This window comes from Triturus cristatus, chromosome 1_1, assembly GCF_964204655.1.
Source record: "Triturus cristatus chromosome 1_1, aTriCri1.1, whole genome shotgun sequence".
NCBI lineage: Eukaryota > Metazoa > Chordata > Amphibia > Caudata > Salamandridae > Triturus > Triturus cristatus.
In genome coordinates this window covers 159,699,086-160,275,801 of record NC_140579.1, presented here as the reverse complement: position 1 = coordinate 160,275,801, position 576,716 = coordinate 159,699,086, and positions in this window count along the sequence as shown.

Here is a 576,716-nt window from a genome sequence, read left to right as displayed (position 1 = left end):
GTGTTTGGGTAGTGTAGGGTGTACTGATGGGGAAAATGTTTTAGGGTTTAGGGTAGTGCTGTGGTGTTTGTGTAGTGTAGGGGGTCATGCTGGGGGTAGTGGTTTAGGGTAGTGCAGCGGAGTTGGGTAGTTTAGGGGGTACTGCTGGGGGAAGTTTTTTAGCATTTAGGGTAGTGCAGTGGTGTTTGGGCAGGGTAGGGGTAGAGCTAGGGGAAGTGTTTTAGGGTTTACGGTAGCGCAATTATGTTTGGGTAGTAGTGGGGGTAGTTCTGGGGATAGTGTTTTGGGTTTAGGGTAGTGCACTGGTGTTTGGGTCATGTAGGGGTAGTGCTAGGGGTAGTGATTTAGTGTTTAGGGTAGTGCAGTGGTGTTTGGGTAGTGTAGGGGGTCGAGCTGGGGGTAGTGTTTTAGGGTTTATGGTAGTGCAGTGGTGTTTGTGTAATGTAGGGGGTCTTGCTGGGGGTAGTGGTTTAGGGTTTAGGGTAGTGCAGTGGAGTTTGGGTAGTATAGGGGGTCATGCTGGGGGTAGTGTTTTAGGGTTTAGGGTAGTGCAGTGGTGTTTGTGTAGTGTAGGGGGTCATGCTTGGGTAGAGTTTTAGGGTTAACGGTAGAGCAGTTGTTTTTGGGTAGTGTAGGGTGTACTGCTGGGGGTAGTGTTTGTGGGTTTATGGTAGTGCCATGGTGTTGGGTAGTGTAGGGGTAGTGCTGGGAGTAGTTTTTTTGGGTTTAGGGTAGTGCAGTTATGTTTGGGTAGTGTAGAGTGTCGTGCTGGGGGTAGTGTTTTAGGGTTTAGGGACGTGCAGTGGCGTTTGGGTAGTGCAGGGGTAGTGCTGATGGTAGTGTTTTAGGGTTTAGGGTAGTGCAGTGGTGTTTAGGTAGTGCAGGGGTCATGCTGGGATTAGTGTTTTAGGGTTTAGGGTGGTGCAGTGGTGTGTAGGGGGTCATGCTGGGGGTAGTGTTTTATGGTTTAGGGCAGTGCAGTAGTGTTTGGGTAGTGTAGGGGGTCGTGCTGGATATAGTGTTTTAGGGTTTAGGGTAGTGCAGTAGGGTAGTGCAGTGGTGTTTGTGTATTGTAAGGGGTCACGCTGGGGGTAGAGTTTTAGGGTTTAGGGTAGTGCAGTTGTGTTTGGGTAGTATAGGGGTCGTTCTGGGGGTAGTGTTTTTGGGTTTAGGCTAGTGCTGTGGTGTTTGCGTAGTGTAGGGGACATGATGGGGTAGTGTTTTCGGGTTTAGGGTAGTGCAGTGGTGTTTGGGTAGTGTAGGGGGTCATAATGGGTATAGTGTTTTAGGGTTTAGGGTAGTGAAGCAGGGTAGTGCAGTGGTGCTTGTGTAGTGTAAGGGGTCATGATGGGGGTAGTGTTTTAGGATTTAGGGTAGTGCAGTTGTGTTTGGGTAGTGTAGGGTGTACTGATGGGGGTAGTGTTTTAGGGTTTAGGGTAGTGCCGTGGTGTTTGTGGAGTGTAGGGAGTCATGCTGGGGGTAGTGGTTTAGGGTAGTGCAGTGGTGTTGGGTATTGTAGTGGGTACTGCTGGGGGTAGTGTTTTAGGGTTTAGGGTAGTGCCGTGGTGTTTGTGTAGTGTAGGGGGCAATGCTGTGGTTAGTGTTTTAGGGTTTAGGGTAGTGTAGTGGTTTTGGGTAGTGTAGGGGTAGTGCTGGGAGTAGTGTTTTAGGTTTTAGGGTAGTGCAGTGGTGTTTGGGTAGTGTAGGTGGTCATGCTGGGGTAGTGTTTTAGGGTTTACAGTAGAGCAGTTGTTTTGGGGTAGTATAGGGGTCGTTCTGGGGGTAGTGTTTTTGGGTTTAGGCTAGTGCTGTGGTGTTTGCGTAGTGTAGGGGACATGATGGGGTAGTGTTTTAGGGTTTAGGGTAGTGCAGTGGTGTTTGGGTAGTGTAGGGGGTTGTGCTGGGTGTAGTGTTTAAGTGTTTAGGTTAGTGCAGTGTTGTTTGTGTAGTGTATGGGGTCATGTTGTAGGGTTTAGTGTAATGCAGTGATGTTTGGGTAGTGCATTGGGTCTTGCTGGGGGTAGTAGTTTAGGGTTTAGGGTAGTGCAGTGGAGTTTGGGTAGTGTAGAAGGTCATGCTGGGGGTAGTGTTTTAGTGTTTAGGGTAGTGCAGTGGTGTTTGTGTAGTGTAGGTGTCATGCTGGCGGTAGTGTTTTAGGGTTTACAGTAGTGCAGTTGTGTTTGGGTAGTGTAGGGTGTACTACTGGGGTAGTGTTTTAGGGTTTATGGTAGTGCCATGGTGTTTGTGTAGTGTAGGGGGTAATGTTGTGGTTAGTGTTTTAGGGTTTAGGGTAGTGCAATGGTGATGGGTAGTGTAGGGGTAGTGCTGGGAGAAGTGTTTTAGGGTTTAGGGTAATGCAGATATGTTTGGGTAGTATAGAGTGTTGTGCTGGGGGTAGTGTTTTAGGGTTTAGGGTAGTGCAGTGCTGATTGTGTAGTGTAGGGGGTCATTTTTTAGGGTTTAGGGTAGTGCAGTGGTGTTTGGGTGGTGTAGGGGTTTGTGCTGGGGTAGTGTTTTCGTGTTTTGGGTAGTGCAGTGTTGTTTGTGTAGTGTAGGTAGTCATGTTTTACACTTTAGGGTAGTGCAGTGGTTTTTGGGTAGTGCAGGGGGTCGTGCTGGGGGTAGTGTTTTAGGGTTTAGGGTAGTGCAGTGGTGTTTGGGTAGTGTAGGGGGTCATAATGGGTATAGTGTTTTAGGGTTTAGGGTAGTGAAGTAGGGTAGTGCAGTGGTGTTTGTGTAGTGTAAGGGGTCATGATGGGGGTAGTGTTTTAGGGTTTAGGGTAGTGCAGTTGTGTTTGGGTAGTGTAGGGTGTACTGATGGGGGTAGTGTTTTAGGGTTTAGGGTAGTGCCGTGGTGTTTGTGGAGTGTAGGGAGTCATGCTGGGGGTAGTGGTTTAGGGTAGTGCGTTGGTGTTGGGTATTGTAGTGGGTACTGCTGGGGGTAGTGTTTTAGGGTTTAGGGTAGTGCCGTGGTGTTTGTGTAGTGTAGGGGGCAATGCTGTGGTTAGTGTTTTAGGGTTTAGGGTAGTGCAGTGGTTTTGGGTAGAGTAGGGGTAGTGCTGGGAGTAGTGTTTTAGGATTAGGGTAGTGCAGTGGTGTTTGGGTAGTTTAGGGGGTTGTACTGGGGGTAGGGATTAAGTGTTTAGGGTAGTGCAGTGTTGTTTGTGTAGTGTATGGGGTCATGTTTTACGGTTTAGGGTAGCGCAGTAGTGTTTGGGTAGTGCAGGGGGTTGTGCTGGGCGTAGGGTTTTAGGGTTTACGGTAGTGCAGTGGTGTTTGGGTAGTGTAGGGGGTCATGCTGGGGGTAGTGTTTTAGGGTTTACGGTAGTGCAGTTGTGTTTGGGTAGAATAGGGTGTACTGCTGGAGGTAGTGTTTTAGGGTTTATGGTAGTGCTGTGGTGTTTGTGTAGTGTAGGAGGTAATGCTGTTTTTCTCTTTTTAAAGGTTTAGAGTAGTGCAGTGGTGTTGGGTAGTGCTGGGAGTAGTGTTTTAGGGTTTATGGTAGTGCAGTTATGTTTGGGTAGTGTAGAGTGTCGTGCTGGGGGTAGTATTTTAGGGTTTAGGGTAGTGCAGTGGTGATTGTGTAGTGTAGGGGGTCATGTTTTAGGGTTTAGGGTAGTGCAGTGGTGATTGGTTAGTGTAGGGGGTTGCGCTGGGGGTAGTGTTTTAGGGTTTAGGGTATTGCAATGGTGTTTGTGTAGTGTAGGGGGTCTTTCTGGGGGTAGTGTTTTAGGGTTTAGGGTAGTGCTGTTTTGTTTGTGTACTGTAGGGGGACATGCTGGAGTAGTGTTTTAGGGTTTAGGGTAGTGCAGTCATGTTTGAGTAGTGTAGGGGGTTATGCTGGGGATAGTGTTTTAGGCTTTAGGTTAGTGCAGTGGTGTTTGTGTAGTGCAGGGGGTTGTGCTGGGGGTAGTGTTTTAGGGTTTACGGTAGTGCAGTTTTGTTTGGGTAGTGTAGGGTGTACTGCTGGGGGTAGTGTTTTAGGGTTTATGGTAGTGCCATGGTGTTTGTGTAGTGTAGGGGGTAATGCTGTGGTTAGTGTTTTAGGGTAGTGCAATGGTGTTGGGTAGTGTAGGGGTAGTGCTGGGAGTAGTGTTTTAGGTTTTAGGGTAGTGCAGATATGTTTGGGTAGTGTAGAGTGTCATGCTGGGGGTAGTGTTTTAGGGTTTAGGGTAGTGCAGTGTTGATTGTGTAGTGTAGGGGGTCATTTTTTAGGGTTTAGGGTAGTGCAGTGGTGTTTGGGTGGTGTCGGGGTTTGTGCTGGGGGTAGTGTTTTAGTGTTTTGGGTAATGCAGTGTTGTTTGTGTAGTGTAGGTGGTCATGTTTTACACTTTAGGGTAGTGTAGTGGTGTTTGGGTAGTCCAGGGGGTCGTGCTGGGGGTAGTGTTTTAGGGTTTAGGGTAGTGCAGTGGTGTTTGGGTAGTGTAGGAGGTCATGCTCGGTATAGTGTTTTAGGGTTTAGGGTAGTGAAGTAGGGTAGTGCAGTGGTGTTTGTGTAGTGTAAGGGGTCATGCTGGGGGTAGTATTTTAGGGTAGTGCTGTTGTGTTTGGGTAATGTAGGGTATACTGATGGGGGTAGTGTTTTAGGGTTTAGGGTAGTGCCGTGGTGTTTGTGGAGTGTAGGGAGTCATGCTGGGGGTCGTGGTTTAGGGTAGTGCAGTGGTGTTGGGAATTGTAGGGGGTACGGCTGGGGGTAGTGTTTTAGGGTTTAGGGTAGTGCCGTGGTGTTTGTGTAGTGTAGGGGGTAATGCTGTGGTTAGTGTTTTAGGGTTTAGGGTAGTGCAGTGGTTTTGGGTAATGTAGGGGTAGTGCTGGGAGTAGTGTTTTAGGTTTTAGGGTAGTGCAGTGGTGTTTGGGTAGTTTAGGGGGTTGTACTGGGGGTAGTGTTTAAGTGTTTAGGGTAGTGCAGTGTTGTGTGTGTAGTGTATGGGGTCATGGTTTATGGTTTAGGGTAGTGCAGTGGTTTTGGGTAGTGTAGGGGTAGTGCTGGGAGTAGTGTTTTAGGTTTTAGGGAGGCGCAGTAGTGTTTGGGTAGTGCAGGGGGTTGTGCTGAGGGTAGTGTTTTAGGGTTTACGGTAGTGCAGTGGTGTTTGGGTAGTGTAGGGGGTCATGCTGGGGGTAGTGTTTTGGGTTTAGGGTAGTGCAGTGGTGTTTGGGTCGTGTAGGGGTAGTGCTAGGTGTAGTGTTTTAGTGTTTAGGGTAGTGCAGTGGTGTTTGGGTAGTGTAGGGGGTCGTGCTGTTGGTAGTGTTTTAGGGTTTATGGTAGTGCAGTTGTGTGTCTGTAGTGTAGGGGGTACTGCTGGGGGTAGTGTTTTAGGGTTTAGGGTAGTGCCGTGGTGTTTGTGTAGTGTAGGGGGTAATGCTGTGGTTAGTGTTTTAGGGTTTATGGTAGTGCAGTGGTTTTGGGTAATGTAGGGGTAGTGCTGGGAGTAGTGTTTTAGGTTTTAGGGTAGTGCAGTGGTGTTTGGGTAGTTTAGGGGGTTGTACTGGGGGTAGTGTTTAAGTGTTTAGGGTAGTGCAGTGTTGTTTGTGTAGTGTATGGGGTCATGGTTTACGGTTTAGGGTAGTGCAGTGGTTTTGGGTAGTGTAGGGGTAGTGCTGGGAGTAGTGTTTTAGGTTTTATGGTAGCGCAGTAGTGTTTGGGTAGTGCAGGGGGTTGTGCTGGGGGTAGTGTTTTAGGGTTTACAGTAGTGCAGTGGTGTTTGGGTAGTGTAGGGGGTCATGCTGGGGGTAGTGTTTTGGGTTTAGGGTAGTGCAGTGGTGTTTGGGTCATGTAGGGGTAGTGCTAGGTGTAGTGTTTTAGTGTTTAGGGTAGTGCAGTGGTGTTTGGGTAGTGTAGGGGGTCGTGCTGTTGGTAGTGTTTTAGGGTTTATGGTAGTGCAGTTGTGTTTCTGTAGTGTAGGGGGTCTTGCTGGGGGTAGTGGTTTAGGGTTTAGGGTAGTGCAGTGGAGTTTGGGTAGTGTAGGGGGTCATGCTGGGGGTAGTGTTTTAGGGTTTAGGGTAGCGCAGTAGTGTTTGGGTAGTGCAGGGGGTTGTGCTGGGGGTAGGGTTTTAGGGTTTACGGTAGTGCAGTGGTGTTTGGGTAGTGTAGGGGGTCATGCTGGGGGTAGTGTTTTAGGGTTTACGGTAGTGCAGTTGTGTTTTGGTAGAATAGGGTGTACTGCTGGAGGTAGTGTTTTAGGGTTTATGGTAGTGCCGTGGTGTTTGTGTAGTGTAGGAGGTAATGCTGTTTTTCTCTTTTTAAAGGTTTAGAGTAGTGCAGTGGTGTTGGGTAGTGTAGGGGTAGTGCTGGGAGTAGTGTTTTAGGGTTTATGGTAGTGCAGTTATGTTTGGGTAGTGTAGAGTGTCGTGCTGGGGGTAGTGTTTTAGGGTTTAGGGTAGTGCAGTGGTGATTGTGTAGTGTAGGGGGTCTTGCTGGGGGTAGTGGTTTAGGGTTTAGGGTAGTGCAGTGGAGTTTGGGTAGTGTAGGGGGTCATGCTGGGGGTAGTGTTTTAGGGTTTAGGGTAGTGCAGTGGTGTTTGTGTAGTGTAGGGGGTCATGCTTGGGTAGAGTTTTAGGGTTTACGATAGAGCAGTTGTTTTTGGGTAGTGTAGGGTGTACTGCTGGGGTAGTGTTTGTGGGTTTATGGTAGTGCCATGGTGTTGGGTAGTGTAGGGGTAGTGCTGGGAGTAGTTTTTTTGGGTTTAGGGTAGTGCAGTTATGTTTGGGTAGTGTAGAGTGTCGTGCTGGGGGTAGTGTTTTAGGGTTTAGGGACGTACAGTGGCGTTTGGGTAGTGCAGGGGTAGTGCTGATGGTAGTGTTTTAGGGTTTAGGGTAGTGCAGTGGTGTTTAGGTAGTGCAGGGGTCATGCTGGGATTAGTGTTTTAGGGTTTAGGGTAGTGCAGTGGTGTGTACGGGGTCATGCTGGGGGTAGTGTTTTAGGGTTTAGGGTAGTGCAGTGGTGTTTGGGTAGTGTAGGGGTAGTGCTGGGGGTAGTGTTTTAGGGTTTATTATAGTGCTGTGGTGTTTGTGTAGTGTAGAGGGTCATGCTGGGGGTAGTGTTTTAGGGTTTAGTGTAGTGCAGTGGTGTTGGGTAGTGTAGGGGGTTTTGCTGGGGGTCATGTTTTAGGGTTTAGGGTAGTGCAGTGGTGTTTGGGTAGTGTAGGGGGTTGTGCTGGGGGTAGTGTTTTAGTGTTTAGGGTAGTGCAGTTTTGTTTGTGTAGTGTAGGGGGTCATGTTTTACGGTTTAGGGTAGTGCAGTGGTGTTTGGGTAGTATAGGGGGATGCGCTGGGGGTAGTGTTTTAGTGTTTAGGGTAGTGCAGTGTTTGTGTAGTGTAGGGGGTCATGTTTTATGCTTAGGGTAGTGCAATGGTGTTTGGGTAGTGCAGTGGGTCATGCTGGGGGTAGTGTTTTATGGTTTAGGGTAGTACAGTAGTGTCTGGGTAGTGTAGGGGGTCATGCTGGATATAGTGTTTTAGGGTTTAGGGTAGTGCAGTAGGGTAGTGCAGTGGTGTTTGTGTATTGTAAGGGGTCACGCTGGGGGTAGTGTTTTAGGGTTTAGGGTAGTGCAGTTGTGTTTGGGTAGTGTAGGGTGTACTGATGGGGGAAATGTTTTAGGGTTTAGGGTAGTGCCATGGTGTTTGTGTAGTGTAGGGGGTCATGCTGAGGGTAGTGTTTTAGGGTTTAGGGTAACGCAGTGGTGTTTGTGTAGTGTAGGGGGTCATGCTGGGGGAGGTGTTTTAGCATTTAGGGTAGTGCAGTGGTGTTTGGGCAGGGTCGGGGTAGTGCTGGTTGTAGTGTTTTAGGGTTTACGGTAGTGCAGTTATGTTTGGGTAGTAGTGGGGGTAGTTCTGGGGATAGTGTTTTGGGTAGTGCAGTGGTGTTTGGGTTGTGTAGGGGGTCATGCTGGGGGAAGTGTATTAGCATTTAGGGTAGTGCAGTGGTGTTTGGGCAGGGTCGGGGTAGTGCTGGGGGTAGTGTTTTAGGGTTTACGGTAGTGCAGTTATGTTTGGGTAGTACTGGGGGTAGATCTGGGGATAGTGTTTTGGGTTTAGGGTAGTGCAGTGGTGTTTGGGTCGTGTAGGGGTAGCGCTAGGGGTAGTGTTTTAGTGTTTAGGGTAGTGCAGTGGTGTTTGGGTAGTGTAGGGGGTTGTGCTGTTGGTAGTGTTTTAGGGTTTATGGTAGTGCAGTGGTGTTTGTGTAGTGTAGGGGGTCTTGCTGAGGGTAGTGGTTTAGGGTTTAGGGTAGTGCAGTGGAGTTTGGGTAGTGTAGGGGGTCATGCTGGGGGTAGTGTTTTAGGGTTTAGGGTAGTGCAGTGGTGTTTGTGTAGTGTAGGGGGTCATGCTGGGGTAATTTTTTAGGGTTTACGGTAGAGCAGTTGTTTTTGGCTAGTATAGGGGTCGTTCTGGGGGTAGTGTTTTTGGGTTAAGGGTAGTGCAGTGGTGTTTGTGTGGTCTAGGGGGTCGTGCTGGTGTAAAAGTTTTAGGGTTTAGGGTAGTGCAGTAGTGTTTGGATAGTTTAGGGGGTTGTGATAGGGGCAGTGTTTTGGGGTTTAGGGTATTGCAGTGGTGTTTGTGTAGTGTAGGGTGTTGTGCTGGGGGTAGTATTTTAGGGTGTAGGGTAGTGCAGTGGCGTTTGTGTAGTGTAGGGGGTTGTGCTGGGGTAACAGTAGAGTTTAGGGTAGTGCAGTGGTGTTTGTGTAGTGTAGGGGGTCGTGCTGGGCATAGTGTTTTAGGGTTTAGGGTAGTGCTGAGGTGTTTGTGTATTGTAGGGGGTAGTGGTTTAGGGTTTAGGTTAGCACCATGGTGTTTGTGTAGTGTAGGGGCTTGTGCTGGGGTAATCTTTTAGGGTTTAGGGGAGTGCAGTGGTGTTTGGGTAGTGTAGGGGTTCGTGTTTTAGGGTTTAAGGTAGTGCAGTGGTGTTTGGGTAGTGTAGGGGTTGTCCTGGGGGCAGGGGTTTAGTGTTTAGTGCAGTGTTGTTTGTGTAGTGTAGGGTTCATGTTTTAGGGTTTAAGGTAGTGCAGTGTTGTTTGTGTAGTGTAGGGGGTCATGCTGGTGGTAGTTATTTAGGGTTTAGTGTACTGCAGTGGTGTTGGGTAGTGTAGAGGTAATGCTGGGGTAGTGCTTTAGGGTTTAGGGTAGTGCAGTGGTATTTGGATAGTGTAGGACGTCATGCTGGGGATAGTGTTTTAGGGTTTAGGGTAATGCAGTGGTGTTGGGTAGTGTAGGGGTACTGCTGGGGTAGTGCTTTAGGGTTTAGGGTAGTGCAGTAGGGTAGTGCAGTGGTGCTTGTGTAGTGTAGGGGGTCATGCTGGGGGTAGTGTTTTAGGGTTTAGGGTAGTGCAGTGGTCTTTGTGTAGTGTAGGGGCTCATGCTGGGGGTAGAGTTTTAGGGTTTAGGGCAGTGCAGTGGTGTTTGTGTAGTGTAGGGGTCGCGCTGGAGGTTGTGTTTTAGGGTTTAGGGTAGTGTAGTGGTGTTTGTGTAGTGTAGGGGGTCATGCTGGGGGTAGATTTAGGGTTTAGTGTAGTGCAGTGGTGTTTGTTTAGTGTAGGGGGTCGTGCTGTGGGTTGTGTTTTAGGGTTTAGGGTAGTGCAGTCGTGTTTGTGTAGTATAGGGGGACATTCTGGGGTAGTGTTTTAGGGTTTAGGGTAGTGCAGTGGTGTTTGGGTAGTGCAGGGTTCATGCTGGGATTAGTGTTTTAGGGTTTAGGGTAGTGCAGTGGTGTTTGGGTAGTGTAGGGGGTCATGCTGGGGGTAGTGTTTTAGGGTTTAGGGTAGTGCAGTGGTGTTTGGGTAGTGTAGGGGTAGTGCTGGGGGTAGTGTTTTAGGGTTTACTGTAGTGCAGTTATGTTTAGGTAGTGTAGGGGGTCATGCTGGGGGTGGTGTTTTAGAGTTTAGGGTAGGGCAGTTGTGTTTGGGTAGTGTAGGGTGTACTGCTGGGGGTAGTGTTTAAGGGTTTATTATAATGCCGTGGTGTTTGTGTAGTGTAGGGGGTCATGCTGGGGGTAATGTTTTAGGGTTTAGTGTAGTGCAGTGGTGTTGGGTAGTGTAGGGGTGGTGCTGGGGGTCATGTTTTAGGGTTTAGGGTAGTGCAGTGGTGTTTGGGTAGTGTAGGGGGTTGTGCTGGGAGTAGTGTTTTAGTGTTTAGGGTAGTGCAGTTTTGTTTGTGTAGTGTAGGGGGTCATGTTTTACGGTTTAGGGTAGTGCAGTGGTGTTTGGGTAGTATAGGGGGTTGTGCTAGGGGTAGTATTTAGGGTACTGCAGTGTTGTTTGTGTAGTGTAGGGGGTCATGTTTTATGCTTAGGGTAGTGCAATGGTGTTTGGGTAGTGCAGTGGGTCATGCTGGGGTTAGTGTTTTATGGTTTAGGGTAGTGCAGTAGTGTTTGGGTAGTGTAGGGGGTCATGCTGGATATAGTGTTTTAGGGTTTAGGGTAGTACAGTAGGGTAGTGCAGTGGAATTTGTGTATTGTAAGGGGTCACGCTGGGGGTAGTGTTTTAGGGTTTAGGGTAGTGCAGTTGTGTTTGGGTAGTGTAGGGTGTACTGATGGGGAAAATGTTTTAGGGTTTAGGGTAGTGCCGTGGTGTTTGTGTAGTGTAGGGGGTCATGCTGGGGGTAGTGGTTTAGGGTAGTGCAGCGGAGTTGGGTAGTTTAGGGGGTACTGCTGGGGGAAGTTTTTTAGCATTTAGGGTAGTGCAGTGGTGTTTGGGCAGGGTAGGGGTAGTGCTAGGGGAAGTGTTTTAGGGTTTACGGTAGCGCAATTATGTTTGGGTAGTAGTGGGGGTAGTTCTGGGGATAGTGTTTTGGGTTTAGGGTAGTGCACTGGTGTTTGGGTCGTGTAGGGGTAGTGCTAGGGGTAGTGTTTTAGTGTTTATGGTAGTGCACTGGTGTTTGGGTAGTGTAGGGGGTCGTGCTGGGGGTAGTGTTTTAGGGTTTATGGTAGTGCAGTGGTGTTTGTGTAGTGTAGGGGGTCTTGCTGGGGGTAGTGGTTTAGGGTTTAGGGTAGTGCAGTGGAGTTTGGGTAGTGTAGGGGGTCATGCTGGGGGTAGTGTTTTAGGGTTTAGGGTAGCGCAGTGGTGTTTGTGTAGTGTAGGAGTTCATGCTTGGGTAGAGTTTTAGGGTTTACGGTAGAGCAGTTGTTTTTGGGTAGTGTAGGGTGTACTGCTGGGGGTAGTGTTTGTGGGTTTATGGTAGTGCCATGGTGTTGGGTAGTGTAAGGGTAGTGCTGGGAGTAGTTTTTTTGGGTTTAGGGTAGTGCAGTTATGTTTGGGTAGTGTAGAGTGTCGTGCTGGGGGTAGTGTTTTAGGGTTTAGGGACGTGCAGTGGCGTTTGGGTAGTGCAGGGGTAGTGCTGATGGTAGTGTTTTAGGGTTTAGGGTAGTGCAGTGGTGTTTAGGTAGTGCAGGGGTCATGCTGGGATTAGTGTTTTAGGGTTTAGGGTGGTGCAGTGGTGTGTAGGGGGTCATGCTGGGGGTAGTGTTTTAGGGTTTAGGGTAGTGCAGTGGTGTTTGGGTAGTGTAGGGGTAGTGCTGGGGGTAGTGTTGTAGGGATTACGGTAGTGCAGTTATGTTTGGGTAGTGTAGAGGGTCATGCTGGGGGGGTTTAGAGTTTAGGGTAGTGCAGTTGTGTTTGGGTCGTGTAGGGTGTACTGCTGGGGGTAGTGTTTGAGGGGTTTATTATAGTGCTGTGGTGTTTGTGTAGTGTAGAGGGTCATGCTGGGGGTAGTGTTTTAGGGTTTAGTGTAGTGCAGTGGTGTTGGGTAGTGTAGGGGGTTTTGCTGGGGGTCATGTTTTAGGGTTTAGGGTAGTGCAGTGGTGTTTGGGTAGTGTAGGGGGTTGTGCTGGGGGTAGTGTTTTAGTGTTTAGGGTAGTGCAGTTTTGTTTGTGTAGTGTAGGGGGTCATGTTTTACGGTTTAGGGTAGTGCAGTGGTGTTTGGGTAGTATAGGGGGATGTGCTGGGGGTAGTGTTTTAGTGTTTAGGGTAGTGCAGTGTTGTTTGTGTAGTGTAGGGGGTCATGTTTTAGGCTTAGGGCAGTGCAATGGTGTTTGGGTAGTGCAGTGGGTCATGCTGGGGGTAGTGTTTTATGGTTTAGGGTAGTGCAGTAGTGTCTGGGTAGTGTAGGGGGTCATGCTGGATATAGTGTTTTAGGGTTTAGGGTAGTGCAGTAGGGTAGTGCAGTGGTGTTTGTGTATTGTAAGGGGTCACGCTGGGGGTAGTGTTTTAGGGTTTAGGGTAGTGCAGTTGTGTTTGGGTAGTGTAGGGTGTACTGATGGGGAAAATGTTTTAGGGTTTAGGGTAGTGCCATGGTGTTTGTGTAGTGTAGGGGGTCATGCTGGGGGTAGTGTTTTAGGGTTTAGGGTAACGCAGTGGTGTTTGTGTAGTGTAGGGGGTCATGCTGGGGGAGGTGTTTTAGCATTTAGGGTAGTGCAGTGGTGTTTGGGCAGGGTCGGGGTAGTGCTGGTTGTAGTGTTTTAGGGTTTACGGTAGTGCAGTTATGTTTGGGTAGTAGTGGGGGTAGTTCTGGGGATAGTGTTTTGGGTTTAGGGTAGTGCAGTGGTGTTTGGGTCGTGTAGGGGTAGTACTAGGGGTAGTGTTTTAGTGTTTAGGGTAGTGCAGTGGTGTTTGGGTAGTGTAGGGGGTCGTGCTGTTGGTAGTGTTTTAGGGTTTATGGTAGTGCAGTTGTGTTTGTGTAGTGTAGGGGGTCTTGCTGGGGGTAGTGGTTTAGGGTTTAGGGTAGTGCAGTGGAGTTTGGGTGGTGTAGGGGGTCATGCTGGGGGTAGTGTTTTAGGGTTTAGGGTAGTGCAGTGGTGTTTGTGTAGTGTAGGGGGTCATGCTGGGGTAGTGTTTTAGGGTTTACGGTAGAGCAGTTGTTTTTGGGTAGTATAGGGGTCGTTCTGGGGTAGTGTTTTTGGGTTCAGGCTAGTGCTGTGGTATTTGCGTAGTGTAGAGGACATGATGGGGTAGTGTTTTAGGGTTTAGGGTAGTGCAGTGGTGTTTGGGTAGTGTAGGGGGTTGTGCTGGGGGTAGTGTTTTAGTGTTTAGGGTAGTGCAGTGTTGTTTGTGTAGTGTAGGGGGTCATGTTTTACGCTTAGGGTAGTGCAATGATGTTTGGGTAGTGCAGTGGGTCATGCTGGGGGTAGTGTTTTATGGTTTAGGACAGTGCAGTAGTGTTTGGGTAGTGTAGGGGGTCGTGCTGGATATAGTGTTTTAGGGTTTAGGGTAGTGCAGTAGGGTAGTGCAGTGGTGTTTGTGTATTGTAAGGGGTCACGCTGGGGGTAGAGTTTTAGGGTTTAGGGTAGTGCAGTTGTGTTTGGGTAGTGTAGGTGGTCATGCTGGGGTAGTGTTTTAGGGTTTACGGTAGAGCAGTTGTTTTTGGGTAGTATAGGGGTCGTTCTGGGGGTAGTGTTTTTGGGTTTAGGCTAGTGCTGTGGTGTTTGTGTAGTGTAGAGGACATGATGGGGTAGTGTTTTAGGGTTTAGGGTAGTGCAGTGGTGTTTGGGTAGTGTAGGGGGTTGTGCTGGGGGTAGTGTTTTAGTGTTTAGGGTAGTGCAGTGTTGTTTGTGTAGTGTAGGGGGTCATGTTTTACGCTTAGGGTAGTGCAATGATGTTTGGGTAGTGCAGTGGGTCATGCTGGGGGTAGTGTTTTATGGTTTAGGGCAGTGCAGTAGTGTTTGGGTAGTGTAGGGGGTCGTGCTGGATATAGTGTTTTAGGGTTTAGGGTAGTGCAGTAGGGTAGTGCAGTGGTGTTTGTGTATTGTAAGGGGTCACGCTGGGGGTAGAGTTTTAGGGTTTAGGGTAGTGCAGTTGTGTTTGGGTAGTGTAGGTGGTCATGCTGGGGTAGTGTTTTAGGGTTTACGGTAGAGCAGTTGTTTTTGGGTAGTATAGGGGTCGTTCTGGGGGTAGTGTTTTTGGGTTTAGGCTAGTGCTGTGGTGTTTGCGTAGTGTAGGGGACATGATGGGGTAGTGTTTTAGGGTTTAGGGTAGTGCAGTGGTGTTTGGGTAGTGTAGGGGGTCATAATGGGTATAGTGTTTTAGGGTTTAGGGTAGTGAAGCAGGGTAGTGCAGTGGTGTTTGTGTAGTGTAAGGGGTCATGATGGGGGTAGTGTTTTAGGGTTTAGGGTAGTACAGTTGTGTTTGGGTAGTGTAGGGTGTACTGATGGGGGTAGTGTTTTAGGGTTTAGGGTAGTGCCGTGGTGTTTGTGGAGTGTAGGGAGTCATGCTGGGGGTAGTGGTTTAGGGTAGTGCAGTGGTGTTGGGTATTGTAGTGGGTACTGCTGGGGGTAGTGTTTTAGGGTTTAGGGTAGTGCCGTGGTGTTTGTGTAGTGTAGGGGGCAATGCTGTGGTTAGTGTTTTAGGGTTTAGGGTAGTGTAGTGGTTTTGGGTAGTGTAGGGGTAGTGCTGGGAGTAGTGTTTTAGGTTTTAGGGTAGTGCAGTGGTGTTTGGGTAGTGTAGGTGGTCATGCTGGGGTAGTGTTTTAAGGTTTACAGTAGAGCAGTTGTTTTGGGGTAGTATCGGGGTCGTTCTGGGGATAGTGTTTTTGGGTTTAGGCTAGTGCTGTGGTGTTTGCGTAGTGTAGGGGACATGATGGGGTAGTGTTTTAGGGTTTAGGGTAGTGCAGTGGTGTTTGGGTAGTGTAGGGGGTTGTGCTGGGTGTAGTGTTTTAGTGTTTAGGTTAGTGCAGTGGTGTTTGTGTAGTGTATGGGGTCATGTTGTAGGGTTTAGTGTAATGCAGTGATGTTTGGGTAGTGCATTGGGTCTTGCTGGGGGTAGTAGTTTAGGGTTTAGGGTAGTGCAGTGGAGTTTGGGTAGTGTAGAAGGTCATGCTGGGGGTAGTGTTTTAGTGTTTAGGGTAGTGCAGTGGTGTTTGTGTAGTGTAGGTGTCATGCTGGCGGTAGTGTTTTAGGGTTTACAGTAGTGCAGTTGTGTTTGGGTAGTGTAGGGTGTACTGCTGGGGGTAGTGTTTTAGGGTTTATGGTAGTGCCATGGTGTTTGTGTAGTGTAGGGGGTAATGTTGTGGTTAGTGTTTTAGGGTTTAGGGTAGTGCAATGGTGATGGGTAGTGTAGGGGTAGTGCTGGGAGAAGTGTTTTAGGGTTTAGGGTAATGCAGATATGTTTGGGTAGTGTAGAGTGTTGTGCTGGGGGTAGTGTTTTAGGGTTTAGGGTAGTGCAGTGCTGATTGTGTAGTGTAGGGGGTCATTTTTTAGGGTTTAGGGTAGTGCAGTGGTGTTTGGGTGGTGTAGGGGTTTGTGCTGGGGTAGTGTTTTAGTGTTTTGGGTAGTGCAGTGTTGTTTGTGTAGTGTAGGTAGTCATGTTTTACACTTTAGGGTAGTGCAGTGGTTTTTGGGTAGTGCAGGGGGTCGTGCTGGGGGTAGTGTTTTAGGGTTTAGGGTAGTGCAGTGGTGTTTGGGTAGTGTAGGGGGTCATAATGGGTATAGTGTTTTAGGGTTTAGGGTAGTGAAGTAGGGTAGTGCAGTGGTGTTTGTGTAGTGTAAGCGGTCATGATGGGGGTAGTGTTTTAGGGTTTAGGGTAGTGCAGTTGTGTTTGGGTAGTGTAGGGTGTACTGATGGGGGTAGTGTTTTAGGGTTTAGGGTAGTGCCGTGGTGTTTGTGGAGTGTAGGGAGTCATGCTGGGGGTAGTGGTTTAGGGTAGTGCGTTGGTGTTGGGTATTGTAGTGGGTACTGCTGGGGGTAGTGTTTTAGGGTTTAGGGTAGTGCCGTGGTGTTTGTGTAGTGTAGGGGGCAATGCTGTGGTTAGTGTTTTAGGGTTTAGGGTAGTGCAGTGGTTTTGGGTAGTGTAGGGTAGTGCTGGGAGTAGTGTTTTAGGATTAGGGTAGTGCAGTGGTGTTTGGGTAGTTTAGGGGGTTGTACTGGGGTAGGGATTAAGTGTTTAGGGTAGTGCAGTGTTGTTTGTGTAGTGTATGGGGTCATGTTTTACGGTTTAGGGTAGCGCAGTAGTGTTTGGGTAGTGCAGGGGGTTGTGCTGGGCGTAGGGTTTTAGGGTTTACGGTAGTGCAGTGGTGTTTGGGTAGTGTAGGGGGTCATGCTGGGGGTAGTGTTTTAGGGTTTACGGTAGTGCAGTTGTGTTTGGGTAGAATAGGGTGTACTGCTGGAGGTAGTGTTTTAGGGTTTATGGTAGTGCCGTGGTGTTTGTGTAGTGTAGGAGGTAATGCTGTTTTTCTCTTTTTAAAGGTTTAGAGTAGTGCAGTGGTGTTGGGTAGTGTAGGGGTAGTGCTGGGAGTAGTGTTTTAGGGTTTATGGTAGTGCAGTTATGTTTGGGTAGTGTAGAGTGTCGTGCTGGGGGTATTGTTTTAGGGTTTAGGGTAGTGCAGTGGTGATTGTGTAGTGTAGGGGGTCATGTTTTAGGGTTTAGGGTAGTGCAGTGGTGATTGGTTAGTGTAGGGGGTTGCGCTGGGGGTAGTGTTTTAGGGTTTAGGGTATTGCAATGGTGTTTGTGTAGTGTAGGGGGTCTTTCTGGGGGTAGTGTTTTAGGGTTTAGGGTAGTGCTGTTTTGTTTGTGTACTGTAGGGGGACATGCTGGAGTAGTGTTTTAGGGTTTAGGGTAGTGCAGTGGTGATTGTGTAGTGTAGGGGGTCATGTTTTAGGGTTTAGGGTAGTGCAGTGGTGATTGGTTAGTGTAGGGGGTTGCGCTGGGGGTAGTGTTTTAGGGTTTAGGGTATTGCAATGGTGTTTGTGTAGTGTAGGGGGTCTTTCTGGGGGTAGTGTTTTAGGGTTTAGGGTAGTGCTGTTTTGTTTGTGTACTGTAGGGGGACATGCTGGAGTAGTGTTTTAGGGTTTAGGGTAGTGCAGTCATGTTTGGGTAGTGTAGGGGGTTATGCTGGGGATAGTGTTTTAGGGTTTAGGTTAGTGCAGTGGTGTTTGTGTAGTGCACGGGGTTGTGCTGGGGGTAGTGTTTTAGGGTTTCCGGTAGTGCAGTTTTGTTTGGGTAGTGTAGGGTGTACTGCTTGGGGTAGTGTTTTAGGGTTTATGGTAGTGCCATGGTGTTTGTGTAGTGTAGGGGGTAATGCTGTGGTTAGTGTTTTAGGATAGTGCAATGGTGTTGGGTAGTGTAGGGGTAGTGCTGGGAGTAGTGTTTTAGGGTTTAGGGTAGTTCAGATATGTTTGGGTAGTGTAGAGTGTCGTGCTGGGGGTAGTGTTTTAGGGTTTAGGGTAGTGCAGTGTTGATTGTGTAGTGTAGGGGGTCATTTTTTAGGGTTTAGGGTAGTGCAGTGGTGTTTGGGTGGTGTAGGGGTTTGTGCTGGGGGTAGTGTTTTAGTGTTTTGGGTAATGCAGTGTTGTTTGTGTAGTGTAGGTGGTCATGTTTTACACTTTAGGGTAGTGTAGTGGTGTTTGGGTAGTCCAGGGGGTCGTGCTGGGGGTAGTGTCTTAGGGTTTAGGGTAGTGCAGTGGTGTTTGGGTAGTGTAGGAGGTCATGCTCGGTATAGTGTTTTAGGGTTTAGGGTAGTGAAGTAGGGGTGTGCAGTGGTGTTTGTGTAGTGTAAGGGGTCATGCTGGGGGTAGTATTTTAGGGTAGTGCTGTTGTGTTTGGGTAGTGTAGGGTATACTGATGGGGTAGTGTTTTAGGGTTTAGGGTAGTGCCGTGGTGTTTGTGGAGTGTAGGGAGTCATGCTGGGGGTCGTGGTTTAGGGTAGTGCAGTGGTGTTGGGAATTGTAGGGGGTACTGCTGGGGGTAGTGTTTTAGGGTTTAGGGTAGTGCCGTGGTGTTTGTGTAGTGTAGGGGGTAATGCTGTGGTTAGTGTTTTAGGGTTTAGGGTAGTGCAGTGGTTTTGGGTAATGTAGGGGTAGTGCTGGGAGTAGTGTTTTAGGTTTTAGGGTAGTGCAGTGGTGTTTGGGTAGTTTAGGGGGTTGTACTGGGGGTAGTGTTTAAGTGTTTAGGGTAGTGCAGTGTTGTTTGTGTAGTGTATGGGGTCATGGTTTACGGTTTAGGGTAGTGCAGTGGTTTTGGGTAGTGTAGGGGTAGTGCTGGGAGTAGTGTTTTAGGTTTTAGGGAGGCGCAGTAGTGTTTGGGTAGTGCAGGGGGTTGTGCTGGGGGTAGTGTTTTAGGGTTTACGGTAGTGCAGTGGTGTTTGGGTAGTGTAGGGGGTCATGCTGGGGGTAGTGTTTTGGGTTTAGGGTAGTGCAGTGGTGTTTGGGTCGTGTAGGGGTAGTGCTAGGTGTAGTGTTTTAGTGTTTAGGGTAGTGCAGTGGTGTTTGGGTAGTGTAGGGGGTCGTGCTGTTGGTAGTGTTTTAGGGTTTATGGTAGTGCAGTTGTGTGTCTGTAGTGTAGGGGGTACTGCTGGGGGTAGTGTTTTAGGGTTTAGGGTAGTGCCGTGGTGTTTGTGTAGTGTAGGGGGTAATGCTGTGGTTAGTGTTTTAGGGTTTAGGGTAGTGCAGTGGTTGTGGGTAATGTAGGGGTAGTGCTGGGAGTAGTGTTTTAGGTTTTAGGGTAGTGCAGTGGTGTTTGGGTAGTTTAGGGGGTTGTACTGGGGTAGTGTTTAAGTGTTTAGGGTAGTGCAGTGTTGTTTGTGTAGTGTATGGGGTCATGGTTTACGGTTTAGGGTAGTGCAGTGGTTTTGGGTAGTGTAGGGGTAGTGCTGGGAGTAGTGTTTTAGGTTTTAGGGTAGCGCAGTAGTGTTTGGGTAGTGCAGGGGGTTGTGCTGGGGGTAGTGTTTTAGGGTTTACAGTAGTGCAGTGGTGTTTGGGTAGTGTAGGGGGTCATGCTGGGGGTAGTGTTTTGGGTTTAGGGTAGTGCAGTGGTGTTTGGGTCGTGTAGGGGTAGTGCTAGGTGTAGTGTTTTAGTGTTTAGGGTAGTGCAGTGGTGTTTGGGTAGTGTAGGGGGTTGTGCTGTTGGTAGTGTTTTAGGGTTTATGGTAGTGCAGTTGTGTTTCTGTAGTGTAGGGGGTCTTGCTGGGGGTAGTGGTTTACGGTTTAGGGTAGTGCTGTTTTGTTTGTGTACTGTAGGGGGACATGCTGGAGTAGTGTTTTAGGGTTTAGGGTAGTGCAGTCATGTTTGGGTAGTGTAGGGGGTTATGCTGGGGATAGTGTTTTAGGGTTTAGGTTAGTGCAGTGGTGTTTGTGTAGTGCACGGGGTTGTGCTGGGGGTAGTGTTTTAGGGTTTCCGGTAGTGCAGTTTTGTTTGGGTAGTGTAGGGTGTACTGCTTGGGGTAGTGTTTTAGGGTTTATGGTAGTGCCATGGTGTTTGTGTAGTGTAGGGGGTAATGCTGTGGTTAGTGTTTTAGGATAGTGCAATGGTGTTGGGTAGTGTAGGGGTAGTGCTGGGAGTAGTGTTTTAGGGTTTAGGGTAGTTCAGATATGTTTGGGTAGTGTAGAGTGTCGTGCTGGGGGTAGTGTTTTAGGGTTTAGGGTAGTGCAGTGTTGATTGTGTAGTGTAGGGGGTCATTTTTTAGGGTTTAGGGTAGTGCAGTGGTGTTTGGGTGGTGTAGGGGTTTGTGCTGGGGGTAGTGTTTTAGTGTTTTGGGTAATGCAGTGTTGTTTGTGTAGTGTAGGTGGTCATGTTTTACACTTTAGGGTAGTGTAGTGGTGTTTGGGTAGTCCAGGGGGTCGTGCTGGGGGTAGTGTCTTAGGGTTTAGGGTAGTGCAGTGGTGTTTGGGTAGTGTAGGAGGTCATGCTCGGTATAGTGTTTTAGGGTTTAGGGTAGTGAAGTAGGGGTGTGCAGTGGTGTTTGTGTAGTGTAAGGGGTCATGCTGGGGGTAGTATTTTAGGGTAGTGCTGTTGTGTTTGGGTAGTGTAGGGTATACTGATGGGGTAGTGTTTTAGGGTTTAGGGTAGTGCCGTGGTGTTTGTGGAGTGTAGGGAGTCATGCTGGGGGTCGTGGTTTAGGGTAGTGCAGTGGTGTTGGGAATTGTAGGGGGTACTGCTGGGGGTAGTGTTTTAGGGTTTAGGGTAGTGCCGTGGTGTTTGTGTAGTGTAGGGGGTAATGCTGTGGTTAGTGTTTTAGGGTTTAGGGTAGTGCAGTGGTTTTGGGTAATGTAGGGGTAGTGCTGGGAGTAGTGTTTTAGGTTTTAGGGTAGTGCAGTGGTGTTTGGGTAGTTTAGGGGGTTGTACTGGGGGTAGTGTTTAAGTGTTTAGGGTAGTGCAGTGTTGTTTGTGTAGTGTATGGGGTCATGGTTTACGGTTTAGGGTAGTGCAGTGGTTTTGGGTAGTGTAGGGGTAGTGCTGGGAGTAGTGTTTTAGGTTTTAGGGAGGCGCAGTAGTGTTTGGGTAGTGCAGGGGGTTGTGCTGGGGGTAGTGTTTTAGGGTTTACGGTAGTGCAGTGGTGTTTGGGTAGTGTAGGGGGTCATGCTGGGGGTAGTGTTTTGGGTTTAGGGTAGTGCAGTGGTGTTTGGGTCGTGTAGGGGTAGTGCTAGGTGTAGTGTTTTAGTGTTTAGGGTAGTGCAGTGGTGTTTGGGTAGTGTAGGGGGTCGTGCTGTTGGTAGTGTTTTAGGGTTTATGGTAGTGCAGTTGTGTGTCTGTAGTGTAGGGGGTACTGCTGGGGGTAGTGTTTTAGGGTTTAGGGTAGTGCCGTGGTGTTTGTGTAGTGTAGGGGGTAATGCTGTGGTTAGTGTTTTAGGGTTTAGGGTAGTGCAGTGGTTGTGGGTAATGTAGGGGTAGTGCTGGGAGTAGTGTTTTAGGTTTTAGGGTAGTGCAGTGGTGTTTGGGTAGTTTAGGGGGTTGTACTGGGGTAGTGTTTAAGTGTTTAGGGTAGTGCAGTGTTGTTTGTGTAGTGTATGGGGTCATGGTTTACGGTTTAGGGTAGTGCAGTGGTTTTGGGTAGTGTAGGGGTAGTGCTGGGAGTAGTGTTTTAGGTTTTAGGGTAGCGCAGTAGTGTTTGGGTAGTGCAGGGGGTTGTGCTGGGGGTAGTGTTTTAGGGTTTACAGTAGTGCAGTGGTGTTTGGGTAGTGTAGGGGGTCATGCTGGGGGTAGTGTTTTGGGTTTAGGGTAGTGCAGTGGTGTTTGGGTCGTGTAGGGGTAGTGCTAGGTGTAGTGTTTTAGTGTTTAGGGTAGTGCAGTGGTGTTTGGGTAGTGTAGGGGGTTGTGCTGTTGGTAGTGTTTTAGGGTTTATGGTAGTGCAGTTGTGTTTCTGTAGTGTAGGGGGTCTTGCTGGGGGTAGTGGTTTACGGTTTAGGGTAGTGCAGTGGAGTTTGGGTAGTGTAGGGGGTCATGCTGGGGGTAGTGTTTTAGGGTTTAGGGTAGCGCAGTAGTGTTTGGGTAGTGCAGGGGGTTGTGCTGGGGGTAGGGTTTTAGGGTTTACGGTAGTGCAGTGGTGTTTGGGTAGTGTAGGGGGTCATGCTGGGGGTAGTGTTTTAGGGTTTACGGTAGTGCAGTTGTGTTTGGGTAGAATAGGGTGTACTGCTGGAGGTAGTGTTTTAGGGTTTATGGTAGTGCCGTGGTGTTTGTGTAGTGTAGGAGGTAATGCTGTTTTTCTCTTTTGAAAGGTTTAGAGTAGTGCAGTGGTGTTGGGTAGTGTAGGGGTAGTGCTGGGAGTAGTGTTTTAGGGTTTATGGTAGTGCAGTTATGTTTGGGTAGTGTAGAGTGTCGTGCTGGGGGTAGTGTTTTAGGGTTTAGGGTAGTGCAGTGGTGATTGGTTAGTGTAGGGGGTTGCGCTGGGGGTAGTTTTTTAGGGTTTAGGGTATTGCAATGGTGTTTGTGTAGTGTAGGGGGTCTTTCTGGGGGTAGTGTTTTAGGGTTTAGGGTAGTGCTGTTTTGTTTGTGTACTGTAGGGGGACATGCTGGAGTAGTGTTTTAGGGTTTAGGGTAGTGCAGTCATGTTTGGGTAGTATAGGGGGTTATGCTGGGGATAGTGTTTTAGGGTTTAGGTTAGTGCAGTGGTGTTTGTGTAGTGCAGGGGGTTGTGCTGGGGGTAGTGTTTTAGGGTTTACGGTAGTGCAGTTTTGTTTGGGTAGTGTAGGGTGTACTGCTGGGGGTAGTGTTTTAGGGTTTATGGTAGTGCCATGGTGTTTGTGTAGTGTAGGGGGTAATACTGTGGTTAGAGTTTTAGGGTAGTGCAATGGTGTTGGGTAGTGTAGGGGTAGTGCTGGGAGTAGTGTTTTAGGGTTTAGGGTAGTGCAGATATGTTTGGGTAGTGTAGAGTGTCGTGCTGGGGGTAGTGTTTTAGGGTTTAGGGTAGTGCAGTGTTGATTGTGTAGTGTAGGGGGTCATTTTTTAGGGTTTAGGGTAGTGCAGTGGTGTTTGGGTGGTGTAGGGGTTTGTGCTGGGGGTAGTGTTTTAGTGTTTTGGGTAATGCAGTGTTGTTTGTGTAGTGTAGGTGGTCATGTTTTACACTTTAGGGTAGTGTAGTGGTGTTTGGGTAGTCCAGGGGGTCGTGCTGGGGGTAGTGTTTTAGGGTTTAGGGTAGTGCAATGGTGTTTGGGTAGTGTAGGAGGTCATGCTGGGTATAGTGTTTTAGGGTTTAGGGTAGTGAAGTAGGGTAGTGCAGTGGTGTTTGTGTAGTGTAAGGGGTTATGCTGGGGGTAGTATTTTAGGGTAGTGCTGTTGTGTTTGGGTAGTGTAGGGTATACTGATGGGGTTAGTGTTTTAGGGTTTAGGGTAGTGCCGTGGTGTTTGTGGAGTGTAGGGAGTCATGCTGGGGGTCGTGGTTTAGGGTAGTGCAGTGGTGTTGGGAATTGTAGGGGGTACTGCTGGGGGTAGTGTTTTAGGGTTTAGGGTAGTGCCGTGGTGTTTGTGTAGTGTAGGGGGTAATGCTGTGGTTAGTGTTTTAGGGTTTAGGGTAGTGCAGTGGTATTGGGTAATGTAGGGGTAGTGCTGGGAGTAGTGTTTTAGGTTTTAGGGTAGTGCAGTGGTGTTTGGGTAGTTTAGGGGGTTGTACTGGGGGTAGTGTTTAAGTGTTTAGGGTAGTGCAGTGTTGTTTGTGTCGTGTATGGGGTCATGGTTTACGGTTTAGGGTAGTGCAGTGGTTTTAGGTAGTGTAGGGGTATTGCTGGGAGTAGTGTTTTAGGTTTTAGGGTAGCGCAGTAGTGTTTGGGTAGTGCAGGGGGTTGTGCTGGGGGTAGTGTTTTAGGGTTTACGGTAGTGCAGTGGTGTTTGGGTAGTGTAGGGGGTCATGCTGGGGGTAGTGTTTTGGGTTTAGGGTAGTGCAGTGGTGTTTGGGTCGTGTAGGGGTAGTGCTAGGTGTAGTGTTTTAGTGTTTAGGGTAGTGCAGTGGTGTTTGGGTAGTGTAGGGGGTCGTGCTGTTGGTAGTGTTTTAGGGTTTATGGTAGTGCAGTTGTGTTTCTGTAGTGTAGGGGGTCTTGCTGGGGGTAGTGGTTTAGGGTTTAGGGTAGTGCAGTGGAGTTTGGATAGTGTAGGGGGTCATGCTGGGGGTAGTGTTTTAGGGTTTAGGGTAGTGCAGTGGTGTTTGTGTAGTGTAGGGGGTCATGCTGGGGTAGTGTTTTAGGGTTTACGGTAGAGCAGTTTTTTTGGGTAGTATAGGGATCGTTCTGGGGGTAGTGTTTGTGGGTTTAGGGTAGTGCTGTGGTGTTTGCATAGTGTAGGCACATGATGGGGTAGTGTTTTAGAGTTTAGGGTAGTGCAGTGGTGTTTGAGTAGTGTAGGGGGTTGTGCTGGGTGTAGTGTTTAAGTGTTTAGGTTAGTGCAGTGTTGTTTGTGTAGTGTATGGGGTCATGTTGTAGGGTTTAGTGTAATGCTGTGATGTTTGGGTAGTGCATTGGGTCTTGCTGGGGGTAGTGGTTTAGGGTTTAGGGTAGTGCAGTGGAGTTGGGTAGTGTAGGGGTCATGCTGGGGGTAGTGTTTTAGAGTTTAGGGTAGTGCAGTGGTGTTTGTGTAGTGTAGGGGTCATGCTGGGGGTAGTGTTTTAGGGTTTACATTAGTGCAGTTGTGTTTGGGTAGTGTAGGGTGTACTGCTGGGGGTAGTGTTTTAGGGTTTATGGTAGTGCCATGGTGTTTGTGTAGTGTAGGGGGTAATGCTGTGGTTAGTGTTTTAGGGTTTAGGGTAGTGCAATGGTGTTGGGTAGTGTAGAGTGTTGTGCTGGGGGGTAGTGTTTTAGGGTTTAGGGTAGCGCAGTGCTGATTGTGTAGTGTAGGGGGTACTTTTTTCGGGTTTAGGGTAGTGCAGTGGTGTTTGGGTGGTGTAGGGGTTTGTGCTGGGGTAGTGTTTTAGTGTTTTGGGTAGTGCAGTGTTGTTTGTGTAGTGTAGGTGGTCATGTTTTACACTTTAGGGTAGTGCAGGGGGTCGTTCTGGGGGTAGTGTTTTAGGGTTTAGGGTAGTGCAGTGGTGTTTCAGGAGTGTAGGGGGTCATAATGGGTATAGTCTTTTAGGGTTTAAGGTAGTGAAGTAGGGTAATGCAGTGGTGTTTGTGTAGTGTAAGGGGTCATGATGGGGTAGTGTTTTAGGGTTTAGGGTAGTGCAGTTGTGTTTGGGTAGTGTAGGGTGTACTGATGGGGGTAGTGTTTTAGGGTTTAGGGTAGTGCCGTGGTGTTTGTGGAGTGTAGGGAGTCATGCTGGGGGTAGTGGTTTAGGGTAGTGCAGTGGTGTTGGGTATTGTAGGGGGTACTGCTGGGGGTAGTGTTTTAGGGTTTAGGGTAGTGCCGTGGTGTATATGTAGTGTAGGGGGTAATGCTATGGTTAGTGTTTTAGGGTTTAGGGTAGTGCAGTGGTTTTGGGTAGTGTAGGGGTAGTGCTGGGAGTAGTGTTTTAGGTTTTAGGGTAGTGCAGTGGTGTTTGGGTAGTTTAGGGGGCTGTACTGGGGGTAGTGTTTAAGTGTTGAGGGTAGTGCAGTGTTGTTTGTGTAGTGTATGGGGTCATGTTTTACGGTTTAGGGTAGCGCAGTAGTGTTTGGGTAGTGCAGGGGGTTGTGCTGGGGGTAGTGTTTTAGGGTTTACGGTAGTGCAGTGTTGTTTGTGTAGTGTAGGGGGTCATGCTGGGGGTAGTGTTTTAGGGTTTAGGGTAGTGCAGTGGTGTTTGTGTAGTGTAGGAGGTCATGCTGGGGGTAGTGCTTTAGGGTTTACGGTTGTGCAGTTGTGTTTGGGTAGAATAGGATGTACTGCTGGAGGTAGAGTTTTAGGGTTTATGGTAGTGCCGTGGTGTTTGTGTAGTGTAGGAGGTAATGCTGTTTTTTTCTTTTTAAAGGTTTAGAGTAGTGCAGTGGTGTTGGGTAGTGTAGGGGTAGTGCTGGGAGTAGTGTTTTAGGGTTTATGGTAGTGCAGTTATGTTTGGGTAGTGTAGAGTGTCGTGCTGGGGGTAGTGTTTTAGGGTTTAGGGTAGTGCAGTGGTGATTGTGTAGTGTAGGGGGTCATGTTTTAGGGTTTAGGGTAGTGCAGTGGTGATTGGTTAGTGTAGGGGGTTGCGCTGGGGGTAGTGTTTTAGGGTTTAGGGTATTGCAATGGTGTTTGTGTAGTGTAGGGGGTCTTTCTGGGGGTAGTGTTTTAGAGTTTAGGGTAGTGCTATTTTGTTTGTGTAGTGCAGGGGGTTGTGCTGGGGGTAGTGTTTTAGGGTTTACGGTAGTGCAGTTTTGTTTGGGTAGTGTAGGGTGTACTGCTGGGGGTAGTGTTTTAGGGTTTATGGTAGTGCCATGGTGTTTGTGTAGTATAGGGGGTAATGCTGTGGTTAGTGTTTTAGGGTAGTGCAATGGTGTTGGGTAGTGTAGGGGTAATGCTGGGAGTAGTATTTTAGGGTTTAGGGTAGTGCAGATATGTTTGGGTAGTGTAGAGTGTCGTGCTGGGGGTAGTGTTTTAGGGTTTAGGGTAGTACAGTGTTGATTGTGTAGTGTAGGAGGTCAGTTTTTTAGGGTTTAGGGTAGTGCAGTGGTGTTTGGGTGGTGTAGGGGTTTGTGCTGGGGTAGTGTTTTAGTGTTTTGGGTAGTGCAGTGTTGTTTGTGTAGTGTAGGTGGTCATGTTTTACACTTTAGGGTAGTGCAGTGGTGTTTGGGTAGTGCAGGGGGTCGTGCTGGGGGTAGTGTTTAGGGTTTAGGGTAGTGCAGTGGTGTTTGGGTAGTGTAGGGGGTCATGCTGGGTATAGTTTTTAGGGTTTAGGGTAGTGCCGTGGTGTTTGTGGAGTGTAGGGAGTCATGCTGGGGGTCGTGGTTTAGGGTAGTGTAGTGGTGTTGGGAATTGTAGGGGGTACTGCTGAGGGTAGTGTTTTAAGGTTTAGGGTAGTGCCGTGGTGTTTGTGTAGTGTAGGGGTAATGTTGTGGTTAGTTTTTTAGGGTTTAGGGTAGTGCAGTGGTTTTGGGTAATGTAGGGGTAGTGCTGGGAGTAGTGTTTTAGGTTTTAGGGTAGTGCAGTGGTGTTTGGGTAGTTTAGGGGGTTGTACTGGGGTAGTGTTTAAGTGTTTAGGGTAGTGCAGTGTTGTTTGTGTAGTGTATGGGGTCATGTTTTACGGTTTAGGGTAGTGCAGTAGTGTTTGGGTAGTGCAGGGGGTTGTGCTGGGGGTAGTGTTTTAGGCTTTACTGTAGTGCAGTGGTGTTTGGGTACTGTAGGGAGTCATGCTGGGGATAGTGTTTTAGGTTTAGGGTAGTGCAGTGGTGTTTGTGTAGAGTAGGAGGTCATGCTGGGGGTAGTGTATTAATGTTTACAGTAGTGCAGTTGTGTTTGGGTAGAGTAGGGTGTACTGCTGGAGGTAGTGTTTTAGGGTTTATGGTAGTGCCATGGTGTTTGTGTAGTGTAGGGGGTAATGCTGTTTATTTCTTTTTAAAGGTTTAGAGTAGTGCAGTGGTGTTGGGTAGTGTAGGGGTAGTGCAGGGAGCAGTGTTTTAGGGTTTATGGTAGTGCAGTTATGTTTGGGTAGTGTAGAGTGTCGTGCTGGGGGTAGTGTTTTAGAGTTTAGGGTAGTGCAGTGGTGATTGTGTAGTGTAGGGGGTCATGTTTTAGGGTTTAGGGTAGTGCAGTGGTGTTTGGGTAGTGCAGGGGTAGTGCTGGGGGTAGTGTTTTAGTGTTTAGGGTAGTGCAGTGTTGTTTGTGTAGTGTAGGGGGTCATGTGTTATGCTTAGGGAAGTGCAATGGTGTTTGGGTAGTGCAGTGGGTCATGCTGGGGGTAGTGTTTTATGGTTTAGGGTAGTGCAGTAGTGTTTGGGTAGTGTAGGGGGTTATGCTGGATATAGTGTTTTAGGGTTTAGGGTAGTGCAGTAGGGTAGTGCAGTGGTGTTTGTGTATTGTAAGGGGTCACACTGGGGGTAGTGTTTTAGGGTTTATGGTAGTGCAGTTGTGTTTGGGTAGTGTAGGGTGTACTGATGGGGAAAATGTTTTAGGGTTTAGGGTAGTGCCGTGGTGTTTGTGTAGTGTAGGGGGTCATGCTGGGGGTAGTATTTTAGGGTTTAGGGTAGCGCAGTGGTGTTTGTGTAGTGTAGGGGGTCATGCTGGGGTAGGTGTTTTAGCATTTAGGGTAGTGCAGTGGTGTTTGGGCAGGGTCGGGGTAGTGCTGGGGGCAGTGTTTTAGGGTTTATGGTAGTGCAGTTATGTTTGGGTAGTAGTGGGGGTAGTTCTGGGGATAGTGTTTTGGGTTTAGGGTAGTGCAGTGGTGTTTGGGTCGTGTAGGGGTAGTGTTTTAGTGTTAAGGGTAGTGCAGTGGTGTTTGAGTAGTGTAGGGGGTCATGTTGTTGGTAGTGTTTTAGGGTTTATGGTAGTGCAGTTGTGTTTGTGTAGTGTAGGGGGTCTTGCTGGGGGTAGTGGTTTAGGGTTTAGGGTAGTGCAGTGGAGTTTGGGTGGTGTAGGGGGTCATGCTGGGGGTAGTGTTTTAGGGTTTAGGGTAGTGCAGTGGTGTTTGTGTAGTGTAGGGGGTCATGCTGGGGTAGTGTTTTAGGGTTTACGGTAGAGCAGTTGTTTTTGGGTAGTATAGGGGTCGTTCTGGGGGTAGTGTTTTTGGGTTTAGGCTAGTGCTGTGGTGTTTGCGTAGTGTAGGGGACGTGATGGGGTAGTGTTTTAGGGTTTAGGGTAGTGCAGTGGTGTTTGGGTAGTGTAGGGGGTTGTGCTGGGGGTAGTGTTTTAGTGTTTAGGGTAGTGCAGTGTTGTTTGTGTAGTGTAGGGAGTCATGTTTTATGCTTAGGGGAGTGCAATGGTGTTTGGGTAGTGCAGTGGGTCATGCTGGGGGTAGTGTTTTATGGTTTAGGGTAGTGCAGTAGTGTTTGGGTAGTGTAGGGGGTCATGCTGGATATAGTGTTTTAGGGTTTAGGGTAATGCAGTAGGGTAGTGCAGTGGTGTTTGTGTATTGTAAGGGGTCACGCTGGGGGTAGTGTTTTAGGGTTTAGGGTAGTGCAGTTGTGTTTGGGTAGTGTAGGGGGTCATGCTGGGGTAGTGTTTTGGGGTTTACGGTAGAGCAGTTGTTTTTGGGTAGTATAGGGGTCGTTCTGGGGTAGTGTTTTGGGGTTTAAGCTAGTGCTGTGGTGTTTGCGTAGTGTAGGGGACATGATGGGGTAGTGTTTTAGGGTTTAGGGTAATGCAGTAGGGTAGTGCAGTAGTGTTTGTGGATTGTAAGGGGTCACACTGGGGGTAGTGGTTTAGGGTTTAGGGTAGTGCAGTGGTGTTTGGGTAGTGTAGGGGGTTGTGCTGGGTGTAGTGTTTAAGTGTTTAGGTTAGTGCAGTGTTGTTTGTGCAGTGTATGGGGTCATGTTGTAGGGTTTAGTGTAATGCAGTGATGTTTGGGTAGTGCATTGGGTCTTGCTGGGGGTAGTGGTTTAGGGTTTAGGGTAGTGCAGTGGTGTTTGTGTAGTGTAGGGGTCATGCTGGGGGTAGTGTTTTAGGGTTTACAGTAGTGCAGTTGTGTTTGGGTAGTGTAGGGTGTACTGCTGGGGGTAGTGATTTAGGGTTTACGGTATTGCAGTGGCTTTGGGTAGTGTAGGGGTAGTGCTGGGAGTAGTGTTTTAGGTTTTAGGGTAGTGCAGTGGTGTTTGGGTAGTTTAGGGGGTTGTACTGGGGGTAGTGTTTAAGTGTTTAGGGTAGTGCAGTGTTGTTTGTGTAGTGTATGGGATCATGTTTTACGGTTTAGGGTAGCGCAGTAGTGTTTGGGTAGTGCAGGGGGTTGTGCTGGGGGTAGTGTTTTAGGGTTTACGGTAGTGCAGTGGTGTTTGGGTGGTGTAGGGGGTCATGCTGGGGGTAGTGTTTTGGGTTTAGGGTAGTGCAGTGGTGTTTGGGTCGTGTAGGGGTAGTGCTAGGGGTAGTGTTTTAGTGTTTAGGGTAGTGCAGTGGTGTTTGGGTAGTGTAGGGGGTCGTGCTGTTGGTAGTGTTTTAGGGTTTATGGTAGTGCAGTTGTGTTTGTGTAGTGTAGGGGGTCTTGCTGGGGGTAGTGGTTTAGGGTTTAGGGTAGTGCAGTAGAGTTTGGGTAGTGTAGGGGGTCATGCTGGGGGTAGTGTTTTAGGGTTTAGGGTAGTGCAGTGGTTTTTGTGTAGTGTGGGGGGTCATGCTGGGGTAGTGTTTTAGGGTTTTACGGTAGAGCTGTTGTTTTTGGGTAGTATAGGGGTCATTCTGGGGGTAGTGTTTTGGGGTTTAGGGTAGTGCTGTGGTGTTTGTGTAGTGTATGGGGTCATGTTGTAGGGTTTAGTGTAATGCAGTGATGATTGGGTAGTGCATTGGGTCTTGCTGGGGTAGTGGTTTAGGGTTTAGGGTAGTGCAGTGGAGTTTGGGTTGTGTAGGGGGTCATGCTGGGGGTAGTGTTTTAGAGTTTAGGGTAGTGCAGTGGTGTTTGTGTAGTGTAGGGGTCATGCTGGGGGTAGTTTTTTAGGGTTTACAGTAGTGCAGTTGTGTTTGGATAGTGTAGGGTGTACTGCTGGGGGTAGTGTTTTAGGGTTTATGGTAGTGCCATGGTGTTTGGGTAGTGCAGGGGTAGTGCTGGGGGTAGTGTTTTAGGGTTTAGGGTAGTGCATTGGTGATTGTGTAGTGTAGGGGGTCATGTTTTAGGGTTTAGGGTAGTGCAGTGGTGTTTGGGTAGTGCAGGGGTAGTGCTGGGGGTAGTGTTTTAGTGTTTAGGGTAGTGCAGTGTTGTTTGTGTAGTGTAGGGGGTCATGTTTTATGCTTAGGGTAGTGCAATGGTGTTTGGGTAGTGCAGTGGGTCATGCTGGGGGTAGTGTTTTATGGTTTAGGGTAGTGCAGTAGTGTTTGGGTAGTGTAGGGGGTTATGCTGGATATAGTGTTTTAGGGTTTAGGGTAGTGCAGTGGTGTTTGTGTATTGTAAGGGGTCACGCTGGGGGTAGTGTTTTAGGGTTTAGGGTAGTGCAGTTGTGTTTGGGTAGTGTAGGGTGTACTGATGGGGAAAATGTTTTAGGGTTTAGGGTAGTGCCGTGGTGTTTCTGTAGTGTAGGGGGTCATGCTGGGGGAGGTCTTTTAGCATTTAGGGTAGTGCAGTGGTGTTTGGGCAGGGTCGGGGTAGTGCTGGGGGTAGTGTTTTAGGGTTTATGGTAGTGCAGTTATGTTTGGGTAGTAGTGGGGGTAGTTCTGGGGATAGTGTTTTGGGTTTAGGGTAGTGCAGTGGTGTTTGGGTCGTGTAGGGGTAGTGCTAGGGGTAGTGTTTTAGTGTTAAGGGTAGTGCAGTGGTGTTTGAGTAGTGTAGGGGGTCGTGCTGTTGGTAGTGTTTTGGGGTTTATGGTAGTGCAGTTGTGTTTGTGTAGTGTAGGGGGTCTTGCTGGGGGTAGTGGTTTAGGGTTTATGGTAGTGCCATGGTGTTTTTGTAGTGTAGGGGGTAATGATGTGGTTAGTGTTTTAGGGTAGTGCAATGGTGTTGGGTAGTGTAGGGGTAATGCTGGGAGTAGTATTTTAGGGTTTAGGGTAGTGCAGTGGAGTTTGGGTGGTGTAGGGGGTCATGCTGGGGTAGTGTTTTAGGGTTTACGGTAGAGCAGTTGTTTTTGGGTAGTATAGGGGTCGTTCTGGGGGTAGTGTTTTTGGGTTTAGGCTAGTGCTGTGGTGATTGTGTAGTGTAGGGGACGTGATGGGGTAGTGTTTTTGGGTTTAGGGTAGTGCAGTGGTGTTTGGGTAGTGTAGGGGGTTGTGCTGGGGGTAGTGTTTTAGGGTTTATGGTAGTGCCATGGTGTTTGGGTAGTGCAGGGGTAGTGCTGGGGGTAGTGTTTTAGTGTTTAGGGTAGTGCAGTGTTGTTTGTGTAGTGTAGGGGGTCATGTTTTATGCTTAGGGTAGTGCAATGGTGTTTGGGTAGTGCAGTGGGTCATGCTGGGGGTAGTGTTTTATGGTTTAGGGTAGTGCAGTGGTGTTTGTGTATTGTAAGGGGTCACGCTGGGGGTAGTGTTTTAGGGTTTAGGGTAGTGCAGTTGTGTTTGGGTAGTGTAGGGTGTACTGATGGGGAAAATGTTTTAGGGTTTAGGGTAGTGCCGTGGTGTTTCTGTAGTGTAGGGGGTCATGCTGGGGGAGGTCTTTTAGCATTTAGGGTAGTGCAGTGGTGTTTGGGCAGGGTCGGGGTAGTGCTGGGGGTAGTGTTTTAGGGTTTATGGTAGTGCAGTTATGTTTGGGTAGTAGTGGGGGTAGTTCTGGGGATAGTGTTTTGGGTTTAGGGTAGTGCAGTGGTGTTTGGGTCGTGTAGGGGTAGTGCTAGGGGTAGTGTTTTAGTGTTAAGGGTAGTGCAGTGGTGTTTGAGTAGTGTAGGGGGTCATGCTGTTGGTAGTGTTTTAGGGTTTATGGTAGTGCAGTTGTGTTTGTGTAGTGTAGGGGGTCTTGCTGGGGGTAGTGGTTTAGGGTTTATGGTAGTGCCATGGTGTTTGTGTAGTGTAGGGGGTAATGATGTGGTTAGTGTTTTAGGGTAGTGCAATGGTGTTGGGTAGTGTAGGGGTAATGCTGGGAGTAGTATTTTAGGGTTTAGGGTAGTGCAGTGGAGTTTGGGTGGTGTAGGGGGTCATGCTGGGGTAGTGTTTTAGGGTTTACGGTAGAGCAGTTGTTTTTGGGTAGTATAGGGGTCGTTCTGGGGGTAGTGTTTTTGGGTTTAGGCTAGTGCTGTGGTGTTTGTGTAGTGTAGGGGACGTGATGGGGTAGTGTTTTAGGGTTTAGGGTAGTGCAGTGGTGTTTGGGTAGTGTAGGGGGTTGTGCTGGGGGTAGTGTTTTAGTGTTTAGGGTAGTGCAGTGTTGTTTGTGTAGTGTAGGGGGTCATGTTTTATGCTTAGGGGAGTGCAATGGTGTTTGGGTAGTGCAGTGGGTGATGCTGGGGGTAGTGTTTTATGGTTTAGGGTAGTGCAGTAGTGTTTGGGTAGTGTAGGGGGTCATGCTGGATATAGTGTTTTAGGGTTTAGGGTAGTGCAGTAGGGTAGTGCAGTGGTGTTTGTGTATTGTAAGGGGTCACGCTGGGGGTAGTGTTTTAGGGTTTAGGGTAGTGCAGTTGTGTTTGGGTAGTGTAGGGGGTCATGCTGGGGTAGTGTTTTAGGGTTTACGGTAGAGCAGTTGTTTTTGGGTAGTATAGGGGTCGTTCTGGGGGTAGTGTTTTTGGGTTTAAGCTAGTGCTGTGGTGTTTGCGTAGTATAGGGGACATGATAGGGTAGTGTTTTAGGGTTTATGGTAGTGCAGTGGTGTTTGGGTAGTGTAGGGGGTTGTGCTGGGTGTAGTGTTTAAGTGTTTAGGTTAGTGCAGTATTGTTTGTGTAGTGTATGGGGTCATGTTGTAGGGTTTAGTGTAATGCAGTGATGTTTGGGTAGTGCATTGGGTCTTGCTGGGGGTAGTGGTTTAGGGTTTAGGGTAGTGCAGTGGAGTTTGGGTAGTGTAGAAGGTCATGCTGGGGGTAGTGTTTTAGAGTTTAGGGTAGTGCAGTGGTGTTTGTGCAGTGTAGGGGTCATGCTGGGGGTAGTGTTTTAGGGTTTACAGTAGTGCAGTTGTGTTTGGGTAGTGTAGGGTGTACTGCTGGGGGTAGTGTTTTAGAGTTTATGGTAGTGCCATGGTGTTTGTGTAGTGTAGGGGGTAATGCTGTGGTTAGTGTTTTAGGGTTTAGGGTAGTGCAATGGTGTTGGGTAGTGTAGGGGTAGTGCTGGGAGAAGTGTTTTAGGGTTTAGGGTAGTGCAGATATGTTTGGGTAGTGTAGAGTGTTGTGCTGGGGGGTAGTGTTTTAGGGTTTACAGTAGTGCAGTTGTGTTTGGGTAGTGTAGGGTGTACTGCTGGGGGTAGTGTTTTAGGGTAGTGCTGTGGTGTTTGTGTAGGGTAGGGGGTAATGCTGTGGTTAGTGTTTTAGGGCTTAGGCTAGTGCAGTGGTTTTGGTTAGTGTAGGGGTAGTGCTGGGAGTAGTGTTTTAGGTTTTAGGGTAGTGCAGTGGTGTTTGGGTAGTGTAGGGGGTTGTGCTGGGTGTAGTGTTTAAGTGTTTAGGTTAGTGCAGTGTTGTTTGTGCAGTGTATGGGGTCATGTTGTAGGGTTTAGTGTAATGCAGTGATGTTTGGGTAGTGCATTGGGTCTTGCTGGGGGTAGTGGTTTAGGGTTTAGGGTAGTGCAGTGGTGTTTGTGTAGTGTAGGGGTCATGCTGGGGGTAGTGTTTTAGGGTTTACAGTAGTGCAGTTGTGTTTGGGTAGTGTAGGGTGTACTGCTGGGGGTAGTGATTTAGGGTTTACGGTAGTGCAGTGGCTTTGGGTAGTGTAGGGGTAGTGCTGGGAGTAGTGTTTTAGGTTTTAGGGTAGTGCAGTGGTGTTTGGGTAGTTTAGGGGGTTGTACTGGGGGTAGTGTTTAAGTGTTTAGGGTAGTGCAGTGTTGTTTGTGTAGTGTATGGGATCATGTTTTACGGTTTAGGGTAGCGCAGTAGTGTTTGGGTAGTGCAGGGGGTTGTGCTGGGGGTAGTGTTTTAGGGTTTACGGTAGTGCAGTGGTGTTTGGGTGGTGTAGGGGGTCATGCTGGGGGTAGTGTTTTGGGTTTAGGGTAGTGCAGTGGTGTTTGGGTCGTGTAGGGGTAGTGCTAGGGGTAGTGTTTTAGTGTTTAGGGTAGTGCAGTGGTGTTTGGGTAGTGTAGGGGGTCGTGCTGTTGGTAGTGTTTTAGGGTTTATGGTAGTGCAGTTGTGTTTGTGTAGTGTAGGGGGTCTTGCTGGGGGTAGTGGTTTAGGGTTTAGGGTAGTGCAGTAGAGTTTGGGTAGTGTAGGGGGTCATGCTGGGGGTAGTGTTTTAGGGTTTAGGGTAGTGCAGTGGTGTTTGTGTAGTGTGGGGGGTCATGCTGGGGTAGTGTTTTAGGGTTTTACGGTAGAGCTGTTGTTTTTGGGTAGTATAGGGGTCATTCTGGGGGTAGTGTTTTGGGGTTTAGGGTAGTGCTGTGGTGTTTGTGTAGTGTATGGGGTCATGTTGTAGGGTTTAGTGTAATGCAGTGATGATTGGGTAGTGCATTGGGTCTTGCTGGGGTAGTGGTTTAGGGTTTAGGGTAGTGCAGTGGAGTTTGGGTTGTGTAGGGGGTCATGCTGGGGGTAGTGTTTTAGAGTTTAGGGTAGTGCAGTGGTGTTTGTGTAGTGTAGGGGTCATGCTGGGGGTAGTTTTTTAGGGTTTACAGTAGTGCAGTTGTGTTTGGATAGTGTAGGGTGTACTGCTGGGGGTAGTGTTTTAGGGTTTATGGTAGTGCCATGGTGTTTGGGTAGTGCAGGGGTAGTGCTGGGGGTAGTGTTTTAGGGTTTAGGGTAGTGCAGTGGTGATTGTGTAGTGTAGGGGGTCATGTTTTAGGGTTTAGGGTAGTGCAGTGGTGTTTGGGTAGTGCAGGGGTAGTGCTGGGGGTAGTGTTTTAGTGTTTAGGGTAGTGCAGTGTTGTTTGTGTAGTGTAGGGGGTCATGTTTTATGCTTAGGGTAGTGCAATGGTGTTTGGGTAGTGCAGTGGGTCATGCTGGGGGTAGTGTTTTATGGTTTAGGGTAGTGCAGTAGTGTTTGGGTAGTGTAGGGGGTTATGCTGGATATAGTGTTTAAGGGTTTAGGGTAGTGCAGTGGTGTTTGTGTATTGTAAGGGGTCACGCTGGGGGTAGTGTTTTAGGGTTTAGGGTAGTGCAGTTGTGTTTGGGTAGTGTAGGGTGTACTGATGGGGAAAATGTTTTAGGGTTTAGGGTAGTGCCGTGGTGTTTCTGTAGTGTAGGGGGTCATGCTGGGGGAGGTCTTTTAGCATTTAGGGTAGTGCAGTGGTGTTTGGGCAGGGTCGGGGTAGTGCTGGGGGTAGTGTTTTAGGGTTTATGGTAGTGCAGTTATGTTTGGGTAGTAGTGGGGGTAGTTCTGGGGATAGTGTTTTGGGTTTAGGGTAGTGCAGTGGTGTTTGGGTCGTGTAGGGGTAGTGCTAGGGGTAGTGTTTTAGTGTTAAGGGTAGTGCAGTGGTGTTTGAGTAGTGTAGGGGGTCGTGCTGTTGGTAGTGTTTTAGGGTTTATGGTAGTGCAGTTGTGTTTGTGTAGTGTAGGGGGTCTTGCTGGGGGTAGTGGTTTAGGGTTTATGGTAGTGCCATGGTGTTTGTGTAGTGTAGGGGGTAATGATGTGGTTAGTGTTTTAGGGTAGTGCAATGGTGTTGGGTAGTGTAGGGGTAATGCTGGGAGTAGTATTTTAGGGTTTAGGGTAGTGCAGTGGAGTTTGGGTGGTGTAGGGGGTCATGCTGGGGTAGTGTTTTAGGGTTTACGGTAGAGCAGTTGTTTTTGGGTAGTATAGGGGTCGTTCTGGGGGTAGTGTTTTTGGGTTTAGGCTAGTGCTGTGGTGTTTGTGTAGTGTAGGGGACGTGATGGGGTAGTGTTTTAGGGTTTAGGGTAGTGCAGTGGTGTTTGGGTAGTGTAGGGGGTTGTGCTGGGGGTAGTGTTTTAGTGTTTAGGGTAGTGCAGTGTTGTTTGTGTAGTGTAGGGGGTCATGTTTTATGCTTAGGGGAGTGCAATGGTGTTTGGGTAGTGCAGTGGGTGATGCTGGGGGTAGTGTTTTATGGTTTAGGGTAGTGCAGTAGTGTTTGGGTAGTGTAGGGGGTCATGCTGGATATAGTGTTTTAGGGTTTAGGGTAGTGCAGTAGGGTAGTGCAGTGGTGTTTGTGTATTGTAAGGGGTCACGCTGGGGGTAGTGTTTTAGGGTTTAGGGTAGTGCAGTTGTGTTTGGGTAGTGTAGGGGGTCATGCTGGGGTAGTGTTTTAGGGTTTACGGTAGAGCAGTTGTTTTTGGGTAGTATAGGGGTCGTTCTGGGGGTAGTGTTTTTGGGTTTAAGCTAGTGCTGTGGTGTTTGCGTAGTATAGGGGACATGATGGGGTAGTGTTTTAGGGTTTATGGTAGTGCAGTGGTGTTTGGGTAGTGTAGGGGGTTGTGCTGGGTGTAGTGTTTAAGTGTTTAGGTTAGTGCAGTATTGTTTGTGTAGTGTATGGGGTCATGTTGTAGGGTTTAGTGTAATGCAGTGATGTTTGGGTAGTGCATTGGGTCTTGCTGGGGGTAGTGGTTTAGGGTTTAGGGTAGTGCAGTGGAGTTTGGGTAGTGTAGAAGGTCATGCTGGGGGTAGTGTTTTAGAGTTTAGGGTAGTGCAGTGGTGTTTGTGCAGTGTAGGGGTCATGCTGGGGGTAGTGTTTTAGGGTTTACAGTAGTGCAGTTGTGTTTGGGTAGTGTAGGGTGTACTGCTGGGGGTAGTGTTTTAGAGTTTATGGTAGTGCCATGGTGTTTGTGTAGTGTAGGGGGTAATGCTGTGGTTAGTGTTTTAGGGTTTAGCGTAGTGCAATGGTGTTGGGTAGTGTAGGGGTAGTGCTGGGAGAAGTGTTTTAGGGTTTAGGGTAGTGCAGATATGTTTGGGTAGTGTAGGGTGTTGTGCTGGGGGGTAGTGTTTTAGGGTTTACAGTAGTGCAGTTGTGTTTGGGTAGTGTAGGGTGTACTGCTGGGGGTAGTGTTTTAGGGTAGTGCTGTATTGTTTGTGTAGGGTAGGGGGTAATGCTGTGGTTAGTGTTTTAGGGCTTAGGCTAGTGCAGTGGTTTTGGTTAGTGTAGGGGTAGTGCTGGGAGTAGTGTTTTAGGTTTTAGGGTAGTGCAGTGGTGTTTGGGTAGTTTAGTGGGTTGTACTGGGGGTAGTGTTTAAGTGTTTAGGTTAGTGCAGTATTGTTTGTGTAGTGTATGGGGTCATGTTGTAGGGTTTAGTGTAATGCAGTGATGTTTGGGTAGTGCATTGGGTCTTGCTGGGGGTAGTGGTTTAGGGTTTAGGGTAGTGCAGTGGAGTTTGGGTAGTGTAGAAGGTCATGCTGGGGGTAGTGTTTTAGAGTTTAGGGTAGTGCAGTGGTGTTTGTGCAGTGTAGGGGTCATGCTGGGGGTAGTGTTTTAGGGTTTACAGTAGTGCAGTTGTGTTTGGGTAGTGTAGGGTGTACTGCTGGGGGTAGTGTTTTAGAGTTTATGGTAGTGCCATGGTGTTTGTGTAGTGTAGGGGGTAATGCTGTGGTTAGTGTTTTAGGGTTTAGGGTAGTGCAATGGTGTTGGGTAGTGTAGGGGTAGTGCTGGGAGAAGTGTTTTAGGGTTTAGGGTAGTGCAGATATGTTTGGGTAGTGTAGAGTGTTGTGCTGGGGGGTAGTGTTTTAGGGTTTACAGTAGTGCAGTTGTGTTTGGGTAGTGTAGGGTGTACTGCTGGGGGTAGTGTTTTAGGTTTTAGGGTAGTGCAGTGGTGTTTGGGTAGTTTAGGGGGTTGTACTGGGGTAGTGTTTAAGTGTTTAGGGTAGTGCAGTGTTGTTTGTGTAGTGTATGGGGTCATGTTTTACGGTTTAGGGTAGTGCAGTAGTGTTTGGGTAGTGCAGGGGGTTGTGCTGGGGGTAGTGTTTTAGGCTTTACTGTAGTGCAGTGGTGTTTGGGTACTGTAGGGAGTCATGCTGGGGATAGTGTTTTAGGTTTAGGGTAGTGCAGTGGTGTTTGTGTAGAGTAGGAGGTCATGCTGGGGGTAGTGTATTAATGTTTACAGTAGTGCAGTTGTGTTTGGGTAGAGTAGGGTGTACTGCTGGAGGTAGTGTTTTAGGGTTTATGGTAGTGCCATGGTGTTTGTGTAGTGTAGGGGGTAATGCTGTTTATTTCTTTTTAAAGGTTTAGAGTAGTGCAGTGGTGTTGGGTAGTGTAGGGGTAGTGCAGGGAGCAGTGTTTTAGGGTTTATGGTAGTGCAGTTATGTTTGGGTAGTGTAGAGTGTCGTGCTGGGGGTAGTGTTTTAGAGTTTAGGGTAGTGCAGTGGTGATTGTGTAGTGTAGGGGGTCATGTTTTAGGGTTTAGGGTAGTGCAGTGGTGTTTGGGTAGTGCAGGGGTAGTGCTGGGGGTAGTGTTTTAGTGTTTAGGGTAGTGCAGTGTTGTTTGTGTAGTGTAGGGGGTCATGTGTTATGCTTAGGGAAGTGCAATGGTGTTTGGGTAGTGCAGTGGGTCATGCTGGGGGTAGTGTTTTATGGTTTAGGGTAGTGCAGTAGTGTTTGGGTAGTGTAGGGGGTTATGCTGGATATAGTGTTTTAGGGTTTAGGGTAGTGCAGTAGGGTAGTGCAGTGGTGTTTGTGTATTGTAAGGGGTCACGCTGGGGGTAGTGTTTTAGGGTTTATGGTAGTGCAGTTGTGTTTGGGTAGTGTAGGGTGTACTGATGGGGAAAATGTTTTAGGGTTTAGGGTAGTGCCGTGGTGTTTGTGTAGTGTAGGGGGTCATGCTGGGGGTAGTATTTTAGGGTTTAGGGTAGCGCAGTGGTGTTTGTGTAGTGTAGGGGGTCATGCTGGGGTAGGTGTTTTAGCATTTAGGGTAGTGCAGTGGTGTTTGGGCAGGGTCGGGGTAGTGCTGGGGGCAGTGTTTTAGGGTTTATGGTAGTGCAGTTATGTTTGGGTAGTAGTGGGGGTAGTTCTGGGGATAGTGTTTTGGGTTTAGGGTAGTGCAGTGGTGTTTGGGTCGTGTAGGGGTAGTGTTTTAGTGTTAAGGGTAGTGCAGTGGTGTTTGAGTAGTGTAGGGGGTCATGTTGTTGGTAGTGTTTTAGGGTTTATGGTAGTGCAGTTGTGTTTGTGTAGTGTAGGGGGTCTTGCTGGGGGTAGTGGTTTAGGGTTTAGGATAGTGCAGTGGAGTTTGGGTGGTGTAGGGGGTCATGCTGGGGGTAGTGTTTTAGGGTTTAGGGTAGTGCAGTGGTGTTTGTGTAGTGTAGGGGGTCATGCTGGGGTAGTGTTTTAGGGTTTACGGTAGAGCAGTTGTTTTTGGGTAGTATAGGGGTCGTTCTGGGGGTAGTGTTTTTGGGTTTAGGCTAGTGCTGTGGTGTTTGCGTAGTGTAGGGGACGTGATGGGGTAGTGTTTTAGGGTTTAGGGTAGTGCAGTGGTGTTTGGGTAGTGTAGGGGGTTGTGCTGGGGGTAGTGTTTTAGTGTTTAGGGTAGTGCAGTGTTGTTTGTGTAGTGTAGGGAGTCATGTTTTATGCTTAGGGGAGTGCAATGGTGTTTGGGTAGTGCAGTGGGTCATGCTGGGGGTAGTGTTTTATGGTTTAGGGTAGTGCAGTAGTGTTTGGGTAGTGTAGGGGGTCATGCTGGATATAGTGTTTTAGGGTTTAGGGTAATGCAGTAGGGTAGTGCAGTGGTGTTTGTGTATTGTAAGGGGTCACGCTGGGGGTAGTGTTTTAGGGTTTAGGGTAGTGCAGTTGTGTTTGGGTAGTGTAGGGGGTCATGCTGGGGTAGTGTTTTGGGGTTTACGGTAGAGCAGTTGTTTTTGGGTAGTATAGGGGTCGTTCTGGGGTAGTGTTTTGGGGTTTAAGCTAGTGCTGTGGTGTTTGCGTAGTGTAGGGGACATGATGGGGTAGTGTTTTAGGGTTTAGGGTAATGCAGTAGGGTAGTGCAGTAGTGTTTGTGGATTGTAAGGGGTCACACTGGGGGTAGTGGTTTAGGGTTTAGGGTAGTGCAGTGGTGTTTGGGTAGTGTAGGGGGTTGTGCTGGGTGTAGTGTTTAAGTGTTTAGGTTAGTGCAGTGTTGTTTGTGCAGTGTATGGGGTCATGTTGTAGGGTTTAGTGTAATGCAGTGATGTTTGGGTAGTGCATTGGGTCTTGCTGGGGGTAGTGGTTTAGGGTTTAGGGTAGTGCAGTGGTGTTTGTGTAGTGTAGGGGTCATGCTGGGGGTAGTGTTTTAGGGTTTACAGTAGTGCAGTTGTGTTTGGGTAGTGTAGGGTGTACTGCTGGGGGTAGTGATTTAGGGTTTACGGTATTGCAGTGGCTTTGGGTAGTGTAGGGGTAGTGCTGGGAGTAGTGTTTTAGGTTTTAGGGTAGTGCAGTGGTGTTTGGGTAGTTTAGGGGGTTGTACTGGGGGTAGTGTTTAAGTGTTTAGGGTAGTGCAGTGTTGTTTGTGTAGTGTATGGGATCATGTTTTACGGTTTAGGGTAGCGCAGTAGTGTTTGGGTAGTGCAGGGGGTTGTGCTGGGGGTAGTGTTTTAGGGTTTACGGTAGTGCAGTGGTGTTTGGGTGGTGTAGGGGGTCATGCTGGGGGTAGTGTTTTGGGTTTAGGGTAGTGCAGTGGTGTTTGGGTCGTGTAGGGGTAGTGCTAGGGGTAGTGTTTTAGTGTTTAGGGTAGTGCAGTGGTGTTTGGGTAGTGTAGGGGGTCGTGCTGTTGGTAGTGTTTTAGGGTTTATGGTAGTGCAGTTGTGTTTGTGTAGTGTAGGGGGTCTTGCTGGGGGTAGTGGTTTAGGGTTTAGGGTAGTGCAGTAGAGTTTGGGTAGTGTAGGGGGTCATGCTGGGGGTAGTGTTTTAGGGTTTAGGGTAGTGCAGTGGTTTTTGTGTAGTGTGGGGGGTCATGCTGGGGTAGTGTTTTAGGGTTTTACGGTAGAGCTGTTGTTTTTGGGTAGTATAGGGGTCATTCTGGGGGTAGTGTTTTGGGGTTTAGGGTAGTGCTGTGGTGTTTGTGTAGTGTATGGGGTCATGTTGTAGGGTTTAGTGTAATGCAGTGATGATTGGGTAGTGCATTGGGTCTTGCTGGGGTAGTGGTTTAGGGTTTAGGGTAGTGCAGTGGAGTTTGGGTTGTGTAGGGGGTCATGCTGGGGGTAGTGTTTTAGAGTTTAGGGTAGTGCAGTGGTGTTTGTGTAGTGTAGGGGTCATGCTGGGGGTAGTTTTTTAGGGTTTACAGTAGTGCAGTTGTGTTTGGATAGTGTAGGGTGTACTGCTGGGGGTAGTGTTTTAGGGTTTATGGTAGTGCCATGGTGTTTGGGTAGTGCAGGGGTAGTGCTGGGGGTAGTGTTTTAGGGTTTAGGGTAGTGCAGTGGTGATTGTGTAGTGTAGGGGGTCATGTTTTAGGGTTTAGGGTAGTGCAGTGGTGTTTGGGTAGTGCAGGGGTAGTGCTGGGGGTAGTGTTTTAGTGTTTAGGGTAGTGCAGTGTTGTTTGTGTAGTGTAGGGGGTCATGTTTTATGCTTAGGGTAGTGCAATGGTGTTTGGGTAGTGCAGTGGGTCATGCTGGGGGTAGTGTTTTATGGTTTAGGGTAGTGCAGTAGTGTTTGGGTAGTGTAGGGGGTTATGCTGGATATAGTGTTTTAGGGTTTAGGGTAGTGCAGTGGTGTTTGTGTATTGTAAGGGGTCACGCTGGGGGTAGTGTTTTAGGGTTTAGGGTAGTGCAGTTGTGTTTGGGTAGTGTAGGGTGTACTGATGGGGAAAATGTTTTAGGGTTTAGGGTAGTGCCGTGGTGTTTCTGTAGTGTAGGGGGTCATGCTGGGGGAGGTCTTTTAGCATTTAGGGTAGTGCAGTGGTGTTTGGGCAGGGTCGGGGTAGTGCTGGGGGTAGTGTTTTAGGGTTTATGGTAGTGCAGTTATGTTTGGGTAGTAGTGGGGGTAGTTCTGGGGATAGTGTTTTGGGTTTAGGGTAGTGCAGTGGTGTTTGGGTCGTGTAGGGGTAGTGCTAGGGGTAGTGTTTTAGTGTTAAGGGTAGTGCAGTGGTGTTTGAGTAGTGTAGGGGGTCGTGCTGTTGGTAGTGTTTTGGGGTTTATGGTAGTGCAGTTGTGTTTGTGTAGTGTAGGGGGTCTTGCTGGGGGTAGTGGTTTAGGGTTTATGGTAGTGCCATGGTGTTTTTGTAGTGTAGGGGGTAATGATGTGGTTAGTGTTTTAGGGTAGTGCAATGGTGTTGGGTAGTGTAGGGGTAATGCTGGGAGTAGTATTTTAGGGTTTAGGGTAGTGCAGTGGAGTTTGGGTGGTGTAGGGGGTCATGCTGGGGTAGTGTTTTAGGGTTTACGGTAGAGCAGTTGTTTTTGGGTAGTATAGGGGTCGTTCTGGGGGTAGTGTTTTTGGGTTTAGGCTAGTGCTGTGGTGATTGTGTAGTGTAGGGGACGTGATGGGGTAGTGTTTTTGGGTTTAGGGTAGTGCAGTGGTGTTTGGGTAGTGTAGGGGGTTGTGCTGGGGGTAGTGTTTTAGGGTTTATGGTAGTGCCATGGTGTTTGGGTAGTGCAGGGGTAGTGCTGGGGGTAGTGTTTTAGTGTTTAGGGTAGTGCAGTGTTGTTTGTGTAGTGTAGGGGGTCATGTTTTATGCTTAGGGTAGTGCAATGGTGTTTGGGTAGTGCAGTGGGTCATGCTGGGGGTAGTGTTTTATGGTTTAGGGTAGTGCAGTGGTGTTTGTGTATTGTAAGGGGTCACGCTGGGGGTAGTGTTTTAGGGTTTAGGGTAGTGCAGTTGTGTTTGGGTAGTGTAGGGTGTACTGATGGGGAAAATGTTTTAGGGTTTAGGGTAGTGCCGTGGTGTTTCTGTAGTGTAGGGGGTCATGCTGGGGGAGGTCTTTTAGCATTTAGGGTAGTGCAGTGGTGTTTGGGCAGGGTCGGGGTAGTGCTGGGGGTAGTGTTTTAGGGTTTATGGTAGTGCAGTTATGTTTGGGTAGTAGTGGGGGTAGTTCTGGGGATAGTGTTTTGGGTTTAGGGTAGTGCAGTGGTGTTTGGGTCGTGTAGGGGTAGTGCTAGGGGTAGTGTTTTAGTGTTAAGGGTAGTGCAGTGGTGTTTGAGTAGTGTAGGGGGTCGTGCTGTTGGTAGTGTTTTAGGGTTTATGGTAGTGCAGTTGTGTTTGTGTAGTGTAGGGGGTCTTGCTGGGGGTAGTGGTTTAGGGTTTATGGTAGTGCCATGGTGTTTGTGTAGTGTAGGGGGTAATGATGTGGTTAGTGTTTTAGGGTAGTGCAATGGTGTTGGGTAGTGTAGGGGTAATGCTGGGAGTAGTATTTTAGGGTTTAGGGTAGTGCAGTGGAGTTTGGGTGGTGTAGGGGGTCATGCTGGGGTAGTGTTTTAGGGTTTACGGTAGAGCAGTTGTTTTTGGGTAGTATAGGGGTCGTTCTGGGGGTAGTGTTTTTGGGTTTAGGCTAGTGCTGTGGTGTTTGTGTAGTGTAGGGGACGTGATGGGGTAGTGTTTTAGGGTTTAGGGTAGTGCAGTGGTGTTTGGGTAGTGTAGGGGGTTGTGCTGGGGGTAGTGTTTTAGTGTTTAGGGTAGTGCAGTGTTGTTTGTGTAGTGTAGGGGGTCATGTTTTATGCTTAGGGGAGTGCAATGGTGTTTGGGTAGTGCAGTGGGTGATGCTGGGGGTAGTGTTTTATGGTTTAGGGTAGTGCAGTAGTGTTTGGGTAGTGTAGGGGGTCATGCTGGATATAGTGTTTTAGGGTTTAGGGTAGTGCAGTAGGGTAGTGCAGTGGTGTTTGTGTATTGTAAGGGGTCACGCTGGGGGTAGTGTTTTAGGGTTTAGGGTAGTGCAGTTGTGTTTGGGTAGTGTAGGGGGTCATGCTGGGGTAGTGTTTTAGGGTTTACGGTAGAGCAGTTGTTTTTGGGTAGTATAGGGGTCGTTCTGGGGGTAGTGTTTTTGGGTTTAAGCTAGTGCTGTGGTGTTTGCGTAGTATAGGGGACATGATAGGGTAGTGTTTTAGGGTTTATGGTAGTGCAGTGGTGTTTGGGTAGTGTAGGGGGTTGTGCTGGGTGTAGTGTTTAAGTGTTTAGGTTAGTGCAGTATTGTTTGTGTAGTGTATGGGGTCATGTTGTAGGGTTTAGTGTAATGCAGTGATGTTTGGGTAGTGCATTGGGTCTTGCTGGGGGTAGTGGTTTAGGGTTTAGGGTAGTGCAGTGGAGTTTGGGTAGTGTAGAAGGTCATGCTGGGGGTAGTGTTTTAGAGTTTAGGGTAGTGCAGTGGTGTTTGTGCAGTGTAGGGGTCATGCTGGGGGTAGTGTTTTAGGGTTTACAGTAGTGCAGTTGTGTTTGGGTAGTGTAGGGTGTACTGCTGGGGGTAGTGTTTTAGAGTTTATGGTAGTGCCATGGTGTTTGTGTAGTGTAGGGGGTAATGCTGTGGTTAGTGTTTTAGGGTTTAGGGTAGTGCAATGGTGTTGGGTAGTGTAGGGGTAGTGCTGGGAGAAGTGTTTTAGGGTTTAGGGTAGTGCAGATATGTTTGGGTAGTGTAGAGTGTTGTGCTGGGGGGTAGTGTTTTAGGGTTTACAGTAGTGCAGTTGTGTTTGGGTAGTGTAGGGTGTACTGCTGGGGGTAGTGTTTTAGGGTAGTGCTGTGGTGTTTGTGTAGGGTAGGGGGTAATGCTGTGGTTAGTGTTTTAGGGCTTAGGCTAGTGCAGTGGTTTTGGTTAGTGTAGGGGTAGTGCTGGGAGTAGTGTTTTAGGTTTTAGGGTAGTGCAGTGGTGTTTGGGTAGTGTAGGGGGTTGTGCTGGGTGTAGTGTTTAAGTGTTTAGGTTAGTGCAGTGTTGTTTGTGCAGTGTATGGGGTCATGTTGTAGGGTTTAGTGTAATGCAGTGATGTTTGGGTAGTGCATTGGGTCTTGCTGGGGGTAGTGGTTTAGGGTTTAGGGTAGTGCAGTGGTGTTTGTGTAGTGTAGGGGTCATGCTGGGGGTAGTGTTTTAGGGTTTACAGTAGTGCAGTTGTGTTTGGGTAGTGTAGGGTGTACTGCTGGGGGTAGTGATTTAGGGTTTACGGTAGTGCAGTGGCTTTGGGTAGTGTAGGGGTAGTGCTGGGAGTAGTGTTTTAGGTTTTAGGGTAGTGCAGTGGTGTTTGGGTAGTTTAGGGGGTTGTACTGGGGGTAGTGTTTAAGTGTTTAGGGTAGTGCAGTGTTGTTTGTGTAGTGTATGGGATCATGTTTTACGGTTTAGGGTAGCGCAGTAGTGTTTGGGTAGTGCAGGGGGTTGTGCTGGGGGTAGTGTTTTAGGGTTTACGGTAGTGCAGTGGTGTTTGGGTGGTGTAGGGGGTCATGCTGGGGGTAGTGTTTTGGGTTTAGGGTAGTGCAGTGGTGTTTGGGTCGTGTAGGGGTAGTGCTAGGGGTAGTGTTTTAGTGTTTAGGGTAGTGCAGTGGTGTTTGGGTAGTGTAGGGGGTCGTGCTGTTGGTAGTGTTTTAGGGTTTATGGTAGTGCAGTTGTGTTTGTGTAGTGTAGGGGGTCTTGCTGGGGGTAGTGGTTTAGGGTTTAGGGTAGTGCAGTAGAGTTTGGGTAGTGTAGGGGGTCATGCTGGGGGTAGTGTTTTAGGGTTTAGGGTAGTGCAGTGGTGTTTGTGTAGTGTGGGGGGTCATGCTGGGGTAGTGTTTTAGGGTTTTACGGTAGAGCTGTTGTTTTTGGGTAGTATAGGGGTCATTCTGGGGGTAGTGTTTTGGGGTTTAGGGTAGTGCTGTGGTGTTTGTGTAGTGTATGGGGTCATGTTGTAGGGTTTAGTGTAATGCAGTGATGATTGGGTAGTGCATTGGGTCTTGCTGGGGTAGTGGTTTAGGGTTTAGGGTAGTGCAGTGGAGTTTGGGTTGTGTAGGGGGTCATGCTGGGGGTAGTGTTTTAGAGTTTAGGGTAGTGCAGTGGTGTTTGTGTAGTGTAGGGGTCATGCTGGGGGTAGTTTTTTAGGGTTTACAGTAGCGCAGTTGTGTTTGGATAGTGTAGGGTGTACTGCTGGGGGTAGTGTTTTAGGGTTTATGGTAGTGCCATGGTGTTTGGGTAGTGCAGGGGTAGTGCTGGGGGTAGTGTTTTAGGGTTTAGGGTAGTGCAGTGGTGATTGTGTAGTGTAGGGGGTCATGTTTTAGGGTTTAGGGTAGTGCAGTGGTGTTTGGGTAGTGCAGGGGTAGTGCTGGGGGTAGTGTTTTAGTGTTTAGGGTAGTGCAGTGTTGTTTGTGTAGTGTAGGGGGTCATGTTTTATGCTTAGGGTAGTGCAATGGTGTTTGGGTAGTGCAGTGGGTCATGCTGGGGGTAGTGTTTTATGGTTTAGGGTAGTGCAGTAGTGTTTGGGTAGTGTAGGGGGTTATGCTGGATATAGTGTTTAAGGGTTTAGGGTAGTGCAGTGGTGTTTGTGTATTGTAAGGGGTCACGCTGGGGGTAGTGTTTTAGGGTTTAGGGTAGTGCAGTTGTGTTTGGGTAGTGTAGGGTGTACTGATGGGGAAAATGTTTTAGGGTTTAGGGTAGTGCCGTGGTGTTTCTGTAGTGTAGGGGGTCATGCTGGGGGAGGTCTTTTAGCATTTAGGGTAGTGCAGTGGTGTTTGGGCAGGGTCGGGGTAGTGCTGGGGGTAGTGTTTTAGGGTTTATGGTAGTGCAGTTATGTTTGGGTAGTAGTGGGGGTAGTTCTGGGGATAGTGTTTTGGGTTTAGGGTAGTGCAGTGGTGTTTGGGTCGTGTAGGGGTAGTGCTAGGGGTAGTGTTTTAGTGTTAAGGGTAGTGCAGTGGTGTTTGAGTAGTGTAGGGGGTCGTGCTGTTGGTAGTGTTTTAGGGTTTATGGTAGTGCAGTTGTGTTTGTGTAGTGTAGGGGGTCTTGCTGGGGGTAGTGGTTTAGGGTTTATGGTAGTGCCATGGTGTTTGTGTAGTGTAGGGGGTAATGATGTGGTTAGTGTTTTAGGGTAGTGCAATGGTGTTGGGTAGTGTAGGGGTAATGCTGGGAGTAGTATTTTAGGGTTTAGGGTAGTGCAGTGGAGTTTGGGTGGTGTAGGGGGTCATGCTGGGGTAGTGTTTTAGGGTTTACGGTAGAGCAGTTGTTTTTGGGTAGTATAGGGGTCGTTCTGGGGGTAGTGTTTTTGGGTTTAGGCTAGTGCTGTGGTGTTTGTGTAGTGTAGGGGACGTGATGGGGTAGTGTTTTAGGGTTTAGGGTAGTGCAGTGGTGTTTGGGTAGTGTAGGGGGTTGTGCTGGGGGTAGTGTTTTAGTGTTTAGGGTAGTGCAGTGTTGTTTGTGTAGTGTAGGGGGTCATGTTTTATGCTTAGGGGAGTGCAATGGTGTTTGGGTAGTGCAGTGGGTGATGCTGGGGGTAGTGTTTTATGGTTTAGGGTAGTGCAGTAGTGTTTGGGTAGTGTAGGGGGTCATGCTGGATATAGTGTTTTAGGGTTTAGGGTAGTGCAGTAGGGTAGTGCAGTGGTGTTTGTGTATTGTAAGGGGTCACGCTGGGGGTAGTGTTTTAGGGTTTAGGGTAGTGCAGTTGTGTTTGGGTAGTGTAGGGGGTCATGCTGGGGTAGTGTTTTAGGGTTTACGGTAGAGCAGTTGTTTTTGGGTAGTATAGGGGTCGTTCTGGGGGTAGTGTTTTTGGGTTTAAGCTAGTGCTGTGGTGTTTGCGTAGTATAGGGGACATGATGGGGTAGTGTTTTAGGGTTTATGGTAGTGCAGTGGTGTTTGGGTAGTGTAGGGGGTTGTGCTGGGTGTAGTGTTTAAGTGTTTAGGTTAGTGCAGTATTGTTTGTGTAGTGTATGGGGTCATGTTGTAGGGTTTAGTGTAATGCAGTGATGTTTGGGTAGTGCATTGGGTCTTGCTGGGGGTAGTGGTTTAGGGTTTAGGGTAGTGCAGTGGAGTTTGGGTAGTGTAGAAGGTCATGCTGGGGGTAGTGTTTTAGAGTTTAGGGTAGTGCAGTGGTGTTTGTGCAGTGTAGGGGTCATGCTGGGGGTAGTGTTTTAGGGTTTACAGTAGTGCAGTTGTGTTTGGGTAGTGTAGGGTGTACTGCTGGGGGTAGTGTTTTAGAGTTTATGGTAGTGCCATGGTGTTTGTGTAGTGTAGGGGGTAATGCTGTGGTTAGTGTTTTAGGGTTTAGGGTAGTGCAATGGTGTTGGGTAGTGTAGGGGTAGTGCTGGGAGAAGTGTTTTAGGGTTTAGGGTAGTGCAGATATGTTTGGGTAGTGTAGGGTGTTGTGCTGGGGGGTAGTGTTTTAGGGTTTACAGTAGTGCAGTTGTGTTTGGGTAGTGTAGGGTGTACTGCTGGGGGTAGTGTTTTAGGGTAGTGCTGTATTGTTTGTGTAGGGTAGGGGGTAATGCTGTGGTTAGTGTTTTAGGGCTTAGGCTAGTGCAGTGGTTTTGGTTAGTGTAGGGGTAGTGCTGGGAGTAGTGTTTTAGGTTTTAGGGTAGTGCAGTGGTGTTTGGGTAGTTTAGTGGGTTGTACTGGGGGTAGTGTTTAAGTGTTTAGGGTAGTGCAGTGTTGTTTGTGTAGTGTATGGGATCATGTTTTACGGTTTAGGGTAGCGCAGTAGTGTTTGGGTAGTGCAGGGGGTTGTGCTGGGGGTAGTGTTTTAGGGTTTACGGTAGTGCAGTGGTGTTTGGGTAGTGTAGGGGGTCATGCTGGGGGTAGTGTTTTGGGTTTAGGGTAGTGCAGTGGTGTTTCCGTCGTGTAGGGGTAGTGCTAGGGGTAGTGTTTTAGTGTTTAGGGTAGTGCAGTGGTGTTTGGGTAGTGTAGGGGGTCGTGCTGTTGGTAGTGTTTTAGGGTTTATGGTAGTGCAGTTGTGTTTGTGTAGTGTAGGGGGTCTTGCTGGGGGTAGTGGTTTAGGGTAGTGCAGTAGAGTTTGGGTAGTGTAGGGGGTTATGCTGGGGGTAGTGTTTTAGGGTTTAGGGTAGTGCAGTGGTGTTTGTGTAGTGTAGGGGGTCATGCTGGGGTAGTGTTTTAGGGTTTACGGTAGAGCTGTTGTTTTTGGGCAGTATAGGGGGTCATTCTGGGGGTAGTGTTTTGGGGTTTAGGGCAGTGCTGTGGTGTTTTTGTAGTGTATGGGGTCATGTTGTAGGGTTTAGTGTAATGCAGTGATGATTGGGTAGTGCATTGGGTCTTGCTGGGGTAGTGGTTTAGGGTTTAGGGTAGTGCAGTGGAGTTTGGGTTGTGTAGAGGGTCATGCTGGGGGTAGTGTTTTAGGGTTTACAGTAGTGCAGTTGTGTTTGGGTAGTGTAGGGTGTACTGCTGGGGGTAGTGTTTTAGGGTTTAGGGTAGTGCAATGGTGTTGGGTAGTGTAGGGGTAGTGCTGGGGGTAGTTGTGTAGGGTTTACAGTAGTGCAGTTGTGTTTGGGTAGTGTAGGGTGTACTGCTGGTGGTAGTGTTTTAGAGTTTATGGTAGTGCCATGGTGTTTGTGTAGTGTAGGGGGTAATGCTGTGGTTAGTGTTTTAGGGTTTAGGGTAGTGCAAAGGTGTTGGGTAGTGTAGGGGTAGTGCTGGGAGTAGTGTTTTAGGGTTTAGGGTAGTGCAGATATGTTTGGGTAGTGTAGAGTGTTGTGCTGGGGGTAGTGTTTTAGGGTTTAGGGTAGCGCAGTGCTGATTGTGTAGTGTAGGGGGTCATTTTTTAGGGTTTAGGGTAGTGCAGTGGTGTTTGGGTGGTGTAGGGGTTGTGCTGGGGTAGTGTTTTAGTGTTTTGGGTAGTGCAGTGTTGTTTGTGTAGTGTAGGTGGTCATATTTTACACTTTAGGGTAGTGCAGTGGTGTTTGGGTAGTGCAGGGGGTCGTGCTGGGGTAGTGTTTTAGGGTTTAGGGTAATGCAGTGGTGTTTCGGTAGTGTAGTGGGTCATAATGAGTATAGTGTTTTAGGGTTTAGGGTAGTGAAGTAGGGTAGTGCAGTGGTGTTTGTGTAGTGTAAGGGGTCATGATGGGGTAGTGCTTTAGGGTTTAGGGTAGTGCAGTTGTGTTTGGGTAGTGTAGGGTGTACTGATGGCGTAGTGTTTAGGGTTTAGGGTAGTGCCGTGGTGTTTGTGGAGTGTAGGGAGTCATGCTGGGGGTAGTGGTTTAGTGTAGTGCAGTGGTGTTGGGTATTGTAGGGGGTACTGCTGGGGGTAGTGTTTTTTGGGTTTAGGGTAGTGCCGTGGTATTTGTGTAGTGTAGGGTGTACTGCTGGGGGTAGTGTTTTAGGGTTTATGGTAGTGCCATGGTGTTTGTGTAATGTAGGGGGTAATGCTGTGGTTAGTGTTTTAGGGTTTAGGGTAGTGCAATGGTGTTGGGTAGTGTAGGGGTAGTGCTGGGAGTAGTGTTTTAGGGTTTAGGGTAGTGCAGATATGTTTGGGTAGTGTAGAGTGTTGTGCTGTGGGGTAGTGTTTTAGGGTTTAGGGTAGCGCAGTGCTGATTGTGTAGTGTAGGGGGTCATTTTTTAGGGTTTAGGGTAGTGCAGTGGTGTTTGGGTGGTGTAGGGGTTTGTGCTGGGGTAGTGTTTTAGTGTTTTGGGTAGTGCAGTGTTGGTTGTGTATTGTAGGTGGTCATATTTTACACTTTAGGGTAGTGCAGTGGTGTTTGGGTAGTGCAGGGGGTCGTGCTGGGGGTAGTGTTTTAGGGTTTAGGGTAGTGCAGTGGTGTTTAGGTAGTGTAGGGGGTCATAATGGGTATAGTGTTTTAGGGTTTAGGGTCGTGAAGTATAGTAGTGCAGTGGTGTTTGTGTAGTGTAAGGGGTCATGATGGGGGTAGTGCTTTAGGGTTTAGGGTAGTGCAGTTGTGTTTGGGTAGTGTAGGGTGTACTGATGGGGGTAGTGTTTTAGGGTTTAGGGTAGTGCCGTGGTGTTTGTGGAGTGTAGGGGGTACTGCTGGGGGTAGTGTTTTAGGGTTTAGGGTAGTGCCGTGGTGTTTGTGTAGTGTAGGGGGTAATGCTGTGGTTAGTGTTTTAGGGTTTAGAGTAGTGCAGTGGTGTTGGGTAGTGTAGTGGTAGTGCTGGGGGTAGTGTTTTAGGGTTTAGGGTAGTGCAGTGGTGATTGTGTAGTGTAGGGGGTCATGTTTTAGGGTTTAGGGTAGTGCAGTGGTGATTGGTTAGTGTAGGGGGTTGCGCTGGGGGTAGTGTTTTAGGGTTTAGGGTATTGCAATGGTGTTTGTGTAGTGTAGGGGGTCTTTCTGGGGTTAGTGTTTTAGGGTTTAGGGTAGTGCTGTTTTGTTTGTGTACTGTAGGGGGACATGCTGGGGTAGTGTTTTAGGGTAGTGCAGTCAAGTTTGGGTAGTGTAGGGGGTTGTGCTGGGGATAGTGTTTTAGGGTTTAGGTTAGTGCAGTGGTGTTTGTGTAGTGCAGGGGGTTGTGCTGGGGTAGTGTTTTAGGGTTTACGGTAGTGCAGTTTTGTTTGGGTAGTGTAGGGTGTACTGCTGGGGGTAGTGTTTTACGGTTTATGGTAGTGCCATGGTGTTTGTGTAGTGTAGGGGGTAATGCTGTGGTTAGTGTTTTAGGGTAGTGCAATGGTGTTGGGTAGTGTAGGGGTAGTGCTGGGAGTAGTGTTTTAGGGTTTAGGGTAGTGCAGATATGTTTGGGTAGTGTAGAGTGTTGTGCTGGGGGTAATGTTTTAGGGTTTAGGGTAGTGCAGTGTTGATTGTGTAGTGTAGGGGGTCATTTTTTAGGGTTTATGGTAGTGCAGTGGTGTTTGGGCGGTGTAGGGGTCATGTTTTACACTTTAGGGTAGTGCAGTGGTGTTTGGGTAGTGCAGGTGGTCGTGCTGGGGGTAGTGTTTTAGGGTTTAGGGTAGTGCAGTGGTGTTTGGGTAGTGTAGGGGGTCATGCTGGGTATAATATTTTTGGGTTTAGGGTAGTGAAGTAGGGTAGTGCAGTGGTGTTTGTGTAGTGTAAGGGGCCATGCTGGGGTTAGTGTTTTAGGGTAGTGCTGTTGTGTTTGGGTAGTGTAGGGTATACTGATGGGGGTAGTGTTTTAGGGTTTAGGGTAGTGCCGTGGTGTTTGTGGAGTGTAGGGAGTCATGCTGGGGGTAGTGGTTTAGGGTAGTGCTGTTGTGTTTGGGTAGTGTAGGGTATACTGATGGGGGTAGTGTTTTAGGGTTTAGGGTAGTGCCGTGGTGTTTGTGGAGTGTAGGGAGTCATGCTGGGGGTAGTGGTTTAGGGTAGTGCAGTGGTGTTGGGAATTGTAGGGGGTACTGCTGGGGGTAGTGTTTTAGGTTTTAGGGTAGTGCCATGGTGTTTGTGTAGTGTAGGGGGTAATGCTGTGGTTAGTGTTTTAGGGTTTAGGGTAGTGCAGTGGTTTTGGGTAATATAGGGGTAGTGCTGGGAGTAGTGTTTTAGGTTTTAGGGTAGTGCAGTGGTGTTTGGGTAGTTTAGGGGGTTGTACTGGGGGTAGTGTTTAAGTGTTTAGGGTAGTGCAGTGTTGTTTGTGTAGTTTATGGGGTAATGTTTTACGGTTTAGGGTAGTGCAGTAGTGTTTGGGTAGTGCAGGGGGTTGTGCTGGGGGTAGTGTTTTAGGGTTTACGGTAGTGCAGTGGTGTTTGGGTAGTGGAGGGAGTCATGCTGGGGGTAGTGTTTTATGGTTTAGGGTAGTGCAGTGGTCTTTGTGTAGAGTAGGAGGTCATGCTGGGGGTAGTGTTTTAGGGTTTACGGTAGTGCAGATGTGTTTGGGTAGAGTAGGGTGTACTGCTGGAGGTAGTGTTTTAGGGTTTATGGTAGTGCTGTGGTGTTTGTGTAGTGTAGGGAGTAATGCTATTTATTTCTTTTTAAAGGTTTAGAGTAGTGCATTGGTGTTGGGTAGTGTAGGGGTAGTGCTGGGAGCAGTGTTTTAGGGTTTATGGTAGTGCAGTTATGTTTGGGTAGTGTAGAGTGTCGTGCTGGGGGTAGTGTTTTAGGGTTTAGGGTAGTGCAGTGGTGATTGTGTAGTGTAGGGGGTCATGTTTTAGGGTTTAGGGTAGTGCAGTGGTGTTTGGGTAGTGCAGGGGTAGTGCTGGTGGTAGTGTTTTAGGGTTTAAGGTAGTGCAGTGGTGTTTGGTTATTGTAGGGGGTCACGCTGGGGGTAGTGTTTTAGGGTTTAGGGTATTGCAATGATGTTTGTGTAGTGTAGGGGGTCTTTCTGGGGGTAGTGTTTTAGGGTTTAGGGTAGTGCTGTTTTGTTTGTGTACTGTAGGGGGACATGCTGGGGTAGTGTTTTAGGGTTTAGGGTAGTGCAGTCATGTTTGGGTAGTGTAGGGCGTTGTGCTGTGGGTAGTGTTTTAAGGTTTACGGTAGTGCAGTGGTGTTTGGGTAGTGTAGGGGGTCATGCTGGGGGTAGTGTTTTAGGGTTTAGGGTAGTGCAGTGGTGTTTGTGTAGTGTAGGAGGTCATGCTGGGGGTAGTGTTTTAGGGTTTACGATAGTGCAGTTGTGTTTGGGTAGTGTAGGGTGTACTGCTGGGGGTAGTGTTTTGGGGTTTATGGTAGTGCTGTGGTGTTTGTGTAGTGTAGGGGGTAATGCTGTTTTTTTTAAAGGTTTAGAGTAGTGCAGTGGTGTTGGGTAGTGTAGGGTAGTGCTGGGAGGAGTGGTTTAGCGTTTATGGTAGTGCAGTTATGTTTGGGTAGTGTAGAGTGGTGTGCTGGGGGGTAGTGTTTTAGGGTTTAGGGTAGTGCCGTGCTGATTGTGTAGTGTAGGGGGTCATTTTTTAGGGTTTAGGGTAGTGCAGTGGTGTTTGGGTGGTTTAGGGGTTTGTGCTGGGGTAGTGTTTTAGTGTTTTGGGTAGTGCAGTGTTGTTTGTGTAGTGTAGGTGTTCATGTTTTACACTTTAGGGTAGTGCAGTGGTGTTTGGGTAGTGCAGGGGGTCGAGCTGGGGGTAGTGTGTTGGGTTTAGGGTAGTGCAGTGGTGTTTGGGTAGTGTAGGGGGTCATAATGGGTATAGTGTTTTAGGGTAGTGAAGTAGGGTAGTGCAGTGGTGTTTGTGTAGTGTAAGGGGTCATGATGGGGGTAGTGTTTTAGGATTTAGGGTAGTGTTGTTGTGTTTGGGTAGTGTAGGGTGTACTGATGGGGGTAGTGTTTTAGGGTTTAGGGTAGTGCCGTGGTGTTTGTGGAGTGTAGGGAGTCATGTTGGGGGTAGTGGTTTAGGGTAGTGAAGTGGTGTTGGGTATTGTAGGGGGTACTGCTTGGGGTAGTGTTTTAGGGTTTAGGGTAGTGCCATGGTGTTTGTGTAGTGTAGGGGGTAATGCTGTGGTTAGTGTTTTAGGGTTTACGGTAGTGCAGTGGCTTTGGGTAGTGTAGGGGTAGTGCTGGGAGTAGTGTTTTAGGTTTTAGGGTAGTGCAGTGGTGTTTGGGTAGTTTAGGGGGTTGTACTGGGGGTAGTGTTTAAGTGTTTAGGGTAGTGCAGTGTTGTTTGTGTAGTGTATGGGATCATGTTTTACGGTTTAGGGTAGCGCAGTAGTGTTTGGGTAGTGCAGGGGGTTGTGCTGGGGGTAGTGTTTTAGGGTTTACGGTAGTGCAGTGGTGTTTGGGTAGTGTAGGGGTTCATGCAGGGGGTAGTGTTTTGGGTTTAGGGTAGTGCAGTGGTGTTTGGGTCGTGTAGGGGTAGTGCTAGGGGTAGTGTTTTAGTGTTTAGGGTAGTGCAGTGGTGTTTGGGTAGTGTAGGGGGTCGTGCTGTTAGTAGTGTTTTAGGGTTTATGGTAGTGCAGTTCTGTTTGTGTAGTGTAGGGGGTCTTGCTGGGGGTAGTGGTTTAGGGTTTAGGGTAGTGCAGTGGAGTTTGGGTAGTGTAGGGGGTCATGCTGGGGGTAGTGTTTTAGGGTTTAGGGTAGTGCAGTGGTGTTTGTGTAGTGTAGGGGGTCATGCTGGGGTAGTGTTTTAGGGTTTACAGTAGAGCAGTTGTTTTTGGGTAGTATAGGGGTTGTTCTGTCGGGTAGTGTTTTTGGGTTTAGGGTAGTGCTGTGGTGTTTGCGTAGTGTAGGGGACATGATGGGGTAGTGTTTTAGAGTTTAGGGTAGTGCAGTGGTATTTTGGTAGTTTAGGGGGTTGTGCTGGGTGTAGTGTTTAAGTGTTTAGGTTAGTGCAGTGTTGTTTGTGTAGTGTATTGGGTCATGTTGTAGGGTTTAGTGTAATGCAGTGATGTTTGGGTAGTGCATTGGGTCTTGCTGGGGGTAGTTGTTTAGGGTTTAGGGTAGTGCAGTGGAGTTTGGTTAGTGTAGGGGTCATGCTGGGGGTAGTGTTTTAGAGTTTAGGGTAGTGCAGTGGTGTTTGTGTAGTGTAGGGGTCATGCTGGGGGTAGTGTTTTAGGGTTTACAGTAGTGCAGTTGTGTTTGGGTAGTGTAGGGTGTACTGCTGGGGGTAGTGTTTTAGGGTTTATGGTAGTGCCATGGTGTTTGTGTAGTGTAGGGGGTAATGCTGTGGTTAGTGTTTTAGGGTTTAGGGTAGTGTAATGGTGTTGGGTAGTGTAGGGGTAGTGCTGGGAGTAGTGTTTTAGGGTTTAGGGTAGTGCAGATATCTTTGGGTAGTGTAAAGTATTGTGCTGGGGGATAGTGTTTTAGGGTTTAGGGTAGCGCAGTGCTGATTGTGTAGTGTAGGGGGTAATTTTTTCGGGTTTAGGGTAGTGCAGTGGTGTTTGGGTGGTGTAGGGGTTTGTGCTGGGGTAGTGTTTTAGTTTTTTGGGTAGTGCAGTGTTGTTTGTGTAGTGTAGGTGGTCATGTTATACACTTTAGGGTAGTGCAGTGGTGTTTGGGTAGTGCAGGGGGTCGTGCTGGGGGTAGTGTTTTAGGGTTTAGGGTAGTGCAGTGGTGTTTCGGGAGTGTAGGGGGTCATAATGGGTATAGTGTTTTAGGGTTTAGGATAGTGAAGTAGGGTAATGCAGTGGTGTTTGTGTAGTGTAAGGGGTCATGATGGGGGTAGTGTTTTAGGGTTTAGGGTAGTGCAGTTGTGTTTGGGTAGTGTAGGGTATACTGATAGGGGTAGTGTTTTAGGGTTTAGGGTAGTGCCGTGGTGTTTGTGGAGTGTAGGGAATCATGCTGGGGGTAGTGGTTTAGGGTAGTGCAGTGGTGTTGGGTATTGTAGGGGGTACTGCTGGGGGTAGTGTTTTAGGGTTTAGGGTAGTGCCGTGGTGTTTGTGTAGTGTAGGGGGTAATGCTGTGGTTAGTGTTTTAGGGTTTAGGGTAGTGCAGTGGTTTTGGGTAGTATAGGGGTAGTGCTGGGAGTAGTGTTTTAGGTTTAAGGGTAGTGCAGTGGTGTTTGGGTACTTTAGGGGGTTGTACTGGAGGTAGTGTTTAAGTGTTTAGGGTAGTGCAGTGTTGTTTGTGTAGTTTATGGAGTCATGTTTTACGGTTTAGGGTAGCCCAGTAGTGTTTGGGTAGTGCAGGGGGTTGTGCTGGGGGTAGTGTTTTAGGGTTTACGGTAGTGCAGTGGTGTTTTTTCGTAGTGTAGGGGGTCATGCTGGGGGTAATGTTTTAGGGTTTAGGGTAGTGCAGTAGGGTTTACGGTAGTGCAGTTGTGTTTGGGTAGAATAGGGTGTACTGCTGGAGGTAGTGTTTTAGGGTTTATGGTAGTGCCGTGGTGTTTGTGTAGTGTAGGAGGTAATGCTGTTTTTTTCTTTTTAAAGGTTTAGAGTAGTGCAGTGGTGTTGGGTAGTGTAGAGTGTCGTGCTGGGGGTAGTGTTTTAGGGTTTAGGGTAGTGCAGTGGTGGTTGTGTAGTGTAGGGGGTCATGTTTTAGGGTTTAGGGTAGTGCAGTGGTGATTGGTTAGTGTAGGGGGTTGCGCTGGGGGTAGTGTTTTAGGGTTTAGGTTATTGCAGTGGTGTTTGTGTAGTGTAGGGGGTCTTTCTTGGGGTAGTGTTTTAGGGTTTAGGGTAGTGCTGTTTTGTTTGTGTACTGTAGGGGGACATGCTGGGGTAGGGTTTTAGGGTTTAGAGTAGTGCAGTCATGTTTAGGTAGTGTAGGGGGTTGTGCTGGGGATAGTGTTTTAGGGTTTAGGTTAGTGCAGTGGTGTTTGTGTAGTGCAGGGGGTTGTGCTGGGGGTAGTGTTTTAGGGTTTACGGTAGTGCCATTTTGTTTGGGCAGTGTAGGGTGGACTGCTGGGGGTAGTGTTTTAGGGTTTATGGTAGTGCCATGGTGTTTGTGTAGTGTAGGGGGTAATGCTGTGGTTAGTGTTTTAGGGTAGTGCAATGGTGTTGGGTAGTGTAGGGGTAGTGCTGGGAGTAGTGTTTTAGGGTTTAGGGTAGCGCAGATATGTTTGGGTAGTGTAGAGTGTCGTGCTGGGGGTAGTGTTTTAGGGTTTAGGGTAGTGCAGTGGTGTTTGGGTGGTGTAGGGGTTTGTGCTGGGGGTAGTGTTTTAGTGTTTTGGGTAGTGCAGTGTTGTTTGTGTAGTGTAGGTGGTCATGTTTTACACTTTAGGGTAGTGCAGTGATGTTTGGGTAGTGCAGGGGGTCGTGCTGGGGGTAGTGTTTTAGGGTTTAGGGTAGTGCAGTGGTGTTTGGGTAGTGTAGGGGGTCATGCTGGGTATACTGTTTTAGGGTTTAGGGTAGTGAAGTAGGGTAGTGCAGTGGTGTTTGTGTAGTGTAAGGGGTCATGCTGGGGGTAGTGTTTTAGGGTAGTGCTGTTGTGTTTGGGTAGTGTAGGGTATACTGATGGGGGTAGTGTTTTAGGGTTTAGGGTAGTGCCGTGGTGTCTGTGGAGTGTAGGGAGTCATGCAGGGGGTCGTGGTTTAGGGTAGTGCAGTGGTGTTGGGAATTGTAGGGGGTACTGCTGGGGGTAGTGTTTTAGGGTTTAGGGTAGTGCCGTGGTGTTTGTGTAGTGTACGGGGTAATGCTGTGGTTAGTGTTTTAGGGTTTAGGGTAGTGCAGTGGTTTTGGGTAATGTAGGGGTAGTGCTGGGAGTAGTGTTTTAGGTTTTAGGGTAGTGCAGTGGTGTTTGGGTAGTTTAGGGCGTTGTACTGGGGGTAGTGTTTAAGTGTTTAGGGTAGTGCAGTGTTGTTTGTGTAGTGTATGGGGTCATGTTTTACGGTTTAGGGTAGTGCAGTAGTGTTTGGGTAGTGCAGGGGGTTGTGCTGGGGGTAGTGTTTTAGGGTTTACGGTAATGCAGTGGTGTTTGGGTAGTGTAGGGAGTCATGCTGGGGATAGTGTTTTAGGGTTTAGGGTAGTGCAGTGCTGTTTGTGTAGAGTAGGAGGTCATGCTGGTGGTAGTGTATTAAGGTTTACGGTAGTGCAGTTGTGTTTGGGTAGAGTAGGGTGTACTGCTGGAGGTAGTGTTTTAGGGTGTATGGTAGTGCCGTGGTGTTTGTGTAGTGTAGGGGGTAATGCTGTTTATTTCTTTTTAAAGGTTTAGAGTAGTGCAGTGGTGTTGGGTAGTGTAGGGGTAGTGCTGGGAGCAGTGTTTTAGGGTTTATGGTAGTGCAGTTATGTTTGGGTAGTGTAGTGTCGTGCTGGGGATAGTGTTTTAGGGTTTAGGGTAGTGCAGTGGTGATTGTGTAGTGTAGGGGGTCATGTTTTAGGGTTTATTGTAGTGCAGTGATGTTTGGGTAGTGCAGGGGTAGTGCTGGTGGTAGTGTTTTAGGGTTTAGGGTAGTGCAGTGGTGTTTGGTTAGTGTAGGGGGTCGCGCTGGGGGTAATGTTTTAGGGTTTAGGGTATTGCAATGATGTTTGTGTAGTGTAGGGTGTCTTTCTGGGGGTAGTGTTTTAGGGTTTAGGGTAGTACTGTTTTGTTTGTGTACTGTAGGGGGACATGCTGGGGTAGTGTTTTAGGGTTTAGGGTAGTGCAGTCATGTTTGGGTTGTGCTGGGGGTAGTGTTTTAGGGTTTAGGTTAGTGCAGTGGTGTTTGTGTAGTGCAGGGGGTTGTGCTGGGGGTCGTGTTGTAGGGTTTAGGGTAGTGCAGTGGTGTTTGTGTAGTGTAGGAGGTCATGCCGGGGGTAGTGTTTTAGGGTTTACGATAGTGCAGTTGTGTTTGGGTAGTGTAGGGTGTACTGCTGGGGGTAGTGTTTTAGGGTTTAGGGTAGTGCAGTGGTGTTAGTGTAGTGTAGGAGGTCATGCTGGGTGTAGTGTTTTAGGGTTTACGATAGTGCAGTTGTGTTTGGGTAGTGTAGGGTGTACTGCTGGGGGTAGTGTTTTAGGGTTTAGGGTAGTGCAGTGGTGTTAGTGTAGTGTAGGAGGTCATAATGGGTATAGTGTTTTAGGGTTTAGGGTAGTAAAGTAGGGTAATGCAGTGGTGTTTGTGTAGTGTAAGGCGTCATGATGGGGTAGTGTTTTAGGGTTTAGGGTAGTGCAGTTGTGTTTGGGTAGTGTAGGGTGTACTGATGGGGGTAGTGTTTTAGGGTTTAGGGTAGTGCCGTGGTGTTTGTGGAGTGTAGGGAGTCATGCTCGGGGAAGTGGTTTAGGGTAGTGCAGTGGTGTTGGGTATTGTAGGGGGTACTGCTGGGGATAGTGTTTTAGGGTTTAGGGTAGTGCAGTGGTTTTGGGTAGTGTAGGGGTAGTGCTGGGAGTAGTGTTTTAGGTTTTAAGATAGTGCAGTGGTGTTTGGGTACTTTAGGGGGTTGTACTGGGGGTAGTGTTTAAGTGTTTAGGGTAGTGCAGTGTTGTTTGTGTAGTGTATGGAGTCATGTTTTACGGTTTAGGGTAGCGCAGTAGTGTTTGGGTAGTGCAGGGGGTTGTGCTGGGGGTAGTGTTTTAGGGTTTACGGTAGTGCAGTGGTGTTTGGGTAGTGTAGTGGGTCATGCTGGGGGTAGTGTTTTAGGGTTTAGGGTAGTGCAGTGGTGTTTGTGTAGTGTAGGAGGGCATGCTGGGGGTAGTGTTTTAGGGTTTACGGTAGTGCAGTTTTGTTTGGGTAGAATAGGGTGTACTGCTGGAGGTAGTGTTTTAGGGTTTATGGTAGTGCCGTGGTGTTTGTGTAGTGTAGGAGGTAATGCTGTTTTTTTCTTTTTAAAGGTTTAGAGTAGTGCAGTTGTGTTGGGTAGTGTAGGGGTAGTGCTGGGAGTAGTGTTTTAGGGTTTATGGTAGTGCAGTTATGTTTGGGTAGTGTAGTGTCGTGCTGGGGGTAGTGTTTTAGGGTTTATGGTAGTGCCGTGGTGTTTGTGTAGTGTAGGGGGTAATGCTGTTTATTTCTTTTTAAAGGTTTAGAGTAGTGCAGTGGTGTTGGGTAGTGTAGGGGTAGTGCTGGGAGCAGTGTTTTAGGGTTTATGGTAGTGCAGTTATGTTTGGGTAGTGTAGAGTGTCGTGCTGGGGATAGTGTTTTAGGGTTTAGGGTAGTGCAGTGGTGATTGTGTAGTGTAGGGGGTCATGTTTTAGGGTTTAGGGTAGTGCTGTGATGTTTGGGTAGTGCAGGGGTAGTGCTGGTGGTAGTGTTTTAGGGTTTAGGGTAGTGCAGTGGTGTTTGGTTAGTGTAGGGGGTCGCGCTGGGGGTAATGTTTTAGGGTTTAGGGTATTGCAATGATTGTGTAGTGTAGGGTGTCTTTCTGGGGGTAGTGTTTTAGGGTTTAGGGTAGTACTGTTTTGTTTGTGTACTGTAGGGGGACATGCTGGGGTAGTGTTTTAGGGTTTAGGGTAGTGCAGTCATGTTTGGGTAGTGTAGGGGGTTGTGCTGGGGGTAGTGTTTTAGGGTTTAGGTTAGTGCAGTGGTGTTTGTGTAGTGCAGGGGGTTGTGCTGGGGGTCGTGTTTTAGGGTTTAGGGTAGTGCAGTGGTGTTAGTGTAGTGTAGGAGGTCATGCTGTGGGTAGTGTTTTAGGGTTTACGATAGTGCAGTTGTGTTTGGGTAGTGTAGGGTGTACTGCTGGGGGTAGTGTTTTAGGGTTTAGGGTAGTGCAGTGGTGTTAGTGTAGTGTAGGAGGTCATAATGGGTATAGTGTTTTAGGGTTTAGGGTAGTAAAGTAGGGTAATGCAGTGGTGTTTGTGTAGTGTAAGGGGTCATGATGGGGTAGTGTTTTAGGGTTTAGGGTAGTGCAGTTGTGTTTGGGTAGTGTAGGGTGTACTGATGGGGGTAGTGTTTTAGGGTTTAGGGTAGTGCCGTGGTGTTTGTGGAGTGTAGGGAGTCATGCTCGGGGAAGTGGTTTAGGGTAGTGCAGTGGTGTTGGGTATTGTAGGGGGTACTGCTGGGGATAGTGTTTTAGGGTTTAGGGTAGTGCAGTGGTTTTGGGTAGTGTAGGGGTAGTGCTGGGAGTAGTGTTTTAGGTTTTAGGATAGTGCAGTGGTGTTTGGGTAGTTTAGGGGGTTGTACTGGGGGTAGTGTTTAAGTGTTTAGGGTAGTGCAGTGTTGTTTGTGTAGTGTATGGAGTCATGTTTTACGGTTTAGGGTAGCACAGTAGTGTTTGGGTAGTGCAGGGGGTTGTGCTGGGGGTAGTGTTTTAGGGTTTACGGTAGTGCAGTGGTGTTTGGGTAGTGTAGTGGGTCATGCTGGGGGTAGTGTTTTAGGGTTTAGGGTAGTGCAGTGGTGTTTGTGTAGTGTAGGAGGGCATGCTGGGGGTAGTGTTTTCGGGTTTACGGTAGTGCAGTTGTGTTTGGGTAGAATAGGGTGTACTGCTGGAGGTAGTGTTTTAGGGTTTATGGTAGTGCCGTGGTGTTTGTGTAGTGTAGGAGGTAATGCTGTTTATTTCTTTTTAAAGGTTTAGAATAGTGCAGTGGTGTTGGGTAGTGTAGGGGTAGTGCTGGGAGTAGTGTTTTAGGGTTTATGGTAGTGCAGTTATGTTTGGGTAGTGTAGAGTGTCGTGCTGGGGGTAGTGTTTTAGGGTTTAGGGTAGTGCAGTGGTGATTGTGTAGTGTAGGGGGTCATGTTTTAGGGTTTAGGGTAGTGCAGTGGTGATTGGTTAGTGTAGGGGGTTGCGCTGGGGGTAGTGTTTTAGGGTTTAGGGTATTGCAATGGTGTTTATGTAGTGTAGGGGGTCTTTCTTGGGGTAGCGTTTTAGGGTTTAGGGTAGTGCTGTTTTGTTTGTGTACTGTAGGGGGACATGCTGGGGTAGTGTTTTAGGGTTTAGGGTAGTGCAGTCATGTTTGGGTAGTGTAGGGGGTTGTGCTGGGGATAGTGTTTTAGGGTTTAGGTTAGTGCAGTGGTGTTTGTGTAGTGCAGGGGGTTGTGCTGGGGGTAGTGTTTTAGGGTTTACGGTAGTGCAGTTGTGTTTGGGTAGTGTAGGGTGTACTGCTGGGGGTAGTGTTTTAGGGTTTATGGTAGTGCCATGGTGTTTGTGTAGTGTAGGGGGTAATGCTGTGGTTAGTGTTTTAGGGTAGTGCAATGGTGTTGGGTAGTGTAGGGGTAGTGCTGGGAGTAGTGTTTTAGGGTTTAGGGTAGCGCAGATATGTTTGGGTAGTGTAGAGTGTCGTGCAGGGTTTAGGGTAGTGCAGTGTTGATTGTGTAGTGTACGGGGTCATTTTTTAGGGTTTAGGGTAGTGCAGTGGTGTTTGGGTGGTGTAGGGGTTTGTGCTGGGGTAGTGTTTTAGTGTTTTGGGTAGTGCAGTGTTGTTTGTTTGTGTAGGTGGTCATGTTTTACACTTTAGGGTAGTGCAGTGGTGTTTGGGTAGTGCAGGGGGTCGTGCTGGGGGTAGTGTTTTAGGGTTTAGGGTAGTACAGTGGTGTTTGGGTAGTGTAGGGGGTCATGCTGGGTATAGTGTTTTAGGGTTTAGGGTAGTGAAGTAGGGTAGTGCAGTGGTGTTTGTGTAGTGTAAGGGGTCATGCTGGGGGTAGTGTTTTAGGGTAGTGTAGGGTATACTGATGGGGGTAGTGTTTTAGGGTTTAGGGTAGTGCCGTGGTGTTTGTGGAGTGTAGGGAGTCATGCTGGGGGTCGTGGTTTAGAGTAGTGCAGTGGTGTTGGGAAATGTAGGGGGTACTGCTGGGGGTAGTGTTTTAGGGTTTAGGGTAGTGCCGTGGTGTTTGTGTAGTGTACGGGGTAATGCTGTGGTTAGTGTTTTAGGGTTTAGGGTAGTGCAGTGGTTTGGGGTAATGTAGGGGTAGTGCTGGGAGTAGTGTTTTAGGTTTTAGGGTAGTGCAGTGGTGTTTGGGTAGTTTAGGGGGTTGTACTGGGGGTAGTGTTTAAGTGTTTAGGGTAGTGCAGTGTTGTTTGTGTAGTGTATGGGGTCATGCTGTTTTTTTTAAAGGTTTAGAGTAGTGCAGTGGTGTAGGGAAGTGTAGGGTAGTGCTGGAGTAGTGTTTTAGGGTTTATGGTAGTGCAGTTATGTTTGGGTAGTGTAGAGTTTTGTGCTGGGGTAGTGTTTTAGGGTTTAGGGTAGTGCAGTGGTGATTGTGTAGTGTAGGGGGTCATGTGTTAGGGTTTAGGGTAGTGCAGTGGTGTTTGGGTAGTGCAGGGGTAGTGCTGGTGGAAGTGTTTTAGGGTTTAGGGTAGTGCAGTGGTGTTTGGTTAGTGTAGGGGGTCGCGCTGGGGGTAGTGTTTTAGGGTTTAGGGTATTGCAATGGTGTTTGTGTAGTGTAGGGGGACATGCTGGGGTAGTGTTTTAGGGTTTAGGGTAGTGCAGTCATGTTTGGGTAGTGTAGGGGGTTGTGCTAGGGGTAGTGTTTAAGTGTTTTGGGTAGTGCAGTGTTGTTTGTGTAGTGTATGGGGTCATGTTTTAGGGTTTAGGGTAGTGCAGTGCTGTGTGGGTAGTGGAGGGGTATTGCTGGGGGTAGTGGTTTAGGGTTTAGGGTAGTGCAGTGGAGTTTGGGTGGTGTAGGGGGTCATGCTGGGGGTAGTGTTTTAGGGTTAAGTATAGTGCAGTGGTGTTTGTGTGGTGTAGGGGGTCGTGCTGGGGTAAATGTTTTGGGGTTTAGGGTAGTGCAGTGGTGTTTGGGTAGTGTAGGGGGTTGTGATAGGGGTAGTGTTTTAGCGTTTAGGGTAGTGCAGTGGTGTTTTTGTAGTGTAGGGTGTCGTACTGGGGGTAGTGTTTTAGGGTGTAGGGTAGTGGAGTGCTGTTTGTGTAGTTTAGGGGGTGATGCTGGGGTAACAGTAGGGTTTAGGGCAGTACATTGGTGTTTGGGTAGTGTAGGGGGTTGTGCTGGCGGAAGTGTGTTAGGGTTCAGGGTAGTGCAGTGGTGTTTGTGTAGTGTAGGGGGTAGTGGTTTAGGGTTTATATTAGCACCGTGGTGTTTGTGTAGTGTAGGGGCTCGTGCTGGGGGTAGTGTTTTAGGGTTTAGGGCAGTGCAGTGGTGTTTGTGTAGTGTAGGGGGCCGTGTTTTAGGGTTTAAGGTAGTGCAGTGGTGTTTGTGTAGTGTAGGGGGTCGTGCCAGGGGTAGTGTTTAAGGGTTTAGGGCAGTGCAGTGGTGTCTGGGTATTGTAGGGGTTTGTGCTGGGGGTAGTGTTTTAGCATTTAGGGTAGTGGAGTGGTGTTTCGGTAGTGTAGGGGGTCATGCTGGGGTAGATTTTGGGTTTAAGGTAGTGCAGTATTGTTTGTGTAGTATAGGGGGTCGTGCCAAGGGTAGTGTTTAAGGGTTTAGGGCAGTGCGGTGGTGTTTGGGTATTGTAGGGGGTTGTGCTGGGGGGTAGTGTTTTAGGGTTTAGGGTAGTGCAGTGGTGTTTGGGTAGTGTAGGGGGTTGTGCTGGGGGCAGGGATTTAGTGTTTAGGGTAGTGCAGTGTTGTTTGTGTAGTGTAGGGGGTCATGTTTTAGGGTTTAGGGTAGTGCAGTGGTGTTTGGGTAGTGCAGGGGGTCGTGCTGGCTGTAGTGTTTTAGGGTTTAGGGTAGTGCAGTGGTGTTTGGGTAGTGTAAATGGTCATGCTGGGGGTAGTGTTTTAGGGTTTAGGATAGTGCAGTAGTGTAGTGCAGTGGTGTTTGTGTAGTGTAGGGGGTCATGCTGCGGGTAGTGTTTTACGGTTTAGGGTAGTGCAGTTGTGTTTGGGTAGTGTAGGGTGTACTGCTGGGGGTAGTGTTTTAGGGTTTATGGTAGTGCTGTGGTGTTTGTGTAGTGTAGGGGTTCTTGCTGGGGGTAGTGTTTTAGGATTTAGTGTAGTGCAGTGGTGTTGGGTAGTGTAGGGGTACTGCTGGGGTAGTGTTTTATGGTTTGGGTTGTGCAGTGGTGTTTGTGAAGTGTCAGGGGTCGTGCTGGGGGTAGTGTTTTAGGGTTTAGGGTAGTGTAGTGGTGTTTGTGAACCATAGGGGGTAGTTTTCTAGGGTTTAGGGTAGTGCAGCTGAGTTTTGGTAGTGTAGAGGGTTGTGCTGGGGGTAGTGTTTTAGGGTTTAGGGTAGTGCAGTCGTGTTTGTGTAGTGTAGAGGTTCGTGCTGGGGTAGTGTTTTAGGGTGTAGGGTAGTAAAGTGGTGTTTGGGTAGTGTAATGGGTTGTGCAGGGGGTAGTGTTTTAGGGTTTAGGGTAGTGAAGTGGTGTTTATGTAGAGTAGGGGGTCGTGCTGGCGTAGATTTAGGGTTTAGGGTAGTGCAGTGGTGTTTTTGTAGTATAGGGGGTCGTGTTGTAGGGTTTCAGGTAGTGCAGTGTTGTTTGGGTAGTGTAGGGGTTGTGCTGGGGGTAGTGTTTTAGTGTTTAGGGTAGTGTAGTGTTGTTTGTGTAGTATCGGGGGTCATGTTTTAGGATTTAGGGCAGTGCAGTGGTGTTTGTGTAGTGTAGGGGGTCGTGTTTTAGGGTTTAAGGTAGTGCAGTGGTGTTTGTGTAGTGTAGGGGGTTGTGCTGTGGGTAGTGTTTTAGCATTTAGGGTAGTGCAGTGGTGTTTGGGTAGTATAGAGGGTCATGCAGGGGGTAGGTTTAGGGTTTATGGTAGTGCAGTGGTGTCTGTGTAGTATAGGGGAAATGCTAGGGTAGTGTTTTAGGATTTAGGGTAGTGCATTGGTGTTTGTGTAGTGTAGGGGTCGTGCTGGGGGTAGTATTTTAGGGTTTAGGGTAGTGCAGTGGTGTTTGTGGAGTGTAGGGTTTGTGCTGGGGTAACTTTTTTAGGGTTTAGGGTAGTGCAGTGGTGTTTGTGTGGTGTAGGGGGTCGTGCTGGGGTAGTGTTTTAGGGTAGTGCAGTGGTGTTTGTGTAGTGTAGGGGGTCGTGTTTTAGGGTTTAGGGTTTAGGGTAGTGCAGTGGTGTTCAAGTAGTGTAGGGGGTAATGCTGGGGGTAGTGTTTTAGGGTTTAGGGTAGTGCAGTGGTGTTTGGGTAGTGCAGGGGGTCGTGCTAGGGTAGTGTTTTAGGGTTTAGTGTAGTACAGTGGTGTTTGGGTAGTGTAGGTGGTCATGCTGGGGGTAGTGTTTTAGTGTTTAGGATAGTGCAGTAGGGTAGTGCAGTGGGGCTTGTCTAGTGTACGGGGTCATGCTTTGGTAGTGTTCTAGGGTTTAGTGTAGTGCAGTTGTGTTTGGATAGTTTAGGGGGTACTGCTGGGGGTAGTGTTTTACGGTTTAGGGTACTGCCGTTGTGTTTGTGAAGTGGAGGGGGTCATGCTGGGGATAGTGTTTTAGGGTTTAGGGTAGTGAAGTGGTGTTTGGGTAGTGTAGGTAATAGTGCTTTGTGTTGTGTTTTAGGGTTTAGGGTAGTGCCGTGGTGTTTCTGTAGTATTGGGGGTACTTCTGGGGGTAGTATTTTAGGGTTTAGGGTAGTGCAGTGGTGTTTGGGTATTGTAGGGGTAGTGCTGGGGGTAGTGTATTAGGGTTTAGGGTAGTGCAGTGATGTTTGGGTAGTGCAGGGGGTCGTGCTGGGTGTAGTGGTTTAGGGGTTAGGGTAGTGCAGTGGTGTTTGGGTAGTGTAGGGGGTCATGCTGGGGTAGTGTTTTAGGGTTTAGGGCAGTGCAGTAGTGTAGTGCAGTGGTGTTTGTGTAGTGTAGGGGTTCATGCTGGGGGTAGTGTTTTAGGATTTAGGGTAGTGCAGTTGTGTTTGGGTAGTGTAGGGTGTACTGTTGGGGGTAGTGTTTTAGGGTTTAGGGCAGTGCAGTGCAGTGCAGTGGTGTTTGTGTAGTGTAGGGGGGTCATGCTGGGGGTAGTGTTTTAGGGTTTAGGGTATTGCAGTGGTGTTTGTGTAGTGTAGGGGGTCGTGCTGGGCGCTACTGTTTTAGGGTTAAGGATTGTGCAGTGGTGTTTGTGTAGTGTAGGGGATGGTGTTTTACGGTTTAGGGTAGTGCAGTGGAGTTTGGGAAGTGTAGAGGGTTGTGCTGGGGATGGTGTTTTAGGGTTTAGGTTAGTGCAGTGGTGTTTGTGTATTGTAGGGGTTCGTGCTCGGGGAGTGTTTTAGTGTGTAGGGTAGTACAGTGATGTTTGGCTTGTGTAGGAGGTTGTGCTGGGGGTAGTGTTTTAGGGTTTAGCGTAGTGAAGTGGTGTTTATGTAGTGTAGGGGGTCATGCTGGGGGTAGATTTAGGGTTTAGGGTAGTGCAGTGGTATTTGTGTAGTGTGGGGGGTCATGCTTTAGGGTTTAGGGCAGTTCAGTGGTGTTTAGGTAGTGTAGGGGTTTGTGCTGGGGGTAGTGTTTTAGTGTTTAGGGTAATGCAGTGTTGTTTGTGTAGTGAAGGGGGTCATGTTTTATACTTTAGGGTAGTGCAGTGGTGCTTGGGTAGTGCAGGGGGTCATGTTTTAGGGTTTAGGGTAGTGCAGTGGTATTTGGGTAGTGTAGGCGGTTGTGCTGGGTGTAGTGTTTAGGGTTTACGGTAGTGCAGTGGTGATTGTGTAGTGTAGGGGTTCGTGCTGGGGTATTGTTTTAGGGTTTAGGGTAGTGCAGTGGTGCTTGAGTAGTGTAGGGGGTCGTGCTCTGGGTAGTGTTTTCTGGTTTAGGGCAGTGCATTGCAGTCATGTTTGGGTAATGTAGGGGTCGTGCTGGGGGTAGTGTTTCAGGGTTTACGTCAGTGCAGTGGTGTCTGTGTAGTGTAGGGGGTCATGCTGGGAGTAGTGTTTCAGGGTTTAGGGTAGTACAGTGGTGTGTGGGTAGTGTAGGGGTTTGTGCAGGGGGTAGATTTAGGGTTTAGGGTTTTGTAGTGGTGTTCGGGTAGTGTAGAGGGTCATGCTGGGGGTAGTGTTTAAGGGTTTAGGGTAGTGCAGTGGTGTTTGTGTAGTGTAATGTGTCATGCTGGGGGAAGAGTCTTAGGGTTTAGGGTAGCGCAGTGGTGTTTGTGTAGTGTAGGGTGTCGTACTTGGCATAGTGTTTTAGGGTTTTGGGTAGTGTAGTGGTGTTTGAGTAGTGCAGGGTGTTGTGCTGGGGTAGTGTTTTAGGGTTTAGGGTAGTGCAGTTGTGTTTGGGTAGTGTATTGTGTCATGCTGTGGATAGTATTTTAGGGTTTAGGGTAGTGCAGTAGGGCAGTGCAGTGGTGTTTGGGTAGTGTAGGGGGTCATGCTGGAGGTAGTGTTTTAGGGTTTAGGGTAGTGCAGTTGTGTTTGGGTAGTGTAGGGGGTACTGCTGGGGGTAGTGTTTTAGGGTTTAGGGTAGTGCCGTGGTGTTTGTGTAATGTAGGGGGTCATGCTGGGGGTAGTGTTTTAGGGTAGTGCAGTGATGTTTGCGTAGTGTAGGGGTTACTGCTGGGGGTAGTGTTTTAGGGTTTAGTGTAGTGCATTGGTGTTTGGGTATTGTAGGGGGTCGTGCTGGGGGTAGTGTTTTAGAGTTTAGGGTAGTGCAGTGGTGTTTGTGTAGTGTAGGGGTTGTGCTGGGGTAGTGTTTTAGAGTTTAGGGTAGTGCAGTGGTGTTTGTGTGGTGTAGAGGGTCGTGCTGGGGGTAGTGTTTTAGGGTAGTGCAGTGTTGTTTGTGTAGTGTAGGGGGTCGTGTTTTAGTGTTTAGGGTTTAGGGTAGTGCAGTGGTGTTTGGGTATTGTAGGGGGTCGTGCTGGGGTAGTGTTTTGGGGTTTAGGGTAGTGCAGTTGTGTTTGGGTAGTGAAGGGGGTCGTGCTGGGGTAGTTCTTTAGGGTTTAGGGTAGCACAGTGGTGTTTCTGTAGTGTAGGGGGTCGTGCTGTGGGTAGTGTTTTAGGATTTCGGGTAGCGCAGTGGTGTTTGGGTAGTGCAGGGGGTCGTGCTAAGGTAGTGTTTTAGGGTTTAGTGTAGTACAGTGGTGTTTGGGTAGTGTAGGTGGTCATGCTGGGGGTAGTGTTTTAGGGTTTAGGATAGTGCACTAGGGTAGTGCAGTGGGGCTTGTCTAGTGTACGGGGTCATGCTTTGGTAGTGTTTTAGGGTTTAGTGTAGTACAGTTGTGTTTGGGTAGTTTAGGGGGTACTGCTGGGGGTAGTGTTTTACAGTTTAGGGTAGTACTGTTGTGTTTGTGTAGTGGAGGAGGTCATGCTGGGGATAGTGTTTTAGGGTTTAGGATAGTGCAGTGGGGTTTGGGTAGTGTAGGTAATAGTGCTGGGTGTAGTGTTTTAGGGTTTAGGGTAGTGCCGTGGTGTTTCTGTGGTATTGGGGGTACTTCTGTAAATAGACCAGTAAATCAGTGAATCGGGCAGACAGACGCATTTCCGGGTGGGAGAGGGGGAGGAGCCAACCAGACGCCTCTATTTCAATCCATGTGCAAGCGACCGCGCATTGACACAAAGAGAGAAGGGATACGCTACGAGTATGTGCTTTTAACTTTTTTATGAGCCACGCTTTTATCACAGACTGTAAATAGACCAATTTTTAAATCAGTGCGGAGAGACTCGGATATTTCACGAGCTTAGCGCGTTTTTAAAGGAATTGTCTTGTTTTTACACTGTGAATTACTTTATTGACTCTCACCTGCCTGAGCGCTGCTGCTCCGCCCGCCCCGGGCCATCACGGCTTGTGCCGATTGTGTGGAGGGCGCGGCCGGGCAGACAGACGCATTTCCGGGAGGGAGAGGGGGAGGAGCCAACCGGACGCCTCTATTTCAATCCATGTGCAAGCGACCGCGCATTGACACAAAGAGAGAAGGGATACACTACGAGTATGTGCTTTTAACTTTTTTATGAGCCACGCTTTTATCACAGACTGTAAATAGACCAATTTTAAAATCAGTGCCGAGAGACTCGGATATTTCACGAGCTTAGCGCGTTTTTAAAGGAATTGTCTTGTTTTTACACTGTGAATTACTTTATTGACTCTCACCTGCCTGAGCGCTGCTGCTATGCCCGCCCCGATCCATCATGGCTTGTGCCGATTGTGTGGAGGGTGCGGCCGGGCAGACAGACGCATTTCCGGGAGGGAGAGGGGGAGGAACCAACCGGACGCCTCTATTTCAATCCGTGTGCAAGCGGCCGCGCATTGACACAAAGAGAGAAGGGATACGCTACGAGTATGTGCTTTTAACTTTTTTATGAGCCACGCTTTTATCACAGACTGTAAATAGACCAATTTTAAAATCAGTGCGGAGAGACTCGGATATTTCACGAGCTTAGCGCGTTTTTAAAGGAAGTGTCTTGTTTTTACACTGTGAATTACTTTATTGACTCTCACCTGCCTGAGCGCTGCTGCTCCGCCCGCCCCGGTCCATCACGGCTTGTGCCGATTGTGTGGAGGGCGCGGCCGGGCAGACAGACGCATTTCCGGGAGGGAGAGGGGGAGGAGCCAACCGGACGCCTCTATTTCAATCCATGTGCAAGCGACCGCGCATTGACACAAAGAAAGAAGGGATACGCTACGAGTATGTGCTTTTAACTTTTTTATGAGCCACGCTTTTATCACAGACTGTAAATAGACCAATTTTAAAATCAGTGCGGAGAGACTCGGATATTTCACGAGCTTAGCGCGTTTTTAAAGGAATTGTCTTGTTTTTACACTGTGAATTACTTTATTGACTCTCACCTGCCTGAGCGCTGCTGCTCCGCCCGCCCCGGTCCATCACGGCTTGTGCCGATTGTGTGGAGGGCGCGGCCGGGCAGACAGACGCATTTCCGGGAGGGAGAGGGGGAGGAGCCAACTGGACGCCTCTATTTCAATCCATGTGCAAGCGACCGCGCATTGGCACAAATAGAGAAGGGATACGCTACGAGTATGTGCTTTTAACTTTTTTATGAGCCACGCTTTTATCACAGACTGTAAATAGACCAATTTTAAAATCAGTGCGGAGAGACTCGGATATTTCACGAGCTTAGCGCGTTTTTAAAGGAATTGTCTTGTTTTTACACTGTGAATTACTTTATTGACTCTCACCTGCCTGAGCGCTGCTGCTATGCCCGCCCCGGTCCATCACGGCTTGTGCCGATTGTGTGGAGGGCGCGGCTGGGCAGACAGACGCATTTCCGGGAGGGAGAGGGGGAGGAGCCAACCGGACACCTCTATTTCAATCCATGTGCAAGCGACCGCGCCGCCGGCGCGCCACAGGCGCGCCAAAGGCAAGCCCGTCTGCGCCCGTCCGCGCCCGTCCGGGCCCAGGGGCCAGGTCCCCTGCGCCCAATCCTCCCAGAGACAGGATTGTATACACCAGAAGGGAGTTACTTATACTATCCAAACCTCTGAATTCTACATGCAAACACAGGCTGAATGTAGATAACCATACTCTTAAGTGCCGACACTGCCAAACCGAATTTAGGTCAGAGAGCCAAATCACAAATGACTCTACTTTTGGCTCTGCTTAATTGCAGATCGCTAGCCAAACACAAATATGAAATTAATGACCTGCTCGACGAACAAAGGTTAGACGCCCTATTCCTGACTGAAACTTGGCTAAATGAGAGCTCCACTCCGGATGTTCTGGATACCATAAATGACAAATACAGGATGATGAGGCAGGACCGTATAGGTCGAACTGGAGGAGGTATAGCCATAATACATAATAGCAATATGACATGTAAGGTCAAACAAGCTGATATAGACAATTGTGAAGCTTTCTCTTTTATGTTATCAACCATAGAGGGCACTAAATTAGCCGGATATCTAATCTACAGACCGCCAGGCCCAGCCACTAATTTCATAACAAGCTTGGTAGACACAGTAGTGCAACCAGCCCTCAGACACAACAACTTCGTGGTGCTTGGTGACTTAAACATTCACTTTGATAATAAGCAAGACGAGGAAGTAAATATGCTATGTAAGGACTTACTAACACTAAATCTGACACAAAATGTCACAACACCTACTCACCAAAGGGGTCACATATTAGACCCAATTTTCACTAATTGCAAAGACCTAACGGTCGGACCTCCATGTCCCATTCCGTGGTCAGACCATTATCTAATTCCTTTTTCTATACCCTCACACAGGAAAATCCCTAAACAGCCCAATCATGAAATAACTACAAGGAACTGGAGTAAATTCAACTCCACCTCCTTTTCCCAGGCATTAACAGACATGATACACAGTTTTGAAAAAGACACGAATCGTGCTAATGACCAACTGGATTTATGGATCTCCGAGACACTTAATGAAATAGCGCCATGGAGTACTAGGATCCCGAAAAGGATGGGTGCTACCACACCTTGGTTCAATAATGAATTGGCTGAAGCCAAAAAGAAATGTAAAAAGTTAGAACGAACATGGAGGAGCAACTACTGCAATAGGGCTAGAGAAGATTACAAGCATGAGCTTAAACAATATCACGCACAAATTAAGAAAACCAGATGCACATACTATACAGAAAAAATAAACAGAGCAAAGAACGCCCCTAAAGAATTATTCACTATACTGAAATCACTTAAAACTTCTAAGGAGACGGATGATTATCCTACCTCCAGGGAGAATTGTGATAACATTGCAGAGTTCTTTGCCACCAAGGTCAAGAACATATATGACACCTTCCCTATAGAGGCCAGATCAGGAACCAGCACCATAGACTCTAGTATGGTATCATACGAAGGAGGAACACTGGACGAATTCACTATACAGAGTCTCGCTGTACTCACTAACCTAGCTAGAGGAATAAAATCCGGTTCACCCCTTGATGCTGCAAGACCGGATATAATCATGGAAGGAGCCAACCCCATTATGCCGCATATCCTAGACATTATCTCGCGCTCCTTCCAAGAAGGTCTGGTCCCCGCTAAATGGAAACAAGCTATTGTCAAACCCTTGAAAAAGAACCCCCTTATCAAACACACTGTACTTGAAAACCTACGCCCAATATCCCTACTGCCGTTTGTAGCAAAGATTGCAGAGAAAATTACAAATAAACAACTAATTGATCATATTAATAAATACAGCCTACTGCACCCTTCACAATCAGGTTTCAGAAGCACACACTCAACCGAGTTGGCACTACTCTATGCCACGGAAGCACTAAGGAAACTTGCTGATGAAGTAGAAACTGCTGCTCTGATCCTTCTTGATCTCAGTGCAGCTTTTGTCACTGTCTCTCATCAGCTGCTTCTACTAAGATTGGAAGCATGTGGCATCAGGAACAAAGCCCTGTGCTGGTTGAGATCTTTCCTCTCTGAACGTAGTTTCAGAGTGGCTCAGAAGCCCTATCTATCAAAGAGCATGTCTCTGGAGCAGGGCGTCCCTCAAGGCTCTATATTGAGTCCGACCCTCTTTAACCTATATATAGGCCCTCTGGCTGAGCAGGTGGAACAACATAATGTGTCAATTGTCTCATATGCTGACGATACACAGCTAATTGTCCTACTATCACAACAGGAGGAACAAGCAGCCACTCGTTTCTCACAATGCCTATCAGAGGTGGCAAACTGGATGTCCAACCATTGCCTCAAACTAAATGGGAATAAAACGGAGGTAATGATTGTGGGTAGATCGCCAACTATTTGGTCATCTGCTTGGTGGCCAGTCTCTTTTGGTCAACTGCCTAACCCTAAAACTGAAGTAAAAAATCTAGGAATTTACTTTGACTCTAAATTGAGCTTTATCAACCAGATACATAGGGTTGCGGGCAAATGCTATGGAGCTATCAAAGTCTTGAGGAAAATTCTCAATCTCCTGCCTTCTAGCGCCAGAAAAACCATTGTACATACGACAATAACATCACAACTGGACTATGGCAATGTTCTATATCTGGGAACAACGAAGGGTGGAATAGCGAAACTACAGAGGGTACAAAATGCCGCTGCCCGACTAGTACTTGGACTTCCAAGAAGGGCTAACTCACAGAACGCCCTAGAAAAACTCCACTGGTTGCCAGTAGGAAAGAGGGTCATTTTTAAGGCTCTGTGCTTCGGACATCGCATCCTTATGAAGTCCGGCCCCAAATACCTACATTCTCTCCTAACTGAATACATACCGGGTCGGACCCTACGATCCTCGGATATGGCTTTGGTTAAAACACCGAGGATACATAAAGCCAGAATGGGAGCTTGCTCCTTTAGATATATAGTTGCTAAGACCTGGAATACTCTGCCACTAACCATTACAACAGAGACTTCCGAAAGACACTTCCGCAAGCAGTTAAAAACATGGCTGTACAGCAAGACGGAACCCTCACAGACTCAGAACTAGCGCCCATCTTTCATGCATTTTTCTCTCTCTCTTGTGTCTTAGTGCGGGGACACACCGTTGTGGTGTAACCATGCGCTCTATAAATGTATTAAACTAAACTAAACTAAACTTCTGGGGGTAGTTGGTGTTCAAACTGGAAGCCAAAAGATTCCTGATGAATAAACTCCTTCAGTAATTGGGCTACCCCCTTGGCCCGTTGACATTGTTCCTACTTCCATTGTTTCTACATTTACTACTATACTTTTTTTTTTTTTTTTATTGACAGACTGTGTACACTGTCTTCTGTTCAACATGACTTATATGTGATCTTGTATTCACTTTATGATTCATTTGTGTTTTCATCCTGTGGTTGTTACTTTATTAGTTTCCAGATCTAGTTTGAGTGTAAAGCGCCCTGATATCCCTAGGGATCTTGTTTGCGCTATATAAAACTTTATAAATAAATAAATAGTGTTTTAGGGTTTAGGGTAGTGCAGTGGTGTTTGGGTAGTGTAGGGGTAGTGCTGGGGGTAGTGTTTTAGGGTTTAGGGTAGTGCAGTGGTGTTTGGGTAGTGCAGGGGGTCGTGCTGGGTGTAGTGGTTTAGGGTAGTGCAGTGGTGTTTGGGTAGTGTAGGGGGTCATGCTGGGGTAGTGTTTTAGGGTTTAGGGCAGTGCAGTAGTGTAGTGCAGTGGTGTTTGTGTAGTGTAAGGGTTCATGCTGGGGGTAGTGTTTTAGGGTTTAGGGTAGTGCAGTTGTGTTTGGGTAGTGCTGGGTGTGCTGCTGGGGGTAGTGTTTTAGGGTTTAGGGCAGTGCAGTGCAGTGGTGTTTGTGTAGTGCAGGGGGGTCATGCTGGGGGTAGTGTTTTAGGGTTTGGGTAGTGCAGTGGCGTTTGTGTAGCGTAGGGGGTCATGCTGGGGGTAGTGTTTTAGGGTTTTGGGTATTGCAGTGGTGTTTGTGTAATGTAGGGGGTCGTGTTGGGCACTAGTGTTTTAGGGTTAAGGATAGTGCAGTGGTGTTTGTGTAGTGTAGGGGGTCGTGTTTTAGGGTTTAGGGTAGTGCAGTGGTGTTTGTGTATTGTAGGGGTTCGTGCTGGGGGAGTGTTTTAGGGTGTAGGGTAGTACAGTGGTGTTTGGGTAGTGTAGGGGGTTGTGCTGGGGGTAGTGTTTTAGGGTTTAGGGTAGTGAAGTGGTGTTTATGTAGTGTAGGGGGTCGTGCTGGGGGTAGATTTAGGGTTTAGGGTAGTGCAGTGGTATTTGTGAAGTGTAGGGGGTCATGTTTTAGGGTTTAGGGTAGTTCAGTGGTGTTTGGGTAGTGTAGGGGTTTGTGCTGGGGTAGTGTTTTAGTGTTTAGGGTAGTGCAGTGTTGTTTGTGTAGTGTAGGGGGTCATGTTTTACAATTTAGGGTAGTGCAGTGGTGTTTGGTTAGTGCAGGGGGTCGTGCTGGGGGTAGTGTTTTAAGGTTTAGGGTAGTGCAGTGGTGTTTGGGTAGTGTAGGGATCATGCTGGGTGTAGTGTTTTAGGGTTTAGGGTAGTGCAGTAGGGTAGTGAAGTGGTGTTTGTGTAGTGTAAGTGGTCATGCTGGGGGTAGTGTTTTAGGGTTTAGGGTAGTGCAGTTGTGTTTGGGTAGTGTAGGGTGTACTGATGGGTGTAGTGTTTTAGGGTTTAGGGTAGTGCCGTGGTGTTTATGGAGTGTAGGGGGTCATGCTGGGGGTAGTGGTTTAGGGTACTGCAGTGGTGTTGGGTAGTGTAGGGGGTACTGCTGGGGGTAGTGTTTTAGGGTTTAGGGTAGTGCCATGATGTTTGTGTAGTGTAGGGGGTACTGCTGTGATTAGTGTTTTAGGGTTTACGGTAGTGCAGTGGTTTTGGGTAGTGTAGGGGTAGTGGTGGGAGTAGTGTTTTAGGTTTTAGGGTAGTGCAGTGGTGTTTGGTTAGTGTAGGGGTCGCTCTGGGGGTAGTGTTTTAGGGTTTAGGGTAGTGCAGAGGTGTTTGTGTAGTATATGGGGTCATTCTGGGGATAGTGTTTCAGGGTTTAGGGTAGTGCAGTGGTGTTTGTGTAGTGTAGGGGACATGCTGGGTAGTGTTTTAGGATTTAGGGTAGTGCAGTGGTGTTTGGGTAGTTTAGGGGGTTGTACTGGGGGTAGTGTTTAAGTGTATAGGGTAGTGCTGTGTTGTTTGTGTAGTGTATTGGGTCATGTTTTAGTGTTTAGAGTAGTGCAGTAGTGTTTGTCTAGTGCAGGGGGTCGTGCTGGGGGTAGTGTTTTAGGGTTTACGGTAGTGCAGTGGTGTTTGGGTAGTGTAGGGGGTCATGCTGGGGGTAGTGTTTTAGGGTTTAGGGTAGTGCAGTGGTGTTTGTGTAGTGTAGGGGGTCATGCTGGGGGTAGTGTTTTAGGGTTTACGGTAGTGCAGTTGTGTTTGGGTAGTGTAGGGTGTACTGCAGGGGGTAGTGTTTTTGGGTTTATGGTAGTGCCGTGGTGTTTGTGTAGTGTAGGGGGTAATGCTTTTGTTAGTGTTTTAGGGTTTAGGGTAGTGCAGTGGTGTTGGGTAGTGTAGGGGTAGTGCTGGGAGTAGTGTTTTAGGGTTTAGGGTAGTGCAGTTATGTTTGGGTAGTGTAGAGTGTCAGGGAAGATCTGAGTAAGGAGCAACAGTGCTGCCCCTCTCTTGAACCCCTCAGACAGCAGGCTGCTGCTGAGGCTGCTGGGAGTGCTAGTGGGTCCCATAAAGTTTATTGGGATGAGGGACTCCTATATTCTGAGGCTAGAGATCCTACCCCTGGAGCGACCTCTGGGTTAAAGGTGGGGTGATCACGTTCGAGCGCCTACAGGAGCAATACGAACTGGCGCCCTCTGAGCAATTCAGATACATGCAGATTAAACATGCCTTACAGGCGGTTATACCACCAAGCACCGCATTGCCGGAGGCCTCACCCCTAGAGGATAGGCGGCTGACTGACTATATGCCGAAAAAGGCCACCTCTTTTACGTACCGTAAATTGATTAATAACCTACCTGACCCAACGCAAGCACTGAAGGACAAGTGGTCTTCGGACCTTAGGGATCTCGACGAGACAGACTGGCAGATGGCACTCTCATCACCACGGGAAGTTGCAATCCCCTCGAGATTAAGATTAGTACAGTTAAAGATATTACACCGTGTATATTACACTAGGTTAACCCTACACAAAATAGGGAGTGCCCACCATCAGTATTGCTTGCGAGAGTGTGGGGATGAGGGTACGTTTTACCACACTATATGGCACTGTCCGAAGATCATGCCATACTGGACGGCAGTGATGAGGACCATATCTCAGATGGAGGGGGTGTCGGTAGTACCAGAGCCTAAAAGATGTTTATTAAATATATGGGAACCCAATGACTTGAATCATCCAGCACAGGACTGGGCAACTTTGGGAATGATGGTCGCAAAGCGAAACATAGCCAGACTGTGGGGTTCCAGGTGCTCGCCGACACTCGCAGAATGGTGTATGGACATGGATGAGGCCATGGTCGCAGAGAAAGCTGCATATGTCAATCGAGGCTGTCCCCAGAAATGGGGGAAAGTGTGGGGAGCCTGGAACAAATACAGGGGCTTTATATGTGACCCACCTGAGTTGCCAAGTGAGGACATTTCGGATTGAAGCGGGGAGGGAATGAAAAGAATTGTGTGGATTTATTAATGTGATTCATTATGTACTGTTTGTTACAAGGATGTGCATACTATCTAAGAGAACTGAACCAGCCAAATGCAATAAGTGTTTCATTTGTATGACTTTGCTATGCCCTCACTTTAATAAAAAAAGATTTATAAAAAAAAAAGAAAAGGAGAGCCACAAGATTGCTGCCCACTGTTTCTGGGGGACCTGTTGTACTTTACAGGCCCTCTCCATAGCAGTTATCCATTTGTGGATATCATCCCCACTCTGGTAGGGAGGAACAACCTTGGATAGGTTCCTATGGTCTGGAATGTAATCCCTGCCTCTAGGGACACTGTTGCTGCCACCAGGGGGTTCTAACCCCTCTTTTCTAGAAGCTCTCTGGAGCTCAAAGGCTTCTCTATCTAAGGCCAATTGCTTGGTTCTGAGGGCAAGTCTTGCTTCCTCATACTGGAGCATCTTGTACCTTCTTTCAGAGGAGGTCTCTCTTCTATTACAGTATGAGTTCCTCTGATGGACAGATTCTCTGTCAGAGTGATATGAGTGGTTAGGTTCCCTTGAAGGGGACCTAGGCCTCTCTTCACCTCTGTCAGCTCTCTTAGGGATAATTCCCCTGTCCTTTCAGACCCTTGTGGGTCTGGCCCTTCAATCACAGACTCCAGGTCATCTTGATTTTCATCATCTGACCCAGAGACTATGGCTGACCCACCCCCTGATCCAGATCCACTAGCTCCTAGAGCTTGTCCAAGATCATCTGCTGTTAGTAAATTTATCAGGTGTTTTGTGGAGGGACTCTGTTCTAACCCCAGGTGTCTTGCAACACACATGGCCTTCAAGTCAAAGAAGGTCATGTCCTTATACTGAGGTTGGGTGGACCCACTGGCTCCATTCCTTGAGGACATTCTAGTGTTGTGCAGTGTTGTACTACCTACACTAGTTTGTAGCCTACTGATCCTAGCTTGAGCTGTAGCAGGGGTGTGCTATCACTTCACAAACAGCTCTAAGTTCAGTAGAACTTATTGATACTAGCTTGACTTTTATATGTACCTTGAGTACCTTTAGTGGTTTTCAGTTAGTAATTCAAATAGAGATTTTCTGGTAAAACAATGGCAAGCTGGAATCCCACACGCTGCCCACCAATGTGAGAAGTTGGCCTGGCATATGCTGGTCACTAGTTATAGTGGCCACCTTGCACCAGTCCAATTCGACTCTTATGGTAGATAGGTTTAAGACAACCTTTTAAAGAAAGCTATCCTAGTAGTAGCTGTGGAGAGCAGCCTTCAGGCTAAGTCTCAGAGGAATGTAAAGCAGCTTGTTTTACCTTATAATCTCTTGAATTACCAAATGAAAGGACACCACACAGGTATATATATCAAATATATATGTATTTATTTCTAGACACACTCTACTAATCTCTTTATGAGATTAGAAGTCAGAAATACATTCAAATATCGACGTTTCACAATAAGTGAAGCACAAATATGGCTGGGGCCCTACCAGACCATACACTATAAAAGAGGTTTAGGAAAGTCGACTTGCAAGTTGATAAGGCCTAGGGCCTGTAGAATTGCTGGAGAACACAGCCGCGGGTTCCCTATTGATTACAATGGAGCAAGTCGCGGTTGGATTTTTAAAGTTTTAGGTTACTTCGAGGAAGTCTACAAGCAAGCCACTTACAAGGTAAGTAATTTGAGGGCCAACACACACTAGGGCACCGGAGTGCACGAGTTACCTCACCCAGGGAAGCCGGGTGCATAGGTGTCTTTTGGTGTTGGGTCGAGTCGTTGTTTTCTATGGAAGCCAAAGAAGATTTGCTGCTTGCGAAGACTGAAGAAGTGTCCGGTGGAATCCAGGGCTGGATTCAAGATGAAGATGATCTGAAAGCAGAAGGGACAGTGTTCACAGTCACTTGCCAGTGACCCGGGGCCAGGAAGATGGATGCCCACGGAAGTCGGGTGATTTCAGATGATCAAGGGTATTTTGGCTCTTCCACCACGAGGACCAGGAGGCATCGACGATGACCAGGAGCTGGATTCAGAGTGTCCCACAAAGTCTACAGCTTACTGAGGTGTTGGCATCCGGATTGGAGCCAACAAGCCTTGGCAACAGCAAGTCTCGTGGAATTCAAGAAAAGTCAGCGGTGCAGACCAGCAAGGTCTGAGGGACTTACTCAGCAAGAGTAAGTCAGGGAAGGCCTGGAGCAATCAGGGGAGCCCTTTGGTTGGATGAAGAAGTCTTCAGGGGACCCACAAGCCAGCCGGCAGGGGATCGCGAAGATGCCTCATGAGGATTTGCTTCACAGGAGCCCCCAGTCACCCGGGACGAGGTAGGCCTCTGATTTTCAAGGGAAATCCTGCTAGAGGCTTGGGCCATACGTGGTCCAAAGCACAGGTTTGTAGAACAACGTGAAGGGGTTGCACTTGACAATAGTGCATGGTACCCGGGTATTGCAGTTCCTCATCACTCGTGGGGTCCACTCGCCTCAGCTCTGCTGGGGACTCACAATGGCCGTCGAAAAGTCAGGAAATCCACTTCTGGGGCTGCAGGGACTTCGGACTCCGGCAGGAGCAGGAAAGTTTGCGACCGTTGATTCAAGTTTTTAAAGCCTGCCAAGCAGGGGAGTCACTCCTTGACTCCAAGGGAGATTCGTCTGTCTTCCAAAGGTAGTTGAAAGTCGAAGGGCCAGGGTTCTTCTTGTAAAGCGTCCAGGGTTATCTAACTTCCAATGGCAAGGTTTACCTATCGTATAGTAAAAGAAAGGGAGGGACTAGCTCTATGACCACTCCTCTAGGAGGGTCAGGGGAGTGGGTGGTTACACCCACTCACCCTTTGTCCAGTTTCGCGCCAGAGCAGGGGCTGGTAGCCCCTGAACCGGTTTGAGCTGGCATATGCACAGAGGAGCCTACTGCTCCCCCAGTGCAGGACTTCAAAGCACTCTAAGAGTGCACCCACCCAGCTCCAATACACTAAATCCTGTCTGGAAGGTGGTGACACCTCCCTGTGACAGGATGCCTATTGTTGGGCCTCCTCCACTGCGAGTTTCAGTCAACAGCAGGAGGGCAGCCCAGTGTCTGTGCTGGTGGCATCCATTTTGTGATGCCAGGGCTCTTTCAGATTTCTACTGTGTTTCCACAGTGGGTATATGTCGTCCCCTCTAGAAGGGTGGGATCATACTCCCACACCAGTTACTGGTGTGGGGGTATGATTCCAAGTTGTTTGACACCAAACACGACATGTTTTGATGCAGTCATTCCAAAGTTAGCATTTACCGGGAGGTTATAATGCACTTACGAGTATATGGTTTAACCGCATCCACAAACAGCCACAGGGAATAGACCCTGCTAGCTGCAGAGGGGCCCTGCTCAGGCAGAGGCACCCCCTCACATTGTAAACAAAGCACCCTGCACTCAGGATTGATCGGGACTGCCTTAGGGGTGACTGATAGGTGTATATGTGTGTGTATGGTGAGATATAGGAACCTATACCTCTGTGAGGAGTGCTAACACTACCTCACCCAGGCTGCAGTAGCAGGCCTGAGGTGTCAGATTTAGTCTGCTTCCCAGGGGTGGCATAATACATGCTTCAGCCCCTGGTAGGCCTGTAAAGTACCTATTCCATTGGTACCTAAGGTACCATATACTAGGGGCTCATAAGGCACCACAGTATCCAATCACTAGTGCATGTAATATGCACTCCAAGTTGTCTAGAGAGAACAGAGAGACTGGGGCCCTGATTATCAGGGACCCAGCAGACTGTAGCCAGAAACCAGTGTTAACATCAGAAAAAAGGTGGGGGCATCATAAGTGCAGATACTACTCTCCTACACCCATGTATGGTAGTGTTTGATGTATCTATCACAAATGCATTCGTCTTGAAGGAGCTCATTATTTAATTTCCAAAAGCCAGGGCCCCTTTGAGGCTGGCCTGGTGTCGTGAACCAGACAGTCAGAATATGATGATCCGAAAATGGGACTGGTGTAAGGCTGCATTTATCTGAGCTCAAAGTTTTGGATGCAAACACAAAGTCCAAGCGGTAGCGGACGCTTCCATGATCTGCCTCCCACGTAAAGCCTGTACCAGGAGGATGGTGTTTCCTGTAAGTGTCATAGAGTTCTAAATCATGAATGAGAGATGACAACAGTTTAGAAGTCACATCCAGTGTGTAAGTTGCCTGTGCACCCTGCCTATCCTTAGAATGCAAAATGCAATTAAAATCCCCCACCAGAAGGGTTGGTGTGGCACCTGCAAGAAAAGGTTTGATAACTTGAAACAACTGTTCTCTCTCTGGCTTGGTAGCAGGAGCATACACAGCACACAATTTGAAAGGGAGGCCATCCATTAACACGGACACCAATATAGGTCTCCCTGGCCACAGTATTTTTTCCTCAGTGATCTTCCAATGTTTATGCTTAAAAAGAACTACTATACCATCATTCCTGTTGGCGCCCCCAGACCATGCCGAAGGCCCATAGGGCCAATATTGCTAAAAAGAAAAATATTTTGGTTGATACGAAAGATTACATTCTTGTAAACAAATAACATCAAAATTCATATTCCCAAAATAATCAAGGACTGTCTTCCTATGCAATTCTGTCCCCAAACCTCTCACATTACAAGAGGATAGGGATATGGCCATGATAACGAAAAGGAAAAAAACAGCCATACTGCTTAATTTGTAACATGTTCCCCAGAACCATCACATTCAGCCTTAGAAACCTTTTTAGAACTCTGGAGAGTGGATGCCGAAAAAAGGGCCTCCAAGTTCGGCGTGCTCTCCAAATCAAGAAGTGGACTATCTGTGATTTCCAGAACATGGGCGACCTCCTGATATGCCTCCTCTGAATCAGAGAGGCTTAATAAGGCGTCAAACCTTCCCCCTCTAGGAAAGCGATCCAGAGAGGAAGGACGACGCTTAGAACCTGTGGGGAAAGAGGGATCCGCTACTTGTTTACAGGTACGTGATTTTCTTTTATTTGAGGTATAAACCCACTATGATCCATTTCTTTGTCCTGACTCTTGTCCACAGCAGGAGGGCCTACTTTCAAAACTGGGGATTTTGCTGCTTTTTTCGCTGCTGTTGAGGAGCTGGCTGTACTGTTGGGGAAATAACCAAAAAGATTGTCTCAGGCACCACCGTAAGTGAATCCTCAGAAGTGGAGGGTGCCATGAGAGGGGGCTGGAACTGACTCAGTTGGTGATAGACCAGCATGCCGCGCCTTTCTATCCAACGCCTCCTGTTTAAGGCGTAGGGTTTCAGCCCGTTCTGCCTCTGTTTCCTCTGCCTGTTGGGACTGTAAATCGGGGTCTATTTCTGGCGAGGGGTCCTCCCCGTACTCCTCATCATTTTCCTCATCATTCTCCTGAGACACCCCGCATCTCCGAATCTCTATGCCATCTATAACCCCCAAAATCTCAGAGTCAGTAACATCTTGGCCTGTATGAGAGATGGCCGCTGCAGCGCGTGGGGCAGGTGGGGGGGGCAGAGGATCCTGCGCACTGGCAGCCGAAGCATAGGAAAACTTCCCTTTAGGACAGATCTTAAACAGATGTTCTGTACTGCCACATGGGTTACATTTTATTGGGACCACACAGTCTTGCTCTTTATGATCTGCGCCCCCACAATTCCTGCAAACCATGCCGGAGCACTCTTCTTGAGCATGGCCAAATTTCTGACAAAGTCTGCAGAATAGGGGCTGTCCTGAATACACCAAGAACCCCTTATTTGCCCCCAGGGAGAAAGTCTGTGGCGGGGTGCACGTATATTTCCTTAAACATGACTGTATACTTCCTTTTCCCATTCCATATTCCACAAATGTTTTTTTATTTTTTGCCCACCCTTGATGGTACTGTAGTAATGTTCCAAAAACACCTGAATCAACCTTGGATCAGTATATGGGTTGTACATGTGTAACACAAGAATAACTTCCTTTGGGGCAGACATGGAAGTAACAGTAAGGCCACTGAAAGACCTGCTGTCCTTACGATCAGTAACATGCTGCAAAAAACTCTGACAAATAGAGTCACTCGAGAAAGTCACATCATAAATGCCTCTGGTAGAAAAATCCTGTATACACTCCACAGCACGTTCTGCAATGCTACATTCCTTCTTAATAATCTCATCCACTAGAAATAAAACATTTTTCTCCTTGCAGTGCACTTCACTTACTTCAACTCGCACAGTGTTTGGCACAAAATCAAAGGCACGGGTATTACCCGCCATGCGGGAATATGAGGCCATAATGGAGACTTCTAGCAGTCACACCATGCGCCATGTAAGTGGCAGTATTACAGACAGAAAGGGCAGCCGTGGGGTTAAATCAAGGAAGGCTGCCACCTCGCTCTGCCTAAGCCTCTGTCTCGGGAAGGGAGGGGGGAGGAGGGAGCAGGGAGCAGAGGACAGAGGCATGCTGCAGCTCACAGCTGCGAAGAAGCAGGTGAAAGTCTGTGCGAGGAGTAGGCCTGGGCAAAAATTTCGTTCCGTTCGCGGAAATTGCGATAATTTGACATTTTTGCGTTCCGCGGAGAGCGCGAAAATGTCAAAAATTCCGGTTTCCGCAGCTTGGCGATAATTTGTTTCTTGCTCGCGCTGTAAAATGATACATTCTCGCGCGCGTGCGATCGCCTTACCTGAATCCCTGCGTTCGCCGACAAGTTTTCTTGATCCGGTCGCGTTCTCCATGAGATGTTGTATTGTTTTTAGCCATTTGCGCTGTCTCGCGACAGTTCGCGCCCGCAGTGACGTCATGCGTCGCGCGATCACGTCTTTCTTCTCGCGATCATGCACCGCGAGAACAACTCAAAACAAGATGGCCGCGCCCGCAAGCAACCACATGGGTAAGTTGGCGACCCGCAACCATGCAGAAAATCTCGCGAACATGCCGGAAAAAAACTTCCGCATCTTCGCGATATTTCTGCTTGTTTGCGATAATTTTAAACATTCTCGCGATAATTTGCGAAGGTTAATTCCGCAAATTCCGCCCACCCCTAGCGAGGAGTACTCTCTGCAGCTCCTGTCTCAGCGCGAGAAATGGAAACAATGTCTCAGTCTTACCTCTCTGACAGGAGGTGTAATAGTTCTGTGCCGAAGGGCAACACGGCTACTCCCAGCGGGGGCTCTCTGTACGAGAACGCCTCCACTGCAACAATGTAGCCGTGGCACCTCGTGAATGGACTAGGGGATCTATCCAGCTGGTCTCCTGCTGTATCTACTACAATGTTGCAACGCGCCTCTGTAGTCTGGGATCCACGTTCAGCAGCTGCAGGTTCCTACTCAGAGAAAGCCCCACAGGTCTCCCACCGGCTTGAGGCTTCAGCCAGGTCCGGGCAAGCCTGGAGTCGCAGGCCCGTCCTCGCTGCCTTAGGGATTCACTAGCGACCATTCCCCAGTGATGGCCTGTCCACTTCACCCAGGAGTGTCAGCCTTACTAGGTGTCCCTAATGAGTCAAATGCAAAAGCATTTGACTTGAGGGACACCTAGCAACGACTAGTTGAACTGCAGCTTGATGTAATAATTTTAATGATTTTGCATTTAACTCGTGAGGGACACCTAGTAATGACTATTTGTACTGCAGCTCTTTGTAGAATTGATATTGGATACTATAATATTCACTGCCCACTGCTAATCTCATCCCATAATGCTGTGCAGGGCCTTTGGTTGGGATTGTATTTTTGCCCATAACTGTGCTTGGGGTGGTCCTAAGAGGATGGGACCACCACTGAATCGTTCAGCATGATATGTTCTTTGTGTTCAAGGCATCTGCTTGGTCCTCCCCCTAGGTTAGGGGGGACCCCCAAAATCATCACCTCTCTCATAGACTGATATTTTTCATGTTTAAAATTCACTTTTGTGAATTGATTATATGTTTTTTAGCATGTAAAGTTGCTTTATCAAAGCATTTGTGGGTGCTGTTAAGTAGCTGATTCCTCTACATTGTGCCTGTTCCTGGAGAATTCCATGAGCGGAGATCATTATCCAGGGTCAGTCCCAATACTTACAGGTTCTCTTTTTATTCTCTCTTCTCACCCATCTTTTCTATAATCCATGTGGAGACGTAGATGGCAAAGACATCTTCTGCGAAATGATAGTCTTAAAAATACAGTCTTGACCCTAGATTTTTACCCAAAACAAATTCGACCTGTACTTGTTTCATAAGCCCACTGTCTCACTAAGACTCCCTTTCCACATATTATTGGACTACAATCCAAGAATATCTGGGGGTGAGTGCTTGACAGTGAGACTAGATGTAGGTTGAAAGTTTTGGGAAAGAACATTTATTTAAGGTCGACTTTTATAACCTATGTTTTTGTAGTCTTTTTTTTCACATTGTACTCTTTCATGAACATATCACTCTGGCACTTTGTTCTCTGGCTGATGCCCGATGTAAGCACTTTGCTCTGGCCCCAAATATATTTCTGTCATTATCCACTTCATAGCGGCAAACTCCTATCTGGAAGTGACTTACCATCGTGCAACTTTTAAGATAAAATGGACGTGAGATAACATAGTCAAATACAACCTGCATCTCGCCCATAGTAAAATGAACATGCAACAGGACCTGTTTGCAAAGGGTGGTGCTGTTGGGCGAGTGTTAGAATTCTACCCTTTATCTATATTGCTCCTAACGCCAAATTTTCATGTAGGACCTCGGAGAGTATGCTTAGCTCCCGAGAGGGTTACATATGGCCATTATGTTTCCCACAGGGTACTTCCTTGGTCGTAGGCATAAAAACAGCTAAAAAATAAAAAAGGAAAAACCACTACCCAGGGCTTTACTGAAGAAATAATTCACATTACTTTGATGCCACACATGATGCTGTTAAAGGTTCACTGAGTGGTGAAAAAGAGCGGATGTAACTACACCAACAGCAGTGTGGGAAGCAGGGACCATTTAGAGTTCGAGTCAGAATCTTCAGGTCTCCTACGATTGGTTGCTGGAAGCACTCCAAAGAAAGGTTCAGGGATAGAGCTGTCATATGAGCAGGTGCTGGCCTTTTGTGTAGTTTCATTTTATGATGGTAGCCATGTTTGTAGGCTAATCATGGAAATCGTTTTGTGGGAACACAGGTACAAGGGCCAAACGAGTAACAGCAATGGTGGGAGAAACTCTTCTGTGGGGCCTGGGAACTAGAGTTGCATGTGTGGTAGTAAAAAGTTACCAGCCTGGCTGTCTGCCTCCGGCTTGGGCTGCCTCCTTCAATGTGGGATTCGACGTGAAGTTCAGGGTTTGGAGAAGATTCATTTTTGGCTGGTTCACTTGCATGTTTGTTCATCTCTGATACCTTGGCACCTTATGTAGCATTTCAGTGTCTGTTGTGTCCTCTGTATATGTGCATGAGGACTCTACTGGCCCTCAACAGACTCCTTATAAATATTACGTAATTTGATGGGTGTGACTGGGTGGGGTTTATTTAAGTTTGTGACGCACTGCGTTCAGTTAATGGTTGCACTCTGAAGACTAAAGCTGTGCACTAAAGAGCTCCATGTGTGGCGTTGTCATTTGCATGGTCTTGGGCAGGGGAGGACGCTACAGTGTCCTGTTGTCATTCGGGTCCTGGAGCTGAGTTGTTGGCTAGCTACATTCTCATTCACATAAGGATTGGATGGAAGAAGATGAAGGAATTGGTAGGGTCTCAATTACTTAGTCTTCATCACTACGACTCTTAGGGGCCTATTTATGAAATTGACACACAGTGCAGCACAGCAAGTCACCTTGCTGTGCTGCACTGCATGACAGGGAAAAGGCAGGAAAGTACCATATTTATGGCAATACGCCGCATTCCTGCCTTTTCCTCTGCCCGGACACCCTGTCAACGCAGGAACCTTTGCACCATAGTGCAAGGGAGTCTCCATTGTATGCAGGATAATTTTTGTGCAGGAAGGGGCACCGTCCTGCACAAAAACTATCCTGAAAGGCATATTCCTCCATGTATGTGTGCTGCAGAATGCAGCACACATACAAAGAGGAAGTAACAAGGAGAAATAAAGATATTTCTCCCTGTTACGCCTCTCCTGGGAAGGCATATCTTTTTGGCGCATTCCCAGGTTTAAACTGGTAAATCTGGGACTGCGTCAAAAAGCATGGGAGTTGCAAAATGCCCATGGAACACCTTCCCAGAGCAGAGTAAGGCAATGCAGCGATTTGCGCTACATTACCTTATTCGAGATTTATGGAGCCACTCGGCCTTGCATGGCTTCATAAATCTGTCTTAAAGTTTGCATCGCTCTAGCACGACGGTGTAAAAGCGACGCAAACCACCTTGTGAACAGGCCCCTTAGTTTTCTTTGTCACAACACTTTTTATCCTCCTCCCTCCCTTCTGCGCTCTACCGTTTGGCTGGCTCTTGGTATTTGACAGGTGAGACTTTAGGCATGCGGTTGTGTGTTATGTATAAAAGAGTTGAACAATGTGGAAAACGTTTAGTAGAAAGTTGTGGAAAAGGAAAGCAGCATTTTCTCGGCATTCGTCCTACCTATGTTATGCAGGGCTACATGCCCTATACTCCAACATAGACTCAGAGCAATGTGCATAGAATAGCAATAGCTGGTATAACACCTCACACATCAGAAGAACAAGGCATACTTGGTGTATATGTACTTGTGTGTGTGCCACAGTTGAACAGAGAACACGTCAAGCATATAAGGGCATGCACAGGACTAACAATGAAAGTGGTCATTGCACCCTTACATCCAAAACATTACAATAAACATGCTAAATGTATGTATCCATGTAACAGGATGAAGTGGGGCAAAGGCACACTGTGAAACAAACGACAGAATTACTTTTTACTGTTAGGCTGGACTGAATAGATATTATTGTTTCTTCATCAAAAAAGATTGCCTATATGCTTGTTTTAATACAAAATTGCCAATTCAGAGGTAAATCATTTTTTCAGCAAGAACAGAGCAAGAAAAATAAATGAACATAGCATTTATCATAAAAAATAACACATTAAACAAAACAAACAAAATAAGTTAATGTCTACTAAATCTATATCTAACAAGTAAGAATCTCAAAATAATAGTAAAATGACAGAAGTTTCCTTCAAATTGCAAAATGGAGGACCTAGATGCAACCATCTTTCTTGTGCACTATGGAGGGGGGGGGCTATATATTTTAATATGCCCATTTTAGGTGGTGAACTCTCCCCTCTGCCAATCACATAGCCAATGTGAGGCTCCAATCAGTGAACCTTTACCTCAGGATTAGGATGGCCTGCAGACAGAGAGTGTACCATAAATTGTGCAAAGGATGGAAAGTTTGGAGGACAGGGAGTTGGGAACTGCATGTCCATAAAAGTAGACCGCATACTTAGGTGTTGTTTCTGAGGTTCTCCTGCTTTTGCTTGAGTTCATGTCCATATTTGTTCCCACACCTTTGTTGTTTTCCTTCTGGCCCTGTTTCGCTCAGTTTAAGTGTTGAGTCCTCTCTGTCCTTATTTTGTGTGTTTCCTGTCCTTTGTTGAGCCTCTATTTGTGCTTACTTCACAGTAGATACCTAACTTGACCTGGGCTCCAGGGGTCTGTCAAAGGCTCATCATGGCACTATCCATCACAGTTGACTCACCTTCCTCTTGCCACACAAGGAAGAGTGAGAGAGAGTGCTCTTATGCAGTACCACAACAAGTCTATCCGATGAAATCCATTCCTGGTTTTCTCCCACCCCTACTCCTGCTTCCCTTTCTTTATTGTCCCCGATCTCTCTGTTGGTGGTGTTGTATTCCCTATCATGCTGTTGAGAGGTTAAGGAGTGAAATAGGGTTCTCAGCAGATTTGCTGTTGAATTTATTGAAGAGGGTCACAGGATATGGTAGAAGAACGGTTTATTCACTGCTTACACCTCCAAGTCACAGTACCACAAGGACAGCATTCCAAACTCAATATTTCAAGGCAGACTCCCGGACATTCCATTAATAATAAAACATTGGGGGGAACTGGCGAGGAAAAGGCAGATGGTACCAAGGGGCAGGGACAGGTAAATAGCATATGGCAATAATATAATATGCATATGAATTTACACATTACTTATAAAGCTGTTAATTACAACATTTTCCTTCTCAAAAACCTAGCAATTTGTCTGATCCAACATGTACCAATCAGAGAATCTGTTACAGACCATATTGCAGGCCACCTATAAGATTCAAGAACTGCTAGAAATCGCTCATCCAGAAGAAGTGTTTTACTAAACTGCCCTCTTCTATCTCCAGAACAACAAGCATTTACAATGCAACGGTCTCGGCATTGTTAAAGTTCGAGCTATTGGCATTGCTCATGACATTATTCTATAGCTATTATTTCAGGGCCCGTAGGATGCCGGCGTCTCCGCACCCCGCTGGCTCGAAGAGCTAGAAAAAACATAAAAGCGACATAATACAGATTTGAGACACAAACACACACACAAACACCGCCCCCCCCCCCCCCCCAAACACTCCCTCCCCCAAGACCTCTGCTTCAGGAACAAAACCGAAGTCTTTGCCACTGAAAGGGGAAGGTTTTGTGTGTTGCAACTGGAAGAACTGTGGGAGGAAAGAGATAAAGAAAGCAGAAGTAGGCAAAGAAACGCATGGTGAAGAGAGTAAGGGGTTAAGTGGCTAGAAAGGGGAGAGAAAAGAAAGACTGGGGGGGGGCAACAGAGAGGAAAAAAAGGAGTGGGGAGAGAAAGGGGAATAAAGAGAGGGCAAAGTAAACATATACATGAGGGGTGAGACAACATGGGGACTGTGCGTCTTTAAACCTCACTATCAATCCTAGCTCCCAACGGAGGTTAAAGCCTGTGATCCTTGGCAAGTCACTTCACCTCTCTCTGCTTCTTGTAACCAAAAACTGCAGTGCAGAGAGACAAGCTAAATTCCAAAAGTAAGATCAGTGTGTGTGTAGGTGGCTCTGTGTGTGGGGGCAGCAGACACCCGCTGGGCCGCGTGCTGAACACCAAGGCAACATCTGTGCGGAGGCCGCTGTCAAGTGGAGCAGTTTAACTCGGGCGTCTGGCCAAAGCAGTGCGCATGCCCCGACCCTCCCTCACGACGCTTTGTACTGGGTCAATAAATGTGGAGGTCTGCTGTGGACTAAAGAAGGAATACATTAAAAAATAAAAATATTTTATTTTTTAAGTACATCCACGGTTGTGTTAGCTAGATCCTATCCCAGTTTTAATTGACTTTCAAAATTGAGAGGTCAGGTTTGACTGCTTCTGCATTCAAACTATTTCAAAATTTAGCCACGTACAACATGAGCGAATCTACAACCCCCTGTGCTTTATTATTATGCGGGAAAGGGCGGGGGAGGGGGGACGGGAGAGTAGAACTAAAAGGCGCATGGGAATCAAAACCTAATATACCAATTCACTTACGCACACTGTTCACCAATATCTACCCATCAATTATTGTTACCACAGCACTGAAAAAGTGCGACAAGCGCGCCCCAAGTATTCTGGCCTGTGACGTAACACGCGGTGTAAGATCAACATTTGGAACCCCACTTCCGTTCGTTTACATAAAAATTCATCATTTAAACACACGATTCTGTATCTTTTCCGGGCGGCGTTCCAATCTAAAACATTTATGTAAACAATTTTTACAGTTAATTAAAACCGTAATTTTACAAATCAATTGATATAACAGAGACTAAAATGTATAACACTTTATGCATGTGAGATATTCTAGATACTCAATTCCGTCATTAAGCAACTCGAGCTCAAATCCAAGGGGAAAATGCCATTTAATGTATCCCGCGCTCTATTAATGTGTGCCACCCACCAGGCAGTTCGTTGGCCCCGCAAATTAAAACTATAATTCCAAATCGGTGCTTTAAATACAAGGTATTTTTGCCCGTTTTGGGGAGGGGGGGTAACGCATAGTGTAAGTTTAATGCCAGTATGGCTGTAGATTAACTTACCTGTTGGCTCCTAGGAAACGGGTTCTGGACTCAGGCAGCCTGGAGATGTAACGTCGCCATTCACTCTGTTATTTATTACAGTGCAGCGCTGAGCTGAAGGGGGGCATTCTCCCCTCCCCCACTGCCCGGACTCGACAATTACAACCCGATTGTAAACAATGTGCAGAGATCCTATGCAGCTGAACTCTTAAACCGCAGAGTCCCCAAGGAAGTATTACAATGTTGCATCTCTGCTGACGCCACGCCTCCTTCTGCTTGCCAGCACGTGCACTCACAACCAAATATAACGGGCAGTGTATTTTTGTTCCTTGCAGCAAAGCAGTGATTTATCGATGAGACTTCACAGAAGCGGCAAACACCACCCAAATGAGGCAGCTTCGGGTGGAGCTATAAAGCACACACTTCGCAGCACTCTACGCGACGCTCTCAGTAAAGTCGAACTGGAGAAGCCTTTCTGAACATACAGTTGCTCTGGAGCACGCCTTCAACACACGAACTGGAGGGGAGGGGCACAGACTTTGTTAGAGCAATTGTGCAATTTCTCGCATAAATTGGTAAAAAGCGCTGAAGGGCCGGCGGCTGAGGAAGTGAAATGCGCAGTGTGTGTACAGTGAGCTGATACCGGCGGCAGCCGGTTTCTTGTAGTCAACAACAAATGCGAGGGGGCATGACTGCACTAAATAAAAGCATAAAGATAGGAAGAAGAAATAACAAGGCAGAGCAAAAGGCAAGCAAACCACTGCCTTTCTCCGAGGCAGAGCAGAAATGCCTCGGAGAAAGGCAGCGGCATTTTCGGATTCGGGGGCGTGTTTTGCTGTTATCTCCTCCTGCCATTGGCTGGAGGAGATAATTAGACTTTCTGCAAAAAACACGCCCCCCGATCCGAAAAGGACGGGGCCTGATCGGAGTGACGGGACCTCTTCTCCAATGGCTGGCCAGCATTGAAGAGGCCAGCCAATGGAGAACAGGGGAGAAGAGGGGCGGGTTCAAGCCCATCTTCTCCAAAACATTAAATCTCTCGACTTCCGGTTCTGCCTTCGGCAGACCGGATGGTCCCGAGACCTAAAAAGGGCTGTGGACCTTCTCCCCGCAACTAGTAGGAGTATATTCATTAAGGAAAGTTATGTTAAACTCCACTCCTAACCACTAGCGCTATGTATCGGCGTCGTTGCTGGTTTTAGTCGGTGGTGTCCACAATATATTTGACATGCTGCGCATGGTTACAGCATCGTTTGTTGTGCCATTAGGACTTGTAATCTCTCCAGTGGCACATCTCTTATCATGTGTGGTTACTAGTTGTACAAATCTGCTGCTCGTGAAATGTGCTCGTTGACAGATAAGGAATGTGCAGAAGCTCTGCCGAAGGCGTCTAGCTGGTGTTAGGGCTACTGAATGTGGTGGTGTGCAAACAAGTCGTTATGCGTAGTTCACTTGCAATTAAGAATTGTGCAGATGAGCTGGGTGCACACCTGTCAATCGGATTATTCAGCCACAGTAGTTGCCTGCTTAGTCAAAAGAGCTGGTTTTCTAGCGATCGTGCTAGCGTATCTGGGGTAGGAGGTATTGACATATTTATGCATGTTGACAGCATTGAAACTGGGAGGGTGCGGTGGTTATTGAACCAGGTCCGCGCAGGCCCCAGTGAAAATGTGCAGTTTGTAAGCTACATCGTTGTTTTCTTGTTTGCAATTCTAGCCACGCCTAACTTAAATGCGTCACTTAAAGGACTACTTGCCCTCTTATAGTTCCAGTCTTATTCAGGCGGCGGAGAGGTAGTTTGGTGACTAACACCTTGATTCAGTGCCATCGTAGATGAGTTATGATTTTCTGCCTGGATTTGACTTGGAACTACATACTCTTTCTTGTTTTGGATTTGACTTGTGCAAGCGTTAATATATGAGTTAAGCATGCACTTATTTATTTATTTATTGAAAAAGTTTTATATAGAGCTAGCTTGACCCGTAGGTATCAGAGCACTTTACATACATACTGTAAAGAAAAACAGATGGAAATTGCATTACATATTAGGCAGGCAGTAAGGAAGCAGAACCAGGGATAAAAAAAAAACTGCATGGAAGATAAGGTGGTTAACACAGTCCGGTCACCAACTATCCTTGAATGTCAAGAGAGAGGAGTAAACTCGGATATTGAAGTCTAGGTTAGTTGACGTTGGTCAGGTAAGTATGTGTTAAGGAGATGGATTTTCAGGTCCCTTTTGAAACAGGAGAAGGAGGGGTTGCATCTGAGGACACTAGGGAGAGTGTTCCACATCCTGTGAGCGTTGCCAGAGAACGATCAGTATTGTGTGGTTTTCTTTTTCAGTTTCGGAGGAATAAGAAGGAGTGAGTTGGAGCTTCTCAGCGTTCTGGATTGACCTGCTCTTACCAGTTTGTTGTTCAGGTAGTTAGGGGCCGGAGAGTGAAGGGTTTTTGTGTGTGATGCAGGCCAGTTTGTAAATACACCTCCCTTCCATGGGAAGCCAGTTGAGGGAGTTGAGAGCTGGAGTGATGTGTTCAAATCTTTTTACTCCAGATACGAGTCGAGCGGCCATGTTCAACACGGCCCTTAGAGGGGCTGGGTGAGCTTTTGGAGTCCCTGTTAGGATGGCGTTCCCGTAGTCGATTTTAGAGAGAACTAGGGATTGGACTACTGTCTTGAGGTCATCATGGGGAAGAAAAGGTTTCAATTTCTTGAGGTGTTTTAGAGAGAAAAGAGCACTTTTTGCAGAGTTTTTGATGTGGGCCTCCATAGATAAGTTCTTGTCAAGGGTGATGCCTAGAGACTTAACTGAGTCGGATAGGACGATGGGGCAGTTTAGGGCGACCAGATTCTTGAGCCACTCTTGGATTGGACGATTGTTGCTTTTTGGAGAGAATATGATTAGTTCTGTTTTATCTGGGTTGAACTTTAAGTGGTTAGCGTTGAACCAAGTTTGGATCTCGGTTTGAGTGGCATTGGGGTGTTGGATGTCGCTGGGAGACTTGATTTTGAAATAGATTTGGGTGTCATCAGCGTAAAGGTGGTAATTCACTCCAGCTTTTTTCAAGATGATTGTGAGGGGCTGCATGAAAAGATTGAAGAGGGCCGGGGAGAGGATCGAGCCTTGCGGGACCCCAAGTGTGACTTTTGTTGGCTTCGAGAGACAGGAGTTGATTTTAATTTGTTGCGAGCGGTGTTGAAGGAAGGAGGTGAACCATTTTAGTACTGTGCCATTGATGCCGGTGCGCTTCGACAAGGTTTCCAGAAGCGCTGGATGATTTACTGTGTCGAATGCCGCAGATAGGTCAATAAGGATGAGTAGGCAGGCATCACCTTCATCTAAAGCCTTGTGAATATCATCAGAGACGTTGAGCATAGCTGTTTCTGTGCTACAGCCTTTCCTGAATCCTGATTGAAAGGTGTCGAGGAGGTTGAACTCATCAATGTGTTTGTTGAGTTGGTGGAGAACGCATTTCTCCAATGTTTTTGCAAGGAATGGGAGGTTGGAGATAGGTCTGAGGTTGTTGAGATCATTAGGGTCGGCCCCTGGTTTTTGGAGAATGGGTGTGATTTGTCCAAGTTGAAGGGAGTCTAGGACACAGCCTGAGGAGAGAGAGGCGTTGATGATTTTTGTCCAGAAAGGGGAAATGGTGTGGTTAAGTTCTTTTATGATTGTGGATGGGATGGGGTCCATAGTGTGGGAGGAAGGTTTTAGGTTAGAAATTATACTGAAAACCTCATTTTCCGACATTAGCTCAAAGTCGGACCAATGCGCATTGTTTTTTAGTTGGAGGCAGACCTGATTGTCCTTGGTAAGAACTCTTTCTGAATGATCAGGGGTGGTTAGTGTGGGGCAGGTTAAGAGGGAAGGAGGGTTAGAGATTTGGATGAAGGACTGATCAATTTTCGAGACTTTATTAGTGAAGAAGGTGTCAATTTCTTCACAACGCTCATTGGTGGCTTTGATTTCTTGAGAGGGAGTGCAGTTAGTTTGGCTTTTGACAATGTTGAAGAGTTCTCTCGGTCTGTTTTTTGCCAGATCTAGTTGGCTGCGGAAGAAAGACGCCTTTTCACTGAAAATGTGTGTTTTGTATGCTTTCCGAGCAGATCTAAGATGCAATAGGTGTAAGGTCGAGGGGTTTAGTATCCAAGACCTTTCCGGTTGTCTGAGTTGACGCCTTTCCTCATTCAGATCCACGTTAAAGCAGGGTTTAGATTTGGTTCGCCTCAATTGTTTGAGTTTGAGAGGAGCTACTTAGTCTAGAACCTGTGTCATTTTTTAGTTAAAGTGTGTAGTGAGGTCATCGGCCATCGATGATGAGGGTTGGAGTTGAAGATGGGCATGAATCCTGGATTCAAGTTCGGATAAAGGGATTGCTATGATATTTCTGGTCCAGTGTTTAGGTTTGTCATCACGAATAAGTTGGTGGAAGACAAGTGCATCAATCTTGAACAGAATGAGGTGGTGGTCGGACCAGTCAATGGGAGAAATCGCTCTGAGAGAGACCAGATCATTGTTGGTAATGATCGCATCCAGTGTTGCACCTTTGATGTGAGTTGGTTTATTGCAGAGTTGTTTGAGGTTATATATTTCAAGTAGGTTGGATAGATTCTGGGCAGTGGAGTCTTCTGGGTCGTTCCAGTGAATATTGAGGTCACCCAGGAACACGTCTTTAGTGTCTGTCATGGAGAACCGTGATATTAGGTCTGTTAGTTCTTCGGGGAAAAGGGTACGCTCTCCAGGAGGATGGTAGATGGTGTGGAATTTGATGGGTGAGGTGCCCTTTGCAGTGAGTTCGACACCCAGGTATTCAAACGATAGGTATTCTGCAGGTTTAAGTTTGGTAATCTGTATTCCTGCCTTGTGGATGATGGCTAGTCCTCCCCCCGTTTTGATCGGTCTGTCTTGTCTGATGATGGTGTACCCTGGAAGGGTGAGAATGTCAAGAATGGGGGTGGAGTAGACATTGAGCCAGGATTCAGTGAGGAAAGAGATGTCAATTTCTTCAGCAAGTAGAGCTTCAGCAATGTCTGTGGCATGTTTTACTGCTGATCTGCAGTTGAGGAGCATGCAAGAGAGAGGACGGGGAGCCTCGATGATGGGGGGAGGAAGGTGGATAGAGGAGTATTGAGTAGGAGGTCTAGGTGAGTGGACATTTCTAGGGATTCTGTTAGTGCCGATAATAACAGGGATGGGGAAAGGGGCTGACTTCTGGCTCAAAGCGAGGTAAGAGTCGTTGATCTCATCAGGTTTCGGTATCGAAAAGGGTTGGCGATCCCGGTTGGGTCAACGTGCCTGACTCGCTGATGGACTGGAGGGACGAGGGGTGCACTCTAGGCCAAGGGAGCGGTATTTAGTGGGGTGGGAGGAAATCTACCCGGGGAGAGGGAGCACGGCAGCTTGGTCCTGTTGAGAAGATCTTGTAAGTTTAAGAAATCAGCAGCAAGGGAGTTAATTTTCAGCTCCATTCTGTTCAGTTGCTGTGCTATTGAGCTGAAAAAGTTTAAGGTTTTAGGCAGGGGCCAAGAATGACTTGGGTCTTTGGAGGGAGAGTGAACAGGGGTCGGGGATTGGACGGAATCAGTGGGATTAGGAGAGGGGAGAGGTTGGACGCGGGGCGCCGGATTAGTAATGCTCCCATTCGAAGAGTTCAAAGGAGGAGTAGAGGGTCTACTGTCCAAGTGAGGAGGGAGAGAAATTCTAGGTAAGAAGTCAGAGTTACGGGGAATGTCAATGAGCAGTGGAGGCAGGTTGTGTATGTGGGTGTACGAGGGCGGAGGGGGAGCGTGTAGTGATAATAGGGGGGAACGAGTTTATAGGATTGGTGACGACGTTGGCCATGGGGATGACACGGGGTTGTCAGTGAGATAATCGGTGGAGACTGGTTGTGTCTGTGGATGTGGGACATCGAAGGGGGAGTGTGCAGTGGTAGTAGGGGGGAGAGTGACCACTGGATTGGAGATGACGTTGGACATGGGGGAAGTAAGGGTCGGGGGAAAATGGTCTGTGTTGGAGGAAGAGGTAGTTTGTGAGGGAAGGTTCAGATTATCAGGGGTCGAGCGGAGAGTGCCTATGGGAATTTCGGTCGCGGGAGGGCAGAGGTTAGAGTCCGAGCTGTCAAGAGCTAGATCGATCTTGTGGTGTTTGTTAATTGTGAGTTTGTTGTTCCTGGTGTGCTCAGTAAATGTAATAGTTGTGGGTGTTTGGCGGCGGAGAGTAATGATAGGGGTAGTGTGATTATAGTGAGTGATGGTGGATGTCCATGTGTTGAAGAGAGGTTCTTCAGGGCAGGGAGATTGGATCAGTTCCACGTTATTAGTAAGGGTGATGGTGGGTTGGAGAGATAGGGTTTGACGGCTCAGTTGAGTTAACGAGGAAAGAAGTGTGGGGAAGTGGCGGTCATTAGTGGTGAGGTGCGGGTCGGTGGCCTGTATGAGAATGGTTCCAGTTCTGTCGATGGAGATGGTGAGTTCCCCTTTGAAGGTCGGGGAGATGGTAGTGGAGATTTTTTCACCATCGGGAATGATTACTGACTTGGCGACTTGAAGGTGAAGAGAGAAGGTGGTTTTCCATTTAGCCGGGCGATTTGTGTAGAAAATGAAGTTAGTTTTCGTGTTGCCGTTGGTCGCTGTTTGGTTGTTATCTACAATGAGTGTTTCAGGGTGTTGTTTTAGAGTACTATGCTTGAAAGTTCTTTTTTGCATTACTGGTCATTTTGTCTGGGTAGTTAATGGACCAGGAGTTGGGTCCGTAGCGCACAAGATTCGAGTTCCGGGTGGGGTAAGGTGGGCGCATGGTTGAACGGTAGAAATTCCGAGATACAATCAGGACTCAGGCCGAAGAAGAAATGCAGAGGCACAGTCCGGAATCAAGCATAAAGCAGGGTGGTAGTTATCATACAATTATATGCAGTATATACACTAAACCTTAAAGTGCCATATTAACTGCAGTGTAAAACATTTATAGCAGTGTATCTCCTAAATCACAAGAGGTCGGGGCCCACCCCAACCATGATTTTACATTATCTGCTGTGCCTTCAGGAGGGTGATGGTGCAGTGCAGGCCCCAGCCCCTCAAGCCTGGGCGAGAACCTCAAGCGAACTCCAGGTCCGCACCTGGACCAAGTCTCGTCGGGCACTCCAGCCAGCCGAGCCCTGACTCACTGGCAGTGCCACCTGGGCCACAATCGAAAACAAAGGCCCAGCCTCACCTTGAGCCGCAGTCACCACCATCGAGCCAGGGATGCGGCAAAAACCAGCGACCTGCCGGGGCACCTCTCCTGTCCCTTCTTGAAGCGTCCTGGCCACTGGCAGTGAGTCCTCATACAGATAGGTTCCCCAGCATGGGTCTAATGTTCCGATATCGGCTCGGGGGTCCGATGTACGGGATGCGAGGCCAAACAAGGATTTCAGCTCGCTTGAGCAATCCCCAGCCTCGGAGCTCCCTCCTGGAGCTCCTCACCGTCCGGCGGCCATGGTGGATGACATTTACTTTCCCGACCTCATGGCATTACTTGCCTCAGGACTCCTGTCACTACCCCTAACCTTTGACATCGAGACGTCTCACCTGTGCCAAGCTGTAAGGTCTCCACGCGCACTCCAAGGTCGTGAAGGTAACTGCCGGCTTGCCTCCGAAGTCCCTGCTGAGAGCGCCTGGGGCCGCAGCTATCCCGCACCGCAAAATCTTTAATCGTCGAAGGGTGCTGGAATTGTTCAAATCACAGAGGCACAAGGGTTTCGATGCCTCGTCAGGGGTAGTAAATCACAGAGGCACAAGGGCTTCGATGCCTCGTCACTGCCACACTGTCAGAAATATCTGCGTATTATTGTACTAAAAACCATTTATATGGCACTTACTAATAATTATTTATTAATATCAGAGGATTTGGGGGTGGGGAATCTCAGGATAAGTAAAGATTGAGGAAAATAACTTTTAAACTTATGCCTTATGGTTTGATGTCATACATTCACCCCAGTACAGAGATCTGGGCCTCAATCCATTGTTTTTTTGCTCACCATGCCATTCTAGTTTTAACCCAGCCATATGTAAATCAGCCTTGACCCTGTGCCTCATGGGAACAGTCCAGCCCGAACTGCCAAGCCAGGTCCTCCCTGGACTGGAAACAAGCATCCTAGGACCGGTTTCGGGGTTTCACCCCTCTTCAGCCAGGATAGCTTGCTTCCAGTGGCATGGAGAGCACAGGACCCACGTCTGGGCATACCCGTCCCACTCGGGGTGACAAATGCAAAACAAGCATTGAAAATGCAATAGGTCTCGCCCTCGTTTAAGTTAAAGCAATTCTGTTTGTAAATAGGTGGCTTTTTAGCTTTGCTTTTATTAGTGTTTTTCAAACTTTCGTCTACATAACATGCATATGTATGCATATATTTATATGTATACATGCACTTATATTTGTATTTAAAAAGATATGCAGATGTATATAAATGTTTATATATGTATGTATGTATATTTACACATACATATATATAAATGCATATGCATATGTATAAATATTTATGTATATATATGTGCATATGTGAGCTCGTAGAGAGGTAGAGAGAGGTAGAGGTAGAGAGAGGTAGAGGTAGAGAGAGGTAGAGCGAGGTATAGAGGTAGAGAGGCAGAGGTAGAGGTAGAGGTAGAGAGGTAGAGGTAGAGAGAGAGGTAGAGAGAGAGGTAGATAGAGCGGTAGAGAGTGGTAGAGAGTAGAGAGTGAGTAGCAGAGTGAGTAGTAGAGTGAGTAGTAGAGAGTTAGTAGAGAGTAGAGTAGTAGAGAGTGAGTAGTAGAGAGTAGTAGAGTGAGTAGTAGAGAGTGAGAAGTAGAGAGTGAGTAGTAGAGAGTAGTAGAGTGAGTAGTAGAGTGAGTAGTAGAGAGTGAGTAGTAGAGTAGTAGAGAGTGAGTAGTAGAGTGAGTAGTAGAGAGTAGTAGAGTAGTAGAGAGTGAATAGTAGAGACTGAGTAGAGAGTAGTAGAGAGTAGTAGAGAGTGAGTAGTAGAGAGTGAGTAGTAGAGAGTAGTAGAGAGTGAGTAGTAGAGAGTAGTAGAGAGTAGTAGAGAGTGAGTAGTAGAGAGTTAGTAGAGAGTAGTAGAGAGTGAGTAGTAGAGAGTAGTAGAGAGTGAGTAGTAGAGAGTGAGTAGAGAGTAGAGTAGAGTAGTAGAGAGTAGCAGAGAGTGAGTAGTAGAGAGAGAGTAGTGAGTAGTAGAGAGTAGTGAGTAGTAGAGAGAGAGTAGTAGAGAGTGAGTAGTAGAGTAGAGAATAGTAGAGAGTAGTAGAGGGTGAGTAGTAGAGAGAGAGAGTAGTAGAGTAGTAGAGAGAGAGAGTAGTAGAGAGTAGTAGTGGGTGAGTAGTAGAGAGTGAGTAGTAGAGTAGTAGAGTATTAGAGAGTGAGCAGTAGAGAGTGAGTAGAGAGTAGAGTAGAGAGTAGTAGAGAGTAGTAGAGAGTGAGTAGTAGAGAGTGAGTAGTAGAGAGTAGTGAGTAGTAGAGAGAGAGTAGTAGAGAGTGAGTAGTAGAGTAGAGAATAGTAGTGTGTAGTAGAGAGTGAGTAGTAGAGAGTAGTAGAGAGAGCGTAGTAGAGTAGTAGAGAGTGAGTAGTAGAGAGTAGGAGTGGGTGAGTAGTAGAGTGAGTAGTAGAGTAGTAGAGAGTGAGCAGTAGAGAGTAGTGAATAGTAGAGAGAGAGTAGTAGAGAGTGAGTAGTAGAGTAGAGAGTAGTAGAGAGTGAGTAGTAGAGTAGTAGAGAGTGAGTAGTAGAGAGTAGTAGTGGGTGAGTAGTAGAGAGTGAGTAGTAGAGTAGTAGAGAGTGAGCAGTAGAGAGTAGTAGAGAGTAGTAGAGAGTGAGTAGTAGAGTAGAGAGTAGTAGAGAGTGATTAGCAGAGAGTGAGTAGTAGAGAGTAGTAGAGAGTAGAGAGTGATTAGTAGAGAGTAGAAAGTGAGTAGTGGAGAGTAGAGAGTAGTAGAGAGAGAGTAGTAGAGAGTGAGTAGTAGAGAGTAATAGAGAGTGAGTAGAGAGTAGTAGAGAGTAGTAGAGAGTGATTAGTAGAGAGTAGTAGAGAGTGAGCAGTAGAGAGTAGTAGAGAGAGAATAGTAGAGAGTGAGTAGTAGAGTGAGTAGTAGAGAGTGAGTAGTAGAGAGTAGAGAGTGAGTAGTAGAGAGTAGTAGAGAGAGAGTAGTAGAGAGTGAGTAGTAGAGAGTAGAGAGTAGTAGAGAGTAGTAGAGAGTGAGTAGGAGAGAGTAGTAGAGAGTGAGTAGTAGAGAGTAGTAGAGAGAGAGAGTAGTAGAGAGTAGTAGAGAGTGAGTAGTAGAGGGTGAGTAGTAGAGAGTAGTAGTGGGTGAGTAGTAGAGAGTGAGTAGTAGAGTAGTAGAGTGAGCAGTAGAGAGTAGTACAGAGTGAGTAGTAGAGAGTGAGTAGTAGAGTAGAGAGTAGTAGAGTGAGTAGTAGAGAGTATAGAGTAGAAGGTAGTAGAGAGTGAGGAGTAGAGAGTAGTAGAGAGTGATTAGTAGAGATTGAGTAGTAGAGAGTAGTAGAGAGTAGAGAGTGAGTAGTAGAGAGTAGAAAGTGAGTAGAGAGTAGAGTAGTAGAGAGAGAGTAGTAGAGAGTGAGTAGTAGAGAGTAGAGAGTAGTAGAGAGTGAGTAGTAGAGAGTAATAGAGAGTGGGTAGAGAGTAGTAGAGAGTAGTAGAGAGTGATTAGTAGAGAGTAGTAGAGAGTGAGTAGTAGAGAGAGAGTAGTAGAGAGTGAGTAGTAGAATGAGTAGTAGAGTGAGTAGTAGAGAGTGAGTAGTGGAGAGTAGAGAGTGAGTAGTAGAGAGTAGTAGAGAGAGAGTAGTAGAGAGTGAGTAGTAGAGAGTAGAGAGTAGTAGAGAGTAGTAGAGAGTGAGTAGGAGAGAGTAGTAGAGAGTGAGTAGTAGAGAGTAGTAGAGAGAGAGAGTAGTAGAGAGTAGTAGAGAGTGAGTAGTAGAGGGTGAGTAGTAGAGAGTAGTAGTGGGTGAGTAGTAGAGAGTGAGTAGTAGAGTAGTAGAGTGAGCAGTAGAGAGTAGTACAGAGTGAGTAGTAGAGAGTGAGTAGTAGAGTAGAGAGTAGTAGAGTGAGTAGTAGAGAGTATAGAGTAGAAGGTAGTAGAGAGTGAGGAGTAGAGAGTAGTAGAGAGTGATTAGTAGAGATTGAGTAGTAGAGAGTAGTAGAGAGTAGAGAGGGAGTAGTAGAGAGTAGAAAGTGAGTAGAGAGTAGAGTAGTAGAGAGAGAGTAGTAGAGAGTGAGTAGTAGAGAGTAGAGAGTAGTAGAGAGTGAGTAGTAGAGAGTAATAGAGAGTGAGTAGAGGGTAGAGAGTAGTAGAGAGTGAGTAGTAGAGAGAGAGTAGTAGAGAGTGAGTAGTAGAGTGAGTAGTAGAGTGAGTAGTAGAGAGTGAGTAGTGGAGAGTAGAGAGTGAGTAGTAGAGAGTAGTAGAGAGAGAGTAGTAGAGAGTGAGTAGTAGAGAGTAGAGAGTAGTAGAGAGTAGTAGAGAGTGAGTAGGAGAGAGTAGTAGAGAGTGAGTAGTAGAGAGTAGTAGAGAGAGAGAGTAGTAGAGAGTAGTAGAGAGTGAGTAGTAGAGGGTGAGTAGTAGAGAGTAGTAGTGGGTGAGTAGTAGAGAGTGAGTAGTAGAGTAGTAGAGTGAGCAGTAGAGAGTAGTACAGAGTGAGTAGTAGAGAGTGAGTAGTAGAGTAGAGAGTAGTAGAGTGAGTAGTAGAGAGTATAGAGTAGAAGGTAGTAGAGAGTGAGGAGTAGAGAGTAGTAGAGAGTGATTAGTAGAGATTGAGTAGTAGAGAGTAGTAGAGAGTAGAGAGGGAGTAGTAGAGAGTAGAAAGTGAGTAGAGAGTAGAGTAGTAGAGAGAGAGTAGTAGAGAGTGAGTAGTAGAGAGTAGAGAGTAGTAGAGAGTGAGTAGTAGAGAGTAATAGAGAGTGAGTAGAGGGTAGAGAGTAGTAGAGAGTAGTAGAGAGTGATTAGTAGAGAGTAGTAGAGAGTGAGTAGTATAGAGAGAGTAGTAGAGAGTGAGTAGTAGAGTGAGTAGTAGAGAGTAGTAGAGAGTGAGTAGTAGAGTAGAGAGTAGAGAGTGAGTAGTAGAGAGTAGTAGAGAGAGAGTAGTAGAGAGTGAGTAGTAGAGAGTAGAGAGTAGTAGAGAGTAGTAGAGAGTGAGTAGTAGAGAGTAGTAGAGAATGAGTAGAGAGTAGAGAGTAGTAGAGAGTGAGTAGTGGAGAGTAGTAGAGAGTAGTAGAGAGAGTAGTAGAGAGTAGTAGAGAGTGAGTAGTAGAGGGTGAGTAGTAGAAAGTGAGTAGTAGAGAGTAGTTCAAGGCATCACTGCAATTTACATCCACCAGGGAGGGTTTCCATGCTGTGAGATAAGTGTGCTGTCTCTGTGGTGCAAGGGAAGTCGTACGGTTCAGAAAGCACCGACTGGGAAGGTCTCATAGCCTACTACTTACTACAAGGCCCAGATTACACTAAAGAGGTGCAGCATGCTTGTCCATGTTGCATACCAGTGCATATGGCATATGGCTCCTGTTCAACGAATAATACACAGTCCCTACTAAAAAACATACTGAATGTTTGCCACGTAGCAAACACGCTACCAATTGAAAGAAATAGTTCAAGCGCCCTAGAAAAGTATGACGCCACAATCCCAATTTAAGGAATCGTGAACGGGCCTTATTAGATAGATAATGTCTAGTTTTTGCTCCACGGACAGTGCACGGCCCAAGCTAAATGCAAACTAAATGCAGATTACACTGACCTAGTTTGACTGTGGTGCAGTGTTTCTACTATTCTAAGCAGGTCCCCATTACATATTAGTCAAATGTCCCAAGTAAATGACAATACACGGTCTGTATGCTGGAGCATTCTGTGCGGACAAATAGTGAATAGTCCCTAATACATGAACACCGCACAGTCCCCTCCATAGTAACAGTACGAAAACAGAGCAGGGTCCATGTAAACAGATGGCTCACAGAAATATATAGTGAACGGCGCCGAGTAGTGAACAGTGTAGCGGCAAGATGCTGCTTTCATTGCAATGAAGCGCCATGCAGGAGTATCATGAAGGAGTAGTTTCATGGGTATTCGATGTGCAACATGATGGAGGGGCAATATGTGCATACCTTGCGATGGGGCTTTGAACGTGGGTAATCAATGAAAAGTTTTGTGCAGGGGCACCGTTTAGGTGGACTGAAGAGGGCTGTTGTGCATTAGGCGGAGTGCAGGTGTATTTGTCTGTGAGCATAGCGAATGGGGCAATGCGCAGGTTTGTGATGGGCATTGTGCAGATATTTTTCAGGTGCGTTGTACAGGGGAAATGTGACGAGGCATTTTTTACAAGGACATTGGTGAAGTGGCATTGTGCAGGTGGCATTGCACAGGCTGGATAACACACAAGGAGTTATACTCAAAGAGCAATAAATTGGTTGTGGCGCTGGCGGAAAGTGGGAAACTTCTCGAAATTGGTTTTGACGTGTTTGAAACTGAGTGATATAGAAAATATATACATTTCCTGCAAGGCCTGTGATGGTTAAAAGGGGCAGTCGGGGACAAGGGAGGAAGCTGCGAATAGAGTGCTGTGGGGTGGCAGCTCACACCACCTCAGAGCAGGCCTGGGCTGTGATTGCTGGTTTCTACTTCGTGGTTTGAAATCCCAATACCCTCAGCACTGGGTGGGGGTGGGGAGAGGGTAGAGGAGGGCTGTGCCAGAGAGGCTGGGGGGTGACACGGATGGGGAAGCTCCGATAGTGATTCTGTTCTTTATGCCCAGGCCCTATGAGAGCTGCAGAGCTTGTACAACCCTGCAGAGTGAGCGCACTTGACATGCACTGGATTCAGTTTGCACTTCCATGCAGCCCTGCAATGAGTGCCAGAGACGTGGGATGCGGACATGTCCAGCAGGTGTGACGGCACCATTACTGATCAGTCAAGTGTCAGGACAGTGAGGGGCACTGCATGGGCCCTGGCGGGGAACTGAACAAGCTGATCGCAGCAAAAAGACAGAAGTGGATGCCTGCTTGTTTTTGCTGTCAGTTCCCCCGGAGCACAAGCAGGCATCCACTTCTGTCTTTTTGCTGCGATCAGCTGTCCTGCAGTTCCCCCGGGGCACAAGCAGGCATCCACTTCTGTCAGGACAGCTGATCGCAGCAAAAAGACAGAAGTGGATGCCTGCTTGTGCCCCGGGGGAAGTGACAGCAAAAATAAAAGCAAAGCACACGCGAAGCGACATTTTGGAAACAAAATGGCGCGGGACTGTCCACAGTCCCTATGGACACGCGCATGCTGTCTGCTATGGACAAATGGCAAGAGCAGCCATGTTTGTCTATGCAGATGTGTGCACGAAAGCCCTCGGCAGAATCAATTCCAAAAGGTACTCGCAATAGCGAGAGCAGCGATTGCGCTGCTTTCGCCAGGCGAGACCTGAACAACAGTTGATGGACAGAATGCAAAACAATGTCATACATTCACCCCAGTACAGAGATCTGGGCCTAAATCCATCGTTTTTTTGGTCACCATGCCATTCCTGTTTGAACCTAGCCATATGCAAATCAGCCTTGACCCTGGGAACAGTCCAGCCCGAACTGCCATGCCAGGTCATCCCTGGACTGGAAACAAGCATCCTAGGACCGGTTTCGGGGTTTCACCCTAAGTTGACAGGGAATGCCCAGACGTGGGTCCCTTGCTCACTTTGCCACTGGATTCAAGCTAGCCTGGCTGATGACGGCTGATTAGCCAGAAACCGGTCCCAGGATGCTTGTTTCCGGTCCAGGGAAGACATGGCTTGGCAGTTCGGGCTGGACTGTTCCCATGAGGCACAGGGTCAGACTGATTTGCATATGGCCATGTCTGAACTGGGGTGGCGGAGTGAGCTAAAGAATGATGATGGATTAAACCCTGATCATTTGACTGGGGCTGAGTGCTTGCAATGTTCAACACTCCGTCCATCATCCCCTTTGGTTTTGCTTTGTTCGCCCTAAGTTGGCAGGATATGCCCAGACGTGGGTCCCTTGCTCCCCTTTGGTTTTGCTATGGTTTGCATGAGGCTCCCTGAGGCAGGTTCTTAACTCACTATGGTCACTAAGCTATAAGGATAGCAACTTGAGACTCACAAGTAGCACACGAGTCTGCAACTAAAGCTTTAAACTATAAAGATATCTACATAAAATAGCAAAATGTGTCCTGCAAGCTAAACTTGCTTTGTAGCGGGCATGTTCACTCGTTTGTAATGAGTCGAACCTATGATTAAACTGCCACAGTTCTCCAACAAATCCATTAACCATAGTGATGTTACTGCTATTGGAACTTGTTGAGAAGACAAAGATCCGTACAGCAGCGCGGTTTCCTGTAACATTCTAAAATATGTTTACTGTCATAGTTATACTTGTTGCAAATTGCTTTGTGGCAGTTTTTTTTTATTATATGTACACGTTGACTGTAAGGCTCTGCTCCTCGTGAATCCAGTTATATCCTACCTCTTTCCCTGTAACTTATGGGCCCAGTAGTAATGATTTTCCACTTCAAGCCCTGACTAATATTGAGGTATGGCATCGAATTCATAACTCTTCTCAGGACTTCTCTTCCCACAATCTAGCCCACTGCCGGGTTTACCACTGCACACGCAAAGCTAGCTTTACATAATCACTGTCACCCCACTACCATGGACCAGCTCGCAGAAGCAGGGAAAATAATTGAGAAGTTCTTGCCCCTCAATGCTAGCTGCGTGGTTTTGTAAATTGCACCAAGTTCAGTCTTTCACCGTGAAACACTGCAGCCATTCATTTAGATGTTCATGGTAGTGCATCGAAGCGATATCTGTAGTAAGACGCCCACAATCAAGGTTATTTTGAGCTCTTGCTGCACATCAATCAAATAATTGGTGGTACAAAACGTTTATTGCATTTTCGTTAGTTGATTTTTCCTGGAGGTACTGTTTGTAATGCGGTGTTATGCAGATATTTGGGTTCCTGAGTCCCAGCGCTTTGAATATGAAGTCATCCGATGAACCTGCATTTATGATCCTAGGATGTGGAACGCACTCCATATTGACCTCAGAAATTCACTGGGGGGAAAGGCCGTCAAAAAGTCAAAACATGTGGAATGTGGTGTGTTAAATACTGATTCCAAATATTATGCCACATTCGCAAGTTGACACCTGGAATTAGGGGTATTTCCCTCACGTAGTAAATACCTCAACCAGCAGTACAGGTATTTATCGTGTGCGTAAAATTGTAATTGCAATGCCAATAACTCTAACTCTAACTGATGCAAGACCTATTGCATTGCAAATGCTTGTTTAACTCTACATATCAATGCAAAATTAAAGAGTCGCCATGGAGAAAGAAGAGGATTTGTGGAAAGATTCTGGAAAACACCTGTGCAGGAAATAGCTGAAAAACCAATCAAAGAACAAATGCAAGTAGAGGGATTTAATAAATTCCTTACTGAGGAAGAGATAAAAAAGTAGGAGTATGCCCGCATTGTGGACAGAAGGGAATTTTGTATGAGCGCATTCCAGAATAGTCTAAGTCAGTAGTATAGGTTGTATACTACTCATCACCATGTATTTTTTGACAGGTGGCCACGCCCCTTTGACCACGCCCCTTTGGTCCATCTGTCTATATTGGACATGTTCCAAATCTGATTTTAATCTGGTTTTAATCGGTCCTTATAACGTATGGATAAGATTATAGCGTTTTATTGTTATTTAGGTCGTTATTTTGCGAATCATGTCTTATAAAATGATGCGTTGATGAAATCAAAAAGCGTATAAAACGATAAGTTAGGATTTGTGAATCAAGGCTTATAAAATGATACTTGCCGTAACGCATAAAAACTGCAGCTGTAAGCGCTTAGACGCAATTGTACAACTTTGTCGTGGTGAAAGTTGGAGCACGGATCGGTATCGCGCACTTGTGACAGCGATAGCCGCGATCATAAGATTGTGCTTAAAGGCGGGGTGGTACGACGAATGCGAAGGTTGTAAAATTGATGACCCCAATCAGTTGCATCGCGACTGTCTCATGACGTGTGATGAATATGAAGACAGGTTGATACGGAAACTATGTTACAAGCTGGACCCCTATAAGATTATGGTGGCGTTGGGTGCGGTCTATGGCTTGAAAGAAATGTCAGTACCCGACGATTGTATTAAGATGATTGTGAATGTTTTAAAGTATATTAAGAGAGTACAGTCCCCATCAGAGAATGTGAAAAGTATGTATGAAGCGGGTGATGAAGACATGCGTTTGATAATGAAACAGCATTTGAGGATGAAGAATTATCGTACATATTTTAAGATCAAGTATCTTTACAGGAGTATAAAACCGAGGAACATGACATTTCTTAATGTAGATTAAACTGGAGGGTTGAAATCGGCTGGGAGTGCGTCCTGGAAAGCTTGTGGCGATTGGTGGAAAAAAAAAATATATATATATATATACTCCTTATGAGAGCGTCATGTGATCAAGTCCTCTTGCAGGCTGAAATGCGTCATGGCGGACAAACGGGTCCATAAATAGAAATTTCACCTTTGCACTGATTCTGGGTCTGCATCGTCTTTATGCTGAGGATTGCAGTGGCGAATACGTCTATTTGTCTTACCGAGTTGTGCTTCCTCGGTAAAAAAGCAGACCCCTCCTTCTTTTGGGCCAAGTAGCAGGAAGCCAAGTTTTCAAGGTTCGCAGAGAAAATGAACCGATTGTCCTGTCAGGACTAGCTACAGCAGCCCCCGGATGGTGCCAGATTTCTCCAAATCCAAGACGGGATAGACGCAGCATGAGTTGGTTAACCCGAGCGACGCCTGGCATCCCGCAGTTGGTAGGAGACTGTGCAACGTTTCCGGTGAAGGAGTGTGCGAAATACAAGTACCAGCATTCCCCTGGAGTACCTGTTATTTCATCTTGGATTTTACCCGCGAAAATTACAGCATTATGTCGGCCAACGCTTTGAGGAGCAGAGAGGAGGCTGCTAACGAGATATTTGACGATTCACCGGCTGGTGTATCATCACGCACTATGCTGTCAACCGCGGCGCCAGTAACTGTATCTAATGTGCGAGATCTGTTTAAACAACTTGAAAAACTTATGAGGGCGGAACAAGCAAAATGGTGGGAGCATCGCTCCCTATCCCGCTATTTGGAAGTTGGCCGCATACCTCGGGCCTGCGTATCATGCTGGCCCCGAGTTACGAAAATCCTGACCCGTCTATGCTCACGGAGTGGGCTGAGTGCAATCTGGAGTCGTCCCGCAAACTCATCATCTTATTGGTTAAATATGCGGAAAGTGACCGCGTAGCACTCCAACTTAAAATCGACGCTTTGAATATTACTATCAGTCAAATGGAAACAACTGAAAATGTAAAAAAGCTCCGCGAAGACATGCTAATCAGGTTACAAAAAGAAGAGGAAATCATCAAAAAACGGAAAGCATATAAATTTCAAAGAGATAAAAACGACTATCAGCAAGGGCAGGTTTTTACCTTTGCTAAAAAATATGATGTCATCAAAGCTTCCTCCAAATCAGTAGCAGTGTCTAGCAGCAATTCTAATTCAAACATTGCAATTGGTGCTACAAATATGGAGGTTGCCTCTTCTGTATCAGATCTCAGTTCCATTCCGGACAGTGAAACAGATAATGAGTCAGTTAGACGTAATACCGAGCTGGGGTTTACAAGGTTCTCCCTGGTGCAGGAAGTGGATTGCCTGCGCCAGGATCGAAGGGCTACTCTAAGACCCCGGAGTATCAACAACAAAAGCGCCAACAAGCCAACAAGCCAACAGACAGCGCCGTGAGAGAAGGCAATGTCGCCGCAAACAGCAACTCAAGTATAAACAGCAAGAACGCGTTCACCAAGAGAAAATGGATCCGCAATTAAGGTCACTATCTAATTCTGTCATTAACTTTACAAATACACCTTTAAGTACATCTGAATTACAAATTTTGTCATGCAAAAACTCGCATTGACCTCTTTAAATATACTAGAAAATTAAACTACGCAAATTCCATTGCTTAAGAGGTATTAAAATTCTACAGTGGTCAATATAGGAAATCCATCCCTGTCTGTTTCACCTGCATTGTTGGTTAAAGACTTGCCGTTATTAATGGACTTACAATCTCTCCATGAGGAGAGTACAGGAAGTGAGGAATCTACTATTTAGAATAAACCTGATACAACTAAATTTAAATCTAAATCAACATTCACTCCTGTTACACTTCATGACAATTTGGATATTTTTCACAAATTGGTCACTGTAGAACTAAAGAAATTATGTTCCAATACCAATCGGGTGTGTCATAAGTTCAATGCACTTAACAATAAATACATCCAACTGATGAAGAAGATTCAGTCCAATGATAACATAATCATAAGACAAGCAGACAAGGGAGGCAACGTAGTACTATGGCCTCGTGACTTATATCTTGAAGAAGCTTATAGCTAATTGAATGATTGCCAGTGCTATAAAATATGTGACATTAGATCTGTAAAACAATCATGGTATGACTTTTACGCCAAACTGTTAGCTTGGAAAAGTGCGGGCTTGTTGAGCCAAGATGGGTTCAAGTTTTTAAAAAATGACCTTCCGGTCATTCCCGCGATGTATTTTATCCCAAAAGTTCATAAAAACATCGTTAAACCGCCGGGTAGGCCCATCATTTCTGCCAAACTCAGTCTTACAGAGAACACTTCCAAGTATGTTGATGCCTTTTTACAGGAACATGTCAAATCCTTGCCTTCCTTTGTACAGGACACTGGGGATTTCCTACAAAAATTGAGACTGGTCGTGTGGCAAGAAGAATATCTGCTAATGACATTGGATGTTACTTCACTGTATACATGCATACACCATCACGATGGTATTAAGGCAGTAGAACACTTTTTGGGTACTAGGCCTATGCATTTTTTTAATCACAGCAAAATGCTTTTATCCATGATTGTAACTTGCATTAACAATCATTTTTTCATGTTTTCAGGTCAGATATTTCAACAGATCAGAGGTGTGGCCATGGGGGCTTGCTTCTCCCCAAGTTACGCCTGTCTTCACATGGGGCTTTGGGAGGAGCAAGTCCTACGTGGTGAACTAGCTCAGGAATCTTCTGAAAATGTGGTACACTGGTTTAGATACATCGACGATGTGTTTTTAATCTGGAAAGGGTCTAATCAACAGGCCCTCCATTTTATCGACACTATCAATGACAACTGTATCAATTTACATTTTACATGCAATACCAGTAGTACTTGGCTATGTTTCTTAGATGTAGAAGTCTTCATTCGGAACAACAAATTGGAGACTAGACTCTATAGAAAATCTACTGCATGCAATATTGTACTTCATGCCACCAGCCACCATCCTAGTCATCTTATACGCAGCATTCCCTTTGGGGAAATGTTGCGCATAAGACGCATCTGCAGTACACAAATTGAATGCAACATAGCACAAGAGTCCAGCAAAGAAAGGTTTCTGGCCAGAGGTGATTTGCAGCAATTGGTGAATAAAGCCATAAGTAAGGCCAATGGCAGAACTATGAGTGTGGATCTTAAGAATAAACAATGTAAAACAGTCACCCAAGACAATGAGGGTCAGGCAGTTACCAGACTAATACTAACATACAATAGGCAGCACCAGGCTCTACGTAAAATTTTCAGAAAAAATTGTATCCTGGTCCGCAATGATCCTGTCATTGGCGGTATGATGCCTGCTACACCAGACATTGCTTTTCGCAAAGCTAGATCTATGAGTGATGCTTTGGTCAAGAGTAGCCCTGAACTGTTGACCAATAGATCTTGGATTAATAGCAAGAAGGGGTTTATTAAATGCACCACCTGTAAAGCTTGCAGGCAGGGCATAAGCAAAACATCTTTTTCTATCCCGTTCAAAGATACCCCGGTTTCCATTTCAAAGTTGCTCACCTGTAAGACTGATTTTGCAGTTTATGTGCTGGAGTGTCCTTGTGGCCTGCAATATGTTGGTAGCACCAAGTTGCAGGCTCACAAGAGGATACTCCAGCACATAAGAGCAATCAAAAGCAACGATGCTACTTATCCAGTGGCTCGTCATTTCAAGGAGTTCCATAACAATAACTCGGAACTCCTTAGATACTTTGCTATAGACTCTATAAGCCACTGAGAAGAGGCGGTGACCGTGAAGCCCGCCTTCGTGCTTTGGAAACTCGTTACATTCATATCTTAGATACTAAGACCCCCAATGGTCTTAATGCCAGTGAGGATTTCCATACATGCCTATAATACAGTCTGCCCCACTATTTGAATTTTCAGTATAGCGTTTGTATTTTAAGATCCATTACCAATAACGCAGCCTCCTCCCATGTATTTTTAACACAGCCACACACATTTTTTTAATCCTTAATTATTACACTAATAATCAAACACTTATGAATTTCTTGTGTCACTTTATTGATTTGTTATATCACTTAGCGGTTGTACAAGTTGTAAACAAATATGCGATGCTGTACTCATTTAGATATTTAAGGCTATGTCCATATATTGGGACTAGGTACAATTTCACAATTGATTCCTGTGTTGGATCCTGTTCGATTTTTTTCAATATGTATTTATTGATATCCAACTGCATTTGTATAGCGATCTTTTTTATGTATTTATGTATTTATATGTTTATCTATTTGTGTATATATATCAAACTTTTTTATACACACACATATATTTATATACACACATCAAATTGCACATTTTTTTAGCCTTCTTTTAGCCAGTCATTATTGGTTTTAAGCTCTATACCATTGTATCTTTAAACCCACTGGGGTCCTAATATTTTATATTTTATAATTTCAAACTTGTCATATTTGAATGAACAATGCCAAATTGCTTAGCAATTTTCAGATGCAGTATGACAATTAGCATTCTGAAATTTTTCAAACGCATTTAATGTGTTTTACATATATGTATTTTTTGCATGTTCTTTAAGCCGCTAAGTAAACAAGGGCATGAATGCTCTTAAATGTTTTTATATGTTCTTATGTATTTTACGAAAGAACTATAGACATTTACATACATTTGATCTACAATCTTTTATGTCTGTGAATCATGTGACACTTTGAGTTATGCACTTGGCACTTTAAATACTGTTCCTCTTCATGAGAACGTCATGTGATCAAGGCCTCTTGCAGGCTGAAACGCGTCATGGCGGACAAACGGGTCCATAAATAAAAATGTCACCTTTGCACTGATTCTGGGTCTGCATCGTCTTTAGGCTGAGGATTGCAGTGGCGAATACGTCTACATATATGTATATATATATACATACATACATATCACTGGCGTAACGAAAATTGAGGGGGCCTCCCTGCAAGGAACGTGAAGGGGCCCCCTCCGGGCTCAATCAAGAGCTCTCCAGGTGGGGGCGTGGCTTCGCGCTGAAGCGAGATGGCTGCGTAAAGGAGTAGCTCCGACCTGCATATCCCGAAACCACACCATCCGCCACACTCATCCGATCCCCGCTCACAGGGATAGCTGCGGCGGCCACTGATCCGTGGGGCGAGTGGTAAGCCCCGGTGTTTTGCGGCCTGCCTGGAGTAACAGACCGGGACCTGTGGTGCCCGCGGAGCCCGAGAGACACGTGAGTGTGGGCAGCTGCTGAATTAAGAGACACCAGGGATTGAGGCGTGACCCAGGGGGAGCGGTGCCGGAGGTGTCGCGGAAGCTGTACCCTCCCCGTGACGATTCTGGGGGTACGTTAGAGCAGCACAGGAAGTGGCGATCCTGCTGGGTAATCTGTTTGCGAGGCAGGCACAAAGTGAAAGTGTTTAGAGTGGTGGAAAACATCACAGAGAAGAGAGACACTGGAAGCCTAAGCTGGAAAAGCTAATATTCACACTGGCTTGAAGCTGTGCTGATCGGCTCTGTTCGCTGAGCCCTTGCCCAGGCCTGTGATCCCCGAGCTGAAGTGAAAGGCAGGCGGCGGTCCGGTGTCCGACGGCTATGTCGCTCCTGGGTGCTTCTGAGGACGGCGAGAGTGGAACGGCCTATTGGAGCAGCAGCAGTGGGGGCACGACTTGCTCCTGTCGCAGTGAAGCGCTGGAGGGACGCAGCGTCCAGAGACCCGGAGTGAGCACCCGGGCAGCCTCGCAGGCAGGAGCGGGGCTGAATCAGTGCACCACGCCGTGTGTGGAGGAGGCTTTCGCTCTGCAGGAGCCAACGGGGGCCATTTCCACCTACTTCGATGTTCTTCTGTGACCCTCTGTAGGGTCGAACACTAACTGAAGATACCCCAGAGCGATCTGCATACACGGAGGGGGCACGTACTATGAGGCCGGCCATTTTGGAAGTCCGAGGCCTCGACGATCTACCCATTGCGCAGTATAGACACCCTGGTGTATTGGGGTGTTCGTGTATTGTGATCAACTTGCTCCTGACGAGTAGCTGCGTGCTACCAATGCCTACATCCCTGCAGTCTCTGGTGCCACGATGCTAACCCTTGGCAGCTAGAATTAATTGTGCTACTACTGTAACAGGTGGGAGACTCCTGAACACAGCAGAGCTGACCTGCCAGATTGTTGAGAACCTGGGGGCTGTGGAGTCACCGAGTGCCCCCCGGCCCATCTCTGCGTGCCTAAACTCAGTGGTGTGACCTGCTGGGCTGCTTTGATCGGTGGTGCGGCCGGCCCTTCCCCGCTAGCAATCCCAGCCGCCTCTGTTGAGATGAAAGAGTGTCACCCTGGCAGCAGCATCGGGGAAAGGCCGGCGCCCCTGTAGTGCTGCAGGGAGAGGCGACCTTGCACAAACAACGGCGCACGCGGCCCATTGGGAGAAGAGGAGGTTGCGACCTGTGTTCTGGACCCAGCTGTAGTGCGGACTACCTGCTGCCCACGCCGCAGTTCTTGCGGCTGAAGGACCCGGCTGACTGAGGTAGGGAGATATAGCCCAGGGGTGTAGATCGCGTGGAGACGGGTCGGCCGCCTGAGCCTGGAACCCCACCGCGAGACCCCACGCACTGGTGATTGTGGGTCGAAGATCATGACCCCCTCCCAGACGACAGCCCTCACGGCCAAATCTCTCAATTCACAAAGACCATTGAGCCATCTGGGGTGTAGAGGTGAGGGGCGAAGATCTGCATATTCCCCGCCCGTGACGCAGAAGGTCTGGGATGTGGCCAGTGCGACCCACGCACGGGTTGGAGGGTGCGGAGTGGTGGACTCCTAGTCAACATGAGTGTTAAGGGCACCAAGCAATCACAGCAAAGCAGACTAGACAAATACACCTTTTCTAAGGCGGCTGTTCCTGAAACATCCTCGCGAGAAGCACCGACCGGGGATGCAGAGGATGGCCCCCCCGGCCTCACCTTGAAGGACGTCATGGAGGCGATAGCCGGGGTTCGAACCTCGATGGAACAGAGATCGGATGCAATCGTGGTGGAGATGACTCTCATTAGAGCGGATTTTGCAAAAATTAGTGAGAAGGTCCAGCAGCTCCAAGTCACCACGACTAGCCTTGTTGAAGATGTCTCGCAGATCCAGACCGAACTCCGTGATCTGGAAACCTTCCGAGAATACGCAGAGGACAAGCTTGATGACTACGAGGGGCGCTCCCGGCACAACAACATACGAATTATTGGAGTGAAGGAGAGGGCAGAGGGGCAGGCGCCTGACCTCTTTGTCGAGGACCTGATACTTAAGCATCTTTGCCCTAAGGGACTGTCCAAGTTCTTCATCATGGAATGAGCCCACAGGGTCCCCTGGGGACGTCCGAGACCTGGGCCCCCCCGACCCCTACTGGTGAGGTTGCTTAATTTTCGCGATCGGGATACGATTCTGCAGTGTGCCGGGGCGGCGCCGCCCCATAAATATGAAAACGCAATCATTTCCTTTTTCCCGGACTGCACTCAAGCTGTTAAGAAACAAAGAAGATCCTTCCTCACAGTCAAAAAGAGACTCAGGGACAAGGGCCTTAAGAACACCATGCTCTTCCCGGCAAGGTTGTGGGTCGAGGCAGATGGCAAACCATGGTTCTTCGACCGTGCTGAGGACGTGGCAGATTGGCTGGAGGGCTGGAGAGATGCAAAGGAACACAATGCCCGCTGAGCCCGCTCCGATGGGAGACTTTGACCGTAGGGTGGGCCTACCTAGTGGTCTCAAATATTTGTTTTGTTCCTGATCTGGAGCCGCGTCGGGCAGGCCCCAGGGGTGACCCTGACGGCCAAGAGGTACATTAATCACCCGACTTACCCTATGCCTTTTTGTTCCTAGAGACACTGGAGGATGTCCCATACGGGGAATGACACTGATTAGTATTGACAGCTGTGGTTGGGATGGGGGATGGAGCACCTTTTTTCCCCCACATTTAGCTACTTAGTTTCCGGGTTGGACGACAGGCACTCTGCAAGTTAATCTCATGGGTAGTTCTAGGCCCAGAGTGCAGGGGAGCAGGGGGGGGGTGGTTGGAGTTGGGAGTGGGAGGGGGGTTTGTTTGTTCTAGTTCATTCGGCAGCACTATCTATCAGGGCCTTCGAAGGCAAACCCGCACCTGACACTATTTATGGATACACAATGGGATATGAGTTTCACCTTGTTGAGTTGGAACGTCAACGGGCTTGGTGACAATGTGAAGCGCACCCTGGCCCTCCAATACCTTAAACGCCATTCCCCGGAGGTGGTCTTCCTCCAAGAGACTCACCTTGTGGGCAACTCCTGCAAGGCACTGAATAGATGGGGATATAGGCTAGTCGCCCACGGATCCAGGGGGGTGGGAAACTCTCAGATACGCCGCAGAGACGGGACAGTGGGAGGGCAATATGCCCACCCTAATGTCAGTATATGTACCGCCTGGCCTGCAAAACGCAAACCTTTTTTGCGATCTAGGGACCCAGCTGCTTTCACTTCCCTAGGGTGTCTTACTAGTGGGAGGGGATTTCAATGCTGTTTGTCCATCACCCCCCCCCCCCCGTGACATCGGCTCCTCGTCTTACTGGCTCTCAGACTTTCTGGAGTCCTTTGGCCTATCCGATGTTTGGCAGACATTTCACCCTGGTGACATCCAATACACATTTTTCTCAGGGGCGCATCGAAGCATCTCTTGCATTGACTATCTCAGAACTCCCGCATCTCAAGCCGCACATATCCGTGAGATCCGACACCTAGCACGGGGAATCTCTGATCATTCCCCAATATGGACTCGTCTGGTTCTGGGTGATACGCGGGTGGGTGGATTGCGCCCATCAACCCCTGGTTTCTCCGCAACCCCTTGGTTCGCAAGGGTCTCCTGCTTGCAATTGACCACTACTTTCAGGAGAACCAGGGCTCAGTCAACTTCCCCCAAACGCTGTGGGAGGCGTTTAAGTCGGTGATAAGGGGACAAGCTCTCTCACTGATTGCTGGAGTTAAAAAAGAAAAACAAAAAGACCTTGAAGCCACAGAGAAAGATATTCTCTGCCTCGAGGAAAGACCTGATGAGGAAATGGGCCCAGAAACAATCCATCTCCTACAACTCAAGAGAGACGAATATAAAAGTATTGCTACCGACAGGGCTAAGAGTTGGGGGAACGAGAGAGATGGTAGGGTATATGAGTGGGGTGATAAGGCTGGGAAGCTTCTGGCCTGGTTAGACAGGAAGGAACGGGCCAACATGATTGTCCCAGACATGTCCGATGAGGAGGGTGGAGTGCACACTGACCCCCTCGAGATAGTCCGCGAATTCGCTACATATTATGACAGAATTTACCAGTCGAGTACGCCGTTCCTCGAAGAGGACTCCATGGGCCTACTTTGTGATATCCGTTTGCCCACTCTCTCTGAGGAAGACAACAAGTTCCTGGATAGCAACATAACTAAGGATGAAATAGCCCAGGCAATCAGGAGCTTACGTCTGGGGAAAGCACTCGGGCCTAACGGCTTCCCCATTGAGCTTTACAAGCTGCGTCCTAATTGTCCTGCCCCGTTTCTCCGATCCATGTTTGAAGAGAGTAGAAGTGTGGGTGTCCATCCTCCGGATCAGAGACTGGCATCCCTTGTCGTGATTCCCAAGGAAGGGAAGCCCAGAAACAAATGCACCTCCTACAGACCCATTTCCCTCTTGAATGCGGAACCCAAGATTCTTGCCAAACTCTTGGCCACATGGCTTTCTCGGGTGATAACAACACTGGTTCACCCAGATCAATCGGGCTTTATGCCCCACTGTAACACAGCCCTTAATTTGCGCAGGGTTCATGGAGTGCTGGGGAGGGCTGATACTATTAACGAGCCGGCTATGATAGTGTCGCTAGATGCCTCCATGGCTTTTGATAGAGTGGCCATACCGGCTAGCTGTCCTTGCCAAAATGGGGTTTGGGCCTGTCTTTATAGCATGGGTTAGACTCTTATGTACGGAACCTATGGCCCAGGTGATCATCAACAATAAGCAATCAGACCCATTCCAACTGCACCGAGGGACCAGACAGGGGTGCCCATTGTCCCCCCTACTGTTTGCCCACACCCTGGAGCCACTGGCGGCCTGGATCCGTGCAGACCCGATGATTAGCGGATTGCGGTGGTCAAAAGACTGGGAGGACCGCATCTCGCTTTATGCTGATGATGTTCTCCTCTATCTAGCCTCCCCTAAAAAGTCTTTAATCTGTGTGCTGGATATTTTCACAATATTTGGCAAATACTCGGGCTATTCAATTATTTGGAGCAAGTCACTTATATATGTACTGGGAGGTGTGTCTCCCCCATTGCCCAGAACTTGCCCGATGCAGCTGGTGAGGGATGGTTTCCATTACCTTGGAATCTTTATCACTGCTGATCCTAAACTCCGATACGAACGGAACCTGGGCCCGCCCCTGCAGCGACTTAAAAGGGATGTGGCTGGTTGGAGGATCCTGCCGCTCTCGCTGTTGGGTAGAGCAGCACTATTTAAAATGATGTCCCTGCCCCGGCTGCTATATGCCTTGCGAAACTATCCAGATCCAGTCCCAGCATGATATTTCAGAGAAATTGAGGGGCTACAGAGAGAGCTGCTGTGGGAGGGGAGGCCCAGAATAGCACTTAACAAATTGGTCCTGAACTTGTACGACGGAGGTATCAGCCTCCCTGACATTCGGAAATATTATTGGGCATCCCACCTGGCTGCCATTAACCAATGCACTTATCGCCAGCAGGATGACCCGGCTTTTACTATGGATAGGTGGCTACTGCCCGGAGGGAACTATAATAGAGCCTTGCATTCCAACCCCTGGAGACTCTCCCTTACTGACCCCACCAAACACTCTGTTCTGATTTGGCACTCCGTCAATAAAAGCTTTGGTTCGGACCGGAAGCTCACACTGGCGATGCCTCTGTGGGACTCCGAGCAGTTAGGTAATCTTTGGTCCACGAAAGGCTTTGATAAATGGGACCTGATTGTATATCCCGACTGGGAGATCTCTGGGTGAAGGGTGATATGGTTACTTTTGCCACACTCCAGCAGCAATTCGAGCTCTCTAGTATGGAATTCTTCCGCTATTTGCAGATTCGCCATGCCATCACCGCCACCCTACAGAAAGGCACAATCCCCCCTGAATCCTCACCATTGGAGGACCGTTTACTAGACGGCTACCTTCCCCAAAAACCGATCTCTCTTACATATAAGAAACTGATTAACAACACCCCTGACCCGCTTGAGCGTTTACGTGAGTGCTGGGGGAGAGACGGACTGGAGTTTGATGATGAAGAGTGGCGGGAGGCGGTTGCCTCACCTAGGGAAGTGGCAATCTCGGCACGTCTGCGATTGGTCCAGCTCAAGATACTACACAGAACATACATCACTGGGCCCCAATTAGTCCACATGGGGAGGAGGGTGATTGCAGACGCAATTGTGTGCACGTAGGTACTCTCATCCACATAATATGGGAATGTGATCAGATACAAAAGTATTGGCGGGAAATACATGAAGTGATGGAAGAAGTGCTACATAAAACCATCCGTCCGGAGGCTAAAAGATGTCTCTTAAATATGTGGGGACCCACTGACTTAACAAGTATGGAGAGGCTCTGGGCTACATTGGGGGCAATGGTGGCCAAACGAGATATAGCCCAGAAGTGGGGGGCGGCTGCTCCTCCAACTCTGGCTTCCTGGAAGAGGATTCTAGACTGGTGTCTGTTTAGGGAGAAGACTGTATACGTAGCATGAGGATGCCCCAGAAAGTGGTCCGCGGTGTGGTCTAGGTGGAACGATTATCGGGGAGGAATTTGTGTAGCCCGTATACACTCCTCAGAGGAGGAACCTCTGTCCCCTTGATTCAACTCAAACGTTAAATTATCACCTCCGAAAAAATGAATGCTGTCTGTAATCACCATTGTGTCATTTTCATAACAAATGTGCTAATGCCAACAGTTTTTTTTTTCATATGTTTATGTCTAACAAAAAGATGTTTAAAAAAAAGAGCTCTCCAGGCAAGAGTGCTGTGCTGAGGGGGCCCCTTTGAGGTTGGGGTCCCCCGCACCGCGGGGGCTGCGGGGGCCTGTGTTACGCCCCTGATACATATATATATATATATATATATATATATACATACACACACACAGTGGGGATAGCCACAATTCAGTACAAATACTGTTTCTAAATTAAATCATTTGTATCATGGATAATGCCCGCTCCAGTGTCGACGTTTCAACCCACACCCTAATTTCAGTGGGCCTCTTGCGGACAAAGCATGCAGTCTAGCAAAACACCAAAAGGACTACATTATAAAAACTCTATTATCCTAATGGGACAAATACTGAAGTCTGAAATCAACACTTATATATTGTTAAAACATACTTCATAGCTGTCTCTAGTTTTCACATGCTGAGGTTTGCCGTAATGGCCAATAGTTGGCTCACCAAGAATCCCAGTTCCCCGTGAGAGGGGGTTTTCAGGAGAGACTGGAAGCTCAATGCTCCTAGCAATGCAAAATCAGGTTAGACACAGTGCTCTTGACAGCAGGGACAGAGAAAAGCAGAAACATTGAATTGCTCCTGCCTTTGCTGTGTCCTCCTGTAGACATCTCTGAAGCCCTTTGAGCAACTGAAGAGGCCTGGCACTTGTGCCATGCCACATATGAAAATTACACCCCCAGGAGCCCTGAGTTTAGACTGTCAGAAACAACAGCCAACGAGAGGTGATTGAAAAGGAGTGATATTGGAGATGCCAGGGAAGAATCAGTAGATGCAGGGGTGAATAGAGGTGAGTCAGTCAAAATACTTTATTTCGAATTTAGAATATAAATTCATAAAAAGTCACAAACGGCACAGATTTAAATATACATCCAAGGTAAAAGAATCAAGTCCCATCAGAGTGTTTAACAATCCATATCCATTCTAGATTTCAAAGTGGATTTTAAAAAACGGACAATAAAATATGTACAGTCCATGTTCAGTAATTGTAAAAACATTAAAGCAGGTTTAACTTGAGTAAAATTCATTTTCTTTAGAATTGGAATCAGGAAGGTTTTTCTTGGGACTGAATAAAAAGTACAAAAAAACATAAAGTGTTCTATATTTTGCGGCGATTGCCCGTTACAGTCACATACTGGTAAAAACTGACCTCTAGTTCCCCCTTTTGGTCTTGCCAATAAAAAGTGAAATGTGTTGCATCTGAACCTGGTTAGCAAAAAATTTTCATGTGAGGTGAGAGTGGACAATAGGTAGGGCTCAGCAGTGGGGGTCGTAATTAGTGGCATAAAAGCCCGGACACTTGGTTTCATGAGCTCGATCCCCTCCCTTTCCTGCCTCCTATGATTCAGGAAAGCGATTTTAAATAATGGAATATCATTCTTAAGGATTTCTTCAGGGTTGATAAATAAGGAACCCCTTCCCAGTTGTTCAAATCCCCTTTTGATATAATTAAACCAGGGGATTCGTGCCATGTTCTCTAATGCCAAGCAGTCCTTAAGTATAGCACGGGTCAGGGGAATGTCCGGGTTAAGCCAGCACTGTAGCCAAAAGAGCATGGGGCGCAGTGATAGTTGGTCGGCTATGTAAGGTACTCCCAATTCTTCATGAACCACCAAGTTCGGAGTACTTTGCGGGACACATAATAATCTTTTTAGAAACTTGTTTTCCTCGACCTGTAAAGGTTTCGTTACACCGCGTCCCCACAGCTCACTACCATAGGTTGCTATGGCGACACTCTTGGCACTATAGACCTGAAGCATGGCCCCCGTCGGTTTCTTACCCAGTTTTGAAGCAAAATTAAAGATTGCAGCATTTGCCCTGGCCATCTACCCCTTTTTTTTTGTATCACCACCTCCCACTTTAGCTTATCGTCAAAGAGAACTCCTAGATATGAGAACACCTTGGTACTGGGAATTATGTCAACCCCTGTTTTAAACTGGAATTCCTTTCTGGTACACTTACCCAGTCTCATAGTGAAAGACTTGGTGCTGTTAATCTTTAAGTCTAGATTTTTCATAAACTCATGAAATGAGTTTAACAGGGTTTGGAGCCCTAATTCTGTCTTAGCTATTAGTACAGCATCATCCGCGTATAGCAGAACGGGAATACCCCGTTTATCTATATGCGGGAAATCTGCACCTGTCTCTATCAGGGTGCTCTCAAGATCGTTTATATAAAAATTAAATAAAAAAGGAGCCATGATGCAGCCCTGCCTTACACCTTTCCTAATTGGGAAATCATTTGTTACTTTCAGGTCCTTACGGTACCTAACATTAGCCCGGTTTGAGGAATGTAAATCGCTTAAGAAATATATCAGCCCCCTGTCTACCCCTCTCGCCTCCATGGACTGCCAAAGTTTAGATCTGTTGACACAATCAAACGCCGATGATAAGTCCATGAAGGCGAGATGTATTGAACCGGGGTACACCACGGTGTATTTATTTAGCAGCAGATACAAATTGAGGCACTGGGTAGTGGTCGAACGCCCTTGATGAAAGCCGTACGGACAATCTGATAACAACTTATTATTGTCTGCCCAGTCCTTCAATCTATTTAAAATAGCTCGCCCCATTACCTTAACAACCGAATCAATAAGTGATATCGGTCTATAGCAGCTAGTATCACTTCTATTGCCCTTCTTAAATACGGGCACTATTGTTGACAATGCCCAAGAAGTCGGGCACCCTTCTATCGTGGCCGCATTAAAAACAGGGTGGAGGATAGATGCCCAGAAACTAGGGTCTGATTTAAATAGGTCAGGTGGGATCCCGTCAGGGCCAGCGGCTTTGTTACTAGTCAAACCCAAGATTCCATCTAGGATCTCGGGTTGGGTAAAAGTTATGGTTGGTATATCCCCAAGACTTAATAACACATTACTAGAATAGAGGTATTACAACGGAGAGAAGAGAAATACAGGGGAGAGAGGAGGGGAATTTACACGGGATGGAAAGTTGCAAGGATAAGGACATAGGAGAGAATGAGGAAATAAAGGGGAAAAGATAGAGGAAAGAATAAATACAATCAAAAGTATTTGGCCCGATTTAAAGTTGGGTGGACAGGGTACCCCACCATATGTCCACCAAACTGATGGTCTGCCTACTCTATTTAGAGTCGGACAGGCCGCCATGTTTCCGATGGTGCCACCGCTGGCAGAAACGTTGCACAGATGGCCCAACCAACTTGGGGCCTTCAGTATAAATAGCAGAGACCTTCTGACATATTTAGGGTGGATGTTCTGGTGGCCATTTTTTAGGCGGGTGGGAATAGCTGGAAAAGCGTGGTGGGGTCCGTAAAAAAAGAAAAATGATCTCCATACCATGGCAGAAAACTCCCAGGATGTCAGAGTCATTAGTTTTCTGTTTTATAAAAACTAACTCCCACTTCAAGAATTGGTTTTTGTAAAGCAAGAAAATATTGCTGAGCAGCCACATGAAACATGTCAGCTCTTCAGTAAACTTTCAGTGCCTTCAGAGGAGCTGCTGCGGTGGCTGCTCCTCTTAATGATTAGAGATCTCTGCCAGGATGCAAAGATCTCAATATATAATGGGCTGTATGTCTGCCTGGATAGCTGAGTGCATCTCTCTGCAGCCCTGGCAGAACGGAGTGCAGCTCGCTACGGTCTTAAATGACCCGCATAGTCAGGTGTGAACAAAGCATTAAGTTAGTGGCGGATGGTAAGGGGTGGTGAAGGTGAGTCAGTGGGGGAACAAGGGTAGAAAAAAATAAAAAGACTTACCTGTGGGTCGCCAGCAGATTCCTCTCCTCTGTCCGCACTGTATGCTGCCTCTGGGAAGCACCCTGGCTCCCCTAGCCAATCACAACACTACCTTACAGCACCATTGTGATTTGTCTGAGTGCTCTGATTCGGCGCTCAGAGAGGGGCTGGGAGCCTGGGCATGTTCTCCGCCCAGGTTGCACAAAACATCCGGTGGAGAACATGCAAATTGCGCATGATGTTTGGGGCGGCCGAAGATGGACGGCCCAACCATCATGTCATGTGCACATAGGGTGCATCCACCACTCCTCTCCCTGCTGGCGTCACACAAGCCCAGCCCCGCCCAGCCCTAACATGGAGCTTAAAGGCAGACTGAAAAGAAAATTATAATAATGTTTTGTTAGAATTTTATTTTTACTTAGCTCTGCTCTTAGAGTAGCGGAGGAGCAGCCCCTGCATTGAGAAGCATAAAGGTAATGGGGAAAAGAGGAGGGGAAGCTATACGGAAGAATGTGAGATGCAGGTGTGAAAAGAGAGATGTGCAACAGAATAGAAAGATACCGTGTTGATAGAGAGAAACAAGGGTTGAAGTTCCCTCACAGTGGCCCATGTCCCCGTCTCTTCACCTCTGGAGTTAGGCCAATGCGGGTGTTACCACTCCTCTCAAAGGAGGTGCCTCCCTTTCTCGGTAGGGGTGGAAGGTGGGGAAACTCCTCTGAAATCTCTGCAGCCCTGTTATTGCCCATGAAATAACAGGTCATACACTAACAGCCTTGATCAGTATCTTTCAGACTAATGGACATCCGGCAGCTGCACATCTTGTTGCAGGCATTTTCAGCAAGCCTAGGTGTGACCATGGCCTCTTCCTGGACTTCAGGCTGCACGTCATCCAGCAATCACCCATCAATCCTGGACTGCCTCTTTTAGGGGAAGAAACCTCAACAGCTGCTAGTGGCAGGAAGCTCCCTCTACGTGCACCTTTGTTTCACTTCGTCATTTCTGAATTCAAATGAAAAAACTTTGTGACATTCAGGGTGTAATTTAACCTCAAAGCAGACTTACAAGCCTGTGGGTGATTTTGGGACTGTGACTATATTGGCTGCATCTGGGCAGTCGCGGCCGCCATGATAAAGAGGTGGTGGGGCCGGTGGAGGGATTGCGCAGGAGGGGGAGCGCGGGGTGTTATAATAAAAAAATATATTAAAGTAAAAACTTAGCTGGAGCTGCCTCCGTCGTCGCGCTTGGTCTCTGTCCTTCCTGGTCCAAGAGAACCACTGGGGCGACGTCAGGCGCGCAACACCCATTGGACTCACAGGGCTTCAGCCCCCCCCGTCGTGTGTGGCAGCCCGGGATGAGACACCTTCCCGGGCAAAAAAGCAGCCGCGCCCGAGCACTTCACAGGTCTTTAAAAGACCATTTGCATGTTAATGAGGCCTTGCTGTTGTTTCACCCCTTCTAAGAGCCCCTGAGCTCCACTCTGCCTATTGCTTAAAGTTCAGCCCCCCCCGAAATTTTTGCTCAGCCCCCCCCCGAAATTTTTGCTCAGCCCCCCCCCCGAAATTTGGCTCTAGTTGCGCCTCTGGGCGACGTCATGGTCTCCCTGCAATCACCACGCTGCTCAGCGCAGGGATTGGTCTGAGCAGGCAGGAAGGATGGCCTGCTCAGACTAGGGAGTCTGGGGGGTTTCTCCAGCCCGGCTACACAATGCAGCTGGGCTGGATAAAACCTAAGAGCGCATGTGTGCTTTGCTCGGCCTGAGATGGCCGGCCAAAACACGTATGCACACTTAGGGAGTGGAGTGCACGTCGCACTCTTCCTCCTAATCCCCCGCCCCTCCCATCGCAAACTGGCTCAGAGGCGCAAAATGAAAAATACAATGATGACATTGTTTTATAATTCATTTACTGGCTCTGAGCCAGGCAGTGGGATGACGCTCCTCTACCATTGCAGAGAAGCCGCTTCTGCATCAGGGGCACGAGGAACTTCTTTGTTATGGGGATCGAATTGCCCATTTGTTTACTCAGAAAGCACACAGAGCAGAGAGACTTATCTCAGGATCAATCACCAAGGCTTTGCGTTCTTTGCATTACCTGGCACTCGAGCCACAAATTGAGATAAATGGTGCGCTGCTCTGAACTTAACTTTGTTTTCTATCTGTAATCCTGTGACCTTTCTTGCAGCTAATAACTTCATGGTCCTAGTAAATGCTATTTTTGCATGTTAAGAGTTAATGTTGCTCTTTCATCCTCAGATAAGACTCGTCAGTGTCAATCTGTGATTCCAGATTTCCCTCCTAGCAGCATCTTTCCAAATTCCCCTCACTCTGAGTTAGCCACCTTCCCCATATCTCAGTATCTAAGCAGGCAGAGTTGGGGTGTCAAAGGTGGAATTCTGAGAGTTTACTGAGGAAACCAGGTGTGACAGAGTTATTTACCAGTTGCCCAATTTGTGCATCGATCAGTGTTTCACATCGAATGGTTGGACACTGTGCTGGAAACTCCTGGTTTTTTTTCTTTCTGAGATGCAAAAACTCACTTTCATGCAGTTTTTCAACATGATTTGCGTCAGCTTTTACTTGATGAAAATCATGCCAGCAGACAATCGTGGTCTGCGTAATTATGATCCTGGCTATAATTTGGACTCTGGCTCACTTGGGAGTTTGGCTCTGAGTGGGAGAAGGAATGAGGGCCTAACTGTTTTCTCATATGTCTTAATCTTACAGTTCCCTAGCCTCCCACTGTCTTTGGGCCTAACTAAATCAGTCTTTGGAAGGGCAATGCTAAAGGTCACTTTGCGGACTCTCGTTTCATCACCAATCCCAGTTGACATTCCAGCACAATTTGTTAGGGTAATAATGATGAAAAGCTTCATAATGATTGTTATTTTTTTTTTAATGCAGATTTATATAGCGCGAACTCGACCCAGAGGTATTGGAGCGCTTTAGATGAGCACCAGTTACGTTACACAAGGACACATTCAGGCACGGGAGATTAAGTGATTTGCCCAGAATCACAGGATGTGGAAGCGAGCCCGAGACTCGAACCTTGGTTTCCAGGACCAAAGTCGGCAATCTAGCCGGCGGACCACATCCTCTCCCCACACAAAAACCTCTTCTTAACCCTCGGATACGCAAAACATCTTTAGTCACATCTAACCCTGGGCGAAGTTCGCGTAGTAGCGCTACGCGTAGCTACGCAAAGTGCACTTCGCACTATGCGAGATACGCGTAGTGCGCTGTTCACGATGATTGCACAGTGCCGGATGCTTGTCTGCACTGTGCAATCATTGAAAACGGCATCTTGCACAGTGCGAGCTGTCGTTTTCTGCCACTCTAGTAGATTTTTACTCGAGCGGCAGCTTTCTCAATGCGGACTAGTAGTTTCTCATCGCGAGCGGTCGCGAGCATACACGACCACTCGCAATGAGAAACCTGACCTCCCCGCGTTGAGAATCTCGCCGGGAGGTTTATTTTCCACGCTCGCGATCGGCAACTTGATGTTGCTGATCGCGAACGAGGAAAAAGTCTCGCCGGGATGTAATTTTGCTCGCTCGCGGTCGCCAACTTGACGTTGAGGACCGCGAGTGAGCAAAAAATGCCAACTACGCTACACGATTTTGCACTGTGCTACGTGCAATTTGCGTAGCGCGAAGTAGCACAAACTACTCAAACTGCGCGAGCGTAGCGTAGTTGTCCGCCCAGGGTTACTCACATCCAGTGCTTTAAATAGGCCGGCACTGTCCGATACGGAGTACCGGCACTTTTTTATTTTGAGAGGGAGAGTACCGGCACTTTTTAGGTCTCGCCTGAGCCAGCGCATGCGCTGCCTGGTGAGATATTTAGTAAGCGGCTTTTGAAAGTGCCACCACAGGCTTTTGGTGGCCTCAAGCTTGGGTGCACGTGAGCGTGCACGCGCGCAGCCGCCATCTGTCTTTCCTCACAACTCAACACAACTCCCGCTTCTCCCCCTCCCCCACCACAGATGGTTGCATCGCTCGCTGTGCTTGATCGCGATCACTTTCACTTTCGCGGCCACGCGCCGTGTCACTTTCACAGCCGCGCGGCCAATGATTAATTACTCGCAATGCCATGTTTTTTCCTCTGGAAGGAGTTTGTGATAAATACCAGGAGCGTAAACCGGCGCACTTTCTATCTTTCTTCTATGTTTATCGCTAATGCCGTGAAACGCTGTACAGTCGGAAACAGTTCTATTTTCGGGTCACAGTCACAAAAATGGCGGTCCTGGCATCAAATTCGAACAATCCTATAATATTCTTTGACCTTACTATAGGGGGGCAGGTGAGGTGTTTTACGGAGGGAGAAATGTTAGGATGCTCCTGACTTCTTATGCTGCGTGCTGTGCGCACAGTAGTTAACGCGCTCCCTTCCGACTGTCGCCGATATATACCTGGTGTAGCACCTTTTCCTGCCCCATGTGCTGCACGTTCTCTTCTATGTGGTTCCGCATAGACCGGCGCCTCTAAGTTCACCCTTTTCTACTAACTGTCCAAGGATCTGTCTGTCTCTCGCTCTTTACTTCCGTAACTGGCGGATATACCCATATCGTGCGATTTCGTAAACCAGTCCTGGCTTTTTAGTCAACAAAATGTTACGTTCTGCTAAGAACTTTTAATTGCGATTACATCATTGTATTACATGGCTACGTTTTGGTGTGTATGCGATTGAGAATTAAATATAGAAATCTGGAGAATTTTATTTTCCATTTTACTTGGACTATTAAATTATAAGAGGCGGAAACGAAATATCCGCACAAAAACATAGCTAAGTTAAATAATGCACAAAACCAGGAATCTAAAAGTTAATTACTAAATGCTTGCATTTACGACATTGAAAGAATAGGCTTACCAATTATTTTATAAAATCAGTGTTGTCTGAATTCATGGTTTATATTAAACCTCTATCCGATACAGCACTTCACTACCTGTCAGATAGTAAATATCACAAACCTACATACATTTGCGGTAAGAGAATTTGCAACAACAGTAGCCAATAACAACAAGCATTGGCATAGCCAATAGATCTCGCCTTTGGGACCTTATAAGTGTTTAGCCATGCAACAGTTGGTGTTGTTCACCAAGGATATTCTGCTGCATAACTAAATACTTATACGGTCCAAAAAGCGAGACCTATTGGCTATGCCAATGCTTGTTTTATTTTCAGAGAGAGAGTACCGGCACTTCTCAAGACGGATGTAATACTTTTAATTGGAGAGTACCGGCACTTTTCAGAAACAAGCAGGTACTCTGGTATAGAGTAAAACACACTAGATGATGGACGGAATGTTGCACATTGGCAAAACATTCACCCTCAGTCACAGATCTGGGTTTAATCCATCGTTATTTTGCTCACCACGCCACCCTAGTTCAGACATGGCCATATGCAAATCAGTCTTGACCCTGTGCCTCATGGGAACAGTCCAGCCTGAACTGCCAAGCCATGTCTTCCCTGGACCGGAATCAAGCATCCTAGGACAAGTTTTGGGGTTTCACCCCTCTTCAGCCAGGATAGCTTGATTCCAGTGGCGTAGTGAGCACGGGACCCACGTCTGGGCATACCCTTTCCACGTAGGGCGAACAGCAAAACACACAAGATGATGGACGGAATGTTGCAAATTGGCAAAACATTCATCCCCAGTCACAGATCTGGGTTCAATCCATCGTTATTTTGGTCACCAAGCCACCCCAGTTCAGACATGGCCATATGCAAATCAGTCTTGACCCTGTGCTTCATGGGAACAGTCCAGCCCGAACTGCCAAGCCATGTCTTCCCTGGACCGGAATCAAGCATCCTAGGACCGGTTTCGGAGTTTCACCCCTCTTCAGCCAGGATAGCTTGACTCCAGTGGTGTAGTGAGCACGGGACCCACGTCTGGGCATACCCTTCCCACATAGGGCGAACAGCAAAACACACAAGATGATGGACGTAATGTTGCACATTGGCAAAACATTCACCCCCAGTCACGGATCTGGGTTTAATCCATCGTTATTTTGCTCACCACGCCACCCCAGTTCAGACATGGCCATATGCAAATCAGTCTTGACCCTTTGGCGGGGTTCAAACTGGAATGGCATGGTGAGCAAAAAAACGATGGATTTAGGCACAGATCTCTGTACTGGGGTGAATGTATGACATTGTTCTACATTCTGTCCATCAACTGTTGTTTTTGCATTTGTCACCCCGAGTGGGAAGGGCATGCCCAGACGTGGGTACCGTACTCTCCATGCCACTGGAATCAAGCTATCCTGGCTGAAGAGGGGTGAAAAACCCCTAAACCAGTCCTAGGATGCTTGTTTCCAGTCCAGGGAGGACCTGGCTTGGCAGTTCGGGCTGGACTGTTCCCATGAGGTACAGGGTCAAGACTGATTTGCATTTGGCTGGGTTCAAACTGGAACGGCATGGTGAGCAAAAAAACAATGGATTTAGGCCCAGATCTCTGTACTGGGGTGAATGTATGACATTGTTCTACATTCTGTCCATCAACTGTTGTTTTTGCATGTGTCACCCGAGTGGGAACGGTATGCCCATACGTGGGTCCCATGCTCTCCATGCCACTAGAATCAAGCTATCCTGGCTGGAGAGGGGTGAACCCCGAAATCGGTCCTAGGATGCTTGTTTCCAGTCCAGGGAGGACCTGGCTTGGCAGTTCGGGCTGGAATGTTCTCATGAGGTACAGGGTCAAGACTGATTTGCATTTGGCTGGGTTCAAACTGGAACGGCATGGTGAGCAAAAAAACGATGGATTTAGGCCCAGATCTCTGTACTGGGGTGAATGTATGACATTGTTCTACATTCTGTCCATCAACTGTTGTTTTTGCATTTGTCACCCCGAGTGGGAAGGGTATGACCAGACGTGGGTCCCGTGCTCTCCATGCCACTTGAATCAAGCTATCCTGGCTGAAGAGGGGTGAAACCCCGAAACCGGTCCTAGGATGCTTGTTTCCAGTCCAGGGAAGACCTGGCTTGGCAGTTCGGGCTGGACTGTTCCCATGAGGCACAGGCTCAAGACTTATTTGCATATGGCTGGGTTCAAATTGGAACGGCATGGTGAGCAAAAAAACGATGGATTTAGGCCCAGATCTCTCTACTGGGGTGAATGTATGACATTGTTCTACATTCTGTCCATCAACTGTTGTGTTTGCATTTGTCACCCCGAGTGGGAAGGGTATGCCCAGACGTGGGTCCCCTCCTCTCCATGCCACTGGAATCAAGCTATCCTGGCTGAAGAGGGGTGAAACCTCGAAACCGGTCCTAGGATGCTTGTTTCCAGTCCAGGGAGGACCTGGCTTGGCAGTTCGGGCTGGAATGTTCCCATGAAGCACAGGGTCAAGACAGATTTGCATATGGCTTGGTTCAAACTGAAACGGCATGGTGAGCAAAAAAATGATGGATTTAGGCCCAGATCTCTGTACTGGGGTAAATGTATGACATTGTTCTACATTCTGTCCATCAACTGTTGTTTTTGCATTTGTCACCCCGAGTGGGAAGGGTATGCCCAGACGCGGGTCCCGTGCTCTCCATGCCACTGGAATCAAGCTATCCTGGCTGAAGAGGGGTGAAACCCCAAAACCGGTCCTAGGATGCTTGTTTCCAGTCCAGGGAGGACCTGGCTTGGCAGTTCGGGCTGGACTGTTCCCATGAGGCACAGGGTCAAGACTGATTTGCATATGGCTGGGTTCAAACTGGAACAACATGGTGAGCAAAAAACGATGGATTTAGACCCAGATCTCTGTACTGGGGTGAATGTATGACATTGTTCTACATTCTGTCCATCAACTGTTCTTTTAGCATTTGTCACCCCGATTGGTAAGGGTATGCCCAGACGTGGGTCCCGTGCTCTCCATGGCACTGGAATCATGCTATCCTGGCTGAAGAGGGGTGAAACCCTGAAACCGGTCCTAGGATGCTTGTTTCCAGTCCAGGGAGGACCTGGCTTGGCAGTTCAGGCTGGACTGTTCCCATGAGGCACAGGGTCAAGACTGATTTGCATATGGCTGGGTTCAAACTAGAACAGCATGTTGAGCAAAAAGACGATGGATTTAGGCCCAGATCTCTGTACTGGGGTGAATGTATGACATTGTTCTACATTCTATCCATCAACTGTTGTTTTTGCATTTGTCACCCCGAGTGGGAAGGGTATGCCCAGACGTGGGTCCCGTGCTCTCCATGCCACTTGAATCAAGCTATCCTGACTGAAGAGGGGTGAAACCCCGAAACCGGTCCTAGGATGCTTGTTTCCAGTCCAGGGAGGACCTGGCTTGGCAGTTCGGGCTGGACTGGTTCCATGAGGCACAGGCTCAAGGCTTATTTGCATATGGCTGGGTTCAAACTGGAACGGCATGGTGAGCAAAAAAACGATGGATTTAGGCCCAGATCTCTGTACTGGGGTGAATGTATGACATTGTTCTACATTCTGTCCATCAACTGTTGTTTTTGCATTTGTCACCCCGAGTGGGAAGGGTATGCCCAGATGTGGGTCCCGTGCTCTCCATGCCACTGGAATCAAGCTATCCTGGCTGAAGAGGGTTGAAACCCCGAAACCGGTCCTAGGATGCTTGTTTCCAGTCCAGGGAGGACCTGGCTTGGCAGTTCGGGCTGGACTGTTTCCATGAGGCACAGGGTCAAGACTGATTTGCATGTGGCTGGGTTCAAACTGGAACGACATGGTGAGCAAAAAACGAGGGATTTAAGCCCAGATCTCTGTACTGGGGTGAATGTATGACATTGTTCTACATTCTGTCCATCAATTGTTGTTTTTGCATTTGTCACCCCGAGTGGGAAGGGTATGCCCAGACGTGGGTCCCGTGCTCTCCATGCTACTGGAATCAAGCTATCCTGGCTGAAGAGGGGTGAAACCCCCGAAACCGGCCTTAGGATGCTTGTTTCCAGTCCAGGGAGGACCTGGCTTGGCAGTTCGGGCTGGACTGTTCCCATGAGGCACAGGGTCAAGACTGATTTGCATATGGCTGGGTTCAAACTGGAATGGCATGTTGAGCAAAAAAACGATGGATTTAGGCCCAGATCTCTGTACTGAGGTGAATGTATGACATTGTTCTACATTCTGTCCTTCAACTGTTGTTTTTGCATTTGTACCCCGAGTGGGAAGGGTATGCCGAGACGTGGGTCCCGTGCTCTCCATGCCACTGGAATCATGTTATCCTGGCTGAAGAGGGGTGAAACCCCGAAACCGGCCCTAGGATGCTTGTTTCCAGTCCAGGGAGGACCTGGCTTGGCAGTTCGGGCTGGACTGTTCCCATGAGGCACAGGGTCAAGACTGATTTGCATATGGCTGGGTTCAAACTGGAATGGCATGTTGAGCAAAAAAACGATGGATTTAGGCCCAGATCTCTGTACTGAGGTGAATGTATGACATTGTTGTACATTCTGTCCTTCAACAGTTGTTTTTGCATTTGTACCCCGAGTGGGAAGGGTATGCCCAGACGTGGGTCCCGTGCTCTCCATGGCACTGGAATCATGCTATCCTGGCTGAAGAGGGGTGAAACCCTGAAACCGGTCCTAGGATGCTTGTTTCCAGTACAGGGAGGACCTGGCTTGGCAGTTCGGGCTGGACTGTTCCCATGAGGCACAGGCTCAAGACTTATTTGCATATGGCTGGGTTCAAACTGGAACGGCATGGTGAGCAAAAAAACGATGGATTTAGGCCCAGATCTCTGTACTGGGGTGAATGTATGACATTGTTCTACATTCTGTCCATCAACTGTTGTGTTTGCATTTGTCACCCCGAGTGGGAAGGGTATGCCCAGACGTTGGTCCCCTGCTCTCCATGCCACTGGAATCAAGCTATCCTGGCTGAAGAGTGGTGAAACCCCGAAACCGGTCCTAGGATGCTTGTTTCCAGTCCAGGGAGGACCTGGCTTGGCAGTTCGGGCTGGACTGTTCCCATGAAGCACAGGGTCAAGACAGATTTGCATATGGCTTGGTTCAAACTGAAACGGCATGGTGAGCAAAACAACGATGGATTTAGGCCCAGATCTCTATACTGGGGTAAATGTATGACATTGTTCTACATTCTGTCCATCAACTGTTGTTTTTGCATTTGTCACCCCGAGTGGGAAGGGTATGCCCAGACGTGGGTCCCGTGCTCTCCATGCCACTGGAATCAAGCTATCCTGGCTGAAGAGGGGTGAAACCCCAAAACCGGTCCTAGGATGCTTGTTTCCAGTCCAGGGAGGACCTGGCTTGGCAGTTCGGGCTGGACTGTTCCCATGAGGCACAGGGTCAAGACTGATTTGCATATGGCTGGGTTCAAACTGGAACAACATGGTGAGCAAAAAACGATGGATTTAGACCCAGATCTCTGTACTGGGGTGAATGTATGACATTGTTCTACATTCTGTCCATCAACTGTTCTTTTAGCATTTGTCACCCTGATTGGTAAGGGTATGCCCAGACGTGGGTCCCGTGCTCTCCATGGCACTGGAATCATGCTATCCTGGCTGAAGAGGGGTGAAACCCTGAAACCGGTCCTAGGATGCTTGTTTCCAGTCCAGGGAGGACCTGGCTTGGCAGTTCAGGCTGGACTGTTCCCATGAGGCACAGGGTCAAGACTGATTTGCATATGGCTGGGTTCAAACTGGAACGGCATGTTGAGCAAAAAGGCGATGGATTTAGGCCCAGATCTCTGTACTGGGGTGAATGTATGACATTGTTCTACATTCTATCCATCAACTGTTGTTTTTGCATTTGTCACCCCGAGTGGGAAGGGTATGCCCAGACGTGGGTCCCGTGTTCTCCATGCCACTTGAATCAAGCTATCCTGGCTGAAGAGGGGTGAAACCCCGAAACCGGCCCTAGGATGCTTGTTTCCAGTCCAGGGAGGACTTGGCTTGGCAGTTCGGGCTGGACTGTTCCCATGAGGCACAGGCTCAAGACTTATTTGCACAATGGCTGGGTTCAAACTGGAAAGGCATGGTGAGCAAAAAAACGATGGATTTAGGCCCAGATCTCTGTACTGGGGTGAATGTATGACATTGTTCTACATTCTGTCCATCAACTTTTGTGTTTGCATTTGTCACCTGGAGGGGGAAGGGTATGCCCAGACGTGGGTCCCCTGCTCTCCATGCCACTGGAATCAAGCTATCCTGGCTGAAGAGGGGTGAAACCCCGAAACCATTCCTAGGATGCTTGTTTCCAGTCCAGGGAGGACCTGGCTTGGCAGTTCAGGCTGGACTGTTCCCATGAGGCACAGGGTCAAGACTGATTTGCATATGGCTGGGTTCAAACTGGATCAGCATGTTGAGCAAAAAGACAATGGATTTAGGCCCAGATCTCTGTACTGGGGTGAATGTATGACATTGTTCTACATTCTATCCATCAACTGTTGTTTTTGCATTTGTCACCCCGAGTGGGAAGGGTATGCCCAGACGTGGGTCCCGTGCTCTCCATGCCACTTGAATCAAGCTATCCTGGCTGAAGAGGGGTGAAACCCCGAAACCGGTCCTAGGATGCTTGTTTCCAGTCCAGGGAGGACCTGGCTTGGCAGTTGGGGCTGGACTGTTTCCATGAGGCACAGGCTCAAGACTTATTTGCATATGGCTGGGTTCAAACTGGAACGGCATGGTGAGCAAAAAAACGATGGATTTAGGCCCAGATCTCTGTACTGGGGTGAATGTATGACATTGTTCTACATTCTGTCCATCAACTGTTGTTTTTGCATTTGTCACCCCGAGTGGGAAGGGTATGCCGAGACGTGGGTCCCGTGCTCTCCATGGCACTGGAATCATGCTATCCTGGCTGAAGAGGGGTGAAACCCTGAAACCGGTCCTAGGATGCTTGTTTCCAGTCCAGGGAGGACCTGGCTTGGCAGTTCGGGCTGGACTGATCCCGTGAGGCACAGGCTCAAGACTTATTTGCATATGGCTGGGTTCAAACTGGAACGGCATGGTGAGCAAAAAAACGATGGATTTAGGCCCAGATCTCTGTACTGGGGTGAATGTATGACATTGTTCTACATTCTGTCCATCAACTGTTGTGTTTGCATTTGTCACCCCGAGTGGGAAGGGTATGCCCAGACGTTGGTCCCCTGCTCTCCATGCCACTGGAATCAAGCTATCCTGGCTGAAGAGGGGTGAAACCCCAAAACCGGTCCTAGGATGCTTGTTTCCAGTCCAGGGAGGACCTGGCTTGGCAGTTCGGGCTGGACTGTTCCCATGAAGCACAGGGTCAAGACAGATTTGCATATGGCTTGGTTCCAACTGAAACGGCATGGTGAGCAAAAAAACGATGGATTTAGGCCCAGATCTCTGTACTGGGGTAAATGTATGACATTGTTCTACATTCTGTCCATCAACTGTTGTTTTTGCATTTGTCACCCCGAGTGGGAAGGGTATGCCCAGACGTGGGTCCCGTGCTCTCCATGCCACTGGAATCAAGCTATCCTGGCTGAAGAGGGGTGAAACCCCAAAACCGGTCCTAGGATGCTTGTTTCCAGTCCAGGGAGGACCTGGCTTGCAGTTCGGGCTGGACTGTTCCCATGAGGCACAGGGTCAAGACTGATTTGCATGTAGGTGGGTTCAGACTGAAACAGCATGGTGAGCAAAAAAACGATGGATTTAGGCCCAGATCTCTGTACTGGGGTAAATGTATGACATTGTTCTACATTCTGTCCATCAACTGTTGTTTTTGCATTTGGCACCCCGAGTGGGAAGGGTATGCCCAGACGTGGGTCCCGTGCTCTCCATGGTTCTGGAATCATGCTATCCTGGCTGAAGAGGGGTGAAACCCTGAAACCGGTCCTAGGATGCTTGTTTCCAGTCCAGGGAGGACCTGGCTTGGCAGTTCGGGCTGGACTGTTCCCATGAAGCACAGGGTCAAGACAGATTTGCATATGGCTTGGTTCAAACTGAAACGGCATGGTGAGCAAAAAAACGATGGATTTAGGCCCAGATCTCTGTACTGGGGTAAATGTATGACATTGTTCTACATTCTGTCCATCAACTGTTGTTTTTGCATTTGTCACCCCGAGTGGGAAGGGTATGCCCAGACGTGGGTCCCGTGCTCTCCATGCCACTAGAATCAAGCTATCCTGGCTGAAGAGGGGTGAAACCCCAAAACCGGTCCTAGGATGCTTGTTTCCAGTCCAGGGAGGACCTGGCTTGGCAGTTCGGGCTGGACTGTTCCCACGAGGCACAGGGTCAAGACTGATTTGCATATGGCTGGGTTCTAACTGGAACAACATGGTGAGCAAAAAACGATGGATTTAGACCCAGATGTCTGTACTGGGGTGAATGTATGACATTGTTCTACATTCTGTCCATCAACTGTTCTTTTAGCATTTGTCACCCCGATTGGTAAGGGTATGCCCAGACGTGGGTCCCGTGCTCTCCATGGCACTGGAATCATGCTAACCTGGCTGAAGAGGGGTGAAACCCCAAAACCGGTCCTAGGATGCTTGTTTCCAGTCCAGGGAGGACCAGGCTTGGCAGTTCGGGCTGGACTGTTCCCATGAGGCACAGGGTCAAGACTGATTTGCATATGGCTGGGTTCAAACTGGAATGGCATGTTGAGCAAAAAAACGATGGATTTAGGCCCAGATCTCTGTACTGAGGTGAATGTATGACATTGTTCTACATTCTGTCCTTCAACTGTTGTTTTTGCATTTGTACCCCGAGTGGGAAGGGTATGCCGAGACGTGGGTCCCGTGCTCTCCATGCCACTGGAATCATGTTATCCTGGCTGAAGAGGGGTGAAACCCCGAAACCGGCCCTAGGATGCTTGTTTCCAGTCCAGGGAGGACCTGGCTTGGCAGTTCGGGCTGGACTGTTCCCATGAGGCACAGGGTCAAGACTGATTTGCATATGGCTGGGTTCAAACTGGAATGGCATGTTGAGCAAAAAAACGATGGATTTAGGCCCAGATCTCTGTACTGAGGTGAATGTATGACATTGTTGTACATTCTGTCCTTCAACTGTTGTTTTTGCATTTGTACCCCGAGTGGGAAGGGTATGCCCAGACGTGGGTCCCGTGCTCTCCATGGCACTGGAATCATGCTATCCTGGCTGAAGAGGGGTGAAACCCTGAAACCGGTCCTAGGATGCTTGTTTCCAGTACAGGGAGGACCTGGCTTGGCAGTTCGGGCTGGACTGTTCCCATGAGGCACAGGCTCAAGACTTATTTGCATATGGCTGGGTTCAAACTGGAACGGCATGGTGAGCAAAAAAACGATGGATTTAGGCCCAGATCTCTGTACTGGGGTGAATGTATGACATTGTTCTACATTCTGTCCATCAACTGTTGTGTTTGCATTTGTCACCCCGAGTGGGAAGGGTATGCCCAGACGTTGGTCCCCTGCTCTCCATGCCACTGGAATCAAGCTATCCTGGCTGAAGAGTGGTGAAACCCCGAAACCGGTCCTAGGATGCTTGTTTCTAGTCCAGGGAGGACCTGGCTTGGCAGTTCGGGCTGGACTGTTCCCATGAAGCACAGGGTCAAGACAGATTTGCATATGGCTTGGTTCAAACTGAAACGGCATGGTGAGCAAAACAACGATGGATTTTGGCCCAGATCTCTATACTGGGGTAAATGTATGACATTGTTCTACATTCTGTCCATCAACTGTTGTTTTTGCATTTGTCACCCCGAGTAGGAAGGGTATGCCCAGACGTGGGTCCCGTGCTCTCCATGCCACTGGAATCAAGCTATCCTGGCTGAAGAAGGGTGAAACCCCAAAACCGGTCCTAGGATGCTTGTTTCCAGTCCAGGGAGGACCTGGCTTGGCAGTTCGGGCTGGACTGTTCCCATGAGGCACAGGGTCAAGACTGATTTGCATATGGCTGGGTTCAAACTGGAACAACATGGTGAGCAAAAAATGATGGATTTAGACCCAGATCTCTGTACTGGGGTGAATGTATGACATTGTTCTACATTCTGTCCATCAACTGTTCTTTTAGCATTTGTCACCCCGATTGGTAAGGGTATACCCAGACGTGGGTCCCGTGCTCTCCATGGCACTGGAATCATGCTATCCTGGCTGAAGAGGGGTGAAACCCTGAAACCGGTCCTAGGATGCTTGTTTCCAGTCCAGGGAGGACCTGGCTTGGCAGTTCAGGCTGGACTGTTCCCATGAGGCACAGGGTCAAGACTGATTTGCATATGGCTGGGTTCAAACTGGAACGGCATGTTGAGCAAAAAGACGATGGATTTAGGCCCAGATCTCTGTACTGGGGTGAATGTATGACATTGTTCTACATTCTATCCATCAACTGTTGTTTTTGCATTTGTCACCCCGAGTGGGAAGGGTATGCCCAGACGTGGGTCCCGTGTTCTCCATGCCACTTGAATCAAGCTATCCTGGCTGAAGAGGGGTGAAACCCCAAAACCGGCCCTAGGATGCTTGTTTCCAGTCCAGGGAGGACTTGGCTTGGCAGTTCGGGCTGGACTGTTCCCATGAGGCACAGGCTCAAGACTTATTTGCACAATGGCTGGGTTCAAACTGGAACGGCATGGTGAGCAAAAAAACGATGGATTTAGGCCCAGATCTCTGTACTGGGGTGAATGTATGACATTGTTCTACATTCTGTCCATCAACTGTTGTGTTTGCATTTGTCACCTGGAGGGGGAAGGGTATGCCCAGACGTGGGTCCCCTGCTCTCCATGCCACTGGAATCAAGCTATCCTGGCTGAAGAGGGGTGAAACCCCGAAACCAGTCCTAGGATGCTTGTTTCCAGTCCGGAGAGGAACTGGCTTGGCAGTTCAGGCTGGACTGTTCCCATGAGGCACAGGGTCAAGACTGATTTGCATATGGCTGGGTTCAAACTGGATCAGCATGTTGAGCAAAAAGACGATGGATTTAGGCCCAGATCTCTGTACTGGGGTGAATGTATGACATTGTTCTACATTCTATCCATCAACTGTTGTTTTTGCATTTGTCACCCCGAGTGGGAAGGGTATGCCCAGACGTGGGTCCCGTGCTCTCCATGCCACTTGAATCAAGCTATCCTGGCTGAAGAGGGGTGAAACCCCGAAACCGGTCCTAGGATGCTTGTTTCCAGTCCAGGGAGGACCTGGCTTGGCAGTTCGGGCTGGACTGTTTCCATGAGGCACAGGCTCAAGACTTATTTGCATATGGCTGGGTTCAAACTGGAACGGCATGGTGAGCAAAAAAACGATGGATTTAGGCCCAGATCTCTGTACTGGGGTGAATGTATGACATTGTTCTACATTCTGTCCATCAACTGTTGTTTTTGCATTTGTCACACCGAGTGGGAAGGGTATGCCGAGACGTGGGTCCCGTGCTCTCCATGCCACTGGAATCATGTTATCCTGGCTGAAGAGGGGTGAAACCCCGAAACCGGCCCTAGGATGCTTGTTTCCAGTCCAGGGAGGACCTGGCTTGGCAGTTCGGGCTGGACTGTTCCCATGAGGCACAGGGTCAAGACTGATTTGCATATGGCTGGGTTCAAACTGGAATGGCATGTTGAGCAAAAAAATGATGGATTTAGGCCCAGATCTCTGTACTGAGGTGAATGTATGACATTGTTCTACATTCTGTCCTTCAACTGTTGTTTTTGCATTTGTACCCCGAGTGGGAAGGGTATGCCCAGACGTGGGTCCCGTGCTCTCCATGGCACTGGAATCATGCTATCCTGGCTGAAGAGGGGTGAAACCCTGAAACCGGTCCTAGGATGCTTGTTTCCAGTCCAGGGAGGACCTGGCTTGGCAGTTCGGGCTGGACTGTTCCCATGAGGCACAGGCTCAAGACTTATTTGCATATGGCTGGGTTCAAACTGGAACGGCATGGTGAGCAAAAAAACGATGGATTTAGGCCCAGATCTCTGTACTGGGGTGAATGTATGACATTGTTCTACATTCTGTCCATCAACTGTTGTGTTTGCATTTGTCACCCCGAGTGGGAAGGGTATGCCCAGACGTTGGTCCCCTGCTCTCCATGCCACTGGAATCAAGCTATCCTGGCTGAAGAGGGGTGAAACCCCGAAACCGGTCCTAGGATGCTTGTTTCCAGTCCAGGGAGGACCTGGCTTGGCAGTTCGGGCTGGACTGTTCCCATGAAGCACAGGGTCAAGACAGATTTGCATATGGCTTGGTTCAAACTGAAACGGCATGGTGAGCAAAAAAACGATGGATTTAGGCCCAGATCTCTGTACTGGGGTAAATGTATGACATTGTTCTACATTCTGTCCATCAACTGTTGTTTTTGCATTTGTCACCCCGAGTGGGAAGGGTATGCCCAGACGTGGGTCCCGTGCTCTCCATGCCACTGGAATCAAGCTATCCTGGCTGAAGAGGGGTGAAACCCCAAAACCGGTCCTAGGATGCTTGTTTCTAGTCCAGGGAGGACCTGGCTTGGCAGTTCGGGCTGGACTGTTCCCATGAGGCACAGGGTCAAGACTGATTTGCATGTGGGTGGGTTCAAACTGAAACAGCATGGTGAGCAAAAAAACGATGGATTTAGGCCCAGATCTCTGTACTGGGGTAAATGTATGACATTGTTCTACATTCTGTCCATCAACTGTTGTTTTTGCATTTGGCACCCCGAGTGGGAAGGGAATGCCCAGACGTGGGTCCCGTGCTCTCCATGGTTCTGGAATCATGCTATCCTGGCTGAAGAGGGGTGAAACCCTGAAACCGGTCCTAGGATGCTTGTTTCCAGTCCAGGGAGGACCTGGCTTGGCAGTTCGGGCTGGACTGTTCCCATGAAGCACAGGGTCAAGACAGATTTGCATATGGCTTGGTTCAAACTGAAACGGCATGGTGAGCAAAAAAACGATGGATTTAGGCCCAGATCTCTGTACTGGGGTAAATGTATGACATTGTTCTACATTCTGTCCATCAACTTTTGTTTTTGCATTTGTCACCCCGAGTGGGAAGGGTATGCCCAGACGTGGGTCCCGTGCTCTCCATGCCACTGGAATCAAGCTATCCTGGCTGAAGAGGGGTGAAACCCCAAAACCGGTCCTAGGATGCTTGTTTCCAGTCCAGGGAGGACCTGGCTTGGCAGTTCGGGCTGGACTGTTCCCATGAGGCACAGGGTCAAGACTGATTTGCATATGGCTGGGTTCAAACTGGAACAACATGGTGAGCAAAAAACGATGGATTTAGACCCAGATGTCTGTACTGGGGTGAATGTATGACATTGTTCTACATTCTGTCCATCAACTGTTCTTTTAGCATTTGTCACCCCGATTGGTAAGGGTATGCCCAAACGTGGGTCCCGTGCTCTCCATGGCACTGGAATCATGCTAACCTGGCTGAAGAGGGGTGAAACCCTGAAACCGGTCCTAGGATGCTTGTTTCCAGTCCAGGGAGGACCTGGCTTGGCAGTTCAGGCTGGACTGTTCCCATGAGGCACAGGGTCAAGACTGATTTGCATATGGCTGGGTTCAAACTGGAACAGCATGTTGAGCAAAAAGACGATGGATTTAGGCCCAGATCTCTGTACTGGGGTGAATGTATGACATTGTTCTACATTCTATCCATCAACTGTTGTTTTTGCATTTGTCTCCCCGAGTGGGAAGGGTATGCCCAGACGTGGGTCCCGTGCTCTCCATGCCACTTGAATCAAGCTATCCTGGCTGAAGAGGGGTGAAACCCCAAAACCGGTCCTAGGATGCTTGTTTCCAGTCCAGGGAGGACCTGGCTTGGCAGTTCGGGCTGGACTGTTCCCATGAGGCACAGGCTCAAGACTTATTTGCATATGGCTGGGTTCAAACTGGAACGGCATGGTTAGCAAAAAAACGATGGATTTAGGCCCAGATCTCTGTACTTGGGTGAATGTATGACATTGTTCTACATTCTGTCCATCAACTGTTGTGTTTGCATTTGTCACCCCGAGGGGGACGGGTATGCCCAGACGTGGGTCCCCTGCTCTCCATGCCACTGGAATCAAGCTATCCTGGCTGAAGAGGGGTGAAACCCCGAAACCAGTCCTAGAATGCTTGTTTCCAGTCCAGGGAGGACCTGGCTTGGCAGTTCGGGCTGGACTGTTCCCATGAGGCACAGGGTCAAGACTGATTTGCATATGGCTGGGTTCAAACTGAAACGGCATGGTGAGCAAAAAAACGATGGATTTAGGCCCAGATCTCTGTACTGGGGTAAATGTATGACTTTGTTCTACATTCTGTCCATCAACTGTTGTTTTTGCATTTGTCACCCCGAGTGGGAAGGGTATGCCCAGATGTGGGTCCCGTGCTCTCCATGCCACTGGAATCAAGCTATCCTGGCTGAAGAGGGGTGAAACCCCGAAACCGGTCCTAGGATGCTTGTTTCCAGTCCAGGGAGGACCTGGCTTGGCAGTTCGGGCTGGACTGTTCCCATGAGGCACAGGGTCAAGACTGATTTGCATGTGGCTGGGTTCAAACTGGAACGACATGGTGAGCAAAAAACGATGGATTTAAGCCCAGATCTCTGTACTGGGGTGAATGTATGACATTGTTCTACATTCTGTCCATCAACTGTTGTTTTAGCATTTGTCACCCCGATTGGGAAGGGTATGTCCAGACGTGGGTCCCGTGCTCTCCATGGCACTGGAATCATGCTATCCTGGCTGAAGAGGGGTGAAACCCTGAAACCGGTCCTAGGATGCTTGTTTCCAGTCCAGGGAGGACCTGGCTTGGCAGTTCAGGCTGGACTGTTCCCATGAGGCACAGGGTCAAGACTGATTTGCATATGGCTGGGTTCAAACTGGAACGGCATGGTGAGCAAAAAGACGATGTAATTAGGCCCAGATCTCTGTACTGGGGTGAATGTATGACATTGTTCTACATTCTGTCTATCAACTGTTGTTTTTGCATTTGTCACCCCGTATGGGAAGGGTATGCCCAGACGTGGGTCCAGTGCTCTCCATGCCACTGGAATCAAGCTATCCTGGCTGAAGAGGGGTGAAACCCCGAAACCGGTCCTAGGATTCTTGTTTCCAGTCCAGGGAGGACCTGGCTTGGCAGTTCGGGCTGGACTGTTCCCATGAGGCACAGGGTCAAGACTGATTTGCATGTGGCTGGGTTCAAACTGGAACGACATGGTGAGCAAAAAACGATGGATTTAAGCCCAGATCTCTGTACTGGGGTGTATGTATGACATTGTTCTACATTCTGTCCATCAACTGTTGTTTTAGCATTTGTCACCCCGATTGGGAAGGGTATGTCCAGACGTGGGTCCCGTGCTCTCCATGGCACTGGAATCATGCTATCCTGGCTGAAGAGGGGTGAAACCCTGAAACCGGTCCTAGGATGCTTGTTTCCAGTCCAGGGAGGACCTGGCATGGCAGTTCAGGCTGGACTGTTCCCATGAGGCACAGGGTCAAGACTGATTTGCATATGGCTGGGTTCAAACTGGAACGGCATGGTGAGCAAAAAGACGATGGAATTAGGCCCAGATCTCTGTACTGGGGTGAATGTATGACATTGTTCTACATTCTGTCTATCAACTGTTGTTTTTGCATTTGTCACCACGTATGGGAAGGGTATGCCCAGACGTGGGTCCAGTGCTCTCCATGCCACTAGAATCAAGCTATCCTGGCTGAAGAGGGGTGAAACCCCGAAACCGGTCCTAGAATGCTTGTTTCCAGTCCAGGGGGGACCTGGCTTGGCAGTTCGGGCTGGACTGTTCCCATGAGGCACAGGGTCAAGACTGATTTGCATTTCGCTGGGTTCAAACTGGAACGACATGGTGAGCAAAAAAACAATGGATTTAGGCCCAGATCTCTGTACTGGGGTGAATGTATGACATTAGTCTACATTCTGTCCATCAACTGTTGTTTTTGCATTTGTCACCCCGAGTGGGAAGGGTATGCCCAGACGTGGGTCCCGTGCTCTCCATGCCACTTGAATCAAGCTATCCTGGCTGAAGAGGGGTGAAACCCCGAAACCGGTCCTAGGATGCTTGTTTCCAGTCCAGGGAGGACCTGGCTTGGCAGTTCGGGCTGGACTGTTCCCATGAGGCACAGGGTCAAGACTGATTTGCATTTGGCTGGGTTCAAACTGGAACGGCATGGTGAGCAAAAAAACGATGGATTTAGGCCCAGATCTCTCTACTGGGGTGAATGTATGACATTGTTCTACATTCTGTCCATCAACTGTTGTGTTTGCATTTGTCACCCCGAGTGGGAAGGGTATGCCCAGACGTGGGTCCCCTCCTCTCCATGCCACTGGAATCAAGCTATCCTGGCTGAAGAGGGGTGAAACCTCGAAACCGGTCCTAGGATGCTTGTTTCCAGTCCAGGGAGGACCTGGCTTGGCAGTTCGGGCTGGAATGTTCCCATGAAGCACAGGGTCAAGACTGATTTGCATATGGCTGGGTTCAAACTGGAACAACATGGTGAGCAAAAAACGATGGATTTAGACCCAGATCTCTGTACTGGGGTGAATGTATGACATTGTTCTACATTCTGTCCATCAACTGTTCTTTTAGCATTTGTCACCCCGATTGGTAAGGGTATGCCCAGACGTGGGTCTCGTGCTCTCCATGGCACTGGAATCATGCTATCCTGGCTGAAGAGGGGTGAAACCCTGAAACTGTTCCTAGGATGCTTGTTTCCAGTCCAGGGAGGACCTGGCTTGGCAGTTCAGGCTGGACTGTTCCCATGAGGCACAGGGTCAAGACTGATTTGCATATGGCTGGGTTCAAACTAGAACAGCATGTTGAGCAAAAAGACGATGGATTTAGGCCCAGATCTCTGTACTGGGGTGAATGTATGACATTGTTCTACATTCTATCCATCAACTGTTGTTTTTGCATTTGTCACCCCGAGTGGGAAGGGTATGCCCAGACGTGGGTCCCGTGCTCTCCATGCCACTTGAATCAAGCTATCCTGGCTGAAGAGGGGTGAAACCCCGAAACCGGTCCTAGGATGCTTGTTTCCAGTCCAGGGAGGACCTGGCTTGGCAGTTCGGGCTGGACTGTTCCCATAAGGCACAGGGTCAAGACTGATTTGCATATGGCTGGGTTCAAACTGAAACGGAATGGTGAGCAAAAAAACGATGGATTTAGGCCCAGATCTCTGTACTGGGGTAAATGTATGACATTGTTCTACATTCTGTCCATCAATTGTTGTTTTTGCATTTGTCACCCCGAGTGGGAAGGGTATGCCCAGACGTGGGTCCCGTGCTCTCCATGCCACTGGAATCAAGCTATCCTGGCTGAAGAGGGGTGAAACCCCCGAAACCGGCCTTAGGATGCTTGTTTCCAGTCCAGGGAGGACCTGGCTTGGCAGTTCGGGCTGGACTGTTCCCATGAGGCACAGGGTCAAGACTGATTTGCATATGGCTGGGTTCAAACTGGAATGGCATGTTGAGCAAAAAAACGATGGATTTAGGCCCAGATCTCTGTACTGAGGTGAATGTATGACATTGTTCTACATTCTGTCCTTCAACTGTTGTTTTTGCATTTGTACCCCGAGTGGGAAGGGTATGCTGAGACGTGGGTCCCGTGCTCTCCATGCCACTGGAATCATGTTATCCTGGCTGAAGAGGGGTGAAACCCCGAAACCGGCCCTAGGATGCTTGTTTCCAGTCCAGGGAGGACCTGGCTTGGCAGTTCGGGCTGGACTGTTCCCATGAGGCACAGGGTCAAGACTGATTTGCATATGGCTGGGTTCAAACTGGAATGGCATGTTGAGCAAAAAAACGATGGATTTAGGCCCAGATCTCTGTACTGAGGTGAATGTATGACATTGTTGTACATTCTGTCCTTCAACTGTTGTTTTTGCATTTGTACCCCGAGTGGGAAGGGTATGCCCAGACGTGGGTCCCGTGCTCTCCATGGCACTGGAATCATGCTATCCTGGCTGAAGAGGGGTGAAACCCTGAAACCGGTCCTAGGATGCTTGTTTCCAGTACAGGGAGGACCTGGCTTGGCAGTTCGGGCTGGACTGTTCCCATGAGGCACAGGCTCAAGACTTATTTGCATATGGCTGGGTTCAAACTGGAACGGCATGGTGAGCAAAAAAACGATGGATTTAGGCCCAGATCTCTGTACTGGGGTGAATGTATGACATTGTTCTACATTCTGTCCATCAACTGTTGTGTTTGCATTTGTCACCCCGAGTGGGAAGGGTATGCCCAGACGTTGGTCCCCTGCTCTCCATGCCACTGGAATCAAGCTATCCTGGCTGAAGAGTGGTGAAACCCCGAAACCGGTCCTAGGATGCTTGTTTCCAGTCCAGGGAGGACCTGGCTTGGCAGTTCGGGCTGGACTGTTCCCATGAAGCACAGGGTCAAGACAGATTTGCATATGGCTTGGTTCAAACTGAAACGGCATGGTGAGCAAAAAAACGATGGATTTAGGCCCAGATCTCTATACTGGGGTAAATGTATGACATTGTTCTACATTCTGTCCATCAACTGTTGTTTTTGCATTTGTCACCCCGAGTGGGAAGGGTATGCCCAGACGTGGGTCCCGTGCTCTCCATGCCACTGGAATCAAGCTATCCTGGCTGAAGAGGGGTGAAACCCCAAAACCGGTCCTAGGATGCTTGTTTCCAGTCCAGGGAGGACCTGGCTTGGCAGTTCGGGCTGGACTGTTCCCATGAGGCACAGGGTCAAGACTGATTTGCATATGGCTGGGTTCAAACTGGAACAACATGGTGAGCAAAAAACGATGGATTTAGACCCAGATCTCTGTACTGGGGTGAATGTATGACATTGTTCTACATTCTGTCCATCAACTGTTCTTTTAGCATTTGTCACCCCGATTGGTAAGGGTATGCCCAGACGTGGGTCCCGTGCTCTCCATGGCACTGGAATCATGCTATCCTGGCTGAAGAGGGGTGAAACCCTGAAACCGGTCCTAGGATGCTTGTTTCCAGTCCAGGGAGGACCTGGCTTGGCAGTTCAGGCTGGACTGTTCCCATGAGGCACAGGGTCAAGACTGATTTGCATATGGCTGGGTTCAAACTGGAACGGCATGTTGAGCAAAAAGACGATGGATTTAGGCCCAGATCTCTGTACTGGGGTGAATGTATGACATTGTTCTACATTCTATCCATCAACTGTTGTTTTTGCATTTGTCACCCCGAGTGGGAAGGGTATGCCCAGACGTGGGTCCCGTGTTCTCCATGCCACTTGAATCAAGCTATCCTGGCTGAAGAGGGGTGAAACCCCGAAACCGGCCCTAGGATGCTTGTTTCCAGTCCAGGGAGGACTTGGCTTGGCAGTTCGGGCTGGACTGTTCCCATGAGGCACAGGCTCAAGACTTATTTGCACAATGGCTGGGTTCAAACTGGAACGGCATGGTGAGCAAAAAAACGATGGATTTAGGCCCAGATCTCTGTACTGGGGTGAATGTATGACATTGTTCTACATTCTGTCCATCAACTGTTGTGTTTGCATTTGTCACCCGGAGGGGGAAGGGTATGCCCAGACGTGGGTCCCCTGCTCTCCATGCCACTGGAATCAAGCTATCCTGGCTGAAGAGGGGTGAAACCCCGAAACCAGTCCTAGGATGCTTGTTTCCAGTCCAGGGAGGACCTGGCTTGGCAGTTCAGGCTGGACTGTTCCCATGAGGCACAGGGTCAAGACTGATTTGCATATGGCTGGGTTCAAACTGGAACAGCATGTTGAGCAAAAAGACGATGGATTTAGGCCCAGATCTCTGTACTGGGGTGAATGTATGACATTGTTCTACATTCTATCCATCAACTGTTGTTTTTGCATTTGTCACCCCGAGTGGGAAGGGTATGCCCAGACGTGGGTCCCGTGCTCTCCATGCCACTTGAATCAAGCTATCCTGGCTGAAGAGGGGTGAAACCCCGAAACCGGCCCTAGGATGCTTGTTTCCAGTCCAGGGAGGACCTGGCTTGGCAGTTCGGGCTGGACTGTTCCCATGAGGCACAGGGTCAAGACTGATTTGCATATGGCTGGGTTCAAACTGGAATGGCATGTTGAGCAAAAAAATGATGGATTTAGGCCCAGATCTCTGTACTGAGGTGAATGTATGACATTGTTCTACATTCTGTCCTTCAACTGTTGTTTTTGCATTTGTACCCCGAGTGGGAAGGGTATGCCCAGACGTGGGTCCCGTGCTCTCCATGGCACTGGAATCATGCTATCCTGGCTGAAGAGGGGTGAAACCCTGAAACCGGTCCTAGGATGCTTGTTTCCAGTCCAGGGAGGACCTGGCTTGGCAGTTCGGGCTGGACTGTTCCCATGAGGCACAGGCTCAAGACTTATTTGCATATGGCTGGGTTCAAACTGGAACGGCATGGTGAGCAAAAAAACGATGGATTTAGGCCCAGATCTCTGTACTGGGGTGAATGTATGACATTGTTCTACATTCTGTCCATCAACTGTTGTGTTTGCATTTGTCACCCCGAGTGGGAAGGGTATGCCCAGACGTTGGTCCCCTGCTCTCCATGCCACTGGAATCAAGCTATCCTGGCTGAAGAGGGGTGAAACCCCGAAACCGGTCCTAGGATGCTTGTTTCCTGTCCAGGGAGGACCTGGCTTGGCAGTTCGGGCTGGACTGTTCCCATGAAGCACAGGGTCAAGACAGATTTGCATATGGCTTGGTTCAAACTGAAACGGCATGGTGAGCAAAAAAACGATGGATTTAGGCCCAGATCTCTGTACTGGGGTAAATGTATGACATTGTTCTACATTCTGTCCATCAACTGTTGTTTTTGCATTTGTCACCCCGAGTGGGAAGGGTATGCCCAGACGTGGGTCCCGTGCTCTCCATGCCACTGGAATAAAGCTATCCTGGCTGAAGAGGGGTGAAACCCCAAAACCGGTCCTAGGATGCTTGTTTCCAGTCCAGGGAGGACCTGGCTTGGCAGTTCGGGCTGGACTGTTCCCATGAGGCACAGGGTCAAGACTGATTTGCATGTGGGTGGGTTCAAACTGAAACAGCATGGTGAGCAAAAAAACGATGGATTTAGGCCCAGATCTCTGTACTGGGGTAAATGTATGACATTGTTCTACATTCTGTCCATCAACTGTTGTTTTTGCATTTGGCACCCCGAGTGGGAAGGGTATGCCCAGACGTGGGTCCCGTGCTCTCCATGGTTCTGGAATCATGCTATCCTGGCTGAAGAGGGGTGAAACCCTGAAACCGGTCCTAGGATGCTTGTTTCCAGTCCAGGGAGGACCTGGCTTGGCAGTTCGGGCTGGACTGTTCCCATGAAGCACAGGGTCAAGACAGATTTTCATATGGCTTGGTTCAAACTGAACTGGCATGGTGAGCAAAAAAACGATGGATTTAGGCCCAGATCTCTGTACTGGGGTAAATGTATGACATTGTTCTACATTCTGTCCATCAACTGTTGTTTTTGCATTTGTCACCCCGAGTGGGAAGGGTATGCCCAGACGTGGGTCCCGTGCTCTCCATGCCACTGGAATCAAGCTATCCTGGCTGAAGAGGGGTGAAACCCCAAAACCGGTCCTAGGATGCTTGTTTCCAGTCCAGGGAGGACCTGGCTTGGCAGTTCGGGCTGGACTGTTCCCATGAGGCACAGGGTCAAGACTGATTTGCATATGACTGGGTTCAAACTGGAACAACATGGTGAGCAAAAAACGATGGATTTAGACCCAGATGTCTGTACTGGGGTGAATGTATGACATTGTTCTACATTCTGTCCATCAACTGTTCTTTTAGCATTTGTCACCCCGATTGGTAAGGGTATGCCCAGACGTGGGTCCCGTGCTCTCCATGGCACTGGAATCATGCTATCCTGGCTGAAGAGGGGTGAAACCCTGAAACCGGTCCTAGGATGCTTGTTTCCAGTCCAGGGAGGACCTGGCTTGGCAGTTCAGGCTGGACTGTTCCCATGAGGCACAGGGTCAAGACTGATTTGCATATGGCTGGGTTCAAACTGGAACAGCATGTTGAGCAAAAAGACGATGGATTTAGGCCCAGATCTCTGTACTGGGGTGAATGTATGACATTGTTCTACATTCTATCCATCAACTGTTGTTTTTGCATTTGTCACCCCGAGTGGGAAGGGTATGCCCAGACGTGGGTCCCGTGCTCTCCATGCCACTTGAATCAAGCTATCCTGGCTGAAGAGGGATGAAACCCCGAAACCGGTCCTAGGATGCTTGTTTCCAGTCCAGGGAGGACCTGGCTTGGCAGTTCGGGCTGGACTGTTCCCATGAGGCACAGGCTCAAGACTTATTTGCATATGGCTGGGTTCAAACTGGAACGGCATGGTGAGCAAAAAAACGATGGATTTAGGCCCAGATCTCTGTACTGGGGTGAATGTATGACATTGTTCTACATTCTGTCCATCAACTGTTGTGTTTGCATTTGTCACCCCGAGGGGGACGGGTATGCCCAGACGTGGGTCCCCTGCTCTCCATGCCACTGGAATCAAGCTATCCTGGCTGAAGAGGGGTGAAACCCCGAAACCAGTCCTAGAATGCTTGTTTCCAGTCCAGGGAGGACCTGGCTTGGCAGTTCGGGCTGGACTGTTCCCATGAGGCACAGGGTCAAGACTGATTTGCATATGGCTGGGTTCAAACTGAAACGGCATGGTGAGCAAAAAAACGATGGATTTAGGCCCAGATCTCTGTACTGGGGTAAATGTATGACATTGTTCTACATTCTGTACATCAACTGTTGTTTTTGCATTTGTCACCCCGAGTGGGAAGGGTATGCCCAGATGTGAGTCCTGTGCTCTCCATGCCACTGGAATCAAGCTATCCTGGCTGAAGAGGGGTGAAACCCCGAAACCGGTCCTAGGATGCTTGTTTCCAGTCCAGGGAGGACCTGGCTTGGCAGTTCGGGCTGGACTGTTCCCATGAGGCACAGGGTCAAGACTGATTTGCATGTGGCTGGGTTCAAACTGGAACGACATGGTGAGCAAAAAACGATGGATTTAAGCCCAGATCTCTGTACTGGGGTAAATGTATTACATTGTTCTACATTCTGTCCATCAACTGTTGTTTTAGCATTTGTCACCCCGATTGGGAAGGGTATGTCGAGACGTCGGTCCCGTGCTCTCCATGGCACTGGAATCATGCTATCCTGGCTGAAGAGGGGTGAAACCCTGAAACCGGTCCTAGGATGCTTGTTTCCAGTCCAGGGAGGACCTGGCTTGGCAGTTCAGGCTGGACTGTTCCCATGAGGCACAGGGTCAAGACTGATTTGCATATGGCTGGGTTCAAACTGGAACGGCATGGTGAGCAAAAAGACGATGGAATTAGGCCCAGATCTCTGTACTGGGGTGAATGTGTGACATTGTTCTACATTCTGTCTATCAACTGTTGTTTTTGCATTTGTCACCCCGTATGGGAAGGGTATGCCCAGACGTGGGTCCAGTGCTCTCCATGCCACTGGAAACAAGCTATCCTGGCTGAAGAGGGGTGAAACCCCGAAACCGGTCCTAGGATTCTTGTTTCCAGTCCAGGGAGGACCTGGCTTGGCAGTTCGGGCTGGACTGTTCCCATGAGGCACAGGGTCAAGACTGATTTGCATGTGGCTGGGTTCAAACTGGAACGACATGGTGAGCAAAAAACGATGGATTTAAGCCCAGATCTCTGTACTGGGGTGAATGTATGACATTGTTCTACATTCTGTCCATCAACTGTTGTTTTAGCATTTGTCACCCCGATTGGGAAGGGTATGTCCAGACGTGGGTCCCGTGCTCTCCATGGCACTGGAATCATGCTATCCTGGCTGAAGAGGGGTGAAACCCTGAAACCGGTCCTAGGATGCTTGTTTCCAGTCGAGGGAGGACCTGGCATGGCAGTTCAGGCTGGACTGTTCCCATGAGGCACAGGGTCAAGACTGATTTGCATATGGCTGGGTTCAAACTGGAACGGCATGGTGAGCAAAAAGACGATGGAATTAGGCCCAGATCTCTGTACTGGGGTGAATGTATGACATTGTTCTACATTCTGTCTATCAACTGTTGTTTTTGCATCTGTCACCCCGTATGGGAAGGGTATGCCCAGACGTGGGTCCAGTGCTCTCCATGCCACTGGAATCAAGCTATCCTGGCTGAAGAGGGGTGAAACCCCGAAACCGGTCCTAGAATGCTTGTTTCCAGTCCAGGGGGGACCTGGCTTGGCAGTTCGGGCTGGACTGTTCCCATGAGGCACAGGGTCAAGACTGATTTGCATTTGGCTGGGTTCAAACTGGAACGACATGGTGAGCAAAAAAACGATGGATTTAGGCCCAGATCTCTGTACTGGGGTGAATGTATGACATTGTTCTACATTCTGTCCATCAACTGTTGTTTTTGCATTTGTCACCCCGAGTGGGAAGGGTATGCCCAGACGTCGGTCCCGTGCTCTCCATGCCACTTGAATCAAGCTATCCTGGCTGAAGAGGGGTGAAACCCCGAAACCGGTCCTAGGATGCTTGTTTCCAGTCCAGGGAGGACCTGGCTTGGCAGTTCGGGCTGGACTGTTCCCATGAGGCACAGGCTCAAGAGTTATTTGCATATGGCTGGGTTCAAACTGGAACGGCATGGTGAACAAAAAAACAATGGATTTAGGCCCAGATCTCTTTACTGGGGTAAATGTATGACATTGTTCTACATTCTATCCATCAACTGTTGTTTTTGCATTTGTAACCCCGAGTGGGAAGGGTATGCCCAGACGTGGGTCCCGTGCTCTCCATGCCACTGGAATCAATCTATCCTGGCTGAAGAGGGGTGAAACCCCAAAACCGGTCCTAGGATGCTTGTTTCCAGTCCAGGGAGGACCTGGCTTGGCAGTTCGGGCTGGACTGTTCCCATGAGGCACAGGGTCAAGACTGATTTGCATATGGCTGGGTTCAAACTGGAACAACATGGTGAGCAAAAAACGATGGATTTAGACCCAGATCTCTGTACTGGGGTGAATGTATGACATTGTTCTACATTCTGTCCATCAACTGTTCTTTTAGCATTTGTCACCCCGATTGGTAAGGGTATGCCCAGACGTGGGTCCCGTGCTCTCCATGGCACTGGAATCATGCTATCCTGGCTGAAGAGGGGTGAAACCCTGAAACCGGTCCTAGGATGCTTGTTTCCAGTCCAGGGAGCACCTGGCTTGGCAGTTCAGGCTGGACTGTTCCCATGAGGCACAGGGTCAAGACTGATTTGCATATGGCTGGGTTCAAACTGGAACGGCATGTTGAGCAAAAAGACGATGGATTTAGGCCCAGATCTCTGTACTGGGGTGAATGTATGACATTGTTCTACATTCTATCCATCAACTGTTGTTTTTGCATTTGTCACCCCGAGTGGGAAGGGTATGCCCAGACGTGGGTCCCGTGTTCTCCATGCCACTTGAATCAAGCTATCCTGGCTGAAGAGGGGTGAAACCCCGAAACCGGTCCTAGGATGCTTGTTTCCAGTCCAGGGAGTACCTGGCTTGGCAGTTCGGGCTGGACTGTTCCCATGAGGCACAGGGTCAAGACTGATTTGCATACGGCTGGGTTCAAACTGGAACAACATGGTGAGCAAAAAACGATGGATTTAGACCCAGATCTCTGTACTGGGGTGAATGTATGACATTGTTCTACATTCTATCCATCAACTGTTGTTTTTGCATTTGTCACCCCGAGTGGGAAGGGTATGCCCAGACGTGGGTCCCGTGTTCTCCATGCCACTTGAATCAAGCTATCCTGGCTGAAGAGGGGTGAAACCCCGAAACCGGTCCTAGGATGCTTGTTTCCAGTCCAGGGAGGACCTGGCTTGGCAGTTCGGGCTGGACTGTTCCCATGCGGCACATGCTCAAGATTTATTTGCACAATGGCTGGGTTCAAACTGGAACGGCATGGTGAGCAAAAAAACGATGGATTTAGGCCCAGAACTCTGTACTGGGGTGAATGTATGACATTGTTCTACATTCTGTCCATCAACTTTTGTGTTTGCATTTGTCACCCGGAGGGGGAAGGGTATGCCCAGACGTGGGTCCCCTGCTCTCCATGCCACTGGAATCAAGCTATCCTGGCTGAAGAGGGGTCAAACCCCGAAACCATTCCTAGGATGCTTGTTTCCAGTCCAGGGAGGGCCTGGCTTGGCAGTTCGGGCTGGACTGTTCCCATGAGGCACAGGGTCAAGACTGATTTGCATATGGCTGGGTTCAAACTGAAACGGCATGGTGAGCAAAAAAACGATGGATTTAGGCCCAGATCTCTGTACTGGGGTAAATGTATGACATTGTTCTACATTCTGTCCATCAACTGTTGTTGTTGCATTTGTCACCCCGAGTGGGAAGGGTATGCCCAGACGTGGGTCCCGTGCTCTCCATGCCACTGGAATCAAGCTATCCTGGCTGAAGAGGGGTGAAACCCCGAAACCGGTCCTAGGATGCTTGTTTCCAGTCCAGGGAGGACCTGGCTTGGCAGTTCGGGCTGGACTGTTCCCATGAGGCACAGGGTCAAGACTGATTTGCATGTGGGTGGGTTCAAACTGGAACGACATGGTGAGCAAAAAACGATGGATTTAGGCCCAGATCTCTGTACTGGGGTGAATGTATGACATTGTTCTACATTCTGTCCATCAACTGTTGTTTTAGCATTTGTCACCCCGATTGGGAAGGGTATGTCCAGACGTGGGTCCCGTGCTCTCCATGGCACTGGAATCATGCTATCCTGGCTGAAGAGGGGTGAAACCCTGAAACCGGTCCTAGGATGCTTGTTTCCAGTCCAGGGAGGACCTGGCTTGGCAGTTCAGGCTGGACTGTTCCCATGAGGCACAGGGTCAAGACTGATTTGCATATGGCTGGGTTCAAACTGGAACGGCATGGTGAGTAAAAAGACGATGGAATTAGGCCCAGATCTCTGTACTGGGGTGAATGTATGACATTGTTCTACATTCTGTCTATCAACTGTTGTTTTTGCATTTGTCACCCCGTATGGGAAGGGTATGCCCAGACGTGGGTCCCGTGCTCTCCATGCCACTGGAATCAAGCTATCCTGGCTGAAGAGGGGTGAAACCCCGAAACCGGTCCTAGAATTCTTGTTTCCAGTCCAGGGGGGACCTGGCTTGGCAGTTCAGGCTGGACTGTTCCCATGAGGCACAGGGTCAAGACTGATTTGCATATGGCTGGGTTCAAACTGGAACGGCATGTTGAGCAAAAAGACGATGGATTTAGGCCCAGATCTCTGTACTGGGGTGAATGTATGACATTGTTCTACATTCTATCCATCAACTGTTGTTTTTGCATTTGTCACCCCGAGTGGGAAGGGTATGCCCAGACGTGGGTCCCGTGTTCTCCATGCCACTTGAATCAAGCTATCCTGGCTGAAGAGGGGTGAAACCCCGAAACCGGTCCTAGGATGCTTGTTTCCAGTCCAGGGAGTACCTGGCTTGGCAGTTCGGGCTGGACTGTTCCCATGAGGCACAGGGTCAAGACTGATTTGCATACGGCTGGGTTCAAACTGGAACAACATGGTGAGCAAAAAACGATGGATTTAGACCCAGATCTCTGTACTGGGGTGAATGTATGACATTGTTCTACATTCTATCCATCAACTGTTGTTTTTGCATTTGTCACCCCGAGTGGGAAGGGTATGCCCAGACGTGGGTCCCGTGTTCTCCATGCCACTTGAATCAAGCTATCCTGGCTGAAGAGGGGTGAAACCCCGAAACCGGTCCTAGGATGCTTGTTTCCAGTCCAGGGAGGACCTGGCTTGGCAGTTCGGGCTGGACTGTTCCCATGCGGCACATGCTCAAGATTTATTTGCACAATGGCTGGGTTCAAACTGGAACGGCATGGTGAGCAAAAAAACGATGGATTTAGGCCCAGAACTCTGTACTGGGGTGAATGTATGACATTGTTCTACATTCTGTCCATCAACTTTTGTGTTTGCATTTGTCACCCGGAGGGGGAAGGGTATGCCCAGACGTGGGTCCCCTGCTCTCCATGCCACTGGAATCAAGCTATCCTGGCTGAAGAGGGGTCAAACCCCGAAACCATTCCTAGGATGCTTGTTTCCAGTCCAGGGAGGGCCTGGCTTGGCAGTTCGGGCTGGACTGTTCCCATGAGGCACAGGGTCAAGACTGATTTGCATATGGCTGGGTTCAAACTGAAACGGCATGGTGAGCAAAAAAACGATGGATTTAGGCCCAGATCTCTGTACTGGGGTAAATGTATGACATTGTTCTACATTCTGTCCATCAACTGTTGTTGTTGCATTTGTCACCCCGAGTGGGAAGGGTATGCCCAGACGTGGGTCCCGTGCTCTCCATGCCACTGGAATCAAGCTATCCTGGCTGAAGAGGGGTGAAACCCCGAAACCGGTCCTAGGATGCTTGTTTCCAGTCCAGGGAGGACCTGGCTTGGCAGTTCGGGCTGGACTGTTCCCATGAGGCACAGGGTCAAGACTGATTTGCATGTGGGTGGGTTCAAACTGGAACGACATGGTGAGCAAAAAACGATGGATTTAGGCCCAGATCTCTGTACTGGGGTGAATGTATGACATTGTTCTACATTCTGTCCATCAACTGTTGTTTTAGCATTTGTCACCCCGATTGGGAAGGGTATGTCCAGACGTGGGTCCCGTGCTCTCCATGGCACTGGAATCATGCTATCCTGGCTGAAGAGGGGTGAAACCCTGAAACCGGTCCTAGGATGCTTGTTTCCAGTCCAGGGAGGACCTGGCTTGGCAGTTCAGGCTGGACTGTTCCCATGAGGCACAGGGTCAAGACTGATTTGCATATGGCTGGGTTCAAACTGGAACGGCATGGTGAGTAAAAAGACGATGGAATTAGGCCCAGATCTCTGTACTGGGGTGAATGTATGACATTGTTCTACATTCTGTCTATCAACTGTTGTTTTTGCATTTGTCACCCCGTATGGGAAGGGTATGCCCAGACGTGGGTCCCGTGCTCTCCATGCCACTGGAATCAAGCTATCCTGGCTGAAGAGGGGTGAAACCCCGAAACCGGTCCTAGAATTCTTGTTTCCAGTCCAGGGGGGACCTGGCTTGGCAGTTCGGGCTGGACTGTTCTCATGAGGCACAGGGTCAAGACTGATTTGCATTTGGCTGGGATCAAACTGGAACGACATGGTGAGCAAAAAAACAATGGATTTAGGCCCAGATCTCTGTACTGGGGTGAATGTATGACATTGTTCTACATTCTGTCCATCAACTGTTGTTTTTGCATTTGTCACCCCGAGTGGGAAGGGTATGCCGAGACGTGGGTCCCGTGCTCTCCATGCCACTGGAATCATGTTATCCTGGCTGAAGAGGGGTGAAACCCCGAAACCGGCCCTAGGATGCTTGTTTCCAGTCCAGGGAGGACCTGGCTTGGCAGTTCGGGCTGGACTGTTCCCATGAGGCACAGGGTCAAGTCTGATTTGCATATGGCTGGGTTCAAACTGGAATGGCATGTTGAGCAAAAAGACGATGGAATTAGGCCCAGATCTCTGTACTGGGGTGAATGTATGACATTGTTCTACATTCTGTCTATCAACTGTTGTTTTTGCATTTGTCACCCCGTATGGGAAGGGTATGCCCAGACGTGGGTCCCGTGCTCTCCATGCCACTGGAATCAAGCTATCCTGGCTGAAGAGGGGTGAAACCCCGAAACCGGTCCTAGAATGCTTGTTTCCAGTCCAGGGGGGACCTGGCTTGGCAGTTCGGGCTGGACTGTTCTCATGAGGCACAGGGTCAAGACTGATTTGCATTTGGCTGGGTTCAAACTGGAACGACATGGTGAGCAAAAAAACGATGGATTTAGGCCCAGATCTCTGTACTGGGGTGAATGTATGACATTGTTCTACATTCTGTCCATCAACTGTTGTTTTTGCATTTGTCACCCCGAGTGGGAAGGGTATGCCGAGACGTGGGTCCCGTGCTCTCCATGCCACTGGAATCATGTTATCCTGGCTGAAGAGGGGTGAAACCCCGAAACCGGCCCTAGGATGCTTGTTTCCAGTCCAGGGAGGACCTGGCTTGGCAGTTCGGGCTGGACTGTTCCCATGAGGCACAGGGTCAAGACTGATGTGCATATGGCTGGGTTCAAACTGGAATGGCATGTTGAGCAAAAAAACAATGGATTTAGGCCCAGATCTCTGTACTGAGGTGAATGTATGACATTGTTCTACATTCTGTCCTTCAACTGTTGTTTTTGCATTTGTACCCCGAGTGGGAAGGGTATGCCCAGACGTGGGTCCCGTGCTCTCCATGGCACTGGAATCATGCTATCCTGGCTGAAGAGGGGTGAAACCCTAAAACCGGTCCTAGGATGCTTGTTTCCAGTCCAGGGAGGACCTGGCATGGCAGTTCAGGCTGGACTGTTCCCATGAGGTACAGCGTCAAGACTGATTTGCATTTGGCTGGGTTCAAACTGGAACGGCATGGTGAGCAAAAAAACGATGGATTTAGGCCCAGATCTCTGTACTGGGGTGAATGTATGACATTGTTCTACATTCTGTCCATCAACTGGTTTTTTTTGCATTTGTCACCCCGAGTGGGAAGGGTATGCCCAGACGTGGGTCCTGTGCTCTCCCTGCAACTGGAATCATGTTATCCTGGCTGAAGAGGGGTGAAACCCAGAAACCGGCCCTAGGATGCTTGTTTCCAGTCCAGGGAGGACCTGGCTTGGCAGTTCGGGCTGGACTGTTCCCATGAGGCACAGGGTCAAGACTGATTTGCATATGGCTGGGTTCAAACTGGAATGGTATGTTGAGCAAAAAAACGATGGATTTAGACCCAGATATCTGTACTGAGGTGAATGTATGACATTGTTCTACATTCTGTCCTTCAACTGTTGTTTTTGCATGTGTACCCCGAGTGGGAAAGGTATGCCCAGGCTTGGGTCCCGTGCTCTCCATGCCACTGGAATCAAGCTATGCTGACTGAAGAGGGGTGAAACCCTGAAACCGGTGCAAGGATTCTTGTTTCCAGTCCAGGGAGGACCTGTCTTGGCAGTTCGGGCTGGACTGTTCCCATGAGGCACAGGGTCAAGACTCATTTGTATATGGCTGGGTGTTACATCCTGCTTTTCCTTCTTCTCTGTCCTTCTTCTGTGTTTGTTCTAAGCCCCTCAGCCTGTATCTGTGATGTCACCTAAGAGTTCCTTTTGTGTATGTTTGATTCTACTGCCAGTTAGATCTGAGGCTGAGCAGCATGGCAGCTGCTCCCGGTGGGGCTTAACTGGTTTTTAAACTGGGCCTTAACTGAGCTTTAACTGGATCTTAACTGGGGCCTGTATCCTGTACATTGATTCCTGATTAATGAAAATAAACTTACATCTGTATGCAGCAACCCAAGGACACAACTTTTATTTTATGAAATGTTACACTGGCTACGATATGAAGGAAGAAACCACGCGTGATCAAAGGAATTTTACAAGAGAAACTACAAGAAATTAAATGAACTGCATGTCCAATCCCTTGATTGCCCCACCGGTGTCTACAACAACTGACAGCCTGAAGTAAGTTGAAATTGGGACATGTTAAAGTATGCCTAAACGTTAGAAGTCACCTGCTTTCAAATCTACTTTTACATGGAATTTGCACCTTGATTTTGAGACTCTCCGCCTTATTCACATCTTTGAAAATGAGATGATTTCACTCTATCAGCTTTGAATCTAACTGCAACGTGTTGGAAAGGGTATGTGATTACCTGAACTCTGTGCGCTCTACTTAAAGTACTTTAATCTACCAACTCTTCACATTCTACAAACTTTTACTTATCTGGGAACAAGATCGCTCATTTTTTATTAAGTGTTCGCAGACGGCATGAAAGGAAGGTTTTGAGAACTGTTGGTTGATCTGCTTTTCGCTGCGTACCTCATTTTAGCTGAACTTTCTCAGCACATTTTGGGCGGATTTTGCAACTTTTAAAATAAGAACAAAAGAGCATCGCGTACACTATATTGAATAAACGATGCTCTTACCTCATCTAGTGACGGTTGTTACATCCGGAGAGAGGATGCATTTTTTGAGTAGTTCCAGCGTTCGGAAAGTTGTCCTGCTCGAGCTCCTCCATGACGTCTTTATTTTTCCTGGAATGCAATTACGTGACTGCACTGCAAGGACTCATCATAGCGCAAGGTCACGCAGCGTGAACTTGCGTAGCAGCCATCTTCTTTTAATTTTTTTTAGTGTTGTTGCCTGGTACCATAGCAACATGATAATTTCGCCCACATTTACTCAAAGAGTGTCTAACTTTCTCCCGACATTGGAGGTATTCATTTTACTTTCGCCAAAGCGGACAGAGCTGTGCATATCATTATGACTTCTTCAAGTATGACTTTACTTTTTGTCTTCCTGGTGCCACGTATCAGAGGAGTAGCTCTCTCCAAAATTCAGACTACGGTGACTACCTTTATTATTTTAGTTTATTATGTTTTAAATGTTGTGGATTTCATTATGCATATTTGTTAAGTTATGCAGTGTATTGTTTGCGCTGTAATTTATGCTTGTGTACATTTTCCAATTATTTTGTGTGATGGGTTTTGAGGGAATTGATTCTATTATTGCGTAGTTTGTTTTTGGAGCCACAATTGTGCTCAACCTTAGTTGAGGTGCTCATTTGCTTTCATTTTGTGATGCGTTTTGAGATATTTATTTAACGTGCATGTATGCGGAGCCAGTTTCATGCTCAATATCTAGTGAGGTGTTCCATTGGTAATGGGCCATTTAGGGCTCAGTGTTTATTTTGAGCCATAGGGACGCCAGTTTATTTCTGAAAATTGGTTGTTCTTGTGGATTTATTTAACGTGCATTTATGCGGAATCACATTAGTGCTCAAAGTGTTTTTGAGGTGTTCATGGTTATGGAGATTGGTTGGTCCAGTGTTTGGACTTTTAGATATGTATTGTTGCGGAGCCACATCGGTGCTCATTTTTGAGGTGCTCCATTATTTTCAAGTTTAAGGGTAAAGAGCCATAGTGTGCTCAGTTATATTCGTGCTCGCTTTCATGTGAGGAGTCTTAGTGCTTCTCTGTTTATATGAACCACGTATGTGCTCTAATGTTTTAGAGGAGTTCATATTCATTTATTAATTGATGAGGAGGTTTTGGGAGAAGTGTTCTCCATTTCAATTTTTAAGAAGTTTGGGAGAAGTGTTCTCCATTTCAATTTTTTTTTTTTTTTTAATTATCTTTATTCAAAAATTTCCAACAGTTATCACCCCGCCCTCCCACCCTCCGGAGTCAGACAGATATACAGGCAAATTCCTTATGTTTGTAAAGACACAAATACATAGATAGAAAGGAATCAGCAACACATTCTTATTTATCATACAGTTAAGGAGAGAGAAAAAACAAAAAAAAAAAAAAAAAAAAAAAAAAAAGAGCAAAGGAAAAAAAAGTAACATAATTTTTCGCGGTTAATCGTGAGCTAAGCTCCATTGCAAAAGTGGAGTCCAAATACTCAAACCCCGCTTGCGCCGTAGCTTGCCCTTACGCTTATATATGGCAACCTCCAAATTAGACATAGCTAGAAGCCTGGCTAACCACTGTTGGAAAGACGGTGCTATAGGGTCCAGCCAAGCGGAAGCTATGCACAGTCTTAAAACCGCCATTGCGATAAAAATAAGCTCATTGCCGGGCCCAAGGTTATCAGGGTCATCGGCCCCTAATAACATTATTGCACTAGTTAATGTTATCTCTCTATGTAATATAATAGTCAAAAATTTCTCTATGTCTTGTTTTAGTGTTGTTAATCCAATGCAGGTAGCAAAAATATGAATAGAATCAGCGTTGGACATCATACATCTGGGGCAGCAGGTTCCCTTGCCGCTCCCCCATTTAGCTATTTTATCTGGGGTATAGTATAGAAAAAAGCAGGTTTTGTAAAACTGAGCCTGAAGTTTGGTTGAAATGAGTATAGTATGCGAGAGGAGATAGGCATGGTTAAAACCATCGGCAGATATTTCTAGCTTATCCTGCCACTTCTGTGAGATTTTCTCCAAATCATCCGAAAACATGGAAATAAGAGAAGAGTAAACATCTCCTATAGTGTGATTCCTATTATGTATAGCTATTTCCACTACAGATATTTCTTGACCTAAAGGCTTCCCCCTTAATTTGTGTGTAAGAAAATCCCTGATTTGTAGAAATTTTAAAAAATCACGCCAATCCAAATGATATTCATTCTTCAGGGTTTCGAAAGATTTAATCCCAGATGGGCAGGAAAGACATCCTAATTGTACAATTCCTGCTTTGTTCCATCTATCTATACAATTATCTCTAAAAATAGCCCCCGGAAGAGTTGGATTATCCAGCAGGGGTGTATAGTATGACACTTGCCCTAAGCCTAACATTTTCCTCACCGCCTTCCAAGCCTTAAACCCGCTGTAGATGGTTTTAAATTTGACCTTTTTATGATAATTATCATGTAGATATCTCCATAGATACCCTCTACTTTTATTGCCAAGAATTAATTGGAAGATAGACGGTGTACTATCTTTATACATTGCTTCAACCCCCGTATTTTGTAATAGCTCACTACTATAGAGTAGAACCGATGCCCAATAATAGGCTTTTAAGTTAGGGAGAGCTAGACCTCCTCTGTCTTTGGGGAGAGTAAGGAAACTGTAAGCACGTCGAGGTTGAGAATATGCCCAGATAAAATTAGAGAACATACGTTCCATAGATTTAAACCAGTAACTATTGAATTCAAGGCAGATTGCTCTGAACAAATACAATATTTTCGGGAAGTACACCATCTTCACTGCATTCACTCTTCCAATTATAGACAGGTGTAGATTATCTAATCGACGTAAATCTTTTTGCACTGAGCCCATAATCGGTTTTAGGTTTATATCAACCATATCATCAAGATTAGAGGAGATGGTGATTCCCAGGTATGTAGCTTTTTCCACCACCCGAGGATCAACCATATTGCTTTTTTTATTTAATACGATCTGTGTCTTCCCGCGATTGAGTGTATAGCCAGAAACTAGGCCAAATTTACTAGCTTCGCTCTCAATGACAGACATAGCCATGATGGGGTCGGCGGTGACAATAGCTATATCGTCAGCATATGCTAATGTTTTGGTTGGAAATGATTGCAATACAATAGGTCTTATTTCCCTATTTCTTTCCAAACTTCGGATGAAGGGGTCAATGTAAATTGCAAAAAGCAATGGAGAACATGGACAGCCCTGGCGTGTTCCTCGAGAGATTATTAATTCTTTAGTTAACGTTCCATTTACAAATACCACAGCTCTGGGATTGATATATAATTTTTGAACTGCCTGTATAAAACCTTCCCTGATCCCAACCTTAAGCATAGATCTCCACAAAAATTGCCAGGAGACCCTATCGAACGCCTTCTCAGCATCGAGAAGGATCAGTGCCATAGGGTCTCCTGCAACCTCCGTACCATCAAATAGGGTGATTACTCTCTGAATATGGTTAATGGTTGACCTCCCCGGGATAAAGCCGTGTTGACATTTAGCTACCACATTATGCATAATGGGGGCTATCCTATTAGCTAGTATTTTTGAATACATTTTGGAATCAGCATTAATAAGAGTAATAGGGCGGTAAGAACCGAGTTGTTCTGGGGGTTTGTTCTTTTTAGGGAAAATAATTATTTTTGCCCTAGACCAAGAGTTTGGAGGTTGGCCACCTTTAAAAATATATATGATTAATTCTAAAAAAACTTGTTTAATTTGCTCTAAAAATGTTAAATAGAATTCGGAGGGGATGCCATCCAATCCCGTAGCTTTCCCCTTCGGGAGATTTTTAATAGTAGTTAAGATTTCATCTAGATTAGGTGTTTCCTCCAAAATGTTCTGGTCTTCCTCTTCAAACTTTTCATAGTTGCCACCTTCTAGGTAACTATCAACCTCGGATAAGCCCCCCCTACCATCTTCAGTATACAGGTCTTGATAAAATCGCCAAAAAGCTTCTCTGATAAGTTCTGGAACTGAAATATTGCCCTTGACGGGATCATGGATATCGCATATCAAATTGGAAGTGGTTTGTTGTCGCATTCGTACGGCTAACTGATGACCCACTTGTTCGTTAACTTCATAGACCAATTCATTTCGTGCAGTTGCTTTTTTAACAGCTTTGTCAATAAAGATATTTGTGATTGCTGCTTTTGCGATTGCGACCTGGTTTTGAATTTTAGTAATTTCTCCTTCTTTTCTAATCCCATTTGTTACATTTATCAGCTCCTCTTCAGCCAACCTAAGATTTTCCTGTAAACCCCGCATACTTTCTCTTTCTAGCTTATTAGCCCTTAATGAATATTGTAGTGTCTCTCCCCGAATCCCTGCCTTCAAAGTGTCCCAAACTACTTCAATTGAGGCGCTACCAATATTATCAGTTAAAAAGTTGGGAATCCATCTTCTAATATGGGCACAGTAATTAAGATCCAACAGCAGGGAGCGTTCAAAAGTCCAGGGTGTTGGTTCTACATTTTCAGATACTATTTCTAGGGTACAAACTAAGGGGTTATGATCTGATAATATTCGAGGCAGCTTCTCTATTTGACACTTAGATTTGAGTGAGTTTGACGTGAATATATAATCTATTCTAACATGTGTAGAGTGTGGATTAGAAAAAAACGTATACCCTGGGTCGCATAAATTAGATTTTTGCCAGCCATCCACTAATCCATGTATATCGCACATATTCTTCAGAGACCTAAATACTTTGGGTTTGCGGCCTTTATAGATCCAGTCCCTTTTCAAGGACCAATCTGATGGGAGATTAATATTAAAATCTCCACAGACTATTACGGGTAAGGGCCAATGTGCAAGCTCGTTGGAAATTTCATCAAATACGGCAGGGTCATCACTATTAGCCCCATATAAGGCACACAGTGTTAGCTTCTGTCGTTTTGCATATTGGCATTCCGTAATAGCCCATCGGCCGAATTTATCAGTTTTAGAATGATTAAAGACAAACCCACTACCTTTTGCTAAGATTGCAACCCCCCGAACCCGTGCCCCCTGTGATGTTGCACACACCAACCGATACCCCAGTGTATTTAAAATATGGCTCTGGGAACCCTCAATGTGAGTTTCTTGGAGGCACACAATATTTGCCCCCCAGGTTCGTAATCCTATTGCAACTGTCTGTCTTTTTTTAATGTCATTTAGTCCACAAATATTTAGGGATAATATTTTTAACATCCCCATAATTTTAGGTAGAGTAAGCTATAAATTACGCCTAGTTTGTCGAGAACCTGCTTATTGTGTTGTCTTTGCCCTTCCATATTGTCTGGTATATTTTCTCTCAATAATCCTAACCACCTGACTAATCTGTCTGACCCAGCCAATCCCCACCACCCTCCCCTTGTCCCCCCCCCACCCTCCACCATTCATAGAAGTTGCCTGGCCATCTGGGGGCCAGGCGTTTGACGTCCGTCATCCGAACCCTCATGAATCCGCTGAGTGTCCACCCCACAGTGAAAGAGGGGCTATGGTAATTCTTTTTTTTTTTTTTAAAAAGTTTTTTTTTTTTTTTACCCCCTCATGGCAACTTTAAGCAATCCAAATCACCCCCTCCCCGAACATCCATATAACCCATATAACCCTTGACAGAGCTAGCTCAATTACAATTACAATTACAATTAAATTCATTGTTTGCGCCCTACAATATCCTCCAGATAGTTTTTAGCCTGTAGCTCTGATATAAAACTTCTAGTAGTCCCTTGATAGACAATTTTGAGTCTGGCTGGGTTCTGGAGGTATACCGTTGCCCCCAGCTTCTGAAAAGGATCAAAGAGCTGTCGAAGTCTCCACCTGCGCTCCACCGTGGCATGTGCAAAATCGGGGCGAGTAAAAAAAGTTATTCCTTCGAAGGAGCGTTTATTGGTGGGCCTGGCCAAATCATAAAGAGCTTGTCGAAGCAGAAAATTGCCAAAAAATAGCAGCATAGCTCTTGGATGTTGCTGAGCTGTCGGGGTGCGCTTACTAGGGAATAAAGGAAACCTATGAGCTCTCTGAACTTCCTTATTCCAATCCCAATCTTGTAATTCTGGAAAAGCCCCCTTAAGGAATGAAATCATAAATCTCCTTGAGTCATCCTTTTCAATACCTTCTGGAATCCCCAGAAAGCGAAGATTGTTACGCCTCTGCCGATTTTCCTGCTCCTCGGCTTTCCACATCAAGTCTTTGATAATACCATCATGTTCATCGCTCTGAATTTTTAACGTGGTGAAGTCTTTTTCCAACTGTTCAGTTCTTACTTCCACCGAAGCCATACGGTCAGCAATTTCGGCACAAGTCTTTCCTACTTTCCGGACAGCTCCCTGTAATTTTTTTGCCGCCAGGCGAGATCTACGACTATCACTTTTAGCCTCTGCTTGGAAGCTCTTAATGGATTGCAAAATGTCAGTTAATGCTAGCTCTTTGTGCTGTTCACCGTGTTCATCCACTTTGGTGTTCTCCATAAGTGTTTGATTCCCGGAGGTTGAGACGCATTTTGGGGAGAGAGTAAGAGGGGTGTCTTCATAGTCCCAGTTCAAATCTATTTCATCTTCCTTATCAGTAGAATCACTGTTTTCTTTAAGCTGGACACGATTTTTTTTCACCCCCCTTTTATATTTTTTTGAGGTATGTTTATGCTTTGAAGAGTCAGTAATTGGACTGCTATACCCCTTAGCTCTCTCCTCCCCACTTGACACCGAGATACTTATATCGGATAATTCAGATTCCTCAGTAAGAGAGAAAAATTTATCCTGGTTGTCTGGCGTTTTCAGGATGTGTTCTTGTCGGTCATAGCTACTGGCTTGTCCCGAGATAGATGTATTAAAAAGATCTGCAAGGGGGTTTAAACTGCCATTTATCTTGTTGTTATCGCACCGAGGAGAATCATTATCCTGTATCAAGCACCCTTCTGTCTGTATTGGTAAAGCTTTGGCCACGATCGGCAATGCGCCGCCTTGGGATTGAGTTTGAGAATCGTTTGGAGCTTTTGTTAAGGGAAATTGTTGATTTTCTCTTTGCCCATTTTCACTCATCCCTGGTATTGCCTCAGTCCCTTCCTTATTCCCAGCTGGGCATTTTGTAATAGAGTTCTCTGCCCTTGCTGCAATACCAAAACTAGTAGTGATTAAGGGCTGCAAATTGCCATAATCTTTTATCGGACGTGCGGGGATTTTTTTTTTAATGGTGGCTGTCTTACTAGATTCACTTTCATTGCATTTTCTTACAGAGCCATCCATTATCTCTCCTTTCTCCCCTCTCTCTCCCCCACCTTTATTTATGCCTCCCAGGGCATCCGCCTTTTTCTGCCGAGTTGCGGCCTGCCCGGTGCTCACCTGAGAGGTTAAGTTCTTTGTTTTGCCTCCTCGCAGTCCCTTCCCTGTCATGGTCGTCTGTAGGGTACAACCGCAAAGGAAGAGCTGAAGCACAACCAAACCGATCTGCCCAGGATCTTTATTGCACGCTTCGGAGGAAAGGGTCCTTCGATCCGCTGTGTGTGAGCAAGCCGTGCAGCTCCCTCCACGAACAGCGCTGTGTCTCCGCTTGCTCAGAGAGACTGCTGGAGCCGGAGCCAAACGGAACGCGCGCAGGCCAGCGCGAATCCGGGATGCTGGAGCAACTCGAACGTCCTCGCGGAATGAATGTTGAAGTTCCGATCTCGGAGCGCCGGTAAAATTGTAAAACAGCGGATATCTGGAGGCTCTCCTGCGGAGCATTCCCAGCAGCTTCCTCACGTCGGGGGTAGGCTCTTTTTCGTCTTTTTTACCCCATCTCTTGAGCCATGAATAGATTAGTTGCGGGGTAGCACTCAGAGTGGATCACAACGGTGCTGTCAGTCGGCCGCCATCTTCCCCGTCCAGACACCAGGGCTTCTAAGGTCTAGCGGGCTCCATTTCAATTTTTAAGAAGTTTGAGAGAAGTGTTCTCCATTTCAATTTTAAGAAGTTTTGGGACTTGAGTGTCCCAGTTCAGAAATGCTTAATTGGATTTTCCCCAAGGGAGGGGGATGGTGATCATTTAATCTGAATGGCATTATATTTGAAAATGCTAATCCATTGTGCTTTGGTGATCAATTCATCTAAATGGCCTTATATTTGATAATTCATCTAAATGGCCTTATATTTGAAAATGTTGTTGTACTTATGAATATATTATAAAGGTTTTCTATTTGATCTTTATCCTTTTCTATTGACCTTGCGAAGAGGGTTTACTTTGTATGTGCTGTATGTTCCATGACTTGCTTTCCTTCTTTCCGTTGTTTCCGTACGTCTCTTATTTCTGTCAAGGAGGGAGATTTGTTACATCCTGCTTTTCCTTCTTCTCTGTCCTTCTTCTGTGTTTGTTCTAAGCCCCTCAGCCTGTATCTGTGATGTCACCTAAGAGTTCCTTTTGTGTATGTTTGATTCTACTGCCAGTTAGATCTGAGGCTGAGCAGCAGGGCAGCTGCTCCCGGTGGGGCTTAACTGGGTTTTAAACTGGGCCTTAACTGAGCTTTAACTGGATCTTAACTGGGGCCTGTATCCTGTACATTGATTCCTGATTATTGAAAGTAAACTTACATCTGGATGGAGCAACCCAAGGACTCATCTTTATTTTATGAAATGTTACACTGGGTTCATACTGGAACGGCATGGTGAGCAAAAAAACGATGAATTTAGGCCCAGATCTCTGTACTGGGGTGAATGTATGACATTGTTCTACATTCTGTCCATCAACTGTTGTTTTTGCATTTGTCACCCCGAGTGGGAAGGGTATGCCCAGATGTGGGTCCTGTGCTCTCCATGCTACTGGAATCAAGCTATCCTGGCTGAAGAGGGGTGAAACCCCGAAACCGGTCCTAGGATGCTTGTTTCCAGTCCAGGGAGGACCTGGCTTGGCAGTTCGGGCTGGACTGTTCCCATGAGGCACAGGCTCAAGACTTATTTGCATATGGCTGGGTTCAAACTGGAACGGCATGGTGAGAAAAAACGATGGATTTAGGCCCAGATCTCTGTACTGGGGTGAATGTATGACATTGTTCTACATTCTGTCCATCAACTGTTGTTTTTGCGCTTGTCACCTCGTGTGGGAAGGGTATGCCCAGACGTGGGTCCTGTGCTCTCCATGCCACTGGAATCATGCTATCCTGGCTGAAGAGGGGTGAAACCCTGAAACCAGTCCAAGGATGCTTGTTTCCAGTCCAGGGAGGACCTGGCTTGGCAGTTCGGGCTGGACTGTTGCCATGAGGCACAGGGTCAAGACTGATTTGTATATGGCTAGGTTCAAACTGGAAGGGCATAGTGAGCAAAAAAACGATGGATTTAGGCCCAGATCTCTGTACTGGGGTGAATGTATGACATTGTTCTGCATTCTGTCCATCAACTGTTGTTTTTGCATTTGTCACCCCGAGTGGGAAGGGTATGCCCAGATGTAGGTCCCGTGCTCTCCATGCCACTGGAATCAAGCTATCCTGGCTGAAGAGGGGTGAAACCCCGAATCCGATCCTAGGATGCTTGTTTCCAGTACAGGGAGGACATTGCTTGGCAGTTCGGGCTGGACTGTTCCCATGAGGCACAGGGTCAAGACTGATTTGCATATGGCTGGGTTCAAACTGGAATGGCATGTTGAGCAAAAAAACGATGGATTGAGGCCCAGATCTCTGTACTGGGGTGAATGTATGACATTGTTCTACATTCTGTCCATTAACTGTTGTTTTTGCATTTGTCACCACGAGTGGGAAGGGTATGCCCAGACGTGGGTCCCGTGCTCTCCATGCCACTGGAATCAAGCTATCCTGGTTGAACAGGGGTGAAACCCCGAAACCGGTCCTAGGATGCTTGTTTCCAGTCCAGGGAGGACCTGGCTTGGCAGTTCGGGCTGGACTGGTCCCATAAGGCACAGGCTCAAGACTTATTTGCATATGGCTGGGTTCAAACTGGAACGGCATGGTGAGCAAAAAAACGATGGATTTAGGCCCAGATCTCTGTACTGGGGTGAATGTATGACATTGTTCTACATTCTGTCCATCAACTGTTGTTTTTGCATTTGTCACCCCGAGTAGGAAGGGTATGCCCAGACGTGGGTCCTGTGCTCTCCATGCCACTGGAATCATGCTATCCTGGCTGAAGAGGGGTGAAACCCCGAAACCGGTCCTAGGATGCTTGTTTCCAGTCCAGGGAGGACCTTGCTTGGCAGTTCGGGCAGGCCTGTTCCCATGAGGCACAGGGTCAAGACTGATTTGCATATGGCTGGGTTCAAACTGGAACGGCATGGTGAGCAAAAAAACAATGGATTTAGGCCCAGATCTCTGTACTGGGGTCAATATATGACATTGTTCTACATTCTGTCCATCAACTGTTGTTTTTGCATTTGTCACCCCGATTGGGAAGGGTATGTCCAGACGTGGGTCCCGTGCTCTCCATAGCACTGGAATCATGCTATCCTGGCTGAAGAGGGGTGAAACCCTGAAACCGGTCCTAGGATGCTTGTTTCCAGTCCAGGGAGGACATGGCTTGGCAGTTCGGGCTGGACTGTTCCCATGAGGCACAGGGTCAAGACTCATTTGCATGTGGCTGGGTGTTACATCCTGCTTTTCCTTCTTCTCTGTCCTTCTTCTGTGTTTGTTCTAAGCCCCTCAGCCTGTATCTGTGATGTCACCTAAGAGTTCCTTTTGTGTATGTTTGATTCTACTGCCAGTTAGATCTGAGGCTGAGCAGCATGGCAGCTGCTCCCGGTGGGGCTTAACTGGTTTTTAAACTGGGCCTTAACTGAGCTTTAACTGGATCTTAACTGGGGCCTGTATCCTGTACATTGATTCCTGATTAATGAAAATAAACTTACATCTGTATGCAGCAACCCAAGGACACAACTTTTATTTTATGAAATGTTACACTGGCGACGATATGAAGGAAGAAACCACGCGTGATCAAAGGAATTTTACAAGAGAAACTACAAGAAATTAAATGAACTGCATGTCCAATCCCTTGATTGCCCCACCGGTGTCTACAACAACTGACAGCCTGAAGTAAGTTGAAATTGGGACATGTTAAAGTATGCCTAAACGTTAGAAGTCACCTGCTTTCAAATCTACTTTTACATGGAATTTGCACCTTGATTTTGAGACTCTCCGCCTTATTCACATCTTTGAAAATGAGATGATTTCACTCTATCAGCTTTGAATCTAACTGCAACGTGTTGGAAAGGGTATGTGATTACCTGAACTCTGTGCGCTCTACTTAAAGTACTTTAATCTACCAACTCTTCACATTCTACAAACTTTTACTTATCTGGGAACAAGATCGCTCATTTTTTATTAAGTGTTCGCAGACGGCATGAAAGGAAGGTTTTGAGAACTGTTGGTTGATCTGCTTTTCGCTGCGTACCTCATTTTAGCTGAACTTTCTCAGCACATTTTGGGCGGATTTTGCAACTTTTAAAATAAGAACAAAAGAGCATCGCTTACACTATATTGAATAAACGATGCTCTTACCTCATCTAGTGACGGTTGTTACATCCGGAGAGAGGATGCATTTTTTGAGTAGTTCCAGCGTTCGGAAAGTTGTCCTGCTCGAGCTCCTCCATGACGTCTTTATTTTTCCTGGAATGCAATTACGTGACTGCACTGCAAGGACTCGTCATAGCGCAAGGTCACGCAGCGTGAACTTGCGTAGCAGCCATCTTCTTTTAATTTTTTTTAGTGTTGTTGCCTGGTACCATAGCAACACGATAATTTCGCCCACATTTACTCAAAGAGTGTCTAACTTTCTCCCGACATTGGAGGTATTCATTTTACTTTCGCCAAAGCGGACAGAGCTGTGCATATCATTATGACTTCTTCAAGTATGACTTTACTTTTTGTCTTCCTGGTGCCACGTATCAGAGGAGTAGCTCTCTCCAAAATTCAGACTACGGTGACTACCTTTATTATTTTAGTTTATTATGTTTTAAATGTTGTGGATTTCATTATGCATATTTGTTAAGTTATGCAGTGTATTGTTTGCGCTGTAATTTATGCTTGTGTACATTTTCCAATTATTTTGTGTGATGGGTTTTGAGGGAATTGATTCTATTATTGCGTAGTTTGTTTTTGGAGCCACAATTGTGCTCAACCTTCGTTGAGGTGCTCATTTGCTTTCATTTTGTGATGCGTTTTGAGATATTTATTTAACGTGCATGTATGCGGAGCCAGTTTCATGCTCATTATCTAGTGAGGTGTTCCATTGGTAATGGGCCATTTAGGGCTCAGTGTTTATTTTGAGCCATAGGGACGCCAGTTTATTTCTGAAAATTGGTTGTTCTTGTGGATTTATTTAACGTGCATTTATGCGGAATCACATTAGTGCTCAAAGTGTTTTTGAGGTGTTCATGGTTATGGAGATTGGTTGGTCCAGTGTTTGGACTTTTAGATATGTATTGTTGCGGAGCCACATCGGTGCTCATTTTTGAGGTGCTCCATTATTTTCAAGTTTAAGGGTAAAGAGCCATAGTGTGCTCAGTTATATTCGTGCTCGCTTTCATGTGAGGAGTCTTAGTGCTTCTCTGTTTATATGAACCACGTATGTGCTCTAATGTTTTAGAGGAGTTCATATTCATTTATTAATTGATGAGGAGGTTTTGGGAGAAGTGTTCTCCATTTCAATTTTTAAGAAGTTTGGGAGAAGTGTTCTCCATTTCAATTTTTAAGAAGTTTGAGAGAAGTGTTCTCCATTTCAATTTTAAGAAGTTTTGGGACTTGAGTGTCCCAGTTCAGAAATGCTTAATTGGATTTTCCCCAAGGGAGGGGGATGGTGATCATTTAATCTGAATGGCATTATATTTGAAAATGCTAATCCATTGTGCTTTGGTGATCAATTCATCTAAATGGCCTTATATTTGATAATTCATCTAAATGGCCTTATATTTGAAAATGTTGTTGTACTTATGAATATATTATAAAGGTTTTCTATTTGATCTTTATCCTTTTCTATTGACCTTGCGAAGAGGGTTTACTTTGTATGTGCTGTATGTTCTATGACTTGCTTTCCTTCTTTCCGTTGTTTCCGTACGTCTCTTATTTCTGTCAAGGAGGGAGATTTGTTACATCCTGCTTTTCCTTCTTCTCTGTCCTTCTTCTGTGTTTGTTCTAAGCCCCTCAGCCTGTATCTGTGATGTCACCTAAGAGTTCCTTTTGTGTATGTTTGATTCTACTGCCAGTTAGATCTGAGGCTGAGCAGCAGGGCAGCTGCTCCCGCTGGGGCTTAACTGGGTTTTAAACTGGGCCTTAACTGAGCTTTAACTGGATCTTAACTGGGGCCTGTATCCTGTACATTGATTCCTGATTATTGAAAGTAAACTTACATCTGGATGGAGCAACCCAAGGACTCATCTTTATTTTATGAAATGTTACACTGGGTTCATACTGGAACGGCATGGTGAGAAAAAAAACGATGAATTTAGGCCCAGATCTCTGTACTGGGGTGAATGTATGACATTGTTCTACATTCTGTCCATCAACTGTTGTTTTTGCATTTGTCACCCCGAGTGGGAAGGGTATGCCCAGATGTGGGTCCTGTGCTCTCCATGCTACTGGAATCAAGCTATCCTGGCTGAAGAGGGGTGAAACCCCGAAATCGGTCCTAGGATGCTTGTTTCCAGTCCAGGGAGGACCTGGCTTGGCAGTTCGGGCTGGACTGTTCCCATGAGGCACAGGCTCAAGACTTATTTGCATATGGCTGGGTTCAAACTGGAACGGCATGGTGAGAAAAAACGATGGATTTAGGCCCAGATCTCTGTACTGGGGTGAATGTATGACATTGTTCTACATTCTGTCCATCAACTGTTGTTTTTGCGCTTGTCACCTCGTGTGGGAAGGGTATGCCCAGACGTCAATCCTGTGCTCTCCATGCCACTGGAATCATGCTATCCTGGCTGAAGAGGGGTGAAACCCTGAAACCAGTCCAAGGATGCTTGTTTCCAGTCCAGGGAGGACCTGGCTTGGCAGTTCGGGCTGGACTGTTCCCATGAGGCACAGGGTCAAGACTGATTTGTATATGGCTAGGTTCAAACTGGAAGGGCATAGTGAGCAAAAAAACGATGGATTTAGGCCCTGATCTCTGTACTGGGGTGAATGTATGACATTGTTCTGCATTCTGTCCATCAACTGTTGTTTTTGCATTTGTCACCCCACAGTGGGAAGGGTATGCCCAGATGTAGGTCCCGTGCTCTCCATGCCACTGGAATCAAGCTATCCTGGCTGAAGAGGGGTGAAACCCCGAATCCGGTCCTAGGATGCTTGTTTCCAGTCCAGGGAGGACCTGGCTTGGCAGTTCGGGCTGGACTGGTCCCATAAGGCACAGGCTCAAGACTTATTTGCATATGGCTGGGTTCAAACTGGAACGGCATGGTGAGCAAAAAAACGATGGATTTAGGCCCAGATCTCTGTACTGGGGTGAATGTATGACATTGTTCTACATTCTGTCCATCAACTGTTGTTTTTGCATTTGTCACCCCGAGTAGGAAGGGTATGCCCAGACGTGGGTCCTGTGCTCTCCATGCCACTGGAATCATGCTATCCTGGCTGAAGAGGGGTGAAACCCCGAAACCGGTCCTAGGATGCTTGTTTCCAGTCCAGGGAGGACCTGGCTTGGCAGTTCGGGCAGGCCTGTTCCCATGAGGCACAGGGTCAAGACTGATTTGCATATGGCTGGGTTCAAACTGGAACGGCATGGTGAGCAAAAAAACAATGGATTTAGGCCCAGATCTCTGTACTGGGGTGAATGTATGACATAGTTCTACATTCTGTCCATCAACTGTTGTTTTTGCATTTGTCACCCCGAGTGGGAAGGGTATGCCCAGACGTGGGTCCCGTGCTCTACATGCCACTGGAATCATGTTATCCTGGCTGAAGAGGGGTGAAACCCAGAAACCGGCCCTAGGATGCTTGTTTCCAGTCCAGGGAGGACCTGGCTTGGCAGTTCGGGCTGGACTGTTCCCATGAGGCACAGGGTCAAGACTGATTTGCATATGGCTGGGTTCAAACTGGTATGGCATGTTGAGCAAAAAAACGATGGATTTAGGCCCAGATCTCTGTACTGAGATGAATGTATGACATTGTTCTACATTCTGTCCTTCAACTGTTGTTTTTGCATGTGTACCCCGAGTGGGAAGGGTATGCCCAGGCTTGGGTCCTGTGCTCTCCATGCCACTGGAATCAAGCTATCCTGACTGAAGAGGGGTGAAACCGTGAAACCGGTGCAAGGATTCTTGTTTCCAGTCCAGGGAGGACCTGTCTTGGCAGTTCGGGCTGGACTGTTCCCATGAGGCACAGGGTCAAGACTGATTTGTATATGGCTGGGTTCATACTGGAACGGCATGGTGAGCAAAAAACCGATGAATTTAGGCCCAGATCTCTGTACTGGGGTGAATGTATGACATTGTTCTACATTCTGTCCATCAACTGTTGTTTTTGCATTTGTCACCCCGAGTGGGAATGGTATGCCCAGATGTGGGTCCTGTGCTCTCCATGCTACTGGAATCAAGCTATCCTGGCTGAAGAGGGGTGAAACCCCGAAACCGGTCCTAGGATCCTTGTTTCCAGTCCAGGGAGGACCTGGCTTGGCAGTTCGGGATGGACTGTTCCCATGAGGCACAGGCTCAAGACTTATTTGCATATGGCTGGGTTCACACTGGAACGGCATGGTGAGAAAAAACAATTGATTTAGGCCCAGATCTCTGTACTGGGGTGAATGTATCACATTGTTCTACATTCTGTCCATCAACTGTTGTTTTTGCATTTGTCACCCCGTGTGGGAAGGGTATGCCCAGACGTGGGTCCTGTGCTCTCCATGCCACTGGAATCATGCTAATCTGGCTGAAGAGGGTTGAAACCCTGAAACCAGTCCAAGGATGCTTGTTTCCAGTCCAGGGAGGACCTGGCTTGGCAGTTCGGGCTGGACTGTTCCCATGAGGCACAGGGTCAAGACTGATTTGTATATGGCTAGGTTCAAACTGGAATGGCATGTTGAGCAAAAAAATGATGGATTTAGGCCCAGATCTCTGTACTGGGGTGAATGTATGACATTGTTCTGCATTCTGTCCATCAACTGTTGTTTTTGCATTTGTCACCCCGAGTGGGAAGGGTATGCCCAGACGTAGGTCCCGTGCTCTCCATGCCACTGGAATCAAGCTATCCTGGCTGAAGAGGGGTGAAACCCCGAATCCGATCCTAGGATGCTTGTTTCCAGTACAGGGAGGACATGGCTTGGCAGTTCGGGCTGGACTGTTCCCATGAGGCACAGGGTCAAGACTGATTTGCATATGGCTGGGTTCAAACTGGAATGGCATGTTGAGCAAAAAAACGATGGATTTAGGCAAAGATCTCTGTACTGGGGTGAATGTATGACATTGTTCTACATTCTGTCCATTAACTGTTGTTTTTGCATTTGTTACCCCGAGTGGGAAGGATATGCCCAGACGTCGGTCCCGTGCTCTCCATGCCACTGGAATCAAGCTATCCTGGCTGAAGAGGGGTGAAACCCCGAAACCGGTCCTAGGATGCTTGTTTCCAGTCCAGGGAGGACCTTGCTTGGCAGTTCGGGCAGGCCTGTTCCCATGAGGCACAGGGTCAAGACTGATTTGCATATGGCTGGGTTCAAACTGGAACGGCATGGTGAGCAAAAAAACAATGGATTTAGGCCCAGATCTCTGTACTGGGGTGAATGTATGACATTGTTCTACATTCTGTCCATCAACTGTTGTGTTTGCATTTGTCACCCCGAGGGGGAAGGGTATGCCCAGACGTGGGTCCCCTGCTCTCCATGCCACTGGAATCAAGCTATCCTGGCTGAAGAGGGGTGAAACCCCGAAACCAGTCCTAGGATGCTTGTTTCCAGTCCAGGGAGGACCTGGCTTGGCAGTTCGGGCTGGACTGTTCCCATGAGGCACAGGGTCAAGACTGATTTGCATGTGGCTGGGTTCAAACTGGAACGACATGGTGAGCAAAAAACGATGGATTTAGGCCCAGATCTCTGTACTGGGGTGAATGTATGACATTGTTCTACATTCTGTCTATCAACTGTTGTTTTTGCATTTGTCACCCCGTATGGGAAGGGTATGCCCAGACGTGGGTCCCGTGCTCTACATGCCACTGGAATCAAGCTATCCTGGCTGAAGAGGGGTGAAACCCCGAAACCGGTCCTAGGATGCTTGTTTCCAGTCCAGGGGGGACCTGGCTTGGAAGTTTGGGCTGGACTGTTCCCATGAGGCACAGGGTCAAGACTGATTTGCATTTGGCTGGGTTCAAACTGGAACGACATGGTGAGCAAAAAAACGATGGATTTAGGCCCAGATCTCTGTACTGGGGTGAATGTATGACATTGTTCTACATTCTGTTGTTTTTGCATTTGTCACCCCGAGTGGGAAGGGTATGCCGAGACGTGGGTCCCGTGCTCTCCATGCCACTGGAATCATGTTATCCTGGCTGAAGAGGGGTGAAACCCCGAAACCGGCCCTAGGATGCTTGTTTCCAGTCCAGGGAGGACCTGGCTTGGCAGTTCGGGCTGGACTGTTCCCATGAGGCACAGGGTCAAGACTGATTTGCATATGGCTGGGTTCAAACTGGAATGGCATGTTGAGCAAAAAAACGATGGATTTAGGCCCAGATCTCTGTACTGAGGTGAATGTATGACATTGTTCTACATTCTGTCCTTCAACTGTTGTTTTTGCATTTGTACCCCGAGTGGGAAGGGTATGCCCAGACGTGGGTCCCGTGCTCTCCATGGCACTGGAATCATGCTATCCTGGCTGAAGAGGGGTGAAACCCTGAAACCGGTCCTAGGATGCTTGTTTCCAGTCCAGGGAGGACCTGGCATGGCAGTTCAGGCTGGACTGTTCCCATGAGGTACAGGGTCAAGACTGATTTGCATTTGGCTGGGTTCAAACTGGAACGGCATGGTGAGCAAAAAAACGATGGATTTAGGCCCAGATCTCTGTACTGGGGTGAATGTATGACATTGTTCTACATTCTGTCCATCAACTGTTGTTTTTGCATTTGTCACCCTGAGTGGGAAGGGTATGCCCAGACGTGGGTCCCGTGCTCTCCATTCCACTGGAATCATGTTATCCTGGCTGAAGAGGGGTGAAACCCAGAAACCGGCCCTAGGATGCTTGTTTCCAGTCCAGGGAGGACCTGGCTTGGCAGTTCGGGCTGGACTGTTCCCATGAGGTACAGGGTCAAGACTGATTTGCATATGGCTGGGTTCAAACTGGAATGGCATGTTGAGCAAAAAAACAATGGATTTAGGCCCAGATCTCTGTACTGAGGTGAATGTATGACATTGTTCTATATTCTGTCCTTCAACTGTTGTTTTTGCATGTGTACCCCGAGTGGGAAGGCTATGCCCAGGCTTGGGTCCCGTGCTCTCCATGCCACTGGAATCAAGCTATCCTGACTGAAGAGGGGTGAAACCCTGAAACCGGTGCAAGGATTCTTGTTTCCAGTCCAGGGAGGACCTGTCTTGGCAGTTCGGGCTGGACTGTTCCCATGAGGCACAGGGTCAAGACTGATTTGTATATGGCTGGGTTCATACTGGAACGGCATGGTGAGAAAAAACGATGGATTTAGGCCCAGATCTCTGTACTGGGGTGAATGTATGACATTGTTCTACATTCTGTCCATCAAGTGTTGTTTTTGCATTTGTTACCCCACAGTGGGAAGGGTATGCCCAGATGTGGGTCCTGTGCTCTCCATGCTACTAGAATCAAGCTATCCTGGCTGAAGAGGGGTGAAACCCCGAAACCGGTCCTAGGATGCTTGTTTCCAGTCCAGGGAGGACCTGGCTTGGCAGTTCGGGCTGGACTGTTCCCATGAGGCACAGGCTCAAGACTTATTTGCATATGGCTGGGTTCAAACTGGAACGGCATGGTGAGAAAAAACGATGGATTTAGGCCCAGATCTCTGTACTGGGGTGAATGTATGACATTGTTCTACATTCTGTCCCTCAACTGTTGTTTTTGCATTTGTCACCCCGTGTGGGAAGGGTATGCCCAGACGTGGGTCCTGTGCTCTCCATGCCACTGGAATCATGCTATCCTGGCTGAAGAGGGGTGAAACCCTGAAACCAGTCCAAGGATGCTTGTTTCCAGTCCAGGGAGGACCTGGCTTGGCAGTTCAGGCTGGACTGTTCCCATGAGGCACAGGCTCAAGACTGATTTGTATATGGCTAGGTTCAAACTGGAAGGGCATAGTGAGCAAAAAAACGATGGATTTAGGCCCAGATCTCTGTACTGGGGTGAATGTATGACATTGTTCTACATTCTGTCCATCAACTGTTGTTTTTGCATTTGTCACCCAGAGTGGGAAGGGTATGCCCAGACGTGGGTCCCGTGCTCTCCATGCCACTGGAATCAAGCTATCCTGGCTGAAGAGGGGTGAAACCCCGAAACCGGTCCTAGGATGCTTGTTTCCAGTCCAGGGAGGACCTGGATTGGCAGTTCGGGCTGGACTGTTCCCATGAGGCACAGGGTCAAGACTGATTTGCATGTGGCTGGGTTCAAACTGGAACGACATGGTGAGCAAAAAACGATGGATTTAGGCCCAGATCTCTGTACTGGGGTGAATGTATGACATTGTTCTACATTCTGTCCATCAACTGTTGTTTTAGCATTTCTCACCCCGATTGGGAAGGGTATGTCCAGACGTGGGTCCCGTGCTCTCCATAGCACTGGAATCATGCTATCCTGGCTGAAGAGGGGTGAAACCCTGAAACCGGTCCTAGGATGCTTGTTTCCAGTCCAGGGAGGACCTGGCTTGGCAGTTCAGGCTGGATTGTTCCCATGAGGCACAGGGTCAAGACTGATTTGCATATGGCTGGGTTCAAACTGGAACGGCATAGTGAGCAAAAAGACAATGGAATTAGGCCCAGATCTCTGTACTGGGGTGAATGTATGACATTGTTCTACATTCTGTCTATCAACTGTTGTTTTTGCATTTGTCACCCCGTATGGGAAGGGTATGCCCAGACGTGGGTCCCGTGCTCTCCATGCCACTGGAATCAAGCTATCATGGCTGAAGAGGGGTGAAACCCCGAAACCGGTCCTAGGATGCTTGTTTCCAGTCCAGGGGGGACCTGGCTTGGCAGTTCGGGCTGGACTGTTCCCATGAGGCACAGGGTCAAGACTGATTTGCATTTGGCTGGGTTCAAACTGGAACGACATGGTGAGCAAAAAAACGATGGATTTAGGTCCAGATCTCTGTACTGGGGTGAATGTATGACATTGTTCTACATTCTGTTGTTTTTCATTTGTCACCCCGAGTGGGAAGGGTATGCCGAGACGTGGGTCCCGTGCTCTCCATGCCACTGGAATCATGTTATCCTGGCTGAAGAGGGGTGAAACCCCGAAACAGGCCCTAGGATGCTTGTTTCCAGTCCAGGGAGGACCTGGCTTGGCAGTTCGGGCTGGACTGTTCCCATGAGGCACAGGGTCAAGACTGATTTGCATATGGTTGGGTTCAAACTGGAATGGCATGTTGAGCAAAAAAACGATGGATTTAGGCCCAGATATCTGTACTGAGGTGAATGTATGACATTGTTCTACATTCTGTCCTTCAACTGTTGTTTTTGCATTTGTACCCCGAGTGGGAAGGGTATGCCCAGACGTGGGTCCCGTGCTCTCCATGGCACTGGAATCATGCTATCCTGGCTGAAGAGGGGTGAAACCCTGAAACCGGTCTCAGGATGCTTGTTTCCAGTCCAGGGAGGACCTGGCATGGCAGTTCAGGCTGGACTGTTCCCATGAGGTACAGGGTCAAGACTGATTTGCATTTGGCTGGGTTCAAACTGGAACGGCATGGTGAGCAAAAAAAGATTGATTTAGGCCCAGATCTCTGTACTGGGGTGATTGTATGACATTGTTCTACATTCTGTCCATCAACTGTTGTTTTTGCATTTGTCACCCTGAGTGGGAAGGGTATGCCCAGACGTGGGTCCCGTGCTCTACATGCCACTGGAATCATGTTATCCTGGCTGAAGAGGGGTGAAACCCAGAAACCGGCCCTAGGATGCTTGTTTCCAGTCCAGGGAGGACCTGGCTTGGCAGTTCGGGCTGGACTGTTCCCATGAGGCACAGGGTCAAGACTAATTTGCATATGGCTGGGTTCAAACTGGAATGGCATGTTGAGCAAAAAAACGATGGATTTAGGCCCAGATCTCTGTACTGAGATGAATGTATGACATTGTTCTACATTCTGTCCTTCAACTGTTGTTTTTGCATGTGTACCCCGAGTGGGAAGGGTATGCCCAGGCTTGGGTCCTGTGCTCTCCATGCCACTGGAATCAAGCTATCCTGACTGAAGAGGGGTGAAACCCTGAAACCGGTGCAAGGATTCTTGTTTCCAGTCCAGGGAGGACCTGTCTTGGCAGTTCGGGCTGGACTGTTCCCATGAGGCACAGGGTCAAGACTGATTTGTATATGGCTGGGTTCATACTGGAACGGCATGGTGAGCAAAAAACCGATGAATTTAGGCCCAGATCTCTGTACTGGGGTGAATGTATGACATTGTTCTACATTCTGTCCATCAACTGTTGTTTTTGCATTTGTCACCCCGAGTGGGAAGGGTATGCCCAGATGTGGGTCCTGTGCTCTCCATGCTACTGGAATCAAGCTATCCTGGCTGAAGAGGGGTGAAACCCCGAAACCGGTCCTAGGATGCTTGTTTCCAGTCCAGGGAGGACCTGGCTTGGCAGTTCGGGCTGGACTGTTCCCATGAGGCACAGGCTCATGACTTATTTGCATATGGCTGGGTTCACACTGGAACGGCATGGTGAGAAAAACGATGGATTTAGGCCCAGATCTCTGTACTGGGGTGAATGTATGACATTGTTCTACATTCTGTCCATCAACTGTTGTTTTTGCATTTGTCACCCCGTGTGGGAAGGGTATGCCCAGACGTGGGTCCTGTGCTCTCCATGCCACTGGAATCATGCTATCCTGGCTGAAGAGGGGTGAAACCCTGAAACCAGTCCAAAGATGCTTGTTTCCAGTCCAGGGAGGACCTGGCTTGGCAGTTCGGGCTGGACTGTTCCCATGAGGCACAGGGTTAAGACTGATTTGTATATGGCTAGGTTCAAACTGGAAGGGCATAGTGAGCAAAAAAACGATGGATTTAGGCCCAGATCTCTGTACTGGGGTGAATGTATGACATTGTTCTACATTCTGTCCATCAACTGTTGTTTTTGCATTTGTCACCCAGAGTGGGAAGGGTATGCCCAGACGTGGGTCCCGTGCTCTCCATGCCACTGGAATCAAGCTATCCTGGCTGAAGAGGGGTGAAACCCCGAAACCGGTCCTAGGATGCTTGTTTCCAGTCCAGGGAGGACCTGGATTGGCAGTTCGGGCTGGACTGTTCCCATGAGGCACAGGGTCAAGACTGATTTGCATGTGGCTGGGTTCAAACTGGAACGACATGGTGAGCAAAAAACGATGGATTTAGGCCCAGATCTCTGTACTGGGGTGAATGTATGACATTGTTCTACATTCTGTCCATCAACTGTTGTTTTAGCATTTCTCACCCCGATTGGGAAGGGTATGTCCAGACGTGGGTCCCGTGCTCTCCATAGCACTGGAATCATGCTATCCTGGCTGAAGAGGGGTGAAACCCTGAAACCGGTCCTAGGATGCTTGTTTCCAGTCCAGGGAGGACATGGCTTGGCAGTTCGGGCTGGACTGTTCCCATGAGGCACAGGGTCAAGACTGATTTGCATATGGCTGGGTTCAAACTGGAATGGCATGTTGAGCAAAAAAACGATGGATTTAGGCCCAGATCTCTGTACTGGGGTGAATGTATGACATTGTTCTACATTCTGTCCATTAACTGTTGTTTTTGCATTTGTTACCCCGAGTGGGAAGGATATGCCCAGACGTCGGTCCCGTGCTCTCCATGCCACTGGAATCAAGCTATCCTGGCTGAAGAGGGGTGAAACCCCGAAACCGGTCCTAGGATGCTTGTTTCCAGTCCAGGGAGGACCTTGCTTGGCAGTTCGGGCAGGCCTGTTCCCATGAGGCACAGGGTCAAGACTGATTTGCATATGGCTGGGTTCAAACTGGAACGGCATGGTGAGCAAAAAAACAATGGATTTAGGCCCAGATCTCTGTACTGGGGTGAATGTATGACATTGTTCTACATTCTGTCCATCAACTGTTGTGTTTGCATTTGTCACCCGGAGGGGGAAGGGTATGCCCAGACGTGGGTCCCCTGCTCTCCATGCCACTGGAATCAAGCTATCCTGGCTGAAGAGGGGTGAAACCCCGAAACCAGTCCTAGGATGCTTGTTTCCAGTCCAGGGAGGACCTGGCTTGGCAGTTCGGGCTGGACTGTTCCCATGAGGCACAGGGTCAAGACTGATTTGCATGTGGCTGGGTTCAAACTGGAACGACATGGTGAGCAAAAAACGATGGATTTAGGCCCAGATCTCTGTACTGGGGTGAATGTATGACATTGTTCTACATTCTGTCCATCAACTGTTGTTTTAGCATTTGTCACCCCGATTGGGAAGGGTATGTCCAGACGTGGGTCCCGTGCACTCCATGGCACTGGAATCATGCTATCCTGGCTGAAGAGGGGTGAAACCCTGAAACCGGTCCTAGGATGCTTGTTTCCTGTCCAGGGAGGACCTGGCTTGGCAGTTCAGGCTGGACTGGTCCCATGAGGCACAGGGTCAAGACTGATTTGCATATGGCTGGGTTCAAACTGGAACGGCATAGTGAGCAAAAAGACGATGGAATTAGGCCCAGATCTCTGTACTGGGGTGAATGTATGACATTGTTCTACATTCTGTCTATCAACTGTTGTTTTTGCATTTGTCACCCCGTATGGGAAGGGTATGCCCAGACGTGGGTCCCGTGCTCTACATGCCACTGGAATCAAGCTATCCTGGCTGAAGAGGGGTGAAACCCCGAAACCGGTCCTAGGATGCTTGTTTCCAGTCCAGGGGGGACCTGGTTTGGCAGTTCGGGCTGGACTGTTCCCATGAGGCACAGGGTCAAGACTGATTTGCATTTGGCTGGGTTCAAACTGGAACGACATGGTGAGCAAAAAAACGATGGATTTAGGCCCAGATCTCTGTACTGGGGTGAATGTATGACATTGTTCTACATTCTGTTGTTTTTGCATTTGTCACCCCGAGTGGGAAGGGTATGCCGAGACGTGGGTCCCGTGCTCTCCATGCCACTGGAATCATGTTATCCTGGCTGAAGAGGGGTGAAACCCCGAAACCGGCCCTAGGATGCTTGTTTCCAGTCCAGGGAGGACCTGGCTTGGCAGTTCGGGCTGGACTGTTCCCATGAGGCACAGGGTCAAGACTGATTTGCATATGGCTGGGTTCAAACTGGAACGGCATGGTGAGAAAAAACGATGGATTTAGGCCCAGATCTCTGTACTGGGGTGAATGTATGACATTGTTCTACATTCTGTCCCTCAACTGTTGTTTTTGCATTTGTCACCCCGTGTGGGAAGGGTATGCCCAGACGTGGGTCCTGTGCTCTCCATGCCACTGGAATCATGCTATCCTGGCTGAAGAGGGGTGAAACCCTGAAACCAGTCCAAGGATGCTTGTTTCCAGTCCAGGGAGGACCTGGCTTGGCAGTTCGGGCTGGACTGTTCCCATGAGGCACAGGCTCAAGACTGATTTGTATATGGCTAGGTTCAAACTGGAAGGGCATAGTGAGCAAAAAAACGATGGATTTAGGCCCAGATCTCTGTACTGGGGTGAATGTATGACATTGATCTACATTCTGTCCATCAACTGTTGTTTTTGCATTTGTCACCCAGAGTGGGAAGGGTATGCCCAGACGTGGGTCCCGTGCTCTCCATGCCACTGGAATCAAGCTATCCTGGCTGAAGAGGGGTGAAACCCCGAAACCAGTCCTAGGATGCTTGTTTCCAGTCCAGGGAGGACCTGGATTGGCAGTTCGGGCTGGACTGTTCCCATGAGGCACAGGGTCAAGACTGATTTGCATGTGGCTGGGTTCAAACTGGAACGACATGGTGAGCAAAAAACGATGGATTTAGGCCCAGATCTCTGTACTGGGGTGAATGTATGTCATTGTTCTACATTCTGTCCATCAACTGTTGTTTTTGCATTTGTCACCCAGAGTGGGAAGGGTATGCCCAGACGTGGGTCCCGTGCTCTCCATGCCACTGGAATCAAGCTATCCTGGCTGAAGAGGGGTGAAACCCCGAAACCGGTCCTAGGATGCTTGTTTCCAGTCCAGGGAGGACCTGGATTGGCAGTTCGGGCTGGACTGTTCCCATGAGGCACAGGGTCAAGACTGATTTGCATGTGGCTGGGTTCAAACTGGAACGACATGGTGAGCAAAAAACGATGGATTTAGGCCCAGATCTCAGTACTGGGGTGAATGTATGACATTGTTCTACATTCTGTCCATCAACTGTTGTTTTAGCATTTCTTACCCCGATTGGGAAGGGTATGTCCAGACGTGGGTCCTGTGCTCTCCATAGCACTGGAATCATGCTATCCTGGCTGAAGAGGGGTGAAACCCTGAAACCGGTCCTAGGATGCTTGTTTCCTGTCCAGGGAGGACCTGGCTTGGCAGTTCAGGCTGGACTGGTCCCATGAGGCACAGGGTCAAGACTGATTTGCATATGGCTGGGTTCAAACTGGAATGGCATGTTGAGCAAAAAAACGATGGATTTAGGCCCAGATCTCTGTACTGGGGTGAATGTATGACATTGTTCTACATTCTGTCCATTAACTGTTGTTTTTGCATTTGTCACCACGAGTGGGAAGGGTATGCCCAGACGTGGGTCCCGTGCTCTCCATGCCACTGGAATCAAGCTATCCTGGTTGAACAGGGGTGAAACCCCGAAACCGGTCCTAGGATGCTTGTTTCCAGTCCAGGGAGGACCTGGCTTGGCAGTTCGGGCTGGACTGGTCCCATAAGGCACAGGCTCAAGACTTATTTGCATATGGCTGGGTTCAAACTGGAACGGCATGGTGAGCAAAAAAACGATGGATTTAGGCCCAGATCTCTGTACTGGGGAGAATGTATGACATTGTTCTACATTCTGTCCATCAACTGTTGTTTTTGCATTTGTCACCCCGAGTAGGAAGGGTATGCCCAGACGTGGGTCCTGTGCTCTCCATGCCACTGGAATCATGCTATCCTGGCTGAAGAGGGGTGAAACCCCGAAACCGGTCCTAGGATGCTTGTTTCCAGTCCAGGGAGGACCTGGCTTGGCAGTTCGGGCAGGCCTGTTCCCATGAGGCACGGTGTCAAGACTGATTTGCATATGGCTGGGTTCAAACTGGAACGGCATGGTGAGCAAAAAAACAATGGATTTAGGCCCAGATCTCTGTACTGGGGTGAATGTATGACATAGTTCTACATTCTGTCCATCAACTGTTGTTTTTGCATTTGTCACCCCGAGTGGGAAGGGTATGCCCAGACGTGGGTCCCGTGCTCTACATGCCACTGGAATCATGTTATCCTGGCTGAAGAGGGGTGAAACCCAGAAACCGGCCCTAGGATGCTTGTTTCCAGTCCAGGGAGGACCTGGCTTGGCAGTTCGGGCTGGACTGTTCCCATGAGGCACAGGGTCAAGACTGATTTGCATATGGCTGGGTTCAAACTGGTATGGCATGTTGAGCAAAAAAACGATGGATTTAGGCCCAGATCTCTGTACTGAGATGAATGTATGACATTGTTCTACATTCTGTCCTTCAACTGTTGTTTTTGCATGTGTACCCCGAGTGGGAAGGGTATGCCCAGGCTTGGGTCCTGTGCTCTCCATGCCACTGGAATCAAGCTATCCTGACTGAAGAGGGGTGAAACCGTGAAACCGGTGCAAGGATTCTTGTTTCCAGTCCAGGGAGGACCTGTCTTGGCAGTTCGGGCTGGACTGTTCCCATGAGGCACAGGGTCAAGACTGATTTGTATATGGCTGGGTTCATACTGGAACGGCATGGTGAGCAAAAAACCGATGAATTTAGGCCCAGATCTCTGTACTGGGGTGAATGTATGACATTGTTCTACATTCTGTCCATCAACTGTTGTTTTTGCATTTGTCACCCCGAGTGGGAAGGGTATGCCCAGATGTGGGTCCTGTGCTCTCCATGCTACTGGAATCAAGCTATCCTGGCTGAAGAGGGGTGAAACCCCGAAACCGGTCCTAGGATCCTTGTTTCCAGTCCAGGGAGGACCTGGCTTGGCAGTTCGGGATGGACTGTTCCCATGAGGCACAGGCTCAAGACTTATTTGCATATGGCTGGGTTCACACTGGAACGGCATGGTGAGAAAAAACAATTGATTTAGGCCCAGATCTCTGTACTGGGGTGAATGTATCACATTGTTCTACATTCTGTCCATCAACTGTTGTTTTTGCATTTGTCACCCCGTGTGGGAAGGGTATGCCCAGACGTGGGTCCTGTGCTCTCCATGCCACTGGAATCATGCTAATCTGGCTGAAGAGGGTTGAAACCCTGAAACCAGTCCAAGGATGCTTGTTTCCAGTCCAGGGAGGACCTGGCTTGGCAGTTCGGGCTGGACTGTTCCCATGAGGCACAGGGTCAAGACTGATTTGTATATGGCTAGGTTCAAACTGGAAGGGCATAGTGAGCAAAAAAATGATGGATTTAGGCCCAGATCTCTGTACTGGGGTGAATGTATGACATTGTTCTGCATTCTGTCCATCAACTGTTGTTTTTGCATTTGTCACCCCGAGTGGGAAGGGTATGCCCAGACGTAGGTCCCGTGCTCGCCATGCCACTGGAATCAAGCTATCCTGGCTGAAGAGGGGTGAAACCCCGAATCCGATCCTAGGATGCTTGTTTCCAGTACAGGGAGGACATGGCTTGGCAGTTCGGGCTGGACTGTTCCCATGAGGCACAGGGTCAACACTGATTTGCATATGGCTGGGTTCAAACTGGAATGGCATGTTGAGCAAAAAAACGATGGATTTAGGCAAAGATCTCTGTACTGGGGTGAATGTATGACATTGTTCTACATTCTGTCCATTAACTGTTGTTTTTGCATTTGTTACCCCGAGTGGGAAGGATATGCCCAGACGTCGGTCCCGTGCTCTCCATGCCACTGGAATCAAGCTATCCTGGCTGAAGAGGGGTGAAACCCCGAAACCGGTCCTAGGATGCTTGTTTCCAGTCCAGGGAGGACCTTGCTTGGCAGTTCGGGCAGGCCTGTTCCCATGAGGCACAGGGTCAAGACTGATTTGCATATGGCTGGGTTCAAACTGGAACGGCATGGTGAGCAAAAAAACAATGGATTTAGGCCCAGATCTCTGTACTGGGGTGAATGTATGACATTGTTCTACATTCTGTCCATCAACTGTTGTGTTTGCATTTGTCACCCCGAGGGGGAAGGGTATGCCCAGACGTGGGTCCCCTGCTCTCCATGCCACTGGAATCAAGCTATCCTGGCTGAAGAGGGGTGAAACCCCGAAACCAGTCCTAGGATGCTTGTTTCCAGTCCAGGGAGGACCTGGCTTGGCAGTTCGGGCTGGACTGTTCCCATGAGGCACAGGGTCAAGACTGATTTGCATGTGGCTGGGTTCAAACTGGAACGACATGGTGAGCAAAAAACGATGGATTTAGGCCCAGATCTCTGTACTGGGGTGAATGTATGACATTGTTCTACATTCTGTCTATCAACTGTTGTTTTTGCATTTGTCACCCCGTATGGGAAGGGTATGCCCAGACGTGGGTCCCGTGCTCTACATGCCACTGGAATCAAGCTATCCTGGCTGAAGAGGGGTGAAACCCCGAAACCGGTCCTAGGATGCTTGTTTCCAGTCCAGAGGGGACCTGGCTTGGAAGTTCGGGCTGGACTGTTCCCATGAGGCACAGGGTCAAGACTGATTTGCATTTGGCTGGGTTCAAACTGGAACGACATGGTGAGCAAAAAAAGATGGATTTAGGCCCAGATCTCTGTACTGGGGTGAATGTATGACATTGTTCTACATTCTGTTGTTTTTGCATTTGTCACCCCGAGTGGGAAGGGTATGCCGAGACGTGGGTCCCGTGCTCTCCATGCCACTGGAATCATGTTATCCTGGCTGAAGAGGGGTGAAACCCCGAAACCGGCCCTAGGATGCTTGTTTCCAGTCCAGGGAGGACCTGGCTTGGCAGTTCGGGCTGGACTGTTCCCATGAGGCACAGGGTCAAGACTGATTTGCATATGGCTGGGTTCAAACTGGAATGGCATGTTGAGCAAAAAAACGATGGATTTAGGCCCAGATCTCTGTACTGAGGTGAATGTATGACATTGTTCTACATTCTGTCCTTCAACTGTTGTTTTTGCATTTGTACCCCGAGTGGGAAGGGTATGCCCAGACGTGGGTCCCGTGCTCTCCATGGCACTGGAATCATGCTATCCTGGCTGAAGAGGGGTGAAACCCTGAAACCGGTCCTAGGATGCTTGTTTCCAGTCCAGGGAGGACCTGGCATGGCAGTTCAGGCTGGACTGTTCCCATGAGGTACAGGGTCAAGACTGATTTGCATTTGGCTGGGTTCAAACTGGAACGGCATGGTGAGCAAAAAAACGATGGATTTAGGCCCAGATCTCTGTACTGGGGTGAATGTATGACATTGTTCTACATTCTGTCCATCAACTGTTGTTTTTGCATTTGTCACCCTGAGTGGGAAGGGTATGCCCAGACGTGGGTCCCGTGCTCTCCATGCCACTGGAATCATGTTATCCTGGCTGAAGAGGGGTGAAACCCAGAAACCGGCCCTAGGATGCTTGTTTCCAGTCCAGGGAGGACCTGGCTTGGCAGTTCGGGCTGGACTGTTCCCATGAGGCACAGGGTCAAGACTGATTTGCATATGGCTGGGTTCAAACTGGAATGGCATGTTGAGCAAAAAAACAATGGATTTAGGCCCAGATCTCTGTACTGAGGTGAATGTATGACATTGTTCTATATTCTGTCCTTCAACTGTTGTTTTTGCATGTGTACCCCGAGTGGGAAGGCTATGCCCAGGCTTGGGTCCCGTGCTCTCCATGCCACTGGAATCAAGCTATCCTGACTGAAGAGGGGTGAAACCCTGAAACCGGTGCAAGGATTCTTGTTTCCAGTCCAGGGAGGACCTGTCTTGGCAGTTCGGGCTGGACTGTTCCCATGAGGCACAGGGTCAAGACTGATTTGTATATGGCTGGGTTCATACTGGAACGGCATGGTGAGAAAAAACGATGGATTTAGGCCCAGATCTCTGTACTGGGGTGAATGTATGACATTGTTCTACATTCTGTCCATCAAGTGTTGTTTTTGCATTTGTCACCCCGAGTGGGAAGGGTATGCCCAGATGTGGGTCCTGTGCTCTCCATGCTACTAGAATCAAGCTATCCTGGCTGAAGAGGGGTGAAACCCCGAAACCGGTCCTAGGATGCTTGTTTCCAGTCCAGGGAGGACCTGGCTTGGCAGTTCGGGCTGGACTGTTCCCATGAGGCACAGGCTCAAGACTTATTTGCATATGGCTGGGTTCAAACTGGAACGGCATGGTGAGAAAAAACGATGGATTTAGGCCCAGATCTCTGTACTGGGGTGAATGTATGACATTGTTCTACATTCTGTCCCTCAACTGTTGTTTTTGCATTTGTCACCCCGTGTGGGAAGGGTATGCCCAGACGTGGGTCCTGTGCTCTCCATGCCACTGGAATCATGCTATCCTGGCTGAAGAGGGGTGAAACCCTGAAACCAGTCCAAGGATGCTTGTTTCCAGTCCAGGGAGGACCTGGCTTGGCAGTTCAGGCTGGACTGTTCCCATGAGGCACAGGCTCAAGACTGATTTGTATATGGCTAGGTTCAAACTGGAAGGGCATAGTGAGCAAAAAAACGATGGATTTAGGCCCAGATCTCTGTACTGGGGTGAATGTATGACATTGTTCTACATTCTGTCCATCAACTGTTGTTTTTGCATTTGTCACCCAGAGTGGGAAGGGTATGCCCAGACGTGGGTCCCGTGCTCTCCATGCCACTGGAATCAAGCTATCCTGGCTGAAGAGGGGTGAAACCCCGAAACCGGTCCTAGGATGCTTGTTTCCAGTCCAGGGAGGACCTGGATTGGCAGTTCGGGCTGGACTGTTCCCATGAGGCACAGGGTCAAGACTGATTTGCATGTGGCTGGGTTCAAACTGGAACGACATGGTGAGCAAAAAACGATGGATTTAGGCCCAGATCTCTGTACTGGGGTGAATGTATGACATTGTTCTACATTCTGTCCATCAACTGTTGTTTTAGCATTTCTCACCCCGATTGGGAAGGGTATGTCCAGACGTGGGTCCCGTGCTCTCCATAGCACTGGAATCATGCTATCCTGGCTGAAGAGGGGTGAAACCCTGAAATCGGTCCTAGGATGCTTGTTTCCAGTCCAGGGAGGACCTGGCTTGGCAGTTCAGGCTGGATTGTTCCCATGAGGCACAGGGTCAAGACTGATTTGCATATGGCTGGGTTCAAACTGGAACGGCATAGTGAGCAAAAAGACAATGGAATTAGGCCCAGATCTCTGTACTGGGGTGAATGTATGACATTGTTCTACATTCTGTCTATCAACTGTTGTTTTTGCATTTGTCACCCCGTATGGGAAGGGTATGCCCAGACGTGGGTCCCGTGCTCTCCATGCCACTGGAATCAAGCTATCCTGGCTGAAGAGGGGTGAAACCCCGAAACCGGTCCTAGGATGCTTGTTTCCAGTCCAGGGGGGACCTGGCTTGGCAGTTCGGGCTGGACTGTTCCCATGAGGCACAGGGTCAAGACTGATTTGCATTTGGCTGGGTTCAAACTGGAACGACATGGTGAGCAAAAAAACGATGGATTTAGGTCCAGATCTCTGTACTGGGGTGAATGTATGACATTGTTCTACATTCTGTTGTTTTTCATTTGTCACCCCGAGTGGGAAGGGTATGCCGAGACGTGGGTCCCGTGCTCTCCATGCCACTGGAATCATGTTATCCTGGCTGAAGAGGGGTGAAACCCCGAAACAGGCCCTAGGATGCTTGTTTCCAGTCCAGGGAGGACCTGGCTTGGCAGTTCGGGCTGGACTGTTCCCATGAGGCACAGGGTCAAGACTGATTTGCATATGGTTGGGTTCAAACTGGAATGGCATGTTGAGCAAAAAAACGATGGATTTAGGCCCAGATATCTGTACTGAGGTGAATGTATGACATTGTTCTACATTCTGTCCTTCAACTGTTGTTTTTGCATTTGTACCCCGAGTGGGAAGGGTATGCCCAGACGTGGGTCCCGTGCTCTCCATGGCACTGGAATCATGCTATCCTGGCTGAAGAGGGGTGAAACCCTGAAACCGGTCTCAGGATGCTTGTTTCCAGTCCAGGGAGGACCTGGCATGGCAGTTCAGGCTGGACTGTTCCCATGAGGTACAGGGTCAAGACTGATTTGCATTTGGCTGGGTTCAAACTGGAACGGCATGGTGAGCAAAAAAAGATTGATTTAGGCCCAGATATCTGTACTGGGGTGATTGTATGACATTGTTCTACATTCTGTCCATCAACTGTTGTTTTTGCATTTGTCACCCTGAGTGGGAAGGGTATGCCCAGACGTGGGTCCCGTGCTCTACATGCCACTGGAATCATGTTATCCTGGCTGAAGAGGGGTGAAACCCAGAAACCGGCCCTAGGATGCTTGTTTCCAGTCCAGGGAGGACCTGGCTTGGCAGTTCGGGCTGGACTGTTCCCATGAGGCACAGGGTCAAGACTAATTTGCATATGGCTGGGTTCAAACTGGAATGGCATGTTGAGCAAAAAAACGATGGATTTAGGCCCAGATCTCTGTACTGAGATGAATGTATGACATTGTTCTACATTCTGTCCTTCAACTGTTGTTTTTGCATGTGTACCCCGAGTGGGAAGGGTATGCCCAGGCTTGGGTCCTGTGCTCTCCATGCCACTGGAATCAAGCTATCCTGACTGAAGAGGGGTGAAACCCTGAAACCGGTGCAAGGATTCTTGTTTCCAGTCCAGGGAGGACCTGTCTTGGCAGTTCGGGCTGGACTGTTCCCATGAGGCACAGGGTCAAGACTGATTTGTATATGGCTGGGTTCATACTGGAACGGCATGGTGAGCAAAAAACCGATGAATTTAGGCCCAGATCTCTGTACTGGGGTGAATGTATGACATTGTTCTACATTCTGTCCATCAACTGTTGTTTTTGCATTTGTCACCCCGAGTGGGAAGGGTATGCCCAGATGTGGGTCCTGTGCTCTCCATGCTGCTGGAATCAAGCTATCCTGGCTGAAGAGGGGTGAAACCCCGAAACCGGTCCTAGGATGCTTGTTTCCAGTCCAGGGAGGACCTGGCTTGGCAGTTCGGGCTGGACTGTTCCCATGAGGCACAGGCTCATGACTTATTTGCATATGGCTGGGTTCACACTGGAACGGCATGGTGAGAAAAACGATGGATTTAGGCCCAGATCTCTGTACTGGGGTGAATGTATGACATTGTTCTACATTCTGTCCATCAACTGTTGTTTTTGCATTTGTCACCCAGAGTGGGAAGGGTATGCCCAGACGTGGGTCCCGTGCTCTCCATGCCACTGGAATCAAGCTATCCTGGCTGAAGAGGGGTGAAACCCCGAAACCGGTCCTAGGATGCTTGTTTCCAGTCCAGGGAGGACCTGGATTGGCAGTTCGGGCTGGACTGTTCCCATGAGGCACAGGGTCAAGACTGATTTGCATGTGGCTGGGTTCAAACTGGAACGACATGGTGAGCAAAAAACGATGGATTTAGGCCCAGATCTCTGTACTGGGGTGAATGTATGACATTGTTCTACATTCTGTCCATCAACTGTTGTTTTAGCATTTCTCACCCCGATTGGGAAGGGTATGTCCAGACGTGGGTCCCGTGCTCTCCATAGCACTGGAATCATGCTATCCTGGCTGAAGAGGGGTGAAACCCTGAAACCGGTCCTAGGATGCTTGTTTCCAGTCCAGGGAGGACATGGCTTGGCAGTTCGGGCTGGACTGTTCCCATGAGGCACAGGGTCAAGACTGATTTGCATATGGCTGGGTTCAAACTGGAATGGCATGTTGAGCAAAAAAACGATGGATTTAGGCCCAGATCTCTGTACTGGGGTGAATGTATGACATTGTTCTACATTCTGTCCATTAACTGTTGTTTTTGCATTTGTTACCCCGAGTGGGAAGGATATGCCCAGACGTCGGTCCCGTGCTCTCCATGCCACTGGAATCAAGCTATCCTGGCTGAAGAGGGGTGAAACCCCGAAACCGGTCCTAGGATGCTTGTTTCCAGTCCAGGGAGGACCTTGCTTGGCAGTTCGGGCAGGCCTGTTCCCATGAGGCACAGGGTCAAGACTGATTTGCATATGGCTGGGTTCAAACTGGAACGGCATGGTGAGCAAAAAAACAATGGATTTAGGCCCAGATCTCTGTACTGGGGTGAATGTATGACATTGTTCTACATTCTGTCCATCAACTGTTGTGTTTGCATTTGTCACCCGGAGGGGGAAGGGTATGCCCAGACGTGGGTCCCCTGCTCTCCATGCCACTGGAATCAAGCTATCCTGGCTGAAGAGGGGTGAAACCCCGAAACCAGTCCTAGGATGCTTGTTTCCAGTCCAGGGAGGACCTGGCTTGGCAGTTCGGGCTGGACTGTTCCCATGAGGCACAGGGTCAAGACTGATTTGCATGTAGCTGGGTTCAAACTGGAACGACATGGTGAGCAAAAAACGATGGATTTAGGCCCAGATCTCTGTACTGGGGTGAATGTATGACATTGTTCTACATTCTGTCCATCAACTGTTGTTTTAGCATTTGTCACCCCGATTGGGAAGGGTATGTCCAGACGTGGGTCCCGTGCTCTCCATGGCACTGGAATCATGCTATCCTGGCTGAAGAGGGGTGAAACCCTGAAACCGGTCCTAGGATGCTTGTTTCCTGTCCAGGGAGGACCTGGCTTGGCAGTTCAGGCTGGACTGGTCCCATGAGGCACAGGGTCAAGACTGATTTGCATATGGCTGGGTTCAAACTGGAACGGCATAGTGAGCAAAAAGACGATGGAATTAGGCCCAGATCTCTGTACTGGGGTGAATGTATGACATTGTTCTACATTCTGTCTATCAACTGTTGTTTTTGCATTTGTCACCCCGTATGGGAAGGGTATGCCCAGACGTGGGTCCCGTGCTCTCCATGCCACTGGAATCAAGCTATCCTGGCTGAAGAGGGGTGAAACCCCGAAACCGGTCCTAGGATGCTTGTTTCCAGTCCAGGGGGGACCTGGCTTGGCAGTTCGGGCTGGACTGTTCCCATGAGGCACAGGGTCAAGACTGATTTGCATTTGGCTGGGTTCAAACTGGAACGACATGGTGAGCAAAAAAACGATGGATTTAGGTCCAGATCTCTGTACTGGGGTGAATGTATGACATTGTTCTACATTCTGTTGTTTTTCATTTGTCACCCCGAGTGGGAAGGGTATGCCGAGACGTGGGTCCCGTGCTCTCCATGCCACTGGAATCATGTTATCCTGGCTGAAGAGGGGTGAAACCCCGAAACAGGCCCTAGGATGCTTGTTTCCAGTCCAGGGAGGACCTGGCTTGGCAGTTCGGGCTGGACTGTTCCCATGAGGCACAGGGTCAAGACTGATTTGCATATGGTTGGGTTCAAACTGGAATGGCATGTTGAGCAAAAAAACGATGGATTTAGGCCCAGATATCTGTACTGAGGTGAATGTATGACATTGTTCTACATTCTGTCCTTCAACTGTTGTTTTTGCATTTGTACCCCGAGTGGGAAGGGTATGCCCAGACGTGGGTCCCGTGCTCTCCATGGCACTGGAATCATGCTATCCTGGCTGAAGAGGGGTGAAACCCTGAAACCGGTCTCAGGATGCTTGTTTCCAGTCCAGGGAGGACCTGGCATGGCAGTTCAGGCTGGACTGTTCCCATGAGGTACAGGGTCAAGTCTGATTTGCATTTGGCTGGGTTCAAACTGGAACGGCATGGTGAGCAAAAAAAGATTGATTTAGGCCCAGATATCTGTACTGGGGTGATTGTATGACATTGTTCTACATTCTGTCCATCAACTGTTGTTTTTGCATTTGTCACCCTGAGTGGGAAGGGTATGCCCAGACGTGGGTCCCGTGCTCTACATGCCACTGGAATCATGTTATCCTGGCTGAAGAGGGGTGAAACCCAGAAACCGGCCCTAGGATGCTTGTTTCCAGTCCAGGGAGGACCTGGCTTGGCAGTTCGGGCTGGACTGTTCCCATGAGGCACAGGGTCAAGACTAATTTGCATATGGCTGGGTTCAAACTGGAATGGCATGTTGAGCAAAAAAACGATGGATTTAGGCCCAGATCTCTGTACTGAGATGAATGTATGACATTGTTCTACATTCTGTCCTTCAACTGTTGTTTTTGCATGTGTACCCCGAGTGGGAAGGGTATGCCCAGGCTTGGGTCCTGTGCTCTCCATGCCACTGGAATCAAGCTATCCTGACTGAAGAGGGGTGAAACCCTGAAACCGGTGCAAGGATTCTTGTTTCCAGTCCAGGGAGGACCTGTCTTGGCAGTTCGGGCTGGACTGTTCCCATGAGGCATAGGGTCAAGACTGATTTGTATATGGCTGGGTTCATACTGGAACGGCATGGTGAGCAAAAAACCGATGAATTTAGGCCCAGATCTCTGTACTGGGGTGAATGTATGACATTGTTCTACATTCTGTCCATCAACTGTTGTTTTTGCATTTGTCACCCCGAGTGGGAAGGGTATGCCCAGATGTGGGTCCTGTGCTCTCCATGCTGCTGGAATCAAGCTATCCTGGCTGAAGAGGGGTGAAACCCCGAAACCGGTCCTAGGATGCTTGTTTCCAGTCCAGGGAGGACCTGGCTTGGCAGTTCGGGCTGGACTGTTCCCATGAGGCACAGGCTCAGGACTTATTTGCATATGGCTGGGTTCACACTGGAACGGCATGGTGAGAAAAACGATGGATTTAGGCCCAGATCTCTGTACTGGGGTGAATGTATGACATTGTTCTACATTCTGTCCATCAACTGTTGTTTTTGCATTTGTCACCCCGTGTGGGAAGGGTATGCCCAGACGTGGGTCCTGTGCTCTCCATGCCACTGGAATCATGCTATCCTGGCTGAAGAGGGGTGAAACCCTGAAACCAGTCCAAAGATGCTTGTTTCCAGTCCAGGGAGGACCTGGCTTGGCAGTTCGGGCTGGACTGTTCCCATGAGGCACAGGGTCAAGACTGATTTGTATATGGCTAGGTTCAAACTGGAAGGGCATAGTGAGCAAAAAAACGATGGATTTAGGCCCAGATCTCTGTACTGGGGTGAATGTATGTCATTGTTCTACATTCTGTCCATCAACTGTTGTTTTTGCATTTGTCACCCAGAGTGGGAAGGGTATGCCCAGACGTGGGTCCCGTGCTCTCCATGCCACTGGAATCAAGCTATCCTGGCTGAAGAGGGGTGAAACCCCGAAACCGGTCCTAGGATGCTTGTTTCCAGTCCAGGGAGGACCTGGATTGGCAGTTCGGGCTGGACTGTTCCCATGAGGCACAGGGTCAAGACTGATTTGCATGTGGCTGGGTTCAAACTGGAACGACATGGTGAGCAAAAAAACGATGGATTTAGGCCCAGATCTCTGTACTGGGGTGAATGTATGACATTGTTCTACATTCTGTCCATTAACTGTTGTTTTTGCATTTGTTACCCCGAGTGGGAAGGATATGCCCAGACGTCGGTCCCGTGCTCTCCATGCCACTGGAATCAAGCTATCCTGGCTGAAGAGGGGTGAAACCCCGAAACCGGTCCTAGGATGCTTGTTTCCAGTCCAGGGAGGACCTTGCTTGGCAGTTCGGGCAGGCCTGTTCCCATGAGGCACAGGGTCAAGACTGATTTGCATATGGCTGGGTTCAAACTGGAACGGCATGGTGAGCAAAAAAACAATGGATTTAGGCCCAGATCTCTGTACTGGGGTGAATGTATGACATTGTTCTACATTCTGTCCATCAACTGTTGTGTTTGCATTTGTCACCCGGAGGGGGAAGGGTATGCCCAGACGTGGGTCCCCTGCTCTCCATGCCACTGGAATCAAGCTATCCTGGCTGAAGAGGGGTGAAACCCCGAAACCAGTCCTAGGATGCTTGTTTCCAGTCCAGGGAGGACCTGGCTTGGCAGTTCGGGCTGGACTGTTCCCATGAGGCACAGGGTCAAGACTGATTTGCATGTGGCTGGGTTCAAACTGGAACGACATGGTGAGCAAAAAACGATGGATTTAGGCCCAGATCTCTGTACTGGGGTGAATGTATGACATTGTTCTACATTCTGTCCATCAACTGTTGTTTTAGCATTTGTCACCCCGATTGGGAAGGGTATGTCCAGACGTGGGTCCCGTGCTCTCCATGGCACTGGAATCATGCTATCCTGGCTGAAGAGGGGTGAAACCCTGAAACCGGTCCTAGGATGCTTGTTTCCTGTCCAGGGAGGACCTGGCTTGGCAGTTCAGGCTGGACTGGTCCCATGAGGCACAGGGTCAAGACTGATTTGCATATGGCTGGGTTCAAACTGGAACGGCATAGTGAGCAAAAAGACGATGGAATTAGGCCCAGATCTCTGTACTGGGGTGAATGTATGACATTGTTCTACATTCTGTCTATCAACTGTTGTTTTTGCATTTGTCACCCCGTATGGGAAGGGTATGCCCAGACGTGGGTCCCGTGCTCTACATGCCACTGGAATCAAGCTATCCTGGCTGAAGAGGGGTGAAACCCCGAAACCGGTCCTAGGATGCTTGTTTCCAGTCCAGGGGGGACCTGGTTTGGCAGTTCGGGCTGGACTGTTCCCATGAGGCACAGGGTCAAGACTGATTTGCATTTGGCTGGGTTCAAACTGGAACGACATGGTGAGCAAAAAAACGATGGATTTAGGCCCAGATCTCTGTACTGGGGTGAATGTATGACATTGTTCTACATTCTGTTGTTTTTGCATTTGTCACCCCGAGTGGGAAGGGTATGCCGAGACGTGGGTCCCGTGCTCTCCATGCCACTGGAATCATGTTATCCTGGCTGAAGAGGGGTGAAACCCCGAAACCGGCCCTAGGATGCTTGTTTCCAGTCCAGGGAGGACCTGGCTTGGCAGTTCGGGCTGGACTGTTCCCTAGAGGCACAGGGTCAAGACTGATTTGCATATGGCTGGGTTCAAACTGGAACGGCATGGTGAGAAAAAACGATGGATTTAGGCCCAGATCTCTGTACTGGGGTGAATGTATGACATTGTTCTACATTCTGTCCCTCAACTGTTGTTTTTGCATTTGTCACCCCGTGTGGGAAGGGTATGCCCAGACGTGGGTCCTGTGCTCTCCATGCCACTGGAATCATGCTATCCTGGCTGAAGAGGGGTGAAACCCTGAAACCAGTCCAAGGATGCTTGTTTCCAGTCCAGGGAGGACCTGGCTTGGCAGTTCGGGCTGGACTGTTCCCATGAGGCACAGGCTCAAGACTGATTTGTATATGGCTAGGTTCAAACTGGAAGGGCATAGTGAGCAAAAAAACGATGGATTTAGGCCCAGATCTCTGTACTGGGGTGAATGTATGACATTGATCTACATTCTGTCCATCAACTGTTGTTTTTGCATTTGTCACCCAGAGTGGGAAGGGTATGCCCAGACGTGGGTCCCGTGCTCTCCATGCCACTGGAATCAAGCTATCCTGGCTGAAGAGGGGTGAAACCCCGAAACCAGTCCTAGGATGCTTGTTTCCAGTCCAGGGAGGACCTGGATTGGCAGTTCGGGCTGGACTGTTCCCATGAGGCACAGGGTCAAGACTGATTTGCATGTGGCTGGGTTCAAACTGGAACGACATGGTGAGCAAAAAACGATGGATTTAGGCCCAGATCTCTGTACTGGGGTGAATGTATGACATTGTTCTACATTCTGTCCATCAACTGTTGTTTTAGCATTTCTCACCCCGATTGGGAAGGGTATGTCCAGACGTGGGTCCTGTGCTCTCCATAGCACTGGAATCATGCTATCCTGGCTGAAGAGGGGTGAAACCCTGAAACCGGTCCTAGGATGCTTGTTTCCTGTCCAGGGAGGACCTGGCTTGGCAGTTCAGGCTGGACTGGTCCCATGAGGCACAGGGTCAAGACTGATTTGCATATGGCTGGGTTCAAACTGGAACGGCATAGTGAGCAAAAAGACGATGGAATTAGGCCCAGATCTCTGTACTGGGGTGAATGTATGACATTGTTCTACATTCTGTCTATCAACTGTTGTTTTTGCATTTGTCACCCCGTATGGGAAGGGTATGCCCAGACGTGGGTCCCGTGCTCTACATGCCACTGGAATCAAGCTATCCTGGCTGAAGAGGGGTGAAACCCCGAAACCGGTCCTAGGATGCTTGTTTCCAGTCCAGGGGGGACCTGGCTTGGCAGTTCGGGCTGGACTGTTCCCATGAGGCACAGGGTCAAGACTGATTTGCATTTGGCTGGGTTCAAACTGGAACGACATGGTGAGCAAAAAAACGATGGATTTAGGCCCAGATCTCTGTACTGGGGTGAATGTATGACATTGTTCTACATTCTGTTGTTTTTGCATTTGTCACCCCGAGTGGGAAGGGTATGCCGAGACGTGGGTCCCGTGCTCTCCATGCCACTGGAATTATGTTATCCTGGCTGAAGAGGGGTGAAACCCCGAAACCGGCCCTAGGATGCTTGTTTCCAGTCCAGGGAGGACCTGGCTTGGCAGTTCGGGCTGGACTGTTCCCATGAGGTACAGGGTCAAGACTGATTTGCATTTGGCTGGGTTCAAACTGGAACGGCATGGTGAGCAAAAAAACGATGGATTTAGGCCCAGATCTCTGTACTGGGGTGAATGTATGACATTGTTCTACATTCTGTCCATCAACTGTTGTTTTTGCATTTGTCACCCTGAGTGGGAAGGGTATGCCCAGACGTGGGTCCCGTGCTCTCCATGGCACTGGAATCATGCTATCCTGGCTGAAGAGGGGTGAAACCCTGAAACCGGTCCTAGGATGCTTGTTTCCAGTCCAGGGAGGACCTGGCATGGCAGTTCAGGCTGGACTGTTCCCATGAGGTACAGGGTCAAGACTGATTTGCATTTGGCTGGGTTCAAACTGGAACGGCATGGTGAGCAAAAAAACGATGGATTTAGGCCCAGATCTCTGTACTGGGGTGAATGTATGACATTGTTCTACATTCTGTCCATCAACTGTTGTTTTTGCATTTGTCACCCTGAGTGGGAAGGGTATGCCCAGACGTGGGTCCCGTGCTCTCCATGTCACTGGAATCATGTTATCCTGGCTGAAGAGGGGTGAAACCCAGAAACCGGCCCTAGGATGCTTGTTTCCAGTCCAGGGAGGACCTGGCTTGGCAGTTCGGGCTGGACTGTTCCCATGAGGCACAGGGTCAAGACTGATTTGCATATGGCTGGGTTCAAACTGGAATGGCATGTTGAGCAAAAAAACAATGGATTTAGGCCCAGATCTCTGTACTGAGGTGAATGTATGACATTGTTCTACATTCTGTCCTTCAACTGTTGTTTTTGCATGTGTACCCCGAGTGGGAAGGCTATGCCCAGGCTTGGGTCCCGTGCTCTCCATGCCACTGGAATCAAGCTATCCTGACTGAAGAGGGGTGAAACCCTGAAACCGGTGCAAGGATTCTTGTTTCCAGTCCAGGGAGGACCTGTCTTGGCAGTTCGGGCTGGACTGTTCCCATGAGGCACAGGGTCAAGACTGATTTGTATATGGCTGGGTTCATACTGGAACGGCATGGTGAGAAAAAACGATGGATTTAGGCCCAGATCTCTGTACTGGGGTGAATGTATGACATTGTTCTACATTCTGTCCATCAAGTGTTGTTTTTGCATTTGTCACCCCATGTGGGAAGGGTATGCCCAGACGTGGGTCCTGTGCTCTCCATGCCACTGGAATCATGCTATCCTGGCTGAAGAGGGGTGAAACCCTGAAACCAGTCCAAGGATGCTTGTTTCCAGTCCAGGGAGGACCTGGCTTGGCAGTTCGGGCTGGACTGTTCCCATGAGGCACAGGCTCAAGACTGATTTGTATATGGCTAGGTTCAAACTGGAAGGGCATAGTGAGCAAAAAAACGATGGATTTAGGCCCAGATCTCTGTACTGGGGTGAATGTATGACATTGTTCTACATTCTGTCCATCAACTGTTGTTTTTGCATTTGTCACCCAGAGTGGGAAGGGTATGCCCAGACGTGGGTCCCGTGCTCTCCATGCCAACGGAATCAAGCTATCCTGGCTGAAGAGGGGTGAAACCCCGAAACCGGTCCTAGGATGCTTGTTTCCAGTCCAGGGAGGACCTGGATTGGCAGTTCGGGCTGGACTGTTCCCATGAGGCACAGGGTCAAGACTGATTTGCATGTGGCTGGGTTCAAACTGGAACGACATGGTGAGCAAAAAACGATGGATTTAGGCCCAGATCTCTGTACTGGGGTGAATGTATGACATTGTTCTACATTCTGTCCATCAACTGTTGTTTTAGCATTTCTCACCCCGATTGGGAAGGGTATGTCCAGACGTGGGTCCCGTGCTCTCCATAGCACTGGAATCATGCTATCCTGGCTGAAGAGGGGTGAAACCCTGAAACCGGTCCTAGGATGCTTGTTTCCAGTCCAGGGAGGACCTGGCTTGGCAGTTCAGGCTGGACTGTTCCCATGAGGCACAGGGTCAAGACTGATTTGCATATGGCTGGGTTCAAACTGGAACGGCATAGTGAGCAAAAAGACGATGGAATTAGGCCCAGATCTCTGTACTGGGGTGAATGTATGACATTGTTCTACATTCTGTCTATCAACTGTTGTTTTTGCATTTGTCACCCCGTATGGGAAGGGTATGCCCAGACGTGGGTCCCGTGCTCTCCATGCCACTGGAATCAAGCTATCCTGGCTGAAGAGGGGTGAAACCCCGAAACCGGTCCTAGGATGCTTGTTTCCAGTCCAGGGGGGACCTGGCTTGGCAGTTCGGGCTGGACTGTTCCCATGAGGCACAGGGTCAAGACTGATTTGCATTTGGCTGGGTTCAAACTGGAACGACATGGTGAGCAAAAAAACGATGGATTTAGGTCCAGATCTCTGTACTGGGGTGAATGTATGACATTGTTCTACATTCTGTTGTTTTTCATTTGTCACCCCGAGTGGGAAGGGTATGCCGAGACGTGGGTCCCGTGCTCTCCATGCCACTGGAATCATGTTATCCTGGCTGAAGAGGGGTGAAACCCCGAAACAGGCCCTAGGATGCTTGTTTCCAGTCCAGGGAGGACCTGGCTTGGCAGTTCGGGCTGGACTGTTCCCATGAGGCACAGGGTCAAGACTGATTTGCATATGGTTGGGTTCAAACTGGAATGGCATGTTGAGCAAAAAAACGATGGATTTAGGCCCAGATATCTGTACTGAGGTGAATGTATGACATTGTTCTACATTCTGTCCTTCAACTGTTGTTTTTGCATTTGTACCCCGAGTGGGAAGGGTATGCCCAGACGTGGGTCCCGTGCTCTCCATGGCACTGGAATCATGCTATCCTGGCTGAAGAGGGGTGAAACCCTGAAACCGGTCCTAGGATGCTTGTTTCCAGTCCAGGGAGGACCTGGCATGGCAGTTCAGGCTGGACTGTTCCCATGAGGTACAGGGTCAAGACTGATTTGCATTTGGCTGGGTTCAAACTGGAACGGCATGGTGAGCAAAAAAACGATTGATTTAGGCCCAGATCTCTGTACTGGGGTGATTGTATGACATTGTTCTACATTCTGTCCATCAACTGTTGTTTTTGCATTTGTCACCCTGAGTGGGAAGGGTATGCCCAGACGTGGGTCCCGTGCTCTACATGCCACTGGAATCATGTTATCCTGGCTGAAGAGGGGTGAAACCCAGAAACCGGCCCTAGGATGCTTGTTTCCAGTCCAGGGAGGACCTGGCTTGGCAGTTCGGGCTGGACTGTTCCCATGAGGCACAGGGTCAAGACTAATTTGCATATGGCTGGGTTCAAACTGGAATGGCATGTTGAGCAAAAAAACGATGGATTTAGGCCCAGATCTCTGTACTGAGATGAATGTATGACAGTGTTCTACATTCTGTCCTTCAACTGTTGTTTTTGCATGTGTACCCCGAGTGGGAAGGGTATGCCCAGATGTGGGTCCTGTGCTCTCCATGCTACTGGAATCAAGCTATCCTGGCTGAAGAGGGGTGAAACCCCGAAACCGGTCCTAGGATGCTTGTTTCCAGTCCAGGGAGGACCTGGCTTGGCAGTTCGGGCTGGACTGTTCCCATGAGGCACAGGCTCAAGACTTATTTGCATATGGCTGGGTTCACACTGGAACGGCATGGTGAGAAAAAACGATGGATTTAGGCCCAGATCTCTGTACTGGGGTGAATGTATGACATTGTTCTACATTCTGTCCATCAACTGTTGTTTTTGCATTTGTCACCCCGTGTGGGAAGGGTATGCCCAGACGTGGGTCCTGTGCTCTCCATGCCACTGGAATCATGCTATCCTGGCTGAAGAGGGGTGAAACCCTGAAACCAGTCCAAAGATGCTTGTTTCCAGTCCAGGGAGGACCTGGCTTGGCAGTTCGGGCTGGACTGTTCCCATGAGGCACAGGGTCAAGACTGATTTGTATATGGCTAGGTTCAAACTGGAAGGGCATAGTGAGCAAAAAAATGATGGATTTCGGCCCAGATCTCTGTACTGGGGTGAATGTATGAAATTGTTCTACATTCTGTCCATCAACTGTTGTTTTTGCATTTGTCACCCAGAGTGGGAAGGGTATGCCCAGACGTGGGTCCCGTGCTCTCCATGCCACTGGAATCAAGCTATCCTGGCTGAAGAGGGGTGAAACCCCGAAACCGGTCCTAGGATTCTTGTTTCCAGTCCAGGGAGGACCTGGATTGGCAGTTCGGGCTGGACTGTTCCCATGAGGCACAGGGTCAAGACTGATTTGCATGTGGCTGGGTTCAAACTGGAACGACATGGTGAGCAAAAAACGATGGATTTAGGCCCAGATCTCTGTACTGGGGTGAATGTATGACATTGTTCTACATTCTGTCCATCAACTGTTGTTTTAGCATTTCTCACCCCGATTGGGAAGGGTATGTCCAGACGTGGGTCCCGTGCTCTCCATAGCACTGGAATCATGCTATCCTGGCTGAAGAGGGGTGAAACCCTGAAACCGGTCCTAGGATGCTTGTTTCCAGTCCAGGGAGGACATGGCTTGGCAGTTCGGGCTGGACTGTTCCCATGAGGCAGAGGGTCAAGACTGATTTGCATATGGCTGGGTTAAAACTGGAACGACATGGTGAGCAAAAAACGATGGATTTAGGCCCAGATCTCTGTACTGGGGTGAATGTATGACATTGTTCTACATTCTGTCCATCAACTGTTGTTTTTGCATTTGTCACCCCGAGTGGGAAGGGTATGCCCAGACGTAGGTCCCGTGCTCTCCATGCCACTGGAATCAAGCTATCCTGGCTGAAGAGGGGTGAAACCCCGAATCCGATCCTAGGATGCTTGTTTCCAGTACAGGGAGGACATGGCTTGGCAGTTCGGGCTGGACTGTTCCCATGAGGCACAGGGTCGAGACGGATTTGCATATGGCTGGGTTCAAACTGGAATGGCATGTTGAGCAAAAAAACGATGGATTTAGGCCCAGATCTCTGTACTGGGGTGAATGTATGACATTGTTCTACATTCTGTCCATTAACTGTTGTTTTTGCATTTGTTACCCCGAGTGGGAAGGATATGCCCAGACGTCGGTCCCGTGCTCTCCATGCCACTGGAATCAAGCTATCCTGGCTGAAGAGGGGTGAAACCCCGAAACCGGTACTAGGATGCTTGTTTCCAGTCCAGGGAGGACCTTGCTTGGCAGTTCGGGCAGGCCTGTTCCCATGAGGCACAGGGTCAAGACTGATTTGCATATGGCTGGGTTCAAACTGGAACGGCATGGTGAGCAAAAAAACAATGGATTTAGGCCCAGATCTCTGTACTGGGGTGAATGTATGACATTGTTCTACATTCTGTCCATCAACTGTTGTGTTTGCATTTGTCACCCCGAGGGGGAAGGGTATGCCCAGACGTGGGTCCCTTGCTCTCCATGCCACTGGAATCAAGCTATCCTGGCTGAAGAGGGGTGAAACCCCGAAACCAGTCCTAGGATGCTTGTTTCCAGTCCAGGGAGGACCTGGCTTGGCAGTTCGGGCTGGACTGTTCCCATGAGGCACAGGGTCAAGACTGATTTGCATGTGGCTGGGTTCAAACTGGAACGACATGGTGAGCAAAAAACGATGATTTAGGCCCAGATCTCTGTACTGGGGTGAATGTATGACATTGTTCTACATTCTGTCCATCAACTGTTGTTTTAGCATTTGTCACCCCGATTGGGAAGGGTATGTCCAGACGTGGGTCCCGTGCTCTCCATGGCACTGGAATCATGCTTTCCTGGCTGAAGAGGGGTGAAACCCTGAAACCGGTCCTAGGATGCTTGTTTCCTGTCCAGGGAGGACCTGGTTTGGCAGTTCAGGCTGGACTGGTCCCATGAGGCACAGGGTCAAGACTGATTTGCATATGGCTGGGTTCAAACTGGAACGGCATAGTGAGCAAAAAGACGATGGAATTAGGCCCAGATCTCTGTACTGGGGTGAATGTATGACATTGTTCTACATTCTGTCTATCAACTGTTGTTTTTGCATTTGTCACCCCGTATGGGAAGGGTATGCCCAGACGTGGGTCCCGTGCTCTACATGCCACTGGAATCAAGCTATCCTGGCTGAAGAGGGGTGAAACCCCGAAACCGGTCCTAGGATGCTTGTTTCCAGTCCAGGGGGGACCTGGTTTGGCAGTTCGGGCTGGACTGTTCCCATGAGGCACAGGGTCAAGACTGATTTGCATTTGGCTGGGTTCAAACTGGAACGACATGGTGAGCAAAAAAACGATGGATTTAGGCCCAGATCTCTGTACTGGGGTGAATGTATGACATTGTTCTACATTCTGTTGTTTTTGCATTTGTCACCCCGAGTGGGAAGGGTATGCCGAGACGTGGGTCCCGTGCTCTCCATGCCACTGGAATCATGTTATCCTGGCTGAAGAGGGGTGAAACCCCGAAACCGGCCCTAGGATGCTTGTTTCCAGTCCAGGGAGGACCTGGCTTGGCAGTTCGGGCTGGACTGTTCCCATGAGGCACAGGGTCAAGACTGATTTGCATATGGCTGGGTTCAAACTGGAACGGCATGGTGAGAAAAAACGATGGATTTAGGCCCAGATCTCTGTACTGGGGTGAATGTATGACATTGTTCTACATTCTGTCCCTCAACTGTTGTTTTTGCATTTGTCACCCCGTGTGGGAAGGGTATGCCCAGACGTGGGTCCTGTGCTCTCCATGCCACTGGAATCATGCTATCCTGGCTGAAGAGGGGTGAAACCCTGAAACCAGTCCAAGGATGCTTGTTTCCAGTCCAGGGAGGACCTGGCTGGCAGTTCGGGCTGGACTGTTCCCATGAGGCACAGGCTCAAGACTGATTTGTATATGGCTAGGTTCAAACTGGAAGGGCATGGTGAGCAAAAAAACGATGGATTTAGGCCCAGATCTCTGTACTGGGGTGAATGTATGACATTGTTCTACATTCTGTCCATCAACTGTTGTTTTTGCATTTGTCACCCCGAGTGGGAAGGGTATGCCCAGACGTGGGTCCCGTGCTCTCCATGTCACTGGAATCATGTTATCCTGGCTGAAGAGGGGTGAAACCCAGAAACCGGCCCTAGGATGCTTGTTTCCAGTCCAGGGAGGACCTGGCTTGGCAGTTCGGGCTGGACTGTTCCCATGAGGCACAGGGTCAAGACTGATTTGCATATGGCTGGGTTCAAACTGGAATGGCATGTTGAGCAAAAAAACAATGGATTTAGGCCCAGATCTCTGTACTGAGGTGAATGTATGACATTGTTCTACATTCTGTCCTTCAACTGTTGTTTTTGCATGTGTACCCCGAGTGGGAAGGCTATGCCCAGGCTTGGGTCCCGTGCTCTCCATGCCACTGGAATCAAGCTATCCTGGCTGAAGAGGGGTGAAACCCTGAAACCGGTCCTAGGATGCTTGTTTCCAGTCCAGGGAGGACCTGGCATGGCAGTTCAGGCTGGACTGTTCCCATGAGGTACAGGGTCAAGACTGATTTGCATTTGGCTGGGTTCAAACTGGAACGGCATGGTGAGCAAAAAAACGATGGATTTAGGCCCAGATCTCTGTACTGGGGTGAATGTATGACATTGTTCTACATTCTGTCCATCAACTGTTGTTTTTGCATTTGTCACCCTGAGTGGGAAGGGTATGCCCAGACGTGGGTCCCGTGCTCTCCATGTCACTGGAATCATGTTATCCTGGCTGAAGAGGGGTGAAACCCAGAAACCGGCCCTAGGATGCTTGTTTCCAGTCCAGGGAGGACCTGGCTTGGCAGTTCGGGCTGGACTGTTCCCATGAGGCACAGGGTCAAGACTGATTTGCATATGGCTGGGTTCAAACTGGAACAGCATGTTGAGCAAAAAGACGATGGATTTAGGCCCACATCTCTGTACTGGGGTGAATGTATGACATTGTTCTACATTCTATCCATCAACTGTTGTTTTTGCATTTGTCACCCCGAGTGGGAAGGGTATGCCCAGACGTGGGTCCCGTGCTCTCCATGCCACTTGAATCAAGCTATCCTGGCTGAAGAGGGGTGAAACCCCGAAACCGGTCCTAGGATGCTTGTTTCCAGTCCAGGGAGGACCTGGCTTGGCAGTTCGGGCTGGACTGTTCCCATGAGGCACAGGCTCAAGACTTATTTGCATATGGCTGGGTTCAAACTGGAACGGCATGGTGAGCAAAAAAACGATGGATTTAGGCCCAGATCTCTGTACTGGGGTGAATGTATGACATTGTCATACATTCACTGGGGTGAATGTATGACATTGTTTTACATTCTGTCCATCAACTGTTGTTTTTGCATTTGTCACCCCGAGTGGGAAGGGTATGCCCAGACGTGGGTCCCGTGCTCTCCATGCCACTTGAATCAAGCTATCCTGGCTGAAGAGGGGTGAAACCCCGAAACCGGTCCTAGGATGCTTGTTTCCAGTCCAGGGAGGACCTGGCTTGGCAGTTCGGGCTGGACTGTTCCCATGAGGCACAGGGTCAAGACTGATTTGCATGTGGCTGGGTTCAAACTGGAACGACATGGTGAGCAAAAAACGATGGATTTAAGCCCAGATCTCTGTACTGGGGTAAATGTATGACATTGTTCTACATTCTGTCCATCAACTGTTGTTTTAGCATTTGTCACCCCGATTGGGAAGGGTATGTCGAGACGTCGGTCCCGTGCTCTCCATGGCACTGGAATCATGCTATCCTGGCTGAAGAGGGGTGAAACCCTGAAACCGGTCCTAGGATGCTTGTTTCCAGTCCAGGGAGGACCTGGCTTGGCAGTTCAGGCTGGACTGTTCCCATGAGGCACAGGGTCAAGACTGATTTGCATATGGCTGGGTTCAAACTGGAACGGCATGGTGAGCAAAAAGACGATGGAATTAGGCCCAGATCTCTGTACTGGGGTGAATGTGTGACATTGTTCTACATTCTGTCTATCAACTGTTGTTTTTGCATTTGTCACCCCGTATGGGAAGGGTATGCCCAGACGTAGGTCCAGTGCTCTCCATGCCACTGGAAACAAGCTATCCTGGCTGAAGAGGGGTGAAACCCCGAAACCGGTCCTAGGATTCTTGTTTCTAGTCCAGGGAGGACCTGGCTTGGCAGTTCGGGCTGGACTGTTCCCATGAGGCACAGGGTCAAGACTGATTTGCATGTGGCTGGGTTCAAACTGGAACGACATGGTGAGCAAAAAACGATGGATTTAAGCCCAGATCTCTGTACTGGGGTGAATGTATGACATTGTTCTACATTCTGTCCATCAACTGTTGTTTTAGCATTTGTCACCCCGATTGGGAAGGGTATGTCCAGACGTGGGTCCCGTGCTCTCCATGGCACTGGAATCATGCTATCCTGGCTGAAGAGGGGTGAAACCCTGAAACCGGTCCTAGGATGCTTGTTTCCAGTCCAGGGAGGACCTGGCATGGCAGTTCAGGCTGGACTGTTCCCATGAGGTACAGGGTCAAGACTGATTTGCATTTGGCTGGGTTCAAACTGGAACGGCATGGTGAGCAAAAAAACGATGGATTTAGGCCCAGATCTCTGTACTGGGGTGAATGTATGACATTGTTCTACATTCTGTCCATCAACTGTTGTTTTTGCATTTGTCACCCTGAGTGGGAAGGGTATGCCCAGACGTGGGTCCCGTGCTCTCCATGTCACTGGAATCATGTTATCCTGGCTGAAGAGGGGTGAAACCCAGAAACCGGCCCTAGGATGCTTGTTTCCAGTCCAGGGAGGACCTGGCTTGGCAGTTCGGGCTGGACTGTTCCCGTGAGGCATAGGGTCAAGACTGATTTGTATATGGCTGGGTTCATACTGGAACGGCATGGTGAGAAAAAACGATGGATTTAGGCCCAGATCTCTGTACTGGGGTGAATGTATGACATTGTTCTACATTCTGTCCATCAAGTGTTGTTTTTGCATTTGTCACCCCGAGTGGGAAGGGTATGCCCAGATGTGGGTCCTGTGCTCTCCATGCTACTGGAATCAAGCTATCCTGGCTGAACAGGGGTGAAACCCCGAAACCGGTCCTAGGATGCTTGTTTCCAGTCCAGGGAGGACCTGGCTTGGCAGTTCGGGCTGGACTGTTCCCATGAGGCACAGGCTCAAGACATATTTGCATATGGCTGGGTTCAAACTGGAACGGCATGGTGAGAAAAAACGATGGATTTAGGCCCAGATCTCTGTACTGGGGTGAATGTATGACATTGTTCTACATTCTGTCCCTCAACTGTTGTTTTTGCATTTGTCACCCCGTGTGGGAAGGGTATGCCCAGACGTGGGTCCTGTGCTCTCCATGCCACTGGAATCATGCTATCCTGGCTGAAGAGGGGTGAAACCCTGAAACCAGTCCAAGGATGCTTGTTTCCAGTCCAGGGAGGACCTGGCTTGGCAGTTCGGGCTGGACTGTTCCCATGAGGCACAGGCTCAAGACTGATTTGTATATGGCTAGGTTCAAACTGGAAGGGCATAGTGAGCAAAAAAACGATGGATTTAGGCTCAGATCTCTGTACTGGGGTGAATGTATGACATTGTTCTACATTCTGTCCATCAACTGTTGTTTTTGCATTTGTCACCCAGAGTGGGAAGGGTATGCCCAGACGTGGGTCCCGTGCTCTCCATGCCAACGGAATCAAGCTATCCTGGCTGAAGAGGGGTGAAACCCCGAAACCGGTCCTAGGATGCTTGTTTCCAGTCCAGGGAGGACCTGGATTGGCAGTTCGGGCTGGACTGTTCCCATGAGGTACAGGGTCAAGACTGATTTGCATTTGGCTGGGTTCAAACTGGAACGGCATGGTGAGCAAAAAAACGATGGATTTAGGCCCAGATCTCTGTACTGGGGTGAATGTATGACATTGTTCTACATTCTGTCCATCAACTGTTGTTTTTGCATTTGTCACCCTGAGTGGGAAGGGTATGCCCAGACGTGGGTCCCGTGCTCTCCATGGCACTGGAATCATGCTATCCTGGCTGAAGAGGGGTGAAACCCTGAAACCGGTCCTAGGATGCTTGTTTCCAGTCCAGGGAGGACCTGGCATGGCAGTTCAGGCTGGACTGTTCCCATGAGGTACAGGGTCAAGACTGATTTGCATTTGGCTGGGTTCAAACTGGAACGGCATGGTGAGCAAAAAAACGATGGATTTAGGCCCAGATCTCTGTACTGGGGTGAATGTATGACATTGTTCTACATTCTGTCCATCAACTGTTGTTTTTGCATTTGTCACCCTGAGTGGGAAGGGTATGCCCAGACGTGGGTCCCGTGCTCTCCATGTCACTGGAATCATGTTATCCTGGCTGAAGAGGGGTGAAACCCAGAAACCGGCCCTAGGATGCTTGTTTCCAGTCCAGGGAGGACCTGGCTTGGCAGTTCGGGCTGGACTGTTCCCATGAGGCACAGGGTCAAGACTGATTTGCATATGGCTGGGTTCAAACTGGAATGGCATGTTGAGCAAAAAAACAATGGATTTAGGCCCAGATCTCTGTACTGAGGTGAATGTATGACATTGTTCTACATTCTGTCCTTCAACTGTTGTTTTTGCATGTGTACCCCGAGTGGGAAGGCTATGCCCAGGCTTGGGTCCCGTGCTCTCCATGCCACTGGAATCAAGCTATCCTGACTGAAGAGGGGTGAAACCCTGAAACCGGTGCAAGGATTCTTGTTTCCAGTCCAGGGAAGACCTGTCTTGGCAGTTCGGGCTGGACTGTTCCCATGAGGCACAGGGTCAAGACTGATTTGTATATGGCTGGGTTCATACTGGAACGGCATGGTGAGAAAAAACGATGGATTTAGGCCCAGATCTCTGTACTGGGGTGAATGTATGACATTGTTCTACATTCTGTCCATCAAGTGTTGTTTTTGCATTTGTCACCCCGAGTGGGAAGGGTATGCCCAGATGTGGGTCCTGTGCTCTCCATGCTACTGGAATCAAGCTATCCTGGCTGAAGAGGGGTGAAACCCCGAAACCGGTCCTAGGATGCTTGTTTCCAGTCCAGGGAGGACCTGGCTTGGCAGTTCGGGCTGGACTGTTCCCATGAGGCACAGGCTCAAGACATATTTGCATATGGCTGGGTTCAAACTGGAACGGCATGGTGAGAAAAAACGATGGATTTAGGCCCAGATCTCTGTACTGGGGTGAATGTATGACATTGTTCTACATTCTGTCCCTCAACTGTTGTTTTTGCATTTGTCACCCCGTGTGGGAAGGGTATGCCCAGACGTGGGTCCTGTGCTCTCCATGCCACTGGAATCATGCTATCCTGGCTGAAGAGGGGTGAAACCCTGAAACCAGTCCAAGGATGCTTGTTTCCAGTCCAGGGAGGACCTGGCTTGGCAGTTCGGGCTGGACTGTTCCCATGAGGCACAGGCTCAAGACTGATTTGTATATGGCTAGGTTCAAACTGGAAGGGCATAGTGAGCAAAAAAACGATGGATTTAGGCCCAGATCTCTGTACTGGGGTGAATGTATGACATTGTTCTACATTCTGTCCATCAACTGTTGTTTTTGCATTTGTCACCCAGAGTGGGAAGGGTATGCCCAGACGTGGGTCCCGTGCTCTCCATGCCAACGGAATCAAGCTATCCTGGCTGAAGAGGGGTGAAACCCCGAAACCGGTCCTAGGATGCTTGTTTCCAGTCCAGGGAGGACCTGGATTGGCAGTTCGGGCTGGACTGTTCCCATGAGGCACAGGGTCAAGACTGATTTGCATGTGGCTGGGTTCAAACTGGAACGACATGGTGAGCAAAAAACGATGGATTTAGGCCCAGATCTCTGTACTGGGGTGAATGTATGACATTGTTCTACATTCTGTCCATCAACTGTTGTTTTAGCATTTCTCACCCCGATTGGGAAGGGTATGTCCAGACGTGGGTCCCGTGCTCTCCATAGCACTGGAATCATGCTATCCTGGCTGAAGAGGGGTGAAACCCTGAAACCGGTCCTAGGATGCTTGTTTCCAGTCCAGGGAGGACCTGGCTTGGCAGTTCAGGCTGGACTGTTCCCATGAGGCACAGGGTCAAGACTGATTTGCATATGGCTGGGTTCAAACTGGAACGGCATAGTGAGCAAAAAGACGATGGAATTAGGCCCAGATCTCTGTACTGGGGTGAATGTATGACATTGTTCTACATTCTGTCTATCAACTGTTGTTTTTGCATTTGTCACCCCGTATGGGAAGGGTATGCCCAGACGTGGGTCCCGTGCTCTCCATGCCACTGGAATCAAGCTATCCTGGCTGAAGAGGGGTGAAACCCCGAAACCGGTCCTAGGATGCTTGTTTCCAGTCCAGGGGGGACCTGGCTTGGCAGTTCGGGCTGGACTGTTCCCATGAGGCACAGGGTCAAGACTGATTTGCATTTGGCTGGGTTCAAACTGGAACGACATGGTGAGCAAAAAAACGATGGATTTAGGTCCAGATCTCTGTACTGGGGTGAATGTATGACATTGTTCTACATTCTGTTGTTTTTCATTTGTCACCCCGAGTGGGAAGGGTATGCCGAGACGTGGGTCCCGTGCTCTCCATGCCACTGGAATCATGTTATCCTGGCTGAAGAGGGCTGAAACCCCGAAACAGGCCCTAGGATGCTTGTTTCCAGTCCAGGGAGGACCTGGCTTGGCAGTTCGGGCTGGACTGTTCCCATGAGGCACAGGGTCAAGACTGATTTGCATATGGTTGGGTTCAAACTGGAATGGCATGTTGAGCAAAAAAACGATGGATTTAGGCCCAGATATCTGTACTGAGGTGAATGTATGACATTGTTCTACATTCTGTCCTTCAACTGTTGTTTTTGCATTTGTACCCCGAGTGGGAAGGGTATGCCCAGACGTGGGTCCCGTGCTCTCCATGGCACTGGAATCATGCTATCCTGGCTGAAGAGGGGTGAAACCCTGAAACCGGTCCTAGGATGCTTGTTTCCAGTCCAGGGAGGACCTGGCATGGCAGTTCAGGCTGGACTGTTCCCATGAGGTACAGGGTCAAGACTGATTTGCATTTGGCTGGGTTCAAACTGGAACGGCATGGTGAGCAAAAAAACGATTGATTTAGGCCCAGATCTCTGTACTGGGGTGATTGTATGACATTGTTCTACATTCTGTCCATCAACTGTTGTTTTTGCATTTGTCACCCTGAGTGGGAAGGGTATGCCCAGACGTGGGTCCCGTGCTCTACATGCCACTGGAATCATGTTATCCTGGCTGAAGAGGGGTGAAACCCAGAAACCGGCCCTAGGATGCTTGTTTCCAGTCCAGGGAGGACCTGGCTTGGCAGTTCGGGCTGGACTGTTCCCATGAGGCACAGGGTCAAGACTAATTTGCATATTGCTGGGTTCAAACTGGAATGGCATGTTGAGCAAAAAAACGATGGATTTAGGCCCAGATCTCTGTACTGAGATGAATGTATGACAGTGTTCTACATTCTGTCCTTCAACTGTTGTTTTTGCATGTGTACCCCGAGTGGGAAGGGTATGCCCAGATGTGGGTCCTGTGCTCTCCATGCTACTGGAATCAAGCTATCCTGGCTGAAGAGGGGTGAAACCCCGAAACCGGTCCTAGGATGCTTGTTTCCAGTCCAGGGAGGACCTGGCTTGGCAGTTCGGGCTGGACTGTTCCCATGAGGCACAGGCTCAAGACTTATTTGCATATGGCTGGGTTCACACTGGAACGGCATGGTGAGAAAAAACGATGGATTTAGGCCCAGATCTCTGTACTGGGGTGAATGTATGACATTGTTCTACATTCTGTCCATCAACTGTTGTTTTTGCATTTGTCACCCCGTGTGGGAAGGGTATGCCCAGACGTGGGTCCTGTGCTCTCCATGCCACTGGAATCATGCTATCCTGGCTGAAGAGGGGTGAAACCCTGAAACCAGTCCTAGGATGCTTGTTTCCAGTCCAGGGAGGACCTGGCTTGGCAGTTCGGGCTGGACTGTTCCCATGAGGCACAGGGTCAAGACTGATTTGTATATGGCTAGGTTCAAACTGGAAGGGCATAGTGAGCAAAAAAATGATGGATTTAGGCCCAGATCTCTGTACTGGGGTGAATGTATGACATTGTTCTACATTCTGTCCATCAACTGTTGTTTTTGCATTTGTCACCCAGAGTGGGAAGGGTATGCCCAGACGTGGGTCCCGTGCTCTCCATGCCACTGGAATCAAGCTATCCTGGCTGAAGAGGGGTGAAACCCCGAAACCGGTCCTAGGATTCTTGTTTCCAGTCCAGGGAGGACCTGGATTGGCAGTTCGGGCTGGACTGTTCCCATGAGGCACAGGGTCAAGACTGATTTGCATGTGGCTGGGTTCAAACTGGAACGACATGGTGAGCAAAAAACGATGGATTTAGGCCCAGATCTCTGTACTGGGGTGAATGTATGACATTGTTCTACATTCTGTCCATCAACTGTTGTTTTAGCATTTCTCACCCCGATTGGGAAGGGTATGTCCAGACGTGGGTCCCGTGCTCTCCATAGCACTGGAATCATGCTATCCTGGCTGAAGAGGGGTGAAACCCTGAAACCGGTCCTAGGATGCTTGTTTCCAGTCCAGGGAGGACATGGCTTGGCAGTTCGGGCTGGACTGTTCCCATGAGGCACAGGGTCAAGACTGATTTGCATATGGCTGGGTTCAAACTGGAACGACATGGTGAGCAAAAAACGATGGATTTAGGCCCAGATCTCTGTACTGGGGTGAATGTATGACATTGTTCTACATTCTGTCCATCAACTGTTGTTTTTGCATTTGTCACCCCGAGTGGGAAGGGTATGCCCAGACGTAGGTCCCGTGCTCTCCATGCCACTGGAATCAAGCTATCCTGGCTGAAGAGGGGTGAAACCCCGAAACCGGTACTAGGATGCTTGTTTCCAGTCCAGGGAGGACCTTGCTTGGCAGTTCGGGCAGGCCTGTTCCCATGAGGCACAGGGTCAAGACTGATTTGCATATGGCTGGGTTCAAACTGGAACGGCATGGTGAGCAAAAAAACAATGGATTTAGGCCCAGATCTCTGTACTGGGGTGAATGTATGACATTGTTCTACATTCTGTCCATCAACTGTTGTGTTTGCATTTGTCACCCCGAGGGGGAAGGGTATGCCCAGACGTGGGTCCCTTGCTCTCCATGCCACTGGAATCAAGCTATCCTGGCTGAAGAGGGGTGAAACCCCGAAACCAGTCCTAGGATGCTTGTTTCCAGTCCAGGGAGGACCTGGCTTGGCAGTTCGGGCTGGACTGTTCCCATGAGGCACAGGGTCAAGACTGATTTGCATGTGGCTGGGTTCAAACTGGAACGACATGGTGAGCAAAAAACGATGATTTAGGCCCAGATCTCTGTACTGGGGTGAATGTATGACATTGTTCTACATTCTGTCCATCAACTGTTGTTTTAGCATTTGTCACCCCGATTGGGAAGGGTATGTCCAGACGTGGGTCCCGTGCTCTCCATGGCACTGGAATCATGCTTTCCTGGCTGAAGAGGGGTGAAACCCTGAAACCGGTCCTAGGATGCTTGTTTCCTGTCCAGGGAGGACCTGGTTTGGCAGTTCAGGCTGGACTGGTCCCATGAGGCACAGGGTCAAGACTGATTTGCATATGGCTGGGTTCAAACTGGAACGGCATAGTGAGCAAAAAGACGATGGAATTAGGCCCAGATCTCTGTACTGGGGTGAATGTATGACATTGTTCTACATTCTGTCTATCAACTGTTGTTTTTGCATTTGTCACCCCGTATGGGAAGGGTATGCCCAGACGTGGGTCCCGTGCTCTACATGCCACTGGAATCAAGCTATCCTGGCTGAAGAGGGGTGAAACCCCGAAACCGGTCCTAGGATGCTTGTTTCCAGTCCAGGGGGGACCTGGTTTGGCAGTTCGGGCTGGACTGTTCCCATGAGGCACAGGGTCAAGACTGATTTGCATTTGGCTGGGTTCAAACTGGAACGACATGGTGAGCAAAAAAACGATGGATTTAGGCCCAGATCTCTGTACTGGGGTGAATGTATGACATTGTTCTACATTCTGTTGTTTTTGCATTTGTCACCCCGAGTGGGAAGGGTATGCAGAGACGTGGGTCCCGTGCTCTCCATGCCACTGGAATCATGTTATCCTGGCTGAAGAGGGGTGAAACCCCGAAACCGGCCCTAGGATGCTTGTTTCCAGTCCAGGGAGGACCTGGCTTGGCAGTTCGGGCTGGACTGTTCCCATGAGGCACAGGGTCAAGACTGATTTGCATATGGCTGGGTTCAAACTGGAACGGCATGGTGAGAAAAAACGATGGATTTAGGCCCAGATCTCTGTACTGGGGTGAATGTATGACATTGTTCTACATTCTGTCCCTCAACTGTTGTTTTTGCATTTGTCACCCCGTGTGGGAAGGGTATGCCCAGACGTGGGTCCTGTGCTCTCCATGCCACTGGAATCAAGCTATCCTGGCTGAAGAGGGGTGAAACCCCGAAACCGGTCCTAGGATGCTTGTTTCCAGTCCAGGGAGGACCTGGATTGGCAGTTCGGGCTGGACTGTTCCCATGAGGCACAGGGTCAAGACTGATTTGCATGTGGCTGGGTTCAAACTGGAACGACATGGTGAGCAAAAAACGATGGATTTAGGCCCAGATCTCTGTACTGGGGTGAATGTATGACATTGTTCTACATTCTGTCCATCAACTGTTGTTTTAGCATTTCTCACCCCGATTGGGAAGGGTATGTCCAGACGTGGGTCCTGTGCTCTCCATAGCACTGGAATCATGCTATCCTGGCTGAAGAGGGGTGAAACCCTGAAACCGGTCCTAGGATGCTTGTTTCCAGTCCAGGGAGGACCTGGCTTGGCAGTTCAGGCTGGACTGTTCCCATGAGGCACAGGGTCAAGACTGATTTGCATATGGCTGGGTTCAAACTGGAACGGCATAGTGAGCAAAAAGACGATGGATTTAGGCCCAGATCTCTGTACTGGGGTGAATGTATGACATTGTTCTACATTCTGTCTATCAACTGTTGTTTTTGCATTTGTCACCCCGTATGGGAAGGGTATGCCCAGACGTGGGTCCCGTGCTCTCCATGCCACTGGAATCAAGCTATCCTGGCTGAAGAGGGGTGAAACCCCGAAACCGGTCCTAGGATGCTTGTTTCCAGTCCAGGGGGGACCTGGCTTGGCAGTTCGGGCTGGACTGTTCCCATGAGGCACAGGGTCAAGACTGATTTGCATTTGGCTGGGTTCAAACTGGAACGACATGGTGAGCAAAAAAACGATGGATTTAGGTCCAGATCTCTGTACTGGGGTGAATGTATGACATTGTTCTACATTCTGTTGTTTTTCATTTGTCACCCCGAGTGGGAAGGGTATGCCGAGACGTGGGTCCCGTGCTCTCCATGCCACTGGAATCATGTTATCCTGGCTGAAGAGGGGTGAAACCCCGAAACAGGCCCTAGGATGCTTGTTTCCAGTCCAGGGAGGACCTGGCTTGGCAGTTCGGGCTGGACTGTTCCCATGAGGCACAGGGTCAAGACTGATTTGCATATGGTTGGGTTCAAACTGGAATGGCATGTTGAGCAAAAAAACGATGGATTTAGGCCCAGATATCTGTACTGAGGTGAATGTATGACATTGTTCTACATTCTGTCCTTCAACTGTTGTTTTTGCATTTGTACCCCGAGTGGGAAGGGTATGCCCAGACGTGGGTCCCGTGCTCTCCATGGCACTGGAATCATGCTATCCTGGCTGAAGAGGGGTGAAACCCTGAAACCGGTCCTAGGATGCTTGTTTCCAGTCCAGGGAGGACCTGGCATGGCAGTTCAGGCTGGACTGTTCCCATGAGGTACAGGGTCAAGACTGATTTGCATTTGGCTGGGTTCAAACTGGAACGGCATGGTGAGCAAAAAAACGATTGATTTAGGCCCAGATCTCTGTACTGGGGTGATTGTATGACATTGTTCTACATTCTGTCCATCAACTGTTGTTTTTGCATTTGTCACCCTGAGTGGGAAGGGTATGCCCAGACGTGGGTCCCGTGCTCTACATGCCACTGGAATCATGTTATCCTGGCTGAAGAGGGGTGAAACCCAGAAACCGGCCCTAGGATGCTTGTTTCCAGTCCAGGGAGGACCTAGCTTGGCAGTTCGGGCTGGACTGTTCCCATGAGGCACAGGGTCAAGACTAATTTGCATATGGCTGGGTTCAAACTGGAATGGCATGTTGAGCAAAAAAACGATGGATTTAGGCCCAGATCTCTGTACTGAGATGAATGTATGACATTGTTCTACATTCTGTCCTTCAACTGTTGTTTTTGCATGTGTACCCCGAGTGGGAAGGGTATACCCAGGCTTGGGTCCTGTGCTCTCCATGCCACTGGAATCAAGCTATCCTGACTGAAGAGGGGTGAAACCCTGAAACCGGTGCAAGGATTCTTGTTTCCAGTCCAGGGAGGACCTGTCTTGGCAGTTCGGGCTGGACTGTTCCCATGAGGCACAGGGTCAAGACTGATTTGTATATGGCTGGGTTCATACTGGAACGGCATGGTGAGCAAAAAACCGATGAATTTAGGCCCAGATCTCTGTACTGGGGTGAATGTATGACATTGTTCTACATTCTGTCCATCAACTGTTGTTTTTGCATTTGTCACCCCGAGTGGGAAGGGTATGCCCAGATGTGGGTCCTGTGCTCTCCATGCTACTGGAATCAAGCTATCCTGGCTGAAGAGGGGTGAAACCCCGAAACCGGTCCTAGGATGCTTGTTTCCAGTCCAGGGAGGACCTGGCTTGGCAGTTCGGGCTGGACTGTTCCCATGAGGCACAGGCTCAAGACTTATTTGCATATGGCTGGGTTCACACTGGAACGGCATGGTGAGAAAAAACGATGGATTTAGGCCCAGATCTCTGTACTGGGGTGAATGTATGACATTGTTCTACATTCTGTCCATCAACTGTTGTTTTTGCATTTGTCACCCCGTGTGGGAAGGGTATGCCCAGACGTGGGTCCTGTGCTCTCCATGCCACTGGAATCATGCTATCCTGGCTGAAGAGGGGTGAAACCCTGAAACCAGTCCAAAGATGCTTGTTTCCAGTCCAGGGAGGACCTGGCTTGGCAGTTCGGGCTGGACTGTTCCCATGAGGCACAGGGTCAAGACTGATTTGTATATGGCTAGGTTCAAACTGGAAGGGCATAGTGAGCAAAAAAACGATGGATTTAGGCCCAGATATCTGTACTGGGGTGAATGTATGACATTGTTCTACATTCTGTCCATCAACTGTTGTTTTTGCATTTGTCACCCAGAGTGGGAAGGGTATGCCCAGACGTGGGTCCCGTGCTCTCCATGCCACTGGAATCAAGCTATCCTGGTTGAAGAGGGGTGAAACCCCGAAACCGGTCCTAGGATGCTTGTTTCCAGTCCAGGGAGGACCTGGATTGGCAGTTCGGGCTGGACTGTTCCCATGAGGCACAGGGTCAAGACTGATTTGCATGTGGCTGGGTTCAAACTGGAACGACATGGTGAGCAAAAAACGATGGATTTAGGCCCAGATCTCTGTACTGGGGTGAATGTATGACATTGTTCTACATTCTGTCCATCAACTGTTGTTTTAGCATTTCTCACCCCGATTGGGAAGGGTATGTCCAGACGTGGGTCCCGTGCTCTCCATAGCACTGGAATCATGCTATCCTGGCTGAAGAGGGGTGAAACCCTGAAACCGGTCCTAGGATGCTTGTTTCCAGTCCAGGGAGGACCTGGCTTGGCAGTTCAGGCTGGACTGTTCTCATGAGGCACAGGGTCAAGACTGATTTGCATATGGCTGGGTTCAAACTGGAACGGCATAGTGAGCAAAAAGACGATGGAATTAGGCCCAGATCTCTGTACTGGGGTGAATGTATGACATTGTTCTACATTCTGTCCATCAACTGTTGTTTTAGCATTTCTCACCCCGTATGGGAAGGGTATGCCCAGACGTGGGTCCCGTGCTCTCCATGCCACTGGAATCAAGCTATCCTGGCTGAAGAGGGGTGAAACCCCGAAACCGGTCCTAGGATGCTTGTTTCCAGTCCAGGGGGGACCTGGCTTGGCAGTTCGGGCTGGACTGTTCCCATGAGGCACAGGGTCAAGACTGATTTGCATTTGGCTGGGTTCAAACTGGAACGACATGGTGAGCAAAAAAACGATGGATTTAGGTCCAGATCTCTGTACTGGGGTGAATGTATGACATTGTTCTACATTCTGTTGTTTTTCATTTGTCACCCCGAGTGGGAAGGGTATGCCGAGACGTGGGTCCCGTGCTCTCCATGCCACTGGAATCATGTTATCCTGGCTGAAGAGGGGTGAAACCCCGAAACAGGCCCTAGGATGCTTGTTTCCAATCCAGGGAGGACCTGGCTTGGCAGTTCGGGCTGGACTGTTCCCATGAGGCACAGGGTCAAGACTGATTTGCATATGGTTGGGTTCAAACTGGAATGGCATGTTGAGCAAAAAAACGATGGATTTAGGCCCAGATATCTGTACTGTGGTGAATGTATGACATTGTTCTACATTCTGTCCTTCAACTGTTGTTTTTGCATTTGTACCCCGAGTGGGAAGGGTATGCCCAGACGTGGGTCCCGTGCTCTCCATGGCACTGGAATCATGCTATCCTGGCTGAAGAGGGGTGAAACCCTGAAACCGGTCCTAGGATGCTTGTTTCCAGTCCAGGGAGGACCTGGCATGGCAGTTCAGGCTGGACTGTTCCCATGAGGTACAGGGTCAAGACTGATTTGCATTTGGCTGGGTTCAAACTGGAACGGCATGGTGAGCAAAAAAACGATTGATTTAGGCCCAGATCTCTGTACTGGGGTGATTGTATGACATTGTTCTACATTCTGTCCATCAACTGTTGTTTTTGCATTTGTCACCCTGAGTGGGAAGGGTATGCCCAGACGTGGGTCCCGTGCTCTACATGCCACTGGAATCATGTTATCCTGGCTGAAGAGGGGTGAAACCCAGAAACCGGCCCTAGGATGCTTGTTTCCAGTCCAGGGAGGACCTGGCTTGGCAGTTCGGGCTGGACTGTTCCCATGAGGCACAGGGTCAAGACTGATTTGCATATGGCTGGGTTCAAACTGGAATGGCATGTTGAGCAAAAAAACGATGGATTTAGGCCCAGATCTCTGTACTGAGATGAATGTATGACATTGTTCTACATTCTGTCCTTCAACTGTTGTTTTTGCATGTGTACCCCGAGTGGGAAGGGTATGCCCAGGCTTGGGTCCTGTGCTCTCCATGCCACTGGAATCAAGCTATCCTGACTGAAGAGGGGTGAAACCCTGAAACCGGTGCAAGGATTCTTGTTTCCAGTCCAGGGAGGACCTGTCTTGGCAGTTCGGGCTGGACTGTTCCCATGAGGCACAGGGTCAAGACTGATTTGTATATGGCTGGGTTCATACTGGAACGGCATGGGGAGCAAAAAACCGATGAATTTAGGCCCAGATCTCTGTACTGGGGTGAATGTATGACATTGTTCTACATTCTGTCCATCAACTGTTGTTTTTGCATTTGTCACCCCGAGTGGGAAGGGTATGCCCAGATGTGGGTCCTGTGCTCTCCATGCTACTGGAATCAAGCTATCCTGGCTGAAGAGGGGTGAAACCCCGAAACCGGTCCTAGGATGCTTGTTTCCAGTCCAGGGAGGACCTGGCTTGGCAGTTCGGGCTGGACTGTTCCCATGAGGCACAGGCTCAAGACTTATTTGCATATGGCTGGGTTCACACTGGAACGGCATGGTGAGAAAAAACGATGGATTTAGGCCCAGATCTCTGTACTGGGGTGAATGTATGACATTGTTCTACATTCTGTCCATCAACTGTTGTTTTTGCATTTGTCACCCCGTGTGGGAAGGGTATGCCCAGACGTGGGTCCTGTGCTCTCCATGCCACTGGAATCATGCTATCCTGGCTGAAGAGGGGTGAAACCCTGAAACCAGTCCAAGGATGCTTGTTTCCAGTCCAGGGAGGACCTGTCTTGGCAGTTCGGGCTGGACTGTTCCCATGAGGCACAGGGTCAAGACTGATTTGTATATGGCTGGGTTCATACTGGAACGGCATGGGGAGCAAAAAACCGATGAATTTAGGCCCAGATCTCTGTACTGGGGTGAATGTATGACATTGTTCTACATTCTGTCCATCAACTGTTGTTTTTGCATTTGTCACCCCGAGTGGGAAGGGTATGCCCAGATGTGGGTCCTGTGCTCTCCATGCTACTGGAATCAAGCTATCCTGGCTGAAGAGGGGTGAAACCCCGAAACCGGTCCTAGGATGCTTGTTTCCAGTCCAGGGAGGACCTGGCTTGGCAGTTCGGGCTGGACTGTTCCCATGAGGCACAGGCTCAAGACTTATTTGCATATGGCTGGGTTCACACTGGAACGGCATGGTGAGAAAAAACGATGGATTTAGGCCCAGATCTCTGTACTGGGGTGAATGTATGACATTGTTCTACATTCTGTCCATCAACTGTTGTTTTTGCATTTGTCACCCCGTGTGGGAAGGGTATGCCCAGACGTGGGTCCTGTGCTCTCCATGCCACTGGAATCATGCTATCCTGGCTGAAGAGGGGTGAAACCCTGAAACCAGTCCAAGGATGCTTGTTTCCAGTCCAGGGAGGACCTGGCTTGGCAGTTCGGGCTGGACTGTTCCCATGAGGCACAGGGTCAAGACTGATTTGTATATGGCTAGGTTCAAACTGGAAGGGCATAGTGAGCAAAAAAACGATGGATTTAGGCCCAGATCTCTGTACTGGGGTGAATGTATGACATTGTTCTGCATTCTGTCCATCAACTGTTGTTTTTGCATTTGTCACCCCGAGTGGGAAGGGTATGCCCAGACGTAGGTCCCGTGCTCTCCATGCCAGTGGAATCAAGCTATCCTGGCTGAAGAGGGGTCAAACCCCGAATCTGATCCTAGGATGCTTGTTTCCAGTACAGGGAGGACATGGCTTGGCAGTTCGGGCTGGACTGTTCCCATGAGGCACAGGGTCAAGACTGATTTGCATATGGCTGGGTTCAAACTGGAATGGCATGTTGAGCAAAAAAACGATGGATTTAGGCCCAGATCTCTGTACTGGGGTGAATGTATGACATTGTTCTACATTCTGTCCATTAACTGTTGTTTTTGCATTTGTCACCCCGAGTGGGAAGGGTATGCCCAGACGTGGGTCCCGTGCTCTCCATGGCACTGGAATCATGCTATCCTGGCTGAAGAGGGGTGAAACCCTTAAACCGGTCCTAGGATGCTTGTTTCCTGTCCAGGGAGGACCTGGCTTGGCAGTTCAGGCTGGACTGTTCCCATGAGGCACAGGGTCAAGACTGATTTGCATATGGCTGGGTTCAAACTGGAACGGCATAGTGAGCAAAAAGACGATGGAATTAGGCCCAGATCTCTGTACTGGGGTGAATGTATGACATTGTTCTACATTCTGTCTATCAACTGTTGTTTTTGCATTTGTCACCCCGTATGGGAAGGGTATGCCCAGACGTGGGTCCCGTGCTCTACATGCCACTGGAATCAAGCTATCCTGGCTGAAGAGGGGTGAAACCCCGAAACCGGTCCTAGGATGCTTGTTTCCAGTCCAGGGGGGACCTGGCTTGGCAGTTCGGGCTGGACTGTTCCCATGAGGCACAGGGTCAAGACTGATTTGCATTTGGCTGGGTTCAAACTGGAGCGACATGGTGAGCAAAAAAACGATGGATTTAGGCCCAGATCTCTGTACTGGGGTGAATGTATGACATTGTTCTACATTCTGTTGTTTTTGCATTTGTCACCCCGAGTGGGAAGGGTATGCCGAGACGTGGGTCCCGTGCTCTCCATGCCACTGGAATCATGTTATCCTGGCTGAAGAGGGGTGAAACCCCGAAACCGGCCCTAGGATGCTTGTTTCCAGTCCAGGGAGGACCTGGCTTGGCAGTTCGGGCTGGACTGTTCCCATGAGGCACAGGGTCAAGACTGATTTGCATATGGCTGGGTTCAAACTGGAATGGCATGTTGAGCAAAAAAATGATGGATTTAGGCCCAGATCTCTGTACTGAGGTGAATGTATGACATTGTTCTACATTCTGTCCTTCAACTGTTGTTTTTGCATTTGTACCCCGAGTGGTAAGGGTATGCCCAGACGTGGGTCCCGTGCTCTCCATGGCACTGGAATCATGCTATCCTGGCTGAAGAGGGGTGAAACCCTGAAACCGGTCCTAGGATGCTTGTTTCCAGTCCAGGGAGGACCTGGCTTGGCAGTTCGGGCTGGACTGTTCCCATGAGGCACAGGCTCAAGACTTATTTGCATATGGCTGGGTTCAAACTGGAACGGCATGGTGAGCAAAAAAACGATGGATTTAGGCCCAGATCTCTGTACTGGGGTGAATGTATGACATTGTTCTACATTCTGTCCATCAACTGTTGTGTTTGCATTTGTCACCCCGAGTGGGAAGGGTATGCCCAGACGTTGGTCCCCTGCTCTCCATGCCACTGGAATCAAGCTATCCTGGCTGAAGAGGGGTGAAACCCCAAAACCGGTCCTAGGATGCTTGTTTCCAGTCCAGGGAGGACCTGGCTTGGCAGTTCGGGCTGGACTGTTCCCATGAAGCACAGGGTCAAGACAGATTTGCATATGGCTTGGTTCAAACTGAAACGGCATGGTGAGCAAAAAAACGATGGATTTAGGCCCAGATCTCTGTACTGGGGTAAATGTATGACATTGTTCTACATTCTGTCCATCAACTGTTGTTTTTGCATTTGTCACCCCGAGTGGGAAGGGTATGCCCAGACGTGGGTCCCGTGCTCTCCATGCCACTGGAATCAAGCTATCCTGGCTGAAGAGGGGTGAAACCCCAAAACCGGTCCTAGGATGCTTGTTTCCAGTCCAGGGAGGACCTGGCTTGGAAGTTCGGGCTGGACTGTTCCCATGAGGCACAGGGTCAAGACTGATTTGCATGTGGGTGGGTTCAAACTGAAACAGCATGGTGAGCAAAAAAACGATGGATTTAGGCCCAGATCTCTGTACTGGGGTAAATGTATGACATTGTTCTACATTCTGTCCATCAACTGTTGTTTTTGCATTTGGCACCCCGAGTGGGAAGGGTATGCCCAGACGTGGGTCCCGTGCTCTCCATGGTTCTGGAATCATGCTATCCTGGCTGAAGAGGGGTGAAACCCTGAAACCGGTCCTAGGATGCTTGTTTCCAGTCCAGGGAGGACCTGGCTTGGCAGTTCGGGCTGGACTGTTCCCATGAAGCACAGGGTCAAGACAGATTTTCATATGGCTTGGTTCAAACTGAAACGGCATGGTGAGCAAAAAAACTATGGATTTAGGCCCAGATCTCTGTACTGGGGTAAATGTATGACATTGTTCTACATTCTGTCCATCAACTGTTATTTTTGCATTTGTCACCCCGAGTGGGAAGGGTATGCCCAGACGTGGGTCCCGTGCTCTCCATGCCACTGGAATCAAGCTATCCTGGCTGAAGAGGGGTGAAACCCCAAAACCGGTCCTAGGATGCTTGTTTCCAGTCCAGGGAGGACCTGGCTTGGCAGTTCGGGCTGGACTGTTCCCATGAGGCACAGGGTCAAGACTGATTTGCATATGACTGGGTATAAACTGGAACAACATGGTGAGCAAAAAACGATGGATTTAGACCCAGATGTCTGTACTGGGGTGAATGTATGACATTGTTCTACATTCTGTCCATCAACTGTTCTTTTAGCATTTGTCACCCCGATTGGTAAGGGTATGCCCAGACGTGGGTCCCGTGCTCTCCATGGCACTGGAATCATGCTATCCTGGCTGAAGAGGGGTGAAACCCTGAAACCGGTCCTAGGATGCTTGTTTCCAGTCCAGGGAGGACCTGGCTTGGCAGTTCAGGCTGGACTGTTCCCATGAGGCACAGGGTCAAGACTGATTTGCATATGGCTGGGTTCAAACTGGAACAGCATGTTGAGCAAAAAGACGATGGATTTAGGCCCAGATCTCTGTACTGGGGTGAATGTATGACATTGTTCTACATTCTATCCATCAACTGTTGTTTTTGCATTTGTCCCCCCGAGTGGGAAGGGTATGCCCAGACGTGGGTCCCGTGCTCTCCATGCCACTTGAATCAAGCTATCCTGGCTGAAGAGGGGTGAAACCCCGAAACCGGTCCTAGGATGCTTGTTTCCAGTCCAGGGAGGACCTGGCTTGGCAGTTCGGGCTGGACTGTTCCCATGAGGCACAGGCTCAAGACTTATTTGCATATGGCTGGGTTCAAACTGGGACGGCATGGTGAGCAAAAAAACGATGGATTTAGGCCCAGATCTCTGTACTGGGGTGAATGTATGACATTGTTCTACATTCTGTCCATCAACTGTTGTTTTTGCATTTGTCACCCCGAGTGGGAAGGGTATGCCCAGACGTGGGTCCCGTGCTCTCCATGCCACTTGAATCAAGCTATCCTGGCTGAAGAGGGGTGAAACCCCGAAACCGGTCCTAGGATGCTTGTTTCCAGTCCAGGGAGGACCTGGCTTGGCAGTTCGGGCTGGACTGTTCCCATGAGGCACAGGGTCAAGACTGATTTGCATGTGGCTGGGTTCAAACTGGAACGACATGGTGAGCAAAAAACGATGGATTTAAGCCCAGATCTCTGTACTGGGGTAAATGTATGACATTGTTCTAAATTCTGTCCATCAACTGTTGTTTTAGCATTTGTCACCCCGATTGGGAAGGGTGTGTCGAGACGTCGGTCCCGTGCTCTCCATGGCACTGGAATCATGCTATCCTGGCTGAAGAGGGGTGAAACCCTGAAACCGGTCCTAGGATGCTTGTTTCCAGTCCAGGGAGGACCTGGCTTGGCAGTTCAGGCTGGACTGTTCCCATGAGGCACAGGGTCAAGACTGATTTGCATATGGCTGGGTTCAAACTGGAACGGCATGGTGAGCAAAAAGACGATGGAATTAGGCCCAGATCTCTGTACTGGGGTGAATGTGTGACATTGTTCTACATTCTGTCTATCAACTGTTGTTTTTGCATTTGTCACCCCGTATGGGAAGGGTATGCCCAGACGTGGGTCCAGTGCTCTCCATGCCACTGGAAACAAGCTATCCTGGCTGAAGAGGGGTGAAACCCCGAAACCGGTCCTAGGATTCTTGTTTCCAGTCCAGGGAGGACCTGGCTTGGCAGTTCGGGCTGGACTGTTCCCATGAGGCACAGGGTCAAGACTGATTTGCATGTGGCTGGGTTCAAACTGGAACGACATGGTGAGCAAAAAACGATGGATTTAAGCCCAGATCTCTGTACTGGGGTGAATGTATGACATTGTTCTACATTCTGTCCATCAACTGTTGTTTTAGCATTTTTCACCCCGATTGGGAAGGGTATGTCCAGACGTGGGTCCCGTGCTCTCCATGGCACTGGAATCATGCTATCCTGGCTGAAGAGGGGTGAAACCCTGAAACCGGTCCTAGGATGCTTGTTTCCAGTCCAGGGAGGACCTGGCATGGCAGTTCAGGCTGGACTGTTCCCATGAGGCACAGGGTCAAGACTGATTTGCATATGGCTGGGTTCAAACTGGAACGGCATGGTGAGCAAAAAGACGATGGAATTAGGCCCAGATCTCTGTACTGGGGTGAATGTATGACATTGTTCTACATTCTGTCTATCAACTGTTGTTTTTGCATCTGTCACCCCGTATGGGAAGGGTATGCCCAGACGTGGGTCCAGTGCTCTCCATGCCACTGGAATCAAGCTATCCTGGCTGAAGAGGGGTGAAACCCCGAAACCGGTCCTAGAATGCTTGTTTCCAGTCCAGGGGGGACCTGGCTTGGCAGTTCGGGCTGGACTGTTCCCATGAGGCACAGGGTCAAGACTGATTTGCATTTGGCTGGGTTCAAACTGGAACGACATGGTGAGCAAAAAAACGATGGATTTAGGCCCAGATCTCTGTACTGGGGTGAATGTATGACATTGTTCTACATTCTGTCCATCAACTGTTGTTTTTGCATTTGTCACCCCGAGTGGGAAGGGTATGCCCAGACGTGGGTCCCGTGCTCTCCATGCCACTTGAATCAAGCTATCCTGGCTGAAGAGGGGTGAAACCCCGAAACCGGTCCTAGGATGCTTGTTTCCAGTCCAGGGAGGACCTGGCTTGGCAGTTCGGGCTGGACTGTTCCCATGAGGCACAGGCTCAAGAGTTATTTGCATATGGCTGGGTTCAAACTGGAACGGCATGGTGAACAAAAAAACAATGGATTTAGGCCCAGATCTCTGTACTGGGGTGAATGTATGACATTGTTCTACATTCTGTCCATCAACTGTTGTGTTTGCATTTGTCACCCCGAGTGGGAAGGGTATGCCCAGACGTTGGTCCCCTGCTCTCCATGCCACTGGAATCAAGCTATCCTGGCTGAAGAGGGGTGAAACCCCGAAACCGGTCCTAGGATGCTTGTTTCCAGTCCAGGGAGGACCTGGCTTGGCAGTTCGGGCTGGACTGTTCCCATGAAGCACAGGGTCAAGACACATTTGCATATGGCTTGGTTCAAACTGAAACGGCATGGTGAGCAAAAAAACGATGGATTTAGGCCCAGATCTCTTTACTGGGGTAAATGTATGACATTGTTCTACATTCTATCCATCAACTGTTGTTTTTGCATTTGTAACCCCGAGTGGGAAGGGTATGCCCAGACGTGGGTCCCGTGCTCTCCATGCCACTGGAATCAATCTATCCTGGCTGAAGAGGGGTGAAACCCCAAAACCGGTCCTAGGATGCTTGTTTCCAGTCCACGGAGGACCTGGCTTGGCAGTTCGGGCTGGACTGTTCCCATGAGGCACAGGGTCAAGACTGATTTGCATATGGCTGGGTTCAAACTGGAACAACATGGTGAGCAAAAAACGATGGATTTAGACCCAGATCTCTGTACTGGGGTGAATGTATGACATTGTTCTACATTCTGTCCATCAACTGTTGTTTTTGCATTTGTCACCCCGATTGGTAAGGGTATGCCCAGACGTGGGTCCCGTGTTCTCCATGCCACTTGAATCAAGCTATCCTGGCTGAAGAGGGGTGAAACCCCGAAACCGGTCCTAGGATGCTTGTTTCCAGTCCAGGGAGGACCTGGCTTGGCAGTTCGGGCTGGACTGTTCCCATGAGGCACAGGGTCAAGACTGATTTGCATACGGCTGGGTTCAAACTGGAACAACATGGTGAGCAAAAAACGATGGATTTAGACCCAGATCTCTGTACTGGGGTGAATGTATGACATTGTTCTACATTCTATCCATCAACTGTAGTTTTTGCATTTGTCACCCCGAGTGGGAAGGGTATGCCCAGACGTGGGTCCCGTGTTCTCCATGCCACTTGAATCAAGCTATCCTGGCTGAAGAGGGGTGAAACCCCGAAACCGGTCCTAGGATGCTTGTTTCCAGTCCAGGGAGGACCTGGCTTGGCAGTTCGGGCTGGACTGTTCCCATGCGGCACATGCTCAAGATTTATTTGCACAATGGCTGGGTTCAAACTGGAACGGCATGGTGAGCAAAAAAACGATGGATTTAGGCCCAGAACTCTGTACTGGGGTGAATGTATGACATTGTTCTACATTCTGTCCATCAACTTTTGTGTTTGCATTTGTCACCCGGAGGGGGAAGGGTATGCCCAGACGTGGGTCCCCTGCTCTCCATGCCACTGGAATCAAGCTATCCTGGCTGAAGAGGGGTCAAACCCCGAAACCATTCCTAGGATGCTTGTTTCCAGTCCAGGGAGGGCCTGGCTTGGCAGTTCGGGCTGGACTGTTCCCATGAGGCACAGGGTCAAGACTGATTTGCATATGGCTGGGTTCAAACTGAAACGGCATGGTGAGCAAAAAAACGATGGATTTAGGCCCAGATCTCTGTACTGGGGTAAATGTATGACATTGTTCTACATTCTGTCCATCAACTGTTGTTGTTGCATTTGTCACCCCGAGTGGGAAGGGTATGCCCAGACGTGGGTCCCGTGCTCTCCATGCCACTGGAATCAAGCTATCCTGGCTGAAGAGGGGTGAAACCCCGAAACCGGTCCTAGGATGCTTGTTTCTGGTCCAGGGAGGACCTGGCTTGGCAGTTCGGGCTGGACTGTTCCCATGAGGCACAGGGTCAAGACTGATTTGCATGTGGGTGGGTTCAAACTGGAACGACATGGTGAGCAAAAAACGATGGATTTAGGCCCAGATCTCTGTACTGGGGTGAATGTATGACATTGTTCTACATTCTGTCCATCAACTGTTGTTTTAGCATTTGTCACCCCGATTGGGAAGGGTATGTCCAGACGTGGGTCCCGTGCTCTCCATGGCACTGGAATCATGCTATCCTGGCTGAAGAGGGGTGAAACCCTGAAACCGGTCCTAGGATGCTTGTTTCCAGTCCAGGGAGGACCTGGCTTGGCAGTTCAGGCTGGACTGTTCCCATGAGGCACAGGGTCAAGACTGATTTGCATATGACTGGGTTCAAACTGGAACGGCATGGTGAGTAAAAAGACGATGGAATTAGGCCCAGATCTCTGTACTGGGGTGAATGTATGACATTGTTCTACATTCTGTCTATCAACTGTTGTTTTTGCATTTGTCACCCCGTATGGGAAGGGTATGCCCAGACGTGGGTCCCGTGCTCTCCATGCCACTGGAATCAAGCTATCCTGGCTGAAGAGGGGTGAAACCCCGAAACCGGTCCTAGAATTCTTGTTTCCAGTCCAGGGGGGACCTGGCTTGGCAGTTCGGGCTGGACTGTTCTCATGAGGCACAGGGTCAAGACTGATTTGCATTTGGCTGGGATCAAACTGGAACGACATGGTGAGCAAAAAAACGATGGATTTAGGCCCAGATCTCTGTACTGGGGTGAATGTATGACATTGTTCTACATTCTGTCCATCAACTGTTGTTTTTGCATTTGTCACCCCGAGTGGGAAGGGTATGCCGAGACGTGGGTCCCGTGCTCTCCATGCCACTGGAATCATGTTATCCTGGCTGAAGAGGGGTGAAACCCCGAAACCGGCCCTAGGATGCTTGTTTCCAGTCCAGGGAGGACCTGGCTTGGCAGTTCGGGCTGGACTGTTCCCATGAGGCACAGGGTCAAGTCTGATTTGCATATGGCTGGGTTCAAACTGGAATGGCACGTTGAGCAAAAAGACGATGGAATTAGGCCCAGATCTCTGTACTGGGGTGAATGTATGACATTGTTCTACATTCTGTCTATCAACTGTTGTTTTTGCATTTGTCACCCCGTATGGGAAGGGTATGCCCAGACGTGGGTCCCTTGCTCTCCATGCCACTGGAATCAAGCTATCCTGGCTGAAGAGGGGTGAAACCCCGAAACCGGTCCTAGAATGCTTGTTTCCAGTCCAGGGGGGACCTGGCTTGGCAGTTCGGGCTGGACTGTTCTCATGAGGCACAGGGTCAAGACTGATTTGCATTTGGCTGGTTTCAAACTGGAACGACATGGTGAGCAAAAAAACGATGGATTTAGGCCCAGATCTCTGTACTGGGGTGAATGTATGACATTGTTCTACATTCTGTCCATCAACTGTTGTTTTTGCATTTGTCACCCCGAGTGGGAAGGGTATGCCGAGACGTGGGTCCCGTGCTCTCCATGCCACTGGAATCATGTTATCCTGGCTGAAGAGGGGTGAAACCCCGAAACCGGCCCTAGGATGCTTGTTTCCAGTCCAGGGAGGACCTGGCTTGGCAGTTCGGACTGGACTGTTCCCATGAGGCACAGGGTCAAGACTGATGTGCATATGGCTGGGTTCAAACTGGAATGGCATGTTGAGCAAAAAAACAATGGATTTAGGCCCAGATCTCTGTACTGAGGTGAATGTATGACATTGTTCTACATTCTGTCCTTCAACTGTTGTTTTTGCATTTGTACCCCGAGTGGGAAGGGTATGCCCAGACGTGGGTCCCGTGCTCTCCATGGCACTGGAATCATGCTATCCTGGCTGAAGAGGGGTGAAACCCTAAAACCGGTCCTAGGATGCTTGTTTCCAGTCCAGGGAGGACCTGGCATGGCAGTTCAGGCTGGACTGTTCCCATGAGGTACAGCGTCAAGACTGATTTGCATTTGGCTGGGTTCAAACTGGAACGGCATGGTGAGCAAAAAAACGATGGATTTAGGCCCAGATCTCTGTACTGGGGTGAATGTATGACATTGTTCTACATTCTGTCCATCAACTGGTTTTTTTTGCATTTGTCACCCCGAGTGGGAAGGGTATGCCCAGACGTGGGTCCTGTGCTCTCCCTGCAACTGGAATCATGTTATCCTGGCTGAAGAGGGGTGAAACCCAGAAACCGGCCCTAAGATGCTTGTTTCCTGTCCAGGGAGGACCTGGCTTGGCAGTTCGGGCTGGACTGTTCCCATGAGGCACAGGGTCAAGACTGATTTACATATGGCTGGGTTCAAACTGGAATGGTATGTTGAGCAAAAAAACGATGGATTTAGACCCCGATATCTGTACTGAGGTGAATGTATGACATTGTTCTACATTCTGTCCTTCAACTGTTGTTTTTGCATGTGTACCCCGAGTGGGAAAGGTATGCCCAGGCTTGGGTCCCGTGCTCTCCATGCCACTGGAATCAAGCTATGCTGACTGAAGAGGGGTGAAACCCTGAAACCGGTGCAAGGATTCTTGTTTCCAGTCCAGGGAGGACCTGTCTTGGCAGTTCGGGCTGGACTGTTCCCATGAGGCACAGGGTCAAGACTCATTTGTATATGGCTGGGTGTTACATCCTGCTTTTCCTTCTTCTCTGTCCTTCTTCTGTGTTTGTTCTAAGCCCCTCAGCCTGTATCTGTGATGTCACCTAAGAGTTCCTTTTGTGTATGTTTGATTCTACTGCCAGTTAGATCTGAGGCTGAGCAGCATGGCAGCTGCTCCCGGTGGGGCTTAACTGGTTTTTAAACTGGGCCTTAACTGAGCTTTAACTGGATCTTAACTGGGGCCTGTATCCTGTACATTGATTCCTGATTAATGAAAATAAACTTACATCTGTATGCAGCAACCCAAGGACACAACTTTTATTTTATGAAATGTTACACTGGCTACGATATGAAGGAAGAAACCACGCGTGATCAAAGGAATTTTACAAGAGAAACTACAAGAAATTAAATGAACTGCATGTCCAATCCCTTGATTGCCCCACCGGTGTCTACAACAACTGACAGCCTGAAGTAAGTTGAAATTGGGACATGTTAAAGTATGCATAAACGTTAGAAGTCACCTGCTTTCAAATCTACTTTTACATGGAATTTGCACCTTGATTTTGAGACTCTCCGCCTTATTCACATCTTTGAAAATGAGATGATTTCACTCTATCAGCTTTGAATCTAACTGCAACGTGTTGGAAAGGGTATGTGATTACCTGAACTCTGTGCGCTCTACTTAAAGTACTTTAATCTACCAACTCTTCACATTCTACAAACTTTTACTTATCTGGGAACAAGATCGCTCATTTTTTATTAAGTGTTCGCAGACGGCATGAAAGGAAGGTTTTGAGAACTGTTGGTTGATCTGCTTTTCGCTGCGTACCTCATTTTAGCTGAACTTTCTCAGCACATTTTGGGCGGATTTTGCAACTTTTAAAATAAGAACAAAAGAGCATCGCTTACACTATATTGAATAAACGATGCTCTTACCTCATCTAGTGACGGTTGTTACATCCGGAGAGAGGATGCATTTTTTGAGTAGTTCCAGCGTTCGGAAAGTTGTCCTGCTCGAGCTCCTCCATGACGTCTTTATTTTTCCTGGAATGCAATTACGTGACTGCACTGCAAGGACTCGTCATAGCGCAAGGTCACGCAGCGTGAACTTGCGTAGCAGCCATCTTCTTTTAATTTTTTTTAGTGTTGTTGCCTGGTACCATAGCAACATGATAATTTCGCCCACATTTACTCAAAGAGTGTCTAACTTTCTCCCGACATTGGAGGTATTCATTTTACTTTCGCCAAAGCGGACAGAGCTGTGCATATCATTATGACTTCTTCAAGTATGACTTTACTTTTTGTCTTCCTGGTGCCACGTATCAGAGGAGTAGCTCTCTCCAAAATTCAGACTACGGTGACTACCTTTATTATTTTAGTTTATTATGTTTTAAATGTTGTGGATTTCATTATGCATATTTGTTAAGTTATGCAGTGTATTGTTTGCGCTGTAATTTATGCTTGTGTACATTTTCCAATTATTTTGTGTGATGGGTTTTGAGGGAATTGATTCTATTATTGCGTAGTTTGTTTTTGGAGCCACAATTGTGCTCAACCTTAGTTGAGGTGCTCATTTGCTTTCATTTTGTGATGCGTTTTGAGATATTTATTTAACGTGCATGTATGCGGAGCCAGTTTCATGCTCATTATCTAGTGAGGTGTTCCATTGGTAATGGGCCATTTAGGGCTCAGTGTTTATTTTGAGCCATAGGGACGCCAGTTTATTTCTGAAAATTGGTTGTTCTTGTGGATTTATTTAACGTGCATTTATGCGGAATCACATTAGTGCTCAAAGTGTTTTTGAGGTGTTCATGGTTATGGAGATTGGTTGGTCCAGTGTTTGGACTTTTAGATATGTATTGTTGCGGAGCCACATCGGTGCTCATTTTTGAGGTGCTCCATTATTTTCAAGTTTAAGGGTAAAGAGCCATAGTGTGCTCAGTTATATTCGTGCTCGCTTTCATGTGAGGAGTCTTAGTGCTTCTCTGTTTATATGAACCACGTATGTGCTCTAATGTTTTAGAGGAGTTCATATTCATTTATTAATTGATGAGGAGGTTTTGGGAGAAGTGTTCTCCATTTCAATTTTTAAGAAGTTTGGGAGAAGTGTTCTCCATTTCAATTTTTAAGAAGTTTGAGAGAAGTGTTCTCCATTTCAATTTTAAGAAGTTTTGGGACTTGAGTGTCCCAGTTCAGAAATGCTTAATTGGATTTTCCCCAAGGGAGGGGGATGGTGATCATTTAATCTGAATGGCATTATATTTGAAAATGCTAATCCATTGTGCTTTGGTGATCAATTCATCTAAATGGCCTTATATTTGATAATTCATCTAAATGGCCTTATATTTGAAAATGTTGTTGTACTTATGAATATATTATAAAGGTTTTCTATTTGATCTTTATCCTTTTCTATTGACCTTGCGAAGAGGGTTTACTTTGTATGTGCTGTATGTTCCATGACTTGCTTTCCTTCTTTCCGTTGTTTCCGTACGTCTCTTATTTCTGTCAAGGAGGGAGATTTGTTACATCCTGCTTTTCCTTCTTCTCTGTCCTTCTTCTGTGTTTGTTCTAAGCCCCTCAGCCTGTATCTGTGATGTCACCTAAGAGTTCCTTTTGTGTATGTTTGATTCTACTGCCAGTTAGATCTGAGGCTGAGCAGCAGGGCAGCTGCTCCCGGTGGGGCTTAACTGGGTTTTAAACTGGGCCTTAACTGAGCTTTAACTGGATCTTAACTGGGGCCTGTATCCTGTACATTGATTCCTGATTATTGAAAGTAAACTTACATCTGGATGGAGCAACCCAAGGACTCATCTTTATTTTATGAAATGTTACACTGGGTTCATACTGGAACGGCATGCTGAGCAAAAAAACGATGAATTTAGGCCCAGATCTCTGTACTGGGGTGAATGTATGACATTGTTCTACATTCTGTCCATCAACTGTTGTTTTTGCATTTGTCACCCCGAGTGGGAAGGGTATGCCCAGATGTGGGTCCTGTGCTCTCCATGCTACTGGAATCAAGCTATCCTGGCTGAAGAGGGGTGAAACCCCGAAACCGGTCCTAGGATGCTTGTTTCCAGTCCAGGGAGGACCTGGCTTGGCAGTTCGGGCTGGACTGTTCCCATGAGGCACAGGCTCAAGACTTATTTGCATATGGCTGGGTTCAAACTGGAACGGCATGGTGAGAAAAAACGATGGATTTAGGCCCAGATCTCTGTACTGGGGTGAATGTATGACATTGTTCTACATTCTTTCCATCAACTGTTGTTTTTGCGCTTGTCACCTCGTGTGGGAAGGGTATGCCCAGACGTGGGTCCTGTGCTCTCCATGCCACTGGAATCATGCTATCCTGGCTGAAGAGGGGTGAAACCCTGAAACCAGTCCAAGGATGCTTGTTTCCAGTCCAGGGAGGACCTGGCTTGGCAGTTCGGGCTGGACTGTTGCCATGAGGCACAGGGTCAAGACTGATTTGTATATGGCTAGGTTCAAACTGGAAGGGCATAGTGAGCAAAAAAACGATGGATTTAGGCCCAGATCTCTGTACTGGGGTGAATGTATGACATTGTTCTGCATTCTGTCCATCAACTGTTGTTTTTGCATTTGTCACCCCGAGTGGGAAGGGTATGCCCAGATGTAGGTCCCGTGCTCTCCATGCCACTGGAATCAAGCTATCCTGGCTGAAGAGGGGTGAAACCCCAAATCCGATCCTAGGATGCTTGTTTCCAGTACAGGGAGGACATGGCTTGGCAGTTCGGGCTGGACTGTTCCCATGAGGCACAGGGTCAAGACTGATTTGCATATGGTTGGGTTCAAACTGGAATGGCATGTTGAGCAAAAAAACGATGGATTTAGGCCCAGATCTCTGTACTGGGGTGAATGTATGACATTGTTCTACATTCTGTCCATTAACTGTTGTTTTTGCATTTGTCACCACGAGTGGGAAGGGTATGCCCAGACGTGGGTCCCGTGCTCTCCATGCCACTGGAATCAAGCTATCCTGGTTGAACAGGGGTGAAACCCCGAAACCGGTCCTAGGATGCTTGTTTCCAGTCCAGGGAGGACCTGGCTTGGCAGTTCGGGCTGGACTGGTCCCATAAGGCACAGGCTCAAGACTTATTTGCATATGGCTGGGTTCAAACTGGAACGGCATGGTGAGCAAAAAAACGATGGATTTAGGCCCAGATCTCTGTACTGGGGTGAATGTATGACATTGTTCTACATTCTGTCCATCAACTGTTGTTTTTGCATTTGTCACCCCGAGTAGGAAGGGTATGCCCAGACGTGGGTCCTGTGCTCTCCATGCCACTGGAATCATGCTATCCTGGCTGAAGAGGGGTGAAACCCCGAAACCGGTTCTAGGATGCTTGTTTCCAGTCCAGGGAGGACCTGGCTTGGCAGTTCGGGCAGGCCTGTTCCCATGAGGCACAGGGTCAAGACTGATTTTCATATGGCCGGGTTCAAACTGGAACGGCATGGTGAGCAAAAAAACAATGGATTTAGGCCCAGATCTCTGTACTGGGGTCAATATATGACATTGTTCTACATTCTGTCCATCAACTGTTGTTTTTGCATTTGTCACCCCGATTGGGAAGGGTATGTCCAGACGTGGGTCCCGTGCTCTCCATAGCACTGGAATCATGCTATCCTGGCTGAAGAGGGGTGAAACCCTGAAACCGGTCCTAGGATGCTTGTTTCCAGTCCAGGGAGGACATGGCTTGGTAGTTCGGGCTGGACTGTTCCCATGAGGCACAGGGTCAAGACTCATTTGCATGTGGCTGGGTGTTACATCCTGCTTTTCCTTCTTCTCTGTCCTTCTTCTGTGTTTGTTCTAAGCCCCTCAGCCTGTATCTGTGATGTCACCTAAGAGTTCCTTTTGTGTATGTTTGATTCTACTGCCAGTTAGATCTGAGGCTGAGCAGCATGGCAGCTGCTCCCGGTGGGGCTTAACTGGTTTTTAAACTGGGCCTTAACTGAGCTTTAACTGGATCTTAACTGGGGCCTGTATCCTGTACATTGATTCCTGATTAATGAAAATAAACTTACATCTGTATGCAGCAACCCAAGGACACAACTTTTATTTTATGAAATGTTACACTGGCGACGATATGAAGGAAGAAACCACGCGTGATCAAAGGAATTTTACAAGAGAAACTACAAGAAATTAAATGAACTGCATGTCCAATCCCTTGATTGCCCCACCGGTGTCTACAACAACTGACAGCCTGAAGTAAGTTGAAATTGGGACATGTTAAAGTATGCCTAAACGTTAGAAGTCACCTGCTTTCAAATCTACTTTTACATGGAATTTGCACCTTGATTTTGAGACTCTCCGCCTTATTCACATCTTTGAAAATGAGATGATTTCACTCTATCAGCTTTGAATCTAACTGCAACGTGTTGGAAAGGGTATGTGATTACCTGAACTCTGTGCGCTCTACTTAAAGTACTTTAATCTACCAACTCTTCACATTCTACAAACTTTTACTTATCTGGGAACAAGATCGCTCATTTTTTATTAAGTGTTCGCAGACGGCATGAAAGGAAGGTTTTGAGAACTGTTGGTTGATCTGCTTTTCGCTGCGTACCTCATTTTAGCTGAACTTTCTCAGCACATTTTGGGCGGATTTTGCAACTTTTAAAATAAGAACAAAAGAGCATCGCTTACACTATATTGAATAAACGATGCTCTTACCTCATCTAGTGACGGTTGTTACATCCGGAGAGAGGATGCATTTTTTGAGTAGTTCCAGCGTTCGGAAAGTTGTCCTGCTCGAGCTCCTCCATGACGTCTTTATTTTTCCTGGAATGCAATTACGTGACTGCACTGCAAGGACTCGTCATAGCGCAAGGTCACGCAGCGTGAACTTGCGTAGCAGCCATCTTCTTTTAATTTTTTTTAGTGTTGTTGCCTGGTACCATAGCAACATGATAATTTCGCCCACATTTACTCAAAGAGTGTCTAACTTTCTCCCGACATTGGAGGTATTCATTTTACTTTCGCCAAAGCGGACAGAGCTGTGCATATCATTATGACTTCTTCAAGTATGACTTTACTTTTTGTCTTCCTGGTGCCACGTATCAGAGGAGTAGCTCTCTCCAAAATTCAGACTACGGTGACTACCTTTATTATTTTAGTTTATTATGTTTTAAATGTTGTGGATTTCATTATGCATATTTGTTAAGTTATGCAGTGTATTGTTTGCGCTGTAATTTATGCTTGTGTACATTTTCCAATTATTTTGTGTGATGGGTTTTGAGGGAATTGATTCTATTATTGCGTAGTTTGTTTTTGGAGCCACAATTGTGCTCAACCTTAGTTGAGGTGCTCATTTGCTTTCATTTTGTGATGCGTTTTGAGATATTTATTTAACGTGCATGTATGCGGAGCCAGTTTCATGCTCATTATCTAGTGAGGTGTTCCATTGGTAATGGGCCATTTAGGGCTCAGTGTTTATTTTGAGCCATAGGGACGCCAGTTTATTTCTGAAAATTGGTTGTTCTTGTGGATTTATTTAACGTGCATTTATGCGGAATCACATTAGTGCTCAAAGTGTTTTTGAGGTGTTCATGGTTATGGAGATTGGTTGGTCCAGTGTTTGGACTTTTAGATATGTATTGTTGCGGAGCCACATCGGTGCTCATTTTTGAGGTGCTCCATTATTTTCAAGTTTAAGGGTAAAGAGCCATAGTGTGCTCAGTTATATTCGTGCTCGCTTTCATGTGAGGAGTCTTAGTGCTTCTCTGTTTATATGAACCACGTATGTGCTCTAATGTTTTAGAGGAGTTCATATTCATTTATTAATTGATGAGGAGGTTTTGGGAGAAGTGTTCTCCATTTCAATTTTTAAGAAGTTTGGGAGAAGTGTTCTCCATTTCAATTTTTAAGAAGTTTGAGAGAAGTGTTCTCCATTTCAATTTTAAGAAGTTTTGGGACTTGAGTGTCCCAGTTCAGAAATGCTTAATTGGATTTTCCCCAAGGGAGGGGGATGGTGATCATTTAATCTGAATGGCATTATATTTGAAAATGCTAATCCATTGTGCTTTGGTGATCAATTCATCTAAATGGCCTTATATTTGATAATTCATCTAAATGGCCTTATATTTGAAAATGTTGTTGTACTTATGAATATATTATAAAGGTTTTCTATTTGATCTTTATCCTTTTCTATTGACCTTGCGAAGAGGGTTTACTTTGTATGTGCTGTATGTTCCATGACTTGCTTTCCTTCTTTCCGTTGTTTCCGTACGTCTCTTATTTCTGTCAAGGAGGGAGATTTGTTACATCCTGCTTTTCCCTCTTCTCTGTCCTTCTTCTGTGTTTGTTCTAAGCCCCTCAGCCTGTATCTGTGATGTCACCTAAGAGTTCCTTTTGTGTATGTTTGATTCTACTGCCAGTTAGATCTGAGGCTGAGCAGCAGGGCAGCTGCTCCCGGTGGGGCTTAACTGGGTTTTAAACTGGGCCTTAACTGAGCTTTAACTGGATCTTAACTGGGGCCTGTATCCTGTACATTGATTCCTGATTATTGAAAGTAAACTTACATCTGGATGGAGCAACCCAAGGACTCATCTTTATTTTATGAAATGTTACACTGGGTTCATACTGGAACGGCATGGTGAGCAAAAAAACGATGAATTTAGGCCCAGATCTCTGTACTGGGGTGAATGTATGACATTGTTCTACATTCTGTCCATCAACTGTTGTTTTTGCATTTGTCACCCCGAGTGGGAAGGGTATGCCCAGATGTGGGTCCTGTGCTCTCCATGCTACTGGAATCAAGCTATCCTGGCTGAAGAGGGGTGAAACCCCGAAACCGGTCCTAGGATGCTTGTTTCCAGTCCAGGGAGGACCTGGCTTGGCAGTTCGGGCTGGACTGTTCCCATGAGGCACAGGCTCAAGACTTATTTGCATATGGCTGGGTTCAAACTGGAACGGCATGGTGAGAAAAAACGATGGATTTAGGCCCAGATCTCTGTACTGGGGTGAATGTATGACATTGTTCTACATTCTTTCCATCAACTGTTGTTTTTGCGCTTGTCACCTCGTGTGGGAAGGGTATGCCCAGACGTGGGTCCTGTGCTCTCCATGCCACTGGAATCATGCTATCCTGGCTGAAGAGGGGTGAAACCCTGAAACCAGTCCAAGGATGCTTGTTTCCAGTCCAGGGAGGACCTGGCTTGGCAGTTCGGGCTGGACTGTTGCCATGAGGCACAGGGTCAAGACTGATTTGTATATGGCTAGGTTCAAACTGGAAGGGCATAGTGAGCAAAAAAACGATGGATTTAGGCCCAGATCTCTGTACTGGGGTGAATGTATGACATTGTTCTGCATTCTGTCCATCAACTGTTGTTTTTGCATTTGTCACCCCGAGTGGGAAGGGTATGCCCAGATGTAGGTCCCGTGCTCTCCATGCCACTGGAATCAAGCTATCCTGGCTGAAGAGGGGTGAAACCCCAAATCCGATCCTAGGATGCTTGTTTCCAGTACAGGGAGGACATGGCTTGGCAGTTCGGGCTGGACTGTTCCCATGAGGCACAGGGTCAAGACTGATTTGCATATGGTTGGGTTCAAACTGGAATGGCATGTTGAGCAAAAAAACGATGGATTTAGGCCCAGATCTCTGTACTGGGGTGAATGTATGACATTGTTCTACATTCTGTCCATTAACTGTTGTTTTTGCATTTGTCACCACGAGTGGGAAGGGTATGCCCAGACGTGGGTCCCGTGCTCTCCATGCCACTGGAATCAAGCTATCCTGGTTGAACAGGGGTGAAACCCCGAAACCGGTCCTAGGATGCTTGTTTCCAGTCCAGGGAGGACCTGGCTTGGCAGTTCGGGCTGGACTGGTCCCATAAGGCACAGGCTCAAGACTTATTTGCATATGGCTGGGTTCAAACTGGAACGGCATGGTGAGCAAAAAAACGATGGATTTAGGCCCAGATCTCTGTACTGGGGTGAATGTATGACATTGTTCTACATTCTGTCCATCAACTGTTGTTTTTGCATTTGTCACCCCGAGTAGGAAGGGTATGCCCAGACGTGGGTCCTGTGCTCTCCATGCCACTGGAATCATGCTATCCTGGCTGAAGAGGGGTGAAACCCCGAAACCGGTTCTAGGATGCTTGTTTCCAGTCCAGGGAGGACCTGGCTTGGCAGTTCGGGCAGGCCTGTTCCCATGAGGCACAGGGTCAAGACTGATTTTCATATGGCCGGGTTCAAACTGGAACGGCATGGTGAGCAAAAAAACAATGGATTTAGGCCCAGATCTCTGTACTGGGGTCAATATATGACATTGTTCTACATTCTGTCCATCAACTGTTGTTTTTGCATTTGTCACCCCGATTGGGAAGGGTATGTCCAGACGTGGGTCCCGTGCTCTCCATAGCACTGGAATCATGCTATCCTGGCTGAAGAGGGGTGAAACCCTGAAACCGGTCCTAGGATGCTTGTTTCCAGTCCAGGGAGGACATGGCTTGGTAGTTCGGGCTGGACTGTTCCCATGAGGCACAGGGTCAAGACTCATTTGCATGTGGCTGGGTGTTACATCCTGCTTTTCCTTCTTCTCTGTCCTTCTTCTGTGTTTGTTCTAAGCCCCTCAGCCTGTATCTGTGATGTCACCTAAGAGTTCCTTTTGTGTATGTTTGATTCTACTGCCAGTTAGATCTGAGGCTGAGCAGCATGGCAGCTGCTCCCGGTGGGGCTTAACTGGTTTTTAAACTGGGCCTTAACTGAGCTTTAACTGGATCTTAACTGGGGCCTGTATCCTGTACATTGATTCCTGATTAATGAAAATAAACTTACATCTGTATGCAGCAACCCAAGGACACAACTTTTATTTTATGAAATGTTACACTGGCGACGATATGAAGGAAGAAACCACGCGTGATCAAAGGAATTTTACAAGAGAAACTACAAGAAATTAAATGAACTGCATGTCCAATCCCTTGATTGCCCCACCGGTGTCTACAACAACTGACAGCCTGAAGTAAGTTGAAATTGGGACATGTTAAAGTATGCCTAAACATTAGAAGTCACCTGCTTTCAAATCTACTTTTACATGGAATTTGCACCTTGATTTTGAGACTCTCCGCCTTATTCACATCTTTGAAAATGAGATGATTTCACTCTATCAGCTTTGAATCTAACTGCAACGTGTTGGAAAGGGTATGTGATTACCTGAACTCTGTGCGCTCTACTTAAAGTACTTTAATCTACCAACTCTTCACATTCTACAAACTTTTACTTATCTGGGAACAAGATCGCTCATTTTTTATTAAGTGTTCGCAGACGGCATGAAAGGAAGGTTTTGAGAACTGTTGGTTGATCTGCTTTTCGCTGCGTACCTCATTTTAGCTGAACTTTCTCAGCACATTTTGGGCGGATTTTGCAACTTTTAAAATAAGAACAAAAGAGCATCGCTTACACTATATTGAATAAACGATGCTCTTACCTCATCTAGTGACGGTTGTTACATCCGGAGAGAGGATGCATTTTTTGAGTAGTTCCAGCGTTCGGAAAGTTGTCCTGCTCGAGCTCCTCCATGACGTCTTTATTTTTCCTGGAATGCAATTACGTGACTGCACTGCAAGGACTCGTCATAGCGCAAGGTCACGCAGCGTGAACTTGCGTAGCAGCCATCTTCTTTTAATTTTTTTTAGTGTTGTTGCCTGGTACCATAGCAACACGATAATTTCGCCCACATTTACTCAAAGAGTGTCTAACTTTCTCCCGACATTGGAGGTATTCATTTTACTTTCGCCAAAGCGGACAGAGCTGTGCATATCATTATGACTTCTTCAAGTATGACTTTACTTTTTGTCTTCCTGGTGCCACGTATCAGAGGAGTAGCTCTCTCCAAAATTCAGACTACGGTGACTACCTTTATTATTTTAGTTTATTATGTTTTAAATGTTGTGGATTTCATTATGCATATATGTTAAGTTATGCAGTGTATTGTTTGCGCTGTAATTTATGCTTGTGTACATTTTCCAATTATTTTGTGTGATGGGTTTTGAGGGAATTGATTCTATTATTGCGTAGTTTGTTTTTGGAGCCACAATTGTGCTCAACCTTCGTTGAGGTGCTCATTTGCTTTCATTTTGTGATGCGTTTTGAGATATTTATTTAACGTGCATGTATGCGGAGCCAGTTTCATGCTCATTATCTAGTGAGGTGTTCCATTGGTAATGGGCCATTTAGGGCTCAGTGTTTATTTTGAGCCATAGGGACGCCAGTTTATTTCTGAAAATTGGTTGTTCTTGTGGATTTATTTAACGTGCATTTATGCGGAATCACATTAGTGCTCAAAGTGTTTTTGAGGTGTTCATGGTTATGGAGATTGGTTGGTCCAGTGTTTGGACTTTTAGATATGTATTGTTGCGGAGCCACATCGGTGCTCATTTTTGAGGTGCTCCATTATTTTCAAGTTTAAGGGTAAAGAGCCATAGTGTGCTCAGTTATATTCGTGCTCGCTTTCATGTGAGGAGTCTTAGTGCTTCTCTGTTTATATGAACCACGTATGTGCTCTAATGTTTTAGAGGAGTTCATATTCATTTATTAATTGATGAGGAGGTTTTGGGAGAAGTGTTCTCCATTTCAATTTTTAAGAAGTTTGGGAGAAGTGTTCTCCATTTCAATTTTTAAGAAGTTTGAGAGAAGTGTTCTCCATTTCAATTTTAAGAAGTTTTGGGACTTGAGTGTCCCAGTTCAGAAATGCTTAATTGGATTTTCCCCAAGGGAGGGGGATGGTGATCATTTAATCTGAATGGCATTATATTTGAAAATGCTAATCCATTGTGCTTTGGTGATCAATTCATCTAAATGGCCTTATATTTGATAATTCATCTAAATGGCCTTATATTTGAAAATGTTGTTGTACTTATGAATATATTATAAAGGTTTTCTATTTGATCTTTATCCTTTTCTATTGACCTTGCGAAGAGGGTTTACTTTGCATGTGCTGTATGTTCTATGACTTGCTTTCCTTCTTTCCGTTGTTTCCGTACGTCTCTTATTTCTGTCAAGGAGGGAGATTTGTTACATCCTGCTTTTCCTTCTTCTCTGTCCTTCTTCTGTGTTTGTTCTAAGCCCCTCAGCCTGTATCTGTGATGTCACCTAAGAGTTCCTTTTGTGTATGTTTGATTCTACTGCCAGTTAGATCTGAGGCTGAGCAGCAGGGCAGCTGCTCCCGGTGGGGCTTAACTGGGTTTTAAACTGGGCCTTAACTGAGCTTTAACTGGATCTTAACTGGGGCCTGTATCCTGTACATTGATTCCTGATTATTGAAAGTAAACTTACATCTGGATGGAGCAACCCAAGGACTCATCTTTATTTTATGAAATGTTACACTGGGTTCATACTGGAACGGCATGGTGAGCAAAAAAACGATGAATTTAGGCCCAGATCTCTGTACTGGGGTGAATGTATGACATTGTTCTACATTCTGTCCATCAACTGTTGTTTTTGCATTTGTCACCCCGAGTGGGAAGGGTATGCCCAGATGTGGGTCCTGTGCTCTCCACGCTACTGGAATCAAGCTATCCTGGCAGAAGAGGGGTGAAACCCCGAAACCGGTCCTAGGATGCTTGTTTCCAGTCCAGGGAGGACCTGGCTTGGCAGTTCGGGCTGGACTGTTCCCATGAGGCACAGGCTCAAGACTTATTTGCATATGGCTGGGTTCAAACTGGAACGGCATGGTGAGAAAAAACGATGGATTTAGGCCCAGATCTCTGTACTGGGGTGAATGTATGATATTGTTCTACATTCTGTCCATCAACTGTTGTTTTTGCGCTTGTCACCTCGTGTGGGAAGGGTATGCCCAGACGTCGGTCCTGTGCTCTCCATGCCACTGGAATCATGCTATCCTGGCTGAAGAGGGGTGAAACCCTGAAACCAGTCCAAGGATGCTTGTTTCCAGTCCAGGGAGGACCTGGCTTGGCAGTTCGGGCTGGACTGTTCCCATGAGGCACAGGGTCAAGACTGATTTGTATATGGCTAGGTTCAAACTGGAAGGGCATAGTGAGCAAAAAAACGATGGATTTAGGCCCAGATCTCTGTACTGGGGTGAATGTATGACATTGTTCTGCATTCTGTCCATCAACTGTTGTTTTTGCATTTGTCACCCCACAGTGGGAAGGGTATGCCCAGATGTAGGTCCCGTGTTCTCCATGCCACTGGAATCAAGCTATCCTGGCTGAAGAGGGGTGAAACCCCGAATCCGATCCTAGGATGCTTGTTTCCAGTACAGGGAGGACCTGGCTTGGCAGTTCGGGCTGGACTGTTCCCATGAGGCACAGGGTCAAGACTGATTTGCATATGGCTGGGTTCAAACTGGAATGGCATGTTGAGCAAAAAAACGATGGATTTAGGCCCAGATCTCTGTACTGGGGTGAATGTATGACATTGTTCTACATTCTGTCCATTAACTGTTGTTTTTGCATTTGTCACCACGAGTGGGAAGGGTATGCCCAGACGTGGGTCCCGTGCTCTCCATGCCACTGGAATCAAGCTATCCTGGTTGAACAGGGGTGAAACCCCGAAACCGGTCCTAGGATGCTTGTTTCCAGTCCAGGGAGGACCTGGCTTGGCAGTTCGGGCTGGACTGGTCCCATAAGGCACAGGCTCAAGACTTATTTGCATATGGCTGGGTTCAAACTGGAACGGCATGGTGAGCAAAAAAACGATGGATTTAGGCCCAGATCTCTGTACTGGGGTGAATGTATGACATTGTTCTACATTCTGTCCATCAACTGTTGTTTTTGCATTTGTCACCCCGAGTAGGAAGGGTATGCCCAGACGTGGGTCCTGTGCTCTCCATGCCACTGGAATCATGCTATCCTGGCTGAAGAGGGGTGAAACCCCGAAACCGGTCCTAGGATGCTTGTTTCCAGTCCAGGGAGGACCTGGCTTGGCAGTTCGGGCAGGCCTGTTCCCATGAGGCACAGGGTCAAGACTGATTTGCATATGGCTGGGTTCAAACTGGAACGGCATGGTGAGCAAAAAAACAATGGATTTAGGCCCAGATCTCTGTACTGGGGTGAATGTATGACATTGTTCTACATTCTGTCCATCAACTGTTGTTTTTGCATTTGTCACCCCGAGTGGGAAGGGTATGCCCAGACGTAGGTCCCGTGCTCTCCATGCGACTGGAATCAAGCTATCCTGACTGAAGAGGGGTGAAACCCTGAAACCGGTCCAAGGATGCTTGTTTCCAGTCCAGGGAGGATATGGCTTGGCAGTTCGGGCTGGACTGTTCCCATGAGGCACAGGGTCAAGACTGATTTGTATATGGCTAGGTTCAAACTGGAACAGCATGGTGGGCAAAAAAACGATGGATTTAGGCCCAGGTCTCTGTACTGGGGTGAATGTATGACATTGTTCTAGATTCTGTCCATCAACTGTTGTTTTTGCATTTGTCACCCCGTGTGGGAAGGGTAAGCCCAGACGTGGGTCCCGTGCTCTCCATGCCACTGGAATCAAGCTATCCTGGCTGAAGAGGGGTGAAACCCCGAAACCGGTCCTAGGATGCTTGTTTCCAGTCCAGGGAGGACCTGGCTTGGCAGTTCGGGCAGGCCTGTTCCCATGAGGCACAGGGTCAAGACTGATTTGCATATGGCTGGGTTCAAACTGTAACGGCATGGTGAGCAAAAAAACAATGGATTTAGGCCCAGATCTCTGTACTGGGGTGAATGTATGACATTGTTCTACATTCTGTCCATCAACTGTTGTGTTTGCATTTGTCACCCCGAGGGGGAAGGGTATGCCCAGACGTGGGTCCCCTGCTCTCCATGCCACTGGAATCAAGCTATCCTGGCTGAAGAGGGGTGAAACCCCGAAACCAGTCCTAGGATGCTTGTTTCCAGTCCAAGGAGGACCTGGCTTGGCAGTTCGGGCTGGACTGTTCCCATGAGGCACAGGGTCAAGACTGATTTGCATATGGCTGGGTTCAAACTGAAACGGCATGGTGAGCAAAAAAACGATGGATTTAGGTCCAGATCTCTGTACTGGGGTAAATGTATGACATTGTTCTACATTCTGTCCATCAACTGTTGTTTTTGCATTTGTCACCCCGAGTAGGAAGGGTATGCCCAGACGTGGGTCCTGTGCTCTCCATGCCACTGGAATCATGCTATCCTGGCTGAAGAGGGGTGAAACCCCGAAACCGGTCCTAGGATGCTTGTTTCCAGTCCAGGGAGGACCTGGCTTGGCAGTTCGGGCAGACCTGTTCCCATGAGACACAGGGTCAAGACTGATTTGCATATGGCTGGGTTCAAACTGGAACGGCATGGTGAGCAAAAAAACAATGGATTTAGGCCCAGATCTCTGTACTGGGGTGAATGTATGACATTGTTCTACATTCTGTCCATCAACTGTTGTTTTTGCATTTGTCACCCCGAGTGGGAAGGGTATGCCCAGACGTAGGTCCCGTGCTCTCCATGCGACTGGAATCAAGCTATCCTGACTGAAGAGGGGTGAAACCCTGAAACCGGTCCAAGGATGCTTGTTTCCAGTCCAGGGAGGATATGGCTTGGCAGTTCGGGCTGGACTGTTCCCATGAGGCACAGGGTCAAGACTGATTTGTATATGGCTAGGTTCAAACTGGAACGGCATGGTGAGCAAAAAAACGATGGATTTAGGCCCAGGTCTCTGTACTGGGGTGAATGTATGACATTGTTCTAGATTCTGTCCATCAACTGTTGTTTTTGCATTTGTCACCCCGTGTGGGAAGGGTAAGCCCTGACGTGGGTCCCGTGCTCTCCATGCCACTGGAATCAAGCTATCCTGGCTGAAGAGGGGTGAAACCCCGAAACCGGTCCTAGGATGCTTGTTTCCAGTCCAGGGAGGACCTGGCTTGGCAGTTCGGGCAGGCCTGTTCCCATGAGGCACAGGGTCAAGACTGATTTGCATATGGCTGGGTTCAAACTGGAACGGCATGGTGAGCAAAAAAACAATGGATTTAGGCCCAGATCTCTGTACTGGGGTGAATGTATGACATTGTTCTACATTCTGTCCATCAACTGTTGTGTTTGCATTTGTCACCCCGAGGGGGAAGGGTATGCCCAGACGTGGGTCCCCTGCTCTCCATGCCACTGGAATCAAGCTATCCTGGCTGAAGAGGGGTGAAACCCCGAAACCAGTCCTAGGATGCTTGTTTCCAGTCCAAGGAGGACCTGGCTTGGCAGTTCGGGCTGGACTGTTCCCTTGAGGCACAGGGTCAAGACTGATTTGCATATGGCTGGGTTCAAACTGAAACGGCATGGTGAGCAAAAAAACGATGGATTTAGGCCCAGATCTCTGTACTGGGGTAAATGTATGACATTGTTCTACATTCTGTCCATCAACTGTTGTTTATGCATTTGTCACCCCGAGTGGGAAGGGTATGCCCAGACGTGGGTCCCGTGCTCTCCATGCCACTGGAATCAAGCTATCCTGGCTGAAGAGGGGTGAAACCCCGAAACCGGTCCAAGGATGCTTGTTTCCACTCCAGGGAGGACCTGGATTGGCAGTTCGGGCTGGACTGTTCCCATGAGGCACAGGGTCAAGACTGATTTGCATGTGGCTGGGTTCAAACTGGAACGACATGGTGAGCAAAAAACGATGGATTTAGGCCCAGATCTCTGTACTGGGGTGAATGTATGACATTGTTCTACATTCTGTCCATCAACTGTTGTTTTAGCATTTGTCACCCCGATTGGGAAGGGTATGTCCAGACGTGGGTCCCGTGCTCTCCATAGCACTGGAATCATGCTATCCTGGCTGAAGAGGGGTGAAACCCTGAAACCGGTCCTAGGATGCTTGTTTCCAGTCCAGGGAGGACCTGGCTTGGCAGTTCAGGCTGGACTGTTCCCATGAGGCACAGGGTCAAGACTGATTTGCATATGGCTGGGTTCAAACTGGAACGGCATAGTGAGCAAAAAGACGATGGAATTAGGCCCAGATCTCTGTACTGGGGTGAATGTATGACATTGTTCTACATTCTGTCTATCAACTGTTGTTTTTGCATTTGTCACCCCGTATGGGAGGGTATGCCCAGACGTGGGTCCCGTGCTCTCCATGCCACTGGAATCAAGCTATCCTGGCTGAAGAGGGGTGAAACCCCGAAACCGGTCCTAGGATGCTTGTTTCCAGTCCAGGGGGGACCTGGCTTGGCATTTCGGGCTGGACTGTTCCCATGAGGCACAGGGTCAAGACTGATTTGCATATGGCTGGGTTCAAACTGGAACGGCATGGTGAGCAAAAAAACAATGGATTTAGGCCCAGATCTCTGTACTGGGGTGAATGTATGACATTGTTCTACATTCTGTCCATCAACTGTTGTGTTTGCATTTGTCACCCCGAGGGGGAAGGTTATGCCCAGACGTGGGTCCCCTGCTCTCCATGCCACTGGAATCAAGCTATCCTGGCTGAAGAGGGGTGAAACCCCGAAACCAGTCCTAGGATGCTTGTTTCCAGTCCAAGGAGGACCTGGCTTGGCAGTTCGGGCTGGACTGTTCCCTTGAGGCACAGGGTCAAGACTGATTTGCATATGGCTGGGTTCAAACTGAAACGGCATGGTGAGCAAAAAAACGATGGATTTAGGCCCAGATCTCTGTACTGGGGTAAATGTATGACATTGTTCTACATTCTGTCCATCAACTGTTGTTTTTGCATTTGTCACCCCGAGTGGGAAGGGTATGCCCAGACGTGGGTCCCGTGCTCTCCATGCCACTGGAATCAAGCTATCCTGGCTGAAGAGGGGTGAAACCCCGAAACCGGTCCAAGGATGCTTGTTTCCACTCCAGGGAGGACCTGGATTGGCAGTTCGGGCTGGACTGTTCCCATGAGGCACAGGGTCAAGACTGATTTGCATGTGGCTGGGTTCAAACTGGAACGACATGGTGAGCAAAAAACGATGGATTTAGGCCCAGATCTCTGTACTGGGGTGAATGTATGACATTGTTCTACATTCTGTCCATCAACTGTTGTTTTAGCATTTGTCACCCCGATTGGGAAGGGTATGTCCAGACGTGGGTCCCGTGCTCTCCATAGCACTGGAATCATGCTATCCTGGCTGAAGAGGGGTGAAACCCTGAAACCGGTCCTAGGATGCTTGTTTCCAGTCCAGGGAGGACCTGGCTTGGCAGTTCAGGCTGGACTGTTCCCATGAGGCACAGGGTCAAGACTGATTTGCATATGGCTGGGTTCAAACTGGAACGGCATAGTGAGCAAAAAGACGATGGAATTAGGCCCAGATCTCTGTACTGGGGTGAATGTATGACATTGTTCTACATTCTGTCTATCAACTGTTGTTTTTGCATTTGTCACCCCGTATGGGAAGGGTATGCCCAGACGTGGGTCCCGTGCTCTCCATGCCACTGGAATCAAGCTATCCTGGCTGAAGAGGGGTGAAACCCCGAAACCGGTCCTAGGATGCTTGTTTCCAGTCCAGGGGGGACCTGGCTTGGCATTTCGGGCTGGACTGTTCCCATGAGGCACAGGGTCAAGACTGATTTGCATTTGGCTGGGTTCAAACTGGAACGACATGGTGAGCAAAAAAACGATGGATTTAGGCCCAGATCTCTGTACTGGGGTGAATGTATGACATTGTTCTACATTCTGTCCTTCAACTGTTGTTTTTGCATTTGTACCCCGAGTGGGAAGGGTAGCCCAGACGTGGGTCCCGTGCTCTCCATGGCACTGGAATCATGCTATCCTGGCTGAAGAGGGGTGAAACCCTGAAACCGGTCCTAGGATGCTTGTTTCCAGTCCAGGGAGGACCTGGCATGGCAGTTCAGGCTGGACTGTTCCCATGAGGTACAGGGTCAAGACTGATTTGCATTTGGCTGGGTTCAAACTGGAACGGCATGGTGAGCAAAAAAACGATTGATTTAGGCCCAGATCTCTGTACTGGGGTGATTGTATGACATTGTTCTACATTCTGTCCATCAACTGTTGTTTTTGCATTTGTCACCCCGTATGGGAAGGGTATGCCCAGACGTGGGTCCCGTGCTCTACATGCCACTGGAATCATGTTATCCTGGCTGAAGAGGGGTGAAACCCAGAAACCGGCCCTAGGATGCTTGTTTCCAGTCCAGGGAGGACCTGGCTTGGCAGTTCGGGCTGGACTGTTCCCATGAGGCACAGCGTCAAGACTGATTTGCATATGGCTGGGTTCAAACTGGTATGGCATGTTGAGCAAAAAAACGATGGATTTAGGCCCAGATCTCTGTACTGAGATGAATGTATGACATTGTTCTACATTCTGTCCTTCAACTGTTGTTTTTGCATGTGTACCCCGAGTGGGAAGGGTATGCCCAGGCTTGGGTCCTGTGCTCTCCATGCCACTGGAATCAAGCTATCCTGACTGAAGAGGGGTGAAACCGTGAAACCGGTGCAAGGATTCTTCTTTCCAGGTCCAGGGAGGACCTGTCTTGGCAGTTCGGGCTGGACTGTTCCCATGAGGCACAGGGTCAAGACTGATTTGTATATGGCTGGGTTCATACTGGAACGGCATGGTGAGCAAAAAAACGATGAATTTAGGCCCAGATCTCTGTACTGGGGTGAATGTATGACATTGTTCTACATTCTGTCCATCAACTGTTGTTTTTGCATTTGTCACCCCGAGTGGGAAGGGTATGCCCAGATGTGGGTCCTGTGCTCTCCATGCTACTGGAATCAAGCTATCCTGGCTGAAGAGGGGTGAAACCCCGAAACCGGTCCTAGGATCCTTGTTTCCAGTCCAGGGAGGACCTGGCTTGGCAGTTCGGGATGGACTGTTCCCATGAGGCACAGGCTCAAGACTTATTTGCATATGGCTGGGTTCACACTGGAACGGCATGGTGAGAAAAAACAATTGATTTAGGCCCAGATCTCTGTACTGGGGTGAATGTATCACATTGTTCTACATTCTGTCCATCAACTGTTGTTTTTGCATTTGTCACCCCGTGTGGGAAGGGTATGCCCAGACGTGGGTCCTGTGCTCTCCATGCCACTGGAATCATGCTAATCTGGCTGAAGAGGGGTGAAACCCTGAAACCAGTCCAAGGATGCTTGTTTCCAGTCCAGGGAGGACCTGGCTTGGCAGTTCGGGCTGGACTGTTCCCATGAGGCACAGGGTCAAGACTGATTTGTATATGGCTAGGTTCAAACTGGAAGGGCATAGTGAGCAAAAAAACGATGGATTTAGGCCCAGATCTCTGTACTGGGGTGAATGTATGACATTGTTCTGCATTCTGTCCATCAACTGTTGTTTTTGCATTTGTCACCCCGAGTGGGAAGGGTATGCCCAGACGTAGGTCCCGTGCTCTCCATGCCACTTGAATCAAGCTATCCTGGCTGAATAGGGGTGAAACCCCGAATCCGATCCTAGGATGCTTGTTTCCAGTACAGGGAGGACATGGCTTGGCAGTTCGGGCTGGACTGTTCCCATGAGGCACAGGGTCAAGACTGATTTGCATATGGCTGGGTTCAAACTGGAATGGCATGTTGAGCAAAAAAACGATGGATTTAGGCAAAGATCTCTGTACTGGGGTGAATGTATGACATTGTTCTACATTCTGTCCATTAACTGTTGTTTTTGCATTTGTTACCCCGAGTGGGAAGGATATGCCCAGACGTCGGTCCCGTGCTCTCCATGCCACTGGAATCAAGCTATCCTGGCTGAAGAGGGGTGAAACCCCGAAACCGGTCCTAGGATGCTTGTTTCCAGTCCAGGGAGGACCTTGCTTGGCAGTTCGGGCAGGCCTGTTCCCATGAGGCACAGGGTCAAGACTGATTTGCATATGGCTGGGTTCAAACTGGAACGACATGGTGAGCAAAAAACGATGGATTTAGGCCCAGATCTCTGTACTGGGGTGAATGTATGACATTGTTCTACATTCTGTCTATCAACTGTTGTTTTTGCATTTGTCACCCCGTATGGGAAGGGTATGCCCAGACGTGGGTCCCGTGCTCTACATGCCACTGGAATCAAGCTATCCTGGCTGAAGAGGGGTGAAACCCCGAAACCGGTCCTAGGATGCTTGTTTCCAGTCCAGGGGGGACCTGGCTTGGAAGTTCGGGCTGGACTGTTCCCATGAGGCACAGGGTCAAGACTGATTTGCATTTGGCTGGGTTCAAACTGGAACGACATGGTGAGCAAAAAAACGATGGATTTAGGCCCAGATCTCTGTACTGGGGTGAATGTATGACATTGTTCTACATTCTGTCCATCAACTGTTGTGTTTGCATTTGTCACCCCGAGGGGGAAGGGTATGCCCAGACGTGGGTCCCCTGCTCTCCATGCCACTGGAATCAAGCTATCCTGGCTGAAGAGGGGTGAAACCCCGAAACCAGTCCTAGGATGCTTGTTTCCAGTCCAGGGAGGACCTGGCTTGGCAGTTCGGGCTGGACTGTTCCCATGAGGCACAGGGTCAAGACTGATTTGCATGTGGCTGGGTTCAAACTGGAACGACATGGTGAGCAAAAAACGATGGATTTAGGCCCAGATCTCTGTACTGGGGTGAATGTATGACATTGTTCTACATTCTGTCTATCAACTGTTGTTTTTGCATTTGTCACCCCGTATGGGAAGGGTATGCCCAGACGTGGGTCCCGTGCTCTACATGCCACTGGAATCAAGCTATCCTGGCTGAAGAGGGGTGAAACCCCGAAACCGGTCCTAGGATGCTTGTTTCCAGTCCAGGGGGGACCTGGCTTGGAAGTTCGGGCTGGACTGTTCCCATGAGGCACAGGGTCAAGACTGATTTGCATTTGGCTGGGTTCAAACTGGAACGACATGGTGAGCAAAAAAACGATGGATTTAGGCCCAGATCTCTGTACTGGGGTGAATGTATGACATTGTTCTACATTCTGTTGTTTTTGCATTTGTCACCCCGAGTGGGAAGGGTATGCCGAGACGTGGGTCCCGTGCTCTCCATGCCACTGGAATCATGTTATCCTGGCTGAAGAGGGGTGAAACCCCGAAACCGGCCCTAGGATGCTTGTTTCCAGTCCAGGGAGGACCTGGCTTGGCAGTTCGGGCTGGACTGTTCCCATGAGGCACAGGGTCAAGACTGATTTGCATATGGCTGGGTTCAAACTGGAATGGCATGTTGAGCAAAAAAACGATGGATTTAGGCCCAGATCTCTGTACTGAGGTGAATGTATGACATTGTTCTACATTCTGTCCTTCAACTGTTGTTTTTGCATTTGTACCCCGAGTGGGAAGGGTATGCCCAGACGTGGGTCCCGTGCTCTCCATGGCACTGGAATCATGCTATCCTGGCTGAAGAGGGGTGAAACCCTGAAACCGGTCCTAGGATGCTTGTTTCCAGTCCAGGGAGGACCTGGCATGGCAGTTCAGGCTGGACTGTTCCCATGAGGTACAGGGTCAAGACTGATTTGCATTTGGCTGGGTTCAAACTGGAACGGCATGGTGAGCAAAAAAACGATGGATTTAGGCCCAGATCTCTGTACTGGGGTGAATGTATGACATTGTTCTACATTCTGTCCATCAACTGTTGTTTTTGCATTTGTCACCCTGAGTGGGAAGGGTATGCCCAGACGTGGGTCCCGTGCTCTCCATGCCACTGGAATCATGTTATCCTGGCTGAAGAGGGGTGAAACCCAGAAACCGGCCCTAGGATGCTTGTTTCCAGTCCAGGGAGGACCTGGCTTGGCAGTTCGGGCTGGACTGTTCCCATGAGGCACAGGGTCAAGACTGATTTGCATATGGCTGGGTTCAAACTGGAATGGCATGTTGAGCAAAAAAACAATGGATTTAGGCCCAGATCTCTGTACTGAGGTGAATGTATGACATTGTTCTATATTCTGTCCTTCAACTGTTGTTTTTGCATGTGTACCCCGAGTGGGAAGGCTATGCCCAGGCTTGGGTCCCGTGCTCTCCATGCCACTGGAATCAAGCTATCCTGACTGAAGAGGGGTGAAACCCTGAAACCGGTGCAAGGATTCTTGTTTCCAGTCCAGGGAGGACCTGTCTTGGCAGTTCGGGCTGGACTGTTCCCATGAGGCACAGGGTCAAGACTGATTTGTATATGGCTGGGTTCATACTGGAACGGCATGGTGAGAAAAAACGATGGATTTAGGCCCAGATCTCTGTACTGGGGTGAATGTATGACATTGTTCTACATTCTGTCCATCAAGTGTTGTTTTTGCATTTGTCACCCCGAGTGGGAAGGGTATGCCCAGATGTGGGTCCTGTGCTCTCCATGCTACTGGAATCAAGCTATCCTGGCTGAAGAGGGGTGAAACCCCGAAACCGGTCCTAGGATGCTTGTTTCCAGTCCAGGGAGGACCTGGCTTGGCAGTTCGGGCTGGACTGTTCCCATGAGGCACAGGCTCAAGACTGATTTGTATATGGCTAGGTTCAAACTGGAAGGGCATAGTGAGCAAAAAAACGATGGATTTAGGCCCAGATCTCTGTACTGGGGTGAATGTATGACATTGTTCTACATTCTGTCCATCAACTGTTGTTTTTGCATTTGTCACCCAGAGTGGGAAGGGTATGCCCAGACGTGGGTCCCGTGCTCTCCATGCCACTGGAATCAAGCTATCCTGGCTGAAGAGGGGTGAAACCCCGAAACCGGTCCTAGGATGCTTGTTTCCAGTCCAGGGAGGACCTGGATTGGCAGTTCGGGCTGGACTGTTCCCATGAGGCACAGGGTCAAGACTGATTTGCATGTGGCTGGGTTCAAACTGGAACGACATGGTGAGCAAAAAACGATGGATTTAGGCCCAGATCTCTGTACTGGGGTGAATGTATGACAGTGTTCTACATTCTGTCCATCAACTGTTGTTTTAGCATTTCTCACCCCGATTGGGAAGGGTATGTCCAGACGTGGGTCCCGTGCTCTCCATAGCACTGGAATCATGCTATCCTGGCTGAAGAGGGGTGAAACCCTGAAACCGGTCCTAGGATGCTTGTTTCCAGTCCAGGGAGGACCTGGCTTGGCAGTTCAGGCTGGATTGTTCCCATGAGGCACAGGGTCAAGACTGATTTGCATATGGCTGGGTTCAAACTGGAACGGCATAGTGAGCAAAAAGACAATGGAATTAGGCCCAGATCTCTGTACTGGGGTGAATGTATGACATTGTTCTACATTCTGTCTATCAACTGTTGTTTTTGCATTCGTCACCCCGTATGGGAAGGGTATGCCCAGACGTGGGTCCCGTGCTCTCCATGCCACTGGAATCAAGCTATCCTGGCTGAAGAGGGGTGAAACCCCGAAACCGGTCCTAGGATGCTTGTTTCCAGTCCAGGGGGGACCTGGCTTGGCAGTTCGGGCTGGACTGTTCCCATGAGGCACAGGGTCAAGACTGATTTGCATTTGGCTGGGTTCAAACTGGAACGACATGGTGAGCAAAAAAACGATGGATTTAGGTCCAGATCTCTGTACTGGGGTGAATGTATGACATTGTTCTACATTCTGTTGTTTTTCATTTGTCACCCCGAGTGGGAAGGGTATGCCGAGACGTGGGTCCCGTGCTCTCCATGCCACTGGAATCATGTTATCCTGGCTGAAGAGGGGTGAAACCCCGAAACAGGCCCTAGGATGCTTGTTTCCAGTCCAGGGAGGACCTGGCTTGGCAGTTCGGGCTGGACTGTTCCCATGAGGCACAGGGTCAAGACTGATTTGCATATGGTTGGGTTCAAACTGGAATGGCATGTTGAGCAAAAAAACGATGGATTTAGGCCCAGATATCTGTACTGAGGTGAATGTATGACATTGTTCTACATTCTGTCCTTCAACTGTTGTTTTTGCATTTGTACCCCGAGTGGGAAGGGTATGCCCAGACGTGGGTCCCGTGCTCTCCATGGCACTGGAATCATGCTATCCTGGCTGAAGAGGGGTGAAACCCTGAAACCGGTCTCAGGATGCTTGTTTCCAGTCCAGGGAGGACCTGGCATGGCAGTTCAGGCTGGACTGTTCCCATGAGGTACAGGGTCAAGACTGATTTGCATTTGGCTGGGTTCAAACTGGAACGGCATGGTGAGCAAAAAAAGATTGATTTAGGCCCAGATCTCTGTACTGGGGTGATTGTATGACATTGTTCTACATTCTGTCCATCAACTGTTGTTTTTGCATTTGTCACCCTGAGTGGGAAGGGTATGCCCAGACGTGGGTCCCGTGCTCTACATGCCACTGGAATCATGTTATCCTGGCTGAAGAGGGGTGAAACCCAGAAACCGGCCCTAGGATGCTTGTTTCCAGTCCAGGGAGGACCTGGCTTGGCAGTTCGGGCTGGACTGTTCCCATGAGGCACAGGGTCAAGACTAATTTGCATATGGCTGGGTTCAAACTGGAATGGCATGTTGAGCAAAAAAACGATGGATTTAGGCCCAGATCTCTGTACTGAGATGAATGTATGACATTGTTCTACATTCTGTCCTTCAACTGTTGTTTTTGCATGTGTACCCCGAGTGGGAAGGGTATGCCCAGGCTTGGGTCCTGTGCTCTCCATGCCACTGGAATCAAGCTATCCTGACTGAAGAGGGGTGAAACCCTGAAACCGGTGCAAGGATTCTTGTTTCCAGTCCAGGGAGGACCTGTCTTGGCAGTTCGGGCTGGACTGTTCCCATGAGGCACAGGGTCAAGACTGATTTGTATATGGCTGGGTTCATACTGGAACGGCATGGTGAGCAAAAAACCGATGAATTTAGGCCCAGATCTCTGTACTGGGGTGAATGTATGACATTGTTCTACATTCTGTCCATCAACTGTTGTTTTTGCATTTGTCACCCCGAGTGGGAAGGGTATGCCCAGATGTGGGTCCTGTGCTCTCCATGCTACTGGAATCAAGCTATCCTGGCTGAAGAGGGGTGAAACCCCGAAACCGGTCCTAGGATGCTTGTTTCCAGTCCAGGGAGGACCTGGCTTGGCAGTTCGGGCTGGACTGTTCCCATGAGGCACAGGCTCATGACTTATTTGCATATGGCTGGGTTCACACTGGAACGGCATGGTGAGAAAAACGATGGATTTAGGCCCAGATCTCTGTACTGGGGTGAATGTATGACATTGTTCTACATTCTGTCCATCAACTGTTGTTTTTGCATTTGTCACCCCGTGTGGGAAGGGTATGCCCAGACGTGGGTCCTGTGCTCTCCATGCCACTGGAATCATGCTATCCTGGCTGAAGAGGGGTGAAACCCTGAAACCAGTCCAAAGATGCTTGTTTCCAGTCCAGGGAGGACCTGGCTTGGCAGTTCGGGCTGGACTGTTCCCATGAGGCACAGGGTCAAGACTGATTTGTATATGGCTAGGTTCAAACTGGAAGGGCATAGTGAGCAAAAAAACGATGGATTTAGGCCCAGATCTCTGTACTGGGGTGAATGTATGACATTGTTCTACATTCTGTCCATCAACTGTTGTTTTTGCATTTGTCACCCAGAGTGGGAAGGGTATGCCCAGACGTGGGTCCCGTGCTCTCCATGCCACTGGAATCAAGCTATCCTGGCTGAAGAGGGGTGAAACCCCGAAACCGGTCCTAGGATGCTTGTTTCCAGTCCAGGGAGGACCTGGATTGGCAGTTCGGGCTGGACTGTTCCCATGAGGCACAGGGTCAAGACTGATTTGCATGTGGCTGGGTTCAAACTGGAACGACATGGTGAGCAAAAAACGATGGATTTAGGCCCAGATCTCTGTACTGGGGTGAATGTATGACATTGTTCTACATTCTGTCCATCAACTGTTGTTTTAGCATTTCTCACCCCGATTGGGAAGGGTATGTCCAGACGTGGGTCCCGTGCTCTCCATAGCACTGGAATCATGCTATCCTGGCTGAAGAGGGGTGAAACCCTGAAACCGGTCCTAGGATGCTTGTTTCCAGTCCAGGGAGGACATGGCTTGGCAGTTCGGGCTGGACTGTTCCCATGAGGCACAGGGTCAAGACTGATTTGCATATGGCTGGGTTCAAACTGGAATGGCATGTTGAGCAAAAAAACGATGGATTTAGGCCCAGATCTCTGTACTGGGGTGAATGTATGACATTGTTCTACATTCTGTCCATTAACTGTTGTTTTTGCATTTGTTACCCCGAGTGGGAAGGATATGCCCAGACGTCGGTCCCGTGCTCTCCATGCCACTGGAATCAAGCTATCCTGGCTGAAGAGGGGTGAAACCCCGAAACCGGTCCTAGGATGCTTGTTTCCAGTCCAGGGAGGACCTTGCTTGGCAGTTCGGGCAGGCCTGTTCCCATGAGGCACAGGGTCAAGACTGATTTGCATATGGCTGGGTTCAAACTGGAACGGCATGGTGAGCAAAAAAACAATGGATTTAGGCCCAGATCTCTGTACTGGGGTGAATGTATGACATTGTTCTACATTCTGTCCATCAACTGTTGTGTTTGCATTTGTCACCCGGAGGGGGAAGGGTATGCCCAGACGTGGGTCCCCTGCTCTCCATGCCACTGGAATCAAGCTATCCTGGCTGAAGAGGGGTGAAACCCCGAAACCGGTCCTAGGATGCTTGTTTCCAGTCCAGGGAGGACCTGGATTGGCAGTTCGGGCTGGACTGTTCCCATGAGGCACAGGGTCAAGACTGATTTGCATGTGGCTGGGTTCAAACTGGAACGACATGGTGAGCAAAAAACGATGGATTTAGGCCCAGATCTCTGTACTGGGGTGAATGTATGACATTGTTCTGCATTCTGTCCATCAACTGTTGTTTTTGCATTTGTCACCCCGAGTGGGAAGGGTATGCCCAGATGTAGGTCCCGTGCTCTCCATGCCACTGGAATCAAGCTATCCTGGCTGAAGAGGGGTGAAACCCCAAATCCGATCCTAGGATGCTTGTTTCCAGTACAGGGAGGACATGGCTTGGCAGTTCGGGCTGGACTGTTCCCATGAGGCACAGGGTCAAGACTGATTTGCATATGGTTGGGTTCAAACTGGAATGGCATGTTGAGCAAAAAAACGATGGATTTAGGCCCAGATCTCTGTACTGGGGTGAATGTATGACATTGTTCTACATTCTGTCCATTAACTGTTGTTTTTGCATTTGTCACCACGAGTGGGAAGGGTATGCCCAGACGTGGGTCCCGTGCTCTCCATGCCACTGGAATCAAGCTATCCTGGTTGAACAGGGGTGAAACCCCGAAACCGGTCCTAGGATGCTTGTTTCCAGTCCAGGGAGGACCTGGCTTGGCAGTTTGGGCTGGACTGGTCCCATAAGGCACAGGCTCAAGACTTATTTGCATATGGCTGGGTTCAAACTGGAACGGCATGGTGAGCAAAAAAACGATGGATTTAGGCCCAGATCTCTGTACTGGGGTGAATGTATGACATTGTTCTACATTCTGTCCATCAACTGTTGTTTTTGCATTTGTCACCCCGAGTAGGAAGGGTATGCCCAGACGTGGGTCCTGTGCTCTCCATGCCACTGGAATCATGCTATCCTGGCTGAAGAGGGGTGAAACCCCGAAACCGGTTCTAGGATGCTTGTTTCCAGTCCAGGGAGGACCTGGCTTGGCAGTTCGGGCAGGCCTGTTCCCATGAGGCACAGGGTCAAGACTGATTTTCATATGGCCGGGTTCAAACTGGAACGGCATGGTGAGCAAAAAAACAATGGATTTAGGCCCAGATCTCTGTACTGGGGTCAATATATGACATTGTTCTACATTCTGTCCATCAACTGTTGTTTTTGCATTTGTCACCCCGATTGGGAAGGGTATGTCCAGACGTGGGTCCCGTGCTCTCCATAGCACTGGAATCATGCTATCCTGGCTGAAGAGGGGTGAAACCCTGAAACCGGTCCTAGGATGCTTGTTTCCAGTCCAGGGAGGACATGGCTTGGTAGTTCGGGCTGGACTGTTCCCATGAGGCACAGGGTCAAGACTCATTTGCATGTGGCTGGGTGTTACATCCTGCTTTTCCTTCTTCTCTGTCCTTCTTCTGTGTTTGTTCTAAGCCCCTCAGCCTGTATCTGTGATGTCACCTAAGAGTTCCTTTTGTGTATGTTTGATTCTACTGCCAGTTAGATCTGAGGCTGAGCAGCATGGCAGCTGCTCCCGGTGGGGCTTAACTGGTTTTTAAACTGGGCCTTAACTGAGCTTTAACTGGATCTTAACTGGGGCCTGTATCCTGTACATTGATTCCTGATTAATGAAAATAAACTTACATCTGTATGCAGCAACCCAAGGACACAACTTTTATTTTATGAAATGTTACACTGGCGACGATATGAAGGAAGAAACCACGCGTGATCAAAGGAATTTTACAAGAGAAACTACAAGAAATTAAATGAACTGCATGTCCAATCCCTTGATTGCCCCACCGGTGTCTACAACAACTGACAGCCTGAAGTAAGTTGAAATTGGGACATGTTAAAGTATGCCTAAACATTAGAAGTCACCTGCTTTCAAATCTACTTTTACATGGAATTTGCACCTTGATTTTGAGACTCTCCGCCTTATTCACATCTTTGAAAATGAGATGATTTCACTCTATCAGCTTTGAATCTAACTGCAACGTGTTGGAAAGGGTATGTGATTACCTGAACTCTGTGCGCTCTACTTAAAGTACTTTAATCTACCAACTCTTCACATTCTACAAACTTTTACTTATCTGGGAACAAGATCGCTCATTTTTTATTAAGTGTTCGCAGACGGCATGAAAGGAAGGTTTTGAGAACTGTTGGTTGATCTGCTTTTCGCTGCGTACCTCATTTTAGCTGAACTTTCTCAGCACATTTTGGGCGGATTTTGCAACTTTTAAAATAAGAACAAAAGAGCATCGCTTACACTATATTGAATAAACGATGCTCTTACCTCATCTAGTGACGGTTGTTACATCCGGAGAGAGGATGCATTTTTTGAGTAGTTCCAGCGTTCGGAAAGTTGTCCTGCTCGAGCTCCTCCATGACGTCTTTATTTTTCCTGGAATGCAATTACGTGACTGCACTGCAAGGACTCGTCATAGCGCAAGGTCACGCAGCGTGAACTTGCGTAGCAGCCATCTTCTTTTAATTTTTTTTAGTGTTGTTGCCTGGTACCATAGCAACACGATAATTTCGCCCACATTTACTCAAAGAGTGTCTAACTTTCTCCCGACATTGGAGGTATTCATTTTACTTTCGCCAAAGCGGACAGAGCTGTGCATATCATTATGACTTCTTCAAGTATGACTTTACTTTTTGTCTTCCTGGTGCCACGTATCAGAGGAGTAGCTCTCTCCAAAATTCAGACTACGGTGACTACCTTTATTATTTTAGTTTATTATGTTTTAAATGTTGTGGATTTCATTATGCATATTTGTTAAGTTATGCAGTGTATTGTTTGCGCTGTAATTTATGCTTGTGTACATTTTCCAATTATTTTGTGTGATGGGTTTTGAGGGAATTGATTCTATTATTGCGTAGTTTGTTTTTGGAGCCACAATTGTGCTCAACCTTCGTTGAGGTGCTCATTTGCTTTCATTTTGTGATGCGTTTTGAGATATTTATTTAACGTGCATGTATGCGGAGCCAGTTTCATGCTCATTATCTAGTGAGGTGTTCCATTGGTAATGGGCCATTTAGGGCTCAGTGTTTATTTTGAGCCATAGGGACGCCAGTTTATTTCTGAAAATTGGTTGTTCTTGTGGATTTATTTAACGTGCATTTATGCGGAATCACATTAGTGCTCAAAGTGTTTTTGAGGTGTTCATGGTTATGGAGATTGGTTGGTCCAGTGTTTGGACTTTTAGATATGTATTGTTGCGGAGCCACATCGGTGCTCATTTTTGAGGTGCTCCATTATTTTCAAGTTTAAGGGTAAAGAGCCATAGTGTGCTCAGTTATATTCGTGCTCGCTTTCATGTGAGGAGTCTTAGTGCTTCTCTGTTTATATGAACCACGTATGTGCTCTAATGTTTTAGAGGAGTTCATATTCATTTATTAATTGATGAGGAGGTTTTGGGAGAAGTGTTCTCCATTTCAATTTTTAAGAAGTTTGGGAGAAGTGTTCTCCATTTCAATTTTTAAGAAGTTTGAGAGAAGTGTTCTCCATTTCAATTTTAAGAAGTTTTGGGACTTGAGTGTCCCAGTTCAGAAATGCTTAGTTGGATTTTCCCCAAGGGAGGGGGATGGTGATCATTTAATCTGAATGGCATTATATTTGAAAATGCTAATCCATTGTGCTTTGGTGATCAATTCATCTAAATGGCCTTATATTTGATAATTCATCTAAATGGCCTTATATTTGAAAATGTTGTTGTACTTATGAATATATTATAAAGGTTTTCTATTTGATCTTTATCCTTTTCTATTGACCTTGCGAAGAGGGTTTACTTTGTATGTGCTGTATGTTCTATGACTTGCTTTCCTTCTTTCCGTTGTTTCCGTACGTCTCTTATTTCTGTCAAGGAGGGAGATTTGTTACATCCTGCTTTTCCTTCTTCTCTGTCCTTCTTCTGTGTTTGTTCTAAGCCCCTCAGCCTGTATCTGTGATGTCACCTAAGAGTTCCTTTTGTGTATGTTTGATTCTACTGCCAGTTAGATCTGAGGCTGAGCAGCAGGGCAGCTGCTCCCGGTGGGGCTTAACTGGGTTTTAAACTGGGCCTTAACTGAGCTTTAACTGGATCTTAACTGGGGCCTGTATCCTGTACATTGATTCCTGATTATTGAAAGTAAACTTACATCTGGATGGAGCAACCCAAGGACTCATCTTTATTTTATGAAATGTTACACTGGGTTCATACTGGAACGGCATGGTGAGCAAAAAAACGATGAATTTAGGCCCAGATCTCTGTACTGGGGTGAATGTATGACATTGTTCTACATTCTGTCCATCAACTGTTGTTTTTGCATTTGTCACCCCGAGTGGGAAGGGTATGCCCAGATGTGGGTCCTGTGCTCTCCACGCTACTGGAATCAAGCTATCCTGGCTGAAGAGGGGTGAAACCCCGAAACCGGTCCTAGGATGCTTGTTTCCAGTCCAGGGAGGACCTGGCTTGGCAGTTCGGGCTGGACTGTTCCCATGAGGCACAGGCTCAAGACTTATTTGCATATGGCTGGGTTCAAACTGGAACGGCATGGTGAGAAAAAACGATGGATTTAGGCCCAGATCTCTGTACTGGGGTGAATGTATGACATTGTTCTACATTCTGTCCATCAACTGTTGTTTTTGCGCTTGTCACCTCGTGTGGGAAGGGTATGCCCAGACGTCGGTCCTGTGCTCTCCATGCCACTGGAATCATGCTATCCTGGCTGAAGAGGGGTGAAACCCTGAAACCAGTCCAAGGATGCTTGTTTCCAGTCCAGGGAGGACCTGGCTTGGCAGTTCGGGCTGGACTGTTCCCATGAGGCACAGGGTCAAGACTGATTTGTATATGGCTAGGTTCAAACTGGAAGGGCATAGTGAGCAAAAAAACGATGGATTTAGGCCCAGATCTCTGTACTGGGGTGAATGTATGACATTGTTCTGCATTCTGTCCATCAACTGTTGTTTTTGCATTTGTCACCCCACAGTGGGAAGGGTATGCCCAGATGTAGGTCCCGTGCTCTCCATGCCACTGGAATCAAGCTATCCTGGCTGAAGAGGGGTGAAACCCCGAATCCGATCCTAGGATGCTTGTTTCCAGTACAGGGAGGACCTGGCTTGGCAGTTCGGGCTGGACTGTTCCCATGAGGCACAGGGTCAAGACTGATTTGCATATGGCTGGGTTCAAACTGGAATGGCATGTTGAGCAAAAAAACGATGGATTTAGGCCCAGATCTCTGTACTGGGGTGAATGTATGACATTGTTCTACATTCTGTCCATTAACTGTTGTTTTTGCATTTGTCACCACGAGTGGGAAGGGTATGCCCAGACGTGGGTCCCGTGCTCTCCATGCCACTGGAATCAAGCTATCCTGGTTGAACAGGGGTGAAACCCCGAAACCGGTCCTAGGATGCTTGTTTCCAGTCCAGGGAGGACCTGGCTTGGCAGTTCGGGCTGGACTGGTCCCATAAGGCACAGGCTCAAGACTTATTTGCATATGGCTGGGTTCAAACTGGAACGGCATGGTGAGCAAAAAAACGATGGATTTAGGCCCAGATCTCTGTACTGGGGTGAATGTATGACATTGTTCTACATTCTGTCCATCAACTGTTGTTTTTGCATTTGTCACCCCGAGTAGGAAGGGTATGCCCAGACGTGGGTCCTGTGCTCTCCATGCTACTGGAATCATGCTATCCTGGCTGAAGAGGGGTGAAACCCCGAAACCGGTCCTAGGATGCTTGTTTCCAGTCCAGGGAGGACCTGGCTTGGCAGTTCGGGCAGGCCTGTTCCCATGAGGCACAGGGTCAAGACTGATTTGCATATGGCTGGGTTCAAACTGGAACGGCATGGTGAGCAAAAAAACAATGGATTTAGGCCCAGATCTCTGTACTGGGGTGAATGTATGACATTGTTCTACATTCTGTCCATCAACTGTTGTTTTTGCATTTGTCACCCCGAGTGGGAAGGGTATGCCCAGACGTAGGTCCCGTGCTCTCCATGCGACTGGAATCAAGCTATCCTGACTGAAGAGGGGTGAAACCCTGAAACCGGTCCAAGGATGCTTGTTTCCAGTCCAGGGAGGATATGGCTTGGCAGTTCGGGCTGGACTGTTCCCATGAGGCACAGGGTCAAGACTGATTTGTATATGGCTGGGTTCAAACTGGAACGGCATGGTGAGCAAAAAAACAATGGATTTAGGCCCAGATCTCTGTACTGGGGTGAATGTATGACATTGTTCTACATTCTGTCCATCAACTGTTGTGTTTGCATTTGTCACCCCGAGGGGGAAGGGTATGCCCAGACGTGGGTCCCCTGCTCTCCATGCCACTGGAATCAAGCTATCCTGGCTGAAGAGGGGTGAAACCCCGAAACCAGTCCTAGGATGCTTGTTTCCAGTCCAAGGAGGACCTGGCTTGGCAGTTCGGGCTGGACTGTTCCCATGAGGCACAGGGTCAAGACTGATTTGCATATGGCTGGGTTCAAACTGAAACGGCATGGTGAGCAAAAAAACGATGGATTTAGGCCCAGATCTCTGTACTGGGGTAAATGTATGACATTGTTCTACATTCTGTCCATCAACTGTTGTTTTTGCATTTGTCACCCCGAGTAGGAAGGGTATGCCCAGACGTGGGTCCTGTGCTCTCCATGCCACTGGAATCATGCTATCCTGGCTGAAGAGGGGTGAAACCCCGAAACCGGTCCTAGGATGCTTGTTTCCAGTCCAGGGAGGACCTGGCTTGGTAGTTCGGGCAGACCTGTTCCCATGAGACACAGGGTCAAGACTGATTTGCATATGGCTGGGTTCAAACTGGAACGGCATGGTGAGCAAAAAAACAATGGATTTAGGCCCAGATCTCTGTACTGGGGTGAATGTATGACATTGTTCTACATTCTGTCCATCAACTGTTGTTTTTGCATTTGTCACCCCGAGTGGGAAGGGTATGCCCAGACGTAGGTCCCGTGCTCTCCATGCGACTGGAATCAAGCTATCCTAACTGAAGAGGGGTGAAACCCTGAAACCGGTCCAAGGATGCTTGTTTCCAGTCCAGGGAGGATATGGCTTGGCAGTTCGGGCTGGACTGTTCCCATGAGGCACAGGGTCAAGACTGATTTGTATATGGCTAGGTTCAAACTGGAACGGCATGGTGAGCAAAAAAACGATGGATTTAGGCCCAGGTCTCTGTACTGGGGTGAATGTATGACATTGTTCTAGATTCTGTCCATCAACTGTTGTTTTTGCATATGTCACCCCGTGTGGGAAGGGTAAGCCCTGACGTGGGTCCCGTGCTCTCCATGCCACTGGAATCAAGCTATCCTGGCTGAAGAGGGGTGAAACCCCGAAACCGGTCCTAGGATGCTTGTTTCCAGTCCAGGGAGGACCTGGCTTGGCAGTTCGGGCAGGCCTGTTCCCATGAGGCACAGGGTCAAGACTGATTTGCATATGGCTGGGTTCAAACTGGAACGGCATGGTGAGCAAAAAAACAATGGATTTAGGCCCAGATCTCTGTACTGGGGTGAATGTATGACATTGTTCTACATTCTGTCCATCAACTGTTGTGTTTGCATTTGTCACCCCGAGGGGGAAGGGTATGCCCAGACGTGGGTCCCCTGCTCTCCATGCCACTGGAATCAAGCTATCCTGGCTGAAGAGGGGTGAAACCCCGAAACCAGTCCTAGGATGCTTGTTTCCAGTCCAAGGAGGACCTGGCTTGGCAGTTCGGGCTGGACTGTTCCCTTGAGGCACAGGGTCAAGACTGATTTGCATATGGCTGGGTTCAAACTGAAACGGCATGGTGAGCAAAAAAACGATGGATTTAGGCCCAGATCTCTGTACTGGGGTAAATGTATGACATTGTTCTACATTCTGTCCATCAACTGTTGTTTTTGCATTTGTCACCCCGAGTGGGAAGGGTATGCCCAGACGTGGGTCCCGTGCTCTCCATGCCACTGGAATCAAGCTATCCTGGCTGAAGAGGGGTGAAACCCCGAAACCGGTCCAAGGATGCTTGTTTCCACTCCAGGGAGGACCTGGATTGGCAGTTCGGGCTGGACTGTTCCCATGAGGCACAGGGTCAAGACTGATTTGCATGTGGCTGGGTTCAAACTGGAACGACATGGTGAGCAAAAAACGATGGATTTAGGCCCAGATCTCTGTACTGGGGTGAATGTATGACATTGTTCTACATTCTGTCCATCAACTGTTGTTTTAGCATTTGTCACCCCGATTGGGAAGGGTATGTCCAGACGTGGGTCCCGTGCTCTCCATAGCACTGGAATCATGCTATCCTGGCTGAAGAGGGGTGAAACCCTGAAACCGGTCCTAGGATGCTTGTTTCCAGTCCAGGGAGGACCTGGCTTGGCAGTTCAGGCTGGACTGTTCCCATGAGGCACAGGGTCAAGACTGATTTGCATATGGCTGGGTTCAAACTGGAACGGCATAGTGAGCAAAAAGACGATGGAATTAGGCCCAGATCTCTGTACTGGGGTGAATGTATGACATTGTTCTACATTCTGTCTATCAACTGTTGTTTTTGCATTTGTCACCCCGTATGGGAAGGGTATGCCCAGACGTGGGTCCCGTGCTCTCCATGCCACTGGAATCAAGCTATCCTGGCTGAAGAGGGGTGAAACCCCGAAACCGGTCCTAGGATGCTTGTTTCCAGTCCAGGGGGGACCTGGCTTGGCATTTCGGGCTGGACTGTTCCCATGAGGCACAGGGTCAAGACTGATTTGCATTTGGCTGGGTTCAAACTGGAACGACATGGTGAGCAAAAAAACGATGGATTTAGGCCCAGATCTCTGTACTGGGGTGAATGTATGACATTGTTCTACATTCTGTCCTTCAACTGTTGTTTTTGCATTTGTACCCCGAGTGGGAAGGGTAGCCCAGACGTGGGTCCCGTGCTCTCCATGGCACTGGAATCATGCTATCCTGGCTGAAGAGGGGTGAAACCCTGAAACCGGTCCTAGGATGCTTGTTTCCAGTCCAGGGAGGACCTGTCTTGGCAGTTCGGGCTGGACTGTTCCCATGAGGCACAGGGTCAAGACTGATTTGTATATGGCTGGGTTCATACTGGAACGGCATGGTGAGCAAAAAACCGATGAATTTAGGCCCAGATCTCTGTACTGGGGTGAATGTATGACATTGTTCTACATTCTGTCCATCAACTGTTGTTTTTGCATTTGTCACCCCGAGTGGGAAGGGTATGCCCAGATGTGGGTCCTGTGCTCTCCATGCTACTGGAATCAAGCTATCCTGGCTGAAGAGGGGTGAAACCCCGAAACCGGTCCTAGGATCCTTGTTTCCAGTCCAGGGAGGACCTGGCTTGGCAGTTCGGGATGGACTGTTCCCATGAGGCACAGGCTCAAGACTTATTTGCATATGGCTGGGTTCACACTGGAACGGCATGGTGAGAAAAAACAATTGATTTAGGCCCAGATCTCTGTACTGGGGTGAATGTATCACATTGTTCTACATTCTGTCCATCAACTGTTGTTTTTGCATTTGTCACCCCGTGTGGGAAGGGTATGCCCAGACGTGGGTCCTGTGCTCTCCATGCCACTGGAATCATGCTAATCTGGCTGAAGAGGGGTGAAACCCTGAAACCAGTCCAAGGATGCTTGTTTCCAGTCCAGGGAGGACCTGGCTTGGCAGTTCGGGCTGGACTGTTCCCATGAGGCACAGGGTCAAGACTGATTTGTATATGGCTAGGTTCAAACTGGAAGGGCATAGTGAGCAAAAAAACGATGGATTTAGGCCCAGATCTCTGTACTGGGGTGAATGTATGACATTGTTCTGCATTCTGTCCATCAACTGTTGTTTTTGCATTTGTCACCCCGAGTGGGAAGGGTATGCCCAGACGTAGGTCCCGTGCTCTCCATGCCACTGGAATCAAGCTATCCTGGCTGAATAGGGGTGAATCCCCGAATCCGATCCTAGGATGCTTGTTTCCAGTACAGGGAGGACATGGCTTGGCAGTTCGGGCTGGACTGTTCCCATGAGGCACAGGGTCAAGACTGATTTGCATATGGCTGGGTTCAAACTGGAATGGCATGTTGAGCAAAAAAACGATGGATTTAGACAAAGATCTCTGTACTGGGGTGAATGTATGACATTGTTCTACATTCTGTCCATTAACTGTTGTTTTTGCATTTGTTACCCCGAGTGGGAAGGATATGCCCAGACGTCGGTCCCGTGCTCTCCATGCCACTGGAATCAAGCTATCCTGGCTGAAGAGGGGTGAAACCCCGAAACCGGTCCTAGGATGCTTGTTTCCAGTCCAGGGAGGACCTTGCTTGGCAGTTCGGGCAGGCCTGTTCCCATGAGGCACAGGGTCAAGACTGATTTGCATATGGCTGGGTTCAAACTGGAACGGCATGGTGAGCAAAAAAACAATGGATTTAGGCCCAGATCTCTGTACTGGGGTGAATGTATGACATTGTTCTACATTCTGTCCATCAACTGTTGTGTTTGCATTTGTCACCCCGAGGGGGAAGGGTATGCCCAGACGTGGGTCCCCTGCTCTCCATGCCACTGGAATCAAGCTATCCTGGCTGAAGAGGGGTGAAACCCCGAAACCAGTCCTAGGATGCTTGTTTCCAGTCCAGGGAGGACCTGGCTTGGCAGTTCGGGCTGGACTGTTCCCATGAGGCACAGGGTCAAGACTGATTTGCATGTGGCTGGGTTCAAACTGGAACGACATGGTGAGCAAAAAACGATGGATTTAGGCCCAGATCTCTGTACTGGGGTGAATGTATGACATTGTTCTACATTCTGTCTATCAACTGTTGTTTTTGCATTTGTCACCCCGTATGGGAAGGGTATGCCCAGACGTGGGTCCCGTGCTCTACATGCCACTGGAATCAAGCTATCCTGGCTGAAGAGGGGTGAAACCCCGAAACCGGTCCTAGGATGCTTGTTTCCAGTCCAGGGGGGACCTGGCTTGGAAGTTCGGGCTGGACTGTTCCCATGAGGCACAGGGTCAAGACTGATTTGCATTTGGCTGGGTTCAAACTGGAACGACATGGTGAGCAAAAAAACGATGGATTTAGGCCCAGATCTCTGTACTGGGGTGAATGTATGACATTGTTCTACATTCTGTTGTTTTTGCATTTGTCACCCCGAGTGGGAAGGGTATGCCGAGACGTGGGTCCCGTGCTCTCCATGCCACTGGAATCATGTTATCCTGGCTGAAGAGGGGTGAAACCCCGAAACCGGCCCTAGGATGCTTGTTTCCAGTCCAGGGAGGACCTGGCTTGGCAGTTCGGGCTGGACTGTTCCCATGAGGCACAGGGTCAAGACTGATTTGCATATGGCTGGGTTCAAACTGGAATGGCATGTTGAGCAAAAAAACGATGGATTTAGGCCCAGATCTCTGTACTGAGGTGAATGTATGACATTGTTCTACATTCTGTCCTTCAACTGTTGTTTTTGCATTTGTACCCCGAGTGGGAAGGGTATGCCCAGACGTGGGTCCCGTGCTCTCCATGGCACTGGAATCATGCTATCCTGGCTGAAGAGGGGTGAAACCCTGAAACCGGTCCTAGGATGCTTGTTTCCAGTCCAGGGAGGACCTGGCATGGCAGTTCAGGCTGGACTGTTCCCATGAGGTACAGGGTCAAGACTGATTTGCATTTGGCTGGGTTCAAACTGGAACGGCATGGTGAGCAAAAAAACGATGGATTTAGGCCCAGATCTCTGTACTGGGGTGAATGTATGACATTGTTCTACATTCTGTCCATCAACTGTTGTTTTTGCATTTGTCACCCTGAGTGGGAAGGGTATGCCCAGACGTGGGTCCCGTGCTCTCCATGCCACTGGAATCATGTTATCCTGGCTGAAGAGGGGTGAAACCCAGAAACCGGCCCTAGGATGCTTGTTTCCAGTCCAGGGAGGACCTGGCTTGGCAGTTCGGGCTGGACTGTTCCCATGAGGCACAGGGTCAAGACTGATTTGCATATGGCTGGGTTCAAACTGGAATGGCATGTTGAGCAAAAAAACAATGGATTTAGGCCCAGATCTCTGTACTGAGGTGAATGTATGACATTGTTCTATATTCTGTCCTTCAACTGTTGTTTTTGCATGTGTACCCCGAGTGGGAAGGCTATGCCCAGGCTTGGGTCCCGTGCTCTCCATGCCACTGGAATCAAGCTATCCTGACTGAAGAGGGGTGAAACCCTGAAACCGGTGCAAGGATTCTTGTTTCCAGTCCAGGGAGGACCTGTCTTGGCAGTTCGGGCTGGACTGTTCCCATGAGGCACAGGGTCAAGACTGATTTGTATATGGCTGGGTTCATACTGGAACGGCATGGTGAGAAAAAACGATGGATTTAGGCCCAGATCTCTGTACTGGGGTGAATGTATGACATTGTTCTACATTCTGTCCATCAAGTGTTGTTTTTGCATTTGTCACCCCGAGTGGGAAGGGTATGCCCAGATGTGGGTCCTGTGCTCTCCATGCTACTGGAATCAAGCTATCCTGGCTGAAGAGGGGTGAAACCCCGAAACCGGTCCTAGGATGCTTGTTTCCAGTCCAGGGAGGACCTGGCTTGGCAGTTCGGGATGGACTGTTCCCATGAGGCACAGGCTCAAGACTGATTTGTATATGGCTAGGTTCAAACTGGAAGGGCATAGTGAGCAAAAAAACGATGGATTTAGGCCCAGATCTCTGTACTGGGGTGAATGTATGACATTGTTCTACATTCTGTCCATCAACTGTTGTTTTTGCATTTGTCACCCAGAGTGGGAAGGGTATGCCCAGACGTGGGTCCCGTGCTCTCCATGCCACTGGAATCAAGCTATCCTGGCTGAAGAGGGGTGAAACCCCGAAACCGGTCCTAGGATGCTTGTTTCCAGTCCAGGGAGGACCTGGATTGGCAGTTCGGGCTGGACTGTTCCCATGAGGCACAGGGTCAAGACTGATTTGCATGTGGCTGGGTTCAAACTGGAACGACATGGTGAGCAAAAAAGGATGGATTTAGGCCCAGATCTCTGTACTGGGGTGAATGTATGACATTGTTCTACATTCTGTCCATCAACTGTTGTTTTAGCATTTCTCACCCCGATTGGGAAGGGTATGTCCAGACGTGGGTCCCGTGCTCTCCATAGCACTGGAATCATGCTATCCTGGCTGAAGAGGGGTGAAACCCTGAAACCGGTCCTAGGATGCTTGTTTCCAGTCCAGGGAGGACCTGGCTTGGCAGTTCAGGCTGGATTGTTCCCATGAGGCACAGGGTCAAGACTGATTTGCATATGGCTGGGTTCAAACTGGAACGGCATAGTGAGCAAAAAGACAATGGAATTAGGCCCAGATCTCTGTACTGGGGTGAATGTATGACATTGTTCTACATTCTGTCTATCAACTGTTGTTTTTGCATTTGTCACCCCGTATGGGAAGGGTATGCCCAGACGTGGGTCCCGTGCTCTCCATGCCACTGGAATCAAGCTATCCTGGCTGAAGAGGGGTGAAACCCCGAAACCGGTCCTAGGATGCTTGTTTCCAGTCCAGGGGGGACCTGGCTTGGCAGTTCGGGCTGGACTGTTCCCATGAGGCACAGGGTCAAGACTGATTTGCATTTGGCTGGGTTCAAACTGGAACGACATGGTGAGCAAAAAAACGATGGATTTAGGTCCAGATCTCTGTACTGGGGTGAATGTATGACATTGTTCTACATTCTGTTGTTTTTCATTTGTCACCCCGAGTGGGAAGGGTATGCCGAGACGTGGGTCCCGTGCTCTCCATGCCACTGGAATCATGTTATCCTGGCTGAAGAGGGGTGAAACCCCGAAACAGGCCCTAGGATGCTTGTTTCCAGTCCAGGGAGGACCTGGCTTGGCAGTTCGGGCTGGACTGTTCCCATGAGGCACAGGGTCAAGACTGATTTGCATATGGTTGGGTTCAAACTGGAATGGCATGTTGAGCAAAAAAACGATGGATTTAGGCCCAGATATCTGTACTGAGGTGAATGTATGACATTGTTCTACATTCTGTCCTTCAACTGTTGTTTTTGCATTTGTACCCCGAGTGGGAAGGGTATGCCCAGACGTGGGTCCCGTGCTCTCCATGGCACTGGAATCATGCTATCCTGGCTGAAGAGGGGTGAAACCCTGAAACCGGTCTCAGGATGCTTGTTTCCAGTCCAGGGAGGACCTGGCATGGCAGTTCAGGCTGGACTGTTCCCATGAGGTACAGGGTCAAGACTGATTTGCATTTGGCTGGGTTCAAACTGGAACGGCATGGTGAGCAAAAAAAGATTGATTTAGGCCCAGATCTCTGTACTGGGGTGATTGTATGACATTGTTCCACATTCTGTCCATCAACTGTTGTTTTTGCATTTGTCACCCTGAGTGGGAAGGGTATGCCCAGACGTGGGTCCCGTGCTCTACATGCCACTGGAATCATGTTATCCTGGCTGAAGAGGGGTGAAACCCAGAAACCGGCCCTAGGATGCTTGTTTCCAGTCCAGGGAGGACCTGGCTTGGCAGTTCGGGCTGGACTGTTCCCATGAGGCACAGGGTCAAGACTAATTTGCATATGGCTGGGTTCAAACTGGAATGGCATGTTGAGCAAAAAAACGATGGATTTAGGCCAAGATCTCTGTACTGAGATGAATGTATGACATTGTTCTACATTCTGTCCTTCAACTGTTGTTTTTGCATGTGTACCCCGAGTGGGAAGGGTATGCCCAGGCTTGGGTCCAGTGCTCTCCATGCCACTGGAATCAAGCTATCCTGACTGAAGAGGGGTGAAACCCTGAAACCGGTGCAAGGATTCTTGTTTCCAGTCCAGGGAGGACCTGTCTTGGCAGTTCGGGCTGGACTGTTCCCATGAGGCACAGGGTCAAGACTGATTTGTATATGGCTGGGTTCATACTGGAACGGCATGGTGAGCAAAAAACCGATGAATTTAGGCCCAGATCTCTGTACTGGGGTGAATGTATGACATTGTTCTACAATCTGTCCATCAACTGTTGTTTTTGCATTTGTCACCCCGAGTGGGAAGGGTATGCCCAGATGTGGGTCCTGTGCTCTCCATGCTACTGGAATCAAGCTATCCTGGCTGAAGAGGGGTGAAACCCCGAAACCGGTCCTAGGATGCTTGTTTCCAGTCCAGGGAGGACCTGGCTTGGCAGTTCGGGCTGGACTGTTCCCATGAGGCACAGGCTCAAGACTTATTTGCATATGGCTGGGTTCACACTGGAACGGCATGGTGAGAAAAACGATGGATTTAGGCCCAGATCTCTGTACCGGGGTGAATGTATGACATTGTTCTACATTCTGTCCATCAACTGTTGTTTTTGCATTTGTCACCCCGAGTGGGAAGGGTATGCCCAGACGTAGGTCCCGTGCTCTCCATGCGACTGGAATCAAGCTATCCTGACTGAAGAGGGGTGAAACCCTGAAACCGGTCCAAGGATGCTTGTTTCCAGTCCAGGGAGGATATGGCTTGGCAGTTCGGGCTGGACTGTTCCCATGAGGCACAGGGTCAAGACTGATTTGTATATGGCTGGGTTCAAACTGGAACGGCATGGTGAGCAAAAAAACAATGGATTTAGGCCCAGATCTCTGTACTGGGGTGAATGTATGACATTGTTCTACATTCTGTCCATCAACTGTTGTGTTTGCATTTGTCACCCCGAGGGGGAAGGGTATGCCCAGACGTGGGTCCCCTGCTCTCCATGCCACTGGAATCAAGCTATCCTGGCTGAAGAGGGGTGAAACCCCGAAACCAGTCCTAGGATGCTTGTTTCCAGTCCAAGGAGGACCTGGCTTGGCAGTTCGGGCTGGACTGTTCCCATGAGGCACAGGGTCAAGACTGATTTGCATATGGCTGGGTTCAAACTGAAACGGCATGGTGAGCAAAAAAACGATGGATTTAGGCCCAGATCTCTGTACTGGGGTAAATGTATGACATTGTTCTACATTCTGTCCATCAACTGTTGTTTTTGCATTTGTCACCCCGAGTAGGAAGGGTATGCCCAGACGTGGGTCCTGTGCTCTCCATGCCACTGGAATCATGCTATCCTGGCTGAAGAGGGGTGAAACCCCGAAACCGGTCCTAGGATGCTTGTTTCCAGTCCAGGGAGGACCTGGCTTGGTAGTTCGGGCAGACCTGTTCCCATGAGACACAGGGTCAAGACTGATTTGCATATGGCTGGGTTCAAACTGGAACGGCATGGTGAGCAAAAAAACAATGGATTTAGGCCCAGATCTCTGTACTGGGGTGAATGTATGACATTGTTCTACATTCTGTCCATCAACTGTTGTTTTTGCATTTGTCACCCCGAGTGGGAAGGGTATGCCCAGACGTAGGTCCCGTGCTCTCCATGCGACTGGAATCAAGCTATCCTAACTGAAGAGGGGTGAAACCCTGAAACCGGTCCAAGGATGCTTGTTTCCAGTCCAGGGAGGATATGGCTTGGCAGTTCGGGCTGGACTGTTCCCATGAGGCACAGGGTCAAGACTGATTTGTATATGGCTAGGTTCAAACTGGAACGGCATGGTGAGCAAAAAAACGATGGATTTAGGCCCAGGTCTCTGTACTGGGGTGAATGTATGACATTGTTCTAGATTCTGTCCATCAACTGTTGTTTTTGCATATGTCACCCCGTGTGGGAAGGGTAAGCCCTGACGTGGGTCCCGTGCTCTCCATGCCACTGGAATCAAGCTATCCTGGCTGAAGAGGGGTGAAACCCCGAAACCGGTCCTAGGATGCTTGTTTCCAGTCCAGGGAGGACCTGGCTTGGCAGTTCGGGCAGGCCTGTTCCCATGAGGCACAGGGTCAAGACTGATTTGCATATGGCTGGGTTCAAACTGGAACGGCATGGTGAGCAAAAAAACAATGGATTTAGGCCCAGATCTCTGTACTGGGGTGAATGTATGACATTGTTCTACATTCTGTCCATCAACTGTTGTGTTTGCATTTGTCACCCCGAGGGGGAAGGGTATGCCCAGACGTGGGTCCCCTGCTCTCCATGCCACTGGAATCAAGCTATCCTGGCTGAAGAGGGGTGAAACCCCGAAACCAGTCCTAGGATGCTTGTTTCCAGTCCAAGGAGGACCTGGCTTGGCAGTTCGGGCTGGACTGTTCCCTTGAGGCACAGGGTCAAGACTGATTTGCATATGGCTGGGTTCAAACTGAAACGGCATGGTGAGCAAAAAAACGATGGATTTAGGCCCAGATCTCTGTACTGGGGTAAATGTATGACATTGTTCTACATTCTGTCCATCAACTGTTGTTTTTGCATTTGTCACCCCGAGTAGGAAGGGTATGCCCAGACGTGGGTCCCGTGCTCTCCATGCCACTGGAATCATGCTATCCTGGCTGAAGAGGGGTGAAACCCCGAAACCGGTCCTAGGATGCTTGTTTCCAGTCCAGGGAGGACCTGGCTTGGCAGTTCGGGCAGGCCTGTTCCCATGAGGCACAGGGTCAAGACTGATTTTCATATGGCTGGGTTCAAACTGGAACGGCATGGTGAGCAAAAAAACAATGGATTTAGGCCCAGATCTCTGTACTGGGGTCAATATATGACATTGTTCTACATTCTGTCCATCAACTGTTGTTTTTGCATTTGTCACCCCGATTGGGAAGGGTATGTCCAGACGTGGGTCCCGTGCTCTCCATAGCACTGGAATCATGCTATCCTGGCTGAAGAGGGGTGAAACCCTGAAACCGGTCCTAGGATGCTTGTTTCCAGTCCAGGGAGGACATGGCTTGGTAGTTCGGGCTGGACTGTTCCCATGAGGCACAGGGTCAAGACTCATTTGCATGTGGCTGGGTGTTACATCCTGCTTTTCCTTCTTCTCTGTCCTTCTTCTGTGTTTGTTCTAAGCCCCTCAGCCTGTATCTGTGATGTCACCTAAGAGTTCCTTTTGTGTATGTTTGATTCTACTGCCAGTTAGATCTGAGGCTGAGCAGCATGGCAGCTGCTCCCGGTGGGGCTTAACTGGTTTTTAAACTGGGCCTTAACTGAGCTTTAACTGGATCTTAACTGGGGCCTGTATCCTGTACATTGATTCCTGATTAATGAAAATAAACTTACATCTGTATGCAGCAACCCAAGGACACAACTTTTATTTTATGAAATGTTACACTGGCGACGATATGAAGGAAGAAACCACGCGTGATCAAAGGAATTTTACAAGAGAAACTACAAGAAATTAAATGAACTGCATGTCCAATCCCTTGATTGCCCCACCGGTGTCTACAACAACTGACAGCCTGAAGTAAGTTGAAATTGGGACATGTTAAAGTATGCCTAAACATTAGAAGTCACCTGCTTTCAAATCTACTTTTACATGGAATTTGCACCTTGATTTTGAGACTCTCCGCCTTATTCACATCTTTGAAAATGAGATGATTTCACTCTATCAGCTTTGAATCTAACTGCAACGTGTTGGAAAGGGTATGTGATTACCTGAACTCTGTGCGCTCTACTTAAAGTACTTTAATCTACCAACTCTTCACATTCTACAAACTTTTACTTATCTGGGAACAAGATCGCTCATTTTTTATTAAGTGTTCGCAGACGGCATGAAAGGAAGGTTTTGAGAACTGTTGGTTGATCTGCTTTTCGCTGCGTACCTCATTTTAGCTGAACTTTCTCAGCACATTTTGGGCGGATTTTGCAACTTTTAAAATAAGAACAAAAGAGCATCGCTTACACTATATTGAATAAACGATGCTCTTACCTCATCTAGTGACGGTTGTTACATCCGGAGAGAGGATGCATTTTTTGAGTAGTTCCAGCGTTCGGAAAGTTGTCCTGCTCGAGCTCCTCCATGACGTCTTTATTTTTCCTGGAATGCAATTACGTGACTGCACTGCAAGGACTCGTCATAGCGCAAGGTCACGCAGCGTGAACTTGCGTAGCAGCCATCTTCTTTTAATTTTTTTTAGTGTTGTTGCCTGGTACCATAGCAACACGATAATTTCGCCCACATTTACTCAAAGAGTGTCTAACTTTCTCCCGACATTGGAGGTATTCATTTTACTTTCGCCAAAGCGGACAGAGCTGTGCATATCATTATGACTTCTTCAAGTATGACTTTACTTTTTGTCTTCCTGGTGCCACGTATCAGAGGAGTAGCTCTCTCCAAAATTCAGACTACGGTGACTACCTTTATTATTTTAGTTTATTATGTTTTAAATGTTGTGGATTTCATTATGCATATTTGTTAAGTTATGCAGTGTATTGTTTGCGCTGTAATTTATGCTTGTGTACATTTTCCAATTATTTTGTGTGATGGGTTTTGAGGGAATTGATTCTATTATTGCGTAGTTTGTTTTTGGAGCCACAATTGTGCTCAACCTTCGTTGAGGTGCTCATTTGCTTTCATTTTGTGATGCGTTTTGAGATATTTATTTAACGTGCATGTATGCGGAGCCAGTTTCATGCTCATTATCTAGTGAGGTGTTCCATTGGTAATGGGCCATTTAGGGCTCAGTGTTTATTTTGAGCCATAGGGACGCCAGTTTATTTCTGAAAATTGGTTGTTCTTGTGGATTTATTTAACGTGCATTTATGCGGAATCACATTAGTGCTCAAAGTGTTTTTGAGGTGTTCATGGTTATGGAGATTGGTTGGTCCAGTGTTTGGACTTTTAGATATGTATTGTTGCGGAGCCACATCGGTGCTCATTTTTGAGGTGCTCCATTATTTTCAAGTTTAAGGGTAAAGAGCCATAGTGTGCTCAGTTATATTCGTGCTCGCTTTCATGTGAGGAGTCTTAGTGCTTCTCTGTTTATATGAACCACGTATGTGCTCTAATGTTTTAGAGGAGTTCATATTCATTTATTAATTGATGAGGAGGTTTTGGGAGAAGTGTTCTCCATTTCAATTTTTAAGAAGTTTGGGAGAAGTGTTCTCCATTTCAATTTTTAAGAAGTTTGAGAGAAGTGTTCTCCATTTCAATTTTAAGAAGTTTTGGGACTTGAGTGTCCCAGTTCAGAAATGCTTAATTGGATTTTCCCCAAGGGAGGGGGATGGTGATCATTTAATCTGAATGGCATTATATTTGAAAATGCTAATCCATTGTGCTTTGGTGATCAATTCATCTAAATGGCCTTATATTTGATAATTCATCTAAATGGCCTTATATTTGAAAATGTTGTTGTACTTATGAATATATTATAAAGGTTTTCTATTTGATCTTTATCCTTTTCTATTGACCTTGCGAAGAGGGTTTACTTTGCATGTGCTGTATGTTCTATGACTTGCTTTCCTTCTTTCCGTTGTTTCCGTACGTCTCTTATTTCTGTCAAGGAGGGAGATTTGTTACATCCTGCTTTTCCTTCTTCTCTGTCCTTCTTCTGTGTTTGTTCTAAGCCCCTCAGCCTGTATCTGTGATGTCACCTAAGAGTTCCTTTTGTGTATGTTTGATTCTACTGCCAGTTAGATCTGAGGCTGAGCAGCAGGGCAGCTGCTCCCGGTGGGGCTTAACTGGGTTTTAAACTGGGCCTTAACTGAGCTTTAACTGGATCTTAACTGGGGCCTGTATCCTGTACATTGATTCCTGATTATTGAAAGTAAACTTACATCTGGATGGAGCAACCCAAGGACTCATCTTTATTTTATGAAATGTTACACTGGGTTCATACTGGAACGGCATGGTGAGCAAAAAAACGATGAATTTAGGCCCAGATCTCTGTACTGGGGTGAATGTATGACATTGTTCTACATTCTGTCCATCAACTGTTGTTTTTGCATTTGTCACCCCGAGTGGGAAGGGTATGCCCAGATGTGGGTCCTGTGCTCTCCACGCTACTGGAATCAAGCTATCCTGGCAGAAGAGGGGTGAAACCCCGAAACCGGTCCTAGGATGCTTGTTTCCAGTCCAGGGAGGACCTGGCTTGGCAGTTCGGGCTGGACTGTTCCCATGAGGCACAGGCTCAAGACTTATTTGCATATGGCTGGGTTCAAACTGGAACGGCATGGTGAGAAAAAACGATGGATTTAGGCCCAGATCTCTGTACTGGGGTGAATGTATGATATTGTTCTACATTCTGTCCATCAACTGTTGTTTTTGCGCTTGTCACCTCGTGTGGGAAGGGTATGCCCAGACGTCGGTCCTGTGCTCTCCATGCCACTGGAATCATGCTATCCTGGCTGAAGAGGGGTGAAACCCTGAAACCAGTCCAAGGATGCTTGTTTCCAGTCCAGGGAGGACCTGGCTTGGCAGTTCGGGCTGGACTGTTCCCATGAGGCACAGGGTCAAGACTGATTTGTATATGGCTAGGTTCAAACTGGAAGGGCATAGTGAGCAAAAAAACGATGGATTTAGGCCCAGATCTCTGTACTGGGGTGAATGTATGACATTGTTCTGCATTCTGTCCATCAACTGTTGTTTTTGCATTTGTCACCACGAGTGGGAAGGGTATGCCCAGACGTGGGTCCCGTGCTCTCCATGCCACTGGAATCAAGCTATCCTGGTTGAACAGGGGTGAAACCCCGAAACCGGTCCTAGGATGCTTGTTTCCAGTCCAGGGAGGACCTGGCTTGGCAGTTCGGGCTGGACTGGTCCCATAAGGCACAGGCTCAAGACTTATTTGCATATGGCTGGGTTCAAACTGGAACGGCATGGTGAGCAAAAAAACGATGGATTTAGGCCCAGATCTCTGTACTGGGGTGAATGTATGACATTGTTCTACATTCTGTCCATCAACTGTTGTTTTTGCATTTGTCACCCCGAGTAGGAAGGGTATGCCCAGACGTGGGTCCTGTGCTCTCCATGCCACTGGAATCATGCTATCCTGGCTGAAGAGGGGTGAAACCCCGAAACCGGTCCTAGGATGCTTGTTTCCAGTCCAGGGAGGACCTGGCTTGGCAGTTCGGGCAGGCCTGTTCCCATGAGGCACAGGGTCAAGACTGATTTGCATATGGCTGGGTTCAAACTGGAACGGCATGGTGAGCAAAAAAACAATGGATTTAGGCCCAGATCTCTGTACTGGGGTGAATGTATGACATTGTTCTACATTCTGTCCATCAACTGTTGTTTTTGCATTTGTCACCCCGAGTGGGAAGGGTATGCCCAGACGTAGGTCCCGTGCTCTCCATGCGACTGGAATCAAGCTATCCTGACTGAAGAGGGGTGAAACCCTGAAACCGGTCCAAGGATGCTTGTTTCCAGTCCAGGGAGGATATGGCTTGGCAGTTCGGGCTGGACTGTTCCCATGAGGCACAGGGTCAAGACTGATTTGTATATGGCTAGGTTCAAACTGGAACAGCATGGTGGGCAAAAAAACGATGGATTTAGGCCCAGGTCTCTGTACTGGGGTGAATGTATGACATTGTTCTAGATTCTGTCCATCAACTGTTGTTTTTGCATTTGTCACCCCGTGTGGGAAGGGTAAGCCCAGACGTGGGTCCCGTGCTCTCCATGCCACTGGAATCAAGCTATCCTGGCTGAAGAGGGGTGAAACCCCGAAACCGGTCCTAGGATGCTTGTTTCCAGTCCAGGGAGGACCTGGCTTGGCAGTTCGGGCAGGCCTGTTCCCATGAGGCACAGGGTCAAGACTGATTTGCATATGGCTGGGTTCAAACTGGAACGGCATGGTGAGCAAAAAAACAATGGATTTAGGCCCAGATCTCTGTACTGGGGTGAATGTATGACATTGTTCTACATTCTGTCCATCAACTGTTGTGTTTGCATTTGTCACCCCGAGGGGGAAGGGTATGCCCAGACGTGGGTCCCCTGCTCTCCATGCCACTGGAATCAAGCTATCCTGGCTGAAGAGGGGTGAAACCCCGAAACCAGTCCTAGGATGCTTGTTTCCAGTCCAAGGAGGACCTGGCTTGGCAGTTCGGGCTGGACTGTTCCCATGAGGCACAGGGTCAAGACTGATTTGCATATGGCTGGGTTCAAACTGAAACGGCATGGTGAGCAAAAAAACGATGGATTTAGGTCCAGATCTCTGTACTGGGGTAAATGTATGACATTGTTCTACATTCTGTCCATCAACTGTTGTTTTTGCATTTGTCACCCCGAGTAGGAAGGGTATGCCCAGACGTGGGTCCTGTGCTCTCCATGCCACTGGAATCATGCTATCCTGGCTGAAGAGGGGTGAAACCCCGAAACCGGTCCTAGGATGCTTGTTTCCAGTCCAGGGAGGACCTGGCTTGGCAGTTCGGGCAGACCTGTTCCCATGAGACACAGGGTCAAGACTGATTTGCATATGGCTGGGTTCAAACTGGAACGGCATGGTGAGCAAAAAAACAATGGATTTAGGCCCAGATCTCTGTACTGGGGTGAATGTATGACATTGTTCTACATTCTGTCCATCAACTGTTGTTTTTGCATTTGTCACCCCGAGTGGGAAGGGTATGCCCAGACGTAGGTCCCGTGCTCTCCATGCGACTGGAATCAAGCTATCCTGACTGAAGAGGGGTGAAACCCTGAAACCGGTCCAAGGATGCTTGTTTCCAGTCCAGGGAGGATATGGCTTGGCAGTTCGGGCTGGACTGTTCCCATGAGGCACAGGGTCAAGACTGATTTGTATATGGCTAGGTTCAAACTGGAACGGCATGGTGAGCAAAAAAACGATGGATTTAGGCCCAGGTCTCTGTACTGGGGTGAATGTATGACATTGTTCTAGATTCTGTCCATCAACTGTTGTTTTTGCATTTGTCACCCCGTGTGGGAAGGGTAAGCCCTGACGTGGGTCCCGTGCTCTCCATGCCACTGGAATCAAGCTATCCTGGCTGAAGAGGGGTGAAACCCCGAAACCGGTCCTAGGATGCTTGTTTCCAGTCCAGGGAGGACCTGGCTTGGCAGTTCGGGCAGGCCTGTTCCCATGAGGCACAGGGTCAAGACTGATTTGCATATGGCTGGGTTCAAACTGGAACGGCATGGTGAGCAAAAAAACAATGGATTTAGGCCCAGATCTCTGTACTGGGGTGAATGTATGACATTGTTCTACATTCTGTCCATCAACTGTTGTGTTTGCATTTGTCACCCCGAGGGGGAAGGGTATGCCCAGACGTGGGTCCCCTGCTCTCCATGCCACTGGAATCAAGCTATCCTGGCTGAAGAGGGGTGAAACCCCGAAACCAGTCCTAGGATGCTTGTTTCCAGTCCAAGGAGGACCTGGCTTGGCAGTTCGGGCTGGACTGTTCCCTTGAGGCACAGGGTCAAGACTGATTTGCATATGGCTGGGTTCAAACTGAAACGGCATGGTGAGCAAAAAAACGATGGATTTAGGCCCAGATCTCTGTACTGGGGTAAATGTATGACATTGTTCTACATTCTGTCCATCAACTGTTGTTTATGCATTTGTCACCCCGAGTGGGAAGGGTATGCCCAGACGTGGGTCCCGTGCTCTCCATGCCACTGGAATCAAGCTATCCTGGCTGAAGAGGGGTGAAACCCCGAAACCGGTCCAAGGATGCTTGTTTCCACTCCAGGGAGGACCTGGATTGGCAGTTCGGGCTGGACTGTTCCCATGAGGCACAGGGTCAAGACTGATTTGCATGTGGCTGGGTTCAAACTGGAACGACATGGTGAGCAAAAAACGATGGATTTAGGCCCAGATCTCTGTACTGGGGTGAATGTATGACATTGTTCTACATTCTGTCCATCAACTGTTGTTTTAGCATTTGTCACCCCGATTGGGAAGGGTATGTCCAGACGTGGGTCCCGTGCTCTCCATAGCACTGGAATCATGCTATCCTGGCTGAAGAGGGGTGAAACCCTGAAACCGGTCCTAGGATGCTTGTTTCCAGTCCAGGGAGGACCTGGCTTGGCAGTTCAGGCTGGACTGTTCCCATGAGGCACAGGGTCAAGACTGATTTGCATATGGCTGGGTTCAAACTGGAACGGCATAGTGAGCAAAAAGACGATGGAATTAGGCCCAGATCTCTGTACTGGGGTGAATGTATGACATTGTTCTACATTCTGTCTATCAACTGTTGTTTTTGCATTTGTCACCCCGTATGGGAGGGTATGCCCAGACGTGGGTCCCGTGCTCTCCATGCCACTGGAATCAAGCTATCCTGGCTGAAGAGGGGTGAAACCCCGAAACCGGTCCTAGGATGCTTGTTTCCAGTCCAGGGGGGACCTGGCTTGGCATTTCGGGCTGGACTGTTCCCATGAGGCACAGGGTCAAGACTGATTTGCATATGGCTGGGTTCAAACTGGAACGGCATGGTGAGCAAAAAAACAATGGATTTAGGCCCAGATCTCTGTACTGGGGTGAATGTATGACATTGTTCTACATTCTGTCCATCAACTGTTGTGTTTGCATTTGTCACCCCGAGGGGGAAGGTTATGCCCAGACGTGGGTCCCCTGCTCTCCATGCCACTGGAATCAAGCTATCCTGGCTGAAGAGGGGTGAAACCCCGAAACCAGTCCTAGGATGCTTGTTTCCAGTCCAAGGAGGACCTGGCTTGGCAGTTCGGGCTGGACTGTTCCCTTGAGGCACAGGGTCAAGACTGATTTGCATATGGCTGGGTTCAAACTGAAACGGCATGGTGAGCAAAAAAACGATGGATTTAGGCCCAGATCTCTGTACTGGGGTAAATGTATGACATTGTTCTACATTCTGTCCATCAACTGTTGTTTTTGCATTTGTCACCCCGAGTGGGAAGGGGATGCCCAGACGTGGGTCCCGTGCTCTCCATGCCACTGGAATCAAGCTATCCTGGCTGAAGAGGGGTGAAACCCCGAAACCGGTCCAAGGATGCTTGTTTCCACTCCAGGGAGGACCTGGATTGGCAGTTCGGGCTGGACTGTTCCCATGAGGCACAGGGTCAAGACTGATTTGCATGTGGCTGGGTTCAAACTGGAACGACATGGTGAGCAAAAAACGATGGATTTAGGCCCAGATCTCTGTACTGGGGTGAATGTATGACATTGTTCTACATTCTGTCCATCAACTGTTGTTTTAGCATTTGTCACCCCGATTGGGAAGGGTATGTCCAGACGTGGGTCCCGTGCTCTCCATAGCACTGGAATCATGCTATCCTGGCTGAAGAGGGGTGAAACACTGAAACCGGTCCTAGGATGCTTGTTTCCAGTCCAGGGAGGACCTGGCTTGGCAGTTCAGGCTGGACTGTTCCCATGAGGCACAGGGTCAAGACTGATTTGCATATGGCTGGGTTCAAACTGGAACGGCATAGTGAGCAAAAAGACGATGGAATTAGGCCCAGATCTCTGTACTGGGGTGAATGTATGACATTGTTCTACATTCTGTCTATCAACTGTTGTTTTTGCATTTGTCACCCCGTATGGGAAGGGTATGCCCAGACGTGGGTCCCGTGCTCTCCATGCCACTGGAATCAAGCTATCCTGGCTGAAGAGGGGTGAAACCCCGAAACCGGTCCTAGGATGCTTGTTTCCAGTCCAGGGGGGACCTGGCTTGGCATTTCGGGCTGGACTGTTCCCATGAGGCACAGGGTCAAGACTGATTTGCATTTGGCTGGGTTCAAACTGGAACGACATGGTGAGCAAAAAAACGATGGATTTAGGCCCAGATCTCTGTACTGGGGTGAATGTATGACATTGTTCTACATTCTGTCCTTCAACTGTTGTTTTTGCATTTGTACCCCGAGTGGGAAGGGTAGCCCAGACGTGGGTCCCGTGCTCTCCATGGCACTGGAATCATGCTATCCTGGCTGAAGAGGGGTGAAACCCTGAAACCGGTCCTAGGATGCTTGTTTCCAGTCCAGGGAGGACCTGGCATGGCAGTTCAGGCTGGACTGTTCCCATGAGGTACAGGGTCAAGACTGATTTGCATTTGGCTGGGTTCAAACTGGAACGGCATGGTGAGCAAAAAAACGATTGATTTAGGCCCAGATCTCTGTACTGGGGTGATTGTATGACATTGTTCTACATTCTGTCCATCAACTGTTGTTTTTGCATTTGTCACCCCGTATGGGAAGGGTATGCCCAGACGTGGGTCCCGTGCTCTACATGCCACTGGAATCATGTTATCCTGGCTGAAGAGGGGTGAAACCCAGAAACCGGCCCTAGGATGCTTGTTTCCAGTCCAGGGAGGACCTGGCTTGGCAGTTCGGGCTGGACTGTTCCCATGAGGCACAGCGTCAAGACTGATTTGCATATGGCTGGGTTCAAACTGGTATGGCATGTTGAGCAAAAAAACGATGGATTTAGGCCCAGATCTCTGTACTGAGATGAATGTATGACATTGTTCTACATTCTGTCCTTCAACTGTTGTTTTTGCATGTGTACCCCGAGTGGGAAGGGTATGCCCAGGCTTGGGTCCTGTGCTCTCCATGCCACTGGAATCAAGCTATCCTGACTGAAGAGGGGTGAAACCGTGAAACCGGTGCAAGGATTCTTCTTTCCAGGTCCAGGGAGGACCTGTCTTGGCAGTTCGGGCTGGACTGTTCCCATGAGGCACAGGGTCAAGACTGATTTGTATATGGCTGGGTTCATACTGGAACGGCATGGTGAGCAAAAAAACGATGAATTTAGGCCCAGATCTCTGTACTGGGGTGAATGTATGACATTGTTCTACATTCTGTCCATCAACTGTTGTTTTTGCATTTGTCACCCCGAGTGGGAAGGGTATGCCCAGATGTGGGTCCTGTGCTCTCCATGCTACTGGAATCAAGCTATCCTGGCTGAAGAGGGGTGAAACCCCGAAACCGGTCCTAGGATCCTTGTTTCCAGTCCAGGGAGGACCTGGCTTGGCAGTTCGGGATGGACTGTTCCCATGAGGCACAGGCTCAAGACTTATTTGCATATGGCTGGGTTCACACTGGAACGGCATGGTGAGAAAAAACAATTGATTTAGGCCCAGATCTCTGTACTGGGGTGAATGTATCACATTGTTCTACATTCTGTCCATCAACTGTTGTTTTTGCATTTGTCACCCCGTGTGGGAAGGGTATGCCCAGACGTGGGTCCTGTGCTCTCCATGCCACTGGAATCATGCTAATCTGGCTGAAGAGGGGTGAAACCCTGAAACCAGTCCAAGGATGCTTGTTTCCAGTCCAGGGAGGACCTGGCTTGGCAGTTCGGGCTGGACTGTTCCCATGAGGCACAGGGTCAAGACTGATTTGTATATGGCTAGGTTCAAACTGGAAGGGCATAGTGAGCAAAAAAACGATGGATTTAGGCCCAGATCTCTGTACTGGGGTGAATGTATGACATTGTTCTGCATTCTGTCCATCAACTGTTGTTTTTGCATTTGTCACCCCGAGTGGGAAGGGTATGCCCAGACGTAGGTCCCGTGCTCTCCATGCCACTTGAATCAAGCTATCCTGGCTGAATAGGGGTGAAACCCCGAATCCGATCCTAGGATGCTTGTTTCCAGTACAGGGAGGACATGGCTTGGCAGTTCGGGCTGGACTGTTCCCATGAGGCACAGGGTCAAGACTGATTTGCATATGGCTGGGTTCAAACTGGAATGGCATGTTGAGCAAAAAAACGATGGATTTAGGCAAAGATCTCTGTACTGGGGTGAATGTATGACATTGTTCTACATTCTGTCCATTAACTGTTGTTTTTGCATTTGTTACCCCGAGTGGGAAGGATATGCCCAGACGTCGGTCCCGTGCTCTCCATGCCACTGGAATCAAGCTATCCTGGCTGAAGAGGGGTGAAACCCCGAAACCGGTCCTAGGATGCTTGTTTCCAGTCCAGGGAGGACCTTGCTTGGCAGTTCGGGCAGGCCTGTTCCCATGAGGCACAGGGTCAAGACTGATTTGCATATGGCTGGGTTCAAACTGGAACGACATGGTGAGCAAAAAACGATGGATTTAGGCCCAGATCTCTGTACTGGGGTGAATGTATGACATTGTTCTACATTCTGTCTATCAACTGTTGTTTTTGCATTTGTCACCCCGTATGGGAAGGGTATGCCCAGACGTGGGTCCCGTGCTCTACATGCCACTGGAATCAAGCTATCCTGGCTGAAGAGGGGTGAAACCCCGAAACCGGTCCTAGGATGCTTGTTTCCAGTCCAGGGGGGACCTGGCTTGGAAGTTCGGGCTGGACTGTTCCCATGAGGCACAGGGTCAAGACTGATTTGCATTTGGCTGGGTTCAAACTGGAACGACATGGTGAGCAAAAAAACGATGGATTTAGGCCCAGATCTCTGTACTGGGGTGAATGTATGACATTGTTCTACATTCTGTCCATCAACTGTTGTGTTTGCATTTGTCACCCCGAGGGGGAAGGGTATGCCCAGACGTGGGTCCCCTGCTCTCCATGCCACTGGAATCAAGCTATCCTGGCTGAAGAGGGGTGAAACCCCGAAACCAGTCCTAGGATGCTTGTTTCCAGTCCAGGGAGGACCTGGCTTGGCAGTTCGGGCTGGACTGTTCCCATGAGGCACAGGGTCAAGACTGATTTGCATGTGGCTGGGTTCAAACTGGAACGACATGGTGAGCAAAAAACGATGGATTTAGGCCCAGATCTCTGTACTGGGGTGAATGTATGACATTGTTCTACATTCTGTCTATCAACTGTTGTTTTTGCATTTGTCACCCCGTATGGGAAGGGTATGCCCAGACGTGGGTCCCGTGCTCTACATGCCACTGGAATCAAGCTATCCTGGCTGAAGAGGGGTGAAACCCCGAAACCGGTCCTAGGATGCTTGTTTCCAGTCCAGGGGGGACCTGGCTTGGAAGTTCGGGCTGGACTGTTCCCATGAGGCACAGGGTCAAGACTGATTTGCATTTGGCTGGGTTCAAACTGGAACGACATGGTGAGCAAAAAAACGATGGATTTAGGCCCAGATCTCTGTACTGGGGTGAATGTATGACATTGTTCTACATTCTGTTGTTTTTGCATTTGTCACCCCGAGTGGGAAGGGTATGCCGAGACGTGGGTCCCGTGCTCTCCATGCCACTGGAATCATGTTATCCTGGCTGAAGAGGGGTGAAACCCCGAAACCGGCCCTAGGATGCTTGTTTCCAGTCCAGGGAGGACCTGGCTTGGCAGTTCGGGCTGGACTGTTCCCATGAGGCACAGGGTCAAGACTGATTTGCATATGGCTGGGTTCAAACTGGAATGGCATGTTGAGCAAAAAAACGATGGATTTAGGCCCAGATCTCTGTACTGAGGTGAATGTATGACATTGTTCTACATTCTGTCCTTCAACTGTTGTTTTTGCATTTGTACCCCGAGTGGGAAGGGTATGCCCAGACGTGGGTCCCGTGCTCTCCATGGCACTGGAATCATGCTATCCTGGCTGAAGAGGGGTGAAACCCTGAAACCGGTCCTAGGATGCTTGTTTCCAGTCCAGGGAGGACCTGGCATGGCAGTTCAGGCTGGACTGTTCCCATGAGGTACAGGGTCAAGACTGATTTGCATTTGGCTGGGTTCAAACTGGAACGGCATGGTGAGCAAAAAAACGATGGATTTAGGCCCAGATCTCTGTACTGGGGTGAATGTATGACATTGTTCTACATTCTGTCCATCAACTGTTGTTTTTGCATTTGTCACCCTGAGTGGGAAGGGTATGCCCAGACGTGGGTCCCGTGCTCTCCATGCCACTGGAATCATGTTATCCTGGCTGAAGAGGGGTGAAACCCAGAAACCGGCCCTAGGATGCTTGTTTCCAGTCCAGGGAGGACCTGGCTTGGCAGTTCGGGCTGGACTGTTCCCATGAGGCACAGGGTCAAGACTGATTTGCATATGGCTGGGTTCAAACTGGAATGGCATGTTGAGCAAAAAAACAATGGATTTAGGCCCAGATCTCTGTACTGAGGTGAATGTATGACATTGTTCTATATTCTGTCCTTCAACTGTTGTTTTTGCATGTGTACCCCGAGTGGGAAGGCTATGCCCAGGCTTGGGTCCCGTGCTCTCCATGCCACTGGAATCAAGCTATCCTGACTGAAGAGGGGTGAAACCCTGAAACCGGTGCAAGGATTCTTGTTTCCAGTCCAGGGAGGACCTGTCTTGGCAGTTCGGGCTGGACTGTTCCCATGAGGCACAGGGTCAAGACTGATTTGTATATGGCTGGGTTCATACTGGAACGGCATGGTGAGAAAAAACGATGGATTTAGGCCCAGATCTCTGTACTGGGGTGAATGTATGACATTGTTCTACATTCTGTCCATCAAGTGTTGTTTTTGCATTTGTCACCCCGAGTGGGAAGGGTATGCCCAGATGTGGGTCCTGTGCTCTCCATGCTACTGGAATCAAGCTATCCTGGCTGAAGAGGGGTGAAACCCCGAAACCGGTCCTAGGATGCTTGTTTCCAGTCCAGGGAGGACCTGGCTTGGCAGTTCGGGCTGGACTGTTCCCATGAGGCACAGGCTCAAGACTGATTTGTATATGGCTAGGTTCAAACTGGAAGGGCATAGTGAGCAAAAAAACGATGGATTTAGGCCCAGATCTCTGTACTGGGGTGAATGTATGACATTGTTCTACATTCTGTCCATCAACTGTTGTTTTTGCATTTGTCACCCAGAGTGGGAAGGGTATGCCCAGACGTGGGTCCCGTGCTCTCCATGCCACTGGAATCAAGCTATCCTGGCTGAAGAGGGGTGAAACCCCGAAACCGGTCCTAGGATGCTTGTTTCCAGTCCAGGGAGGACCTGGATTGGCAGTTCGGGCTGGACTGTTCCCATGAGGCACAGGGTCAAGACTGATTTGCATGTGGCTGGGTTCAAACTGGAACGACATGGTGAGCAAAAAACGATGGATTTAGGCCCAGATCTCTGTACTGGGGTGAATGTATGACATTGTTCTACATTCTGTCCATCAACTGTTGTTTTAGCATTTCTCACCCCGATTGGGAAGGGTATGTCCAGACGTGGGTCCCGTGCTCTCCATAGCACTGGAATCATGCTATCCTGGCTGAAGAGGGGTGAAACCCTGAAACCGGTCCTAGGATGCTTGTTTCCAGTCCAGGGAGGACCTGGCTTGGCAGTTCAGGCTGGATTGTTCCCATGAGGCACAGGGTCAAGACTGATTTGCATATGGCTGGGTTCAAACTGGAACGGCATAGTGAGCAAAAAGACAATGGAATTAGGCCCAGATCTCTGTACTGGGGTGAATGTATGACATTGTTCTACATTCTGTCTATCAACTGTTGTTTTTGCATTCGTCACCCCGTATGGGAAGGGTATGCCCAGACGTGGGTCCCGTGCTCTCCATGCCACTGGAATCAAGCTATCCTGGCTGAAGAGGGGTGAAACCCCGAAACCGGTCCTAGGATGCTTGTTTCCAGTCCAGGGGGGACCTGGCTTGGCAGTTCGGGCTGGACTGTTCCCATGAGGCACAGGGTCAAGACTGATTTGCATTTGGCTGGGTTCAAACTGGAACGACATGGTGAGCAAAAAAACGATGGATTTAGGTCCAGATCTCTGTACTGGGGTGAATGTATGACATTGTTCTACATTCTGTTGTTTTTCATTTGTCACCCCGAGTGGGAAGGGTATGCCGAGACGTGGGTCCCGTGCTCTCCATGCCACTGGAATCATGTTATCCTGGCTGAAGAGGGGTGAAACCCCGAAACAGGCCCTAGGATGCTTGTTTCCAGTCCAGGGAGGACCTGGCTTGGCAGTTCGGGCTGGACTGTTCCCATGAGGCACAGGGTCAAGACTGATTTGCATATGGTTGGGTTCAAACTGGAATGGCATGTTGAGCAAAAAAACGATGGATTTAGGCCCAGATATCTGTACTGAGGTGAATGTATGACATTGTTCTACATTCTGTCCTTCAACTGTTGTTTTTGCATTTGTACCCCGAGTGGGAAGGGTATGCCCAGACGTGGGTCCCGTGCTCTCCATGGCACTGGAATCATGCTATCCTGGCTGAAGAGGGGTGAAACCCTGAAACCGGTCTCAGGATGCTTGTTTCCAGTCCAGGGAGGACCTGGCATGGCAGTTCAGGCTGGACTGTTCCCATGAGGTACAGGGTCAAGACTGATTTGCATTTGGCTGGGTTCAAACTGGAACGGCATGGTGAGCAAAAAAAGATTGATTTAGGCCCAGATCTCTGTACTGGGGTGATTGTATGACATTGTTCTACATTCTGTCCATCAACTGTTGTTTTTGCATTTGTCACCCTGAGTGGGAAGGGTATGCCCAGACGTGGGTCCCGTGCTCTACATGCCACTGGAATCATGTTATCCTGGCTGAAGAGGGGTGAAACCCAGAAACCGGCCCTAGGATGCTTGTTTCCAGTCCAGGGAGGACCTGGCTTGGCAGTTCGGGCTTGACTGTTCCCATGAGGCACAGGGTCAAGACTAATTTGCATATGGCTGGGTTCAAACTGGAATGGCATGTTGAGCAAAAAAACGATGGATTTAGGCCCAGATCTCTGTACTGAGATGAATGTATGACATTGTTCTACATTCTGTCCTTCAACTGTTGTTTATGCATGTGTACCCCGAGTGGGAAGGGTATGCCCAGGCTTGGGTCCTGTGCTCTCCATGCCACTGGAATCAAGCTATCCTGACTGAAGAGGGGTGAAACCCTGAAACCGGTGCAAGGATTCTTGTTTCCAGTCCAGGGAGGACCTGTCTTGGCAGTTCGGGCTGGACTGTTCCCATGAGGCAAAGGGTCAAGACTGATTTGTATATGGCTGGGTTCATACTGGAACGGCATGGTGAGCAAAAAACCGATGAATTTAGGCCCAGATCTCTGTACTGGGGTGAATGTATGACATTGTTCTACATTCTGTCCATCAACTGTTGTTTTTGCATTTGTCACCCCGAGTGGGAAGGGTATGCCCAGATGTGGGTCCTGTGCTCTCCATGCTACTGGAATCAAGCTATCCTGGCTGAAGAGGGGTGAAACCCCGAAACCGGTCCTAGGATGCTTGTTTCCAGTCCAGGGAGGACCTGGCTTGGCAGTTCGGGCTGGACTGTTCCCATGAGGCACAGGCTCATGACTTATTTGCATATGGCTGGGTTCACACTGGAACGGCATGGTGAGAAAAACGATGGATTTAGGCCCAGATCTCTGTACTGGGGTGAATGTATGACATTGTTCTACATTCTGTCCATCAACTGTTGTTTTTGCATTTGTCACCCCGTGTGGGAAGGGTATGCCCAGACGTGGGTCCTGTGCTCTCCATGCCACTGGAATCATGCTATCCTGGCTGAAGAGGGGTGAAACCCTGAAACCAGTCCAAAGATGCTTGTTTCCAGTCCAGGGAGGACCTGGCTTGGCAGTTCGGGCTGGACTGTTCCCATGAGGCACAGGGTCAAGACTGATTTGTATATGGCTAGGTTCAAACTGGAAGGGCATAGTGAGCAAAAAAACGATGGATTTAGGCCCAGATCTCTGTACTGGGGTGAATGTATGACATTGTTCTACATTCTGTCCATCAACTGTTGTTTTTGCATTTGTCACCCAGAGTGGGAAGGGTATGCCCAGACGTGGGTCCCGTGCTCTCCATGCCACTGGAATCAAGCTATCCTGGCTGAAGAGGGGTGAAACCCCGAAACCGGTCCTAGGATGCTTGTTTCCAGTCCAGGGAGGACCTGGATTGGCAGTTCGGGCTGGACTGTTCCCATGAGGCACAGGGTCAAGACTGATTTGCATGTGGCTGGGTTCAAACTGGAACGACATGGTGAGCAAAAAACGATGGATTTAGGCCCAGATCTCTGTACTGGGGTGAATGTATGACATTGTTCTACATTCTGTCCTTCAACTGTTGTTTTAGCATTTCTCACCCCGATTGGGAAGGGTATGTCCAGACGTGGGTCCCGTGCTCTCCATAGCACTGGAATCATGCTATCCTGGCTGAAGAGGGGTGAAACCCTGAAACCGGTCCTAGGATGCTTGTTTCCAGTCCAGGGAGGACATGGCTTGGCAGTTCGGGCTGGACTGTTCCCATGAGGCACAGGGTCAAGACTGATTTGCATATGGCTGGGTTCAAACTGGAATGGCATGTTGAGCAAAAAAACGATGGATTTAGGCCCAGATCTCTGTACTGGGGTGAATGTATGACATTGTTCTACATTCTGTCCATTAACTGTTGTTTTTGCATTTGTTACCCCGAGTGGGAAGGATATGCCCAGACGTCGGTCCCGTGCTCTCCATGCCACTGGAATCAAGCTATCCTGGCTGAAGAGGGGTGAAACCCCGAAACCGGTCCTAGGATGCTTGTTTCCAGTCCAGGGAGGACCTTGCTTGGCAGTTCGGGCAGGCCTGTTCCCATGAGGCACAGGGTCAAGACTGATTTGCATATGGCTGGGTTCAAACTGGAACGGCATGGTGAGCAAAAAAACAATGGATTTAGGCCCAGATCTCTGTACTGGGGTGAATGTATGACATTGTTCTACATTCTGTCCATCAACTGTTGTGTTTGCATTTGTCACCCGGAGGGGGAAGGGTATGCCCAGACGTGGGTCCCCTGCTCTCCATGCCACTGGAATCAAGCTATCCTGGCTGAAGAGGGGTGAAACCCCGAAACCAGTCCTAGGATGCTTGTTTCCAGTCCAGGGAGGACCTGGCTTGGCAGTTCGGGCTGGACTGTTCCCATGAGGCACAGGGTCAAGACTGATTTGCATGTGGCTGGGTTCAAACTGGAACGACATGGTGAGCAAAAAACGATGGATTTAGACCCAGATCTCTGTACTGGGGTGAATGTATGACATTGTTCTACATTCTGTCCATCAACTGTTGTTTTAGCATTTGTCACCCCGATTGGGAAGGGTATGTCCAGACGTGGGTCCCGTGCTCTCCATGGCACTGGAATCATGCTATCCTGGCTGAAGAGGGGTGAAACCCTGAAACCGGTCCTAGGATGCTTGTTTCCTGTCCAGGGAGGACCTGGCTTGGCAGTTCAGGCTGGACTGGTCCCATGAGGCACAGGGTCAAGACTGATTTGCATATGGCTGGGTTCAAACTGGAACGGCATAGTGAGCAAAAAGACGATGGAATTAGGCCCAGATCTCTGTACTGGGGTGAATGTATGACATTGTTCTACATTCTGTCTATCAACTGTTGTTTTTGCATTTGTCACCCCGTATGGGAAGGGTATGCCCAGACGTGGGTCCCGTGCTCTACATGCCACTGGAATCAAGCTATCCTGGCTGAAGAGGGGTGAAACCCCGAAACCGGTCCTAGGATGCTTGTTTCCAGTCCAGGGGGGACCTGGTTTGGCAGTTCGGGCTGGACTGTTCCCATGAGGCACAGGGTCAAGACTGATTTGCATTTGGCTGGGTTCAAACTGGAACGACATGGTGAGCAAAAAAACGATGGATTTAGGCCCAGATCTCTGTACTGGGGTGAATGTATGACATTGTTCTACATTCTGTTGTTTTTGCATTTGTCACCCCGAGTGGGAAGGGTATGCCGAGACGTGGGTCCCGTGCTCTCCATGCCACTGGAATCATGTTATCCTGGCTGAAGAGGGGTGAAACCCCGAAACCGGCCCTAGGATGCTTGTTTCCAGTCCAGGGAGGACCTGGCTTGGCAGTTCGGGCTGGACTGTTCCCATGAGGCACAGGGTCAAGACTGATTTGCATATGGCTGGGTTCAAACTGGAACGGCATGGTGAGAAAAAACGATGGATTTAGGCCCAGATCTCTGTACTGGGGTGAATGTATGACATTGTTCTACATTCTGTCCCTCAACTGTTGTTTTTGCATTTGTCACCCCGTGTGGGAAGGGTATGCCCAGACGTGGGTCCTGTGCTCTCCATGCCACTGGAATCATGCTATCCTGGCTGAAGAGGGGTGAAACCCTGAAACCAGTCCAAGGATGCTTGTTTCCAGTCCAGGGAGGACCTGGCTTGGCAGTTCGGGCTGGACTGTTCCCATGAGGCACAGGCTCAAGACTGATTTGTATATGGCTAGGTTCAAACTGGAAGGGCATAGTGAGCAAAAAAACGATGGATTTAGGCCCAGATCTCTGTACTGGGGTAAATGTATGACATTGATCTACATTCTGTCCATCAACTGTTGTTTTTGCATTTGTCACCCAGAGTGGGAAGGGTATGCCCAGACGTGGGTCCCGTGCTCTCCATGCCACTGGAATCAAGCTATCCTGGCTGAAGAGGGGTGAAACCCCGAAACCGGTCCTAGGATGCTTGTTTCCAGTCCAGGGAGGACCTGGATTGGCAGTTCGGGCTGGACTGTTCCCATGAGGCACAGGGTCAAGACTGATTTGCATGTGGCTGGGTTCAAACTGGAACGACATGGTGAGCAAAAAACGATGGATTTAGGCCCAGATCTCTGTACTGGGGTGAATGTATGACATTGTTCTACATTCTGTCCATCAACTGTTGTTTTAGCATTTCTCACCCCGATTGGGAAGGGTATGTCCAGACGTGGGTCCTGTGCTCTCCATAGCACTGGAATCATGCTATCCTGGCTGAAGAGGGGTGAAACCCTGAAACCGGTCCTAGGATGCTTGTTTCCTGTCCAGGGAGGACCTGGCTTGGCAGTTCAGGCTGGACTGGTCCCATGAGGCACAGGGTCAAGACTGATTTGCATATGGCTGGGTTCAAACTGGAACGGCATAGTGAGCAAAAAGACGATGGAATTAGGCCCAGATCTCTGTACTGGGGTGAATGTATGACATTGTTCTACATTCTGTCTATCAACTGTTGTTTTTGCATTTGTCACCCCGTATGGGAAGGGTATGCCCAGACGTGGGTCCCGTGCTCTACATGCCACTGGAATCAAGCTATCCTGGCTGAAGAGGGGTGAAACCCCGAAACCGGTCCTAGGATGCTTGTTTCCAGTCCAGGGGGGACCTGGCTTGGCAGTTCGGGCTGGACTGTTCCCATGAGGCACAGGGTCAAGACTGATTTGCATTTGGCTGGGTTCAAACTGGAACGACATGGTGAGCAAAAAAACGATGGATTTAGGCCCAGATCTCTGTACTGGGGTGAATGTATGACATTGTTCTACATTCTGTTGTTTTTGCATTTGTCACCCCGAGTGGGAAGGGTATGCCGAGACGTGGGTCCCGTGCTCTCCATGCCACTGGAATCATGTTATCCTGGCTGAAGAGGGGTGAAACCCCGAAACCGGCCCTAGGATGCTTGTTTCCAGTCCAGGGAGGACCTGGCTTGGCAGTTCGGGCTGGACTGTTCCCATGAGGTACAGGGTCAAGACTGATTTGCATTTGGCTGGGTTCAAACTGGAACGGCATGGTGAGCAAAAAAACGATGGATTTAGGCCCAGATCTCTGTACTGGGGTGAATGTATGACATTGTTCTACATTCTGTCCATCAACTGTTGTTTTTGCATTTGTCACCCTGAGTGGGGAGGGTATGCCCAGACGTGGGTCCCGTGCTCTCCATGGCACTGGAATCATGCTATCCTGGCTGAAGAGGGGTGAAACCCTGAAACCGGTCCTAGGATGCTTGTTTCCAGTCCAGGGAGGACCTGGCATGGCAGTTCAGGCTGGACTGTTCCCATGAGGTACAGGGTCAAGACTGATTTGCATTTGGCTGGGTTCAAACTGGAACGGCATGGTGAGCAAAAAAACAATGGATTTAGGCCCAGATCTCTGTACTGGGGTGAATGTATGACATTGTTCTACATTCTGTCCATCAACTGTTGTTTTTGCATTTGTCACCCTGAGTGGGAAGGGTATGCCCAGACGTGGGTCCCGTGCTCTCCATGTCACTGGAATCATGTTATCCTGGCTGAAGAGGGGTGAAACCCAGAAACCGGCCCTAGGATGCTTGTTTCCAGTCCAGGGAGGACCTGGCTTGGCAGTTCGGGCTGGACTGTTCCCATGAGGCACAGGGTCAAGACTGATTTGCATATGGCTGGGTTCAAACTGGAATGGCATGTTGAGCAAAAAAACAATGGATTTAGGCCCAGATCTCTGTACTGAGGTGAATGTATGACATTGTTCTACATTCTGTCCTTCAACTGTTGTTTTTGCATGTGTACCCCGAGTGGGAAGGCTATGCCCAGGCTTGGGTCCCGTGCTCTCCATGCCACTGGAATCAAGCTATCCTGACTGAAGAGGGGTGAAACCCTGAAACCGGTGCAAGGATTCTTGTTTCCAGTCCAGGGAGGACCTGTCTTGGCAGTTCGGGCTGGACTGTTCCCATGAGGCACAGGGTCAAGACTGATTTGTATATGGCTGGGTTCATACTGGAACGGCATGGTGAGAAAAAACGATGGATTTAGGCCCAGATCTCTGTACTGGGGTGAATGTATGACATTGTTCTACATTCTGTCCATCAAGTGTTGTTTTTGCATTTGTCACCCCGAGTGGGAAGGGTATGCCCAGATGTGGGTCCTGTGCTCTCCATGCTACTGGAATCAAGCTATCCTGGCTGAAGAGGGGTGAAACCCCGAAACCGGTCCTAGGATGCTTGTTTCCAGTCCAGGGAGGACCTGGCTTGGCAGTTCGGGCTGGACTGTTCCCATGAGGCACAGGCTCAAGACATATTTGCATATGGCTGGGTTCAAACTGGAACGGCATGGTGAGAAAAAACGATGGATTTAGGCCCAGATCTCTGTACTGGGGTGAATGTATGACATTGTTCTACATTCTGTCCCTCAACTGTTGTTTTTGCATTTGTCACCCCGTGTGGGAAGGGTATGCCCAGACGTGGGTCCTGTGCTCTCCATGCCACTGGAATCATGCTATCCTGGCTGAAGAGGGGTGAAACCCTGAAACCAGTCCAAGGATGCTTGTTTCCAGTCCAGGGAGGACCTGGCTTGGCAGTTCGGGCTGGACTGTTCCCATGAGGCACAGGCTCAAGACTGATTTGTATATGGCTAGGTTCAAACTGGAAGGGCATAGTGAGCAAAAAAACGATGGATTTAGGCCCAGATCTCTGTACTGGGGTGAATGTATGACATTGTTCTACATTCTGTCCATCAACTGTTGTTTTTGCATTTGTCACCCAGAGTGGGAAGGGTATGCCCAGACGTGGGTCCCGTGCTCTCCATGCCAACGGAATCAAGCTATCCTGGCTGAAGAGGGGTGAAACCCCGAAACCGGTCCTAGGATGCTTGTTTCCAGTCCAGGGAGGACCTGGATTGGCAGTTCGGGCTGGACTGTTCCCATGAGGCACAGGGTCAAGACTGATTTGCATGTGGCTGGGTTCAAACTGGAACGACATGGTGAGCAAAAAACGATGGATTTAGGCCCAGATCTCTGTACTGGGGTGAATGTATGACATTGTTCTACATTCTGTCCATCAACTGTTGTTTTAGCATTTCTCACCCCGATTGGGAAGGGTATGTCCAGACGTGGGTCCCGTGCTCTCCATAGCACTGGAATCATGCTATCCTGGCTGAAGAGGGGTGAAACCCTGAAACCGGTCCTAGGATGCTTGTTTCCAGTCCAGGGAGGACCTGGCTTGGCAGTTCAGGCTGGACTGTTCCCATGAGGCACAGGGTCAAGACTGATTTGCATATGGCTGGGTTCAAACTGGAACGGCATAGTGAGCAAAAAGACGATGGAATTAGGCCCAGATCTCTGTACTGGGGTGAATGTATGACATTGTTCTACATTCTGTCTATCAACTGTTGTTTTTGCATTTGTCACCCCGTATGGGAAGGGTATGCCCAGACGTGGGTCCCGTGCTCTCCATGCCACTGGAATCAAGCTATCCTGGCTGAAGAGGGGTGAAACCCCGAAACCGGTCCTAGGATGCTTGTTTCCAGTCCAGGGGGGACCTGGCTTGGCAGTTCGGGCTGGACTGTTCCCATGAGGCACAGGGTCAAGACTGATTTGCATTTGGCTGGGTTCAAACTGGAACGACATGGTGAGCAAAAAAACGATGGATTTAGGTCCAGATCTCTGTACTGGGGTGAATGTATGACATTGTTCTACATTCTGTTGTTTTTCATTTGTCACCCCGAGTGGGAAGGGTATGCCGAGACGTGGGTCCCGTGCTCTCCATGCCACTGGAATCATGTTATCCTGGCTGAAGAGGGGTGAAACCCCGAAACAGGCCCTAGGATGCTTGTTTCCAGTCCAGGGAGGACCTGGCTTGGCAGTTCAGGCTGGACTGTTCCCATGAGGCACAGGGTCAAGACTGATTTGCATATGGTTGGGTTCAAACTGGAATGGCATGTTGAGCAAAAAAACGATGGATTTAGGCCCAGATATCTGTACTGAGGTGAATGTATGACATTGTTCTACATTCTGTCCTTCAACTGTTGTTTTTGCATTTGTACCCCGAGTGGGAAGGGTATGCCCAGACGTGGGTCCCGTGCTCTCCATGGCACTGGAATCATGCTATCCTGGCTGAAGAGGGGTGAAACCCTGAAACCGGTCCTAGGATGCTTGTTTCCAGTCCAGGGAGGACCTGGCATGGCAGTTCAGGCTGGACTGTTCCCATGAGGTACAGGGTCAAGACTGATTTGCATTTGGCTGGGTTCAAACTGGAACGGCATGGTGAGCAAAAAAACGATTGATTTAGGCCCAGATCTCTGTACTGGGGTGATTGTATGACATTGTTCTACATTCTGTCCATCAACTGTTGTTTTTGCATTTGTCACCCTGAGTGGGAAGGGTATGCCCAGACGTGGGTCCCGTGCTCTACATGCCACTGGAATCATGTTATCCTGGCTGAAGAGGGGTGAAACCCAGAAACCGGCCCTAGGATGCTTGTTTCCAGTCCAGGGAGGACCTGGCTTGGCAGTTCGGGCTGGACTGTTCCCATGAGGCACAGGGTCAAGACTAATTTGCATATGGCTGGGTTCAAACTGGAATGGCATGTTGAGCAAAAAAACGATGGATTTAGGCCCAGATCTCTGTACTGAGATGAATGTATGACAGTGTTCTACATTCTGTCCTTCAACTGTTGTTTTTGCATGTGTACCCCGAGTGGGAAGGGTATGCCCAGATGTGGGTCCTGTGCTCTCCATGCTACTGGAATCAAGCTATCCTGGCTGAAGAGGGGTGAAACCCCGAAACCGGTCCTAGGATGCTTGTTTCCAGTCCAGGGAGGACCTGGCTTGGCAGTTCGGGCTGGACTGTTCCCATGAGGCACAGGCTCAAGACTTATTTGCATATGGCTGGGTTCACACTGGAACGGCATGGTGAGAAAAAACGATGGATTTAGGCCCAGATCTCTGTACTGGGGTGAATGTATGACATTGTTCTACATTCTGTCCATCAACTGTTGTTTTTGCATTTGTCACCCCGTGTGGGGAGGGTATGCCCAGACGTGGGTCCTGTGCTCTCCATGCCACTGGAATCATGCTATCCTGGCTGAAGAGGGGTGAAACCCTGAAACCAGTCCAAGGATGCTTGTTTCCAGTCCAGGGAGGACCTGGCTTGGCAGTTCGGGCTGGACTGTTCCCATGAGGCACAGGCTCAAGACTGATTTGTATATGGCTAGGTTCAAACTGGAAGGGCATAGTGAGCAAAAAAACGATGGATTTAGGCCCAGATCTCTGTACTGGGGTGAATGTATGACATTGTTCTACATTCTGTCCATCAACTGTTGTTTTTGCATTTGTCACCCAGAGTGGGAAGGGTATGCCCAGACGTGGGTCCCGTGCTCTCCATGCCAACGGAATCAAGCTATCCTGGCTGAAGAGGGGTGAAACCCCGAAACCGGTCCTAGGATGCTTGTTTCCAGTCCAGGGAGGACCTGGATTGGCAGTTCGGGCTGGACTGTTCCCATGAGGCACAGGGTCAAGACTGATTTGCATGTGGCTGGGTTCAAACTGGAACGACATGGTGAGCAAAAAACGATGGATTTAGGCCCAGATCTCTGTACTGGGGTGAATGTATGACATTGTTCTACATTCTGTCCATCAACTGTTGTTTTAGCATTTCTCACCCCGATTGGGAAGGGTATGTCCAGACGTGGGTCCCGTGCTCTCCATAGCACTGGAATCATGCTATCCTGGCTGAAGAGGGGTGAAACCCTGAAACCGGTCCTAGGATGCTTGTTTCCAGTCCAGGGAGGACCTGGCTTGGCAGTTCAGGCTGGACTGTTCCCATGAGGCACAGGGTCAAGACTGATTTGCATATGGCTGGGTTCAAACTGGAACGGCATAGTGAGCAAAAAGACGATGGAATTAGGCCCAGATCTCTGTACTGGGGTGAATGTATGACATTGTTCTACATTCTGTCTATCAACTGTTGTTTTTGCATTTGTCACCCCGTATGGGAAGGGTATGCCCAGACGTGGGTCCCGTGCTCTCCATGCCACTGGAATCAAGCTATCCTGGCTGAAGAGGGGTGAAACCCCGAAACCGGTCCTAGGATGCTTGTTTCCAGTCCAGGGGGGACCTGGCTTGGCAGTTCGGGCTGGACTGTTCCCATGAGGCACAGGGTCAAGACTGATTTGCATTTGGCTGGGTTCAAACTGGAACGACATGGTGAGCAAAAAAACGATGGATTTAGGTCCAGATCTCTGTACTGGGGTGAATGTATGACATTGTTCTACATTCTGTTGTTTTTCATTTGTCACCCCGAGTGGGAAGGGTATGCCGAGACGTGGGTCCCGTGCTCTCCATGCCACTGGAATCATGTTATCCTGGCTGAAGAGGGGTGAAACCCCGAAACAGGCCCTAGGATGCTTGTTTCCAGTCCAGGGAGGACCTGGCTTGGCAGTTCAGGCTGGACTGTTCCCATGAGGCACAGGGTCAAGACTGATTTGCATATGGTTGGGTTCAAACTGGAATGGCATGTTGAGCAAAAAAACGATGGATTTAGGCCCAGATATCTGTACTGAGGTGAATGTATGACATTGTTCTACATTCTGTCCTTCAACTGTTGTTTTTGCATTTGTACCCCGAGTGGGAAGGGTATGCCCAGACGTGGGTCCCGTGCTCTCCATGGCACTGGAATCATGCTATCCTGGCTGAAGAGGGGTGAAACCCTGAAACCGGTCCTAGGATGCTTGTTTCCAGTCCAGGGAGGACCTGGCATGGCAGTTCAGGCTGGACTGTTCCCATGAGGTACAGGGTCAAGACTGATTTGCATTTGGCTGGGTTCAAACTGGAACGGCATGGTGAGCAAAAAAACGATTGATTTAGGCCCAGATCTCTGTACTGGGGTGATTGTATGACATTGTTCTACATTCTGTCCATCAACTGTTGTTTTTGCATTTGTCACCCTGAGTGGGAAGGGTATGCCCAGACGTGGGTCCCGTGCTCTACATGCCACTGGAATCATGTTATCCTGGCTGAAGAGGGGTGAAACCCAGAAACCGGCCCTAGGATGCTTGTTTCCAGTCCAGGGAGGACCTGGCTTGGCAGTTCGGGCTGGACTGTTCCCATGAGGCACAGGGTCAAGACTAATTTGCATATGGCTGGGTTCAAACTGGAATGGCATGTTGAGCAAAAAAACGATGGATTTAGGCCCAGATCTCTGTACTGAGATGAATGTATGACAGTGTTCTACATTCTGTCCTTCAACTGTTGTTTTTGCATGTGTACCCCGAGTGGGAAGGGTATGCCCAGATGTGGGTCCTGTGCTCTCCATGCTACTGGAATCAAGCTATCCTGGCTGAAGAGGGGTGAAACCCCGAAACCGGTCCTAGGATGCTTGTTTCCAGTCCAGGGAGGACCTGGCTTGGCAGTTCGGGCTGGACTGTTCCCATGAGGCACAGGCTCAAGACTTATTTGCATATGGCTGGGTTCACACTGGAACGGCATGGTGAGAAAAAACGATGGATTTAGGCCCAGATCTCTGTACTGGGGTGAATGTATGACATTGTTCTACATTCTGTCCATCAACTGTTGTTTTTGCATTTGTCACCCCGTGTGGGGAGGGTATGCCCAGACGTGGGTCCTGTGCTCTCCATGCCACTGGAATCATGCTATCCTGGCTGAAGAGGGGTGAAACCCTGAAACCAGTCCAAAGATGCTTGTTTCCAGTCCAGGGAGGACCTGGCTTGGCAGTTCGGGCTGGACTGTTCCCATGAGGCACAGGGTCAAGACTGATTTGTATATGGCTAGGTTCAAACTGGAAGGGCATAGTGAGCAAAAAAATGATGGATTTAGGCCCAGATCTCTGTACTGGGGTGAATGTATGACATTGTTCTACATTCTGTCCATCAACTGTTGTTTTTGCATTTGCCACCCAGAGTGGGAAGGGTATGCCCAGACGTGGGTCCCGTGCTCTCCATGCCACTGGAATCAAGCTATCCTGGCTGAAGAGGGGTGAAACCCCGAAACCGGTCCTAGGATTCTTGTTTCCAGTCCAGGGAGGACCTGGATTGGCAGTTCGGGCTGGACTGTTCCCATGAGGCACAGGGTCAAGACTGATTTGCATGTGGCTGGGTTCAAACTGGAACGACATGGTGAGCAAAAAACGATGGATTTAGGCCCAGATCTCTGTACTGGGGTGAATGTATGACATTGTTCTACATTCTGTCCATCAACTGTTGTTTTAGCATTTCTCACCCCGATTGGGAAGGGTATGTCCAGACGTGGGTCCCGTGCTCTCCATAGCACTGGAATCATGCTATCCTGGCTGAAGAGGGGTGAAACCCTGAAACCGGTCCTAGGATGCTTGTTTCCAGTCCAGGGAGGACATGGCTTGGCAGTTCGGGCTGGACTGTTCCCATGAGGCAGAGGGTCAAGACTGATTTGCATATGGCTGGGTTCAAACTGGAACGACATGGTGAGCAAAAAACGATGGATTTAGGCCCAGATCTCTGTACTGGGGTGAATGTATGACATTGTTCTACATTCTGTCCATCAACTGTTGTTTTTGCATTTGTCACCCCGAGTGGGAAGGGTATGCCCAGACGTAGGTCCCGTGCTCTCCATGCCACTGGAATCAAGCTATCCTGGCTGAAGAGGGGTGAAACCCCGAATCCGATCCTAGGATGCTTGTTTCCAGTACAGGGAGGACATGGCTTGGCAGTTCGGGCTGGACTGTTCCCATGAGGCACAGGGTCAAGACGGATTTGCATATGGCTGGGTTCAAACTGGAATGGCATGTTGAGCAAAAAAACGATGGATTTAGGCCCAGATCTCTGTACTGGGGTGAATGTATGACATTGTTCTACATTCTGTCCATTAACTGTTGTTTTTGCATTTGTTACCCCGAGTGGGAAGGATATGCCCAGACGTCGGTCCCGTGCTCTCCATGCCACTGGAATCAAGCTATCCTGGCTGAAGAGGGGTGAAACCCCGAAACCGGTACTAGGATGCTTGTTTCCAGTCCAGGGAGGACCTTGCTTGGCAGTTCGGGCAGGCCTGTTCCCATGAGGCACAGGGTCAAGACTGATTTGCATATGGCTGGGTTCAAACTGGAACGGCATGGTGAGCAAAAAAACAATGGATTTAGGCCCAGATCTCTGTACTGGGGTGAATGTATGACATTGTTCTACATTCTGTCCATCAACTGTTGTGTTTGCATTTGTCACCCCGAGGGGGAAGGGTATGCCCAGACGTGGGTCCCTTGCTCTCCATGCCACTGGAATCAAGCTATCCTGGCTGAAGAGGGGTGAAACCCCGAAACCAGTCCTAGGATGCTTGTTTCCAGTCCAGGGAGGACCTGGCTTGGCAGTTCGGGCTGGACTGTTCCCATGAGGCACAGGGTCAAGACTGATTTGCATGTGGCTGGGTTCAAACTGGAACGACATGGTGAGCAAAAAACGATGATTTAGGCCCAGATCTCTGTACTGGGGTGAATGTATGACATTGTTCTACATTCTGTCCATCAACTGTTGTTTTAGCATTTGTCACCCCGATTGGGAAGGGTATGTCCAGACGTGGGTCCCGTGCTCTCCATGGCACTGGAATCATGCTTTCCTGGCTGAAGAGGGGTGAAACCCTGAAACCGGTCCTAGGATGCTTGTTTCCTGTCCAGGGAGGACCTGGTTTGGCAGTTCAGGCTGGACTGGTCCCATGAGGCACAGGGTCAAGACTGATTTACATATGGCTGGGTTCAAACTGGAACGGCATAGTGAGCAAAAAGACGATGGAATTAGGCCCAGATCTCTGTACTGGGGTGAATGTATGACATTGTTCTACATTCTGTCTATCAACTGTTGTTTTTGCATTTGTCACCCCGTATGGGAAGGGTATGCCCAGACGTGGGTCCCGTGCTCTACATGCCACTGGAATCAAGCTATCCTGGCTGAAGAGGGGTGAAACCCCGAAACCGGCCCTAGGATGCTTGTTTCCAGTCCAGGGAGGACCTGGCTTGGCAGTTCGGGCTGGACTGTTCCCATGAGGCACAGGGTCAAGACTGATTTGCATATTGCTGGGTTCAAACTGGAACGGCATGGTGAGAAAAAACGATGGATTTAGGCCCAGATCTCTGTACTGGGGTGAATGTATGACATTGTTCTACATTCTGTCCCTCAACTGTTGTTTTTGCATTTGTCACCCCGTGTGGGAAGGGTATGCCCAGACGTGGGTCCTGTGCTCTCCATGCCACTGGAATCAAGCTATCCTTGCTGAAGAGGGGTGAAACCCCGAAACCGGTCCTAGGATGCTTGTTTCCAGTCCAGGGAGGACCTGGATTGGCAGTTCGGGCTGGACTGTTCCCATGAGGCACAGGGTCAAGACTGATTTGCATGTGGCTGGGTTCAAACTGGAACGACATGGTGAGCAAAAAACGATGGATTTAGGCCCAGATCTCTGTACTGGGGTGAATGTATGACATTGTTCTACATTCTGTCCATCAACTGTTGTTTTAGCATTTCTCACCCCGATTGGGAAGGGTATGTCCAGACGTGGGTCCTGTGCTCTCCATAGCACTGGAATCATGCTATCCTGGCTGAAGAGGGGTGAAACCCTGAAACCGGTCCTAGGATGCTTGTTTCCAGTCCAGGGAGGACCTGGCTTGGCAGTTCAGGCTGGACTGTTCCCATGAGGCACAGGGTCAAGACTGATTTGCATATGGCTGGGTTCAAACTGGAACGGCATAGTGAGCAAAAAGACGATGGATTTAGGCCCAGATCTCTGTACTGGGGTGAATGTATGACATTGTTCTACATTCTGTCTATCAACTGTTGTTTTTGCATTTGTCACCCCGTATGGGAAGGGTATGCCCAGACGTGGGTCCCGTGCTCTCCATGCCACTGGAATCAAGCTATCCTGGCTGAAGAGGGGTGAAACCCCGAAACCGGTCCTAGGATGCTTGTTTCCAGTCCAGGGGGGACCTGGCTTGGCAGTTCGGGCTGGACTGTTCCCATGAGGCACAGGGTCAAGACTGATTTGCATTTGGCTGGGTTCAAACTGGAACGACATGGTGAGCAAAAAAACGATGGATTTAGGTCCAGATCTCTACTGGGGTGAATGTATGACATTGTTCTACATTCTGTTGTTTTTCATTTGTCACCCCGAGTGGGAAGGGTATGCCGAGACGTGGGTCCCGTGCTCTCCATGCCACTGGAATCATGTTATCCTGGCTGAAGAGGGGTGAAACCCCGAAACAGGCCCTAGGATGCTTGTTTCCAGTCCAGGGAGGACCTGGCTTGGCAGTTCGGGCTGGACTGTTCCCATGAGGCACAGGGTCAAGACTGATTTGCATATGGTTGGGTTCAAACTGGAATGGCATGTTGAGCAAAAAAACGATGGATTTAGGCCCAGATATCTGTACTGAGGTGAATGTATGACATTGTTCTACATTCTGTCCTTCAACTGTTGTTTTTGCATTTGTACCCCGAGTGGGAAGGGTATGCCCAGACGTGGGTCCCGTGCTCTCCATGCCACTGGAATCAAGCTATCCTGGTTGAAGAGGGGTGAAACCCCGAAACCGGTCCTAGGATGCTTGTTTCCAGTCCAGGGAGGACCTGGATTGGCAGTTCGGGCTGGACTGTTCCCATGAGGCACAGGGTCAAGACTGATTTGCATGTGGCTGGGTTCAAACTGGAACGACATGGTGAGCAAAAAACGATGGATTTAGGCCCAGATCTCTGTACTGGGGTGAATGTATGACATTGTTCTACATTCTGTCCATCAACTGTTGTTTTAGCATTTCTCACCCCGATTGGGAAGGGTATGTCCAGACGTGAGTCCCGTGCTCTCCATAGCACTGGAATCATGCTATCCTGGCTGAAGAGGGGTGAAACCCTGAAACCGGTCCTAGGATGCTTGTTTCCAGTCCAGGGAGGACCTGGCTTGGCAGTTCAGGCTGGACTGTTCTCATGAGGCACAGGGTCAAGACTGATTTGCATATGGCTGGGTTCAAACTGGAACGGCATAGTGAGCAAAAAGACGATGGAATTAGGCCCAGATCTCTGTACTGGGGTGAATGTATGACATTGTTCTACATTCTGTCCATCAACTGTTGTTTTAGCATTTCTCACCCCGTATGGGAAGGGTATGCCCAGACGTGGGTCCCGTGCTCTCCATGCCACTGGAATCAAGCTATCCTGGCTGAAGAGGGGTGAAACCCCGAAACCGGTCCTAGGATGCTTGTTTCCAGTCCAGGGGGGACCTGGCTTGGCAGTTCGGGCTGGACTGTTCCCATGAGGCACAGGGTCAAGACTGATTTGCATTTGGCTGGGTTCAAACTGGAACGACATGGTGAGCAAAAAAACGATGGATTTAGGTCCAGATCTCTGTACTGGGGTGAATGTATGACATTGTTCTACATTCTGTTGTTTTTCATTTGTCACCCCGAGTGGGAAGGGTATGCCGAGACGTGGGTCCCGTGCTCTCCATGCCACTGGAATCATGTTATCCTGGCTGAAGAGGGGTGAAACCCCGAAACAGGCCCTAGGATGCTTGTTTCCAGTCCAGGGAGGACCTGGCTTGGCAGTTCGGGCTGGACTGTTCCCATGAGGCACAGGGTCAAGACTGATTTGCATATGGTTGGGTTCAAACTGGAATGGCATGTTGAGCAAAAAAACGATGGATTTAGGCCCAGATATCTGTACTGTGGTGAATGTATGACATTGTTCTACATTCTGTCCTTCAACTGTTGTTTTTGCATTTGTACCCCGAGTGGGAAGGGTATGCCCAGACGTGGGTCCCGTGCTCTCCATGGCACTGGAATCATGCTATCCTGGCTGAAGAGGGGTGAAACCCTGAAACCGGTCCTAGGATGCTTGTTTCCAGTCCAGGGAGGACCTGGCATGGCAGTTCAGGCTGGACTGTTCCCATGAGGTACAGGGTCAAGACTGATTTGCATTTGGCTGGGTTCAAACTGGAACGGCATGGTGAGCAAAAAAACGATTGATTTAGGCCCAGATCTCTGTACTGGGGTGATTGTATGACATTGTTCTACATTCTGTCCATCAACTGTTGTTTTTGCATTTGTCACCCTGAGTGGGAAGGGTATGCCCAGACGTGGGTCCCGTGCTCTACATGCCACTGGAATCATGTTATCCTGGCTGAAGAGGGGTGAAACCCAGAAACCGGCCCTAGGATGCTTGTTTCCAGTCCAGGGAGGACCTGGCTTGGCAGTTCGGGCTGGACTGTTCCCATGAGGCACAGGGTCAAGACTGATTTGCATATGGCTGGGTTCAAACTGGAATGGCATGTTGAGCAAAAAAACGATGGATTTAGGCCCAGATCTCTGTACTGAGATGAATGTATGACATTGTTCTACATTCTGTCCTTCAACTGTTGTTTTTGCATGTGTACCCCGAGTGGGAAGGGTATGCCCAGGCTTGGGTCCTGTGCTCTCCATGCCACTGGAATCAAGCTATCCTGACTGAAGAGGGGTGAAACCCTGAAACCGGTGCAAGGATTCTTGTTTCCAGTCCAGGGAGGACCTGTCTTGGCAGTTCGGGCTGGACTGTTCCCATGAGGCACAGGGTCAAGACTGATTTGTATATGGCTGGGTTCATACTGGAACGGCATGGGGAGCAAAAAACCGATGAATTTAGGCCCAGATCTCTGTACTGGGGTGAATGTATGACATTGTTCTACATTCTGTCCATCAACTGTTGTTTTTGCATTTGTCACCCCGAGTGGGAAGGGTATGCCCAGATGTGGGTCCTGTGCTCTCCATGCTACTGGAATCAAGCTATCCTGGCTGAAGAGGGGTGAAACCCCGAAACCGGTCCTAGGATGCTTGTTTCCAGTCCAGGGAGGACCTGGCTTGGCAGTTCGGGCTGGACTGTTCCCATGAGGCACAGGCTCAAGACTTATTTGCATATGGCTGGGTTCACACTGGAACGGCATGGTGAGAAAAAACGATGGATTTAGGCCCAGATCTCTGTACTGGGGTGAATGTATGACATTGTTCTACATTCTGTCCATCAACTGTTGTTTTTGCATTTGTCACCCCGTGTGGGAAGGGTATGCCCAGACGTGGGTCCTGTGCTCTCCATGCCACTGGAATCATGCTATCCTGGCTGAAGAGGGGTGAAACCCTGAAACCAGTCCAAGGATGCTTGTTTCCAGTCCAGGGAGGACCTGGCTTGGCAGTTCGGGCTGGACTGTTCCCATGAGGCACAGGGTCAAGACTGATTTGTATATGGCTAGGTTCAAACTGGAAGGGCATAGTGAGCAAAAAAACGATGGATTTAGGCCCAGATCTCTGTACTGGGGTGAATGTATGACATTGTTCTACATTCTGTCCATTAACTGTTGTTTTTGCATTTGTCACCCCGAGTGGGAAGGGTATGCCCAGACGTGGGTCCCGTGCTCTCCATGGCACTGGAATCATGCTATCCTGGCTGAAGAGGGGTGAAACCCTTAAACCGGTCCTAGGATGCTTGTTTCCTGTCCAGGGAGGACCTGGCTTGGCAGTTCAGGCTGGACTGTTCCCATGAGGCACAGGGTCAAGACTGATTTGCATATGGCTGGGTTCAAACTGGAACGGCATAGTGAGCAAAAAGACGATGGAATTAGGCCCAGATCTCTGTACTGGGGTGAATGTATGACATTGTTCTACATTCTGTCTATCAACTGTTGTTTTTGCATTTGTCACCCCGTATGGGAAGGGTATGCCCAGACGTGGGTCCCGTGCTCTACATGCCACTGGAATCAAGCTATCCTGGCTGAAGAGGGGTGAAACCCCGAAACCGGTCCTAGGATGCTTGTTTCCAGTCCAGGGGGGACCTGGCTTGGCAGTTCGGGCTGGACTGTTCCCATGAGGCACAGGGTCAAGACTGATTTGCATTTGGCTGGGTTCAAACTGGAGCGACATGGTGAGCAAAAAAACGATGGATTTAGGCCCAGATCTCTGTACTGGGGTGAATGTATGACATTGTTCTACATTCTGTTGTTTTTGCATTTGTCACCCCGAGTGGGAAGGGTATGCCGAGACGTGGGTCCCGTGCTCTCCATGCCACTGGAATCATGTTATCCTGGCTGAAGAGGGGTGAAACCCCGAAACCGGCCCTAGGATGCTTGTTTCCAGTCCAGGGAGGACCTGGCTTGGCAGTTCGGGCTGGACTGTTCCCATGAGGCACAGGGTCAAGACTGATTTGCATATGGCTGGGTTCAAACTGGAATGGCATGTTGAGCAAAAAAATGATGGATTTAGGCCCAGATCTCTGTACTGAGGTGAATGTATGACATTGTTCTACATTCTGTCCTTCAACTGTTGTTTTTGCATTTGTACCCCGAGTGGTAAGGGTATGCCCAGACGTGGGTCCCGTACTCTCCATGGCACTGGAATCATGCTATCCTGGCTGAAGAGGGGTGAAACCCTGAAACCGGTCCTAGGATGCTTGTTTCCAGTCCAGGGAGGACCTGGCTTGGCAGTTCGGGCTGGACTGTTCCCATGAGGCACAGGCTCAAGACTTATTTGCATATGGCTGGGTTCAAACTGGAACGGCATGGTGAGCAAAAAAACGATGGATTTAGGCCCAGATCTCTGTACTGGGGTGAATGTATGACATTGTTCTACATTCTGTCCATCAACTGTTGTGTTTGCATTTGTCACCCCGAGTGGGAAGGGTATGCCCAGACGTTGGTCCCCTGCTCTCCATGCCACTGGAATCAAGCTATCCTGGCTGAAGAGGGGTGAAACCCCAAAACCGGTCCTAGGATGCTTGTTTCCAGTCCAGGGAGGACCTGGCTTGGCAGTTCGGGCTGGACTGTTCCCATGAAGCACAGGGTCAAGACAGATTTGCATATGGCTTGGTTCAAACTGAAACGGCATGGTGAGCAAAAAAACGATGGATTTAGGCCCAGATCTCTGTACTGGGGTAAATGTATGACATTGTTCTACATTCTGTCCATCAACTGTTGTTTTTGCATTTGTCACCCCGAGTGGGAAGGGTATGCCCAGACGTGGGTCCCGTGCTCTCCATGCCACTGGAATCAAGCTATCCTGGCTGAAGAGGGGTGAAACCCCAAAACCGGTCCTAGGATGCTTGTTTCCAGTCCAGGGAGGACCTGGCTTGGCAGTTCGGGCTGGACTGTTCCCATGAGGCACAGGGTCAAGACTGATTTGCATGTGGGTGGGTTCAAACTGAAACAGCATGGTGAGCAAAAAAACGATGGATTTAGGCCCAGATCTCTGTACTGGGGTAAATGTATGACATTGTTCTACTATCTGTCCATCAACTGTTGTTTTTGCATTTGGCACCCCGAGTGGGAAGGGTATGCCCAGACGTGGGTCCCGTGCTCTCCATGGCACTGGAATCATGCTATCCTGGCTGAAGAGGGGTGAAACCCTGAAACCGGTCCTAGGATGCTTGTTTCCAGTCCAGGGAGGACCTGGCTTGGCAGTTCAGGCTGGACTGTTCCCATGAGGCACAGGGTCAAGACTGATTTGCATATGGCTGGGTTCAAACTGGAACAGCATGTTGAGCAAAAAGACGATGGATTTAGGCCCAGATCTCTGTACTGGGGTGAATGTATGACATTGTTCTACATTCTATCCATCAACTGTTGTTTTTGCATTTGTCACCCCGAGTGGGAAGGGTATGCCCAGACGTGGGTCCCGTGCTCTCCATGCCACTTGAATCAAGCTATCCTGGCTGAAGAGGGGTGAAACCCCGAAACCGGTCCTAGGATGCTTGTTTCCAGTCCAGGGAGGACCTGGCTTGGCAGTTCGGGCTGGACTGTTCCCATGAGGCACAGGCTCAAGACTTATTTGCATATGGCTGGGTTCAAACTGGAACGGCATGGTGAGCAAAAAAACGATGGATTTAGGCCCAGATCTCTGTACTGGGGTGAATGTATGACATTGTTCTACATTCTGTCCATCAACTGTTGTGTTTGCATTTGTCACCCCGAGGGGGACGGGTATGCCCAGACGTGGGTCCCCTGCTCTCCATGCCACTGGAATCAAGCTATCCTGGCTGAAGAGGGGTGAAACCCCGAAACCAGTCCTAGAATGCTTGTTTCCAGTCCAGGGAGGACCTGGCTTGGCAGTTCGGGCTGGACTGTTCCCATGAGGCACAGGGTCAAGACTGATTTGCATATGGCTGGGTTCAAACTGAAACGGCATGGTGAGCAAAAAAACGATGGATTTAGGCCCAGATCTCTGTACTGGGGTAAATGTATGACATTGTTCTACATTCTGTCCATCAACTGTTGTTTTTGCATTTGTCACCCCGAGTGGGAAGGGTATGCCCAGATGTGAGTCCTGTGCTCTCCATGCCACTGGAATCAAGCTATCCTGGCTGAAGAGGGGTGAAACCCCGAAACCGGTCCTAGGATGCTTGTTTCCAGTCCAGGGAGGACCTGGCTTGGCAGTTCGGGCTGGACTGTTCCCATGAGGCACAGGGTCAAGACTGATTTGCATGTGGCTGGGTTCAAACTGGAACGACATGGTGAGCAAAAAACGATGGATTTAAGCCCAGATCTCTGTACTGGGGTAAATGTATGACATTGTTCTACATTCTGTCCATCAACTGTTGTTTTAGCATTTGTCACCCCGATTGGGAAGGGTATGTCGAGACGTTGGTCCCGTGCTCTCCATGGCACTGGAATCATGCTATCCTGGCTGAAGAGGGGTGAAACCCTGAAACCGGTCCTAGGATGCTTGTTTCCAGTCCAGGGAGGACCTGGCTTGGCAGTTCAGGCTGGACTGTTCCCATGAGGCACAGGGTCAAGACTGATTTGCATATGGCTGGGTTCAAACTGGAACGGCATGGTGAGCAAAAAGACGATGGAATTAGGCCCAGATCTCTGTACTGGGGTGAATGTGTGACATTGTTCTACATTCTGTCTATCAACTGTTGTTTTTGCATTTGTCACCCCGTATGGGAAGGGTATGCCCAGACGTGGGTCCAGTGCTCTCCATGCCACTGGAAACAAGCTATCCTGGCTGAAGAGGGGTGAAACCCCGAAACCGGTCCTAGGATTCTTGTTTCCAATCCAGGGAGGACCTGGCTTGGCAGTTCGGGCTGGACTGTTCCCATGAGGCACAGGGTCAAGACTGATTTGCATGTGGCTGGGTTCAAACTGGAACGACATGGTGAGCAAAAAACGATGGATTTAAGCCCAGATCTCTGTACTGGGGTGAATGTATGACATTGTTCTACATTCTGTCCATCAACTGTTGTTTTAGCATTTGTCACCCCGATTGGGAAGGGTATGTCCAGACGTGGGTCCCGTGCTCTCCATGGCACTGGAATCATGCTATCCTGGCTGAAGAGGGGTGAAACCCTGAAACCGGTCCTAGGATGCTTGTTTCCAGTCCAGGGAGGACCTGGCATGGCAGTTCAGGCTGGACTGTTCCCATGAGGCACAGGGTCAAGACTGATTTGCATATGGCTGGGTTCAAACTGGAACGGCATGGTGAGCAAAAAGACGATGGAATTAGGCCCAGATCTCTGTACTGGGGTGAATGTATGACATTGTTCTACATTCTGTCTATCAACTGTTGTTTTTGCATCTGTCACCCCGTATGGGAAGGGTATGCCCAGACGTGGGTCCAGTGCTCTCCATGCCACTGGAATCAAGCTATCCTGGCTGAAGAGGGGTGAAACCCCGAAACCGGTCCTAGAATGCTTGTTTCCAGTCCAGGGGGGACCTGGCTTGGCAGTTCGGGCTGGACTGTTCCCATGAGGCACAGGGTCAAGACTGATTTGCATTTGGCTGGGTTCAAACTGGAACGACATGGTGAGCAAAAAAACGATGGATTTAGGCCCAGATCTCTGTACTGGGGTGAATGTATGACATTGTTCTACATTCTGTCCATCAACTGTTGTTTTTGCATTTGTCACCCCGAGTGGGAAGGGTATGCCCAGACGTGGGTCCCGTGCTCTCCATGCCACTTGAATCAAGCTATCCTGGCTGAAGAGGGGTGAAACCCCGAAACCGGTCCTAGGATGCTTGTTTCCAGTCCAGGGAGGACCTGGCTTGGCAGTTCGGGCTGGACTGTTCCCATGAGGCACAGGCTCAAGAGTTATTTGCATATGGCTGGGTTCAAACTGGAACGGCATGGTGAACAAAAAAACAATGGATTTAGGCCCAGATCTCTGTACTGGGGTGAATGTATGACATTGTTCTACATTCTATCCATCAACTGTTGTTTTTGCATTTGTCACCCCGAGTGGGAAGGGTATGCCCAGACGTGGGTCCCGTGTTCTCCATGCCACTTGAATCAAGCTATCCTGGCTGAAGAGGGGTGAAACCCCGAAACCGGTCCTAGGATGCTTGTTTCCAGTCCAGGGAGGACCTGGCTTGGCAGTTCGGGCTGGACTGTTCCCATGCGGCACATGCTCAAGATTTATTTGCACAATGGCTGGGTTCAAACTGGAACGGCATGGTGAGCAAAAAAACGATGGATTTAGGCCCAGAACTCTGTACTGGGGTGAATGTATGACATTGTTCTACATTCTGTCCATCAACTTTTGTGTTTGCATTTGTCACCCGGAGGGGGAAGGGTATGCCCAGACGTGGGTCCCCTGCTCTCCATGCCACTGGAATCAAGCTATCCTGGCTGAAGAGGGGTCAAACCCCGAAACCATTCCTAGGATGCTTGTTTCCAGTCCAGGGAGGGCCTGGCTTGGCAGTTCGGGCTGGACTGTTCCCATGAGGCACAGGGTCAAGACTGATTTGCATATGGCTGGGTTCAAACTGAAACGGCATGGTGAGCAAAAAAACGATGGATTTAGGCCCAGATCTCTGTACTGGGGTAAATGTATGACATTGTTCTACATTCTGTCCATCAACTGTTGTTGTTGCATTTGTCACCCCGAGTGGGAAGGGTATGCCCAGACGTGGGTCCCGTGCTCTCCATGCCACTGGAATCAAGCTATCCTGGCTGAAGAGGGGTGAAACCCCGAAACCGGTCCTAGGATGCTTGTTTCCAGTCCAGGGAGGACCTGGCTTGGCAGTTCGGGCTGGACTGTTCCCATGAGGCACAGGGTCAAGACTGATGTGCATATGGCTGGGTTCAAACTGGAATGGCATGTTGAGCAAAAAAACAATGGATTTAGGCCCAGATCTCTGTACTGAGGTGAATGTATGACATTGTTCTACATTCTGTCCTTCAACTGTTGTTTTTGCATTTGTACCCCGAGTGGGAAGGGTATGCCCAGACGTGGGTCCCGTGCTCTCCATGGCACTGGAATCATGCTATCCTGGCTGAAGAGGGGTGAAACCCTAAAACCGGTCCTAGGATGCTTGTTTCCAGTCCAGGGAGGACCTGGCATGGCAGTTCAGGCTGGACTGTTCCCATGAGGTACAGCGTCAAGACTGATTTGCATTTGGCTGGGTTCAAACTGGAACGGCATGGTGAGCAAAAAAACGATGGATTTAGGCCCAGATCTCTGTACTGGGGTGAATGTATGACATTGTTCTACATTCTGTCCATCAACTGGTTTTTTTTGCATTTGTCACCCCGAGTGGGAAGGGTATGCCCAGACGTGGGTCCTGTGCTCTCCCTGCAACTGGAATCATGTTATCCTGGCTGAAGAGGGGTGAAACCCAGAAACCGGCCCTAGGATGCTTGTTTCCAGTCCAGGGAGGACCTGGCTTGGCAGTTCGGGCTGGACTGTTCCCATGAGGCACAGGGTCAAGACTGATTTACATATGGCTGGGTTCAAACTGGAATTGTATGTTGAGCAAAAAAACGATGGATTTAGACCCAGATATCTGTACTGAGGTGTATGTATGACATTGTTCTACATTCTGTCCTTCAACTGTTGTTTTTGCATGTGTACCCCGAGTGGGAAAGGTATGCCCAGGCTTGGGTCCCGTGCTCTCCATGCCACTGGAATCAAGCTATGCTGACTGAAGAGGGGTGAAACCCTGAAACCGGTGCAAGGATTCTTGTTTCCAGTCCAGGGAGGACCTGTCTTGGCAGTTCGGGCTGGACTGTTCCCATGAGGCACAGGGTCAAGACTCATTTGTATATGGCTGGGTGTTACATCCTGCTTTTCCTTCTTCTCTGTCCTTCTTCTGTGTTTGTTCTAAGCCCCTCAGCCTGTATCTGTGATGTCACCTAAGAGTTCCTTTTGTGTATGTTTGATTCTACTGCCAGTTAGATCTGAGGCTGAGCAGCATGGCAGCTGCTCCCGGTGGGGCTTAACTGGTTTTTAAACTGGGCCTTAACTGAGCTTTAACTGGATCTTAACTGGGGCCTGTATCCTGTACATTGATTCCTGATTAATGAAAATAAACTTACATCTGTATGCAGCAACCCAAGGACACAACTTTTATTTTATGAAATGTTACACTGGCTACGATATGAAGGAAGAAACCACGCGTGATCAAAGGAATTTTACAAGAGAAACTACAAGAAATTAAATGAACTGCATGTCCAATCCCTTGATTGCCCCACCGGTGTCTACAACAACTGACAGCCTGAAGTAAGTTGAAATTGGGACATGTTAAAGTATGCCTAAACGTTAGAAGTCACCTGCTTTCAAATCTACTTTTACATGGAATTTGCACCTTGATTTTGAGACTCTCCGCCTTATTCACATCTTTGAAAATGAGATGATTTCACTCTATCAGCTTTGAATCTAACTGCAACGTGTTGGAAAGGGTATGTGATTACCTGAACTCTGTGCGCTCTACTTAAAGTACTTTAATCTACCAACTCTTCACATTCTACAAACTTTTACTTATCTGGGAACAAGATCGCTCATTTTTTATTAAGTGTTCGCAGACGGCATGAAAGGAAGGTTTTGAGAACTGTTGGTTGATCTGCTTTTCGCTGCGTACCTCATTTTAGCTGAACTTTCTCAGCACATTTTGGGCGGATTTTGCAACTTTTAAAATAAGAACAAAAGAGCATCGCTTACACTATATTGAATAAACGATGCTCTTACCTCATCTAGTGACGGTTGTTACATCCGGAGAGAGGATGCATTTTTTGAGTAGTTCCAGCGTTCGGAAAGTTGTCCTGCTCGAGCTCCTCCATGACGTCTTTATTTTTCCTGGAATGCAATTACGTGACTGCACTGCAAGGACTCGTCATAGCGCAAGGTCACGCAGCGTGAACTTGCGTAGCAGCCATCTTCTTTTAATTTTTTTTAGTGTTGTTGCCTGGTACCATAGCAACATGATAATTTCGCCCACATTTACTCAAAGAGTGTCTAACTTTCTCCCGACATTGGAGGTATTCATTTTACTTTCGCCAAAGCGGACAGAGCTGTGCATATCATTATGACTTCTTCAAGTATGACTTTACTTTTTGTCTTCCTGGTGCCACGTATCAGAGGAGTAGCTCTCTCCAAAATTCAGACTACGGTGACTACCTTTATTATTTTAGTTTATTATGTTTTAAATGTTGTGGATTTCATTATGCATATTTGTTAAGTTATGCAGTGTATTGTTTGCGCTGTAATTTATGCTTGTGTACATTTTCCAATTATTTTGTGTGATGGGTTTTGAGGGAATTGATTCTATTATTGCGTAGTTTGTTTTTGGAGCCACAATTGTGCTCAACCTTAGTTGAGGTGCTCATTTGCTTTCATTTTGTGATGCGTTTTGAGATATTTATTTAACGTGCATGTATGCGGAGCCAGTTTCATGCTCATTATCTAGTGAGGTGTTCCATTGGTAATGGGCCATTTAGGGCTCAGTGTTTATTTTGAGCCATAGGGACGCCAGTTTATTTCTGAAAATTGGTTGTTCTTGTGGATTTATTTAACGTGCATTTATGCGGAATCACATTAGTGCTCAAAGTGTTTTTGAGGTGTTCATGGTTATGGAGATTGGTTTGTCCAGTGTTTGGACTTTTAGATATGTATTGTTGCGGAGCCACATCGGTGCTCATTTTTGAGGTGCTCCATTATTTTCAAGTTTAAGGGTAAAGAGCCATAGTGTGCTCAGTTATATTCGTGCTCGCTTTCATGTGAGGAGTCTTAGTGCTTCTCTGTTTATATGAACCACGTATGTGCTCTAATGTTTTAGAGGAGTTCATATTCATTTATTAATTGATGAGGAGGTTTTGGGAGAAGTGTTCTCCATTTCAATTTTTAAGAAGTTTGGGAGAAGTGTTCTCCATTTCAATTTTTAAGAAGTTTGAGAGAAGTGTTCTCCATTTCAATTTTAAGAAGTTTTGGGACTTGAGTGTCCCAGTTCAGAAATGCTTAATTGGATTTTCCCCAAGGGAGGGGGATGGTGATCATTTAATCTGAATGGCATTATATTTGAAAATGCTAATCCATTGTGCTTTGGTGATCAATTCATCTAAATGGCCTTATATTTGATAATTCATCTAAATGGCCTTATATTTGAAAATGTTGTTGTACTTATGAATATATTATAAAGGTTTTCTATTTGATCTTTATCCTTTTCTATTGACCTTGCGAAGAGGGTTTACTTTGTATGTGCTGTATGTTCCATGACTTGCTTTCCTTCTTTCCGTTGTTTCCGTACGTCTCTTATTTCTGTCAAGGAGGGAGATTTGTTACATCCTGCTTTTCCTTCTTCTCTGTCCTTCTTCTGTGTTTGTTCTAAGCCCCTCAGCCTGTATCTGTGATGTCACCTAAGAGTTCCTTTTGTGTATGTTTGATTCTACTGCCAGTTAGATCTGAGGCTGAGCAGCAGGGCAGCTGCTCCCGGTGGGGCTTAACTGGGTTTTAAACTGGGCCTTAACTGAGCTTTAACTGGATCTTAACTGGGGCCTGTATCCTGTACATTGATTCCTGATTATTGAAAGTAAACTTACATCTGGATGGAGCAACCCAAGGACTCATCTTTATTTTATGAAATGTTACACTGGGTTCATACTGGAACGGCATGGTGAGCAAAAAAACGATGAATTTAGGCCCAGATCTCTGTACTGGGGTGAATGTATGACATTGTTCTACATTCTGTCCATCAACTGTTGTTTTTGCGTTTGTCACCCCGAGTGGGAAGGGTATGCCCAGATGTGGGTCCTGTGCTCTCCATGCTACTGGAATCAAGCTATCCTGGCTGAAGAGGGGTGAAACCCCGAAACCGGTCCTAGGATGCTTGTTTCCAGTCCAGGGAGGACCTGGCTTGGCAGTTCGGGCTGGACTGTTCCCATGAGGCACAGGCTCAAGACTTATTTGCATATGGCTGGGTTCAAACTGGAACGGCATGGTGAGAAAAAACGATGGATTTAGGCCCAGATCTCTGTACTGGGGTGAATGTATGACATTGTTCTACATTCTTTCCATCAACTGTTGTTTTTGCGCTTGTCACCTCGTGTGGGAAGGGTATGCCCAGACGTGGGTCCTGTGCTCTCCATGCCACTGGAATCATGCTATCCTGGCTGAAGAGGGGTGAAACCCTGAAACCAGTCCAAGGATGCTTGTTTCCAGTCCAGGGAGGACCTGGCTTGGCAGTTCGGGCTGGACTGTTGCCATGAGGCACAGGGTCAAGACTGATTTGTATATGGCTAGGTTCAAACTGGAAGGGCATAGTGAGCAAAAAAACGATGGATTTAGGCCCAGATCTCTGTACTGGGGTGAATGTATGACATTGTTCTGCATTCTGTCCATCAACTGTTGTTTTTGCATTTGTCACCCCGAGTGGGAAGGGTATGCCCAGATGTAGGTCCCGTGCTCTCCATGCCACTGGAATCAAGCTATCCTGGCTGAAGAGGGGTGAAACCCCGAATCCGATCCTAGGATGCTTGTTTCCAGTACAGGGAGGACATGGCTTGGCAGTTCGGGCTGGACTGTTCCCATGAGGCACAGGGTCAAGACTGATTTGCATATGGCTGGGTTCAAACTGGAATGGCATGTTGAGCAAAAAAACGATGGATTTAGGCCCAGATCTCTGTACTGGGGTGAATGTATGACATTGTTCTACATTCTGTCCATTAACTGTTGTTTTTGCATTTGTCACCACGAGTGGGAAGGGTATGCCCAGACGTGGGTCCCGTGCTCTCCATGCCACTGGAATCAAGCTATCCTGGTTGAACAGGGGTGAAACCCCGAAACCGGTCCTAGGATGCTTGTTTCCAGTCCAGGGAGGACCTGGCTTGGCAGTTCGGGCTGGACTGGTCCCATAAGGCACAGGCTCAAGACTTATTTGCATATGGCTGGGTTCAAACTGGAACGGCATGGTGAGCAAAAAAACGATGGATTTAGGCCCAGATCTCTGTACTGGGGTGAATGTATGACATTGTTCTACATTCTGTCCATCAACTGTTGTTTTTGCATTTGTCACCCCGAGTAGGAAGGGTATGCCCAGACGTGGGTCCTGTGCTCTCCATGCCACTGGAATCATGCTATCCTGGCTGAAGAGGGGTGAAACCCCGAAACCGGTCCTAGGATGCTTGTTTCCAGTCCAGGGAGGACCTGGCTTGGCAGTTCGGGCAGGCCTGTTCCCATGAGGCACAGGGTCAAGACTGATTTTCATATGGCTGGGTTCAAACTGGAACGGCATGGTGAGCAAAAAAACAATGGATTTAGGCCCAGATCTCTGTACTGGGGTCAATATATGACATTGTTCTACATTCTGTCCATCAACTGTTGTTTTTGCATTTGTCACCCCGATTGGGAAGGGTATGTCCAGACGTGGGTCCCGTGCTCTCCATAGCACTGGAATCATGCTATCCTGGCTGAAGAGGGGTGAAACCCTGAAACCGGTCCTAGGATGCTTGTTTCCAGTCCAGGGAGGACATGGCTTGGTAGTTCGGGCTGGACTGTTCCCATGAGGCACAGGGTCAAGACTCATTTGCATGTGGCTGGGTGTTACATCCTGCTTTTCCTTCTTCTCTGTCCTTCTTCTGTGTTTGTTCTAAGCCCCTCAGCCTGTATCTGTGATGTCACCTAAGAGTTCCTTTTGTGTATGTTTGATTCTACTGCCAGTTAGATCTGAGGCTGAGCAGCATGGCAGCTGCTCCCGGTGGGGCTTAACTGGTTTTTAAACTGGGCCTTAACTGAGCTTTAACTGGATCTTAACTGGGGCCTGTATCCTGTACATTGATTCCTGATTAATGAAAATAAACTTACATCTGTATGCAGCAACCCAAGGACACAACTTTTATTTTATGAAATGTTACACTGGCGACGATATGAAGGAAGAAACCACGCGTGATCAAAGGAATTTTACAAGAGAAACTACAAGAAATTAAATGAACTGCATGTCCAATCCCTTGATTGCCCCACCGGTGTCTACAACAACTGACAGCCTGAAGTAAGTTGAAATTGGGACATGTTAAAGTATGCCTAAACATTAGAAGTCACCTGCTTTCAAATCTACTTTTACATGGAATTTGCACCTTGATTTTGAGACTCTCCGCCTTATTCACATCTTTGAAAATGAGATGATTTCACTCTATCAGCTTTGAATCTAACTGCAACGTGTTGGAAAGGGTATGTGATTACCTGAACTCTGTGCGCTCTACTTAAAGTACTTTAATCTACCAACTCTTCACATTCTACAAACTTTTACTTATCTGGGAACAAGATCGCTCATTTTTTATTAAGTGTTCGCAGACGGCATGAAAGGAAGGTTTTGAGAACTGTTGGTTGATCTGCTTTTCGCTGCGTACCTCATTTTAGCTGAACTTTCTCAGCACATTTTGGGCGGATTTTGCAACTTTTAAAATAAGAACAAAAGAGCATCGCTTACACTATATTGAATAAACGATGCTCTTACCTCATCTAGTGACGGTTGTTACATCCGGAGAGAGGATGCATTTTTTGAGTAGTTCCAGCGTTCGGAAAGTTGTCCTGCTCGAGCTCCTCCATGACGTCTTTATTTTTCCTGGAATGCAATTACGTGACTGCACTGCAAGGACTCGTCATAGCGCAAGGTCACGCAGCGTGAACTTGCGTAGCAGCCATCTTCTTTTAATTTTTTTTAGTGTTGTTGCCTGGTACCATAGCAACACGATAATTTCGCCCACATTTACTCAAAGAGTGTCTAACTTTCTCCCGACATTGGAGGTATTCATTTTACTTTCGCCAAAGCGGACAGAGCTGTGCATATCATTATGACTTCTTCAAGTATGACTTTACTTTTTGTCTTCCTGGTGCCACGTATCAGAGGAGTAGCTCTCTCCAAAATTCAGACTACGGTGACTACCTTTATTATTTTAGTTTATTATGTTTTAAATGTTGTGGATTTCATTATGCATATTTGTTAAGTTATGCAGTGTATTGTTTGCGCTGTAATTTATGCTTGTGTACATTTTCCAATTATTTTGTGTGATGGGTTTTGAGGGAATTGATTCTATTATTGCGTAGTTTGTTTTTGGAGCCACAATTGTGCTCAACCTTCGTTGAGGTGCTCATTTGCTTTCATTTTGTGATGCGTTTTGAGATATTTATTTAACGTGCATGTATGCGGAGCCAGTTTCATGCTCATTATCTAGTGAGGTGTTCCATTGGTAATGGGCCATTTAGGGCTCAGTGTTTATTTTGAGCCATAGGGACGCCAGTTTATTTCTGAAAATTGGTTGTTCTTGTGGATTTATTTAACGTGCATTTATGCGGAATCACATTAGTGCTCAAAGTGTTTTTGAGGTGTTCATGGTTATGGAGATTGGTTGGTCCAGTGTTTGGACTTTTAGATATGTATTGTTGCGGAGCCACATCGGTGCTCATTTTTGAGGTGCTCCATTATTTTCAAGTTTAAGGGTAAAGAGCCATAGTGTGCTCAGTTATATTCGTGCTCGCTTTCATGTGAGGAGTCTTAGTGCTTCTCTGTTTATATGAACCACGTATGTGCTCTAATGTTTTAGAGGAGTTCATATTCATTTATTAATTGATGAGGAGGTTTTGGGAGAAGTGTTCTCCATTTCAATTTTTAAGAAGTTTGGGAGAAGTGTTCTCCATTTCAATTTTTAAGAAGTTTGAGAGAAGTGTTCTCCATTTCAATTTTAAGAAGTTTTGGGACTTGAGTGTCCCAGTTCAGAAATGCTTAGTTGGATTTTCCCCAAGGGAGGGGGATGGTGATCATTTAATCTGAATGGCATTATATTTGAAAATGCTAATCCATTGTGCTTTGGTGATCAATTCATCTAAATGGCCTTATATTTGATAATTCATCTAAATGGCCTTATATTTGAAAATGTTGTTGTACTTATGAATATATTATAAAGGTTTTCTATTTGATCTTTATCCTTTTCTATTGACCTTGCGAAGAGGGTTTACTTTGTATGTGCTGTATGTTCTATGACTTGCTTTCCTTCTTTCCGTTGTTTCCGTACGTCTCTTATTTCTGTCAAGGAGGGAGATTTGTTACATCCTGCTTTTCCTTCTTCTCTGTCCTTCTTCTGTGTTTGTTCTAAGCCCCTCAGCCTGTATCTGTGATGTCACCTAAGAGTTCCTTTTGTGTATGTTTGATTCTACTGCCAGTTAGATCTGAGGCTGAGCAGCAGGGCAGCTGCTCCCGGTGGGGCTTAACTGGGTTTTAAACTGGGCCTTAACTGAGCTTTAACTGGATCTTAACTGGGGCCTGTATCCTGTACATTGATTCCTGATTATTGAAAGTAAACTTACATCTGGATGGAGCAACCCAAGGACTCATCTTTATTTTATGAAATGTTACACTGGGTTCATACTGGAACGGCATGGTGAGCAAAAAAACGATGAATTTAGGCCCAGATCTCTGTACTGGGGTGAATGTATGACATTGTTCTACATTCTGTCCATCAACTGTTGTTTTTGCATTTGTCACCCCGAGTGGGAAGGGTATGCCCAGATGTGGGTCCTGTGCTCTCCACGCTACTGGAATCAAGCTATCCTGGCTGAAGAGGGGTGAAACCCCGAAACCGGTCCTAGGATGCTTGTTTCCAGTCCAGGGAGGACCTGGCTTGGCAGTTCGGGCTGGACTGTTCCCATGAGGCACAGGCTCAAGACTTATTTGCATATGGCTGGGTTCAAACTGGAACGGCATGGTGAGAAAAAACGATGGATTTAGGCCCAGATCTCTGTACTGGGGTGAATGTATGACATTGTTCTACATTCTGTCCATCAACTGTTGTTTTTGCGCTTGTCACCTCGTGTGGGAAGGGTATGCCCAGACGTCGGTCCTGTGCTCTCCATGCCACTGGAATCATGCTATCCTGGCTGAAGAGGGGTGAAACCCTGAAACCAGTCCAAGGATGCTTGTTTCCAGTCCAGGGAGGACCTGGCTTGGCAGTTCGGGCTGGACTGTTCCCATGAGGCACAGGGTCAAGACTGATTTGTATATGGCTAGGTTCAAACTGGAAGGGCATAGTGAGCAAAAAAACGATGGATTTAGGCCCAGATCTCTGTACTGGGGTGAATGTATGACATTGTTCTGCATTCTGTCCATCAACTGTTGTTTTTGCATTTGTCACCCCACAGTGGGAAGGGTATGCCCAGATGTAGGTCCCGTGCTCTCCATGCCACTGGAATCAAGCTATCCTGGCTGAAGAGGGGTGAAACCCCGAATCCGATCCTAGGATGCTTGTTTCCAGTACAGGGAGGACCTGGCTTGGCAGTTCGGGCTGGACTGTTCCCATGAGGCACAGGGTCAAGACTGATTTGCATATGGCTGGGTTCAAACTGGAATGGCATGTTGAGCAAAAAAACGATGGATTTAGGCCCAGATCTCTGTACTGGGGTGAATGTATGACATTGTTCTACATTCTGTCCATTAACTGTTGTTTTTGCATTTGTCACCACGAGTGGGAAGGGTATGCCCAGACGTGGGTCCCGTGCTCTCCATGCCACTGGAATCAAGCTATCCTGGTTGAACAGGGGTGAAACCCCGAAACCGGTCCTAGGATGCTTGTTTCCAGTCCAGGGAGGACCTGGCTTGGCAGTTCGGGCTGGACTGGTCCCATAAGGCACAGGCTCAAGACTTATTTGCATATGGCTGGGTTCAAACTGGAACGGCATGGTGAGCAAAAAAACGATGGATTTAGGCCCAGATCTCTGTACTGGGGTGAATGTATGACATTGTTCTACATTCTGTCCATCAACTGTTGTTTTTGCATTTGTCACCCCGAGTAGGAAGGGTATGCCCAGACGTGGGTCCTGTGCTCTCCATGCTACTGGAATCATGCTATCCTGGCTGAAGAGGGGTGAAACCCCGAAACCGGTCCTAGGATGCTTGTTTCCAGTCCAGGGAGGACCTGGCTTGGCAGTTCGGGCAGGCCTGTTCCCATGAGGCACAGGGTCAAGACTGATTTGCATATGGCTGGGTTCAAACTGGAACGGCATGGTGAGCAAAAAAACAATGGATTTAGGCCCAGATCTCTGTACTGGGGTGAATGTATGACATTGTTCTACATTCTGTCCATCAACTGTTGTTTTTGCATTTGTCACCCCGATTGGGAAGGGTATGCCCAGACGTAGGTCCCGTGCTCTCCATGCGACTGGAATCAAGCTATCCTGACTGAAGAGGGGTGAAACCCTGAAACCGGTCCAAGGATGCTTGTTTCCAGTCCAGGGAGGATATGGCTTGGCAGTTCGGGCTGGACTGTTCCCATGAGGCACAGGGTCAAGACTGATTTGTATATGGCTGGGTTCAAACTGGAACGGCATGGTGAGCAAAAAAACAATGGATTTAGGCCCAGATCTCTGTACTGGGGTGAATGTATGACATTGTTCTACATTCTGTCCATCAACTGTTGTGTTTGCATTTGTCACCCCGAGGGGGAAGGGTATGCCCAGACGTGGGTCCCCTGCTCTCCATGCCACTGGAATCAAGCTATCCTGGCTGAAGAGGGGTGAAACCCCGAAACCAGTCCTAGGATGCTTGTTTCCAGTCCAAGGAGGACCTGGCTTGGCAGTTCGGGCTGGACTGTTCCCATGAGGCACAGGGTCAAGACTGATTTGCATATGGCTGGGTTCAAACTGAAACGGCATGGTGAGCAAAAAAACGATGGATTTAGGCCCAGATCTCTGTACTGGGGTAAATGTATGACATTGTTCTACATTCTGTCCATCAACTGTTGTTTTTGCATTTGTCACCCCGAGTAGGAAGGGTATGCCCAGACGTGGGTCCTGTGCTCTCCATGCCACTGGAATCATGCTATCCTGGCTGAAGAGGGGTGAAACCCCGAAACCGGTCCTAGGATGCTTGTTTCCAGTCCAGGGAGGACCTGGCTTGGTAGTTCGGGCAGACCTGTTCCCATGAGACACAGGGTCAAGACTGATTTGCATATGGCTGGGTTCAAACTGGAACGGCATGGTGAGCAAAAAAACAATGGATTTAGGCCCAGATCTCTGTACTGGGGTGAATGTATGACATTGTTCTACATTCTGTCCATCAACTGTTGTTTTTGCATTTGTCACCCCGAGTGGGAAGGGTATGCCCAGACGTAGGTCCCGTGCTCTCCATGCGACTGGAATCAAGCTATCCTAACTGAAGAGGGGTGAAACCCTGAAACCGGTCCAAGGATGCTTGTTTCCAGTCCAGGGAGGATATGGCTTGGCAGTTCGGGCTGGACTGTTCCCATGAGGCACAGGGTCAAGACTGATTTGTATATGGCTAGGTTCAAACTGGAACGGCATGGTGAGCAAAAAAACGATGGATTTAGGCCCAGGTCTCTGTACTGGGGTGAATGTATGACATTGTTCTAGATTCTGTCCATCAACTGTTGTTTTTGCATATGTCACCCCGTGTGGGAAGGGTAAGCCCTGACGTGGGTCCCGTGCTCTCCATGCCACTGGAATCAAGCTATCCTGGCTGAAGAGGGGTGAAACCCCGAAACCGGTCCTAGGATGCTTGTTTCCAGTCCAGGGAGGACCTGGCTTGGCAGTTCGGGCAGGCCTGTTCCCATGAGGCACAGGGTCAAGACTGATTTGCATATGGCTGGGTTCAAACTGGAACGGCATGGTGAGCAAAAAAACAATGGATTTAGGCCCAGATCTCTGTACTGGGGTGAATGTATGACATTGTTCTACATTCTGTCCATCAACTGTTGTGTTTGCATTTGTCACCCCGAGGGGGAAGGGTATGCCCAGACGTGGGTCCCCTGCTCTCCATGCCACTGGAATCAAGCTATCCTGGCTGAAGAGGGGTGAAACCCCGAAACCAGTCCTAGGATGCTTGTTTCCAGTCCAAGGAGGACCTGGCTTGGCAGTTCGGGCTGGACTGTTCCCTTGAGGCACAGGGTCAAGACTGATTTGCATATGGCTGGGTTCAAACTGAAACGGCATGGTGAGCAAAAAAACGATGGATTTAGGCCCAGATCTCTGTACTGGGGTAAATGTATGACATTGTTCTACATTCTGTCCATCAACTGTTGTTTTTGCATTTGTCACCCCGAGTGGGAAGGGTATGCCCAGACGTGGGTCCCGTGCTCTCCATGCCACTGGAATCAAGCTATCCTGGCTGAAGAGGGGTGAAACCCCGAAACCGGTCCAAGGATGCTTGTTTCCACTCCAGGGAGGACCTGGATTGGCAGTTCGGGCTGGACTGTTCCCATGAGGCACAGGGTCAAGACTGATTTGCATGTGGCTGGGTTCAAACTGGAACGACATGGTGAGCAAAAAACGATGGATTTAGGCCCAGATCTCTGTACTGGGGTGAATGTATGACATTGTTCTACATTCTGTCCATCAACTGTTGTTTTAGCATTTGTCACCCCGATTGGGAAGGGTATGTCCAGACGTGGGTCCCGTGCTCTCCATAGCACTGGAATCATGCTATCCTGGCTGAAGAGGGGTGAAACCCTGAAACCGGTCCTAGGATGCTTGTTTCCAGTCCAGGGAGGACCTGGCTTGGCAGTTCAGGCTGGACTGTTCCCATGAGGCACAGGGTCAAGACTGATTTGCATATGGCTGGGTTCAAACTGGAACGGCATAGTGAGCAAAAAGACGATGGAATTAGGCCCAGATCTCTGTACTGGGGTGAATGTATGACATTGTTCTACATTCTGTCTATCAACTGTTGTTTTTGCATTTGTCACCCCGTATGGGAAGGGTATGCCCAGACGTGGGTCCCGTGCTCTCCATGCCACTGGAATCAAGCTATCCTGGCTGAAGAGGGGTGAAACCCCGAAACCGGTCCTAGGATGCTTGTTTCCAGTCCAGGGGGGACCTGGCTTGGCATTTCGGGCTGGACTGTTCCCATGAGGCACAGGGTCAAGACTGATTTGCATTTGGCTGGGTTCAAACTGGAACGACATGGTGAGCAAAAAAACGATGGATTTAGGCCCAGATCTCTGTACTGGGGTGAATGTATGACATTGTTCTACATTCTGTCCTTCAACTGTTGTTTTTGCATTTGTACCCCGAGTGGGAAGGGTAGCCCAGACGTGGGTCCCGTGCTCTCCATGGCACTGGAATCATGCTATCCTGGCTGAAGAGGGGTGAAACCCTGAAACCGGTCCTAGGATGCTTGTTTCCAGTCCAGGGAGGACCTGGCATGGCAGTTCAGGCTGGACTGTTTCCATGAGGTACAGGGTCAAGACTGATTTGCATTTGGCTGGGTTCAAACTGGAACGGCATGGTGAGCAAAAAAACGATTGATTTAGGCCCAGATCTCTGTACTGGGGTGATTGTATGACATTGTTCTACATTCTGTCCATCAACTGTTGTTTTTGCATTTGTCACCCCGTATGGGAAGGGTATGCCCAGACGTGGGTCCCGTGCTCTACATGCCACTGGAATCATGTTATCCTGGCTGAAGAGGGGTGAAACCCAGAAACCGGCCCTAGGATGCTTGTTTCCAGTCCAGGGAGGACCTGGCTTGGCAGTTCGGGCTGGACTGTTCCCATGAGGCACAGCGTCAAGACTGATTTGCATATGGCTGGGTTCAAACTGGTATGGCATGTTGAGCAAAAAAACGATGGATTTAGGCCCAGATCTCTGTACTGAGATGAATGTATGACATTGTTCTACATTCTGTCCTTCAACTGTTGTTTTTGCATGTGTACCCCGAGTGGGAAGGGTATGCCCAGGCTTGGGTCCTGTGCTCTCCATGCCACTGGAATCAAGCTATCCTGACTGAAGAGGGGTGAAACCGTGAAACCGGTGCAAGGATTCTTGTTTCCAGTCCAGGGAGGACCTGTCTTGGCAGTTCGGGCTGGACTGTTCCCATGAGGCACAGGGTCAAGACTGATTTGTATATGGCTGGGTTCATACTGGAACGGCATGGTGAGCAAAAAACCGATGAATTTAGGCCCAGATCTCTGTACTGGGGTGAATGTATGACATTGTTCTACATTCTGTCCATCAACTGTTGTTTTTGCATTTGTCACCCCGAGTGGGAAGGGTATGCCCAGATGTGGGTCCTGTGCTCTCCATGCTACTGGAATCAAGCTATCCTGGCTGAAGAGGGGTGAAACCCCGAAACCGGTCCTAGGATCCTTGTTTCCAGTCCAGGGAGGACCTGGCTTGGCAGTTCGGGATGGACTGTTCCCATGAGGCACAGGCTCAAGACTTATTTGCATATGGCTGGGTTCACACTGGAACGGCATGGTGAGAAAAAACAATTGATTTAGGCCCAGATCTCTGTACTGGGGTGAATGTATCACATTGTTCTACATTCTGTCCATCAACTGTTGTTTTTGCATTTGTCACCCCGTGTGGGAAGGGTATGCCCAGACGTGGGTCCTGTGCTCTCCATGCCACTGGAATCATGCTAATCTGGCTGAAGAGGGGTGAAACCCTGAAACCAGTCCAAGGATGCTTGTTTCCAGTCCAGGGAGGACCTGGCTTGGCAGTTCGGGCTGGACTGTTCCCATGAGGCACAGGGTCAAGACTGATTTGTATATGGCTAGGTTCAAACTGGAAGGGCATAGTGAGCAAAAAAACGATGGATTTAGGCCCAGATCTCTGTACTGGGGTGAATGTATGACATTGTTCTGCATTCTGTCCATCAACTGTTGTTTTTGCATTTGTCACCCCGAGTGGGAAGGGTATGCCCAGACGTAGGTCCCGTGCTCTCCATACCACTGGAATCAAGCTATCCTGGCTGAATAGGGGTGAATCCCCGAATCCGATCCTAGGATGCTTGTTTCCAGTACAGGGAGGACATGGCTTGGCAGTTCGGGCTGGACTGTTCCCATGAGGCACAGGGTCAAGACTGATTTGCATATGGCTGGGTTCAAACTGGAATGGCATGTTGAGCAAAAAAACGATGGATTTAGACAAAGATCTCTGTACTGGGGTGAATGTATGACATTGTTCTACATTCTGTCCATTAACTGTTGTTTTTGCATTTGTTACCCCGAGTGGGAAGGATATGCCCAGACGTCGGTCCCGTGCTCTCCATGCCACTGGAATCAAGCTATCCTGGCTGAAGAGGGGTGAAACCCCGAAACCGGTCCTAGGATGCTTGTTTCCAGTCCAGGGAGGACCTTGCTTGGCAGTTCGGGCAGGCCTGTTCCCATGAGGCACAGGGTCAAGACTGATTTGCATATGGCTGGGTTCAAACTGGAACGGCATGGTGAGCAAAAAAACAATGGATTTAGGCCCAGATCTCTGTACTGGGGTGAATGTATGACATTGTTCTACATTCTGTCCATCAACTGTTGTGTTTGCATTTGTCACCCCGAGGGGGAAGGGTATGCCCAGACGTGGGTCCCCTGCTCTCCATGCCACTGGAATCAAGCTATCCTGGCTGAAGAGGGGTGAAACCCCGAAACCAGTCCTAGGATGCTTGTTTCCAGTCCAGGGAGGACCTGGCTTGGCAGTTCGGGCTGGACTGTTCCCATGAGGCACAGGGTCAAGACTGATTTGCATGTGGCTGGGTTCAAACTGGAACGACATGGTGAGCAAAAAACGATGGATTTAGGCCCAGATCTCTGTACTGGGGTGAATGTATGACATTGTTCTACATTCTGTCCATCAACTGTTGTTTTAGCATTTGTCACCCCGATTGGGAAGGGTATGTCCAGACGTGGGTCCCGTGCTCTCCATAGCACTGGAATCATGCTATCCTGGCTGAAGAGGGGTGAAACCCTGAAACCGGTCCTAGGATGCTTGTTTCCAGTCCAGGGAGGACCTGGCTTGGCAGTTCAGGCTGGACTGTTCCCATGAGGCACAGGGTCAAGACTGATTTGCATATGGCTGGGTTCAAACTGGAACGGCATAGTGAGCAAAAAGACGATGGAATTAGGCCCAGATCTCTGTACTGGGGTGAATGTATGACATTGTTCTACATTCTGTCTATCAACTGTTGTTTTTGCATTTGTCACCCCGTATGGGAAGGGTATGCCCAGACGTGGGTCCCGTGCTCTCCATGCCACTGGAATCAAGCTATCCTGGCTGAAGAGGGGTGAAACCCCGAAACCGGTCCTAGGATGCTTGTTTCCAGTCCAGGGGGGACCTGGCTTGGCATTTCGGGCTGGACTGTTCCCATGAGGCACAGGGTCAAGACTGATTTGCATTTGGCTGGGTTCAAACTGGAACGACATGGTGAGCAAAAAAACGATGGATTTAGGCCCAGATCTCTGTACTGGGGTGAATGTATGACATTGTTCTACATTCTGTCCTTCAACTGTTGTTTTTGCATTTGTACCCCGAGTGGGAAGGGTAGCCCAGACGTGGGTCCCGTGCTCTCCATGGCACTGGAATCATGCTATCCTGGCTGAAGAGGGGTGAAACCCTGAAACCGGTCCTAGGATGCTTGTTTCCAGTCCAGGGAGGACCTGGCATGGCAGTTCAGGCTGGACTGTTTCCATGAGGTACAGGGTCAAGACTGATTTGCATTTGGCTGGGTTCAAACTGGAACGGCATGGTGAGCAAAAAAACGATTGATTTAGGCCCAGATCTCTGTACTGGGGTGATTGTATGACATTGTTCTACATTCTGTCCATCAACTGTTGTTTTTGCATTTGTCACCCCGTATGGGAAGGGTATGCCCAGACGTGGGTCCCGTGCTCTACATGCCACTGGAATCATGTTATCCTGGCTGAAGAGGGGTGAAACCCAGAAACCGGCCCTAGGATGCTTGTTTCCAGTCCAGGGAGGACCTGGCTTGGCAGTTCGGGCTGGACTGTTCCCATGAGGCACAGCGTCAAGACTGATTTGCATATGGCTGGGTTCAAACTGGTATGGCATGTTGAGCAAAAAAACGATGGATTTAGGCCCAGATCTCTGTACTGAGATGAATGTATGACATTGTTCTACATTCTGTCCTTCAACTGTTGTTTTTGCATGTGTACCCCGAGTGGGAAGGGTATGCCCAGGCTTGGGTCCTGTGCTCTCCATGCCACTGGAATCAAGCTATCCTGACTGAAGAGGGGTGAAACCGTGAAACCGGTGCAAGGATTCTTGTTTCCAGTCCAGGGAGGACCTGTCTTGGCAGTTCGGGCTGGACTGTTCCCATGAGGCACAGGGTCAAGACTGATTTGTATATGGCTGGGTTCATACTGGAACGGCATGGTGAGCAAAAAACCGATGAATTTAGGCCCAGATCTCTGTACTGGGGTGAATGTATGACATTGTTCTACATTCTGTCCATCAACTGTTGTTTTTGCATTTGTCACCCCGAGTGGGAAGGGTATGCCCAGATGTGGGTCCTGTGCTCTCCATGCTACTGGAATCAAGCTATCCTGGCTGAAGAGGGGTGAAACCCCGAAACCGGTCCTAGGATCCTTGTTTCCAGTCCAGGGAGGACCTGGCTTGGCAGTTCGGGATGGACTGTTCCCATGAGGCACAGGCTCAAGACTTATTTGCATATGGCTGGGTTCACACTGGAACGGCATGGTGAGAAAAAACAATTGATTTAGGCCCAGATCTCTGTACTGGGGTGAATGTATCACATTGTTCTACATTCTGTCCATCAACTGTTGTTTTTGCATTTGTCACCCCGTGTGGGAAGGGTATGCCCAGACGTGGGTCCTGTGCTCTCCATGCCACTGGAATCATGCTAATCTGGCTGAAGAGGGGTGAAACCCTGAAACCAGTCCAAGGATGCTTGTTTCCAGTCCAGGGAGGACCTGGCTTGGCAGTTCGGGCTGGACTGTTCCCATGAGGCACAGGGTCAAGACTGATTTGTATATGGCTAGGTTCAAACTGGAAGGGCATAGTGAGCAAAAAAACGATGGATTTAGGCCCAGATCTCTGTACTGGGGTGAATGTATGACATTGTTCTGCATTCTGTCCATCAACTGTTGTTTTTGCATTTGTCACCCCGAGTGGGAAGGGTATGCCCAGACGTAGGTCCCGTGCTCTCCATACCACTGGAATCAAGCTATCCTGGCTGAATAGGGGTGAATCCCCGAATCCGATCCTAGGATGCTTGTTTCCAGTACAGGGAGGACATGGCTTGGCAGTTCGGGCTGGACTGTTCCCATGAGGCACAGGGTCAAGACTGATTTGCATATGGCTGGGTTCAAACTGGAATGGCATGTTGAGCAAAAAAACGATGGATTTAGACAAAGATCTCTGTACTGGGGTGAATGTATGACATTGTTCTACATTCTGTCCATTAACTGTTGTTTTTGCATTTGTTACCCCGAGTGGGAAGGATATGCCCAGACGTCGGTCCCGTGCTCTCCATGCCACTGGAATCAAGCTATCCTGGCTGAAGAGGGGTGAAACCCCGAAACCGGTCCTAGGATGCTTGTTTCCAGTCCAGGGAGGACCTTGCTTGGCAGTTCGGGCAGGCCTGTTCCCATGAGGCACAGGGTCAAGACTGATTTGCATATGGCTGGGTTCAAACTGGAACGGCATGGTGAGCAAAAAAACAATGGATTTAGGCCCAGATCTCTGTACTGGGGTGAATGTATGACATTGTTCTACATTCTGTCCATCAACTGTTGTGTTTGCATTTGTCACCCCGAGGGGGAAGGGTATGCCCAGACGTGGGTCCCCTGCTCTCCATGCCACTGGAATCAAGCTATCCTGGCTGAAGAGGGGTGAAACCCCGAAACCAGTCCTAGGATGCTTGTTTCCAGTCCAGGGAGGACCTGGCTTGGCAGTTCGGGCTGGACTGTTCCCATGAGGCACAGGGTCAAGACTGATTTGCATGTGGCTGGGTTCAAACTGGAACGACATGGTGAGCAAAAAACGATGGATTTAGGCCCAGATCTCTGTACTGGGGTGAATGTATGACATTGTTCTACATTCTGTCTATCAACTGTTGTTTTTGCATTTGTCACCCCGTATGGGAAGGGTATGCCCAGACGTGGGTCCCGTGCTCTACATGCCACTGGAATCAAGCTATCCTGGCTGAAGAGGGGTGAAACCCCGAAACCGGTCCTAGGATGCTTGTTTCCAGTCCAGGGGGGACCTGGCTTGGAAGTTCGGGCTGGACTGTTCCCATGAGGCACAGGGTCAAGACTGATTTGCATTTGGCTGGGTTCAAACTGGAACGACATGGTGAGCAAAAAAACGATGGATTTAGGCCCAGATCTCTGTACTGGGGTGAATGTATGACATTGTTCTACATTCTGTTGTTTTTGCATTTGTCACCCCGAGTGGGAAGGGTATGCCGAGACGTGGGTCCCGTGCTCTCCATGCCACTGGAATCATGTTATCCTGGCTGAAGAGGGGTGAAACCCCGAAACCGGCCCTAGGATGCTTGTTTCCAGTCCAGGGAGGACCTGGCTTGGCAGTTCGGGCTGGACTGTTCCCATGAGGCACAGGGTCAAGACTGATTTGCATATGGCTGGGTTCAAACTGGAATGGCATGTTGAGCAAAAAAACGATGGATTTAGGCCCAGATCTCTGTACTGAGGTGAATGTATGACATTGTTCTACATTCTGTCCTTCAACTGTTGTTTTTGCATTTGTACCCCGAGTGGGAAGGGTATGCCCAGACGTGGGTCCCGTGCTCTCCATGGCACTGGAATCATGCTATCCTGGCTGAAGAGGGGTGAAACCCTGAAACCGGTCCTAGGATGCTTGTTTCCAGTCCAGGGAGGACCTGGCATGGCAGTTCAGGCTGGACTGTTCCCATGAGGCACAGGCTCAAGACTTATTTGCATATGGCTGGGTTCAAACTGGAACGGCATGGTGAGAAAAAACGATGGATTTAGGCCCAGATCTCTGTACTGGGGTGAATGTATGACATTGTTCTACATTCTGTCCATCAACTGTTGTTTTTGCGCTTGTCACCTCGTGTGGGAAGGGTATGCCCAGACGTCGGTCCTGTGCTCTCCATGCCACTGGAATCATGCTATCCTGGCTGAAGAGGGGTGAAACCCTGAAACCAGTCCAAGGATGCTTGTTTCCAGTCCAGGGAGGACCTGGCTTGGCAGTTCGGGCTGGACTGTTCCCATGAGGCACAGGGTCAAGACTGATTTGTATATGGCTAGGTTCAAACTGGAAGGGCATAGTGAGCAAAAAAACGATGGATTTAGGCCCAGATCTCTGTACTGGGGTGAATGTATGACATTGTTCTGCATTCTGTCCATCAACTGTTGTTTTTGCATTTGTCACCCCACAGTGGGAAGGGTATGCCCAGATGTAGGTCCCGTGCTCTCCATGCCACTGGAATCAAGCTATCCTGGCTGAAGAGGGGTGAAACCCCGAATCCGATCCTAGGATGCTTGTTTCCAGTACAGGGAGGACCTGGCTTGGCAGTTCGGGCTGGACTGTTCCCATGAGGCACAGGGTCAAGACTGATTTGCATATGGCTGGGTTCAAACTGGAATGGCATGTTGAGCAAAAAAACGATGGATTTAGGCCCAGATCTCTGTACTGGGGTGAATGTATGACATTGTTCTACATTCTGTCCATTAACTGTTGTTTTTGCATTTGTCACCACGAGTGGGAAGGGTATGCCCAGACGTGGGTCCCGTGCTCTCCATGCCACTGGAATCAAGCTATCCTGGTTGAACAGGGGTGAAACCCCGAAACCGGTCCTAGGATGCTTGTTTCCAGTCCAGGGAGGACCTGGCTTGGCAGTTCGGGCTGGACTGGTCCCATAAGGCAGAGGCTCAAGACTTATTTGCATATGGCTGGGTTCAAACTGGAACGGCATGGTGAGCAAAAAAACGATGGATTTAGGCCCAGATCTCTGTACTGGGGTGAATGTATGACATTGTTCTACATTCTGTCCATCAACTGTTGTTTTTGCATTTGTCACCCCGAGTAGGAAGGGTATGCCCAGACGTGGGTCCTGTGCTCTCCATGCTACTGGAATCATGCTATCCTGGCTGAAGAGGGGTGAAACCCCGAAACCGGTCCTAGGATGCTTGTTTCCAGTCCAGGGAGGACCTGGCTTGGCAGTTCGGGCAGGCCTGTTCCCATGAGGCACAGGGTCAAGACTGATTTGCATATGGCTGGGTTCAAACTGGAACGGCATGGTGAGCAAAAAAACAATGGATTTAGGCCCAGATCTCTGTACTGGGGTGAATGTATGACATTGTTCTACATTCTGTCCATCAACTGTTGTTTTTGCATTTGTCACCCCGAGTGGGAAGGGTATGCCCAGACGTAGGTCCCGTGCTCTCCATGCGACTGGAATCAAGCTATCCTGACTGAAGAGGGGTGAAACCCTGAAACCGGTCCAAGGATGCTTGTTTCCAGTCCAGGGAGGATATGGCTTGGCAGTTCGGGCTGGACTGTTCCCATGAGGCACAGGGTCAAGACTGATTTGTATATGGCTGGGTTCAAACTGGAACGGCATGGTGAGCAAAAAAACAATGGATTTAGGCCCAGATCTCTGTACTGGGGTGAATGTATGACATTGTTCTACATTCTGTCCATCAACTGTTGTGTTTGCATTTGTCACCCCGAGGGGGAAGGGTATGCCCAGACGTGGGTCCCCTGCTCTCCATGCCACTGGAATCAAGCTATCCTGGCTGAAGAGGGGTGAAACCCCGAAACCAGTCCTAGGATGCTTGTTTCCAGTCCAAGGAGGACCTGGCTTGGCAGTTCGGGCTGGACTGTTCCCATGAGGCACAGGGTCAAGACTGATTTGCATATGGCTGGGTTCAAACTGAAACGGCATGGTGAGCAAAAAAACGATGGATTTAGGCCCAGATCTCTGTACTGGGGTAAATGTATGACATTGTTCTACATTCTGTCCATCAACTGTTGTTTTTGCATTTGTCACCCCGAGTAGGAAGGGTATGCCCAGACGTGGGTCCTGTGCTCTCCATGCCACTGGAATCATGCTATCCTGGCTGAAGAGGGGTGAAACCCCGAAACCGGTCCTAGGATGCTTGTTTCCAGTCCAGGGAGGACCTGGCTTGGTAGTTCGGGCAGACCTGTTCCCATGAGACACAGGGTCAAGACTGATTTGCATATGGCTGGGTTCAAACTGGAACGGCATGGTGAGCAAAAAAACAATGGATTTAGGCCCAGATCTCTGTACTGGGGTGAATGTATGACATTGTTCTACATTCTGTCCATCAACTGTTGTTTTTGCATTTGTCACCCCGAGTGGGAAGGGTATGCCCAGACGTAGGTCCCGTGCTCTCCATGCGACTGGAATCAAGCTATCCTAACTGAAGAGGGGTGAAACCCTGAAACCGGTCCAAGGATGCTTGTTTCCAGTCCAGGGAGGATATGGCTTGGCAGTTCGGGCTGGACTGTTCCCATGAGGCACAGGGTCAAGACTGATTTGTATATGGCTAGGTTCAAACTGGAACGGCATGGTGAGCAAAAAAACGATGGATTTAGGCCCAGGTCTCTGTACTGGGGTGAATGTATGACATTGTTCTAGATTCTGTCCATCAACTGTTGTTTTTGCATATGTCACCCCGTGTGGGAAGGGTAAGCCCTGACGTGGGTCCCGTGCTCTCCATGCCACTGGAATCAAGCTATCCTGGCTGAAGAGGGGTGAAACCCCGAAACCGGTCCTAGGATGCTTGTTTCCAGTCCAGGGAGGACCTGGCTTGGCAGTTCGGGCAGGCCTGTTCCCATGAGGCACAGGGTCAAGACTGATTTGCATATGGCTGGGTTCAAACTGGAACGGCATGGTGAGCAAAAAAACAATGGATTTAGGCCCAGATCTCTGTACTGGGGTGAATGTATGACATTGTTCTACATTCTGTCCATCAACTGTTGTGTTTGCATTTGTCACCCCGAGGGGGAAGGGTATGCCCAGACGTGGGTCCCCTGCTCTCCATGCCACTGGAATCAAGCTATCCTGGCTGAAGAGGGGTGAAACCCCGAAACCAGTCCTAGGATGCTTGTTTCCAGTCCAAGGAGGACCTGGCTTGGCAGTTCGGGCTGGACTGTTCCCTTGAGGCACAGGGTCAAGACTGATTTGCATATGGCTGGGTTCAAACTGAAACGGCATGGTGAGCAAAAAAACGATGGATTTAGGCCCAGATCTCTGTACTGGGGTAAATGTATGACATTGTTCTACATTCTGTCCATCAACTGTTGTTTTTGCATTTGTCACCCCGAGTGGGAAGGGTATGCCCAGACGTGGGTCCCGTGCTCTCCATGCCACTGGAATCAAGCTATCCTGGCTGAAGAGGGGTGAAACCCCGAAACCGGTCCAAGGATGCTTGTTTCCACTCCAGGGAGGACCTGGATTGGCAGTTCGGGCTGGACTGTTCCCATGAGGCACAGGGTCAAGACTGATTTGCATGTGGCTGGGTTCAAACTGGAACGACATGGTGAGCAAAAAACGATGGATTTAGGCCCAGATCTCTGTACTGGGGTGAATGTATGACATTGTTCTACATTCTGTCCATCAACTGTTGTTTTAGCATTTGTCACCCCGATTGGGAAGGGTATGTCCAGACGTGGGTCCCGTGCTCTCCATAGCACTGGAATCATGCTATCCTGGCTGAAGAGGGGTGAAACCCTGAAACCGGTCCTAGGATGCTTGTTTCCAGTCCAGGGAGGACCTGGCTTGGCAGTTCAGGCTGGACTGTTCCCATGAGGCACAGGGTCAAGACTGATTTGCATATGGCTGGGTTCAAACTGGAACGGCATAGTGAGCAAAAAGACGATGGAATTAGGCCCAGATCTCTGTACTGGGGTGAATGTATGACATTGTTCTACATTCTGTCTATCAACTGTTGTTTTTGCATTTGTCACCCCGTATGGGAAGGGTATGCCCAGACGTGGGTCCCGTGCTCTCCATGCCACTGGAATCAAGCTATCCTGGCTGAAGAGGGGTGAAACCCCGAAACCGGTCCTAGGATGCTTGTTTCCAGTCCAGGGGGGACCTGGCTTGGCATTTCGGGCTGGACTGTTCCCATGAGGCACAGGGTCAAGACTGATTTGCATTTGGCTGGGTTCAAACTGGAACGACATGGTGAGCAAAAAAACGATGGATTTAGGCCCAGATCTCTGTACTGGGGTGAATGTATGACATTGTTCTACATTCTGTCCTTCAACTGTTGTTTTTGCATTTGTACCCCGAGTGGGAAGGGTAGCCCAGACGTGGGTCCCGTGCTCTCCATGGCACTGGAATCATGCTATCCTGGCTGAAGAGGGGTGAAACCCTGAAACCGGTCCTAGGATGCTTGTTTCCAGTCCAGGGAGGACCTGGCATGGCAGTTCAGGCTGGACTGTTTCCATGAGGTACAGGGTCAAGACTGATTTGCATTTGGCTGGGTTCAAACTGGAACGGCATGGTGAGCAAAAAAACGATTGATTTAGGCCCAGATCTCTGTACTGGGGTGATTGTATGACATTGTTCTACATTCTGTCCATCAACTGTTGTTTTTGCATTTGTCACCCCGTATGGGAAGGGTATGCCCAGACGTGGGTCCCGTGCTCTACATGCCACTGGAATCATGTTATCCTGGCTGAAGAGGGGTGAAACCCAGAAACCGGCCCTAGGATGCTTGTTTCCAGTCCAGGGAGGACCTGGCTTGGCAGTTCGGGCTGGACTGTTCCCATGAGGCACAGCGTCAAGACTGATTTGCATATGGCTGGGTTCAAACTGGTATGGCATGTTGAGCAAAAAAACGATGGATTTAGGCCCAGATCTCTGTACTGAGATGAATGTATGACATTGTTCTACATTCTGTCCTTCAACTGTTGTTTTTGCATGTGTACCCCGAGTGGGAAGGGTAAGCCCAGGCTTGGGTCCTGTGCTCTCCATGCCACTGGAATCAAGCTATCCTGACTGAAGAGGGGTGAAACCGTGAAACCGGTGCAAGGATTCTTGTTTCCAGTCCAGGGAGGACCTGTCTTGGCAGTTCGGGCTGGACTGTTCCCATGAGGCACAGGGTCAAGACTGATTTGTATATGGCTGGGTTCATACTGGAACGGCATGGTGAGCAAAAAACCGATGAATTTAGGCCCAGATCTCTGTACTGGGGTGAATGTATGACATTGTTCTACATTCTGTCCATCAACTGTTGTTTTTGCATTTGTCACCCCGAGTGGGAAGGGTATGCCCAGATGTGGGTCCTGTGCTCTCCATGCTACTGGAATCAAGCTATCCTGGCTGAAGAGGGGTGAAACCCCGAAACCGGTCCTAGGATCCTTGTTTCCAGTCCAGGGAGGACCTGGCTTGGCAGTTCGGGATGGACTGTTCCCATGAGGCACAGGCTCAAGACTTATTTGCATATGGCTGGGTTCACACTGGAACGGCATGGTGAGAAAAAACAATTGATTTAGGCCCAGATCTCTGTACTGGGGTGAATGTATCACATTGTTCTACATTCTGTCCATCAACTGTTGTTTTTGCATTTGTCACCCCGTGTGGGAAGGGTATGCCCAGACGTGGGTCCTGTGCTCTCCATGCCACTGGAATCATGCTAATCTGGCTGAAGAGGGGTGAAACCCTGAAACCAGTCCAAGGATGCTTGTTTCCAGTCCAGGGAGGACCTGGCTTGGCAGTTCGGGCTGGACTGTTCCCATGAGGCACAGGGTCAAGACTGATTTGTATATGGCTAGGTTCAAACTGGAAGGGCATAGTGAGCAAAAAAACGATGGATTTAGGCCCAGATCTCTGTACTGGGGTGAATGTATGACATTGTTCTGCATTCTGTCCATCAACTGTTGTTTTTGCATTTGTCACCCCGAGTGGGAAGGGTATGCCCAGACGTAGGTCCCGTGCTCTCCATGCCACTGGAATCAAGCTATCCTGGCTGAATAGGGGTGAATCCCCGAATCCGATCCTAGGATGCTTGTTTCCAGTACAGGGAGGACATGGCTTGGCAGTTCGGGCTGGACTGTTCCCATGAGGCACAGGGTCAAGACTGATTTGCATATGGCTGGGTTCAAACTGGAATGGCATGTTGAGCAAAAAAACGATGGATTTAGACAAAGATCTCTGTACTGGGGTGAATGTATGACATTGTTCTACATTCTGTCCATTAACTGTTGTTTTTGCATTTGTTACCCCGAGTGGGAAGGATATGCCCAGACGTCGGTCCCGTGCTCTCCATGCCACTGGAATCAAGCTATCCTGGCTGAAGAGGGGTGAAACCCCGAAACCGGTCCTAGGATGCTTGTTTCCAGTCCAGGGAGGACCTTGCTTGGCAGTTCGGGCAGGCCTGTTCCCATGAGGCACAGGGTCAAGACTGATTTGCATATGGCTGGGTTCAAACTGGAACGGCATGGTGAGCAAAAAAACAATGGATTTAGGCCCAGATCTCTGTACTGGGGTGAATGTATGACATTGTTCTACATTCTGTCCATCAACTGTTGTGTTTGCATTTGTCACCCCGAGGGGGAAGGGTATGCCCAGACGTGGGTCCCCTGCTCTCCATGCCACTGGAATCAAGCTATCCTGGCTGAAGAGGGGTGAAACCCCGAAACCAGTCCTAGGATGCTTGTTTCCAGTCCAGGGAGGACCTGGCTTGGCAGTTCGGGCTGGACTGTTCCCATGAGGCACAGGGTCAAGACTGATTTGCATGTGGCTGGGTTCAAACTGGAACGACATGGTGAGCAAAAAACGATGGATTTAGGCCCAGATCTCTGTACTGGGGTGAATGTATGACATTGTTCTACATTCTGTCTATCAACTGTTGTTTTTGCATTTGTCACCCCGTATGGGAAGGGTATGCCCAGACGTGGGTCCCGTGCTCTACATGCCACTGGAATCAAGCTATCCTGGCTGAAGAGGGGTGAAACCCCGAAACCGGTCCTAGGATGCTTGTTTCCAGTCCAGGGGGGACCTGGCTTGGAAGTTCGGGCTGGACTGTTCCCATGAGGCACAGGGTCAAGACTGATTTGCATTTGGCTGGGTTCAAACTGGAACGACATGGTGAGCAAAAAAACGATGGATTTAGGCCCAGATCTCTGTACTGGGGTGAATGTATGACATTGTTCTACATTCTGTTGTTTTTGCATTTGTCACCCCGAGTGGGAAGGGTATGCCGAGACGTGGGTCCCGTGCTCTCCATGCCACTGGAATCATGTTATCCTGGCTGAAGAGGGGTGAAACCCCGAAACCGGCCCTAGGATGCTTGTTTCCAGTCCAGGGAGGACCTGGCTTGGCAGTTCGGGCTGGACTGTTCCCATGAGGCACAGGGTCAAGACTGATTTGCATATGGCTGGGTTCAAACTGGAATGGCATGTTGAGCAAAAAAACGATGGATTTAGGCCCAGATCTCTGTACTGAGGTGAATGTATGACATTGTTCTACATTCTGTCCTTCAACTGTTGTTTTTGCATTTGTACCCCGAGTGGGAAGGGTATGCCCAGACGTGGGTCCCGTGCTCTCCATGGCACTGGAATCATGCTATCCTGGCTGAAGAGGGGTGAAACCCTGAAACCGGTCCTAGGATGCTTGTTTCCAGTCCAGGGAGGACCTGGCATGGCAGTTCAGGCTGGACTGTTCCCATGAGGTACAGGGTCAAGACTGATTTGCATTTGGCTGGGTTCAAACTGGAACGGCATGGTGAGCAAAAAAACGATGGATTTAGGCCCAGATCTCTGTACTGGGGTGAATGTATGACATTGTTCTACATTCTGTCCATCAACTGTTGTTTTTGCATTTGTCACCCTGAGTGGGAAGGGTATGCCCAGACGTGGGTCCCGTGCTCTCCATGCCACTGGAATCATGTTATCCTGGCTGAAGAGGGGTGAAACCCAGAAACCGGCCCTAGGATGCTTGTTTCCAGTCCAGGGAGGACCTGGCTTGGCAGTTCGGGCTGGACTGTTCCCATGAGGCACAGGGTCAAGACTGATTTGCATATGGCTGGGTTCAAACTGGAATGGCATGTTGAGCAAAAAAACAATGGATTTAGGCCCAGATCTCTGTACTGAGGTGAATGTATGACATTGTTCTATATTCTGTCCTTCAACTGTTGTTTTTGCATGTGTACCCCGAGTGGGAAGGCTATGCCCAGGCTTGGGTCCCGTGCTCTCCATGCCACTGGAATCAAGCTATCCTGACTGAAGAGGGGTGAAACCCTGAAACCGGTGCAAGGATTCTTGTTTCCAGTCCAGGGAGGACCTGTCTTGGCAGTTCGGGCTGGACTGTTCCCATGAGGCACAGGGTCAAGACTGATTTGTATATGGCTGGGTTCATACTGGAACGGCATGGTGAGAAAAAACGATGGATTTAGGCCCAGATCTCTGTACTGGGGTGAATGTATGACATTGTTCTACATTCTGTCCATCAAGTGTTGTTTTTGCATTTGTCACCCCGAGTGGGAAGGGTATGCCCAGATGTGGGTCCTGTGCTCTCCATGCTACTGGAATCAAGCTATCCTGGCTGAAGAGGGGTGAAACCCCGAAACCGGTCCTAGGATGCTTGTTTCCAGTCCAGGGAGGACCTGGCTTGGCAGTTCGGGCTGGACTGTTCCCATGAGGCACAGGCTCAAGACTGATTTGTATATGGCTAGGTTCAAACTGGAAGGGCATAGTGAGCAAAAAAACGATGGATTTAGGCCCAGATCTCTGTACTGGGGTGAATGTATGACATTGTTCTACATTCTGTCCATCAACTGTTGTTTTTGCATTTGTCACCCAGAGTGGGAAGGGTATGCCCAGACGTGGGTCCCGTGCTCTCCATGCCACTGGAATCAAGCTATCCTGGCTGAAGAGGGGTGAAACCCCGAAACCGGTCCTAGGATGCTTGTTTCCAGTCCAGGGAGGACCTGGATTGGCAGTTCGGGCTGGACTGTTCCCATGAGGCACAGGGTCAAGACTGATTTGCATGTGGCTGGGTTCAAACTGGAACGACATGGTGAGCAAAAAACGATGGATTTAGGCCCAGATCTCTGTACTGGGGTGAATGTATGACATTGTTCTACATTCTGTCCATCAACTGTTGTTTTAGCATTTCTCACCCCGATTGGGAAGGGTATGTCCAGACGTGGGTCCCGTGCTCTCCATAGCACTGGAATCATGCTATCCTGGCTGAAGAGGGGTGAAACCCTGAAACCGGTCCTAGGATGCTTGTTTCCAGTCCAGGGAGGACCTGGCTTGGCAGTTCAGGCTGGATTGTTCCCATGAGGCACAGGGTCAAGACTGATTTGCATATGGCTGGGTTCAAACTGGAACGGCATAGTGAGCAAAAAGACAATGGAATTAGGCCCAGATCTCTGTACTTGGGTGAATGTATGACATTGTTCTACATTCTGTCTATCAACTGTTGTTTTTGCATTCGTCACCCCGTATGGGAAGGGTATGCCCAGACGTGGGTCCCGTGCTCTCCATGCCACTGGAATCAAGCTATCCTGGCTGAAGAGGGGTGAAACCCCGAAACCGGTCCTAGGATGCTTGTTTCCAGTCCAGGGGGGACCTGGCTTGGCAGTTCGGGCTGGACTGTTCCCATGAGGCACAGGGTCAAGACTGATTTGCATTTGGCTGGGTTCAAACTGGAACGACATGGTGAGCAAAAAAACGATGGATTTAGGTCCAGATCTCTGTACTGGGGTGAATGTATGACATTGTTCTACATTCTGTTGTTTTTCATTTGTCACCCCGAGTGGGAAGGGTATGCCGAGACGTGGGTCCCGTGCTCTCCATGCCACTGGAATCATGTTATCCTGGCTGAAGAGGGGTGAAACCCCGAAACAGGCCCTAGGATGCTTGTTTCCAGTCCAGGGAGGACCTGGCTTGGCAGTTCGGGCTGGACTGTTCCCATGAGGCACAGGGTCAAGACTGATTTGCATATGGTTGGGTTCAAACTGGAATGGCATGTTGAGCAAAAAAACGATGGATTTAGGCCCAGATATCTGTACTGAGGTGAATGTATGACATTGTTCTACATTCTGTCCTTCAACTGTTGTTTTTGCATTTGTACCCCGAGTGGGAAGGGTATGCCCAGACGTGGGTCCCGTGCTCTCCATGGCACTGGAATCATGCTATCCTGGCTGAAGAGGGGTGAAACCCTGAAACCGGTCTCAGGATGCTTGTTTCCAGTCCAGGGAGGACCTGGCATGGCAGTTCAGGCTGGACTGTTCCCATGAGGTACAGGGTCAAGACTGATTTGCATTTGGCTGGGTTCAAACTGGAACGGCATGGTGAGCAAAAAAAGATTGATTTAGGCCCAGATCTCTGTACTGGGGTGATTGTATGACATTGTTCTACATTCTGTCCATCAACTGTTGTTTTTGCATTTGTCACCCTGAGTGGGAAGGGTATGCCCAGACGTGGGTCCCGTGCTCTACATGCCACTGGAATCATGTTATCCTGGCTGAAGAGGGGTGAAACCCAGAAACCGGCCCTAGGATGCTTGTTTCCAGTCCAGGGAGGACCTGGCTTGGCAGTTCGGGCTGGACTGTTCCCATGAGGCACAGGGTCAAGACTAATTTGCATATGGCTGGGTTCAAACTGGAATGGCATGTTGAGCAAAAAAACGATGGATTTAGGCCCAGATCTCTGTACTGAGATGAATGTATGACATTGTTCTACATTCTGTCCTTCAACTGTTGTTTTTGCATGTGTACCCCGAGTGGGAAGGGTATGCCCAGGCTTGGGTCCTGTGCTCTCCATGCCACTGGAATCAAGCTATCCTGACTGAAGAGGGGTGAAACCCTGAAACCGGTGCAAGGATTCTTGTTTCCAGTCCAGGGAGGACCTGTCTTGGCAGTTCGGGCTGGACTGTTCCCATGAGGCACAGGGTCAAGACTGATTTGTATATGGCTGGGTTCATACTGGAACGGCATGGTGAGCAAAAAACCGATGAATTTAGGCCCAGATCTCTGTACTGGGGTGAATGTATGACATTGTTCTACATTCTGTCCATCAACTGTTGTTTTTGCATTTGTCACCCCGAGTGGGAAGGGTATGCCCAGATGTGGGTCCTGTGCTCTCCATGCTACTGGAATCAAGCTATCCTGGCTGAAGAGGGGTGAAACCCCGAAACCGGTCCTAGGATGCTTGTTTCCAGTCCAGGGAGGACCTGGCTTGGCAGTTCGGGCTGGACTGTTCCCATGAGGCACAGGCTCATGACTTATTTGCATATGGCTGGGTTCACACTGGAACGGCATGGTGAGAAAAACGATGGATTTAGGCCCAGATCTCTGTACTGGGGTGAATGTATGACATTGTTCTACATTCTGTCCATCAACTGTTGTTTTTGCATTTGTCACCCCGTGTGGGAAGGGTATGCCCAGACGTGGGTCCTGTGCTCTCCATGCCACTGGAATCATGCTATCCTGGCTGAAGAGGGGTGAAACCCTGAAACCAGTCCAAAGATGCTTGTTTCCAGTCCAGGGAGGACCTGGCTTGGCAGTTCGGGCTGGACTGTTCCCATGAGGCACAGGGTCAAGACTGATTTGTATATGGCTAGGTTCAAACTGGAAGGGCATAGTGAGCAAAAAAACGATGGATTTAGGCCCAGATCTCTGTACTGGGGTGAATGTATGACATTGTTCTACATTCTGTCCATCAACTGTTGTTTTTGCATTTGTCACCCAGAGTGGGAAGGGTATGCCCAGACGTGGGTCCCGTGCTCTCCATGCCACTGGAATCAAGCTATCCTGGCTGAAGAGGGGTGAAACCCCGAAACCGGTCCTAGGATGCTTGTTTCCAGTCCAGGGAGGACCTGGATTGGCAGTTCGGGCTGGACTGTTCCCATGAGGCACAGGGTCAAGACTGATTTGCATGTGGCTGGGTTCAAACTGGAACGACATGGTGAGCAAAAAACGATGGATTTAGGCCCAGATCTCTGTACTGGGGTGAATGTATGACATTGTTCTACATTCTGTCCATCAACTGTTGTTTTAGCATTTCTCACCCCGATTGGGAAGGGTATGTCCAGACGTGGGTCCCGTGCTCTCCATAGCACTGGAATCATGCTATCCTGGCTGAAGAGGGGTGAAACCCTGAAACCGGTCCTAGGATGCTTGTTTCCAGTCCAGGGAGGACATGGCTTGGCAGTTCGGGCTGGACTGTTCCCATGAGGCACAGGGTCAAGACTGATTTGCATATGGCTGGGTTCAAACTGGAATGGCATGTTGAGCAAAAAAACGATGGATTTAGGCCCAGATCTCTGTACTGGGGTGAATGTATGACATTGTTCTACATTCTGTCCATTAACTGTTGTTTTTGCATTTGTTACCCCGAGTGGGAAGGATATGCCCAGACGTCGGTCCCGTGCTCTCCATGCCACTGGAATCAAGCTATCCTGGCTGAAGAGGGGTGAAACCCCGAAACCGGTCCTAGGATGCTTGTTTCCAGTCCAGGGAGGACCTTGCTTGGCAGTTCGGGCAGGCCTGTTCCCATGAGGCACAGGGTCAAGACTGATTTGCATATGGCTGGGTTCAAACTGGAACGGCATGGTGAGCAAAAAAACAATGGATTTAGGCCCAGATCTCTGTACTGGGGTGAATGTATGACATTGTTCTACATTCTGTCCATCAACTGTTGTGTTTGCATTTGTCACCCGGAGGGGGAAGGGTATGCCCAGACGTGGGTCCCCTGCTCTCCATGCCACTGGAATCAAGCTATCCTGGCTGAAGAGGGGTGAAACCCCGAAACCAGTCCTAGGATGCTTGTTTCCAGTCCAGGGAGGACCTGGCTTGGCAGTTCGGGCTGGACTGTTCCCATGAGGCACAGGGTCAAGACTGATTTGCATGTGGCTGGGTTCAAACTGGAACGACATGGTGAGCAAAAAACGATGGATTTAGACCCAGATCTCTGTACTGGGGTGAATGTATGACATTGTTCTACATTCTGTCCATCAACTGTTGTTTTAGCATTTGTCACCCCGATTGGGAAGGGTATGTCCAGACGTGGGTCCCGTGCTCTCCATGGCACTGGAATCATGCTATCCTGGCTGAAGAGGGGTGAAACCCTGAAACCGGTCCTAGGATGCTTGTTTCCTGTCCAGGGAGGACCTGGCTTGGCAGTTCAGGCTGGACTGGTCCCATGAGGCACAGGGTCAAGACTGATTTGCATATGGCTGGGTTCAAACTGGAACGGCATAGTGAGCAAAAAGACGATGGAATTAGGCCCAGATCTCTGTACTGGGGTGAATGTATGACATTGTTCTACATTCTGTCTATCAACTGTTGTTTTTGCATTTGTCACCCCGTATGGGAAGGGTATGCCCAGACGTGGGTCCCGTGCTCTACATGCCACTGGAATCAAGCTATCCTGGCTGAAGAGGGGTGAAACCCCGAAACCGGTCCTAGGATGCTTGTTTCCAGTCCAGGGGGGACCTGGTTTGGCAGTTCGGGCTGGACTGTTCCCATGAGGCACAGGGTCAAGACTGATTTGCATTTGGCTGGGTTCAAACTGGAACGACATGGTGAGCAAAAAAACGATGGATTTAGGCCCAGATCTCTGTACTGGGGTGAATGTATGACATTGTTCTACATTCTGTTGTTTTTGCATTTGTCACCCCGAGTGGGAAGGGTATGCCGAGACGTGGGTCCCGTGCTCTCCATGCCACTGGAATCATGTTATCCTGGCTGAAGAGGGGTGAAACCCCGAAACCGGCCCTAGGATGCTTGTTTCCAGTCCAGGGAGGACCTGGCTTGGCAGTTCGGGCTGGACTGTTCCCATGAGGCACAGGGTCAAGACTGATTTGCATATGGCTGGGTTCAAACTGGAACGGCATGGTGAGAAAAAACGATGGATTTAGGCCCAGATCTCTGTACTGGGGTGAATGTATGACATTGTTCTACATTCTGTCCCTCAACTGTTGTTTTTGCATTTGTCACCCCGTGTGGGAAGGGTATGCCCAGACGTGGGTCCTGTGCTCTCCATGCCACTGGAATCATGCTATCCTGGCTGAAGAGGGGTGAAACCCTGAAACCAGTCCAAGGATGCTTGTTTCCAGTCCAGGGAGGACCTGGCTTGGCAGTTCGGGCTGGACTGTTCCCATGAGGCACAGGCTCAAGACTGATTTGTATATGGCTAGGTTCAAACTGGAAGGGCATAGTGAGCAAAAAAACGATGGATTTAGGCCCAGATCTCTGTACTGGGGTGAATGTATGACATTGATCTACATTCTGTCCATCAACTGTTGTTTTTGCATTTGTCACCCAGAGTGGGAAGGGTATGCCCAGACGTGGGTCCCGTGCTCTCCATGCCACTGGAATCAAGCTATCCTGGCTGAAGAGGGGTGAAACCCCGAAACCGGTCCTAGGATGCTTGTTTCCAGTCCAGGGAGGACCTGGATTGGCAGTTCGGGCTGGACTGTTCCCATGAGGCACAGGGTCAAGACTGATTTGCATGTGGCTGGGTTCAAACTGGAACGACATGGTGAGCAAAAAACGATGGATTTAGGCCCAGATCTCTGTACTGGGGTGAATGTATGACATTGTTCTACATTCTGTCCATCAACTGTTGTTTTAGCATTTCTCACCCCGATTGGGAAGGGTATGTCCAGACGTGGGTCCTGTGCTCTCCATAGCACTGGAATCATGCTATCCTGGCTGAAGAGGGGTGAAACCCTGAAACCGGTCCTAGGATGCTTGTTTCCTGTCCAGGGAGGACCTGGCTTGGCAGTTCAGGCTGGACTGGTCCCATGAGGCACAGGGTCAAGACTGATTTGCATATGGCTGGGTTCAAACTGGAACGGCATAGTGAGCAAAAAGACGATGGAATTAGGCCCAGATCTCTGTACTGGGGTGAATGTATGACATTGTTCTACATTCTGTCTATCAACTGTTGTTTTTGCATTTGTCACCCCGTATGGGAAGGGTATGCCCAGACGTGGGTCCCGTGCTCTACATGCCACTGGAATCAAGCTATCCTGGCTGAAGAGGGGTGAAACCCCGAAACCGGTCCTAGGATGCTTGTTTCCAGTCCAGGGGGGACCTGGCTTGGCAGTTCGGGCTGGACTGTTCCCATGAGGCACAGGGTCAAGACTGATTTGCATTTGGCTGGGTTCAAACTGGAACGACATGGTGAGCAAAAAAACGATGGATTTAGGCCCAGATCTCTGTACTGGGGTGAATGTATGACATTGTTCTACATTCTGTTGTTTTTGCATTTGTCACCCCGAGTGGGAAGGGTATGCCGAGACGTGGGTCCCGTGCTCTCCATGCCACTGGAATCATGTTATCCTGGCTGAAGAGGGGTGAAACCCCGAAACCGGCCCTAGGATGCTTGTTTCCAGTCCAGGGAGGACCTGGCTTGGCAGTTCGGGCTGGACTGTTCCCATGAGGTACAGGGTCAAGACTGATTTGCATTTGGCTGGGTTCAAACTGGAACGGCATGGTGAGCAAAAAAACGATGGATTTAGGCCCAGATCTCTGTACTGGGGTGAATGTATGACATTGTTCTACATTCTGTCCATCAACTGTTGTTTTTGCATTTGTCACCCTGAGTGGGAAGGGTATGCCCAGACGTGGGTCCCGTGCTCTCCATGGCACTGGAATCATGCTATCCTGGCTGAAGAGGGGTGAAACCCTGAAACCGGTCCTAGGATGCTTGTTTCCAGTCCAGGGAGGACCTGGCATGGCAGTTCAGGCTGGACTGTTCCCATGAGGTACAGGGTCAAGACTGATTTGCATTTGGCTGGGTTCAAACTGGAACGGCATGGTGAGCAAAAAAACAATGGATTTAGGCCCAGATCTCTGTACTGGGGTGAATGTATGACATTGTTCTACATTCTGTCCATCAACTGTTGTTTTTGCATTTGTCACCCTGAGTGGGAAGGGTATGCCCAGACGTGGGTCCCGTGCTCTCCATGTCACTGGAATCATGTTATCCTGGCTGAAGAGGGGTGAAACCCAGAAACCGGCCCTAGGATGCTTGTTTCCAGTCCAGGGAGGACCTGGCTTGGCAGTTCGGGCTGGACTGTTCCCATGAGGCACAGGGTCAAGACTGATTTGCATATGGCTGGGTTCAAACTGGAATGGCATGTTGAGCAAAAAAACAATGGATTTAGGCCCAGATCTCTGTACTGAGGTGAATGTATGACATTGTTCTACATTCTGTCCTTCAACTGTTGTTTTTGCATGTGTACCCCGAGTGGGAAGGCTATGCCCAGGCTTGGGTCCCGTGCTCTCCATGCCACTGGAATCAAGCTATCCTGACTGAAGAGGGGTGAAACCCTGAAACCGGTGCAAGGATTCTTGTTTCCAGTCCAGGGAGGACCTGTCTTGGCAGTTCGGGCTGGACTGTTCCCATGAGGCACAGGGTCAAGACTGATTTGTATATGGCTGGGTTCATACTGGAACGGCATGGTGAGAAAAAACGATGGATTTAGGCCCAGATCTCTGTACTGGGGTGAATGTATGACATTGTTCTACATTCTGTCCATCAAGTGTTGTTTTTGCATTTGTCACCCCGAGTGGGAAGGGTATGCCCAGATGTGGGTCCTGTGCTCTCCATGCTACTGGAATCAAGCTATCCTGGCTGAAGAGGGGTGAAACCCCGAAACCGGTCCTAGGATGCTTGTTTCCAGTCCAGGGAGGACCTGGCTTGGCAGTTCGGGCTGGACTGTTCCCATGAGGCACAGGCTCAAGACATATTTGCATATGGCTGGGTTCAAACTGGAACGGCATGGTGAGAAAAAACGATGGATTTAGGCCCAGATCTCTGTACTGGGGTGAATGTATGACATTGTTCTACATTCTGTCCCTCAACTGTTGTTTTTGCATTTGTCACCCCGTGTGGGAAGGGTATGCCCAGACGTGGGTCCTGTGCTCTCCATGCCACTGGAATCATGCTATCCTGGCTGAAGAGGGGTGAAACCCTGAAACCAGTCCAAGGATGCTTGTTTCCAGTCCAGGGAGGACCTGGCTTGGCAGTTCGGGCTGGACTGTTCCCATGAGGCACAGGCTCAAGACTGATTTGTATATGGCTAGGTTCAAACTGGAAGGGCATAGTGAGCAAAAAAACGATGGATTTAGGCCCAGATCTCTGTACTGGGGTGAATGTATGACATTGTTCTACATTCTGTCCATCAACTGTTGTTTTTGCATTTGTCACCCAGAGTGGGAAGGGTATGCCCAGACGTGGGTCCCGTGCTCTCCATGCCAACGGAATCAAGCTATCCTGGCTGAAGAGGGGTGAAACCCCGAAACCGGTCCTAGGATGCTTGTTTCCAGTCCAGGGAGGACCTGGATTGGCAGTTCGGGCTGGACTGTTCCCATGAGGCACAGGGTCAAGACTGATTTGCATGTGGCTGGGTTCAAACTGGAACGACATGGTGAGCAAAAAACGATGGATTTAGGCCCAGATCTCTGTACTGGGGTGAATGTATGACATTGTTCTACATTCTGTCCATCAACTGTTGTTTTAGCATTTCTCACCCCGATTGGGAAGGGTATGTCCAGACGTGGGTCCCGTGCTCTCCATAGCACTGGAATCATGCTATCCTGGCTGAAGAGGGGTGAAACCCTGAAACCGGTCCTAGGATGCTTGTTTCCAGTCCAGGGAGGACCTGGCTTGGCAGTTCAGGCTGGACTGTTCCCATGAGGCACAGGGTCAAGACTGATTTGCATATGGCTGGGTTCAAACTGGAACGGCATAGTGAGCAAAAAGACGATGGAATTAGGCCCAGATCTCTGTACTGGGGTGAATGTATGACATTGTTCTACATTCTGTCTATCAACTGTTGTTTTTGCATTTGTCACCCCGTATGGGAAGGGTATGCCCAGACGTGGGTCCCGTGCTCTCCATGCCACTGGAATCAAGCTATCCTGGCTGAAGAGGGGTGAAACCCCGAAACCGGTCCTAGGATGCTTGTTTCCAGTCCAGGGGGGACCTGGCTTGGCAGTTCGGGCTGGACTGTTCCCATGAGGCACAGGGTCAAGACTGATTTGCATTTGGCTGGGTTCAAACTGGAACGACATGGTGAGCAAAAAAACGATGGATTTAGGTCCAGATCTCTGTACTGGGGTGAATGTATGACATTGTTCTACATTCTGTTGTTTTTCATTTGTCACCCCGAGTGGGAAGGGTATGCCGAGACGTGGGTCCCGTGCTCTCCATGCCACTGGAATCATGTTATCCTGGCTGAAGAGGGGTGAAACCCCGAAACAGGCCCTAGGATGCTTGTTTCCAGTCCAGGGAGGACCTGGCTTGGCAGTTCAGGCTGGACTGTTCCCATGAGGCACAGGGTCAAGACTGATTTGCATATGGTTGGGTTCAAACTGGAATGGCATGTTGAGCAAAAAAACGATGGATTTAGGCCCAGATATCTGTACTGAGGTGAATGTATGACATTGTTCTACATTCTGTCCTTCAACTGTTGTTTTTGCATTTGTACCCCGAGTGGGAAGGGTATGCCCAGACGTGGGTCCCGTGCTCTCCATGGCACTGGAATCATGCTATCCTGGCTGAAGAGGGGTGAAACCCTGAAACCGGTCCTAGGATGCTTGTTTCCAGTCCAGGGAGGACCTGGCATGGCAGTTCAGGCTGGACTGTTCCCATGAGGTACAGGGTCAAGACTGATTTGCATTTGGCTGGGTTCAAACTGGAACGGCATGGTGAGCAAAAAAACGATTGATTTAGGCCCAGATCTCTGTACTGGGGTGATTGTATGACATTGTTCTACATTCTGTCCATCAACTGTTGTTTTTGCATTTGTCACCCTGAGTGGGAAGGGTATGCCCAGACGTGGGTCCCGTGCTCTACATGCCACTGGAATCATGTTATCCTGGCTGAAGAGGGGTGAAACCCAGAAACCAGCCCTAGGATGCTTGTTTCCAGTCCAGGGAGGACCTGGCTTGGCAGTTCGGGCTGGACTGTTCCCATGAGGCACAGGGTCAAGACTAATTTGCATATGGCTGGGTTCAAACTGGAATGGCATGTTGAGCAAAAAAACGATGGATTTAGGCCCAGATCTCTGTACTGAGATGAATGTATGACAGTGTTCTACATTCTGTCCTTCAACTGTTGTTTTTGCATGTGTACCCCGAGTGGGAAGGGTATGCCCAGATGTGGGTCCTGTGCTCTCCATGCTACTGGAATCAAGCTATCCTGGCTGAAGAGGGGTGAAACCCCGAAACCGGTCCTAGGATGCTTGTTTCCAGTCCAGGGAGGACCTGGCTTGGCAGTTCGGGCTGGACTGTTCCCATGAGGCACAGGCTCAAGACTTATTTGCATATGGCTGGGTTCACACTGGAACGGCATGGTGAGAAAAAACGATGGATTTAGGCCCAGATCTCTGTACTGGGGTGAATGTATGACATTGTTCTACATTCTGTCCATCAACTGTTGTTTTTGCATTTGTCACCCCGTGTGGGGAGGGTATGCCCAGACGTGGGTCCTGTGCTCTCCATGCCACTGGAATCATGCTATCCTGGCTGAAGAGGGGTGAAACCCTGAAACCAGTCCAAGGATGCTTGTTTCCAGTCCAGGGAGGACCTGGCTTGGCAGTTCGGGCTGGACTGTTCCCATGAGGCACAGGCTCAAGACTGATTTGTATATGGCTAGGTTCAAACTGGAAGGGCATAGTGAGCAAAAAAACGATGGATTTAGGCCCAGATCTCTGTACTGGGGTGAATGTATGACATTGTTCTACATTCTGTCCATCAACTGTTGTTTTTGCATTTGTCACCCAGAGTGGGAAGGGTATGCCCAGACGTGGGTCCCGTGCTCTCCATGCCAACGGAATCAAGCTATCCTGGCTGAAGAGGGGTAAAACCCCGAAACCGGTCCTAGGATGCTTGTTTCCAGTCCAGGGAGGACCTGGATTGGCAGTTCGGGCTGGACTGTTCCCATGAGGCACAGGGTCAAGACTGATTTGCATGTGGCTGGGTTCAAACTGGAACGACATGGTGAGCAAAAAACGATGGATTTAGGCCCAGATCTCTGTACTGGGGTGAATGTATGACATTGTTCTACATTCTGTCCATCAACTGTTGTTTTAGCATTTCTCACCCCGATTGGGAAGGGTATGTCCAGACGTGGGTCCCGTGCTCTCCATAGCACTGGAATCATGCTATCCTGGCTGAAGAGGGGTGAAACCCTGAAACCGGTCCTAGGATGCTTGTTTCCAGTCCAGGGAGGACCTGGCTTGGCAGTTCAGGCTGGACTGTTCCCATGAGGCACAGGGTCAAGACTGATTTGCATATGGCTGGGTTCAAACTGGAACGGCATAGTGAGCAAAAAGACGATGGAATTAGGCCCAGATCTCTGTACTGGGGTGAATGTATGACATTGTTCTACATTCTGTCTATCAACTGTTGTTTTTGCATTTGTCACCCCGTATGGGAAGGGTATGCCCAGACGTGGGTCCCGTGCTCTCCATGCCACTGGAATCAAGCTATCCTGGCTGAAGAGGGGTGAAACCCCGAAGCCGGTCCTAGGATGCTTGTTTCCAGTCCAGGGGGGACCTGGCTTGGCAGTTCGGGCTGGACTGTTCCCATGAGGCACAGGGTCAAGACTGATTTGCATTTGGCTGGGTTCAAACTGGAACGACATGGTGAGCAAAAAAACGATGGATTTAGGTCCAGATCTCTGTACTGGGGTGAATGTATGACATTGTTCTACATTCTGTTGTTTTTCATTTGTCACCCCGAGTGGGAAGGGTATGCCGAGACGTGGGTCCCGTGCTCTCCATGCCACTGGAATCATGTTATCCTGGCTGAAGAGGGGTGAAACCCCGAAACAGGCCCTAGGATGCTTGTTTCCAGTCCAGGGAGGACCTGGCTTGGCAGTTCAGGCTGGACTGTTCCCATGAGGCACAGGGTCAAGACTGATTTGCATATGGTTGGGTTCAAACTGGAATGGCATGTTGAGCAAAAAAACGATGGATTTAGGCCCAGATATCTGTACTGAGGTGAATGTATGACATTGTTCTACATTCTGTCCTTCAACTGTTGTTTTTGCATTTGTACCCCGAGTGGGAAGGGTATGCCCAGACGTGGGTCCCGTGCTCTCCATGGCACTGGAATCATGCTATCCTGGCTGAAGAGGGGTGAAACCCTGAAACCGGTCCTAGGATGCTTGTTTCCAGTCCAGGGAGGACCTGGCATGGCAGTTCAGGCTGGACTGTTCCCATGAGGTACAGGGTCAAGACTGATTTGCATTTGGCTGGGTTCAAACTGGAACGGCATGGTGAGCAAAAAAACGATTGATTTAGGCCCAGATCTCTGTACTGGGGTGATTGTATGACATTGTTCTACATTCTGTCCATCAACTGTTGTTTTTGCATTTGTCACCCTGAGTGGGAAGGGTATGCCCAGACGTGGGTCCCGTGCTCTACATGCCACTGGAATCATGTTATCCTGGCTGAAGAGGGGTGAAACCCAGAAACCGGCCCTAGGATGCTTGTTTCCAGTCCAGGGAGGACCTGGCTTGGCAGTTCGGGCTGGACTGTTCCCATGAGGCACAGGGTCAAGACTAATTTGCATATGGCTGGGTTCAAACTGGAATGGCATGTTGAGCAAAAAAACGATGGATTTAGGCCCAGATCTCTGTACTGAGATGAATGTATGACAGTGTTCTACATTCTGTCCTTCAACTGTTGTTTTTGCATGTGTACCCCGAGTGGGAAGGGTATGCCCAGATGTGGGTCCTGTGCTCTCCATGCTACTGGAATCAAGCTATCCTGGCTGAAGAGGGGTGAAACCCCGAAACCGGTCCTAGGATGCTTGTTTCCAGTCCAGGGAGGACCTGGCTTGGCAGTTCGGGCTGGACTGTTCCCATGAGGCACAGGCTCAAGACTTATTTGCATATGGCTGGGTTCACACTGGAACGGCATGGTGAGAAAAAACGATGGATTTAGGCCCAGATCTCTGTACTGGGGTGAATGTATGACATTGTTCTACATTCTGTCCATCAACTGTTGTTTTTGCATTTGTCACCCCGTGTGGGGAGGGTATGCCCAGACGTGGGTCCTGTGCTCTCCATGCCACTGGAATCATGCTATCCTGGCTGAAGAGGGGTGAAACCCTGAAACCAGTCCAAAGATGCTTGTTTCCAGTCCAGGGAGGACCTGGCTTGGCAGTTCGGGCTGGACTGTTCCCATGAGGCACAGGGTCAAGACTGATTTGTATATGGCTAGGTTCAAACTGGAAGGGCATAGTGAGCAAAAAAATGATGGATTTAGGCCCAGATCTCTGTACTGGGGTGAATGTATGACATTGTTCTACATTCTGTCCATCAACTGTTGTTTTTGCATTTGCCACCCAGAGTGGGAAGGGTATGCCCAGACGTGGGTCCCGTGCTCTCCATGCCACTGGAATCAAGCTATCCTGGCTGAAGAGGGGTGAAACCCCGAAACCGGTCCTAGGATTCTTGTTTCCAGTCCAGGGAGGACCTGGATTGGCAGTTCGGGCTGGACTGTTCCCATGAGGCACAGGGTCAAGACTGATTTGCATGTGGCTGGGTTCAAACTGGAACGACATGGTGAGCAAAAAACGATGGATTTAGGCCCAGATCTCTGTACTGGGGTGAATGTATGACATTGTTCTACATTCTGTCCATCAACTGTTGTTTTAGCATTTCTCACCCCGATTGGGAAGGGTATGTCCAGACGTGGGTCCCGTGCTCTCCATAGCACTGGAATCATGCTATCCTGGCTGAAGAGGGGTGAAACCCTGAAACCGGTCCTAGGATGCTTGTTTCCAGTCCAGGGAGGACATGGCTTGGCAGTTCGGGCTGGACTGTTCCCATGAGGCAGAGGGTCAAGACTGATTTGCATATGGCTGGGTTCAAACTGGAACGACATGGTGAGCAAAAAACGATGGATTTAGGCCCAGATCTCTGTACTGGGGTGAATGTATGACATTGTTCTACATTCTGTCCATCAACTGTTGTTTTTGCATTTGTCACCCCGAGTGGGAAGGGTATGCCCAGACGTAGGTCCCGTGCTCTCCATGCCACTGGAATCAAGCTATCCTGGCTGAAGAGGGGTGAAACCCCGAATCCGATCCTAGGATGCTTGTTTCCAGTACAGGGAGGACATGGCTTGGCAGTTCGGGCTGGACTGTTCCCATGAGGCACAGGGTCAAGACGGATTTGCATATGGCTGGGTTCAAACTGGAATGGCATGTTGAGCAAAAAAACGATGGATTTAGGCCCAGATCTCTGTACTGGGGTGAATGTATGACATTGTTCTACATTCTGTCCATTAACTGTTGTTTTTGCATTTGTTACCCCGAGTGGGAAGGATATGCCCAGACGTCGGTCCCGTGCTCTCCATGCCACTGGAATCAAGCTATCCTGGCTGAAGAGGGGTGAAACCCCGAAACCGGTACTAGGATGCTTGTTTCCAGTCCAGGGAGGACCTTGCTTGGCAGTTCGGGCAGGCCTGTTCCCATGAGGCACAGGGTCAAGACTGATTTGCATATGGCTGGGTTCAAACTGGAACGGCATGGTGAGCAAAAAAACAATGGATTTAGGCCCAGATCTCTGTACTGGGGTGAATGTATGACATTGTTCTACATTCTGTCCATCAACTGTTGTGTTTGCATTTGTCACCCCGAGGGGGAAGGGTATGCCCAGACGTGGGTCCCTTGCTCTCCATGCCACTGGAATCAAGCTATCCTGGCTGAAGAGGGGTGAAACCCCGAAACCAGTCCTAGGATGCTTGTTTCCAGTCCAGGGAGGACCTGGCTTGGCAGTTCGGGCTGGACTGTTCCCATGAGGCACAGGGTCAAGACTGATTTGCATGTGGCTGGGTTCAAACTGGAACGACATGGTGAGCAAAAAACGATGATTTAGGCCCAGATCTCTGTACTGGGGTGAATGTATGACATTGTTCTACATTCTGTCCATCAACTGTTGTTTTAGCATTTGTCACCCCGATTGGGAAGGGTATGTCCAGACGTGGGTCCCGTGCTCTCCATGGCACTGGAATCATGCTTTCCTGGCTGAAGAGGGGTGAAACCCTGAAACCGGTCCTAGGATGCTTGTTTCCTGTCCAGGGAGGACCTGGTTTGGCAGTTCAGGCTGGACTGGTCCCATGAGGCACAGGGTCAAGACTGATTTGCATATGGCTGGGTTCAAACTGGAACGGCATAGTGAGCAAAAAGACGATGGAATTAGGCCCAGATCTCTGTACTGGGGTGAATGTATGACATTGTTCTACATTCTGTCTATCAACTGTTGTTTTTGCATTTGTCACCCCGTATGGGAAGGGTATGCCCAGACGTGGGTCCCGTGCTCTACATGCCACTGGAATCAAGCTATCCTGGCTGAAGAGGGGTGAAACCCCGAAACCGGCCCTAGGATGCTTGTTTCCAGTCCAGGGAGGACCTGGCTTGGCAGTTCGGGCTGGACTGTTCCCATGAGGCACAGGGTCAAGACTGATTTGCATATTGCTGGGTTCAAACTGGAACGGCATGGTGAGAAAAAACGATGGATTTAGGCCCAGATCTCTGTACTGGGGTGAATGTATGACATTGTTCTACATTCTGTCCCTCAACTGTTGTTTTTGCATTTGTCACCCCGTGTGGGAAGGGTATGCCCAGACGTGGGTCCTGTGCTCTCCATGCCACTGGAATCAAGCTATCCTTGCTGAAGAGGGGTGAAACCCCGAAACCGGTCCTAGGATGCTTGTTTCCAGTCCAGGGAGGACCTGGATTGGCAGTTCGGGCTGGACTGTTCCCATGAGGCACAGGGTCAAGACTGATTTGCATGTGGCTGGGTTCAAACTGGAACGACATGGTGAGCAAAAAACGATGGATTTAGGCCCAGATCTCTGTACTGGGGTGAATGTATGACATTGTTCTACATTCTGTCCATCAACTGTTGTTTTAGCATTTCTCACCCCGATTGGGAAGGGTATGTCCAGACGTGGGTCCTGTGCTCTCCATAGCACTGGAATCATGCTATCCTGGCTGAAGAGGGGTGAAACCCTGAAACCGGTCCTAGGATGCTTGTTTCCAGTCCAGGGAGGACCTGGCTTGGCAGTTCAGGCTGGACTGTTCCCATGAGGCACAGGGTCAAGACTGATTTGCATATGGCTGGGTTCAAACTGGAACGGCATAGTGAGCAAAAAGACGATGGATTTAGGCCCAGATCTCTGTACTGGGGTGAATGTATGACATTGTTCTACATTCTGTCTATCAACTGTTGTTTTTGCATTTGTCACCCCGTATGGGAAGGGTATGCCCAGACGTGGGTCCCGTGCTCTCCATGCCACTGGAATCAAGCTATCCTGGCTGAAGAGGGGTGAAACCCCGAAACCGGTCCTAGGATGCTTGTTTCCAGTCCAGGGGGGACCTGGCTTGGCAGTTCGGGCTGGACTGTTCCCATGAGGCACAGGGTCAAGACTGATTTGCATTTGGCTGGGTTCAAACTGGAACGACATGGTGAGCAAAAAAACGATGGATTTAGGTCCAGATCTCTACTGGGGTGAATGTATGACATTGTTCTACATTCTGTTGTTTTTCATTTGTCACCCCGAGTGGGAAGGGTATGCCGAGACGTGGGTCCCGTGCTCTCCATGCCACTGGAATCATGTTATCCTGGCTGAAGAGGGGTGAAACCCCGAAACAGGCCCTAGGATGCTTGTTTCCAGTCCAGGGAGGACCTGGCTTGGCAGTTCGGGCTGGACTGTTCCCATGAGGCACAGGGTCAAGACTGATTTGCATATGGTTGGGTTCAAACTGGAATGGCATGTTGAGCAAAAAAACGATGGATTTAGGCCCAGATATCTGTACTGAGGTGAATGTATGACATTGTTCTACATTCTGTCCTTCAACTGTTGTTTTTGCATTTGTACCCCGAGTGGGAAGGGTATGCCCAGACGTGGGTCCCGTGCTCTCCATGGCACTGGAATCATGCTATCCTGGCTGAAGAGGGGTGAAACCCTGAAACCGGTCCTAGGATGCTTGTTTCCAGTCCAGGGAGGACCTGGCATGGCAGTTCAGGCTGGACTGTTCCCATGAGGTACAGGGTCAAGACTGATTTGCATTTGGCTGGGTTCAAACTGGAACGGCATGGTGAGCAAAAAAACGATTGATTTAGGCCCAGATCTCTGTACTGGGGTGATTGTATGACATTGTTCTACATTCTGTCCATCAACTGTTGTTTTTGCATTTGTCACCCTGAGTGGGAAGGGTATGCCCAGACGTGGGTCCCGTGCTCTCCATGCCACTGGAATCAAGCTATCCTGGTTGAAGAGGGGTGAAACCCCGAAACCGGTCCTAGGATGCTTGTTTCCAGTCCAGGGAGGACCTGGATTGGCAGTTCGGGCTGGACTGTTCCCATGAGGCACAGGGTCAAGACTGATTTGCATGTGGCTGGGTTCAAACTGGAACGACATGGTGAGCAAAAAACGATGGATTTAGGCCCAGATCTCTGTACTGGGGTGAATGTATGACATTGTTCTACATTCTGTCCATCAACTGTTGTTTTAGCATTTCTCACCCCGATTGGGAAGGGTATGTCCAGACGTGAGTCCCGTGCTCTCCATAGCACTGGAATCATGCTATCCTGGCTGAAGAGGGGTGAAACCCTGAAACCGGTCCTAGGATGCTTGTTTCCAGTCCAGGGAGGACCTGGCTTGGCAGTTCAGGCTGGACTGTTCTCATGAGGCACAGGGTCAAGACTGATTTGCATATGGCTGGGTTCAAACTGGAACGGCATAGTGAGCAAAAAGACGATGGAATTAGGCCCAGATCTCTGTACTGGGGTGAATGTATGACATTGTTCTACATTCTGTCCATCAACTGTTGTTTTAGCATTTCTCACCCCGTATGGGAAGGGTATGCCCAGACGTGGGTCCCGTGCTCTCCATGCCACTGGAATCAAGCTATCCTGGCTGAAGAGGGGTGAAACCCCGAAACCGGTCCTAGGATGCTTGTTTCCAGTCCAGGGGGGACCTGGCTTGGCAGTTCGGGCTGGACTGTTCCCATGAGGCACAGGGTCAAGACTGATTTGCATTTGGCTGGGTTCAAACTGGAACGACATGGTGAGCAAAAAAACGATGGATTTAGGTCCAGATCTCTGTACTGGGGTGAATGTATGACATTGTTCTACATTCTGTTGTTTTTCATTTGTCACCCCGAGTGGGAAGGGTATGCCGAGACGTGGGTCCCGTGCTCTCCATGCCACTGGAATCATGTTATCCTGGCTGAAGAGGGGTGAAACCCCGAAACAGGCCCTAGGATGCTTGTTTCCAGTCCAGGGAGGACCTGGCTTGGCAGTTCGGGCTGGACTGTTCCCATGAGGCACAGGGTCAAGACTGATTTGCATATGGTTGGGTTCAAACTGGAATGGCATGTTGAGCAAAAAAACGATGGATTTAGGCCCAGATATCTGTACTGTGGTGAATGTATGACATTGTTCTACATTCTGTCCTTCAACTGTTGTTTTTGCATTTGTACCCCGAGTGGGAAGGGTATGCCCAGACGTGGGTCCCGTGCTCTCCATGGCACTGGAATCATGCTATCCTGGCTGAAGAGGGGTGAAACCCTGAAACCGGTCCTAGGATGCTTGTTTCCAGTCCAGGGAGGACCTGGCATGGCAGTTCAGGCTGGACTGTTCCCATGAGGTACAGGGTCAACACTGATTTGCATTTGGCTGGGTTCAAACTGGAACGGCATGGTGAGCAAAAAAACGATTGATTTAGGCCCAGATCTCTGTACTGGGGTGATTGTATGACATTGTTCTACATTCTGTCCATCAACTGTTGTTTTTGCATTTGTCACCCTGAGTGGGAAGGGTATGCCCAGACGTGGGTCCCGTGCTCTACATGCCACTGGAATCATGTTATCCTGGCTGAAGAGGGGTGAAACCCAGAAACCGGCCCTAGGATGCTTGTTTCCAGTCCAGGGAGGACCTGGCTTGGCAGTTCGGGCTGGACTGTTCCCATGAGGCACAGGGTCAAGACTGATTTGCATATGGCTGGGTTCAAACTGGAATGGCATGTTGAGCAAAAAAACGATGGATTTAGGCCCAGATCTCTGTACTGAGATGAATGTATGACATTGTTCTACATTCTGTCCTTCAACTGTTGTTTTTGCATGTGTACCCCGAGTGGGAAGGGTATGCCCAGGCTTGGGTCCTGTGCTCTCCATGCCACTGGAATCAAGCTATCCTGACTGAAGAGGGGTGAAACCCTGAAACCGGTGCAAGGATTCTTGTTTCCAGTCCAGGGAGGACCTGTCTTGGCAGTTCGGGCTGGACTGTTCCCATGAGGCACAGGGTCAAGACTGATTTGTATATGGCTGGGTTCATACTGGAACGGCATGGGGAGCAAAAAACCGATGAATTTAGGCCCAGATCTCTGTACTGGGGTGAATGTATGACATTGTTCTACATTCTGTCCATCAACTGTTGTTTTTGCATTTGTCACCCCGAGTGGGAAGGGTATGCCCAGATGTGGGTCCTGTGCTCTCCATGCTACTGGAATCAAGCTATCCTGGCTGAAGAGGGGTGAAACCCCGAAACCGGTCCTAGGATGCTTGTTTCCAGTCCAGGGAGGACCTGGCTTGGCAGTTCGGGCTGGACTGTTCCCATGAGGCACAGGCTCAAGACTTATTTGCATATGGCTGGGTTCACACTGGAACGGCATGGTGAGAAAAAACGATGGATTTAGGCCCAGATCTCTGTACTGGGGTGAATGTATGACATTGTTCTACATTCTGTCCATCAACTGTTGTTTTTGCATTTGTCACCCCGTGTGGGAAGGGTATGCCCAGACGTGGGTCCTGTGCTCTCCATGCCACTGGAATCATGCTATCCTGGCTGAAGAGGGGTGAAACCCTGAAACCAGTCCAAGGATGCTTGTTTCCAGTCCAGGGAGGACCTGGCTTGGCAGTTCGGGCTGGACTGTTCCCATGAGGCACAGGGTCAAGACTGATTTGTATATGGCTAGGTTCAAACTGGAAGGGCATAGTGAGCAAAAAAACGATGGATTTAGGCCCAGATCTCTGTACTGGGGTGAATGTATGACATTGTTCTACATTCTGTCCATTAACTGTTGTTTTTGCATTTGTCACCCCGAGTGGGAAGGGTATGCCCAGACGTGGGTCCCGTGCTCTCCATGGCACTGGAATCATGCTATCCTGGCTGAAGAGGGGTGAAACCCTTAAACCGGTCCTAGGATGCTTGTTTCCTGTCCAGGGAGGACCTGGCTTGGCAGTTCAGGCTGGACTGTTCCCATGAGGCACAGGGTCAAGACTGATTTGCATATGGCTGGGTTCAAACTGGAACGGCATAGTGAGCAAAAAGACGATGGAATTAGGCCCAGATCTCTGTACTGGGGTGAATGTATGACATTGTTCTACATTCTGTCTATCAACTGTTGTTTTTGCATTTGTCACCCCGTATGGGAAGGGTATGCCCAGACGTGGGTCCCGTGCTCTACATGCCACTGGAATCAAGCTATCCTGGCTGAAGAGGGGTGAAACCCCGAAACCGGTCCTAGGATGCTTGTTTCCAGTCCAGGGGGGACCTGGCTTGGCAGTTCGGGCTGGACTGTTCCCATGAGGCACAGGGTCAAGACTGATTTGCATTTGGCTGGGTTCAAACTGGAGCGACATGGTGAGCAAAAAAACGATGGATTTAGGCCCAGATCTCTGTACTGGGGTGAATGTATGACATTGTTCTACATTCTGTTGTTTTTGCATTTGTCACCCCGAGTGGGAAGGGTATGCCGAGACGTGGGTCCCGTGCTCTCCATGCCACTGGAATCATGTTATCCTGGCTGAAGAGGGGTGAAACCCCGAAACCGGCCCTAGGATGCTTGTTTCCAGTCCAGGGAGGACCTGGCTTGGCAGTTCGGGCTGGACTGTTCCCATGAGGCACAGGGTCAAGACTGATTTGCATATGGCTGGGTTCAAACTGGAATGGCATGTTGAGCAAAAAAATGATGGATTTAGGCCCAGATCTCTGTACTGAGGTGAATGTATGACATTGTTCTACATTCTGTCCTTCAACTGTTGTTTTTGCATTTGTACCCCGAGTGGTAAGGGTATGCCCAGACGTGGGTCCCGTACTCTCCATGGCACTGGAATCATGCTATCCTGGCTGAAGAGGGGTGAAACCCTGAAACCGGTCCTAGGATGCTTGTTTCCAGTCCAGGGAGGACCTGGCTTGGCAGTTCGGGCTGGACTGTTCCCATGAGGCACAGGCTCAAGACTTATTTGCATATGGCTGGGTTCAAACTGGAACGGCATGGTGAGCAAAAAAACGATGGATTTAGGCCCAGATCTCTGTACTGGGGTGAATGTATGACATTGTTCTACATTCTGTCCATCAACTGTTGTGTTTGCATTTGTCACCCCGAGTGGGAAGGGTATGCCCAGACGTTGGTCCCCTGCTCTCCATGCCACTGGAATCAAGCTATCCTGGCTGAAGAGGGGTGAAACCCCAAAACCGGTCCTAGGATGCTTGTTTCCAGTCCAGGGAGGACCTGGCTTGGCAGTTCGGGCTGGACTGTTCCCATGAAGCACAGGGTCAAGACAGATTTGCATATGGCTTGGTTCAAACTGAAACGGCATGGTGAGCAAAAAAACGATGGATTTAGGCCCAGATCTCTGTACTGGGGTAAATGTATGACATTGTTCTACATTCTGTCCATCAACTGTTGTTTTTGCATTTGTCACCCCGAGTGGGAAGGGTATGCCCAGACGTGGGTCCCGTGCTCTCCATGCCACTGGAATCAAGCTATCCTGGCTGAAGAGGGGTGAAACCCCAAAACCGGTCCTAGGATGCTTGTTTCCAGTCCAGGGAGGACCTGGCTTGGCAGTTCGGGCTGGACTGTTCCCATGAGGCACAGGGTCAAGACTGATTTGCATGTGGGTGGGTTCAAACTGAAACAGCATGGTGAGCAAAAAAACGATGGATTTAGGCCCAGATCTCTGTACTGGGGTAAATGTATGACATTGTTCTACATTCTGTCCATCAACTGTTGTTTTTGCATTTGGCACCCCGAGTGGGAAGGGTATGCCCAGACGTGGGTCCCGTGCTCTCCATGGCACTGGAATCATGCTATCCTGGCTGAAGAGGGGTGAAACCCTGAAACCGGTCCTAGGATGCTTGTTTCCAGTCCAGGGAGGACCTGGCTTGGCAGTTCAGGCTGGACTGTTCCCATGAGGCACAGGGTCAAGACTGATTTGCATATGGCTGGGTTCAAACTGGAACAGCATGTTGAGCAAAAAGACGATGGATTTAGGCCCAGATCTCTGTACTGGGGTGAATGTATGACATTGTTCTACATTCTATCCATCAACTGTTGTTTTTGCATTTGTCACCCCGAGTGGGAAGGGTATGCCCAGACGTGGGTCCCGTGCTCTCCATGCCACTTGAATCAAGCTATCCTGGCTGAAGAGGGGTGAAACCCCGAAACCGGTCCTAGGATGCTTGTTTCCAGTCCAGGGAGGACCTGGCTTGGCAGTTCGGGCTGGACTGTTCCCATGAGGCACAGGCTCAAGACTTATTTGCATATGGCTGGGTTCAAACTGGAACGGCATGGTGAGCAAAAAAACGATGGATTTAGGCCCAGATCTCTGTACTGGGGTGAATGTATGACATTGTTCTACATTCTGTCCATCAACTGTTGTGTTTGCATTTGTCACCCCGAGGGGGACGGGTATGCCCAGACGTGGGTCCCCTGCTCTCCATGCCACTGGAATCAAGCTATCCTGGCTGAAGAGGGGTGAAACCCCGAAACCAGTCCTAGAATGCTTGTTTCCAGTCCAGGGAGGACCTGGCTTGGCAGTTCGGGCTGGACTGTTCCCATGAGGCACAGGGTCAAGACTGATTTGCATATGGCTGGGTTCAAACTGAAACGGCATGGTGAGCAAAAAAACGATGGATTTAGGCCCAGATCTCTGTACTGGGGTAAATGTATGACATTGTTCTACATTCTGTCCATCAACTGTTGTTTTTGCATTTGTCACCCCGAGTGGGAAGGGTATGCCCAGATGTGAGTCCTGTGCTCTCCATGCCACTGGAATCAAGCTATCCTGGCTGAAGAGGGGTGAAACCCCGAAACCGGTCCTAGGATGCTTGTTTCCAGTCCAGGGAGGACCTGGCTTGGCAGTTCGGGCTGGACTGTTCCCATGAGGCACAGGGTCAAGACTGATTTGCATGTGGCTGGGTTCAAACTGGAACGACATGGTGAGCAAAAAACGATGGATTTAAGCCCAGATCTCTGTACTGGGGTAAATGTATGACATTGTTCTACATTCTGTCCATCAACTGTTGTTTTAGCATTTGTCACCCCGATTGGGAAGGGTATGTCGAGACGTTGGTCCCGTGCTCTCCATGGCACTGGAATCATGCTATCCTGGCTGAAGAGGGGTGAAACCCTGAAACCGGTCCTAGGATGCTTGTTTCCAGTCCAGGGAGGACCTGGCTTGGCAGTTCAGGCTGGACTGTTCCCATGAGGCACAGGGTCAAGACTGATTTGCATATGGCTGGGTTCAAACTGGAACGGCATGGTGAGCAAAAAGACGATGGAATTAGGCCCAGATCTCTGTACTGGGGTGAATGTGTGACATTGTTCTACATTCTGTCTATCAACTGTTGTTTTTGCATTTGTCACCCCGTATGGGAAGGGTATGCCCAGACGTGGGTCCAGTGCTCTCCATGCCACTGGAAACAAGCTATCCTGGCTGAAGAGGGGTGAAACCCCGAAACCGGTCCTAGGATTCTTGTTTCCAATCCAGGGAGGACCTGGCTTGGCAGTTCGGGCTGGACTGTTCCCATGAGGCACAGGGTCAAGACTGATTTGCATGTGGCTGGGTTCAAACTGGAACGACATGGTGAGCAAAAAACGATGGATTTAAGCCCAGATCTCTGTACTGGGGTGAATGTATGACATTGTTCTACATTCTGTCCATCAACTGTTGTTTTAGCATTTGTCACCCCGATTGGGAAGGGTATGTCCAGACGTGGGTCCCGTGCTCTCCATGGCACTGGAATCATGCTATCCTGGCTGAAGAGGGGTGAAACCCTGAAACCGGTCCTAGGATGCTTGTTTCCAGTCCAGGGAGGACCTGGCATGGCAGTTCAGGCTGGACTGTTCCCATGAGGCACAGGGTCAAGACTGATTTGCATATGGCTGGGTTCAAACTGGAACGGCATGGTGAGCAAAAAGACGATGGAATTAGGCCCAGATCTCTGTACTGGGGTGAATGTATGACATTGTTCTACATTCTGTCTATCAACTGTTGTTTTTGCATCTGTCACCCCGTATGGGAAGGGTATGCCCAGACGTGGGTCCAGTGCTCTCCATGCCACTGGAATCAAGCTATCCTGGCTGAAGAGGGGTGAAACCCCGAAACCGGTCCTAGAATGCTTGTTTCCAGTCCAGGGGGGACCTGGCTTGGCAGTTCGGGCTGGACTGTTCCCATGAGGCACAGGGTCACGACTGATTTGCATTTGGCTGGGTTCAAACTGGAACGACATGGTGAGCAAAAAAACGATGGATTTAGGCCCAGATCTCTGTACTGGGGTGAATGTATGACATTGTTCTACATTCTGTCCATCAACTGTTGTTTTTGCATTTGTCACCCCGAGTGGGAAGGGTATGCCCAGACGTGGGTCCCGTGCTCTCCATGCCACTTGAATCAAGCTATCCTGGCTGAAGAGGGGTGAAACCCCGAAACCGGTCCTAGGATGCTTGTTTCCAGTCCAGGGAGGACCTGGCTTGGCAGTTCGGGCTGGACTGTTCCCATGAGGCACAGGCTCAAGAGTTATTTGCATATGGCTGGGTTCAAACTGGAACGGCATGGTGAACAAAAAAACAATGGATTTAGGCCCAGATCTCTGTACTGGGGTGAATGTATGACATTGTTCTACATTCTATCCATCAACTGTTGTTTTTGCATTTGTCACCCCGAGTGGGAAGGGTATGCCCAGACGTGGGTCCCGTGTTCTCCATGCCACTTGAATCAAGCTATCCTGGCTGAAGAGGGGTGAAACCCCGAAACCGGTCCTAGGATGCTTGTTTCCAGTCCAGGGAGGACCTGGCTTGGCAGTTCGGGCTGGACTGTTCCCATGCGGCACATGCTCAAGATTTATTTGCACAATGGCTGGGTTCAAACTGGAACGGCATGGTGAGCAAAAAAACGATGGATTTAGGCCCAGAACTCTGTACTGGGGTGAATGTATGACATTGTTCTACATTCTGTCCATCAACTTTTGTGTTTGCATTTGTCACCCGGAGGGGGAAGGGTATGCCCAGACGTGGGTCCCCTGCTCTCCATGCCACTGGAATCAAGCTATCCTGGCTGAAGAGGGGTCAAACCCCGAAACCATTCCTAGGATGCTTGTTTCCAGTCCAGGGAGGGCCTGGCTTGGCAGTTCGGGCTGGACTGTTCCCATGAGGCACAGGGTCAAGACTGATTTGCATATGGCTGGGTTCAAACTGAAACGGCATGGTGAGCAAAAAAACGATGGATTTAGGCCCAGATCTCTGTACTGGGGTAAATGTATGACATTGTTCTACATTCTGTCCATCAACTGTTGTTGTTGCATTTGTCACCCCGAGTGGGAAGGGTATGCCCAGACGTGGGTCCCGTGCTCTCCATGCCACTGGAATCAAGCTATCCTGGCTGAAGAGGGGTGAAACCCCGAAACCGGTCCTAGGATGCTTGTTTCCAGTCCAGGGAGGACCTGGCTTGGCAGTTCGGGCTGGACTGTTCCCATGAGGCACAGGGTCAAGACTGACTTGCATGTGGGTGGGTTCAAACTGGAACGACATGGTGAGCAAAAAACGATGGATTTAGGCCCAGATCTCTGTACTGGGGTGAATGTATGACATTGTTCTACATTCTGTCCATCAACTGTTGTTTTAGCATTTGTCACCCCGATTGGGAAGGGTATGTCCAGACGTGGGTCCCGTGCTCTCCATGGCACTGGAATCATGCTATCCTGGCTGAAGAGGGGTGAAACCCTGAAACCGGTCCTAGGATGCTTGTTTCCAGTCCAGGGAGGACCTGGCTTGGCAGTTCAGGCTGGACTGTTCCCATGAGGCACAGGGTCAAGACTGATTTGCATATGGCTGGGTTCAAACTGGAACGGCATGGTGAGTAAAAAGACGATGGAATTAGGCCCAGATCTCTGTACTGGGGTGAATGTATGACATTGTTCTACATTCTGTCTATCAACTGTTGTTTTTGCATTTGTCACCCCGTATGGGAAGGGTATGCCCAGACGTGGGTCCCGTGCTCTTCATGCCACTGGAATCAAGCTATCCTGGCTGAAGAGGGGTGAAACCCCGAAACCGGTCCTAGAATTCTTGTTTCCAGTCCAGGGGGGACCTGGCTTGGCAGTTCGGGCTGGACTGTTCTCATGAGGCACAGGGTCAAGACTGATTTGCATTTGGCTGGGATCAAACTGGAACGACATGGTGAGCAAAAAAACGATGGATTTAGGCCCAGATCTCTGTACTGGGGTGAATGTATGACATTGTTCTACATTCTGTCCATCAACTGTTGTTTTTGCATTTGTCACCCCGAGTGGGAAGGGTATGCCGAGACGTGGGTCCCGTGCTCTCCATGCCACTGGAATCATGTTATCCTGGCTGAAGAGGGGTGAAACCCCGAAACCGGCCCTAGGATGCTTGTTTCCAGTCCAGGGAGGACCTGGCTTGGCAGTTCGGGCTGGACTGTTCCCATGAGGCACAGGGTCAAGTCTGATTTGCATATGGCTGGGTTCAAACTGGAATGGCACGTTGAGCAAAAAGACGATGGAATTAGGCCCAGATCTCTGTACTGGGGTGAATGTATGACATTGTTCTACATTCTGTCTATCAACTGTTGTTTTTGCATTTGTCACCCCGTATGGGAAGGGTATGCCCAGATGTGGGTCCCTTGCTCTCCATGCCACTGGAATCAAGCTATCCTGGCTGAAGAGGGGTGAAACCCCGAAACCGGTCCTAGAATGCTTGTTTCCAGTCCAGGGGGGACCTGGCTTGGCAGTTCGGGCTGGACTGTTCTCATGAGGCACAGGGTCAAGACTGATTTGCATTTGGCTGGGTTCAAACTGGAACGACATGGTGAGCAAAAAAACGATGGATTTAGGCCCAGATCTCTGTACTGGGGTGAATGTATGACATTGTTCTACATTCTGTCCATCAACTGTTGTTTTTGCATTTGTCACCCCGAGTGGGAAGGGTATGCCGAGACGTGGGTCCCGTGCTCTCCATGCCACTGGAATCATGTTATCCTGGCTGAAATGGGGTGAAACCCCGAAACCGGCCCTAGGATGCTTGTTTCCAGTCCAGGGAGGACCTGGCTTGGCAGTTCGGGCTGGACTGTTCCCATGAGGCACAGGGTCAAGACTGATGTGCATATGGCTGGGTTCAAACTGGAATGGCATGTTGAGCAAAAAAACAATGGATTTAGGCCCAGATCTCTGTACTGAGGTGAATGTATGACATTGTTCTACATTCTGTCCTTCAACTGTTGTTTTTGCATTTGTACCCCGAGTGGGAAGGGTATGCCCAGACGTGGGTCCCGTGCTCTCCATGGCACTGGAATCATGCTATCCTGGCTGAAGAGGGGTGAAACCCTAAAACCGGTCCTAGGATGCTTGTTTCCAGTCCAGGGAGGACCTGGCATGGCAGTTCAGGCTGGACTGTTCCCATGAGGTACAGCGTCAAGACTGATTTGCATTTGGCTGGGTTCAAACTGGAACGGCATGGTGAGCAAAAAAACGATGGATTTAGGCCCAGATCTCTGTACTGGGGTGAATGTATGACATTGTTCTACATTCTGTCCATCAACTGTTTTTTTTTGCATTTGTCACCCCGAGTGGGAAGGGTATGCCCAGACGTGGGTCCTGTGCTCTCCCTGCAACTGGAATCATGTTATCCTGGCTGAAGAGGGGTGAAACCCAGAAACCGGCCCTAGGATGCTTGTTTCCAGTCCAGGGAGGACCTGGCTTGGCAGTTCGGGCTGGACTGTTCCCATGAGGCACAGGGTCAAGACTGATTTACATATGGCTGGGTTCAAACTGGAATTGTATGTTGAGCAAAAAAACGATGGATTTAGACCCAGATATCTGTACTGAGGTGTATGTATGACATTGTTCTACATTCTGTCCTTCAACTGTTGTTTTTGCATGTGTACCCCGAGTGGGAAAGGTATGCCCAGGCTTGGGTCCCGTGCTCTCCATGCCACTGGAATCAAGCTATGCTGACTGAAGAGGGGTGAAACCCTGAAACCGGTGCAAGGATTCTTGTTTCCAGTCCAGGGAGGACCTGTCTTGGCAGTTCGGGCTGGACTGTTCCCATGAGGCACAGGGTCAAGACTCATTTGTATATGGCTGGGTGTTACATCCTGCTTTTCCTTCTTCTCTGTCCTTCTTCTGTGTTTGTTCTAAGCCCCTCAGCCTGTATCTGTGATGTCACCTAAGAGTTCCTTTTGTGTATGTTTGATTCTACTGCCAGTTAGATCTGAGGCTGAGCAGCATGGCAGCTGCTCCCGGTGGGGCTTAACTGGTTTTTAAACTGGGCCTTAACTGAGCTTTAACTGGATCTTAACTGGGGCCTGTATCCTGTACATTGATTCCTGATTAATGAAAATAAACTTACATCTGTATGCAGCAACCCAAGGACACAACTTTTATTTTATGAAATGTTACACTGGCTACGATATGAAGGAAGAAACCACGCGTGATCAAAGGAATTTTACAAGAGAAACTACAAGAAATTAAATGAACTGCATGTCCAATCCCTTGATTGCCCCACCGGTGTCTACAACAACTGACAGCCTGAAGTAAGTTGAAATTGGGACATGTTAAAGTATGCCTAAACGTTAGAAGTCACCTGCTTTCAAATCTACTTTTACATGGAATTTGCACCTTGATTTTGAGACTCTCCGCCTTATTCACATCTTTGAAAATGAGATGATTTCACTCTATCAGCTTTGAATCTAACTGCAACGTGTTGGAAAGGGTATGTGATTACCTGAACTCTGTGCGCTCTACTTAAAGTACTTTAATCTACCAACTCTTCACATTCTACAAACTTTTACTTATCTGGGAACAAGATCGCTCATTTTTTATTAAGTGTTCGCAGACGGCATGAAAGGAAGGTTTTGAGAACTGTTGGTTGATCTGCTTTTCGCTGCGTACCTCATTTTAGCTGAACTTTCTCAGCACATTTTGGGCGGATTTTGCAACTTTTAAAATAAGAACAAAAGAGCATCGCTTACACTATATTGAATAAACGATGCTCTTACCTCATCTAGTGACGGTTGTTACATCCGGAGAGAGGATGCATTTTTTGAGTAGTTCCAGCGTTCGGAAAGTTGTCCTGCTCGAGCTCCTCCATGACGTCTTTATTTTTCCTGGAATGCAATTACGTGACTGCACTGCAAGGACTCGTCATAGCGCAAGGTCACGCAGCGTGAACTTGCGTAGCAGCCATCTTCTTTTAATTTTTTTTAGTGTTGTTGCCTGGTACCATAGCAACATGATAATTTCGCCCACATTTACTCAAAGAGTGTCTAACTTTCTCCCGACATTGGAGGTATTCATTTTACTTTCGCCAAAGCGGACAGAGCTGTGCATATCATTATGACTTCTTCAAGTATGACTTTACTTTTTGTCTTCCTGGTGCCACGTATCAGAGGAGTAGCTCTCTCCAAAATTCAGACTACGGTGACTACCTTTATTATTTTAGTTTATTATGTTTTAAATGTTGTGGATTTCATTATGCATATTTGTTAAGTTATGCAGTGTATTGTTTGCGCTGTAATTTATGCTTGTGTACATTTTCCAATTATTTTGTGTGATGGGTTTTGAGGGAATTGATTCTATTATTGCGTAGTTTGTTTTTGGAGCCACAATTGTGCTCAACCTTAGTTGAGGTGCTCATTTGCTTTCATTTTGTGATGCGTTTTGAGATATTTATTTAACGTGCATGTATGCGGAGCCAGTTTCATGCTCATTATCTAGTGAGGTGTTCCATTGGTAATGGGCCATTTAGGGCTCAGTGTTTATTTTGAGCCATAGGGACGCCAGTTTATTTCTGAAAATTGGTTGTTCTTGTGGATTTATTTAACGTGCATTTATGCGGAATCACATTAGTGCTCAAAGTGTTTTTGAGGTGTTCATGGTTATGGAGATTGGTTTGTCCAGTGTTTGGACTTTTAGATATGTATTGTTGCGGAGCCACATCGGTGCTCATTTTTGAGGTGCTCCATTATTTTCAAGTTTAAGGGTAAAGAGCCATAGTGTGCTCAGTTATATTCGTGCTCGCTTTCATGTGAGGAGTCTTAGTGCTTCTCTGTTTATATGAACCACGTATGTGCTCTAATGTTTTAGAGGAGTTCATATTCATTTATTAATTGATGAGGAGGTTTTGGGAGAAGTGTTCTCCATTTCAATTTTTAAGAAGTTTGGGAGAAGTGTTCTCCATTTCAATTTTTAAGAAGTTTGAGAGAAGTGTTCTCCATTTCAATTTTAAGAAGTTTTGGGACTTGAGTGTCCCAGTTCAGAAATGCTTAATTGGATTTTCCCCAAGGGAGGGGGATGGTGATCATTTAATCTGAATGGCATTATATTTGAAAATGCTAATCCATTGTGCTTTGGTGATCAATTCATCTAAATGGCCTTATATTTGATAATTCATCTAAATGGCCTTATATTTGAAAATGTTGTTGTACTTATGAATATATTATAAAGGTTTTCTATTTGATCTTTATCCTTTTCTATTGACCTTGCGAAGAGGGTTTACTTTGTATGTGCTGTATGTTCCATGACTTGCTTTCCTTCTTTCCGTTGTTTCCGTACGTCTCTTATTTCTGTCAAGGAGGGAGATTTGTTACATCCTGCTTTTCCTTCTTCTCTGTCCTTCTTCTGTGTTTGTTCTAAGCCCCTCAGCCTGTATCTGTGATGTCACCTAAGAGTTCCTTTTGTGTATGTTTGATTCTACTGCCAGTTAGATCTGAGGCTGAGCAGCAGGGCAGCTGCTCCCGGTGGGGCTTAACTGGGTTTTAAACTGGGCCTTAACTGAGCTTTAACTGGATCTTAACTGGGGCCTGTATCCTGTACATTGATTCCTGATTATTGAAAGTAAACTTACATCTGGATGGAGCAACCCAAGGACTCATCTTTATTTTATGAAATGTTACACTGGGTTCATACTGGAACGGCATGGTGAGCAAAAAAACGATGAATTTAGGCCCAGATCTCTGTACTGGGGTGAATGTATGACATTGTTCTACATTCTGTCCATCAACTGTTGTTTTTGCATTTGTCACCCCGAGTGGGAAGGGTATGCCCAGATGTGGGTCCTGTGCTCTCCATGCTACTGGAATCAAGCTATCCTGGCTGAAGAGGGGTGAAACCCCGAAACCGGTCCTAGGATGCTTGTTTCCAGTCCAGGGAGGACCTGGCTTGGCAGTTCGGGCTGGACTGTTCCCATGAGGCACAGGCTCAAGACTTATTTGCATATGGCTGGGTTCAAACTGGAACGGCATGGTGAGAAAAAACGATGGATTTAGGCCCAGATCTCTGTACTGGGGTGAATGTATGACATTGTTCTACATTCTTTCCATCAACTGTTGTTTTTGCGCTTGTCACCTCGTGTGGGAAGGGTATGCCCAGACGTGGGTCCTGTGCTCTCCATGCCACTGGAATCATGCTATCCTGGCTGAAGAGGGGTGAAACCCTGAAACCAGTCCAAGGATGCTTGTTTCCAGTCCAGGGAGGACCTGGCTTGGCAGTTCGGGCTGGACTGTTGCCATGAGGCACAGGGTCAAGACTGATTTGTATATGGCTAGGTTCAAACTGGAAGGGCATAGTGAGCAAAAAAACGATGGATTTAGGCCCAGATCTCTGTACTGGGGTGAATGTATGACATTGTTCTGCATTCTGTCCATCAACTGTTGTTTTTGCATTTGTCACCCCGAGTGGGAAGGGTATGCCCAGATGTAGGTCCCGTGCTCTCCATGCCACTGGAATCAAGCTATCCTGGCTGAAGAGGGGTGAAACCCCGAATCCGATCCTAGGATGCTTGTTTCCAGTACAGGGAGGACATGGCTTGGCAGTTCGGGCTGGACTGTTCCCATGAGGCACAGGGTCAAGACTGATTTGCATATGGCTGGGTTCAAACTGGAATGGCATGTTGAGCAAAAAAACGATGGATTTAGGCCCAGATCTCTGTACTGGGGTGAATGTATGACATTGTTCTACATTCTGTCCATTAACTGTTGTTTTTGCATTTGTCACCACGAGTGGGAAGGGTATGCCCAGACGTGGGTCCCGTGCTCTCCATGCCACTGGAATCAAGCTATCCTGGTTGAACAGGGGTGAAACCCCGAAACCGGTCCTAGGATGCTTGTTTCCAGTCCAGGGAGGACCTGGCTTGGCAGTTCGGGCTGGACTGGTCCCATAAGGCACAGGCTCAAGACTTATTTGCATATGGCTGGGTTCAAACTGGAACGGCATGGTGAGCAAAAAAACGATGGATTTAGGCCCAGATCTCTGTACTGGGGTGAATGTATGACATTGTTCTACATTCTGTCCATCAACTGTTGTTTTTGCATTTGTCACCCCGAGTAGGAAGGGTATGCCCAGACGTGGGTCCCGTGCTCTCCATGCCACTGGAATCATGCTATCCTGGCTGAAGAGGGGTGAAACCCCGAAACCGGTCCTAGGATGCTTGTTTCCAGTCCAGGGAGGACCTGGCTTGGCAGTTCGGGCAGGCCTGTTCCCATGAGGCACAGGGTCAAGACTGATTTTCATATGGCTGGGTTCAAACTGGAACGGCATGGTGAGCAAAAAAACAATGGATTTAGGCCCAGATCTCTGTACTGGGGTCAATATATGACATTGTTCTACATTCTGTCCATCAACTGTTGTTTTTGCATTTGTCACCCCGATTGGGAAGGGTATGTCCAGACGTGGGTCCCGTGCTCTCCATAGCACTGGAATCATGCTATCCTGGCTGAAGAGGGGTGAAACCCTGAAACCGGTCCTAGGATGCTTGTTTCCAGTCCAGGGAGGACATGGCTTGGTAGTTCGGGCTGGACTGTTCCCATGAGGCACAGGGTCAAGACTCATTTGCATGTGGCTGGGTGTTACATCCTGCTTTTCCTTCTTCTCTGTCCTTCTTCTGTGTTTGTTCTAAGCCCCTCAGCCTGTATCTGTGATGTCACCTAAGAGTTCCTTTTGTGTATGTTTGATTCTACTGCCAGTTAGATCTGAGGCTGAGCAGCATGGCAGCTGCTCCCGGTGGGGCTTAACTGGTTTTTAAACTGGGCCTTAACTGAGCTTTAACTGGATCTTAACTGGGGCCTGTATCCTGTACATTGATTCCTGATTAATGAAAATAAACTTACATCTGTATGCAGCAACCCAAGGACACAACTTTTATTTTATGAAATGTTACACTGGCGACGATATGAAGGAAGAAACCACGCGTGATCAAAGGAATTTTACAAGAGAAACTACAAGAAATTAAATGAACTGCATGTCCAATCCCTTGATTGCCCCACCGGTGTCTACAACAACTGACAGCCTGAAGTAAGTTGAAATTGGGACATGTTAAAGTATGCCTAAACATTAGAAGTCACCTGCTTTCAAATCTACTTTTACATGGAATTTGCACCTTGATTTTGAGACTCTCCGCCTTATTCACATCTTTGAAAATGAGATGATTTCACTCTATCAGCTTTGAATCTAACTGCAACGTGTTGGAAAGGGTATGTGATTACCTGAACTCTGTGCGCTCTACTTAAAGTACTTTAATCTACCAACTCTTCACATTCTACAAACTTTTACTTATCTGGGAACAAGATCGCTCATTTTTTATTAAGTGTTCGCAGACGGCATGAAAGGAAGGTTTTGAGAACTGTTGGTTGATCTGCTTTTCGCTGCGTACCTCATTTTAGCTGAACTTTCTCAGCACATTTTGGGCGGATTTTGCAACTTTTAAAATAAGAACAAAAGAGCATCGCTTACACTATATTGAATAAACGATGCTCTTACCTCATCTAGTGACGGTTGTTACATCCGGAGAGAGGATGCATTTTTTGAGTAGTTCCAGCGTTCGGAAAGTTGTCCTGCTCGAGCTCCTCCATGACGTCTTTATTTTTCCTGGAATGCAATTACGTGACTGCACTGCAAGGACTCGTCATAGCGCAAGGTCACGCAGCGTGAACTTGCGTAGCAGCCATCTTCTTTTAATTTTTTTTAGTGTTGTTGCCTGGTACCATAGCAACACGATAATTTCGCCCACATTTACTCAAAGAGTGTCTAACTTTCTCCCGACATTGGAGGTATTCATTTTACTTTCGCCAAAGCGGACAGAGCTGTGCATATCATTATGACTTCTTCAAGTATGACTTTACTTTTTGTCTTCCTGGTGCCACGTATCAGAGGAGTAGCTCTCTCCAAAATTCAGACTACGGTGACTACCTTTATTATTTTAGTTTATTATGTTTTAAATGTTGTGGATTTCATTATGCATATTTGTTAAGTTATGCAGTGTATTGTTTGCGCTGTAATTTATGCTTGTGTACATTTTCCAATTATTTTGTGTGATGGGTTTTGAGGGAATTGATTCTATTATTGCGTAGTTTGTTTTTGGAGCCACAATTGTGCTCAACCTTCGTTGAGGTGCTCATTTGCTTTCATTTTGTGATGCGTTTTGAGATATTTATTTAACGTGCATGTATGCGGAGCCAGTTTCATGCTCATTATCTAGTGAGGTGTTCCATTGGTAATGGGCCATTTAGGGCTCAGTGTTTATTTTGAGCCATAGGGACGCCAGTTTATTTCTGAAAATTGGTTGTTCTTGTGGATTTATTTAACGTGCATTTATGCGGAATCACATTAGTGCTCAAAGTGTTTTTGAGGTGTTCATGGTTATGGAGATTGGTTGGTCCAGTGTTTGGACTTTTAGATATGTATTGTTGCGGAGCCACATCGGTGCTCATTTTTGAGGTGCTCCATTATTTTCAAGTTTAAGGGTAAAGAGCCATAGTGTGCTCAGTTATATTCGTGCTCGCTTTCATGTGAGGAGTCTTAGTGCTTCTCTGTTTATATGAACCACGTATGTGCTCTAATGTTTTAGAGGAGTTCATATTCATTTATTAATTGATGAGGAGGTTTTGGGAGAAGTGTTCTCCATTTCAATTTTTAAGAAGTTTGGGAGAAGTGTTCTCCATTTCAATTTTTAAGAAGTTTGAGAGAAGTGTTCTCCATTTCAATTTTAAGAAGTTTTGGGACTTGAGTGTCCCAGTTCAGAAATGCTTAGTTGGATTTTCCCCAAGGGAGGGGGATGGTGATCATTTAATCTGAATGGCATTATATTTGAAAATGCTAATCCATTGTGCTTTGGTGATCAATTCATCTAAATGGCCTTATATTTGATAATTCATCTAAATGGCCTTATATTTGAAAATGTTGTTGTACTTATGAATATATTATAAAGGTTTTCTATTTGATCTTTATCCTTTTCTATTGACCTTGCGAAGAGGGTTTACTTTGTATGTGCTGTATGTTCTATGACTTGCTTTCCTTCTTTCCGTTGTTTCCGTACGTCTCTTATTTCTGTCAAGGAGGGAGATTTGTTACATCCTGCTTTTCCTTCTTCTCTGTCCTTCTTCTGTGTTTGTTCTAAGCCCCTCAGCCTGTATCTGTGATGTCACCTAAGAGTTCCTTTTGTGTATGTTTGATTCTACTGCCAGTTAGATCTGAGGCTGAGCAGCAGGGCAGCTGCTCCCGGTGGGGCTTAACTGGGTTTTAAACTGGGCCTTAACTGAGCTTTAACTGGATCTTAACTGGGGCCTGTATCCTGTACATTGATTCCTGATTATTGAAAGTAAACTTACATCTGGATGGAGCAACCCAAGGACTCATCTTTATTTTATGAAATGTTACACTGGGTTCATACTGGAACGGCATGGTGAGCAAAAAAACGATGAATTTAGGCCCAGATCTCTGTACTGGGGTGAATGTATGACATTGTTCTACATTCTGTCCATCAACTGTTGTTTTTGCATTTGTCACCCCGAGTGGGAAGGGTATGCCCAGATGTGGGTCCTGTGCTCTCCACGCTACTGGAATCAAGCTATCCTGGCTGAAGAGGGGTGAAACCCCGAAACCGGTCCTAGGATGCTTGTTTCCAGTCCAGGGAGGACCTGGCTTGGCAGTTCGGGCTGGACTGTTCCCATGAGGCACAGGCTCAAGACTTATTTGCATATGGCTGGGTTCAAACTGGAACGGCATGGTGAGAAAAAACGATGGATTTAGGCCCAGATCTCTGTACTGGGGTGAATGTATGACATTGTTCTACATTCTGTCCATCAACTGTTGTTTTTGCGCTTGTCACCTCGTGTGGGAAGGGTATGCCCAGACGTCGGTCCTGTGCTCTCCATGCCACTGGAATCATGCTATCCTGGCTGAAGAGGGGTGAAACCCTGAAACCAGTCCAAGGATGCTTGTTTCCAGTCCAGGGAGGACCTGGCTTGGCAGTTCGGGCTGGACTGTTCCCATGAGGCACAGGGTCAAGACTGATTTGTATATGGCTAGGTTCAAACTGGAAGGGCATAGTGAGCAAAAAAACGATGGATTTAGGCCCAGATCTCTGTACTGGGGTGAATGTATGACATTGTTCTGCATTCTGTCCATCAACTGTTGTTTTTGCATTTGTCACCCCACAGTGGGAAGGGTATGCCCAGATGTAGGTCCCGTGCTCTCCATGCCACTGGAATCAAGCTATCCTGGCTGAAGAGGGGTGAAACCCCGAATCCGATCCTAGGATGCTTGTTTCCAGTACAGGGAGGACCTGGCTTGGCAGTTCGGGCTGGACTGTTCCCATGAGGCACAGGGTCAAGACTGATTTGCATATGGCTGGGTTCAAACTGGAATGGCATGTTGAGCAAAAAAACGATGGATTTAGGCCCAGATCTCTGTACTGGGGTGAATGTATGACATTGTTCTACATTCTGTCCATTAACTGTTGTTTTTGCATTTGTCACCACGAGTGGGAAGGGTATGCCCAGACGTGGGTCCCGTGCTCTCCATGCCACTGGAATCAAGCTATCCTGGTTGAACAGGGGTGAAACCCCGAAACCGGTCCTAGGATGCTTGTTTCCAGTCCAGGGAGGACCTGGCTTGGCAGTTCGGGCTGGACTGGTCCCATAAGGCACAGGCTCAAGACTTATTTGCATATGGCTGGGTTCAAACTGGAACGGCATGGTGAGCAAAAAAACGATGGATTTAGGCCCAGATCTCTGTACTGGGGTGAATGTATGACATTGTTCTACATTCTGTCCATCAACTGTTGTTTTTGCATTTGTCACCCCGAGTAGGAAGGGTATGCCCAGACGTGGGTCCTGTGCTCTCCATGCTACTGGAATCATGCTATCCTGGCTGAAGAGGGGTGAAACCCCGAAACCGGTCCTAGGATGCTTGTTTCCAGTCCAGGGAGGACCTGGCTTGGCAGTTCGGGCAGGCCTGTTCCCATGAGGCACAGGGTCAAGACTGATTTGCATATGGCTGGGTTCAAACTGGAACGGCATGGTGAGCAAAAAAACAATGGATTTAGGCCCAGATCTCTGTACTGGGGTGAATGTATGACATTGTTCTACATTCTGTCCATCAACTGTTGTTTTTGCATTTGTCACCCCGAGTGGGAAGGGTATGCCCAGACGTAGGTCCCGTGCTCTCCATGCGACTGGAATCAAGCTATCCTGACTGAAGAGGGGTGAAACCCTGAAACCGGTCCAAGGATGCTTGTTTCCAGTCCAGGGAGGATATGGCTTGGCAGTTCGGGCTGGACTGTTCCCATGAGGCACAGGGTCAAGACTGATTTGTATATGGCTGGGTTCAAACTGGAACGGCATGGTGAGCAAAAAAACAATGGATTTAGGCCCAGATCTCTGTACTGGGGTGAATGTATGACATTGTTCTACATTCTGTCCATCAACTGTTGTGTTTGCATTTGTCACCCCGAGGGGGAAGGGTATGCCCAGACGTGGGTCCCCTGCTCTCCATGCCACTGGAATCAAGCTATCCTGGCTGAAGAGGGGTGAAACCCCGAAACCAGTCCTAGGATGCTTGTTTCCAGTCCAAGGAGGACCTGGCTTGGCAGTTCGGGCTGGACTGTTCCCATGAGGCACAGGGTCAAGACTGATTTGCATATGGCTGGGTTCAAACTGAAACGGCATGGTGAGCAAAAAAACGATGGATTTAGGCCCAGATCTCTGTACTGGGGTAAATGTATGACATTGTTCTACATTCTGTCCATCAACTGTTGTTTTTGCATTTGTCACCCCGAGTAGGAAGGGTATGCCCAGACGTGGGTCCTGTGCTCTCCATGCCACTGGAATCATGCTATCCTGGCTGAAGAGGGGTGAAACCCCGAAACCGGTCCTAGGATGCTTGTTTCCAGTCCAGGGAGGACCTGGCTTGGTAGTTCGGGCAGACCTGTTCCCATGAGACACAGGGTCAAGACTGATTTGCATATGGCTGGGTTCAAACTGGAACGGCATGGTGAGCAAAAAAACAATGGATTTAGGCCCAGATCTCTGTACTGGGGTGAATGTATGACATTGTTCTACATTCTGTCCATCAACTGTTGTTTTTGCATTTGTCACCCCGAGTGGGAAGGGTATGCCCAGACGTAGGTCCCGTGCTCTCCATGCGACTGGAATCAAGCTATCCTAACTGAAGAGGGGTGAAACCCTGAAACCGGTCCAAGGATGCTTGTTTCCAGTCCAGGGAGGATATGGCTTGGCAGTTCGGGCTGGACTGTTCCCATGAGGCACAGGGTCAAGACTGATTTGTATATGGCTAGGTTCAAACTGGAACGGCATGGTGAGCAAAAAAACGATGGATTTAGGCCCAGGTCTCTGTACTGGGGTGAATGTATGACATTGTTCTAGATTCTGTCCATCAACTGTTGTTTTTGCATATGTCACCCCGTGTGGGAAGGGTAAGCCCTGACGTGGGTCCCGTGCTCTCCATGCCACTGGAATCAAGCTATCCTGGCTGAAGAGGGGTGAAACCCCGAAACCGGTCCTAGGATGCTTGTTTCCAGTCCAGGGAGGACCTGGCTTGGCAGTTCGGGCAGGCCTGTTCCCATGAGGCACAGGGTCAAGACTGATTTGCATATGGCTGGGTTCAAACTGGAACGGCATGGTGAGCAAAAAAACAATGGATTTAGGCCCAGATCTCTGTACTGGGGTGAATGTATGACATTGTTCTACATTCTGTCCATCAACTGTTGTGTTTGCATTTGTCACCCCGAGGGGGAAGGGTATGCCCAGACGTGGGTCCCCTGCTCTCCATGCCACTGGAATCAAGCTATCCTGGCTGAAGAGGGGTGAAACCCCGAAACCAGTCCTAGGATGCTTGTTTCCAGTCCAAGGAGGACCTGGCTTGGCAGTTCGGGCTGGACTGTTCCCTTGAGGCACAGGGTCAAGACTGATTTGCATATGGCTGGGTTCAAACTGAAACGGCATGGTGAGCAAAAAAACGATGGATTTAGGCCCAGATCTCTGTACTGGGGTAAATGTATGACATTGTTCTACATTCTGTCCATCAACTGTTGTTTTTGCATTTGTCACCCCGAGTGGGAAGGGTATGCCCAGACGTGGGTCCCGTGCTCTCCATGCCACTGGAATCAAGCTATCCTGGCTGAAGAGGGGTGAAACCCCGAAACCGGTCCAAGGATGCTTGTTTCCACTCCAGGGAGGACCTGGATTGGCAGTTCGGGCTGGACTGTTCCCATGAGGCACAGGGTCAAGACTGATTTGCATGTGGCTGGGTTCAAACTGGAACGACATGGTGAGCAAAAAACGATGGATTTAGGCCCAGATCTCTGTACTGGGGTGAATGTATGACATTGTTCTACATTCTGTCCATCAACTGTTGTTTTAGCATTTGTCACCCCGATTGGGAAGGGTATGTCCAGACGTGGGTCCCGTGCTCTCCATAGCACTGGAATCATGCTATCCTGGCTGAAGAGGGGTGAAACCCTGAAACCGGTCCTAGGATGCTTGTTTCCAGTCCAGGGAGGACCTGGCTTGGCAGTTCAGGCTGGACTGTTCCCATGAGGCACAGGGTCAAGACTGATTTGCATATGGCTGGGTTCAAACTGGAACGGCATAGTGAGCAAAAAGACGATGGAATTAGGCCCAGATCTCTGTACTGGGGTGAATGTATGACATTGTTCTACATTCTGTCTATCAACTGTTGTTTTTGCATTTGTCACCCCGTATGGGAAGGGTATGCCCAGACGTGGGTCCCGTGCTCTCCATGCCACTGGAATCAAGCTATCCTGGCTGAAGAGGGGTGAAACCCCGAAACCGGTCCTAGGATGCTTGTTTCCAGTCCAGGGGGGACCTGGCTTGGCATTTCGGGCTGGACTGTTCCCATGAGGCACAGGGTCAAGACTGATTTGCATTTGGCTGGGTTCAAACTGGAACGACATGGTGAGCAAAAAAACGATGGATTTAGGCCCAGATCTCTGTACTGGGGTGAATGTATGACATTGTTCTACATTCTGTCCTTCAACTGTTGTTTTTGCATTTGTACCCCGAGTGGGAAGGGTAGCCCAGACGTGGGTCCCGTGCTCTCCATGGCACTGGAATCATGCTATCCTGGCTGAAGAGGGGTGAAACCCTGAAACCGGTCCTAGGATGCTTGTTTCCAGTCCAGGGAGGACCTGTCTTGGCAGTTCGGGCTGGACTGTTCCCATGAGGCACAGGGTCAAGACTGATTTGTATATGGCTGGGTTCATACTGGAACGGCATGGTGAGCAAAAAACCGATGAATTTAGGCCCAGATCTCTGTACTGGGGTGAATGTATGACATTGTTCTACATTCTGTCCATCAACTGTTGTTTTTGCATTTGTCACCCCGAGTGGGAAGGGTATGCCCAGATGTGGGTCCTGTGCTCTCCATGCTACTGGAATCAAGCTATCCTGGCTGAAGAGGGGTGAAACCCCGAAACCGGTCCTAGGATCCTTGTTTCCAGTCCAGGGAGGACCTGGCTTGGCAGTTCGGGATGGACTGTTCCCATGAGGCACAGGCTCAAGACTTATTTGCATATGGCTGGGTTCACACTGGAACGGCATGGTGAGAAAAAACAATTGATTTAGGCCCAGATCTCTGTACTGGGGTGAATGTATCACATTGTTCTACATTCTGTCCATCAACTGTTGTTTTTGCATTTGTCACCCCGTGTGGGAAGGGTATGCCCAGACGTGGGTCCTGTGCTCTCCATGCCACTGGAATCATGCTAATCTGGCTGAAGAGGGGTGAAACCCTGAAACCAGTCCAAGGATGCTTGTTTCCAGTCCAGGGAGGACCTGGCTTGGCAGTTCGGGCTGGACTGTTCCCATGAGGCACAGGGTCAAGACTGATTTGTATATGGCTAGGTTCAAACTGGAAGGGCATAGTGAGCAAAAAAACGATGGATTTAGGCCCAGATCTCTGTACTGGGGTGAATGTATGACATTGTTCTGCATTCTGTCCATCAACTGTTGTTTTTGCATTTGTCACCCCGAGTGGGAAGGGTATGCCCAGACGTAGGTCCCGTGCTCTCCATGCCACTGGAATCAAGCTATCCTGGCTGAATAGGGGTGAATCCCCGAATCCGATCCTAGGATGCTTGTTTCCAGTACAGGGAGGACATGGCTTGGCAGTTCGGGCTGGACTGTTCCCATGAGGCACAGGGTCAAGACTGATTTGCATATGGCTGGGTTCAAACTGGAATGGCATGTTGAGCAAAAAAACGATGGATTTAGACAAAGATCTCTGTACTGGGGTGAATGTATGACATTGTTCTACATTCTGTCCATTAACTGTTGTTTTTGCATTTGTTACCCCGAGTGGGAAGGATATGCCCAGACGTCGGTCCCGTGCTCTCCATGCCACTGGAATCAAGCTATCCTGGCTGAAGAGGGGTGAAACCCCGAAACCGGTCCTAGGATGCTTGTTTCCAGTCCAGGGAGGACCTTGCTTGGCAGTTCGGGCAGGCCTGTTCCCATGAGGCACAGGGTCAAGACTGATTTGCATATGGCTGGGTTCAAACTGGAACGGCATGGTGAGCAAAAAAACAATGGATTTAGGCCCAGATCTCTGTACTGGGGTGAATGTATGACATTGTTCTACATTCTGTCCATCAACTGTTGTGTTTGCATTTGTCACCCCGAGGGGGAAGGGTATGCCCAGACGTGGGTCCCCTGCTCTCCATGCCACTGGAATCAAGCTATCCTGGCTGAAGAGGGGTGAAACCCCGAAACCAGTCCTAGGATGCTTGTTTCCAGTCCAGGGAGGACCTGGCTTGGCAGTTCGGGCTGGACTGTTCCCATGAGGCACAGGGTCAAGACTGATTTGCATGTGGCTGGGTTCAAACTGGAACGACATGGTGAGCAAAAAACGATGGATTTAGGCCCAGATCTCTGTACTGGGGTGAATGTATGACATTGTTCTACATTCTGTCTATCAACTGTTGTTTTTGCATTTGTCACCCCGTATGGGAAGGGTATGCCCAGACGTGGGTCCCGTGCTCTACATGCCACTGGAATCAAGCTATCCTGGCTGAAGAGGGGTGAAACCCCGAAACCGGTCCTAGGATGCTTGTTTCCAGTCCAGGGGGGACCTGGCTTGGAAGTTCGGGCTGGACTGTTCCCATGAGGCACAGGGTCAAGACTGATTTGCATTTGGCTGGGTTCAAACTGGAACGACATGGTGAGCAAAAAAACGATGGATTTAGGCCCAGATCTCTGTACTGGGGTGAATGTATGACATTGTTCTACATTCTGTTGTTTTTGCATTTGTCACCCCGAGTGGGAAGGGTATGCCGAGACGTGGGTCCCGTGCTCTCCATGCCACTGGAATCATGTTATCCTGGCTGAAGAGGGGTGAAACCCCGAAACCGGCCCTAGGATGCTTGTTTCCAGTCCAGGGAGGACCTGGCTTGGCAGTTCGGGCTGGACTGTTCCCATGAGGCACAGGGTCAAGACTGATTTGCATATGGCTGGGTTCAAACTGGAATGGCATGTTGAGCAAAAAAACGATGGATTTAGGCCCAGATCTCTGTACTGAGGTGAATGTATGACATTGTTCTACATTCTGTCCTTCAACTGTTGTTTTTGCATTTGTACCCCGAGTGGGAAGGGTATGCCCAGACGTGGGTCCCGTGCTCTCCATGGCACTGGAATCATGCTATCCTGGCTGAAGAGGGGTGAAACCCTGAAACCGGTCCTAGGATGCTTGTTTCCAGTCCAGGGAGGACCTGGCATGGCAGTTCAGGCTGGACTGTTCCCATGAGGTACAGGGTCAAGACTGATTTGCATTTGGCTGGGTTCAAACTGGAACGGCATGGTGAGCAAAAAAACGATGGATTTAGGCCCAGATCTCTGTACTGGGGTGAATGTATGACATTGTTCTACATTCTGTCCATCAACTGTTGTTTTTGCATTTGTCACCCTGAGTGGGAAGGGTATGCCCAGACGTGGGTCCCGTGCTCTCCATGCCACTGGAATCATGTTATCCTGGCTGAAGAGGGGTGAAACCCAGAAACCGGCCCTAGGATGCTTGTTTCCAGTCCAGGGAGGACCTGGCTTGGCAGTTCGGGCTGGACTGTTCCCATGAGGCACAGGGTCAAGACTGATTTGCATATGGCTGGGTTCAAACTGGAATGGCATGTTGAGCAAAAAAACAATGGATTTAGGCCCAGATCTCTGTACTGAGGTGAATGTATGACATTGTTCTATATTCTGTCCTTCAACTGTTGTTTTTGCATGTGTACCCCGAGTGGGAAGGCTATGCCCAGGCTTGGGTCCCGTGCTCTCCATGCCACTGGAATCAAGCTATCCTGACTGAAGAGGGGTGAAACCCTGAAACCGGTGCAAGGATTCTTGTTTCCAGTCCAGGGAGGACCTGTCTTGGCAGTTCGGGCTGGACTGTTCCCATGAGGCACAGGGTCAAGACTGATTTGTATATGGCTGGGTTCATACTGGAACGGCATGGTGAGAAAAAACGATGGATTTAGGCCCAGATCTCTGTACTGGGGTGAATGTATGACATTGTTCTACATTCTGTCCATCAAGTGTTGTTTTTGCATTTGTCACCCCGAGTGGGAAGGGTATGCCCAGATGTGGGTCCTGTGCTCTCCATGCTACTGGAATCAAGCTATCCTGGCTGAAGAGGGGTGAAACCCCGAAACCGGTCCTAGGATGCTTGTTTCCAGTCCAGGGAGGACCTGGCTTGGCAGTTCGGGATGGACTGTTCCCATGAGGCACAGGCTCAAGACTGATTTGTATATGGCTAGGTTCAAACTGGAAGGGCATAGTGAGCAAAAAAACGATGGATTTAGGCCCAGATCTCTGTACTGGGGTGAATGTATGACATTGTTCTACATTCTGTCCATCAACTGTTGTTTTTGCATTTGTCACCCAGAGTGGGAAGGGTATGCCCAGACGTGGGTCCCGTGCTCTCCATGCCACTGGAATCAAGCTATCCTGGCTGAAGAGGGGTGAAACCCCGAAACCGGTCCTAGGATGCTTGTTTCCAGTCCAGGGAGGACCTGGATTGGCAGTTCGGGCTGGACTGTTCCCATGAGGCACAGGGTCAAGACTGATTTGCATGTGGCTGGGTTCAAACTGGAACGACATGGTGAGCAAAAAAGGATGGATTTAGGCCCAGATCTCTGTACTGGGGTGAATGTATGACATTGTTCTACATTCTGTCCATCAACTGTTGTTTTAGCATTTCTCACCCCGATTGGGAAGGGTATGTCCAGACGTGGGTCCCGTGCTCTCCATAGCACTGGAATCATGCTATCCTGGCTGAAGAGGGGTGAAACCCTGAAACCGGTCCTAGGATGCTTGTTTCCAGTCCAGGGAGGACCTGGCTTGGCAGTTCAGGCTGGATTGTTCCCATGAGGCACAGGGTCAAGACTGATTTGCATATGGCTGGGTTCAAACTGGAACGGCATAGTGAGCAAAAAGACAATGGAATTAGGCCCAGATCTCTGTACTGGGGTGAATGTATGACATTGTTCTACATTCTGTCTATCAACTGTTGTTTTTGCATTTGTCACCCCGTATGGGAAGGGTATGCCCAGACGTGGGTCCCGTGCTCTCCATGCCACTGGAATCAAGCTATCCTGGCTGAAGAGGGGTGAAACCCCGAAACCGGTCCTAGGATGCTTGTTTCCAGTCCAGGGGGGACCTGGCTTGGCAGTTCGGGCTGGACTGTTCCCATGAGGCACAGGGTCAAGACTGATTTGCATTTGGCTGGGTTCAAACTGGAACGACATGGTGAGCAAAAAAACGATGGATTTAGGTCCAGATCTCTGTACTGGGGTGAATGTATGACATTGTTCTACATTCTGTTGTTTTTCATTTGTCACCCCGAGTGGGAAGGGTATGCCGAGACGTGGGTCCCGTGCTCTCCATGCCACTGGAATCATGTTATCCTGGCTGAAGAGGGGTGAAACCCCGAAACAGGCCCTAGGATGCTTGTTTCCAGTCCAGGGAGGACCTGGCTTGGCAGTTCGGGCTGGACTGTTCCCATGAGGCACAGGGTCAAGACTGATTTGCATATGGTTGGGTTCAAACTGGAATGGCATGTTGAGCAAAAAAACGATGGATTTAGGCCCAGATATCTGTACTGAGGTGAATGTATGACATTGTTCTACATTCTGTCCTTCAACTGTTGTTTTTGCATTTGTACCCCGAGTGGGAAGGGTATGCCCAGACGTGGGTCCCGTGCTCTCCATGGCACTGGAATCATGCTATCCTGGCTGAAGAGGGGTGAAACCCTGAAACCGGTCTCAGGATGCTTGTTTCCAGTCCAGGGAGGACCTGGCATGGCAGTTCAGGCTGGACTGTTCCCATGAGGTACAGGGTCAAGACTGATTTGCATTTGGCTGGGTTCAAACTGGAACGGCATGGTGAGCAAAAAAAGATTGATTTAGGCCCAGATCTCTGTACTGGGGTGATTGTATGACATTGTTCCACATTCTGTCCATCAACTGTTGTTTTTGCATTTGTCACCCTGAGTGGGAAGGGTATGCCCAGACGTGGGTCCCGTGCTCTACATGCCACTGGAATCATGTTATCCTGGCTGAAGAGGGGTGAAACCCAGAAACCGGCCCTAGGATGCTTGTTTCCAGTCCAGGGAGGACCTGGCTTGGCAGTTCGGGCTGGACTGTTCCCATGAGGCACAGGGTCAAGACTAATTTGCATATGGCTGGGTTCAAACTGGAATGGCATGTTGAGCAAAAAAACGATGGATTTAGGCCAAGATCTCTGTACTGAGATGAATGTATGACATTGTTCTACATTCTGTCCTTCAACTGTTGTTTTTGCATGTGTACCCCGAGTGGGAAGGGTATGCCCAGGCTTGGGTCCAGTGCTCTCCATGCCACTGGAATCAAGCTATCCTGACTGAAGAGGGGTGAAACCCTGAAACCGGTGCAAGGATTCTTGTTTCCAGTCCAGGGAGGACCTGTCTTGGCAGTTCGGGCTGGACTGTTCCCATGAGGCACAGGGTCAAGACTGATTTGTATATGGCTGGGTTCATACTGGAACGGCATGGTGAGCAAAAAACCGATGAATTTAGGCCCAGATCTCTGTACTGGGGTGAATGTATGACATTGTTCTACAATCTGTCCATCAACTGTTGTTTTTGCATTTGTCACCCCGAGTGGGAAGGGTATGCCCAGATGTGGGTCCTGTGCTCTCCATGCTACTGGAATCAAGCTATCCTGGCTGAAGAGGGGTGAAACCCCGAAACCGGTCCTAGGATGCTTGTTTCCAGTCCAGGGAGGACCTGGCTTGGCAGTTCGGGCTGGACTGTTCCCATGAGGCACAGGCTCAAGACTTATTTGCATATGGCTGGGTTCACACTGGAACGGCATGGTGAGAAAAACGATGGATTTAGGCCCAGATCTCTGTACCGGGGTGAATGTATGACATTGTTCTACATTCTGTCCATCAACTGTTGTTTTTGCATTTGTCACCCCGAGTGGGAAGGGTATGCCCAGACGTAGGTCCCGTGCTCTCCATGCGACTGGAATCAAGCTATCCTGACTGAAGAGGGGTGAAACCCTGAAACCGGTCCAAGGATGCTTGTTTCCAGTCCAGGGAGGATATGGCTTGGCAGTTCGGGCTGGACTGTTCCCATGAGGCACAGGGTCAAGACTGATTTGTATATGGCTGGGTTCAAACTGGAACGGCATGGTGAGCAAAAAAACAATGGATTTAGGCCCAGATCTCTGTACTGGGGTGAATGTATGACATTGTTCTACATTCTGTCCATCAACTGTTGTGTTTGCATTTGTCACCCCGAGGGGGAAGGGTATGCCCAGACGTGGGTCCCCTGCTCTCCATGCCACTGGAATCAAGCTATCCTGGCTGAAGAGGGGTGAAACCCCGAAACCAGTCCTAGGATGCTTGTTTCCAGTCCAAGGAGGACCTGGCTTGGCAGTTCGGGCTGGACTGTTCCCATGAGGCACAGGGTCAAGACTGATTTGCATATGGCTGGGTTCAAACTGAAACGGCATGGTGAGCAAAAAAACGATGGATTTAGGCCCAGATCTCTGTACTGGGGTAAATGTATGACATTGTTCTACATTCTGTCCATCAACTGTTGTTTTTGCATTTGTCACCCCGAGTAGGAAGGGTATGCCCAGACGTGGGTCCTGTGCTCTCCATGCCACTGGAATCATGCTATCCTGGCTGAAGAGGGGTGAAACCCCGAAACCGGTCCTAGGATGCTTGTTTCCAGTCCAGGGAGGACCTGGCTTGGTAGTTCGGGCAGACCTGTTCCCATGAGACACAGGGTCAAGACTGATTTGCATATGGCTGGGTTCAAACTGGAACGGCATGGTGAGCAAAAAAACAATGGATTTAGGCCCAGATCTCTGTACTGGGGTGAATGTATGACATTGTTCTACATTCTGTCCATCAACTGTTGTTTTTGCATTTGTCACCCCGAGTGGGAAGGGTATGCCCAGACGTAGGTCCCGTGCTCTCCATGCGACTGGAATCAAGCTATCCTAACTGAAGAGGGGTGAAACCCTGAAACCGGTCCAAGGATGCTTGTTTCCAGTCCAGGGAGGATATGGCTTGGCAGTTCGGGCTGGACTGTTCCCATGAGGCACAGGGTCAAGACTGATTTGTATATGGCTAGGTTCAAACTGGAACGGCATGGTGAGCAAAAAAACGATGGATTTAGGCCCAGGTCTCTGTACTGGGGTGAATGTATGACATTGTTCTAGATTCTGTCCATCAACTGTTGTTTTTGCATATGTCACCCCGTGTGGGAAGGGTAAGCCCTGACGTGGGTCCCGTGCTCTCCATGCCACTGGAATCAAGCTATCCTGGCTGAAGAGGGGTGAAACCCCGAAACCGGTCCTAGGATGCTTGTTTCCAGTCCAGGGAGGACCTGGCTTGGCAGTTCGGGCAGGCCTGTTCCCATGAGGCACAGGGTCAAGACTGATTTGCATATGGCTGGGTTCAAACTGGAACGGCATGGTGAGCAAAAAAACAATGGATTTAGGCCCAGATCTCTGTACTGGGGTGAATGTATGACATTGTTCTACATTCTGTCCATCAACTGTTGTGTTTGCATTTGTCACCCCGAGGGGGAAGGGTATGCCCAGACGTGGGTCCCCTGCTCTCCATGCCACTGGAATCAAGCTATCCTGGCTGAAGAGGGGTGAAACCCCGAAACCAGTCCTAGGATGCTTGTTTCCAGTCCAAGGAGGACCTGGCTTGGCAGTTCGGGCTGGACTGTTCCCTTGAGGCACAGGGTCAAGACTGATTTGCATATGGCTGGGTTCAAACTGAAACGGCATGGTGAGCAAAAAAACGATGGATTTAGGCCCAGATCTCTGTACTGGGGTAAATGTATGACATTGTTCTACATTCTGTCCATCAACTGTTGTTTTTGCATTTGTCACCCCGAGTGGGAAGGGTATGCCCAGACGTGGGTCCCGTGCTCTCCATGCCACTGGAATCAAGCTATCCTGGCTGAAGAGGGGTGAAACCCCGAAACCGGTCCAAGGATGCTTGTTTCCACTCCAGGGAGGACCTGGATTGGCAGTTCGGGCTGGACTGTTCCCATGAGGCACAGGGTCAAGACTGATTTGCATGTGGCTGGGTTCAAACTGGAACGACATGGTGAGCAAAAAACGATGGATTTAGGCCCAGATCTCTGTACTGGGGTGAATGTATGACATTGTTCTACATTCTGTCCATCAACTGTTGTTTTAGCATTTGTCACCCCGATTGGGAAGGGTATGTCCAGACGTGGGTCCCGTGCTCTCCATAGCACTGGAATCATGCTATCCTGGCTGAAGAGGGGTGAAACCCTGAAACCGGTCCTAGGATGCTTGTTTCCAGTCCAGGGAGGACCTGGCTTGGCAGTTCAGGCTGGACTGTTCCCATGAGGCACAGGGTCAAGACTGATTTGCATATGGCTGGGTTCAAACTGGAACGGCATAGTGAGCAAAAAGACGATGGAATTAGGCCCAGATCTCTGTACTGGGGTGAATGTATGACATTGTTCTACATTCTGTCTATCAACTGTTGTTTTTGCATTTGTCACCCCGTATGGGAAGGGTATGCCCAGACGTGGGTCCCGTGCTCTCCATGCCACTGGAATCAAGCTATCCTGGCTGAAGAGGGGTGAAACCCCGAAACCGGTCCTAGGATGCTTGTTTCCAGTCCAGGGGGGACCTGGCTTGGCATTTCGGGCTGGACTGTTCCCATGAGGCACAGGGTCAAGACTGATTTGCATTTGGCTGGGTTCAAACTGGAACGACATGGTGAGCAAAAAAACGATGGATTTAGGCCCAGATCTCTGTACTGGGGTGAATGTATGACATTGTTCTACATTCTGTCCTTCAACTGTTGTTTTTGCATTTGTACCCCGAGTGGGAAGGGTAGCCCAGACGTGGGTCCCGTGCTCTCCATGGCACTGGAATCATGCTATCCTGGCTGAAGAGGGGTGAAACCCTGAAACCGGTCCTAGGATGCTTGTTTCCAGTCCAGGGAGGACCTGGCATGGCAGTTCAGGCTGGACTGTTTCCATGAGGTACAGGGTCAAGACTGATTTGCATTTGGCTGGGTTCAAACTGGAACGGCATGGTGAGCAAAAAAACGATTGATTTAGGCCCAGATCTCTGTACTGGGGTGATTGTATGACATTGTTCTACATTCTGTCCATCAACTGTTGTTTTTGCATTTGTCACCCCGTATGGGAAGGGTATGCCCAGACGTGGGTCCCGTGCTCTACATGCCACTGGAATCATGTTATCCTGGCTGAAGAGGGGTGAAACCCAGAAACCGGCCCTAGGATGCTTGTTTCCAGTCCAGGGAGGACCTGGCTTGGCAGTTCGGGCTGGACTGTTCCCATGAGGCACAGCGTCAAGACTGATTTGCATATGGCTGGGTTCAAACTGGTATGGCATGTTGAGCAAAAAAACGATGGATTTAGGCCCAGATCTCTGTACTGAGATGAATGTATGACATTGTTCTACATTCTGTCCTTCAACTGTTGTTTTTGCATGTGTACCCCGAGTGGGAAGGGTATGCCCAGGCTTGGGTCCTGTGCTCTCCATGCCACTGGAATCAAGCTATCCTGACTGAAGAGGGGTGAAACCGTGAAACCGGTGCAAGGATTCTTGTTTCCAGTCCAGGGAGGACCTGTCTTGGCAGTTCGGGCTGGACTGTTCCCATGAGGCACAGGGTCAAGACTGATTTGTATATGGCTGGGTTCATACTGGAACGGCATGGTGAGCAAAAAACCGATGAATTTAGGCCCAGATCTCTGTACTGGGGTGAATGTATGACATTGTTCTACATTCTGTCCATCAACTGTTGTTTTTGCATTTGTCACCCCGAGTGGGAAGGGTATGCCCAGATGTGGGTCCTGTGCTCTCCATGCTACTGGAATCAAGCTATCCTGGCTGAAGAGGGGTGAAACCCCGAAACCGGTCCTAGGATCCTTGTTTCCAGTCCAGGGAGGACCTGGCTTGGCAGTTCGGGATGGACTGTTCCCATGAGGCACAGGCTCAAGACTTATTTGCATATGGCTGGGTTCACACTGGAACGGCATGGTGAGAAAAAACAATTGATTTAGGCCCAGATCTCTGTACTGGGGTGAATGTATCACATTGTTCTACATTCTGTCCATCAACTGTTGTTTTTGCATTTGTCACCCCGTGTGGGAAGGGTATGCCCAGACGTGGGTCCTGTGCTCTCCATGCCACTGGAATCATGCTAATCTGGCTGAAGAGGGGTGAAACCCTGAAACCAGTCCAAGGATGCTTGTTTCCAGTCCAGGGAGGACCTGGCTTGGCAGTTCGGGCTGGACTGTTCCCATGAGGCACAGGGTCAAGACTGATTTGTATATGGCTAGGTTCAAACTGGAAGGGCATAGTGAGCAAAAAAACGATGGATTTAGGCCCAGATCTCTGTACTGGGGTGAATGTATGACATTGTTCTGCATTCTGTCCATCAACTGTTGTTTTTGCATTTGTCACCCCGAGTGGGAAGGGTATGCCCAGACGTAGGTCCCGTGCTCTCCATGCCACTGGAATCAAGCTATCCTGGCTGAATAGGGGTGAATCCCCGAATCCGATCCTAGGATGCTTGTTTCCAGTACAGGGAGGACATGGCTTGGCAGTTCGGGCTGGACTGTTCCCATGAGGCACAGGGTCAAGACTGATTTGCATATGGCTGGGTTCAAACTGGAATGGCATGTTGAGCAAAAAAACGATGGATTTAGACAAAGATCTCTGTACTGGGGTGAATGTATGACATTGTTCTACATTCTGTCCATTAACTGTTGTTTTTGCATTTGTTACCCCGAGTGGGAAGGATATGCCCAGACGTCGGTCCCGTGCTCTCCATGCCACTGGAATCAAGCTATCCTGGCTGAAGAGGGGTGAAACCCCGAAACCGGTCCTAGGATGCTTGTTTCCAGTCCAGGGAGGACCTTGCTTGGCAGTTCGGGCAGGCCTGTTCCCATGAGGCACAGGGTCAAGACTGATTTGCATATGGCTGGGTTCAAACTGGAACGGCATGGTGAGCAAAAAAACAATGGATTTAGGCCCAGATCTCTGTACTGGGGTGAATGTATGACATTGTTCTACATTCTGTCCATCAACTGTTGTGTTTGCATTTGTCACCCCGAGGGGGAAGGGTATGCCCAGACGTGGGTCCCCTGCTCTCCATGCCACTGGAATCAAGCTATCCTGGCTGAAGAGGGGTGAAACCCCGAAACCAGTCCTAGGATGCTTGTTTCCAGTCCAGGGAGGACCTGGCTTGGCAGTTCGGGCTGGACTGTTCCCATGAGGCACAGGGTCAAGACTGATTTGCATGTGGCTGGGTTCAAACTGGAACGACATGGTGAGCAAAAAACGATGGATTTAGGCCCAGATCTCTGTACTGGGGTGAATGTATGACATTGTTCTACATTCTGTCTATCAACTGTTGTTTTTGCATTTGTCACCCCGTATGGGAAGGGTATGCCCAGACGTGGGTCCCGTGCTCTACATGCCACTGGAATCAAGCTATCCTGGCTGAAGAGGGGTGAAACCCCGAAACCGGTCCTAGGATGCTTGTTTCCAGTCCAGGGGGGACCTGGCTTGGAAGTTCGGGCTGGACTGTTCCCATGAGGCACAGGGTCAAGACTGATTTGCATTTGGCTGGGTTCAAACTGGAACGACATGGTGAGCAAAAAAACGATGGATTTAGGCCCAGATCTCTGTACTGGGGTGAATGTATGACATTGTTCTACATTCTGTTGTTTTTGCATTTGTCACCCCGAGTGGGAAGGGTATGCCGAGACGTGGGTCCCGTGCTCTCCATGCCACTGGAATCATGTTATCCTGGCTGAAGAGGGGTGAAACCCCGAAACCGGCCCTAGGATGCTTGTTTCCAGTCCAGGGAGGACCTGGCTTGGCAGTTCGGGCTGGACTGTTCCCATGAGGCACAGGGTCAAGACTGATTTGCATATGGCTGGGTTCAAACTGGAATGGCATGTTGAGCAAAAAAACGATGGATTTAGGCCCAGATCTCTGTACTGAGGTGAATGTATGACATTGTTCTACATTCTGTCCTTCAACTGTTGTTTTTGCATTTGTACCCCGAGTGGGAAGGGTATGCCCAGACGTGGGTCCCGTGCTCTCCATGGCACTGGAATCATGCTATCCTGGCTGAAGAGGGGTGAAACCCTGAAACCGGTCCTAGGATGCTTGTTTCCAGTCCAGGGAGGACCTGGCATGGCAGTTCAGGCTGGACTGTTCCCATGAGGTACAGGGTCAAGACTGATTTGCATTTGGCTGGGTTCAAACTGGAACGGCATGGTGAGCAAAAAAACGATGGATTTAGGCCCAGATCTCTGTACTGGGGTGAATGTATGACATTGTTCTACATTCTGTCCATCAACTGTTGTTTTTGCATTTGTCACCCTGAGTGGGAAGGGTATGCCCAGACGTGGGTCCCGTGCTCTCCATGCCACTGGAATCATGTTATCCTGGCTGAAGAGGGGTGAAACCCAGAAACCGGCCCTAGGATGCTTGTTTCCAGTCCAGGGAGGACCTGGCTTGGCAGTTCGGGCTGGACTGTTCCCATGAGGCACAGGGTCAAGACTGATTTGCATATGGCTGGGTTCAAACTGGAATGGCATGTTGAGCAAAAAAACAATGGATTTAGGCCCAGATCTCTGTACTGAGGTGAATGTATGACATTGTTCTATATTCTGTCCTTCAACTGTTGTTTTTGCATGTGTACCCCGAGTGGGAAGGCTATGCCCAGGCTTGGGTCCCGTGCTCTCCATGCCACTGGAATCAAGCTATCCTGACTGAAGAGGGGTGAAACCCTGAAACCGGTGCAAGGATTCTTGTTTCCAGTCCAGGGAGGACCTGTCTTGGCAGTTCGGGCTGGACTGTTCCCATGAGGCACAGGGTCAAGACTGATTTGTATATGGCTGGGTTCATACTGGAACGGCATGGTGAGAAAAAACGATGGATTTAGGCCCAGATCTCTGTACTGGGGTGAATGTATGACATTGTTCTACATTCTGTCCATCAAGTGTTGTTTTTGCATTTGTCACCCCGAGTGGGAAGGGTATGCCCAGATGTGGGTCCTGTGCTCTCCATGCTACTGGAATCAAGCTATCCTGGCTGAAGAGGGGTGAAACCCCGAAACCGGTCCTAGGATGCTTGTTTCCAGTCCAGGGAGGACCTGGCTTGGCAGTTCGGGATGGACTGTTCCCATGAGGCACAGGCTCAAGACTGATTTGTATATGGCTAGGTTCAAACTGGAAGGGCATAGTGAGCAAAAAAACGATGGATTTAGGCCCAGATCTCTGTACTGGGGTGAATGTATGACATTGTTCTACATTCTGTCCATCAACTGTTGTTTTTGCATTTGTCACCCAGAGTGGGAAGGGTATGCCCAGACGTGGGTCCCGTGCTCTCCATGCCACTGGAATCAAGCTATCCTGGCTGAAGAGGGGTGAAACCCCGAAACCGGTCCTAGGATGCTTGTTTCCAGTCCAGGGAGGACCTGGATTGGCAGTTCGGGCTGGACTGTTCCCATGAGGCACAGGGTCAAGACTGATTTGCATGTGGCTGGGTTCAAACTGGAACGACATGGTGAGCAAAAAACGATGGATTTAGGCCCAGATCTCTGTACTGGGGTGAATGTATGACATTGTTCTACATTCTGTCCATCAACTGTTGTTTTAGCATTTCTCACCCCGATTGGGAAGGGTATGTCCAGACGTGGGTCCCGTGCTCTCCATAGCACTGGAATCATGCTATCCTGGCTGAAGAGGGGTGAAACCCTGAAACCGGTCCTAGGATGCTTGTTTCCAGTCCAGGGAGGACCTGGCTTGGCAGTTCAGGCTGGATTGTTCCCATGAGGCACAGGGTCAAGACTGATTTGCATATGGCTGGGTTCAAACTGGAACGGCATAGTGAGCAAAAAGACAATGGAATTAGGCCCAGATCTCTGTACTGGGGTGAATGTATGACATTGTTCTACATTCTGTCTATCAACTGTTGTTTTTGCATTTGTCACCCCGTATGGGAAGGGTATGCCCAGACGTGGGTCCCGTGCTCTCCATGCCACTGGAATCAAGCTATCCTGGCTGAAGAGGGGTGAAACCCCGAAACCGGTCCTAGGATGCTTGTTTCCAGTCCAGGGGGGACCTGGCTTGGCAGTTCGGGCTGGACTGTTCCCATGAGGCACAGGGTCAAGACTGATTTGCATTTGGCTGGGTTCAAACTGGAACGACATGGTGAGCAAAAAAACGATGGATTTAGGTCCAGATCTCTGTACTGGGGTGAATGTATGACATTGTTCTACATTCTGTTGTTTTTCATTTGTCACCCCGAGTGGGAAGGGTATGCCGAGACGTGGGTCCCGTGCTCTCCATGCCACTGGAATCATGTTATCCTGGCTGAAGAGGGGTGAAACCCCGAAACAGGCCCTAGGATGCTTGTTTCCAGTCCAGGGAGGACCTGGCTTGGCAGTTCGGGCTGGACTGTTCCCATGAGGCACAGGGTCAAGACTGATTTGCATATGGTTGGGTTCAAACTGGAATGGCATGTTGAGCAAAAAAACGATGGATTTAGGCCCAGATATCTGTACTGAGGTGAATGTATGACATTGTTCTACATTCTGTCCTTCAACTGTTGTTTTTGCATTTGTACCCCGAGTGGGAAGGGTATGCCCAGACGTGGGTCCCGTGCTCTCCATGGCACTGGAATCATGCTATCCTGGCTGAAGAGGGGTGAAACCCTGAAACCGGTCTCAGGATGCTTGTTTCCAGTCCAGGGAGGACCTGGCATGGCAGTTCAGGCTGGACTGTTCCCATGAGGTACAGGGTCAAGACTGATTTGCATTTGGCTGGGTTCAAACTGGAACGGCATGGTGAGCAAAAAAAGATTGATTTAGGCCCAGATCTCTGTACTGGGGTGATTGTATGACATTGTTCCACATTCTGTCCATCAACTGTTGTTTTTGCATTTGTCACCCTGAGTGGGAAGGGTATGCCCAGACGTGGGTCCCGTGCTCTACATGCCACTGGAATCATGTTATCCTGGCTGAAGAGGGGTGAAACCCAGAAACCGGCCCTAGGATGCTTGTTTCCAGTCCAGGGAGGACCTGGCTTGGCAGTTCGGGCTGGACTGTTCCCATGAGGCACAGGGTCAAGACTAATTTGCATATGGCTGGGTTCAAACTGGAATGGCATGTTGAGCAAAAAAACGATGGATTTAGGCCCAGATCTCTGTACTGAGATGAATGTATGACATTGTTCTACATTCTGTCCTTCAACTGTTGTTTTTGCATGTGTACCCCGAGTGGGAAGGGTATGCCCAGGCTTGGGTCCAGTGCTCTCCATGCCACTGGAATCAAGCTATCCTGACTGAAGAGGGGTGAAACCCTGAAACCGGTGCAAGGATTCTTGTTTCCAGTCCAGGGAGGACCTGTCTTGGCAGTTCGGGCTGGACTGTTCCCATGAGGCACAGGGTCAAGACTGATTTGTATATGGCTGGGTTCATACTGGAACGGCATGGTGAGCAAAAAACCGATGAATTTAGGCCCAGATCTCTGTACTGGGGTGAATGTATGACATTGTTCTACAATCTGTCCATCAACTGTTGTTTTTGCATTTGTCACCCCGAGTGGGAAGGGTATGCCCAGATGTGGGTCCTGTGCTCTCCATGCTACTGGAATCAAGCTATCCTGGCTGAAGAGGGGTGAAACCCCGAAACCGGTCCTAGGATGCTTGTTTCCAGTCCAGGGAGGACCTGGCTTGGCAGTTCGGGCTGGACTGTTCCCATGAGGCACAGGCTCAAGACTTATTTGCATATGGCTGGGTTCACACTGGAACGGCATGGTGAGAAAAACGATGGATTTAGGCCCAGATCTCTGTACCGGGGTGAATGTATGACATTGTTCTACATTCTGTCCATCAACTGTTGTTTTTGCATTTGTCACCCCGTGTGGGAAGGGTATGCACAGACGTGGGTCCTGTGCTCTCCATGCCACTGGAATCATGCTATCCTGGCTGAAGAGGGGTGAAACCCTGAAACCAGTCCAAAGATGCTTGTTTCCAGTCCAGGGAGGACCTGGCTTGGCAGTTCGGGCTGGACTGTTCCCATGAGGCACAGGGTCAAGACTGATTTGTATATGGCTAGGTTCAAACTGGAAGGGCATAGTGAGCAAAAAAACGATGGATTTAGGCCCAGATCTCTGTACTGGGGTGAATGTATGACATTGTTCTACATTCTGTCCATCAACTGTTGTTTTTGCATTTGTCACCCAGAGTGGGAAGGGTATGCCCAGACGTGGGTCCCGTGCTCTCCATGCCACTGGAATCAAGCTATCCTGGCTGAAGAGGGGTGAAACCCCGAAACCGGTCCTAGGATGCTTGTTTCCAGTCCAGGGAGGACCTGGATTGGCAGTTCGGGCTGGACTGTTCCCATGAGGCACAGGGTCAAGACTGATTTGCATGTGGCTGGGTTCAAACTGGAACGACATGGTGAGCAAAAAGGATGGATTTAGGCCCAGATCTCTGTACTGGGGTGAATGTATGACATTGTTCTACATTCTGTCCATCAACTGTTGTTTTAGCATTTCTCACCCCGATTGGGAAGGGTATGTCCAGACGTGGGTCCCGTGCTCTCCATAGCACTGGAATCATGCTATCCTGGCTGAAGAGGGGTGAAACCCTGAAACCGGTCCTAGGATGCTTGTTTCCAGTCCAGGGAGGACATGGCTTGGCAGTTCGGGCTGGACTGTTCCCATGAGGCACAGGGTCAAGACTGATTTGCATATGGCTGGGTTCAAACTGGAATGGCATGTTGAGCAAAAAAACGATGGATTTAGGCCCAGATCTCTGTACTGGGGTGAATGTATGACATTGTTCTACATTCTGTCCATTAACTGTTGTTTTTGCATTTGTTACCCCGAGTGGGAAGGATATGCCCAGACGTCGGTCCCGTGCTCTCCATGCCACTGGAATCAAGCTATCCTGGCTGAAGAGGGGTGAAACCCCGAAACCGGTCCTAGGATGCTTGTTTCCAGTCCAGGGAGGACCTTGCTTGGCAGTTCGGGCAGGCCTGTTCCCATGAGGCACAGGGTCAAGACTGATTTGCATATGGCTGGGTTCAAACTGGAACGGCATGGTGAGCAAAAAAACAATGGATTTAGGCCCAGATCTCTGTACTGGGGTGAATGTATGACATTGTTCTACATTCTGTCCATCAACTGTTGTGTTTGCATTTGTCACCCCGAGGGGGAAGGGTATGCCCAGACGTGGGTCCCCTGCTCTCCATGCCACTGGAATCAAGCTATCCTGGCTGAAGAGTGGTGAAACCCCGAAACCAGTCCTAGGATGCTTGTTTCCAGTCCAGGGAGGACCTGGCTTGGCAGTTCGGGCTGGACTGTTCCCATGAGGCACAGGGTCAAGACTGATTTGCATGTGGCTGGGTTCAAACTGGAACGACATGGTGAGCAAAAAACGATGGATTTAGGCCCAGATCTCTGTACTGGGGTGAATGTATGACATTGTTCTACATTCTGTCCATCAACTGTTGTTTTAGCATTTGTCACCCCGATTGGGAAGGGTATGTCCAGACGTGGGTCCCGTGCTCTCCATGGCACTGGAATCATGCTATCCTGGCTGAAGAGGGGTGAAACCCTGAAACCGGTCCTAGGATGCTTGTTTCCTGTCCAGGGAGGACCTGGCTTGGCAGTTCAGGCTGGACTGGTCCCATGAGGCACAGGGTCAAGACTGATTTGCATATGGCTGGGTTCAAACTGGAACGGCATAGTGAGCAAAAAGACGATGGAATTAGGCCCAGATCTCTGTACTGGGGTGAATGTATGACATTGTTCTACATTCTGTCTATCAACTGTTGTTTTTGCATTTGTCACCCCGTATGGGAAGGGTATGCCCAGACGTGGGTCCCGTGCTCTACATGCCACTGGAATCAAGCTATCCTGGCTGAAGAGGGGTGAAACCCCGAAACCGGTCCTAGGATGCTTGTTTCCAGTCCAGGGGGGACCTGGTTTGGCAGTTCGGGCTGGACTGTTCCCATGAGGCACAGGGTCAAGACTGATTTGCATTTGGCTGGGTTCAAACTGGAACGACATGGTGAGCAAAAAAACGATGGATTTAGGCCCAGATCTCTGTACTGGGGTGAATGTATGACATTGTTCTACATTCTGTTGTTTTTGCATTTGTCACCCCGAGTGGGAAGGGTATGCCGAGACGTGGGTCCCGTGCTCTCCATGCCACTGGAATCATGTTATCCTGGCTGAAGAGGGGTGAAACCCCGAAACCGGCCCTAGGATGCTTGTTTCCAGTCCAGGGAGGACCTGGCTTGGCAGTTCGGGCTGGACTGTTCCCATGAGGCACAGGGTCAAGACTGATTTGCATATGGCTGGGTTCAAACTGGAACGGCATGGTGAGAAAAAACGATGGATTTAGGCCCAGATCTCTGTACTGGGGTGAATGTATGACATTGTTCTACATTCTGTCCCTCAACTGTTGTTTTTGCATTTGTCACCCCGTGTGGGAAGGGTATGCCCAGACGTGGGTCCTGTGCTCTCCATGCCACTGGAATCATGCTATCCTGGCTGAAGAGGGGTGAAACCCTGAAACCAGTCCAAGGATGCTTGTTTCCAGTCCAGGGAGGACCTGGCTTGGCAGTTCGGGCTGGACTGTTCCCATGAGGCACAGGCTCAAGACTGATTTGTATATGGCTAGGTTCAAACTGGAAGGGCATAGTGAGCAAAAAAACGATGGATTTAGGCCCAGATCTCTGTACTGGGGTGAATGTATGACATTGATCTACATTCTGTCCATCAACTGTTATTTTTGCATTTGTCACCCAGAGTGGGAAGGGTATGCCCAGACGTGGGTCCCGTGCTCTCCATGCCACTGGAATCAAGCTATCCTGGCTGAAGAGGGGTGAAACCCCGAAACCGGTCCTAGGATGCTTGTTTCCAGTCCAGGGAGGACCTGGATTGGCAGTTCGGGCTGGACTGTTCCCATGAGGCACAGGGTCAAGACTGATTTGCATGTGGCTGGGTTCAAACTGGAACGACATGGTGAGCAAAAAACGATGGATTTAGGCCCAGATCTCTGTACTGGGGTGAATGTATGACATTGTTCTACATTCTGTCCATCAACTGTTGTTTTAGCATTTCTCACCCCGATTGGGAAGGGTATGTCCAGACGTGGGTCCTGTGCTCTCCATAGCACTGGAATCATGCTATCCTGGCTGAAGAGGGGTGAAACCCTGAAACCAGTCCAAGGATGCTTGTTTCCAGTCCAGGGAGGACCTGGATTGGCAGTTCGGGCTGGACTGTTCCCATGAGGCACAGGGTCAAGACTGATTTGCATGTGGCTGGGTTCAAACTGGAACGACATGGTGAGCAAAAAACGATGGATTTAGGCCCAGATCTCTGTACTGGGGTGAATGTATGACATTGTTCTACATTCTGTCCATCAACTGTTGTTTTAGCATTTCTCACCCCGATTGGGAAGGGTATGTCCAGACGTGGGTCCCGTGCTCTCCATAGTACTGGAATCATGCTATCCTGGCTGAAGAGGGGTGAAACCCTGAAACCGGTCCTAGGATGCTTGTTTCCAGTCCAGGGAGGACCTGGCTTGGCAGTTCAGGCTGGACTGTTCCCATGAGGCACAGGGTCAAGACTGATTTGCATATGGCTGGGTTCAAACTGGAACGGCATAGTGAGAAAAAAGACGATGGAATTAGGCCCAGATCTCTGTACTGGGGTGAATGTATGACATTGTTCTACATTCTGTCTATCAACTGTTGTTTTTGCATTTGTCACCCCGTATGGGAAGGGTATGCCCAGACGTGGGTCCCGTGCTCTCCATGCCACTGGAATCAAGCTATCCTGGCTGAAGAGGGGTGAAACCCCGAAACCGGTCCTAGGATGCTTGTTTCCAGTCCAGGGGGGACCTGGCTTGGCAGTTCGGGCTGGACTGTTCCCATGAGGCACAGGGTCAAGACTGATTTGCATTTGGCTGGGTTCAAACTGGAACGACATGGTGAGCAAAAAAACGATGGATTTAGGTCCAGATCTCTGTACTGGGGTGAATGTATGACATTGTTCTACATTCTGTTGTTTTTCATTTGTCACCCCGAGTGGGAAGGGTATGCCGAGACGTGGGTCCCGTGCTCTCCATGCCACTGGAATCATGTTATCCTGGCTGAAGAGGGGTGAAACCCCGAAACAGGCCCTAGGATGCTTGTTTCCAGTCCAGGGAGGACCTGGCTTGGCAGTTCGGGCTGGACTGTTCCCATGAGGCACAGGGTCAAGACTGATTTGCATATGGTTGGGTTCAAACTGGAATGGCATGTTGAGCAAAAAAACGATGGATTTAGGCCCAGATATCTGTACTGAGGTGAATGTATGACATTGTTCTACATTCTGTCCTTCAACTGTTGTTTTTGCATTTGTACCCCGAGTGGGAAGGGTATGCCTAGACGTGGGTCCCGTGCTCTCCATGGCACTGGAATCATGCTATCCTGGCTGAAGAGGGGTGAAACCCTGAAACCGGTCCTAGGATGCTTGTTTCCAGTCCAGGGAGGACCTGGCATGGCAGTTCAGGCTGGACTGTTCCCATGAGGTACAGGGTCAAGACTGATTTGCATTTGGCTGGGTTCAAACTGGAACGGCATGGTGAGCAAAAAAACGATTGATTTACGCCCAGATCTCTGTACTGGGGTGATTGTATGACATTGTTCTACATTCTGTCCATCAACTGTTGTTTTTGCATTTGTCACCCTGAGTGGGAAGGGTATGCCCAGACGTGGGTCCCGTGCTCTACATGCCACTGGAATCATGTTATCCTGGCTGAAGAGGGGTGAAACCCAGAAACCGGCCCTAGGATGCTTGTTTCCAGTCCAGGGAGGACCTGGCTTGGCAGTTCGGGCTGGACTGTTCCCATGAGGCACAGGGTCAAGACTAATTTGCATATGGCTGGGTTCAAACTGGAATGGCATGTTGAGCAAAAAAACGATGGATTTAGGCCCAGATCTCTGTACTGAGATGAATGTATGACAGTGTTCTACATTCTGTCCTTCAACTGTTGTTTTTGCATGTGTACCCCGAGTGGGAAGGGTATGCCCAGATGGGGGTCCTGTGCTCTCCATGCTACTGGAATCAAGCTATCCTGGCTGAAGAGGGGTGAAACCCCGAAACCGGTCCTAGGATGCTTGTTTCCAGTCCAGGGAGGACCTGGCTTGGCAGTTCGGGCTATACTGTTCCCATGAGGCACAGGCTCAAGACTTATTTGCATATGGCTGGGTTCACACTGGAACGGCATGGTGAGAAAAAACGATGGATTTAGGCCCAGATCTCTGTACTGGGGTGAATGTATGACATTGTTCTACATTCTGTCCATCAACTGTTGTTTTTGCATTTGTCACCCCGTGTGGGAAGGGTATGCCCAGACGTGGGTCCTGTGCTCTCCATGCCACTGGAATCATGCTATCCTGGCTGAAGAGGGGTGAAACCCTGAAACCAGTCCAAAGATGCTTGTTTCCAGTCCAGGGAGGACCTGGCTTGGCAGTTCGGGCTGGACTGTTCCCATGAGGCACAGGGTCAAGACTGATTTGTATATGGCTAGGTTCAAACTGGAAGGGCATAGTGAGCAAAAAAACGATGGATTTAGGCCCAGATCTCTGTACTGGGGTGAATGTATGACATTGTTCTACATTCTGTCCATCAACTGTTGTTTTTGCATTTGTCACCCAGAGTGGGAAGGGTATGCCCAGACGTGGGTCCCGTGCTCTCCATGCCACTGGAATCAAGCTATCCTGGCTGAAGAGGGGTGAAACCCCGAAACCGGTCCTAGGATTCTTGTTTCCAGTCCAGGGAGGACCTGGATTGGCAGTTCGGGCTGGACTGTTCCCATGAGGCACAGGGTCAAGACTGATTTGCATGTGGCTGGGTTCAAACTGGAACGACATGGTGAGCAAAAAACGATGGATTTAGGCCCAGATCTCTGTACTGGGGTGAATGTATGACATTGTTCTACATTCTGTCCATCAACTGTTGTTTTAGCATTTCTCACCCCGATTGGGAAGGGTATGTCCAGACGTGGGTCCTGTGCTCTCCATAGCACTGGAATCATGCTATCCTGGCTGAAGAGGGGTGAAACCCTGAAACCAGTCCAAGGATGCTTGTTTCCAGTCCAGGGAGGACCTGGATTGGCAGTTCGGGCTGGACTGTTCCCATGAGGCACAGGGTCAAGACTGATTTGCATGTGGCTGGGTTCAAACTGGAACGACATGGTGAGCAAAAAACGATGGATTTAGGCCCAGATCTCTGTACTGGGGTGAATGTATGACATTGTTCTACATTCTGTCCATCAACTGTTGTTTTAGCATTTCTCACCCCGATTGGGAAGGGTATGTCCAGACGTGGGTCCCGTGCTCTCCATAGTACTGGAATCATGCTATCCTGGCTGAAGAGGGGTGAAACCCTGAAACCGGTCCTAGGATGCTTGTTTCCAGTCCAGGGAGGACCTGGCTTGGCAGTTCAGGCTGGACTGTTCCCATGAGGCACAGGGTCAAGACTGATTTGCATATGGCTGGGTTCAAACTGGAACGGCATAGTGAGAAAAAAGACGATGGAATTAGGCCCAGATCTCTGTACTGGGGTGAATGTATGACATTGTTCTACATTCTGTCTATCAACTGTTGTTTTTGCATTTGTCACCCCGTATGGGAAGGGTATGCCCAGACGTGGGTCCCGTGCTCTCCATGCCACTGGAATCAAGCTATCCTGGCTGAAGAGGGGTGAAACCCCGAAACCGGTCCTAGGATGCTTGTTTCCAGTCCAGGGGGGACCTGGCTTGGCAGTTCGGGCTGGACTGTTCCCATGAGGCACAGGGTCAAGACTGATTTGCATTTGGCTGGGTTCAAACTGGAACGACATGGTGAGCAAAAAAACGATGGATTTAGGTCCAGATCTCTGTACTGGGGTGAATGTATGACATTGTTCTACATTCTGTTGTTTTTCATTTGTCACCCCGAGTGGGAAGGGTATGCCGAGACGTGGGTCCCGTGCTCTCCATGCCACTGGAATCATGTTATCCTGGCTGAAGAGGGGTGAAACCCCGAAACAGGCCCTAGGATGCTTGTTTCCAGTCCAGGGAGGACCTGGCTTGGCAGTTCGGGCTGGACTGTTCCCATGAGGCACAGGGTCAAGACTGATTTGCATATGGTTGGGTTCAAACTGGAATGGCATGTTGAGCAAAAAAACGATGGATTTAGGCCCAGATATCTGTACTGAGGTGAATGTATGACATTGTTCTACATTCTGTCCTTCAACTGTTGTTTTTGCATTTGTACCCCGAGTGGGAAGGGTATGCCTAGACGTGGGTCCCGTGCTCTCCATGGCACTGGAATCATGCTATCCTGGCTGAAGAGGGGTGAAACCCTGAAACCGGTCCTAGGATGCTTTTTTCCAGTCCAGGGAGGACCTGGCATGGCAGTTCAGGCTGGACTGTTCCCATGAGGTACAGGGTCAAGACTGATTTGCATTTGGCTGGGTTCAAACTGGAACGGCATGGTGAGCAAAAAAACGATTGATTTACGCCCAGATCTCTGTACTGGGGTGATTGTATGACATTGTTCTACATTCTGTCCATCAACTGTTGTTTTTGCATTTGTCACCCTGAGTGGGAAGGGTATGCCCAGACGTGGGTCCCGTGCTCTACATGCCACTGGAATCATGTTATCCTGGCTGAAGAGGGGTGAAACCCAGAAACCGGCCCTAGGATGCTTGTTTCCAGTCCAGGGAGGACCTGGCTTGGCAGTTCGGGCTGGACTGTTCCCATGAGGCACAGGGTCAAGACTAATTTGCATATGGCTGGGTTCAAACTGGAATGGCATGTTGAGCAAAAAAACGATGGATTTAGGCCCAGATCTCTGTACTGAGATGAATGTATGACAGTGTTCTACATTCTGTCCTTCAACTGTTGTTTTTGCATGTGTACCCCGAGTGGGAAGGGTATGCCCAGATGGGGGTCCTGTGCTCTCCATGCTACTGGAATCAAGCTATCCTGGCTGAAGAGGGGTGAAACCCCGAAACCGGTCCTAGGATGCTTGTTTCCAGTCCAGGGAGGACCTGGCTTGGCAGTTCGGGCTATACTGTTCCCATGAGGCACAGGCTCAAGACTTATTTGCATATGGCTGGGTTCACACTGGAACGGCATGGTGAGAAAAAACGATGGATTTAGGCCCAGATCTCTGTACTGGGGTGAATGTATGACATTGTTCTACATTCTGTCCATCAACTGTTGTTTTTGCATTTGTCACCCCGTGTGGGAAGGGTATGCCCAGACGTGGGTCCTGTGCTCTCCATGCCACTGGAATCATGCTATCCTGGCTGAAGAGGGGTGAAACCCTGAAACCAGTCCAAAGATGCTTGTTTCCAGTCCAGGGAGGACCTGGCTTGGCAGTTCGGGCTGGACTGTTCCCATGAGGCACAGGGTCAAGACTGATTTGTATATGGCTAGGTTCAAACTGGAAGGGCATAGTGAGCAAAAAAACGATGGATTTAGGCCCAGATCTCTGTACTGGGGTGAATGTATGACATTGTTCTACATTCTGTCCATCAACTGTTGTTTTTGCATTTGTCACCCAGAGTGGGAAGGGTATGCCCAGACGTGGGTCCCGTGCTCTCCATGCCACTGGAATCAAGCTATCCTGGCTGAAGAGGGGTGAAACCCCGAAACCGGTCCTAGGATTCTTGTTTCCAGTCCAGGGAGGACCTGGATTGGCAGTTCGGGCTGGACTGTTCCCATGAGGCACAGGGTCAAGACTGATTTGCATGTGGCTGGGTTCAAACTGGAACGACATGGTGAGCAAAAAACGATGGATTTAGGTCCAGATCTCTGTACTGGGGTGAATGTATGACATTGTTCTACATTCTGTCCATCAACTGTTGTTTTAGCATTTCTCACCCCGATTGGGAAGGGTATGTCCAGACGTGGGTCCCGTGCTCTCCATAGCACTGGAATCATGCTATCCTGGCTGAAGAGCGGTGAAACCCTGAAACCGGTCCTAGGATGCTTGTTTCCAGTACAGGGAGGACATGGCTTGGCAGTTCGGGCTGGACTGTTCCCATGAGGCACAGGGTCAAGACGGATTTGCATATGGCTGGGTTCAAACTGGAATGGCATGTTGAGCAAAAAAACGATGGATTTAGGCCCAGATCTCTGTACTGGGGTGAATGTATGACATTGTTCTACATTCTGTCCATTAACTGTTGTTTTTGCATTTGTTACCCCGAGTGGGAAGGATATGCCCAGACGTCGGTCCCGTGCTCTCCATGCCACTGGAATCAAGCTATCCTGGCTGAAGAGGGGTGAAACCCCGAAACCGGTACTAGGATGCTTGTTTCCAGTCCAGGGAGGACCTTGCTTGGCAGTTCGGGCAGGCCTGTTCCCATGAGGCACAGGGTCAAGACTGATTTGGATATGGCTGGGTTCAAACTGGAACGGCATGGTGAGCAAAAAAACAATGGATTTAGGCCCAGATCTCTGTACTGGGGTGAATGTATGACATTGTTCTACATTCTGTCCATCAACTGTTGTGTTTGCATTTGTCACCCCGAGGGGGAAGGGTATGCCCAGACGTGGGTCCCCTGCTCTCCATGCCACTGGAATCAAGCTATCCTGGCTGAAGAGGGGTGAAACCCCGAAACCAGTCCTAGGATGCTTGTTTCCAGTCCAGGGAGGACCTGGCTTGGCAGTTCGGGCTGGACTGTTCCCATGAGGCACAGGGTCAAGACTGATTTGCATGTGGCTGGGTTCAAACTGGAACGACATGGTGAGCAAAAAACGATGATTTAGGCCCAGATCTCTGTACTGGGGTGAATGTATGACATTGTTCTACATTCTGTCCATCAACTGTTGTTTTAGCATTTGTCACCCCGATTGGGAAGGGTATGTCCAGACGTGGGTCCCGTGCTCTCCATGGCACTGGAATCATGCATTCCTGGCTGAAGAGGGGTGAAACCCTGAAACCGGTCCTAGGATGCTTGTTTCCTGTCCAGGGAGGACCTGGTTTGGCAGTTCAGGCTGGACTGGTCCCATGAGGCACAGGGTCAAGACTGATTTGCATATGGCTGGGTTCAAACTGGAACGGCATAGTGAGCAAAAAGACGATGGAATTAGGCCCAGATCTCTGTACTGGGGTGAATGTATGACATTGTTCTACATTCTGTCTATCAACTGTTGTTTTTGCATTTGTCACCCCGTATGGGAAGGGTATGCCCAGACGTGGGTCCCGTGCTCTACATGCCACTGGAATCATGTTATCCTGGCTGAAGAGGGGTGAAACCCCGAAACCGGCCCTAGGATGCTTGTTTCCAGTCCAGGGAGGACCTGGCTTGGCAGTTCGGGCTGGACTGTTCCCATGAGGCACAGGGTCAAGACTGATTTGCATATGGCTGGGTTCAAACTGGAACGGCATGGTGAGAAAAAACGATGGATTTAGGCCCAGATCTCTGTACTGGGGTGAATGTATGACATTGTTCTACATTCTGTCCCTCAACTGTTGTTTTTGCATTTGTCACCCCGTGTGGGAAGGGTATGCCCAGACGTGGGTCCTGTGCTCTCCATGCCACTGGAATCAAGCTATCCTGGCTGAAGTTGGGTGAAACCCCGAAACCGGTCCTAGGATGCTTGTTTCCAGTCCAGGGAGGACCTGGATTGGCAGTTCGGGCTGGACTGTTCCCATGAGGCACAGGGTCAAGACTGATTTGCATGTGGCTGGGTTCAAACTGGAACGACATGGTGAGCAAAAAACGATGGATTTAGGCCCAGATCTCTGTACTGGGGTGAATGTATGACATTGTTCTACATTCTGTCCATCAACTGTTGTTTTAGCATTTCTCACCCCGATTGGGAAGGGTATGTCCAGACGTGGGTCCTGTGCTCTCAATAGCACTGGAATCATGCTATCCTGGCTGAAGAGGGGTGAAACCCTGAAACCGGTCCTAGGATGCTTGTTTCCAGTCCAGGGAGGACCTGGCTTGGCAGTTCAGGCTGGACTGTTCCCATGAGGCACAGGGTCAAGACTGATTTGCATATTGCTGGGTTCAAACTGGAACGGCACAGTGAGCAAAAAGACGATGGAATTAGGCCCAGATCTCTGTACTGGGGTGAATGTATGACATTGTTCTACATTCTGTCTATCAACTGTTGTTTTTGCATTTGTTACCCCGTATGGGAAGGGTATGCCCAGACGTGGGTCCCGTGCTCTCCATGCCACTGGAATCAAGCTATCCTGGCTGAAGAGGGGTGAAACCCCGAAACCGGTCCTAGGATGCTTGTTTCCAGTCCAGGGGGGACCTGGCTTGGCAGTTCGGGCTGGACTGTTCCCATGAGGCACAGGGTCAAGACTGATTTGCATTTGGCTGGGTTCAAACTGGAACGACATGGTGAGCAAAAAAACGATGGATTTAGGTCCAGATCTCTGTACTGGGGTGAATGTATGACATTGTTCTACATTCTGTTGTTTTTCATTTGTCACCCCGAGTGGGAAGGGTATGCCGAGACGTGGGTCCCGTGCTCTCCATGCCACTGGAATCATGTTATCCTGGCTGAAGAGGGGTGAAACCCCGAAACAGGCCCTAGGATGCTTGTTTCCAGTCCAGGGAGGACCTGGCTTGGCAGTTCGGGCTGGACTGTTCCCATGAGGCACAGGGTCAAGACTGATTTGCATATGGTTGGGTTCAAACTGGAATGGCATGTTGAGCAAAAAAACGATGGATTTAGGCCCAGATATCTGTACTGAGGTGAATGTATGACATTGTTCTACATTCTGTCCTTCAACTGTTGTTTTTGCATTTGTACCCCGAGTGGGAAGGGTATGCCCAGACGTGGGTCCCGTGCTCTCCATGGCACTGGAATCATGATATCCTGGCTGAAGAGGGGTGAAACCCTGAAACCGGTCCTAGGATGCTTGTTTCCAGTCCAGGGAGGACCTGGCATGGCAGTTCAGGCTGGACTGTTCCCATGAGGTACAGGGTCAAGACTGATTTGCATTTGGCTGGGTTCAAACTGGAACGGCATGGTGAGCAAAAAAACGATTGATTTAGGCCCAGATCTCTGTACTGGGGTGATTGTATGACATTGTTCTACATTCTGTCCATCAACTGTTGTTTTTGCATTTGTCACCCTGAGTGGGAAGGGTATGCCCAGACGTGGGTCCTGTGCTCTACATGCCACTGGAATCATGTTATCCTGGCTGAAGAGGGGTGAAACCCAGAAACCGGCCCTAGGATGCTTGTTTCCAGTCCAGGGAGGACCTAGCTTGGCAGTTCGGGCTGGACTGTTCCCATGAGGCACAGGGTCAAGACTAATTTGCATATGGCTGGGTTCAAACTGGAATGGCATGTTGAGCAAAAAAACGATTGATTTAGGCCCAGATATCTGTACTGAGATGAATGTATGACATTGTTCTACATTCTGTCCTTCAACTGTTGTTTTTGCATGTGTACCCCGAGTGGGAAGGGTATACCCAGGCTTGGGTCCTGTGCTCTCCATGCCACTGGAATCAAGCTATCCTGACTGAAGAGGGGTGAAACCCTGAAACCGGTGCAAGGATTCTTGTTTCCAGTCCAGGGAGGACCTGTCTTGGCAGTTCGGGCTGGACTGTTCCCATGAGGCACAGGGTCAAGACTGATTTGTATATGGCTGGGTTCATACTGGAACGGCATGGTGAGCAAAAAAACGATGAATTTAGGCCCAGATCTCTGTACTGGGGTGAATGTATGACATTGTTCTACATTCTGTCCATCAACTGTTGTTTTTGCATTTGTCACCCCGAGTGGGAAGGGTATGCCCAGATGTGGGTCCTGTGCTCTCCATGCTACTGGAATCAAGCTATCCTGGCTGAAGAGGGGTGAAACCCCGAAACCGGTCCTAGGATGCTTGTTTCCAGTCCAGGGAGGACCTGGCTTGGCAGTTCGGGCTGGACTGTTCCCATGAGGCACAGGCTCAAGACTTATTTGCATATGGCTGGGTTCACACTGGAACGGCATGGTGAGAAAAAACGATGGATTTAGGCCCAGATCTCTGTACTGGGGTGAATGTATGACATTGTTCTACATTCTGTCCATCAACTGTTGTTTTTGCATTTGTCACCCCGTGTGGGAAGGGTATGCCCAGACGTGGGTCCTGTGCTCTCCATGCCACTGGAATCATGCTATCCTGGCTGAAGAGGGGTGAAACCCTGAAACCAGTCCAAAGATGCTTGTTTCCAGTCCAGGGAGGACCTGGCTTGGCAGTTCGGGCTGGACTGTTCCCATGAGGCACAGGGTCAAGACTGATTTGTATATGGCTAGGTTCAAACTGGAAGGGCATAGTGAGCAAAAAAACGATGGATTTAGGCCCAGATATCTGTACTGGGGTGAATGTATGACATTGTTCTACATTCTGTCCATCAACTGTTGTTTTTGCATTTGTCACCCAGAGTGGGAAGGGTATGCCCAGACGTGGGTCCCGTGCTCTCCATGCCACTGGAATCAAGCTATCCTGGTTGAAGAGGGGTGAAACCCCGAAACCGGTCCTAGGATGCTTGTTTCCAGTCCAGGGAGGACCTGGATTGGCAGTTCGGGCTGGAATGTTCCCATGAGGCACAGGGTCAAGACTGATTTGCATGTGGCTGGGTTCAAACTGGAACGACATGGTGAGCAAAAAACGATGGATTTAGGCCCAGATCTCTGTACTGGGGTGAATGTATGACATTGTTCTACATTCTGTCCATCAACTGTTGTTTTAGCATTTCTCACCCCGATTGGGAAGGGTATGTCCAGACGTGGGTCCCGTGCTCTCCATAGCACTGGAATCATGCTATCCTGGCTGAAGAGGGGTGAAACCCTGAAACCGGTCCTAGGATGCTTGTTTCCAGTCCAGGGAGGACCTGGCTTGGCAGTTCAGGCTGGACTGTTCTCATGAGGCACAGGGTCAAGACTGATTTGCATATGGCTGGGTTCAAACTGGAACGGCATAGTGAGCAAAAAGACGATGGAATTAGGCCCAGATCTCTGTACTGGGGTGAATGTATGACATTGTTCTACATTCTGTCCATCAACTGTTGTTTTAGCATTTCTCACCCCGTATGGGAAGGGTATGCCCAGACGTGGGTCCCGTGCTCTCCATGCCACTGGAATCAAGCTATCCTGGCTGAAGAGGGGTGAAACCCCGAAACCGGTCCTAGGATGCTTGTTTCCAGTCCAGGGGGGACCTGGCTTGGCAGTTCGGGCTGGACTGTTCCCATGAGGCACAGGGTCAAGACTGATTTGCATTTGGCTGGGTTCAAACTGGAACGACATGGTGAGCAAAAAAACGATGGATTTAGGTCCAGATCTCTGTACTGGGGTGAATGTATGACATTGTTCTACATTCTGTTGTTTTTCATTTGTCACCCCGAGTGGGAAGGGTATGCCGAGACGTGGGTCCCGTGCTCTCCATGCCACTGGAATCATGTTATCCTGGCTGAAGAGGGGTGAAACCCCGAAACAGGCCCTAGGATGCTTGTTTCCAGTCCAGGGAGGACCTGGCTTGGCAGTTCGGGCTGGACTGTTCCCATGAGGCACAGGGTCAAGACTGATTTGCATATGGTTGGGTTCAAACTGGAATGGCATGTTGAGCAAAAAAACGATGGATTTAGGCCCAGATATCTGTACTGAGGTGAATGTATGACATTGTTCTACATTCTGTCCTTCAACTGTTGTTTTTGCATTTGTACCCCGAGTGGGAAGGGTATGCCCAGACGTGGGTCCCGTGCTCTCCATGGCACTGGAATCATGCTATCCTGGCTGAAGAGGGGTGAAACCCTGAAACCGGTCCTAGGATGCTTGTTTCCAGTCCAGGGAGGACCTGGCATGGCAGTTCAGGCTGGACTGTTCCCATGAGGTACAGGGTCAAGACTGATTTGCATTTGGCTGGGTTCAAACTGGAACGGCATGGTGAGCAAAAAAACGATTGATTTAGGCCCAGATCTCTGTACTGGGGTGATTGTATGACATTGTTCTACATTCTGTCCATCAACTGTTGTTTTTGCATTTGTCACCCTGAGTGGGAAGGGTATGCCCAGACGTGGGTCCCGTGCTCTACATGCCACTGGAATCATGTTATCCTGGCTGAAGAGGGGTGAAACCCAGAAACCGGCCCTAGGATGCTTGTTTCCAGTCCAGGGAGGACCTGGCTTGGCAGTTCGGGCTGGACTGTTCCCATGAGGCACAGGGTCAAGACTGATTTGCATATGGCTGGGTTCAAACTGGAATGGCATGTTGAGCAAAAAAACGATGGATTTAGGCCCAGATCTCTGTACTGAGATGAATGTATGACATTGTTCTACATTCTGTCCTTCAACTGTTGTTTTTGCATGTGTACCCCGAGTGGGAAGGGTATGCCCAGGCTTGGGTCCTGTGCTCTCCATGCCACTGGAATCAAGCTATCCTGACTGAAGAGGGGTGAAACCCTGAAACCGGTGCAAGGATTCTTGTTTCCAGTCCAGGGAGGACCTGTCTTGGCAGTTCGGGCTGGACTGTTCCCATGAGGCACAGGGTCAAGACTGATTTGCATATGGCTGGGTTCAAACTGGAACGGCATAGTGAGCAAAAAGATGATGGAATTAGGCCCAGATCTCTGTACTGGGGTGAATGTATGACATTGTTCTACATTCTGTCTATCAACTGTTGTTTTTGCATTTGTCACCCCGTATGGGAAGGGTATGCCCAGACGTGGGTCCCGTGCTCTCCATGCCACTGGAATCAAGCTATCCTGGCTGAAGAGGGGTGAAACCCCGAAACCGGTCCTAGGATGCTTGTTTCCAGTCCAGGGGGGACCTGGCTTGGCAGTTCGGGCTGGACTGTTCCCATGAGGCACAGGGTCAAGACTGATTTGCATTTGGCTGGGTTCAAACTGGAACGACATGGTGAGCAAAAAAACGATGGATTTAGGTCCAGATCTCTGTACTGGGGTGAATGTATGACATTGTTCTACATTCTGTTGTTTTTCATTTGTCACCCCGAGTGGGAAGGGTATGCCGAGACGTGGGTCCCGTGCTCTCCATGCCACTGGAATCATGTTATCCTGGCTGAAGAGGGGTGAAACCCCGAAACAGGCCCTAGGATGCTTGTTTCCAGTCCAGGGAGGACCTGGCTTGGCAGTTCGGGCTGGACTGTTCCCATGAGGCACAGGGTCAAGACTGATTTGCATATGGTTGGGTTCAAACTGGAATGGCATGTTGAGCAAAAAAACGATGGATTTAGGCCCAGATATCTGTACTGAGGTGAATGTATGACATTGTTCTACATTCTGTCCTTCAACTGTTGTTTTTGCATTTGTACCCCGAGTGGGAAGGGTATGCCCAGACGTGGGTCCCGTGCTCTCCATGGCACTGGAATCATGCTATCCTGGCTGAAGAGGGGTGAAACCCTGAAACCGGTCCTAGGATGCTTGTTTCCAGTCCAGGGAGGACCTGGCATGGCAGTTCAGGCTGGACTGTTCCCATGAGGTACAGGGTCAAGACTGATTTGCATTTGGCTGGGTTCAAACTGGAACGGCATGGTGAGCAAAAAAACGATTGATTTAGGCCCAGATCTCTGTACTGGGGTGATTGTATGACATTGTTCTACATTCTGTCCATCAACTGTTGTTTTTGCATTTGTCACCCTGAGTGGGAAGGGTATGCCCAGACGTGGGTCCTGTGCTCTACATGCCACTGGAATCATGTTATCCTGGCTGAAGAGGGGTGAAACCCAGAAACCGGCCCTAGGATGCTTGTTTCCAGTCCTGGGAGGACCTAGCTTGGCAGTTCGGGCTGGACTGTTCCCATGAGGCACAGGGTCAAGACTAATTTGCATATGGCTGGGTTCAAACTGGAATGGCATGTTGAGCAAAAAAACGATTGATTTAGGCCCAGATATCTGTACTGAGATGAATGTATGACATTGTTCTACATTCTGTCCTTCAACTGTTGTTTTTGCATGTGTACCCCGAGTGGGAAGGGTATACCCAGGCTTGGGTCCTGTGCTCTCCATGCCACTGGAATCAAGCTATCCTGACTGAAGAGGGGTGAAACCCTGAAACCGGTGCAAGGATTCTTGTTTCCAGTCCAGGGAGGACCTGTCTTGGCAGTTCGGGCTGGACTGTTCCCATGAGGCACAGGGTCAAGACTGATTTGTATATGGCTGGGTTCATACTGGAACGGCATGGTGAGCAAAAAACCGATGAATTTAGGCCCAGATCTCTGTACTGGGGTGAATGTATGACATTGTTCTACATTCTGTCCATCAACTGTTGTTTTTGCATTTGTCACCCCGAGTGGGAAGGGTATGCCCAGATGTGGGTCCTGTGCTCTCCATGCTACTGGAATCAAGCTATCCTGGCTGAAGAGGGGTGAAACCCCGAAACCGGTCCTAGGATGCTTGTTTCCAGTCCAGGGAGGACCTGGCTTGGCAGTTCGGGCTGGACTGTTCCCATGAGGCACAGGCTCAAGACTTATTTGCATATGGCTGGGTTCACACTGGAACGGCATGGTGAGAAAAAACGATGGATTTAGGCCCAGATCTCTGTACTGGGGTGAATGTATGACATTGTTCTACATTCTGTCCATCAACTGTTGTTTTTGCATTTGTCACCCCGTGTGGGAAGGGTATGCCCAGACGTGGGTCCTGTGCTCTCCATGCCACTGGAATCATGCTATCCTGGCTGAAGAGGGGTGAAACCCTGAAACCAGTCCAAAGATGCTTGTTTCCAGTCCAGGGAGGACCTGGCTTGGCAGTTCGGGCTGGACTGTTCCCATGAGGCACAGGGTCAAGACTGATTTGTATATGGCTAGGTTCAAACTGGAAGGGCATAGTGAGCAAAAAAACGATGGATTTAGGCCCAGATATCTGTACTGGGGTGAATGTATGACATTGTTCTACATTCTGTCCATCAACTGTTGTTTTTGCATTTGTCACCCAGAGTGGGAAGGGTATGCCCAGACGTGGGTCCCGTGCTCTCCATGCCACTGGAATCAAGCTATCCTGGTTGAAGAGGGGTGAAACCCCGAAACCGGTCCTAGGATGCTTGTTTCCAGTCCAGGGAGGACCTGGATTGGCAGTTCGGGCTGGAATGTTCCCATGAGGCACAGGGTCAAGACTGATTTGCATGTGGCTGGGTTCAAACTGGAACGACATGGTGAGCAAAAAACGATGGATTTAGGCCCAGATCTCTGTACTGGGGTGAATGTATGACATTGTTCTACATTCTGTCCATCAACTGTTGTTTTAGCATTTCTCACCCCGATTGGGAAGGGTATGTCCAGACGTGGGTCCCGTGCTCTCCATAGCACTGGAATCATGCTATCCTGGCTGAAGAGGGGTGAAACCCTGAAACCGGTCCTAGGATGCTTGTTTCCAGTCCAGGGAGGACCTGGCTTGGCAGTTCAGGCTGGACTGTTCTCATGAGGCACAGGGTCAAGACTGATTTGCATATGGCTGGGTTCAAACTGGAACGGCATAGTGAGCAAAAAGACGATGGAATTAGGCCCAGATCTCTGTACTGGGGTGAATGTATGACATTGTTCTACATTCTGTCCATCAACTGTTGTTTTAGCATTTCTCACCCCGTATGGGAAGGGTATGCCCAGACGTGGGTCCCGTGCTCTCCATGCCACTGGAATCAAGCTATCCTGGCTGAAGAGGGGTGAACCCCGAAACCGGTCCTAGGATGCTTGTTTCCAGTCCAGGGGGGACCTGGCTTGGCAGTTCGGGCTGGACTGTTCCCATGAGGCACAGGGTCAAGACTGATTTGCATTTGGCTGGGTTCAAACTGGAACGACATGGTGAGCAAAAAAACGATGGATTTAGGTCCAGATCTCTGTACTGGGGTGAATGTATGACATTGTTCTACATTCTGTTGTTTTTCATTTGTCACCCCGAGTGGGAAGGGTATGCCGAGACGTGGGTCCCGTGCTCTCCATGCCACTGGAATCATGTTATCCTGGCTGAAGAGGGGTGAAACCCCGAAACAGGCCCTAGGATGCTTGTTTCCAGTCCAGGGAGGACCTGGCTTGGCAGTTCGGGCTGGACTGTTCCCATGAGGCACAGGGTCAAGACTGATTTGCATATGGTTGGGTTCAAACTGGAATGGCATGTTGAGCAAAAAAACGATGGATTTAGGCCCAGATATCTGTACTGAGGTGAATGTATGACATTGTTCTACATTCTGTCCTTCAACTGTTGTTTTTGCATTTGTACCCCGAGTGGGAAGGGTATGCCCAGACGTGGGTCCCGTGCTCTCCATGGCACTGGAATCATGCTATCCTGGCTGAAGAGGGGTGAAACCCTGAAACCGGTCCTAGGATGCTTGTTTCCAGTCCAGGGAGGACCTGGCATGGCAGTTCAGGCTGGACTGTTCCCATGAGGTACAGGGTCAAGACTGATTTGCATTTGGCTGGGTTCAAACTGGAACGGCATGGTGAGCAAAAAAACGATTGATTTAGGCCCAGATCTCTGTACTGGGGTGATTGTATGACATTGTTCTACATTCTGTCCATCAACTGTTGTTTTTGCATTTGTCACCCTGAGTGGGAAGGGTATGCCCAGACGTGGGTCCCGTGCTCTACATGCCACTGGAATCATGTTATCCTGGCTGAAGAGGGGTGAAACCCAGAAACCGGCCCTAGGATGCTTGTTTCCAGTCCAGGGAGGACCTGGCTTGGCAGTTCGGGCTGGACTGTTCCCATGAGGCACAGGGTCAAGACTGATTTGCATATGGCTGGGTTCAAACTGGAATGGCATGTTGAGCAAAAAAACGATGGATTTAGGCCCAGATCTCTGTACTGAGATGAATGTATGACATTGTTCTACATTCTGTCCTTCAACTGTTGTTTTTGCATGTGTACCCCGAGTGGGAAGGGTATGCCCAGGCTTGGGTCCTGTGCTCTCCATGCCACTGGAATCAAGCTATCCTGACTGAAGAGGGGTGAAACCCTGAAACCGGTGCAAGGATTCTTGTTTCCAGTCCAGGGAGGACCTGTCTTGGCAGTTCGGGCTGGACTGTTCCCATGAGGCACAGGGTCAAGACTGATTTGTATATGGCTGGGTTCATACTGGAACGGCATGGGGAGCAAAAAACCGATGAATTTAGGCCCAGATCTCTGTACTGGGGTGAATGTATGACATTGTTCTACATTCTGTCCATCAACTGTTGTTTTTGCATTTGTCACCCCGAGTGGGAAGGGTATGCCCAGATGTGGGTCCTGTGCTCTCCATGCTACTGGAATCAAGCTATCCTGGCTGAAGAGGGGTGAAACCCCGAAACCGGTCCTAGGATGCTTGTTTCCAGTCCAGGGAGGACCTGGCTTGGCAGTTCGGGCTGGACTGTTCCCATGAGGCACAGGCTCAAGACTTATTTGCATATGGCTGGGTTCACACTGGAACGGCATGGTGAGAAAAAACGATGGATTTAGGCCCAGATCTCTGTACTGGGGTGAATGTATGACATTGTTCTACATTCTGTCCATCAACTGTTGTTTTTGCATTTGTCACCCCGTGTGGGAAGGGTATGCCCAGACGTGGGTCCTGTGCTCTCCATGCCACTGGAATCATGCTATCCTGGCTGAAGAGGGGTGAAACCCTGAAACCAGTCCAAGGATGCTTGTTTCCAGTCCAGGGAGGACCTGGCTTGGCAGTTCGGGCTGGACTGTTCCCATGAGGCACAGGGTCAAGACTGATTTGTATATGGCTAGGTTCAAACTGGAAGGGCATAGTGAGCAAAAAAACGATGGATTTAGGCCCAGATCTCTGTACTGGGGTGAATGTATGACATTGTTCTGCATTCTGTCCATCAACTGTTTTTGCATTTGTCACCCCGAGTGGGAAGGGTATGCCCAGACGTAGGTCCCGTGCTCTCCATGCCACTGGAATCAAGCTATCCTGGCAGAAGAGGGGTCAAACCCCGAATCTGATCCTAGGATGCTTGTTTCCAGTACAGGGAGGACATGGCTTGGCAGTTCGGGCTGGACTGTTCCCATGAGGCACAGGGTCAAGACTGATTTGCATATGGCTGGGTTCAAACTGGAATGGCATGTTGAGCAAAAAAACGATGGATTTAGGCCCAGATCTCTGTACTGGGGTGAATGTATGACATTGTTCTACATTCTGTCCATTAACTGTTGTTTTTGCATTAGTCACCCCGAGTGGGAAGGGTATGCCCAGACGTGGGTCCCGTGCTCTCCATGGCACTGGAATCATGCTATCCTGGCTGAAGAGGGGTGAAACCCTTAAACCGGTCCTAGGATGCTTGTTTCCTGTCCAGGGAGGACCTGGCTTGGCAGTTCAGGCTGGACTGTTCCCATGAGGCACAGGGTCAAGACTGATTTGCATATGGCTGGGTTCAAACTGGAACGGCATAGTGAGCAAAAAGACGATGGAATTAGGCCCAGATCTCTGTACTGGGGTGAATGTATGACATTGTTCTACATTCTGTCTATCAACTGTTGTTTTTGCATTTGTCACCCCGTATGGGAAGGGTATGCCCAGACGTGGGTCCCGTGCTCTACATGCCACTGGAATCAAGCTATCCTGGCTGAAGAGGGGTGAAACCCCGAAACCGGTCCTAGGAAGCTTGTTTCCAGTCCAGGGGGGACCTGGCTTGGCAGTTCGGGCTGGACTGTTCCCATGAGGCACAGGGTCAAGACTGATTTGCATTTGGCTGGGTTCAAACTGGAGCGACATGGTGAGCAAAAAAACGATGGATTTAGGCCCAGATCTCTGTACTGGGGTGAATGTATGACATTGTTCTACATTCTGTTGTTTTTGCATTTGTCACCCCGAGTGGGAAGGGTATGCCGAGACGTGGGTCCCGTGCTCTCCATGCCACTGGAATCATGTTATCCTGGCTGAAGAGGGGTGAAACCCCGAAACCGGCCCTAGGATGCTTGTTTCCAGTCCAGGGAGGACCTGGCTTGGCAGTTCGGGCTGGACTGTTCCCATGAGGCACAGGGTCAAGACTGATTTGCATATGGCTGGGTTCAAACTGGAATGGCATGTTGAGCAAAAAAACGATGGATTTAGGCCCAGATCTCTGTACTGAGGTGAATGTATGACATTGTTCTACATTCTGTCCATTAACTGTTGTTTTTGCATTTGTCACCCCGAGTGGGAAGGGTATGCCCAGATGTGGGTCCTGTGCTCTCCATGCTACTGGAATCAAGCTATCCTGGCTGAAGAGGGGTGAAACCCCGAAACCGGTCCTAGGATGCTTGTTTCCAGTCCAGGGAGGACCTGGCTTGGCAGTTCGGGCTGGACTGTTCCCATGAGGCACAGGCTCAAGACTTATTTGCATATGGCTGGGTTCACACTGGAACGGCATGGTGAGAAAAAACGATGGATTTAGGCCCAGATCTCTGTACTGGGGTGAATGTATGACATTGTTCTACATTCTGTCCATCAACTGTTGTTTTTGCATTTGTCACCCCGTGTGGGAAGGGTATGCCCAGACGTGGGTCCTGTGCTCTCCATGCCACTGGAATCATGCTATCCTGGCTGAAGAGGGGTGAAACCCTGAAACCAGTCCAAGGATGCTTGTTTCCAGTCCAGGGAGGACCTGGCTTGGCAGTTCGGGCTGGACTGTTCCCATGAGGCACAGGGTCAAGACTGATTTGTATATGGCTAGGTTCAAACTGGAAGGGCATAGTGAGCAAAAAAACGATGGATTTAGGCCCAGATCTCTGTACTGGGGTGAATGTATGACATTGTTCTGCATTCTGTCCATCAACTGTTTTTGCATTTGTCACCCCGAGTGGGAAGGGTATGCCCAGACGTAGGTCCCGTGCTCTCCATGCCACTGGAATCAAGCTATCCTGGCTGAAGAGGGGTCAAACCCCGAATCTGATCCTAGGATGCTTGTTTCCAGTACAGGGAGGACATGGCTTGGCAGTTCGGGCTGGACTGTTCCCATGAGGCACAGGGTCAAGACTGATTTGCATATGGCTGGGTTCAAACTGGAATGGCATGTTGAGCAAAAAAACGATGGATTTAGGCCCAGATCTCTGTACTGGGGTGAATGTATGACATTGTTCTACATTCTGTCCATTAACTGTTGTTTTTGCATTAGTCACCCCGAGTGGGAAGGGTATGCCCAGACGTGGGTCCCGTGCTCTCCATGGCACTGGAATCATGCTATCCTGGCTGAAGAGGGGTGAAACCCTTAAACCGGTCCTAGGATGCTTGTTTCCTGTCCAGGGAGGACCTGGCTTGGCAGTTCAGGCTGGACTGTTCCCATGAGGCACAGGGTCAAGACTGATTTGCATATGGCTGGGTTCAAACTGGAACGGCATAGTGAGCAAAAAGACGATGGAATTAGGCCCAGATCTCTGTACTGGGGTGAATGTATGACATTGTTCTACATTCTGTCTATCAACTGTTGTTTTTGCATTTGTCACCCCGTATGGGAAGGGTATGCCCAGACGTGGGTCCCGTGCTCTACATGCCACTGGAATCAAGCTATCCTGGCTGAAGAGGGGTGAAACCCCGAAACCGGTCCTAGGAAGCTTGTTTCCAGTCCAGGGGGGACCTGGCTTGGCAGTTCGGGCTGGACTGTTCCCATGAGGCACAGGGTCAAGACTGATTTGCATTTGGCTGGGTTCAAACTGGAGCGACATGGTGAGCAAAAAAACGATGGATTTAGGCCCAGATCTCTGTACTGGGGTGAATGTATGACATTGTTCTACATTCTGTTGTTTTTGCATTTGTCACCCCGAGTGGGAAGGGTATGCCGAGACGTGGGTCCCGTGCTCTCCATGCCACTGGAATCATGTTATCCTGGCTGAAGAGGGGTGAAACCCCGAAACCGGCCCTAGGATGCTTGTTTCCAGTCCAGGGAGGACCTGGCTTGGCAGTTCGGGCTGGACTGTTCCCATGAGGCACAGGGTCAAGACTGATTTGCATATGGCTGGGTTCAAACTGGAATGGCATGTTGAGCAAAAAAACGATGGATTTAGGCCCAGATCTCTGTACTGAGGTGAATGTATGACATTGTTCTACATTCTGTCCTTCAACTGTTGTTTTTGCATTTGTACCCCGAGTGGGAAGGGTATGCCCAGACGTGGGTCCCGTGCTCTCCATGGCACTGGAATCATGCTATCCTGGCTGAAGAGGGGTGAAACCCTGAAACCGGTCCTAGGATGCTTGTTTCCAGTCCAGGGAGGACCTGGCATGGCAGTTCAGGCTGGACTGTTCCCATGAGGTACAGGGTCAAGACTGATTTGCATTTGGCTGGGTTCAAACTGGAACGGCATGGTGAGCAAAAAAACGATGGATTTAGGCCCAGATCTCTGTACTGGGGTGAATGTATGACATTGTTCTACATTCTGTCCATCAACTGTTGTTTTTGCATGTGTACCCCGAGTGGGAAGGGTATGCCCAGGCTTGGGTCCTGTGCTCTCCATGCCACTGGAATCAAGCTATCCTGACTGAAGAGGGGTGAAACCCTGAAACCAGTGCAAGGATTCTTGTTTCCAGTCCAGGGAGGACCTGTCTTGGCAGTTCGGGCTGGACTGTTCCCATGAGGCACAGGGTCAAGACTGATTTGTATATGGCTGGGTTCATACTGGAACGGCATGGTGAGCAAAAAACCGATGAATTTAGGCCCAGATCTCTGTACTGGGGTGAATGTATGACATTGTTCTACATTCTGTCCATCAACTGTTGTTTTTGCATTTGTCACCCCGAGTGGGAAGGGTATGCCCAGATGTGGGTCCTGTGCTATCCATGCTACTGGAATCAAGCTATCCTGGCTGAAGAGGGGTGAAACCCCGAAACCGGTCCTAGGATGCTTGTTTCCAGTCCAGGGGGGACCTGGCTTGGCAGTTCGGGCTGGACTGTTCCCATGAGGCACAGGGTCAAGACTGATTTGCATTTGGCTGGGTTCAAACTGGAACGACATGGTGAGCAAAAAAACAATGGATTTAGGCCCAGATCTCTGTACTGGGGTGAATGTATGACATTGTTCTACATTCTGTTGTTTTTCATTTGTCACCCCGTGTGGGAAGGGTATGCCGAGATGTGGGTCCCGTGCTCTCCATGCCACTGGAATTATGTTATCCTGGCTGAAGAGGGGTGAAACCCCGAAACAGGCCCTAGGATGCTTGTTTCCAGTCCAGGGAGGACTTGGCTTGGCAGTTCGGGCTGGACTGTTCCCATGAGGCACAGGGTCAAGACTGATTTGCATATGGTTGGGTTCAAACTGGAATGGCATGTAAAGCAAAAAATATGATGGATTTAGGCCCAGATATCTGTACTGAGGTGAATGTGTGACATTGTTCTACATTCTGTCCTTCAACTGTTGTTTTTGCATTTGTACCCCGAGTGGGAAGGGTATGCCCAGACGTGGGTCCCGTGCTCTCCATGGCACTGGAATCATGCTATCCTGGCTGAAGAGGGGTGAAACCCTGAAACCGGTCCTAAGATGCTTGTTTCCAGTCCAGAGAGGACCTGGCATGGCAGTTCAGGCTGGACTGTTCCCATGAGGTACAGGGTCAAGACTGATTTGCATTTGGCTGGGTTCAAGCTGGAACGGCATGGTGAGCAAAAAAACGATTGATTTAGGCCCAGATCTCTGTACTGGGGTGATTGTATGACATTGTTCTACATTCTGTCCATCAACTGTTGTTTTTGCATTTGTCACCCTGAGTGGGAAGGGTATGCCCAGACGTGGGTCCCGTGCTCTACATGCCACTGGAATCATGTTATCCTGGCTGAAGAGGGGTGAAACCCAGAAACCGGCCCTAGGATGCTTGTTTCCAGTCCAGGGAGGACCTGGCTTGGCAGTTCGGGCTGGACTGTTCCCATGAGGCACAGGGTCAAGACTGATTTGCATATGGCTGGGTTCAAACTGGAATGGCATGTTGAGCAAAAAAACGATGGATTTAGGCCCAGATCTCTGTACTGAGATGAATGTATGACATTGTTCTACATTCTGTCCTTCAATGGTTGTTTTTGCATGTGTACCCCGAGTGGGAAGGGTATGCCCAGGCTTGGGTCCTGTGCTCTCCATGCCACTGGAATCAAGCTATCCTGACTGAAGAGGGGTGAAACCCTGAAACCGGTGCAAGGATTCTTGTTTCCAGTCCAGGGAGGACCTGTCTTGGCAGTTCGGGCTGGACTGTTCCCATGAGGCACAGGGTCAAGACTGATTTGTATATGGCTGGGTTCATACTGGAACGGCATGGTGAGCAAAAAACCGATGAATTTAGGCCCAGATCTCTGTACTGGGGTGAATGTATGACATTGTTCTACATTCTGTCCATCAACTGTTGTTTTTGCATTTGTCACCCCGAGTGGGAAGGGTATGCCCAGATGTGGGTCCTGTGCTCTCCACGCTACTGGAATCAAGCTATCCTGGCTGAAGAGGGGTGAAACCCCGAAACCGGTCCTAGGATGCTTGTTTCCAGTCCAGGGAGGTCCTGGCTTGGCAGTTCGGGCTGGACTGTTCCCATGAGGCACAGGCTCAAGACTTATTTGCATATGGCTGGGTTCACACTGGAACGGCATGGTGAGAAAAAACGATGGATTTAGGCCCAGATCTCTGTACTGGGGTGAATGTATGGCATTGTTCTACATTCTGTCCATCAACTGTTGTTTTTGCATTTGTCACCCCGAGTGGGAAGGGTATGCCCAGACGTAGGTCCCGTGCTCTCCATGCCACTGGAATCAAGCTATCCTGGCTGAAGAGGGGTGAAACTCCGAATCCGATCCTAGGATGCTTGTTTCCAGTACAGGGAGGACATGGCTTGGCAGTTCGGGCTGGACTGTTCCCATGAGGCACAGGGTCAAGACTGATTTGCATATGGCTGGGTTCAAACTGGAATGGCATGTTGAGCAAAAAAACGATGGATTTAGGCCCAGATCTCTGTACTGGGGTGAATGTATGACATTGTTCTACATTCTGTCCATTAACTGTTGTTTTTGCATTTGTCACCCCGAGTGGGAAGGGTATGCCCAGACGTGGGTCCCGTGCTCTCCATGGCACTGGAATCATGCTATCCTGGCTGAAGAGGGGTGAAACCCTGAAACCGGTCCTAGGATGCCTGTTTCCTGTCCAGGGAGGACCTGGCTTGGCAGTTCAGGCTGGACTGTTCCCATGAGGCACAGGGTCAAGACTGATTTGCATATGGCTGGGTTCAAACTGGAACGGCATAGTGAGCAAAAAGACGATGGAATTAGGCCCAGATCTCTGTACCGGGGTGAATGTATGACATTGTTCTACATTCTGTCTATCAACTGTTGTTTTTGCATTTGTCACCCCGTATGGGAAGGGTATGCCCAGACGTGGGACCCGTGCTCTACATGCCACTGGAATCAAGCTATCCTGGCTGAAGAGGGGTGAAACCCCGAAACCGGTCCTAGGATGCTTGTTTCCAGTCCAGGGGGGACCTGGCTTGGCAGTTCGGGCTGGACTGTTCCCATGAGGCACAGGGTCAAGACTGATTTGCATTTGGCTGGGTTCAAACTGGAACGACATGGTGAGCAAAAAAACGATGGATTTAGGCCCAGATCTCTGTACTGGGGTGAATGTATGACATTGTCCTACATTCTGTTGTTTTTGCATTTGTCACCCCGAGTGGGAAGGGTATGCCGAGACGTGGGTCCCGTGCTCTCCATGCCACTGGAATCATGTTATCCTGGCTGAAGAGGGGTGATACCCCGAAACCGGCCCTAGGATGCTTGTTTCCAGTCCAGGGAGGACCTGGCTTGGCAGTTCGGGCTGGACTGTTCCCATGAGGCACAGGGTCAAGACTGATTTGCATATGGCTGGGTTCAAACTGGAATGGCATGGTGAGCAAAAAAACGATGGATTTAGGCCCAGATCTCTGTACTGAGGTGAATGTATGACATTGTTCTACATTCTGTCCATCAACTGTTGTTTTTGCATTTGTCACCCTGAGTGGGAAGGGTATGCCCAGACGTGGGTCCCGTGCTCTCCATGCCACTGGAATCATGTTATCCTGGCTGAAGAGGGGTGAAACCCAGAAACCGGCCCTAGGATGCTTGTTTCCAGTCCAGGGAGGACCTGGCTTGGCAGTTCGGGCTGGACTGTTCCCATGAGGCACAGGGTCAAGACTGATTTGCATATGGCTGGGTTCAAACTGGAATGGCATGTTGAGCAAAAAAACGATGGATTTAGGCCCAGATCTCTGTACTGAGGTGAATGTATGACATTGTTCTACATTCTGTCCTTCAACTGTTGTTTTTGCATGTGTACCCCGAGTGGGAAGGCTATGCCCAGGCTTGGGTCCCGTGCTCTCCATGCCACTGGAATCAAGCTATCCTGACTGAAGAGGGGTGAAACCCTGAAACCGGTGCAAGGATTCTTGTTTCCAGTCCAGGGAGGACCTGTCTTGGCAGTTCGGGCTGGACTGTTCCCATGAGGCACAGGGTCAAGACTGATTTGTATATGGCTGGGTTCATACTGGAACGGCATGGTGAGAAAAAACGATGGATTTAGGCCCAGATCTCTGTACTGGGGTGAATGTATGAAATTGTTCTACATTCTGTCCATCAACTGTTGTTTTTGCATTTGTCACCCCGTGTGGGAAGGGTATGCCCAGATGTGGGTCCTGTGCTCTCCATGCTACTGGAATCAAGCTATCCTCGCTGAAGAGGGGTGAAACCCCGAAACCGGTCCTAGGATGCTTGTTTCCAGTCCAGGGAAGACCTGGCTTGGCAGTTCGGGCTGGACTGTTCCCATGAGGCACAGGCTCAAGACTTATTTGCATATGGCTGGGTTCAAACTGGAACGGCATGGTGAGAAAAAACGATGGATTTAGGCCCAGATCTCTGTACTGGGGTGAATGTATGACATTGTTCTACATTCTGTCCATCAACTGTTGTTTTTGCATTTGTCACCCCGTGTGGGAAGGGTATGCCCAGACGTGGGTCCTGTGCTCTCCATGCCACTGGAATCATGCTATCCTGGCTGAAGAGGGGTGAAACCCTGAAACCAGTCCAAGGATGCTTGTTTCCAGTCCAGGGAGGACCTGGCTTGGCAGTTCGGGCTGCACTGTTCCCATGAGGCACAGGGTCAAGACTGATTTGTATATGGCTAGGTTCAAACTGGAAGGGCATAGTGAGCAAAAAAACGATGGATTTAGGCCCAGATCTCTGTACTGGGGTGAATGTATGACATTGTTCTACATTCTGTCCATCAACTGTTGTTTTTGCATTTGTCACCCAGAGTGGGAAGGGTATGCCCAGACGTGGGTCCCGTGCTCTCCATGCCACTGGAATCAAGCTATCCTGGCTGAAGAGGGGTGAAACCCCGAAACCGGTCCTAGGATGCTTGTTTCCAGTCCAGGGAGGACCTGGATTGGCAGTTCGGGCTGGACTGTTCCCATGAGGCACAGGGTCAAGACTGATTTGCATGTGGCTGGGTTCAAACTGGAACGACATGGAGAGCAAAAAACGATGGATTTAGGCCCAGATCTCTGTACTGGGGTGAATGTATGACATTGTTCTACATTCTGTCCATCAACTGTTGTTTAAGCATTTGTCACCCCGATTGGGAAGGGTATGTCCAGACGTGGGTCCCTTGCTCTCCATAGCACTGGAATCATGCTATCCTGGCTGAAGAGGGGTGAAACCCTGAAACCGGTCCTAGGATGCTTGTTTCCAGTCCAGGGAGGACCTGGCATGGCAGTTCAGGCTGGACTGTTCCCATGAGGTACAGGGTCAAGACTGATTTGCATTTGGCTGGGTTCAAACTGGAACGGCATGGTGAGCAAAAAAACGATGGATTTAGGCCCAGATCTCTGTACTGGGGTGAATGTATGACATTGTTCTACATTCTGTCCATCAACTGTTGTTTTTGCATGTGTACCCCGAGTGGGAAGGGTATGCCCAGGCTTGGGTCCTGTGCTCTCCATGCCACTGGAATCAAGCTATCCTGACTGAAGAGGGGTGAAACCCTGAAACCGGTGCAAGGATTCTTGTTTCCAGTCCAGGGAGGACCTGTCTTGGCAGTTCGGGCTGGACTGTTCCCATGAGGCACAGGGTCAAGACTGATTTGTATATGGCTGGGTTCATACTGGAACGGCATGGTGAGCAAAAAACCGATGAATTTAGGCCCAGATCTCTGTACTGGGGTGAATGTATGACATTGTTCTACATTCTGTCCATCACCTGTTGTTTTTGCATTTGTCACCCCGAGTGGGAAGGGTATGCCCAGATGTGGGTCCTGTGCTATCCATGCTACTGGAATCAAGCTATCCTGGCTGAAGAGGGGTGAAACCCCGAAACCGGTCCTAGGATGCTTGTTTCCAGTCCAGGGAGGACCTGGCTTGGCAGTTCGGGCTGGACTGTTCCCATGAGGAAAAGGCTCAAGACTTATTTGCATATGGCTGGGTTCACACTGGAACGGCATGGTGAGAAAAAACGATGGATTTAGGCCCAGATCTCTGTACTGGGGTGAATGTATGACATTGTTCTACATTCTGTCCATCAACTGTTGTTTTTGCATTTGTCACCCCGTGTGGGAAGGGTATGCCCAGACGTGGGTCCTGTGCTCTCCATGCCACTGGAATCATGCTATCCTGGCTGAAGAGCGGTGAAACCCTGAAACCAGTCCAAGGATGCTTGTTTCCAGTCCAGGGAAGACCTGGCTTGGCAGTTCGGGCTGGACTGTTCCCATGAGGCACAGGGTCAAGACTGATTTGTATATGGCTAGGTTCAAACTGGAAGGGCATAGTGAGCAAAAAAACGATGGATTTAGGCCCAGATCTCTGTACTGGGGTGAATGTATGACATTGTTCTGCATTCTGTCCATCAACTGTTGTTTTTGCATTTGTCACCCCGAGTGGGAAGGGTATGCCCAGACGTAGGTCCCGTGCTCTCCATGCCACTGGAATCAAGCTATCCTGGCTGAAGAGGGGTCAAACCCCGAATCTGATCCTAGGATGCTTGTTTCCAGTACAGGGAGGACATGGCTTGGCAGTTTGGGCTGGACTGTTCCCATGAGGCACAGGGTCAAGACTGATTTGCATATGGCTGGGTTCAAACTGGAATGGCATGTTGAGCAAAAAAACGATGGATTTAGGCCCAGATCTCTGTACTGGGGTGAATGTATGACATTGTTCTACATTCTGTCCATTAACTGTTGTTTTTGCATTTGTCACCCCGAGTGGGAAGGGTATGCCCAGACGTGGGTCCCGTGCTCTCCATGGCACTGGAATCATGCTATCCTGGCTGAAGAGGGGTGAAACCCTGAAACCGGTCCTAGGATGCTTGTTTCCTGTCCAGGGAGGACCTGGCTTGGCAGTTCAGGCTGGACTGTTCCCATGAGGCACAGGGTCAAGACTGATTTGCATATGGCTGGGTTCAAACTGGAACGGCATAGTGAGCAAAAAGACGATGGAATTAGGCCCAGATCTCTGTACTGGGGTGAATGTATGACATTGTTCTACATTCTGTCTATCAACTGTTGTTTTTGCATTTGTCACCCCGTATGGGAAGGGTATGCCCAGACGTGGGTCCCGTGCTCTACATGCCACTGGAATCAAGCTATCCTGGCTGATGAGGGGTGAAACCCTGAAACCGGTCCTAGGATGCTTGTTTCCAGTCCAGGGGGGACCTGGCTTGGCAATTCGGGCTGGACTGTTCCCATGAGGCACAGGGTCAAGACTGATTTGCATTTGGCTGGGTTCCAACTGGGACGACATGGTGAGCAAAAAAACGATGGATTTAGGCCCAGATCTCTGTACTGGGGTGAATGTATGACATTGTTCTACATTCTGTTGTTTTTGCATTTGTCACCCCGAGTGGGAAGGGTATGCCGAGACGTGGGTCCCGTGCTCTCCATGCCACTGGAATCATGTTATCCTGGCTGAAGAGGGGTGAAACCCCAAAACCGGCCCTAGGATGCTTGTTTCCAGTCCAGGGAGGACCTGGCTTGGCAGTTCGGGCTGGACTGTTCCCATGAGGCACAGGGTCAAGACTGATTTGCATATGGCTGGGTTCAAACTGGAATGGCATGTTGAGCAAAAAAACGATGGATTTAGGCCCAGATATCTGTACTGAGGTGAATGTATGACATTGTTCTACATTCTGTCCTTCAACTGTTGTTTTTGCATTTGTACCCCGAGTGGGAAGGGTATGCCCAGACGTGGGTCCCGTGCTCTCCATGGCACTGGAATCATGCTATCCTGGCTGAAGAGGGGTGAAACCCTGAAACCGGTCCTAGGATGCTTGTTTCCAGTCCAGGGAGGACCTGGCATGGCAGTTCAGGCTGGACTGTTCCCATGAGGTACAGGGTCAAGACTGATTTGCATTTGGCTGGGTTCAAACTGGAACGGCATGGTGAGCAAAAAAACGATGGATTTAGGCCCAGATCTCTGTACTGGGGTGAATGTATGACATTGTTCTACATTCTGTCCATCAACTGTTGTTTTTGCATTTGTCACCCTGAGTGGGAAGGGTATGCCCAGACGTGGGTCCCGTGCTCTCCATGCCACTGGAATCATGTTATCCTGGCTGAAGAGGGGTGAAACCCAGAAACCGGCCCTAGGATGCTTGTTTCCAGTCCAGGGAGGACCTGGCTTGGCAGTTCGGGCTGGACTGTTCCCATGAGGCACAGGGTCAAGACTGATTTGCATATGGCTGGGTTCAAACTGGAATGGCATGTTGAGCAAAAAAACGATGGATTTAGGCCCAGATCTCTGTACTGAGGTGAATGTATGACATTGTTCTACATTCTGTCCTTCAACTGTTGTTTTTGCATGTGTACCCCGAGTGGAAAGGCTATGCCCAGGCTTGGGTCCCGTGCTCTCCATGCCACTGGAATCAAGCTATCCTGACTGAAGAGGGGTGAAACCCTGAAACCGGTGCAAGGATTCTTGTTTCCAGTCCAGGGAGGACCTGTCTTGGCAGTTCGGGCTGGACTGTTCCCATGAGGCACAGGGTCAAGACTGATTTGTATATGGCTGGGTTCATACTGGAACGGCATGGTGAAAAAAAACGATGGATTTAGGCCCAGATCTCTGTACTGGGGTGAATGTATGACATTGTTCTACATTCTGTCCATCAACTGTTGTTTTTGCATTTGTCACCCCGAGTGGGAAGGGTATGCCCAGATGTGGGTCCTGTGCTCTCCATGCTACTGGAATCAAGCTATCCTGGCTGAAGAGGGGTAAAACCCCGAAACCGGTCCTAGGATGCTTGTTTCCAGTCTAGGGAGGACCTGGCTTGGCAGTTCGGGCTGGACTGTTCCCATGAGGCACAGGCTCAAGACTTATTTGCATATGGCTGGGTTCAAACTGGAACGGCATGGTGAGAAAAAACGATGGATTTAGGCCCAGATCTCTGTACTGGGGTGAATGTATGACATTGTTCTACATTCTGTCCATCAACTGTTGTTTTTGCATTTGTCACCCCGTGTGGGAAGGGTATGCCCAGACGTGGGTCCTGTGCTCTCCATGCCACTGGAATCATGCTATCCTGGCTGAAGAGGGGTGAAACCCTGAAACCAGTCCAAGGATGCTTGTTTCCAGTCCAGGGAGGACCTGGCTTGACAGTTCGGGCTGGACTGTTCCCATGAGGCACAGGGTCAAGACTGATTTGTATATGGCTAGGTTCAAACTGGAAGGGCATAGTGAGCAAAAAAACGATGGATTTAGGCCCAGATCTCTGTACTGGGGTGAATGTATGACATTGTTCTACATTCTGTCCATCAACTGTTGTTTTTGCATTTGTCACCCAGAGTGGGAAGGGTATGCCCAGACGTGGGTCCCGTGCTCTCCATGCCACTGGAATCAAGCTATTCTGGCTGAAGAGGGGTGAAACCCCGAAACCGGTCCTAGGATGCTTGTTTCCAGTCCAGGGAGGACCTGGATTGGCAGTTCGGGCTGGACTGTTCCCATGAGGCACAGGGTCAAGACTGATTTGCATGTGGCTGGGTTCAAACTGGAACGACATGGTGAGCAAAAAACGATGGATTTAGGCCCAGATCTCTGTACTGGGGTGAATGTATGACATTGTTCTACATTCTGTCCATCAACTGTTGTTTTAGCATTTGTCACCCCGATTGGGAAGGGTATGTCCAGACGTGGGTCCCGTGCTCTCCATAGCACTGGAATCATGCTATCCTGGCTGAAGAGGGGTGAAACCCTGAAACCGGTCCTAGGATGCTTGTTTCCAGTCCAGGGAGGACCTGGCTTGGCAGTTCAGGCTGGACTGTTCCCATGAGGCACAGGGTCAAGACTGATTTGCATATGGCTGGGTTCAAACTGGAGCGGCATAGTGAGCAAAAAGACGATGGAATTAGGCCCAGATCTCTGTACTGGGGTGAATGTATGACATTGTTCTACATTCTGTCTATCAACTGTTGTTTTTGCATTTGTCACCCCGTATGGAAAGGGTATGGCCAGACGTGGGTCCCGTGCTCTCCATGCCACTGGAATCAAGCTATCCTGGCTGAAGAGGGGTGAAACCCCGAAACCGGTCCTAGGATGCTTGTTTCCAGTCCAGGGGGGACCTGGCTTGGCAGTTCGGGCTGGACTGTTCCCATGAGGCACAGGGTCAAGACTGATTTGCATTTGGCTGGGTTCAAACTGGAACGACATGGTGAGCAAAAAAAACGATGGATTTAGGCCCAGATCTCTGTACTGGGGTGAATGTATGACATTGTTCTACATTCTGTTGTTTTTCATTTGTCACCCCGAGTGGGAAGGGTATGCCGAGATGTGGGTCCCGTGCTCTCCATGCCACTGGAATTATGTTATCCTGGCTGAAGAGGGGTGAAACCCCGAAACAGGCCCTAGGATGCTTGTTTCCAGTCCAGGGAGGACCTGGCTTGGCAGTTCGGGCTGGACTGTTCCCATGAGGCACAGGGTCAAGACTGATTTGCATATGGTTGGGTTCAAACTGGAATGGCATGTAAAGCAAAAAATATGATGGATTTAGGCCCAGATATCTGTACTGAGGTGAATGTGTGACATTGTTCTACATTCTGTCCTTCAACTGTTGTTTTTGCATTTGTACCCCGAGTGGGAAGGGTATGCCCAGACGTGGGTCCCGTGCTCTCCATGGCACTGGAATCATGCTATCCTGGCTGAAGAGGGGTGAAACCCTGAAACCGGTCCTAGGATGCTTGTTTCCAGTCCAGAGAGGACCTGGCATGGCAGTTCAGGCTGGACTGTTCCCATGAGGCACAGGGTCAAGACTGATTTGCGTATGGCTGGGTTCAAACTGGAATGGCATGTTGAGCAAAAAAACGATGGATTTAGGCCCAGATCTCTGTACTGAGGTGAATGTATGACATTGTTCTACATTCTGTCCATCAACTGTTGTTTTTGCATTTGTCACCCCGAGTGGGAAGGGTATGCCCAGATGTGGGTCCTGTGCTATCCATGCTACTGGAATCAAGCTATCCTGGCTGAAGAGGGGTGAAACCCCGAAACCGGTCCTAGGATGCTTGTTTCCAGTCCAGGGAGGACCTGGCTTGGCAGTTCGGGCTGGACTGTTCCCATGAGGCACAGGCTCAAGACTTATTTGCATATGGCTGGGTTCACACTGGAACGGCATGGTGAGAAAAAACGATGGATTTAGGCCCAGATCTCTGTACTGGGGTGAATGTATGACATTGTTCTACATTCTGTCCATCAACTGTTGTTTTTGCATTTGTCACCCCGTGTGGGAAGGGTATGCCCAGACGTGGGTCCTGTGATCTCCATGCCACTGGAATCATGCTATCCTGGCTGAAGAGGGGTGAAACCCTGAAACCAGTCCAAGGATGCTTGTTTCCAGTCCAGGGAGGACCTGGCTTGGCAGTTCGGGCTGGACTGTTCCCATGAGGCACAGGGTCAAGACTGATTTGTATATGGCTAGGTTCAAACTGGAAGGGCATAGTGAGCAAAAAAACGATGGATTTAGGCCCAGATCTCTGTACTGGGGTGAATGTATGACATTGTTCTGCATTCTGTCCATCAACTGTTGTTTTTGCATTTGTCACCCCGAGTGGGAAGGGTATGCCCAGACGTAGGTCCCGTGCTCTCCATGCCACTGGAATCAAGCTATCCTGGCTGAAGAGGGGTCAAACCCCGAATCTGATCCTAGGATGCTTGTTTCCAGTACAGGGAGGACATGGCTTGGCAGTTCGGGCTGGACTGTTCCCGTGAGGCACAGGGTCAAGACTGATTTGCATATGGCTGGGTTCAAACTGGAATGGCATGTTGAGCAAAAAAACGATGGATTTAGGCCCAGATCTCTGTACTGGGGTGAATGTATGACATTGTTCTACATTCTGTCCATTAACTGTTGTTTTTGCATTTGTCACCCCGAGTGGGAAGGGTATGCCCAGACGTGGGTCCCGTGCTCTCCATGGCACTGGAATCATGCTATCCTGGCTGAAGAGGGGTGAAACCCTGAAACCGGTCCTAGGATGCTTGTTTCCTGTCCAGGGAGGACCGGGCTTGGCAGTTCAGGCTGGACTGTTCCCATGAGGCACAGGGTCAAGACTGATTTGCATATGGCTGGGTTCAAACTGGAACGGCATAGTGAGCAAAAAGACGATGGAATTAGGCCCAGATCTCTGTACTGGGGTGAATGTATGACATTGTTCTACATTCTGTCTATCAACTGTTGTTTTTGCATTTGTCACCCCGTATGGGAAGGGTATGCCCAAACGTGGGTCCCGTGCTCTACATGCCACTGGAATCAAGCTATCCTGGCTGAAGAGGGGTGAAACCCCGAAACCGGTCCTAGGATGCTTGTTTCCAGTCCAGGGGGGACCTGGCTTGGCAGTTCGGGCTGGACTGTTCCCATGAGGCACAGGGTCAAGACTGATTTGCATATGGCTGGGTTCAAACTGGAATGGCATGTTGAGCAAAAAAACGATGGATTTAGGCCCAGATCTCTGTACTGAGATGAATGTATGACATTGTTCTACATTCTGTCCTTCAATGGTTGTTTTTGCATGTGTACCCCGAGTGGGAAGGGTATGCCCAGGCTTGGGTCCTGTGCTCTCCATGCCACTGGAATCAAGCTATCCTGACTGAAGAGGGGTGAAACCCTGAAACCGGTGCAAGGATTCTTGTTTCCAGTCCAGGGAGGACCTGTCTTGGCAGTTCGGGCTGGACTGTTCCCATGAGGCACAGGGTCAAGACTGATTTGTATATGGCTGGGTTCATACTGGAACGGCATGGTGAGCAAAAAACCGATGAATTTAGGCCCAGATCTCTGTACTGGGGTGAATGTATGACATTGTTCTACATTCTGTCCATCAACTGTTGTTTTTGCATTTGTCACCCCGAGTGGGAAGGGTATGCCCAGATGTGGGTCCTGTGCTCTCCACGCTACTGGAATCAAGCTATCCTGGCTGAAGAGGGGTGAAACCCCGAAACCGGTCCTAGGATGCTTGTTTCCAGTCCAGGGAGGACCTGGCTTGGCAGTTCGGGATGGACTGTTCCCATGAGGCACAGGCTCAAGACTTATTTGCATATGGCTGGGTTCACACTGGAACGGCATGGTGAGAAAAAACGATGGATTTAGGCCCAGATCTCTGTACTGGGGTAAATGTATGACATTGTTCTACATTCTGTCCATCAACTGTTGTTTTTGCATTTGTCACCCCGATTGGGAAGGGTATGCCCAGACGTAGGTCCCGTGCTCTCCATGCCACTGGAATCAAGCTATCCTGGCTGAAGAGGGGTGAAACTCCGAATCCGATCCTAGGATGCTTGTTTCCAGTACAGGGAGGACATGGCTTGGCAGTTCGGGCTGGACTGTTCCCATGAGGCACAGGGTCAAGACTGATTTGCATATGGCTGGGTTCAAACTGGAATGGCATGTTGAGCAAAAAAACGATGGATTTAGGCCCAGATCTCTGTACTGGGGTGAATGTATGACATTGTTCTACATTCTGTCCATTAACTGTTGTTTTTGCATTTGTCACCCCGAGTGGGAAGGGTATGCCCAGACGTGGGTCCCGTGCTCTCCATGGCACTGGAATCATGCTATCCTGGCTGAAGAGGGGTGAAACCCTGAAACCGGTCCTAGGATGCTTGTTTCCTGTCCAGGGAGGACCTGGCTTGGCAGTTCAGGCTGGACTGTTCCCATGAGGCACAGGGTCAAGACTGATTTGCATATGGCTGGGTTCAAACTGGAACGGCATAGTGAGCAAAAAGACGATGGAATTAGGCCCAGATCTCTGTACCGGGGTGAATGTATGACATTGTTCTACATTCTGTCTATCAACTGTTGTTTTTGCATTTGTCACCCCGTATGGGAAGGGTATGCCCAGACGTGGGACCCGTGCTCTACATGCCACTGGAATCAAGCTATCCTGGCTGAAGAGGGGTGAAACCCCGAAACCGGTCCTAGGATGCTTGTTTCCAGTCCAGGGGGGACCTGGCTTGGCAGTTCAGGCTGGACTGTTCCCATGAGGCACAGGGTCAAGACTGATTTGCATTTGGCTGAGTTCAAACTGGAACGACATGGTGAGCAAAAAAACGATGGATTTAGGCCCAGATCTCTGTACTGAGGTGAATGTATGACATTGTTCTACATTCTGTCCATCAACTTTTGTTTTTGCATTTGTCACCCTGAGTGGGAAGGGTATGCCCAGACGTGGGTCCCGTGCTCTCCATGCCACTGGAATCATGCTATCCTGGCTGAAGAGGGGTGAAACCCAGAAACCGGCCCTAGGATGCTTGTTTGCAGTCCAGGGAGGACCTGGCTTGGCAGTTCGGGCTGGACTGTTCCCATGAGGCACAGGGTCAAGACTGATTTGCATATGGCTGGGTTCAAACTGGAATGGCATGTTGAGCAAAAAAACGATGGATTTAGGCCCAGATTTCTGTACTGAGGTGAATGTATGACATTGTTCTACATTCTGTCCTTCAACTGTTGTTTTTGCATGTGTACCCCGAGTGGGAAGGCTATGCCCAGGCTTGGGTCCCGTGCTCTCCATGCCACTGGAATCAAGCTATCCTGACTGAAGAGGGGTGAAACCCTGAAACCGGTGCAAGGATTCTTGTTTCCAGTCCAGGGAGGACCTGTCTTGGCAGTTCGGGCTGGACTGTTCCCATGAGGCACAGGGTCAAGACTGATTTGTATATGGCTGGGTTCATACTGGAACGGCATGGTGAGAAAAAACGATGGATTTAGGCCCAGATCTCTGTACTGGGGTGAATGTATGAAATTGTTCTACATTCTGTCCATCAACTGTTGTTTTTGCATTTGTCACCCCGTGTGGGAAGGGTATGCCCAGATGTGGGTCCTGTGCTCTCCATGCTACTGGAATCAAGCTATCCTCGCTGAAGAGGGGTGAAACCCCGAAACCGGTCCTAGGATGCTTGTTTCCAGTCCAGGGAGGACCTGGCTTGGCAGTTCAGGCTGGACTGTTCCCATGAGGCACAGGCTCAAGACTTATTTGCATATGGCTGGGTTCAAACTGGAACGGCATGGTGAGAAAAAACGATGGATTTAGGCCCAGATCTCTGTACTGGGGTGAATGTATGACATTGTTCTACATTCTGTCCATCAACTGTTGTTTTTGCATTTGTCACCCCGTGTGGGAAGGGTATGCCCAGACGTGGGTCCTGTGCTCTCCATGCCACTGGAATCATGCTATCCTGGCTGAAGAGGGGTGAAACCCTGAAACCAGTCCAAGGATGCTTGTTTCCAGTCCAGGGAGGACCTGGCTTGGCAGTTCGGGCTGCACTGTTCCCATGAGGCACAGGGTCAAGACTGATTTGTATATGGCTAGGTTCAAACTGGAAGGGCATAGTGAGCAAAAAAACGATGGATTTAGGCCCAGATCTCTGTACTGGGGTGAATGTATGACATTGTTCTACATTCTGTCCATCAACTGTTGTTTTTGCATTTGTCACCCCGATTGGGAAGGGTATGTCCAGACGTGGGTCCCGTGCTCTCCATAGCACTGGAATCATGCTATCCTGGCTGAAGAGGGGTGAAACCCTGAAACCGGTCCTAGGATGCTTTTTTTCCAGTCCAGGGAGGACCTGGCATGGCAGTTCAGGCTGGACTGTTCCCATGAGGTACAGGGTCAAGACTGATTTGCATTTGGCTGGGTTCAAACTGGAACGGCATGGTGAGCAAAAAAACAATGGATTTAGGCCCAGATCTCTGTACTGGGGTGAATGTATGACATTGTTCTACATTCTGTCCATCAACTGTTGTTTTTGCATGTGTACCCCGAGTGGGAAGGGTATGCCCAGGCTTGGGTCCTGTGCTCTCCATGCCACTGGAATCAAGCTATCCTGACTGAAGAGGGGTGAAACCCTGAAACCGGTGCAAGGATTCTTGTTTCCAGTCCAGGGAGGACCTGTCTTGGCAGTTCGGGCTGGACTGTTCCCATGAGGCACAGGGTCAAGACTGATTTGTATATGGCTGGGTTCATACTGGAACGGCATGGTGAGCAAAAAAACGATGAATTTAGGCCCAGATCTCTGTACTAGGGTGAATGTATGACATTGTTCTACATTCTGTCCATCAACTGTTGTTTTTGCATTTGTCACCCCGAGTGGGAAGGGTATGCCCAGATGTGGGTCCTGTGCTATCCATGCTACTGGAATCAAGCTATCCTGGCTGAAGAGGGGTGAAACCCCGAAACCGGTCCTAGGATGCTTGTTTCCAGTCCAGGGAGGACCTGGCTTGGCAGTTCGGGCTGGACTGTTCCCATGAGGCACAGGCTCAAGACTTATTTGCATATGGCTGGGTTCACACTGGAACGGCATGGTGAGACAAAACGATGGATTTAGGCCCAGATCTCTGTACTGGGGTGAATGTATGACATTGTTCTACATTCTGTCCATCAACTGTTGTTTTTGCATTTGTCACCCCGTGTGGGAAGGGTATGCCCAGATGTGGGTCCTGTGCTCTCCATGCCACTGGAATCATGCTATCCTGGCTGAAGAGGGGTGAAACCCTGAAACCAGTCCAAGGATGCTTGTTTCCAGTCCAGGGAGGACCTGGCTTGGCAGTTCGGGCTGGACTGTTCCCATGAGGCACAGGGTCAAGACTGATTTGTATATGGCTAGGTTCAAACTGGAAGGGCATAGTGAGCAAAAAAACGATGGATTTAGGCCCAGATCTCTGTACTGGGGTGAATGTATGACATTGTTCTGCATTCTGTCCATCAACTGTTGTTTTTGCATTTGTCACCCCGAGTTGGAAGGGTATGCCCAGACGTAGGTCCCGTGCTCTCCATGCCACTGGAATCAAGCTATCCTGGCTGAAGAGGGGTCAAACCCCGAATCTGATCCTAGGATGCTTGTTTCCAGTACAGGGAGGACATGGCTTGGCAGTTCGGGCTGGACTGTTCCCATGAGGCACAGGGTCAAGACTGATTTGCATATGGCTGGGTTCAAACTGGAATGGCATGTTGAGCAAAAAAACGATGGATTTAGGCCCAGATCTCTGTACTGGGGTGAATGTATGACATTGTTCTACATTCTGTCCATTAACTGTTGTTTTTGCATTCGTCACCCCGAGTGGGAAGGGTATGCCCAGACGTGGGTCCCGTGCTCTCCATGGCACTGGAATCATGCTATCCTGGCTGAAGAGGGGTGAAACCCTGAAACCGGTCCTAGGATGCTTGTTTCCTGTCCAGGGAGGACCTGGCTTGGCAGTTCAGGCTGGACTGTTCCCATGAGGCACAGGGTCAAGACTGATTTGCATATGGCTGGGTTCAAACTGGAACGGCATAGTGAGCAAAAAGACGATGGAATTAGGCCCAGATCTCTGTACTGGGGTGAATGTATGACATTGTTCTACATTCTGTCTATCAACTGTTGTTTTTGCATTTGTCACCCCGTATGGGAAGGGTATGCCCAGACGTGGGTCCCGTGCTCTACATGCCACTGGAATCAAGCTATCCTGGCTGAAGAGGGGTGAAACCCCGAAACCGGTCCTAGGATGCTTGTTTCCAGTCCAGGGGGGACCCGGCTTGGCAGTTCGGGCTGGACTGTTCCCATGAGGCACAGGGTCAAGACTGATTTGCATTTGGCTGGGTTCAAACTGGAACGACATGGTGAGCAAAAAAACGATGGATTTAGGCCCAGATCTCTGTACTGGGGTGAATGTATGACATTGTTCTACATTCTGTTGTTTTTGCATTTGTCACCCCGAGTGGGAAGGGTATGCCGAGACGTGGGTCCCGTGCTCTCCATGCCACTGGAATCATGTTATCCTGGCTGAAGAGGGGTGAAACCCCAAAGCCGGCCCTAGGATGCTTGTTTCCAGTCCAGGGAGGACCTGGCTTGGCAGTTCGGGCTGGACTGCTCCCATGAGGCACAGGGTCAAGACTGATTTGCATATGGTTGGGTTCAAACTGGAATGGCATGTAAAGCAAAAAATATGATGGATTTAGGCCCAGATATCTGTACTGAGGTGAATGTGTGACATTGTTCTACATTCTGTCCTTCAACTGTTGTTTTTGCATTTGTACCCCGAGTGGGAAGGGTATGCCCAGACGTGGGTCCCGTGCTCTCCATGGCACTGGAATCATGCTATCCTGGCTGAAGAGGGGTGAAACCCTGAAACCGGTCCTAGGATGCTTGTTTCCAGTCCAGAGAGGACCTGGCATGGCAGTTCAGGCTGGACTGTTCCCATGAGGCACAGGGTCAAGACTGATTTGCGTATGGCTGGGTTCAAACTGGAATGGCATGTTGAGCAAAAAAACGATGGATTTAGGCCCAGATCTCTGTACTGGGGTGAATGTATGACATTGTTCTACATTCTGTCCATTAACTGTTGTTTTTGCATTTGTCACCCCGAGTGGGAAGGGTATGCCCAGACGTGGGTCCCGTGCTCTCCATGGCACTGGAATCATGCTATCCTGGCTGAAGAGGGGTGAAACCCTGAAACCGGTCCTAGGATGCTTGTTTCCTGTCCAGGGAGGACCGGGCTTGGCAGTTCAGGCTGGACTGTTCCCATGAGGCACAGGGTCAAGACTGATTTGCATATGGCTGGGTTCAAACTGGAACGGCATAGTGAGCAAAAAGACGATGGAATTAGGCCCAGATCTCTGTACTGGGGTGAATGTATGACATTGTTCTACATTCTGTCTATCAACTGTTGTTTTTGCATTTGTCACCCCGTATGGGAAGGGTATGCCCAAACGTGGGTCCCGTGCTCTACATGCCACTGGAATCAAGCTATCCTGGCTGAAGAGGGGTGAAACCCCGAAACCGGTCCTAGGATGCTTGTTTCCAGTCCAGGGGGGACCTGGCTTGGCAGTTCGGGCTGGACTGTTCCCATGAGGCACAGGGTCAAGACTGATTTGCATATGGCTGGGTTCAAACTGGAATGGCATGTTGAGCAAAAAAACGATGGATTTAGGCCCAGATCTCTGTACTGAGATGAATGTATGACATTGTTCTACATTCTGTCCTTCAATGGTTGTTTTTGCATGTGTACCCCGAGTGGGAAGGGTATGCCCAGGCTTGAGTCCTGTGCTCTCCATGCCACTGGAATCAAGCTATCCTGACTGAAGAGGGGTGAAACCCTGAAACCGGTGCAAGGATTCTTGTTTCCAGTCCAGGGAGGACCTGTCTTGGCAGTTCGGGCTGGACTGTTCCCATGAGGCACAGGGTCAAGACTGATTTGTATATGGCTGGGTTCATACTGGAACGGCATGGTGAGCAAAAAACCGATGAATTTAGGCCCAGATCTCTGTACTGGGGTGAATGTATGACATTGTTCTACATTCTGTCCATCAACTGTTGTTTTTGCATTTGTCACCCCGAGTGGGAAGGGTATGCCCAGATGTGGGTCCTGTGCTCTCCACGCTACTGGAATCAAGCTATCCTGGCTGAAGAGGGGTGAAACCCCGAAACCGGTCCTAGGATGCTTGTTTCCAGTCCAGGGAGGACCTGGCTTGGCAGTTCGGGATGGACTGTTCCCATGAGGCACAGGCTCAAGACTTATTTGCATATGGCTGGGTTCACACTGGAACGGCATGGTGAGAAAAAACGATGGATTTAGGCCCAGATCTCTGTACTGGGGTGAATGTATGACATTGTTCTACATTCTGTCCATCAACTGTTGTTTTTGCATTTGTCACCCCGATTGGGAAGGGTATGCCCAGACGTAGGTCCCGTGCTCTCCATGCCACTGGAATCAAGCTATCCTGGCTGAAGAGGGGTGAAACTCCGAATCCGATCCTAGGATGCTTGTTTCCAGTACAGGGAGGACATGGCTTGGCAGTTCGGGCTGGACTGTTCCCATGAGGCACAGGGTCAAGACTGATTTGCATATGGCTGGGTTCAAACTGGAATGGCATGTTGAGCAAAAAAACGATGGATTTAGGCCCAGATCTCTGTACTGGGGTGAATGTATGACATTGTTCTACATTCTGTCCATTAACTGTTGTTTTTGCATTTGTCACCCCGAGTGGGAAGGGTATGCCCAGACGTGGGTCCCGTGCTCTCCATGGCACTGGAATCATGCTATCCTGGCTGAAGAGGGGTGAAACCCTGAAACCGGTCCTAGGATGCTTGTTTCCTGTCCAGGGAGGACCTGGCTTGGCAGTTCAGGCTGGACTGTTCCCATGAGGCACAGGGTCAAGACTGATTTGCATATGGCTGGGTTCAAACTGGAACGGCATAGTGAGCAAAAAGACGATGGAATTAGGCCCAGATCTCTGTACCGGGGTGAATGTATGACATTGTTCTACATTCTGTCTATCAACTGTTGTTTTTGCATTTGTCACCCCGTATGGGAAGGGTATGCCCAGACGTGGGACCCGTGCTCTACATGCCACTGGAATCAAGCTATCCTGGCTGAAGAGGGGTGAAACCCCGAAACCGGTCCTAGGATGCTTGTTTCCAGTCCAGGGGGGACCTGGCTTGGCAGTTCAGGCTGGACTGTTCCCATGAGGCACAGGGTCAAGACTGATTTGCATTTGGCTGGGTTCAAACTGGAACGACATGGTGAGCAAAAAAACGATGGATTTAGGCCCAGATCTCTGTACTGAGGTGAATGTATGACATTGTTCTACATTCTGTCCATCAACTGTTGTTTTTGCATTTGTCACCCTGAGTGGGAAGGGTATGCCCAGACGTGGGTCCCGTGCTCTCCATGCCACTGGAATCATGTTATCCTGGCTGAAGAGGGGTGAAACCCAGAAACCGGCCCTAGGATGCTTGTTTGCAGTCCAGGGAGGACCTGGCTTGGCAGTTCGGGCTGGACTGTTCCCATGAGGCACAGGGTCAAGACTGATTTGCATATGGCTGGGTTCAAACTGGAATGGCATGTTGAGCAAAAAAACGATGGATTTAGGCCCAGATTTCTGTACTGAGGTGAATGTATGACATTGTTCTACATTCTGTCCTTCAACTGTTGTTTTTGCATGTGTACCCCGAGTGGGAAGGCTATGCCCAGGCTTGGGTCCCGTGCTCTCCATGCCACTGGAATCAAGCTATCCTGACTGAAGAGGGGTGAAACCCTGAAACCGGTGCAAGGATTCTTGTTTCCAGTCCAGGGAGGACCTGTCTTGGCAGTTCGGGCTGGACTGTTCCCATGAGGCACAGGGTCAAGACTGATTTGTATATGGCTGGGTTCATACTGGAACGGCATGGTGAGAAAAAACGATGGATTTAGGCCCAGATCTCTGTACTGGGGTGAATGTATGAAATTGTTCTACATTCTGTCCATCAACTGTTGTTTTTGCATTTGTCACCCCGTGTGGGAAGGGTATGCCCAGATGTGGGTCCTGTGCTCTCCATGCTACTGGAATCAAGCTATCCTCGCTGAAGAGGGGTGAAACCCCGAAACCGGTCCTAGGATGCTTGTTTCCAGTCCAGGGAGGACCTGGCTTGGCAGTTCGGGCTGGACTGTTCCCATGAGGCACAGGCTCAAGACTTATTTGCATATGGCTGGGTTCAAACTGGAACGGCATGGTGAGAAAAAACGATGGATTTAGGCCCAGATCTCTGTACTGGGGTGAATGTATGACATTGTTCTACATTCTGTCCATCAACTGTTGTTTTTGCATTTGTCACCCCGTGTGGGAAGGGTATGCCCAGACGTGGGTCCTGTGCTCTCCATGCCACTGGAATCATGCTATCCTCGCTGAAGAGGGGTGAAACCCTGAAACCAGTCCAAGGATGCTTGTTTCCAGTCCAGGGAGGACCTGGCTTGGCAGTTCGGGCTGCACTGTTCCCATGAGGCACAGGGTCAAGACTGATTTGTATATGGCTAGGTTCAAACTGGAAGGGCATAGTGAGCAAAAAAACGATGGATTTAGGCCCAGATCTCTGTACTGGGGTGAATGTATGACATTGTTCTACATTCTGTCCATCAACTGTTGTTTTTGCATTTGTCACCCCGATTGGGAAGGGTATGTCCAGACGTGGGTCCCGTGCTCTCCATAGCACTGGAATCATGCTATCCTGGCTGAAGAGGGGTGAAACCCTGAAACCGGTCCTAGGATGCTTGTTTCCAGTCCAGGGAGGACCTGGCATGGCAGTTCAGGCTGGACTGTTCCCATGAGGTACAGGGTCAAGACTGATTTGCATTTGGCTGGGTTCAAACTGGAACGGCATGGTGAGCAAAAAAACGATGGATTTAGGCCCAGATCTCTGTACTGGGGTGAATGTATGACATTGTTCTACATTCTGTCCATCAACTGTTGTTTTTGCATGTGTACCCCGAGTGGGAAGGGTATGCCCAGGCTTGGGTCCTGTGCTCTCCATGCCACTGGAATCAAGCTATCCTGACTGAAGAGGGGTGAAACCCTGAAACCGGTGCAAGGATTCTTGTTTCCAGTCCAGGGAGGACCTGTCTTGGCAGTTCGGGCTGGACTGTTCCCATGAGGCACAGGGTCAAGACTGATTTGTATATGGCTGGGTTCATACTGGAACGGCATGGTGAGCAAAAAAACGATGAATTTAGGCCCAGATCTCTGTACTAGGGTGAATGTATGACATTGTTCTACATTCTGTCCATCAACTGTTGTTTTTGCATTTGTCACCCCGAGTGGGAAGGGTATGCCCAGATGTGGGTCCTGTGCTATCCATGCTACTGGAATCAAGCTATCCTGGCTGAAGAGGGGTGAAACCCCGAAACCGGTCCTAGGATGCTTGTTTCCAGTCCAGGGAGGACCTGGCTTGGCAGTTCGGGCTGGACTGTTCCCATGAGGCACAGGCTCAAGACTTATTTGCATATGGCTGGGTTCACACTGGAACGGCATGGTGAGACAAAACGATGGATTTAGGCCCAGATCTCTGTACTGGGGTGAATGTATGACATTGTTCTACATTCTGTCCATCAACTGTTGTTTTTGCATTTGTCACCCCGTGTGGGAAGGGTATGCCCAGATGTGGGTCCTGTGCTCTCCATGCCACTGGAATCATGCTATCCTGGCTGAAGAGGGGTGAAACCCTGAAACCAGTCCAAGGATGCTTGTTTCCAGTCCAGGGAGGACCTGGCTTGGCAGTTCGGGCTGGACTGTTCCCATGAGGCACAGGGTCAAGACTGATTTGTATATGGCTAGGTTCAAACTGGAAGGGCATAGTGAGCAAAAAAACGATGGATTTAGGCCCAGATCTCTGTACTGGGGTGAATGTATGACATTGTTCTGCATTCTGTCCATCAACTGTTGTTTTTGCATTTGTCACCCCGAGTTGGAAGGGTATGCCCAGACGTAGGTCCCGTGCTCTCCATGCCACTGGAATCAAGCTATCCTGGCTGAAGAGGGGTCAAACCCCGAATCTGATCCTAGGATGCTTGTTTCCAGTACAGGGAGGACATGGCTTGGCAGTTCGGGCTGGACTGTTCCCATGAGGCACAGGGTCAAGACTGATTTGCATATGGCTGGGTTCAAACTGGAATGGCATGTTGAGCAAAAAAACGATGGATTTAGGCCCAGATCTCTGTACTGGGGTGAATGTATGACATTGTTCTACATTCTGTCCATTAACTGTTGTTTTTGCATTCGTCACCCCGAGTGGGAAGGGTATGCCCAGACGTGGGTCCCGTGCTCTCCATGGCACTGGAATCATGCTATCCTGGCTGAAGAGGGGTGAAACCCTGAAACCGGTCCTAGGATGCTTGTTTCCTGTCCAGGGAGGACCTGGCTTGGCAGTTCAGGCTGGACTGTTCCCATGAGGCACAGGGTCAAGACTGATTTGCATATGGCTGGGTTCAAACTGGAACGGCATAGTGAGCAAAAAGACGATGGAATTAGGCCCAGATCTCTGTACTGGGGTGAATGTATGACATTGTTCTACATTCTGTCTATCAACTGTTGTTTTTGCATTTGTCACCCCGTATGGGAAGGGTATGCCCAGACGTGGGTCCCGTGCTCTACATGCCACTGGAATCAAGCTATCCTGGCTGAAGAGGGGTGAAACCCCGAAACCGGTCCTAGGATGCTTGTTTCCAGTCCAGGGGGGACCCGGCTTGGCAGTTCGGGCTGGACTGTTCCCATGAGGCACAGGGTCAAGACTGATTTGCATTTGGCTGGGTTCAAACTGGAACGACATGGTGAGCAAAAAAACGATGGATTTAGGCCCAGATCTCTGTACTGGGGTGAATGTATGACATTGTTCTACATTCTGTTGTTTTTGCATTTGTCACCCCGAGTGGGAAGGGTATGCCGAGACGTGGGTCCCGTGCTCTCCATGCCTCTGGAATCATGTTATCCTGGCTGAAGAGGGGTGAAACCCCAAAGCCGGCCCTAGGATGCTTGTTTCCAGTCCAGGGAGGACCTGGCTTGGCAGTTCGGGCTGGACTGCTCCCATGAGGGACAGGGTCAAGACTGATTTGCATTTGGCTGGGTTCAAACTGGAACGGCATGGTGAGCAAAAAAACGATGGATTTAGGCCCAGATCTCTGTACTGGGGTGAATGTATGACATTGTTCTACATTCTGTCCATCAACTGTTGTTTTTGCATGTGTACCCCGAGTGGGAAGGGTATGCCCAGGCTTGGGTCCTGTGCTCTCCATGCCACTGGAATCAAGCTATCCTGACTGAAGAGGGGTGAAACCCTGAAACCGGTGCAAGGATTCTTGTTTCCAGTCCAGGGAGGACCTGTCTTGGCAGTTCGGGCTGGACTGTTCCCATGAGGCACAGGGTCAAGACTGATTTGTATATGGCTGGGTTCATACTGGAACGGCATGGTGAGCAAAAAACCGATGAATTTAGGCCCAGATCTCTGTACTGGGGTGAATGTATGACATTGTTCTACATTCTGTCCATCAACTGTTGTTTTTGCATTTGTCACCCCGAGTGGGAAGGGTATGCCCAGATGTGGGTCCTGTGCTATCCATGCTACTGGAATCAAGCTATCCTGGCTGAAGAGGGGTGAAACCCCGAAACCGGTCCTAGGATGCTTGTTTCCAGTCCAGGGAGGACCTGGCTTGGCAGTTCGGGCTGGACTGTTCCCATGAGGCACAGGCTCAAGACTTATTTGCATATGGCTGGGTTCACACTGGAACGGCATGGTGAGAAAAAACGATGGATTTAGGCCCAGATCTCTGTACTGGGGTGAATGTATGACATTGTTCTACATTCTGTCCATCAACTGTTGTTTTTGCATTTGTCACCCCGTGTGGGAAGGGTATGCCCAGACGTGGGTCCTGTGCTCTCCATGCCACTGGAATCATGCTATCCTGGCTGAAGAGGGGTGAAACCCTGAAACCAGTCCAAGGATGCTTGTTTCCAGTCCAGGGAGGACCTGGCTTGGCAGTTCGGGCTGGACTGTTCCCATGAGGCACAGGGTCAAGACTGATTTGTATATGGCTAGGTTCAAACTGGAAGGGCATAGTGAGCAAAAAAACGATGGATTTAGGCCCAGATCTCTGTACTGGGGTGAATGTATGACATTGTTCTGCATTCTGTCCATCAACTGTTGTTTTTGCATTTGTCACCCCGAGTGGGAAGGGTATGCCCAGACGTAGGTCCCGTGCTCTCCATGCCACTGGAATCAAGCTATCCTGGCTGAAGAGGGGTCAGACCCCGAATCTGATCCTAGGATGCTTGTTTCCAGTACAGGGAGGACATGGCTTGGCAGTTCGGGCTGGACTGTTCCCATGAGGCACAGGGTCAAGACTGATTTGCATATGGCTGGGTTCAAACTGGAATGGCATGTTGAGCAAAAAAACGATGGATTTAGGCCCAGATCTCTGTACTGGGGTGAATGTATGACATTGTTCTACATTCTGTCCATTAACTGTTGTTTTTGCATTTGTCACCCCGAGTGGGAAGGGTATGCCCAGACGTGGGTCCCGTGCTCTCCATGGCACTGGAATCATGCTATCCTGGCTGAAGAGGGGTGAAACCCTGAAACCGGTCCTAGGATGCTTGTTTCCTGTACAGGGAGGACCTGGCTTGGCAGTTCAGGCTGGACTGTTCCCATGAGGCACAGGGTCAAGACTGATTTGCATATGGCTGGGTTCAAACTGGAACGGCATAGTGAGCAAAAAGACGATGGAATTAGGCCCAGATCTCTGTACTGGGGTGAATGTATGACATTGTTCTACATTCTGTCTATCAACTGTTGTTTTTGCATTTGTCACCCCGTATGGGAAGGGTATGCCCAGACGTGGGTCCCGTGCTCTACATGCCACTGGAATCAAGCTATCCTGGCTGAAGAGGGGTGAAACCCCGAAACCGGTCCTAGGATGCTTGTTTCCAGTCCAGGGGGGACCCGGCTTGGCAGTTCGGGCTGGACTGTTCCCATGAGGCACAGGGTCAAGACTGATTTGCATTTGGCTGGGTTCAAACTGGAACGACATGGTGAGCAAAAAAACGATGGATTTAGGCCCAGATCTCTGTACTGGGGTGAATGTATGACATTGTTCTACATTCTGTTGTTTTTGCATTTGTCACCCCGAGTGGGAAGGGTATGCCGAGACGTGGGTCCCGTGCTCTCCATGCCACTGGAATCATGTTATCCTGGCTGAAGAGGGGTGAAACCCCAAAGCCGGCCCTAGGATGCTTGTTTCCAGTCCAGGGAGGACCTGGCTTGGCAGTTCGGGCTGGACTGCTCCCATGAGGCACAGTGTCAAGGCTGATTTGCATATGGCTGGGTTCAAACTGGAATGGCATGTTGAGCAAAAAAACGATGGATTTAGGCCCAGATCTCTGTACTGAGGTGAATGTATGACATTGTTCTACATTCTGTCCTTCAACTGTTGTTTTTGCATTTGTACCCCGAGTGGGAAGGGTATGCCCAGACGTGGGTCCCATGCTCTCCATGGCACTGGAATCATGCTATCCTGGCTGAAGAGGGGTGAAACCCTGAAACCGGTCCTAGGATGCTTGTTTCCAGTCCAGGGAGGACCTGGCATGGCAGTTCAGGCTGGACTGTTCCCATGAGGTACAGGGTCAAGACTCATTTGCATTTGGCTGGGTTCAAACTGGAACGGCATGGTGAGCAAAAAAACGATGGATTTAGGCCCAGATCTCTGTACTGGGGTGAATGTATGACATTGTTCTACATTCTGTCCATCAACTGTTGTTTTTGCATTTGTTACCCTGAGTGGGAAGGGTATGCCCAGACGTGGGTCCCGTGCTCTCCATGCCACTGGAATCATGTTATCCTGGCTGAAGAGGGGTGAAACCCAGAAACCGGCCCTAGGATGCTTGTTTCCAGTCCAGGGAGGACCTGGCTTGGCAGTTCGGGCTGGACTGTTCCCATGAGGCACAGGGTCAAGACTGATTTGCATATGGCTGGGTTCAAACTGGAATGGCATGTTGAGCAAAAAAACGATGGATTTAGGCCCAGATCTCCGTACTGAGGTGAATGTATGACATTGTTCTACATTCTGTCCTTCAACTGTTGTTTTTGCATGTGTACCCCGAGTGGGAAGGCTATGCCCAGGCTTGGGTCCCGTGCTCTCCATGCCACTGGAATCAAGCTATCCTGACTGAAGAGGGGTGAAACCCTGAAACCGGTGCAAGGATTCTTGTTTCCAGTCCAGGGAGGACCTGTCTTGGCAGTTCGGGCTGGACTGTTCCCATGAGGCACAGGGTCAAGACTGATTTGTATATGGCTGGGTTCATACTGGAACGGCATGGTGAGAAAAAACGATGGATTTAGGCCCAGATCTCTGTACTGGGGTGAATGTATGACATTGTTCTACATTCTGTCCATCAACTGTTGTTTTTGCATTTGTCACCCCGAGTGGGAAGGGTATGCCCAGATGTGGGTCCTGTGCTCTCCATGCTACTGGAATCAAGCTATCCAGGCTGAAGAGGGGTAAAACCCCGAAACCGGTCCTAGGATGCTTGTTTCCAGTCCAGGGAGGACCTGGCTTGGCAGTTCGGGCTGGACTGTTCCCATGAGGCACAGGCTCAAGACTTATTTGCATATGGCTGGGTTCAAACTGGAACGGCATGGTGAGAAAAAACGATGGATTTAGGCCCAGATCTCTGTACTGGGGTGAATGTATGACATTGTTCTACATTCTGTCCATCAACTGTTGTTTTTGCATTTGTCACCCCGTGTGGGAAGGGTATGCCCAGACGTGGGTCCTGTGCTCTCCATGCCACTGGAATCATGCTATCCTGGCTGAAGAGGGGTGAAACCCTGAAACCAGTCCAAGGATGCTTGTTTCCAGTCCAGGGAGGACCTGGCTTGACAGTTCGGGCTGGACTGTTCCCATGAGGCACAGGGTCAAGACTGATTTGTATATGGCTAGGTTCAAACTGGAAGGGCATAGTGAGCAAAAAAACGATGGATTTAGGCCCAGATCTCTGTACTGGGGTGAATGTATGACATTGTTCTACATTCTGTCCATCAACTGTTGTTTTTGCATTTGTCACCCAGAGTGGGAAGGGTATGCCCAGACGTGGGTCCCGTGCTCTCCATGCCACTGGAATCAAGCTATCCTGGCTGAAGAGGGGTGAAACCCCGAAACCGGTCCTAGGATGCTTGTTTCCAGTCCAGGGAGGACCTGGATTGGCAGTTCGGGCTGGACTGTTCCCATGAGGCACAGGGTCAAGACTGATTTGCATGTGGCTGGGTTCAAACTGGAACGACATGGTGAGCAGATAAAGATGGATTTAGGCCCAGATCTCTGTACTGGGGTGAATGTATGACATTGTTCTACATTCTGTCCATCAACTGTTGTTTTAGCATTTGTCACCCCGATTGGGAAGGGTATGTCCAGACGTGGGTCCCGTGCTCTCCATAGCACTGGAATCATGCTATCCTGGCTGAAGAGGGGTGAAACCCTGAAACCGGTCCTAGGATGCTTGTTTCCAGTCCAGGGAGGACCTGGCTTGGCAGTTCACGCTGGACTGTTCCCATGAGGCACAGGGTCAAGACTGATTTGCATATGGCTGGGTTCAAACTGGAACGGCATAGTGAGCAAAAAGACGATGGAATTAGGCCCAGATCTCTGTACTGGGGTGAATGTATGACATTGTTCTACATTCTGTCTATCAACTGTTGTTTTTGCATTTGTCACCCCGTATGGAAAGGGTATGCCCAGACGTGGGTCCCGTGCTCTCCATGCCACTGGAATCAAGCTATCCTGGCTGAAGAGGGGTGAAACCCCGAAACCGGTCCTAGGATGCTTGTTTCCAGTCCAGGGGGGACCTGGCTTGGCAGTTCGGGCTGGACTGTTCCCATGAGGCACAGGGTCAAGACTGATTTGCATTTGGCTGGGTTCAAACTGGAACGACATGGTGAGCAAAAAAACGATGGATTTAGGCCCAGATCTCTGTACTGGGGTGAATGTATGACATTGTTCTACATTCTGTCCTTCAATGGTTGTTTTTGCATGTGTACCCCGAGTGGGAAGGGTATGCCCAGGCTTGGGTCCTGTGCTCTCCATGCCACTGGAATCAAGCTATCCTGACTGAAGAGGGGTGAAACCCTGAAACCGGTGCAAGGATTCTTGTTTCCAGTCCAGGGAGGACCTGTCTTGGCAGTTCGGGCTGGACTGTTCCCATGAGGCACAGGGTCAAGACTGATTTGTATATGGCTGGGTTCATACTGGAACGGCATGGTGAGCAAAAAACCGATGAATTTAGGCCCAGATCTCTGTACTGGGGTGAATGTATGACATTGTTCTACATTCTGTCCATCAACTGTTGTTTTTGCATTTGTCACCCCGAGTGGGAAGGGTATGCCCAGATGTGGGTCCTGTGCTCTCCACGCTACTGGAATCAAGCTATCCTGGCTGAAGAGGGGTGAAACCCCGAAACCGGTCCTAGGATGCTTGTTTCCAGTCCAGGGAGGACATGGCTTGGCAGTTCGGGCTGGACTGTTCCCATGAGGCACAGGGTCAAGACTGATTTGCATATGGCTGGGTTCAAACTGGAAGGGCATAGTGAGCAAAAAAACGATGGATTTAGGCCCAGATCTCTGTACTGGGGTGAATGTATGACATTGTTCTACATTCTGTCCATTAACTGTTGTTTTTGCATTTGTCACCCCGAGTGGGAAGGGTATGCCCAGACGTGGGTCCCGTGCTCTCCATGGCACTGGAATCATGCTATCCTGGCTGAAGAGGGGTGAAACCCTGAAACCGGTCCTAGGATGCTTGTTTCCTGTCCAGGGAGGACCTGGCTTGGCAGTTCAGGCTGGACTGTTCCCATGAGGCACAGGGTCAAGACTGATTTGCATATGGCTGGGTTCAAACTGGAACGGCATAGTGAGCAAAAAGACGATGGAATTAGGCCCAGATCTCTGTACCGGGGTGAATGTATGACATTGTTCTACATTCTGTCTATCAACTGTTGTTTTTGCATTTGTCACCCCGTATGGGAAGGGTATGCCCAGACGTGGGACCCGTGCTCTACATGCCACTGGACTCAAGCTATCCTGGCTGAAGAGGGGTGAAACCCCGAAACCGGTCCTAGGATGCTTGTTTCCAGTCCAGGGGGGACCTGGCTTGGCAGTTCGGGCTGGACTGTTCCCATGAGGCACAGGGTCAAGACTGATTTGCATTTGGCTGGGTTCAAACTGGAACGACATGGTGAGCAAAAAAACGATGGATTTAGGCCCAGATCTCTGTACTGGGGTGAATGTATGACATTGTCCTACATTCTGTTGTTTTTGCATTTGTCACCCCGAGTGGGAAGGGTATGCCGAGACGTGGGTCCCGTGCTCTCCATGCCACTGGAAGCATGTTATCCTGGCTGAAGAGGGGTGATACCCCGAAACCGGCCCTAGGATGCTTGTTTCCAGTCCAGGGAGGACCTGGCTTGGCAGTTCGGGCTGGACTGTTCCCATGAGGCACAGGGTCAAGACTGATTTGCATATGGCTGGGTTCAAACTGGAATGGCATGGTGAGCAAAAAAACGATGGATTTAGGCCCAGATCTCTGTACTGAGGTGAATGTATGACATTGTTCTACATTCTGTCCATCAACTGTTGTTTTTGAATTTGTCACCCTGAGTGGGAAGGGTATGCCCAGACGTGGGTCCCGTGCTCTCCATGCCACTGGAATCATGTTATCCTGGCTGAAGAGGGGTGAAACCCAGAAACCGGCCCTAGGATGCTTGTTTCCAGTCCAGGGAGGACCTGGCTTGGCAGTTCGGGCTGGACTGTTCCCATGAGGCACAGGGTCAAGACTGATTTGCATATGGCTGGGTTCAAACTGGAATGGCATGTTGAGCAAAAAAACGATGGATTTAGGCCCAGATTTCTGTACTGAGGTGAATGTATGACATTGTTCTACATTCTGTCCTTCAACTGTTGTTTTTGCATGTGTACCCCAAGTGGGAAGGCTATGCCCAGGCTTGGGTCCCGTGCTCTCCATGCCACTGGAATCAAGCTATCCTGACTGAAGAGGGGTGAAACCCTGAAACCGGTGCAAGGATTCTTGTTTCCAGTCCAGGGAGGACCTGTCTTGGCAGTTCGGGCTGGACTGTTCCCATGAGGCACAGGGTCAAGACTGATTTGTATATGGCTGAGTTCATACTGGAACGGCATGGTGAGAAAAAACGATGGATTTAGGCCCAGATCTCTGTACTGGGGTGAATGTATGAAATTGTTCTACATTCTGTCCATCAACTGTTGTTTTTGCATTTGTCACCCCGTGTGGGAAGGGTATGCCCAGATGTGGGTCCTGTGCTCTCCATGCTACTGGAATCAAGCTATCCTCGCTGAAGAGGGGTGAAACCCCGAAACCGGTCCTAGGATGCTTGTTTCCAGTCCAGGGAGGACCTGGCTTGGCAGTTCGGGCTGGACTGTTCCCATGAGGCACAGGCTCAAGACTTATTTGCATATGGCTGGGTGCAAACTGGAACGGCATGGTGAGAAAAAACGATGGATTTAGGCCCAGATCTCTGTACTGGGGTGAATGTATGACATTGTTCTACATTCTGTCCATCAACTGTTGTTTTTGCATTTGTCACCCCGTGTGGGAAGGGTATGCCCAGACGTGGGTCCTGTGCTCCATGCCACTGGAATCATGCTATCCTGGCTGAAGAGGGGTGAAACCCTGAAACCAGTCCAAGGATGCTTGTTTCCAGTCCAGGGAGGACCTGGCTTGGCAGTTCGGGCTGCACTGTTCCCATGAGGCACAGGGTCAAGACTGATTTGTATATGGCTAGGTTCAAACTGGAAGGGCATAGTGAGCAAAAAAACGATGGATTTAGGCCCAGATCTCTGTACTGGGGTGAATGTATGACATTGTTCTACATTCTGTCCATCAACTGTTGTTTTTGCATTTGTCACCCAGAGTGGGAAGGGTATGCCCAGACGTGGGTCCCGTGCTCTCCATGCCACTGGAATCAAGCTATCCTGGCTGAAGAGGGGTGAAACCCCGAAACCGGTCCTAGGATGCTTGTTTCCAGTCCAGGGAGGACCTGGATTGGCAGTTCGGGCTGGACTGTTCCCATGAGGCACAGGGTCAAGACTGATTTGCATGTGGCTGGGTTCAAACTGGAACGACATGGTGAGCAAAAAACGATGGATTTAGGCCCAGATCTCTGTACTGGGGTGAATGTATGACATTGTTCTACATTCTGTCCATCAACTGTTGTTTTAGCATTTGTCACCCCGATTGGGAAGGGTATGTCCAGACGTGGGTCCCGTGCTCTCCATAGCACTGGAATCATGCTATCCTGGCTGAAGAGGGGTGAAACCCTGAAACCGGTCCTAGGATGCTTGTTTCCAGTCCAGGGAGGACCTGTCTTGGCAGTTCGGGCTGGACTGTTCCCATGAGGCACAGGGTCAAGACTGATTTGTATATGGCTGGGTTCATACTGGAACGGCATGGTGAGCAAAAAACCGATGAATTTAGGCCCAGATCTCTGTACTGGGGTGAATGTATGACATTGTTCTACATTCTGTCTATCAACTGTTGTTTTTGCATTTGTCACCCCGAGTGGGAAGGGTATGCCCAGATGTGGGTCCTGTGCTATCCATGCTACTAGAATCAAGCTATCCTGGCTGAAGAGGGGTGAAACCCCGAAACCGGTCCTAGGATGCTTGTTTCCAGTCCAGGGAGGACCTGGCTTGGCAGTTCGGGCTGGACTGTTCCCATGAGGCACAGGCTCAAGACTTATTTGCATATGGCTGGGTTCACACTGGAACGGCATGGTGAGAAAAAACGATGGATTTAGGCCCAGATCTCTGTACTGGGGTGAATGTATGACATTGTTCTACATTCGGTCCATCAACTGTTGTTTTTGCATTTGTCACCCCGTGTGGGAAGGGTATGCCCAGACGTGGGTCCTGTGCTCTCCATGCCACTGGAATCATGCTATCCTGGCTGAAGAGGGGTGAAACCCTGAAACCAGTACAAGGATGCTTGTTTCCAGTCCAGGGAGGACCTGGCTTGGCAGTTCGGGCTGGACTGTTCCCATGAGGCACAGGGTCAAGACTGATTTGTATATGGCTAGGTTCAAACTGGAAGGGCATAGTGAGCAAAAAAACGATGGATTTAGGCCCAGATCTCTGTACTGGGGTGAATGTATGACATTGTTCTGCATTCTGTCCATCAACTGTTGTTTTTGCATTTGTCACCCCGAGTGGGAAGGGTATGCCCAGACGTAGGTCCCGTGCTCTCCATGCCACTGGAATCAAGCTATCCTGGCTGAAGAGGGGTCAAACCCCGAATCTGATCCTAGGATGCTTGTTTCCAGTACAGGGAGGACATGGCTTGGCAGTTCGGGCTGGACTGTTCCCATGAGGCACAGGGTCAAGACTGATTTGCATATGGCTGGGTTCAAACTGGAATGGCATGTTGAGCAAAAAAACGATGGATTTAGGCCCAGATCTCTGTACTGGGGTGAATGTATGACATTGTTCTACATTCTGTCCATTAACTGTTGTTTTTGCATTTGTCACCCCGAGTGGGAAGGGTATGCCCAGACGTGGGTCCCGTGCTCTCCATGGCACTGGAATCATGCTATCCTGGCTGAAGAGGGGTGAAACCCCGAAACCGGTCCTAGGATGCTTGTTTCCAGTCCAGGGGGGACCTGGCTTGGCAGTTCGGGCTGGACTGTTCCCATGAGGCACAGGGTCAAGACTGATTTGCATTTGGCTGGGTTCAAACTGGAACGACATGGTGAGCAAAAAAACGATGGATTTAGGCCCAGATCTCTGTACTGGGGTGAATGTATGACATTGTTCTACATTCTGTTGTTTTTGCATTTGTCACCCCGAGTGGGAAGGGTATGCCGAGACGTGGGTCCCGTGCTCTCCATGCCACTGGAATCATGTTATCCTGGCTGAAGAGGGGTGAAACCCCAAAGCCGGCCCTAGGATGCTTGTTTCCAGTCCAGGGAGGACCTGGCTTGGCAGTTCGGGCTGGACTGTTCCCATGAGGCACAGGGTCAAGACTGATTTGCATATGGCTGGGTTCAAACTGGAATGGCATGTTGAGCAAAAAAACGATGGATTTAGGCCCAGATCTCTGTACTGAGGTGAATGTATGACATTGTTCTACATTCTGTCCTTCAACTGTTGTTTTTGCATTTGTACCCCGAGTGGGAAGGGTATGCCCAGACGTGGGTCCCGTGCTCTCCATGGCACTGAAATCATGCTATCCTGGCTGAAGAGGGGTGAAACCCTGAAACCGGTCCTAGGATGCTTGTTTCCAGTCCAGGGAGGACCTGGCATGGCAGTTCAGGCTGGACTGTTCCCATGAGGTACAGGGTCAAGACTGATTTGCATTTGGCTGGGTTCAAACTGGAACGGCATGGTGAGCAAAAAAACGATGGATTTAGGCCCAGATCTCTGTACTGGGGTGAATGTATGACATTGTTCTACATTCTGTCCATCAACTGTTGTTTTTGCATTTGTCACCCTGAGTGGGAAGGGTATGCCCAGACGTGGGTCCCGTGCTCTCCATGCCACTGGAATCATGTTATCCTGGCTGAAGAGGGGTGAAACCCAGAAACCGGCCCTAGGATGCTTGTTTCCAGTCCAGGGAGGACCTGGCTTGGCAGTTCGGGCTGGACTGTTCCCATGAGGCACAGGGTCAAGACTGATTTGCATATGGCTGGGTTCAAACTGGAATGGCATGTTGAGCAAAAAAACGATGGATTTAGGCCCAGATCTCTGTACTGAGGTGAATGTATGACATTGTTCTACATTCTGTCCTTCAACTGTTGTTTTTGCATGTGTACCCCGAGTGGGAAGGCTATGCCCAGGCTTGGGTCCCGTGCTCTCCATGCCACTGGAATCAAGCTATCCTGACTGAAGAGGGGTGAAACCCTGAAACCGGTGCAAGGATTCTTGTTTCCAGTCCAGGGAGGACCTGTCTTGGCAGTTCGGGCTGGACTGTTCCCATGAGGCACAGGGTCAAGACTGATTTGTATATGGCTGGGTTCATACTGAAACGGCATGGTGAGAAAAAACGATGGATTTAGGCCCAGATCTCTGTACTGGGGTGAATGTATGACATTGTTCTACATTCTGTCCATCAACTGTTGTTTTTGCATTTGTCACCCCGAGTGGGAAGGGTATGCCCAGATGTGGGTCCTGTGCTCTCCATGCTACTGGAATCAAGCTATCCTGGCTGAAGAGGGGTAAAACCCCGAAACCGGTCCTAGGATGCTTTTTTCCAGTCCAGGGAGGACCTGGCTTGGCAGTTCGGGCTGGACTGTTCCCATGAGGCACAGGCTCAAGACTTATTTGCATATGGCTGGGTTCAAACTGGAACGACATGGTGAGAAAAAACGATGGAGTTAGGCCCAGATCTCTGTACTGGGGTGAATGTATGACATTGTTCTACATTCTGTCCATCAACTGTTGTTTTTGCATTTGTCACCCCGTGTGGGAAGGGTATGCCCAGACGTGGGTCCTGTGCTCTCCATGCCACTGGAATCATGCTATCCTGGCTGAAGAGGGGTGAAACCCTGAAACCAGTCCAAGGATGCTTGTTTCCAGTCCAGGGAGGACCTGGCTTGACAGTTCGGGCTGGACTGTTCCCATGAGGCACAGGGTCAAGACTGATTTGTATATGGCTAGGTTCAAACTGGAAGGGCATAGTGAGCAAAAAAACGATGGATTTAGGCCCAGATCTCTGTACTGGGGTGAATGTATGACATTGTTCTACATTCTGTCCATCAACTGTTGTTTTTGCATTTGTCACCCAGAGTGGGAAGGGTATGCCCAGACGTGGGTCCCGTGCTCTCCATGCCACTGGAATCAAGCTATCCTGGCTGAAGAGGGGTGAAACCCCGAAACCGGTCCTAGGATGCTTGTTTCCAGTCCAGGGAGGACCTGGATTGGCAGTTCGGGCTGGACTGTTCCCATGAGGCACAGGGCCAAGACTGATTTGCATATGGCTGGGTTCAAACTGGAACGGCATAGTGAGCAAAAAGACGATGGAATTAGGCCCAGATCTCTGTACTGGGGTGAATGTATGACATTGTTCTACATTCTGTCCATCAACTGTTGTTTTAGCATTTGTCACCCCGATTGGGAAGGGTATGTCCAGACGTGGGTCCCGTGCTCTCCATAGCACTGGAATCATGCTATCCTGGCTGAAGAGGGGTGAAACCCTGAAACCGGTCCTAGGATGCTTGTTTCCAGTCCAGGGAGGACCTGGCTTGGCAGTTCAGGCTGGACTGTTCCCATGAGGCACAGGGTCAAGACTGATTTGCATATGGCTGGGTTCAAACTGGAACGGCATAGTGAGCAAAAAGACGATGGAATTAGGCCCAGATCTCTGTACTGGGGTGAATGTATGACATTGTTCTACATTCTGTCTATCAACTGTTGTTTTTGCATTTGTCACCCCGTATGGAAAGGGTATGCCCAGACGTGGGTCCCGTGCTCTCCATGCCACTGGAATCAAGCTATCCTGGCTGAAGAGGGGTGAAACCCCGAAACCGGTCCTAGGATGCTTGTTTCCAGTCCAGGGGGGACCTGGCTTGGCAGTTCGGGCTGGACTGTTCCCATGAGGCACAGGGTCAAGACTGATTTGCATTTGGCTGGGTTCAAACTGGAACGACATGGTGAGCAAAAAAACGATGGATTTAGGCCCAGATCTCTGTACTGGGGTGAATGTATGACATTGTTCTACAGTCTGTTGTTTTTCATTTGTCACCCCGAGTGGGAAGGGTATGCCGAGATGTGGGTCCCGTGCTCTCCATGGCACTGGAATCATGCTATCCTGGCTGAAGAGGGGTGAAACCCTGAAACCGGTCCTAGGATGCTTGTTTCCAGTCCAGAGAGGACCTGGCATGGCAGTTCAGGCTGGACTGTTCCCATGAGGTACAGGGTCAAGACTGATTTGCATTTGGCTGGGTTCAAACTGGAACGGCATGGTGAGCAAAAAAACGATTGATTTAGGCCCAGATCTCTGTACTGGGGTGATTGTATGACATTGTTCTACATTCTGTCCATCAACTGTTGTTTTTGCATTTGTCACCCTGAGTGGGAAGGGTATGCCCAGACGTGGGTCCCGTGCTCTACATGCCACTGGAATCATGTTATCCTGGCTGAAGAGGGGTGAAACCCAGAAACCGGCCCTAGGATGCTTGTTTCCAGTCCAGGGAGGACCTGGATTGGCAGTTCGGGCTGGACTGTTCCCATGAGGCACAGGGTCAAGACTGATTTGCATGTGGCTGGGTTCAAACTGGAACGACATGGTGAGCAAAAAACGATGGATTTAGGCCCAGATCTCTGTACTGGGGTGAATGTATGACATTGTTCTACATTCTGTCCATCAACTGTTGTTTTAGCATTTCTCACCCCGATTGGGAAGGGTATGTCCAGACGTGGGTCCCGTGCTCTCCATAGCACTGGAATCATGCTATCCTGGCTGAAGAGGGGTGAAACCCTGAAACCGGTCCTAGGATGCTTGTTTCCAGTCCAGGGAGGACATAGCTTGGCAGTTCGGGCTGGACTGTTCCCATGAGGCACAGGGTCAAGACTGATTTGCATATGGCTGGGTTCAAACTGGAATGGCATGTTGAGCAAAAAAACGATGGATTTAGGCCCAGATCTCTGTACTGGGGTGAATGTATGACATTGTTCTACATTCTGTCCATTAACTGTTGTTTTTGCATTTGTTACCCCGAGTGGGAAGGATATGCCCAGACGTCGGTCCCGTGCTCTCCATGCCACTGGAATCAAGCTATCCTGGCTGAAGAGGGGTGAAACCCCGAAACCGGTCCTAGGATGCTTGTTTCCAGTCCAGGGAGGACCTTGCTTGGCCGTTCGGGCAGGCCTGTTCCCATGAGGCACAGGGTCAAGACTGATTTGCATATGGCTGGGTTCAAACTGGAACGGCATGGTGAGCAAAAAAACAATGGATTTAGGCCCAGATCTCTGTACTGGGGTGAATGTATGACATTGTTCTACATTCTGTCCATCAACTGTTGTGTTTGCATTTGTCACCCCGAGGGGGAAGGGTATGCCCAGACGTGGGTCCCCTGCTCTCCATGCCACTGGAATCAAGCTATCCTGGCTGAAGAGGGGTGAAACCCCGAAACCAGTCCTAGGATGCTTGTTTCCAGTCCAGGGAGGACCTGGCTTGGCAGTTCGGGCTGGACTGTTCCCATGAGGCACAGGGTCAAGACTGATTTGCATGTGGCTGGGTTCAAACTGGAACGACATGGTGAGCAAAAAACGATGGATTTAGGCCCAGATCTCTGTACTGGGGTGAATGTATGACATTGTTCTACATTCTGTCCATCAACTGTTGTTTTAGCATTTGTCACCCCGATTGGGAAGGGTATGTCCAGACGTGGGTCCCGTGCTCTCCATGGCACTGGAATCATGCTATCCTGGCTGAAGAGGGGTGAAACCCTGAAACCGGTCCTAGGATGCTTGTTTCCTGTCCAGGGAGGACCTGGCTTGGCAGTTCAGGCTGGACTGGTCCCATGAGGCACAGGGTCAAGACTGATTTGCATATGGCTGGGTTCAAACTGGAACGGCATAGTGAGCAAAAAGACGATGGAATTAGGCCCAGATCTCTGTACTGGGGTGAATGTATGACATTGTTCTACATTCTGTCTATCAACTGTTGTTTTTGCATTTGTCACCCCGTATGGGAAGGGTATGCCCAGACGTGGGTCCCGTGCTCTACATGCCACTGGAATCAAGCTATCCTGGCTGAAGAGGGGTGAAACCCCGAAACCGGTCCTAGGATGCTTGTTTCCAGTCCAGGGGGGACCTGGTTTGGCAGTTCGGGCTGGACTGTTCCCATGAGGCACAGGGTCAAGACTGATTTGCATTTGGCTGGGTTCAAACTGGAACGACATGGTGAGCAAAAAAACGATGGATTTAGGCCCAGATCTCTGTACTGGGGTGAATGTATGACATTGTTCTACATTCTGTTGTTTTTGCATTTGTCACCCCGAGTGGGAAGGGTATGCCCAGACGTGGGTCCTGTGCTCTCCATGCCACTGGAATCATGCTATCCTGGCTGAAGAGGGGTGAAACCAGTCCAAGGATGCTTGTTTCCAGTCCAGGGAGGACCTGGCTTGGCAGTTCGGGCTGGACTGTTCCCATGAGGCACAGGCTCAAGACTGATTTGTATATGGCTAGGTTCAAACTGGAAGGGCATAGTGAGCAAAAAAACGATGGATTTAGGCCCAGATCTCTGTACTGGGGTGAATGTATGACATTGATCTACATTCTGTCCATCAACTGTTGTTTTTGCATTTGTCACCCAGAGTGGGAAGGGTATGCCCAGACGTGGGTCCCGTGCTCTCCCTGCCACTGGAATCAAGCTATCCTGGCTGAAGAGGGGTGAAACCCCGAAACCGGTCCTAGGATGCTTGTTTCCAGTCCAGGGAGGACCTGGATTGGCAGTTCGGGCTGGACTGTTCCCATGAGGCACAGGGTCAAGACTGATTTGCATGTGGCTGGGTTCAAACTGGAACGACATGGTGAGCAAAAAACGATGGATTTAGGCCCAGATCTCTGTACTGGGGTGAATGTATGACATTGTTCTACATTCTGTCCATCAACTGTTGTTTTAGCATTTCTCACCCCGATTGGGAAGGGTATGTCCAGACGTGGGTCCTGTGCTCTCCATAGCACTGGAATCATGCTATCCTGGCTGAAGAGGGGTGAAACCCTGAAACCAGTCCAAGGATGCTTGTTTCCAGTCCAGGGAGGACCTGGATTGGCAGTTCGGGCTGGACTGTTCCCATGAGGCACAGGGTCAAGACTGATTTGCATGTGGCTGGGTTCAAACTGGAACGACATGGTGAGCAGATAAAGATGGATTTAGGCCCAGATCTCTGTACTGGGGTGAATGTATGACATTGTTCTACATTCTGTTGTTTTTCATTTGTCACCCCGAGTGGGAAGGGTATGCCGAGACGTGGGTCCCATGCTCTCCATGCCACTGGAATCATGTTATCCTGGCTGAAGAGGGGTGAAACCCCGAAACAGGCCCTAGGATGCTTGTTTCCAGTCCAGGGAGGACCTGGCTTGGCAGTTCGGGCTGGACTGTTCCCATGAGGCACAGGGTCAAGACTGATTTGCATATGGTTGGGTTCAAACTGGAATGGCATGTTGAGCAAAAAAACGATGGATTTAGGCCCAGATATCTGTACTGAGGTGAATGTATGACATTGTTCTACATTCTGTCCTTCAACTGTTGTTTTTGCATTTGTACCCCGAGTGGGAAGGGTATGCCCAGACGTGGGTCCCGTGCTCTCCATGGCACTGGAATCATGCTATCCTGGCTGAAGAGGGGTGAAACCCTGAAACCGGTCCTAGGATGCTTGTTTCCAGTCCAGGGAGGACCTGGCATGGCAGTTCAGGCTGGACTGTTCCCATGAGGTACAGGGTCAAGACTGATTTGCATTTGGCTGGGTTCAAACTGGAACGGCATGGTGAGCAAAAAAACGATTGATTTACGCCCAGATCTCTGTACTGGGGTGATTGTATGACATTGTTCTACATTCTGTCCATCAACTGTTGTTTTTGCATTTGTCACCCTGAGTGGGAAGGGTATGCCCAGACGTGGGTCCCGTGCTCTACATGCCACTGGAATCATGTTATCCTGGCTGAAGAGGGGTGAAACCCAGAAACCGGCCCTAGGATGCTTGTTTCCAGTCCAGGGAGGACCTGGCTTGGCAGTTCGGGCTGGACTGTTCCCATGAGGCACAGGGTCAAGACTAATTTGCATATGGCTGGGTTCAAACTGGAATGGCATGTTGAGCAAAAAAACGATGGATTTAGGCCCAGATCTCTGTACTGAGATGAATGTATGACAGTGTTCTACATTCTGTCCTTCAACTGTTGTTTTTGCATGTGTACCCCGAGTGGGAAGGGTATGCCCAGATGTGGGTCCTGTGCTCTCCATGCTACTGGAATCAAGCTATCCTGGCTGAAGAGGGGTGAAACCCCGAAACCGGTCCTAGGATGCTTGTTTCCAGTACAGGGAGGACCTGGCTTGGCAGTTCGGGCTGGACTGTTCCCATGAGGCACAGGCTCAAGACTTATTTGCATATGGCTGGGTTCACACTGGAACGGCATGGTGAGAAAAAACGATGGATTTAGGCCCAGATCTCTGTACTGGGGTGAATGTATGACATTGTTCTACATTCTGTCCATCAACTGTTGTTTTTGCATTTGTCACCCCGTGTGGGAAGGGTATGCCCAGACGTGGGTCCTGTGCTCTCCATGCCACTGGAATCATGCTATCCTGGCTGAAGAGGGGTGAAACCCTGAAACCAGTCCAAAGATGCTTGTTTCCAGTCCAGGGAGGACCTGGCTTGGCAGTTCGGGCTGGACTGTTCCCATGAGGCACAGGGTCAAGACTGATTTGTATATGGCTAGGTTCAAACTGGAAGGGCATAGTGAGCAAAAAAACGATGGATTTAGGCCCAGATCTCTGTACTGGGGTGAATGTATGACATTGTTCTACATTCTGTCCATCAACTGTTGTTTTTGCATTTGTCACCCAGAGTGGGAAGGGTATGCCCAGACGTGGGTCCCGTGCTCTCCATGCCACTGGAATCAAGCTATCCTGGCTGAAGAGGGGTGAAACCCCGAAACCGGTCCTAGGATTCTTGTTTCCAGTCCAGGGAGGACCTGGATTGGCAGTTCGGGCTGGACTGTTCCCATGAGGCACAGGGTCAAGACTGATTTGCATGTGGCTGGGTTCAAACTGGAACGACATGGTGAGCAAAAAACGATGGATTTAGGCCCAGATCTCTGTACTGGGGTGAATGTATGACATTGTTCTACATTCTGTCCATCAACTGTTGTTTTAGCATTTCTCACCCCGATTGGGAAGGGTATGTCCAGACGTGGGTCCCGTGCTCTCCATACCACTGGAATCATGCTATCCTGGCTGAAGAGGGGTGAAACCCTGAAACCGGTCCTAGGATGCTTGTTTCCAGTCCAGGGAGGACATGGCTTGGCAGTTCGGGCTGGACTGTTCCCATGAGGCACAGGGTCAAGACTGATTTGCATATGGCTGGGTTCAAACTGGAACGACATGGTGAGCAAAAAACGATGGATTTAGGCCCAGATCTCTGTACTGGGGTGAATGTATGACATTGTTCTACATTCTGTCCATCAACTGTTGTTTTTGCATTTGTCACCCCGAGTGGGAAGGGTATGCCCAGACGTAGGTCCCGTGCTCTCCATGCCACTGGAATCAAGCTATCCTGGCTGAAGAGGGGTGAAACCCCGAATCCGATCCTAGGATGCTTGTTTCCAGTACAGGGAGGACATGGCTTGGCAGTTCGGGCTGGACTGTTCCCATGAGGCACAGGGTCAAGACGGATTTGCATATGGCTGGGTTCAAACTGGAATGGCATGTTGAGCAAAAAAACGATGGATTTAGGCCCAGATCTCTGTACTGGGGTGAATGTATGACATTGTTCTACATTCTGTCCATTAACTGTTGTTTTTGCATTTGTTACCCCGAGTGGGAAGGATATGCCCAGACGTCGGTCCCGTGCTCTCCATGCCACTGGAATCAAGCTATCCTGGCTGAAGAGGGGTGAAACCCCGAAACCGGTACTAGGATGCTTGTTTCCAGTCCAGGGAGGACCTTGCTTGGCAGTTCGGGCAGGCCTGTTCCCATGAGGCACAGGGTCAAGACTGATTTGCATATGGCTGGGTTCAAACTGGAACGGCATGGTGAGCAAAAAAACAATGGATTTAGGCCCAGATCTCTGTACTGGGGTGAATGTATGACATTGTTCTACATTCTGTCCATCAACTGTTGTGTTTGCATTTGTCACCCCGAAGGGGAAGGGTATGCCCAGACGTGGGTCCCCTGCTCTCCATGCCACTGGAATCAAGCTATCCTGGCTGAAGAGGGGTGAAACCCCGAAACCAGTCCTAGGATGCTTGTTTCCAGTCCAGGGAGGACCTGGCTTGGCAGTTCGGGCTGGACTGTTCCCATGAGGCACAGGGTCAAGACTGATTTGCATGTGGCTGGGTTCAAACTGGAACGACATGGTGAGCAAAAAACGATGATTTAGGCCCAGATCTCTGTACTGGGGTGAATGTATGACATTGTTCTACATTCTGTCCATCAACTGTTGTTTTAGCATTTGTCACCCCGATTGGGAAGGGTATGTCCAGACGTGGGTCCCGTGCTCTCCATAGCACTGGAATCATGCTATCCTGGCTGAAGAGGGGTGAAACCCTGAAACCGGTCCTAGGATGCTTGTTTCCAGTCCAGGGAGGATCTGGCTTGGCAGTTCAGGCTGGACTGTTCCCATGAGGCACAGGGTCAAGTCTGATTTGCATATGGCTGGGTTCAAACTGGAACGGCATAGTGAGCAAAAAGACGATGGAATTAGGCCCAGATCTCTGTACTGGGGTGAATGTATGACATTGTTCTACATTCTGTCTATCAACTGTTGTTTTTGCATTTCTCACCCCGTATGGGAAGGGTATGCCCAGACGTGGGTCCCGTGGTCTACATGCCACTGGAATCAAGCTATCCTGGCTGAAGAGGGGTGAAACCCCGAAACCGGTCCTAGGATGCTTGTTTCCAGTCCAGGGGGGACCTGGTTTGGCAGTTCGGGCTGGACTGTTCCCATGAGGCACAGGGTCAAGACTGATTTGCATTTGGCTGGGTTCAAACTGGAACGACATGGTGAGCAAAAAAACGATGGATTTAGGCCCAGATCTCTGTACTGGGGTGAATGTATGACATTGTTCTACATTCTGTTGTTTTTGCATTTGTCACCCCGAGTGGGAAGGGTATGCCGAGACGTGGGTCCCGTGCTCTCCATGCCACTGGAATCATGTTATCCTGGCTGAAGAGGGGTGAAACCCCGAAACCGGCCCTAGGATGCTTGTATCCAGTCCAGGGAGGACCTGGCTTGGCAGTTCGGGCTGGACTGTTCCCATGAGGCACAGGGTCAAGACTGATTTGCATATGGCTGGGTTCAAACTGGAACGGCATGGTGAGAAAAAACGATGGATTTAGGCCCAGATCTCTGTACTGGGGTGAATGTATGACATTGTTCTACATTCTGTCCCTCAACTGTTGTTTTTGCATTTGTCACCCCGTGTGGGAAGGGTATGCCCAGACGTGGGTCCTGTGCTCTCCATGCCACTGGAATCATGCTATCCTGGCTGAAGAGGGGTGAAACCCTGAAACCAGTCCAAGGATGCTTGTTTCCAGTCCAGGGAGGACCTGGCTTGGCAGTTCGGGCTGGACTGTTCCCATGAGGCACAGGCTCAAGACTGATTTGTATATGGCTAGGTTCAAACTGGAAGGGCATAGTGAGCAAAAAAACGATGGATTTAGGCCCAGATCTCTGTACTGGGGTGAATGTATGACATTGATCTACATACTGTCCATCAACTGTTGTTTTTGCATTTGTCACCCAGAGTGGGAAGGGTATGCCCAGACGTGGGTCCCGTGCTCTCCATGCCACTGGAATCAAGCTATCCTGGCTGAAGAGGGGTGAAACCCCGAAACCGGTCCTAGGATGCTTGTTTCCAGTCCAGGGAGGACCTAGATTGGCAGTTCGGGCTGGACTGTTCCCATGAGGCACAGGGTCAAGACTGATTTGCATGTGGCTGGGTTCAAACTGGAACGACATGGTGAGCAAAAAACGATGGATTTAGGCCCAGATCTCTGTACTGGGGTGAATGTATGACATTGTTCTACATTCTGTCCATCAACTGTTGTTTTAGCATTTCTCACCCCGATTGGGAAGGGTATGTCCAGACGTGGGTCCTGTGCTCTCCATAGCACTGGAATCATGCTATCCTGGCTGAAGAGGGGTGAAACCCTGAAACCAGTCCAAGGATGCTTGTTTCCAGTCCAGGGAGGACCTGGATTGGCAGTTCGGGCTGGACTGTTCCCATGAGGCACAGGGTCAAGACTGATTTGCATGTGGCTGGGTTCAAACTGGAACGACATGGTGAGCAAAAAACGATGGATTTAGGCCCAGATCTCTGTACTGGGGTGAATGTATGACATTGTTCTACATTCTGTCCATCAACTGTTGTTTTAGCATTTCTCACCCCGATTGGGAAGGGTATGTCCAGACGTGGGTCCCGTGCTCTCCATAGCACTGGAATCATGCTATCCTGGCTGAAGAGGGGTGAAACCCTGAAACCGGTCCTAGGATGCTTGTTTCCAGTCCAGGGAGGACATGGCTTGGCAGTTCGGGCTGGACTGTTCCCATGAGGCACAGGGTCAAGACTGATTTGCATATGGCTGGGTTCAAACTGGAACGACATGGTGAGCAAAAAACGATGGATTTAGGCCCAGATCTCTGTACTGGGGTGAATGTATGACATTGTTCTACATTCTGTCCATCAACTGTTGTTTTTGCATTTGTCACCCCGAGTGGGAAGGGTATGCCCAGACGTAGGTCCCGTGCTCTCCATGCCACTGGAATCAAGCTATCCTGGCTGAAGAGGGGTGAAACCCCGAATCCGATCCTAGGATGCTTGTTTCCAGTACAGGGAGGACATGGCTTGGCAGTTCGGGCTGGACTGTTCCCATGAGGCACAGGGTCAAGACGGATTTGCATATGGCTGGGTTCAAACTGGAATGGCATGTTGAGCAAAAAAACGATGGATTTAGGCCCAAATCTCTGTACTGGGGTGAATGTATGACATTGTTCTACATTCTGTCCATTAACTGTTGTTTTTGCATTTGTTACCCCGAGTGGGAAGGATATGCCCAGACGTCGGTCCCGTGCTCTCCATGCCACTGGAATCAAGCTATCCTGGCTGAAGAGGGGTGAAACCCCGAAACCGGTACTAGGATGCTTGTTTCCAGTCCAGGGAGGACCTTGCTTGGCAGTTCGGGCAGGCCTGTTCCCATGAGGCACAGGGTCAAGACTGATTTGCATATGGCTGGGTTCAAACTGGAACGGCATGGTGAGCAAAAAAACAATGGATTTAGGCCCAGATCTCTGTACTGGGGTGAATGTATGACATTGTTCTACATTCTGTCCATCAACTGTTGTGTTTGCATTTGTCACCCCGAGGGGGAAGGGTATGCCCAGACGTGGGTCCCCTGCTCTCCATGCCACTGGAATCAAGCTATCCTGGCTGAAGAGGGGTGAAACCCCGAAACCAGTCCTAGGATGCTTGTTTCCAGTCCAGGGAGGACCTGGCTTGGCAGTTCGGGCTGGACTGTTCCCATGAGGCACAGGGTCAAGACTCATTTGCATGTGGCTGGGTTCAAACTGGAACGACATGGTGAGCAAAAAACGATGATTTAGGCCCAGATCTCTGTACTGGGGTGAATGTATGACATTGTTCTACATTCTGTCCATCAACTGTTGTTTTAGCATTTGTCACCCCGATTGGGAAGGGTATGTCCAGACGTGGGTCCCGTGCTCTCCATGGCACTGGAATCATGCTTTCCTGGCTGAAGAGGGGTGAAACCCTGAAACCGGTCCTAGGATGCTTGTTTCCTGTCCAGGGAGGACCTGGTTTGGCAGTTCAGGCTGGACTGGTCCCATGAGGCACAGGGTCAAGACTGATTTGCATATGGCTGGGTTCAAACTGGAACGGCATAGTGAGCAAAAAGACGATGGAATTAGGCCCAGATCTCTGTACTGGGGTGAATGTATGACATTGTTCTACATTCTGTCTATCAACTGTTGTTTTTGCATTTGTCACCCCGTATGGGAAGGGTATGCCCAGACGTGGGTCCCGTGCTCTACATGCCACTGGAATCAAGCTATCCTGGCTGAAGAGGGGTGAAACCCCGAAACCGGTCCTAGGATGCTTGTTTCCAGTCCAGGGGGGACCTGGTTTGGCAGTTCGGGCTGGACTGTTCCCATGAGGCACAGGGTCAAGACTGATTTGCATTTGGCTGGGTTCAAACTGGAACGACATGGTGAGCAAAAAAACGATGGATTTAGGCCCAGATCTCTGTACTGGGGTGAATGTATGACATTGTTCTACATTCTGTTGTTTTTGCATTTGTCACCCCGAGTGGGAAGGGTATGCCGAGACGTGGGTCCCGTGCTCTCCATGCCACTGGAATCATGTTATCCTGGCTGAAGAGGGGTGAAACCCCGAAACCGGCCCTAGGATGCTTGTTTCCAGTCCAGGGAGGACCTGGCTTGGCAGTTCGGGCTGGACTGTTCCCATGAGGCACAGGGTCAAGACTGATTTGCATATGGCTGGGTTCAAACTGGAACGGCATGGTGAGAAAAAACGATGGATTTAGGCCCAGATCTCTGTACTGGGGTGAATGTATGACATTGTTCTACATTCTGTCCCTCAACTGTTGTTTTTGCATTTGTCACCCCGTGTGGGAAGGGTATGCCCAGACGTGGGTCCTGTGCTCTCCATGCCACTGGAATCAAGCTATCCTGGCTGAAGAGGGGTGAAACCCCGAAACCGGTCCTAGGATGCTTGTTTCCAGTCCAGGGAGGACCTGGATTGGCAGTTCGGGCTAGACTGTTCCCATGAGGCACAGGGTCAAGACTGATTTGCATGTGGCTGGGTTCAAACTGGAACGACATGGTGAGCAAAAAACGATGGATTTAGGCCCAGATCTCTGTACTGGGGTGAATGTATGACATTGTTCTACATTCTGTCCATCAACTGTTGTTTTAGCATTTCTCACCCCGATTGGGAAGGGTATGTCCAGACGTGGGTCCTGTGCTCTCCATAGCACTGGAATCATGCTATCCTGGCTGAAGAGGGGTGAAACCCTGAAACCGGTCCTAGGATGCTTGTTTCCAGTCCAGGGAGGACCTGGCTTGGCAGTTCAGGCTGGACTGTTCCCATGAGGCACAGGGTCAAGACTGATTTGCATATGGCTGGGTTCAAACTGGAACGGCATAGTGAGCAAAAAGACGATGGAATTAGGCCCAGATCTCTGTACTGGGGTGAATGTATGACTTTGTTCTACATTCTGTCTATCAACTGTTGTTTTTGCATTTGTCACCCCGTATGGGAAGGGTATGCCCAGACGTGGGTCCCGTGCTCTCCATGCCACTGGAATCAAGCTATCCTGGCTGAAGAGGGGTGAAACCCCGAAACCGGTCCTAGGATGCTTGTTTCCAGTCCAGGGGGGACCTGGCTTGGCAGTTCGGGCTGGACTGTTCCCATGAGGCACAGGGTCAAGACTGATTTGCATTTGGCTGGGTTCAAACTGGAACGACATGGTGAGCAAAAAAACGATGGATTTAGGTCCAGATCTCTGTACTGGGGTGAATGTATGACATTGTTCTACATTCTGTTGTTTTTCATTTGTCACCCCGAGTGGGAAGGGTATGCCGAGACGTGGGTCCCGTGCTCTCCATGCCACTGGAATCATGTTATCCTGGCTGAAGAGGGGTGAAACCCCGAAACAGGCCCTAGGATGCTTGTTTCCAGTCCAGGGAGGACCTGGCTTGGCAGTTCGGGCTGGACTGTTCCCATGAGGCACAGGGTCAAGACTGATTTGCATATGGTTGGGTTCAAACTGGAATGGCATGTTGAGCAAAAAAACGATGGATTTAGGCCCAGATATCTGTACTGAGGTGAATGTATGACATTGTTCTACATTCTGTCCTTCAACTGTTGTTTTTGCATTTGTACCCCGAGTGGGAAGGGTATGCCCAGACGTGGGTCCCGTGCTCTCCATGGCACTGGAATCATGCTATCCTGGCTGAAGAGGGGTGAAACCCTGAAACCGGTCCTAGGATGCTTGTTTCCAGTCCAGGGAGGACCTGGCATGGCAGTTCAGGCTGGACTGTTCCCATGAGGTACAGGGTCAAGACTGATTTGCATTTGGCTGGGTTCAAACTGGAACGGCATGGTGAGCAAAAAAACGATTGATTTAGGCCCAGATCTCTGTACTGGGGTGATTGTATGACATTGTTCTACATTCTGTCCATCAACTGTTGTTTTTGCATTTGTCACCCTGAGTGGGAAGGGTATGCCCAGACGTGGGTCCCGTGCTCTACATGCCACTGGAATCATGTTATCCTGGCTGAAGAGGGGTGAAACCCAGAAACCGGCCCTAGGATGCTTGTTTCCAGTCCAGGGAGGACCTAGCTTGGCAGTTCGGGCTGGACTGTTCCCATGAGGCACAGGGTCAAGACTAATTTGCATATGGCTGGGTTCAAACTGGAATGGCATGTTGAGCAAAAAAACGATGGATTTAGGCCCAGATCTCTGTACTGAGATGAATGTATGACATTGTTCTACATTCTGTCCTTCAACTGTTGTTTTTGCATGTGTACCCCGAGTGGGAAGGGTATACCCAGGCTTGGGTCCTGTGCTCTCCATGCCACTGGAATCAAGCTATCCTGACTGAAGAGGGGTGAAACCCTGAAACCGGTGCAAGGATTCTTGTTTCCAGTCCAGGGAGGACCTGTCTTGGCAGTTCGGGCTGGACTGTTCCCATGAGGCACAGGGTCAAGACTGATTTGTATATGGCTGGGTTCATACTGGAACGGCATGGGGAGCAAAAAACCGATGAATTTAGGCCCAGATCTCTGTACTGGGGTGAATGTATGACATTGTTCTACATTCTGTCCATCAACTGTTGTTTTTGCATTTGTCACCCCGAGTGGGAAGGGTATGCCCAGATGTGGGTCCTGTGCTCTCCATGCTACTGGAATCAAGCTATCCTGGCTGAAGAGGGGTGAAACCCCGAAACCGGTCCTAGGATGCTTGTTTCCAGTCCAGGGAGGACCTGGCTTGGCAGTTCGGGCTGGACTGTTCCCATGAGGCACAGGCTCAAGACTTATTTGCATATGGCTGGGTTCACACTGGAACGGCATGGTGAGAAAAAACGATGGATTTAGGCCCAGATCTCTGTACTGGGGTGAATGTATGACATTGTTCTACATTCTGTCCATCAACTGTTGCTTTTGCATTTGTCACCCCGTGTGGGAAGGGTATGCCCAGACGTGGGTCCTGTGCTCTCCATGCCACTGGAATCATGCTATCCTGGCTGAAGAGGGGTGAAACCCTGAAACCAGTCCAAAGATGCTTGTTTCCAGTCCAGGGAGGACCTGGCTTGGCAGTTCGGGCTGGACTGTTCCCATGAGGCACAGGGTCAAGACTGATTTGTATATGGCTAGGTTCAAACTGGAAGGGCATAGTGAGCAAAAAAACGATGGATTTAGGCCCAGATATCTGTACTGGGGTGAATGTATGACATTGTTCTACATTCTGTCCATCAACTGTTGTTTTTGCATTTGTCACCCAGAGTGGGAAGGGTATGCCCAGATGTGGGTCCTGTGCTCTCCATGCCACTGGAATCAAGCTATCCTGGTTGAAGAGGGGTGAAACCCCGAAACCGGTCCTAGGATGCTTGTTTCCAGTCCAGGGAGGACCTGGATTGGCAGTTCGGGCTGGACTGTTCCCATGAGGCACAGGGTCAAGACTGATTTGCATGTGGCTGGGTTCAAACTGGAACGACATGGTGAGCAAAAAACGATGGATTTAGGCCCAGATCTCTGTACTGGGGTGAATGTATGACATTGTTCTACATTCTGTCCATCAACTGTTGTTTTAGCATTTCTCACCCCGATTGGGAAGGGTATGTCCAGACGTGGGTCCCGTGCTCTCCATAGCACTGGAATCATGCTATCCTGGCTGAAGAGGGGTGAAACCCTGAAACCGGTCCTAGGATGCTTGTTTCCAGTCCAGGGAGGACCTGGCTTGGCAGTTCAGGCTGGACTGTTCTCATGAGGCACAGGGTCAAGACTGATTTGCATATGGCTGGGTTCAAACTGGAACGGCATAGTGAGCAAAAAGACGATGGAATTAGGCCCAGATCTCTGTACTGGGGTGAATGTATGACATTGTTCTACATTCTGTCCATCAACTGTTGTTTTAGCATTTCTCACCCCGTATGGGAAGGGTATGCCCAGACGTGGGTCCCGTGCTCTCCATGCCACTGGAATCAAGCTATCCTGGCTGAAGAGGGGTGAAACCCCGAAACCGGTCCTAGGATGCTTGTTTCCAGTCCAGGGGGGACCTGGCTTGGCAGTTCGGGCTGGACTGTTCCCATGAGGCACAGGGTCAAGACTGATTTGCATTTGGCTGGGTTCAAACTGGAACGACATGGTGAGCAAAAAACGATGGATTTAGGTCCAGATCTCTGTACTGGGGTGAATGTATGACATTGTTCTACATTCTATTGTTTTTCATTTGTCACCCCGAGTGGGAAGGGTATGCCGAGACGTGGGTCCCGTGCTCTCCATGCCACTGGAATCATGTTATCCTGGCTGAAGAGGGGTGAAACCCCGAAACAGGCCCTAGGATGCTTGTTTCCAGTCCACGGAGGACCTGGCTTGGCAGTTCGGGCTGGACTGTTCCCATGAGGCACAGGGTCAAGACTGATTTGCATATGGTTGGGTTCAAACTGGAATGGCATGTTGAGCAAAAAAACGATGGATTTAGGCCCAGATATCTGTACTGAGGTGAATGTATGACATTGTTCTACATTCTGTCCTTCAACTGTTGTTTTTGCATGTGTACCCCGAGTGGGAAGGGTATGCCCAGACGTGGGTCCCGTGCTCTCCATGGCACTGGAATCATGCTATCCTGGCTGAAGAGGGGTGAAACCCTGAAACCGGTCCTAGGATGCTTGTTTCCAGTCCAGGGAGGACCTGGCATGGCAGTTCAGGCTGGACTGTTCCCATGAGGTACAGGGTCAAGACTGATTTGCATTTGGCTGGGTTCAAACTGGAACGGCATGGTGAGCAAAAAAACGATTGATTTAGGCCCAGATCTCTGTACTGGGGTGATTGTATGACATTGTTCTACATTCTGTCCATCAACTGTTGCTTTTGCATTTGTCACCCCGTGTGGGAAGGGTATGCCCAGACGTGGGTCCTGTGCTCTCCATGCCACTGGAATCATGCTATCCTGGCTGAAGAGGGGTGAAACCCTGAAACCAGTCCAAAGATGCTTGTTTCCAGTCCAGGGAGGACCTGGCTTGGCAGTTCGGGCTGGACTGTTCCCATGAGGCACAGGGTCAAGACTGATTTGCATATGGCTGGGTTCAAACTGGAATGGCATGTTGAGCAAAAAAACGATGGATTTAGGCCCAGATCTCTGTACTGAGATGAATGTATGACATTGTTCTACATTCTGTCCTTCAACTGTTGTTTTTGCATGTGTACCCCGAGTGGGAAGGGTATGCCCAGGCTTGGGTCCTGTGCTCTCCATGCCACTGGAATCAAGCTATCCTGACTGAAGAGGGGTGAAACCCTGAAACCGGTGCAAGGATTCTTGTTTCCAGTCCAGGGAGGACCTGTCTTGGCAGTTCGGGCTGGACTGTTCCCATGAGGCACAGGGTCAAGACTGATTTGTATATGGCTGGGTTCATACTGGAACGGCATGGGGAGCAAAAAACCGATGAATTTAGGCCCAGATCTCTGTACTGGGGTGAATGTATGACATTGTTCTACATTCTGTCCATCAACTGTTGTTTTTGCATTTGTCACCCCGAGTGGGAAGGGTATGCCCAGATGTGGGTCCTGTGCTCTCCATGCTACTGGAATCAAGCTATCCTGGCTGAAGAGGGGTGAAACCCCGAAACCGGTCCTAGGATGCTTGTTTCCAGTCCAGGGAGGACCTGGCTTGGCAGTTCGGGCTGGACTGTTCCCATGAGGCACAGGCTCAAGACTTATTTGCATATGGCTGGGTTCACACTGGAACGGCATGGTGAGAAAAAACGATGGATTTAGGCCCAGATCTCTGTACTGGGGTGAATGTATGACATTGTTCTACATTCTGTCCATCAACTGTTGTTTTTGCATTTGTCACCCCGTGTGGGAAGGGAATGCCCAGACGTGGGTCCTGTGCTCTCCATGCCACTGGAATCATGCTATCCTGGCTGAAGAGGGGTGAAACCCTGAAACCAGTCCAAGGATGCTTGTTTCCAGTCCAGGGAGGACCTGGCTTGGCAGTTCGGGCTGGACTGTTCCCATGAGGCACAGGGTCAAGACTGATTTGTATATGGCTAGGTTCAAACTGGAAGGGCATAGTGAGCAAAAAAACGATGGATTTAGGCCCAGATCTCTGTACTGGGGTGAATGTATGACATTGTTCTGCATTCTGTCCATCAACTGTTTTTGCATTTGTCACCCCGAGTGGGAAGGGTATGCCCAGACGTAGGTCCCGTGCTCTCCATGCCACTGGAATCAAGCTATCCTGGCTGAAGAGGGGTCAAACCCCGAATCTGATCCTAGGATGCTTGTTTCCAGTACAGGGAGGACATGGCTTGGCAGTTCGGGCTGGACTGTTCCCATGAGGCACAGGGTCAAGACTGATTTGCATATGGCTGGGTTCAAACTGGAATGGCATGTTGAGCAAAAAAACGATGGATTTAGGCCCAGATCTCTGTACTGGGGTGAATGTATGACATTGTTCTACATTCTGTCCATTAACTGTTGTTTTTGCATTTGTCACCCCGAGTGGGAAGGGTATGCCCAGACGTGGGTCCCGTGCTCTCCATGGCACTGGAATCATGCTATCCTGGCTGAAGAGGGGTGAAACCCTTAAACCGGTCCTAGGATGCTTGTTTCCTGTCCAGGGAGGACCTGGCTTGGCAGTTCAGGCTGGACTGTTCCCATGAGGCACAGGGTCAAGACTGATTTGCATATGGCTGGGTTCAAACTGGAACGGCATAGTGAGCAAAAAGACGATGGAATTAGGCCCAGATCTCTGTACTGGGGTGAATGTATGACATTGTTCTACATTCTATCTATCAACTGTTGTTTTTGCATTTGTCACCCCGTATGGGAAGGGTATGCCCAGACGTGGGTCCCGTGCTCTACATGCCACTGGAATCAAGCTATCCTGGCTGAAGAGGGGTGAAACCCCGAAACCGGTCCTAGGATGCTTGTTTCCAGTCCAGGGGGGACCTGGCTTGGCAGTTCGGGCTGGACTGTTCCCATGAGGCACAGGGTCAAGACTGATTTGCATTTGGCTGGGTTCAAACTGGAGCGACATGGTGAGCAAAAAAACGATGGATTTAGGCCCAGATCTCTGTACTGGGGTGAATGTATGACATTGTTCTACATTCTGTTGTTTTTGCATTTGTCACCCCGAGTGGGAAGGGTATGCCGAGACGTGGGTCCCGTGCTCTCCATGCCACTGGAATCATGTTATCCTGGCTGAAGAGGGGTGAAACCCCGAAACCGGCCCTAGGATGCTTGTTTCCAGTCCAGGGGGGACCTGGCTTGGCAGTTCGGGCTGGACTGTTCCCATGAGGCACAGGGTCAAGACTGATTTGCATATGGCTGGGTTCAAACTGGAATGGCATGTTGAGCAAAAAAACGATGGATTTAGGCCCAGATCTCTGTACTGAGGTGAATGTATGACATTGTTCTACATTCTGTCCTTCAACTGTTGTTTTTGCATTTGTACCCCGAGTGGGAAGGGTATGCCCAGACGTGGGTCCCGTGCTCTCCATGGCACTGGAATCATGCTATCCTGGCTGAAGAGGGGTGAAACCCTGAAACCGGTCCTAGGATGCTTGTTTCCAGTCCAGGGAGGACCTGGCATGGCAGTTCAGGCTGGACTGTTCCCATGAGGTACAGGGTCAAGACTGATTTGCATTTGGCTGGGTTCAAACTGGAACGGCATGGTGAGCAAAAAAACGATGGATTTAGGCCCAGATCTCTGTACTGGGGTGAATGTATGACATTGTTCTACATTCTGTCCATCAACTGTTGTTTTTGCATGTGTACCCCGAGTGGGAAGGGTATGCCCAGGCTTGGGTCCTGTGCTCTCCATGCCACTGGAATCAAGCTATCCTGACTGAAGAGGGGTGAAACCCTGAAACCGGTGCAAGGATTCTTGTTTCCAGTCCAGGGAGGACCTGTCTTGGCAGTTCGGGCTGGACTGTTCCCATGAGGCACAGGGTCAAGACTGATTTGTATATGGCTGGGTTCATACTGGAACGGCATGGTGAGCAAAAAACCGATGAATTTAGGCCCAGATCTCTGTACTGGGGTGAATGTATGACATTGTTCTACATTCTGTCCATCAACTGTTGTTTTTGCATTTGTCACCCCGAGTGGGAAGGGTATGCCCAGATGTGGGTCCTGTGCTATCCATGCTACTGGAATCAAGCTATCCTGGCTGAAGAGGGGTGAAACCCCGAAACCGGTCCTAGGATGCTTGTTTCCAGTCCAGGGGGGACCTGGCTTGGCAGTTCGGGCTGGACTGTTCCCATGAGGCACAGGGTCAAGACTGATTTGCATTTGGCTGGGTTCAAACTGGAACGACATGGTGAGCAAAAAAACAATGGATTTAGGCCCAGATCTCTGTACTGGGGTGAATGTATGACATTGTTCTACATTCTGTTGTTTTTCATTTGTCACCCCGAGTGGGAAGGGTATGCCGAGATGTGGGTCCCGTGCTCTCCATGCCACTGGAATTATGTTATCCTGGCTGAAGAGGGGTGAAACCCCGAAACAGGCCCTAGGATGCTTGTTTCCAGTCCAGGGAGGACTTGGCTTGGCAGTTCGGGCTGGACTGTTCCCATGAGGCACAGGGTCAAGACTGATTTGCATATGGTTGGGTTCAAACTGGAATGGCATGTAAAGCAAAAAATATGATGGATTTAGGCCCAGATATCTGTACTGAGGTGAATGTGTGACATTGTTCTACATTCTGTCCTTCAACTGTTGTTTTTGCATTTGTACCCCGAGTGGGAAGGGTATGCCCAGACGTGGGTCCCGTGCTCTCCATGGCACTGGAATCATGCTATCCTGGCTGAAGAGGGGTGAAACCCTGAAACCGGTCCTAGGATGCTTGTTTCCAGTCCAGAGAGGACCTGGCATGGCAGTTCAGGCTGGACTGTTCCCATGAGGTACAGGGTCAAGACTGATTTGCATTTGGCTGGGTTCAAACTGGAACGGCATGGTGAGCAAAAAAACGATTGATTTAGGCCCAGATCTCTGTACTGGGGTGATTGTATGACATTGTTCTACATTCTGTCCATCAACTGTTGTTTTTGCATTTGTCACCCTGAGTGGGAAGGGTATGCCCAGACGTGGGTCCCGTGCTCTACATGCCACTGGAATCATGTTATCCTGGCTGAAGAGGGGTGAAACCCAGAAACCGGCCCTAGGATGCTTGTTTCCAGTCCAGGGAGGACCTGGCTTGGCAGTTCGGGCTGGACTGTTCCCATGAGGCACAGGGTCAAGACTGATTTGCATATGGCTGGGTTCAAACTGGAACGACATGGTGAGCAAAAAACGATGGATTTAGGCCCAGATCTCTGTACTGGGGTGAATGTATGACATTGTTCTACATTCTGTCCATCAACTGTTGTTTTTGCATTTGTCACCCCGAGTGGGAAGGGTATGCCCAGACGTAGGTCCCGTGCTCTCCATGCCACTGGAATCAAGCTATCCTGGCTGAAGAGGGGTGAAACCCCGAATCCGATCCTAGGATGCTTGTTTCCAGTACAGGGAGGACATGGCTTGGCAGTTCGGGCTGGACTGTTCCCATGAGGCACAGGGTCAAGACGGATTTGCATATGGCTGGGTTCAAACTGGAATGGCATGTTGAGCAAAAAAACGATGGATTTAGGCCCAGATCTCTGTACTGGGGTGAATGTATGACATTGTTCTACATTCTGTCCATTAACTGTTGTTTTTGCATTTGTTACCCCGAGTGGGAAGGATATGCCCAGACGTCGGTCCCGTGCTCTCCATGCCACTGGAATCAAGCTATCCTGGCTGAAGAGGGGTGAAACCCCGAAACCGGTACTAGGATGCTTGTTTCCAGTCCAGGGAGGAACTTGCTTGGCAGTTCGGGCAGGCCTTTTCCCATGAGGCACAGGGTCAAGACTGATTTGCATATGGCTGGGTTCAAACTGGAACGGCATGGTGAGCAAAAAAACAATGGATTTAGGCCCAGATCTCTGTACTGGGGTGAATGTATGACATTGTTCTACATTCTGTCCATCAACTGTTGTGTTTGCATTTGTCACCCCGAGGGGGAAGGGTATGCCCAGACGTGGGTCCCCTGCTCTCCATGCCACTGGAATCAAGCTATCCTGGCTGAAGAGGGGTGAAACCCCGAAACCAGTCCTAGGATGCTTGTTTCCAGTCCAGGGAGGACCTGGCTTGGCAGTTCGGGCTGGACTGTTCCCATGAGGCACAGGGTCAAGACTGATTTGCATGTGGCTGGGTTCAAACTGGAACGACATGGTGAGCAAAAAACGATGATTTAGGCCCAGATCTCTGTACTGGGGTGAATGTATGACATTGTTCTACATTCTGTCCATCAACTGTTGTTTTAGCATTTGTCACCCCGATTGGGAAGGGTATGTCCAGACGTGGGTCCCGTGCTCTCCATGGCACTGGAATCATGCTTTCCTGGCTGAAGAGGGGTGAAACCCTGAAACCGGTCCTAGGATGCTTGTTTCCTGTCCAGGGAGGACCTGGTTTGGCAGTTCAGGCTGGACTGGTCCCATGAGGCACAGGGTCAAGACTGATTTGCATATGGCTGGGTTCAAACTGGAACGGCATAGTGAGCAAAAAGACGATGGAATTAGGCCCAGATCTCTGTACTGGGGTGAATGTATGACATTGTTCTACATTCTGTCTATCAACTGTTGTTTTTGCATTTGTCACCCCGTATGGGAAGGGTATGCCCAGACGTGGGTCCCGTGCTCTACATGCCACTGGAATCAAGCTATCCTGGCTGAAGAGGGGTGAAACCCCGAAACCGGTCCTAGGATGCTTGTTTCCAGTCCAGGGGGGACCTGGTTTGGCAGTTCGGGCTGGACTGTTCCCATGAGGCACAGGGTCAAGACTGATTTGCATTTGGCTGGGTTCAAACTGGAACGACATGGTGAGCAAAAAAACGATGGATTTAGGCCCAGATCTCTGTACTGGGGTGAATGTATGACATTGTTCTACATTCTGTTGTTTTTGCATTTGTCACCCCGAGTGGGAAGGGTATGCCGAGACGTGGGTCCCGTGCTCTCCATGCCACTGGAATCATGTTATCCTGGCTGAAGAGGGGTGAAACCCCGAAACCGGCCCTAGGATGCTTGTTTCCAGTCCAGGGAGGACATGGCTTGGCAGTTCGGGCTGGACTGTTCCCATGAGGCACAGGGTCAAGACTGATTTGCATATGGCTGGGTTCAAACTGGAACGGCATGGTGAGAAAAAACGATGGATTTAGGCCCAGATCTCTGTACTGGGGTGAATGTATGACATTGTTCTACATTCTGTCCCTCAACTGTTGTTTTTGCATTTGTCACCCCGTGTGGGAAGGGTATGCCCAGACGTGGGTCCTGTGCTCTCCATGCCACTGGAATCAAGCTATCCTGGCTGAAGAGGGGTGAAACCCCGAAACCGGTCCTAGGATGCTTGTTTCCAGTCCAGGGAGGACCTGGATTGGCAGTTCGGGCTGGACTGTTCCCATGAGGCACAGGGTCAAGACTGATTTGCATGTGGCTGGGTTCAAACTGGAACGACATGGTGAGCAAAAAACGATGGATTTAGGCCCAGATCTCTGTACTGGGGTGATTGTATGACATTGTTCTACATTCTGTCCATCAACTGTTGTTTTTGCATTTGTCACCCTGAGTGGGAAGGGTATGCCCAGACGTGGGTCCCGTGCTCTACATGCCACTGGAATCATGTTATCCTGGCTGAAGAGGGGTGAAACCCAGAAACCGGCCCTAGGATGCTTGTTTCCAGTCCAGGGAGGACCTAGCTTGGCAGTTCGGGCTGGACTGTTCCCATGAGGCACAGGGTCAAGACTAATTTGCATATGGCTGGGTTCAAACTGGAATGGCATGTTGAGCAAAAAAACGATGGATTTAGGCCCAGATCTCTGTACTGAGATGAATGTATGACATTGTTCTACATTCTGTCCTTCAACTGTTGTTTTTGCATGTGTACCCCGAGTGGGAAGGGTATACCCAGGCTTGGGTCCTGTGCTCTCCATGCCACTGGAATCAAGCTATCCTGACTGAAGAGGGGTGAAACCCTGAAACCGGTGCAAGGATTCTTGTTTCCAGTCCAGGGAGGACCTGTCTTGGCAGTTCGGGCTGGACTGTTCCCATGAGGCACAGGGTCAAGACTGATTTGTATATGGCTGGGTTCAAACTGGAATGGCATGTTGAGCAAAAAAACGATGGATTTAGGCCCAGATCTCTGTACTGAGATGAATGTATGACATTGTTCTACATTCTGTCCTTCAACTGTTGTTTTTGCATGTGTACCCCGAGTGGGAAGGGTATGCCCAGGCTTGGGTCCTGTGCTCTCCATGCCACTGGAATCAAGCTATCCTGACTGAAGAGGGGTGAAACCCTGAAACCGGTGCAAGGATTCTTGTTTCCAGTCCAGGGAGGACCTGTCTTGGCAGTTCGGGCTGGACTGTTCCCATGAGGCACAGGGTCAAGACTGATTTGTATATGGCTGGGTTCATACTGGAACGGCATGGTGAGCAAAAAACGATGGATTTAGGCCCAGATCTCTGTACTGGGGTGAATGTATGACATTGTTCTACATTCTGTCCATCAACTGTTGTTTTTGCATTGCTCACCCCGAGTGGGAAGGGTATGCCCAGACGTAGGTCCCGTGCTCTCCATGCCACTGGAATCAAGCTATCCTGGCTGAAGAGGGGTGAAACCCCGAATCCGATCCTAGGATGCTTGTTTCCAGTACAGGGAGGACATGGCTTGGCAGTTCGGGCTGGACTGTTCCCATGAGGCACAGGGTCAAGACGGATTTGCATATGGCTGGGTTCAAACTGGAATGGCATGTTGAGCAAAAAAACGATGGATTTAGGCCCAGATCTCTGTACTGGGGTGAATGTATGACATTGTTCTACATTCTGTCCATTAACTGTTGTTTTTGCATTTGTTACCCCGAGTGGGAAGGATATGCCCAGACGTCGGTCCCGTGCTCTCCATGCCACTGGAATCAAGCTATCCTGGCTGAAGAGGGGTGAAACCCCGAAACCGGTACTAGGATGCTTGTTTCCAGTCCAGGGAGGACCTTGCTTGGCAGTTCGGGCAGGCCTGTTCCCATGAGGCACAGGGTCAAGACTGATTTGCATATGGCTGGGTTCAAACTGGAACGGCATGGTGAGCAAAAAAACAATGGATTTAGGCCCAGATCTCTGTACTGGGGTGAATGTATGACATTGTTCTACATTCTGTCCATCAACTGTTGTGTTTGAATTTGTCACCCCGAGGGGGAAGGGTATGCCCAGACGTGGGTCCCCTGCTCTCCATGCCACTGGAATCAAGCTATCCTGGCTGAAGAGGGGTGAAACCCCGAAACCAGTCCTAGGATGCTTGTTTCCAGTCCAGGGAGGACCTGGCTTGGCAGTTCGGGCTGGACTGTTCCCATGAGGCACAGGGTCAAGACTGATTTGCATGTGGCTGGGTTCAAACTGGAACGACATGGTGAGCAAAAAACGATGATTTAGGCCCAGATCTCTGTACTGGGGTGAATGTATGACATTGTTCTACATTCTGTCCATCAACTGTTGTTTTAGCATTTGTCACCCCGATTGGGAAGGGTATGTCCAGACGTGGGTCCCGTGCTCTCCATGGCACTGGAATCATGCTTTCCTGGCTGAAGAGGGGTGAAACCCTGAAACCGGTCCTAGGATGCTTGTTTCCTGTCCAGGGAGGACCTGGTTTGGCAGTTCAGGCTGGACTGGTCCCATGAGGCACAGGGTCAAGACTGATTTGCATATGGCTGGGTTCAAACTGGAACGGCATAGTGAGCAAAAAGACGATGGAATTAGGCCCAGATCTCTGTACTGGGGTGAATGTATGACATTGTTCTACATTCTGTCTATCAACTGTTGTTTTTGCATTTGTCACCCCGTATGGGAAGGGTATGCCCAGACGTGGGTCCCGTGCTCTACATGCCACTGGAATCAAGCTATCCTGGCTGAAGAGGGGTGAAACCCCGAAACCGGTCCTAGGATGCTTGTTTCCAGTCCATGGGGGACCTGGTTTGGCAGTTCGGGCTGGACTGTTCCCATGAGGCACAGGGTCAAGACTGATTTGCATTTGGCTGGGTTCAAACTGGAACGACATGGTGAGCAAAAAAACGATGGATTTAGGCCCAGATCTCTGTACTGGGGTGAATGTATGACATTGTTCTACATTCTGTTGTTTTTGCATTTGTCACCCCGAGTGGGAAGGGTATGCCGAGACGTGGGTCCCGTGCTCTCCATGCCACTGGAATCATGTTATCCTGGCTGAAGAGGGGTGAAACCCCGAAACCGGCCCTAGGATGCTTGTTTCCAGTCCAGGGAGGACCTGGCTTGGCAGTTCGGGCTGGACTGTTCCCATGAGGCACAGGGTCAAGACTGATTTGCATATGGCTGGGTTCAAACTGGAACGGCATGGTGAGAAAAAACGATGGATTTAGGCCCAGATCTCTGTACTGGGGTGAATGTATGACATTGTTCTACATTCTGTCCCTCAACTGTTGTTTTTGCATTTGTCACCCCGTGTGGGAAGGGTATGCCCAGACGTGGGTCCTGTGCTCTCCATGCCACTGGAATCAAGCTATCCTGGCTGAAGAGGGGTGAAACCCCGAAACCGGTCCTAGGATGCTTGTTTCCAGTCCAGGGAGGACCTGGATTGGCAGTTCGGGCTGGACTGTTCCCATGAGGCACAGGGTCAAGACTGATTTGCATGTGGCTGGGTTCAAACTGGAACGACATGGTGAGCAAAAAACGATGGATTTAGGCCCAGATCTCTGTACTGGGGTGAATGTATGACATTGTTATACATTCTGTCCATCAACTGTTGTTTTAGCATTTCTCACCCCGATTGGGAAGGGTATGTCCAGACGTGGGTCCTGTGCTCTCCATAGCACTGGAATCATGCTATCCTGGCTGAAGAGGGGTGAAACCCTGAAACCGGTCCTAGGATGCTTGTTTCCAGTCCAGGGAGGACCTGGCTTGGCAGTTCAGGCTGGACTGTTCCCATGAGGCACAGGGTCAAGACTGATTTGCATATGGCTGGGTTCAAACTGGAACGGCATAGTGAGCAAAAAGATGATGGAATTAGGCCCATATCTCTGTACTGGGGTGAATGTATGACATTGTTCTACATTCTGTTGTTTTTCATTTGTCACCCCGAGTGGGAAGGGTATGCCGAGACGTGGGTCCCGTGCTCTCCATGCCACTGGAATCATGTTATCCTGGCTGAAGAGGGGTGAAACCCCGAAACAGGCCCTAGGATGCTTGTTTCCAGTCCAGGGAGGACCTGGCTTGGCAGTTCGGGCTGGACTGTTCCCATGAGGCACAGGGTCAAGACTGATTTGCATATGGTTGGGTTCAAACTGGAATGGCATGTTGAGCAAAAAAACGATGGATTTAGGCCCAGATATCTGTACTGAGGTGAATGTATGACATTGTTCTACATTCTGTCCTTCAACTGTTGTTTTTGCATTTGTACCCCGAGTGGGAAGGGTATGCCCAGACGTGGGTCCCGTGCTCTCCATGGCACTGGAATCATGCTATCCTGGCTGAAGAGGGGTGAAACCCTGAAACCGGTCCTAGGATGCTTGTTTCCAGTCCAGGGAGGACCTGGCATGGCAGTTCAGGCTGGACTGTTCCCATGAGGTACAGGGTCAAGACTGATTTGCATTTGGCTGGGTTCAAACTGGAACGGCATGGTGAGCAAAAAAACGATTGATTTAGGCCCAGATCTCTGTACTGGGGTGATTGTATGACATTGTTCTACATTCTGTCCATCAACTGTTGTTTTTGCATTTGTCACCCTGAGTGGGAAGGGTATGCCCAGACGTGGGTCCCGTACTCTACATGCCACTGGAATCATGTTATCCTGGCTGAAGAGGGGTGAAACCCAGAAACCGGCCCTAGGATGCTTGTTTCCAGTCCAGGGAGGACCTAGCTTGGCAGTTCGGGCTGGACTGTTCCCATGAGGCACAGGGTCAAGACTAATTTGCATATGGCTGGGTTCAAACTGGAATGGCATGTTGAGCAAAAAAAGATGGATTTAGGCCCAGATCTCTGTACTGAGATGAATGTATGACATTGTTCTACATTCTGTCGTTCAACTGTTGTTTTTGCATGTGTACCCCGAGTGGGAAGGGTATACCCAGGCTTGGGTCCTGTGCTCTCCATGCCACTGGAATCAAGCTATCCTGACTGAAGAGGGGTGAAACCCTGAAACCGGTGCAAGGATTCTTGTTTCCAGTCCAGGGAGGACCTGTCTTGGCAGTTCGGGCTGGACTGTTCCCATGAGGCACAGGGTCAAGACTGATTTGTATATGGCTGGGTTCATACTGGAACGGCATGGTGAGCAAAAAACCGATGAATTTAGGCCCAGATCTCTGTACTGGGGTGAATGTATGACATTGTTCTACATTCTGTCCATCAACTGTTGTTTTTGCATTTGTCACCCCGAGTGGGAAGGGTATGCCCAGATGTGGGTCCTGTGCTCTCCATGCTACTGGAATCAAGCTATCCTGGCTGAAGAGGGGTGAAACCCCGAAACCGGTCCTAGGATGCTTGTTTCCAGTCCAGGGAGGACCTGGCTTGGCAGTTCGGGCTGGACTGTTCCCATGAGGCACAGGCTCAAGACTTATTTGCATATGGCTGGGTTCACACTGGAACGGCATGGTGAGAAAAAACGATGGATTTAGGCCCAGATCTCTGTACTGGGGTGAATGTATGACATTGTTCTACATTCTGTCCATCAACTGTTGTTTTTGCATTTGTCACCCCGTGTGGGAAGGGTATGCCCAGACGTGGGTCCTGTGCTCTCCATGCCACTGGAATCATGCTATCCTGGCTGAAGAGGGGTGAAACCCTGAAACCAGTCCAAAGATGCTTGTTTCCAGTCCAGGGAGGACCTGGCTTGGCAGTTCGGGCTGGACTGTTCCCATGAGGCACAGGGTCAAGACTGATTTGTATATGGCTAGGTTCAAACTGGAAGGGCATAGTGAGCAAAAAAACGATGGATTTAGGCCCAGATATCTGTACTGGGGTGAATGTATGACATTGTTCTACATTCTGTCCATCAACTGTTGTTTTTGCATTTGTCACCCAGAGTGGGAAGGGTATGCCCAGACGTGGGTCCCGTGCTCTCCATGCCACTGGAATCAAGCTATCCTGGTTGAAGAGGGGTGAAACCCCGAAACCGGTGCTAGGATGCTTGTTTCCAGTCCAGGGAGGACCTGGATTGGCAGTTCGGGCTGGACTGTTCCCATGAGGCACAGGGTCAAGACTGATTTGCATGTGGCTGGGTTCAAACTGGAACGACATGGTGAGCAAAAAAAGATGGATTTAGGCCCAGATCTCTGTACTGGGGTGAATGTATGACATTGTTCTACATTCTGTCCATCAACTGTTGTTTTAGCATTTCTCACCCCGATTGGGAAGGGTATGTCCAGACGTGGGTCCCGTGCTCTCCATAGCACTGGAATCATGCTATCCTGGCTGAAGAGGGGTGAAACCCTGAAACCGGTCCTAGGATGCTTGTTTCCAGTCCAGGGAGGACCTGGCTTGGCAGTTCAGGCTGGACTGTTCTCATGAGGCACAGGGTCAAGACTGATTTGCATATGGCTGGGTTCAAACTGGAACGGCATAGTGAGCAAAAAGACGATGGAATTAGGCCCAGATCTCTGTACTGGGGTGAATGTATGACATTGTTCTACATTCTGTCCATCAACTGTTGTTTTAGCATTTCTCACCCCGTATGGGAAGGGTATGCCCAGACGTGGGTCCCGTGCTCTCCATGCCACTGGAATCAAGCTATCCTGGCTGAAGAGGGGTGAAACCCCGAAACCGGTCCTAGGATGCTTGTTTCCAGTCCAGGGGGGACCTGGCTTGGCAGTTCGGGCTGGACTGTTCCCATGAGGCACAGGGTCAAGACTGATTTGCATTTGGCTGGGTTCAAACTGGAACGACATGGTGAGCAAAAAAACGATGGATTTAGGTCCAGATCTCTGTACTGGGGTGAATGTATGACATTGTTCTACATTCTGTTGTTTTTCATTTGTCACCCCGAGTGGGAAGGGTATGCCGAGACGTGGGTCCCGTGCTCTCCATGCCACTGGAATCATGTTATCCTGGCTGAAGAGGGGTGAAACCCCGAAACAGGCCCTAGGATGCTTGTTTCCAGTCCAGGGAGGACCTGGCTTGGAAGTTCGGGCTGGACTGTTCCCATGAGGCACAGGGTCAAGACTGATTTGCATATGGTTGGGTTCAAACTGGAATGGCATGTTGAGCAAAAAAACGATGGATTTAGGCCCAGATATCTGTACTGAGGTGAATGTATGACATTGTTCTACATTCTGTCCTTCAACTGTTGTTTTTGCATTTGTACCCCGAGTGGGAAGGGTATGCCCAGACGTGGGTCCCGTGCTCTCCATGGCACTGGAATCATGCTATCCTGGCTGAAGAGGGGTGAAACCCTGAAACCGGTCCTAGGATGCTTGTTTCCAGTCCAGGGAGGACCTGGCATGGCAGTTCAGGCTGGACTGTTCCCATGAGGTACAGGGTCAAGACTGATTTGCATTTGGCTGGGTTCAAACTGGAACGGCATGGTGAGCAAAAAAACGATTGATTTAGGCCCAGATCTCTGTACTGGGGTGATTGTATGACATTGTTCTACATTCTGTCCATCAACTGTTGTTTTTGCATTTGTCACCCTGAGTGGGAAGGGTATGCCCAGACGTGGGTCCCGTGCTCTACATGCCACTGGAATCATGTTATCCTGGCTGAAGAGGGGTGAAACCCAGAAACCGGCCCTAGGATGCTTGTTTCCAGTCCAGGGAGGACCTGGCTTGGCAGTTCGGGCTGGACTGTTCCCATGAGGCACAGGGTCAAGACTGATTTGCATATGGCTGGGTTCAAACTGGAATGGCATGTTGAGCAAAAAAACGATGGATTTAGGCCCAGATCTCTGTACTGAGATGAATGTATGACATTGTTCTACATTCTGTCCTTCAACTGTTGTTTTTGCATGTGTACCCCGAGTGGGAAGGGTATGCCCAGGCTTGGGTCCTGTGCTCTCCATGCCACTGGAATCAAGCTATCCTGACTGAAGAGGGGTGAAACCCTGAAACCGGTGCAAGGATTCTTGTTTCCAGTCCAGGGAGGACCTGTCTTGGCAGTTCGGGCTGGACTGTTCCCATGAGGCACAGGGTCAAGACTGATTTGTATATGGCTGGGTTCATACTGGAACGGCATGGGGAGCAAAAAACCGATGAATTTAGGCCCAGATCTCTGTACTGGGGTGAATGTATGACATTGTTCTACATTCTGTCAATCAACTGTTGTTTTTGCATTTGTCACCCCGAGTGGGAAGGGTATGCCCAGATGTGGGTCCTGTGCTCTCCATGCTACTGGAATCAAGCTATCCTGGCTGAAGAGGGGTGAAACCCCGAAACCGGTCCTAGGATGCTTGTTTCCAGTCCAGGGAGGACCTGGCTTGGCAGTTCGGGCTGGACTGTTCCCATGAGGCACAGGCTCAAGACTTATTTGCATATGGCTGGGTTCACACTGGAACGGCATGGTGAGAAAAAACGATGGATTTAGGCCCAGATCTCTGTACTGGGGTGAATGTATGACATTGTTCTACATTCTGTCCATCAACTGTTGTTTTTGCATTTGTCACCCCGTGTGGGAAGGGTATGCCCAGACGTGCGTCCTGTGCTCTCCATGCCACTGGAATCATGCTATCCTGGCTGAAGAGGGGTGAAACCCTGAAACCAGTCCAAGGATGCTTGTTTCCAGTCCAGGGAGGACCTGGCTTGGCAGTTCGGGCTGGACTGTTCCCATGAGGCACAGGGTCAAGACTGATTTGTATATGGCTAGGTTCAAACTGGAAGGGCATAGTGAGCAAAAAAACGATGGATTTAGGCCCAGATCTCTGTACTGGGGTGAATGTATGACATTGTTCTGCATTCTGTCCATCAACTGTTTTTGCATTTGTCACCCCGAGTGGGAAGGGTATGCCCAGACGTAGGTCCCGTGCTCTCCATGCCACTGGAATCAAGCTATCCTGGCTGAAGAGGGGTCAAACCCCGAATCTGATCCTAGGATGCTTGTTTCCAGTACAGGGAGGACATGGCTTGGCAGTTCGGGCTGGACTGTTCCCATGAGGCACAGGGTCAAGACTGATTTGTATATGGCTGGGTTCAAACTGGAATGGCATGTTGAGCAAAAAAACGATGGATTTAGGCCCAGATCTCTGTACTGGGGTGAATGTATGACATTGTTCTACATTCTGTCCATTAACTGTTGTTTTTGCATTTGTCACCGCGAGTGGGAAGGGTATGCCCAGACGTGGGTCCCGTGCTCTCCATGGCACTGGAATCATGCTATCCTGGCTGAAGAGGGGTGAAACCCTTAAACCGGTCCTAGGATGCTTGTTTCCTGTCCAGGGAGGACCTGGCTTGGCAGTTCAGGCTGGACTGTTCCCATGAGGCACAGGGTCAAGACTGATTTGCATATGGCTGGGTTCAAACTGGAACGGCATAGTGAGCAAAAAGACGATGGAATTAGGCCCAGATCTCTGTACTGGGGTGAATGTATGACATTGTTCTACATTCTGTCTATCAACTGTTGTTTTTGCATTTGTCACCCCGTATGGGAAGGGTATGCCCAGACGTGGGTCCCGTGCTCTACATGCCACTGGAATCAAGCTACCCTGGCTGAAGAGGGGTGAAACCCCAAAACCGGTCCTAGGATGCTTGTTTCCAGTCCAGGGAGGACATGGCTTGGCAGTTCGGGCTGGACTGTTCCCATGAGGCACAGGGTCAAGACTGATTTGCATATGGCTGGGTTCAAACTGGAACGGCATGGTGAGAAAAAACGATGGATTTAGGCCCAGATCTCTGTACTGGGGTGAATGTATGACATTGTTCTACATTCTGTCCCTCAACTGTTGTTTTTGCATTTGTCACCCCGTGTGGGAAGGGTATGCCCAGACGTGGGTCCTGTGCTCTCCATGCCACTGGAATCAAGCTATCCTGGCTGAAGAGGGGTGAAACCCCGAAACCGGTCCTAGGATGCTTGTTTCCAGTCCAGGGAGGACCTGGATTGGCAGTTCGGGCTGGACTGTTCCCATGAGGCACAGGGTCAAGACTGATTTGCATGTGGCTGGGTTCAAACTGGAACGACATGGTGAGCAAAAAACGATGGATTTAGGCCCAGATCTCTGTACTGGGGTGATTGTATGACATTGTTCTACATTCTGTCCATCAACTGTTGTTTTTGCATTTGTCACCCTGAGTGGGAAGGGTATGCCCAGACGTGGGTCCCGTGCTCTACATGCCACTGGAATCATGTTATCCTGGCTGAAGAGGGGTGAAACCCAGAAACCGGCCCTAGGATGCTTGTTTCCAGTCCAGGGAGGACCTAGCTTGGCAGTTCGGGCTGGACTGTTCCCATGAGGCACAGGGTCAAGACTAATTTGCATATGGCTGGGTTCAAACTGGAATGGCATGTTGAGCAAAAAAACGATGGATTTAGGCCCAGATCTCTGTACTGAGATGAATGTATGACATTGTTCTACATTCTGTCCTTCAACTGTTGTTTTTGCATGTGTACCCCGAGTGGGAAGGGTATACCCAGGCTTGGGTCCTGTGCTCTCCATGCCACTGGAATCAAGCTATCCTGACTGAAGAGGGGTGAAACCCTGAAACCGGTGCAAGGATTCTTGTTTCCAGTCCAGGGAGGACCTGTCTTGGCAGTTCGGGCTGGACTGTTCCCATGAGGCACAGGGTCAAGACTGATTTGTATATGGCTGGGTTCAAACTGGAATGGCATGTTGAGCAAAAAAACGATGGATTTAGGCCCAGATCTCTGTACTGAGATGAATGTATGACATTGTTCTACATTCTGTCCTTCAACTGTTGTTTTTGCATGTGTACCCCGAGTGGGAAGGGTATGCCCAGGCTTGGGTCCTGTGCTCTCCATGCCACTGGAATCAAGCTATCCTGACTGAAGAGGGGTGAAACCCTGAAACCGGTGCAAGGATTCTTGTTTCCAGTCCAGGGAGGACCTGTCTTGGCAGTTCGGGCTGGACTGTTCCCATGAGGCACAGGGTCAAGACTGATTTGTATATGGCTGGGTTCATACTGGAACGGCATGGTGAGCAAAAAACGATGGATTTAGGCCCAGATCTCTGTACTGGGGTGAATGTATGACATTGTTCTACATTCTGTCCATCAACTGTTGTTTTTGCATTTGTCACCCCGAGTGGGAAGGGTATGCCCAGACGTAGGTCCCGTGCTCTCCATGCCACTGGAATCAAGCTATCCTGGCTGAAGAGGGGTGAAACCCCGAATCCGATCCTAGGATGCTTGTTTCCAGTACAGGGAGGACATGGCTTGGCAGTTCGGGCTGGACTGTTCCCATGAGGCACAGGGTCAAGACGGATTTGCATATGGCTGGGTTCAAACTGGAATGGCATGTTGAGCAAAAAAACGATGGATTTAGGCCCAGATCTCTGTACTGGGGTGAATGTATGACATTGTTCTACATTCTGTCCATTAACTGTTGTTTTTGCATTTGTTACCCCGAGTGGGAAGGATATGCCCAGACGTCGGTCCCGTGCTCTCCATGCCACTGGAATCAAGCTATCCTGGCTGAAGAGGGGTGAAACCCCGAAACCGGTACTAGGATGCTTGTTTCCAGTCCAGGGAGGACCTTGCTTGGCAGTTCGGGCAGGCCTGTTCCCATGAGGCACAGGGTCAAGACTGATTTGCATATGGCTGGGTTCAAACTGGAACGGCATGGTGAGCAAAAAAACAATGGATTTAGGCCCAGATCTCTGTACTGGGGTGAATGCATGACATTGTTCTACATTCTGTCCATCAACTGTTGTGTTTGCATTTGTCACCACGAGGGGGAAGGGTATGCCCAGACGTGGGTCCCCTGCTCTCCATGCCACTGGAATCAAGCTATCCTGGCTGAAGAGGGGTGAAACCCCGAAACCAGTCCTAGGATGCTTGTTTCCAGTCCAGGGAGGACCTGGCTTGGCAGTTCGGGCTGGACTGTTCCCATGAGGCACAGGGTCAAGACTGATTTGCATGTGGCTGGGTTCAAACTGGAACGACATGGTGAGCAAAAAACGATGATTTAGGCCCAGATCTCTGTACTGGGGTGAATGTATGACATTGTTCTACATTCTGTCCATCAACTGTTGTTTTAGCATTTGTCACCCCGATTGGGAAGGGTATGTCCAGACGTGGGTCCCGTGCTCTCCATGGCACTGGAATCATGCTTTCCTGGCTGAAGAGGGGTGAAACCCTGAAACCGGTCCTAGGATGCTTGTTTCCTGTCCAGGGAGGACCTGGTTTGGCAGTTCAGGCTGGACTGGTCCCATGAGGCACAGGGTCAAGACTGATTTGCATATGGCTGGGTTCAAACTGGAACGGCATAGTGAGCAAAAAGACGATGCAATTAGGCCCAGATCTCTGTACTGGGGTGAATGTATGACATTGTTCTACATTCTGTCTATCAACTGTTGTTTTTGCATTTGTCACCCCGTATGGGAAGGGTATGCCCAGACGTGGGTCCCGTGCTCTACATGCCACTGGAATCAAGCTATCCTGGCTGAAGAGGGGTGAAACCCCGAAACCGGTCCTAGGATGCTTGTTTCCAGTCCAGGGGGGACCTGGTTTGGCAGTTCGGGCTGGACTGTTCCCATGAGGCACAGGGTCAAGACTGATTTGCATTTGGCTGGGTTCAAACTGGAACGACATGGTGAGCAAAAAAACGATGGATTTAGGCCCAGATCTCTGTACTGGGGTGAATGTATGACATTGTTCTACATTCTGTTGTTTTTGCATTTGTCACCCCGAGTGGGAAGGGTATGCCGAGACGTGGGTCCCGTGCTCTCCATGCCACTGGAATCATGTTATCCTGGCTGAAGAGGGGTGAAACCCCGAAACCGGCCCTAGGATGCTTGTTTCCAGTCCAGGGAGGACCTGGCTTGGCAGTTCGGGCTGGACTGTTCCCATGAGGCACAGGGTCAAGACTGATTTGCATATGGCTGGGTTCAAACTGGAACGGCATGGTGAGAAAAAACGATGGATTTAGGCCCAGATCTCTGTACTGGGGTGAATGTATGACATTGTTCTACATTCTGTCCCTCAACTGTTGTTTTTGCATTTGTCACCCCGTGTGGGAAGGGTATGCCCAGACGTGGGTCCTGTGCTCTCCATGCCACTGGAATCAAGCTATCCTGGCTGAAGAGGGGTGAAACCCCGAAACCGGTCCTAGGATGCTTGTTTCCAGTCCAGGGAGGACCTGGATTGGCAGTTCGGGCTGGACTGTTCCCATGAGGCACAGGGTCAAGACTGATTTGCATGTGGCTGGGTTCAAACTGGAACGACATGGTGAGCAAAAAACGATGGATTTAGGCCCAGATCTCTGTACTGGGGTGAATGTATGACATTGTTCTACATTCTGTCCATCAACTGTTGTTTTAGCATTTCTCACCCCGATTGGGAAGGGTATGTCCAGACGTGGGTCCTGTGCTCTCCATAGCACTGGAATCATGCTATCCTGGCTGAAGAGGGGTGAAACCCTGAAACCGGTCCTAGGATGCTTGTTTCCAGTCCAGGGAGGACCTGGCTTGGCAGTTCAGGCTGGACTGTTCCCATGAGGCACAGGGTCAAGACTGATTTGCATATGGCTGGGTTCAAACTGGAACGGCATAGTGAGCAAAAAGATGATGGAATTAGGCCCATATCTCTGTACTGGGGTGAATGTATGACATTGTTCTACATTCTGTTGTTTTTCATTTGTCACCCCGAGTGGGAAGGGTATGCCGAGACGTGGGTCCCGTGCTCTCCATGCCACTGGAATCATGTTATCCTGGCTGAAGAGGGGTGAAACCCCGAAACAGGCCCTAGGATGCTTGTTTCCAGTCCAGGGAGGACCTGGCTTGGCAGTTCGGGCTAGACTGTTCCCATGAGGCACAGGGTCAAGACTGATTTGCATATGGTTGGGTTCAAACTGGAATGGCATGTTGAGCAAAAAAACGATGGATTTAGGCCCAGATATCTGTACTGAGGTGAATGTATGACATTGTTCTACATTCTGTCCTTCAACTGTTGTTTTTGCATTTGTACCCCGAGTGGGAAGGGTATGCCCAGACGTGGGTCCCGTGCTCTCCATGGCACTGGAATCATGCTATCCTGGCTGAAGAGGGGTGAAACCCTGAAACCGGTCCTAGGATGCTTGTTTCCAGTCCAGGGAGGACCTGGCATGGCAGTTCAGGCTGGACTGTTCCCATGAGGTACAGGGTCAAGACTGATTTGCATTTGGCTGGGTTCAAACTGGAACGGCATGGTGAGCAAAAAAACGATTGATTTAGGCCCAGATCTCTGTACTGGGGTGATTGTATGACATTGTTCTACATTCTGTCCATCAACTGTTGTTTTTGCATTTGTCACCCTGAGTGGGAAGGGTATGCCCAGACGTGGGTCCCGTGCTCTACATGCCACTGGAATCATGTTATCCTGGCTGAAGAGGGGTGAAACCCAGAAACCGGCCCTAGGATGCTTGTTTCCAGTCCAGGGAGGACCTAGCTTGGCAGTTCGGGCTGGACTGTTCCCATGAGGCACAGGGTCAAGACTAATTTGCATATGGCTGGGTTCAAACTGGAATGGCATGTTGAGCAAAAAAACGATGGATTTAGGCCCAGATCTCTGTACTGAGATGAATGTATGACATTGTTCTACATTCTGTCCTTCAACTGTTGTTTTTGCATATGTACCCCGAGTGGGAAGGGTATACCCAGGCTTGGGTCCTGTGCTCTCCATGCCACTGGAATCAAGCTATCCTGACTGAAGAGGGGTGAAACCCTGAAACCGGTGCAAGGATTCTTGTTTCCAGTCCAGGGAGGACCTGTCTTGGCAGTTCGGGCTGGACTGTTCCCATGAGGCAAAGGGTCAAGACTGATTTGTATATGGCTGGGTTCATACTGGAACGGCATGGTGAGCAAAAAACCGATGAATTTAGGCCCAGATCTCTGTACTGGGGTGAATGTATGACATTGTTCTACATTCTGTCCATCAACTGTTGTTTTTGCATTTGTCACCCCGAGTGGGAAGGGTATGCCCAGATGTGGGTCCTGTGCTCTCCATGCTACTGGAATCAAGCTATCCTGGCTGAAGAGGGGTGAAACCCCGAAACCGGTCCTAGGATGCTTGTTTCCAGTCCAGGGAGGACCTGGCTTGGCAGTTCGGGCTGGACTGTTCCCATGAGGCACAGGCTCAAGACTTATTTGCATATGGCTGGGTTCACACTGGAACGGCATGGTGAGAAAAAACGATGGATTTAGGCCCAGATCTCTGTACTGGGGTGAATGTATGACATTGTTCTACATTCTGTCCATCAACTGTTGTTTTTGCATTTGTCACCCCGAGTGGGAAGGGTATGCCCAGATGTGGGTCCTGTGCTCTCCATGCCACTGGAATCATGCTATCCTGGCTGAAGAGGGGTGAAACCCTGAAACCAGTCCAAAGATGCTTGTTTCCAGTCCAGGGAGGACCTGGCTTGGCAGTTCGGGCTGGACTGTTCCCATGAGGCACAGGGTCAAGACTGATTTGTATATGGCTAGGTTCAAACTGGAAGGGCATAGTGAGCAAAAAAACGATGGATTTAGGCCCAGATATCTGTACTGGGGTGAATGTATGACATTGTTCTACATTCTGTCCATCAACTGTTGTTTTTGCATTTGTCACCCAGAGTGGGAAGGGTATGCCCAGACGTGGGTCCCGTGCTCTCCATGCCACTGGAATCAAGCTATCCTGGTTGAAGAGGGGTGAAACCCCGAAACCGGTGCTAGGATGCTTGTTTCCAGTCCAGGGAGGACCTGGATTGGCAGTTCGGGCTGGACTGTTCCCATGAGGCACAGGGTCAAGACTGATTTGCATGTGGCTGGGTTCAAACTGGAACGACATGGTGAGCAAAAAACGATGGATTTAGGCCCAGATCTCTGTACTGGGGTGAATGTATGACATTGTTCTACATTCTGTCCATCAACTGTTGTTTTAGCATTTCTCACCCCGATTGGGAAGGGTATGTCCAGACGTGGGTCCCGTGCTCTCCATAGCACTGGAATCATGCTATCCTGGCTGAAGAGGGGTGAAACCCTGAAACCGGTCCTAGGATGCTTGTTTCCAGTCCAGGGAGGACCTGGCTTGGCAGTTCAGGCTGGACTGTTCTCATGAGGCACAGGGTCAAGACTGATTTGCATATGGCTGGGTTCAAACTGGAACGGCATAGTGAGCAAAAAGACGATGGAATTAGGCCCAGATCTCTGTACTGGGGTGAATGTATGACATTGTTCTACATTCTGTCCATCAACTGTTGTTTTAGCATTTCTCACCCCGTATGGGAAGGGTATGCCCAGACGTGGGTCCCGTGCTCTCCATGCCACTGGAATCAAGCTATCCTGGCTGAAGAGGGGTGAAACCCCAAAACCGGTCCTAGGATGCTTGTTTCCAGTCCAGGGGGGACCTGGCTTGGCAGTTCGGGCTGGACTGTTCCCATGAGGCACAGGGTCAAGACTGATTTGCATTTGGCTGGGTTCAAACTGGAACGACATGGTGAGCAAAAAAACGATGGATTTAGGTCCAGATCTCTGTACTGGGGTGAATGTATGACATTGTTCTACATTCTGTTGTTTTTCATTTGTCACCCCGAGTGGGAAGGGTATGCCGAGACGTGGGTCCCGTGCTCTCCATGCCACTGGAATCATGTTATCCTGGCTGAAGAGGGGTGAAACCCCGAAACAGGCCCTAGGATGCTTGTTTCCAGTCCAGGGAGGACCTGGCTTGGCAGTTCGGGCTGGACTGTTCCCATGAGGCACAGGGTCAAGACTGATTTGCATATGGTTGGGTTCAAACTGGAATGGCATGTTGAGCAAAAAAACGATGGATTTAGGCCCAGATATCTGTACTGAGGTGAATGTATGACATTGTTCTACATTCTGTCCTTCAACTGTTGTTTTTGCATTTGTACCCCGAGTGGGAAGGGTATGCCCAGACGTGGGTCCCGTGCTCTCCATGGCACTGGAATCATGCTATCCTGGCTGAAGAGGGGTGAAACCCTGAAACCGGTCCTAGGATGCTTGTTTCCAGTCCAGGGAGGACCTGGCATGGCAGTTCAGGCTGGACTGTTCCCATGAGGTACAGGGTCAAGACTGATTTGCATTTGGCTGGGTTCAAACTGGAACGGCATGGTGAGCAAAAAAACGATTGATTTAGGCCCAGATCTCTGTACTGGGGTGATTGTATGACATTGTTCTACATTCTGTCCATCAACTGTTGTTTTTGCATTTGTCACCCTGAGTGGGAAGGGTATGCCCAGACGTGGGTCCCGTGCTCTACATGCCACTGGAATCATGTTATCCTGGCTGAAGAGGGGTGAAACCCAGAAACCGGCCCTAGGATGCTTGTTTCCAGTCCAGGGAGGACCTGGCTTGGCAGTTCGGGCTGGACTGTTCCCATGAGGCACAGGGTCAAGACTGATTTGCATATGGCTGGGTTCAAACTGGAATGGCATGTTGAGCAAAAAAACGATGGATTTAGGCCCAGATCTCTGTACTGAGATGAATGTATGACATTGTTCTACATTCTGTCCTTCAACTGTTGTTTTTGCATGTGTACCCCGAGTGGGAAGGGTATGCCCAGGCTTGGGTCCTGTGCTCTCCATGCCACTGGAATCAAGCTATCCTGACTGAAGAGGGGTGAAACCCTGAAACCGGTGCAAGGATTCTTGTTTCCAGTCCAGGGAGGACCTGTCTTGGCAGTTCGGGCTGGACTGTTCCCATGAGGCACAGGGTCAAGACTGATTTGTATATGGCTGGGTTCATACTGGAACGGCATGGGGAGCAAAAAACCGATGAATTTAGGCCCAGATCTCTGTACTGGGGTGAATGTATGACATTGTTCTACATTCTGTCAATCAACTGTTGTTTTTGCATTTGTCACCCCGAGTGGGAAGGGTATGCCCAGATGTGGGTCCTGTGCTCTCCATGCTACTGGAATCAAGCTATCCTGGCTGAAGAGGGGTGAAACCCCGAAACCGGTCCTAGGCTGCTTGTTTCCAGTCCAGGGAGGACCTGGCTTGGCAGTTCGGGCTGGACTGTTCCCATGAGGCACAGGCTCAAGACTTATTTGCATATGGCTGGGTTCACACTGGAACGGCATGGTGAGAAAAAACGATGGATTTAGGCCCAGATCTCTGTACTGGGGTGAATGTATGACATTGTTCTACATTCTGTCCATCAACTGTTGTTTTTGCATTTGTCACCCCGTGTGGGAAGGGTATGCCCAGACGTGGGTCCTGTGCTCTCCATTCCACTGGAATCATGCTATCCTGGCTGAAGAGGGGTGAAACCCTGAAACCAGTCCAAGGATGCTTGTTTCCAGTCCAGGGAGGACCTGGCTTGGCAGTTCGGGCTGGACTGTTCCCATGAGGCACAGGGTCAAGACTGATTTGTATATGGCTAGGTTCAAACTGGAAGGGCATAGTGAGCAAAAAAACGATGGATTTAGGCCCAGATCTCTGTACTGGGGTGAATGTATGACATTGTTCTGCATTCTGTCCATCAACTGTTTTTGCATTTGTCACCCCGAGTGGGAAGGGTATGCCCAGACGTAGGTCCCGTGCTCTCCATGCCACTGGAATCAAGCTATCCTGGCTGAAGAGGGGTCAAACCCCGAATCTGATCCTAGGATGCTTGTTTCCAGTACAGGGAGGACATGGCTTGGCAGTTCGGGCTGGACTGTTCCCATGAGGCACAGGGTCAAGACTGATTTGTATATGGCTGGGTTCAAACTGGAATGGCATGTTGAGCAAAAAAACGATGGATTTAGGCCCAGATCTCTGTACTGGGGTGAATGTATGACATTGTTCTACATTCTGTCCATTAACTGTTGTTTTTGCATTTGTCACCGCGAGTGGGAAGGGTATGCCCAGACGTGGGTCCCGTGCTCTCCATGGCACTGGAATCATGCTATCCTGGCTGAAGAGGGGTGAAACCCTTAAACCGGTCCTAGGATGCTTGTTTCCTGTCCAGGGAGGACCTGGCTTGGCAGTTCAGGCTGGACTGTTCCCATGAGGCACAGGGTCAAGACTGATTTGCATATGGCTGGGTTCAAACTGGAACGGCATAGTGAGCAAAAAGATGATGGAATTAGGCCCAGATCTCTGTACTGGGGTGAATGTATGACATTGTTCTACATTCTGTCTATCAACTGTTGTTTTTGCATTTGTCACCCCGTATGGGAAGGGTATGCCCAGACGTGGGTCCCGTGCTCTACATGCCACTGGAATCAAGCTATCCTGGCTGAAGAGGGGTGAAACCCCAAAACCGGTCCTAGGATGCTTGTTTCCAGTCCAGGGGGGACCTGGCTTGGCAGTTCGGGCTGGACTGTTCCCATGAGGCACAGGGTCAAGACTGATTTGCATTTGGCTGGGTTCAAACTGGAGCGACATGGTGAGCAAAAAAACGATGGATTTAGGCCCAGATCTCTGTACTGGGGTGAATGTATGACATTGTTCTACATTCTGTTGTTTTTGCATTTGTCACCCCGAGTGGGAAGGGTATGCCGAGACGTGGGTCCCGTGCTCTCCATGCCACTGGAATCATGTTATCCTGGCTGAAGAGGGGTGAAACCCCGAAACCGGCCCTAGGATGCTTGTTTCCAGTCCAGGGAGGACCTGGCTTGGCAGTTCGGGCTGGACTGTTCCCATGAGGCACAGGGCCAAGACTGATTTGCATATGGCTGGGTTCAAACTGGAATGGCATGTTGAGCAAAAAAACGATGGATTTAGGCCCAGATCTCTGTACTGAGGTGAATGTATGACATTGTTCTACATTCTGTCCTTCAACTGTTGTTTTTGCATTTGTACCCCGAGTGGGAAGGGTATGCCCAGACGTGGGTCCCGTGCTCTCCATGGCACTGGAATCATGCTATCCTGGCTGAAGAGGGGTGAAACCCTGAAACCGGTCCTAGGATGCTTGTTTCCAGTCCAGGGAGGACCTGGCATGGCAGTTCAGGCTGGACTGTTCCCATGAGGTACAGGGTCAAGACTGATTTGCATTTGGCTGGGTTCAAACTGGAACGGCATGGTGAGCAAAAAAACGATGGATTTAGGCCCAGATCTCTGTACTGGGGTGAATGTATGACATTGTTCTACATTCTGTCCATCAACTGTTGTTTTTGCATGTGCACCCCGAGTGGGAAGGGTATGCCCAGGCTTGGGTCCTGTGCTCTCCATGCCACTGGAATCAAGCTATCCTGACTGAAGAGGGGTGAAACCCTGAAACCGGTGCAAGGATTCTTGTTTCCAGTCCAGGGAGGACCTGTCTTGGCAGTTCGGGCTGGACTGTTCCCATGAGGCACAGGGTCAAGACTGATTTGTATATGGCTGGGTTCATACTGGAACGGCATGGTGAGCAAAAAACCGATGAATTTAGGCCCAGATCTCTGTACTGGGGTGAATGTATGACATTGTTCTACATTCTGTCCATCAACTGTTGTTTTTGCATTTGTCACCCCGAGTGGGAAGGGTATGCCCAGATGTGGGTCCTGTGCTATCCATGCTACTGGAATCAAGCTATCCTGGCTGAAGAGGGGTGAAACCCCGAAACCGGTCCTAGGATGCTTGTTTCCAGTCCAGGGGGGACCTGGCTTGGCAGTTCGGGCTGGACTGTTCCCATGAGGCACAGGGTCAAGACTGATTTGCATTTGGCTGGGTTCAAACTGGAACGACATGGTGAGCAAAAAAACAATGGATTTAGGCCCAGATCTCTGTACTGGGGTGAATGTATGACATTGTTCTACATTCTGTTGTTTTTCATTTGTCACCCCGAGTGGGAAGGGTATGCCGAGATGTGGGTCCCGTGCTCTCCATGCCACTGGAATTATGTTATCCTGGCTGAAGAGGGGTGAAACCCCGAAACAGGCCCTAGGATGCTTGTTTCCAGTCCAGGGAGGACTTGGCTTGGCAGTTCGGGCTGGACTGTTCCCATGAGGCACAGGGTCAAGACTGATTTGCATATGGTTGGGTTCAAACTGGAATGGCATGTAAAGCAAAAAATATGATGGATTTAGGCCCAGATATCTGTACTGAGGTGAATGTGTGACATTGTTCTACATTCTGTCCTTCAACTGTTGTTTTTGCATTTGTACCCCGAGTGGGAAGGGTATGCCCAGACATGGGTCCCGTGCTCTCCATGGCACTGGAATCATGCTATCCTGGCTGAAGAGGGGTGAAACCCTGAAACCGGTCCTAGGATGCTTGTTTCCAGTCCAGAGAGGACCTGGCATGGCAGTTCAGGCTGGACTGTTCCCATGAGGTACAGGGTCAAGACTGATTTGCATTTGGCTGGGTTCAAACTGGAACGGCATGGTGAGCAAAAAAACGATTGATTTAGGCCCAGATCTCTGTACTGGGGTGATTGTATGACATTGTTCTACATTCTGTCCATCAACTGTTGTTTTTGCATTTGTCACCCTGAGTGGGAAGGGTATGCCCAGACGTGGGTCCCGTGCTCTACATGCCACTGGAATCATGTTATCCTGGCTGAAGAGGGGTGAAACCCAGAAACCGGCCCTAGGATGCTTGTTTCCAGTCCAGGGAGGACCTGGCTTGGCAGTTCGGGCTGGACTGTTCCCATGAGGCACAGGGTCAAGACTGATTTGCATATGGCTGGGTTCAAACTGGAATGGCATGTTGAGCAAAAAAACGATGGATTTAGGCCCAGATCTCTGTACTGAGATGAATGTATGACATTGTTCTACATTCTGTCCTTCAATGGTTGTTTTTGCATGTGTACCCCGAGTGGGAAGGGTATGCCCAGGCTTGCGTCCTGTGCTCTCCATGCCACTGGAATCAAGCTATCCTGACTGAAGAGGGGTGAAACCCTGAAACCGGTGCAAGGATTCTTGTTTCCAGTCCAGGGAGGACCTGTCTTGGCAGTTCGGGCTGGACTGTTCCCATGAGGCACAGGGTCAAGACTGATTTGTATATGGCTGGGTTCATACTGGAACGGCATGGTGAGCAAAAAACCGATGAATTTAGGCCCAGATCTCTGTACTGGGGTGAATGTATGACATTGTTCTACATTCTGTCCATCAACTGTTGTTTTTGCATTTGTCACCCCGAGTGGGAAGGGTATGCCCAGATGTGGGTCCTGTGCTCTCCACGCTACTGGAATCAAGCTATCCTGGCTGAAGAGGGGTGAAACCCCGAAACCGGTCCTAGGATGCTTGTTTCCAGTCCAGGGAGGACCTGGCTTGGCAGTTCGGGCTGGACTGTTCCCATGAGGCACAGGCTCAAGACTTATTTGCATATGGCTGGGTTCACACTGGAACGGCATGGTGAGAAAAAACGATGGATTTAGGCCCAGATCTCTGTACTGGGGTGAATGTATGACATTGTTCTACATTCTGTCCATCAACTGTTGTTTTTGCATTTGTCACCCCGAGTGGGAAGGGTATGCCCAGACGTAGGTCCCGTGCTCTCCATGCCACTGGAATCAAGCTATCCTGGCTGAAGAGGGGTGAAACTCCGAATCCGATCCTAGGATGCTTGTTTCCAGTACAGGGAGGACATGGCTTGGCAGTTCGGGCTGGACTGTTCCCATGAGGCACAGGGTCAAGACTGATTTGCATATGGCTGGGTTCAAACTGGAATGGCATGTTGAGCAAAAAAACGATGGATTTAGGCCCAGATCTCTGTACTGGGGTGAATGTATGACATTGTTCTACATTCTGTCCATTAACTGTTGTTTTTGCATATGTCACCCCGAGTGGGAAGGGTATGCCCAGACGTGGGTCCCGTGCTCTCCATGGCACTGGAATCATGCTATCCTGGCTGAAGAGGGGTGAAACCCTGAAACCGGTCCTAGGATGCCTGTTTCCTGTCCAGGGAGGACCTGGCTTGGCAGTTCAGGCTGGACTGTTCCCATGAGGCACAGGGTCAAGACTGATTTGCATATGGCTGGGTTCAAACTGGAACGGCATAGTGAGCAAAAAGACGATGGAATTAGGCCCAGATCTCTGTACCGGGGTGAATGTATGACATTGTTCTACATTCTGTCTATCAACTGTTGTTTTTGCATTTGTCACCCCGTATGGGAAGGGTATGCCCAGACGTGGGACCCGTGCTCTACATGCCACTGGAATCAAGCTATCCTGGCTGAAGAGGGGTGAAACCCCGAAACCGGTCCTAGGATGCTTGTTTCCAGTCCAGGGGGGACCTGGCTTGGCAGTTCGGGCTGGACTGTTCCCATGAGGCACAGGGTCAAGACTGATTTGCATTTGGCTGGGTTCAAACTGGAACGACATGGTGAGCAAAAAAACGATGGATTTAGGCCCAGATCTCTGTACTGGGGTGAATGTATGACATTGTCCTACATTCTGTTGTTTTTGCATTTGTCACCCCGAGTGGGAAGGGTATGCCGAGACGTGGGTCCCGTGCTCTCCATGCCACTGGAATCATGGTATCCTGGCTGAAGAGGGGTGATACCCAGAAACCGGCCCTAGGATGCTTGTTTCCAGTCCAGGGAGGACCTGGCTTGGCAGTTCGGGCTGGACTGTTCCCATGAGGCACAGGGTCAAGACTGATTTGCATATGGCTGGGTTCAAACTGGAATGGCATGGTGAGCAAAAAAACGATGGATTTAGGCCCAGATCTCTGTACTGAGGTGAATGTATGACATTGTTCTACATTCTGTCCATCAACTGTTGTTTTTGCATTTGTCACCCTGAGTGGGAAGGGTATGCCCAGACGTGGGTCCCGTGCTCTCCATGCCACTGGAATCATGTTATCCTGGCTGAAGAGGGGTGAAACCCAGAAACCGGCCCTAGGATGCTTGTTTCCAGTCCAGGGAGGACCTGGCTTGGCAGTTCGGGCTGGACTGTTCCCATGAGGCACAGGGTCAAGACTGATTTGCATATGGCTGGGTTCAAACTGGAATGGCATGTTGAGCAAAAAAACGATGGATTTAGGCCCAGATCTCTGTACTGAGGTGAATGTATGACATTGTTCTACATTCTGTCCTTCAACTGTTGTTTTTGCATGTGTACCCCAAGTGGGAAGGCTATGCCCAGGCTTGGGTCCCGTGCTCTCCATGCCACTGGAATCAAGCTATCCTGACTGAAGAGGGGTGAAACCCTGAAACCGGTGCAAGGATTCTTGTTTCCAGTCCAGGGAGGACCTGTCTTGGCAGTTCGGGCTGGACTGTTCCCATGAGGCACAGGGTCAAGACTGATTTGTATATGGCTGGGTTCATACTGGAACGGCATGGTGAGAAAAAACGATGGATTTAGGCCCAGATCTCTGTACTGGGGTGAATGTATGAAATTGTTCTACATTCTGTCCATCAACTGTTGTTTTTGCATTTGTCACCCCGTGTGGGAAGGGTATGCCCAGATGTGGGTCCTGTGCTCTCCATGCTACTGGAATCAAGCTATCCTCGCTGAAGAGGGGTGAAACCCCGAAACCGGTCCTAGGATGCTTGTTTCCAGTCCAGGGAGGACCTGGCTTGGCAGTTCGGGCTGGACTGTTCCCATGAGGCACAGGCTCAAGACTTATTTGCATATGGCTGGGTTCAAACTGGAACGGCATGGTGAGAAAAAACGATGGATTTAGGCCCAGATCTCTGTACTGGGGTGAATGTATGACATTGTTCTACATTCTGTCCATCAACTGTTGTTTTTCCATTTGTCACCCCGTGTGGGAAGGGTATGCCCAGACGTGGGTCCTGTGCTCTCCATGCCACTGGAATCATGCTATCCTGGCTGAAGAGGGGTGAAACCCTGAAACCAGTCCAAGGATGCTTGTTTCCAGTCCAGGGAGGACCTGGCTTGGCAGTTCGGGCTGCACTGTTCCCATGAGGCACAGGGTCAAGACTGATTTGTATATGGCTAGGTTCAAACTGGAAGGGCATAGTGAGCAAAAAAACGATGGATTTAGGCCCAGATCTCTGTACTGGGGTGAATGTATGACATTGTTCTACATTCTGTCCATCAACTGTTGTTTTTGCATTTGTCACCCAGAGTGGGAAGGGTATGCCCAGACGTGGGTCCCGTGCTCTCCATGCCACTGGAATCAAGCTATCCTGGCTGAAGAGGGGTGAAACCCCGAAACCGGTCCTAGGATGCTTGTTTCCAGTCCAGGGAGGACCTGGATTGGCAGTTCGGGCTGGACTGTTCCCATGAGGCACAGGGTCAAGACTGATTTGCATGTGGCTGGGTTCAAACTGGAACGACATGGTGAGCAAAAAACGATGGATTTAGGCCCAGATCTCTGTACTGGGGTGAATGTATGACATTGTTCTACATTCTGTCCATCAACTGTTGTTTTAGCATTTGTCACCCCGATTGGGAAGGGTATGTCCAGACGTGGGTCCCGTGCTCTCCATAGCACTGGAATCATGCTATCCTGGCTGAAGAGGGGTGAAACCCTGAAACCGGTCCTAGGATGCTTGTTTCCAGTCCAGGGAGGACCTGGCATGGCAGTTCAGGCTGGACTGTTCCCATGAGGTACAGGGTCAAGACTGATTTGCATTTGGCTGGGTTCAAACTGGAACGGCATGGTGAGCAAAAAAACGATGGATTTAGGCCCAGATCTCTGTACTGGGGTGAATGTATGACATTGTTCTACATTCTGTCCATCAACTGTTGTTTTTGCATGTGTACCCCGAGTGGGAAGGGTATGCCCAGGCTTGGGTCCTGTGCTCTCCATGCCACTGGAATCAAGCTATCCTGACTGAAGAGGGGTGAAACCCTGAAACCGGTGCAAGGATTCTTGTTTCCAGTCCAGGGAGGACCTGTCTTGGCAGTTCGGGCTGGACTGTTCCCATGAGGCACAGGGTCAAGACTGATTTGTATATGGCTGGGTTCATACTGGAACGGCATGGTGAGCAAAAAACCGATGAATTTAGGCCCAGATCTCTGTACTGGGGTGAATGTATGACATTGTTCTACATTCTGTCCATCAACTGTTGTTTTTGCATTTGTCACCCCGAGTGGGAAGGGTATGCCCAGATGTGGGTCCTGTGCTATCCATGCTACTGGAATCAAGCTATCCTGGCTGAAGAGGGGTGAAACCCCGAAACCGGTCCTAGGATGCTTGTTTCCAGTCCAGGGAGGACCTGGCTTGGCAGTTCGGGCTGGACTGTTCCCATGAGGCACAGGCTCAAGACTTATTTGCATATGGCTGGGTTCACACTGGAACGGCATGGTGAGAAAAAACGATGGATTTAGGCCCAGATCTCTGTACTGGGGTGAATGTATGACATTGTTCTACATTCTGTCCATCAACTGTTGTTTTTGCATTTGTCACCCCGTGTGGGAAGGGTATGCCCAGACGTGGGTCCTGTGCTCTCCATGCCACTGGAATCATGCTATCCTGGCTGAAGAGGGGTGAAACCCTGAAACCAGTCCAAGGATGCTTGTTTCCAGTCCAGGGAGGACCTGGCTTGACAGTTCGGGCTGGACTGTTCCCATGAGGCACAGGGTCAAGACTGATTTGTATATGGCTAGGTTCAAACTGGAAGGGCATAGTGAGCAAAAAAACGATGGATTTAGGCCCAGATCTCTGTACTGGGGTGAATGTATGACATTGTTCTACATTCTGTTGTTTTTCATTTGTCACCCCGAGTGGGAAGGGTATGCCGAGATGTGGGTCCCGTGCTCTCCATGCCACTGGAATTATGTTATCCTGGCTGAAGAGGGGTGAAACCCCGAAACAGGCCCTAGGATGCTTGTTTCCAGTCCAGGGAGGACTTGGCTTGGCAGTTCGGGCTGGACTGTTCCCATGAGGCACAGGGTCAAGACTGATTTGCATATGGTTGGGTTCAAACTGGAATGGCATGTAAAGCAAAAAATATGATGGATTTAGGCCCAGATATCTGTACTGAGGTGAATGTGTGACATTGTTCTACATTCTGTCCTTCAACTGTTGTTTTTGCATTTGTACCCCGAGTGGGAAGGGTATGCCCAGACGTGGGTCCCGTGCTCTCCATGGCACTGGAATCATGCTATCCTGGCTGAAGAGGGGTGAAACCCTGAAACCGGTCCTAGGATGCTTGTTTCCAGTCCAGAGAGGACCTGGCATGGCAGTTCAGGCTGGACTGTTCCCATGAGGTACAGGGTCAAGACTGATTTGCATTTGGCTGGGTTCAAACTGGAACGGCATGGTGAGCAAAAAAACGATTGATTTAGGCCCAGATCTCTGTACTGGGGTGATTGTATGACATTGTTCTACATTCTGTCCATCAACTGTTGTTTTTGCATTTGTCACCCTGAGTGGGAAGGGTATGCCCAGACGTGGGTCCCGTGCTCTACATGCCACTGGAATCATGTTATCCTGGCTGAAGAGGGGTGAAACCCAGAAACCGGCCCTAGGATGCTTGTTTCCAGTCCAGGGAGGACCTGGCTTGGCAGTTCGGGCTGGACTGTTCCCATGAGGCACAGGGTCAAGACTGATTTGCATATGGCTGGGTTCAAACTGGAATGGCATGTTGAGCAAAAAAACGATGGATTTAGGCCCAGATCTCTGTACTGAGATGAATGTATGACATTGTTCTACATTCTGTCCTTCAATGGTTGTTTTTGCATGTGTACCCCGAGTGGGAAGGGTATGCCCAGGCTTGGGTCCTGTGCTCTCCATGCCACTGGAATCAAGCTATCCTGACTGAAGAGGGGTGAAACCCTGAAACCGGTGCAAGGATTCTTGTTTCCAGTCCAGGGAGGACCTGTCTTGGCAGTTCGGGCTGGACTGTTCCCATGAGGCACAGGGTCAAGACTGATTTGTATATGGCTGGGTTCATACTGGAACGGCATGGTGAGCAAAAAACCGATGAATTTAGGCCCAGATCTCTGTACTGGGGTGAATGTATGACATTGTTCTACATTCTGTCCATCAACTGTTGTTTTTGCATTTGTCTCCCCGAGTGGGAAGGGTATGCCCAGATGTGGGTCCTGTGCTCTCCACGCTACTGGAATCAAGCTATCCTGGCTGAAGAGGGGTGAAACCCCGAAACCGGTCCTAGGATGCTTGTTTCCAGTCCAGGGAGGACCTGGCTTGGCAGTTCGGGCTGGACTGTTCCCATGAGGCACAGGCTCAAGACTTATTTGCATATGGCTGGGTTCACACTGGAACGGCATGGTGAGAAAAAACGATGGATTTAGGCCCAGATCTCTGTACTGGGGTGAATGTATGACATTGTTCTACATTCTGTCCATCAACTGTTGTTTTTGCATTTGTCACCCCGAGTGGGAAGGGTATGCCCAGACGTAGGTCCCGTGCTCTCCATGCCACTGGAATCAAGCTATCCTGGCTGAAGAGGGGTGAAACTCCGAATCCGATCCTAGGATGCTTGTTTCCAGTACAGGGAGGACATGGCTTGGCAGTTCGGGCTGGACTGTTCCCATGAGGCACAGGGTCAAGACTGATTTGCATATGGCTGGGTTCAAACTGGAATGGCATGTTGAGCAAAAAAACGATGGATTTAGGCCCAGATCTCTGTACTGGGGTGAATGTATGACATTGTTCTACATTCTGTCCATTAACTGTTGTTTTTGCATTTGTCACCCCGAGTGGGAAGGGTATGCCCAGACGTGGGTCCCGTGCTCTCCATGGCACTGGAATCATGCTATCCTGGCTGAAGAGGGGTGAAACCCTGAAACCGGTCCTAGGATGCCTGTTTCCTGTCCAGGGAGGACCTGGCTTGGCAGTTCAGGCTGGACTGTTCCCATGAGGCACAGGGTCAAGACTGATTTGCATATGGCTGGGTTCAAACTGGAACGGCATAGTGAGCAAAAAGACGATGGAATTAGGCCCAGATCTCTGTACCGGGGTGAATGTATGACATTGTTCTACATTCTGTCTATCAACTGTTGTTTTTGCATTTGTCACCCCGTATGGGAAGGGTATGCCCAGACGTGGGACCCGTGCTCTACATGCCACTGGAATCAAGCTATCCTGGCTGAAGAGGGGTGAAACCCCGAAACCGGTCCTAGGATGCTTGTTTCCAGTCCAGGGGGGACCTGGCTTGGCAGTTCGGGCTGGACTGTTCCCATGAGGCACAGGGTCAAGACTGATTTGCATTTGGCTGGGTTCAAACTGGAACGACATGGTGAGCAAAAAAACGATGGATTTAGGCCCAGATCTCTGTACTGGGGTGAATGTATGACATTGTCCTACATTCTGTTGTTTTTGCATTTGTCACCCCGAGTGGGAAGGGTATGCCGAGACGTGGGTCCCGTGCTCTCCATGCCACTGGAATCATGTTATCCTGGCTGAAGAGGGGTGATACCCCGAAACCGGCCCTAGGATGCTTGTTTCCAGTCCAGGGAGGACCTGGCTTGGCAGTTCGGGCTGGACTGTTCCCATGAGGCACAGGGTCAAGACTGATTTGCATATGGCTGGGTTCAAACTGGAATGGCATGGTGAGCAAAAAAACGATGGATTTAGGCCCAGATCTCTGTACTGAGGTGAATGTATGACATTGTTCTACATTCTGTCCATCAACTGTTGTTTTTGCATTTGTCACCCTGAGTGGGAAGGGTATGCCCAGACGTGGGTCCCGTGCTCTCCATGCCACTGGAATCATGTTATCCTGGCTGAAGAGGGGTGAAACCCAGAAACCGGCCCTAGGATGCTTGTTTCCAGTCCAGGGAGGACCTGGCTTGGCAGTTCGGGCTGGACTGTTCCCATGAGGCACAGGGTCAAGACTGATTTGCATATGGCTGGGTTCAAACTGGAATGGCATGTTGAGCAAAAAAACGATGGATTTAGGCCCAGATCTCTGTACTGAGGTGAATGTATGACATTGTTCTACATTCTGTCCTTCAACTGTTGTTTTTGCATGTGTACCCCAAGTGGGAAGGCTATGCCCAGGCTTGGGTCCCGTGCTCTCCATGCCACTGGAATCAAGCTATCCTGACTGAAGAGGGGTGAAACCCTGAAACCGGTGCAAGGATTCTTGTTTCCAGTCCAGGGAGGACCTGTCTTGGCAGTTCGGGCTGGACTGTTCCCATGAGGCACAGGGTCAAGACTGATTTGTATATGGCTGGGTTCATACTGGAACGGCATGGTGAGAAAAAACGATGGATTTAGGCCCAGATCTCTGTACTGGGGTGAATGTATGAAATTGTTCTACATTCTGTCCATCAACTGTTGTTTTTGCATTTGTCACCCCGTGTGGGAAGGGTATGCCCAGATGTGGGTCCTGTGCTCTCCATGCTACTGGAATCAAGCTATCCTCGCTGAAGAGGGGTGAAACCCCGAAACCGGTCCTAGGATGCTTGTTTCCAGTCCAGGGAGGACCTGGCTTGGCAGTTCGGGCTGGACTGTTCCCATGAGGCACAGGCTCAAGACTTATTTGCATATGGCTGGGTTCAAACTGGAACGGCATGGTGAGAAAAAACGATGGATTTAGGCCCAGATCTCTGTACTGGGGTGAATGTATGACATTGTTCTACATTCTGTCCATCAACTGTTGTTTTTGCATTTGTCACCCCGTGTGGGAAGGGTATGCCCAGACGTGGGTCCTGTGCTCTCCATGCCACTGGAATCATGCTATCCTGGCTGAAGAGGGGTGAAACCCTGAAACCAGTCCAAGGATGCTTGTTTCCAGTCCAGGGAGGACCTGGCTTGGCAGTTCGGGCTCCACTGTTCCCATGAGGCACAGGGTCAAGACTGATTTGTATATGGCTAGGTTCAAACTGGAAGGGCATAGTGAGCAAAAAAACGATGGATTTAGGCCCAGATCTCTGTACTGGGGTGAATGTATGACATTTTTCTACATTCTGTCCATCAACTGTTGTTTTTGCATTTGTCACCCAGAGTGGGAAGGGTATGCCCAGACGTGGGTCCCGTGCTCTCCATGCCACTGGAATCAAGCTATCCTGGCTGAAGAGGGGTGAAACCCCGAAACCGGTCCTAGGATGCTTGTTTCCAGTCCAGGGAGGACCTGGATTGGCAGTTCGGGCTGGACTGTTCCCATGAGGCACAGGGTCAAGACTGATTTGCATGTGGCTGGGTTCAAACTGGAACGGCATGGTGAGCAAAAAACGATGGATTTAGGCCCAGATCTCTGTACTGGGGTGAATGTATGACATTGTTCTACATTCTGTCCATCAACTGTTGTTTTAGCATTTGTCACCCCGATTGGGAAGGGTATGTCCAGACGTGGGTCCCGTGCTCTCCATAGCACTGGAATCATGCTATCCTGGCTGAAGAGGGGTGAAACCCTGAAACCGGTCCTAGGATGCTTGTTTCCAGTCCAGGGAGGACCTGGCATGGCAGTTCAGGCTGGACTGTTCCCTTGAGGTACAGGGTCAAGACTGATTTGCATTTGGCTGGGTTCAAACTGGAACGGCATGGTGAGCAAAAAAACGATGGATTTAGGCCCAGATCTCTGTACTGGGGTGAATGTATGACATTGTTCTACATTCTGTCCATCAACTGTTGTTTTTGCATGTGTACCCCGAGTGGGAAGGGTATGCCCAGGCTTGGGTCCTGTGCTCTCCATGCCACTGGAATCAAGCTATCCTGACTGGAGAGGGGTGAAACCCTGAAACCGGTGCAAGGATTCTTGTTTCCAGTCCAGGGAGGACCTGTCTTGGCAGTTCGGGCTGGACTGTTCCCATGAGGCACAGGGTCAAGACTGATTTGTATATGGCTGGGTTCATACTGGAACGGCATGGTGAGCAAAAAACCGATGAATTTAGGCCCAGATCTCTGTACTGGGGTGAATGTATGACATTGTTCTACATTCTGTCCATCAACTGTTGTTTTTGCATTTGTCACCCCGAGTGGGAAGGGTATGCCCAGATGTGGGTCCTGTGCTATCCATGCTACTGGAATCAAGCTATCCTGGCTGAAGAGGGGTGAAACCCCGAAACCGGTCCTAGGATGCTTGTTTCCAGTCCAGGGAGGACCTGGCTTGGCAGTTCGGGCTGGACTGTTCCCATGAGGCACAGGCTCAAGACTTATTTGCATATGGCTGGGTTCACACTGGAACGGCATGGTGAGAAAAAACGATGGATTTAGGCCCAGATCTCTGTACTGGGGTGAATGTATGACATTGTTCTACATTCTGTCCATCAACTGTTGTTTTTGCATTTGTCACCCCGTGTGGGAAGGGTATGCCCAGACGTGGGTCCTGTGCTCTCCATGCCACTGGAATCATGCTATCCTGGCTGAAGAGCGGTGAAACCCTGAAACCAGTCCAAGGATGCTTGTTTCCAGTCCAGGGAGGACCTGGCTTGGCAGTTCGGGCTGGACTGTTCCCATGAGGCACAGGGTCAAGACTGATTTGCATATGGCTGGGTTCAAACTGGAACGGCATAGTGAGCAAAAAGACGATGGAATTAGGCCCAGATCTCTGTACTGGGGTGAATGTATGACATTGTTCTACATTCTGTCTATCAACTGTTGTTTTTGCATTTGTCACCCCGTATGGGAAGGGTATGCCCAGACGTGGGTCCCGTGCTCTACATGCCACTGGAATCAAGCTATCCTGGCTGAAGAGGGGTGAAACCCCGAAACCGGTCCTAGGATGCTTGTTTCCAGTCCAGGGGGGACCTGGCTTGGCAGTTCGGGCTGGACTGTTCCCATGAGGCACAGGGTCAAGACTGATTTGCATTTGGCTGGGTTCAAACTGGGACGACATGGTGAGCAAAAAAACGATGGATTTAGGCCCAGATCTCTGTACTGGGGTGAATGTATGACATTGTTCTACATTCTGTTGTTTTTGCATTTGTCACCCCGAGTGGGAAGGGTATGCCGAGACGTGGGTCCCGTGCTCTCCATGCCACTGGAATCATGTTATCCTGGCTGAAGAGGGGTGAAACCCCAAAACCGGCCCTAGGATGCTTGTTTCCAGTCCAGGGAGGACCTGGCTTGGCAGTTCGGGCTGGACTGTTCCCATGAGGCACAGGCTCAAGACTTATTTGCATATGGCTGGGTGCAAACTGGAACGGCATGGTGAGAAAAAACGATGGATTTAGGCCCAGATCTCTGTACTGGGGTGAATGTATGACATTGTTCTACATTCTGTCCATCAACTGTTGTTTTTGCATTTGTCACCCCGAGTGGGAAGGGTATGCCCAGACGTAGGTCCCGTGCTCTCCATGCCACTGGAATCATGCTATCCTGGCTGAAGAGGGGTGAAACCCTGAAACCGGTCCTAGGATGCTTGTTTCCAGTCCAGGGAGGACCTGGCATGGCAGTTCAGGCTGGACTGTTCCCATGAGGTACAGGGTCAAGACTGATTTGCATTTGGCTGGGTTCAAACTGGAACGGCATGGTGAGCAAAAAAACGATGGATTTAGGCCCAGATCTCTGTACTGGGGTGAATGTATGACATTGTTCTACATTCTGTCCATCAACTGTTGTTTTTGCATTTGTCACCCTGAGTGGGAAGGGTATGCCCAGACGTGGGTCCCGTGCTCTCCATGCCACTGGAATCATGTTATCCTGGCTGAAGAGGGGTGAAACCCAGAAACCGGCCCTAGGATGCTTGTTTCCAGTCCAGGGAGGACCTGGCTTGGCAGTTCGGGCTGGACTGTTCCCATGAGGCACAGGGTCAAGACGGATTTGCATATGGCTGGGTTCAAACTGGAATGGCATGTTGAGCAAAAAAACGATGGATTTAAGCCCAGATCTCTGTACTGAGGTGAATGTATGACATTGTTCTACATTCTGTCCTTCAACTGTTGTTTTTGCATGTGTACCCCGAGTGGAAAGGCTATGCCCAGGCTTGGGTCCCGTGCTCTCCATGCCACTGGAATCAAGCTATCCTGACTGAAGAGGGGTGAAACCCTGAAACCGGTGCAAGGATTCTTGTTTCCAGTCCAGGGAGGACCTGTCTTGGCAGTTCGGGCTGGACTGTTCCCATGAGGCACAGGGTCAAGACTGATTTGTATATGGCTGGGTTCATACTGGAACGGCATGGTGAGAAAAAACGATGGATTTAGGCCCAGATCTCTGTACTGGGGTGAATGTATGACATTGTTCTACATTCTGTCCATCAACTGTTGTTTTTGCATTTGTCACCCCGAGTGGGAAGGGTATGCCCAGATGTGGGTCCTGTGCTCTCCATGCTACTGGAATCAAGCTATCCTGGCTGAAGAGGGGTAAAACCCCGAAACCGGTCCTAGGATGCTTGTTTCCAGTCCAGGGAGGACCTGGCTTGGCAGTTCGGGCTGGACTGTTCCCATGAGGCACAGGCTCAAGACTTATTTGCATATGGCTGGGTTCAAACTGGAACTGCATGGTGAGAAAAAACGATGGATTTAGGCCCAGATCTCTGTACTGGGGTGAATGTATGACATTGTTCTACATTCTGTCCATCAACTGTTGTTTTTGCATTTGTCACCCCGTGTGGGAAGGGTATGCCCAGACGTGGGTCCTGTGCTCTCCATGCCACTGGAATCATGCTATCCTGGCTGAAGAGGGGTGAAACCCTGAAACCAGTCCAAGGATGCTTGTTTCCAGTCCAGGGAGGACCTGGCTTGACAGTTCGGGCTGGACTGTTCCCATGAGGCACAGGGTCAAGACTGATTTGTATATGGCTAGGTTCAAACTGGAAGGGCATAGTGAGCAAAAAAACGATGGATTTAGGCCCAGATCTCTGTACTGGGGTGAATGTATGACATTGTTCTACATTCTGTCCATCAACTGTTGTTTTTGCATTTGTCACCCAGAGTGGGAAGGGTATGCCCAGACGTGGGTCCCGTGCTCTCCATGCCACTGGAATCAAGCTATCCTGGCTGAAGAGGGGTGAAACCCCGAAACCGGTCCTAGGATGCTTGTTTCCAGTCCAGGGAGGACCTGGATTGGCAGTTCGGGCTGGACTGTTCCCATGAGGCACAGGGTCAAGACTGATTTGCATGTGGCTGGGTTCAAACTGGAACGACATGGTGAGCAAAAAACGATGGATTTAGGCCCAGATCTCTGTACTGGGGTGAATGTATGACATTGTTCTACATTCTGTCCATCAACTGTTGTTTTAGCATTTGTCACCCCGATTGGGAAGGGTATGTCCAGACGTGGGTCCCGTGCTCTCCATAGCACTGGAATCATGCTATCCTGGCTGAAGAGGGGTGAAACCCTGAAACCGGTCCTAGGATGCTTGTTTCCAGTCCAGGGAGGACCTGGCTTGGCAGTTCAGGCTGGACTGTTCCCATGAGGCACAGGGTCAAGACTGATTTGCATATGGCTGGGTTCAAACTGGAACGGCATAGTGAGCAAAAAGACGATGGAATTAGGCCCAGATCTCTGTACTGGGGTGAATGTATGACATTGTTCTACATTCTGTCTATCAACTGTTGTTTTTGCATTTGTCACCCCGTATGGAAAGGGTATGGCCAGACGTGGGTCCCGTGCTCTCCGTGCCACTGGAATCAAGCTATCCTGGCTGAAGAGGGGTGAAACCCCGAAACCGGTCCTAGGATGCTTGTTTCCAGTCCAGGGGGGACCTGGCTTGGCAGTTCGGGCTGGACTGTTCCCATGAGGCACAGGGTCAAGACTGATTTGCATTTGGCTGGGTTCAAACTGGAACAACATGGTGAGCAAAAAAACGATGGATTTAGGCCCAGATCTCTGTACTGGGGTGAATGTATGACATTGTTCTACATTCTGTTGTTTTTCATTTGTCACCCCGAGTGGGAAGGGTATGCCGAGATGTGGGTCCCGTGCTCTCCATGCCACTGGAATTATGTTATCCTGGCTGAAGAGGGGTGAAACCCCGAAACAGGCCCTAGGATGCTTGTTTCCAGTCCAGGGAGGACCTGGCTTGGCAGTTCGGGCTGGACTGTTCCCATGAGGCACAGGGTCAAGACTGATTTGCATATGGTTGGGTTCAAACTGGAATGGCATGTAAAGCAAAAAATATGATGGATTTAGGCCCAGATATCTGTACTGAGGTGAATGTGTGACATTGTTCTACATTCTGTCCTTCAACTGTTGTTTTTGCATTTGTACCCCGAGTGGGAAGGGTATGCCCAGACGTGGGTCCCGTGCTCTCCATGGCACTGGAATCATGCTATCCTGGCTGAAGCGGGGTGAAACCCTGAAACCGGTCCTAGGATGCTTGTTTCCAGTCCAGAGAGGACCTGGCATGGCAGTTCAGGCTGGACTGTTCCCATGAGGCACAGGGTCAAGACTGATTTGCGTATGGCTGGGTTCAAACTGGAATGGCATGTTGAGCAAAAAAACGATGGATTTACGCCCAGATCTCTGTACTGAGGTGAATGTATGACATTGTTCTACATTCTGTCCATCAACTGTTGTTTTTGCATTTGTCACCCCGAGTGGGAAGGGTATGCCCAGATGTGGGTCCTGTGCTATCCATGCTACTGGAATCAAGCTATCCTGGCTGAAGAGGGGTGAAACCCCGAAACCGGTCCTAGGATGCTTGTTTCCAGTCCAGGGAGGACCTGGCTTGGCAGTTCGGGCTGGACTGTTCCCATGAGGCACAGGCTCAAGACTTATTTGCATATGGCTGGGTTCACACTGGAACGGCATGGTGAGAAAAAACGATGGATTTAGGCCCAGATCTCTGTACTGGGGTGAATGTATGACATTGTTCTACATTCTGTCCATCAACTGTTGTTTTTGCATTTGTCACCCCGTGTGGGAAGGGTATGCCCAGACGTGGGTCCTGTGATCTCCATGCCACTGGAATCATGCTATCCTGGCTGAAGAGGGGTGAAACCCTGAAACCAGTCCAAGGATGCTTGTTTCCAGTCCAGGGAGGACCTGGCTTGGCAGTTCGGGCTGGACTGTTCCCATGAGGCACAGGGTCAAGACTGATTTGTATATGGCTAGGTTCAAACTGGAAGGGCATAGTGAGCAAAAAAACGATGGATTTAGGCCCAGATCTCTGTACTGGGGTGAATGTATGACATTGTTCTGCATTCTGTCCATCAACTGTTGTTTTTGCATTTGTCACCCCGAGTGGGAAGGGTATGCCCAGACGTAGGTCCCGTGCTCTCCATGCCACTGGAATCAAGCTATCCTGGCTGAAGAGGGGTCAAACCCCGAATCTGATCCTAGGATGCTTGTTTCCAGTACAGGGAGGACATGGCTTGGCAGTTCGGGCTGGACTGTTCCCGTGAGGCACAGGGTCAAGACTGATTTGCATATGGCTGGGTTCAAACTAGAATGGCATGTTGAGCAAAAAAACGATGGATTTAGGCCCAGATCTCTGTACTGGGGTGAATGTATGACATTGTTCTACATTCTGTCTATCAACTGTTGTTTTTGCATTTGTCACCCCATATGGGAAGGGTATGCCCAAACGTGGGTCCCGTGCTCTACATGCCACTGGAATCAAGCTATCCTGGCTGAAGAGGGGTGAAACCCCGAAACCGGTCCTAGGATGCTTGTTTCCAGTCCAGGGGGGACCTGGCTTGGCAGTTCGGGCTGGACTGTTCCCATGAGGCACAGGGTCAAGACTGATTTGCATATGGCTGGGTTCAAACTGGAATGGCATGTTGAGCAAAAAAACGATGGATTTAGGCCCAGATCTCTGTACTGAGATGAATGTATGACATTGTTCTACATTCTGTCCTTCAATGGTTGTTTTTGCATGTGTACCCCGAGTGGGAAGGGTATGCCCAGGCTTGGGTCCTGTGCTCTCCATGCCACTGGAATCAAGCTATCCTGACTGAAGAGGGGTGAAACCCTGAAACCGGTGCAAGGATTCTTGTTTCCAGTCCAGGGAGGACCTGTCTTGGCAGTTCGGGCTGGACTGTTCCCATGAGGCCCAGGGTCAAGACTGATTTGTATATGGCTGGGTTCATACTGGAACGGCATGGTGAGCAAAAAACCGATGAATTTAGGCCCAGATCTCTGTACTGGGGTGAATGTATGACATTGTTCTACATTCTGTCCATCAACTGTTGTTTTTGCATTTGTCACCCCGAGTGGGAAGGGTATGCCCAGATGTGGGTCCTGTGCTCTCCACGCTACTGGAATCAAGCTATCCTGGCTGAAGAGGGGTGAAACCCCGAAACCGGTCCTAGGATGCTTGTTTCCAGTCCAGGGAGGACCTGGCTTGGCAGTTCGGGATGGACTGTTCCCATGAGGCACAGGCTCAAGACTTATTTGCATATGGCTGGGTTCACACTGGAACGGCATGGTGAGAAAAAACGATGGATTTAGGCCCAGATCTCTGTACTGGGGTGAATGTATGACATTGTTCTACATTCTGTCCATCAACTGTTGTTTTTGCATTTGTCACCCCGATTGGGAAGGGTATGCCCAGACGTAGGTCCCGTGCTCTCCATGCCACTGGAATCAAGTTATCCTGGCTGAAGAGGGGTGAAACTCCGAATCCGATCCTAGGATGCTTGTTTCCAGTACAGGGAGGACATGGCTTGGCAGTTCGGGCTGGACTGTTCCCATGAGGCACAGGGTCAAGACTGATTTGCATATGGCTGGGTTCAAACTGGAATGGCATGTTGAGCAAAAAAACGATGGATTTAGGCCCAGATCTCTGTACTGGGGTGAATGTATGACATTGTTCTACATTCTGTCCATTAACTGTTGTTTTTGCATTTGTCACCCCGAGTGGGAAGGGTATGCCCAGACGTGGGTCCCGTGCTCTCCATGGCACTGGAATCATGCTATCCTGGCTGAAGAGGGGTGAAACCCTGAAACCGGTCCTAGGATGCTTGTTTCCTGTCCAGGGAGGACCTGGCTTGGCAGTTCAGGCTGGACTGTTCCCATGAGGCACAGGGTCAAGACTGATTTGCATTTGGCTGGGTTCAAACTGGAACGACATGGTGAGCAAAAAAACGATGGATTTAGGCCCAGATCTCTGTACTGGGGTGAATGTATGACATTGTCCTACATTCTGTTGTTTTTGCATTTGTCACCCCGAGTGGGAAGGGTATGCCGAGACGTGGGTCCCGTGCTCTCCATGCCACTGGAATCATGTTATCCTGGCTGAAGAGGGGTGATACCCCGAAACCGGCCCTAGGATGCTTGTTTCCAGTCCAGGGAGGACCTGGCTTGGCAGTTCGGGCTGGACTGTTCCCATGAGGCACAGGGTCAAGACTGATTTGCATATGGCTGGGTTCAAACTGGAATGGCATGGTGAGCAAAAAAACGATGGATTTAGGCCCAGATCTCTGTACTGAGGTGAATGTATGACATTGTTCTACATTCTGTCCATCAACTGTTGTTTTTGCATTTGTCACCCTGAGTGGGAAGGGTATGCCCAGACGTGGGTCCCATGCTCTCCATGCCACTGGAATCATGTTATCCTGGCTGAAGAGGGGTGAAACCCAGAAACCGGCCCTAGGATGCTTGTTTGCAGTCCAGGGAGGACCTGGCTTGGCAGTTCGGGCTGGACTGTTCCCATGAGGTACAGGGTCAAGACTGATTTGCATATGGCTGGGTTCAAACTGGAATGGCATGTTGAGCAAAAAAACGATGGATTTAGGCCCAGATTTCTGTACTGAGGTGAATGTATGACATTGTTCTACATTCTGTCCTTCAACTGTTGTTTTTGCATGTGTACCCCGAGTGGGAAGGCTATGCCCAGGCTTGGGTCCCGTGCTCTCCATGCCACTGGAATCAAGCTATCCTGACTGAAGAGGGGTGAAACCCTGAAACCGGTGCAAGGATTCTTGTTTCCAGTCCAGGGAGGACCTGTCTTGGCAGTTCGGGCTGGACTGTTCCCATGAGGCACAGGGTCAAGACTGATTTGTATATGGCTGGGTTCATACTGGAACGGCATGGTGAGAAAAAACGATGGATTTAGGCCCAGATCTCTGTACTGGGGTGAATGTATGAAATTGTTCTACATTCTGTCCATCAACTGTTGTTTTTGCATTTGTCACCCCGTGTGGGAAGGGTATGCCCAGATGTGGGTCCTGTGCTCTCCATGCTACTGGAATCAAGCTATCCTCGCTGAAGAGGGGTGAAACCCCGAAACCGGTCCTAGGATGCTTGTTTCCAGTCCAGGGAGGACCTGGCTTGGCAGTTCGGGCTGGACTGTTCCCATGAGGCACAGGCTCAAGACTTATTTGCATATGGCTGGGTTCAAACTGGAACGGCATGGTGAGAAAAAACGATGGATTTAGGCCCAGATCTCTGTACTGGGGTGAATGTATGACATTGTTCTACATTCTGTCCATCAACTGTTGTTTTTGCATTTGTCACCCCGTGTGGGAAGGGTATGCCCAGACGTGGGTCCTGTGCTCTCCATGCCACTGGAATCATGCTATCCTGGCTGAAGAGGGGTGAAACCCTGAAACCAGTCCAAGGATGCTTGTTTCCAGTCCAGGAAGGACCTGGCTTGGCAGTTCGGGCTGCACTGTTCCCATGAGGCACAGGGTCAAGACTGATTTGTATATGGCTAGGTTCAAACTGGAAGGGCATAGTGAGCAAAAAGACGATGGAATTAGGCCCAGATCTCTGTACTGGGGTGAATGTATGACATTGTTCTACATTCTGTCTATCAACTGTTGTTTTTGCATTTGTCACCCCGTATGGGAAGGGTATGCCCAGACGTGGGTCCCGTGCTCTACATGCCACTGGAATCAAGCTATCCTGGCTGAAGAGGGGTGAAACCCCGAAACCGGTCCTAGGATGCTTGTTTCCAGTCCAGGGGGGACCCGGCTTGGCAGTTCGGGCTGGACTGTTCCCATGAGGCACAGGGTCAAGACTGATTTGCATTTGGCTGGGTTCAAACTGGAACGACATGGTGAGCAAAAAAACGATGGATTTAGGCCCAGATCTCTGTACTGGGGTGAATGTATGACATTGTTCTACATTCTGTTGTTTTTGCATTTGTCACCCCGAGTGGGAAGGGTATGCCGAGACGTGGGTCCCGTGCTCTCCATGCCACTGGAATCATGTTATCCTGGCTGAAGAGGGGTGAAACCCCAAAGCCGGCCCTAGGATGCTTGTTTCCAGTCCAGGGAGGACCTGGCTTGGCAGTTCGGGCTGGACTGCTCCCATGAGGCACAGGGTCAAGACTGATTTGCATATGGCTGGGTTCAAACTGGAATGGCATGTTGAGCAAAAAAACGATGGATTTAGGCCCAGATCTCTGTACTGAGATGAATGTATGACATTGTTCTACATTCTGTCCTTCAATGGTTGTTTTTGCATGTGTACCCCGAGTGGGAAGGGTATGCCCAGGCTTGGGTCCTGTGCTCTCCATGCCACTGGAATCAAGCTATCCTGACTGAAGAGGGGTGAAACCCTGAAACCGGTGCAAGGATTCTTGTTTCCAGTCCAGGGAGGACCTGTCTTGGCAGTTCGGGCTGGACTGTTCCCATGAGGCCCAGGGTCAAGACTGATTTGTATATGGCTGGGTTCATACTGGAACGGCATGGTGAGCAAAAAACCGATGAATTTAGGCCCAGATCTCTGTACTGGGGTGAATGTATGACATTGTTCTACATTCTGTCCATCAACTGTTGTTTTTGCATTTGTCACCCCGAGTGGGAAGGGTATGCCCAGATGTGGGTCCTGTGCTCTCCACGCTACTGGAATCAAGCTATCCTGGCTGAAGAGGGGTGAAACCCCGAAACCGGTCCTAGGATGCTTGTTTCCAGTCCAGGGAGGACCTGGCTTGGCAGTTCGGGATGGACTGTTCCCATGAGGCACAGGCTCAAGACTTATTTGCATATGGCTGGGTTCACACTGGAACGGCATGGTGAGAAAAAACGATGGATTTAGGCCCAGATCTCTGTACTGGGGTGAATGTATGACATTGTTCTACATTCTGTCCATCAACTGTTGTTTTTGCATTTGTCACCCCGATTGGGAAGGGTATGCCCAGACGTAGGTCCCGTGCTCTCCATGCCACTGGAATCAAGTTATCCTGGCTGAAGAGGGGTGAAACTCCGAATCCGATCCTAGGATGCTTGTTTCCAGTACAGGGAGGACATGGCTTGGCAGTTCGGGCTGGACTGTTCCCATGAGGCACAGGGTCAAGACTGATTTGCATATGGCTGGGTTCAAACTGGAATGGCATGTTGAGCAAAAAAACGATGGATTTAGGCCCAGATCTCTGTACTGGGGTGAATGTATGACATTGTTCTACATTCTGTCCATTAACTGTTGTTTTTGCATTTGTCACCCCGAGTGGGAAGGGTATGCCCAGACGTGGGTCCCGTGCTCTCCATGGCACTGGAATCATGCTATCCTGGCTGAAGAGGGGTGAAACCCTGAAACCGGTCCTAGGATGCTTGTTTCCTGTCCAGGGAGGACCTGGCTTGGCAGTTCAGGCTGGACTGTTCCCATGAGGCACAGGGTCAAGACTGATTTGCATTTGGCTGGGTTCAAACTGGAACGACATGGTGAGCAAAAAAACGATGGATTTAGGCCCAGATCTCTGTACTGGGGTGAATGTATGACATTGTCCTACATTCTGTTGTTTTTGCATTTGTCACCCCGAGTGGGAAGGGTATGCCGAGACGTGGGTCCCGTGCTCTCCATGCCACTGGAATCATGTTATCCTGGCTGAAGAGGGGTGATACCCCGAAACCGGCCCTAGGATGCTTGTTTCCAGTCCAGGGAGGACCTGGCTTGGCAGTTCGGGCTGGACTGTTCCCATGAGGCACAGGGTCAAGACTGATTTGCATATGGCTGGGTTCAAACTGGAATGGCATGGTGAGCAAAAAAACGATGGATTTAGGCCCAGATCTCTGTACTGAGGTGAATGTATGACATTGTTCTACATTCTGTCCATCAACTGTTGTTTTTGCATTTGTCACCCTGAGTGGGAAGGGTATGCCCAGACGTGGGTCCCATGCTCTCCATGCCACTGGAATCATGTTATCCTGGCTGAAGAGGGGTGAAACCCAGAAACCGGCCCTAGGATGCTTGTTTGCAGTCCAGGGAGGACCTGGCTTGGCAGTTCGGGCTGGACTGTTCCCATGAGGTACAGGGTCAAGACTGATTTGCATATGGCTGGGTTCAAACTGGAATGGCATGTTGAGCAAAAAAACGATGGATTTAGGCCCAGATTTCTGTACTGAGGTGAATGTATGACATTGTTCTACATTCTGTCCTTCAACTGTTGTTTTTGCATGTGTACCCCGAGTGGGAAGGCTATGCCCAGGCTTGGGTCCCGTGCTCTCCATGCCACTGGAATCAAGCTATCCTGACTGAAGAGGGGTGAAACCCTGAAACCGGTGCAAGGATTCTTGTTTCCAGTCCAGGGAGGACCTGTCTTGGCAGTTCGGGCTGGACTGTTCCCATGAGGCACAGGGTCAAGACTGATTTGTATATGGCTGGGTTCATACTGGAACGGCATGGTGAGAAAAAACGATGGATTTAGGCCCAGATCTCTGTACTGGGGTGAATGTATGAAATTGTTCTACATTCTGTCCATCAACTGTTGTTTTTGCATTTGTCACCCCGTGTGGGAAGGGTATGCCCAGATGTGGGTCCTGTGCTCTCCATGCTACTGGAATCAAGCTATCCTCGCTGAAGAGGGGTGAAACCCCGAAACCGGTCCTAGGATGCTTGTTTCCAGTCCAGGGAGGACCTGGCTTGGCAGTTCGGGCTGGACTGTTCCCATGAGGCACAGGCTCAAGACTTATTTGCATATGGCTGGGTTCAAACTGGAACGGCATGGTGAGAAAAAACGATGGATTTAGGCCCAGATCTCTGTACTGGGGTGAATGTATGACATTGTTCTACATTCTGTCCATCAACTGTTGTTTTTGCATTTGTCACCCCGTGTGGGAAGGGTATGCCCAGACGTGGGTCCTGTGCTCTCCATGCCACTGGAATCATGCTATCCTGGCTGAAGAGGGGTGAAACCCTGAAACCAGTCCAAGGATGCTTGTTTCCAGTCCAGGAAGGACCTGGCTTGGCAGTTCGGGCTGCACTGTTCCCATGAGGCACAGGGTCAAGACTGATTTGTATATGGCTAGGTTCAAACTGGAAGGGCATAGTGAGCAAAAAGACGATGGAATTAGGCCCAGATCTCTGTACTGGGGTGAATGTATGACATTGTTCTACATTCTGTCTATCAACTGTTGTTTTTGCATTTGTCACCCCGTATGGGAAGGGTATGCCCAGACGTGGGTCCCGTGCTCTACATGCCACTGGAATCAAGCTATCCTGGCTGAAGAGGGGTGAAACCCCGAAACCGGTCCTAGGATGCTTGTTTCCAGTCCAGGGGGGACCCGGCTTGGCAGTTCGGGCTGGACTGTTCCCATGAGGCACAGGGTCAAGACTGATTTGCATTTGGCTGGGTTCAAACTGGAACGACATGGTGAGCAAAAAAACGATGGATTTAGGCCCAGATCTCTGTACTGGGGTGAATGTATGACATTGTTCTACATTCTGTTGTTTTTGCATTTGTCACCCCGAGTGGGAAGGGTATGCCGAGACGTGGGTCCCGTGCTCTCCATGCCACTGGAATCATGTTATCCTGGCTGAAGAGGGGTGAAACCCCAAAGCCGGCCCTAGGATGCTTGTTTCCAGTCCAGGGAGGACCTGGCTTGGCAGTTCGGGCTGGACTGCTCCCATGAGGGACAGGGTCAAGACTGATTTGCATTTGGCTGGGTTCAAACTGGAACGGCATGGTGAGCAAAAAAACGATGGATTTAGGCCCAGATCTCTGTACTGGGGTGAATGTATGACATTGTTCTACATTCTGTCCATCAACTGTTGTTTTTGCATGTGTACCCCGAGTGGGAAGGGTATGCCCAGGCTTGGGTCCTGTGCTCTCCATGCCACTGGAATCAAGCTATCCTGACTGAAGAGGGGTGAAACCCTGAAACCGGTGCAAGGATTCTTGTTTCCAGTCCAGGGAGGACCTGTCTTGGCAGTTCGGGCTGGACTGTTCCCATGAGGCACAGGGTCAAGACTGATTTGTATATGGCTGGGTTCATACTGGAACGGCATGGTGAGCAAAAAACCGATGAATTTAGGCCCAGATCTCTGTACTGGGGTGAATGTATGACATTGTTCTACATTCTGTCCATCAACTGTTGTTTTTGCATTTGTCACCCCGAGTGGGAAGGGTATGCCCAGATGTGGGTCCTGTGCTATCCATGCTACTGGAATCAAGCTATCCTGGCTGAAGAGGGGTGAAACCCCGAAACCGGTCCTAGGATGCTTGTTTCCAGTCCAGGGAGGACCTGGCTTGGCAGTTCGGGCTGGACTGTTCCCATGAGGCACAGGCTCAAGACTTATTTGCATATGGCTGGGTTCACACTGGAACGGCATGGTGAGAAAAAACGATGGATTTAGGCCCAGATCTCTGTACTGGGGTGAATGTATGACATTGTTCTACATTCTGTCCATCAACTGTTGTTTTTGCATTTGTCACCCCGTGTGGGAAGGGTATGCCCAGACGTGGGTCCTGTGCTCTCCATGCCACTGGAATCATGCTATCCTGGCTGAAGAGGGGTGAAACCCTGAAACCAGTCCAAGGATGCTTGTTTCCAGTCCAGGGAGGACCTGGCTTGGCAGTTCGGGCTGGACTGTTCCCATGAGGCACAGGGTCAAGACTGATTTGTATATGGCTAGGTTCAAACTGGAAGGGCATAGTGAGCAAAAAAACGATGGATTTAGGCCCAGATCTCTGTACTGGGGTGAATGTATGACATTGTTCTGCATTCTGTCCATCAACTGTTGTTTTTGCATTTGTCACCCCGAGTGGGAAGGGTATGCCCAGACGTAGGTCCCGTGCTCTCCATGCCACTGGAATCAAGCTATCCTGGCTGAAGAGGGGTCAAACCCCGAATCTGATCCTAGGATGCTTGTTTCCAGTACAGGGAGGACATGGCTTGGCAGTTCGGGCTGGACTGTTCCCATGAGGCACAGGGTCAAGACTGATTTGCATATGGCTGGGTTCAAACTGGAATGGCATGTTGAGCAAAAAAACGATGGATTTAGGCCCAGATCTCTGTACTGGGGTGAATGTATGACATTGTTTTACATTCTGTCCATTAACTGTTGTTTTTGCATTTGTCACCCCGAGTGGGAAGGGTATGCCCAGACGTGGGTCCCGTGCTCTCCATGGCACTGGAATCATGCTATCCTGGCTGAAGAGGGGTGAAACCCTGAAACCGGTCCTAGGATGCTTGTTTCCTGTACAGGGAGGACCTGGCTTGGCAGTTCAGGCTGGACTGTTCCCATGAGGCACAGGGTCAAGACTGATTTGCATATGGCTGGGTTCAAACTGGAACGGCATAGTGAGCAAAAAGACGATGGAATTAGGCCCAGATCTCTGTACTGGGGTGAATGTATGACATTGTTCTACATTCTGTCTATCAACTGTTGTTTTTGCATTTGTCACCCCGTATGGGAAGGGTATGCCCAGACGTGGGTCCCGTGCTCTACATGCCACTGGAATCAAGCTATCCTGGCTGAAGAGGGGTGAAACCCCGAAACCGGTCCTAGGATGCTTGTTTCCAGTCCAGGGGGGACCCGGCTTGGCAGTTCGGGCTGGACTGTTCCCATGAGGCACAGGGTCAAGACTGATTTGCATTTGGCTGGGTTCAAACTGGAACGACATGGTGAGCAAAAAAACGATGGATTTAGGCCCAGATCTCTGTACTGGGGTGAATGTATGACATTGTTCTACATTCTGTTGTTTTTGCATTTGTCACCCCGAGTGGGAAGGGTATGCCGAGACGTGGGTCCCGTGCTCTCCATGCCACTGGAATCATGTTATCCTGGCTGAAGAGGGGTGAAACCCCAAAGCCGGCCCTAGGATGCTTGTTTCCAGTCCAGGGAGGACCTGGCTTGGCAGTTCGGGCTGGACTGCTCCCATGAGGCACAGTGTCAAGACTGATTTGCATATGGCTGGGTTCAAACTGGAATGGCATGTTGAGCAAAAAAACGATGGATTTAGGCCCAGATCTCTGTACTGAGGTGAATGTATGACATTGTTCTACATTCTGTCCTTCAACTGTTGTTTTTGCATTTGTACCCCGAGTGGGAAGGGTATGCCCAGACGTGGGTCCCGTGCTCTCCATGCCACTGGAATCATGTTATCCTGGCTGAAGAGGGGTGAAACCCAGAAACCGGCCCTAGGATGCTTGTTTCCAGTCCAGGGAGGACCTGGCTTGGCAGTTCGGGCTGGACTGTTCCCATGAGGCACAGGGTCAAGACTGATTTGCATATGGCTGGGTTCAAACTGGAATGGCATGTTGAGCAAAAAAACGATGGATTTAGGCCCAGATCTCCGTACTGAGGTGAATGTATGACATTGTTCTACATTCTGTCCTTCAACTGTTGTTTTTGCATGTGTACCCCGAGTGGGAAGGCTATGCCCAGGCTTGGGTCCCGTGCTCTCCATGCCACTGGAATCAAGCTATCCTGACTGAAGAGGGGTGAAACCCTGAAACCGGTGCAAGGATTCTTGTTTCCAGTCCAGGGAGGACCTGTCTTGGCAGTTCGGGCTGGACTGTTCCCATGAGGCACAGGGTCAAGACTGATTTGTATATGGCTGGGTTCATACTGGAACGGCATGGTGAGAAAAAACGATGGATTTAGGCCCAGATCTCTGTACTGGGGTGAATGTATGACATTGTTCTACATTCTGTCAATCAACTGTTGTTTTTGCATTTGTCACCCCGAGTGGGAAGGGTATGCCCAGATGTGGGTCCTGTGCTCTCCATGCTACTGGAATCAAGCTATCCAGGCTGAAGAGGGGTAAAACCCCGAAACCGGTCCTAGGATGCTTGTTTCCAGTCCAGGGAGGACCTGGCTTGGCAGTTCAGGCTGGACTGTTCCCATGAGGCACAGGCTCAAGACTTATTTGCATATGGCTGGGTTCAAACTGGAACGGCATGGTGAGAAAAAACGATGGATTTAGGCCCAGATCTCTGTACTGGGGTGAATGTATGACATTGTTCTACATTCTGTCCATCAACTGTTGTTTTTGCATTTGTCACCCCGTGTGGGAAGGGTATGCCCAGACGTGGGTCCTGTGCTCTCCATGCCACTGGAATCATGCTATCCTGGCTGAAGAGGGGTGAAACCCTGAAACCAGTCCAAGGATGCTTGTTTCCAGTCCAGGGAGGACCTGGCTTGACAGTTCGGGCTGGACTGTTCCCATGAGGCACAGGGTCAAGACTGATTTGTATATGGCTAGGTTCAAACTGGAAGGGCATAGTGAGCAAAAAAACGATGGATTTAGGCCCAGATCTCTGTACTGGGGTGAATGTATGACATTGTTCTACATTCTGTCCATCAACTGTTGTTTTTGCATTTGTCACCCAGAGTGGGAAGGGTATGCCCAGACGTGGGTCCCGTGCTCTCCATGCCACTGGAATCAAGCTATCCTGGCTGAAGAGGGGTGAAACCCCGAAACCGGTCCTAGGATGCTTGTTTCCAGTCCAGGGAGGACCTGGATTGGCAGTTCGGGCTGGACTGTTCCCATGAGGCACAGGGTCAAGACTGATTTGCATGTGGCTGGGTTCAAACTGGAACGACATGGTGAGCAGATAAAGATGGATTTAGGCCCAGATCTCTGTACTGGGGTGAATGTATGACATTGTTCTACTTTCTGTCCATCAACTGTTGTTTTAGCATTTGTCACCCCGATTGGGAAGGGTATGTCCAGACGTGGGTCCCGTGCTCTCCATAGCACTGGAATCATGCTATCCTGGCTGAAGAGGGGTGAAACCCCGAAACCGGTCCTAGGATGCTTGTTTCCAGTCCAGGGGGGACCTGGCTTGGCAGTTCACGCTGGACTGTTCCCATGAGGCACAGGGTCAAGACTGATTTGCATATGGCTGGGTTCAAACTGGAACGGCATAGTGAGCAAAAAGACGATGGAATTAGGCCCAGATCTCTGTACTGGGGTGAATGTATGACATTGTTCTACATTCTGTCTATCAACTGTTGTTTTTGCATTTGTCACCCCGTATGGAAAGGGTATGCCCAGACGTGGGTCCCGTGCTCTCCATGCCACTGGAATCAAGCTATCCTGGCTGAAGAGGGGTGAAACCCCGAAACCGGTCCTAGGATGCTTGTTTCCAGTCCAGGGGGGACCTGGCTTGGCAGTTCGGGCTGGACTGTTCCCATGAGGCACAGGGTCAAGACTGATTTGCATTTGGCTGGGTTCAAACTGGAACGACATGGTGAGCAAAAAAACGATGGATTTAGGCCCAGATCTCTGTACTGGGGTGAATGTATGACATTGTTCTACATTCTGTCCTTCAATGGTTGTTTTTGCATGTGTACCCCGAGTGGGAAGGGTATGCCCAGGCTTGGGTCCTGTGCTCTCCATGCCACTGGAATCAAGCTATCCTGACTGAAGAGGGGTGAAACCCTGAAACCGGTGCAAGGATTCTTGTTTCCAGTCCAGGGAGGACCTGTCTTGGCAGTTCGGGCTGGACTGTTCCCATGAGGCACAGGGTCAAGACTGATTTGTATATGGCTGGGTTCATACTGGAACGGCATGGTGAGCAAAAAACCGATGAATTTAGGCCCAGATCTCTGTACTGGGGTGAATGTATGACATTGTTCTACATTCTGTCCATCAACTGTTGTTTTTGCATTTGTCACCCCGAGTGGGAAGGGTATGCCCAGATGTGGGTCCTGTGCTCTCCACGCTACTGGAATCAAGCTATCCTGGCTGAAGAGGGGTGAAACCCCGAAACCGGTCCTAGGATGCTTGTTTCCAGTCCAGGGAGGACCTGGCTTGGCAGTTCGGGATGGACTGTTCCCATGAGGCACAGGCTCAAGACTTATTTGCATATGGCTGGGTTCACACTGGAACGGCATGGTGAGAAAAAACGATGGATTTAGGCCCAGATCTCTGTACTGGGGTGAATGTATGACATTGTTCTACATTCTGTCCATAAACTGTTGTTTTTGCATTTGTCACCCCGAGTGGGAAGGGTATGCCCAGACGTAGGTCCCGTGCTCTCCATGCCACTGGAATCAAGCTATCCTGGCTGAAGAGGGGTGAAACTCCGAATCCGATCCTAGGATGCTTGTTTCCAGTACAGGGAGGACATGGCTTGGCAGTTCGGGCTGGACTGTTCCCATGAGGCACAGGGTCAAGACTGATTTGCATATGGCTGGGTTCAAACTGGAATTGCATGTTGAGCAAAAAAACGATGGATTTAGGCCCAGATCTCTGTACTGGGGTGAATGTATGACATTGTTCTACATTCTGTCCATTAACTGTTGTTTTTGCATTTGTCACCCCGAGTGGGAAGGGTATGCCCAGACGTGGGTCCCGTGCTCTCCATGGCACTGGAATCATGCTATCCTGGCTGAAGAGGGGTGAAACCCTGAAACCGGTCCTAGGATGCTTGTTTCCTGTCCAGGGAGGACCTGGCTTGGCAGTTCAGGCTGGACTGTTCCCATGAGGCACAGGGTCAAGACTGATTTGCATATGGCTGGGTTCAAACTGGAACGGCATAGTGAGCAAAAAGACGATGGAATTAGGCCCAGATCTCTGTACTGGGGTGAATGTATGACATTGTCCTACATTCTGTTGTTTTTGCATTTGTCACCCCGAGTGGGAAGGGTATGCCGAGACGTGGGTCCCGTGCTCTCCATGCCACTGGAAGCATGTTATCCTGGCTGAAGAGGGGTGATACCCCGAAACCGGCCCTAGGATGCTTGTTTCCAGTCCAGGGAGGACCTGGCTTGGCAGTTCGGGCTGGACTGTTCCCATGAGGCACAGGGTCAAGACTGATTTGCATATGGCTGGGTTCAAACTGGAATGGCATGGTGAGCAAAAAAACGATGGATTTAGGCCCAGATCTCTGTACTGAGGTGAATGTATGACATTGTTCTACATTCTGTCCATCAACTGTTGTTTTTGCATTTGTCACCCTGAGTGGGAAGGGTATGCCCAGACGTGGGTCCCGTGCTCTCCATGCCACTGGAATCATGTTATCCTGGCTGAAGAGGGGTGAAACCCAGAAACCGGCCCTAGGATGCTTGTTTCCAGTCCAGGGAGGACCTGGCTTGGCAGTTCGGGCTGGACTGTTCCCATGAGGCACAGGGTCAAGACTGATTTGCATATGGCTGGGTTCAAACTGGAATGGCATGTTGAGCAAAAAAACGATGGATTTAGGCCCAGATTTCTGTACTGAGGTGAATGTATGACATTGTTCTACATTCTGTCCTTCAACTGTTGTTTTTGCATGTGTACCCCAAGTGGGAAGGCTATGCCCAGGCTTGGGTCCCGTGCTCTCCATGCCACTGGAATCAAGCTATCCTGACTGAAGAGGGGTGAAACCCTGAAACCGGTGCAAGGATTCTTGTTTCCAGTCCAGGGAGGACCTGTCTTGGCAGTTCGGGCTGGACTGTTCCCATGAGGCACAGGGTCAAGACTGATTTGTATATGGCTGAGTTCATACTGGAACGGCATGGTGAGAAAAAACGATGGATTTAGGCCCAGATCTCTGTACTGGGGTGAATGTATGAAATTGTTCTACATTCTGTCCATCAACTGTTGTTTTTGCATTTGTCACCCCGTGTGGGAAGGGTATGCCCAGATGTGGGTCCTGTGCTCTCCATGCTACTGGAATCAAGCTATCCTCGCTGAAGAGGGGTGAAACCCCGAAACCGGTCCTAGGATGCTTGTTTCCAGTCCAGGGAGGACCTGGCTTGGCAGTTCGGGCTGGACTGTTCCCATGAGGCACAGGCTCAAGACTTATTTGCATATGGCTGGGTGCAAACTGGAACGGCATGGTGAGAAAAAACGATGGATTTAGGCCCAGATCTCTGTACTGGGGTGAATGTATGACATTGTTCTACATTCTGTCCATCAACTGTTGTTTTTGCATTTGTCACCCCGTGTGGGAAGGGTATGCCCAGACGTGGGTCCTGTGCTCCATGCCACTGGAATCATGCTATCCTGGCTGAAGAGGGGTGAAACCCTGAAACCAGTCCAAGGATGCTTGTTTCCAGTCCAGGGAGGACCTGGCTTGGCAGTTCGGGCTGCACTGTTCCCATGAGGCACAGGGTCAAGACTGATTTGTATATGGCTAGGTTCAAACTGGAAGGGCATAGTGAGCAAAAAAACGATGGATTTAGGCCCAGATCTCTGTACTGGGGTGAATGTATGACTTTGTTCTACATTCTGTCCATCAACTGTTGTTTTTGCATTTGTCACCCAGAGTGGGAAGGGTATGCCCAGACGTGGGTCCCGTGCTCTCCATGCCACTGGAATCAAGCTATCCTGGCTGAAGAGGGGTGAAACCCCGAAACCGGTCCTAGGATGCTTGTTTCCAGTCCAGGGAGGACCTGGATTGGCAGTTCGGGCTGGACTGTTCCCATGAGGCACAGGGTCAAGACTGATTTGCATGTGGCTGGGTTCAAACTGGAACGACATGGTGAGCAAAAAACGATGGATTTAGGCCCAGATCTCTGTACTGGGGTGAATGTATGACATTGTTCTACATTCTGTCCATCAACTGTTGTTTTAGCATTTGTCACCCCGATTGGGAAGGGTATGTCCAGACGTGGGTCCCGTGCTCTCCATAGCACTGGAATCATGCTATCCTGGCTGAAGAGGGGTGAAACCCTGAAACCGGTCCTAGGATGCTTGTTTCCAGTCCAGGGAGGACCTGGCATGGCAGTTCAGGCTGGACTGTTCCCATGAGGTACAGGGTCAAGACTGATTTGCATTTGGCTGGGTTCAAACTGGAACGGCATGGTGAGCAAAAAAACGATGGATTTAGGCCCAGATCTCTGTACTGGGGTGAATGTATGACATTGTTCTACATTCTGTCCATCAACTGTTGTTTTTGCATGTGTACCCCGAGTGGGAAGGGTATGCCCAGGCTTGGATCCTGTGCTCTCCATGCCACTGGAATCAAGCTATCCTGACTGAAGAGGGGTGAAACCCTGAAACCGGTGCAAGGATTCTTGTTTCCAGTCCAGGGAGGACCTGTCTTGGCAGTTCGGGCTGGACTGTTCCCATGAGGCACAGGGTCAAGACTGATTTGTATATGGCTGGGTTCATACTGGAACGGCATGGTGAGCAAAAAACCGATGAATTTAGGCCCAGATCTCTGTACTGGGGTGAATGTATGACATTGTTCTACATTCTGTCCATCAACTGTTGTTTTTGCATTTGTCACCCCGAGTGGGAAGGGTATGCCCAGATGTGGGTCCTGTGCTATCCATGCTACTGGAATCAAGCTATCCTGGCTGAAGAGGGGTGAAACCCCGAAACCGGTCCTAGGATGCTTGTTTCCAGTCCAGGGAGGACCTGGCTTGGCAGTTCGGGCTGGACTGTTCCCATGAGGCACAGGCTCAAGACTTATTTGCATATGGCTGGGTTCACACTGGAACGGCATGGTGAGAAAAAACGATGGATTTAGGCCCAGATCTCTGTACTGGGGTGAATGTATGACATTGTTCTACATTCTGTCCATCAACTGTTGTTTTTGCATTTGTCACCCCGTGTGGGAAGGGTATGCCCAGACGTGGGTCCTGTGCTCTCCATGCCACTGGAATCATGCTATCCTGGCTGAAGAGGGGTGAAACCCTGAAACCAGTCCAAGGATGCTTGTTTCCAGTCCAGGGAGGACCTGGCTTGGCAGTTCGGGCTGGACTGTTCCCATGAGGCACAGGGTCAAGACTGATTTGTATATGGCTAGGTTCAAACTGGAAGGGCATAGTGAGCAAAAAAACGATGGATTTAGGCCCAGATCTCTGTACTGGGGTGAATGTATGACATTGTTCTGCATTCTGTCCATCAACTGTTTTTGCATTTGTCACCCCGAGTGGGAAGGGTATGCCCAGACGTAGGTCCCGTGCTCTCCATGCCACTGGAATCAAGCTATCCTGGCTGAAGAGGGGTCAAACCCCGAATCTGATCCTAGGATGCTTGTTTCCAGTACAGGGAGGACATGGCTTGGCAGTTCGGGCTGGACTGTTCCCATGAGGCACAGGGTCAAGACTGATTTGCATATGGCTGGGTTCAAACTGGAATGGCATGTTGAGCAAAAAAACGATGGATTTAGGCCCAGATCTCTGTACTGGGGTGAATGTATGACATTGTTCTACATTCTGTCCATTAACTGTTGTTTTTGCATTTGTCACCCCGAGTGGGAAGGGTATGCCCAGACGTGGGTCCCGTGCTCTCCATGGCACTGGAATCATGCTATCCTGGCTGAAGAGGGGTGAAACCCTGAAACCGGTCCTAGGATTCTTGTTTCCTGTCCAGGGAGGACCTGGCTTGGCAGTTCAGGCTGGACTGTTCCCATGAGGCACAGGGTCAAGACTGATTTGCATATGGCTGGGTTCAAACTGGAACGGCATAGTGAGCAAAAAGACGATGGAATTAGGCCCAGATCTCTGTACTGGGGTGAATGTATGACATTGTTCTACATTCTGTCTATCAACTGTTGTTTTTGCATTTGTCACCCCGTATGGGAAGGGTATGCCCAGACGTGGGTCCCGTGCTCTACATGCCACTGGAATCAAGCTATCCTGGCTGAAGAGGGGTAAAACCCCGAAACCGGTCCTAGGATGCTTGTTTCCAGTCCAGGGGGGACCTGGCTTGGCAGTTCGGGCTGGACTGTTCCCATGAGGCACAGGGTCAAGACTGATTTGCATTTGGCTGGGTTCAAACTGGAACGACATGGTGAGCAAAAAAACGATGGATTTAGGCCCAGATCTCTGTACTGGGGTGAATGTATGACATTGTTCTACATTCTGTTGTTTTTGCATTTGTCACCCCGAGTGGGAAGGGTATGCCGAGACGTGGGTCCCGTGCTCTCCATGCCACTGGAATCATGTTATCCTGGCTGAAGAGGGGTGAAACCCCAAAGCCGGCCCTAGGATGCTTGTTTCCAGTCCAGGGAGGACCTGGCTTGGCAGTTCGGGCTGGACTGTTCCCATGAGGCACAGGGTCAAGACTGATTTGCATATGGCTGGGTTCAAACTGGAATGGCATGTTGAGCAAAAAAACGATGGATTTAGGCCCAGATCTCTGTACTGAGGTGAATGTATGACATTGTTCTACATTCTGTCCTTCAACTGTTGTTTTTGCATTTGTACCCCGAGTGGGAAGGGTATGCCCAGACGTGGGTCCCGTGCTCTCCATGGCACTGAAATCATGCTATCCTGGCTGAAGAGGGGTGAAACCCTGAAACCGGTCCTAGGATGCTTGTTTCCAGTCCAGGGAGGACCTGGCATGGCAGTTCAGGCTGGACTGTTCCCATGAGGTACAGGGTCAAGACTGATTTGCATTTGGCTGGGTTCAAACTGGAACGGCATGGTGAGCAAAAAAACGATGGATTTAGGCCCAGATCTCTGTACTGGGGTGAATGTATGACATTGTTCTACATTCTGTCCATCAACTGTTGTTTTTGCATTTGTCACCCTGAGTGGGAAGGGTATGCCCAGACGTGGGTCCCGTGCTCTCCATGCCACTGGAATCATGTTATCCTGGCTGAAGAGGGGTGAAACCCAGAAACCGGCCCTAGGATGCTTGTTTCCAGTCCAGGGAGGACCTGGCTTGGCAGTTCGGGCTGGACTGTTCCCATGAGGCACAGGGTCAAGACTGATTTGCATATGGCTGGGTTCAAACTGGAATGGCATGTTGAGCAAAAAAACGATGGATTTAGGCCCAGATCTCTGTACTGAGGTGAATGTATGACATTGTTCTACATTCTGTCCTTCAACTGTTGTTTTTGCATGTGTACCCCGAGTGGGAAGGCTATGCCCAGGCTTGGGTCCCGTGCTCTCCATGCCACTGGAATCAAGCTATCCTGACTGAAGAGGGGTGAAACCCTGAAACCGGTGCAAGGATTCTTGTTTCCAGTCCAGGGAGGACCTGTCTTGGCAGTTCGGGCTGGACTGTTCCCATGAGGCACAGGGTCAAGACTGATTTGTATATGGCTGGGTTCATACTGGAACGGCATGGTGAGAAAAAACGATGGATTTAGGCCCAGATCTCTGTACTGGGGTGAATGTATGACATTGTTCTACATTCTGTCCATCAACTGTTGTTTTTGCATTTGTCACCCCGAGTGGGAAGGGTATGCCCAGATGTGGGTCCTGTGCTCTCCATGCTACTGGAATCAAGCTATCCTGGCTGAAGAGGGGTAAAACCCCGAAACCGGTCCTAGGATGCTTGTTTCCAGTCCAGGGAGGACCTGGCTTGGCAGTTCGGGCTGGACTGTTCCCATGAGGCACAGGCTCAAGACTTATTTGCATATGGCTGGGTTCAAACTGGAACGACATGGTGAGAAAAAACGATGGAGTTAGGCCCAGATCTCTGTACTGGGGTGAATGTATGACATTGTTCTACATTCTGTCCATCAACTGTTGTTTTTGCATTTGTCACCCCGTGTGGGAAGGGTATGCCCAGACGTGGGTCCTGTGCTCTCCATGCCACTGGAATCATGCTATCCTGGCTGAAGAGGGGTGAAACCCTGAAACCAGTCCAAGGATGCTTGTTTCCAGTCCAGGGAGGACCTGGCTTGACAGTTCGGGCTGGACTGTTCCCATGAGGCACAGGGTCAAGACTGATTTGTATATGGCTAGGTTCAAACTGGAAGGGCATAGTGAGCAAAAAAACGATGGATTTAGGCCCAGATCTCTGTACTGGGGTGAATGTATGACATTGTTCTACATTCTGTCCATCAACTGTTGTTTTTGCATTTGTCACCCAGAGTGGGAAGGGTATGCCTAGACGTGGGTCCCGTGCTCTCCATGCCACTGGAATCAAGCTATCCTGGCTGAAGAGGGGTGAAACCCCGAAACCGGTCCTAGGATGCTTGTTTCCAGTCCAGGGAGGACCTGGATTGGCAGTTCGGGCTGGACTGTTCCCATGAGGCACAGGGTCAAGACTGATTTGCATGTGGCTGGGTTCAAACTGGAACGACATGGTGAGCAAAAAACGATGGATTTAGGTCCAGATCTCTGTACTGGGGTGAATGTATGACATTGTTCTACATTCTGTCCATCAACTGTTGTTTTAGCATTTGTCACCCCGATTGGGAAGGGTATGTCCAGACGTGGGTCCCGTGCTCTCCATAGCACTGGAATCATGCTATCCTGGCTGAAGAGGGGTGAAACCCTGAAACCGGTCCTAGGATGCTTGTTTCCAGTCCAGGGAGGACCTGGCTTGGCAGTTCAGGCTGGACTGTTCCCATGAGGCACAGGGTCAAGACTGATTTGCATATGGCTGGGTTCAAACTGGAACGGCATAGTGAGCAAAAAGACGATGGAATTAGGCCCAGATCTCTGTACTGGGGTGAATGTATGACATTGTTCTACATTCTGTCTATCAACTGTTGTTTTTGCATTTGTCACCCCGTATGGAAAGGGTATGCCCAGACGTGGGTCCCGTGCTCTCCATGCCACTGGAATCAAGCTATCCTGGCTGAAGAGGGGTGAAACCCCGAAACCGGTCCTAGGATGCTTGTTTCCAGTCCAGGGGGGACCTAGCTTGGCAGTTCGGGCTGGACTGTTCCCATGAGGCACAGGGTCAAGACTGATTTGCATTTGGCTGGGTTCAAACTGGAACGACATGGTGAGCAAAAAAACGATGGATTTAGGCCCAGATCTCTGTACTGGGGTGAATGTATGACATTGTTCTACAGTCTGTTGTTTTTCATTTGTCACCCCGAGTGGGAAGGGTATGCCGAGATGTGGGTCCCGTGCTCTCCATGGCACTGGAATCATGCTATCCTGGCTGAAGAGGGGTGAAACCCTGAAACCGGTCCTAGGATGCTTGTTTCCAGTCCAGAGAGGACCTGGCATGGCAGTTCAGGCTGGACTGTTCCCATGAGGTACAGGGTCAAGACTGATTTGCATTTGGCTGGGTTCAAACTGGAACGGCATGGTGAGCAAAAAAACGATTGATTTAGGCCCAGATCTCTGTACTGGGGTGATTGTATGACATTGTTCTACATTCTGTCCATCAACTGTTGTTTTTGCATTTGTCACCCTGAGTGGGAAGGGTATGCCCAGACGTGGGTCCCGTGCTCTACATGCCACTGGAATCATGTTATCCTGGCTGAAGAGGGGTGAAACCCAGAAACCGGCCCTAGGATGCTTGTTTCCAGTCCAGGGAGGACCTGGCTTGGCAGTTCGGGCTGGACTGTTCCCATGAGGCACAGGGTCAAGACTGATTTGCATATGGCTGGGTTCAAACTGGAATGGCATGTTGAGCAAAAAAACGATGGATTTAGGCCCAGATCTCTGTACTGAGGTGAATGTATGACATTGTTCTACATTCTGTCCATCAACTGTTGTTTTTGCATTTGTCACCCCGAGTGGGAAGGGTATGCCCAGATGTGGGTCCTGTGCTATCCATGCTACTGGAATCAAGCCATCCTGGCTGAAGAGGGGTGAAACCCCGAAACCGGTCCTAGGATGCTTGTTTCCAGTCCAGGGAGGACCTGGCTTGGCAGTTCGGGCTGGACTGTTCCCATGAGGCACAGGCTCAAGACTTATTTGCATATGGCTGGGTTCACACTGGAACGGCATGGTGAGAAAAAATGATGGATTTAGGCCCAGATCTCTGTACTGGGGTGAATGTATGACATTGTTCTACATTCTGTCCATCAACTGTTGTTTTTGCATTTGTCACCCCGTGTGGGAAGGGTATGCCCAGACGTGGGTCCTGTGCTCTCCATGCCACTGGAATCATGCTATCCTGGCTGAAGAGGGGTGAAACCCTGAAACCAGTCCAAGGATGCTTGTTTCCAGTCCAGGGAGGACCTGGCTTGGCAGTTCGGGCTGGACTGTTCCCATGAGGCACAGGGTCAAGACTGATTTGTATATGGCTAGGTTCAAACTGGAAGGGCATAGTGAGCAAAAAAACGATGGATTTAGGCCCAGATCTCTGTACTGGGGTGAATGTATGACATTGTTCTGCATTCTGTCCATCAACTGTTGTTTTTGCATTTGTCACCCCGAGTGGGAAGGGTATGCCCAGACGTAGGTCCCGTGCTCTCCATGCCACTGGAATCAAGCTATCCTGGCTGAAGAGGGGTCAAACCCCGAATCTGATCCTAGGATGCTTGTTTCCAGTACAGGGAGGACATGGCTTGGCAGTTCGGGCTGGACTGTTCCCATGAGGCACAGGGTCAAGACTGATTTGCATATGGCTGGGTTCAAACTGGAATGGCATGTTGAGCAAAAAAACGATGGATTTAGGCCCAGATCTCTGTACTGGGGTAAATATATGACATTGTTCTACATTCTGTCCATTAACTGTTGTTTTTGCATTTGTCACCCCGAGTGGGAAGGGTATGCCCAGACGTGGGTCCCGTGCTCTCCATGGCACTGGAATCATGCTATCCTGGCTGAAGAGGGGTGAAACCCTGAAACCGGTCCTAGGATGCTTGTTTCCTGTCCAGGGAGGACCTGGCTTGGCAGTTCAGGCTGGACTGTTCCCATGAGGCACAGGGTCAAGACTGATTTGCATATGGCTGGGTTCAAACTGGAACGGCATAGTGAGCAAAAAGACGATGGAATTAGGCCCAGATCTCTGTACTGGGGTGAATGTATGACATTGTTCTACATTCTGTCTATCAACTGTTGTTTTTGCATTTGTCACCCCGTATGGGAAGGGTATGCCCAGACGTGGGTCCCGTGCTCTACATGCCACTGGAATCAAGCTATCCTGGCTGAAGAGGGGTGAAACCCCGAAACCGGTCCTAGGATGCTTGTTTCCAGTCCAGGGGGGACCTGGCTTGGCAGTTCGGGCTGGACTGTTCCCATGAGGCACAGGGTCAAGACTGATTTGCATTTGGCTGGGTTCAAACTGGAACGACATGGTGAGCAAAAAAACGATGGATTTAGGCCCAGATCTCTGTACTGGGGTGAATGTATGACATTGTTCTACATTCTGTTGTTTTTGCATTTGTCACCCCGAGTGGGAAGGGTATGCCGAGACGTGGGTCCCGTGCTCTCCATGCCACTGGAATCATGTTATCCTGGCTGAAGAGGGGTGAAACCCCAAAACCGGCCCTAGGATGCTTGTTTCCAGTCCAGGGAGGACCTGGCTTGGCAGTTCGGGCTGGACTGTTCCCATGAGGCACAGGGTCAAGACTGATTTGCATATGGCTGGGTTCAAACTGGAATGGCATGTTGAGCAAAAAAACGATGGATTTAGGCCCAGATCTCTGTACTGAGGTGAATGTATGACATTGTTCTACATTCTGTCCATCAACTGTTGTTTTTGCATTTGTACCCCGAGTGGGAAGGGTATGCCCAGACGTGGGTCCCGTGCTCTCCATGGCACTGGAATCATGCTATCCTGGCTGAAGAGGGGGTGAAACCCTGAAACCGGTCCTAGGATGCTTGTTTCCAGTCCAGGGAGGACCTGGCATGGCAGTTCAGGCTGGACTGTTCCCATGAGGTACAGGGTCAAGACTGATTTGCATTTGGCTGGGTTCAAACTGGAACGGCATGGTGAGCAAAAAAACGATGGATTTAGGCCCAGATCTCTGTACTGGGGTGAATGTATGACATTGTTCTACATTCTGTCCATCAACTGTTGTTTTTGCATTTGTCACCCTGAGTGGGAAGGGTATGCCCAGACGTGCGTCCCGTGCTCTCCATGCCACTGGAATCATGTTATCCTGGCTGAAGAGGGGTGAAACCCAGAAACCGGCCCTAGGATGCTTGTTTCTAGTCCAGGGAGGACCTGGCTTGGCAGTTCGGGCTGGACTGTTCCCATGAGGCACAGGGTCAAGACTGATTTCCATATGGCTGGGTTCAAACTGGAATGGCATGTTGAGCAAAAAAACGATGGATTTAGGCCCAGATCTCTGTACTGAGGTGAATGTATGACATTGTTCTACATTCTGTCCTTCAACTGTTGTTTTTGCATGTGTACCCCGAGTGGGAAGGCTATGCCCAGGCTTGGGTCCCGTGCTCTCCATGCCACTGGAATCAAGCTATCCTGACTGAAGAGGGGTGAAACCCTGAAACCGGTGCAAGGATTCTTGTTTCCAGTCCAGGGAGGACCTGTCTTGGCAGTTCGGGCTGGACTGTTCCCATGAGGCACAGGGTCAAGACTGATTTGTATATGGCTGGGTTCATACTGGAACGGCATGGTGAGAAAAAACAATGGATTTAGGCCCAGATCTCTGTACTGGGGTGAATGTATGACATTGTTCTACATTCTGTCCATCAACTGTTGTTTTTGCATTTGTCACCCCGAGTGGGAAGGGTATGCCCAGATGTGGGTCCTGTGCTCTCCATGCTACTGGAATCAAGCTATCCTGGCTGAAGAGGGGTAAAACCCCGAAACCGGTCCTAGGATGCTTGTTTCCAGTCCAGGGAGGACCTGGCTTGGCAGTTCGGGCTGGACTGTTCCCATGAGGCACAGGCTCAAGACTTATTTGCATATGGCTGGGTTCAAACTGGAACGGCATGGTGAGAAAAAACGATGGATTTAGGCCCAGATCTCTGTACTGGGGTGAATGTATGACATTGTTCTACATTCTGTCCATCAACTGTTGTTTTTGCATTTGTCACCCCGTGTGGGAAGGGTATGCCCAGACGTGGGTCCTGTGCTCTCCATGCCACTGGAATCATGCTATCCTGGCTGAAGAGGGGTGAAACCCTGAAACCAGTCCAAGGATGCTTGTTTCCAGTCCAGGGAGGACCTGGCTTGACAGTTCGGGCTGGACTGTTCCCATGAGGCACAGGGTCAAGACTGATTTGTATATGGCTAGGTTCAAACTGGAAGGGCATAGTGAGCAAAAAACGATGGATTTAGGCCCAGATCTCTGTACTGGGGTGAATGTATGACATTGTTCTACATTCTGTCCATCAACTGTTGTTTTTGCATTTGTCACCCAGAGTGGGAAGGGTATGCCCAGACGTGGGTCCCGTGCTCTCCATGCCACTGGAATCAAGCTATCCTGGCTGAAGAGGGGTGAAACCCCGAAACCGGTCCTAGGATGCTTGTTTCCAGTCCAGGGAGGACCTGGATTGGCAGTTCGGGCTGGACTGTTCCCATGAGGCACAGGGTCAAGACTGATTTGCATGTGGCTGGGTTCAAACTGGAACGACATGGTGAGCAAAAAACGATGGATTTAGGCCCAGATCTCTGTACTGGGGTGAATGTATGACATTGTTCTACATTCTGTCCATCAACTGTTGTTTTAGCATTTGTCACCCCGATGGGGAAGGGTATGTCCAGACGTGGGTCCCGTGCTCTCCATAGCACTGGAATCATGCTATCCTGGCTGAAGAGGGGTGAAACCCTGAAACCGGTCCTAGGATGCTTGTTTCCAGTCCAGGGAGGACCTGGCTTGGCAGTTCAGGCTGGACTGTTCCCATGAGGCACAGGGTCAAGACTGATTTGCATATGGCTGGGTTCAAACTGGAACGGCATAGTGAGCAAAAAGACGATGGAATTAGGCCCAGATCTCTGTACTGGGGTGAATGTATGACATTGTTCTACATTCTGTCTATCAACTATTGTTTTTGCATTTGTCACCCCGTATGGAAAGGGTATGCCCAGACGTGGGTCCCGTGCTCTCCATGCCACTGGAATCAAGCTATCCTGGCTGAAGAGGGGTGAAACCCCGAAACCGGTCCTAGGATGCTTGTTTCCAGTCCAGGGGGGACCTGGCTTGGCAGTTCGGGCTGGACTGTTCCCATGAGGCACAGGGTCAAGACTGATTTGCATTTGGCTGGGTTCAAACTGGAACGACATGGTGAGCAAAAAAACGATGGATTTAGGCCCAGATCTCTGTACTGGGGTGAATGTATGACATTGTTCTACATTCTGTTGTTTTTCATTTGTCACCCTGGGTGGGAAGAGTATGCCGAGATGTGGGTCCCGTGCTCTCCATGCCACTGGAATTATGTTATCCTGGCTGAAGAGGGGTGAAACCCCGAAACAGGCCCTAGGATGCTTGTTTCCAGTCCAGGGAGGACCTGGCTTGGCAGTTCGGGCTGGACTGTTCCCATGAGGCACAGGGTCAAGACTGATTTGCATATGGTTGGGTTCAAACTGGAATGGCATGTAAAGCAAAAAATATGATGGATTTAGGCCCAGATATCTGTACTGAGGTGAATGTGTGACATTGTTCTACATTCTGTCCTTCAACTGTTGTTTTTGCATTTGTACCCCGAGTGGGAAGGGTATGCCCAGACGTGGGTCCCGTGCTCTCCATGGCACTGGAATCATGCTATCCTGGCTGAAGAGGGGTAAAACCCTGAAACCGGTCCTAGGATGCTTGTTTCCAGTCCAGAGAGGACCTGGCATGGCAGTTCAGGCTGGACTGTTCCCATGAGGTACAGGGTCAAGACTGATTTGCATTTGGCTGGGTTCAAACTGGAACGGCATGGTGAGCAAAAAAACGATTGATTTAGGCCCAGATCTCTGTACTGGGGTGATTGTATGACATTGTTCTACATTCTGTCCATCAACTGTTGTTTTTGCATTTGTCACCCAGAGTGGGAAGGGTATGCCCAGACGTGGGTCCCGTGCTCTCCATGCCACTGGAATCAAGCTATCCTGGCTGAAGAGGGGTGAAACCCCGAAACCGGTCCTAGGATGCTTGTTTCCAGTCCAGGGAGGACCTGGATTGGCAGTTCGGGCTGGACTGTTCCCATGAGGCACAGGGTCAAGACTGATTTGCATGTGGCTGGGTTCAAACTGGAACGACATGGTAAGCAAAAAACGATGGATTTAGGCCCAGATCTCTGTACTGGGGTGAATGTATGACATTTTTCTACATTCTGTCCATCAACTGTTGTTTTTGCATTTGTCACCCCGTGTGGGAAGGGTATGCCCAGACGTGGGTCCTGTGCTCTCCATGCCACTGGAATCATGCTATCCTGGCTGAAGAGGGGTGAAACCCTGAAACCAGTCCAAGGATGCTTGTTTCCAATCCAGGGAGGACCTGGCTTGGCAGTTCGGGCTGGACTGTTCCCATGAGGCACAGGGTCAAGACTGATTTGTATATGGCTAGGTTCAAACTGGAAGGGTATAGTGAGCAAAAAAACGATGGATTTAGGCCCAGATCTCTGTACTGGGGTGAATGTATGACATTGTTCTGCATTCTGTCCATCAACTGTTGTTTTTGCATTTGTCACCCCGAGTGGGAAGGGTATGCCCAGACGTAGGTCCCGTGCTCTCCATGCCACTGTAATCAAGCTATCCTGGCTGAAGAGGGGTCAAACCCCGAATCTGATCCTAGGATGCTTGTTTCCAGTACAGGGAGGACATGGCTTGGCAGTTCGGGCTGGACTGTTCCCATGAGGCACAGGGTCAAGACTGATTTGCATATGGCTGGGTTCAAACTGGAATGGCATGTTGAGCAAAAAAACGATGGATTTAGGCCCAGATCTCTGTACTGGGGTGAATGTATGACATTGACCTACATTCTGTCCATTAACTGTTGTTTTTGCATGTGTCACCCCGAGTGGGAAGGGTATGCCCAGACGTGGGTCCCGTGCTCTCCATGGCACTGGAATCATGCTATCCTGGCTGAAGAGGGGTGAAACCCTGAAACCGGTCCTAGGATGCTTGTTTCCTGTCCAGGGAGGACCTGGCTTGGCAGTTCAGGCTGGACTGTTCCCATGAGGCACAGGGTCAAGACTGATTTGCATATGGCTGGGTTCAAACTGGAACGGCATAGTGAGCAAAAAGACGATGGAATTAGGCCCAGATCTCTGTACTGGGGTGAATGTATGACATTGTTCTACATTCTGTCTATCAACTGTTGTTTTTGCATTTGTCACCCCGTATGGGAAGGGTATGCCCAGACGTGGGTCCCGTGCTCTACATGCCACTGGAATCAAACTATCCTGGCTGAAGAGGGGTGAAACCCCGAAACCGGTCCTAGGATGCTTGTTTCCAGTCCAGGGGGGACCTGGCTTGGCAGTTCGGGCTGGACTGTTCCCATGAGGCACAGGGTCAAGACTGATTTGCATTTGGCTGGGTTCAAACTGGAACGACATGGTGAGCAAAAAAACGAAGGATTTAGGCCCAGATCTCTGTACTGGGGTGAATGTATGACATTGTTCTACATTCTGTTGTTTTTGCATTTGTCACCCCGAGTGGGAAGGGTATGCCGAGACGTGGGTCCCGTGCTCTCCATGCCACTGGAATCATGTTATCCTGGCTGAAGAGGGGTGAAACCCCAAAACCGGCCCTAGGATGCTTGTTTCCAGTCCAGGGAGGACCTGGCTTGGCAGTTCGGGCTGGACTGTTCCCATGAGGCACAGGGTCAAGACTGATTTGCATATGGCTGGGTTCAAACTGGAATGGCATGTTGTGCAAAAAAACGATCGATTTAGGCCCAGATCTCTGTACTGAGGTGAATGTATGACATTGTTCTACATTCTGTCCATCAACTGTTGTTTTTGCATTTGTACCCCGAGTGGGAAGGGTATGCCCAGACGTGGGTCCCGTGCTCTCCATGGCACTGGAATCATGCTATCCTGGCTGAAGAGGGGTGAAACCCTGAAACCGGTCCTAGGATGCTTGTTTCCAGTCCAGGGAGGACCTGGCATGGCAGTTCAGGCTGGACTGTTCCCATGAGGTACAGGGTCAAGACTGATTTGCATTTGGCTGGGTTCAAACTGGAACGGCATGGTGAGCAAAAAAACGATGGATTTAGGCCCAGATCTCTGTACTGGGGTGAATGTATGACATTGTTCTACATTCTGTCCATCAACTGTTGTTTTTGCATTTGTCACCCTGAGTGGGAAGGGTATGCCCAGACGTGGGTCCCGTGCTCTCCATGCCACTGGAATCATGTTATCCTGGCTGAAGAGGGGTGAAACCCATAAACCGGCCCTGGGATGCTTGTTTCCAGTCCAGGGAGGACCTGGCTTGGCAGTTCGGGCTGGACTGTTCCCATGAGGCACAGGGTCAAGACTGATTTGCATATGGCTGGGTTCAAACTGGAACGGCATAGTGAGCAAAAAGACGATGGAATTAGGCCCAGATCTCTGTACTGGGGTGAATGTATGACATTGTTCTACATTCTGTCTATCAACTGTTGTTTTTGCATTTGTCACCCCGTATGGGAAGGGTATGCCCAGACGTGGGTCCCGTGCTCTACATGCCACTGGAATCAAACTATCCTGGCTGAAGAGGGGTGAAACCCCGAAACCGGTCCTAGGATGCTTGTTTCCAGTCCAGGGGGGACCTGGCTTGGCAGTTCGGGCTGGACTGTTCCCATGAGGCACAGGGTCAAGACTGATTTGCATTTGGCTGGGTTCAAACTGGAACGACATGGTGAGCAAAAAAACGAAGGATTTAGGCCCAGATCTCTGTACTGGGGTGAATGTATGACATTGTTCTACATTCTGTTGTTTTTGCATTTGTCACCCCGAGTGGGAAGGGTATGCCGAGACGTGGGTCCCGTGCTCTCCATGCCACTGGAATCATGTTATCCTGGCTGAAGAGGGGTGAAACCCCAAAACCGGCCCTAGGATGCTTGTTTCCAGTCCAGGGAGGACCTGGCTTGGCAGTTCGGGCTGGACTGTTCCCATGAGGCACAGGGTCAAGACTGATTTGCATATGGCTGGGTTCAAACTGGAATGGCATGTTGAGCAAAAAAACGATCGATTTAGGCCCAGATCTCTGTACTGAGGTGAATGTATGACATTGTTCTACATTCTGTCCATCAACTGTTGTTTTTGCATTTGTACCCCGAGTGGGAAGGGTATGCCCAGACGTGGGTCCCGTGCTCTCCATGGCACTGGAATCATGCTATCCTGGCTGAAGAGGGGTGAAACCCTGAAACCGGTCCTAGGATGCTTGTTTCCAGTCCAGGGAGGACCTGGCATGGCAGTTCAGGCTGGACTGTTCCCATGAGGTACAGGGTCAAGACTGATTTGCATTTGGCTGGGTTCAAACTGGAACGGCATGGTGAGCAAAAAAACGATGGATTTAGGCCCAGATCTCTGTACTGGGGTGAATGTATGACATTGTTCTACATTCTGTCCATCAACTGTTGTTTTTGCATTTGTCACCCTGAGTGGGAAGGGTATGCCCAGACGTGGGTCCCGTGCTCTCCATGCCACTGGAATCATGTTATCCTGGCTGAAGAGGGGTGAAACCCATAAACCGGCCCTGGGATGCTTGTTTCCAGTCCAGGGAGGACCTGGCTTGGCAGTTCGGGCTGGACTGTTCCCATGAGGCACAGGGTCAAGACTGATTTGCATATGGCTGGGTTCAAACTGGAATGGCATGTTGAGCAAAAAAACGATGGATTTAGGCCCAGATCTCTGTACTGGGGTGAATGTATGACATTGTTCTACATTCTGTCCATCAACTGTTGTTTTTGCATTTGTCACCCCGAGTGGGAAGGGTATGCCCAGATGTGGGTCCTGTGCTCTCCATGCTACTGGAATCAAGCTATCCTGGCTGAAGAGGGGTGAAACCCCGAAACCGGTCCTAGGATGCTTGTTTCCAGTCCAGGGAGGACCTGGCTTGGCAGTTCGGGCTGGACTGTTCCCATGAGGCACAGGCTCAAGACTTATTTGCATATGGCTGGGTTCACACTGGAACGGCATGGTGAGAAAAAACGATGGATTTAGGCCCAGATCTCTGTACTGGGGTGAATGTATGACATTGTTCTACATTCTGTCCATCAACTGTTGCTTTTGCATTTGTCACCCCGTGTGGGAAGGGTATGCCCAGACGTGGGTCCTGTGCTCTCCATGCCACTGGAATCATGCTATCCTGGCTGAAGAGGGGTGAAACCCTGAAACCAGTCCAAAGATGCTTGTTTCCAGTCCAGGGAGGACCTGGCTTGGCAGTTCGGGCTGGACTGTTCCCATGAGGCACAGGGTCAAGACTGATTTGTATATGGCTAGGTTCAAACTGGAAGGGCATAGTGAGCAAAAAAACGATGGATTTAGGCCCAGATATCTGTACTGGGGTGAATGTATGACATTGTTCTACATTCTGTCCATCAACTGTTGTTTTTGCATTTGTCACCCAGAGTGGGAAGGGTATGCCCAGATGTGGGTCCTGTGCTCTCCATGCCACTGGAATCAAGCTATCCTGGCTGAAGAGGGGTGAAACCCCGAAACCAGTCCTAGGATGCTTGTTTCCAGTCCAGGGAGGACCTGGCTTGGCAGTTCGGGCTGGACTGTTCCCATGAGGCACAGGGTCAAGACTGATTTGCATATGGCTGGGTTCAAACTGGAATGGCATGTTGAGCAAAAAAACGATGGATTTAGGCCCAGATCTCTGTACTGGGGTGAATGTATGACATTGTTCTACATTCTGTCCATCAACTGTTGTTTTTGCATTTGTCACCCCGAGTGGGAAGGGTATGCCCAGATGTGGGTCCTGTGCTCTCCATGCTACTGGAATCAAGCTATCCTGGCTGAAGAGGGGTGAAACCCCGAAACCGGCCCTGGGATGCTTGTTTCCAGTCCAGGGAGGACCTGGCTTGGCAGTTCGGGCTGGACTTTTCCCATGAGGCACAGGGTCAAGACTGATTTGTATATGGCTAGCTTCAAACTGGAAGGGCATAGTGAGCAAAAAAACGATGGATTTAGGCCCAGATCTCTGTACTGGGGTGAATGTATGACATTGTTCTACATTCTGTCCATCAACTGTTGTTTTTGCATTTGTCACCCAGAGTGGGAAGGGTATGCCCAGACGTGGGTCCCGTGCTCTCCATGCCACTGGAATCAAGCTATCCTGGCTGAAGAGGGGTGAAACCCCGAAACCGGTCCTAGGATGCTTGTTTCCAGTCCAGGGAGGACCTGGATTGGCAGTTCGGGCTGGACTGTTCCCATGAGGCACAGGGCCAAGACTGATTTGCATGTGGCTGGGTTCAAACTGGAACGACATGGTGATCAAAAAACGATGGATTTAGGCCCAGATCTCTGTACTGGGGTGAATGTATGACATTGTTCTACATTCTGTCCATCAACTGTTGTTTTTGCATTTGTCACCCCGTATGGAAAGGGTATGCCCAGACGTGGGTCCCGTGCTCTCCATGCCACTGGAATCAAGCTATCCTGGCTGAAGAGGGGTGAAACCCCGAAACCGGTCCTAGGATGCTTGTTTCCAGTCCAGGGGGGACCTGGCTTGGCAGTTCGGGCTGGACTGTTCCCATGAGGCACAGGGTCAAGACTGATTTGTATTTGGCTGGGTTCAAACTGGAACGACATGGTGAGCAAAAAAACGATGGATTTAGGCCCAGATCTCTGTACTGGGGTGAATGTATGACATTGTTCTACATTCTGTTGTTTTTCATTTGTCACCCCGAGTAGGAAGGGTATGCCGAGATGTGGGTCCCGTGCTCTCCATGCCACTGGAATTATGTTATCCTGGCTGAAGAGGGGTGAAACCCCGAAACAGGCCCTAGGATGCTTGTTTCCAGTCCAGGGAGGACCTGGCTTGGCAGTTCGGGCTGGACTGTTCCCATGAGGCACAGGGTCAAGACTGATTTGCATATGGTTGGGTTCAAACTGGAATGGCATGTAAAGCAAAAAATATGATGGATTTAGGCCCAGATATCTGTACTGAGGTGAATGTGTGACATTGTTCTACATTCTGTCCTTCAACTGTTGTTTTTGCATTTGTACCCCGAGTGGGAAGGGTATGCCCAGACGTGGGTCCCGTGCTCTCCATGGCACTGGAATCATGCTATCCTGGCTGAAGAGGGGTTAAACCCTGAAACCGGTCCTAGGATGCTTGTTTCCAGTCCAGAGAGGACCTGGCATGGCAGTTCAGGCTGGACTGTTCCCATGAGGTACAGGGTCAAGACTGATTTGCATTTGGCTGGGTTCAAACTGGAACGGCATGGTGAGCAAAAAAACGATTGATTTAGGCCCAGATCTCTGTACTGGGGTGATTGTATGACATTGTTCTACATTCTGTCCATCAACTGTTGTTTTTGCATTTGTCACCCTGAGTGGGAAGGGTATGCCCAGACGTGGGTCCCGTGCTCTACATGCCACTGGAATCATGTTATCCTGGCTGAAGAGGGGTGAAACCCAGAAACCGGCCCTAGGATGCTTGTTTCCAGTCCAGGGAGGACCTGGCTTGGCAGTTCGGGCTGGACTGTTCCCATGAGGCACAGGGTCAAGACTGATTTGCATATGGCTGGGTTCAAACTGGAATGGCATGTTGAGCAAAAAAACGATGGATTTAGGCCCAGATCTCTGTACTGAGATGAATGTATGACATTGTTCTACATTCTGTCCTTCAATGGTTGTTTTTGCATGTGTACCCCGAGTGGGAAGGGTATGCCCAGGCTTGGGTCCTGTGCTCTCCATGCCACTGGAATCAAGCTATCCTGACTGAAGAGGGGTGAAACCCTGAAACCGGTGCAAGGATTCTTGTTTCCAGTCCAGGGAGGACCTGTCTTGGCAGTTCGGGCTGGACTGTTCCCATGAGGCACAGGGTCAAGACTGATTTGTATATGGCTGGGTTCATACTGGAACGGCATGGTGAGCAAAAAAACGATGAATTTAGGCCCAGATCTCTGTACTGGGGTGAATGTATGACATTGTTCTACATTCTGTTCATCAACTGTTGTTTTTGCATTTGTCACCCCGAGTGGGAAGGGTATGCCCAGATGTGGGTCCTGTGCTCTCCACGCTACTGGAATCAAGCTATGCTGGCTGAAGAGGGGTGAAACCCCGAAACCGGTCCTAGGATGCTTGTTTCCAGTCCAGGGAGGACCTGGCTTGGCAGTTCGGGCTGGACTGTTCCCATGAGGCACAGGCTCAAGACTTATTTGCATATGGCTGGGTTCACACTGGAACGGCATGGTGAGAAAAAACGATGGATTTAGGCCCAGATCTCTGTACTGGGGTGAATGTATGACATTGTTCTACATTCTGTCCATCAACTGTTGTTTTTGCATTTGTCACCCCGAGTGGGAAGGGTATGCCCAGACGTAGATCCCGTGCTCTCCATGCCACTGGAATCAAGCTATCCTGGCTGAAGAGGGGTGAAACTCCGAATCCGATCCTAGGATGCTTGTTTCCAGTACAGGGAGGACATGGCTTGGCAGTTCGGGCTGGACTGTTCCCATGAGGCACAGGGTCAAGACTGATTTGCATATGGCTGTGTTCAAACTGGAATGGCATGTTGAGCAAAAAAACGATGGATTTAGGCCCAGATCTCTGTACTGGGGTGAATGTATGACATTGTTCTACATTCTGTCTATCAACTGTTGTTTTTGCATTTGTCACCCCGTATGGGAAGGGTATGCCCAGACGTGGGACCCGTGCTCTACATGCCACTGGAATCAAGCTATCCTGGCTGAAGAGGGGTGAAACCCCGAAACCGGTCCTAGGATGCTTGTTTCCAGTCCAGGGGGGACCTGGCTTGGCAGTTTGGGCTGGACTGTTCCCATGAGGCACAGGGTCAAGACTGATTTGCATTTGGCTGGGTTCAAACTGGAACGACATGGTGAGCAAAAAAACGATGGATTTACGCCCAGATCTCTGTACTGGGGTGAATGTATGACATTGTCCTACATTCTGTTGTTTTTGCATTTGTCACCCCGAGTGGTAAGGGTATGCCGAGACGTGGGTCCCGTGCTCTCCATGCCACTGGAATCATGTTATCCTGGCTGAAGAGGGGTGATACCCCGAAACCGGCCCTAGGATGCTTGTTTCCAGTCCAGGGAGGACCTGGCTTGGCAGTTCGGGCTGGACTGTTCCCATGAGGCACAGGGTCAAGACTGATTTGCATATGGCTGGGTTCAAACTGGAATGGCATGGTGAGCAAAAAAACGATGGATTTAGGCCCAGATCTCTGTACTGAGGTGAATGTATGACATTGTTCTACATTCTGTCCATCAACTGTTGTTTTTGCATTTGTCACCCTGAGTGGGAAGGGTATGCCCAGACGTGGGTCCCGTGCTCTCCATGCCACTGGAATCATGTTATCCTGGCTGAAGAGGGGTGAAACCCAGAAACCGGCCCTAGGATGCTTGTTTCCAGTCCAGGGAGGACCTGGCTTGGCAGTTCGGGCTGGACTGTTCCCATGAGGCACAGGGTCAAGACTGATTTGCATATGGCTGGGTTCAAACTGGAATGGCATGTTGAGCAAAAAAACGATGGATTTAGGCCCAGATCTCTGTACTGAGGTGAATGTATGACATTGTTCTACATTCTGTCCTTCAACTGTTGTTTTTGCATGTGTACCCCGAGTGGGAAGGCTATGCCCAGGCTTGGGTCCCGTGCTCTCCATGCCACTGGAATCAAGCTATCCTGACTGAAGAGGGGTGAAACCCTGAAACCGGTGCAAGGATTCTTGTTTCCAGTCCAGGGAGGACCTGTCTTGGCAGTTCGGGCTGGACTGTTCCCATGAGGCACAGGGTCAAGACTGATTTGTATATGGCTGGGTTCATACTGGAACGGCATGGTGAGAAAAAACGATGGATTTAGGCCCAGATCTCTGTACTGGGGTGAATGTATGAAATTGTTCTACATTCTGTCCATCAACTGTTGTTTTTGCATTTGTCACCCCGTGTGGGAAGGGTATGCCCAGATGTGGGTCCTGTGCTCTCCATGCTACTGGAATCAAGCTATCCTCGCTGAAGAGGGGTGAAACCCCGAAACCGGTCCTAGGATGCTTGTTTCCAGTTCAGGGAGGACCTGGCTTGGCAGTTCGGGCTGGACTGTTCCCATGAGGCACAGGCTCAAGACTTATTTGCATATGGCTGGGTTCAAACTGGAACGGCATGGTGAGAAAAAACGATGGATTTAGGCCCAGATCTCTGTACTGGGGTGAATGTATGACATTGTTCTACATTCTGTCCATCAACTGTTGTTTTTGCATTTGTCACCCCGTGTGGGAAGGGTATGCCCAGACGTGGGTCCTGTGCTCTCCATGCCACTGGAATCATGCTATCCTGGCTGAAGAGGGGTGAAACCCTGAAACCAGTCCAAGGATGCTTGTTTCCAGTCCAGGGAGGACCTGGCTTGGCAGTTCGGGCTGCACTGTTCCCATGAGGCACAGGGTCAAGACTGATTTGTATACGGCTAGGTTCAAACTGGAAGGGCATAGTGAGCAAAAAAACGATGGATTTAGGCCCAGATCACTGTACTGGGGTGAATGTATGACATTGTTCTACATTCTGTCCATCAACTGTTGTTTTTGCATTTGTCACCCAGAGTGGGAAGGGTATGCCCAGACGTGGGTCCCGTGCTCTCCATGCCACTGGAATCAAGCTATCCTGGCTGAAGAGGGGTGAAACCCCGAAACCGGTCCTAGGATGCTTGTTTCCAGTCCAGGGAGGACCTGGATTGGCAGTTCGGGCTGGACTGTTCCCATGAGGCACAGGGTCAAGACTGATTTGCATGTGGCTGGGTTCAAACTGGAACGACATGGTGAGCAAAAAACGATGGATTTAGGCCCAGATCTCTGTACTGGGGTGAATGTATGACATTGTTCTACATTCTGTCCATCAACTGTTGTTTTAGCATTTGTCACCCCGATTGGGAAGGGTATGTCCAGACGTGGGTCCCGTGCTCTCCATAGCACTGGAATCATGCTATCCTGGCTGAAGAGGGGTGAAACCCTGAAACCGGTCCTAGGATGCTTGTTTCCAGTCCAGGGAGGACCTGGCTTGGCAGTTCAGGCTGGACTGTTCCCATGAGGCACAGGGTCAAGACTGATTTGCATATGGCTGGGTTCAAACTGGAACGGCATAGTGAGCAAAAAGACGATGGAATTAGGCCCAGATCTCTGTACTGGGGTGAATGTATGACATTGTTCTACATTCTGTCTATCAACTATTGTTTTTGCATTTGTCACCCCGTATGGGAAGGGTATGCCCAGACGTGGGTCCCGTGCTCTCCATGCCACTGGAATCAAGCTATCCTGGCTGAAGAGGGGTGAAACCCCGAAACCGGTCCTAGGATGCTTGTTTCCAGTCCAGGGGGGACCTGGCTTGGCAGTTCGGGCTGGACTGTTCCCATGAGGCACAGGGTCAAGACTGATTTGCATTTGGCTGGGTTCAAACTGGAACGACATGGTGAGCAAAAAAACGATGGATTTAGGCCCAGATCTCTGTACTGGGGTGAATGTATGACATTGTTCTACATTCTGTTGTTTTTCATTTGTCACCCCGAGTGGGAAGGGTATGCTGAGACGTGGGTCCCGTGCTCTCCATGCCACTGGAATCATGTTATCCTGGCTGAAGAGGGGTGAAACCCCGAAACAGGCCCTAGGATGCTTGTTTCCAGTCCAGGGAGGACCTGGCTTGGCAGTTCGGGCTGGACTGTTCCCATGAGGCACAGGGTCAAGACTGATTTGCATATGGTTGGGTTCAAACTGGAATGGCATGTTGAGCAAAAAAACGATGGATTTAGGCCCAGATATCTGTACTGAGGTGAATGTGTGACATTGTTCTACATTCTGTCCTTCAACTGTTGTTTTTGCATTTGTACCCCGAGTGGGAAGGGTATGCCCAGACGTGGGTCCCGTGCTCTCCATGGCACTGGAATCATGCTATCCTGGCTGAAGAGGGGTGAAACCCTGAAACAGGTCCTAGGATGCTTGTTTCCAGTCCAGAGAGGACCTGGCATGGCAGTTCAGGCTGGACTGTTCCCATGAGGTACAGGGTCAAGACTGATTTGCATTTGGCTGGGTTCAAACTGGAACAGCATGGTGAGCAAAAAAACGATTGATTTAGGCCCAGATCTCTGTACTGGGGTGATTGTATGACATTGTTCTACATTCTGTCCATCAACTGTTGTTTTTGCATTTGTCACCCCGAGTGGGAAGGGTATGCCCAGACGTGGGTCCCGTGCTCTGCATGCCACTGGAATCATGTTATCCTGGCTGAAGAGGGGTGAAACCCAGAAACCGTCCCTAGGATGCTTGTTTCCAGTCCAGGGAGGACCTGGCTTGGCAGTTCGGGCTGGACTGTTCCCATGAGGCACAGGGTCAAGACTGATTTGCATATGGCTAGGTTCAAACTGGAATGGCATGTTGAGCCAAAAAACGATGGATTTAGGCCCAGATCTCTGTACTGGGGTGAATGTATGACATTGTTCTACATTCTGTCCATCAACTGTTGTTTTTGCATTTGTCACCCCGTGTGGGAAGGGTATGCCCAGACGTGGGTCCTGTGCTCTCCATGCCACTGGAATCATGCTATCCTGGCTGAAGAGGGGTGAAACCCTGAAACCAGTCCAAGGATGCTTGTTTCCAGTCCAGGTAGGACCTGGCTTGGCAGTTCGAGCTGGACTGTTCCCATGAGGCACAGGGTCAAGACTGATTTGTATATGGCTAGGTTCAAACTGGAAGGGCATAGTGAGCAAAAAAACGATGGATTTAGGCCCAGATCTCTGTACTGGGGTGAATGTATGACATTGTTCTGCATTCTGTCCATCAACTGTTGTTTTTGCATATGTCACCCCGAGTGGGAAGGGTATGCCCAGACGTAGGTCCCGTGCTCTCCATGCCACTGGAATCAAGCTATCCTGGCTGAAGAGGGGTGAAACCCCGAATCCGATCCTAGGATGCTTGTTTCCAGTACAGGGAGGACATGGCTTGGCAGTTCGGGCTGGACTGTTCCCATGAGGCACAGGGTCAAGACTGATTTGCATATGGCTGGGTTCAAACTGGAATGGCATGGTGAGCAAAAAAACGATGGATTTAGGCCCAGATCTATGTACTGGGGTGAATGTATGACATTGTTCTACATTCTGTCCATTAACTGTTGTTTTTGCATTTGTCACCCCGAGTGGGAAGGGTATGCCCAGACGTGGGTCTCGTGCTCTCCATGCTACTGGAACCAAGCTATCCTGGTTGAAGAGGGGTGAAACCCCGAAACCGGTCCTAGGATGCTTGTTTCCAGTCCAGGGAGGACCTGGCTTGGCAGTTCGGGCTGGACTGGTCCCATAAGGCACAGGCTCAAGACTTATTTGCATATGGCTGGGTTCAAACTGGAACGGCATGGTGAGCAAAAAAACGATGGATTTAGGCCCAGATCTCTGTACTGGGGGGAATGTATGACATTGTTCTACATTCTGTCCATTAACTGTTGTTTTTGCATTTGTTACCCCGAGTGGGAAGGATATGCCCAGACGTCGGTCCGGTGCTCTCCATGCCACTGGAATCAAGCTATCCTGGCTGAAGAGGGGTGAAACCCCGAAACCGGTCCTAGGATGCTTGTTTCCAGTCCAGGGAGGACCTTGCTTGGCAGTTCGGGCAGGCCTGTTCCCATGAGGCACAGGGTCAAGACTGATTTGCATATGGCTGGGTTCAAACTGGAACGGCATGGTGAGCAAAAAAACAATGGATTTAGGCCCAGATCTCTGTACTGGGGTGAATGTATGACATTGTTCTACATTCTGTCCATCAACTGTTGTGTTTGCATTTGTCACCCCGAGGGGGAAGGGTATGCCCAGACGTGGGTCCCCTGCTCTCCATACCACTGGAATCAAGCTATCCTGGCTGAAGAGGGGTGAAACCCCGAAACCAGTCCTAGGATGCTTGTTTCCAGTCCAGGGAGGACCTGGCTTGGCAGTTCGGGCTGGACTGGTCCCATAAGGCACAGGCTCAAGACTTATTTGCATATGGCTGGGTTCAAACTGGAACGGCATGGTGAGCAAAAAAACTATGGATTTAGGCCCAGATCTCTGTACTGGGGTGAATGTATGACATTGTTCTACATTCTGTCCATTAACTGTTGTTTTTGCATTTGTTACCCCGAGTGGGAAGGAAATGCCCAGACGTCGGTCCCGTGCTCTCCATGCCACTGGAATCAAGCTATCCTGGCTGAAGAGGGGTGAAACCCCGAAACCGGTCCTAGGATGCTTGTTTCCAGTCCAGGGAGGACCTTGCTTGGCAGTTCGGGCAGGCCTGTTCCCATGAGGCACAGGGTCAAGACTGATTTGCATATGGCTGGGTTCAAACTGGAACGACATGGTGAGCAAAAAAACAATGGATTTAGGCCCAGATCTCTGTACTGGGGTGAATGTATGACATTGTTCTACATTATGTCCATCAACTATTGTGTTTGCATTTGTCACCCCGAGGGGGAAGGGTATGCCCAGACGTGGGTCCCCTGCTCTCCATACCACTGGAATCAAGCTATCCTGGCTGAAGAGGGGTGAAACCCCGAAACCAGTCCTAGGATGCTTGTTTCCAGTCCAGGGAGGACCTGGCTTGGCAGTTCGGGCTGGACTGTTCCCATTAGGCACAAGGTCAAGACTGATTTGCATATGGCTGGGTTCAAACTGAAACGGCATGGTGAGCAAAAAAACGATGGATTTAGGCCCAGATCTCTGTACTGGGGTAAATGTATGACATTGTTCTACATTCTGTCCATCAACTGTTGTTTTTGCATTTGTCACCCCGAGTGGGAAGGGTATGCCCAGACGTGGGTCCCGTGCTCTCCATGCCACTGGAATCAAGCTATCCTGGCTGAAGAGGGGTGAAACCCAGAAACCGGTCCTAGGATGCTTGTTTCCAGTCCAGGGAGGACCTGGCTTGGCAGTTCGGGCTGGACTGTTCCCATGAGGCACAGGGTCAAGACTGATTTGCATGTGGCTGGGTTCAAACTGGAACGACATGGTGAGCAAAAAACGATGGATTTAGGCCCAGATCTCTGTACTGGGGTGAATGTATGACATTGTTCTACATTCTGTCCATCAACTGTTGTTTTAGCATTTGTCACCCCGATTGGGAAGGGTATGTCCAGACGTGGGTCCCGTGCTCTCCATGGCAGTGGAATCATGCTATCCTGGCTGAAGAGGGGTGAAACCCTGAAACCGGTCCTAGGATGCTTGTTTCCTGTCCAGCGAGGACCTGGCTTGGCAGTTCAGGCTGGACTGTTCCCATGAGGCACAGGGTCAAGACTGATTTGCATATGGCTGGGTTCAAACTGGAACGGCATAGTGAGCAAAAAGACGATGGAATTAGGCCCAGATCTCTGTACTGGGGTGAATGTATGACATTGTTCTACATTCTGTCTATCAACTGTTGTTTTTGCATTTGTCACCCCGTATGGGAAGGGTATGCCGAGACGTGGGTCCCGTGCTCTCCATGCCACTGGAATCATGTTATCCTGGCTGAAGAGGGGTGAAACCCCGAAACCGGCCCTAGGATGCTTGTTTCCACTCCAGGGAGGACCTGGCTTGGCAGTTCGGGCTGGACTGTTCCCATGAGGCACAGGGTCAAGACTGATTTGCATATGGCTGGGTTCAAACTGGAATGGCATGTTGAGCAAAAAAACGATGGATTTAGACCCAGATCTCTGTACTGAGGTGAATGTATGACATTGTTCTACATTCTGTCCTTCAACTGTTGTTTTTGCATTTGTACCCCGAGTGGGAAGGGTATGCCCAGACGTGGGTCCCGTGCTCTCCATGGCACTGGAATCATGCTATCCTGGCTGAAGAGGGGTGAAACCCTTAAACCGGTCCTAGGATGCTTGTTTCCAGTCCAGGGAGGACCTGGCATGGCAGTTCAGGCTGGACTGTTCCCATGAGGTACAGGGTCAAGACTGATTTGCATTTGGCTGGGTTCAAACTGGAACGGCATGGTGAGCAAAAAAACGATGGATTTAGGCCCAGATCTCTGTACTGGGGTGAATGTATGACATTGTTCTACATTCTGTCCTTCAACTGTTGTTTTTGCATGTGTACCCCGAGTGGGAAGGCTATGCCCAGGCTTGGGTCCCGTGCTCTCCATGCCACTGGAATCAAGCTATCCTGACTGAAGAGGGGTGAAACCCTGAAACCGGTGCAAGGATTCTTGTTTCCAGTCCAGGGAGGACCTGTCTTGGCAGTTCGGGCTGGACTGTTCCCATGAGGCACAGGGTCAAGACTGATTTGTATATGGCTGGGTTCATACTGGAACGGCATGGTGAGAAAAAACGATGGATTTAGGCCCAGATCTCTGTACTGGGGTGAATGTATGACATTGTTCTACATTCTGTCCATCAACTGTTGTTTTTGCATTTGTCACCCCGAGTGGGAAGGGTATGCCCAGATGTGGGTCCTGTGCTCTCCATGCTACTGGAATCAAGCTATCCTGGCTGAAGAGGGGTGAAACCCCGAAACCGGTCCTAGGATGCTTGTTTCCAGTCCAGGGAGGACCTGGATTGGCAGTTCGGGCTGGACTGTTCCCATGAGGCACAGGCTCAAGACTTATTTGCATATGGCTGGGTTCAAACTGGAACGGCATGGTGAGAAACAACGATGGATTTAGGCCCAGATCTCTGTACTGGGGTGAATGTATGACATTGTTCTACATTCTGTCCATCAACTGTTGTTTTTGCATTTGTCACCCCGTGTGGGAAGGGTATGCCCAGACGTGGGTCCTGTGCTCTGCATGCCACTGGAATCATGCTATCCTGGCTGAAGAGGGGTAAAACCCTGAAACCAGTCCAAGGATGCTTGTTTCCAGTCCAGGGAGGACCTGGCTTGGCAGTTCGGGCTGGACTGTTCCCATGAGGCACAGGGTCAAGACTGATTTGTATATGGCTAGGTTCAACCTGGAAGGGCAGAGTGAGCAAAAAAACGATGGATTTAGGCCCAGATCTCTGTACTGGGGTGAATGTATGACATTGTTCTGCATTCTGTCCATCAACTGTTGTTTTTGCATTTGTCACCCCGAGTGGGAAGGGTATGCCCAGACGTAGGTCCCGTGCTCTCCATGCCACTGGAATCAAGCTATCCTGGCTGAAGAGGGGTGAAACCCCGAATCCGATCCTAGGATGCTTGTTTCCAGTCCAGGGTGGACCTGGCTTGGCAGTTCGGGCTGGACTGTTCCCATGAGGCACAGGGTCAAGACTGATTTGCATATGGCTGGGTTCAAACTGGAATGGCATGTTGAGCAAAAAAACGATGGATTTAGACCCAGATCTCTGTACTGGGGTGAATGTATAACATTGTTCTACATTCTGTCCATCAACTGTTGTTTTTGCATTTGTCACCCCGAGTAGGAAGGGTATGCCCAGACGTGGGTCCTGTGCTCTCCATGCCACTGGAATCATGCTATCCTGGCTGAAGAGGGGTGAAACCCTGAAACCGGTCCTAGGATGCTTGTTTCCAGTCCAGGGAGGACCTGGCTTGGCAGTTCGGGCAGGCTTGTTCCCATGAGGCACAGGGTCAAGACTGATTTGCATATGGCTGGGTTCAAACTGGAACGGCATGGTGAACAAAAAAACAATGGATTTAGGCCCAGATCTCTGTACTGGGGTGAATGTATGACATTGTTCTACATTCTGTCCATCAACTGTTGTTTTTGCATTTGTCACCCCGAGTGGGAGGGGTATGCCCAGACGTGGGTCCCGTGCTCTCCATGCCACTGGAATCAAGCTATCCTGCCTGAAGAGGGGTGAAACCTTGAAACCGGTCCAAGGATGCTTGTTTCCAGTCCAGGAAGGATATGGCTTGGCAGTTCGGGCTGGACTGTTCCGATGAGGCACAGGGTCAAGACTGATTTGTATATGGCTAGGTTCAAACTAGAACGGCATGGTGAGCAAAAAAACGATGGATTTAGGCCCAGGTCTCTGTACTGGGGTGAATGTATGACATTGTTCTACATTCTGTCCATCAACTGTTGTTTTTGCATTTGTCACCCCGTGTGGGAAGGGTAAGCCCTGACGTGGGTCCCGTGCTCTCCATGCCACTGGAATCAAGCTATCCTGGTTGAAGAGGGGCGAAACCCCGAAACCGGTCCTAGGATGCTTGTTTCCAGTCCAGGGAGGACCTGGCTTGGCAGTTCAGGCTGGACTGTTCCCATGAGGCACAGTGTCAAGACTGATTTGCATATGGCTGGGTTCAAACTGGAACGCCATGGTGAGCAAAAAAACAATGGATTTAGGCCCAGATCTCTGTACTGGAGTGAATGTATGACATTGTCCTACATTCTGTCCATCAACTGTTGTTTTTGCATTTGTTACCCCGAGTGGGAAGGATATGCCCAGACGTCGGTCCCGTGCTCTCCATGCCACTGGAATCAAGCTATCCTGGCTGAAGAGGGGTGAAACCCCGAAACCGGTCCTAGGATGCTTGTTTCCAGTCCAGGGAGGACCTGGCTTGGCAGTTCGGGCTGGACTGTTCCCATGAGGCACAGGCTCAAGACTTATTTGCATATGGCTGGGTTCAAACTTGAACGGCATGGTGAGAAAAAACAATGGATTTAGGCCCAGATCTCTGTACTGGGGTGAATGTATGACTTTGTTCTACATTCTGTCCATCAACTGTTGTTTTTGCATTTGTCACCCCGTGTGGGAAGGGTATGCCCAGACGTGGGTCCTGTGCTCTCCATGCCACTGGAATCATGCTATCCTGGCTGAAGAGGGGTGAAACCCTGAAACCAGTCCAAGGATGCTGGTTTCCAGTCCAGGGAGGACCTGGCTTGGCAGTTCGGGCTGGACTGTTCCCATGAGGCACAGGGTCAAGACTGATTTGTATATGGCTAGGTTCAAACTGGAAGGGCAGAGTGAGCAAAAAAACGATGGATTTAGGCCCAGATCTCTGTACTGGGGTGAATGTATGACATTGTTCTGCATTCTGTCCATCAACTGTTGTTTTTGCATTTGTCACCCCGATTGGGAAGGGTATGTCCAGACGTGGGTCCCGTGCTCTCCATGGCAGTGGAATCATGCTATCCTGGCTGAAGAGGGGTGAAACCCTGAAACCGGTCCTAGGATGCTTGTTTCCTGTCCAGCGAGGACCTGGCTTGGCAGTTCAGGCTGGACTGTTCCCATGAGGCACAGGGTCAAGACTGATTTGCATATGGCTGGGTTCAAACTGGAACGGCATAGTGAGCAAAAAGACGATGGAATTAGGCCCAGATCTCTGTACTGGGGTGAATGTATGACATTGTTCTACATTCTGTCTATCAACTATTGTTTTTGCATTTGTCACCCCGTATGGGAAGGGTATGCCCAGACGTGGGTCCCGTGCTCTCCATGCCACTGGAATCAAGCTATCCTGGCTGAAGAGGGGTGAAACCCCGAAACCGGTCCTAGGATGCTTGTTTCCAGTCCAGGGGGGACCTGGCTTGGCAGTTCGGGCTGGACTGTTCCCATGAGGCACAGGGTCAAGACTGATTTGCATTTGGCTGGGTTCAAACTGGAACGACATGGTGAGCAAAAAAACGATGGATTTAGGCCCAGATCTCTGTACTGGGGTGAATGTATGACATTGTTCTACATTCTGTTGTTTTTCATTTGTCACCCCGAGTGGGAAGGGTATGCTGAGACGTGGGTCCCGTGCTCTCCATGCCACTGGAATCATGTTATCCTGGCTGAAGAGGGGTGAAACCCCGAAACAGGCCCTAGGATGCTTGTTTCCAGTCCAGGGAGGACCTGGCTTGGCAGTTCGGGCTGGACTGTTCCCATGAGGCACAGGGTCAAGACTGATTTGCATATGGTTGGGTTCAAACTGGAATGGCATGTTGAGCAAAAAAACGATGGATTTAGGCCCAGATATCTGTACTGAGGTGAATGTGTGACATTGTTCTACATTCTGTCCTTCAACTGTTGTTTTTGCATTTGTACCCCGAGTGGGAAGGGTATGCCCAGACGTGGGTCCCGTGCTCTCCATGGCACTGGAATCATGCTATCCTGGCTGAAGAGGGGTGAAACCCTGAAACCGGTCCTAGGATGCTTGTTTCCAGTCCAGAGAGGACCTGGCATGGCAGTTCAGGCTGGACTGTTCCCATGAGGTACAGGGTCAAGACTGATTTGCATTTGGCTGGGTTCAAACTGGAACAGCATGGTGAGCAAAAAAACGATTGATTTAGGCCCAGATCTCTGTACTGGGGTGATTGTATGACATTGTTCTACATTCTGTCCATCAACTGTTGTTTTTGCATTTGTCACCCCGAGTGGGAAGGGTATGCCCAGACGTGGGTCCCGTGCTCTGCATGCCACTGGAATCATGTTATCCTGGCTGAAGAGGGGTGAAACCCAGAAACCGGCCCTAGGATGCTTGTTTTCAGTCCAGGGAGGACCTGGCTTGGCAGTTCGGGCTGGACTGTTCCCATGAGGCACAGGGTCAAGACTGATTTGCATATGGCTGGGTTCAAACTGGAATGGCATGTTGAGCCAAAAAACGATGGATTTAGGCCCAGATCTCTGTACTGGGGTGAATGTATGACATTGTTCTACATTCTGTCCATCAACTGTTGTTTTTGCATTTGTCACCCCGTGTGGGAAGGGTATGCCCAGACGTGGGTCCTGTGCTCTCCATGCCACTGGAATCATGCTATCCTGGCTGAAGAGGGGTGAAACCCTGAAACCAGTCCAAGGATGCTTGTTTCCAGTCCAGGTAGGACCTGGCTTGGCAGTTCGAGCTGGACTGTTCCCATGAGGCACAGGGTCAAGACTGATTTGTATATGGCTAGGTTCAAACTGGAAGGGCATAGTGAGCAAAAAAACGATGGATTTAGGCCCACATCTCTGTACTGGGGTGAATGTATGACATTGTTCTGCATTCTGTCCATCAACTGTTGTTTTTGCATTTGTCACCCCGAGTGGGAAGGGTATGCCCAGACGTAGGTCCCGTGCTCTCCATGCCACTGGAATCAAGCTATCCTGGCTGAAGAGGGGTGAAACCCCGAATCCGATCCTAGGATGCTTGTTTCCAGTACAGGGAGGACATGGCTTGGCAGTTCGGGCTGGACTGTTCCCATGAGGCACAGGGTCAAGACTGATTTGCACATGGCTGGGTTCAAACTGGAATGGCATGGTGAGCAAAAAAACGATGGATTTAGGCCCAGATCTATGTACTGGGGTGAATGTATGACATTGTTCTACATTCTGTCCATTAACTGTTGTTTTTGCATTTGTCACCCCGAGTGGGAAGGGTATGCCCAGACGTGGGTCTCGTGCTCTCCATGCCACTGGAACCAAGCTATCCTGGTTGAAGAGGGGTGAAACCCCGAAACCGGTCCTAGGATGCTTGTTTCCAGTCCAGGGAGGACCTGGCTTGGCAGTTCGGGCTGGACTGGTCCCATAAGGCACAGGCTCAAGACTTATTTGCATATGGCTGGGTTCAAACTGGAACGGCATGGTGAGCAAAAAAACGATGGATTTAGGCCCAGATCTCTGTACTGGGGGGAATGTATGACATTGTTCTACATTCTGTCCATTAACTGTTGTTTTTGCATTTGTTACCCCGAGTGGGAAGGATATGCCCAGACGTCGGTCCGGTGCTCTCCATGCCACTGGAATCAAGCTATCCTGGCTGAAGAGGGGTGAAACCCCGAAACCGGTCCTAGGATGCTTGTTTCCAGTCCAGGGAGGACCTTGCTTGGCAGTTCGGGCAGGCCTGTTCCCATGAGGCACAGGGTCAAGACTGATTTGCATATGGCTGGGTTCAAACTGGAACGGCATGGTGAGCAAAAAAACAATGGATTTAGGCCCAGATCTCTGTACTGGGGTGAATGTATGACATTGTTCTACATTCTGTCCATCAACTGTTGTGTTTGCATTTGTCACCCCGAGGGGGAAGGGTATGCCCAGACGTGGGTCCCCTGCTCTCCATACCACTGGAATCAAGCTATCCTGGCTGAAGAGGGGTGAAACCCCGAAACCAGTCCTAGGATGCTTGTTTCCAGTCCAGGGAGGACCTGGCTTGGCAGTTCGGGCTGGACTGGTCCCATAAGGCACAGGCTCAAGACTTATATGCATATGGCTGGGTTCAAACTGGAACGGCATGGTGAGCAAAAAAACTATGGATTTAGGCCCAGATCTCTGTACTGGGGTGAATGTATGACATTGTTCTACATTCTGTCCATTAACTGTTGTTTTTGCATTTGTTACCCCGAGTGGGAAGGATATGCCCAGACGTCGGTCCCGTGCTCTCCATGCCACTGGAATCAAGCTATCCTGGCTGAAGAGGGGTGAAACCCCGAAACCGGTCCTAGGATGCTTGTTTCCAGTCCAGGGAGGACCTTGCTTGGCAGTTCGGGCAGGCCTGTTCCCATGAGGCACAGGGTCAAGACTGATTTGCATATGGCTGGGTTCAAACTGGAACGGCATGGTGAGCAAAAAAACAATGGATTTAGGCCCAGATCTCTGTACTGGGGTGAATGTATGACATTGTTCTACATTATGTCCATCAACTGTTGTGTTTGCATTTGTCACCCCGAGGGGGAAGGGTATGCCCAGACGTGGGTCCCCTGCTCTCCATACCACTGGAATCAAGCTATCCTGGCTGAAGAGGGGTGAAACCCCGAAACCAGTCCTAGGATGCTTGTTTCCAGTCCAGGGAGGACCTGGCTTGGCAGTTCGGGCTGGACTGTTCCCATTAGACACAAGGTCAAGACTGATTTGCATATGGCTGGGTTCAAACTGAAACGGCATGGTGAGCAAAAAAACGATGGATTTAGGCCCAGATCTCTGTACTAGGGTAAATGTATGACATTGTTCCACATTCTGTCCATCAACTGTTGTTTTTGCATTTGTCACCCCGAGTGGGAAGGGTATGCCCAGACGTGGGTCCCGTGCTCTCCATGCCACTGGAATCAAGCTATCCTGGCTGAAGAGGGGTGAAACCCAGAAACCGGTCCTAGGATGCTTGTTTCCAGTCCAGGGAGGACCTGGCTTGGCAGTTCGGGCTGGACTGTTCCCATGAGGCACAGGGTCAAGACTGATTTGCATGTGGCTGGGTTCAAACTGGAACGACATGGTGAGCAAAAAACGATGGATTTAGGCCCAGATCTCTGTACTGGGGTGAATGTATGACATTGTTCTACATTCTGTCCATCAACTGTTGTTTTAGCATTTGTCACCCCGATTGGGAAGGGTATGTCCAGACGTGGGTCCCGTGCTCTCCATGGCAGTGGAATCATGCTATCCTGGCTGAAGAGGGGTGAAACCCTGAAACCGGTCCTAGGATGCTTGTTTCCTGTCCAGCGAGGACCTGGCTTGGCAGTTCAGGCTGGACTGTTCCCATGAGGCACAGGGTCAAGACTGATTTGCATATGGCTGGGTTCAAACTGGAACGGCATAGTGAGCAAAAAGACGATGGAATTAGGCCCAGATCTCTGTACTGGGGTGAATGTATGACATTGTTCTACATTCTGTCTATCAACTGTTGTTTTTGCATTTGTCACCCCGTATGGGAAGGGTATGCCGAGACGTGGGTCCCGTGCTCTCCATGCCACTGGAATCATGTTATCCTGGCTGAAGAGGGGTGAAACCCCGAAACCGGCCCTAGGATGCTTGTTTCCACTCCAGGGAGGACCTGGCTTGGCAGTTCGGGCTGGACTGTTCCCATGAGGCACAGGGTCAAGACTGATTTGCATATGGCTGGGTTCAAACTGGAATGGCATGTTGAGCAAAAAAACGATGGATTTAGACCCAGATCTCTGTACTGAGGTGAATGTATGACATTGTTCTACATTCTGTCCTTCAACTGTTGTTTTTGCATTTGTACCCCGAGTGGGAAGGGTATGCCCAGACGTGGGTCCCGTGCTCTCCATGGCACTGGAATCATGCTATCCTGGCTGAAGAGGGGTGAAACCCTTAAACCGGTCCTAGGATGCTTGTTTCCAGTCCAGGGAGGACCTGGCATGGCAGTTCAGGCTGGACTGTTCCCATGAGGTACAGGGTCAAGACTGATTTGCATTTGGCTGGGTTCAAACTGGAACGGCATGGTGAGCAAAAAAACGATGGATTTAGGCCCAGATCTCTGTACTGGGGTGAATGTATGACATTGTTCTACATTCTGTCCTTCAACTGTTGTTTTTGCATGTGTACCCCGAGTGGGAAGGCTATGCCCAGGCTTGGGTCCCGTGCTCTCCATGCCACTGGAATCAAGCTATCCTGACTGAAGAGGGGTGAAACCCTGAAACCGGTGCAAGGATTCTTGTTTCCAGTCCAGGGAGGACCTGTCTTGGCAGTTCGGGCTGGACTGTTCCCATGAGGCACAGGGTCAAGACTGATTTGTATATGGCTGGGTTCATACTGGAACGGCATGGTGAGAAAAAACGATGGATTTAGGCCCAGATCTCTGTACTGGGGTGAATGTATGACATTGTTCTACATTCTGTCCATCAACTGTTGTTTTTGCATTTGTCACCCCGAGTGGGAAGGGTATGCCCAGATGTGGGTCCTGTGCTCTCCATGCTACTGGAATCAAGCTGTCCTGGCTGAAGAGGGGTGAAACCCCGAAACCGGTCCTAGGATGCTTGTTTCCAGTCCAGGGAGGACCTGGCTTGGCAGTTCGGGCTGGACTGTTCCCATGAGGCACAGGCTCAAGACTTATTTGCATATGGCTGGGTTCAAACTGGAACGGCATGGTGAGAAACAACGATGGATTTAGGCCCAGATCTCTGTACTGCGGTGAATGTATGACATTGTTCTACATTCTGTCCATCAACTGTTGTTTTTGCATTTGTCACCCCGTGTGGGAAGGGTATGCCCAGACGTGGGTCCTGTGCTCTGCATGCCACTGGAATCATGCTATCCTGGCTGAAGAGGGGTGAAACCCTGAAACCAGTCCAAGGATGCTTGTTTCCAGTCCAGGGAGGACCTGGCTTGGCAGTTCGGGCTGGACTGTTCCCATGAGGCACAGGGTCAAGACTGATTTGTATATGGCTAGGTTCAACCTGGAAGGGCAGAGTGAGCAAAAAAACGATGGATTTAGGCCCAGATCTCTGTACTGGGGTGAATGTATGACATTGTTCTGCATTCTGTCCATCAACTGTTGTTTTTGCATTTGTCACCCCGAGTGGGAAGGGTATGCCCAGACGTAGGTCCCGTGCTCTCCATGCCACTGGAATCAAGCTATCCTGGCTGAAGAGGGGTGAAACCCCGAATCCGATCCTAGGATGCTTGTTTCCAGTCCAGGGTGGACCTGGCTTGGCAGTTCGGGCAGGCTTGTTCCCATGAGGCACAGGGTCAAGACTGATTTGCATATGGCTGGGTTCAAACTGGAACGGCATGGTGAACAAAAAAACAATGGATTTAGGCCCAGATCTCTGTACTGGGGTGAATGTATGACATTGTTCTACATTCTGTCTATCAACTGTTGTTTTTGCATTTGTCACCCCGAGTGGGAAGGGTATGCCCAGACGTGGGTCCCGTGCTCTCCATGCCACTGGAATCAAGCTATCCTGCCTGAAGAGGGGTGAAACCCTGAAACCGGTCCAAGGATGCTTGTTTCCAGTCCAGGAAGGATATGGCTTGGCAGTTCGGGCTGGACTGTTCCGATG